The sequence below is a fragment of the Bos grunniens genome, chromosome 22, assembly GCF_055505025.1.
Source record: "Bos grunniens cultivar Pamir isolate PY7600 chromosome 22, Bosgru_T2T1.0, whole genome shotgun sequence".
In the NCBI taxonomy this organism is placed as follows: domain Eukaryota; kingdom Metazoa; phylum Chordata; class Mammalia; order Artiodactyla; family Bovidae; genus Bos; species Bos grunniens.
In genome coordinates, this window is record NC_141186.1 from 26,326,697 (window position 1) to 26,903,412 (window position 576,716).

The following is a 576,716-nucleotide window of genomic DNA, read 5'->3' on the forward strand; positions in this document are numbered from 1 at the left end:
AACAATCATGGAATCCCCAAACCTAATGACAGCAGTAAGTCAAAATCATAAATTTTAGTGCTACCTTGACTTCTTAGTCACTTCTCAAGGTAACCAGCTTCCTTCCCTGACTTCCTCATGCAACATCACAGAATAGACTGCAATTATCATGAACATTTTGCATGTGAAAATACAATGCTAGTAAAGGTTGAATAACTGGTCCACCATTCTGAAACCTACGTAGTAGCAAAGCTGGGACTGGAACCCCATGTCCTTACGCTGTACAACTGTTTCTACCCAGAGCTCTTCTTCTTGGTAGAAACAAATTCCTGTAGGTCCTAGAGGCTGAGTGATCCTGTAGGTTTTTAGCAGAATTTCCAAGAAAAGCATCCAGATTTGGGGAACTGAGAGAGGCTAGTCTGGTTGGCTGCCGTCTCTGGGTCATACAGAGTCGGACACGACTGAAGTGACTTAGCAGCAGTAGCAGCAGTGTCAACCAGACATTTTAGACACAATGCTGAGTGGTACAGAATTCTGAGCTGGTGGCCTGAGTTGTTTTTTGGTTTTATTTTATTTTTTTCTTCCTCTCTATTTAATTTGTATTTACTTATGTATTTGACCGTTCCAAGTCTTCGTTGTGGCATGAGGGATCTTGAGCGGCGGCATGCGAACACTTAGTTGCAACATGTAGGATCTAGTTCCCGTATCAGGGATCGAACCTGAGTCCCCTGTATTGGAAGGGTGGAGTCTCAGCCACTGGACCATCTGGGAAGTCCTTCTGGCCTGTGTCTCAGCGGCAGAATTCCATGTCTTTGGTAGTTAATAGCTGGAGGTTAATGTCCAAGTATGTGTTGGGCTGTTACCCAGGACTTCAGTGGATATCCCAGTCCTTATGCATTAGCGTTATCTACCTAATTAACGGGATGCTCTGTAAGTGACATGAGCCATTGATTAAAATGATTTATGTGCCTGGAATTTCCTGCCCACATCATGACCAACATTACTCACCAATCATGGAAACCTTGACACCAGCACTCTCTGAGTCTCGAAAAGAACACCCTCGTGGACTCCACAGGCCAATCTAAATTTTTACAGCTGAACTCTTATCGCCTTTGTAGGCCTGGATGACTGTTGTTTACTGCAGGTCCGATCTGAGGCAGGCATTGGTTCCAGGGTCCCACAGTGGTGTGTGGGTTTTTTTTGAGAAGCAGCAACTTTGGTCTCAGACTTAGTCAACTAGCAGTGTTTCAGGTTGAGAACTAGCCCTCGGTGCATTTAAGAATGTAACTTCCAGTAGCTGTAGATTTTTGGGTCCCAGGAAGTGGCAGAAGTTTAAAAAGGCATTTATGTCTTGAGCATCAAATTGTAGCAGAGGAAGGAGAAGAGAAAAATAAGCAAAAGGGAATGAGTAGATGAAAAGGGGAAAAAGAGGTGCAACCAACATCCACTGTGGTGAATGGAAGCTTCTGGAGAATGGTGGACCCAGGAGACATTCTGCTTTTCCTGCTGAGGTTTATTGACCTCTTTTTGGAATAAAGGTCATTCTTCCGTGTTCCATAGAGAAGTCATTTGTCTTATTCTCTGAATAATCACTAGGGTTCAACAAGTTTTGTGTAATTTTGGGTCTTTCAGTTAAGCGTGTCCATGTATCTATGTCTTTTGTGGCTTACTGCAACCTCTTTATCTAATATACAGTAAATGTGTTCACGTTTCATGAAAATGTTAGGTATCTACGTTTGAAATATGGTGATGTAAACCATAAAAATTCTTAATTTGTGCAACACCCTTCTATGTTCAAAAATTAATTTGATTTCATAGCTAGTTAGCTAGTTGTGTAAATTATAAACAGTGTATGCTTTTTTTCAACTGGCACTACCTTATTTAGCTGATAAATAAGAAAGCCATTTTATCAAGATGAGTTTTGACTTATACAAGTTTGGAGTCATATTAGGGTATTAGGAACATACTCTGACATGAAGTGGAGTGCCCTGAAAATCAGAGTATATGAGCTAGGGTTGCAGAATGTGAGTTACTAAAGATAGGTTAAATATCTCAAGAGGTCTGAAAAACTATTAGCTATATAAAAGCTTGTGAACCCAAAAGGGACTGGAACATGATGAACACAGGCTTTACAGCAATGAGCAATCTTGTAGTATCTTCCCTAACTATCTGGGAAAATGAAAATATCATGTAAGGAAGGAAAGTATGCTTTCTTGCTAATTGAACCAATAACCAACCTTTGTGTCTGCAGTTCCAGGACTGTGCTCTCACTGAAATATATTTGACAGTGGATAGAGGATAATTGTGGGCAATTATTGACAATAAAGACTCAATAATTATGGCAAAAATTAATCTGTATTTTCCATTGCAGAGAAATCTGTCAGATAATTTTACTGGTTATTATCCTGATAAATGAACAAAAGAAATTATTATACTCTTGCCAAACTGTCCAGAATGTGAAAATACAATGTGGGTGGAGAAAAGATAGATATGATGACTATCAGCCAATCCACTAAAATCAAGAATTTTGAAGTCAACTCCAGTTTATGTCATGCTTATTCAGAATAAAGTTTAATTTCATCTCTCTCATTTCACTTTTACCTACCTATCTCACAGTGTTTGTAAATTGCTCTGCTTTGAAATTCCCTTTTCTACCCTTATGATTTGGGATTTATTTGACCAATTATTTCTTTCTCCATTCATGTCTTTATTGAGGCAGATAGTTCCCCTTTGCAAAATAATGTACAACAAATGACTATCTAAGCACTTATTTTTTAATGAGTTTTTTTCTGCAGTTTGAGTCTTGCTATTTAGCTTTGATGTGGAGACCCATACCCAAACAGCGTGTCTTAAATCATATGGAGAAAATAGAAAAAATTAAATTAGAAAGCCCGAAATATCTATTACATAGGTCACTAAGTATTACCCCCCCCCTCCCCAAACACAATATTCATCAAATGTGAGTGAAACTTTCTTTTCTAGAAAGGTATATAAAGTGGAATTATTGGTAAAATTCACAGATACATGATATTGGAACTGTGTCAGACGTGAAGTCAGACAGCTGGATGTGGATAAGCTAACAGGGTGAATGTTAGGAAGTGAAATGTGAAAATGGCTCACAGTGGGTTCTGGCTCGGGCTTTTATTCAAAGAAACTCTCTGTATGTAATGTGTGAAATTTAGTACACTAAAGTTACCATCATATAACCTTTCCAGTTATTCTAAGGAAAGTTAAACTAATAGTTATTAGCCTTTTTAAAAATTTATTTTTAATTTCTTAAAAGCTTTTTGGCCATATGGAACCACATGAGGGGATCTCATTTCCCCAACTAGGGATCGAACCTGCTCTCCCTGGAGTAGAAGGGCAGTCTTAGCAACCACTGGGCCACTAGGAAAGTCCCTTAAAAAAATTTTTTTTTAATGTTTTAGAGTTATTTGTCTTTTAGTCTCCATACTTCACATGCTGTTAGGGACTAAATGTGTGTTGATGAAAACTTAATCAGTCAATCTTAGAAAGAAATGGAAAATTTTGTTTGAGCCAAATTTGAGCATCTCAGAAATCTCTGAGAACTGTTTTACCTGTTAGAAGTCAAGGCACAGTTACATAAGGGTTTTGAGACAGAGGGGTGAACATGAAATTACATATTACTGACAATCTACACAATCCAGATCATCATGGCCCCATACAAGATCAAGGTGGAATGTTACCTTATAAGGACTTATCTTGTTGATGCTGGGAGAACATGCTTTTATGGTTGAGCAGGTATTTCTGCCGATGGAGGGGGTTATGTTCTGATGCATAATGCACGTAAGTCAGGGGAGAGAGGAGGGCAAAGGGCAGAGACAACTTTTGATGTTTCAGTTTTTCTTGTCTTGCCATAAGATTTGAATTCTATTTCACATGTGTATGCCCTCTGAGAATTCCTCATGTTGAAACCCCAACCCCCAATGCAACTGTATTTGGGGAAATGATCTATAAGGAAATGATCAAATTTAAATGAAGTCCTAAGGCTGGGGCCTTCATCCTATAGAATCATTGTTTTTATTAAAAGAAGAGCTATCTTGCTCTCTCTTTCTCTGCCACGTGAGGACACAGGAAGGCTGCCACCTACAAGCCAGAAAGAGAGTTCTTACCACAAATTGAGTAAGCCAGCACCCTGTTCTTGGACTTTCCAGCCTCCTGTACTTGAGAAATAACTTTCTGTTGTTTAAGTGACTCAGTCTTGTTGTATTTTGTTAGAGCCGCCCAAGTCACCCCTGACACTTGGGAAGTATTATTAGCGTTGTATCTATTAATGTTCAGAGGAAGAAGTAAACTGATTAATGTGGGTGAGGCCCCATGTTAATCGTGTTGAGCTGTGGCATTCAACAAAACTGATAGGTTGATGATATTTGGAAATGAGTTGTAGAACTTTTGTAAAATACATTTGCTTCTGACTCTGTAACATAGATTGGTGCTTCCCTACAAATAGATATTTAAGGTCACAGTATTGAATTTTACTGAGTCCCATGCTTCTGGAAAATAGCCAGGACTGAGAAATCCTCCCAGCCTTTTGCGTACTAGAAAATGGCACACACACACACACACACACACACACACACACACATACACATACACACACATGCAGCCTTTCCCCAATGACTTAGATAAGAATCAAGGCACCTTCCTCAGCTTACACATGACTAGGCTGGAAACAGATACTCCAAATTCCCATTCTTTGCCTCTTAAATGAAAATCTGAATTGTTGTGTTCCCGCTGACGAAGATTTGAACAAGATTTGATCCTTGTTTGAACTTTGGTTAGTCTTCTTTCCTTCCACCAGGACTCTGAATTTTGACCCATCCTCAGCCAGAGCCAGCATACAGCCCCTCTGTAGTGGCCTTTACAGGAATATGTTATTGTTTGGTCACTCAGTTGTGTCCTACTCTTTGGGACCCCATGGACTTCAGCACACCAGTCTTCCCTTCCTTCACCATCTCCCAAAGCTTGCTCAATCTCATCTCCATGGGGTTGGTGATGCCATCCAACCATCTGGTCCTCTGTCATCCCCTTATGTCTTTCCCAGCATCAGGGGGTTTTCCAGTGAGTTGGCTCTTTGCATCAAGTGGCCAAAATATTGGAACTTCAGCTTCATCATCAGTCCTTTCAATGAATATTCAGGACTGATTTCCTTTAGGATTGACTTATTTGATCTCCTTGCAGTCCAAGGGACTCTCAAGAGTCTTCTCCAACACCACAGTTCAAAAGCATCAATTCTTTGGTGCTCAGCCTTCTTTATGGTCCAACTCTCACATCCGTACAAGACTACTGGAAAAAAACATAGCTTTGACTCTGAGAACCTTTGTCGGCGAAGTGATGTCTCTGCTTTTTAATATGATGTGTAGGTTTGACATAGCTTTTCTTCCAAGGAACAAGTGCCTTTTTTCATGGCTGCAGTCACCAACTGCAGTGATTTTGGATCCCAAGAAAATTAAGTCAGTCACTGTTCCCATGTTTTGCCCATCTATTTGCTATGACATCATGGGATGAGATGCCATGATCTTCATTTTTATTTTTTGAATGTTGAGTTTTAAGCCTGCTTTTTCACTGTCATCTTTCACATTCATCAAGAGGTTCTTTAGTTCCTCTGTGCTTTCTGCCGTAAGGGTGGTGTCATCTACATATCTAAGGTTATTGATGTTTCTCCTGGCATTCTTGATTTCAGCTTGTGCTTCATCCAGCCTGGCATTTCATATCATGTACTCTGCATTTAAGTTAAGTAAGTAGGGCGACAATCAGTTCAATCACTCAGTCGTGTCTGACTCTGTGACCCCATGGACTGTAGCACCCTGTCCATCACCAATCCCAGAGATTACTCAAACTCATGTCCGTCGAGTTGGTGATGCCATCCAACCATCTCATCCTCTATCATCCCCTTCTCTTCCCGCCTTCCATCTTTCCCAGCATTGGGGTCTTTTCAAATGAGTCAGTTCTTCACATCAGGTGGCCAAAGTATTGGAGTTTCAGCTTCAGCATCAGTCCTTCCAATGAATATTCAGGACTGATTTCATTTAGGATGGACTGGTTGGATCTCCTTGCAGTCCAAGGGACTGTCAAGAATCTTCTCCAACACCACAGTTCAAAAGCATCGGTTCTTCAGTGCTCAGCTTTCTTTATAGTCCAACCCTCACATCCATACATGACTACTGGAAAAACCATAGCTTTGACTAGATGGATAATATATAGCTTTAATGTACTTCTTTCCCAATTTTTAACCAGTCCTTTGTTCCACATAATATTCTAACTATTGCTTCTTGTCCTGCATACAGGTTTCTCAGGAACAGGTAAGGTGGTCTGGTATTCCCACCTATTCAGGAATTTTCCAGTTTGTTGTGATCCACACAGTTAAAGGCCTTTAGCATAGTCAGTGAAGCAGATGTTTTTCTGGAATTTTCTTGCTTTTTCTATGATCCAATAGATGTTGGCAATTTGATCTCTGGTTCCTCTGCCTTTTCTAAATCCAGCTTCAACATCTGGAATTTCACAGTTCACATACTGTTGAAGCCTAGCTTGGAAGATTTTGAGCATTACCTTGCTAGCATGTGAAATGAGTGCAATTGTGTGGTAGATTGAACATTCTTTGGCATTGCCCTTCTTTGGGATTAGAATGAAAACTGACCTTTTGCAGTCCTGGGGCCATTACAGAGTGTTCCAAATTTGCTGGCATATTGAATGCAGCACTTCCACAGCATCATCTTTTAGGATTTGAAATAGTTCATCACCTCCACTAGCTATGTTCATAGTGACGCTTCCTAAGGCTCACTTGACTTCGTACTCCAGGATGTCTGGCTCTAGGTGAGTGATCACACCATCGTGGTTATCTGGGAGTAGGTAGGAGGCTGCAATTAGGACAAATATTCTCCTCATGCATCCCACTTTCCCACACCAGGTGCTACCTGAAAACTGGATTCACCTCTTGGTGGGTGTTGAGCCACAAGGCACAACGAAGCCAAAGATGGGGAAGGATGTATTACTTGCACAAAGTGAGGAGACCACTGGGGAAGCAGTGTCTCACCTACAACAAAATTGGAGAAGTTTTAGGATAATGGGACATGCATATTCATGAAGCGCTCAGAGGGTAGGCAGAGTCCAAGTTTTAGTTGATTGAAATCTTGAAGGTCAGAGAACATCAGCATCGTCATCTCTCAGACTCCGGTTGATCTGGTGAGAGCAGGGATTGAAATTCTGCACGACTACTCAGGACAGTACTGTATGCTCATCTTTGCCATTGATACAGCTGAGGGCCTTTACAACTGCTTTGTTATTTTAACTATTGTTACTTCTCTTATCTTACGTTTGCTAAGTTTGTCCTTTTGTTCTCTTAAGATCCTTATTACTGAGACATGTACTGAGCACTGTGGCCAGGCTTAGAATATAAAATGACCTGGGCCCAGAATGGCTTCTCTCATGTTAAGAAAGCCACGCGTGAGTCTCATTCTCTGGGGACCCTCACCCCATGATCTTCCACTGGCACTTCCTGGCCTTGATCACCCCTCCTCAGGAAAGCTGCCTTGCCTGACCTCGGAGACCCCGGTTGCTCTTCTGATCCCAGCAACCGCCCGAAACCCCCCACAGTAATCCCATTCACCACTTTCTCTTTATGTCCAGATTTATCTTTCATTTGATGAAGGAAGCCTGAATTAAAGCAAATTTTGTCAGAAGGTTCTGGGAGTCTTAGATGAACTGGCTTCTCACACTATTCTCTATCCTTTCCCACTGATGGTCACGGTTTTGGTTTCTGCTCCTATAATTGAACATTGATGGGTGAAATAATTCATGATCAAACTGGGGAGTTTCACCTTCCTTTTAGGAAGATCTCCTCTAGAGTATTTTCTACCTAATTCAATTCTAAGTGTTTTAATAAAGTTCTTTGCTGTTCAGCTTCTTCTATAGACCTGAAAACTGAACTGTTGTAGCAAATCTAACTCAGGGGATTTTTATGAGATACATTAGAAAATGTAAACCACCTTCACTCTAAAAATTGATGGATATGGTTTGCATATTAAAATGATTGGGCTCTCTATAGCATGATATTTTCTACTTAGAAGTAAGTTGGGTTTGAGTTTGTGATATTCTGGTTAGAACGCTGGTTTGGAATCATATAGGTTTAGGTCCTGATTTCAGTTTGCTATCTTGTAGCAGCAGACTAACTGATTTAGGATCTCAACTGTTTCATTTGAAAATCATAAAAAAAAAAAAAAAAAAACACATATCTCACTTGGTTGTTGGTATCATTGAATGTGGGCAAAGTGCTTAGCAGACTGGTTAAAGAAAGAAATACTATTATAATAATTAATAAGGTACTTAACTTTTGTCTATTTATGTTTTTATGTTTCTATAGGATTTTCAGTCTTTTCTCTTTCAATTTAGTTTTTAAATTGTTAGCCACACCCCATGACATGAGGGATTTCAGTGCCCCAACCAAGGATCAAACCCATACCTCTCATTAGAAGTATGGAACTTTCCAAGCAAGGGACTTTTTTTCAGTCTTTTCTGCCACTTTGCTCAATGGAAGAAGGTCTCTTCTGGTCTCTGGATGGAAAGTCTGGCAGTTCTATGACTCTCCTGGTACACTTTAATATCTTCAAAGTCCTTTATTAGTTTAAGTTATAAAACACATCCTCAGTTTGGAAACCAGGCTGTCTAGATCCAGGAAATCTTGATTATACAGTAAGCCAGCATATGGGATCTGGGTAAAGGATATATGGGATATCTGATTTGTGTTTCTTTTTCTTCATCTCTAAGCCTGGCAGGTGTTTGTTACAAATTCTTCCTGTCCTGGAGGGTTTTGTTGGTTCTTTGGGCACCAGTGGCTTCCCAAGTAGCTCAAACAGGAAAGAATCTGCCTGCAAGGTGGGGGACCTGTGTTTAATCCCTGGGTCAGGAGGATCCCCTGGAGAAGGTAATGGCAACCCACTCTAGTATTCTTACCTGGAGAATTCCATCGATAGAGAAGCCTAGTGGGCTACAGTCCATGGAGTCACAAAAAGTCAGACACAAGAACCCTGTCCTGCTGTTGAGGAACTTTCTCCTCCAGCTCCATTAACTGTAAATGGATTTCCATTTCTGTTGGGCATTTCCTTCTGGAGCAGTTCCTTTAGAAACTGGAAGTCCGTGGCCGGCTTGTCTCTGATGTTGTTTCTCCTCCAAGAGAGTCTTCTTGGACAAAATTTGACCAGTAACCCCTGACCCTCCACTCCGTGCTGGCTCTCACTCCTTTATGATCCCTACAGGAACCACAGAAAGACCTGCCCATCCTTGACCCCTACAGACACTTGTAATGAAAAGTCATTCCAAAGCAGTTTTCTCTTTTCCAGGCTCCATGCCCTAAATCTTTTGCTCTTCAGATATCAGATAGAAGTCAGACACTAGCCTCCTGTGTCCTTTAAGCCTCAGGTGACCCATTTCAAGGTCTGTGTGATTCTGTTGAAGTTATTTCCTCTAGAACCAAGGGAGAGACACTTTTAGGCTTTGCCTCAATGTTGGTGAGCCATTCAAAGACATAAAGCTGGTTCTCAGCCACAAAACTTGCAACTTCCACCAACTAAGTTCTTTTACTGCATTCTTAGATATCTGGCATCTGACAACTCACAGATTTGAGCCCACTTTAATGCCCTCCTCCATTATTTATTAAGTCTATTCAGCTCAGTAAAAATAAATACATAGATTACAGGTGTAATTATTAAAAACATGAGCTCAGCACCTGAAATGAGTCTGTCAGCTGATGTAAGAAATTTCCAAAAGGCTCAGGGGGGGGAAGTAAATTAAGTGAAAGGAAAATAAAAGGGTGAGTTTTAACACCCAGTTCAAATTCCAGGCTAGTATCAGCATCACGGATGTTAGTGAAGCAGGCAGGACCAGCTTTAGTGAAAATTTTAGCTTCCTTCTAAACTCATATTGTCACTGATAGAATACAAACAGTAGCCACTAGTTGAATAGGCTTTCTTAGCAGACATTGTGCTACACACTTTTATATTCTTTATCTCCTTTAATCCGCAACGTCATTCATAATGTCAGAGAAATGTAATAATGTGTCCAGGACCACATGACTAACAGACTTAGAGGCAGAAAGTTCGTATCAGCTCTGTCTGGATCCATAGCCTGAGCTCTTAAACACTGTACGGGTTGATGTTGTTTGAAACCCTTTCCCAGGTTTTGCAGGAAATTTGTCGAAGGTCTTGTGTCACAATTATACCCTCGGCAGGCTCTGTGTGAGGAGGAAACCATGTTCTGAGAGTTTATCCAGTAGTTTTTCTTACGTTTGTCTGGAGAAGTATCATGCCATGTCATCTATTTAGAGAACAATATGAAGTTTTTCAGCTGGTCCACCACGGACAGTCAAAATCAATAATTTGGTAATAGATTCAAAAGCTACATTTTGTAAACATAAACAGCAGAAAAGAACTTCTTACCTCTTTTGGGGAAGAATCAGACAGCCTAACATTAGCTAGAGGGATAGAGATTATGCAATAAACATCTAAGTATACAGAAAGAAAAAGTGGGAGAGAGAAGGAAGGAAGAGAGGAGGAGGGATAGAAAAAGAGAGAGGGAGAGAGAGGGGGAGAGAGAGAAGGCAACACATTTAGGAGCTGGAGAGAAAATGATCGAGATCGTCATTCCTAAATTCTGCTTTTCACAAGGTCCCACATGATGTTAACGCAGGTCTGTGATAGAGTTCTAAGAACAAGTGTTTGCAAAACACTGGATTAAAACACTGCGAGTTGGTGAAGGACAGTGAAGCCTGGCATGCGGCAGTCCAAGGGGTTGCAAAGAGTCAGACACGACTGAGCGACTAACAACAGCAGCTATGCTACGGTTGCTCAGTCTTTAACACGTGGTTCAGCTCTCTAAGCAGGGGACACAGTTTGCTGTCGTTTCACACTCTCTTGATCATACAAGCCTTCTTTTCCCTCCATTCACCCGCCCCTCAGAAGGAGCAGATATCACCAAGGGTCAGGGCTCCAGGGACGCTTCTTTGAGAACTGCTGGTCTTTGTGACCACAGGAAGGAAGCCATTGCTCTAATCAAGCTTTGTTAATTGTGACTATTGGAAGAGAGACTGAGTCAGAATCGCTGGGGTCTTTTCTCCTAAAGACATAAAGTCAACATGGTTTTCTGGTGAGAGGGAGTGTGCTCAAGTCAGATGTGTCAGCGGTAGGGACGCTGCATAATGAGGCCGCACGTTCAAACTCACCATCTGATGTGCGTACCCTGAGACGGATGGCAAGGCTCAGGCTTCTCTTTGAAAGTTTTAAGTGACAAATGCTTATTTTTGGCACCAAAAGTCACGGTCTTTTTTAGATACTGATTTCTCAGCTGAAATAACTCACCATAATGATATGCGCAGACCGTACCCCACAGATCAGCTTCCTTCTGCCATCTGCAAATGGAGCATAAACAGGAGGAGGGCACTGGGGTTACCATATGCAGCTTCTTTCAGGAAGAACCAGAGAAGCGCAGATGTTAGCAAGGGGACTGTCAGGGGGCTTTCTAATTTATCCATTATTTTACATTGCACAGTGCTAAAGCAGTGATACTAATCTCATTTTGCATTAGAGGATTAGGAGTAAGCTCTTCTGGTAGAAGGTATTTCTTCATGCAGCTTTGGTGAACAGTGTAATGAAGGTCTTCCACAGAAATTGACTTTACTGGGCTCCAAGCCTTTTTTCCTAGACCCACTCTTCACGTAGCTGAGCCCAACAAAATTGTCATCTGTCTCAGATTCATGCTGGTAGCTCAGAGAGTGAACAACCTTTTGCTGTGACCCTTATAAGCTACCTCTGAAGTCACTGGGCCATCCCCCATCTTCTTGGATAACCCTACTGTTTGAGCAAACCCTGAAATCATTAGCTTTCAAAGCTCTTGTTAATTGTATGTGGAAGTAGTTCCTGGGATTTCTTCTGAGCATCAGTGCTTCAGCCCTGAATCTGAGAGATTCCAACCAAAGGAATTAAGTAGTTCTGTTTAAATAAGTAACAATATAGTCTCAAGTAAGTGATATTAACATTGATAATCTCAGATATTCGGTAAATGGGTGGCATACTATTCCTTGTTTTTCTCTGAATTTTCAATGACATTAAAAGTCCATTATTTTACATATGTATAGTATTTTTAAATTTAGCAATTGCCTTTGCTTGCAGTATCACAGTTAAATCTTATGAGAAGCTGGTGAGGAAGGTGGGGTGAGTATTTGAAGCCCAGCCATGTGATTGGCCCCAAAGCACTAAAAATGGCAGAGCCTGGGTCCCCCCTGAAGCCATGATGTTTCAAAAGTCAGCTCACCCTCCATGGTGCACGGCATCTCCTGCAAAGTTTATGCTTCCAGCCATTTACTTTTGTTACTGCTTGAAAGGCAGGACTTTGGAGAAATAGGAGGACAGTTAAGGGATTCCTGTGGATTCTTAGTATGTCTGTGGTCTGGTTACTTCTTCAGTGTGTGATGAGCCTGTGAAAATATTCTTTCTTTAAAATATTTAGTAAAAGCAGTGATAGTACTACCTAATTTTATTGAATATGTGGCTGTATGCCTGGTGCCACCTTACATGCATTTAAAAATCATAACCATCAAGACAGAGTGAGGTGGGGAGGGAGAGAAGGAGAAAATATTAGTTTCCTCAATTACAGTTGACTAAACTGATACAGACTCTGAGAGATTAAACAACTCCAGTAAGGCCATTTAGTTACTTAACTGGTGAGTGGTGATGCCAGAAACAAAATCTAAGAATTTGTTCTGACTGACTCTGAAAGCCTAGAGTTCATATCCACAGACCCAGGAAAGACAAATACCCTGTGTACGGGCTGCCAGTCCCCATTCCTGCATCCGTTGCAGGCACTGTTAATCTATTCTGGCACTTTTTTTTGGACTACCTCATTGGTCTTACCTTTCCCACACAGCTATTAGTATATAATTGGAGTTGGTGTGCAATGTGAGTTGCCATTCTTCCATCAACTATACTGACTTCAAAGTTCATACTCTAAACTGCTGAGATACACTTTGAGGAGAAAAAATAGCTAATGTATTTCATCATCAATTATTATTACTGTGTCACTATTAATATCACATAGGGATGTCTATATGTGTATTTTAGCTGGTGCCAGGTCAGAAAAGGGAAGGATTGTTCATTTGGACTGCACTGCATATTGCCACAGTGATGATCACAGAATTTGTTTAGTATGGAATATGCATTTTTAGTTATTTGGGCAAGTGACTCATTGTTACCAGTTCCAAAGTATAAAACAACACTTTAGATACCATGTGTCCAACCATCTGCAGGGTTCCAGTGTAATATGTGTTCTGGTGAACTTAACTATACAACTGGGAGTTGTGCAAGCAATTAGTTGCTGTCTCTTTGTCCTTTGATTTCACCAACACTGGCAGAGAAGGGAAGAACTTTGTAAAGGAAAAAGGACACACACAGATACAACTTCTCATGGGTGGGGTCACGAATGCTACGGTCATTTGCCCACAGACCCAAAGAAAGTGCAAGCGTCCTGACATCTTTAGAAGGAGGTTCAGGTCTTCTGTGTTTCATTAGTTTCCTCAAAATCCTTAAACTATAAATAATGGAGAACTGTCCAGTCAAGTGAAGCCCCGCAGTGGACTGCAATTAGAAGCGAGTGTGCAGAATTCTCCACCACTTGTTTCCCTTATAATGAGTCCCAGACGTTTCTGTGAGAAAGGCTGTACACAATTATCATTTTTGACGTGATGACTTCAGTGGGAGGATGGAGGAAGTCGTGATGGCCATTAGGGAAGCTTTGTGTCCGGCAGGCTAGAAAGATGTGAGACCTCTGGTGAGATGAAAAGCTCAATAGTTCCACTCAAAAGCTGTTTTCCTATAACTCGTGGTAGAGATAGTAGTTAAGACCTTAAGATATTTTATAAATATTATAACATAAATCATGAGTTCAGTTCAGTCACTCAGTCATGTCCAACTCTTTGTGATCCCATGGACTGCAGCACACCAGGCCTCCCTGTCCATCAGCAACTCCCTCTCCATCACCGCTCCAGCGCTGAACAGCCGCCAACATAAATAATAAGGGATTTATTTTTATTGTAAGCAGTTACGGTTATTTCTATGCTGACAGTCCTAGCCATTATCTTACTTGCTTTCACACATGATAATCATTATATCTTACAAATACTTACATTTGGTTTTACATGTCCAGCAACCATTTGTCAAGAACCTATTTTGTTCCTTGTTATTGTAGTTTAGATTTTCTTATTCATTCCTTCCACAAACCTAAAAGTTAGATATCATTCCAGATGAGAAAACTGAATTTCAAGGGACTCACTAGATCATACAGCTGGAAAGTAGAGCGCCAGGTCTTGAAATCTGAAAGACCAGATGCCTACCTGCCTATGGTATTAGAGGCTACCTTTTGCCTTCACCACTATAGGTAAGCGATGTGATCTTGGGCAAGTACCTTTCTCTGAATATGTTATATAAAATAATTATTTTTAAACTACTTTTTTTTTTTTTTTACAAAGGGATTCTAATCCTGAACAGTGACAAATGTAAGGGCACAAACCAACCACATTAAAGAGATTACACACACACATTATATCCATAGTTGCATATATACACATGTTAAATACATATATGTAGATAGATATATGGATTAAATATAGATAGGAAACTGTGCTGTTATCTATAATTTAACCATATGCTGTAACTAGCATGGTGACTTTGTGGAACTTATTTTCTTAGATTTCAGTTTCTTCTTGAATTAAATGTGAGATGACCAGATCAGAAGTTCCTAAGAATGGTGAATAAACTGGGTTTCAGCAAATTCTCCAAACCCCTGTTTAAATGCAAAATTGTGTATATGAGCTGCTTTGAGAATTTGACTAAAGCTATTGCAGATTTTCCCCAAAAATAAAGCTATGCAAACAGATGCTAGGCTTTTATATAGGTCAGAATCTTAACTCCTAGGATATGAACTCCAAAGGTTTGACATTCTATCACTATAAAGTGCTATCTTCAAAATGGGTTTATTTAGAAATGACCATTTTAAAAATTAGTTATACTGCTATTTTTTTCCTTTACAATTTAATATAAATTGTAGTATATAAATACTATATACTAAATACAAATACTATATAAATATAGTATTCTTAATATGTGTAGAGGATATTTTGGGACCTTTTATACATTTTGACACATACTGCCAAATTGCTTTTTAAATGTTTTACCAGTTAGTGTTATCAGGAGTTATAAACAATTGACCATCCCCCTTGCCAGTTGTAAATATGATGATCATTTTTCATCTTTACCAATCCTATGGAGATTAACTGTACTGTTTCACTGCATTTTAATTTTACTAGTATTGTACACTATTCATCTGTCAAAGATTTGAATTTATCAAAGCTACAACCTCAGTTGTAAATATTTCTAACATCATGGCAAAAGCTGAGAATGAAGAATATTACCCCTCTGAAAAGTTACAGTTTCAGGAAAAAGTAAGAACGTAGATACTTTCTCTCTGGAAGTAACTTTCTCTTGTGTAACTCTAACAAAGTTCTATGTTGGTACAATCTGCATGTACACTAGATGTCCCCAATAACTAAAAATCTTCCTAAAGATCTGTGAAACAAGAGGCTTGGAGGATCCTGAGGAGTAGGAGAGTTTAGAAATGGTCCACAGTAATCGGCTGTACACATACTCTTCTGTGGTTGCTGGGAAGATAAAGAAATGGCATATAGCTTGGGTTAGAAACAGATTAAGGATTTGGAAGGATTTACGAAAGGCTCGTGTTGCTTACTTCAGTGCAAAGAGACTTTCTGTTTAGACTTGGAGAGAGCAAAGATCTGTGAGATTGCTCTGCAACAGAACCAGAATAGATGCTGAAGCAATTTTCCAACCATTTTAGAACTTCTCAGAGGCCGTGAAGATTAGCAGTTCCATTTGCTTAATTAAAAAAAAGAATATATATATATTTAAAATAGAAAGTAGAGCAATTTTTCCTAAATCAGCATTTCTTGATATATAAAAAAAAGAAAACAACTGTCAGATATTATAAAACATTGAAATTTTATATTACTGTGTTGTGGATTTGAGACCATAAATCATCAAGGGGGTATGCTATTCTTAACATTCTGAAAGTCAGTTTGGTACTATGAAAAGCATATTCAGAGAAATGACTGATGTGATTTTATTATTTCTGAATTTTTCTCAATTATAATCGGTTGTTTTCAAATTTTGGCAGTGTTGTAGGTCAGTTATTCTTCAGGTGGCATCACCTGGCCAGCAGGTGAAGCAGCAGCATCTGGGAACTTTTAAAAATGTAAATTCTTAGGTCCAGCCCCAGATCTGCAGAACACAAAACTCCAACGATGGAATCCAGGACTCATGCGCTGAAAAGCCCTTCAGGTTGACACTAACAATATGAGAGGTGGCGAATTCCATTAAGGTATTTAACTGTTGTGTACTGAAGGTAAAGTTTGACCTGGGTTTGAAATTGTTTTATTTGTATTAGATGTCAACTCAGATTTCACCTTGTCATCTTTCTTAACAAAATAATTTGTTTCAAACAACACCTTACCTTTAACTGCAGAATTATCAACATGATCATAAGTACATCTTTCAGTTAACACTTTTTAAAAAGTGTTTAATAACGTTGTACTGTGATTTGTACTTTGCATATTGGCTATTTACACACTTGAAGTCATTTTTATCTTCACAACAGACTGATGACAGAGGTATTACTAATTTAGCTATGCAGATGTTCACTAGAAAATATTTTTTCCTTATACTGGGGGTATTTCTAATTACAGGAAAAAGGAAGAACTATCAATTTGTTTGGTGGTGGTTTAGTTGCTAAGTTGTGTCCGACTCTTGTGACCCCTGCACTGCAGCCCGCCAGGCTCCTCTGTCCTTGGGATTTCCCAGGCAAGAAAGAATACTGGAGTAGGCTGTCATTTCTTTCTCCGGGGGATCTTCCAGACCCAGAGATAGAACCCCAGTCTCCTGCGCTGCAGGCAGATTCTTTACCAACTGAGCCACCAGGGAAGTCCATCAAACAAAATATCAATTTGTTTAGAAATTGATAATAATACAAACAATTCAGAAGTCACTTCTCTTTCTACAAAAAAGGAAAAAATGAAAATAAGCTGTTTTTCCCCATGTCCTAAGAATTTATTGTCATTTTATCATAAATTAAGATTTGAAAAATACCAATCCCTTAGAAAAGACCTATGTAATTGACAAAGCTTGAATTAATGAAGTTCAGTAATGACTGTGATTTAGAAGTGAAAGAGTAAAGAAGTAGATGAAATGAAAGGGTAAAATCTAAGTAATACATATACATGTTTCAATCTCGAAAACTGCCTTCAAAGAAAAAAGATACCTTGAGTATATACAGCATGGGCTCTGTACATAAAGTTTATATCCTTGTAAAACACTCCCATCTAGTGGTTGATTCTTTTAATTACATCTTTTATTAAACTAGGACAATTATAAGATGCTTCCACTGTTTAAATCAAAGAAGTATGTGTTGGTATTTTACAAATTAATTTTAAGATAATACATTTCAATTTAGAATGTAAAATTTATCTTATATTTGCTGCATGAAATTATAAATATCTTCACCATGAAAATCATTCTACTATAGATTGTAGTGCAGTTAAGTTCTTTGTATGTAACTTGCTGAAATTTACTCCCCCCCCCCAAAAAAAAATCTGTATTGTCTCTTATAACTGGAATTACTGAGTTAATGATTACTTAGCCACCTACAGAACAACTTCCTTTCCTGAAAGCAGAAGGGAGGAGGGCATGGTGGCAGCTTTGGAAAAGATTGGTTTCCCCACGGTCAGGCCTGCTGTGTGCAGTTCTGTATTTTTACTGAGGCACCTGTATATTATTTTTTTAAATTGAGATATAATTGACATGACATTATTTTCATATATAAAACATCTGACTTAGCTTTATATGTATATTGTATGTATATGTATACCACCAAAATACGCTGAACATATTCTAAATGTATGCATGTTTACAAAATGTAAACAGGTTTTTTTTTGAAGTATAGCTGACATATTATGCTTTTGAACTGTGGTGTTGGAGAAGACTGTTGAGAATCCCTTGGACTGCAAGGAGATCTAACCAGTCAAGCCTAAAGGAGATCAGTCCTGAGTGTTCATTGGAAGGACTGATGTTGAAGCTGAAACTCCAATACTTTGGCCACCTGATGCGAAGAACTGACTCTTTAGAAAATACCCTGATGCAGGGAAAGATTGAGGGCAGGAGGAGAAGGGGACAACAGAGGATGAGACGGTTGGATGGCATCACCGACTCAATGGACATGAGTTTGAGTGAACTCTGGGAGTTGGTGATGGACAAGGAGGCCTGGCGTGCTGCAGTCCATGGGGTCACAAAAGTCAGACACAACTGAGTGAACTGAACTGACATTATAAAAGGTAAGTTACAGGTGTACAACATTGATATCCACCATTTTTAAATGTTAAATGCCATCTATAGCTATTATAAAATATCGACCACCTTCCCTGTATTGTATAATGTATCCTCAAAGCTTCTTTATTTTGTGCATGATAGTTTGTAACTCTGAATATCCTGTTCCTAGGTTGCTTCTCCCCAAGGTAACTGCTAGTATAGTTTTTAATATCTGAATTTTTTTCTTTTCTGGTATATTTACTCATTTGGTCTATAGATTCTACATGTAAGTGATACCATCCAGTTTGCTTTTCTCTGACTTATTTCACTTAGCACAGTGCCCTCCAAGTCTGTCCATGTTGCTACAAATGGCAAAAAAAAAAAAAAATAATGTGGTTTTTTTTTTTTTTGCAATGTAATTACTCTCTAATCTGTGGCTCACCCACTCAGGAATATGGGACTTGACTATATCACCAGTCTACCCTGCCTACCTGTCTCCTTGAGGTGTGTACTTTGTCTTCAGTTGTAGATGATTTTTTTTTCTTGTAGGTTCCAGTCTTTCATCGTTGGCAATTCTGCAAATGTTTGTGATTTTGATGTGACCTTGTGAGAAGGTGAGCCCAGGGTCTTTCTACTCCTCCATCTTGTCCAATCTCTCCCAGATCAGTGAGTTTTAATAAGCAGACTAATCTGGTTTTTTGCTTACTTTTATTTCTTCTTTCCCATGTGGTGCTTAAGCTCATTCAGTTACTCAACAACTATTTTTTTGAGAACTGTTTCATGCCGGGGCCAATTCTGGGTGTCAGAGCAGGGAACAAGATAGGCAAAGTTGCTTTTCTCGTGGAAAAAAGCATGTTCACATTGTAGTAGGTGCAGAGAAGACAAAAATTAAATAAGGATATCAATTAGTAATGACTGCTTTGAAGAAATAAGGAGTAATGTAACAGTCCCTGACTACTTCAGAGTTAATAATCAGAAACATCTCCATATAAGTGAGCTTTAAATAGACTATAAGCCCGTTTATAGAAGATTTGGGGGGACATTTCAGACAGAAAAACAGTAGGTAGGTCGGTAAAGTACCTCACATATGGTCATGTGGTTAAGAGTTTAGAATCTTGGCTGAATTCACTGAGAAACCATTAATATAATCTGATGTATACTTTGTAAGGCTTTCTGGGATTGTTTGACAGATTTCAGAGGACCACAGAAATGAAGCAAGAAGACCAGCCCTAAGAAATAGATGTCTTGGTTTAGAGTGGTAGCAATAGTGGTAAACTCTGAGTTTAAAAGTATTTTAGAGTTACAATTGATAGATGATGTGAAACACGGAGGAACAGTGGGTCCAGGAATGCCTTTCCGGCTTTGGGTTTGAATGACATAGTGGATAATAGGGTCATGTATTAAGATGGAGAACCCAGAGAAAGAACAGTTTAGAGGTGCTAGTGGAGATTGTTTCATGTATCTGGACTAGCATCTTCTCAAATGCATTCGTTATTTGGAATATCTCCTGTGACTATTTAACAAATATTTTAAAAATGTCCCTCAGATGCCAGAGATTATGCTAGACAGTTGATGTTTCATAAAAAAGAAGATGCCCTTATAGAATTTCTGGACTAATCAGAGTAATAGACATGGTAATTACTATAAAAATGCAACAGTGACTAGTACAAATATTGAGAGGTAAGTAATCATCGGATACACTAAAAAAATGTGATTTGACCAAGTTATGAAAGTTTGGGGAGCTTTCTCTAAAGAAATGACATTAAACTTTGAAACAGATAAGTGATTTTGTGAAGAAGTAAGTTTAAAATGGTCACGACAGGAAGAAATTGACCAAATACTCAGAGCTGATAAAAGCTGAGTCTTAGCCTGAATTCCTTAAAAGAGCCTGGAGCAGTCAGTATATGGACTACTAATTTATTAGGGAGTGCAGTCCCCATAAACTAGTATTAGGCACAAGGGAAAGGGAGAATGAAGCAGGGAAAAAAAAAAATTAATAGATTCTATTCAATTGGCCCCTGTTAAATGCAAATGACTGATCTAATCCTTGGGACGATCCTGTATAAGGGATGTGGGAAGGGGCATGAGACAAGAAAGAAGGTTGGAATTTACCTACCAGTATCCCTGTATCACTGTAAAACCCTTACTCTGTGGGGTTTTAATTCCTCCATGAGCAGGAATAGGGACCAGGCAGGATTCCATGGCATCTCATGCCATAGTGGCAAGGGAAGGGCTTTCTGGAAGAGTTTCATCATGAGCACTCCCCTTCATTTCCACCTGGATTTAGTCTGTCATTCCTGGAGAGCCACTCACTCCAACTGCGGCCGGTACAAGACTGACAGCAACTCAAGAATCCAAAGTACGGCTTAAGAAGCATTTGATACAATCGCTGTAACAGGAAGGAAGGAAGGAAGGGAACGATGGTAAACCATGGGATTCAGGACCTGAGGAGGAATCTGACCATGCTGGATAATGAGGAGCAATTAAAGACTTTTTGCTGTCTCTTAAGAACAATGGAAAGTCACGTGGGGCGAGCAGAGTAAGGATGAAGTTGGTTTAGCTGAAGTGTTCCTGGGCCAGTCCAGGACATACACAAGCGATAACATCAACAGAATTTAGTGACAGGTTGAACGTGGGGAAGGAGAAGACTGAATATGAAGGAGGATGGTTTATGGCTTGAGTACTTACTGTTGCTTAAAATCACTGAGCTGCACAGTTGTGGTAGGGGGTGGGAGTTGAACAGCTTTAGCAGGGGAAAATTATACATCCACTTTCCTCCTGTCATCAGAGGGCAGACATCAAGTAAGGAGTCATCTATGAAAAACTTCAGATGTACGGATTTTGGAATAGAAATTCTTCAAAGTTGGCAGTCTGCACGTGACAATCAAACTCTTGGAAGTATGAGATACTTCAGGGAGACGATAGCGTGGGAAAGAGACTTAGGATTGAGTCTGCCAGGAACTTGAGGATCCAGTAAGCGTGGATACCATATTTTCTTCCTGGAGAATTGCATTGTAGCAGATTTACCTACAAAAATGACTGCTTTTTAGGTTGTATACACTGAACTCTTTTATAGACACAGTTTTGCCTGTTTTCCCCTAGTATACGTTCTGACCATACTGTATTAAAACCAAGAAGTTTCTAACCATGAATAAGTCAACTTTAAACTACAACCCACCTTTCTAAAGTGTTTCTAAGAGGAGTGAGGGAATAAAAAAGTATATATACTGTATGTAAACTGCTTAGTACACAGAAAATGCTTTTTAGAAATCACAATTTTCAGTAGATTTTCTGCTGAGCCGGATCAGGTGTTCCGACGACCCACTAGCCTTGGTGGAAAGTACAGCCTATCGGATGTTTCCTTGCAAAGGAACACTTACACATTGTTCTAAAACCAATCAGAGGAATATATGTTCATCTTAATTTTACATTTATCGTAACTAGAGAGTTTATTGGCATATTACAGTTTGTAGATGATATTAAATGGTCTATTTGTAAAAATTATCATTCAGCTCAAAATACCTTACTTATACCTTTATGCTCTACTAATTTATACTTCATTTACAGATATCCCAGGATCAGAGGCAACTGAAGGTAAGGTTGATACGTAAATCCTGACTCTCCTTATGTGGATAGAAAAAAGGCAAACATTTTTAGAGTACGTGAAGTTGAACGTTTATTGGGAAAGTTGAATTTCTTGTATACTGAAAATATTTTTAAACCATACATATTCATAAGCATAATACAAACACCACCTACAATACAAACACATTTTAATAAGGTTCTACTATGAATATTAATTCTAGCCAAAAGAAAATCAGGTAAACCAGTTCTGCGTATCTTTTATCTGCTTTGATGATGTAATCCAACAATTTAAGATATAAACAAAGTAAGCTTTGGCACAACCCTACTTACGTCACTATGGGAACTAGGATACATACTACCACAGATTACAAACCCAATCCCTTCATAATCAATTTAAAATTGTTACAAGAAGCAAACCTTAATGACATGTAAACATTTTTAGGGTTTCAGTTGGCAATTATGTCTTAAATGCTTAGAAAAACACACCACCATTTCTCATTATTGTTCTCTCTTTAGCTCATCTCTTCCATGAATATAAAGTAGGAAAAATATTATTTGAGACTTCCAGCATAATTCCATTGTGCTTTACACTTTTATAAATATGGATACATCTAAAATATCAGATGCCTTTTTACCAACAATAAATCCACCAAATTCACATTTTCTTATAAACACATGCAAAATTAGTGAAAGACACTTTTGTATAGCAAAGACCCTGCTTAATTTCCTTCTGATTAATAATTTTGGATGGCATGTGCAAACCATACTGCTCATTGAACAGTAGATTTATTTCCTGTAGAATTGTTCTTCTATAAAAATATATTTATGTGTTCACAGGAAAAAAGTTGGTATGTGTGGAGTGACTTTTTGACGTATCATTAGATTAGAGGTTTGTTTATGAAGTTAGAAGGCATCTTAGCTTTTATCATTTTCAAATTTTTCTTCATACAAAAGAACACCCTGTGACAGAGATAAGGTAACTGAGATCATCGTTAGCACTTTAAAGTCGAGACAGTTTGAAGCAAAGGGGTCACGCAACTTGCCTAAGGTTTACGTACAACGTCAGTGCTGGAACCAGGAAGAGAACTTGCATTTTCCTAACCCTCGAACAGCTCCCTAGGAACTGATTCCCACCATCAATCCTGGAGATTATATACAATCTATTACATTGAAATAATATTGGCTGTAGGCTAGAGAAAGTTAGTCATAGACCTATTCCTTCTGTGCAGATTCCCAGTAGAAACCAAATGCTATTGAAACAGGGTAATGAAGAGTCATAGCTAAAGGCAATCTTCAAGCAATCTCGTTTTTCAAATCCATATGTTTGGGACAGTCAGAAAATATGAGCAGGAACATGCTTATTGCTCACAAGTTAAAGAACGCTGTGATCCAGGAAAATAAAACATTATTTGTGTTAACTTCTAATTGAAAGGTGATTAAATTTATATTAATCCTAATGCATTTTTGAGACTATGTCCAACCTGCAGAAACCTTTTCAGCTGATGACAAAGATGAGGAACCGGGATACTGGAAGAACTAAGCTCAGAAGTCCTAACCTTGGCCTCACTGATAGCTGAGTACCAGAAATTCCCCCCAGGTAAGTCCAAACATGATGACTCTTCCTCGAGACAAGCTCTGCCTTAAAATTAGGTGGGGATCAAGCTCAAGGTGCTGGAGGGGTGTGTGGCTCCTCATTCCCAGCTTGAGGACCACAGTGCCTTCCCACTTTGGAAATCCTTCCATCAGAAGTGTGGTCAAGTCCTGACCCACCAAGTATTGTTGTAAGAAAGACATTCTTTTCTGCTGCCTATCCATTTGGGAGGACACACAAGGTTTAAAATGGTAATTAGATATTCAGTGTGGATTACTGCTTGACTGTTATACACAATCCCTCATTTTGGTCCACAAGAGAGAGAGTGGGCTACATGAATAAAAGTCAAGGCTTGAACAATCTGTACCCATGGGTAGAGTTCAAAAATGAAAGTAAAACCTGCGAGTTGGTTTCACGTAAACATAATTCAGAAATATACTTAAGGATTTAATGGTAAGGTTAAGAAATATTTCCATAAAATGAGAAGCTCAACACTGAATTTTACTGACACATATGCACAGTCCTTCATAGTATTTCTAAACTTCTCTCATGTACAATTTGAGAAGGACCAGTAGTTCACAGGCCAGGAAATAAATTCTCTGAATTTGTACTAGCTTTGACAGAAGGAGAACACAGAAAAATATCCCACCCTGAAGATTCTTAAAATGTGATATAGGCAAACATATATATAGGAATTTATGCTGTAAACGGTTTTTCTTGGCGGGCTGGGGTAGGAGTACAGTCAACAAAAATTTACTTTGAAAAATATGAAAACATTCCCCTCAATATTTATATGATATTTTATTTTGAGATTGTTGGAAAAGCATATAAGAACAAAATCCAAATGCTTTGTACAAAGTCTTCAGAGTTTGGGAACCTCATGTTATTGGTCATAGCTGTGGATTGATGAAAAATGGTATATTACTATATACTCTAGCTGTACAGACATGCCTGTTAATGTTCTTCTCACTTCAAAATAAAACAATCTCTATTTTAAATTGTGTAAATATTAACATAATATGTACAATGCATTCACGAAATATATGGAACATACCATTATACAAACATAGGTAAAAGCAGTCAATTTAGAAATGGAGATATCAAATAGATACAGTTGTCAGACCCCAGCATCACAGACACCTCTCTTGCCTGTTCTTTCGTAAGATCACCTTCTGACCACTGCTTCTATTGCAGCTGAATTGAGTCCAAGAAAAACAAACAAAAGTGTTTTTAGGTGTCATAACTGATAGAAACTAAGTTCATGTTGAAACTGAAAGAATTCTGTTTAAGCAAGACCATCTCAGGGCAAAGAGTTAGGAGCTCAATAAATACTAATTGATTGTTCACCTAAGACTTCTGCTAGTAACATTTTAAATAATAAATTCAGACTATATATATTCAATGAAGTGTTATTTAATAAGACATTCATATTCCTCTTTACAGCTTAAATAACCAGGTGGCTTACCATCTTTTAACCTGTTATGAAGTGAAGTCACTGAGACAGTTCTCCGAGACTTGAGTACACGTGTGCACACGCAGAAAACCCACAAGGCAGCAACATCTATGCAAACACAGTGAAGAGTGGAGCCAGGCAGGGATGATTTCAGCGGAGAGAGACTTTGGATTCAGTTGAGGTGAACCTAAATACAGGATCTGTTTTTGTGGTTTGCATTTTGAGCACCTGAAAAAAAAAAAACTCCAGGCCTATAGTGCTAGGTATTTTCACTTTTTCAAGGCAGTGCTCTTTTTCTGAACAGAGTTGCAGGATGTTTGAATTCTGGGTGAAAGCTTCTGCCAGAATGTTTCTATTCTATATGAAAGTTCTTGCTCCCTTGAACAGTTAAATCTGGAAGGTTGGTGTGAACCACTGGTTTGGTGCTACGTGCTCTGTTTATGCCCGGAGTGGAAACGTTGCTGTGGAACTCCCATTGCTTTCCACAGATCCCTTCTCCTTAGACCCAGCATAGGCACCGATAAAAGAGCCATCCTCGTTGAAGAGACCGTGGTCACCTTCTCCGTACTCCACTAAGCTGTCGGCACTCTCTGTGGCCTGCATATCCCTGTTAAGGGACCGAAGGCTTCCTTTGAGAGGTTTTTCGTCACTGTCACTAGAAAATCAAAAAGAATAGTTTGACAAAATCTGAAATATTCCTGGAAAGCAAGACTCATGCCAAAGTGCTAATAGGTTTTAAAAATTTCCAGATAACCATGTTAGCACTGAAGACAGATTCTAAATGACCCTTTCATAAAGAAATGTTTAGAAAGTCATTACCAATTTGTGTTATGCTGAGTAACTGAGAAACTTTTCTGCCATTCACAACACTCCTGCTTCCCTTTAAAACTGAGACACACAGATATTCAATCTGCTTATGTACATAGAAAACAAATGTTATTTCCTACACTTTCAGAACTCCTGGTCATCAAAGCTTGATCTTCTGTCTTCACCTTTGATCCTCCGTATTTTTCCAGATCCTTCCAAAAATGTCTCTCTTATCCAGGTTAATCAATTAAATTCTGTTTCTTGTAACCAAAGAACTTCAATACAGTTTATAAATTCAGGGTTGTTAAATTAGAAAAAGAATAGCTGGTATTTTTAGAATAGGAATGTTACAAGTATCCTGCATTTATGCTCTGAGTTTTATTCTTTAACAAATCCAACTCTGAGTTAGTAAAATGTCTTTCATATGATACAGTTTTCTTCATTTCTAGCTGAGGATTTTTTTTTTAATACCAACATCTTTCACACTATAAAGCTGTATACCAAATGAGAAGATTTTATAAAATTCTAAAAAGGAAAAATTGGGGTAAAAGGTAATTAGCACATGATGAGTACTTTATAGAATGGGGTAGTAGCTGGTGGTGTCCATCAAATTGTTCCATTTTGCTCAGTTTTTCTAGAAGCAGGGCAGGATGGTACTTCACTTCCCTCTGTGTTAGGCAGTGCCATATGATTTGCTTTGGCCAAAGAAAAGTGAGCAGGAATGACAGTGTCACTTTAGAGTTAGTGCTCCCTGTGCCATATTCCGGTTCACTGCTGTGGTGACCTGCATACTCACCTACCAGCCAGTTGTTCCTAAGGACCAGGATGGCCAGAGCCATCTATGGTGGACACAGGCATGTGGACACACAACTTGAGAGAAAAATATCTGGAGTTGTTTTCACTAGCAGCATAACTACCACACAATTGCACTCATCTCACACGCTAGTAAAGTAATGCTCGAAATTCTCCAAGCCAGACGTCAGCAGTACGTGAACTATGAACTTCCAGATGTTCAAGCTGGTTTTAGAAAAGGCAGAGGAACCAGAGATCAAATTGCCAACATCCGCTAGATCATCCAAAAAGTGAGACAGTTCCAGAAAAACATCTATTCCTGCTTTATTGACTATGCCAAAGCCTTTGACTGTGTGGATCACAATAAACTGTGGAAAATTCTGAAAGAGGTGGGAATACCAGACCACCTGACTTGCCTCTTGAGAAACCTATATGCAGGTCAGGAAGCAACAGTTAGAACTGGACATGGAACAACAGACTGGTTCCAAATAGGAAAAGGACTACGTCAAGGCTGTATATTGGCACCCTGCTTATTTAACTTCTATGCAGAGTACATCATGAGAAATCCTGGGCTGGAAGAAGCACAAGCTGGAATCAAGATTGTGGGGAGAAATATCAAGAACCTCAGATATGCAGATGACACCACCCTTATGGCAGAAAGTGAAGAGGAACTCAAAAGCCTGTTGATGAAAGTGAAAGAGGAGAGTGAAAAAGTTGGCTTAAAGCTCAGCACTCAGAAAACGAAGATCATGGCATCTGGTCCCATCACTTCATGGGAAATAGATGGGGAAACAGTGGAAACAGTGGCAGACTTTTGGGCTCCAAAATCACCACAGATGGTGATTGCAGCCATGAAATTAAAAGACACTTACTCCTTGGAGGGAAAGTTATGACCAACCCAGATAGCATATTCAAAAGCAGAGACATTATTTTGCCAACAAAGGTCTGTTTTTCCAGTGGTCGTGTATGAATGTGAGAGTTGGACTGTGAAGAAGGTTGAGTGCCGAAGAATTGATGCTTTTGAACTGTGGTGTTGGAGAAGACTCTTGAGAGTCCCTTGGACTGCAAGGAGATCCAACCAGTCCATTCTAAAGGAGATCAGTCCTGGGTGTTCACTGGAAAGAATGATGCTGAAGCTGAAACTCCAGTACTTTGGCCACCTCATGCGAAGAGCTGACTCATTGGAAAAGACCCGGATGCTGGGAGGGATTGGGGGCAGGAGGAGAAGGGGACGACAGACGATGAGATGGCTGGATGGCATCACTGGCTCGATGGACGTGAGTCTGAGTGAACTCTGGGAGTTGGTGATGGACAGGGAGGCCTGGTGTGCTGCGATTCATGGGGTCGCAGAGAGTCGGACACGACTGAGTGACTGAACTGAACTGAATCAAAGTAAAAGAGTGTTTACTAAATGGAGGAAAGAAAAATAAGCATAGAGGCAAGGAGAGCTTACCATGAGGTTCAGATGTACATTGGTTAGTGTGTGTGTGTGTGTGTGTGTGTGCGCGCGCGCGCGCGCGTGTGTGCTTAGTCTCTCAGTCGTGTCTGATTCTTTTGCAACCCCATGGACTGTAGCTTACCGGGCTCCTCTGTCCATGGAATTCTAGGCAAGAATACTGGAATGGGTTGTCATTTCCTTCTCCAGGGATCCTCCCAACCCAGGGACTGAACCCACATCTCCTGCATTGGCAGGAAGATTCTTTACCATCTGAGCAACCTGGGAAGCCCACATAAGTTAATGCAGGAGAGCTAATGAGAATATTCCACATCTCTGTTTATAATGATGGATCCAGGGCAGGGGCCAGTCAGAGCCAACTGAGTCTGCTCTGTAATATGGATCCTGGTCGTGTGTGCTAATGGTCGTATATGCTTGGAAACTGCAACAGCTCCCTTGGCTGCAGTATACAGAGCACCTGACTGAAAACAACAGAGTCCTCAACAGGAACAGGTAAGTCAAGAAGAGGGTGATGGGAAGGTGAAGATGCACACTGACAACAAGAGAGTGAGAAGGGTAACACACCCTCAAGAGGTACTTACCTCCTACCAGATTTCCTGCAGTTTCTCCCATTTTGGCACACTTGTGTAAGTTTGGTCCAGGGGTTAAGACTGACACAATCTTTTTCATCCTTTAAAGACTGTCTCAACCTTCTTTGGATGAACTCTTACCAGAGCTCATCTTAGACAGCAATAGTTGCTCCCTTTTTTGTTCTTATTCTCTTTAATTAATTGCAATCATTTGCATAGATAATTCCCCCCCTCCCCACAGACTAGGTTCATCTTGAGGACATGTTTTGTGACTTACACACCTTTGTAGGTCCACACCGCAGGTACACAAAATACACGTTTATGCGTATACACTGAATACAACCTGAGTTCACAGTGGCTACGGTGAGGAGTGACTACAAGATATTTTATCTATTTTATATAGATAATCTCTAAATAACAATACTGTCCTGTGAATAACACCTTTCAAGGAAATTGTCCAAGCACACAGAGTCTACCTAGATAGCAGTTACACCTCTTCACACAGACATCTAGTTGCTATCAATCACTTGTATTACTATTCTTTATAAGGGTGTTAAAATGTAGTCCTGTAAGCTTTAAGTAGAAATGCTTTTTTTTTTACATATTTTAAAGTTTATTTAACCTGATGGATATATGCTTTGATGCATTTTTAAATGGAGTGTAATGTTTACCTGTATTCTCCAAAGGTTTCATCTTTCGCTGACTGAACTTCAGGGTCTGGGTGAAGATCCTCCTTTTCTTTCACTAAACACACACAGGTAGAGGAGTAATACGAGTCACTTTTAAAGACATATATCTTCAAAGCACTGTTAATAAGTCAAGTGTTTGATGTCTGTACCTATTCACTCATCTTTCACCTCTTTGTTACCAGCGTTACAGCCTGGTGCAGTTATACATGAATTCAGTATTATGTGGGCAACATGTCTTAATGAAAGAGTCAAACGTAGTTACAGTCGCTCAATGAAGACCAAATTACTGCATGTACATTTCACTGTGCTTCCCTTGTGGCTCAGACGGTAAAGCGTCTGCCTACAATGTGGGAGACCCGGGTTCTATCCCTGGGTCAGGAAGTTCCCCTGGAGAAGGAAATGGCAACCCACTCCAGTATTCCTGCCTGGAAAATCCCATGGACTGAGGAGCCTGGTGGGCTACAGTCCATGGGGTCGCAAAAAGTCGGACACGACTGAGCAATTTACTATGCTAAACTTCCTGAAAATGTCATTGGCTGATATCAGATCGATGTTGTTAAACTACAGGACTAAAAAGTCTATCATTGCGTTGTTCTCTTCTTACTCCAAACTGCCTCAATAATCAGAATATTAAAGTCTATAATACCATAGGTTAAATGAGATTTATTCTAAACAGTGGGATATAGAACATGAAGATTGTTGCCTCCTTGTGCTCAGAAAATTCGAACTAAAATCCCCTGTCATGGCACCTTTTACTACTTACTTGCAGAGAGATGAGAATTTCTCTTGGTTTTCCTGCAGTGTGAAATGCTGACTTGTGTTTAAGAGCACAGTTTGAAGAAACTCCTTCAGAATCTGGATAAGGTAACACTTCACAAAGGACAATTTGTTGGGCATATACTCAAAGGGAAATGCTATGTCTCTTTACAAATTGAATGAAGTTAAAGTATTAACTAGGATGATTTTTATTTATATTTTATGTACCATTAATTCAAGAGGTATTAAACCTGATATATATCAGAGGAATAAGGGATGCATTCCCAGCAATGGTTAAGTTAACACAGCTAACTAGTAAACCCAGTACTATTAGAATGTACTAGTGCAAAATATCTCTGGGTCATGAATTTATAGAGAGGCATACTGTTAAAATATATGTGTGTGATTTACTAACAAGTCTCCCTAACATCTGTGATATTTTACAGATAGAAAATAGAAGCATGGAAGTATTATATGCCTCTCTAGAGCCTATTTTATATACTGCTGCTGCTAAGTCGCTTCAGTCATGTCCGACTCTGTGTGACCCCAGAGACGGCAGCCCACCAGGCTCCCCTGGCCCTGGGATTCTCCAGGCAAGAACACTGGAGTGGATTGCCATTTCCTTCTCCTATGCATGAAAGTGAAAAGTCAAAATGAAGTCGCTCTGTCGTGCCCGACTCTTAGTGACCCCATCGACTTCAGCCTACCAGGCTCCTCCGTCCATGGGATTCTCCAGGCAAGAGAACTGGAGTGGGGTGCCATTGCCTTCTCCACACTTGATATACTAGAAATGAATATTTCATTTTTAAAAAGTGAAATACTTTCATTCATAAAACAAGTAACTACCTAGAAATAATTCTGTTGATCATACATACACCCTTTGGTTAGTTATTAGAGGAATTTTCTTTTCCTCTCAGTACAGTATATTAACTAATGTACTAATATAAATAGACTTTAATGTGTAATTAAAACAATTGAAGATGTCTCTTACGAAGGTCTCCTAGAAATTAAATGTAAAATGTGAAAGTTAATTGCTCAGTCATGTCTGATTCTTTGCGACCCCATGGACTGTAACCTGCCAGGCTCCTTGGTCCATGGTATTCTCCAGGCAAGAATACTGGAGTGGGTTGCCATTTTCTCCACCAGGGGATCTTCCCAACCCTGGAATTAAACCCAGGTCTCCTGCATTCCAGGCAGATTCTGTACCATCTAAGCTACCTGGGATGTCCTAAACAGGTAAGTAGAATTTACTTGGTAAAATTTAAAGTCATAGTAAGAAACAGCTTTACCTGAGTACTTTCCGCCTTTGTTCCTCTTCACAAAGCAAACAGTTAACAATATTAGTGTGAGTAGAGCAATTGCACACATCAGTCCAATAAACCAGCCTTGAGTGGAGATGTCATCGTACAGACCAGCATATTCTGTTGTACAAAGAGAAGCACACTGAGTCCTGGAAACAGTCTTTGACATTAAGCCCCTTTGGGGAACATTAAACATCATTTTTAAATAAACAAAATAGCATCACTTTTGTCCTTGGAGTGCCCCTAGAGGGTATGTGATTTGAAGTACAGTTCATCAGGAGAATCCTGATAAATCGTTAATTCATTGTTCAGAAAGGGCCCTCTCAAACTGCATTTGACTCTTAGGATGAAAACCAGAGAAACAGTAGAGACAGATCAAGATGAACACAGTAGCAGCAGCAAGCAGGCAAAAGCACAAGCTGCCTTGGTTACATGCAGATTGCCAAGGAGATTCTGGGGGTTTGCTTTTAGTTTTTGTTATTAACACATGTTAATTAGCCGCAGACATTTTTACGCAACTACTCTGGTAAAAACAATTAAGAGGTAAGTCTGGATGTTGGTGAGACATTGTTCATTTCGATACTTTTAAAACGCTATGCCAAAACAAATTGACACTATAGTTTTTACAGCCAATGTACTTCATATTTTCAACATAGGAAGTATGTAAAAGTAAATAATCTACAGAGCATAGATGTATTGTCTAAGATGGCTCCAAACAGAATCTCATTTCTCACCTCTCCCTCTTGTCTCAATTACATCTTCAAAAATGCTATTGTTATCAACCCAATTCTTAGTCAAAAGGCGAACTACATGTTCAGCTCCCGGCTCAAATGCCTCTACTGGGTGAATCTTTTGAGTAAGATTTACTCCTTCTGATATCTTCCCGACACTTTTACCTAAGAAATGTACACAGTTAATTCATATGAATTGTAATCACTGAAAAGTAGGACATGAAAAGCAAAAAAGTACTGTTATTTGAGATGAATGAGAGCCATTTGTAGCATTTTTTTCTCAGTTCTGAATTATCAGAAGATGAAGAAAATCAACATTTCAAGATTTTCTTTTTTAATGTGCTGAGATGGAGTATATGAACTTAATTCATGTCCTTTAAAAATGATACACTTGTTGATGAAGTGATGCTATAAATTTGCGTGGTCATATGAATGGTTTAAAACCAAACACAGACTTCAAAAAACTGTACAATGTCACTTTGTGCAATTTGGACTTTCACAAACCTCATAGGAACCAGATTTGGAGATTTTGGCTTAGAATTGAAAGCATATGGCATTAAAACCTTTAATCTACATTACTTCCTTGCCTTGGTCATCTTCATAAGTATTGATAGAATAGCATAATATGTTCATATATTAAATGTTTGTTTGAAATTTCTAGAAACTTAGGCTACATAAAAGTGCAGGTTTATAGGTACTTTGAAATGAAATGTATTGAAATTTTTGAAGTGTTTGAGAACTTTACAATTCAAAATAAATGTATGTCAATATATTAATTGTAGAATATTATAGCAGATAAAAATATGACAAGTATAATTAAAATATACATATAATATCAGAAATTAAAACAAAATATCTAAAATAATTTTGCTGTTGATCCATAATGTTGCTAAGAATTAACTCAATAAAATTAACAATGTTTAAAGGCTTTAAATGAGAATGTGTCACATGTTAAAATTTAGGTATAACTTTTCAACACAGAGTAAAAATTGATTATATAGTTACTGATAACACAAAGACATCATTAAAAATGGCACCGTGAGAAAAATAAGACCAGTTATATTAGTTGAAGAAAGCCTTCAAGATTGAACACTTGAAACAAAACACAATTAATTTTGCCTTTGAAAAACAGAAATTTAGTGTTCCATTAAATAGCACAAGCTTTTGAAAAATAGAGCAAAGCACGGATTTTATTGCAACCAGTAATAACACAAAAAAGAATATTTCTGATTAACTCGATTTCCCCCCCTTTTAGATTATGGAATGTAAGCCACCTGAAAATCAGAGTGACAACCAGAAAATGATGGGGAAAAAAATGCTTGTGTATCAAATCCCATTCTCTGATTTAATGCCAGATGACCTTAAAATGGACCATCCAGGCAGAGCAAAGAAAAGAAAGATTCAGAAACAGATTCCAATTTGCACAAAAGTTAACATTTTTAGAGTATTTAGTGATAGCAAGATGATATTCTCAATAGAAAGATAATTTTTTTTCATTTTTCCCCCAAAGATCATGCTGAAATCAAGTGGAAAAGACTAGTTGTTTTTTCTGTAAATATGGCAATATAGGCCTATAGAAGAAAATTCAGTGTCAACAGGGGAAGGGGACAGTAGCTGACATTGCAGAATCCTGAAAAAGAGCACAAACATACTAGTAAGAAACACTTTCAAATCATGACACATGGGAATGAAGAAATATGCTATAAGATGCTCAAGTACATTAGTTATAGTTTGAATTTGCAGAAGAGAATAGCATCATTTATATAGCCACATAAACAGCATTTCCCACCCTCTGAAAACAACTTGTCAATGCAACCAAGCCCACATTTGCCAATATTTCTATATATACAAGAATGCATGACTATTGTAAGACAATTTTGTGATTTTTTTTTTCTTACATGCTGCTAATCGCCAGGAATGGGACTAGCGTTTCTGATATACTGTTGGTCCTTAAATAAAAGTAACCCTCCCCAGGCCTTAAACTCTGTTTTAGAAAATACTACAGTTGCATATTTAGATTACCACTATACTGACTTATTTTCTTGGTGTCAGACACTTGTTAACCATTTGAACTCTAGAGGAACAAGAACCTTTTAGTTACTGGAGTGTTTTCAGTCACCATTAAAAGTAGGTAAATAAGTTCTTCAATTCACTTGGTGTCCAATACATCCTTGGGAACAATTTGAGTTTTTGAGAGAAACTATTTTGGATATGTGTGTGTGTATATATACATATGTATATATACACATTCCCCCATAAAAGAAAGTTTTGAGTATATAGGAACTCTTAGGAAAACATAAGCTCTTCAGTATTTACATTGAGTAGGAACAAAATGAGAGGAAGAAACAAACTGACCAAGGTCACAGCATAACCATTTACACATTCATTTCATAGTGATTCATGAACTGAAACACATTGTAATATATGTCTTATATAAATGACAGACTGTTCACGTTTCTTTGTTACTATTTTCTCTTTTTTCCCATGGATTCTACCTTTCATTTAATCTAAAATTTGGGAAAGCATCCAGAACAGTGGATGCGTAGTACATGATACATAAATGACTTGTTTATTTTTCCCTTCTTGCTCTCTCCCAGTTCCTTTTGCCTGCCTCCAATACCCCTCTAGGTCTCACCAACTTGAATTCTAGGCAAGGCCCTCTTTTTTAAGCTTAAAAGTATGTCTATCCTTTCCCCCAATCCACTTCCCTTTCTTGCTTTACCTTCTTATTTTATCTCCTAATGCCCTGTTGATAACATAGAAAGCTTAGTAAAAATACTTCTAAAATCATAATTGGAGAAATAATTTTGGAAGGGAAATGGGCTGAGTTGGAAAAAAAATAGAAAAGTAAAATTGAATTAGGCGAACTATACAAATGAAACGATAGTGTTATGAGCCAGTTTCAAGCTAATTACTTGGCATCATCCAGTAGACAGTAAAATAAAATTGGTTTATGAATCACTGTATAGATGAGTCATGACATGGAGGTGAAATGTGTTAGATCAGTGGTGCAAAATGTCTACCAGTGCAAGAGGCAAACATTTTTCTGGGTGGAAACATTTCCAAAAGAAAAATACCCGCTCTACTAACCTTATGACTAACTTTGTGACCTTATAGCCCCCTATTTTAATTAAAATTATAGTTCCTGACCTTATATACACTGAGGCTATAGTTTGATTACTGTTGTGCAGAAATCCATAAATTGAGTCAATGTGAACTTTAGAAACAAGAAAAATAAATTCTGTACATCAGTGGAAAACAGAAGGTCAGACAGATTGAGAGCACAATCACTTCTGATTTATAGTGACTACCATGGTGCCTTCCTTTCAGAGCAGTTTAAAACGGAGCATGCATAAACCTCCGGTACTTACTCCCCTCTCCTAATGTAGCACTCTCCTCGGTGATTGGTTTTCCACAGCCCTTTGAAGTGCAAGCCCTCAAGTAGAATTTGTACTTGGTAGTTGCACTGAGGTTCAAAAGACGCCAGCTGGGCTTTGATGGAGTTGTAATGTTGATATCATTTAGCTCTCCAATTTCATCAGTGTCATTTACTGAAGAAAGAAACATGAACATCAACACCTCGGATTTTGTAGTCTTAGCCATTCAATTATGCCTTATTTCTGCTTCTATTCATGCTTGTGGCCTGCCATCTTAATTATTCATAGTCTCTATCAACTCAATTCTATGAGGTAGATACAATTATTATGACATATTATCCAGGGGTAATTTAAGATCTGGCAAGAATAAACACACTGCCTAGATCTAGAGCCACTAACTGGCAAACCTGGATTTGAATCTAAACCACAGCCTTTTAACTCCGAAGCCCATGCTCCTAATCACTGTGCTACACTGGACAGCCTCTGCAGCTTTACCATAGCTATTAACAATGATGAGCTCCCCCACTGACATATTTTCATTGTATCCTTGACGTGTGTGTGTGTGTGTCTGTGTATTAGTCACTTAGTCGTGTCTGACTGTTTGTGACCCCATGGAGTTTCGCCCTCCAGACTCTTCTGCCCATGGGATGTCCCAGGCAAGAACCCATGGGGTGGGTTGCCATTTCCTCCTTCAGAGGATCTTTCTGACCCAGTGATCAAGCACGGATCTCCTGCATTGCAGGCAGATTCCCTACCATCTGAGCTAAGTACTTTTTAATCTTTTATTGTAAAAATTTGAACAGTGATTTACCAGAGTCTTCTATAGTTTCTGGTTTACTATGTAGCACTGAACAAGTATTCAAGGACTCAAGAAACTGATAAATTAATGTATTTTAAAATGTCTACTGTATACTTAGCACTATGTAAAGTGCTGTATAGAAAAATATGATTTAGATAGTGCCTTTCAAAGAACCTGCAGCATAGCAAGATCTTGATATTTGTGCAAGAGCTCAAAGTGCTCTAAGACTACTGAAAGAATAATCCGAGATGAAATGGTATGTTCAAGGTTGTGCAACCATTAGTGGCAAGAAAAGGGCTAGAATAAACACTCTTGACACTTGGTCCAAGAGACCCTAAAAATATATTTACTCTTTAACTTAAAATGCCTTCATTGTAGATACAATGCAGTGAGATAAATGGAAATGAAAAATTACTAATCCAAACATAGGAAAGAAATAAAATAATCACTCTTGGTCAATTACTTGAGAGCACTCCTGTAAATAGCACCAAGTCAATTGAAAAACTACCACAATCAATGTAAGAATTCAGCAGAGTACATAGAGAGCTCTCATATACACACTCAACGACTATTTAGAACATATAGCCACAAAAATAGATAAGCCATCTAAGAATATTTCAATCACTTAGTAGATAGCTAAATAAGTATAGATATAAGACTAGAGATCTCTTTAAGAAAATGAGAGACACCAAGGGAACATTTCATGCCAAGATGGGCTCAATAAAGGATAGAAATTGTATGGACCTAACAGAAGCAGAAGATATTAAGAAGAAGTGGCAAGAATATACAGAAGAACCGTACAAAAAAGATCTTCACGACCCAGATAATCACAATGGTGTGCTCAGCCCAACATCCTGGAATGCCAAGTCAAGTGGGCCTTAGAAGCATCACAACGAACAAAGCTAGTGGAGGTGATGGAATTCCCATTGAGCTATTTCAAATCCTAAAAGATGATGCTGTGAAAGTGCTGAACTCAATATGCCAGCAAGTTTGGAAAATTCAACAGTGGCCCCAGGACTGGAAAAAGTCAGTTTTCATTCCAATCCAAAGGAATACCAAAGAATGCTCAAACTACCGCATAATTGCACTCATTTCACATGCTAGTAACATAATGCTCAAAATTCTCCAAGCCAGGCTTCAACAGTATGTGAACTTTGAACTTCCAGATGTTCAAGCTGGGTTTAGAAGAGGCAGACGAACCAGAGATCAAATTGCCAACATCCATTGGATCATCGAAAAAGCAAGAGAGTTCCAGAAAAATATCTACTTCTGCTTTATTGACTATGCCAAAGCCTTTGACTGTATGGACCACAACAAACTGTGGAAAATTCTGAAAGAAATTGGAATACCAGACCACCTGACCTGCCTCTTGAGAAATCTGTATGCAGGTCAGGAAGCAACAGTTAGAACTGGACATGGAACAACAGACTAATTCCAAATCAGGAAAGGAGCACGTCAAGGCTGTAAATTGTTACCCTGCTTATTTAACCTATTTGCAGAGTACATCATGAGAAACTCTGGGATGGATGAAGCACAAACTGGAATCAAGATTGCCAGGAAAAATATCAATAACCTCAGATATGCAGATGACACCACCCTTATAGCAGAACGCGAAGAACTAAAGAGCCTATTGATGAAAGTAAGAGAGTAGAGGGAAATGCTGGCTTAAAGCTCAACATTCAGTCAACTAAGATCATGGCATCTGGTCCCATCACTTCATGGGAAATAGATGGGGAAACAGTGAAAACAGTGACAGACTTTATTTTTTGGCTCCAAAATCACTGCAGATAGTGACTATAGCTATGAAATTAAAAGACGCCTGCTCCTTGGGAAAAAAGCTATGACCAACCTAGACAGCACATTAAAAAGCAGAGATATTACTTGGCCAACAAAGGTCCATCTAGTCAAAGCTATGGTTTTGCCAGTAGTCATGTATGGATGTAAGATTTGGACTATAAAGAAAGCTGAGTACCAAATAATTGATGCTTTTGAACTCTGGTGTTGGAGAAGACTCCTAAGATTCCCTTGGACTGCAAGAAGATCCAACCAGTCCATCCTAAAAGAAATCAGTCCTGAATATTCATTGGAAGAACTTATGCTGAAGTTGAAATTCTAATACTTTGGCCACCTGATCCAAAGAACTGACTCACTGGAAAAACCCTGATGCTGGGAAAGATTAAAGGTGGGAGGAGAAGGGGACGACAGAGGATGAGATGGTTGGATGGCATCACTGACTCAATGGACATGAGTTTGAGTAAACTCTGGGAGTTGGTGATGGACAGGGAGGCCTGGCGTGCTGCAGTGCATCAGGTCCAAAGAGTTGGACATGACTGAGCGACTGAAGTAAATATAAAGTTGTTATTTTATTGAAAGTCCACATATCAAGTAGTAGAGTAACCACAGTGATTTTAATATTTCAGCTTTTTCTATATATATTCTAAGCAGTTGTTTTTAAAATAAGTTTAGATATTATATACAGATCAACATGAAGGTAGGAATTTATTTAATATTCAGTTTTTCTATTATTAGAATAAAGATAATATGTATCTTTACCAAATAAAGTTGACATTGAAAAGTTCTCGAGTATTTCTTCAGTGCTTCCTACATGTTTGAAATACAGTTCATGGAATTAAGAGACTTAAAGTCTTCCCTGGTAGCTCAGCTGGTAAAGAATCTGCCTGCAATATGGGAGACCGGGGTTTGATCCCTGGGTTGGAAGATCTCATGGTGAAGGAAATAGCTACTCACTCCAGTATTCTGACCTGGAGAATTCCTTGGACTATTCCATGGGGTTGCAAAGAATCAGACATGACTGAGCAACTTTCACTTTCACGAGCTCAGCATCTAGAATGACTGAGCTGGGTTTCGATGTTTTCGTAACACTTATTTTACTGCATGACTCTTTGTAAGTGAACTCTGTGTACTTCTCATCCATAAAGCAGTGACGGTACATACTTCATAGACTTCCTGTTTTCATGAAAAATAAAGGGAGAGTACTCAATTTTTACTGATCCTGCTAACTAGCCAATACTCAAAAATGCTAAACCGCTGCCTCTATTAGGGTTATGCCTGTACCTGTTTAATCACAGGTACTCAAAGCAGAACAGAAGCTAAAGCTGATAGCTGACCCGAACAGCTGCAAGCGTTGAAGGGATTGATGGCAGTTCAGGGTTATGATCCAGTTGACTTATGCAAGCAGTGTAGACTGGGCTTCCATAGACCTGATGTTTCTGCTGTTTAGGAATTTATGCCTTCTAAGTTTAACATTTTCTTATGAGCTCAGTCCCCTAATCTCCATGTTGAGCTGATACTTAGATTTGAGGACTGTAACAGATGGGTGGTGCTATGATTAAAATAATCTAAACAACACGCTTTCATCCAGACATGTTGTTTTTAACTGAATGGCACAACAGCATATGGGGAGAGCCTGTGTGGTGGTCGAAAGACAGCTCTAGTTCTCTCAGTGTGACATGACTGCAGCAGTGGGCTACAGAAGCAGGATTCTACAAATACAATATATGCAGAGTTGAGACTGGAAACATGCCTCAGAGACAGAAGAGGCAGGGGAGGGTGGAAGTCAGTGTGCTCTGCATCTCCACTACATCATTTCTTTTTCTGTTTCCAATTTTTAAATTTAATTTACTTAAAAATAGAAACAAGCTATTCACCCATTTCTCCTACCCCTCCCCAACTTTCAAGTCTGGGGCTACCACCACCATCACCAACCTATTCTGTATCCATGACATCATTTACTAACTTTTTTCTTTGCATATTTCCTAATTCTCAAGGTATCTTATATATATGAGTGTGTGCGTGCTCAGTCGTGTCTGACACTTTGTGATCCTATGGACTAAAGCCCGCCATGCTCCTCTGTCCATAGGATTCTCCAGGCAACAATACTAGAGTGGGTTGTCATTTCCTTCTCCAGGGGATCTACCCAACCCAGGGATCAAACTTGTGTTTCCTACATCTCCTGCATTATCACTGATCCACCTGAGAATACCTATATACATATTAAAATGCATATTTTCTGGTGTCTATTAACTTACTGCTTTTTTCCCCTCAAAACAAGAATTGGCAAACCTTTCTGTTAAGGACAAGATTGTAAATATTTTAGCCTTCGTGGGCTATGTGATCTCTGTTGCAACTACTTAGCTCTGCCACTATGTAAGAAAGCAGATATAGACAAATATAAGTTAGTGGACATGGCCATGTTGCAATAAAACTTGTAAGAACAGGCAGCAGGCTCGATTTGATCTCTAAGCCAGTTTACAAACCCCTGTGCTATAAGTATGCCAGCCTACAAACCATGAATTAGATTCTCAGCATGGGAAACCAAATACTCAACCAAAAAAAAAAAATGAAACGTTAATAGGCAAATCTAATTCAAATATGTACTCACTTATCTGGTACTGCAATAGATATCCAGTTAAGTTTCCATTCAATTTCTTGGGTAGCCCCCAGGACAAAGTGGCAGTGTCTTTATCAACTTTGATGACTTTGAGAAAAGTTGGTTGTTCAGGTACTGGAAAACACAAAACCAACAATAGACACTCCAATTGGTAAATTTCTTTAAAAAATTATAGTTTTTTTCTTTTTATCAAATTGAGGAGCTAACTCATATGACATATGTACAACTTTACTACTACTAAGGGAGGAAATGTTTTGACCATTGGGATATTTGTTATTTTAAATTGTTATTTATAAACTAGATATAATCCTGAACTGTCTCACCTCCTTCTGGTGTTTGAAATATAAAAGGCTCACTCTCTGGACCAGCCCCTTTGGAATTATAGGCTAAGACTGTTAAGTGAAATTCACTAAAGGCATCCAGAGAAGGAACCATTCCATAGTCTCTTTGTCCTGAAAATCTCAGAATGTTCACTTCTTTGGGATGTGTCCTTCCATCCAATAGGCTTTTTGTCTTCCACCAGTTTACCTGCAATGACAATAGGAACCCTTTAACATATCACCAACTCAATGGACATGAATGTGAAGGACAGAGAAGCCTGGCATGCTGTAGTCCATGGGGTAGCAAAGAGTTGGACACGACTCAGGAACTGAAGAACAGCGTATCACCGGCGATAGCAGATTTCTCTTTAAGCTTCTGAAATCAGTCTTATTCACAGGAAATATATTAATTTAACAATTAGAAGAAGAAAAGCTATGATAAAAACCTGATATCCTTTCAGATGTCCGTGTACTCTTTCCTTTGGAATTGTTGACCAGGTAACTTTAACTAATGTGCTGTTTATAACATCCACCCCTTGGATCACTGGAGCTGCATCAGGATCTGTTGGGCACATAAGAAGGATTAGCTTTCAAATAATCCAAACACGATTATTAGGATCCTTTTCTAAAGGTGATCCTTCATTTTTTTTTTTTTTTTTTGAGAAAAGGAAAGCACTTTTCTCAAATCAGTTTCAAGTGGAATGAAGAGAGTTTCTCATTAAAGAAGAGTTTCAGTGCCCCAATATTAATAGGTTTCTAGAGAAGAGCAATGGCACCCCACTCCAGTACTCTTGCCTGGAAAATCCCATGGACGGAGGAGTCTGGTAGGCTGCAGTCCATGGGGTCGCTAAAAGTGGGACACGACTGAGCAACTTCCCTTTCACTTTTCACTTTCATGCACTGGAGAAGGAAATGGCAACCCACTCCAGTGTTCTTGCCTGGAGAATCCCAGACACGGGGCAGCCTGGCGGGCTGCCGTCTATGGGGTCGCACAGAGTCGGACACGACTGAAGCAACTTAGCAGCAGGAGCAGAGAAGAGGAGGGCCTGTACCACACTGTACTGAGAAAAGCCCTTGTCCAGATGGATATGGTGTGAGCAAGATAACTGAAAACAGTGGACAATGAAATCCTCTGTGGGCATCTTGCCTTGGAAACATGTGAACCAGACTAATATAACTCAAATGATTTGGGAGTTTGGTGAATATGAATAACATTAATTGAGCATATTAGTGTTCAACAGTAATTGAGCATATTCTGTGTGTCATACACTGTTCTGAGAGCCTATCCTGGATTGGCTCACATAATCCTTAGAACAGTCCCATAAAATGGTATTATTATTATCCCCATTCTACAGGGGAGCCAACTACAGAGAAGTAGTTTGCGACCCCATGGGCTGTAGGAGCCTACTATGCTCCTCTGTCCATGGGATTTTCCAGGCAAGAGCACTGGAGTGGGTTGCCATTTCCTTCTCCAGAGGATCTTCCTGACCCAGGGATTGAACCCAGGTCTCCCACATTGTAGGCAGACGCTTTACCGTCTGAGCCACCAGGTAAGTCTTAGTGAGAACACAGGTAGCAGGTAAATAAGGAGCTAGTCATTTCACATTCCTGCCCTTTTTCTACTCTTGGATCAAAATATTACTTTGGATACTGTAAGAACAATGAGAATAATGCCTACTATCTAGTTATTTGTAATGCAGTGTCTTTCCTTTTTCCAAACATTTATTTGCAGCAGTTCTTATGGTATAAATACCTAATAATAAAATTATGTCATTAGTACCTCAACATTCTGCGTATAAGTGCTTCTATATGGAAATCTGGGTCTGCACCTCACCTTCCTTAGGAAGGCTCCAGCGCTGAGGCCAGGGGTGTGGCAGCAGGCAGCTGTTAGGAGGTCCTTGACAAGTAAGGGCACATATGATTGGACACCTAAGAGTCATGCTGCTGAGCTGTGTGCACTGATGGTTCCAGGTCTTTGATGTTCATTATGGAAGTAGTTTTTTTTTTGGGAAACTGAATAAAATTAAACCTTTCAATGTTCTTCCTCACCACCCCTCTGACAACTCTCCCGCAGTCAGCTCTAAAGTAGAAACCATGTGTTCAATTTCTTTTTATCTCCCACTGTAAGTACAGCCTCTTTGCATGCACTACTCGCTTAAAAATGCTCCTCGACAGGGGTGCAATCTACTTGAGAGAAGCTATTCTAGAAGTGGTGGGTGTCAGCTGCATCACTTACAATCTTCTCCAGAATACAGAATCACTGACTGTGGCTCAGGGCCGGAGCCCAGGTGATTGATGGCTTGAACCTGGACATCGTACGGCGCATAGACAGCAGGTGTCATCACCCGCAGGGTGTGGTTAGTGACTGTCTCTTCCTCCCACTCCACCGGGGCTCCCTGTGGCTTCCAGGTCACTCTGTATTCCAGTCCAGGTCCATTCTGCTCCATAGCTTTCAAAGGCTAAAACAGAAGGTCGGCGTGATCACAGACATGCTGAGTCAGGGGATAGAGAAGCCACCCTAAGTGGTACAAGCAATGTGGCCAAAAAGCGATCATTTTTGGTGAGATCTTTAATCCCCCTCTTTGGTTTGGAAATGCTTGTGAAAAGTTTTGTCATTCTGTTCATTTAAGCTTGAGAGTTGCTCCTTCCCCTCCCCAAGTAGAAAGAATCCCACAATTTAGATGTCTGGATTATGCCCTTGTGGTTAATTCTAACTGTTCATATATGAAAGAACTTACTAAGAAATTCCATAGAAGGTTTTAGCTTTTCTTCACACTTTCTTCTATATTCTAATTTTTTCACTCCTAAAGAACTTCAGAGATGAAAAGGACATGGCTAAGAGTTCCCTAAGTATAGTGTTAGTCGCTCTTTGCAACCCCAGGGACTGTAGCCTGCCAGGCTCCTCTGTCCATGGAGTTCCCCAGGCAAGGAATACTGGAGTGGGTTGCCATTTCCTACTCCAGGATCCCTAAATATAAATGGGATTTTTTTCATGGCTTTTCAGTCAAAACTCTTTCCATCTGACTCCATCCATTATCCCCCATCTTCCTTCCAAGAGAAGAGAGAGAACAAGTAAATATTTTTGTATAATATGTCTTTGTGTGCACTAGTACCCAGAAGATGTAGCTCCTTTTTATAATACAATAGTTCCCAGCTCCTTGCCCATTCTCTCTTTTATGAGAAAGCACTCCCCATCCTCCAGTTTAATTTTCTGTATAGAAATATTTACTGGAGGAATTTCTCGAATAGGAGATTGGTTATTTCCACTCTAGCTTTTAATTAAATAATACTTCAATTAAAAAACATGTGATTTAAACCATCTGTTTAATATCACAAAAAATGGCAATATGCGTTTAAATGAATCAATTATATACAATACATAAAAATCTGATTTTAGACATAGATTTATAAGGGTCACTTATATAACTAATAATTTTGTCTGTATATTCAAGTGATTCAATAACCATACATAACGCTTTTATAGAATTTGCAATACTTCTTGACTCGGATTAATTTATAAGTACTTAATAGAGGGATTGGATGGAATAAAGTTGAAAGAACAGTAGTATATCAGCACAATAATTTCAAGTCTGGTGCTTATTCTAGGGTTAATAGTTAAATTCTCTAAGAGGAAAAAATATGAAATCAAAAGCTTTCTGAGATTTTCACAGTCACTGTTTATGTTTTGCCTTCAAACTTTTGTTCCAAGATATTTCCTACTCTCATATAGATAAACTTACAAGAGGCTGTCACATTGCCCAGGTAAGTCAGGCCACAAGCTTTTAGTTCCATTCTACAATCTTGAATTACAATTACCTTCAGTCCCAACTGACAATAAATATGTACAAATACTATTATTCAGTTTATGCATGTTTTGCTTCAAGAAAAATAGTTGCATTTGATAAAGCTCTCTGAAAAATTTTAAAACAAACTGTGCCACCCTAGGTAACACTGTTAAGGAAAAAACCTTACCTAAATCGCCAGCCTCCTTGGTGCCTAGACTCCCAAAGAAACTGCAGGAATACTTTGTATTTGGCTTTTAGACAGTGGACAACAAAACCTCAAATTCACAAATAGATCCCAAACAAAGATAACAAACCATAGTAACCAGGGGTGTGGGGTTGGGGGTGAGGGAAGATCACCAGCATTCCTTCCCCTCATGCAGCTGCTCATAAGAAAGGCATCTCTATAAAAGAGGCTCTTAATTTGATGTCTGGGCATCTCTAGATGGGGTCCGTGGATGCCCTTCAAAGGATCTGAAAATACACAGAACTGCTAGTAAAACTTTCTATGTCTGATTTTGTAGAACAAAACTGTACTTCTATTGAATTTTCAGAGAGATCTATCAACAAAGCAAGGTTATACTGACTAGAAACTGGACAGATTTTTTTGTATTGCCTGCTGCTGCTAAGTCGCTTCAGTCATGTCCGACAGCCAACCAGGCTCCTCCGTCCCTGGGATTCCAGGCAAGAACACTTGAGTGGGTTGCCATTTCCTTCTCCAATGCGTGAAAGTGAAAAGTGAAAGTCAAGTCGCTCGGTCGTGTCCGACTCTTCGAGATCCCATGGACTGCAGCCCACGAGGCTCCTCCGCCCACGGGATTTTCCAGGCAAGAACACTGGAGTAGGGTGCCATTGCCTTCTCCATTTGTATTGCCTAAGTTCATTTTAAGGCTAGTGGTTTTCTGATTACAATTGTAGTAGAAATAATAAGTCCTACATCCTTTAGAGGGCTTAAACCACTTGGCTGTGATCATATAACCAGGTAATTGGAGAAGTTGCTGTTTCCCAAACATTAATGAAATGGGTTTTTGTTTGTTTTGATCATTTTCTGGAATCTGTGAGATTACATATTTGCTATTTTATTGAAGTTCAAATGTAACATAAATACATTTATACTTAAGAATAAAGTATAAACTCATCATTATCTTAGAAGATAATGTTAACTAAAAAGAGTAGTTTTATCATTAAGTTAAAATTCAATGTCACTTTTAAAAAAAAGTGAGTCCTTAATATTTAATGTGCCAAATTTATAAAGATAATGTATATACAATAGAACATGAGTTAAATAAGATAACTGAAATCCATTTTTACTGTAAAATAAGGTTCACCCATCAATGAGTAAATGCACATTCACTAATAAGTTACAAATAAAAGTTTGTATATTATTTTTCTCCATTGAATGTTTCATAATGATATTACTTTATTTCTCCTGTATTTGCCTATTGTCTGTCCCTCCAACTAGATTATACACTCAGGAAAACAAAGACTATTTTTGACTGCCATATATAAACCAAGGACCTCATAATACTTTTATTCATAGTTAATGCTAAAAAGAAAACATAAACCAAAAGAGAATTAGGGACAACCAGTCTGTTCCTATTTAATCCTTTTGTGAAAGATCAATGTTTCTTCCTTTTTTTTTTCAGACAAATTGCTCCTCTCTGATCATTATCTTGTAGATAGGAATTATTTGTAAGTCAATCTTTGGAGGGGATCTGGTAATCAATTTATACTGTGTGCTTGTCAACCTGGGGAAATAGCTGGCATTTAACTCCAGTTTACAAGATAATTCATGCAAAAGAATAACTGATGAGTAAATGTTCTTAAACTTCACTGGTTATGCTTATAGTTATTAGGCCTCTGACATTTCAAAATGACATGAAACACAATGGAATAAATTATGAAGGTAATTGTCAGCTTAGTTCCAAATCTCTATTTCCTTCCTCTGGTCAGTTAATTACTAAATTACATGTCATTTACTTTTCAAAGACAAACTGTAAACACTTTCATAGTTTAATCCCATTCTTCCAAGAAGAGAGCACTAGTAATTAGTCTTGTGTATCTTTGGGGGTGGGGACAGAGTGATTAATGAATAGGATGATCAGGAGGAAGGACTGCAGATCCCAGCTCTCTTTTCATTACTGACTCAGGGCATGCATCTGGGTAAGATCACAAAACTGGAGCCCCAGCTTCTCTGTACTGAATGTGATGCTGACAGCATGGAGCTACTATAGCCCTCCCAGAGGAGTCGTGACAATTAATGAACTAATGTTAGTGGAAAATGGTGCACTTCTCGGAGGAAGTGACCTGATAATTATACACTATTATTGTCATCTAATCCAGTTATATCATCTATCTAATAGAAATTTCTATGGAACTTAAAAGACAATAGATACTCTAAAAGGATAAGATCCTAACATAATTTTAAATGTGGTAGTAGCTATTTGTGGCCATATATTCAAGAAAATAATACTATTCTTGACTATATTTAACTTCTGTATATTGCCAATTATTTTTCAAATTTTAAGTTTGCAAAAAGCTTACTCTCACTGAAATGGGAATAAAGGCTTAGTTTTACATAAAAATATTGACTACATATTTTGTAGGTATGGGCAATGTTATCATATAAGACCAATCAATGATGAAGAAAAAAGGAAATCAAACTTTGTACCTTCTAAAATTCTTCCAAAAATCACATCTGGAATGAGTTGTGGAAATAAATTAATATATTCCAGCATACATTAAAAAATGCTTGTAAAATTCAGTGACTTCAATATCAGAAATCTGTTATTACTTAGACTTGCTAAATGGTAACCTACTTTCAAGTAAGGTAAAATACTTGTTCATGAAACATGTCAAAATAGAGGAGAGAAAAAGTTACAGAAGAAATTTAGAAATGGCATTAAAAAAAATTAAAGTCATCTGAGCAGATACAAACTTTTGTGCAAAATTCAAAGAGGAAAGTCTATTTTAGTAACTTTTAACATTTTATATATATATATATATATAAGAGAAAATGAGTAGAGTTTGAAGTTCAAAGATACTCATGTGGAAATCCTAGTTTTGTTGATTTCTAATTGTATGGTGATGGCCCAGTCTATCCATGGATCCGTTTCTATATCTAGGACACAGTATTAATGATGCTGTCTTGACAACATTGGTCTCAGAGTTTGATATGAGTACACAGAATGCCTAATAGTGCTTAGTAAGTGGTGACTGTTCCTTAGGGGTCATACTTTTGATATGCTTAATCTTTATTGGCCATGTACCAAAAGACAGTGAAAGATTATCAGTAGTTTTCTTTTTTTTTTTTTAAATGGGAGAGGATTAAGAATATTGGTAATAACAATATTAGGAATCATAAATTTTGGAGAATGGATTGCAATGAAATCAGCCTGTAAAAACTTTCTTAAATTATCTACCACAGTTAAACTCTATTTTACAACCTTCTAATCGTGATGACTTTTTAAAATATATAAATAAAATATATTTATAAAATATGTAAGTAGTTTTCTTCTGTTCTTAAAAGAGATTGTTCTATCATTATACTTAGCATGTGGACCTAAAAAAAGTAAAAAGAACACAACGGTAATAAGTAAAACATAAAGAATCCTCACCTCCCATTTGATAATCATTTCCTTGGGTTGAGAAGCTTGAACTCTTATGTTTTGTGGATTCTTGTCTGGAGCTGAAAAATTATAAATATGAAAATTACTTTTCCCCATTGTATTATCTACAAATATATCATCCCTCTGCCCATAAAAAACAGATTTTTACATAACTTTGATTATATTTACTTATATCTGACCCAGTTTGTAAAAAGATTCACAGCACTTTTATATAATTATTTTAGAATGTATACACTTCACATATTATATTTATACATATTATGAAATGATCACAATAGTTAGTTAACACATCTCACCTCACATAAAGCATCATATATATATATATAAAATATATATAAGGAGTAAAATCATATTCATGGAGTGATATACTTATTATTCATCAGAAATAGATTTACTTTACCTGTCTTAATTTTAAACCTGCTCTTGAAATTCTAAACACACTATTTAAATATACATTTTAGTTTTAAATCTGCTTTTTCTTTCAGAATTACTGTTAGAAATGTGATATGAATGTTTGCCTCAACGTGAATAAAATTAAAGGTCATATATTAATATCAACAGCTAAGTTTTAGGGGCATCAAATAGGAAACAGCAGGTAATGTCCCCATGAAATATATTTGGATGAATCTATTATATACTCCTTGGAAGGAAAGTTATGACCAACCTAGATAGCATATTCAAAAGCAGAGACATTACTCTGCCAACAAAAGTCCATCTAGTCAAGGCTATGGTTTTTCCAGTGGTCATGTATGGATGTGAGAGTTGGACTGTGAAGAAAGCTGAGCGCCAAAGAATTGATGCTTTTGAACTGTGGTGTTGAAGAAGACTCTTGAGAGTCCCTTGGACTGCAAGGAGATCCAACCAGTCCATTCTGAAGGAGATCAGCCCTGGGATTTCTTTGGAAGGAATGATGCTAAGGCTGAAACTCCAGTACTTTGGCCACCTCATGCGAAGAGTTGACTCACTGGCAAAGCCTCTGATGCTGGGAGGGATCGGGGGCCGGAGGAGAAGGGGATGACAGAGGATGAGATGGCTGGATGGCATCACTGACTCGATGGATGTGAGTTTGAGTGAACTCTGGGAGTTGGTGATAGACAGGGAGGCCTGGCATGCTGCAATTCATGGGGTCGCAAAGAGTCAGACACAACTGAGCGACTGAACTGAACTGAACTGATTTTATAAGAAGGGTTAAGTATACAGTTTAGTGCCAAGATGAACTTATACTAAAATCATACAAGTACCTGATTATTATCTCTGCTTATATTGTCTCAATCCCCAAAGGGAATTATATCCTTGTATATTTATTTCAGACAGAGAGGGAACAAATACCATGCTATGACCACATTTTTAATCATTTCCAATTCAGTAATACAAATTTCAGCACTATCAATATTTTGCTTTATTGGTTTATAATATTATATAAGGCTCACATTTACAATATTATATTTTGAATTCTGTATATACTACAGCATGTTGGTTGTTGAGAATTTTTTTAAAGCATCTTGAGATTTTAGGTAGATATTAGATATCTATTTAGCTATTGAGATACAAAAAATACACTAAATGCATAAAAGGGCATTACATGCAGTAAAAATTGAATGCACTATCTATAACATATCAAGAGTTTTACTTCAGCAAGTTGAAATGAGGAGAAAAATAAAGAGAAAGTTGACTTTAATATACATTGAACTTTAGTTTACAACTTATTTATGGTATCTGATTTTAACATAATACTCAGCTATCAGAAATTGCTCAGAATAATGCTTGTTCATGTTCCTCAAACATTTATATACAACTTAGAAGACTGATGTCCTTTGACTATTTTCCATGTTGTTAGTTCTGTACTGGAGGAAATCTAAAATCCTACACCATGGCATCAATCCTTTTTTATTAAAGATGTTCAAGGATGCGGCAAACTATAATATTTTGTTAGAAACTTGAGGTGTGAGCGTCCATACCTGCTGGGGGTGTTTCATGATGGCCTGATGGGTGGCTAGGCTGGCTTCTCCCGACTTCATTCATGGCTATGACCCTGAACTGGTATCTCACATATGGAGCCAAAGACAGCACAACTGTTGTTTCCTTTCCTTGGACTCGAGTCAGTTCTTCCCACCTTCCAGGCTCCTCTTTGTTTCCTTCAAATTCTACAATATACTCTGGCAGTGGGAACACAAAAAACACATTAGAAAAGACTGAGAATGTTTAAGTTATACTAAGGTTTATATATAATATTAAATGTTTTAAAGGATGTTTTATGGATAATCCACTCATGCACCAATGGCTTTAATATTAATTTTAACTCTGGAGAACACAGTTACCCCAAGTCTTCCCTACCGCTGATATTGCTGTTGTGGTCATCTCCAGCCTCCCACGTCAGTCGAACACTTCTGTTCTGTCTTTCCGACAAATGAAGGTTTTCTGGTGGATCCGGAACATCTGATTAATAATGAAAAATAAAGGTAAGGAGATGGCAGATCATTGGCTTGTCAATCCCATTTCCTCACTAAGGTACCCTGCAATCCCCTGCTTCCCCTACATGCCCCTGCCTCCACTCTGACCTGCCAAATCTCACCTGACCTTCTGGTTCTATTTCAAATGCAGGTTCATCCACCTCTGTTCCCAACTGTAAGTATTACCTCCCTTTACTGTGACTAATATAGCTCATACACTTATTTATATGCTTGGTTCATCTCTTATATGGGACGAAACAGATCTTCCAGAGTAGTAACCATACTTTATTCATCTTTACATGCCCAGTGCCTTGCACATAAATGTTTTGTGACTAAGTAAACAGTGTATTATCACTTAAATCATGCATGTAATTATCATATTAGAATCATAAACTTAGGTCCTATAAGTACAGGAAAATAAGAACATGAATTTAGGCTTTCTTTTCTACATGCTTTGGATTTTTCATTTACAACAATTAATTATCAGTATATCATACCTGGAGTTCTAAAGAAGAGTAGGAAAGGGATTTATATTGGAAGAAGATATTGAGCTGATAAATGTTGTGACAGAGATTAGAAACCTGAGTAGGCAATGACAAATTTTAAGTGTGTTAAAGTACACGGAAATTTCTGGTACTTTAAATATAAAAGGAACAGTAAAAGGACACATTTTTTCAGAGGAGACAATCAAAGTCATATCTGATGACACCTTCTTAGGTGAGCTTTCTTCTCCAAGTGGGAAAAAACATCCATTATCCCTGTATTTAACAACTGTTGGGAATTTATACTGATAAACATTGTTTTCACTTCAGGAGACAGCATGTTTATTTTTAAAATATGGTCCGTGACTATGTTCACACTGTAGAATCCTAAATGATAATTTACTGTAGGAGCCCTAAATAAGAATTTATTTCCTCCACAGGCTTGAGGATATTTGAACTCAGAGAATTTAAGCTTGTCTTTGGCACTTACTAAGTCTACTATTTCTCAAATTTCTTTGAACAACCAGTGCAGCCTGTTTTGTATGACATTAAAATCTGCTCTTTCTGAGAATCACGTGGAACTACGATAGATGGACTGCAATTGAGACCTAAAAGAATGCTGCTCTTAAAGGCTGCTTCTGGCAGGGCTTTTGAAAGTAACTTCTGATTGAAAAGGGTCAACCATATGCTTTAAAAAACTACTTTCCAGGAAAAAGAGTCTTTTAGAAACTATACATGGATTTGACATTTGTTGCTCTCAGTTATGGGGATATGCTTCTTAAAATCAGAGACTGACCTGAAAAAATAGGGTATAAACTCCAAGAAGTGGTAAGAGGATGCCCCCTATCTCATTAAACATTCATTATTTTATTTTCATTCTAAAAACATTTGGCAATTGCTTCATCAATAAATAGTACATATACTCATGCTATGCTATGCTAAGTCACTTCAGTTGTGTCTGACTCTGTGCGACCCCATAGATGGCAGCCCACCAGGCTCCCCCGTCCCTGGGATTCTCCAGGCAAGAACAGTGAAGTGGGTTGCCATTTCCTTCTCCAATGCATGAAAGTGAAAAGTGAAAGTGAAGTCACTCAGTTGTGTCCGACTCTTAGCGACCCCATGGATTGCAGCCTAACAGGCTCCTCCATCCATGGGATTTTCCAAGCAAGAGTACTGGAGTGGGGTGCCATTGCTTTCTCCGCATATACTCATAGTCACTATTTAAAATTATCAAACTTTTAATAGTTCTAGAAGATGGCAGCCTAATTACAAGACTGACATATCAAATTTCACAAGAAAATTTACGTGGCATGTATCAGGTGGTAGGGAAGGCAGTCTCCTTGCCATTGCTCAAAATACTTGAGGGCAAAGCCCGTGGATCCTGACATTGACATTTAAAATTATACCTGGGACAAATTCCAATCTACCTGAATTTTAACCATTTTATCTGGTGAATCACTTACTGGAATGATTACTAAGGACTGAACCTTTCTACTTTTAGTTCCCTGAAGTAGCTGAAATACATCTCCTAAAAAGGTTTCTTTTGAACCAAGTCCATACCACCTATCATCTGATAGGTAAAACTGAACATTTTGGGGTATTTTTAAGTGGTCATTAGTTTCACTTGAAACATGGTGGTCATTTATCTCACTTGAAATACAGTGGTCATTGGCTTCACTAGTAAAGATCCAGCCTCTTTACTCATTTTCCACCAGCCTACCTCAAGAGGGACTGAATTCTTACCCAGGGGAGGCAACCTCCCTGTGAATCCCAGTGACCAGAGTGCTAAGGATACAAATGCCCATTAATAGTAAGGATTTATCTAGATACATGGTCAAGGCATTTAAGATACTTCCCTGGTGGGTTAAGACACTAAAAAACCTGCCTGCAATTCAGGAGACGTGAGTTTGATCCCTGGGTCGGTAAGATCCCCTGGAGAACGGAATGGCAACCCACTCCAGTATTCTTGCCTGGAGAATTCCATGGACAGAGGATCCTGGCGGGCTACGGTCTATGGGGTCGCGAAGAGTTGGACATGACGGAGTGATTAACACTTTCTCTCACCAAACCACTTTTAAGGACTGTCAGCAAGCTAAAGAAAAACTAAGTGCTACCCACTGAAATACAGTAATAATAGAAAGCTAAAAATGTCTTTGTCAGGCTCCCAGCAAAAAGTAAACAGTTCACACAAGGTGATTCAATGAGTTTGTAATAAAGACTCAAAAGATATGAGCAGTATATCTGGGGTGAGGCGCGGGCAGTTACTAGAATTCCGTCAGGGAGAGCTGTGTGGACAAAGCCTCTCTGAGAGCATAGATGACTATGGCAGAGGCACACAGCCAGCCTGCAGGGAGGCAGCATCCGGAGAACACACCCTCCACCCACCACCTCTCCTGCCATGGCTCCCCACTGGCCAAAGCAAACGAAACCTTGAGGGTAAGCTGTTTATCGATGCCCACCGTTTTCCAGATTCAGAGAGCAGGTGAGACTGAATCCGGAAGGGAAACTAGGAGAGCTATCCAGCAGTCGACAAGCTGTAAACATGGATGACTGCAAGCATAATTGCACTGATTATGCCAAAGGGGCATGCACATTGCTTTCTAATTAGAATTATTATTTAAAAAAAAATCAGAAGACTTTCTCTGCGTAAGAGCCCTTCAAGTCCCTCCCTCTCCTTCCAAATGGGGCCCTGGGAATTGAGCTCGGTCCGGCCTCTAGTTTAGATCAGGACCACTGTTTAATCACCACTGGACCCCACCCTCACCTCTCCACACTAGCCCATTTCTAGCCCTCAGCCACATTTCTCTGTGTACAGCTTAAGGGTCCTGGGAACTCAAGCGTACTTCAGTTTTCTTTCTGCTGATAGCATCACCTACCTCCCACTGCTTCTGGCAACATTACCCAAGCAGAAAAAAGAAATTAAGCATTAATTAACTTCTTTAGAATAAGAAGAGGTAAAACCATTTGAAAGTAGGGTAACTAATTGAAAAATTTAAACTAACAAACATGCACAGGCTTAAATAATCATTGGCTTAATTGCCAAGAACAGTGGAATTTAATCAGTAATAGAGGAAAAAAAGGACAAAGATTTCTCCACTAGTTAGTGCACTTACCAAGGACAGTTACTTGTGTCATATCAGCAACGCTATCCAGAGCAGTGTGAGCAGAACATGAGTATATACCTTCATCTTCCATGGTGACATTAGATATCGTCAGATTAGCTCCATCAATAATTATCCTACCAGGAAAAAAGTGAGGCTGTGGTGAGGATGAAAATAATAGAAACAAAAGAAATGTACTCCTGTCAAAAATAAATATTCCCCATGGACAATATTTCAAGGAAGAATTCTTTGTCTAAAAGCCTGTCACATAATGCATTTTATTGGAGAATTCAATAGTTGAAAACTGGGGATAAAACATTATTAAAACGCACAAAAACATTATTAAAACGCACAAGTCATGAAAGGGATCAAGTCTGTTTTTAATTTATGAAATCCAACCATCTGTGATTCATGGGTCAGTGATGAAACTGTCTTGCCTGGTATGTCTAAAGACTGTACAATAATTAGGATACATTTGAATAATTCTTAATACACGTTTGGGAAACCACCTACACAGGATCAACTAGGGTGCTTCTTACAAAGACGGATTCCTGAATCACACCTCAGTTCTACAGAGCCAGGATATCTCAGTTGAAGTGTGGTAATCTGTCTTTGACAACCTATTTTCTCCGTCCTTCCAACCTCCCACATAGAATGTGCATTAAGATCTGATACAAATTAAACTGTGACTCATTTGAACACTAGATGGCAGAGTAGGACTTCTTTTTGGAAATTATTTGATGCTTTATTATTTGCCAATATTTAATTGAGTTTACATGATTTTTTACATAAATTATACCTTTTATTCTATGCCTATATATTATTAGCCTAATTATTCAAGTGATTTTTTAAAAAATAAAGTTCCATTAAATTTGAGATATGTTCATAGCAGTTTGTTATTTGATTGAAATAAACAATGTCTTCCTTGTGGAGAAGGAGAGAAAATCTTACATCATTTTTTTTTTAATATAAAACATATAAACTGTTAAAAATTCTGAGTTAAAAGAAGCCATCTAAAAGTGTAGTAAAGTTAAATATGGTTCTTCCCTTTGATGATAGACAAAGTCAGCCCCTTAGCTTTATGCCAATAACTGAACGATTTGCCAGTTGATACTACCTGTTATTGCTAGTCAAGAAACTCACTATAATTCTAATGAAGAAGCTTTGACATAAATCAGTTTCTCAGTTCATGTTAGCTATGTGTCCATTTGGTACAAGTATCAGAATATTACATACACTTATCAAGATTGCCTGGAGAAATATCAATAACCTCAGATATGCAGATGACACCACCCTTATGGCAGAAAGTGAGGAGGAACTAAAAAGCCTCTTGATGAAAGTGAAAGAGGAGAGTGAAAAAGTTGGCTTAAAACTCAACATTCAGAAAACGAAGATCATGGCATCTGGTCCCATCACTTCATGGGAAATAGATGGAGAAACAGTGGAAACAGTGTCAGACTTTATTTTTCTGGGCTCCAAAATCACTACAGATGGTGACTGCAGCCATGAAATTAAAAGACGCTTACTCCTTGGAAGGAAAGTTACGACCAACCTAGAGAGTATATTCAAAAGCAGAGACATTACTTTGCCAACAAAGGTCCGTCTAGTCAAGACTATGGTTTTTCCTGTGGTCATGTATGGATGTGAGAGTTGGACTGTGAAGAAAGCTGAGCGCCGAAGAATTGATGCTTTTGAACTGTGGTGTTGGAGAAGCCTCTTGAGAGTCCCTTGGACTGCAAGGAGATCCAACCAGTCCATTCTGAAAGAGATCAGCCCTGGGATTTCTTTGGAAGGAATGATGCTGAAGCTGAAACTCCAGTACTTTGGCCACCTCATGCAAAGAGTTGACTCATTGGAAAAGATTCTGATGCTGGGAGGGATTGGGGGCAGGAGAAGGGAACGACAGAGGATGAGATGGCTGGATGGCATCACTGACTTGATGGATGTGAGTTTGAGTGAACTCTGGGAGTTGGTCATGGACAGGGAGGCCTGGCGTGCTGTGATTCATGGGGTCGCGAAGAGTCGGACACGACTGAGCGACTCAACTGAACAACCTTGAAAAGTTTACCTGCTTAGATGAAGAAATATGATTTAAAGATCTCTTCAGGAGGGCTGTTTGAGCCCTGCACATCCACGAGGGCCCAGAGAAGCTGAAATATAGCCTATGATCTTCTTGCCAGGATTTATCCCCTGGTGCACAGCTGCTTCAGGCCAGAAAGAAAGGGCAACTTTTCTGTAATGCTCTGTGTTTTAAGAACTCAGAAATGTGCCTCTTTTTAATCAAGGTAGAATGATCCACTGCTTCTTGAAATGTGGTAGCTATGATGTACCAAGGGAAGTTATTAAAATTCCATGCATTGGCCTCAGTCCAGGTTCTGAATCAGAATTAGGAACAGGGCAAGGGCCCCTGCATTTAAACAAGGTAACTAGGTACTTCTCGCTCACATCAAAATTTGACTATGTGTTAGCAAGGATGCACTCTGCTGTGCAGAAATAAATAGCTCCAATTTCTCAGTGCGTAAGAACACAACCCTTTAGGTCTCTCTTATATTATGTTTCCATCAGAGGTCAACTGTATTCTACTTGAAGAAGTCCTTGCATTACATTTGTTAAGCATATTATACATTTAAAATATGGATTCTACTCTACTTATAGAACCTGCTCTCTGGTTGCATCTTCATCTCTGTCCCTCCTAGTCTTTCCCCCCGTTTTTACCTGTTTAATTATCTTCCTTGAGAACCCTGCCATCACCTGCAAAGTCTCACCTCCCTCATCTGAAACATCTAGCTTGCTAGGCCCCAACCCATGTTAACCTCCACTGTTTTCTTGCTCCATTCTGTCTGTGTAACAGCCAAACTTCACTCCAGACAACATGAAAACATGGTTCTCTCTTTGGGGACCTATGTTTGAGGCTCCAACTATGACTGTGTAATCCTGAACAAAACTTGGAGCCTAATTCATGTTATCTAGGAAATGGGTATAACAATATTTTATTTCTCTTCAGGAGAAGTAAATGAGGGAAAAACACACAAAATGATTGGTGTACAGAGCCTGGCTTAGTACCTGCTCAGAGAGTGTTACTAATAATATTCATCAAATTGATTCAATTCATTGTTGGTTCATAACTCATCACATTTCTTAATGTCCCCAACTCCCCTTCCTTCTGCCTTTGTGCTTGAACAAACTACCTTAGTTCTTCATTTCTTAGGAAGGGGCCATTCTATCCTTATAATTGCCGCCTAATTTAATGCCTTATAGCTCTGGATCCGTATCTTCCACCCCTAAGTTCTACCCCATTCATTTACTGTGATTTTTGAGGGGGAAAAGCACCCTTTCCATGATGCCAAGATAAAGCCTTCCCACTTGTGCTCCTGACACCTGTTCCCTCTCATCCTCCTGTTCACAAACATACAGACACATCCCAAACCCCACTGTGATCTCCCCTGCAGGACAGTCCTTCACTCTGTCGTCATAATAGTCTGCATTACATTTGTTAAGCACAGTCAAAATTTTACAAATGGTTTGATGTCATTTTCCATTTCATTTTTCGATGTTAACAACATTGTATTGTCTAGAGCCTCCTGCAGGATAGAAATCCACAGAAAATCCCTTGAGATCATTCCAGCCTTCCTAACAGGTTTGCTGTGAGGATAATCAAGAGAAAGCAAGGATGAGAGGCACTAAAATAACATAAGGTATCCGGCAGGTATAAAGGCCCAGGGTGGCAGTTTTCAACACTCATCACACCCCTGTAGGTGACAGGAGACAGGAAGGAAGAGAAGCACGTATTTTCACTTCTTTTTTCCCCCTCTATGCGCCTTTGGATCAGAAATTTAACCACTTTCTAGGTAAAAAGCTCTGGCTTCCAGCCTAATGACGAAAAGGCACCCCAGCAGAAGGTGAGACAGAGGAGCCTACTAATGGTTCTACAGAAATTTAGCGAACACCTGTGATCTCAACTTCCTGCTAAAATTTAAGGCCTGCTCCTGGCTCCAGTCAAGACTAGCCATCAACAGTCACTCCCAGCCCTTCCCACCCCAGATATCCCATATCCCTTCTATGTTAAGGTTATTGTCCTTCCCCATACCCATATTTAAATAAAACTAGAATATCTGCATTACTTAGGTGACCAGATAGCCAGAGCCAGCATCCTGTAGAAGCTGTAAAACTGAGTCACAGAAAGAGGCTGTTTCGAATGTCTGGATTCAGGGCCTAAATATGCAGGTAACATCACCAACCAGCCGTCAGTCTGATTTCCTTCTCAGCTATAACCCAGAGATTGTATGGAGGATCCCAGATAACTAGTAGTGAAAACAGAGGGGGAATCTGAGGATATCTGAGCAGCTGATGAATCGACTGACACCTAACCAAAGGCTGAAGATCTCTGCTGCAATGTGTAGCCTTTAAGGTATCATTGCTATTCTCCTTTTATTCCCCTGACAACTGGTTGCGGTATGTATGCTGTCTTTCCACAAACATTACATTTACAGAAGAGATGCGATAGAATAAATTAAGTACCTAGGCTAAGGCCAATCAATACCTTTAGAGAGAGGTGGCACACACACTCACAAATACCAAAGGAGAGCAACCAGGTAACAGGAGACAAGAGTACTGGAGAAATGAGTAGAATGAATCATCACAGCTAAATTGGACTGAGCAGTGAGTATATTCTAGTACTTGGTGTTAATGCACAATAATCCTATGATGAACTCACCCTTAAAAACTTTTTTGAACTAAACTATGTTATAGAATATAAAACTAAGGCACAGAAAAGTTAGGCAACCCGGAGAAAAGCATAATTCCAAAAGATATTCCATGAACCCCAATGTTCACTGCAGCACTATTTACAACAGCTAGGACATGGAAGCAAGCTTAATGTTCACCGACAGAGGAATGGATGCAGAAAATGTGCCACATGTTCACAGTGGAATAAACTCAGCCATAAATAGGAATGAAACGGTGCTATTTGCAGAGATGTGGATGAACCTAGAGACTCTCATACAGAGTAAAGTAAGTCAGAAATACTAACACATGTATGTGGAATATAGAAAAAATTGGTATAGATGAACCTATTTGCAAAGCAGAAATAGAGACAGGTGTAGAGAACAAATGTATGCATACAAAGGTGGCATGGTGGTGGGATGAACTGGGGAATTGGGGCCGATGTGTATACAGTACTATGTGTAAAACAGATAACTAATGAGAACCTGCTGTACAGCACCGGGAACTCTACTTACTGCTCTGTGGTGACCTAATGGGAAGGAAATAAAAAGTAAAAATGGGATATATGTAATTGGATGGCTGATTCGCTTTGCTGTATAGCAGAAAATAACGCTGTAGAAATTTTACTTCGATAAAAATTTTAAAAATATAGAAAAAGTTAGGCACTTTGTCTAAGGTCACAAACCCAGTAAGTGACAATGCTGGGATTCCAAGCCAGGCCTCTGGGCTCCAGAGCCCTGGATCAAACATGGTCACTGTTTAATACCTAACTCAGCAACAATGCAAAAGAAAGGAGAATTGTCCTCTGCTTTCAAAAGACAGCATATGTATTCAGTAAATAATATTTTCTTTGATGTACTTAATAATGTTTAGAACTAGTCAGCATCTATTCATACATTAGTCTATATTCTCTTCTCTATTTTTATATATTCTCTACAAAGAAAGTGGATGGCTCAAAAATGTACTTGTCCATACTTAACTAATGGGAAGAGTTCAAGATATGATTTAGGTTCTGCCCATGAGATAGACTCCTGTGAAACTGGGAGGGAGAAGGGAAAGGACACCAGCTCCTCCTCTGGGGCCGTGTGAGCCACTCAGTTGTGTCCGATTCTTTTCAACCCCATGGATTGCAGTCCATCAGACTCCTCTGTCCATGGGATTCTCCAGACAAGAATACTGGAGTGGGTTGCCATTCCCTTCCCTTCTCAGGGGAATCTTCCTGATCCAGGGATCGAACCCAGGTCTCCTGCATCGCAGGCAGATTCTTTGCTGTCTGAGCTACCAGGGCCCTGTGAGCAGACAGAGACTCTGGCCCATGTCAGAACTGTCGGTGTTGGAGTCACCAGGAGCACCAATGGGCTGAGGGGGCAGTGAAGGCAGCAGCAGTATCAGCCATGTGAACTGCAGCTGCAGTACCACACCGCTGAGAACCAAAAGCTCAGGAAGCAGCGCCCTTAGGCCTAACTCCTCCAGTCTTGCCGTGGCTTGGTGAGCACCCAAGCCCGTGCACAAGTATTCCTCAAATAACAGGAATACTTGTTTCCTGCCCTTACAGAATGGTACACATTATATGAAAGTGAAGTCGCTCAGTCATGTGTAACTCCTTGCAACCCCATGGACTGTAGCCTACGAGGCTCCTCCATCCATGGGATTTTCCAGGCAAGAACACTGGAGGGGTTGCCATTTCCTTCTCCAGATCTTCCAGACCCAGGGACTGAACCCAGGTCTCCCACAGTGTAGACAGATGCTTTACCGTCTGAGCCACCAGGGAATCTCTTATATGAAAAACAGCTAGCAAAAATGAAAAGACCAATAATTGAGGGCAAAGTGAAAGAAGTACATTATATGACCTTTTAAATACTACCTTAAAGACTGAAATGTAATAATCAGTTTTTATATCAATGCAGTGTAAATTCTTTTACCACTAATTTTCTTTAAAACTCAAGGTTTAATCCCAAGCCAATATCATGAGATATAGTAATGGTTTACCTACCTGCCATCCTCGGTGCCGTTCATCTCAAAGGCTTCTCCATCTTTACTCCAGGACAACTTCAAACTGTATTTCAGATGTGAGTCACATTTGCTCTCACAGTGTAATTCCAGTGTATGTGATTTGGGGACCCGAGGATTCTTGGGAGAAACTCTAAGGTTTGTAGCATCTGTTTTTATAAAACAAAGATACCAGTCAGAAGTACAGAACAGCTTACTTTATTGTCAAAGTGAAAGTAAAAGTTGCTCACAGTCATGTCTGACTCTTTGCGACCCCATGGACTGTAGAGTCCATGGAATTCTCTAGGCCAGAATACTGGAGTGGGTAGCCTTTCCCTTCTCCAGGGGATCTTCCCAACTCAGGGATTGAACCCAGGTCTCCCGCATTGTAGGCAGATTCTTCACCAGGTGAGCCACAAGGGAAGCCCAAGAAAACTGGAGTGGGCAGCCTCTCCCTTCTCCAGGGATCTTCCTGACCCGGGAATTGAACCAGGGTCTCCTGTATTGCAGGGGGATTCTTTACCAACTGAACTCTTAGTGAACACTTATCAACAAGTTGGCAGCAGTGGGATTACTGTCAAGTGCCTGTCATTTAATCAACCAAAATGGTCAACAATTATTGTCAAATCTTCAAGCACTATTTATCACACTGTCATTTCTTAACATCACATATCATTACTAATTTTGTTCCATCCCGGCCAGGGCACCTCGGTGGAAGTATTAATTAATAGCACTATCCCTTTCTACTTCCTAGACAAAGGGAATAAGAAGAAAGCAAAGAAGCAAATGCATCTAGATGTTGAAAATAATATAAATTCTCCTTCTAGTGCTCTGGATATGTGATAAAAATACTATAAATAAAAGAAAAAAATCAAATAATTTCCTGTTATCATGCTTATTATTAGCTCAAACCTGAGGTTAAATGGTGCAGCCTATGCACAGATGAACTAATTACATGAAGGTGTGGAATGTGAACATAAGCCCCATGAAGGCAGAGGCTGTGTCTAATTTGTTACTACATTCAAGTGTTCATAGAACCCAGAAGGGAGCCTGTATACAGTAGGTACTCAATATGTATTTGTGTATGAGTTACAGTGAGTCACATTTTGAAAATAAACTAGTAATATCAATACTATAAAGCTCAAACATGGGTACCATGGCTATATTGAAAAATGTTTTATTATAATTGTTTCAAACATATAATCCTTACTCGTGAGGACCATAATAAGACAGATATATTTTACCAGAATGTGGTACTTGCTAAGCTTCTCAGAAGTTGACTTCCAATTTCACTATCGTGCCCTAGTATTTGCTATCTATATGTTACTCAAAAAGCTGATTAAAATCATTATTAGAGAAATACAATTCAAAATCACAATGAGGTATCATCTCATGCCGGTCAGGATGGCCACCATCAAAAAGTCTACAAACCATAAATGCTGGGTAGGGTGTGGAGAAAAGGGAACCCTCTTACACTGCAGGTGGGAATGCAAACTGGTACAGCCACTATGGAGAACAGTGTGGAGATTCCTTTAAAAAAGGGAAATTGAACTGACATATGACCCAGCAATCCAATGCTGGGCATACACACCAAGGAAACCAGAATTGAAAGAGACACATGTACCCCAATGTTCATTGCAGCACCATTTACAATAGCTAGGACATGGAAGCAACCTATATGTCCATCGGCAGACGAATGGATAAGGAAGCTATACATATACACAATGGAATCTTATAACGAGGTGGATGAAACTGGAGTCTATTATACAGAGTGAAGTAAGTCAGAAAGAGAAACAATATAGTATATTAACACATATATATGGAATTTACAAAGATGGTAACATGAGAGGCATCAAAAGAGACAAAGATGTGAAGAACAGACTTTTGGACTGTGTGGGAGAAGATGAAGGTGGGATGAATTGAGAATAGGAGAAAAAAAAAAAAAACCCTCATGCTTTTAATCACTCTGCTGTATAGCCTCTTAATCAACTCCATTCCTGACATTCTTTTTTCATTTGTAACAATTACACCCTTAATGTGGTGTATTACACTGACTGACTTGCTTATATTGAAGAATCGTGTGTCCCTGGGATAAAGCCCACTTTATCATGATGCTTTTAAATTGTTGTTGGGTTAAAAAAAATATGCCCTTAACTCTCATGGATATGGTTCCTATATACCTCTTACATATACAATGGACGTTAGAGCAGATCAAAAGTTTATGAACTTGGCCTTCTCTCTGGCCACTAGCAGTTTCGAGGTCCACTTTGGGCCAAGCACTGTGTTGGGCAGTAGGGAGGTCAAGGTTTATTTGGATTCCAGACTTCACTCTCATTACCTTTCACCTGGCAGGGCTGCTCAACTTTGATTCATGTTGGTTTTATAATGTATAAAGGGCTTCCCAGATTCAGTGGTAAAGAATCTGCCTGCAATGCAGGAGATGCAGGTTTGATCCGTCAGTTGGGAAGATCTCCTAGAGGAGGAAATGGTTACCCACTCCCGTATCCTTGCTTGGGAAATCCCATGGACAGAGGACCTGGGCAGGCTACAGTCCATGGGACTGCAAAAGAATTGGACACAACTTAGTGACTAAACAACAACAACAAATAAAGTATAAAAAGAATCATCTTCATTGACATTATCAGAGTATTTTAAAAATTACATGTATCATTTGAAAATGCAGAGAGACACCCAATATAAGTTGACATCACAGAATATTAATGTTTCTTAAAAATATAGTCCATGGGGTTGGCAGGTTGGGTAATTTGGGGTACAGAAAAAAAAATACAAGGAAAGAATAAAAGAATATAAGATACGGATGGACCGAGAGTGTCATACTAAGTGAAACCAGTCAGACAGAGAAGGAGAAGTATCTTGTGACACCCCTTATATGTGGAATCTAAAAACAAATGACACAAAGGAACTTACAAAACAGAAACAGATTCACAGACTTAGAGAATGAGTCTATGGCTGCCGGCGGGAAGGATGGGGGCATAGTTATGGAATTTGGGGTGGACATGTACACACTGCTATATTTAAAATGGGTAATCAACAAGGACCGACTGTATAGCACAGGGAACTCTGCTCAATGTTATATGGCAGTCTAGATGGGAGGGAATTTGGAGGAGAATGGATACATGTATATGTATGGCTTACTCCCTCCACTATTCATCTGAAATTATAACAACATTGTTTGTTAATTCGCTATAATAAATAGAAAACAAAATACAAACTGAAAAGGTAAGAAAATATAAGACAGCAAAGAAGCAAAGACAGAATAACAGAAGGAAAGGAGTGTGTGTGTGTGTGAGAGAGAAAAATGCTAAGGTAACACTTAACACAGATGATTACACAAATATGCACCCTGTCACCTAAGTAGAGGTAGTAGCTGGTCATGACAGTGAGCTGCCACAAGAAACACAAGCCCTCCCTACATTTACTATACACACGTATGTGCGAGCTCAGTCGTGTCTGACTGACTGTGACCCCATGGATTGTAGCCTGCCAGGTTCCTCTGTCCATGGAATTCTCCAGCCAAGAATACTGTAGTGGTTTGCCATTTCCACCTCCAGGGGATCTTCCCAACTCAGGGATCAAACCCACGTCTCCTGTGTCTCCTCCACTGGCAGGCAGATTCTTTACCATTGAGCCACTGTTCTCTGTGTTTTCCTGAAAAGGGTTCTCTGAGCAATTTTAAAATCAAAATGTTGATGATGCCTGTGGGTCTGGGTTCCAATTAGCCTGAGTCTAGGTGCAGAGATGCTCCTCTTTGGGACACTGATATATTTTGGCACATACTTAACTTTTGTGAGCACTTAGAAATAAAATAGGGCTGCTTGGACAAGAGAAAAAACACAAAGCTTTTATGATTTAAAAACAGGACGAAAACCTTTGCCATTCTGTCATGCCCTGCTGCTGCTGCTAAGTCGCTTCAGTCGTGTCCGACTCTGTGCGACCCCATAGATGGCAGCCCACCAGGGTCCCCAGTCCCCGGGATTCTCCAGGCAAGAACACTGGAGTGGGTTGCCATTTCCTTCTCCAATGCATGAAAGTGAAAAGTGAAAGTGAAGTCGCTCAGTCATGTCCAACTCTCAGTGACCCCATGGACCACAGCCTACCAGGTTCCCCTGTCCATGGGATTTTCCAGGCAAGAGTACTGGAGTGGGGTGCCATTGCCTTCTCCTGTCATGCCCTAGTCTTTACAAAATGGATCCCTTATGAATTTATTTGTGAAATTTTTAGTTCTAAGAGTTGAATACTGATGACATTTCATTGAGTTGGTTATTGAAAAAAACAGTTACAGAAATATACCAAAATAGGGGATTTTAAAGTGTTGCTGGTCATCCATCACCAAGAACACCTAGCTCTCTCTTATAATTGTATAAAGCTATGGACACATCACTGACATAGCCTCTAATTCTTGTGATGGTCTTTTAGATGAAATCTGATCTAGGGAAAATGGAAAACTGAAGCCACGTGACAGTTTATGCAAAGTAAAATCAAAATAAAATTACTTCTGATATCCAGATTGGCTGTGACTGCTGTTTTTCCTTTAGCATTTTCTACCCAACAAGAGTAGGAACCAGCATCTTCTTCTGTGGTCTCAGTGATCTGTAATGTGCCATTCTCATGGACATGATACCTTCTGCCGTCAAGAGGTTTTGCTTCTTCCACTTTCTGCCTATGGACATAGAAAGCATGAATTAATTCGGGCTATGATTGAATTGTATCTATTTTTCCAAACTGGCCACTGGTGTCATTCAATCTTATCCCTTCTTCACAAACTTGGCAAACCTTACAGAATTTTCCATTATACTTAACAATTCTTTAAAATATTACGTATTTGGTTATACTGGGTTGCTGGGTCTTAGTTGTGGCACGTGGGATCTAGTTCCCTGACCAGGCATTGAACCTGGGCCCCCTGCATTGGGAGCACAGATCTCAACCACTGGACCACCAGGCAAGTCCTTACAATTTTTTTTTTTTTTTTGGTAATAGGTGATAAGTGTATATCTTACCTGCCCAAATAGACTGTAACTGGAGGAAATTTGAGTCTGAGCTCCGTGCCTCTGATGTATTTATAATAGCTCTCAGTACCACTTTGCATCTGTCCTCAGAGTTTAATAAATTGTTTCTGCCTTATTGATGGTGAACTCTTTAGTTAATCATTGCTGTAGGGTACTAAATGGGAAAGCTAGTAATTGAAAGAGATAATGAACCTTCTGAACCTCTGCCTGTCCAGAGGGAACATTGGTCATTCAGAAATATTATAGGCCAGGAAGACATCCCTGTCTTGTGGACATGGATTACATTTACCCTTATCAACCCAAAGTCATTTTCTCCAACATTCATCCATTTTCCAAGCTTTTTTCTGCCACAACTTGATTCACCTTCTACATTTCACAATAAGAGGCTGCTGGAGAGAAAACAGCCAAAGGACAAATTCTGGCTGCTGCTCAGATGAGACGTTAGAGGGTTGGGACTAGGGTAAGGCAAGGGAGGCACTTGCTTAAGAGACAAAATTTAAGGGTTGCCCCCACCCCCACCCCAAATCTCAGTAATCTAGATAAATATTTTTTTCAAAGTATTTTTCCTTTTGTTTTTGATGTGGACCATTTCTAAAGTCTTAATTGAATTTGTTACAATATCGCTTCTGTTTAATGTTTTGGTTTTTTGGCTGCAGGGCATGTGGCATTTTGTTTCCCCGACCACAGATCGAATCTGCACCCCGTCCTGGGACAGGGATTCCCTGTCTTTGGAAAAACCACTGGACCACCAGGGAATTCCCAAGATACGTAATATTTTAATGAGGTATTTGCACAAATCAAAAATAACGCAAAAAAATTATCCACGATGAACAAAATAGCTACCTTTTAAATAAAGACAGAATCTGGTCCTATAAATTGTATGACATTGCCCTGCTCACCTCACTCTAATCTCAGCCCCACAGAGCACTGGGGGAATATTTAAGATCCATTTAAGCAAGCTTTCCTAGAGAAGGAACAAATGTGGTAGATCAACACAACGATGTGTCTGGAGTTACTATCCCAACCTATAAACTGAAACTAAAATTCAAAATACACGTTGAAAATGTTTTAAACACAGGCATTTGTAATGAAATGCAGGCTTAATAATAATGTAGATAATATCCAAAACAAAACAACAACGCATGACTTAGATGCACTCATAATGAAAACCTAAATCTACTTGTAAAATTGTCTTCATCATTGCTTCAATGCTTTGCTTTCCTTTGTAAGCAAAAATGGCTCTCCATATTCCCCCATGTGGGAGAATCCAGATCTAGTCAATAGTTCCAGGAGAGGTAGGAAAGTAAGTTTGCTACTTTATTTCTCAGAGGCACTTGCTACATGTAATAACACTGACGCAGTGCAGCCTGTCAAACGGCGGATGGAGGAACATGGGAAATTTACAACTGATGTTCTCTTAAGAAAACCGTGTAACAGCTTACCAGGACACTATTGCCTCGGGTGAAGCAAAGAACTCACAGTGTAAGAAAGCACTGTATCCAACCACCGTAGCATAATTTTCTTCATCTGCCGTTTGTATCAATGGACGGACATCTATGTGAAAATAATACAATTTTAAACTTCTGTGTAAGAAATAATACAAGAAAGTTAATTTTTTTCACTATCCTAGTCATATTAATAAAAATGGAAACAGCCGAGTAGCACAGCATTGTTGTTTCGTCACTATTGTGTCTGATTCTTTGTGCCCCTGTCTGTGGGATTTTCCAGGCAAGAATACTGGAGTGGGTTGCCATTTCCTTCTCCAATCACAGCATACATTCCTGAATTAGGAAGTATCCCAATGCAGTACCTTTCTGGAAGTTTGATATGGGGTCTAATACTCAAATGTAAGGCAAAAGGTACTTTGATCCCCTCCACCACCCCCTTTTTTTTTTTTGGCTATGCTGCATGGTTTGTAGGATCTTGGTTCCTTGACTAAGAATTGAACTGGGGGTCATGGCAGTGAAGGTCCTGAGTCCCAACACTGGACCACCAGGGAACTCCCTCCACCATGTTTCCATGTGCTGAGAATTCAGTCGACTTGTGAGTATGACCTTGAACATTTTCCTGAAGGTAAGAGCAGACAGCTAGCTAGCTCCCGTGTATGCTTTCCCACAGTCCACAGGGTCGCAAAGAGTAGGACATGACTCGTGACTGAGCACGCATGCTTACCTAAAACATCGATGTTGGCATTGGCAAGGATAGTGCCATGGACATTCGAAGCTTCACACTGGTACACAGCGGTGTGATTCGGTTGTACGTTGGTAAAACTGATTTCCCCGGGAGACATGACATCACCAGAATATGGATTTCCTACAAGAGATGAAAAAAATGTCAGCTTGATAAAAAATAGAACCTGAAATATTTATATGCCGTTCATTAAACGTGTCACACAGTATTTATATTTTAAGACCAGTTTAGGGTGAATAGTTCATCAAAGCCAATTCTTTAGAATTTCTTAACATGAACCATGGAGTTTTCTTTCAAGCCCTTCTGCAGTTTCAGTCTTCCTCCAAATGAGTATTTATGGCCAACGTATCTGTTGATTTCTAGCTCAAAGTCTCTCCATACCTACAAGATTCCAGATTTTCTGTTTAGCACTGAAATCCCACTGGGAACTGAAGCTCACTTACTCTTATAAATTGAGGTCCAGCTACTGCCCCGCATAACCAGATGATCAACACAGCGGGATCCCCCAATCCACCAATATTGGCTGCTGTTTTCCCCCTTTGCATGTTGTTCCTTTGTTTCACTTTCCTGCCCTTCTGCAATTTCCCGATCTACACCATTGGTTTCAATTGCCTTCCTTTGCTATTTAACCACTTCAAACAAATAGTTCACGTATTTCACTTTCCCAGAAGACTAAATTCTTCTTGAGAGCACAGGCCAGCTTTTTTCTCCTTTCTTGGCAATAAATGCCTATCCCAATTATACTTGGTGATCCAAGTATAATTCTGGAAATATCTTTTGGAAATGAGAAGATCTAACATTTATGCTACTTTAATTAAGGGCCAAGGAACTCTGCTGGATATGCCACGTGCTATCTCATTAACTCTGCTCAGAACCTGCTAGATCAGCACCAACATGGCTGCTGAGCAGGCCAGAGGGACTGTATTTCAGAAAATACCACAACAACTGGCCATGTACCAAATCACATGTCTTGCTCGGACACTTGAAAGAAGCAGTGGGAAGAAAAAAATATATTAGGTAGGAATGTTGAATGAGGAGTACACACGGTAAAATTTTTCATTTAAATGACATTACAAAGTTAGTAATATATCTAATTAATTTTTAAAGCTAGTACCATATACTAATGCATATATGTGGAATCTAGAAAAATGGTACAGACGAACTTATTTCCAAGACGGAAATACAGATTTAGCTGTAGAGAAGTAATACATGTGGACACGGGGAGGGATGAGAAGGGTGGGCCAGACTGGTAGATTGGGACTGACATATATACAGCACCATGTGTAAAATAGATAGCTAGCGGGAAGCTGCCATAAAGCAGAGGAAGCTCAGCTCAGTGCTCTATGATGACCTAGGGGGTGAGACGGGTGGGAGAGGTCCAAGAAGGATGAGATACATGTATGCACATGGCTGACTCCCTTCACTGTACAGCAATCAACACAGCATTGTCAAGCAGTTACATTCCAGTACTTTCTTTTTTCATGGTGTCTCCATTATAGAAAATAGTCTCACTATACTAAATATGGGGTTATAGAAAACACTGAATAATAAAATAGAAGCTTTTTCTTAGGCATCATTTGTCCCTCTGGAAGTGAGAATGGAATATATTTTTACACTTGACTGTGAGCTCTGTGGGAGCAAGATCTTGTGTGCCCTAGACTTTCAATCACTATGTCCCTGGTGCCTGAAAAGTAGCCATCGTGGAGGATACAGTCGGTGAACACTTTTTGGGAAGACTGAAAAACAGTTTTGTTGTATGGCATTTTATCCCTGGAAGGTTCCTGGGGTAGGCAGAATAATGAGCCCCTGAAAGATGGCCACAGACTCATCTCTACAACTTGTGAACAGTTTCCTTTTTGTGGCAAAAGGAACTTTGCACATGTGCCTAAGGTCAAGCACTCGAGATTGGACAGTTATCCTGGATTCTCCAAGGGGCCCAATGGAATGACATGGCTCTTTATAGTCAGAGAACCTTTCCCAGCTGTGACCAACCAAAAGGAGAAGTGACTATGAAAAAATGATCGGAGAGATGTAGCATTGCTGATTAGAAGTTTGGAGGAAGGCAGCTGTGACTGAAGGAAAGTAGGTACCACCTAAGAGCTGGAAAAGACAAGAAAAGAGTTTCCCCTTGCCCGCAGAAAGAACCACAGCACCGAGCACACCTTGGTTTTAGCCGAGGGAGACTCGCATTGGGCTTCCAACAAACAGGATTGTGAAGTAGTAAGTGTCTACTGCTGTTTGATGTATGACACGGGGAACCCAAATCCAGTGCTCTGTGACAACCTGGAGGAAGGGTGGGGAGGGAGGTGGAAGAAGGGTTCAGGAGGGAGGGGACACACATATGCCTGTGGCCAACTCATGTTGCTGGACGGCGGAGGCCATCTCAACATTGTAAATTATCCTCCAATTAAATAAAACTTTTAAAAAAGTATACTGTTTTAAGCTACTAAAATTGTGGTCATTTGTTATAGCAACAATAGAAATTTGATAGAGTCCTGTAGGACAGTGTATCTCTCAAGAATCATCAGGATGAGCAGCGCTTCTAAGTTTTCAAGGCTACACAGAATCAAGTCTCTGATCTCATTCTGCAGCCTCACACTCTACATCAAGTTTTAAAAGCTTCAGCCTGTTCAGTTCTCCTTATACCATCTGCCCCATGGTAAATCCTGTCTACACTGTGCTACAAAAAGAAGAAATGAAACTCTGGCCTCATGTTTGAGTGACAAACTCTGCTCAAAGCTGCCTTCTGGGATAGGTAAGGAAACTGTAGAGTACTTGTGGCAAACAGGCTACCGGCAGCTCCCAGAATTGTAAAAACTCAAATTATTTATCACATAAAAACCACTCTTCCTGACTCAGGTTGTCTTTCATCAGTTCAAAGGGCAAAAATGCAATATAGGGGGAGAAGCTTCAGCTCTGGACTTTTTCATTTCAGTTCCATTTATGGCTCTAAATTCATTTGGGGTGTGTCCTCAAGTACGTAATGCAATCTCTCTGGGCCTCATTTGACATGTGTACAAACTGGAGAATAAAATTTAAAAAAATCTCTCTTTCAGGGCCAGAAATATTGGATGCAAAGCGTTTGAAGAAGGTTAGGCTTGCAATCAATAATAGTAATCATTTTGACTTGATTTAAAAACATTACATATAAAGGATAAGGAATTGCTAAAAATAGATGCTTACAGAGATTCCAAACCCTTCAGTAATCCCACAGTCATCAGACATCCCAGTTAAAAATGGTTATGACCAGTTGGCAGGGGAACAAGGAAAGCTGTGTAAGGAACACGGAGCATGGGCTCCAAGGATGAGGTTGAGGCTTTGGTTCCAGCTCTGCCCTTTCTCAGCCATGCTCTCTCGTGTTAGTTTATTTTCAGTGATCACGCGGTCATCCACCAACAAACCTGTTAGCCAAACTGTGGATATAAATCCATAACCTAACCATTACTACCACCAACCTAGCCCAGGGGCCCAGTATCTTCAAGGCAGCTTTTACTTGGAGTCCTACAACTGCTTCTCCATATAGAGTCCAGACAAAGTCTTTGTTAATAAATTAGAGCCTGTCACTATTCTGTTCTAAATACTTCAAGAGCTGCATATCTGATTCACAATAATATTCCAAGTCCCTTTGGGACCTTCCCCTTTACATGCGACATGGCCCCAGCACCTCCAGACTAGACTCTCTCAGCATGGCCTCCTCACTCACTCATCCTAGCTACACTGCGGTCCCTGCTTTTCCTCAACACACCAAACACATCTCGGGTCTCTACACGTACTGACTTCTCCACCCTGGAAGCTCTTTCACTGGTACTGGCAGGTCAACATCACTCACCTCTTTCAAATCTCTACTCAAAAGTAAATAACCACAAGGGTCTTATTGATATTATCCTAAAATCTGATAGCAACTCTAGGTTCTGGACTTCTCTTACACCCACTCCCTTGTGGCTCAGATCATGAACTCCTTATTGCCAAATTCAGACTTAAATTGAAGAAAGTAGGGAAAACCACTAGACCATTCAGGTATGACCTAAATCAAAACCCTTATGATTATATAGTGGAAGTGAGAAATAGATTTTAAGGACTAGATCTGATAGAGTGCCTGATGAACTATGGATAGAGGTTCGTGACATTGTACAGGAGGCAAGGATGAAGACCATCCCCAAGAAAAAGAAATGCAAAAAGGCAAAATGGTTGTCTGAGGAGCCCTTACAAATAGCTGAGAAAAGAAGAGAAGCTAAAGGCAAAGGAGAAAAGGAAAGATATACCCATTTGAATGCAGAGTTCCAAAGAATAACAAGAAGAGATAAGAGAGCCTTCCTCAGTGATCAATGCAAAGAAATAGAGGAACACAACAGAATGGGAAAGACTAGAGATCTCTTCAAGAAAACTAGAGATCAAGGGAACATTTCATGCAAAGATGGGCACAATAAAGGACAGAAAAGGTATGGACCTAACAGAAGAAGATATTAAGAAGAGGTGGCAAGAATACACAGAAGAACTGTACAAAAAAGATCTTCACAACCCAGATAATCACGATGGTGTGATCACTGACCTAGAGCCAGACATCCTGGAATGTGAAGTCAAGTGGGCCTTAGGAGGCATCACTATGAACAAAGCTAGTGGAGGTGATGGAATTCCAGTTGAGCTATTTCAAATCCTAAATGATGATGCTGTGAAAGTGCTGCACTCAACATGCCAGCAAATTTGGAAAACTTAGCAGTGGCCACGGGACTGCAAAAGGTTAGTTTTCATGCCAATCCCCAAAAAAGGCAATGTCGAAGAATGTTCAAACTACCACGCAACTGCACTCATCTCCCACACTAGCAAAGTAATGCTTGAAATTCTCCAAGTCAGGCTTCAACAGTGTGAACCATGAACTTTCAGATGTTCAAGCTGGTTTTAGAAAAGGCAGAGGAACCAGAGATCAAATTGCCAACATCTGTTGGATCATCGAAAAAGCAAGAGAGTTCCAGAAAAACATCTACTTCTACTTTATTGACTACTCCAAAGCCTTTGACTTTGTGAATCACAACAAACTGTGGAAAATGCTTCAAGAGATGGGAATACCAGACCACCTGACCTGCCTCCTGAGAAATCTGTAAGCAGGTCAGGAAGCAACAGTTAGAACTGGACATGGAACAACAGACTGGTTCCAAATCGGGAAAGGAGTATGTCAAGGCTGTATATTGTCACCCTTATTTAACTTATATTCAGAGTACATCATGTGACATGCCGGGCTGGTGAAGCCCAATCTGGAATCAAGATTGCCAGGAGAAATATCAATAATCTCAGATATGCAGATGACACCACTCTTACAGCAGAAAGTGAAGAATTAAAGAGCCTCTAGAGGAGAGTGAAAAAGTTGGCTTACAGCTCAACATTCAGAAAACTAAGATGATGGCATCCCATCACTTCATGGCAAATAGATGGGGAAACAATGGAAACCGTGACAGACTTTATTTTGGGGGCTCCAAAATCACTGCAGATGGTAACTGCAGCCATGAAATTAAAAGATGCTTCCTCCTTGGATTAAAAGTTATGACCAGTCTAGACAATGTATTAAAAAGCAGAGACATTACTTTGCCAACAGAGGTCCGTCTAGTCAAAGCTATGGTTTTTTAGTAGTAATGTATAGATGTGAAATAGATGGGGAAACAGTGGAAACAGTGTCAGACTTTATTTTTTTGGGCTCCAAAATCACTGCAGATGGTGACTGCAGCCATGAAATTAAATGACGCTTACTCCTTGGAAGGAAAGTTATGACCAACCTAGATAGCATATTCAAAAGCAGAGACATTACTTTGCCAACAAAGGTTCGTCTAGTCAAGGCTATGGTTTTTCCTGTGGTCATGTATGGATGTGAGAGTTGGACTATGAAGAAGGCTGAGCGCCAAAGAATTGATGGTTTTGAACTGTGGTGTTGGAGAAGACTCTTGAGAGTCCCTTGGACTGCAAGGAGATCCAACCAGTCCATTCTAAAGGAGATCAGCCCTGGGATTTCTTTGGAAGGAATGATGCTAAAGCTGAAACTCCAGTACTTTGGCCACCTCATGTGAAGAGTTGACTCAGTGGAAAAGACTCTGATGCTGGGAGGGATTGGGAGCAGGAGGAGAAGGGGACGACAGAGGATGAGATGGCTGGATGGCATCACTGACTCGATGGATGTGAGTCTGGGTGAACTCCGGGAGTTGGTGATGGACAGGGAGGCCTGGCATGCTGCGATTCATGCTGTCGCAAAGAGTCGGACACGACTGAGCGACTGAACTGAACTGAACTGATAGATGTGAGAGTTGGACTATAAAGATAGCAGAGCACCAAAGAATTGATGGTTTTGAACTGTGGTGTTGGAGAAGACTCTGGAGAGTCCCTTGGACTGCAAGGAAATCCAAAATGTCAATCCTAAAGGGAATCAGTCCTGAATATTCATTGGAAGGACTGATGCTGAAGCTGAAACTCCAATACTTTGGCCACCTGATGCAAAGAACCAACTCATTGGAAAAAACCCTGATCCTGGAAAGATTGAAGGCAGGAGAAGAAGGGGAGACAGAGGTTGAGATGGTTGGATGGCATCACTGACTCAATGGACATTACTTTGAGTAAACTCTGAGAGCTGGTGATGGACAGGTAAGCCTGACATGTGTGAAGTCCACGGAGTCACAAAGAGTCTAACATGAGTGATCAACTGAACTGAAGGTGGAATTTCCTAGTGGTCCAGTAGATAGTTGCTAATAGGGGATTTCCTAGAAGTCTGGTGGTTACATCTCCAACCTCTCACTGCCAAGGGTCCAGGTTCGATCCCTGGTTGGGGAATTAAATCTCACAAGCCACATAGCATGGCCAAAATTTTTTAAAAAGATGCTAAGAGAGTAGATCATGAAAGTTCTCATCTCAAGAAGAAAAATTCTGTAAGAGAATTCTGTAAGAAAAACTCTGTAAGATAACAGAGGTTAACTAGATTTATTGCGTGATCATTATGGAATGTATATAAATATCAAACTATGATGCTGTACACCTCAATTTAATATAAAGCATACCTCAATATAAAAAGGAAAGAAAAAATAACTTTCAGAACTGTTCAGTCTTTTGCCAAAGTATTTGTATTTTAAATAAGTAGGCACATTGAAAGCTGTAACAATTTCAGAATTGAAAGCAATTTTGTTTAGTTACTTTCTGAAAGAGTAGATATGGCCATACTGTTATTTGAGCAATTCTAGATTAATAGTCAAGCCTATGTAATAGGTATTTTTAAATAATTATTATAATTTTCAATCTCACTGTCAAACGTGTTCAGTCAATTTATCTGCTTGTCACTGACACTGTACTTATGATCATACAAAGAAAAAGAAAACAGATGCACTTCTCAAAAATAATAGCAATAAGCACTAAAGTTTCCTGACTATTCGCTATGTGAAAACATACTAAACAGTATTTTGGGAGTATTCTTTGTGTGGTAGCCCCTGGGATAAGCGTTCTCTATGTGTGCCTCCTTTAATCTATATAACACCCCAGTGGTCAGTGCTGTTTTCATCTTCATTTTACTGATGGTGAAACAAGTGTAAAGAGGGTCAGTAATAGTGGGATGAACTGAGAGAATACACTACACACACACTACCATGTGTGAAATGGATAGCTGGTGGGAAGTGGCTGTGGAGCACAGTAACACACCAAATCATACAGACAGTAAGTGCCAGAGCCTGAATGCACACACAGACCCTCTGGATCCACAGTTTATAGACTGTCACAATATTCTACAGATAAGCATTATCCTAGGTGGTAGACTATGTTGATCTCACGCAATTACAATCAACTACCATCAGCACTATTTTGTAATTAAAAACTTAAGTTTCAGGAGATGTATTGGAGTTGCCTGATCAATCTCCCCAAGCCTGAGTGCACAGCCTGGTTGGGACCCCAGATCCACACGTCACTAGGATGCCCACCCTGATATGAGTGGGTCAAAGGCAAAAGGAACGAACAAAGGCATCACACACATGTCTCAATATTGTAAATGCTCTAAATTAAGCTAATCAACTGACAAACAACACTTGTTCTGTTATCCAACCTTTACAAAGACATTCAAAATGACCAGAGATCTAGGTTCAAATTGAGGATTTGGGACTTCTTGGAGACCTAGGCTAGAACATGGTAGAGTGGGGAGATTAGGCCCATCTCTGCTTTTCCACGCCAAGCCCACCTGGGAAGGGCTCAGAGCTGACTGACTGCACAGGGGATTCTTCTGGTCTTGGGGACTCAAGCTTGGTTGAGAACCTGAAGTGAGCCAGGTTCAGGCTTTCCATGTCTCTCTGGCCCTGTGGATTTCTCATATTATGGAGACACGTGTGCCAGAACGGGTCCTTGTTAAGAGCAGAACCCAGTGAGGAGTTACTGTTGCCTGGATCCAAGGCAAGTCCTGAATTTCAGCTGCACCCTCGACCACTGGGTCCCTGTTCCTGTTCCTTCTCAGGCAGAGAAACTTTCCTCCTTGGATACATCCTCTGTGTCATTCAATTGTCTTATTTATAACTAATATAATGGCCAAACAAATAGTATTTATGGCTTTTCCATAAATGTAAGCATAAATAGAATTACTTTGAAAGATGCAATTCTGGATTCTCTGGTTAGATCTGTCTGACAGTAAGGACCACTTACCAACTTCACTTTAGCCATAACAAGGGTGTCTAATCATTAAGTGTCCCAGCCAAACACTGCCTTCAGCATCACCTCATAATTGGGGTTTTCACTTACTCTCAATTGGTAAGCCATTGACCCTCCACTTGATCGTGGGTTCAGGCTCTCCTTCAGCCTCACACAACAGGATGCCACTGCTGCCAGTGCTATATACACCACTCTGAGGTTTCTTGGTCCAGTGAGGGGGCTCTGGAAATAAAGGGAAGAGCTCATCAGTGTTTTATCTATTTCAGAAGATCCAGAAATGTTATATCAATAACCTCAGATATGCAGATGACACCACCCTTATGGCACGAAGTGAAGAGGAACTAAAAAGCCTCTTGATGATAGTGAAAGTAGAGAGTGAAAAAGTCGGCTTAAAGCTCAGCATTCAGAAAACGAAGATCATGGCATCTGGTCTCATCACTTCATGGGAAATAGATGGGGAAACAGTGGAAACAGTGTCCGACTTTATTTTTATGGGCTCCAAAATCACTACAGATGGTGACTGCAGCCATGAAATTAAAAGATGCTTACTCCTTGGAAGGAAAGTTATGACCAAACTAGATAGCATATTCAAAAGCAGAGACATTACTTTGCCAACAAAGGTCCGTCTAGTCAAGGCTATGTTTTTCCAGTGGTCATGTATGGATGTGAGAGTTGGACTGTGAAGAAGGCTGAGCGCAGAAGAATTGATGCTTTTGATCTGTGGTGTTGGAGAAGACTCTTGAGAGTCCTTTGGACTGCAAGGAGATCCGCCCTGGGATTTCTTTGGAAGGAATAATGCTAAAGGAGATCAATCCTGGGTGTTCTTTGGAAGGACTGACGCTAAAGCTGAAACTCCAATACTTTGGCCACATCATGCGAAGAGTTGACTCATTGGAAAAGACTCTGATGCTGGGAGGGATTGGGGGCATGAGGAGAAGGGGATGACAGAGGATGAGATGGCTGGATGGCATCACCGACTCGATGGACATGAGTTTGGGTGAACTCTGGGTGTTGGTAATGGACAGGGAGGCTTAGCATGCTGCAAGTCATGGGGTTGCAAAGAGTTGGACAGGACTGAGCGACTGAACTGAACTGAGAAATGTTAAGGGTTGCATTTCCATTATGCACCAGCAGATGGCAGACACAACAAAGTGTTTCCCAGTAAGTCTTCTCTAAGGTAAGATAGGCATTGTTATTTGCCTGGAATGGGGTTTGAGAGTGGGCATGCGTTTTTATGAGTGTGTGTGTTGTAATTTGGACTCTTAGCATGTATAGTAAAATCAACACACTAAAAAGAGTTATCTACATTCAATTTTACCTAGCTACACCACAGTATCTATCTCACTACAGAAAAATGAAGGAAGGGTGAAGTTTACTGAGTGCTGACCACAGCTTATTTCAGGCTGAAGCAAGGCATCCAAAATGGCTGATTTTCAAGTAACATATTTTGAAAAATTTTTAATGAAATTAAAACATTCAGCCATTATTTTAAATATTTCTCAATTAATGACTTTATAGCATTTTATATGTCCATATCCCAAAGTCCATCTTAGGAATTTGGAAAACATTATTTCCTAAACAAATTCTTTTTGCAAGGAGGGGTAGGAGAAGGAATCCTAAAAGCAACATTTACCATTTTGCCCTCAAAACAATGGAGGAAAAGATATACTCAAATTACTTGCATCTTTCCATGTCCTAATACGCCAATATTATAATGCTAAGTCGTATTTCAGTACAGAAGGAGACATTTTTCTTTAAGCGCAAACATCACTGTCATGTTTTGTCACCTTAAGTATATTACTGTGTCAGGAGCGAATAAAAGATTCATATTAAAGTATGGATGGTTTGGATAATTTGATTTCAGAGAAAATTGCACAATACCTGCAGGTAGTAATTCCCATCAAGTGTTGCTTGGTTATTTCTCCCAAGACAGTTTTGGATTTACATTTTTAGTCAAAAAGGAAACTCTTTAAGATATATATATATGTGTAAAACAAAAGTGTCATTTGAAGAATTTGTTACAAAACAAAGGAGGAAAAGGAGGATTATGTGGGGAAAAATGTCTATAAAAGTACCAGGAAAAACAAAGAACTACAAATATCCCTGGCAAGTTCAAGTCTGAGCAAGAGACATGTCTTTGTAATTATTCGACCGGATACAGACTTGTTAAGTTCCAAGTTAAATATGTGTGTTCATAATCTACATTATGTAAATATTTATTCATATAGTTTAAAATGCAGCAGTCCAAATTATAAACTGCCTATGAGCTTTCAAGGTGAAGAGTTTTACTTCAGTGTGTATGTCTACATTTTTACATCATTGTTACTTTCTTCTGATCTTTTCATATACATTGTAAAATAAAACACTTGAGTTACAGAAAAACCATGAAAGATTTCTTATTTACAATAGAAAACTAAGACTACTGCTTTTAGAACATGTAAAAATAAAAGAAATCATGGCCATGCAATATACAACATGATGGCTATAATTTATGAATAATACTGTATTACCTATTTGCAAGTTGCTAAGAATGTATCTGAAAAGTTCTCATCAGAAAAAGAGTGTAACTATGTACTGATGGATGTAAACTACACTATGTGTGGTGACTGCTTTACAATACATGCCAATATTGAATCATTATATTGGATGACTGAAACTAATGATGTAATATGTCAATTATATATCTCAATAAAAACAATAAAGGGTATCATGCAATGATGACCCTTCTCTACATCTGAGTAATAAAATCAAGATTTCTATGTCTATTCTCATCCTACAAATTTCATTAATCCTTTGGTACCAGCATTAAGATACACTACTGTTAGATATTGCTTCCCAGCTGATGCGGTGGTAAAGAAAACTCCTGCCGATGCAGAAGATGCACGTTCAGTCCCTGGGTCAGGAAGATCCCCTGGAGAAGGAAATGGCAACCCACTCCAGTAATCTTGCCTGGGAAATGCCATGGACAGAAGAGCCTGGTGGGCTACAGTCTATGGGGTCGCAAGAGTCAGACAGTACCCAGTGACTGCGTCTGCATGCGCGCGCCAGTGCGCGCGCACACACACACACACAGCCAGATCTTAGGTAAAAGGTGCTTAAATGACCATCTTAATCAACCCTTCAACCTTACAGATGGAGAACTGAGCTCTGGAGAAGTCATTCAACTTGCCCAGGGTCACCAGTAAAAGAAGCCTCACTTTCTGTTCTTGCCATTCCATGGACCAGCAGACCTGCTAAGTGAGAAGCACTGAGACCCCCAAGTGACTGTGGTGTTATTTCTAACTCATTACTATTTCATTAATTTGGATCACAGGAACAACGCCCAAATAGTTGTACCAACTTTCATTTTGCACTTCCGGATCCAAGCTCTCCAACATTTATCATCTGTGCACACTCACTACAAATCATCAATCAACTTTGTTCTTGTTGTTTAGTTGCTCAGTCGTGTCTGACTCTTTTGTGACCCCATGTACTGCAGCCCACCAGACTTTTCTATCCATGGAATTCTCCAGGCAAGAATACTGGAGTCAGTGGCCACTTTCCTTCTCCAGGAATCTTCCCAACTCAAGGATTGAACACACATCTCCTGCACAGGCAGGCAGATTCTTTATGGCTGAGCTACTTGGGAAGCCCCAACTAAACTTCATCTGAACTCTTTCTGATAAGCTTTCTTTATAAATGCTTAGACATTTGTTTTTATGCTTCTCATCCCTGTTTCTCCTGGAGAAGTAAGCTAGTCCTGAGCAAAGGTATGTTTGGTCATGCGATTTGAAAGGGACTTTAGGCCTGTTCTTCAGTTCAGTTGCTCAGTCGTGTACGACTCTTTGTGACTCCATGAATTGCAACACGCCAGGCCTCCCTGTCCATCACCAAATCCCGGAGTTCATTCAAACTCATGTCCATCGAGTCGGTGATGCCATCCAGCCATCTCATCCTCTGGCGTCCCCTTCTCCTCCTGCCCCCAATCCCTCCCAGCATCACAGTCTTTTCCAATGAGTCAACTCTTCGCATGAGGTGGCCAAAGTATTGGATTTTCAGCTTTAGCATCAGTCCTTCCCATGAACACCCAGCACTGATCTCCTTCAGAATGGACTGGTTGGATCTCCTTGCTGTCCAATGGACTTTCAAGAGTGTTCTCCAACACCACAGTTCAAAAGCATCAATTCTTCGGTGCTCAGCTTTCTTCACAGTCCAACTCTCACATCCATACATGACCACTGTTCTTCTTAGAAGAACATTCTTCCTGGGTCTGTTGTGACACTGCTCTCAATACCTGCCCAGGCTGAGATTTTCACACCTGGCATCTGCAGTGAGAGCACCTAGACTATATCACTTAGGTTAAGGATCTGTGAAAAGCCAGGGCAGAATTGCTCTCTTTCTGATGTGTCCTCTGCTTAGTATAGGGGAGAAAAAATTTGCCACCCCAAAACATCTCTTTGGCATGCAGATTATTTTGAGCTGAAAATAATCAAGGCCCAAAAGATTCAGGAAGAAACTCTGATCTCGCCACTAACTGCATAAAATAGTTTAGTAAGAAGGCCTGTTTCTGGAATACAGCTATTGCAGAAATAAGTACCAAGAACGGCTAGCATAGTGGATCAGATGGTAAAGAATCTGCCTGCAATGCAGGAGACCCAGGTTTGATCCCTGGGTCAGGAAGATCCCCTGGCGAAGGGAATGGCAACTGTCTCCAGTATTCTTGCCTGGACAATTCGAGTTTGGTGGGGGAAACTGCAGGGCCTAGACATTAGAATCCACTCTATGTCCCCCTGTCTGCCTGGCCATGCAAACACAGACAAATCCAACATTGGCTCTTCCATCTCCAGTCTTTCTTGGAGATGCCGTCCTCTCCTCTGAAGCCCCAAGTATGCTCTTTAGTCTTTAGCTGAAGATGGTGTTTAAGCTCTGGCCCTTTTGGTCAGTTACTCAGTTCTCCTGGCTTGCTCCCATGTATACATGTTACTACCCTTTTGTTTTTCTACTGTTCATCTGTTTCATGCCAATTTAATTTTTAGATGAGCCAGGAGAAAAAGGAAAATTTCTTTCTCCCTGACACTGGCACAAAGGAGAACAGATGTGTGCGGTGTAATTTTAAGTTGAACTGAAATGACTCAGTAGGTACCACAGTGAGCCTGAGGACATTGGCTAGGGGACAGAAAATATCTGGTGGTTGCAATGAGGCTATGGGCATGCAAGAACACCAGAACAGATTTTTTCAAAGGTTGGAACATGCAACTGTATTCCTGACAAGTAAGACCTATTTGAAAGGATAGGGGGAAAAAGGCTTAAGAGAGAAGAAAGAATGATTAAAATGGAAATTTCTGAGAGAAAGCATCATCACTGAATCCCAGTCTTTCATCTATTATCCATAAATCTCTGGTAACTGATGAAAATGACTTATGTTGAAATTTTACTCATTTAGTCATAATTGTAAACAAAAAAATAAGATGATAAATTTCTCTCACGATGATCAAAACTGAGATGCAAATGTCTGAATGTTTACAATGTAATAAGCAAGCTAATTAGAGATGTTTATCACTAGAAGGAAAACAAAACAGAAAACTTGGTACCTATGAAATACACAACACAGAGGTTATTTTCTTAGTAACAGATTTCTATTAAGTATCTATATTCTAACAGATCAAAAATTATTAGGTTCAGCAAATTTAGATTTCACTACAACTTTTTAGAAGTAGATTTGTTACTTGAAAATGAGACTTTCTCAAATAGGTCGATTACTGAATTGTGTTTGAATTCATGACATCTTTTTAAAATGCACCACAATTATGGTTATAAAATTATGTATAAATACTTGCCTATTACACTTATTAAATTTCAAAAGCCCTATATGATGCAAAAGTTTATAACACAAACACTTAGTTGGATGCAGTTGAAACATATCTGTGATCATAATTTGATTTTTGTATTTAGAAAATTCTAGAGGCCATTTTGGTTTCCTTGGTGGCACAGTAAAGAATTTGCCTGCCAATGCAGGAGAGGAAAGAGATGCCAGTTGGACTCCTGGGTCAGTGACCCACTGGGACCCACTCCAGTATTCTTGCCTGGAAAATTCCATGGACAGAGCAGTGTGGTGGGCTTGTGAGATTTTAGTTCCCCAACTAGCGATGACAGATTTTAGTTGTGTTTATTACATTAATAAAGAATAAATATCACAGATATAGAGAATTCAGTAAAATACATGCTTTTGTTTAAGCACACTGGATGTTTTCAGAATGGGCTACATTGTCAAAGTTTATAGTAACATTGCTCTTTTCTCATATGACTAATCCTGTTATTTAATTAGTTTCCAAGCAAAAGACAAAGTAAGGGAAAGAAGGAAGTGCAGGAAGGCGGAATAAAATTGAGTGAAAGTGAACTTATCCATCCATATGATTAATGAAGGATATATTCACTGCCTTCACACTTTAAAAAAAAGAAAGACTTCTTCAGCTGGGCTTGCTTTTCACTTGCATGTGTGAAGAAAAACTCCTAGAACATACAACTGAGGGCACGTTTAGTAGTTTCTCATTAAGGATAAAGGATTAAATGTCCCCCATAAAAACATTATTTACATCTCAATACTGCTAATAGCTGTTTTATGAATAGCAAAGACAATTTGTTCAGGAAACCTATATTCCTTTGGAGCCCTATAGTCAACATTTTAAATTGCATAATTAATTTTACATCCTTGATTTATTTTTTTCTTTTTGCAACCTTTGCAGTTCTTCTGAAAGCTTCAGTCTCACAGTCAAGAAACCCGTGGCCAGATTGTTAAAATATTCAGCTACCGTAGCGATGTTCCAGCCATCTGGAAGGATTTCTAATAGTCAGCAACTTGGAGTAAGAGCAGCTAACAATTAGACCTGTCGTGTTCGTGGGTATGTGTTGGTGCTGGGATGGGGGAGGCGGGCAGAGGGTTACAGAAAAACATCCCTGCTGTGTGGTATAGCTGTATTATGCAGAGGCATCAAACACTGACTAAAATTATGGAAAAAATCTCTCAAACTCTTCATCTCTGAATTCCTTGGTGAATAATGTCAGAGGAATATGTCACTATTGGCAACTGTTGATATTTATGCATAACAACAGGCTTTCCCTCATAACAGGTTTTGCTTTTGTTGAACTAAGGGAAATGATACTCTCATTTTTGGATTTCCATTCTTCCTATCTTAACTAATCACACACATTGTGAGATGCGCTAAGTCGCTTCAGTCCTGCCCAACTCTTTGTGACCCCATGGACTGTAGCCTGCCAGGCTCCTCTGTCCATGGGATTCTCCAGGCAGGAATACTGGAGTGGGTTGCATTTCCTTCTCCAGGAGATCTTCCCAACCCAGGCATTGAACTGGAGTCTCTTGCATCTCCTGCATTGGCAGGCGAATTCTTTATCACTAGTGCCACTTGGGAAGCCCACCTGAGAGACGGGTTTTGGAAATATGCCGCTATTCCAAACAACAACATGATTAAGAGTTACTTGTTAATATAACTTGCACCTGAGCCTTTCTTTTTTCCATTAATTAAAACAGTGGGCCTTTACTTAGGTATTCCTTGTGCAGAATGAAGCTTTAAGAGGGGAACTTCATTGGAATATAAATGAAAGCCTTAGAGCACCAGTTCACTAAATAGAAACCTGACAGAGATCATTTCTTTCAATAGTAAAGCCTGCACAGCACTAAAAAAGCACAAATGCAGTAATCATCCCATTAATTTGATCAATACAGTCAACCAAATCATATATAAAACCTGCAGTGTTATCAGGACCACAGAAATAGGTCTGCATCAATCATATTCACAGGATGACTAGGTAACCTTTACATGTGCCCAGCAGCCAGAGCCCTGATAACTGATACTGTGGCTCACCTTCTTTTTCAATGGTGACATCACTGCCTACTTATTTCTGTGAATACAACAAACAATACACCAGGTTCTATTGATCAAAAAGCTTGAGTTTACAGAAAGAAGACATGAATATAACATGTTTTTTGCACCTTTTGGTAGAGAAATAATGGTTACATCATACTATCTATTTTTCTTTCCCCATCAGTAACATACTAAATATCATCTGAACCCAAGAGATAGATCTCCCCCAAGTAGGAAACAGTTAAGATAGTAATCTGTCTGACTCCCTCATTTCACTGGTAAGAAATGGAGATACAGAAAGGTGAAGTAAATTGGGCAAGGACCCAGGAAGTTAATGCCAGGACTGGGAAACTCCAAGCTTATCTCAGGCCTATCGTAATACTTTCTATGATGGTAATGTTTTCTTCTTTTAAGGTTTCATATTATGCAGTGCTATACACATATTACAGTAAGTGTTTTCTCATAATAATATGGTATAAAAGATTAGGTTTAGTGACCATTCAAATAGTCAAAGTCATCTGTGTTCAGCCCCTAACCTGAGATCTTTTCTTGTCATTTGTCCCTTCTATGTGGTTTCAGGGGGTAAATGACAAACCTGATTAATTGAAGTCTAATGTATTCCATTGCTCACGCTACAATTAAATGCTGAAACAGCATACTCATTTATATATATATGCATTTGAGGTTGACTACACATATGAATTCACCTTGTTTTAAACAGAAAAATAAATCAACACGGGAAATGTACCTTCTACTGTAACTTGAAAATCATGAGTGGCTGATCCCAAGACATTGCTGGCTGTGCAGCGATAGGTTCCTTTGTCCTGAGAGGAGACATTCTCTATCTTCAAAGTTTTGCCATAATTCTCTTTTGTTTCTCTTCCCTTTGGTAAATCACCTCCCATTTTGTTCCAATCAACTTGTGGAGTTGGTCTGTGAAACAATACACACATGGTAAACATTTTAAGTGAAAAATAAAATATAAAGAAATGCACAGGGTACCTCCCTCACTGTGCTACTTTCAGGTCTGCACTCAAGGGTTCCACCGAAACATCAGCCTTCCCAGTGCACAGACCTGCACACCACCACCCACCATCCGTGGTGAAGACCAGGGCTGGATCATGTCTCCCTCACTGCAAGCTCCTTTAATGGGCTACGTCTTCAGAAATCTTCTGTTTCCTCTACTCAGAGGGCTAGCTCCATGGAAGTGCTGAATATGGATGGTTAGATGAAGGATGCATGACTGGACCCATAGAAATGTACAAGATTTTTTTTCAAGTGTGCTATCTCCCTGTGGGTGGTTTTGAAGGGGCCAGAAATAACAGCCGTCTTCCCCACGAGTTTGAAAAACACCATAAACTAAGACCCAGCACTCAGCAGAGGGTAGCCGTGACACCCCTCTTAATCCTTATGAGGCTGCTATTGCAGAATAAGACTCAAATGTGCGTGCCCAGTGTACTGGCTGGACCGGGAAATAGCTCATTTTGGGCCAAGGTGGGCTCTGAGGCATAGACTGGGTCACCCAAGCAGACTGTCACCCTAGTAGAGAATACAGGAATGAAGGAATGAACCAAATCTCTCTTGATTAGAAAAATTAGATCGCCCAATATAAACAACAAATGATAAAAGCAAGAACAAAACAAATCCCAAATTGATAACTTGTCATACACCAACACAGTGACATTTTCCACCTTATCTGGGTGGAAAACAAGAATGAGGAATCAAGCCAGCTAGGTTTAAAACAGAAAAATCCCATCTGTTGGGATTTTTGAAATGAAAATTTTTGAATGCAAACCAGACAAGTGAGAAGTGGGACGCTCTATGACTTTTGTGATTTAAAAATGATATGAAGAACAGTGATGCCAGATTTTAACTGATGGATGATTTTTTCTTTTTTTTCCTCTTCACTTGAGCTGTATGACTGAGTGGAAGAAGTATTTTTGCTGTTTTTACTGATGACTTGTTTTTTCTCACTACATTTCTTTTTATCATTAATACCTGAAAGTTATTGAGTATGTTCTAAATGGGAGCATCATTATCATCATTTTACCAGTGAGGATTCTAAAGTTCAAGAAGTTAATTTGCTTAAAGTCACTGGGGTAATAAATGACACGTTAGAACTTGAAATTGATTGACTAAACTTGTTCTTTTGATCAGTGTCTTCTATTTTATTTGTGCTTTCCCCATTCTTTTTTTTCCCCTTCCTAACCATGAGTTCTGAGAATATATGCTTAGAGGCAAATTAATTAGTTTCTAGTTAATATGTGAACAATTCATACTGTTTGCATCATTTTCTTAAATTGTATTGTTAGGCAATGGTTAAAATAATTCAGTTATTATGCAAAAAAAAAAGAGGTAAAAATGATGATTTTTACACACATCTACTCTCTTCCCTCATTGCGTAAGTACTTGTTTGGAACCACCACTACCGTTCATGTCACCAGGCTTAAAATACAGGACACAGTACTGACTCCTATAGGAAACAGTAAGGATGCTCAGATAGGTGGCTATGACAGTGTATTAGCTGTTGGCTTCCTGAGCACACCACCCAACAGGATGCTTAACCCATCCCTCCTAACTGCTTGCTTTGCACTCCATCTGTCAAAACGGCAATTTGCCAAAGTGCAGGCTGCTCTGGACCTTAGTTCCTCCAAATCAGGGGATTTTTGTAAGCTCATACTTTAATGGTACAAGCATCTCACCTGCTGTAAAATCTTTTTTTTTGCCAGTCCTTGGAAACCAGCCTAATCTTCTAATACCTATTCTTTGAAAGAATAGGATAAAATGATTATCTAATAAGTATCATATGACTATGAGACAAATTCATCTGGGAACACATCTGTACCACTGCAAGAACATCCAGCTATTGTCTTGGTAATGTTTTTCTTTCCTTTTTCAAAAATTTAGTAAACATTAACTAACAGCACTTGAACAATAAAGTTTCGAAGGAAAATGTACTGCTTAATCCATTTTTATACATAAATCCACACCATACCATCATCTCGATGTTTTCTTTAGGTCCTTGCCCAGCCAACTTTAATTCTGAAACTTCCTTTGTTTGCAAGAGAATTGTATCTAGCTTCAACCCATGAATTCACAAAACAGAGAAAAGACAGAAAATTAGAGCCCAGCAGTCAGCAGAGGGAATTTGCCTTTAAGTCTAACGAAGCTTTCACAGGATGTGAGTGAGTGTGAACTGGTCCATGAATGTGCTCTTTCCACCAAGGGACTCACCGTCTGCACTCCTTTTGGGGAGTGAACACTTTTCTGAATGAAATTCACAATGTTGTTTTTTAGCTGTTCTTAGTTTCCACCTTGCAGAATCTGAACCCCTCAACCTTTCCCTCTGAAAGCTTTCCTGTTTTACTTAATAGTATCCACATTTTCATTATTACTAGCCATTTTCTGAAACACCTACTATATCCCACTCCTTTAGACTCAGGCACAGTGCCATCCTCTGTCCACCCTGCCTTTAACTGAACAGAACAGTTCATTCGGTTGAAATATGCTGAAGAAGTTAAATTTAGAGGTGGTTTAGGGTTCTGGAGGCAGACAGGATGTAATCCCAGCCTCCACTGCGTACTAAGTGTAGAGAGGTGAAGTCCACTCTCTGGCCTGCACTTGCCTAACCGACGACAGGAATGAGTCATGAGATGTGTGTGGCAAGGAGAAAATGAGCTAATGTACGTAAAGGGCAAGGCGCAGTGCCTGACACATGATAAAGAGGACGATATTTTCATTACGCCTATTACAGTAGAAGGTTCGTGGGTTAAAACTTCTTAAAGGGCCTCCCTGGTAGTTCAGCAGTAAAGAATTTGCCTGCCAACGCAGAAGACATGGGTTCAAGACATCTTCCCTGGTCTGGGAAGATCCCACATGCCAAAGAGCAATTAAGCCCGAGCACCACAACTATTGAACCGGTGTTCCAGAGCCCAGGAAGTACAACTCCTAAAGCCTGAGATCCACAGCAAGAGAAGTCACTGCAATGAGAAGCCTGCACACCGCAACTAGAGAGCAGCCCTTACTCGCCACAACTAGAGAAAAAGTCCATGGAGCAATGAAGACCTAGTGCTGTCAAAAGGAAATAATTACATAAATTTTCAAATAAAACTTCTTAGAATACATTTTTTTTCAAGTACTCTAAAAAATTTTACAATGTATCACATTCACCTGGAACAGAACTAGACCAGATAGGATTCTCAATCCAAATCCATGATGACTATGAAGAAAACCCTTCAGATGAGCTTCTCTGACAAGGCCTTAGGAATCCTCAAGTCCCAAAGACAACACTTGCCAGTGCTCACTTTTTCTCTGTTGGTTCATGACGCTGCATTTTCTGAATGCACAGAGTCTATTTTATTGAAGACCATCCATGCAGTTGGCAGCCCACTCAAGAGATAAGTTATGGCATTTGTGGGAAACAGGAGAAAATAGTTGCTGACATGTTCTCCCTGCCCAAAGAGTCAACCAAGAATAGTGATGAACCTTGGAAGAATGCAATTTCTACCACTATAAATGCATATGAATAAGAGCAAAAATGCAGGCAGTTACCAACATGATCCAAATGAACCTGATGCTTTCATCTCCTCACATAATATAGAGATAAAAGTCCTGAACAGAGGCCATGTCATTGCACATCTAATTACTCTATGGCAATATACTTGGGCAGTTTAAGACAGATAAGCAACCTGAATATTTTGCAGGATGGAAAGAGAAATTTACAAAGCTTAGGGGTTATAAAACCATTAAAATCTGCTCTTTTGTTCACAGTCCAATTTAAAACCACTCATTCAGAATATACACTGAACAATGAATGAGTATGAATTTCAAATTCTAGTCCATGAACCAGATGACCAGCTATAAAAAGCCCTTAGTTTACAAACTGAGTACATAAACTCAGGTGCTAGGAAGGTGGGATGTATTTTCCCACAGTATTCCCAATGGCAGGGATTGGTATGTGGTGGTAAAGCAAGGTGATGATAGCAAAGAGACAATCTTGTATGATCAGGTATTAAATAAGATGATCCTTGTTTACACAGACTTATGATAGCTACTCAATAAGCATCACAATTTCAAGAGGTGACCAAGTGACGTCTTTTCTTGGAGGATTTGCAAAACTGTACTTTAGGTGTGAAAAAAAGTTTGGGTCATTGGTTCTGATGTGAAACTCTCTTAAATTGCATGATCTGGGACTTCTCTGGTGATCCAGTGGTTGAGAACCTGCCTGCCAATGCAGGAGACATTGGTTTGATCCCTGGTCCAGAAATATTTCACAATGTCACAGGACAATTACACTCATGTGTCACAACTATTGAGCCTGTGCTCGAGAGCCCGGCAACCACAACTGCTGGGCCCACATGTGTCACTACTGAAGCCCGTGTGCCTGGAGCCCATGCTCTGCCGCAGGAGAAGCCACTGCCCACACATGGTAGCTAGAGAAAGCCTGTGCACAGCAACAAAGACCCAGTGCAGACAAAAAAACCTTTAATTTAAATTGCATGATCTAGATCTGTTTGTGTGCAAAGGACAGGTGGGTAAAATAAGAGATCCACAGAACCTGGGGAAACATAACAAGCAGAAGCAGGACAAACAATACAGCAGAAAGACATAAACCTGGCACAACAGTGACGGGCTGACTCTTCACAACCTCGTGCTCTAAGGATGCACCCGCTGTTGACCGAGGTAAGGAGGGCACTGTCACTGCCGCCTCCATTCACACCTTCACCAACTGACAGAGCTATCTAATTATAAATCAATCTCGGTCACAGCCTGAAATCTGCAGAGAGAAGTGCAAATTACTTTCCCCAGAAATGTAGTAACAGGATTTCCTCTTCTAAAGAAATCATTTCTTAAAGATGCATGCATGCACACTCTTCACTTCTACCTTATTCTTTACAGAACAGAATGGAAAAAGTCACGAACAGGGTCAAGTTACTCACAGGCCTTCAGCAAAACACTCGAGCAGCAGGGTGTCCCCTTTAAGGATGGTGACAAAAGACTCACTGCCACTTTCAGGAGGAGGCAACAATAGTCGGGGTTTTCTCTGCTTGATTGAATTTGCTACAGAACAGAACAGAAAAGACTCAGATTTTGTTCAAACTAAGAAACTCCGTTGGCACTCAATCCTTGCTAAAACATATTTAACCATATGGACCTGTGTGTGTGTGTGTATATTTACACACAGATTTTAATTTATTTTCACACATTTATTTCACATATATTTCACACATTTTAATATATTCCTATTTAAATAGATTCCACTCTTAGCAGGAAGCATGGGTTGCCCTTCAGATACATTACCTAGGTGCTGCATCAAGATTTATAAAGGTTACGATTCAAACCACATCTTCAAATTCAGAAGTTCAAACAGTGTTCAAGATAATTAGTTTCTTGATGAAAGCCTTAAGTTCACTGACAGTCAATAGCTTTATATTCCACATTTTAATCATACTTGGTCATGTTTGATGGCCTTGTGTATTTTTCTTGAATTGAATGTGCCTAAGTATCTGACAGGATTCCTCTTATAATACAGTTTCCTGGTCCCTACACCCAGGAAACTCTGATTCAAGAAGCCTGTAGTGCATACCAGGCATCTATGAATTTATCAATGAGGTGACTCTACTTTCAGTCTTATATCCTCAAAGACAAACACTGCTGTACAAAAAGATTTACAAGCCATCTCAGTAACTGGTGAGGAAATGTTCCATTTCTTATTTTCCTAAAGTGAAAGTCACTCAGTCCTGTCCGACTCTTTGCAATCCCATGGACTATACAGTCCATGGAATTCTCCAGGCCAGAATACTGGCGTGGGTAGCTGTTCCCTTCTCCAGGGGATCTTCCCAATCCAGGGATCGAACCCAGGTCTCCCGCATTGCAGGCAGATTCTTTACTGTCTGAGCCACTGGAGAAGCCCCTTTTTTCCTAAGAAGCCTTTCAAATACAATGGAAAATGGGGAAGCTTCCATTTTCAATGCAGATTCAGATTTCCATTCCAAGTGTTCACACAAATTATGTTTCACATCCAATGTCAATGTGACTTGATGTGATATGTGTAGTGTAGAGGTGAGGGCTGCTATCAGAGTAGAGGAATGAAAGGTACTGACAGCAGTGTGTACCTTGCCATAGCTTCCTTACAAGTGTTTGTTTTCTGAAAAATATGAACATGTATTATATGGTGTGATTTTTTTTTACACTTTTATATTGGAGCACAGCCTATTAACAATTGTGCGGTAGGTTCAGATACACAGCAAAGGGACTCAGCCATACATAAACATGTATCCATTCTCCCCCAAACTCCCCTCCCATCCATGTGTAATGATTTTATTGAGTGCTGAAAAGATACAATATATGTTTCTGTTATTGACCTCAAAGGAAACGATGTTGCCTATATACACCTAATCAGTCCATTTTCAAACTGAGGGCACAGCAAGGAGAGCCCTCATCCAGCCCTGGTGACGTTATCAGTATATTAGATTACCAAAGTTATCATGGAGGGTTCATTGCTGGTGCCAGTTATAAAAGACATATTTGTTGCATTCAGACAAGTGATTCTTTTCTCTGTAGAAAAACTACTTACTATATAATTTGGTTAAATGTTCTATGGGCAAAAAAATTTTTTTTAATAATAAAAACCATTTCATAGACAAGTGAGCTTGGAAAATGCTGCAACTTATATTCTTTCTCACTGAATCACAATGGACAGTTGTATAGTAAGTACTTCAAGAGGTCTAGAAAGGAAAAGAACCATTTGACTTTCTTACACTCAACGCTTTCTCTACTTCTGTTACACTCAACCATTGCTTTTTCCTTTCTTTATGTAACAGCTCTCTGCCAAACTGCTGATTAACCATAAGAGGCATTTTGGGAGATCCATAATAATTACTCCATGAAAAACATAATGTTATATATGTATATTTATTTACTTATGGTAATTATATCATTAAGTATATAGGTGTATTTATATAGTTCTGCATTCATAAATATTACCCCCTTTTACATACATTTAATGGGGATGGGAGAAAATAGAACCCTCTATGTTAACCTTTTCCTTACTAAGAGTATCAGTATATTAATAAACTCAGAAGGTATTAAAGTTCAAATTCTGAGATGACAATGAGCGACCACAGGTGAAAATAAATGTCAACATGCTACATGTCATCAACTTACCCTTGGAAATAATTTCTGTGGATGAACTCGAGTCATTAACATGCTTTACTGAAATAAAAAATGGAAGAAAAAACTCACAAACATAATGGTAGATGCTGACATCAAAACAATGAAAAGCCATAGTTTTCTCCTACAAAAATTACAAAATGAGGTATAAGCATACTTCACTAGAACAGCACCTTTGGGAACATAGTTGAATAATATTTATAAAGAGCTTAATCTTGAGCTACCATAGATGAAATCCGAGTGGAAAGCACACAAATTAGAGCTCCATTAAAGAGAACTAAAGTTGCTGAAGGATGCTATAGTGAAGCCCTGGCACAGAGAATCAACACACAACAAATTGATGAACCAAGTTATGAAAAAATTATGAACCACGTTAGACAATGGAATGGTCATGCCAACTTTTCACTCTACCAGAGCCAGTTATTCAGTCAATGAATTTCTGGAGATTATCTCTGCCCTTTGAATCTTGGTTATTTCTTTGACTAATAATGACAGTTTTCAAATTTAAGAACCCAGAATGCCATCTGCAGAATCAAGTAGGAAAAGAGAAGCAATTCAAATAACTTTGCCAACTGGGGAAATATAGAAAAGTTTGATGTGATAAAAATGATAATATTACTTCTTGTTATTTTTGACTCTGTTCTTTTCTCCTACATTTTCAGCCTTGCCAGTTTATCTGAAATCACAGAGATTCTGAGCCTGAGACTTGCTGAGAAAACCCTGGAATTTTGTTCTGTATTTCATACAAGGAAAATGACTCGACTCTCTAGTCATCAAATGAAATACACTTGTCCTGTGAATTGAGATTTGATTTTCTGGCTGCAGGAGACAGAGCTACTGTTGATGTGCAGCTGCAGATGTCTCTTTCATCTGGAAGGAGTCTCTAGAGTTAAACTAAACAATGCTGGAAAATATCAACCCAGCTTTAACTGGCTTCAACCAGAATAAAATTACAGACACATTTGTCTTCCACATTCATGCTGGCACAATAAATTATTTCAACTTACAACTGTTAACTGTTAGCTTCATAGGCATTTTCTGCACAATAGTCCTCAATCTCGGGAATGCAGCAAAGCAACAGTAATCGTTCCGACTGTCCTTTTCCTCCACATTTGCGAAGTACAGATCTCCCTTTTGGCTCATGTATACTCTCTCATCTTGCTCAATGTGTTCTAATTCTGGAAGAGAAATATCTTTTCATTAAAAGGGGCAACTGTCCTTTATTATGCCTTGTCGCCTTTTTTTCATTATCCTTCCTTTCATATTATTTTATTTTTCATGTAGGCTCTTCCTATTCCTCCCAAGTCTGGTCTTATTATAGAAGTTATTAGTAAGAAGTAAAACACAAAAAAACAACAAGAAAATCATTGAGAGAGCGCTTATCACCATTAACTGAAGTACACTGATGGACAACTAGTCTGGGCATTCGACCTCTCCTGACCATTTAGGATTCCACTTCTGTTCTATGGGTCTGCACTGACTTATTTGAAAACTAGTCCAAACAGATAATGGCCTAATTATTACTTTTATTATATTAGGATCATATTTGTTAAAAACAGATTTTCACAAAATTGTGTTTGAGATATTAATCCCTCTGCCATGATGCAGCCTAGTTAGCTTCTAGGATGGATGCAATCTGGAACTCTGGCTACAACCAAGAGTAGCTTCTTTTGCTTTCTTCCAAATCCTGTACGATTATTACTTTTCTCTATGGGTCACAATGAGAAAAGATTTAGATAGACCTGCTAAGGCACATGCCAGAAGTAGGGCTTACAAGAAGCTAGAATCCCAGTGCAAGAGCTGATGATAGCTTTTGGAAAATTAAACACAGAAGTTCATACTAATTTCTAATACTACTAATAATTTGTGCATCACTGTATTAAGTAAGTGCAACATAGTAAAAGAGAAATATAAAGCCAGCAACACAGATACAAGCCATTCTCAACTTGACATACTGTATCGTATTAACAGACTCTACTCTTTCCAGATATGACAAAATCAAGACATATTCAGTGGCTTTCTAGTGCTTTCATGTATATTCAGAACTCAGAGCAGACTATAGATGGAAATAGTTTTTAAACTATACTTGATTTCACATCATAAGTTCATATTGATTTTGTATCCTTCATTTCCGTATGTCATTTGACACAATGAGTGAAATTAAAATGTCCCCTATTGATAGAAAAGAACATTACTTACCAATATTCATCCAATAAATGTGTAAAGGTGGCAGGCCTTTGGGAGGGTTGCATGGAAGGACAATTGGATCACCTTCCTCCACTTCAAGAGGGTCGATTTTTTCTTTGGGAAATTTTGGAGCATCTGATATAAAAAATCATTTAAAGACACCGTTTAAAAATTTTAATATTACAAGTAATGCTTAATGTTGCAAGTATTATCTTAAAGCATTCTTCTTGTAGAAATTGGAACATTTTTAGTAAATTCAACACCCTAAATCTTCTTGTCTATGACCTGCAGAGGAAAATACTGTTAACAATCTGTGCTGCATCGTTATACAACTTTAAAAATATTTCTGCATTCTGTAACTATAGATAACAAATAATTTTGCTTTGACATCAATAAGGCAACAATATGCTTGTGCATATTTCTCAGTGAAGAGGTATAAGCTCTGAGTCATAGGAGTTGCTCGTTTTAAGTTTTCATAGATTTGGTATCATTTTTTCCAAACATTGTGCTTTATTTCTAGGCAGATACTTATTTTCTGTCTTTTGCTTTATTCTGAAGCCCTTGAATGTAACTGGCAAATATTCCATTCAGATCATAATCAAACGAAATACACAATTCAAAGCCCACATGGGGAAAAAATGGTATGGATACAATGAAAAGCCAAACATGACCACTAGAAGTTGCAAAGAGAGCCATCCACATTGGAATCACTCCCAGTAAATAAAATTTTAAGTGAAATGAAATGGATGTAGGACAGGAGACTTTGCAGTATTTCAAAATACTGTTTCTTTCCCATGCTGGAATCAATGTCCTAAAAAAGGTCAATTCAATTACTGAGAATGTAAGTCACAACAGTGCAGAATTTGAAATACAATACCGAAGTTTGATATTTTATGAAGTTATTTATAAAATAGTTTTAAGAATATTCAAAATATATTCCACTTCAACATTATTTGTACATCTGCGCTATAGAATTACTTAGGGTTTGATAAATGAGAAAAGTCTTATATGAGGTATTTATAGCCTTCCTGACCTGATAGAATTTATTAGCAGTTTTCCATCTCTATATTTCATTCTTAAAATATGGCTCACAAAAGATTATTATTATTCCTGAGAGTCTAAAAATATATTCATTTACCGTCAATTTTCCTCTTGAGAAGCTTTGTGCCGTTCCCTTGCTCCTCACCCCCACCTCCTACTCTAACGCCCCAGTGATTGAGGGAACTTGCTGACATTTCTTATCGATGCACCAGCTACAGTGAATTGCTTTTTGTCTAAATTCAAGGACCTTTCACGGCTTAACATCGCAGGAGGCAGTGTCTTTATTACACTGCCTTTGCCAGTTCAAAAGACAGGCGCTGGTGTGTGACAGTCCACAGTGGATTCCCTCGTGGTCTACTCATTCTAAGATTTCTCCTGGCAAGTCTGGAAATAAAATTTGAGACGGGAACCATCTTGGACATGAATTTAGTATATTTTCTGCAAAATGACTTGTATAACATTTGCTGTCAGTCAAAGCTAAGGCTCGATAGACATGAGTTTGAGCAAGCTCCCAGAGTTGGTGTTGGACAGGGAAGCCTGGCGTGCTGCAGACCATGGTGTTGCAAAGAGTGGGACATGACTGAGTGACTGAACTGAGCTATCTCGGAATCGTGCTTTTGCTCTAGGTAGAATAAAACTGGAGAATCCCATGGATGGAGGAGCCTGGTGAGCTGGACACGACTGAGTGACTTCCCTTTCACTTTTCACTTTCATGCATTGGAGAAGGAAATGGCAACCCACTCCAGTGTTCTTGCCTGGAGAATCCCAAGGACAGGGGAGCCTGGTGGGCTGCCGTCTAAGGGGTCGCACAGAGTCGGACACAACTGAAGCGACTTAGCAGCAGCAAAAGCAGCAGAATGAAACTTCCAACAAAAGATAGAAAAACATCTGAGTATATCCCCTACATGTACCTTGTTGATAAATTATCAATACCACCTATTTGGTAAAGCCTTAGCTTTACCAAACATTTGACAGCAAATGTTATACAAGTCATTTTGCAGAAATATACTTTATGCAAGTAAAGTGCAGTAATTTACAGAACTAGTATGTACCCTAAGCTTCAAATTCAAATCACTTGTTTAGCAAAACTCGCTCTAACTAAAGCTCAGTATTTATTGTTATTGAAGTTAGCAGTGTTGTTTGGTAGTTATTGAATCTATTTATCTGTTTATACTCAGATAATAGAAGCAAAAGACGAAGAGAAACAGATTAGGAAATGAAAGACGCATGTAATCCTGTTTTGCAACTAGCAAACTTTACAGTGCCAAGTATGAATACACAGTTCCCTGAGTGGTATCTATTGTAAAGTCGCTAATTAAGTTGTATAAAGCCCTAATTGGAGAGCTGCCTCTTTAGAAAAAATTTAATAATTCAAACAGATAGTATCACCAGTGAAGAACTATCATCCTTGTATTAATTAAATCTAGATTATAAAATTCTAATTACAAAAGTATAACTATGTTATTCAACTGGCTTCCAAGGCATTCTTAATAAAAAAGATAAAATAAGATTTAGAAGTCTACCAAAGCCTTTATCACATACCATAAATCTGGAACAGCTTTAACCAAAGATGAAATTAATACCTGGAAACTGGGAAGAATATTTATATATTTAATAATTTACGGCCCAAGAGTAAACACTGTAAAGGATAAAAATTTGTCATTTTTTTTTAGATCTTACTCTTTGACTTTCAAACTATATAGTAAATTTGATGCAAAGCAAAAAATTGAATATTATAACATTTACAGATAAATGTGAAATTTAATTATTATAACAACTGCAAGCATGACGTCTACCTCAATTCATTTTAAAAAATGACTCTATTTAAAAATGACTCCCAATGAATTTTGCTAATTGTATTTCTCTGATGATAAACATTAGCATTGTTGAGTTTGAACAGATGCAATACTTTAAAAACATGAATCGTAAACAGTCATTTTTCTTTTGTGTGAGGCAACTACACTGCTGGAGCTCACCAACACATTTCAAATGAGTGCTCTATTAACACCAAAAACAAAGTCACTTAATTGTGTATCACTTAATTGTGACTATGAACATGGGTTTGGGTGGACTCTGGGAGTTGGTGATGGACAGAGAGGCCTGGCGTGCTGCGGTTCATGGGGTTGCAAAGAGTTGGACACGACTGAGCAACTGAACTGAACTGAACTAATTCTGACTAGACTTGACCATGGAATGGTGTCTTTGCAAAGGGATCAGCATCCACTTCTACATTAGCATCTACCTAAGTAGGATTTGAAGAATGTTTGGAAATCCCATAATATCAAGTCTAGATGAAGCCATAAACATTTAGTCCCTATCAGTCTACCTCATCAGAAAATCAAGCAAAGCATAGCACCCATCCCTTTACTACTTTTCAATAGGCTTCCACATTCATTATTCAGTGTAGCAGACAAACTTCTAGGAACAACTCCAGGGACCCAATTCCCTAAAAACCCACCTGGCATGAAAAGCCTTTTGGAGAGACAAATTAGCTACATGCTAGTCTTCCTACTGAAGCTATCAACACACAGCAAACCTGCAAATACAAACTCTCTAGGGGCTCGATACTTGCGGTACTGACAATTAGTTTTGAAACCCATCATCTTAACTCTTTCAACTAATATACTAAAAAAAAAATAACATCTTGTACTTGAAATATAGCAGACTTGTGAAAAACAATTTTTTTATCTACAGACTAGCCTATAAACGGCTCTGGCCTGGACACTAAAACTTACTGGCTCTTTTGCTTCAGACCACTATCCTTACTTTCTGTGCCCCCTTTTTACTTTTCTCTGGCATCTTAGAATCCTTTCAGTTCATCTCTCTGGGCTCCTCAAAAGCCTCCCTCAGAGGCTTGTCTTAAGGACATGTTGCACAGTCCCACATGGCAACCAACTTAACAGTAAAGAACTGGTAATGAAATGTCATCAGAGAAATTTAATGAAATACAAGTAATTCTGACTAACCACGTCAATGAAAAGGTACTGGTGACTTAACCATTACCAAGTTATTATCTTTGTTACCTACGGAGTATCTTTCTCTGATACCCAAAGAATAAAATCAACTCTCCGTATATTCTCTATCTTTCTCTGAGTCTGAAAACCTATTGCCAAGGTTATTTTCAACAAAGAAGGATAATGCTTTTTAGCTCATCCAGAGGATGTGTTAACAGAATGATCAAAGCATAGGCAACACTGTGGAACATCAGATTATAAACATGTGCTCTGGAGCCAGCTGCTTAGGGCTGAATCCTGGCTTCATCCCTTACCATGTGACCTGAGCCTATTACTTAATGTGTTTCAGTTTCTTTATTCATAAAATGGAATTTGACATGACACCTAATTCATTGATTTGTGGCAAAGTTTAAATAAACTATTTCATATAAATCAATTAACATAGTGTCAGGCACTTAAAAATCACTCAGTATGTTGGCTCTTGTTCAAATATTTTCACTTTACATGGTAAACCCAGTCACATTGTATAGAGATGGGCAAAGGGACAAAGAGCTTTCCTTTGCTATTGTTTCTGATCTTTCATGTAGCCTATATCATAACAACTTCTACATTTTATTCAACTATTTGGAATTAACGTTATCAAAGAAAGTAGGGAGGGTGCCTGAGGGATGAAAGACTGTATCTTATAAGAACCTATGGTTTGTTTAATGAATTATTCTGTCCCCCTTCCTATGCCAAAGAGCTTTATCTATTTTGACTTCTCACTTTGTTTACAGGACTGGCCTGGGGAGCTTTTGAGTGCTTTCCTTTTCCCTTGAATGTGCTCAGCAAATTGCTGACAGTCTGGCATCATTATCATGAATGCAAGCCACTGAGCTCACATGCTGTATCACCCTGAACTCCAGTTTCTGTCTGCAAAGAGATTTAATTGATTCCCATTTCCTGTAGAGTACCCTATTAACCCACTTAGAAGTACAGAGAAATAGCACTGCCTTTCAGTCTATGAACTGGTAATGAATTCACACTAAGGAAGGACAACCAATGCAGTCCATTTCATTCTAGTCATTCACATACTGGGACGCATGAGAGCAAAATCCTCAGCCTTAATTAAACCTTTAAAACTCTAAGTTGCACTCTCTACTGAACAAATTGATGCTCCTAAGGTTAGTTTGCATATATTAGTAGAAGAAACTAGCATATACCACCGGACCCCTACTTTTGCTATTCTACCCTTCCCAAATTAGAGCAGTAAATAGCCAAGATATGCCTTAAGGAAACTGACCTGAGGAATTCATACAAATGTAGAAACCCAGCACACTAGAAATTCTAGGTAGTTTCTATTGAAACAATATACAGATGATTTCACCCCTAAACCTGCTATTCCCTGCATTACTTTACGAGTAATGCATACTGCATTTTTACCTTTATTCATTCTTTTAATCTTTAGCCAGTAAATCAATCACTGATAATAAGAATTCACACAGCATTTATAAGACAATACAGAGAACAAAGAATAGGACAGGATGATATCATTCTCACCTTTAATATCCTGATCAATATATTTGACAGTCAAAGTCTCTTCCAAACAACAAAAAAATGCTTTTAAAATTCCACAGAATTTACACATGGATGTTCCTAACATTACTGATTGACTATTATAAAAAGAAAAATTAGTAATAAAGTTAGAAACAATCCAAATGGACATCAACTGGTGAATGGACAAACAAAATGTGGTATATCTGTATCATTATTATATGAATATTATTCAGCAATAAAAATGAACCAACTACTGATTTATCCTATAACATGAATGAATCACAAAATCAGGCTAAGTGGAAAGAAGCTAGATGGAAAAGATCACATATTGTATGATTTCATTTACATGAAATATTCAGAAAAAAACATTTCAAGAGGCAAGCATCAGACTGGCGACCACCTGGGCATGGGGACAGAGAGCACCTAATCTTTCAGGGATGAGGGAAACGCTCTAATACTGGCTTCTAATGATAGTTGAACTGAAAATTTTTATGATAAAAGGAACCACTGTGTACACAAGCTGGTAAAATTTATGATGTGTAAATAATACACAGAATCTATAAGAAAAATTAGTATAGGCTAAAGTTATGACCAACCTAGATAGCATATTGAAAAGCAAAGACATTACTTTGCCAACAAAGGCCCGTCTAGTCAAAGCTATGGTTTTTCCAGTGGTCATGTATGGATGTGAGATTTGGACTGTGAAGAAAGCTGAGCACCGAAGAATTGATGCTTTTGAACTGTGGTGTTGGAGAAGACTCTTGAGAGTCCCTTGGACTGCAAGGAGATCCAACCAGTCCATCCTAAAGGAAATCTGTCCTAAATATTCATTGAAAGGACTGATGCTGAAGCCGAAACTCCAATATTTTGGCCATCTCATGCAAAGAGTTGACTCACTGGAAAAGACCCTGATACTGGGAGGGATTGGGGGCAGGAGGAGAAGGGGATGAGAGAGGATGAGATGGCTGGATGGCATCACCAACTCGATGGACATGAGTTTGAGTGAACTCCAGGAGTTGGTGATGGACAGGGAGGCCTGGCGTGCTGCAATTCATGGGGTCGCAAAGAGCTGGACAGGGCTGAGCAACTGAACTGAACTGAAGATAGACTAAGAATGTTAAGTGGAGAAGGCTGATCTGTGCCCTCAAGGATAAATAAAACTGAACTGCCAAAACGGAATTATTCACAGCTTCATTCTAACTTCACTGATATCTGTCATAATGAAGGCAACAAAATAGCGTACCTTCTCTCCAGACTCACTGACCACACCCACAGGATTTCGGTTTCTTGGCTACAGTCTTTCCTTTGTTCACTGCTGTATCTCAAATTACTAGAAAAGTGTCTGACACATGAAGGGAGTTTAATGAAGATCTGTTGAATAATTCACAGCCTAACTTACCATGCCATATCTTGGAAAATCCATTCAGTTGAATGATTTTCTCCATATTTGAAAAGAGTACATTGTATTTGGTTGTTTGCTTTTTTTTTTATGCTTTCTTTTCCTGGCAAAGTCAACTGCAATTTTGTTAAAAGTAGATAACTAAACACAGTGTATAAATTTTTCTGTCTGTAAGGGGTAATGACCAGATTTTCAGCTACTGTACCTATGTTTAAACTTACAATCTAGCCTTTAAGTTTGTTCTAAAGAAAAGTTTAAGAAATGAGAGTTAAAACTTTAAAGTTTTACAAACTTTAAAACTCATATCACAGAGTGTAATATAAATGAAGAATCAATTCTCTACACCTTAAGAGAAGAATCAATTGATAAAACTTGTAGGAAGCCTTAAATGGTCTCTGAATTATAAACTCCTAAGAATTGGGCTGATGGTCCTATTCAACATATAAATAATTGCAGAAAGGTGTTAGATGATGAAGTAATTTTAGGAGGAGCTGGAAATGATGCATGAGAAACCTGATTTACTTTCCTCTTTTCTACAGCAGCAGAAAAAATGGCGCAATTATCCACTACATAGCTCAGACTCAACTCTCATCTCTTAATTTCAATACTAGCCAATTCCGGTACCCTTACATTGTTCATGCTTTCACTTGGTCTGCTTTGATAATGACAGAAAACATTTTCTTTTCAAAATCCTTTAATTGCAGAACCTTATACTAAAATGTGCCATTTCTCTGCTATAGGTCTAGCAACTGCCTGTTCCTTTGTGTCTCCATAGCAACCACTAGAATTCAGGTTAGGAATCACCCTAATGCCTTGTCTTGTACAATGATTTTTTTATATCTTCCTTTCCTCTCCCTGTCTCCTAGTTCCTCATCTTATTTCAGTTAATTATATATTTATCTATATTATACACTATATTATAGTTTATAATAATATAATCTGTAATATAGAACTATAACTATAGCTGTATAGTTATACTATGTGATTTTATGATTCTCAATTAGTTTTCTGACCCAGAATTCATGAACATTCCCTACCGTCATTTTAAACCCAAACTCCAGAGGCAAATTTTCAAGTCTGGATGTCACTACTCTGCCCACTACTATGCTCTAACATCACACTTAATAATTCAGTATGTCTAAGACAAATCAGTATGCTACATACTAATTAATTTTGTATATATAAAGACCACATAAAATAAATGTAAAGAATAAAAAGAAAGAAATGCAACACTCTTTACCCACCACCCATCGTAAGAGAAACATAAAAGCACCGTCACCTTTCTATCCGGTGTAGATCCTACCTATTCCACATCCCGTTAGAGGTAACTACCATCCTAAATTTTGTTTTCAACATTCTCTTGTTCTACACTATGATTTTAACACATGAAATGATGATCCTAAACAATATTCATTTTTACATATAGTGACCTTATATAAATGAAATCACACTTTGTTTCTCTTAGAGATTTGCTTTCATTGTTCAACACATCTCTAAGGTTCATCAGTCTTCACTGCTGAGTAATTTTTGTACGAATATGCCACAATTATTTCATTATATCACAAATGAACTTGTGTTTTTTGTCAGTATATTTCTAAAACACAAGCAATGCTGCCACAGCTATTCCTGGTGCTCACAGGTAAGGGGCACGTGCACATGAGCAGAGAGGAGGAATTTCTGGGTCACTAGTGAGAGTATCTTTAACTAAGTAGGCAGTGACCAACATCCTCCACAGTCCAAGCAGTAAACTGGACTCTCCACAGTGGATACCTGTTATGCCGGCCGCAAAGTCCCACCTAAAACTGCTACTTTCAGACTCTGTTGTATTTCCCAATTTGCAGGAATCAAATGCTTTTATTATTTAGGTTACCATAGATCTATTTCTGATTACTAATTAAGCATATTTTTATATTTGTATTGCCCATTGCAATCTGAGGTGCAAGTTTATATCTTTTGCCACTTCCTTTTTTGCTCTTCACTTGGTGGTGGTGGTTTAGTCGCTAAGTTGTGTCTGACTCTTTGTGACCCCATGGACGATAGCCTGCCAGGCTCCTCTGTCCATGGGATTCTCCAGGCAAGAATACTGGACTGGGTTGCCATTTCCTTCTCCAACTTCGGTTCAGTCGCTCAGTCGTGTCCGACTCTTCGCAACCCCATGAACTGCAGCACTCCAAGCCTCCCTGTCCATCACCAACTCCTGGAGTCCACCCAAACCCATGTCCATCAAGTCTGTGACACTATCCAACCAGGTCATCCTCTGTCATCCCCTTTTCCTGCCCTCAATCCTTCCCAGCATCAGGGTCTTTTCTCCAACTTAGAGATCTGTAAAATTATTTATAAACACATTAATATCATCTTCAGTTATATTCATTGGTAATGTTTTCTTTTTGGATTTTTTTAATACCCATTTCTCAACTGTATTTTGGTCATATTCACTTCATAGCTAATGTATCATCAAATACTGAAAAACACTCTGCAGTTTCAGGTATAATGCTCTATACACGCTGATTAGCTAGAGCTTGTGATTGGGTTCTTTAAATTCTCCATACACCTTTCTATTACATATGCCTGGTACATTAATCTCCAGGGAGCCTTTATAAAATCAAGTCTATTTTGATTGATAAGAGAGCCATATGTACTTTTCTTTTGAACAGTATTTATTCAAGATATCTATTTATCTATTAAAAAGATGGAATATCTTTTCCCCCTTGTAGTTTCAACAATTCTATTTTCTCATGATTTAGATGTGTAATGTGGTAAATAGCTTATAACTTTTTAAATTTTGGAGCACTTAGTTTATTTACTTTCATCTTTAATTAATTATATATTTAGATTAGAAAAGGCAGAGGAACCAGAGATCAATTGCCAACATCCACTAGATCATGGAAAAAGCAAGAGAGTTCCAGAAAAACATCTATTTCTGCTTTATTGACTATGCCAAAGCTTTTGACTGTGTGGATCACAATAAACTGTGGAAAATTCTGAAAGAGATGGGAGACCACCTGACCTGCCTCTTGAGAAACCTGTATGCAGGTCAGGAAGCAACAGTTAGAACTGGACATGGAACAACAGACTGGTTCCAAATAGGAAAAGGAGTACGTCAAGGCTGTATATTATTACCCTGCTTATTTAACTTCTATGCAAAGTACATCATGAGAAATGCTGGGCTGGGAGAAGCACAAGCTGGAATCAAGATTGGGGGGTACCATTTCACGCCAGTCAGAATGGCTGCGATCCAAAAGTCTACAAGTAATAAATGCTGGAGAGGATGTGGAGAAAAGGGAACCCTCTTACACTGTTGGTGGGAATGCAAACTAGTACAGCCACTATGGAGAACAGTGTGGAGATTCCTTTAAAAACTGGAAATAGAACTGCCTTATGATCCAGCAATCCCACTGTGGGCATACACACTAAGGAAACCAGAAGGGAAAGAGACGTGTACCCCAATGTTCATCGCAGCACTGTTTATAATAGCCAGGACATGGAAGCAGCCTAGATGTCCATCAGCAGATGAATGGATAAGAAAGCTGTGGTACATATACACAATGGAGTATTACTCAGCCATTAAAAAGAATACATTTGAATCAGTTCTAATGAGGTGGATGAAACTGGAGCCTATTCTACAGAGTGAAGTAAGCCAGAAAGAAAAACACCAATACAGTATACCAACGCATATATATGGAATTTAGAAAGATGGTAACAATAACCCTGTATATGAGACAGTACATATACACAATGGAGTATTACTCAGCCATTAAAAAGAATACATTTGAATCAGTTCTAATGAGGTGGATGAAACTGGAGCCTATTCTACAGAGTGAAGTAAGCCAGAAAGAAAAACACCAATACAGTATACTAACGCATATATATGGAATTTAGAAAGATGGTAACAATAACCCTGTATATGAGACAGTACATATACACAATGGAGTATTACTCAGCCATTAAAAAGAATACATTTGAATCAGTTCTAATGAGGTGGATGAAACTTGAGCCTATTATACAGAGTGAAGTAAGCCAGAAGGACAAACACCAATACAGTATACTAACGCATATATATGGAATTTAGAAAGATGGTAACGATAACCCTGTATACGAGACAGCAAAAGAGACACTGATGTATAGAACAGGCTTATGGACTCTGTGGGAGAGGGAGAGGGTGGGAAGATTTGGGAGAAAAAAAAAAAAAAGACCATATGTATTGTACTATGTAGTTTTCCAAAGAGCATTGACAACGTATATATTTCTGTATAACTATTTCCTATAGTATATTAATTGTGCCAGTGGTGTGATATACTTATGACTGTGAAATCAAAAAAGTTTATATTTAAGTGAATGAGTCTGCTACTATATAATGTTTTACATAAGTAAAATAAATTTCCATGTGTATGTAAAAAAAAAGACATTAATTTAGATGTATTATGAACATTTTGTGGATTTTTATCCTTTTTCTTTTACAGATATACATTGTTAATAGTTACAGATGAAATTATGCAATAAAAAAAAAAAGAGACACTGATGTATAGAACAGTCTTTTGGACTCTGTGGGAGAGGGAGAGGGTGGGATGATTTGGGAGAATGGCACTGATATATGTACAATATCATATATGAAAAGAGTCGCCAGTCCAGGTTCGATGCATGATACTGGATGCTTGGGGCTGGTGCACTGGGATGACCCAGAGGGATGGTATGGGGAGGGAGGAGGATTCAGGATGGGGAACACATGTATGCCTGTGGCGGATTCATTTCGATGTATGGCAGAACCAATACAATATTGTAAAGTTTAAAAATAAAATTAAATTAAAAAAAAGATTGGAGGGAGAAATATCAATAACCTCAGATATGCAGATGACACCACCCTTATGGCAGAAAGTGAAGAGGAACTAAAAAGCCTTTGATGAAAGTGAAAGTGGAGAGTGAAAAAGTTGGCTTAAAGCTCAACATTCAGAAAACAAAGATCATGGCATCTGGTCCCACCACTTCATGGGAAATAGATGGGGGGGACTTCCCTGGTGGTCCAGTGGCTAAGACTCTGCGCTCCCAATGCAGGGGGCCTGGGTTCAATCCCTGGACAGGGAGCTAGATCCCACATGCAGCAACTAAGACCCAGTGCAGCCAAATTAAAATAAATAAATGATTAAAAAAAAAAAAAAAGAAAAGAAATAGATGGGGAAACAGTGGAAACAGTGTCAGACTTTACTTTTTGGGGCTCCAAAATCACTGCAGAATTTGCAGTAATTTGCAAAATTACTCCGTGGAAGGAACGTTATGACCAACCTAGACAGCACATTGAAAAGCAGAGACATTACTTTGCCAACAAAGGTCTGTCTAGTCAAGGCTATGGTTTTTCCAGTGGTCATGTATGGATGTGAGAGTTGGACTGTGAAGAAAGCTGAGCGCCAAAGAATGGATGCTTTTGAACTGTGGTGTTGGAGAAGGCTCTTGAGAGTCCCTTGGACTGCAAGGAGATCCAACCAGTCTATTCTGAAGGAGATCAGCCCTGGGATTTCTTTGGAAGGAATGATGCTAAAGCTGAAACTCCAGTACTTTGGCCACCTCATGCGAAGAGTTGACCAATTGGAAAATGGTCTGATGCTGGAAGGGATTGGGGGCAGGAGGAGAAGGGGACAGAGGATGAGATGGCTGGATGGCCTCACTGACTCGATGGACGTGAGTCTGGGTGAACTCCGGAAGTTGGTGATGGACAGGGAGGCCTGGCGTGCTGCGATTCACGGGGTTGCAAAGATTCCGACATGACTGAGTGACTGAACTGAACTGAAGTTTAGATTTATTTCTAAGTTTTTTTCTCTTCTCTCTTGCCTTTTTCTTTTTCTTCTTGATACCAGAGTGTGAAAATCACTCATATTTTGTTCTATATGTATACTGTAACTATTCTATATATTTTAAGACAAATACTTGTTAAGGTTTTAAATTTGAGTTATAGTCTCTCCTCTAGAACAATACAGAAAACTTAAAAAAATTTAAACCCAGTTTCCTGTTCCAACTTTAAGGATAACACACACGTTTTTAATTATTTGTTCTCCCCAGGTTTGTGTACATTCTAATCCCCCAGCATAAGGTGTCCATATCCTGAAAGGTCTAGAACTCTGCAAGAAGAAATTGCACAATAGAACCTCTTGGCAGTTTTATATCTAAGAATTTTTTTCTTTAAAGCCTTTGGTTAGAATCAAGTAGTGTTGGATACCTTAAAATTCAGGAAAATAAATGACCAAATGTGAAAGTCAGTCATCAGAGATCCCATGCTACAGAAATCAGATCTGGTAATAAAGAAGTTGCTTACTCTTGGGGGTAATTATTGATAAATAACAGCTTTAATGGTAAAGGAGCTTGTAGTTTTCCATGGTTATGATCTATGGAAGATATCACTAACCTATACTAATATCACTGAGCACTCATACTGAGGTTAGGTGGGGCTACGCCGTTTGTTTTGCCCCCCCAACAAGGTGAGTAGAAGCTGCCTGTGTGACTTCTTGTGGGAAGCAGTGTTCTATACCCCCACACTCTGACCCAGATGGTCCAAGTCTCACATGGTGCAGAGATAGGATGATGGTATATCCATCAGTTAGCATCTCTGAAAAGCTACATGGAGAACAGTTGCTCTGAAGAGCTGCCAGAACTACAGCAAACTGCCTCATCAAGGAACAACCCTGTATTAACACAAAGGCTTGGGGATTACTTGTGACTGCAGCATAACCTAGCCAAATCTAACTAATATATTTAACTTCACTGGATGAAGCAAAACAAATACTATTTTTCCTCATGTTACATGTATTATTAGTGACACAGCGAGAGTATGTTGCTTTCATGGTCATCAACTTCTAAATATCAAAACCTGGAAGATAATTTCCCCTATAAATAAAACATAAGGCAATTATAAGATGATTAAATTAATAATCTTATTTCATTGCAGCCTAGTATAACTCCTACTGCTGCTGCTGCTAAGTCGCTTCAGTCGTGTCCGACTCTGTGTGACCCCATAGACAGCAGCCCATTAGTCTCCTCTGCCCCTGAGATTCTCCAGGCAAGAATACTGGAGTGGGTTGCCATTTCCTTCCCCAATGCATGAAAGTAAAATGTGAAAGTCAAGTCGCTCAGTCGTGTCTGACTCTTAGCGACCCCATGGACTGCAGCCTACCAGGCTCCTCCATCCATAGATTTTCCAGGCAAGAGTACTGGAGTGGGGTGCTGCGGGGAGCGAGCTCTGCCCGTGGCAAAGGTCATGAGGAAGGAGGCTTGGCATACGCAAAGGCGGGATCAAGCCTCAGGAGTCTCCCTGGAAATTCTCGAGCATCTACCCCCAAAACCAGAGTCTGCCTACTTTCTGCTTTGTGCTTTCACCTACACCTCTGACTTTACGGGGGGCTGTCCCCCACTACCTCTCTCTGAAAAAAGAGTTAGCTTACAGCTCCAGTTAATAATTCCTGGGTGTGACAGTGTTTCAACCTACAAACTCCTTTGGAAGTCCTCTAGCCTGCCTGAATAGGTTTTTCCGGCCACATGTGATTGCTCAGAGCCTCCCAACTGTGAGAGGCATGAGATGTTCTAAACTGTCTAAATACAGATTCCTCTGAGCAGTTAAAAGATTGATTAGAAATTGTATTGGTGAAGGGTTTTTCACTTGTTGGGCCAATGTTTGCTGCTAAGTCTCCATATCCCTTACCTGCTGTGTCCCTGGCAGTGTATTGATTAATATAATTGGTGTAAATAGTAGCTTTAATGTTTGTAACCTGGGACCCTTGAGTTAATTCTTTTTCTTGTTATAGCTCACTACACCTTTGCTCTGTAGGAATGCAACTTTATCTAATGCTTTTGAAGGGTGGCGCTTATCACCTTTAGAGAAAAATAAGTTTTCTGAAGAAAGGGTCTTAAAATGTTAACAGGCCTCTGGGCCAGAAGATGATGCAAATCACCTAAACTTTTGCATATGATAAGTTTGCAGGAAGAAAGCCTGGCTTGCTGCATGACTCTACCCTTCCCCCATTATCCTCTACGCATAACTTAAGGTATAAAAACTACTTTGGAAAATAAAGTGCGGGCCTTGTTCACCGAAACTTGGTCTCCCCATGTCGTTCTTTCTCTTACCTTCTGGCTGAATTATTCAGCTTCTTTTCTCCACTGAATTTCCTCACTGAGCTATCCTTCTTCTATTACTCTTTATATCCTTAATTAACGTTTAATTAAGCAGTTGTTTCCTGATCCTCGCCGACGCCGTCCCCGCTTCCAATTCCCTGGATCCACCGGGGCTGGACCCCGGCAGGGTGCCATTGCCTTCTCCGATAACTCCTACTAAACTTCACTGAAATATTAAATGAAATCTCCTCTCTAATACTTACTGTTGCTGCTGCTGCTGAGATGCTAAGCTGTGTAGGACTCTTTTGCAACCCCATGGACTGTAGCCCAGACAGATTCCTCTTTCCATGGAATTCTCCAGACAAGAATACTGGAGTGGGTTGCCATTTCCTTCTCTAGGGGATCTTCCCCAACCAGGGATTGAACCCACGTCTCCTGCATTGGCAAGCAGATTCTTTACCACTGAGCCACCTGGGAAGCACCGCAATACTTACTAGGAACTATAAACTCGATTTCTTCTGACATAGCAATCCCCAGCTTATTAGAAGCAAAGCAGCGGTATTTTCCTTGAAAGTGAGATATGTGCCCATCATTTGGTATCCTGAAAGTCCCCCCATTGTTAGATACAATTATCCGAGGGTCAGAGAGATTAAAAGGCTTGTCATCCTTATTCCACAAGAATCTGTAAGATAAAACTAAAGTTAGCAACCCTGAAAAAAATCATAACTTATTTACAAACAAATATACAGAAATAAGAAAACCGAGACATTTTAAAATAAAAAGTATATAATACATCTATTTAACTGAATATAACAATACAAAAAAGGCATCTAAAATAATCTGAGAAATCTTATAAACTGCTATAGACTTAATGTTTATGTCTCCCTAAAATTCGTATGTTGAAGTCTATTTCCCAATGTATTGTAATAGTATTTGAGGGTAGGGCCTTGGAGAGGTGTTTATGTCATGAGGGTGAAGTCCTCACAAATGGGATTGCGGTCCTTATAAAAGAGATCCCATTCTTGCTCCCTTCTGCCACGTGAGGTTACAAGAAGATGACTGGCTGTGAACACCAAGCAGGTCATCACCAGACACCAAAGCTGCCGGTGATACTAAATCCGTCAGTGACTTGGTCTTGGTCTTCTCACCACCAGAGCTGTGAGAAATGTGTGTCTGTTGTTTAAGCCATTCAGTCTGTGGTATTTTTATTGTAGCAGCCAGAACTGACTGAGACACAAGCCATGAAAAAGCTGTGACAATTGGAAGGGGAAAAAAAGATAAGTTTCATTCTGTTCTTTTAAAATTAAAGATATATTTTAAAACTTATCCAGTTGAAAAGATAATGTAGGATCTTTACTAATATTTCAGACATTACAGTATTTGGAGACTAAAAAATATAAATATATAATATGTCCGTGTGTGTGTGTCTGTGTGTGTGTGTATTTGAGAAGAGCTCACTCAAAATTCAAAAACACACAAGCCAATTATTATCAAATTGGGTTATATAGTCTATCAATATTTTTAGACATATTTGTAACATAATTGAGACCATAATGAATGTATAATTTTTCCATTTAAGTTTTTCCAATTATTACAATGCTCTAAAGATAGATTTTATGACTACATTATCTTCTGACTTATGGCTCCTAATTAATTTCCCTAACCATTTTCACTTTTTCTCTTTTATGAACAATATTGTTACAAAAATTCTACATATTTATTTTGGGTGGTAATTTCCCAAATATTTTATTATGGTAATTCCTTAAAAGTGAGATTGATAAACCCATAAGAAATATTTCATCACTTTTGATAAGCACTGAAGAATTATATTCCAGAAAAAACATAGACAATTTAATTCCCACTTCCATATGTAACAGTGTCCGTTCTATGGACATGGTTATAAAAAGTTTTTTGTTTTTTTTTTAATCTTTAAAAATCTAATAGGTATATAGTGACTTCCCAATTAGATTTTATTTTATATATTAATAATGCACACCAATGTGAATATGCTCCAGGATGACATAGTCTTATATAACCTGACGCTTGTTCAAAAAGAATAGCAAAATCTTATGAGACACAATTTTCTTAGGAGCATGCCTGTCTCCTGACAACTTCTCTTACTTCTTTTCTCTCTGCATCTTTCATATTTTTTTGGTTTTAGGTGCAAATAACATATAGAATCTTTTCTTTAAAATTCTAATACCTTGAACTGGGATAACTGTGTATATTCAAAATTAAACATTTCCAACTTGTGCCATGCTGTATCTTTTCATTCATTCAAGGTTTTCTTTACTCCTCCTACCCAGTATACATGCTACATAATTGATGCTACATAGTTTTTGCTATCACTCTTGGTGATGATATTGCTGTTACTAACAAATGGAATTTCTGGATTTGTTCCTTTGACTATTATGATGGGATTTTTTTTCTTTGTTTTCTAATTATTTTCTATTTTATATAATAAGGTATGTAATTACACCTTTAAAAAAAGAAAAATTAACTAATTTCATATGTATAAAATTTTCTTTTTGTCCATTGAATTTTATTGCGTTTTCAGATAGAATATCAATTATCTAATAAAGATAATAATAATATAGTATTAAATATTCTTTCAGTATCTATAGTCATTAAAAAATTCATACACAACTGTATTAGATATGACTTGAGAAGAATAAATAGTGCTAATAGCAGATACTCTATTCATGATTCCGAATTAGTACTTCATAATTAAACTTGATACTGGATATTGACATGATAAATATAACTCATCATTAATCATCTCCCATGATTGTATGGTGCATCTCTTGATATAATCAAGTTAACCAATATTTATATATAATAGTATTGATTGATCCATATTTGCAGTAATTAATACATTCTCCTTCATTCCATTATAATTTATCCATATTCACATATATGAATTATATTATAGTTGGTAAAAGACAGAAAAGTGACAATTAAGAATGCCAATAATTTTTGGTAAAAGACAGAAAAATGACAATTAAGAATGCCAATAATTTTTAAAATATCAAATTATCAGGAAATAAAAATGTTATTCACAACACAATTTAAAATAATTAATTTCCATTCTTTCATCCTTAGTGGATGTAAAATGATCAGGTAAATCAATGAAAGTCTGTAGGTTTGCTTCTCATTCTAGAATCATTTAGAACTTTAAACTCTTGAATTCTCTTCATATCTTTTTCCTCTTTAATTTCAGTACTCTCACAGTTCTTTCTCTCCAAACTAGTATGTACTTAGAAAAAACTTTCTGAGATTATTATTACCTATAGTAACAATTTTTTCATTAATAATAAAATACTAGATAAAATATACCATTTCATTTTTATTTTGCCATCTGAGTTAACATCTCTATAACAAAGTTAAAAATATCAAGTAACAACCTATTCACTGAATATATGTGTCACAGTTAAGACATGCAATAATAAATATGTATAGAATAACATTTATAAATATATTAACTTTGGCTTAATAAATGCCACCTTTCAATAAATAGAATAAAGTATTTTCTGTTATCTATCTAGCTTGTTCACTCATAAACAATCGGTGCATGTTTCCACAATGCCAAAGCCTATGCTAAATATTTAACATAAGATGATTTATGATAAAAATAATTTTAACTGGCAAAAGAACATGCATAGAATAACCAAGCTTTGTTTTTATAGACATAGCTATCATTCACTTGGAAATTTTTACCTTCAATAATGTGCAGATTTATAGTCCAATAAGCTTATAAAGATAGAGTAAAATTTAGTGTAAAGGATTGTATACTTTTAAACAACTACTTAGTTTGAAAACAATACTCACTTTGGTTCTGGATTTCCTTTAGCTACACATTCAATTTGAAAATACTCATCAAAAGGAAAGGCAACTTGCACTGTTGACTGCTTCACGATTGTTGGAACCTGTTGAACTAAATATTAAAATAAGTATTTAAATAATGTGCCCTCCAAAAACTGGTTGAAGTTAGTCTAGCTACAACAAAAATAATTTAAACACACTTTCTGTATTAGTAAGTACAACTAGAAAACAAATCTGACTTCCTCTTTGCAAAATGTAGTTAGCTCTAGGGAATATACTTCACTGCATCCATTTATGTTGTCATATATTTTTATAAACCCACAGTAATGTAACAATGTAATTTTAAAACACCCAAGTTTATATTGGCATTTCATCTATGTTGATGTGTTTATGCATTTATACTTGGTTTGGTCATTGACAACTGACAATATTTGGTCACTGACCATATTTGATAACTTACCTAATAATTTTATTTTTGGAAATTGGGCTATTTCTTCATTCCTTAAGTGTATAGATTTTTTCCTTTATTGAATTAGTTACCTGTGATAAATTTCTAGGCATGGATACAAATGGTAATGACCCTGGATAAATGTAAACATGTCTAAGGATATTTACCACAAACAACCTATGAGTATAGTGGTTTCCCACAGTCATGCCACGAATGAATAACAGCATTTTTAAAATGATGAAGCATTTTGCTGCTGCTGCTAAGTCACTTTCAGTTGTGTCTGACTGTGCGACCCCAGAGACGGCAGCCCACCGGGCTCCCCTGTCCCTGGGATTCTCCTAATCATTACCAAAAAATAACCCCCTTCCTCTTTATTTTTATTTCCATTTATTGATTTTGTTATATTTCCCCTGAGCTTGATTTTTATTTGTCACTTCTCATTTATAAATTTTTTAATATATTTTGCCACCTTGGGAGCTTGAGGGTATTCTCCTCCTTATAGAATTTAACACTAATGATTGTTAGGATAAAAATAATAGCTAATATATAATAGTTTCTTTAAAGACGATTCCTCAAATTCAGAAATTCCTTTATCTTGTTGATAATTTTTTTTTTCTTTTTGACATGTTAAATACCTTCCAGACAAATTTAAAAAGTAGAGGATAGCTTTGTATTTCACCAATTCAAGCAGAGGGATGGCATTTTGAGAATTATGACCATAAAATAAATGTTCTAATGCTGAAGACTCAAACTTGGATTAAGTTTTAAAACAGGACACCAATCATGATGTACATTAAAAATCTGTCATGGAACATTCAATAGCTTTCAAAGGAAGACAGTACAATTTTAGTACATTTGTAACAAGCTCTGTAAGAAAACAGGATTGAATTCCTAAGAAAGTATAAATGGTTCCGTAGCTGAAATCTGACTTTGGCAAATAGGCTCTAAGAAAGCATTTTCTGAGTGTGACACACACGGGTGGTATTCCACAGTGGATACAAAGAGGCCCCAAACCCTGTGACCCTAAGCCAGGCCCAGAGCCACACTCTACTTTTCTCATTTGTAAAATTAGAGACTCAAACCAAGTAAACAGACTTTTTGGTCACTGGATCCCTTTGCATTCTTAAATATTATATCTTCAAGTGGTTTTGTAAAGGTAGGTTGTATTTAACAATATTTACCATATTAGAATTAAAAGTGAAAAATCTTCTAAATATTTATTCACTTAAAACAATCCTATTACTCATTAAAGTAAATAACATTTTATCAAAAATACTGAATATAGTGAGAAAAGTGGCATTGTTTTACATTATTACAAATCTCTGATATGTTAATGGACAATGGCTGGATTCTCCTATCTACCTCTGTATTCCATATGTTATGTTTTGTTGCAATAAATGAAGAAGAGCCAACCTTACACAGATGTGTACCTAAAAAAAGGCTGAAATATTTTATAGTTCTTTCTGATTTTTGTGGGCTTCCCTTGTGGCTCGGCTGGTAAAGAATCCGCCTGCAATGCAGGAGACTGGGCTTCGATCCCTGAGTTGGGAAGATCCCATCGAGAAGGGAAAGGTTACCCACTCCAGTATTCTGGCCTGGAGAATTCCACGGACTACATCCCATGGTACCTCAGAGTCAGACATGACTGAGCAACTTTCACTGTCTGATTTTTGTGGACACTGTTTTTGGATAGTACCCCAAAACTCATCAAGCATAGTTTCTTAAAGGTTTCTTGCAATATGAAATCAGAAACCTTATGGATATATTTTCATATTCTGTCATATTAAAATGTTTTATCCACGGGTGCTTTTTAAATCACGCATGATTTTGTGACATGTAATATCCATCTGGAAAAACTATCAGTTACCTGAGTTAAATAAATCTTCCAAATACTGACACATGTCATTACACAATATTAAAATTTCACATTTGTTAATATCGCTGATCTTAGAAATGCCTTAAATGTGGAGATGCTGTCAGTCTCACAGTAGAGGATACAAGCTTTCCACAATTCTAATATGTGCCTAAACACTCATATTTTATCATTGACAATATATATTATCAGTTATTTCTGTTGAAGTGACAGGCTCCCATGATTCATTTTGGGGAAAATATCCATCAAAGTAATGCAATTTTGTCTATCAGTAAAAATGATATCTGGCTTGGCACTCACATAATGACACAATCAAGGAAGACAGACTGTCATAGCAGAATTATTTTATATTTATTTCCAAATTCATCCTATTACATAGAATTATTTTACATGTATTTCCAAATTCATCCTACAGAATATTAAGAAGAATATTCGTTACATAGCAGAATTATTTTATATTTATTTCCAAATTCATCCTACAGAATATTAAGAAGAATGTACTCAAGGATGAAGATTTAATAAAATCAATAATGCTTAACTGTTTCAATGAGGACAGTCTTAAGCAAAACTTTACTTTTTTTTTTTTTAAGATGTTTTGTTGTTGTTATTTTAGTGTAAGTATATGGTCCTGGGAATTCCATAAGTTTGGTGCCAACGCCTTGATCTGTGCTGGGCAAGTGCCTTTTTAGCACCATTGCTTTGGCAACATCAGTGCATAGTGGAACATCAACATGGTGTAAAAGTAAAAAGTGACATCTTGGTATTATTATGAAACATTTGATCAAATGGACTGCTTGAACAAATGTCTGTGACTCTGAGTGGTCCATGAATCACATTTTGAACACCAATGGCCAGCCTAGTGTGACAACTCAGCCATTTCCAATTCTAAAATTCTTTACTTTTGCCTAATGAATCTGATAATTGAATTTTACCAGTTTAGTGGCATTAGCCCAAGTTCAGGCTTTATCCAACTGGACATTTATAAACACTTTAATAACACGTGGAAAACATTCATATCTTCATTGACATTTACTTGGTTCTGACTACCACCTCTTTCTGTGTAGAGCAGGTCTTGAGCATATTGCAAATTCATATTATTTAAATGTTATTACAGTTATAAATGATGAGGGGTGATGCACAATAGCAACGGTCCCTAAGATATCAGCTAGTAACTTGTGAACAACTTGTTTATTAGAACATTATTCTTTGTTAAATTTGCAAAGGTTGTAAAGTCTCAGCCACAACTAATTATTCAGGGAATGAAGCTAATAACCTTTGGGTGTTTATAAGAATATATATTCTACATTATAAATCTTTTCCTCCATAATTAGGCCAATTACAGAGACACCAGACTCGTTGACATTCAAAGTGAATACCTGCCTTACTTCATTTGCCAGTTAGAGCTCTGGAGTACTGAAATAAATGGGTAATTTTCAGATGTTCTGAAAACATGTCATTAATATTTTATAACAATTGTTGTCTAAGGACATTACAGCATGAAAATGCATTAAGTAACTGAGACAACCAGAAATTAAAAAAAAAAAAAAAAACGTGTCTTATGTACTAATACAAAACTTCCTACCATCACTGATGAACTAAATGAGAAAAGATGGAAAGAAAATGTATAGTCTCTGCTCAGAAATCTGAATCAGGAATCCCAGTACATCTTTGGCACTACTGGGAAGAAAATGTAATTATTAACCTCTTTTCCATAAGGATTGCTAAGAACCTTGCTCTTAATTTTTGCACTGCATATTCAAACCCAAAGAATCAACTAAAGATGTATCATTTCAGGTTTTCAACCAGTGTTTGTACATATAGGCCAATATATAAGATGTGTAGGCGAACAGATTTTCACTTTGAATAAAACAGAACTTTAAATTTGTACATCTGTACAATAGGTCTGAGGTCAATACTAATCCTTTGAAGTTTAGATGATCTGCAAAGAATATTTTCAATGCTAAGATTATAATGATCAATGTATCTTATATTATGACTCTCCAAATTAGGTATAAAAGAGATAGTAGGGATCAATACTTGAACTGTATGGATAAAAATATGTAAATAATCCCAAGTGCTTATAAACAGGAAATTCTCCTAAACTGTACTTTAAATACTTCACATATTATTACATAAATTGTGTTTCCAGGTATACTATTTTTCAACTTCTAGTTACTATAACTTGTTCAAGTTGATTTATAATGGTTAAAGATTTACATCCATTTTTACTGATACCAACATATGCTAAGATACATATACCCCCAAAATGACTAACATTTTGATATGACTTCACCCCATAGAATGCTTTAAATTTGCAGAGGTGTTATATTATACTTTTAGTTGTGTACTATGAAAATGCATTTTCAATATTTTTCTAATTATTTTCATTCTTGAATAGATAATTATTGTGAAAAACAAAGTTCATTCAGCTCCTCTTTTGTCCTGATTGGTTGAATGCCATTAACTTCTGAGTCACAACTCTCTCTAAAACAAACTAATCAAATACATAAAAGAAATAACTGTTGCTAATATTGCAGATTACCTTACATGGTAAAATACCACCCGATCTATAGGTTGTATTTCTTGTTATGTGCCAAGTTTGCCTAAAAGTATAAAAGCCTGAGCTGCAAAATAATTAATTATCGCAAGCAGCCAAGTATAAGCCTTCTGAAAAATTTAAAAGGAGAACATGAATTCCATGTAGATTGCTGTAAGACTGGTAGAAATATGGCAGAAAAATCACATGTTCAATATATAATTATTCAACTTGAAAATCAAAATGTAAATATGGACTTCCAAAGTAGGTATTGAATATTGTCACTTTACCTGAAAGTGGTATATCAATAGCTGTTGAGAATTTTAACAGGAAGAAAATTAGAGATGTGATTAATCCTCTTCCACTTAACAACACCTCCATTGCTCTTCAGGAAGGAGGCAGCCCAGAAAGAATGAAAATCGTAATGTCTTTTCTTACTTTTGATCAGAAGCTGGTTACAAACAAACAAACCTGGAAACAAACAAACAAAAGAGTAACACATACTTTAAGTTCATGTACTGTAAATGGTCAACATAACAGAAGTTGAATATATTTTTCTGTTGGCAATAATTTCCTCTTTATCAAACTGTTCTCAAATAAATTCATACAAATTAAGTTTTTCCTCTTTGTATTTAAAATAAAGGACAGTTGATATGGTAAACCATAAACTACTCCCATAATTTTTTTTTTTTTGATCAGAGGAATTTTTACTTGGAATGTACTCTGCTGCTGCTGCCACTAAGTCGCTTCAGTCGTGTCCGACTCTATGCGACCCCATAGACGGCAGCCCACCAGGCCCCCCCGTCCCTGGGATTCTCCAGGCAAGAACACTGGAGTGGGTTGCCGTTTCCTCCTCCAATGCATGAAAGTGAAAAGTGAAAGTGAAGTCACCCAGTCGTGTCCGACTCTTAGCGACCCCATGGACTGCAGCCCACCAGGCTCCTCCGTCCATGGGATTTTCCAGGCAAGAGTACTGGAGTGGGTTGCCATTGCCTTCTCCGGGAATGTACTCTAGTACATTCTAATAAATGTCAGTGGCTTTGAGAGTAACTTCAGTTAAGTAATTTCATTCAAAAGGTGACTCATTTTCAATCTTTATTTTAAGCATTGAACCTCATTTGAGTTGTTCACTGTCAGAAATTTAATATTTTATTTCCCTGGCAAAAGAACTGTTCATATTCAAAATTATCACACTAACAGAAAGTAAATAGCAGGATACAGGGAAGGGAATAGGAAGAATGAATGGTTAAGACCAGCCACTACAACTAAAATTCATGAATCTAGACTTGCCTCAATAAAAACATAAGAGCATCAGTTAATTTCCACTTTGGCAGAAAGTTTATTCATTCCATTGTTGACAGAAATATATTAAGGGTTAAAATATAAATTTCTCCTTACTTTCTCTTGTGATTTTGTTTTATTCTGACATGATAATAGATATTCAAACATTAATTATCATGTACTGTTTTATTGTATTTTACTGTTCTATATTATTTTATTATATAATATTTATAATATATTATATATTATTATTTAATAGTTTATAATAATGTACTATTTTATGATACCACTAGACCATTCAGGGATGACCTAAATCAAATCCCTTATGTCCCTTATGATCACTTCATGGCAAATAGATGGGAAAACAGTGGAAACAGTGACAGACTTTATTTTGGGGGGGCTCCAAAATCACTGCAGATGGTGACTGCAGCCATGAATTTAAAAGACTCTTGCTCCTTGAAAGAAAAGTTATGACCAACTTGGATAGCATATTAAAAAGCAGAGACATTACTTTGCCAACAAAGGTCCATCTAGTCAAGGCTATGGTTTTACGAGTAGTCATGTATGGATGTGAGAGTTGGACTACAAAGAAAGCTAAGTGCCGAAGAATTGATGCTTTTGAACTGTGGTGTTGGAGAAGACTGTTGAGAGTCCCTTGGACTGCAAGGAGATCCAACCAGTCCATTCTAAAGGAGATCAGTCCTGGGTGTTCTTTGGAAGTAATGATGCTAAAGCTGAAACTCCAGTACTTTGGCCACCTCATGTGAAGAGTTGACTCATTGGAAAAGACTCTGATGCTGGGAGGGATTGAGGGCAGGAGGAGAAGGGGATGACAGAGGATGAGATGGCTGGATGGCATCACTGACTCAATGAACATGAGTTTGAATATGCTCCAGGAGTTGGTGATGGACAGGGAGGCCTGAACTGCTGTAGTCCATGGGGTCGCAAATAGTTGGATGTGACTGAGCAACTGAACTGACCTGAACTGCTTTATGGAATGAATGATTCTTTAACTTCAACAGTGATTCCAAAATTTTAAAAGTTTTACACACATGATTTCATATAATCCCTTAATAACCCTTTTATCCTCCTACCCCTAGATTGCCATTTCCCCCACTTTCCTCTATCCACTGATACGGTAAGTTTGTTCTCTATATCTGTGTTTGCTTCTTGCTTCTTTTGCTTTATTCACAAGTTGTGGGTTTTTTAGATTCCAGGTATCAGTGATATCATACAGTATTTGTCATTTTAATGCCCTCCATCAATGTTACTGCAAAAGGCATAATGTCATTCTTTTTATGACTGAGTAGTAGTCCATTGTGTGTGTGTGAGTATGTATGTATGTATATGTGAGTGTACCACATCTTTATCCATTCATTTGTTGGTGGATACTTAGGTTGCTTCCATACCCTGGCAATTGTAAACAATGCCGCAATGAAAGTTGGGAGTGCATGTGTCTTTTCAAATTAGTCTTTTGGGGTTTTCAAAGATATATACCCAGGAGCAGAAAGCTGGGTCATATGCTAGTTCTATTTTTATTTCTTTGAGAACTCTTCATACTGTTTTCCACAGTGGTTGCACCAATTTATATTCCTACCAACAGTATATGAGGGTTCCCCTTTTTCCACATCCTTGTCAATATATGTTATTTGTGTTATTTTTTGGTGATAGACATTCTGACATAATAAAAGCCATATATGACCATCCCATGGTCTTCCCTGGTGGCCCAGATGGTAAAGAGTATGTCTGCAATGCAGGAGATCCTTGTTCAATCCCTAAGTTGGGAAGATCACCTGGGGAAGGGATGACTACCCACTCCAGTATTATTGCTTGGAGAATTCCATGGACAGAGGATCCTGGCAGGCTATAGTCCATGAGGAAGCAAAGAGTTGGACATAACTGGGAGACTGAACAACAACAGGAGGTGAAAGACCTTACTCAGAAAACTAAGACACTGATGAAAGACATTAAAGATGAAACAAACGAATGGAAAGCTATATTGTGTTCTTGAATTAGGAGAATTAATATTGTTAAAATGACCATAGTACCCAAGGCTATATACAGATTCAATGCAATCTCTATCAAAATACCAAGTGCCTTTTTTGCAGAACTAGAATGAATAATTTTAAAATTTGTATAGAAACACAAACACCACAAATAGCCAAAGCAATCTTGATAAAGAAGAAGAGAGTTGGAGGGATCACACTCCCTGACTTTAGAGTATACTACAAAGCTACAGTAACCAAAGCAGTATGGTACTGGAACAAAAACAATCACATTGATCACTGAAACAGAATAGAAAGCCCAGAATAAACCCACTCACTTAAGGTCAATTAATCTACAACAAAGAAGGCAAAAATATATGATAAGCAGGCAAGAATACTCAATAAGTGGTCCTGGGAAAATTGGACACCTATGTGTAAAACAATGAATTTATTAAATTTTTTTCATATATTAAAAAAAAAAAAAAACTCAAAATGGTTTAAAGACTTAAATGTAAGACCAGATACTATGTAATTCCTAAAATGAAACATCAGCAGAATATTATCTGACATAAATTGTTAAAATAATTTTTTGGATCTGTCTCTTGAAAGGAAACAAAAGCAAAATTAAACAAATGGGACCTAATTAAATTTAAAAGCTTTTACACAGCAAAGGAAACCACTGACACAATGAAAAGGCAATCTATTAAATGGGAGAGGAAACTTGCAAATGATATAATGTAACCCTAAAAATGAATTTGCTTTAAAATGTGATAATTATTTTTTCCAGGTATTTACTTTTTTTTCTGTAAAAAGAATTTATTCATTCATTATAACTAGTAGAAAAATTAATGTAAGTAGAGTCAGATAAGCAATTTAATTTATATTTAACTCCAAATATCCTGAGTTTTTAAAATTTCTATCAAGTTGTACCTCAAGATATTATGCAGTAGAGCTTTTCATACAGTTATGCAAGTAGGTAAAATCCAAAGTAGTAACTAATGCTACTGTGTTACTGTTATAAAATAGAAAGTCTAAAAAGACAACAACACATTTATATTTTGACTACAGTTATATTGATCATGAAGGAAAATACTCCCAACTCCCTCCACGACATTCACAAAATGTTATGAATCTTTGTTCTTAGAGTAATGTCAATTTTACTTTGTCTGATCTAATTTGACCCATGTGTAAAATGGAAATTGGAAAAAAAAAAAAACAACAAACTACCCTTGCGTGGTTCAGAATATTTCCTAAAATGAAAAATAACTTACGCTGGTAATTAAAAGTATTTTCAAAAAGGTTATTATGTTAAATGACACCATTTTCCTGGTGAAATGAATTATCCCAGTCAACAAAATAAAATGTGAAAAAAATTGATTTCATTATAAAAAGCAGAACATTGCCTGAAGACAAAAAACTCAGTTCTACATTATTTGTAGAGAGAGAATGAATCATTTAGCTACTTCTAAGGTAAAAATGTAAGATGAAAATGTTAATTCCTTGACCTTTGAATTTTCCTTTTCCTTCTCTTGAAATACTGTGATAATATACCATGATAATAATCTAAATTCATTGTTTATAGTTATATATAAACATTTACCTGCAATTTATTACTTAACATTCTGTTCCATTAATAGTCAATGCTGATTTAAAGGTGTTTTATGCATTTGAGCAGTCCTCTATCTGTAGGGAGTAAGGCTTTCAAATGCTATTAAGAGACCAAATTTCCAGATTAATCTGTCATCCTACCCTGAAATAGAGAATAAAAATACTAGACAGTCAAATAAGTGAGAACAGGCTTTAATTTCAATTAATTACTGATTTAGGTTAGTGAGCTCAACTGTCTCTAACTGCCATAGTAAAATATCTCATAGATATGAATTGTTCTACAGTGACAGTATGACTTTTGTAATTTTAATGATTTTAACCACATGGTCTTGATCCAAGAAATTCTCTCCCATAAAAGCATGCCACATTGAAGCCCTGGCTTAATATAAGGATATAAATTCAGCCCCATAACAAACAATGATGACATCCTTAGTTTCCAGAATAGGGGTAACAGTTAGTTTTATATCTGACCTTATCACCTGCAGGGATTAGCTTCAATTTACCTGAGACTTATAGTTAAGAGGCTGTTACATAAAAGTAACTGGAAGTTAAAATATGACCCCCTGCAAGCAACACTCCATTAGGTGGTGATGACGACAGCCCCAAACAGCTTTCATACTGAAAAGGGAATGTCAGTCATAATCTCACCGTCAGAAGGCATAAAAGGGCATACTATTAGTAATTAGGTTTTACAACAGTACAATAACAATAAAAGCACATTCTCATTTATCTTTGTTCAAAGAATACAAATTTAGAGAATCCGTGGTGGCTCAATGGTAAAGAATCCGCCTGTCAGTGAAGAAGACACAGGTTTGATCTGTGATCCGGGAAGATCCCACTTGCCCCAGAGCAACTAAGCCATGCAAGAGCCCGGAGCCACAACTGCTGAGCCCACCTGCTGCAGCTACTGAAGCCTGCGTGCCCTAGAGCCTGTGCGCCACCGCAACCAGAAGCCTGCCCGAGAGAAGCCACCGCAATGAGAAGCCTGAACACTGCAACCAGAGAGGAGCCCTGGCTCTCTGCATCTAGAGAAATGCCTACGCAGCAACAAAAACCCAGCACAGCCATAAATTTAAAAAAAAATTTTTTTTGAAAGAATATTAATTTAACGCTTTATATCAAAACTCAAGATAAAAGTCATTATTGGAACTCAGGATGGTGCTGACACTAAGACAATAAAAAAAATATATACTAAACTATTTTTGAGGCATAGTTACATAAAGCTGATTAAATGACATTAACTCAGATCCAAAAAAGAACCAATGAATTTTTATGAATCTGGACCAACTGGGTTACATCTTCCTGCCATGCTAGATCCTGCTCAGAAACAAACAAAATATTCATGACATCTCACTCAAAAGGAAATGGATGTCTCACTGTTATTAAATTGACCCTTCCTGACTTAACTTTTCCAGAATGACTAGCGTGACAAAAACTAGGAAAACATTGGTTTCAACAGAAACAGAAACATGGATAGGCATGCATACCACACGAGACGCTTCTAATACAGCAATAAGAAAATGAAGGTCTTTGTTTCTCCAAAACAGCAGCCTCTAACATACACGCATCAACAACATTACAAAGTGAACCCATAGATCTGTATCATGTTCTTAACACAGCTTCACTGTGGTAAATCTGAACAAATTACTCTCTTAACTTATTCATTTTCTGCTTTAGGAACTGGAGGAGAGTGGCTTAGCCTTTCCATTCCACCTGGCCTCCGTAAGTAAATGTCAAGATACTGCAGACTGCTGACCAGCCACAAAAGAGAAAAATATGTAGTAAATAAGAATATGGAGAATGGAGTCAGTTTATCGTGACTTCAAAGCAATCACTCACTAATTATGTAGCCGTGGGCACTTCATTTAACCTTTACCATTCACGTCTATAAACGAATATAAGAGTTGCCACCCTGTAAGCATACTTAGCGAGTGTTAAGTGAGGTAATATATGTTTAGCATACATGAGTGAGTGAGTGAGTGAGTGAGAGAAAGTAGCTCAGTCGTGTCCGACTCTTTGTGACCCAATGGACTATACAGTCCATGGAATTCTCCAGGCCAGAATACTGGAGTGGGTAGCCTTTCCCTTCTCCAGGGGATGTTCCCAACCCAGAGATCGAACCCAGGTCTGCCACATTGCAGGCAGAGTCTTTACCAGCTGAGCCACAAGTGAATCCCAAGAATACTGGAGTAGGCAGCCTATCCCTTCTCCAGCGGATCCAGGAATCGAACCAGGTCGCCTGCATTGCAGGCGGATTCTTTACCAAATGAGCTATGAGGGAAGCCCTAGCATACATGACAGGATAATAAATGCAATTTACTACTAGTGACACTGACGGTAACTTCGTTGTTAGTGGTAACTAGGATATAGCCTCTGGTAATAATATTTTGATTCAAAGAGTATAGATAACCTGTAGGGCTTCTATTAGAGTAATAAAATCATAATGACTTAAAACACTTTTCACTACACTATCTAGTTCAGTTCAGTCGCTCAGTAATGTCCAACTCTGAGTGACCCCATGGTCTGCAGCACCCCAGGCTTCCCTTCTCCATCACCAACTCCTAGAGCTTACTCAAACTCATGTCCATTGAGTTGGTGATGCCATCCAGCCATCTCATCCTCTGTCGTCCCCTTCTCCTCCTGCCCACAATCCTTCCCAGCATCAGAGTCTTTTCAAATGAGTCAGCTCTCCGCATCAGGTGGCCGAAGTATTGGAGTTTCAGCTTCAACATCAGTCCCTCCAATGAACACCCAGGACTGATCTCCTTTAGGATGGACTGGTTGGATCTCCTTGCAGTCCAAGGGACTCTCAAGAGTCTTCTCCAACACCACAGATCAAAAGCATCAATTCTTTAGCACTCAGCTTTCTTTATAGTCCAACTCTCACATCCATAAATGACTACTGGAAAAATCATAGCTTTGGCTAGACTAACATTTGTAGGCAAAGTAATGTCTCTGCTTTTTTAGTATGCTGATCATGGCTTTCCATCCAAGGAGCAAATGTCTTTTAATTTCATGGCTGTAGTCACCATCTGCAGTGATTTTGGAGTCCAAAAAATAGTCTCTCACTGTTTCCATTGTTTCCCCATCCATTTGCCATGAAGTCATGGGACAAGATGCCATGATCTTAGTTTTCTGAATGTTGAGTTTTAAGCCAACTTTTTCATTTTCCTCTTTCATTTTCATCAAGAGGCTCTTTAGTTCTTCTTCATTTTCTGCCATAAAAGTGCTGCCATCTGCATATCTGAGGTTATTGATACGTCTTCCAGCAATTTGATCCCAGCTTGGGCTTCATCCAGCCTGGTATTTCACATGATGTACTCTGCATAGAAGTTAAATAAGCAGGGTGACAATACACAGCCTTGACATACTCCTTTCCTGATTTTGGAACCAGTCTGTTGTTCCATGTCCAGTTCTAACTGTTGCTTCTTGACCTGCATACAGATTTCTCAGGAGGCACATCAGGTGATCTGGTATTCCTCTTTAATAATTTCCCAGTTTGCTGTGATCCACACAGTCAAAGGCTTTGGCATAGTCAATAAAGCAGAAGCAGATGTTTTTCTGGAACTCTCTTGCTTTTCCAGTGATCCAACGGATGTTGGCAACTTGATCTCTGCTTTCTCTGCCTATTCTAAAACCAGCTCGAACACCTGGAAGTTCAAGGTTCACATACTGTTGAAGTCTGGCTTGGAGAATTTTGAGCATTACTTTGCTAATGTGTGAGATAAGTGCAATCGTGTGGTAGTTTGAGCATTCTTTGGCATTGGAATGAAAACTGACTTTTTCCAGTCCTGTGGCCACTGCTGAGTTTTCCAAATTGGCTGGCATATTGAGTGTAGCACTTTCACAGCATCATCTTTTAGGATTTGAAATAGCTCAACTGGAATTCCATCACCTCCACTAGCTTTGTTCATAGTGATGCTTCCTAAGGCCCACTTGACTTCACATTCCAGGATGTCTGACTCTAGGTGAGCGATCACACCATCGTGATTATCTGGGTCATGAAAGTCTTTTTTATATAGTTCTTCTGTGTATTTTTGCCACCTCCTCTTAATATCTTCTGCTTCTGTTAGGTCCATACCATTTCTGTCCTTTTTTGTGCCCATCTTTGCCTGAAATGTTCCCTTGGTATCTCTAATTTTCTTGCAGAGATCTCCAGTCTTTCCCATTCTATTGTTTTCCTCCATTTCTTTGCACTGATCACTGAGAAAGGCTTTCTATCTCTCCTTGCTATTCTTTGGAACTCTGCATTCAAACGGGTGTATCTTTCCTTTTCTCCTATGCCTTTCTCTTCTCTTTTCACAGCTATTTGTAAGGCCTCCTCAGACAACCATTTTGCTTTTTTGCATTTATTTTTCTTGGTGATTGTCTTGATCCCTGCCTCCTGTACAGTGTCACAAACCTCTGTCCACAGTTCTTCAGGCACTCTGTCTATCAGATCTAATCCCTTGAATCTATTTGTCACTTCTACTGTATAATTGTAAGGGGTTTAATTTAGGTCATTCCTGAATGGTCTAGTAGTTTCCCCTACTTTCTTCAATTTAAATCTGAATTTTGTAATAAGGAGTTCATGATCTGAGCCACAGTCAGTTCCCAGTCTTGTTTTTGCTGACTGTATTTACTGGTGAAATGCTATTAATAGATTTTAAACACTCTACTAAATAGAGTTGTTTTTTTTTTTTTTAAGGTGTGGGTGGACCATGTTAGATTGATAACAAAAAGTCTTCCATTCTCATGCATCCACATGCTTTGCCAGATGACTTTACATGTATTTCCTCACTTCTTCAATCTGGTCGGCTTTGACCAACAGTGTAAGTTCTGAGTTGGGGCTTCAAGAACTCATGCATGTTTTATTCTCTCTTTTGGAACTCTGCTCAGTATAGACTGCACTAGCCTACCGGAAGATGAGCGACATCTTCGCATCACCCTCTATAATCCTGGCCAACAGCCAGCCAGCCACCAATGTGGAAGGAGAGCCACCCTACATGAGCCAGCCCCAGATGACCTGCCAGTTGGACACACATCTAAGAGCAGCCTGATCAGTATCCATCCAAGACTGGTTAAGATCAGCAGAACTGCTTGTGTCCTGCCTGGGGTTCAGGACACCCTACCCCCAAACATGCACTTTGACATATTGAGTATTTTAAGCTGAAGGAATTTTAGGAATGGGAAGGCCTGAAGGACTCTTTGACCTTCTCCTGAAGCAAATTCATAAAACCTTCATGTAAGAGCTGCCCTCCTCTACCATGAGGAAAAGGAACATCCTTATCTCTGAAGATGGAGGGATGCTGCCAAGAATCCAAACAAACAGACCTTGCCAAGTTTCCTGCAGGTCACTACACTCAGCTCAGATGCCTTTTTTCCTACTGCATTTCTACAACTTTCTGCTCTTTCTCAAGTGTAGCATGAATAACCACTTGTTCAGGTCTTTATTTCCTTATGCTGCTGAGTCATGTCAGTTGTGCCTGACTCTGTGCAACCCCACAGACGGCAGCCCATCAGGCTTCCCCCATCCCTGGGATTCTCCAGGCAAGAACACTGGAGTGGCTTATTTCTTTATGAGGGCTCCCATATCACATAAAACTTAGATTAACAAACATGCAACTTTATTTAATATGCCTTTTGTTTCAGAGACCCACTCAAGAGGAGCAGAAGAGTAGAAGGGAAAATATATATATTTATATTTCATCCTCTATATACCGGAACAAATGGTAGACTAACCAACAATAACAAATGTGTCTTTTATGAAATCAATCTGTTTTAGCATGGTTGCAATGCAGGAAGGGCTAACTGATATAGTGCAGAAAGCATAAAAGAATTGATACAGTGTTGATAAATGCTGAAGCTATGGAATAGATATATATGGAAATTCTTTATTTTGAGGTATATTTTAATATTTCCATAATAAAGACATTTTTAATGTTTATTCAATCAATGGAAATCAGAGATTATCCTGAAGTATTCCAATAGCAGTAAGGAGATTCCTTAAGGCAAAACAAAGTCTTGAGAACTTCCACTAGCTTACTTGTAGAACAAAAGAAAATAGGAAGAAAGGTTTCTTTAAGGCTACCATGCTATCCAGACCTCTTCTGTTTGAACTAGATTCATACTGAATCCCTTTGAGCGTAAGTGTATCTCTGGTCCACACATCCTGAACAACAATTATATAATGTAACACAATGCTTGTTTCTTATTGCTTTATGATTTTGTAATGTCATGGTCGAACTAAAGAAAATATAAACCCAAAATATAGTAATTATTTTAATCTGGGTAGCTGTTAGTAGAATACTTGATGCCTTCTGGTATTTCTTTCATGCTTTGAGTCTTAACTCACTGATTTTGCACTGTTTCTATTGGAGTCTGCTTTAAATTCCATTACTAAAATATAAAAAAGGCAAAAAGGAATAGAATAAATCAAGATTACATTTTCACACTGAACTATTATATGCTACCTTTCTAAATTGAAGAGAAACACAAGTGTTTTAAAATTAAATGTCTTGTTGCTTTTGTTAATATATTCTGCATAATAATCATTCCTAACAGCCACTTGTTTTTTACACTTAACAGTAATGGTGTCATGTTTACTCAAAAACCTCTGACACTATTGTTCTCCAAAGGTCCTACTGAATTATAAATGCTTTCTTCCTTGAAGGAAATAATGTAATGCAAATTCATATAATTTAATCTCAAAATATGGACATTCCTACTTCCTTTTAAAATGAACCAGAATCTGACCAGTGAGGTAATTGATCAAAAACAGCTTAGAAGGCAGCTAGTTCAAGATACTAAAATTTATCTTGGTGGTATTTTCCACATTCTTGCTATTTTCTGTTAATAATAATTTTTCACAAACATGCTCAGGTCAAATTTCTAAAGAGAAAATATAATAAATCAGCTTCAAAAGAAAAAAAAAACCTCTCATGATCACTGTTTCTAAAAGCCTTATATCTACTGCAACAGCTACACAAAGCAGCCATGTCAGCGGCTGTCCATCTGCCATTTCTAAAGAAGGCATAGAAGGTAATCAGCCCCCAAAAGTGCTGTGTTGACATTCCTCTTTACTGAGAAACAGCATGAAGTTGCTGCTGCCACCATGATTTCTGGGGGTCGGAATTAACTTCATGCATGCTAAATCATTAAATAACATTTTTCAACTAAGAAGCTTGAAATAGATCAGCAGCTTTTATTATAATCAGCAGGAAGAGATATATTATGACATTGGTATCCAAATTGCAGCTTTAAAAATAACTCAATGGATCTGTGTAATAGTCTGGCTTGGTGTCATATCATAGAATTATGTAAATTGCATTTTATTTTCAAAAATAAGGGCTTGAGAATTAGTGACACTTTGTAACACAAAATGTCTTATACAAAGCCATCTGACATTTTCAGGATGGGGTGGATGTCACCCTCACTTCCCTGGGACCTCACGTGCCCCTTTACACAACTCCATTTTATGTGCTTATCAAGCTAAACGATTCCCTTCATTCCAAAATTAGGTCTTATAGGGAGGAAGTCCAGCATATTTCCATAAGCCTAAAGTGTGATCTGAATCACTCAACACCTTGAAACTGGGAAAGGATAAACACAAAGAAAATGAAAAGGCTTTTGTTCACTCACATGCTTGGCTAATACCATAAATCAATTTACAAGTGTCATAAACACAGTAATCCTGAAATAACTGTTAATGGGCTTTTTGCTCTGAAAACAAAGGAAATATTGTACATTACAGCTAAATCCATTCAAACTGTTTCATGTCACTGAAATGACAAGACAAAAGAATTGTTTGGAGTTATAATTCACCCTCCCTGCAGGAGATGAAATAAATGTAGATTTTTACTATGAGCCAATTGATTTTATTGGGAAAATGTCACCATTAATTAATAATTATGTTGGATAAACTAATATCATTAATATATTATCATTTGTTTGATTAAATAGCAAAATACTGAGCTTGAACACTGACAGGAATAAACTACATCTAACAGTTTTTTGTCTGTCTGTTTTCCCTTTATTTACCTATAGATCCCAAATTCTTACCAAGCAGTATTCTGAGACAATATCTAATTCAAATCCTTTCAAAATGGAGAAAGAGAAAAGAACCAGATCTCAAGGTCACTTGACTACAGTGATGGAGAAAATGATCTATCTTACATCTCCACATGTAAGTCACGTACTGAGTCATTTCTCACAAAACTCTTACACAGTGATAATCACCTCGTGAACTTTTTAAAAATTGAGGAATAACACAGATGTTCTAAAGTACACAAAACTTAGGTATACAGCTCAGTGAATTTTTGCATATGTATACATTTGTGTCACCACTTTTCAAACCGTTTAAGGAGTTCTAGTGATACAAAGCATTATATTAGCTTCCTTCCTGGAGGGACTCCAGATGCCCAGTTCATAGGAGAGCAAACCAGTTTGTGTTCCTCTAGTCTACGGCATCCAAATGAGGGTGGCATCCGGGTTATGTGGGGTGGGGGACATGTATAATTATAATTTTTATTTATAATTTTTAAAGAATTATATACAATATTATATTAAATATAACAATATTTTTTAAAAAGAAAATTTATTTAAAACATACATAGCTTTTAGATGGTTTTAATATGCCTTTTTTACTTTTCTGTATTAGTCAAATGTTTCTCATGTACATGCTCTACTTATAAAACTAAAATAAGGGCTCTCAAGTTATTTTTTGCACTTGCTTCATGAGCATATTTGTAAGAGATTTTATACTCCTCGGGGCACATGCCACATCCTATCCACCCTTATTCTGCATGTCAAAACCATAGGAGACACTCAATAAACCTTTATAAATAAATGAATGAATGAATTTCATACACTCATTCACAAAAGAATATATTCTGCATAAATGTACAATGTTGATAAAACTCTAAATACATCTTTTTTGTTGTTCGTGCAAAGACAACTCAGAAATTAAATTTTCCTAGTCATTAAACTAAGCAAGGATTGTATATGTAAAACATTGATGTAAACATTGCTAGGCTTGTTTCAATAACAACTGCTAACATAAGTAGAACTTTCAATGAATATGATTAATTTTTATCAGCGTTTATTTGAGGCCAACTATTTATATAGCTTTTAGTGGTTCTGACAATTGCCAACAGAAGTGAAGTACATTTTATAAAATTTACTTTAGAATACTTCAACATAAACGATGTTAGAGTTGCACAGATATGATGTGTGTGTGTGTGCTAATTTGCTTCAGTCGTATCTGACTCTTTGCAGTCCCATAAGCTGTAGCCTGCCAGGTTCCTCTGTCCACGGGATGCTCCAGGCAAGAAGACCGGAGTGGGTTGCCATGCCCTCCTTCCAAGGGATCTTCCCGACCCAGGGATTGAACTGGAGTCTCTCCTGACTCCTGCCCTGGCAGGTGGGTTCTTTACCATAGTGCCACCTCTAACCCATAATCTTCCCAGATGGCTCAGTGATAAAGAATCTGCCTACAATGCAGGAGGTGCAGTTTCAATCCCTGGGTCAGGAAGAGCCCTTGGAGAAGGAAATGGCAACCCACTCCAATATTCTTGCCTGGCAAATTTCATGGACCGAGAAGCCTGGCGGGCTAGGGGTCACAAAGAGTCGGATACAACTTACCGACTAAGCACGCATGCATGCATAGTTTAGGTAATATTTGAAAGGTTTTAATCAAAACTCTTCTCAATTTCTAATCAAATGTAAAATTGGCTATTACAAGTGCTTCAGCTATCTTTATTTTTTTAAGTATCAGATGGCTTGTTCATCACCAGGAAAAATGTTACAAGAATGTTCCATGGTAAAACAAATAGTGTTCAAGATATAGAAGGACTATCTTGAAATATTTGTCCAGAAACAAGCACCCCTACATAAATAGGATATAAAAATCAAGCAAGCCCTACAGCCTACAATTCCACTGTACTCTTGGCTAAGAATCCTACTCGTTCCTGCACTGACAGTGTTTTCCTCTTTCCAGTTTAAAGAAGAGCTGAATACAGCAACTAGAACAGCAACTCAACACCTCTATGGACCCTTCCTGCAGAATTCTAACACAATGCCTTGAAGATTTAGTGCCCAGGACTCCACTAAGCTGACAGAGTAGAGGGTATAACTGAATGTGGTGTGCATGCTTGTGAGCACACATATATGAGCACATGTGTACATTTAATGCTTAATAAATATTTATTTCCCTGGGAAACTTCCACCTAAGACTGTCCATGTCCCAAAGCACCTGATAACCACGTTGTGAGAGAGAAGAATGAAAACCCTCATCTTCTTTTAAGTCCTGGAAACTATCAGTATCTACAAAAATGATGAAAAAATGGATTGGGTCAAGATGCAAACATCAATAAATTATTATATGATATGAACTTCCTATGCGGAGGCACTTTCAACAAAGATATTTATAAATCTGAAGAAGTTATATACCATTAACCTTAACCTTGGCTTCTTTCAAAGGTATAAAGAATACATTCCAACCACTGGCACTTGAGTATGGTCTTATTTTTCCTTTAATATTCAAAAAGCACTTAAGGTTCTTATACTGACTGTGAGGGTCATCGCTGTTAACAATTGATAATGACTATCAAGCACATGAACAAGTCATTACTAAGTCATTCAGGGAGGACAGATTGGATGATGAAGACCACAATTTGGGGTATCTTGCTTCTGATTTTCTTTCTATACTATTTCACAGTTCAGTTCATCTCAGTTCATTCACTCAGTCATGTCTGACTCTTTGCAACCCCATGGACTGCAGTATGCCAGGCCTCCCTGCCCATTACCAACTCCTGGAGCTTACTCAAACTCATGTCCATTGAGTTGCTGATGCCATCCAACCACCTCACAAGCGCTTGTTAATTGTTTCCATCTTTTCAGTTTTGCTCCCACATTTCTTTTTCCATTCTCTGAGGCAAAAGCATCCAAGGCAATTTATTGGATAAAAATGTTAAAGACCATATAGTAATAGTGTAACTTTCAACTTACTTTCTCTTTAAATTTGTAGTTCATAAAGTATTCTTCTTGGCAATTCAAAACTTTTAGGAGCAATATAATGAAGCAAATTAGCTATGATCAGTGAGTTCTGGGACACAGTAAGGAAATAATATTTATGCCTCATCACAGTGTAGGGGTTGCCAAAGTGGGATTTCTCTATTCAAGTTTATAAAAAGGTATAAGTATTTTTTTAAGAGTCTAATAGATGTACAAATGCCTAGTTATGTTAGAAATTTAAAGCTGGTCACTAAACAAGTTCTAAAAAGCAATCCTATTCTTCAAGTCATAAAATTCAAAGTGTGATTCCGAGGTACTTAAGAGAAATTTATAAAAAGCCTGCAATGTCCTTTGGTTTATCAATTACTCTTATTATGCAGTATAAGCATTAGATGGGATTAGAGCTGACAAAGTTGACTGATAATCCTTTGTATTCCTATGAGAAGAATTAATGCAGCATCCTGGGCTGATGACCTAGATCTCTAACCCCTTATTATTTTGTACTTGCTTTCCACGAACAATAAAACATCATCACCTTATACATCATTCAGAACTGATTACCTTGTTTATCTGTACTATAACTAGTTAGATACAACTTTCTGTGGTAGAGTTATATGGCTTCCGTAACACATAAGTTAACAATGTGAAATAATCTTACGCCGTTTGATTCTAATATTAATACTTTTTAAACTGTATTTAGTGGGTATTATCATATACCATTTTAAAGTTTTTGTTTTTTGCCTTTTTATAACAAAAATATACCCTTATGAAATTCTTATAGAAAATTAAATATGATACATATTTAAATAATTAACATGTAATTATAATAATTAGATGAAAAGATTACACATGTCTCTTCTTCCTCACCCTAGCCAACACTTAAGGTATGACCACTTCCAGATATTTTTCTATGGCAACACGTATTATATAATAATATATAATTTATCTATTTTTACACAAATGCTATCATGTATCTGTGATATTCTGTTGAGTGAAAAGGCAAGCTGTGAACAAAGAAGAACCAAAGAATGTGGGTTTACCAACCAGTTCCACAAGGTTTGAGTCATGTCCCCCTGCCTTTGCCCACCTGCTGTGCAACCAAAAGGAATTCAGGATGGAAAACAGGATGAGGCACTCTGTGTTTTGGATAGACGGGCCCTTAGATAGTCAGATGCATGGGCTTCCCAAGTGGCACAGTGGTAAAGAATCCACCTGCCAATACAGGAGACGCAGTTTCAATCCCTGGGTTGAGAAGATGCCCTGAAGAAGCAAATGGTAACCCATCCTGGTATGCTTGCCTGAGAAATCCGGTGGGCAGAAGAGCCTGGCAGACTACAGTCCATGCAGTTGCAAAGAATCAGACACAACTGAAATTGTGTGCACACTATATATATATATAGAGAGAGAGAGAGAGAGAGGGAGAGAAAGAGAGAGAGAGAGAGATTGCTTATTCTCTACCTCTTCAGAGAAGTTTTCTCATAGCTAAGTGAGTGGCTGCCTAAGGGCTATCGTCCTCAGTAAGGTCTCTGAATAAAACTTAAATCCAAGAGTCTTATCTTGTGCGTCTTTAAGGCAACAAAATCATAAAGTCCTATTTATAGAACTAACAACTAAAGACCATGAGGCTTTTCCTGGGCAAGACATTTCTTCCTGCTCATTTCTGTTTAAGAAAAAATTGAAAGATTTTAAACCTCTCTGGCTAAAAATTATACTTAGGACCTGTGTTGCTGCCAGTTTTATGAATGTTTTTAAGTTCATCAACATTCCCAACATTAATTCATTTGTTGGATATTTCCAAGTACAAAGAACATTCTACTATAGAAATTTTCTTTCATATTATATTATTTTGTGACTCCAAAGACAATACTATATGCATTGTGCCAACTTAAAATTGGTACTTGCCTTCTGCCTCTACAAGGATTAATCACAAGCCGCTGTGACCACTGACCTCCAACACACCCTGCTTGCCACCTCAGTGGAGAGATCAGAAATGAGGCACTCTGTGCTCTGGGAAAAACTGGCAGAATAGGACTTCAGATAGTTAGACACTTTCAGGAGATCTTATGAGCCCAACTTTTGCATCCCTTCATATCTAAAAAAGCACTAAGATGATAAATGGTGACATCTGCTTTTCGTGAGTAGCAATAACCTTCTGCAAAAATGTGGACTTGATTGCATGTACCATCTTCACCAAAATCACATACATATACTGAACTTCCCCTTGAACTCTTCAGAGCAATTTCTCAGAACTAATATCTTGTCTCCCAGGCCGTTGTCCTCTTTTTGCTCCAAATAAAACTTAACCCTTACATTGTACACTTTTTCTCAATCAACAATTGGAATATACTGAAGGAAAGTGAAGTTGCTCAGTCATGTCCGACTCTTTTAGACCCCATGGACTGTAGCCTACCAGGCTCCTCCGTCCGTGGGATTTTCCAGGCAAGAATACTGGAGTGGGTTGCCATTTCCTTCTCCAGGACATCTTCCCAATCCAGGGATTGAACCTGGGTCTGCCACATTGTAGGCAGATGCTTTACCATCTGAGCCACCAGGGAAGCCCATGAACACTGGAGTGAGTAGCCTATCCCTTCTCCCTTCCTGACCTAGGTATCAACCAGGGTCTCCTGCATCACAGGATGATTCTTTACCAGCTGGGCTATCAGGGAAGCCCCTGCTGACTCTGCTTCAGATCATATTCCTGCTGACCTATAAGCTATCTCTATCAGAAAGACTCAAACCTCAACATTTAGACTCCTTAAACAGCAAATCCTGGAGAAGGAAATGGCAACCCACTCCAGTACTCTTGCCCGGAAAATCCCATGGACAGAGGAGCCTGGTAGGCTGCATGCAGTCCATGGGGTCACTAAGAGTTGGACACAACGGAGCGACTTTACTTTCACTTTTCACTTTCATGCATTGGAGAAGGAAATGGCAACCCACTCCAGTGTTCTTGCCTGGAGAATCCCAGGGACAGGGGAGCCTGGTGGACTACCATCTATGGGGTCGCACAGAGTCAGACACGACTAAAGCGACTTAGCAGCAGCAGCAGCAAACAGCAAATCCAGAGGTGCATTCATTTTCCTCTTACGGTAATTTTCATCTCAGCACCATCACCCCCCCGACAAACACACCACCCACCATGATCAGAGCTAAAAGCTTGGGTCCCCTCAGTGTCCTCAACAAATCTTATTCATTTTTGTTCTGTCATTCAATCTATGATTGCCTCTAGATTCTCTCATTATTTCACTTGGTGTCATATTACAGCAGGCTTCTAAAATTTTTCTCTAACCATTTCTCTAAGTTTTCATTTCTTTCTTCAAATTCTTGACCAGTTTATCGTTCTGAAACCCAGTAATGATCTTGTTCTTCCCATACTGAAATCAGGTAGAAGTGGTTAAATACTTATTGTTAAAGTGGGGCCAGGATCTGCAACCTGGATAGAAGGAAAAGGGAAGTGGAGTTTTTTATATGGTATTTCCAAGCAAGCTCACTCTTCATAGGTATCTGTGTTACCCTGTTTGTAGACACACACAGATGCAAACTATAGCTGGGGACTAATTGTCCTGAAGCCACGCGTAAGTGCTGATGTGGTTTCATTGCTTCCCCATCAGGTTAGTATAATGTGCAAACCTCCAAGCCTATGGGAACATAATATACAAACCCATCTTTTCTCCTTGTGCAAACTCATGGAAGGAGAATGGGTTTTCATAAAAAAGATCTACATATTTTATAAATAACTAGATTGATATTTATAAAGTCAAGATATTACATCCTCCAAATATGGTATAAGAATTCAGTGAGGCAACATTTCTACCTAATATTGTACCTGGAACATCACAAGTTCTTAAAATTGGTAGCAATGGTGGGTTTTTTGTTGTGATTTACTCGTATCCTACCACCTTTTGTCCCCTCATTACTCAAAAAGGAACCAGTGGTATTTACAAATATTTACAACTCCTTGGGCCCACTGTGTTCCCTCATGCTTTGCCCATCTAACTCGCTCTCCCTGAAAAGCTCTATCTTCCTACTTTAGCCAGTAATGGCTTACTCATGTCTCAAGATTTTAACTTATATATATTGATTTTACATTTCTAGAGACTAACTTTGTTGCTTTCCTGAAAGCTTAAGCACACATATCATAATGTATGCGTATTTTTTAACACCCCCTTCACCTCACATAATTACCAAATTTTTGTGGGGTGTTAACAGTTAACATCTAATCTCTTAACTTGCAAGTATATTATACAGTATTGGTAACTATAGTCACCATGCTTTACATGAGATCCCCAGAGCTTACTCACCTTTCACTGGAAGTTTGTGCCCTTTGACCAGCATCTCCCCATTGTACCCACACCTCAGCCCCTCTTCTACTCTTTGTTTCTGTGAGTTCAGCTTTCTTAGGTTCACAGATAGGTGAGAATATACTCATTTAAGTAAGAATAGCATTTGCTTTTGTCTTACTTCGTGTAATGCCACAACGTGTTATTTATTTACCAGGCCATATTCCCTCCAAAACTGAAAGCTCACAGGAACCAGGAATTCTGTCTCATTTACCCTCATATAGTGTCTGGCACATAGGAAATTACTCAATAAATGTCAGCAGAATGAGTAAACCTGAAACATGTACCAAATGCATTATGCACTAAAACCTTACCCTTCTCATAGTACTCAACTATGTTGTCGCACTTCATCACTGCACTGTTCATACTATCTGTAATTTTAAAATTCTCCAATCTATGGAGAGACTGTATTCGATGCCATGTGCCACATTTAGGGTTTTAGATTCATTATCTGTGATGTTAGTCTTGTATTCCTCTCACTGTGCTAAGTCACTTCAGTCGTGTCCAACTCTTTGAGACCCCATGGACTGCAACTATTAGTCAAGCTATATTGGGCGAGATCTGTGATTATCTGTTTGATCCTCTGTATTATCTCAACCTCCAATAGGTTTATCTCCTAAAAGAACATATCTTTATGTCTATTGAGCATAATGGGACTGAAATTCTGAGATCTTATTGGATTTATCCAACCAACACACATATGCTGACATATTGTTTCATTCTGGGGAGTTATAAGCACAGAAAACAGTCAAGAAGTTTGGTTTTATACACTTAGATGGAAATAAGTCCACTCAGGAGCCCATTAACATAATCACAGATGATTTTCAAGTCAGCCAGCTAATACACTACCTCTGTACCTTACAACTATACAAGACCTACAGAGTTGGTTTATATTTTGAAATTCAGATCTAATTTGAAATTCATTCAGCTCCATAACCACTAGCCCACTGTGATGGTCCAGAAACATTTCCTGCATCAGAGTAAAGAATTCACAATATTAAAATCAATGCAGTTTCCTGTTGTTAACCAAGGGTCCGTTTCTTCAGTCCTGCAGAGATGAGGCAAGAAAGGATCTCTCTTTGAAGCTAACAAATGCTTAAGGTCAGATCATCTCCATGGGCTACAAAGCAAACCCAGGGAGAAATAACAGCCAAATGGTATTTGCAATGTTCTGTCAGAATGAGTATTGCTATAATATATACCATTCATGCATGACTGGGTACAGTTTTGTTCTCTCTTCAGTGTCTGAAGTACTGTACAATTTAAAAATATAGTGTTCTATCTCCCATTGATTAAAAGTACCACTATTTGAGAACTGTCATTACATTGGTTCATATCATACTGAAAGGCATTTTACAAGTATGAAATCAATGTTACCCACAATTCCCTAAGTATAATATGCCTAATAATGCTGAAATGTTCTACTTAGCAAAAAAAGAGCAAATACAAAGATGATATCACTAATTTCCTTAACCACAAATCATGCTCTTAGGACCTCTTCTCTTCCCCTATGTCAATCTTTAGTCCTTTTCTCTCATTATCTTGGTCTTTCTCCCTCATATTTCTCTCTCCATCCTCTAACTAGCTCTCTGTCCTAGTCCTTGCAGTTGGTACCTCTCCCATCTTTGCCCTCCTCACTCATTGACTTTAGGACTCCTCACACCTCTTTCTGTTCTTCCCCAATGCACATTTTCTCCTCCCCATGCTTCCTATCATTCACCCTGCCCCCCTGACTTCACCATGCACTTTAGGGATGTCATTATGCATGTATGTTTCAACCTACAAAATGTTATATACGTTAGCTTAACTATTCTGCTCTAAAGTCTACAAGCCCCTCTTACGGGGTTTTTTTGTTCACGATATGATAAATAGCTACCATGTGTCTGCATCCCACCTTTCTTTTTTATTTTAAATTACTTCCCACCCATTTTGTCCCAGGTATGGGCTCATGGTCTAAGGTGGGGCATCCCCAACATCTAACCTCTCCAGGTCACTGTGATACATGAAATGTGTGACCCAAGAGTGAGTAATAAAAACAATAGCCTGAGAATGTCCAAAGCCTCTCTTTCTCTGTAGTTATGAATTTATTAAAGCATGGGTCAAAAACAGTGATCATGGTAATAAATTCATGGAAAAAGTGATTTAAAGAAAAAAATGAAACATAAATACAAAGAGAAATATAGACAGATATGAGAGACATGAGAGCATTCGAGTCTTTGTTCCAGTATCTGTGAGGCCAGATCCATCCATGTTTTCACATATGAAATAATAAATTTCTTATTTTACATCAACTAATGTGAGTTTGGGCTTCCCTGGTGGCTCTGTGGTAAAGAATCCACCTGCCAATGCAGGAAACACGTCTTTGATCACTGGGTTGGAAATATCCCGTGTAGAAGAAAATAATAACTTACTCCTGTATTCTGGAAAATCCCATGGACAGAGGGCCTGACGGGCTACAGTCCATGGGGTTACAAAGAGTCAAACATGACTTAGCAACTAAGCAAGAACGATGTGAACTCAGTTTTTGCCACTTGCAATTTATCTATAAAAATATGTAAATCTATATATTGGAGTATAGATCTGAATTCAGTGAGAGGACACACGTAATTTCCAGTCTGGAGAAAAACTAAGTAAGTATTCACCAAGTAAGTAAGTAAATGCATAAAGAATTGCTAAAATAGGAATTTCAGTTGCCAAGAGATTCTAGAAATATATTCCAAACAATATGATAAAGTATAGCATTTACTAAGAAGGGGCCTAACCTCCTCATGACATCAAAGACAAAGATTGAGAGCTTGATGGAAATTAGAAATTATTTCTCTGAAAAGACTTGGGCAGTGATTTCAATTTCCATTCTCCTCCAGGTAGGAAACATGCTATGGTTCCATCTTCTCAACTCAAACCAAATGAGGAAGAATTAGAGTTGGCAGGTGATTGTGCAAATAGACTTCCAGTCACCATTAAAACCTAAGTCTCAATCAGTAGAACAGAGCATACCTCTTCACTAGATAGACAATCTGCCATTTGATAAACAGCAAATATGTGTGTGTGTGTGTGCGTGTGCGTGTGCACGATGCGTGCACACTCTCAAGTGTGTCCAATTCTTTGTGGCCCCATGAACTGTAGCACACCAATGTGTCTCGTGCATTGGCAGGCAGATGCTTTACCACTAGTGCCACCTGGAACAGCAAATACTTACTAGTAAATACACAACTTTCCACGAATGAACACATACACACAATAAACATAAAAGAAAAGCTACCATCGTTGCTTTGCTTTAAGGCCTTTTTCATGTTCTTATCTAACTACTTTTACCAGACTCTATGTGTTCAGTCACAGCTCACTCTTTGGACCCCAGGGACTGTAGCCCACCAGGCTCCTCTGTTCCTAGAATTTTCTGGGCAAGAATACTGGATATCCAGAAGCAGAAAACTGATTTTTCCCCCTCATTGTCTTCAGTTCAATTCAGTCGCTCAGTCGTGTCCGACTCTGTGACCCCATGAATTGCAGCACGCCAGGCCTCCCTGTCCATCACCAACTCCCGGAGTTCACTCAGACTCACGTCCATCGAGTCAGTGATGCCATCCAGCCATCTCATCCTCTGTCGTCCCCCTCTCCTCCTGCCCCCAATCCCTCCCAAGCTGGTTTTAGAAAAGCCAGAGAAACCAGAGATCAATTTGCCAACATGCTCTGGATCATGGAAAAAGCAAAACAGTTCCAGAAAAACATCTACTTCTGCTTTATTGACTATGCCAAAGCCTTTGACTATGTGGATCACAATAAACTGTGGAAAATGCTTCAAGAGGTGGGAATACCAGACCACCTGACCTGCCTCTTGAGAAACCTATATGCAGGTCAGGAAGCAACAGTTAGAACTGGACATGGAACAACAGACTGCTTCCAAATAGCAAAAGGAGTACGTCAAGGCTGTATACTGTCACCCTGCTTATTTAACTTCTATGCAGAGTACATCATGAGAAACGCTGGACTGGAAGAAGCACAAGCTGGAATCAAGATTGCCGGGAGAAATATCAATAACCTCAGATATGCGGATGACACCACCCTTATAAGAAAGTTAAGAGGAACTAAAAAGTCTCTTGAGGAAGGTGAAAGAGGAGAGTGAAAAAGTTGGCTTAAAGCTCAACATTCAGAAAACGAAGATCATGGCATCTGGTCCCATCACTTAATGGGAAATAGATGGGGAAACAGTGTCAGACTTTATTTTTTTGGGCTCCACAATCACTGCAGATGGTGACTGCAGCCATGAAATTAAAAGACGCTTACTCCTTGGAAGGAAAGTTATGACCAACCTAGATAGCATACTCAAAAGCAGAGACACTACTTTGCCAACTAAGGTCCGTCTAGTCAAGGCTATGGTTTTTCCTGTGGTCATGTATGGATGTGAGAGTTGGACTGTGAAGAAAGCTGAGTGCCAAAGAATTGATACTTTTGAACTGTGGTATTGGAGAAGACCCTTGAGAGTCCCTTGGACCGCAAGGAGATCCAACCAGTCCATTCTAAAGATCAGTCCTGGGTGTTCTTTAGAAGGACTGATACTAAAGCTGAAACTCCGGTACTTTGGCCACCTCATGCAAAGACGTGACTCATTATCTTAGAATAGAGCTAACACTTTTATTTATTTTTTATTCAGGAACTCTGGTAGAGATGGATAATTCAGAACAAAAGAAAAAAAAAAAAAACAAACTTCCTTTTGAAGGGGAGAATTTGCCAGCCCCAAATATGGCTCTCTGGAATAAAGATTATTTTAGGATGATTATTTTTAAGAACTAGCAGATACAGGAAAAGTTCTGAAAACTGAGAAGTTACTCATCTGTGAGAGATGTTTACACTGTTTACACCTACGAGGCTAATCTCCATTTCTAAGGGTGTCTCCCTCTCCATACCAGGAAGAGAAAGATGACTCTAAATCTCTCGAAACTCTTAGTCATGGAGAAGGCAACGATTTAAATAAACGTGATAACCTTACTCTTGTTCACTGTGATTTTTCTTGACAAACTTCCTTCATTGGCCTCCTTTCCTGTCACCACATATCTTTCTTTTGTCTTTGATGAATAATGTTTTTAAGATAATCACTTGGGCCACTTTGGAGAGTTATTCCGTTTTCCTGGATATCTGCCATATATACAGGAAATATGTGTACATGTGTGGTCAATTGTGTCCAACTCTACAACCCCATGGACTGTAGCCCGCCAGGCTCCTCAGTCCGTGGGATTCTCCAGACAAAAACACTGGAGTGGGTTGCCATTTCTTCCTCCAGGGAATCTTCCCAAGCCAGGGATCAAACTTGCCTCGGGTGCATTGGCAGGAAGTTCTTACCAACTGCACCACCTGGGAAGCCCATAGGTAGGTTACCAAAGCCTGAAAGAATCTTTTTGTTGGCTGCGGGTGCAGGAGGGCTGAGAGGAGCTACTCCACGTTCAAGGTCAGGAGGGCCTGCCGTGAGGAGATACCCCTCGTCCAAGGTAAGAAGCAGTGGCAGCACTTTGCTGGAGCAGCCATGAAGAGGTACCCCACGTGAAAGGTAAGAGAAACCCAAGTAAGACGGTAGGTGTTGCAAGAGGGCATCAGAGGGCAGACACACTGAAACCATAATCACAGAAAACTAGTCAATCTAATCACACTAGGACCACAGCCTTGTCTAACTCAATGAACTAAGCCATGCCCGTGGGGCCACCCAAGACGGGCGGGTCATGGTGGAGAGGTCTGACAGCATGTGGTCCCCTGGAGAAGGGAATGGCAAACCACTTCAGTATTCTTGCCTTGAGAACCCCATGAATAGTATGAAAAGGCAAAATGATAGGATACTGAAAGAGGAACTCCCCAGGTCAGTAGGTGCCCAATATGCTACTAGAGATCAGTGGAGAAATGACTCCAGAAAGAATGAAGGGATGGAGCCAAAGCAAAAACAATACCCAGCTGTGGATGTGACTGGTGATAGAAGCAAGGTCCAATGCTGTAAAGAGCAATATTGCATAGGAACCTGGATGCTAGGACCATGAATCAAGGCAAACTGGAAGTGGTCAAACAAGAGATGGCAAGAATGAATGTTGACATTCTAGGAATAAGCAAACTAAAATGGACTGGAATGGGTGCATTTAACTCAGATGACCATTATACCTACTACTGTGGGCAGGAATCCCTTAGAAAAAATGGAGTAGCCATCATGGTCAACAAAAGAGTCTGAAATGCAGTACTTGGATGCAATCTCAAAAATGACAGAATGATGTCTATTCATTTCCAAGGCAAACCATTCAATATCACGGAAAGCCAAGCCTATGCCCCAACCAGTAACACTAAAGAAGCTGAAGTTGAATGGTTCTATGAAGACCTACAAGACCTTTTAGAACTAAAACCCAAAAAAGATGTCCTTTTCATTATAGGGGCTGCTGCTGCTGCATCGCTTCAGTTGTGTCCGACTCTGTGTGACCCCATAGACGGCAGCCCACCAGGCTCCCCCGTCCCTGGGATTCTCCAGGCAAGAACACTGGAGTGGGTTGCCATCTCTTTCCCCAATGCATGAAAGTGAAAAGTAAAAGTAAAGTCACTCAGTTGTGCCCGACTCCCAGCGAACCCATGGACTGCAGCCCACCAGGCTCCTCCGTCCATGGGATTCTCTAGGCAAGAGCACTGGAGTGGGGCGCCATCGCCCTCTTCCGTTATAGGGGACTGGAGTGCAAAAGTAGGAAGTCAAGAAACACCTGGGGTAAAAAGCAAATTTGTCCTTGGAATACAGAATGAAGCAGGGCAAAGGCTAATAGAGTTTTGCCAAGAGAATGCACTGGTCATAGAAAACATCCTCTTCCAACAACACAAGAGAAGACTCAACATATGGACATCACCAGATGCTCAACACTGAAATCAGACTGATTATATTCTTTGCAGCCAAAGATGGAGAAGCTCTATACAGTCAGCAAAAACAAGACCAGGAGCTGACTGTGGCTCAGATCATGAACTCCTTATTGCCAAATTCTGACTGAAATTGAAGAAAGTAGGGAAAATCACTAGACCATTCAGGTATGACCTAAATCAAATCCCTTATGATTATACAGTGGAAGTAAGAAATAGATTTAAGGGCCTAGATCTGATAGACAGAGTGCCTGATGAACTATGGACGGAAGTTTGTGACACTGTACAGGAGACAGGGATCAAGACAATCCCCATGGAAAAGAAATGCAAAAAAGCAAAATGGCTGTCTGGAGAGGTCTTACAAACAGCTGTGAAAAGAATAGAAGCATAAACCAAAGGAGAAAAGGAAAGATATAAGCATCTGAATGCAGAGTTCTAAAGAATAGCAAGGAGAGATAAGAAAGCCTTCCTCAGCAATCAATGCAAAAAAACAGAGGAAAACAATAGAATGGGAAAGACTAGAGATCTCTTCAAGAAAATTAGAGATACCAAGGGAACATTTCATGCAAAGATGGACTCGATAAAGGATAGAAATGGTATGGACCTAACAGAAGCAGAATATATTAAGAAGAGGTGGCAAGAATACACAGAAGAACTGTACAAAAAAGATCTTCACGACCAAGATAATCACAATAGTGTGATCACTCACCTAGAGCCAGACATCCTGGAATGTGAAGTCAAGTAGGCCTTAGAAAGTATGACTACCAACAAAGGTAGTGGAGGTGATGGAATTCCAGTTGAGCTATTTCAAATCCTAAAGGATGATGCTGTGAAAGTGCTGCAATCAATATGCAAGCAAATTTCAAAAACTCAGCAGTGGCCACAGGACTGGAAAAGGTCAGTTTTCATTTCAATCCCAAAGAAAGGCAATGCCAAAGAATGTTCAAACTACTGCACAATTGCACTCATCTCACACGCTGGTAAAGTAATACTCAAAATTCTCCAAGCCAGGCTTCAGCAATACGTGAACCGTGAACTTCCTGATGTTCAAGCTGGTTTTAGAAAAGGCAGAGAAACCAGAGATCAATTTGCCAACATCCTCTGGATCATGGAAAAAGCAAGACAGTTTCAGAAAAACATCTATTTCTGCTTTATTGACTATGCCAAAGCCTTTGACTGTGTGGATCACAATAAACTGTGGAAAATGCTTCAAGAGATGGGAATACCAGACCACCTGACCTGCCTCTTGAGAAACCTATATGAGGGTCAGGAAGCAACAGTTAGAACTGGACATGGAAAAACAGACTGGTTCCAAAGAGGAAAAGGAGTACGTCAAGGCTGTATATAGTCACCCTGCTTATTTAACTTCTATGCAGAGTACATCATGAGAAATGCTGGGCTGGAAGAAGCACAAGCTGGAATCAAGACTGCCGGGATAAACATAATAACCCCAGATACGCAGATGACACCACCCTTATAAGAAAGTTAAGAGGAACTAAAAAGCCTCTTGATGAAAGTGAAAGACGAGAGTGAAAAAGTTGGCTTAAAGCTCAACATTCAGAAAACGAAGATCATGGCATCTGGTCCCATCACTTCATGGGAAATAGATGGGGAAACAGTGGAAACAGTGGCAGACTTTATTTTTTGGGGGCTCCAAAATCACTGCAGATGGTGACTGCAGCCATGAAATTAAAAGACGCTTACTCCTTAGAAGGAAAGTTATGACCAACCTAGATAGCATATTCAAAAGCAGAGACATTACTTTGCCAACAAAGGTCCGTCTAGTCAAGGCTTGGTTTTTCCAGTGGTCATGTATGGATGTGAGAGTTGGACCATGAAGAAAGCTTAGCACCAAAGAATTGATGCTTTTGAGCTATGGTGTTGGAGAAGACCCTTGAGAGTCCCTTCGACTGCAAGGAGATCCAACCAGTCCATTCTGAAGGAGATCAGTCCTGGGTGTTCATTGGAAGGACTGATGCTAAAGCTGAAACTCCAGTACTTTGGCCACCTCATGCGAAGAGTTGACTCATTGGAAAAGACTCTGATGCTGGGAGGGGTTGGGGACAGCAGGAGAAGGGGACGACAGAGGATGAGATAGCTGGATGGCATCACCGACTTGATGGACATGAGTTTGAGTAAACTCCGGGAACTGGTGATGCACAGGGAAGGCTGGCGTGCTGTGATTCATGGGGTCGCAAAGAGTTGGACATGACTAAGCGACTGAACTGAACTGATTCTCTGTCTTGCCTTTAAAAACAGTTTCCTTTGTGTAGTATGTAGCTCTTCTCTATAGACTACATGGGATACTGACTGATTCATGAATCATTCATTAAAGCAAAATAGATCTTAAAAATTTACTCAGTTGAATTTTCAAGTTAAAAAGGAAGGAAGGAAAAAAAGTCAAAGCTTCATCTATCTATATAGTATCATTTTAGTAAGTAGAATTATAATAAGTAACCTAAAATATCATAGAACAGAACTACAGTCTGGCACACAGTAAGCATCCCATAAATAACTATGAAATCAACAAAAAAGAATAAATCTATGGCATCGACTCCCTCCCCTTTAGACATATATGGTCATGCATTTCCACCACGAGTAGTTTGCAAGCTGAATTCTGGTCAACTTCACTTCTAACAGTCAAGATGTGTTCCGTCCTGGAATGTGGTGAATTGAACTTATTAAGTATGCTGACTTTAGTTTCTATTTGGTGTACTATTATTATTAAATCTTTATTTAGAAAGAAAGAGTATTCACATCCCCAGGTTCACTGCAGTATTACTTATATTAAGCACGATATGGAAACTATCTAAAGGTTCATCAAAGGATGAATGGATAAAATTTGTGTGTGTGTATCTATCTACACACACACACACACACATATATACACACACACACATATACACACATACACATATATATACACACACACATATACACACACACACGTACATATATATATACACACACACACATATCTGTATATACACACAATGCAGTATTATTCAACCTACAAAGAAATGAAGTCTTGTTTTTTGTGACAACATAGATGGACTTCAAGAGAATACTGCTAAATGAAATAATTCAGATTGGAAAAGACAACTACTGTGTAGTCTCTCATGGGTGGAATTTTAAAAATAAGCTGATAGATATGGAGAATATGGGGAAATTGGTAAACTGTTTTTTTTGGGGGGGGTTAAGTTTCGATACATTGATTTTTTAAACAATATTATTATTTAAATATTTTATTTTAAACATACAATAGTGAACATGAAGAAGAAAAAACAAAAGAAAACAGAAGAGCTTCTCTTTTAGATGCCAAATCTATCAAGAAGAATCTTGGTTTCAGTTGGTTTTGGTCACTGTTTTTAGAGTATCAGTCAAAAAATATAATCCTAGTTTGCTATTCTAAGCATATGTAGTTATGGAATATTACATGAGTAATGTGAATTCTGATACATTTCTTTTTCTAATTGAAGTCAGTGGATTCAAAAATGACTTCCTGGATTCTGTGCTTATTATTAAAAATTGTGTGTAGCCTTTCGCCTAACAACATTAGAAAGCACACACACATGAATGATATATTCAATGATATCTTTAAGTCAGAATCCTCATTTGGAATCTTTGACAGGAGTGCATAGGAGAAAGATGAAGAGGATTGGCCAGTATCTCACACATGAGAACATATCTTGCTTAACCTCTTGTTTCTAAATAAATATCCAGTATTTACTGACTTGTATTTTACATTTGTTACTTTTTCTTTCTTCAGAAAAACGGGGGGAAGAGCCAGCCAGTTATATATCCATTTCTCTTCCAGCTAAAAAGAGTTTCCTTTACCAGTTTCTACCTCAGCATTTCTAAATTTTAATAATGAATCAACTGCTCATTATTTAAAGCATTTGTTTTATAAACCAACCTAAAGCACTATGCTGTACCTATATTTTTATATCCACACAACCAATCAATAAATATTTTTCAAGTTTTACCATACACCCATAAGTCAGGCTGATACAAATCATTAAAAAGCACTGGTATTTCATACCAGAATATCAATTTTTTCCCCCAAGAAGATTTATCTCCTGGGGCATAGTGAATCAAACTTACTAATTATGTTCACTGCATTAATTTCTATTACAGTACTATAGGCAATATTTCTAATATAAAAATTTTATATTTAGAAAAGAATTATTTTAAAAAGATGCACCAAATTAATAACAAAAAGATGACTATTTCTGTAAGTAAAATAGCAATATGTAAGTAAATTATGGTGACGGTTTAGTGGCTAAGCTGTGTCCAATTCTGAGGCTGTGTCCTCATCGTCTACAGCCCACCAGGCTCCTCTGTCCATGGGATTTTCCAGGCACAAATACTGGAGTCGGTTGCCATTTCCTTCTCCAGGGGATATTCCAGACCCAGTGACTGAACCCGGCTCTCCTGCATTGCAAGAGGATTCTTTATGGACTAAGCCACCAGGGAAGCCCAAGTATACAGTACAGTTCAGTTCAGTCGCTCAGTCATGTCCAAATCTTTGCAACCCCATGAATAGCAGCATGCCGGGCCTCCCTGTCCACCACCAACTCCATCCAGCCATCTCATCCTCTGTCGTCCCCTTCTCCTCCTGCCCCCAATCCCTCCCAGCATCAGAGTCTTTTCCAATGAGTCAACTCTTCGCATCAGGTGGCCAAAGTACTGGAGTTTCAGCTTTAGCATCATTCCTTCCAAAGAAATCCCAGGGCTGATATCCTTCAGAATGGACTGGTTGGATCTCCCTGCAGTCCAAGGGACTCTCAAGAGTCTTCTCCAACACCACAGTTCAAAAGCATCAATTCTTTGGCGCTCAGCTTTCTTCACAGTCCAACTCTCACATCCATACATGACCACTGGAAAAACCACAGCCTTGACTAGACGGACCTTTGTTGGCAAAGTAATGTCTCTGCTTTTGAATATGCTATCTAGGTTGGTCATAACTTTTCTTCCAAGGAGTAAGCGTCTTTTAATTTCATGGCTGCAGTCACCATCTGCAGTGATTGTGGAGCCCAAAAAAATAAAGTCTGCCATTCTTCCACTGTTTCCCCATCTATTTGCCATGAAATGATGCAGTAGAGGCAAGCAAAGCTTTGTAATTAAATAAGTACACATATCACCACCCCTCAGCGCCTAAAATTATTAGCACTCATTCAAGCAACATTTTTCCTGCCTGCAGAAACAATACAAGCTTTTACAGTCCTGACTTAAAAGCATCTGTAATGAAACCTATCCATGTCTGTGACATAGATAGGTTTATGAGACTTAACATGGAGTCAACATTTCGGGATTTTGAATTTGTAAGAAACACCTTTATCACTTCAGAGCTTGTACACAGCAAAAAATGCAATAAAGAGTTACATACAAATAACAGTTTTAACATTTATGAAAAATGCAAGATGAATCATCGTGAGCCTTTCTTTCTTCTGTGTTTAACACTGATATTAACATAACTTTTATTCAAAGCTAAGTATAAGTCCTGCCTCAGAAGGACTACTTCCAAACATAAAGGCTTCATAAGCCAAGGTGCAAGAGACAATTTTCCTGCTGGGGGGCTCAACAGGACCAGCTAACAGCCCAACAGTCAGTAGGATGGTAAGACTCCTTCTGCAGACCTATGTTGACCAAGCTACTGGACTGGTAACTGGTCCAAGGCTCATTACACTGGTTAACAATCATTTTGAAAAAGCATGGGTCAAACCCTTCTGAGGCAGCCAATGCAAATACAAAGCAGTCATCATTTCAAAAAAGAAACAAAAGGTGTCCTTTAAAAATCTCCAATTTGAAGAATGATTTTTTTTTTTTTTTTTTTTAAATCACATGCTCCCCATCCTGAACCCTCCTCCCTCCCAACCTCCCCATACCATCCCCCTGGGCCTTCCCAGCGCACCAGCCCCAAGCATCCAGCATCGTGCACTGAACCTGGACTGGCATCTCGTTTCATACATGACATTTCACATGTTTCAATGACATTCTCCCAAATCTTCCCACCCTCTCCCACAGAGTCCATAAGACTGTTCTATACATCAGTGTCTCTTTTGCTGTCTCGTACACAGGGTTATCGTTACCATCTTTCTAAATTCCATATACATGCGTTAGTATACTGTATTTATGTTTTTCCTTCTGGCTTACTTCACTCTGTATAATAGTCTCCAGTTTCATCCACCTCATTAGAACTGATTCAAATGTATTCTTTTTAATGGCTGAGTAATACTCCATTGTGTATATGTACCACTGCTTTCTTATCCATTCATCTGCTGATGGACATCTAGGTTGCTTCCATGTCCTGGCTATTATAAACAGTGCTGCGATGAACATTGGGGTACACGTGTCTCTTTCCCTTCTGGTTTCCTCAGTGTGTATGCCCAGCAGTGGGATTGCTGGATCATAAGGCAGTTCTATTTCCAGTTTTTTAAGGAATCTCCACACTGTTCTCCATAGTGGCTGTACTAGTTTGCATTCCCACCAACAGTGTAAGAGGGTTCCCTTTTCTCCACACCCTCTCCAGCATTTATTATTTGTAGACTTTTGGATCGCAGCCATTCTGGCTGGTGTGAAATGGTACCTCATAGTGGTTTTGATTTGCATTTCTCTGATAAAGAGTGATGTTGAACATCTTTTCAAGTGTTTGTTAGCCATCTGTATGTCTTCTTTGGAGAAATGTCTATTTAGATCTTTGGCCCATTTTTTGATTGGGTCATTTATTTTTCTGGAGTTGAGCTGTAGGAGTTGCTTGTATATTTTTGAGATTAGTTGTTTGTCGGTTGCTTCATTTGCTATTATTTTCTCCCATTCTGAAGGCTGTCTTTTCACCTTGCTAATAGTTTCCTTTGATGTGCAGAAGCTTTTAAGTTTAATTAGGTCCCATTTGTTTATTTTTGCTTTTATTTCCAATATTCTGGGAGGTGGGTCATAGAGGATCCTGCTGTGATGTATGTCAGAGAGTGTTTTGCCTATGTTCTCCTCTAGAAGTTTTATAGTTTCTGGTCTTATGTTGAGATCTTTAATCCATTTTGAGTTTATTTTTGTATATGGTGTTAGAAAGTGTTCTAGTTTCATTCTTTTACAAGTGGTTGACCAGATTTCCCAGCACCACTTGTTAAAGAGATTGTCTTTAATCCACTGTATATTCTTGCCTCCTTTGTCAAAGATAAGGTGTCCATATGTGCGTGGATTTATCTCTGGGCTTTCTATTTTGTTCCATTGATCTATATTTCTGTCTTTGTGCCAGTACCATACTGTCTTGATAACTGTGGCTTTGTAGTAGAGCCTGAAGTCAGGTAGGTTGATTCCTCCAGTTCCATTTTTCTTTCTCAAGATCGCTTTGGCTATTCGAGGTTTTTTGTATTTCCATACAAATTGTGAAGAATGATTATTAATTGAAAATATCAATATTCAAAATAATGTCTTACTTGACAGCAAAAGTAAACCAATTAATTATTCTATAAATTTATATCAGTGGCCTTAAACACTGTTATAAGAAAGCCAAGTGGACAGCCAGAATGATAGGGCCATCTTTCCAAAGCAAGAATACTTAATTCCCTCTGAGGAAGAAAACAAACAAACAAAAATGAAACCAAATTCAGCATGAAGAAAATTACATAGCTTATTTGTTCAACTTGTAAGGAACTCAAAAATAAAAAGATGCAGGCAGAATATATTTTTAAAAGCCAGAGAAACAGAATTAGGCTGATGCATATGATACCGTTATAAGTTTACATTTACAGTTTCAGGGGATTTGTTGTTGTTCAGTGGCTCAGTCACATCTGACTCTTTGTGACCCCATGGACTACAGCATACCAAGCGATCCTGTCTTTCCATTACCATCTCCCAGAGCTTGATTAAACTCACGTCCATTGAGTCAATGATGCCATCCAACCATCTTGTCCTCTGTTGTCCCATTCTCCTCCTGTCTTCAACCTATCCCAGTATCAGGGTCCTTTGCAATAAGTCAGTTCTTCACATCAGGTCGCCAAGTACTGGAGCTTCAGCATCAGTCCTTTCAGTGAATATTTATTGTTGATTTCCTTTAGGATGGACTGGTTGAAGGGACTCTCAAGAGCCTTCTCCAACACCACCGTTTGAAAACATCAGTTCTTTGTCCCTCAGCTTTCTTTATGGTCAAACTCTTGCATCCATACATGACTACTGGAAAAACCATAGCTTTGACTATACAGACCTCTGTCAGCAAAGTAATGCCTTTGCTTTTTAATATGCTGTCTAGGTTGGTCATAGCTTTTCTTTCAAGGAGCAAGTATCTTTTAATTTCATGGTTGCAGTCACCATCTGCAGTGATTTTGGAGCCCAAGAAAATAAAGTCTGCCACTGTTTCCATTGTTTCCCCATCTATTTGCCCTGAAGTGATGGGACCGGATGCCATAATCTTCGTTTTCTGAAGGTTGAGTTTTAAGCCAACTTTTGGGCTTCCCTGCTAGCTCAGCTGGTAAAGAATCCGTCTGTAATTCAGGAGACCTAGGTTCAATTCCTAGGTTGGGAAGATCCCCTGGAGGAGGGGATGGCAATCCACTCCAGTATTCTTGTGTGGAGAATCCCCATGGACAGAGGAGCCTGGTGGGCTACAGTCTATGGGGTGGCAAAGAGTTGGACACGACTGAGTGACTAAGCACAGCACAGCATACTCCAGAAACAGGGCCATGCATTGGGAAGGAAAAAGTGATGAACACACGGCTCCTTCCAAAATTCTATTATCAAGGATGGCAAGTTAGAATTTGTCACTCAATTAAGCAAAAAGAACCAAGAGATGGAAATACTAAATCAAAGTATTTCAGGGGCTCATTAAATGACTGAGGGAACTAATGTTCTCTTTTCTAACCTAACAAGCATATGCAGGTGGCCCTCATTATTGGCAGACTATCTGCAAATTAACATAGCCCCCAAATCAACACAGTACTTTTGCAGTCATTCACAAACATATACAAAGCAGGGAAGGATTTGAGTTGCTTGATACACGTGTTTCTAGCTGCCTTGAATGAGCTGCTCTGCCTTCTTGTTGCAGTTTTCATACTGGAGTGTCCTTTCCACAGTCTATTTAGTTTTTCTCATTTTTATACCTTTTGTTTGTGGCTTTTTTTTTTGGCTGTGCCATGCAGCTTGCTTGCTGGATCTTAGTTTTCCAACTAAAGACTAAACTCGTGTCCTTGGCAGTGAAAGCAGAGTCCTAACCACTGGACCACTAGGGAACTGCCTCATTTTTATGTTTTCACTATATAAAATGGTTCACTATTTAAAAGTGTGGGGCTTCCCCAGTGGACTGGTGGTAACGAATCTGCCTGCAATCCAGGTGGTATAGGATACTCCAGTAAACTGGGTCGAAAGATCCCCTAGAGGAGGAAATACCAACCCATTCCAGTATCCTCGCCTGGAGAATCCTATGGACAGAGGAGTCTGGAGGGCTACAGTCCAGAGGATCACAAAGACTCAGACATAACTGAAGTGACTGAGCATGTATTTGAAAGTGTACTGTCTACCAATCCTAAATTCAAAAAGGCTGTGATAAGCTTTGCAGGGAAAACAGATGTATTAGGTAAGTTTCATTTAGGAATAAGTTACAGTGCTGTTGATCCTGAGATCAATGTTAATCAATAAACTATATATTCTAAGAAATAGCAGGGGAATTTCAGAAAAAACATCTACTACTGTTTCACTGACTGTGCTTAAGTCTTTGACTGTGTGGATCAAAACAAACTGTGGGAAATTCTTAAAGAGATGCAAATACCAGACCACCTTACCTGCCTCCTGAGAAACTTGTATGAGAAGTCAAGAAGCAACAATTAGAGCCAGACATTGAACAAATGACTGGTTCAAAATTGGGAAAGAAGTACATCAAGGCTGTATACTGTCACCCTGCTTATTTAATTTACATGCAGAGTACATCATGCAAAATGCCAAGCTTGATGAATCACAAGCTGGAATCAAGATTGCTGGGGGAAATATCAACAACCTCAGATATGCAGATGATACCATTCTAAAAGTAGAAAGTGAAGAGGAACTATAGAGCTTCTTGATGATGGTGAAAGAGTAGAGTGAAAAATTTGGCTTAAAATACTCATTCAAAATAATTAAGATCATGGCACCCGGTCCCATCACTTCATGGCAAACAGATGGGGAAACAATGGAAATAGTGACAGATCTTATTTTCTTGGGCTCCAAAATCACTGCAGACAGTGTGTGTAGCCATGAAATTTAAAAATGCTTGCTCCTTGGAAGGAAAGCTATGACAAACCTACACAGCTTATTAAAATGCAGAGCATCACTTTGCTGACAAAATTGCTGCTGCTAAGTCGCTTCAGTCGTGTCCAACTCTGTACGACCCCAGAGATGGCACCCCAGTAGGCTCCTCTGTCCCTGGGATTCTCCAGGCAAGAATACTGGAGTGGGTTGCCATTTCCTTCTACAATGCATGAAAGTGAAAAGTGAAAGTGAAGTCGCTCAGTCGTGCCCGGCTCTTAGCGACCCCATGGACTGCAGCCCACCAGGCTTCTCCATCCATGGGATTTTCCAGGCAAGAGTACTGGAGTGGGGTGCCGTTGCCTTCTCTGGCTGACAAAACCGCTTGTAGTCAACGCTATGGTTTTTCAGTGGTCATGTACAAATATGAGAGTTAGACCATAAAGATGGCTGAGCACCAAAGAACTGATGCTTTTGAATTGTGGTTCTTGAGAAGACTCTTGAGAGTCCTTTGGACAGGAGATACAAGGATCAAGGAGATCAAACCAGTCAATCCTAAAGAAATCAACCCTGAATATTCATTGGAAGGACTGATGCTGAAGGTCCAATACTTTGGCCACCTGATTCGAAGAGCCAGCTCATTGGAAAAGACCCTGATGCTGGGAAAGATTGAGGGCAAAAGAAGAAGGGGGTGGGGGAGGATGAAATGGTCATATAGCATCAGGAACTCAATGGACATGAATCTGAGCACTCTGGGAGACAGTCAAGGACAGGAGAGCCTGGCATGCTGTAGGCTATGGGGTCACAAAGAGTAGGACATGATTTAGTGACTGAACAACAACAAAGTCTTTGAACAGAAACATACATACAGCGAAGTTATGTATTGATTAGTTAATGAAAAATTTGTAGTCAGAAGCTCTAAGAAACCTAACCCTGTGGTTCCCCTTAGGAACAATGGTTCATATTCACTCAGTATTTGTGGCAACTTTACAGGATATAACTACCTTAAATAATTAAAATCAGTTGTAAATGTTACTGCTTTAGTTAGATTTTATACCATCTCTCATATTTGATTTAGTTTCATAATAATCCTAATCCATAATGAAAGATTAAACCAAAAAAATCCAAGGACTTAGTAACCTATTTTCCATGGTTTAATTCACAGTACTATCTATACCAAGTTTTCGTATCTTTAAGGTAAAAAGAAATGAACTTTGCAGCAGTGAATTTTTAATCTTCAAAGTATCATATAAACATGTGTTTTATAACCTTCTTAAATGAAAAAAAATGTCTCAGACCACAAAATTAATGCAAAATAAATGATGCCTGTGTGTACATATATATATATATATATATATATATATAGAGAGAGAGAGAGAGAGAGAGAGAGAGAGAGACCTGATTTCTAGACTTTCAGTTCACTTATTTCCCCTAGATTGCACTTCAGTATCATTTGATCTGTGTTACAATGGAAGAGAGATTGATTAAAGGTATTCAAAAGCATGGAATAGGGAAATGTAGGTGTTCTAAAATACTGCTCTGTTTCACAACTGAGCTTATCCCTAGCTCTTTTTAATAACCTGTCTTCTCCATATAAAGATGGTGTTCATGGTCCTGTTGATTAAAAAAAAAAATCTTTAAGGGGCATTCCTATGAACAAAACCTGACATATAGAAAATGCAAAGATGAAGACAATCCCGTCCCTCGCCCACTCCCTGGTGCCCACATGCCATTTGTCAGGAAAATGGTGAGAGCCTTGACTAGTAGAGGTGGAGGGTTGGCAGGGAACTGCTCACATCTCCAACATGGTCCCCTCTGGTGACAAACAGCATTTGCGAAACAGCAGCCCGGGGGTCAGGGTAAAATCTGTGGCAATGGAACTGGGCCAAAAAATAGACTCAGAGGAACACTAAATCTGTAACCCTGACCTCATTAGCAGTAAACAGTAACCAATTGCTAATTACCTTATGGTTACATTGTAAACTGATAACGTGTGTATGTAAATTGTGTATGTTTGTATATAAATCGTGTGTGTGTGTAAACTTGCACACACTTGGTATGTGTTTGGCACCTAAAATTTGCAAGGATTTAATATGATTTAAGTTAGGGAGACAAGATACTAGATTAACCAACACCCTCTAATGGAAAACAAGGATTAAATCTTAAAGTAGTGATGAAGTTTCTGGTGGAAAATATACTAACTGTACAAAGCATATTGACTTAATCATCTTAATTTAGCTTTGTTCTGTATTCTGAAGAAGAGGTAATTCAATCTGAGTCAAAGTAAAATGAAGCTAGAGAAATGATATCAGTAAAATACAAGATATCATGTTGTTCTACAAGAACAAAACTTTTTAATTTATCTGGCATTTGGAGGCACATCACAATATAAGAGTGCTGTAAGTAAATTAAACAATTTCTTATTAAGCCCAATTAGTACCATGCATTGAAATATTACCAAAGGATTAATTATATCAAATTAGAGAGTAGCATTTATAAATCTCTACAGAAGAAACTTTAGAAAAGATTCTAGATTACAAAGAGAGGTCTCCCTCTTCTTCCCCAAAGCAGAGTTTTATTGTAATATATTACAACAATAATTACAAAGCCACATGCTTTTTTAATATCTCTGTTCAAGTTTATATAAGAGAAGGTAATAAAATAATCCAAGATATAAGTCTGCCAAGTGGCAAATATGGTTTGAAGGAAAAGCAAAGATCTTTAACCCCTAAAAGAAGATCCTTGAGAGTTCCTCGAAATGCAAGCAGATCCAACCAGTCCATCCTAAAGGATATCAGTCCTGAGTATTCATTGGAAGGACTGATGTTGAAGCTGAAACTCCATTACTTTGGCCACCTCATGCAAACAGTTGACTCATTTGAAAAGACCCTGATCCTGGGAGGGATTGGGGGCAGGAAGAGAAGGAGACGACAGAGGATGAGATGGTTAGATGGCATCACCGACTCAATGGACATGAGTTTGGGTAAGCTCCGGGAGTTGGTGATGGACAGGGAGGCCTGGAGTGCTGTGATTCATGGGGTTGCAAAGAGTCGGACACAACTGGGTGACTGAACTGAACTGAACATACTGAGTGTCTATGAGAGCCAGGGACAGAGCTAGCATCCAGAGATACAATGATAACGAAGACAGATTTGCTCACTGATCTATTAGAATTCATATTTTAATGCTGGCAAAAAGAAATATATATGAAAGTAATGGTCACAGTAAGTGCCATGCAAGAGACAAACTGGGTGATGTAACTGAGAACAGGGTGGGCATGGACATCTTAGTGGGCTTAAAGGAGGTCTCCCTTGGGATATTTATCTTGGACCAGAATTGTGAAAAGCAGGGTAATGAGTTTTATGAATTATGTTCATTGTGAATTTTTTGCCTGTGTTGCTCATTATTATAATTATGTTCAATTATAAAAGTGCGAGGAGAAAAACTTGCCAGAGCAAAACATAATGAGGGAAACTAAATAAAAAACATCGCAAGTCTGGAAACACCGCTTCCTCTCACTGCAACCTCTTTCTTCCCTACCTCAAGGGCCAATGCAGAGTCACACGGGTTCATGATTAACAGTGACCACAAAAGCAAGGGGAACAATAAATCCCAGGGTTTCTGTGGTTCCTGTTGTTGTCACTTCTGCAGGAAATTGCTAACAATGAAGCTTTTATTTACTAAGCCTTGGTTATTTTATATGCATGCTATTATGTATAATACTTCATTTAATCCTCACAAATCAAGAAGGTAAGTGTTATTAACTTCTTTTTGCAGTTCAGTAAACTAGCACAGAGTTAAAATAATTTGTCTGCGATTACACAGCTGTGGAGGAGTCGGGTTGTACTTTGAAGCACAGTTGGACCTGTCAAGACTGTGATTTTTAAGTACTAGGGTAGAAACCAAAATTAAGAATTGAAATGATTATCTTCTCTCTGGCTTTCTCTTATTCATCCAGTGCATGTTCCCAGTGACTATACTGAATTTTGTACTCAATTACTTAATTGCAGTATAAAAATAGACTTTGGCTTCTCTGGTGACACAACTTTTACATGCCAATGATACTTGTAGAGAAAACAGTGGAGGGACTTCAGGTTTCTTTGAAATGCCCAATCACCCAGCTGTAACCATATCTTCCTCAAATAAGAACTATCTTGTCATTTGTATTTTTGCAAAGAATTCCACATTTCCTCAAGATGTTTGACTGGCAGCTGCAGTTTTGACTTGATTTAATATTTAGTGTAAGAGGTAAAGATGTGGTAACGAACTCATTATTCTAATTAATATTTCAATCATGTCTGCAAACAACCTTTTACTTTCAATAGATACACCTGTTTCTAAAAGGCAAGTATACCCTAAAAGATTTATCAAGGATTTTTCTTCAAACAGGAAACAGGACCATAAAAATCAGACTACGTTATTGTGACTGGTCAAAGAATGACAACGGATTCTACAATATTTTATACTTAATTTCATTACATACACCAATGGAATTATACATGGATCCACATACAGGTCCACAGTTTTCTATTACCACAAGTACATATAATTATCTCAAATACAATCAGCTTATTCAGTTATGCCTATTTTAAAATGGGTATCTCAGTCCAATCCAAATTTAAAGAAACATTAGGGAGGGGCGAATGAAGTAAAATCACTGCATATGGTGACTGCAGTCATGAAATTAAAAGATGCTTAACCCTTGGAAGGAAAGTTATGACCAACCTAGATAGCATATTCAAAAGCAGAGACATTACTTTGCCAACAAAGGTTTGTCTAGTCAAGGCTATGGTTTTTCCAGTGGTCACGTATGGATGTGAGAGTTGGACTGTGAAGAAAGCTGAGCACTGAAGAATTGATGCTTTTGAACTGTGGTGTTGGAGAAGACTCTTGAGAGTCCCTTGGACAGCACAGAGATCCAACCAGTCCATCCTAAAAGAGATCAGTCCTGGGTGTTCATTGGAGGGATTGATGCTAAAGCTGAAACTCCAATACTTTGGCCACCTGATGCAGAGTTGACTCACTGGAAAAGACCCTGATGCTGGGAGGGGTTGGGGGCAGGAGGAGAAGGGGACGAGAGAGGATGAGATGGCTGGATGGCATCACTGACTCGATGGACGTGAGTCTCAGTGAACTCCGGGAGTTGGTGATGGACAGGGAGGCCTGGCATGCTGCGATTCATGGGGTCCCAAAGAGTCGGACATGACTGAGTGACTGAACTGAACTGAATGAAGAGAGAAGCCATTCAAGATAAATATTATTTTCTGCTTTCTTATGAATCTATCAGAGCAGGATTTTCTTTTAGCAGTTTTCTCTAGTCACTCCTGTCTCCCCAGTTATATACATTAACATGAAGGCAGAAGCCATATTTATCATGTTCTCTGAATAATTTCCAGCTCTTTCACAGGATGTTTTAAAATCTGAATATCTCACATTTGCTTTTTAATGGTCCAGTGTTCATGGCATTGCTATGAGAGTGACTATCTTTTCACTGGTAGGGCTACACAGTTTCATTTAGAAATGAGCCAGACTTCAATTCATTTGGAAGAGTTTATGAAAATTTCCATACAAACATTCTAGTGTTGTTTACATATGTATGTAAGTCAACATGCCAGCAAATGATCATCTCTTTACACTAACATACACCTGCGTGGATAGAAATAAGTCAACATGAATGAATATTTCATTCACATCTTTGCTTTGCTGTCCTGTAATACTCAGGTCTCACATTAAATGGCACCTCCAAGACCTTCTTAGTTCACTAATGTAACCCCGTCATTCTCTCACAACCTTCTGCTTTGATCCACAGAACACTTAGCAGCAATATCTTTTGTTTAGACATTTTTCCCCCCGATTCTAACCAAAGCCAGCAAAGCACCATAGGAACAGAGACTTATATTTCACTAATGTATCCCCAGTACTTAAAGTACGTGGCACATAAAAGGTAACCAATAAATGCTTGTGGAATGATATGTGAGTAGATGAATCAATGTGTGAGAGAATGTAAACCTGAGAAACACAGAAATCCATTCATGCATCCAATAAATACCCCATCTTTTTGATGCACATTTTCTGAGCGCATGGCTTAATCCTGAAAGCATTTTGCCACCTTCCCACCCTGGCCTCTTGAGGGCACCAAACTCACCCTAAGTGTGTTAGTTGCTCAGTGTGTTAGTGCTTCAGTTGTGTCTGACTTTTTGCAACCCCATGGACTGTAGCCCACCAGGCTCCTCTGTCCATGGGATTCTCCAGGCAAGAATACTGGAATGGGTTTCCATTCCCTTCTCCAGCAGATCTTCCTAACCCAGGGATCAAACCTGAGTCTCCTGCATTGCAGGTGGATTCCTTACCCTCTGAGCCACCATGGAAGACCCCAATCTTTAGGCATTGTTAAATACTGATTTTAAAGAACATGTATATTATGATAAATGAAATAATGTGTTTTATACCAGTGGTTCTCACCTGAGTGGAGAGGGGGGAGAACATGTCACAGTATCTGAAGGTGTTTTGACTTATCACAACTCGCAGGGTAGTACTGGCATCTACTGGAAGGCCAGGGATACTGATGCTAAGCATCCAACACTGCAAGAGATTGTCCCCTACAGAAAGGAATTACCCAGTCCCAACTGCTACGAATTACAATGTTGTACACTATTCTCTATTCCTTGTAAGGATTCAAGGTGACACATATGTATTAGATAACTACCATATGCTAGTATCAAATTGATTTCTTATGAATAAAAAGACATTATAGATGAATTACAAGTGGATTGATTAATAGATAGTTGACTTGCCAGATGGATGGATGAAGGGGTATAGATGGGTGAATGGATACTTTATTTCAAACTACAGCAGTCATAATGCTCTGGGTAGGAGTTAAATAAACCACATGTAATTGCTAATTTCAGGACATTTAAATTCTTGTTATTCATCTTACTGCATCTCCACAGAACTTGTTTTTTTTAACAATAAAATACTGGACTGAATAGAAAGCTACTCATGAATTTGGGGAGAGACTGTATGATCATTTTGGCCTTAAATGGTAATGATATTTGTGGATAGATTTGCTGTGAGAACTAATTACCAGATTTTAGTTAAGTGCCTCATGAAATAAATATAATAATGCCTTCTTCAAATGAAAGGCATGTGTCTCTTTCCCAAAAGTGAGAATCACTGTGACAAGTGAGAAATCCATTAACTATGTAGATGGAACCGTTCTGCATATAAGGAGGTATCAAACTGGAATGTAGGAAAAGAGTGTGAGCAGAGGCTTTTTGAAAACAGAGGCTCAAATAGTAGGAATTATACTTAGATCCCTGAACAGAAAATAAAAATTTTATTTTGCTGGAGGTCCTACATTTTACATAGCATAGCCCAAAGATCAGATTGTAAGTAGCAAAGGCAGGATTTATGAAAAAAACAAGGAGTAGAAGTAGCTTCCACCAAGTCTCCCTCATTTGCACTGTAGTATGCAGGGATCCACAGTGTATGCTTTGGAAGCACACAAACTAAAACAACACAGAGATGACCATGGCCCCTGGATACAGATAACATGCAAATTTACAGTGGGATGACATATGCAAAGTGCTAATGGTCAACCAAAAAGTCTAAGTCACTCAAAACAATTCTGCAAACTGAGGAGAAATTAAGACATTCCCAGGTAAACAAAGACTGATTTGTTGCTAGCATACATGTCCTACAAGACATATTACTGTAATTCCTACTAACTGAAATGAAATGACACTAGATGTTAACTTGAATTTACACCAGGAAATAAAGAACACCAGTAAAAGAAAATATGTAAGACATCGTATGTATTTTTGTAAACCTTTTTCTCTTGATGAAAAGATAATGGCATAAAACAATAATTATAAAACTGTATAATGGTGACCTTACATTGTATAAAGATGTAATTTGTATGACAATAACAGCACAGAGAAGAGGAACTCAAGATGGATTAAAGACTTGAGTGTAACGCCAGAGACTATAAAACTCTTAGAGGAAAATACCAGTAGAACTCTCTATGACAAATTGCAGAATTTTCTTTGACCCAAGAGTAATGAAAATAACAACAAAGATTAACAAGAGGGATCTAATTAAATTTAAGAGCTTTTTCATGCAAAAAAAACCATAAACTAGATGAAAAGACAACTTTCAGGACCAGAGAAAATATTTGCAACTGCCAAAGGATCAATCTCCAAAACACGCAAACATCTCATGCAGCTCAATACCAAAAAAATAAGAGGGGGATTCATTGGTAGCTCAGTGGTAAAGAATCTGCCTGCCAATGCAGCAGACACGGGTTCAATTATTGATCTCAAAGATCCCACCACTACTAGAGAGTGGCCCCTGCTTGCCGCAACTAGAGAAAAGCTCATGCGACAACAAAGATCCAGCATAACCAAAAGTAAATACAGTTTTAAAATTAAAAAAAAAAATTTAAATTTGGGCTGCTGCTAAGTCACTTCAGTCGTGTCCCACTCTGTGCGACCCCAGAGACGGCAGCCCACCAGGCTCCCCCGTCCCTGGGATTCTCCAGGCAAGAACACTGGAGTGGGTTGCCATTGCCTTCTCCAATGCATGAAAGGGAAAAGTGAGAGTGAAGTCGCTCAGTTGTGCCCAACTCCCAGCGACCCCATGGACTGCAGCCTACCAGGCTCCTCCATCCATGGGATTTTCCAGGCAAGAGTACTGGAGTGGGATGCCATTGGCTTCCCCTAAATTTGGGCAGAAGACCTAAATAGACATTTCTCCAAAGAAGACATACAGATGGCTAGCAAACACATGAAAAGATGCTCACCACCACTAATTATTAGAGAAATGCAAATAAAAAACACAATAAGGTATCACCTCTCACCCACCAGAATTGTCATCATTAAAAATCTGCAAACAATAAATGCTAGAGAGGGTGTGGAGGAAAGGGAACCCTCTTGCACTGCTGGAGGGAACGTAAATTGATATAGCCACTGTTCTCCATTCTGAAGAACAGAATGGAGGTTACTTTAAAAACTTAAAATGGAATGACCATATGACCCAGCAATCCCACCACTGGGCATATACCAAGAGAAAACCAAGAGCAAAAAAGACACATGAACCCCAATGTTCTATCCAACATTATTTAACAAGAGCCAGGACACTGAAGAAACCTAAATGTCCATCAACAGACGAATGGATAAAGACAGTGTGTACATATATACAATGGAACATTACTCAGCTATAAAAAGGAACAAAATTCGGTCATTTGTAGACATGCAGATGGACCTAGACTATCATACAGAGTGAAATTAATCAGGAAGAGAAAAACAAATATTGCACATTAAAAATAATTAAAACTTTAAAATATTGCACATTAAAAATTTTTTTAAATAGTGCATATGTGGAATCTTGGAAAATGGTACAGATGATCTTATTTGAAAAGCAGAAATAGAGACACAGAAATAGAGAATAAATGTATGGACACCAAGGGTGGAAAGGGGGATAGGATAAATTGGGAGATTGGGATTGATATATACATACTATTGCTACTAAATATAAAATGGATAACTAGGGAGAAACACCACCCAGTTGTGGATGTGACTGGTGATAGAAGCAAACTGACTAGTCATAAAAGCAAAGTCCGATGCTGTAAAGAGCAATATTGCATAGGAACCTGGAATGTTAGGTCCGTGAATCAAGGCAAATAAGAAATGGTCAAACAGGAGATGGCAAGAGTGAACGCTGACATTTTAGGAATCTGCGAATTAAAATGGCCTGGAATGGGTGAATTTAACTCAGATGACCATTATATCTACTACTGTGGGAAGGAATCCCTTAGAAGAAATGGAGTAGCTATAATGGTCAAAAACAGAGTCCGAAATGCAGTATTTGGATGCAATCTCAAAAACGACAGAATGATCTCTGTTCATTTCCAGAAGAAGAAGCTGAAGTTGAACGGTTCTATGAAGACCTACAAGACCTTCTAGAACTAACACCCCCAAAAGATGTCCTTTTCATTATAGGGGACTGGAATGCAAAAGTAGGAAGTCAAGAAACACCTGGAGTAATGGGCGAATTTAGCTTTGGAGTAGAGAATGCAGAAAGGCAAAGGCTAATAGAGTTTTGCTAAGAGAACACATTGGTCATAGCAAACACCCTCTTCTAACAACACAAGAGAAGACTCTACACATGGACATCACCAGATGGTCAACACCAAAATCAGACTGATTATATTCTTTGCAGCCAGAGATGGAGAAGCTCTATACAGTCAGCAAAAACAAGACCAGGAGCTGACTGTGACTCAGATCATGAACTCCTTATTGGCAAATTCTGACTGAAATTGAAGAAAGTAGGGAAAATCACTAGACCATTCAGGTACGACCTAAATCAAATCCCTTACGATTATACAGTGGAAGTGAAAAATGGATTCAAGGGATTAGATCTGATGGACAGAGTGCCTGAAGAACTATGGACAGAGGTTTGTGACATTGTACAGGAGACAGAGATCAAGACCATCCCCAAGAAGAAGAAATGCAAAAAAGCAAAATGGTTGTCTGGGGAGGCCTTACAAATAGCTGTGAAAAGAAGAGAAGCGAAAATCAAAGAAGAAAAGGAAAGATATATGTATTTGAATGCAGAATTCCAAGGAATAGCAAGAAGAGATTAGAAAGCCTTCCTCAGTGATCAATGCAAAGAAACAGAGGGAAACAACAGAATGGGAAAGACTAGAGATCTCTTCAAGAAAATGAGCGATACCAAGGAAACATTTCATGCAAACATGGGCTCAATAAAGAACAGAAATGGTAGGGACCTAAGAAGCAGAAGATATTAAGAAAAGGTGGCAAGAATACACAGAACTACTATACAAAAAAGATAATCATGATAGTGTGATCACTCACCTAGAGCCAGACATCCTGGAATGTGAAGTCAAGTAGGCCTTAGGAAGCATTACTACCAACAAAGCGAGTGAAGGTGATGGAATTTCAGGTGAGCTATTTCAAATCCTAAAAGATGATGCTGTGAAAGTGCTGCACTCAATACGTCAGGAAATTTGGAAAACTCAGCAGTGGCCACAGGACCGGAAAAGGTCACTTTTCATTCCAATCCCAATGAAAGGCAATGCCAAAGAATGCTCAAATTACTGCACAGTTGCACTCATCTCACACACTAGCAAAGTAATGCTCAAAGTTCTCTAAGCCATACTTCAACAGTACGTGAACCCTGAACTTCCAGGTGTTTGAGCTGGTTTTAGAAAAGGCACAGAAACCAGAGATCAAGTTGCCAACATCCACCGGATAACTGGAAAAGCAAGAGAGTTCCCGAAAAAACATCTACTTCTGCTTTATTGACTATGCCAAAGCCTGTGACTGTGTGGATCACAATAAACTATGGAAAATTCTGAAAGAGATGGGAATACCAGACCACCTGACCTGCCTCTTGAGAAATCTGTATGCAGGTTAAGAAGTAACAGTTAGAAGTGGACATGGAACAACAGACCAGTTCCAAATCGGGAAAGAAATATGTCAAGGCTGTATATGGTCACCCTGCTTATTTAACTTACATGCAGAGTACATCATGAGAAATGCTGGGCTGGAAGAAGCACAAGCTGGAATCAAGATTGTCAGGAGAAATATCAATAACCTCAGATATGCAGATGATACCACCCTTATGGCAGAAAGTGAAGAGGAACTAAAAAGCCTCTTGATGAAAGTGAAAGTGGAGAGTGAAAAAGTTGACTTAAAGCTCAACATTCAGAAAACGAAGATCACGGCATCCAGTTCCATCACTTTATGACAAATAGATGGGGAAACAGAGGAAACAGTGTCAGACTTTATTTTTCTGGGCTCCAAAATCACTGCAGATGGTGACTGCAGCCATGAAATTAAAAGATGCTTATTCCTTGGAAGGAAAGTTATGTCCAACCTAGATAGCATATTCAAAAGCAGAGACATTACTTTGCCAACAAAGATCTGTCTAGTCAAGGCTATGGTTTTTCCAGTGGTCATGTATGGCTGTGAGAGTTGGACTGTGAAGAAGGCTGAGCGCCAAAGAATTGATGCTTTTGAACTGTGGTGTTGGAGAAGACTCTTGAGAGTCCCTTGGACTGCAAGGAGATCCAACCAGTCCATCATAAAGGAAATCAGTCCTGGCTGTTCATTGGAATGACTGATGTTGAAGCTGAAACTCCAATACTTTGGCCACCTGATGCGAAGAACTGACTCATTGGAAAAGACTCTGATGCTGGGAAAGATTGAGGGCAGGAGGAGAAGAGGATGATAGAGTATGAGATGGTTGGATGGCATCACTGACACAATGGACATGGGTTTGAATGAACTCCAGGAGTTGGCGATGGAGAGGGAAGCCTGATGTGCTGCAGTCCACAGGGTTGCAAACAGTCAGACATGACTGAGCCACTGAACTGAACTGAATGAGAACCTACTATACAGCACATGAACTCAACTCAGTGCTCTGTGTTGACCTATATGGGAAGAAAATCTAAAAAAGAGGGGATATATCTATACATGTAGGTGATTCACTTTGCTGTATAGTAGGAACTAACATTATAAAGCTACTATACTTCATAAAAAAATAAAAAATAAAAGATGGTACTACTTTTAAAAAAAGAAGAAATAAATAACAGGAATGCATCGGGATCTTTAATTCTTAAGTTAGTATTAATCCGATAAGTTGTTTTATGTCAGATGCTAACTGTAATCCTCAAGGCAACCACTGAGAAAATAAAAATTAAAATCAGAAAGTAGAACAAGGGAAGTAAAATGGTACACTGCCAATTATTTAACATAAGTTATTAAGGGAGGGATAAAAACAAAAATAATAGACATCTAGATGTCTAGCTAGATGTCTAGCAAAATGCTAGATGTCAATTCTACTGTATCAGTTATTACATTAGATGTATGTGGTTGAACATTAATTTCAAAGCAGAGATTGGCAATAGAGTTTAAAGAAAATTTTCCAACTATGGTGTTCCGAAGTGCGTAACTTCAGATTCAAAGATGTTTATAGGCTGAAAAGAAAAGGAAAAGGAAATACCTTGGAAAAGGTAACCAAAATAGATCTTAGGTAGCTATACTACCATTAGGCAAAATAGACTTCAAGGAAAACATTGTTACTTTAAAGACAAAGAGGGACTTTTTTAAAATACAATGCCAGCAAGCCAACCCATCAGAAGACATAACAATTATGAACATAAATGTACCTTGCTGCTGCTGCTAAGTCGCTTCAGTCGTGTCCAACTCTATGTGACCCCATAGACGGAAGCCCACCAGGCTCCCCTGTCCCTGGGATTCTCCAGGCAAGAACACTGGAGTGGGTTGCCATTTCCTTCTCCAATGCATGAAAGTGAAAAGTGAAAGTGAAGTCGCTCAGTCGTGCTCAACTCTTAGTGACCCAATGGACTGCAGCCTACCAGGCTCCTCTATCCATGGGATTTTCCAGGCAAGATTTTCAAATACTCAAGATTAAAAATGGATGCAATGAAGAGAGAAATAGAGAGTTCGATAATAATAGCTGAAAATTTCAATACTTCATTTTCAATAATGGATAAAACAACTAAGCAGAAGATAAACAAGGAAATGAAAGAATCAGAAGTTTCCATGGGCTTTTGTTTGAGGACACAGAAATGGCTGAACAGAAAACTACAGAGCCACTATACCAAGACAGAACAGACCTATATATTACTAAGAGCTTTCCAGAGAAGCAAAACCAACAAGATACGCATATATGTGTAGAGTTGTAGATACAGAAATTTATTTTGAGGAATTGGTTCACACAGTTGCAGGGTTTCTTCAATCTAGTATGTGCAGAGCAAGCTAAGAGGCTGGACACTCAGCAAAGAGTTGCAGTTGAGTCTACAGGAAGACTTGCTGGCAGACTTCCTTCTTGGCATTAGATAAGGTAGACTCTATTCTGTAAAAAACTTCAACTGACTGCATGAGGCCCACCCACATCACAGAAGCCAACCTGCTTTAGTCAGTGTCTCCAATTTAAATGCTAATCTAATCTAAAAAGGCTTCCAGATGGCTCAGGGGTAAAGAATCCGCCTGCAATGCAGGAGATGTGGGTTCAACGCTCGTGTCGGGAAGATCCCCTGGAGAAGAAAATGGCAACCCTCTCCAGTATTCTTGTCTGAGAAATCCCATGGACAGAGCACCTGGTGGGTTAAAGTCCATAGGGGTGCAAAGAGTCAGACATGACTGAGTGACTGAGCATGTATGATACATCAAAAAAGTATCTTCACAGAAACACCTACAATAATGTTTGACCAAATATCTAGGCACTGTGCTTAGCCACGTTGTCACATAAAATTAACCACTACAGGCTCCAATGATAAGATAGATAAGGTGGCTAAGTCTCAGAGGGGCCCAGCACCACATATGGCTGTTGGCATAGCTGATGTCATTTTGGGCCCTTACATTTTTTCGTGTCCTTCCATAGAACCTACCTAGGACTCTGCATACATGTGACTGTACTGGGCAGTAATTCACTTCTGTTATCAAGGGCTTTGTAGTTAATAGATATGGTTTAATAATCATTAGGACCAGGTAGCTTCTATGCTGGTTAGTCCCATTAGTTTCCACACAATTATAACAATTTTCACTGACTATTCTCCCCATCCACAAAAATAGCTATCCATTCATAAATCTAGACTTAAGAAAGCATGTCCTGTTTTCTAGCACCTATTCTTATACCCTAGGTTAACAATCAAATTGGCCCAGTGGCCTCAAGGCAGTGTGGAATGCAGCTGCCAATGCTTCCAGATCTTTGTCCGCCAATCCCACCCTGTGCCTAAATTACCCTATAATAACTGAGTGCCTCATTATTCAGTCTCACCAGACATGCCCAGTTTGGTGGGCACTTTTTGTTCCCAGTGTTCTCCAACACACCACTTGACGAGACTTAAGGTGGACAATCAAAATCAGAGGATTTCTGGTCCCTCACAATGCAAAATAACCAGTAGAATCACAGTTTACCAGCTTCATAATTTACAAGATGCTGGAATGTTGGTCATGACTGTGTGATTTAGATATTAAATACTAGTCACGGGGCAGGATGGTAAAACCAAGAAAGGAACCATAAGACATCAGTACCATTCTTCTAAAATGGAACAAACCTGTATATATTAGCAACAGTTTTTCAGAAAAACAGAAGCAAAAAGATATGTATATATGCATCAGTTCAGTTCAGTTGCTCAGTCGTGTCCAACTCTTTGTGACCCCATGAATTGCAGCACGCCAAGCCTTCCTGTCTACCACCAACTCCCGGAGTTCACTCAGACTCACGTCCATCAAGTCGGTGATGCAATCCAGCCATCTCATCCTCTGCCGTCCCCTTCTCCTCCTGCCCCTAATCCCTCCCAGCATCAGGGTCTTTTCCAATGAGTCACCTCTTCGCATGAGGTGGCCAAAGTACTAGAGTTTCAGTTTCAGCATCAGTCCTTCCAGTGAACACCCAGGACTGATCTCCTTTAGGATGGACTGGTTGGCTTTCCTTGCAGTCCAAGGGACTCTCAAGAGTCTTCTCCAACACCACAGTTCAAAAGCATCAATTCTTCGGGGCTCAGCTTTCTTCACAGTCCAACTCTCACATCCATACATGACCACAGGAAAAACCATAGCCTTGACTAGATGGACCTTTTTTGGCAAAGTAATATCTCTGCTTTTCAATAGGCTATCTAGGTTGGTCATAACTTTTCTTCCAAGGAGTAAGTGTTTTTTAATTTCATGGCTGCAATCACCATCTGCAGTGATTTTGGAGCCCAGAAAAATAAAGTCTGACACTGTTTCCCCATCTATCTGCCATGAAGTGATGGGACCAGATGCCATGATCTTCGTTTTCTGAATGTTGAGCTTTAAGCCAACTTTTTCACTCTCCTCTTTCACTTTCATCAACATATAGGTATATATATTTATTTTGAGAAATTGGTTCACATTGGGAGATTGAATTGACACATATACACTAGTGCTATGAATATAAAAGATAGCTAATGAGAACATACTCTATAGCTCAGGGAACTCTACTCCGTGCTCTGTGGTGTGAGCCCTTTAAATGCACTCATGGAGTCATGTAAATTCCCAGGCTCCTTGGCAATTTCTTGGAGAGGAGAAGTTCTAACAGGACTGACTCCAAAATACTGAACAATTAATAAGGTGACTAAGTTACTCAAAACAATTAAGTTTTTATAGCCTGAACACTACTGAAATTTTGGATGGATATTTCCTTGCTGTGGAAAGATGCCCTGCTCATTCTAAAATATTGAGGAGAATCGTTGACATCTGAACCACAAGACCAGTAACACCTTTCCTCTTCTCCCAAAATGTGACAATCAACCATCTCTCCAGACATTGTCAGATGCTCCCTGATAGGCAAAATCACTCCAGATGAGAACCACTAGGTTAAAGAAGGTGATATTCTTAACTGGAAAATTTTCTGGCCAACAGTTTTACATAAAGTGTGTGTATCTGTGTACATGTGTGCATATGTCTACCATCTCTGTGTATGTCTCTGTGTCTGTATACATCTGTGTATGTCTCTGAAATCTGTGTGTATACATCTCTGTGTACACCTGTTCATCTTTGCATGTATGTGTGTGCATGCATGTATGAGTGACGGGGAGGAGAGACACTAACTAATTGTTATTGTTTAGTCGCTAAGTCGGAGAAGGCAATGGCACCCCACTCCAGTACTTTTGCCTGGAAAATCCCATGGACGGAGGAGCCTGGTAGGCTGCAGTCCATGGGGTCGCTGAGGGTCGGACACGACTGAGCAACTTCCCTTTCACTTTTCACTTTCATGCATTGGAGAAGGAAACGGCAACCCACTCCAGTGTTTTTGCCTGGAGAATCCCAGGGACGGGGGAGCCTGGTGGGCTGCCATCTATGGGGTCGCACAGAGTTGGACACGACTGAAATGACTTAGCAGTCGCTAAGTTGTTTCTGACTCTTTTGCAACCCCATGGACTGTAGCCCACCAGGTTCCTCTGTCCATGGGATTCTCCCGGTAAGAATACTGGAGTGGGTTGCCATTTCCTACTCAAGGGGATCTTCCTGACACAGGGATTGAACCCACATCTCCTGCTTGACAGGCAGATTCTTTACCACTGAGCCACTTGGGAAGTCTACACTTGCTAATAGTTAACTCCTAAAACCAGGGAGAAAAAAGACTACCATCTGTAACACATGAGAAAACAGTAAGTATTACACTAACCATCTAACACCTGAAAGTTCTTGTAGTTCATTTCTTTATCGTTCCCTGATCCCACAAAGAAATAGTCATTTAGTTGATGATTTTATAGTTATAGTTTAGACTATTTTATAGTTATAATTTAGTCATTTATAGTCAAGGTGATAGTTTTTTTTTTTAATTTTTATTTTATTTTTAAACTTTACAAATTGTATTAGTTTTGCCAAATATCAAGGTGATCGTTTTTATTACCCTCTAACTCTAGCCTCTTGTGCCATTCTTGTATGCTTGCCTTTTGACAGCTTAAAGTTGTATTTCTCAGATTCTGCTTGCATGTAGTAAATATACCAAAAGCAGTTGTCAACCAGCTTTACCAGTAATGAAAATACTGTCAACATTTCTTATCTATTTTGGAGGTTCTCCAGTTTGCCATTAATGATAAAATGATTTGCCATAAATTATTTTCTAAGACTGATTTTCAATTTTCTAGATAAATTTTGTTAGAAAACAGTTTATGTATCATCCATGTCAACACAACATTCTGTTGAAAAAAATACTGGAAAATATCCCATTCTTTTACGTACAAAATGTCTTCACTATTGCTGAAATTAAAATAAATATCTTAGTCTATGTGTGGCATATAGACCAGTATAGTCCTATTGTCATTTCTCTTTTTTGTTCAGTGGAAATCTGATTTTATCCCAACCTGAGCATAATCAGCAGTTTAGGAAAAAAAGTGGACTATGTGGGGAAAAAAAAGACTATTTTTATGCAATGGTTTTATACTCAGTAGGGGAAAAAAAAAAAAAAAAACTATTTGCCAAGTAAAGGCATTAACACATTTTCAAGGGACTTCTCAAGTTCAATTTTTTCCCCCTGGCTCAGCATTTCATTTTTACGGCATCTATTAATCAAGTCTAAGAGCCTTAAATCCCCAATCCCTACTTAAGATTATTTCACAACTGCTGTCCTCTTCTCCCTTTGTCTCTATCAGTGTCTTCCTCTTTCTCTATTGTTTTACCTCAGCTCTTCACCCTACTCCTTCCATCATCCCAATTCTCCATCCTTTCAGCACAGCAGCCATCAATTTCCAAAACCATACAAGGACTAACATTTATACTTTCAAAGGGAATTCACTAAGTAATGAAGATTGTTTAAGAAATGTCAGGAAAAAATGGATCACTCCAGGATTTAGAGCAACCAGCCCCAACTGGAGAGGGAAAAATGGAAAAAGATGACTAAATTTATCTTTGTTATTTATTGTATTTGAATATCAAAACTCACAGTTAATCAGGAAAGAGACCAGCTATAGTAAATAGCCCCCCTTCAATGAAAATAAACATTTTAAGAAGCTAAATGTATGCAAAATATATGTAAGATTAAAAAAGAAAAACAGTAGGATGATGAAGGGAACCAGGTATAATCTCCACTGAAAAATCTGTTTTTTTTTTTTTCTTCACTAAAGTGGAAAGTCACAGGTAAGTGATTGGCTATTTTCTTCCCTGTCCTCATCCATAAAAGTAACTGAAAAGTTGCTAAGGATCTAAAGGTCAAACATCATTAATCTATCTTTTTCTCAGATACTCATCATAATTCTGAATGTTGTTATTGTATAGGTCTATTTTATGCATGTCCCCTTAAGAATACGAAGATCTGGGCATAAGAGATACACAGAGAAGTCAGAGTAATTCCAAGCTTAAAATCATTTAAAAGGCAAACTTCTACCTGGAAACCAAACACCCTGCCTTTTCTTCCTTAACAAGACTCAAACTAACCTTTCTTTCTTTGTTCCTATCCTTGATAGAGTTCAGATACTAAAACATTACTTTCTGTCTGAGATTTGCGGACTGCTATTTATAACATTGTAAAATACCCCCTTTTATCGAGTAACTGTGTGTGTACCTCTGCAAGCAAATGGTCTATTCCTCAGGTCCAGTATCCCAAATCTACCATTATAATTCTTGAATTGACATAAAATTGCTTTCAAATGCGATTTCTACTCATCCTTTTTATAGATATGGTTTTTAAAAAAAAAAGCAGCAAATCAAAAAGGAAAACAGGTTAATTTTATGCCAATCACGAAACCTGGTGACAGGTGTTGCCATATGTTGCGACAAGATCTCCTGGCCATGGGTCATTGCTTTGAAAGCAACTAACGAATGGCTTGCAGTACTGTGACACGCAGAATGGCCCCCTGGGATCTCATGCAAAGATCTCATGACGGGTGTGAAATTAACTCGTGGCATCATGCTATTTTCCAAACATGACAGCTCCCAGATCAGTATCCAGTTAGCGCAGTGGGGACTGAAGGAGGAACTTCGACATCTAGTAAATGATTTCAGTGGAGTCCCCTGTGAGCCTTAAGAAGAAACATCCCCAGAGAGAATGTCTAGAAAGGTTAAAATCATAGAAGGCAGTGGGCAAATACATTAAGTTAAGCAAAGTAACTCTGTCTGGGACAGCCTCATAATTTCAATTTGCTTTCTGGACTAATTTTCACAAAGATAGATAAAGTACTCAGTATTATAATTTTGAAGAGCTCTTTATTTCTTCCTTGAATTAGAACAAGAGATTCAGTCATGAGTTGAGGAAGTACTGAAGTGACCACGCTTCCTCCCAACACCCCACAAGTGTGCAAATGAACATACACAGAAACACACTTCTCTGCCACATGGAGTAAAACATAAATGCTGACACTGGAACTTTCGTAATTTTATGTGCAGAAGTAAAATCTCTAGACAGTAGGAGTAAAACTTTGTTACAGAAAATAAAGATGCTAAAAGAACAAAGTGAAACACATGCATTATGTAATAAATGAATGTGTCACAGCTTTACTCTTCTGACTTCTGAGTTAATTCCCTTTCCTACATCAATTTCAAATGTCATATCAAAGATAACAGGTGGAAATGGGCAAATATGGAGTAAGAAGAGTAAGCAAATTCAGCATTTAGAAATACAGCCATCTAAACACAGTATTTATTTTCTTTGAATTTCCAATACAAAACAACACTTTTTGCATAATGTTGATAGTATTTTTTAAACAAACAAAACTATAGGCACAGTAACTGTTGTTTGAAATGCAAGCAATGTTTGGTCTTAAAAGCATAAAAGGAATGCATGAATGCCAATGTAGTAGACAGTGAGAAATTACATGGGATTGAATGCTATGTTCTTTGGCCAACAGGCAAATTAAGTGTATCAATACAATGTGTGTGTACAAATAGAGACCATTAAAATCTGGTTTCACAATCTGGGCACTAGTTATTAATTCCTATTTATTCATTTATACTTTTTAAATCTAAATTTTCCTCAGAATTACTTTTTGATCCTAGCATGTGGACACTACCATTTAATTCTAGGACTGGGAAAATACCTTAAGTATCAAATAATAACCTTCAATTTCTAAGCAGATGTTTAATACATTTTAAGAAATAAAAATGTAACCCCTTACAAACAATTTCCTTGAATGGCTATATATGTAACAAACACTATATAATACATACTATGTGCTCGGGACTATTCTAAGAACTTTATAAGAAATTCATTTAATCTTAATACAACAATCCAGTGAGGTATGCATTATTATTATTTCCAACTTTTGGATGAGGTTATCATGGAAGCAGAGTAAGTCATGTAAAACATGTCTAGGGACCTCCCTGGTGGCCCAGTGGTCAAGAATCCACCTGCCAACGCGCAGGGCATGAGTTCACTCCCTGGTCCAGGAAGAGCCTACATGCGGCAGAGCAACTGAGCCCGCGTGCCATAGCTACTGAGCCCACACTCTGCAACAAGGGAAGCACTGCAATGAAAAGCCTGTACAACACAACTACAGCGTAGCCCCCGCTGACCACAACAAGAGAAACCCTAGGCAGCAACAAAGACCCAGTGCAAGCAAAGATAAATAAAAAAAAACAAAAACATGTCTACAGTTAATCTCCAGAATGCTCTACAACTGAACCAAAATCTAGACTTTAAAAAAAAAATGTTGTAATTGCAAGGTAACTGTTTAACAATGTTGTGTTGATTTCTGCCATGCAACAGTTTGAATCAGCCTCTGGATTCTCCCTCCTACTCCCCACCCTATCCCACCTCTCTAGCTTGTGACAGAGCACCAGGTCGAGCTCCCTGTGTTATAAAGCAAATCCCCATTGGCTATCTCATTTACAAACAATAATGTATATGTGTCAATGCTACTCTCTCTTAATTGATCGCACTCTCTTCTTCCCCTGCTTTGTCTGCAAGTCTGTTCTCTATATCTGCATTCCTGCTGCTGCCCTTCAAACTGGTTCTCAGTACCATTTGTGTATATTCCATATATATGTGTTAATATACAATATTTGTCTCTTGACTTACTTCACTCTGTATAACAGGCTCTAGGTTCATCCACATCACTAGAACTGACTCAAATTCGTTCATTTAAGGCTGAGTTAATACTCCATTGCATACATGTACCACATATATCATCGTTTGATGAACATGTAGGTTGCCTCCATGTCCTAGCTATTGTATATAATGCTTCAATGAATACTGGGAAACAGGCATCTTTAGGAATTGTGGTTTTCTCAAGGTAGATGCTCAGTAGTGGGCAGAATCCAGACTCAAGTTCAGAGTCCAGTAGGTCTTCAATTCTGACTACTAGTTTTTAGAACTTGAATTACTTTCTTGAACTTTCAAATTCAGTTTCTTTTCACTATAAAAAGGGAGTAATTTAAAAGGTTAAGTGAGATGCAATATAAAATTCTTTGAAAATGGCTAGGCACACAATATGTATATTCAATTAACAGTATCTTTATATCATTGCTAATGTTTAAATTTCACACACATCCTTTTATATAAGCTTGTCTTTATACAAGTGCTCCTTTCAGACTAAGAACTACCTGTTTGAATAGTAGAAATGGCCTTTTTTCAACTTCAGGAAATACAGTTTTCTCATTATAAAACATTAAGTTTATTAAATGCCCCATTCAACAGTCTTATGAATACAGAAAAAAATAGACTATTGGGAAAAAAGGCAACACAGATAGTCTCCAGGTGTCTACTGTTCCCTGGTTATGACATCATGTAAGCCATCTGTGCTCTCTGCAGATACTAATTCTACACAGCAACTATAGCAATTCATAAGATATGTTTCTTATGATGGAGATGAAGCAAATCTGGACCCACTCTTGCCTTTAATACACATTAACAGAAATAAAGTAATATTGTGGAAGTTAAAAGCACTCACAACATAGGAGATTTGTTTCTGTTCTCCAATGACAGATTTATGTTCTCAATCTGACCAATGAATAGTAAGTTTAAATAACAAATTCTTTTAAGATAGCAGAATATATTCTTAGGATATTAATGTGATATTACATAATCAGTCATGCAGTGAGCAAGAACCAGGCACCGGCCAATCAATAGGTAAGTAACCTTGGGCTCACTGATCCTGTCTGAAAGTGAAAGTCGTTCAGTTGTATCCAACTCTGAGACTCTATGGAATAGTTCATGGAATTCTCCAGGCCAGAATTCTGGATTGGGTAGTCGTTCACTTCTCCAGGGTTATCTTCCCAACCCAGGGATTGAAACCAGGTCTCTGGCATTGCAGGCAGATTCTTTACCAGCTGAGCTACCAGGGAAGCCCTATCCTGCCTGCTCTCCCAGAAAGAGGCAGTTTAATTATTAGCAATATGTGGAATGACCCCACCCAGCACCCACTGTGTGCATAGTGCCATGCTAGACACTTAAGATACAATGGTGAGCAAAACCAGCCTGGAGCCCATTTTAACAGAAGGTACTATCTAAATTGCTTAGTTAGAAACTGGAGATATTGCTTGTCTCATTACAATATCAATGAAAAGTTATATGGTTCACTAGAATGATAAATGAAGATGCTACAAGGATCACAATGGTTTATACAGAAAACATAAGAAAATAAATATCAATATTTCTTGCACATTAGCAACTGGATAAATCCTCATATAAATGAAAGAAACGCAGAGGAAAAACTGTGCATTGACTGAAGCACAATATAGCTTGTAATGTCCCATACTGGGAGAAGATTTTTTTAAATTACAAATGTCTTGCTGCTGCTGCTGCTAAGTCACGTCAGTCGTGTCCGACTCTGTGCGACCCCATAGATGGCAGCCCACCAGGCTCCCCCGTCCCTGGGATTCTCCAGGCAAGAACACTGGAGTGGGTTGCCATTTCCTTCTCCAATGCACGCAAGTGAAAAGTGAAAGTGAAGTCGTTCAGTTCTGTCCAACTCCCAGCGACCCCATGGACTGCAGCCTGCCAGGCTCCTCAGTCCATGGGATTTTCCAGAAAAGAGTACTGGAGTGGGGTGGATACTCTTTAAAATGGCCACAAATATTCTATTTAAAATTTGAAACCCATGGTAAAGGTGAATCTAAAACTAAGTAATGAGCTGTTTACAGTAAAAGGGAGCTATTGGTAGTGAGTATGTCAGCCTACCTTACACTAGAGTAAAAATAATAATAATAATAATAAATTTCACCAGAAATTTTTTTTCCAGTGCCTGGATTTAGAAGATTGTGAGTTGTTGAACTTTAAAATCAGTTCTTTCCTCATTTAATTGAATAATGCATCTGATGGTGCATGCGTGCTCAGTGGTGTCCAACTCTTTATGACCCCATGGACTGTAGCCCACCAGGCTCCTCTGTCCATGGAATTTTCCAGGCAATAATACCAGAGTGGGTTGTCATTTCCTCCTCCATGGGATATTCCTGATCCAGGAATTGAACCCACATCTCTGGCATCTCCTGCACTGGCAGGCATATTCTTCACCACTGAGCCAGGAAGGCCTAGAGAAAATAAGCCACCTGGGAAGTCCCATATTTGAATAGTGGCTTTATTTATTCTGCTAGGCTAAAGACAGCTTTAGTTGTCTTAATAGTTTTGCATATTAATTTGAGTATGTTTTAACCTAGGCAAACTCATTTACATTGGGATAGTAATATATCTGAATAGTACCCAAAATGTATGTGTATGTGTACATGTTTTATAGGGATCAGAAATGCCACGTGAGACAGTACTCTGTCCAGATTTGTTTGTTCCAAAATGGCAGTTGCTAGCCACATGCTGTGATTTACATTTACATTAATTACACTGAAATAGAATTAAATATTTAGTTTCTCAGTCACACTAGTCACACTTCAAGTACTCGACAGCCACATGTGGTTTCAGGCTAACATATTGGATCAGGCAGATATAGAACATTTCTATCACTGAAGAAAGTTCTATTGAGCAGATCTGCTATGGACATTCACGTATTTTCATCTGTCCATTATTTCTTGCCCATTCATTTTTGATTCTTCATACCACAAATGTTGATCAAGTACCTACCATATACCCAGCCCAGGGCTAAGCCATGGGACACAGTGATAAGCAAATAAAGATATTGTCCAAGTTACCATGGAGCTTACATTCATACAGGGTGAAAGACATTAACAAATCACACGAATAAAGACAAGATTGAAAATATGCTAAGTGCAAAGAAGGAGGGAAGGAGTGCTATTTAGAGGGAGGAGATGGATGCACCCAGCAAAAATGACTGATGAAGTGACAACTGAATTGAGATCAGGGGGAATGTGCAGCTGTGCAAAGAGGCAAGATCGTGTACAGGGCACAGGTAGATGAGCACGTGCAAAGGCTCTGTGGTCAGGAAGGCCTGGAGAAAATGAGGGTAAAGGTCAGTGAATGGGAGTTGGTGAAGGGTGGGGGCGGGGGGTGGTACTGTGTTCCCAGTTGAGCCTGCAAGTTAGTTAGGTTGACATGACTGAAACTTTGTAAACTGTGTAAAGAGCTGGTCTTCATCCAAGATAATCGGAAGCAATCTTAAGGAACAGAAAGTAATTTTAAGCAGAAAGATGGTACGATCAAATTTCTATTTCAGAAAGAATCTCTGGGTAGAGTATGAAAAACTACCATATGGGCAAGACTAGATAGGAGTAGTTAGCAGACACATCGGTGCATATTATCATCTGCCACCTGCCACCTCAAGTTTAAATATAGGCAGGCAGACTATAATTTAAACATAAGAAGCATTCAAAAATTTAACTGTTTAAGTATGAAACCTTTAGCTAGTATGCTTAGCTGAATTTTTGAAGGATATTATAATAGAAAACATAAACCTAATATCAAACTCATGAAGATGATAATTTCCTAACATACACAATTTCATCCATCCACAGAGACAACAGCAGAGAGAAGCAACAGGGAATAATGTGAATGTGCTGAATTTAGTCCCAACAAGTATTGCTGAGGCTTAATGGCAAAACAGTAAAGGTCCAGAGAAGACCCAGCTCCTGAACAAGATTAAAGGAGATGATGGGGGCTAAGGAGAAAATAATGAAGTTTGGGAGTGATCACTACCTCCAAGAAATTCAAAAGTTTAAATACTTGTGAAAAAAAGGCTGCCAAACTAAAACATATTAATTCAGGTTCTTGGATGAGGAATTCTGAATGGGGTCACAAGAGAAGCAATCTCTTATTGGCCATGAAAAAGCCGCTAAGCAAATTCCAGCTTGGTACGCTGAATGATACCAAAGAGACTGAAAAAAAGCACAGGACTTCCATGAAGCATTTGATTTACTATGATCTCCTCACTGTTCCTAGGATACATGCCAAACTCTCTTTTCTAGAGTCTTTGCAGATGTTCTTCCTCTCACTTCAATGGCTCCTTCCCAGATACTCACATAGCTACACTTCCTTCCCATCTCTAATCTGATGTAACCCCTTCAGAGCGGCCTCCCCAGACTACACAAGAATATAATAGTGGCCCACATCCCTGCTTTTACTTCTCATAAAAAGAAATATCACCATCCGACACTTCATCTCTTCACTGGTTTGGCTGTTAGTTTTTTCCCTAGCTTAGACTATAACTCACATAAAGGGAGAAATTTGTCTTATTCATCTCTGTATCCCCAGCACCAACAGTCAGGCAGTCATAGGAGTTCAGTAAGTACTGGGTGAATGAATGAGTGAATGAATGGGAGGATGAATCAAGTCACAGTACGAATCCAGCAGTCAGTCATCTTTGTAACGTTTATCACAAAATGTGCCGACTGCTACTTTGAACTAGTTCAGAAAACTCTTGCCTGATTTTGCAATGTCTTTGCCACAATGTGAACAACTCCACAGCCTTTCTAGTTATGAGCATGAAAAGTTTCCCTTGCCTTAGGCTTCTTGCAATTTAAAGTGTCATGGTTAAACCACTAACTTCCGACATTAGCTACCTGAGGGAAGAATCAGTGTCTAACTCATCTTTCTATGTCCACACATCCAAAACACAGTGTCTTGTAATGAAAGGAGCTTGTCTTCTTGAAATGTTTCTGAGAGGAAAAGTGCCATGGGAAAATGAAAGAAGGCTTGAAATTTATGAATTAAAAATACATCCCTTACTATACCTAAGGCTTTGAAGAAGACCATAAAGTCTATATCGATAGGGGTAAAAACAAACTTATGAGTTGGAACTACATTTATCACTACCCCTAGAGTTTGGAATAGTACAAGAGTACTCACAAATTTCACAGAAAAACAAGGTTATCAGAGAAATAAAACACCTATAGCAACAAATAAATACATTCTGATGCTTTGAAAAGAATAAATTTCCCCAATATTTTTGGCATTGCTATACATTCTTGTAAAATAATATGTTTTAAATAACAGTAGCAATATTATGGTAAAGTTAACAAAATGACAATTTTATAGTGATTAATAGGTATAAGAATTTAATGTTTTTATGGGAACTGGTAAAATTATTTATGTCTATATTATTTACAAATATAGAAATTTCACTTACCCAATTCTGTTGAAATTTTGCTATGTTGCAGAAACTGTCTATATACGATTTCACAGTGAGCACATATCAAAACAGTATTTTATCACAATGTGATTTTTAATAGCTTGAGATATGACTACCAAATAGATATGTCACAAAAACATGATCTTCATTTAACATGAAAGATGACTTTTCATAAGAGTGCTTCGAACCCAGCATATGTATGAAAGGAAGAACCATGGTGCATACCCAACACCCAATACTCTCAACCACATTCATCAATGTTCACTTTGATTTCCCTTTCCTGTCTCCATTGCTCCTCTGAATCTCTTTGTCAGATAACATTATCATACATTTCCTGATTTCCACAGTGGAATGAAAATACCAGCCTTTGCAGCTCTGCATCTCTCGATTTCTATTTATGGCAATGTCCATTCAAAATTTAAAACTGTAACAGTTTCTCCACCCTCACAAATTCCTTGTATTTCATCTCATGGCAATTTCTCCTTGGTAAGCAGTCTTCCATAATCGCCCTGTCAACCACTCTGCCTATTACTAGGAAAAAGAAAATTAGTGGGCACAAGGGGTCTACATGCAGGGAAAATAAAATAGAGGAGGCCTCATGGAGCTCTCTAGACTAGTTGTGACTGGTTGATCAAGGATTCTTACCTCAGTTGGAACATTAGCCTGAAGTGATTTTATTTTTTTCCTTCAAATGTTGCTTTCAACTTGGTTTTGCCAAATCCTCCATTCCCACCATTCTACGCTATTTTATTCCATAAGACTCAAGTCACTGTTTATCACTAAGTATCAGGCTGATTTAAAATACTCCCTTCCTCACTATTTTTGGCCATAACTATGCTGAAAGGAGTTGGAATGAGGAGAGCAATGTCATCACTTCTTTTATCCACTTATCTCTCTAGCATCCTGGAATTAGAACCCACTCGTACAGCCTGGATCTTCAGTTGGATCAGCTCCTGTGCAGTCCCCAGCTCTCACCTCTACCCAGCTTCCACCCATAACTGCAGGGCCCAGGGCATCTTGCTCCTGTTGTTGCTGCTCTGAGAAAACCCCTAGGTGAGGTACCAGCAAGACAGCTGGAGCCCAGATACTTAATACCAGGTCTGCTTGATAGACAGGACATTTCAGGCACTCCTGCTGGGCACAATGGTGAGAGTCTGGGCTGCTCTACTGGCCAACACTACTTTCTCCTTCCACTTTTCTTCTGCCCTGCTCACATCAGCATAAGAAGTCATCACTGATTCAGGTAAACAGGGAACAAACTGCCAGTTTCCCATCTTTCAGGCACATCAATCTGTGCTAATGTTTCACTGGACTCCTTCCCTGACATTGCAAAGGGAAAAGAGAATCCCCTCTTATCACCAACAATGAATATGGCACAAAGCCAAAACATTTCAAAGAGCCACTCTCACCTTCCTGGCCCCAATTCTTTCTGTGTAGAAGAAACTGGGCAGCTAAGGTAATGGCTGGGGTAATCTGGCTTCTCTGAACTCTTGAGAAACCCCTGAGTGGTATCCTAGTGTGACCAAGCAGGACCCTGTGAGGCCATCCCAGAATAGACTCCCCACCCATGTCCTCCACCTGCCTTTTGTCTGTTTAAAAAAAAAAAAAAAAACTTTAGCCAAAGAATAAATTCAATCCGAGAAGTGAGAAAATGCAGAAAGAAAGGAAAACAGTCAAGCAAGACAAAATACTTCAGCCATTAAACAAAGGTGAAGACTTTTAGTTCTTCCTCAAGGACTATAGACAATATTCTGAGCCACGTGCTTTAGCTGTTTTGCAGATACCGAAACCCAGAACAGGTGGAAGAAGTTAACTGTATGCTGCTCACAAGCACGCAGACCCCAGACCAGCTGGATGCAGAAGGTTGATGATTAATGATGCTGACTCCCATGTCCCTCACCACCAGCCAATCAGAAGCATGTCCATGAGCTGATCTCACCCTGCTCTGTGAATACTGTCAGACTCCTCACTACCCTCTCCAGGGTGGGGCACACATTTAGGAGGGCTTTAGGTTGCTGTGACCCCCTTTGCTTGGCACAGCAATAAAGCTGTTCTTTCCTACTCCACCCAAAACTCTCTCCACGTTTCTATCAGGCACCAGTGAACAAAGGCCAAGTTTCAGCAACGCTAGGCTCATCTCTGATTTGGGCTGTGAGTTCTACCTACCAATTTGAGAGCAACCACAGCAAAAAAAAGAAAAACACAACATCTAACTCAATACTCCTTTAAGACTCATTAGCAGAGAAGTCTAAATTAGGTTAATTTTTGGCCATCACCTTAATCGCTTTTGTCTTTAAACCCTATGTTCTATAACATTTCAAGAGGAGCAGAGTGAATTGTTTCCTAAAACTGAGTCCTACTAATGAACACAGCATCTAAATCCAAACCTGCCTAACTCCAAATATTATTTTTTAGTTGTTTTCAGTGTGCTAAATAAAATTAAGATTCATAGCTGCGTCTGAATAATTATTAAGCTTTGCAACATATATTTATGGCATGTATAACAATCTTGGGTAAAGGGAAAGGAACATGTATAAACAATTCCAGTAATTATGAAATTGAATCCAAAGCACCAACTAGTCATCATTGAAAATACTTTTTCATATCACTGCTATGGCTTCTAGAAAATCTTATACTTTATTTTTGTGAAATTAGTATTTGACTCACTGTTTGAGATAAAACAAAACATAGATGCTTGTGGAATATACTGAAGATCTGCATGCAAACAATTAAATCTATTGAACAGGTGTTGGGACAAAACACATTTAGAGCAAGCACAAACAAAAAACGTGACAATGTCAACAAATATGAATTGAATAAACTACCAGCTGTGATTAAAAACCAAACAAGTTTTTGCCATAGTAAAGATATACCATTTTAAAATTGACGATCACCAGCGCAACTGACCAAACTCATGGTCAGTTGAGAATACTGACAAAAGCATTTCTATGAAAATCGTTAGAACTTCCTATGAAAGTGTGTTCAATTTGCTTTTATTGTTTTATCAGAATTATTTCATACTTTAAATTTTCTTAACAAAGTATCTCTTAAATCAGAAGTTACCAGCAAATGATATTATATTTAGTGTTTTTCTTGAGTTTTATACAACTCAGTGGAGAAAATCAACATGAATCTGGCCTTGCCTTTGAGATGCACAGTAGAACTTAACTAAGTGTTAATGTTAAATCACTGAAGATCATGAGTATAATATGTATAACGTGATTTTAGAATCTCAAGAGAGGAAACTTTACAGATGGGATATATTTAAATTTTCTTTTGGCAAAATAAAAAAATTTAAATTCTCATAATTTAAGGTAATATCAGCCACTGGAAACTTCAAAACACTAAAAGTTCTTAGGAAGTGAATACCATTTTAAGGAGAAGTAAATAAAAACTAAAATATGAACATAAAGTAGAAGAAAATGAATAATTCCAACCTAAGGCCTAAATCTCCTCATAGTGGTTAATTAGGATTTTACGCAAAGGAAGTTGCTACCAGGCCAGAGAAACAAATTCTCATTATATTTGGAGCCACGAATCATGAGGGAAATGATAGCATGAAGCTTCTTAGCGTAATTTTGAGAAGAGATCTTGCTACCAAGTAAATCTGCCTTAAAAATGGTATCACTTATTTTTTTCAGTTGTTTTATAGGTATTTGTTTAAAGCCTGATGTATACAGGGAAGGGGCACAAACTAACAAAAGCATAGGATCCTTACCACTGTGAAATATGAAAAATATATCGCAAATAGCAGATGAAGGCAAGGAAGCACACTCACCAATATGAAAAATAATGAGGACAAATTATGCTGGTAAAAGCTATGGAGGTGTAGACCCGTGATTAAGTCACCAACCATCTTCCCGCAGACTTAGTTCCTAGCATTTCAAGTAAGGGGGAAGTGAGATGATTTCCTGGATGTCTTAGTCTGTTCAGTCTGTCATAGCAGTACCATAAACTGTGTGGCTTATAAACAACAGAAATTTATTTCTCACAGTTCTGGAGGCTGGGCAGTAGTCCAAGATGAAGGCGCTGGCAGATTCAGCGCCTGGTAAGAATGCTCTTCAGAGTCACAGGCGGTGGTCTTCTAGCTGGGCTCTCAGGGCGGAAAGGGTGAAGGGCTCTGTGGGACTCTTTTAGAGAGGCTCTAATACCATTCCTGAAGGCTCCACCCTCAAGTTCTAATAGCCTCCCAAAGCCCCACCTCCAAACACCATCTCGCTGGAGATTCAGCTTCAACTTAGCAATGTTCAAGGAGTCACAAATATTCTCATTCTATAGCACCGGACCCTAAGATCAGGGAACAGCTTTGGTTAATAACTATTGTTTTAAGAACTACTGTTGTGATCATATGAATGGTAAACAACTGTGTCTTGGAGGGCCCTAGAGTAGTGCCCTGAAGTGTTGCTTCACGGATTTAAGAACCTCCCTCCCCACCTGAGAGCTTCAGGGAGCCGCACTGTGCTCACAGGTGTTCTGGGACTATCCCATTTGCTGTTAGCTTATTTGTTCTAAATGAAAATCACACTCTCTCATCCTAACTTCTCAATGCATGAAACCTTCACAATTTCTCTGAGATAGGTTGCCGCTGAGGAGGGAGCCACATACACCACCACCCCCGAGTGTGCCATTTCACCTTGTGGATTTCTTCCAGCTGAAGCCAATTAAGACCCAGCAGACTCAGGTAAAGCTTTTTGCCTAAATGGCAACCCACTCCAGTACTCTTGCCTGGAAAATTCCACGGAGGGAGGATCCTGATAGGCTACAGTCCATGGGGTCGCAAAGAGTCGGACACAACTGAGCAACTTCACTTTCACTTTCACTGCCTATAAAAATTTAGATAGAGGGTCTGTACCTAGAAGAGAGCTATTATCAGAGATAATATTTATATCTGGGAGACATATCTGCATGGCAGGGCAAACATCGGATTACCAAACATGCTCTTCTCACCTGCCTATGGATTGGCTTCTACATTTTTGAAGCCCAAGTCTCCTACCCCCATCTCCTTAACTCAAGATGGTATACACGCCACAAGTGACTGACTGACCTTGAATCTCCTATTTTTCTTTCTTTCTTTCTTTTCTTTTTTATGGAGCTCCCTGAATCCAAAATTAAGTTTGTTTTTCTTCTGTAGCCTGTCTCATGTTAATTTAATTATTAGACCAACCAAAGAACCCAGAAGAGAAGGAAGGAGAAGTTTTGCACCCCATCAGAAAGCAACCATCTCTCCTAATGTTACTGGTGCCAAAGCCAGAGCTTAACATTTTTACAAATAAAGAGGGGTTGTGCCAGCCTGCATATCAAGGAAAGGGACTAATTCTTCCATAAGTTCCATAACTCCAAGACATCCCAAAGGAACCTACAATCTGAGTAAAAATAGTCTGCTTGTCATGAAGATAGAGCTTCATGGTCAGTGCCTACCCGGCTCCTCACCAGATTGCTGTTGTTGCCACAGCTGCTGGTAACATGTGCCAACTAAGCCAACTAATTTTTCAAAATGCAAGAAAGAAGGCTCTTTTTCCAGGCATTTATGTTTAACCGAGGATGCTGTATAACAAAGTTGGCCACAGTTACTAACCTTTTCACATTTTATAGATCTTTTCGCAACTGCCACTGAGAAACTGATCTGCTCCGAGTGGATGAGGTGCAGAGACCCAGAACTGTCACCCCCTTTAAATACCTGCTGGTACCATTTATTTCTCTGCATGGAATGACTTACTCGTTTTTATTTATTTTTCTTAGCAGGCTTGTTATTTTGACCAGGCACTAGAGATTTCAAGAACTTTGAATACTGAGGAGAAACCTCTTTTATTCCAGAAGATTCCTGGAATGTTTATCCAAATTTACCACCTCATTTTCCATTGCACTCCCACCTTATAGCAACCATCAAGTTTAAAAACCTTAACATTCCACCTCATTAAACCCTCTGCTTCATTGTGCATATTTAAAAGTCCCTGCCACTGTATTTCCCACACCTTTCTCACACAGGTTTTAAAAGAATGTAGGGAAAATATATTACTGTATAGAAATTTGAGAAACATTCTGAGTAGGAGCTACCCTCTTCCTTCCTTCCATAATGTCATGCTTCTCGTGGTCTTGGGGATCACATCAATCAGATTTGTATTTCAACTCAGAAACTCAGTAGCTTTTGACTAAAAGAAACTCAGTGTGAACCTCAATTCCTTACCTATAAAATGAGGATACAGAAAAAGCCCTTTTCTTTAGGTTATGGAAAGCAGTAAGTGATATAAAAGTATCACAAGAGTAAATTTACAAAGTATCTATATCTCATTTTAAAAATAGATGAAAGTCTGTATCTCACTTGTAGTCCTTTCCCAATGTCCAAGCCAAAGTTCTTTCAAAAATGCTTGGAATCATAAACCAGGAAGCAAGGACTGGAAAGAAATGTTTACTCAGAGTTGTAGATGTCTACTTCACTTAGCATTCTGGCCTTTTATGCAAATAATCCATTATGAAAAAAGAAAGAAGGTCTTTGTATAACAGAATGACACATTTTCCCTACAAGCCCAAGACTATTTTATTAGTCAGAATGCCCTTTGTTAAAAGAGTAAGGATCATTCATTCTGAGTTAGATAATGAGCAGTCCCCAAACCCCCAATTCAGAATATCTCAAAGACAGGAAGTGAATATTTGCCTCTGCAGGCTTCATGTATGGCACACAGTAGGTCTACAACATACTTTCATAGTATATATAAATGATACAGGTCAGGGACATTGTGAAAGTGTGACAGTCCTGAGTTATCAAAGGTGCAAACTGCCAGTATTCTCATCATTGATCTTTTATAGTGTTGTTTTCAAAACTACTTCTCCCTTTCTGCATGATCTGTTTATTCGAAAGCCTATGCAATTTTACTATTGATATTACTAAGTTCTCATTTCCATTGGAATACAAATAGGACCTCTACAAGTTCATTTTCAAAATGATTCCCTGGTGTAGGAAACAGAGCAATAAAGGCTGAGGTTATGAACAGTATCATTTACTGCTTGGACTTTTTTTAAGTGCATAAAGAAATAATTCACCTGTCCTATTCATGTGGCAATGAGGTTAGTGTCATTTAAATAGAGTACATAAAAAGGTATCATTCAACTCATTTAACTGCTCATTGGTTATCCTTAGAGTGAGGTCTGAATGACAGCACCAGAGTGAAGCACCCAATAGAGAAAGAAACTAGAACAAAAAACTGCAGGGCATTTCTGTAAATCCATCTACAGTGAGAGTGCAGCCTATGGACACGATCCATCTTAGAAAAGCCGACCACTGGGCAGGAACACACAGGAAAAGGTCATTCTTTTCAAATCACTCTTAGCCCTTTGCACTACCACCGTGTGACTGCACATGGATATAATCAAAGCAGCTTATGCACGTGTATGCAGCTAAGGACAAAGCAAAAACTGGCATCCTTAAAATTACCCTTTCAATACCCACTAACCCAACACAGATGGGGTGAATGTTCTTTACGTCCCAAGGTCTGTAAAAATCTGAAAGTAAGACATAAAAGCAAGTATATGTATAAATAAAAATAACGTAATTGTTGTCTTTAAGAAGCTGACTCAATAAATCAATTATGTGAATAAATCTTAGCTAGAGGGAGCGATCTGGAGCAGTGACAAATGAAAGTGGAAACAAGGGACCTCTTACATCTTGTCTAGCACATTTCATCACTGGAAGCTTCTGGTAACAAATACTCATCTCCTTTCTCTAACATTATTCCTTCTTAAAAGAAAACAAAAGAACAAACAAGAAACATGTCACAGTGGTACAATGAAGAAGTTGCTGAAATTCAGAACCATAGGATGCATGACAAATTTTCAGTTAAATGTCCGTTGCGTTCTTTTTTTTTTTTCATTAACTACTCCAAGAGCTATAACCTCTTAATGCATCAATACCACCACCCTGGGGATGACACTAAATTAGCTCTTTCAGATGGCAAGGAGTTCATTTGATGAATCACTGCAAGTCTCAGGGCACTAGAGTGGACAGAAGCGGGTCGATGGGGCGGCTCAATCCTGTTTCTGAGAAGCTTAGCTGCTTGGGCATCTGGATTCTACTTGCATGCAAAGCATTTAGCAGGGAAACTGACAGAAGAATCTACTTTCCAAATTTCCCTCATTTTGCACCATGTTTTGGACTAAACACTATTCAGTCCTCATATTTCAGGACCATTCTGAACTATGGGGAGGAATAGTCTTGAAATATCTAAATGAGATTATATAAAACTGTCACTAAGGATTGTCATTAAGGACTTTGGCCACCTGATGTGAAAAGCCTACTCAACTGGAAAAGACCCTGATGCTGGGGGAAAATGAAGGCAAAAGGAGAAAAGGGCAACCGAGGATGAGACAGATAGCATCATTGACTCAACGGACACCAATCTGAGCAATCTCCAGGAAATGGTGAAGGACAGAGGAGCCTGCATGCTATCTCCTCTCCCTTACCTCCCTCCCTCTCTTTCTCCTTTCTTCCTCTCCGCCCCCCCACCACCTTTTTCTTTCTACCTTTTTTAAAGACCCAGCAGTTTAATTGGAGGTAAAAATTAAGTAAACATCATGCTAAATAGATAATATTTCGGTGAATCGCAGCATTGAGTAATTTTTGTATGCGATTTTGTTTCACTCTGCTTGTATTACGCAATGCCAGACCTTCTTTTTGTACAATGATCAAGGGTAAAAACAGGGGTTTTGTCCAGTCCAGAGACCTGGGAGGCAGAATTAAGTGACCAAACCACCATGGGATTTAACAGCTTAGCTCATCCTTCAGATAGTTCTCATTTATTTCTGAAAAACAAACAGTACAATTAATTTAATAAGTAGAAAAGGGGGCAGACAGAATGGTTTCTCAAACTGTCAAAAACCAGGCTGATTTCCAACAAGCTGGTAGTTGCAAAGCTGCTGAGACTTCATGGAAATGTCTGGGAAAAATAATTTCATTTAAAAACCATTTTGGGTTTCCTAATCTTGTTTGTTTCTTACTGCTTTTCCCCCTTATTTTATTAGCAATGAAGTTTATAGGAAAATAAGAGTGTCTCCTTCCATAGGAAGCTTTTAGGTAGCTCTTTTATTTCTACCATCCAATGCATTGATTTTTGAGGTCAGCATCTTGAACAAGTTTCACAAACTATACCCCAGTGGCAATGAGTTAACTTTTAAAAATGATCTTCCCATCTGTCTGTCTGGTAAGTTACAGTAGCCTACAAGTTCCCATATATGTATAGATCTTTGTTATCATAATAGCATGAGAATGTGATTTAGGAAGTAAGAGGGACTCCTCAAGCTATAGTGGCATTGTAGTCAAAAAGGGATTTTTTTTTCTTTTTTTGGTAATTGGAGGATAATTGCTTCGTAATATTGTGTTGGTTTCTGCCATACAGTAGCATGAATCAGCCATGAGTATACACATAGGCCTTCCCTCTTTAATCTCCCTCCCACTGCAATCCCATCCCATCCCATTAGGTCATCACAGAGCACCAGGCTGAGCGCACTAAGTTATACAGCAAAACAGGTTTTATTAAGTCCTTTTTACCTCTTTAAATGACAAGCATACTTTATAGCATATGTTATGGTTTGGGAGGTAGTGATCCCAAATTGGTCAGCAATATGCAAATGACTTAAAACATAATATGGAAACAGTTGTTTCTAATGGCTTGGTACGGATTCATGTCTTTTAAGAATGTAAAAGAGAAGAACCATTTTCTGACATTCCAAAAATTCGCTTCTTGTATTTTAGTTTCAGTTTTTGGTGTACTGAACATTGTGTGCACTTATTCAAAAATAGTTCTGCTAAAATTTTAGAACACAGATTAATTATTAGAATCCTGTGCCCCACAGCCAGAAATTCTAATTCAGCAGGTCCAGAGTGGAGCCCAGGAATCTACATATGTAATTAACATCCCAAGAATTATTTCACTCATTTTTTCAATTATTCATTAACAAAATCTTATTGTGACAGATATTATGCTGTGTGCTCAGTTCTGTGGATACACTGGTGAAAAACAAAGTCCCTGCTTTAATCCATTGGTTTAATGTATAAATAAAATGCTTGGAAGCAGTAAGAGCCAGGAATAGAAATAAAATAGGGAAAAGCAATAGCAGGGAATGATGGATGAGACAGCAAAATGGGATATTCAGGCAAAACCTCCCTGATAAGATATTGCTAATGTAAGTGGTTCAAGGACCAAAGTTGGAGGACATACTCCCTTTAAACAGGCTAAAGATGGGGATATAGTATACATATAGCTATGTATACACACAACATTGTAAAGCAATTATGCTCCTATTTTATATATATATATGTATGTGTGTGTGTGTGTGTGTGTGTATGTGTGTGGCAGGTTGCCACTTCCTATTCCTATAACACACACACACACATATATATGTGCTTCCCTGGTGAAGGAAATGGCAAACCATTCCAGTATTCTTGCCTGGGAAATCCCAGAACAGAGGAGCCTGGCAGGCTACAGTTCATTGGGTCACAAAGAGTTGGACACCACTTATCAACTAAACCACTACACACACACACACACACACGCATATAGGGCTTCCCTAGTGGCTCAGTGGTAATCTACAATGCAGGAGATGCAGGTTTGATCCCTGGGTTGGGAAGATCCCCTGGAGGAGGGCATGACAACTCACTCCAGTATTTCTGCCTAGATAATCCCATGAACAAAGGAGCCTAGCAGGCTACAGTCCATAGGGTTGCAAAGAGTCGGACATAACTGAAGTGACTGAGCATGTATGCATATATGTATATGTATGTGTGTGTGCATATTTATGTATAATTTTAAAAACAGGCTAAGGAAAAATAAAACTTATGTCTTGCTTCTCAGCTTGCACATGATGTCAGATATCTCATATGTCTTCAAATTTCTAATTTCTCTTGGTACTTAACAGTTTACTCTTACTTCCCTGCAATTCCTATGTCCTCCTACATGCACATAACACAAATCACACATATTTTTATTAAAAAAATGTTTAAAATGAAGACAGCGTGGCACAGTTATATTCTTTTTCTTTAAAAAGACTGTTCAAGAATGATATGATAAAACTGCCCAAAAGTTGGCAGTCCTAGAACATAGTAAAAAAAAAAAAAGGGGGATCTAGAATAAAGAATGCGATTGTCACGCTTTACTTTTCTCCCCCAAGAGACACTTGGAAATTTTTATACAGGTCTAGGTGCTTCAGTTTAAAATGGATTCATACCAACAGCTCATTCAGAAGTGAGCTCCCAAGATGGGAGGTGGGACAGACAGCATCCCATGGGAAGAAGAGTTGAAGGACCTGGGGATGTTTTCCTGTGAAAAAAAGATGACTCAAGTGAGATATAAATCTTCTCTTCAAACATAAGAGTGTCATAGAAAAGGAATAAGACTTTGTTTTGGGGGGTCCAAAGAGCAGAGCTGGAAGAAACAAAAGAAAATTCCTGGGAGAGATATTTGAGGCTTATACAAACGTAGCTCTAGGTTTGGAGTTACACAGACATGGGCCTGGAAGCCTCAGGAAGGAGCCCCCGTGTCAGAGGAGGTGAAGTAGGGGTCAATGACCACTTATGGCAATGGGAATGCAAATGCCTTCAAGCCCAAAGGAATGGTTGAATTAAAGGACAGCTGAGGTCCTGCTGACTAAGAGAATCTATGACGCATGACTCAGAATTCCATGACTCAAAACAGCAGGACTGACTGCCCCATGAAACAATAGCCCCTCTTACTCTTCCAGGCCTCTCAAACCAGGAGGCATGTTGGTGCTGCCCCGACAGACAGCCACGTGGGAAGAACTGAACGTTTGAAGTTGATGCAGTTGGCCTTTAAAAGGACAGTGTGTCCTTCCAAGGCTTGCTCACTCTTTTGGGGGGTGCCCTTTCCCAGCCTCCATCATCTTCTCCCACGTGGTCCCACAGACACATAAACACATCCCCAGAACATGCTGCCTCTGTCAGAACCACCCAGCCTGGTGTTCTCAAGAGTCCATCCTCCTCAAGGGGAGATACCAAATGAACAAAAAACAAATTCAAAGTTTTTCAAGTCATTCAAGTGATATGTTCATGATTTTTTTCATATGCATGCATTACTTGCACTTATTTTTAACTGACTTTTCAACTCAAAGTATTTTAAGATAATATGTTCTCTCACTACTATAAAATGGGAACTAAGTACCACATTCCATTAAAAAATAAATACATTGAAACCTCAACAATTAAGTTCTACACAGACATTTTAACCAGCTGAATCTTGGGTTATGAAGTCTGGTCTCTTTTTATAAGAAAGAAATAACAGAAAGTTAAAATTTATAAACTCATACAAGCACAAATCTAGGTTTTTTTTTTTTTTTTTTTACTTAATCTGAAGTACCGAAAGAGAATTAAAAACGAAAAATGTTTGATGTATATGTCTGCTATTTAATCTTAAATTACCTATGATTATTTTATACTCCATCAGTGGTACTCACCCCATAACTAATTAAAACTAATATCCCCATGTTAGAGGAGAAATGAAGCCTTAATCCCTAAAGCAGCCCAGGTAGACAAAACTTTAAGGAATACTGAATTAGAGAATGCCAGGCACCATGGAAAATCCATGGAAATATCTTTAATCACCTACGTAGTGAGTCTCCCTTGAACTGTAGTTTCCATGTAAGGACAACCACAGACACAGGCAGGACTCAGTTCTTGCTTGTAATCCTTTTGCCTAGATTCCAGGTCTGGCAATACAAGGTTATCCAGTCCAAACTGTTGACTCATTCAGTAATCCCCAAGATAACTGGGCAACTGCTGTATGCCAACTGCTCTGCTAGGCACTGAGAATACAGCACTTGATGCATAAGATTCCTGCCCTCACCTCCAAATTTACATGGGAAATTTGTGGATGCAGCATAGCTACATCTCTGTCAGAGTTTATCCACCTCAGTGTGAATGACATTTGGGACAGAATAATTCCTTTTTTATAGGAGGTTGTTCTGTGTGTTGCAGAATGTTTAGTGGCAGCCCCATTCTCTACCCCTGTCCCAAAGGTAAAAACCAAAAATGTAAAAATGTTTCCAGATATTACTAGATGTCCCCTGAAGGACAAAACTACCCCTGGTTGAAAACCACTGCTCTAAGTCCTTCTTCCCTACACGCAAAGCAAGAGTGCCGCCTTGCACAACTTCAAGGAACACCATTCAGTTGTATTCTATGTGAATTTCTTCCTTAACACTGTGTAACAAATGTACATCCCTCAAAATGAGAAGCTCTGCTGCTTTACTGTGTAATGGGTGAAATTACATGCTCTGGTGATACGCATTGGGCTTCCCTGGTAGCTTGGACGGTAAAGAATCTGCCTTCAAGGCAGGAGACCCGGGTTCAATGCCTGGGTTAGGAAGACTCCTAGAGAAAGGAATGGCTACCCACTCTAGTAGTCTTGACTGGAAAATCCTATGGACAGAGGAGCCATGAATTTAGAGATTTAATAAAAGACATAGAATACTTAGCAAAGTTCTACCATTTTTTTCAAACTGCATTCATGAATATTGCTTCTCTTTTCTCATTTCTTCTCTCTGTCATGCACACACATACACAAACTGCGGCATGGAACTCTTACTTTGTCTAACATATGATTAGTTCTAAGCAGAAGCCCAAAGAAAGTGAAGAAGCAAAAACATTAATTGATGAATGCTGCTGTAAATTCTAGGTAATTCAATGTCCTTTTGGAAACGAGAACAAAGATCCCAGAAAATTTTTTTAAAGCTGAGACTGTGACACCAGACAAAAGAAGAAATACCCTCACTTCCCAGATACCTTCCTGTTAGGTATTTTAACAGACCAGTGCTTCTCAACCCTGCTTGTCAATAAAATCATGAGTAGAAGTTGAAAGCAGCAACCACCACAACAAAAAAACAGCTATCTGAGCTTCACCTACAAAGTTAGAATAGCTGCCCAGAGAGCCTTCAATCTAAAGAGTGCCACAAGTAATTACTATGGGCACTAAACGGTGCGAACTACTGTTCTAGGGTGTCAGGAAATACTGGGGAAAACAAGACAAGAAAATAAAGCCTGCAGCATACATATGAATCACTTATCTCTGCATTTTCTACATTTGAGATTTCAGATACTAAGTTTCTCCCATCAAGGAATGACACTTGCCCAAAATAAACGAAAACCTTTAGCATTTACACTTTTATCCAGAGAGTGCAAACACACGCACACATACCTGCCAGTTATCAGATACAAAGATGGCATAAAGCCCATCTGTGCCTCTTCATGATCTAGAAGTTACTGAATTCTAGAGGTCATTTGAATGACCTCCCAATCGTAAATCAATGTGGTATAAACTATAATCATTAAAAATGTCTAAGAAGCTTTTTATAATCACACAAAACTCTAGGGAATATCCCCCATTGCCTTCGAATCATAGCAACTGGAAGTCTAGCCTTTTTAGTGGGTAAAGAAAGACATTTCTTAAACTACACACAATTGACTAAGTCACAAATAATAGCTCAAAACATCCTTTTCCCAGAAAATAACTGCTTTTTGGGACTATAATTACAGTAGGAAGCCAGTGAGAAGGGTAAGAATGAAAGGATCTATCTAAAAATAGCATTCTGAAAGAAAACACAAATTCAAGTACAATTTCATAGGACAGAAATGGGCTCTACCAGGCAGAACAGCCAGAGACAGGGGGAGGAGAATGCTGGTGCAAAAGCATAAAGAAGGGTAGAAACAATGGAAAATACGAGTCTAGCTTCTTTCTATGACTTACAAGGCCATGCACAGTCTGGGGCCCACAACCCTCTCAAGACTCTCTCCTCCCAGCTCCTTGTTTTCCAGCTGCAACAATCATTTTTAAGACCCTAGGGAAAAAAATCTAACTCTTTCTCTGCTCAGACTTAAGAGCTATACTTCTCCCAAGCCTGAAGGTTTAATCCAGCTCTACCTCCTCAGAGAGGCCTCTTCTCTACTGGGGAGGGATCTTCAGAAGTTACCATAGCAGGTTGGTTTCCCTGGAAAGCTCACTCTGGTCTATGAATGAGCTATCTGAGATCAATGCATGGGGAAGAGACAGGAAGGAAGCTGAAACACCCAAAGGGAAAAGCTGAGCTGGGATACAGCTTAAAGGGAACTCTCTGACTACCCTAAAGGAGTTCTGAAGTGGGCATGATCCCTGCTGCTGCCAAGTCGCTTCAGTCGTGTCCGATTCTGTGCAACCCCATACACGGCAGCCCACCAGGCTCCCCCATCCCTGGGATTCTCCAGGCAAGAACACTGGAATGGGTTGCCATTTCCTTCTCCAATGCATGAAAGGGAAAAGTGAAAGTGAAGTCGCTCAGTCGTATCCGACTGTTCACGACCCCATGGTCTGCAGCCTACCAGGCTCCTCCGTCCATGGGATTTTCCAGGCAAGAGTACTGGAGTGGGGTGCCATTGCCTTCTCCAGGGATGATCCTTAGAGCTGTCCTAATTTGCACAAGCATGCTGGGTCTTCATCCCTCTACATTAGATAGTAGATGTCCCCCTGGAAAGGAGACACGACCTTGCACAAAGGGGTACTCTCTTCATCTGAGGCAACTCTGACCCTGAGTACTGATTGTTCGAAGCACCCCAAACAACAGAAGGTACAGAACTGGAAATAAGTGAAAGTCACCCATCTGTGTCCAACTCTTTGTGACCCCACGGACAATATAGTCCAGAATAACGGACTCCAGGCCAGAATACTCGAGTGGCTAGCTTTTCCCTTCTCCAGGGGATCTTCCCAACCCAGGGATCGAACCAAGGTCTCCTGTATTGCAGGTGGATTCTTTACCAACTGAACTATCAGGGAAGCCCAACAGGAGGTATAGCTGGTTCTCAAAGGCTGATCTGGGTAGATTACAGAATCTACCACCGTAAGTTTATCTCACTGTTCCTCGATTTCCTCATTTGTAAAATGAAGATGACACTAACAATCTCAAAAGATGTCCAACATCTTCCATGATGACTAAGCTCAATGTTAAGTTCTCAATAAATGCTGAATATGCATCTTTACCAGCTCTATTCAGGAAAAAAATGTGGATGCACTTTTGATTAGAGAGCATTTTTTCAAAATTCCCTCCTTTCTCTCTTTATCCATTGACTCAACCAATATTACCCGAGTGTCTACTAGGTATTAGGGATTTTTCAATACCTGAGGAAAGAGGGTTGAATGTTCTTGTCCAAAAGGAATTTACTTTTTAGTAACACGTGCATGCTAAGTTGCTTCAGTTGTGTCCAACTCTTTGAGACGCCGTGGACTATAGCCTGCCTGGCTCCTGTCCATGGGATTTCCCAGGCAAAAATACTGGAGTGGGTTGCCATTTCCTCCTCCAGGGGATCTTCCCCACCCAGGATTGACCTTAGTCTCCTTCATTGGCAGGTGAGTCTTTACCACTAGCACCACCTGGTAAAATTTTTAGTAACAGGAAGAAGGAAAATAACCATGTAAATAAAAAGGTAATAGAAACTGTTAATAGTAATAAGAAATCTCAGATATGCAGATGATACTACTCTAATGGCAGAAAGCAAAGAGGAACTAAAGAGCCTCTTGATGAAGGTGGAAGAGGAGTGCGAATGGCTTAAGGCTAAACATTAAAAAAAAGATCATGGCATCCGGTCCCATCACTTCATAACAAATAAAAGGGGGAAAAGTGGAAGCAGTGACAGATTTTTCTCTTCTTGGGCTCCAAAAATCACTGCAGATGGTGACTGCAGCCATGAAAATAGAAGATGCTTGCTTCTTGGAAGGAAAGCTATGACAAACCTAGACAGCGTATGAAAAAGCAGAGACATCACTTTGCTGGCAAAAGTCTGTATAGTCAAAGCTATGGTCTTTCCAGTAGTCGTGTATGGCTATGAAAGTTGGACCATACAGAAGGCTGAGCACCGAAAAATTGATGCTTTTGAACTGTTGTGCTGGAGAAGACTCTTGAGAGTCCCTTGGACAACAAGGAGATCAAACCAGTCAATCCTAAAGGAAATCAAGTGTGAATATTCATTTGAAGGACTGATGCTGAAGCTGGAACTCCAGTATTTTGGCAACCTGATGCAAACAGTGAAAAGACCCTGATGTGGAAAAGATTGAAGGCAAAAGGAGAAGAGGGCAGCAGAGGATGAGATGGTTAGATAGTATCACCAACTCAATGGGCATGATCTTGGACAAGCTCCAGGAGTAAGTGAGGTACAAAGAGGCCTGCCGTGTGACCAGGGGGTCACAATAGTCAGACACAACCAAGTGACTGAACGACAACAAAAGAGTAATAAACATTAACTGAAGGATGAAGAAACATGTTTAAGAAATTGTATTATTGGACTCATTAATGAGTCACATAAACCCAAATCAAACTAACTTAATTAAGGGAATTTATCAGCCTACAAACAAAAACATATATAAAAAGCAGAGGGAGAAGCAGCACCAGGAGCCTCTGAATTCTGAAACCCAAACACCATTAAGCCATCTTGCTTATTCATACTTTTCTCTTGCTTGTTTGCAGGATTACTCTCTGATACTAGCTCTATTATTCCAGCTTGAGTACAATAAATCCCTAGTGAAGGATGTTGAATATCATCAAACTGGCACTACCTACCCCATCGTACTCCGGGAGTTGGTGACAGACAGGGAGGCCTGGCGTGCTGCGATTCATGGGGTCGCAAAGAGTCGGACACGACTGAGCGACTGATCTGATCTGATCTGATCTGATCCCATTGTATAAGACCATGGTGCTAAGGGAGGATGACTGGGTCATAATTCAATATGTACACAGTCTTATAGTCAAAGCAATAAAAGTAATGTTGTTAATAATTATCAAGGCTTTGCCATGTATAAAATACAATGCATTTATATAATTGTATCTAATAAAAAATAAATTCTGTAAGTACTATTATCTCCTTTTACTAAATAAAAAAAACTAAGGCTCAAAGAGATTAAGTTAACATACAAAAGCAAGCATTATTAGTAAGTACTGAAGGTCAAATTCAAACTCACTTCAATCAAATCTAAGCACATGCTCATAACCACTAGATAATTAGGCCGTGCTAATGTTGGTTACTATATAGTTATATCATAATAAATGTAATTATTTCACTACCTTAATTAATCCATGCTGATCAGTCTTCCATCCAACATGAAGGCGTGATAATTGGACATTCACAAATGAAAAGCATAACCATACCAAGGCCAATAAAACGGGAAATAGCACAAGAAAAAAACAGCAGAAGAAATCAACATGAAATATCATTTAATGCTATAATCATTGAGGCCAATCAGACAATGATTGGCCAATTTAACCATATCTAATTCATGTTGGGGTTTGCATGCTTCTATTAAGTTGGGAGGAGTCTTTATTACATTGGAAAATCAGGGAGGAACTGTAAAATGTACACTAGTCTAGAAGCTAGGAGATATAAAATCTAATTCTTATTCAGTAAATATGCATTTGACTTTTTTTTAAGATTTTTTTGATGTGGACCATTTTAAAGTCTTTATTTAATTTGTTACAACACTGCTTCTGTTTTCTGTTTTGTTTTTGTTTTTTTGACTCTGAGGCATGTGGGATCTTAGCTCTTTGACCAGGAATGGAACTCACACCCCCTGTATTGGAAGGCGAATTCTTAACTACTGGACTGCCAGGAAAGTTCCTGCATTTGACTTTGAATGAGTCAACATCCCAGTTTTTTAACCCAGAATTTAGGGACAATAGTCCCTGGCCTATTTACTATGTTTAATATGTATCCCCTAAAGGTTAAGAGGAAATATACATAAGCACTTAGCGTATTTATCACACAAAACATCTGAGTGAGTTGTTAAAATACCAAGTAGGAAAAAACATATGCGTTTTCTTATACCTGTAGCACTAGAAAAAAGGTTAAATGTTTGATATAATAAAGTTGAAAGTAAACTTTTTAAAGCTAAAAGAAAAGTAATTTAAGTGAAACATAAACAGAGTGAAGAAGATGCTCCAATCAAACCAAATATTTCTGTATTAATACTTAAATACAAATATATAAAATAAGTCATCCTCTAGATTTAGAAATGTAGAATTTTGCTTAGACCAAAAGAATCTTATACTTATTCCTATGCATTTTATAAGAAATACGAAAACAGTATTCTGGAGGTATTTCTAGATGTTACGGTGGTTGAAAATTTTGGCCTGAAGCCTCATTTTTTTATCATTTTATTTTACAGTCCTAGAATTTCCATTTCCAACTCAGCTTGGTATTTTTAGTTGGAGAACTAAATTCATTTTAAACAGGACTGTAAAAATGTGACAATTACAAAGGGAATGATTTGAGAAACCAACCGTAATGGGAAATTAAATGTCCCACCAAAATACTTTAAAGGCTTTTTAGCAGAAGAAATCTGTGCTATAAAATTTAATCTAAGATAATAGAAACTCCTAAAATGTGACTTATAGAAATATAAGTTGCTAAAAGGTGAAACTGTGCTTCTTTTCAAAATTTACTTCCCCAAAACAACACTTTCCCCAACCTGTCAGCATACAAACTTCCCATATCTGGCATGAAATTTCCAGCTTTAGATTTGCTCAAAAAGTCATGGAAAGTTGGAGCAAGGAGGAAGCTTGCAATCTTAATCCAACACTCCCATTTTATAGAAGTATGAAGTTGAAACGCAAAGTAATGAAATAATATGCCTAAAATCAAACTACAAATCAATGCTAGAACCCAAGATGAAGATGGTGATGATGATGATGATGACAGCAAGCGCTCACTGAGACAGTTTCATAACGTAAAGATGATGATCAGAGGCCTGAGGTTCCGAGAGGTTGGCTAATTAGCCAAACATACGCTCTTCATCAGTTTACTATCTACTGCACCATTCTCCGCCTGTGCATGTGTAAAGTCGCTTCAGTCATGTTCAACTCTGCAACCCCATGGACTGCAGCCCACCAGCCTCCTCCTCCATGGAATTCTACAGGCAGGAATACTGGAGGGGGTTGGTTATCTGCCTTGTACCTGGACTCATTTTCCACCACCACTCCCCTTCCAAGAAAAATAAATCCATCGTGATAAAATTCTCTAATCAAATGGATCCTTCTTATTTCCCTCTTGCCCAGTTTATTTCCTATCTCTGATTAGGCCTCAGTTTCTCAGAGAGGCTTTCTCTGACCTCCCATAAGTCAAATCCTCATTTAACTCTTCTAACTAGCATTTATCAGAGGGGCAATTTCATAGTTGTTTGCATGATAATCAAATGAATATGTGTCTACCATAATAGAGATAAGATTTATGAGGGTAAAAACTGCCTGTTTGTTTTCTGGTGTATCTTCAGCCAAGTTCTCCTAATAGCTAAACAAAAATAACTGTTGAATGAATGAATTTTTTTAAAAATGTTTGCTCCCTACAAATGAATGAAGAATACTATATTAGACAAATGTAAACTGATTTATAAGATTCATTTTCTTTTACAGTCATCTTACACAAGCACAAGTTTAAAGTATTATAAAATATGTAAAATATGATGACAGGAGAGTATGATGTATAGAGATATCATATACAGTTAAGGAACTTCCTATATTCACAATGTGGAATGAAATTCCAAAATCACATAAGGGTTGGTTGACTGGTTAACAAGAAATTAACAATTAGCATGGACGGATATCTTTGACCAAACCCAAGGTCAGTACACAATAGTCACTCAAATATAAAATATAACATACCTGCTGTTTGTAGTTGTGAAGAAAACACTAAAATAGGCATGGAAGGATCACAAATATAAGAAAGCACTTCTTAGAGTCTGTCTGCAAGAAAGTTACTCAAGACAACAGCACCAGCTACTCACTATCTCAAAAGCAGACCTCAATCATACTATTAAAAATATTCATTTTCACTTTTCTAACAGTGAATGCTGCCCTTAAGAAAAGGAGATTATACTGTACAGGGTTCTTAGAGAGCTTCAATGCATTTCTCCTTTTCACTCCTTTTCTTGCTGTTTTTTGGGCAGGGAATGTTGTGGTTTCTATGCAGGCTCCAATCTTTGATCTCTGTGCATAAGGCTTCCTTCCACAGCAGGATCATTTATGACGGGCTATATTAGCCTGTGATAAGAGGCTTTGATTTACTTCCTAATTCCCTGCTTCATCACCAGGCTCTCAGAAGAGCCTGCTCCATAGCCCTCCCCAGTTCAGATAGTGATAGCAATGATGTATTTCATTGGTTTGCTTCCTCTCCAAGGCCTGAAATATTTTCACACATCTGCAGTTCAATATAATCTGCTGTTTAGGGGAGATGCCTATGATTTGTGTCAATGTTATACATGGTATTTTTCCCCAACATGGATCGCCTTAGGGCAAAAATGGCATTTTGTTGAGAACACAATTTTCTCTATTCATTGGATTTTACTCTGAATCATCTGTTTGCTTGTTCTACTTATGTCCACGGACATTTTATTCATGCAGTATGTTGTGCTAAAAGCCTTTTTAAATGACAACAGAAGATTCACAATGTCTATTTATTAACTTAAAAGATTACCCATGTTTTGGTGGGTTTCAGTGTCTCTTTGTCTTTAATATTTTTATAGACATTTTGCTTTGGTCTTTTCTCTGAAAAGCAATAGAAACTTTTTTCCCCACTGAAAAGAGACTCTGTCTTCTGAAAGTACAAAGACAGAAAAAATAAGTAAATGATTAGAAAATGGCTAAGAAGACTAAACCCAACCCTGTTAAAATCTTACAAGCCAGTGGACTGGCAGTAACAACAAAACCTGCAAAATGATCACAAATCTTGGCCTTAAAAGAAAATTCTTCACATGATGCTCATTCTACAATTTTTTTTTTTATTTTGAGATGCCATTTCTCTAGTGACTTAGAATCTACCTGTAGCATTTTAACAACATATTTGTATATCTCAGTTTCCCTTTGGAGCCCTCACTGAGTCTTCATGCTTTAGAGATCACATTTATTTGTGTGTGTGATTTGAGTAAAAGCAACTTCAGTAAGACTCCCATTGAAACAAACATATTTTTGGCACCTCGATACCAAAATTATGTATGCAAACTGGAGACGATCCAAAAAACAGCCACAAGAATGATGAAGGGAATGGAGTGCTTGGCTAAGGAAGAAATGCAGGGCTTCTGAATGTCTCAAGAGTACCTAAACAACAATAAAGGAACAAAACAGCCCATAAATATTGAAAAGGTGTAAACATCAAATACGGATAGGAATGATTAATTCTGGGACAAGAGCATGGAGCTAGTTTTGGTGTTCTTATATCATGGGAAGGAAAAAAGAAAAAGGATACTTCTTAGTATCATCCTTTTAAAATATGCAATGCTCATTCCTCATGCAAAATATTTTAGCATCCAATGGAATCTTACCATCTCAGAATGCCTCCATTTTAAAAGATATTGAAAAATTAGCCCTTTATTCAAAATAGAGGAACTTCTTTCTCAGGATATCAGTTTTACTCAGTTTCAACTTCAAATCTTTTGAGGAGAGACTTTCATTTTGGGTAAGACTCATTCAACAATTCTTCACAATGTTATTTCAGAATGGTCCTGAAGTGAATTAGACACAGGCAATGCCAACAAGCCCTGCGTCTCTTAGCCAGTTGGGGATGTTAGAGAAAGGAGAGTTAAGGGGACATGAGAATTCATCAGAAATCAAGTTTTGGTGAGACTAGAAACTACCAGCATGATTGCCTACATTAGAGGATGCAGAAAAGCAATCCGAGAATTTAAATTTAGCTCAGAAGGTGTCCAAGGAGTGAACTATCAGGAGACTCTTTTCCTCCTGCTGTTCTTCCTTTCCTTTTCCCCATGCCCCATCTTTATAAAGCATCTAGTGTGTGCTACGTTCTATGCTCAGTGGTAACAAAGCAAATACGTATCTGAACTGTACTCTGCCCTCAAAGACCTATTACGGAGACAAATATGTACACAACTTATTGAAACTGAGTGTAAGGCCTAAAACAGACTTAGAATAAGACAGATGCAGGATCAGCCAAACAAGTTGCATCTGTGCAGTGTATTCACCAGAGATCTCCAGAGAAACAGAACCAGTAGCATATATACAGGAATAAAGAGAGAGGTACTATCGGAATTATCTCACAAGATTAAGGAGGATGAGAAATCCCATGACCTGTTCTCTGCAAACTGAAGAACCAGCAATGCTGGTGGAATAATTCAGTATGATTTCAAAGGTCCCTGCTTCCCTGGTGGCTCAGAAGGTAAAGCATCTGCCTGCAATGTAGGAGACCCAGGTTCGATCCCTGGGTCAGGAAGATCCCCTAGAGAAGGAGATGGGGATTCCAAGAATTCCAGTATTCTTGCCTGGAAAATTCCATGGATGGAGGAGCCTGATGGACTACAGTCCATGGGGTCGCAAAGAGTCGGACACAACTGAGCGACTTCACTATTTTTCTTTTCAAAGGCCCAAGAACCAAGAATGCTGATGCCCAAGGGCAGAAGATGGGTATCTCAGCTCGAACAGAGAACAAGTCCACTCTCCTCTGTCTTTGTTTTATTCTCGCCCTCAGTGAACTGGACGATACCCACTCAAGTTGGTAAGGGCAGTCTTCTTTATTCGGTCCACTAACACAAATGCTAATCTCTGGAAATACCCTCACAGACAAACCTAGAAATAATGTTTCATCGGCTATCTGGGAATACCTTAGCCTGGTCACACTTACATTTAAAATTAACCACCACATGGAGTATATGCATCACACTGCACGGAGAATATTTCCGAAAGGACAGATATAACTTGTCCTCCCCAGAGTACGGGAGTCAAGCCCTGACATAACTGAGCATGTGAAATGCTGAGAGTAGACACGAATTTCACTGGAACATAATCTATACCTTCATGACAGCCTCACAGACCAGCAAGGGAGGTTGGCTATAATCTTCTCTTAGATAGTAACAGCATGATACCAAGACGCAAAGGAATATACTACTCTGTCTTACCTCTTCTCAGGACATGCAGCCTAGAGTCTGATTAAAAAAAAAGAAAAATTCACTCAAATCCATAAATCAGTAGGAGGAGCCGTGTGTAGAGATAAGCACCAGCAACCAGTCTCAGCACATGACCCAGTGTGACACATCATGTTATCAGAGTACATATTTTACTGTGACCTTCCACAAAAATACAGACTCTATCATTCAACTACTTAATCCTTCTGTTAAGACATAAAGATAGCATCATCTCTGGATAAATTATACATAGGATTGGCAATGATTGAGACATATAAATAAAACTATGTTAATGGGCTATGCACAAACTCAAGCTCAATTTTTTTTTATACACTTAAAACGTGTAGACTGTGCTGTGAACAAGTTCAGACACATTTTAGTGTTGAATAATATAATGGCAAAATTAGTATTCATATATTATAGTCTATCAGCGTCTTGGGGATTATTTCACCCCATATTTTTAATTCTTGGGAGATTGTGAGGGGCTCTCTAAATCAAAGATTCTCAAAAGAAAATTAACACTAAAGTGTGTTTGCATATGCTTGTGTCTGTGTGTGTATACTTAGGGACTATGATTCCCTAAGCACTTCCTGGAAGCTGCATAGTTAAATTTCTCAAGCACTTAAACGGATGGACGGCAAGGGAACTTATTTTGTAGAATTAAATAATGATTTGATTGATCATCAAGAGGAACACAAGAAAACAAACATAACAATAAAATGAAGTTAAGAATGTATCTCATGAGTGAGCAGTTGTTTTGTAAGTTGCCATCTTTTTCCATGATGTCAAAAGACGCAATTATTAATATATTATCATGACACAACCACAGCTAAGGTTCCTCATGGCAGCATGCTAACATCTTGTTTTTTTTTTAATACAAGAGACATTGTATTTCCTCCTTTAATTTCTGAAAAGATTTACCTAGGTTTCTTAGGATCTAGAAATTCATTAGGATAAAATCATAAAAGTGTTTTAACATAATAAATGTACTCCTAATAACCATTCATCATCAAAGGATTTAATTATTCATCAGATTTAAAGAAGAGTTTTCTCTAGGAATATATCTCACATGCTTTTTAATCTTCTAATAGACTAGTAGATTCACTGGAGTTAGAAAGACTGCACAGAGTTCCAATGATCTACTACAGTAGAGGGGTAAAATCACTCACCTGAATGAGACAGACGGCACAGGCTATTCAAAACACACACACACAGTTTCCTCATAGACCTCTTCTTGGAATAGCCCTACATTCATTTAGAAGGCCCCTCCTGGTTACCAGGAAGTAGGTAAGGAGCAATGACTCAAAAACTCAAGGAGTCCCTCTCTTTCCACACTGTCTTCCTTATAGTTACTAAGGTCCCCATATATAACCAGTATGTAGAAAGATTTCGCATGCACCCAAAAATAATTCTACAGGAGTGCATATTTTCTTGGTTACAAAATGTGCTCTTGAAAAAGTAAAAAGAGTATTATTCTTTATTGAAAAAAAATACTTTTTTTTCCTCATACAACAAACTAGTGAATACAACAACAATAAAAAAGGAGCAGACTCACAGATACAGAGAACAAACTAGTGGTTACCAGTGGGGAGAAAACAGGGTCAGAGGCAATAAAGGAACACAGGATTAAGATGAACAAATTGTTAGGTATAAAATAAGCTAAAAGGATATATTATAAAACACGGGGAATATAGTAAGTACTTCATAATAACTAGAAATGTAGTATAACCTGTATAACCTTTAAGAAGTGGGAATCACTATAATTACAATAATATATTATATTATTATATAATATATTATTTATATTATATAAATAATCACTATATTTATATAATACTATATATCAACTATAAACCATACTTCAATAAAAATGCTATTTTTTTCTCAAATCATTTTGTCTTTAAAAACTTATAATGATAGTAAGGGTTAAAATTAACTGAATAATATATGGACTCAACACAGTGCTAATATGCATTACCAAAATAATCTGATTTAACCCACACCTACAGGAAATTACAACTATTATTCTAATTTTATGAACCAGGAAATAGAAGTTTAAAAGAGTTAAGTAACTTCCCCATAACCAGATCTATGTGTATCTGGCGCTTAAAAGACTTTTTCTTACTCTTCCAAACCCTTTGAAATTTGTTACAATTCAGCCTGGTATTGCACAAAGAGTTTGAACAAGCTCCAAAGGAGGACTCAGGTCAGATTCCACATTGATCCAAATCCAAGGGACAGTTACTAAAGCTGAAAGCCCTTCAGATCATGAAGGGGTAAGCTCTGTGTGACCGATGCTTTGAAAATGCATAAGGCACCTGATTAAAGACAATATTCTTACCAGTAAATTAAGTTCCCTTCAGTTCCACTATGATGTCTGTGGTATTAACACAGGGTCATTGTAGTTTACACCACCTAGAGATAGATTAGAAAATTGTAATTTTAGAGATAATCCCCATCTAAGAAACTATTTTTAAGTAATTTTTTACCTTTTCCATGTTTAAGGTGATTTATTTTTTCTTCCTCACTAACCCTTGAAAAAATTCCCAGATACCAAAACAACAGCATTGCTCTGTTGATGAGGATAAAATACAGCCTCCAGATTTCTATCTATGAATAAATGAAACAGAGATGGAAAAAACAGCCACAAAATTACTCTTCTTATTGATAGAATTATTGATGGTGTCTTCTTTCACAAACTCACGTATTTTGCAACAGACCACAATTTGCGTGAATTTCTTCTTGGCAGTCCTCCATGGACTGTTTTTCCCAATAGCCACTTGCTTTTGTCTGAGGCTGTGACCCATCTATCAATACAAAACTGTACAGACTGAAATGATGAGAGCTCTATCAGGAAGCACTCTCTGAGATCAGAACTCTATGAATTAGAGTTAACATAAACCTTCCGTTCAAGAGGCCATCTCTCACCCAGGTGTGTTCCCAGCAAGTCTCCCATCTTTTAAAAAACCAACATGTGAAATGAAGGAGCTGTTTCAACCAGTACACATGCTCTTTTTATTGTTAACTCCTGAATGATTTGTGGATTGGCTCCTAACCTCTAAAAGATTATTTATAAGCCTTTTCCAAATGCCTTCCCAAGAGTACATCTTTGAAAAAATAAGATTTTTCCGCTGAACATAAGGACGGTCAAAATGAGTCAAAGATTTTTGTCATACCAGTTGTCTTAACTTAATGAGCATCATTCTAAAGAGATAAATTCCATTTAGTAATTTTAACTCATTCCAGTGGAAACTACTAATTAAAGACTTTATAAAATTACAATATGTTTTGCCCTTAGAAGAAAGATGGCTAAGATATCCAAGCAATACACTTCGTTTCTGTGCATTATTTGACGATCTTTTTGGCCTTATTCCAAAAGCTGTTGCCAAAATGCTATAAGCAGATTGCAATGCCTCCGGAGAAAAACTGACACCGATACACTGAAAAGAAAAATTCCAGCCTGGCAAGAATGAGAATAGTCCTCACTGCTTTCCAACTGACCAAGTGACACACTGCACAGACTGTGCCCTGTATACTTTTGTTTAGTGGCCTCATTTTAGTTCCTTTCAGCTGACTTCTGACACTGTTACTGTTATAATTTTCATTATAACAAAAAGAACTATTTATGAATGGCTCACAAAGCCCAAAACAACATTGAACATGGCCCCTAACCAGTGGGTTCATGGTATACATAGCTAGAGTATAACTGTATTTATAGAGGTCTGCAGGCTAATAGAAACTTTTCCCCTAAATACAGGAATATAAAAACAGGCCATCATTTGTTGTATCCAGCGTGCTCTGTGTTTCCATAGTCACCTAGTCGGGAAAAGAAAAAATGAAATGTTTTCACGTGTGGATTCCAAATGAGATTTGCTGATTGCCCTACCTCATTTGGCACCCCACTCCAGTACTCTTGCCTGGACGGAGGAGCCTGGTAGGCTGCAGTCCATGGGGTTGCTAAGAGTCAGACACGACTGAGCGACTTCACTTTCACTTTTCACTTTCATGCATTGGAGAAGGAAATGGCAACCCACTCTAGTGTTCTTGCCTGGAGAATCCCAGGGATGGGGGAGCCTGGTAGGCTGCCATCTAAGGGGTCGCACAGAGTCGGACACGACTGAAGTGATTTAGCAGCAGCAGCAGCAGGTACCTCATTTACTGAGACTAAAGTTAAATGATATCCTCTATACATGCCAGTGATAAATTGGATATATTCTACAGCCAGATTCCCACATTAAGTCTGTTTAAGACATCTCTTCAAAATCCACCCATCTCATACAGCTCCTGTAGGTAGCTCTTCCCAATGGGACTCACCTTTTTACCTCCATGAGTCACACCCAAGACAATAGGGATCAGTGACCATGCTGAAGTTATCCACACTTTCACTTAGCAATTTCAAAAGAGTGTCTTGGCATTAGGCATGAAGACTGTAGCTACTGATCAAACTGATTTGTATGCTCACAGCAGCAGCATATGCCTGCTGAGCTCTCATCTGCTTCATTCAACTTTGGTTGAGAAGGCACTCACATTAATCATGGATTTAAGTTCTGTGCTGCTAATCCAATCACTGTGTGTGAGTGTGTGTGTGTGTCTGTTTGGTACTGGTGTATATAAAGGGTTATTTCTGTGTTATTAGGTCTCCTTTCATTCCTTCATGTTGTGGGTATATGATCTCCAAAAAGGCATATGAGGACAATTCTTCAGAATGCAACAATATTAGAACATATATATGCATATTATATACATATAATTCATATTAAATACATATATTAAGGCATATATGCTGATAATAAAATATGAGCATATGTGCTATTTTTATCTCATTGTATCTAATTCTTTTAAATTTGTCTGATTTTTTGTTTCCTTATTGTAAATATTAGCACACCATGAATCTGCACAAATCTGAGATATACATAGGTGGGAGGTATAGGCTTAAATATTATTTTATAAGGGTATGCACATACATGGGCTTCCCAGGTGGTTCAGTGGTAAGAACCAGCCTGCCAATACAGGAGATACAGGAGACACGGGTTCAATCCCTGGGTCAGGAAAATCCCCTGGCAAAGGAAAATGGCAATCCATTCCAGTATTCTTGCCTGGGAAATGCCAGGGAAAGAGGAACCAGGTGGGCTACGGTCCCTGGAGTCACAAAGAGCTGGACACGACTGAGTGACTGACCATGCATGCATGCACATACACACACATACTACACTATGCAGTCTAAGGGGTCTTTCTCATCCTACTTTTATTATATTTAGCAGGATATATAATCTTTTGAATTTGTTTAAAGCCTTTACCATTCCTCCTATCACCAGTGATACAGATACTTGTATCTTCTTTTCCACACTTAGAGGTAAGTTGATTATTTTTCAAAATCCCTGTTTCTCTACTTATGAGATATGAATAACCACACCAACCAAATGTCATGGGAGGAATGAGGAAGACTGATAGGGAATCTGAAGAATTTAGAAGCATATTAAAGCAATACAGGCATTCGAGCCCTTCTTGGTGGTTTGCTTTTACTCAAAAAAAAAAAAAAAAAGGATGACAAAGAAGCTATAGTGTAGGCAAATCAAACTAGTTAAACTCTACTCACTTGTGGAAAAAATAACAAAGCCCACCGGAGGCAGAAACAGAACTTTCTCAAAGTAAGAGGCACTTAAAAAAATGGACCAGGGTCCACCTGGCGAAGAGCAAACCCATGACAAGTGTAAAACAGGAGCTCTGAATCAGCTGAACTCAGGTTTACATGCCTTCCTGATATGAACACTTTGCTGCCCTGAGGTTATTTAGATTATGAAAATAGTATTTTTCACACAATATGGCCTTTACAAGCAAACCTATGACTTCATAGTTACGCAGCAAAAGAAATAGTGATTTCTTCCAATGCTGGAGGAAAAAAATTACTTAATAATATGCAATGCTTCTACATGACACCATCCTAGGTTATTTTTAAGGTGAATTCTCCATACCCACTGAATTTATAACAAATCATATGTTTTAGATAAAATGAACGAGATCAATGGCTATCCTAAATATTTCTGATAGCTTCTACTCTATATTTAATACAGTGAATCTTGAGTTCCAAAATGGCAAATCTTGATTGTTGCTGTAATCCCAGTACCACTGATTGGCAATGTAATTAAACTTAAAAAATAAATTTTGGAAGAATTAGTGATTGAATATATAAAAGTTACATGTATCAAAAATTAGTGTTACTTCAGTTCTTTAACCCGACAGTCCTAGGTATGAATGTCACTCTGATAGAACAGGGAGCACATTAACCAGTGTATCTGACAAAAGGGACACAGGAGCATAAGGAAAAAGGGCCCAAGGAGCTAAAAGTAAAGTGACCATGAAAGAAACAAAAAGGTGAGCGTGCACTTACTGTGTGATCTTAGGCTAGTCACAGAAACTTTCAGAACTCCAATTGTCCTGTTGGTAAATAAGGGATAAAGGTATCTACCTTGCAGTACAGTGTTGAGGGATAGGACTGACATGGACAAAACACCGAGCTCAGGGATGGGACCTGGAAAATGTTCAGTGACCAGAGGGGCAGCTTAGATCTCCATCATCACCAGGAGAGAGGCAAAGGAATCGGGAAGGACACCTGATCAGTGTCCCCAACTCAAACTCAGTCAACAGGTGGAAACCACATGTTATCTTAAAAGGCAGCAGAGGAACCTTGACAACTGTTGTATAAGCCACCTGTGTGGGCAGGTACATACATTATTCTCATGAGACAGAAGAGGATTTCTGTACAACGTGTGTGTGTGTGTTTTCACAAGTTTGTGAGTTCCTTAAGGCCAAGAAAAACACTTGTTTTATTAATTTTTGCTTCCCTAATACTCAAGTGCAATGGCTGTCAAATTATCAAAAATTGGTTGCATATTAAATATACACTGAATGAAAACACATATTCTATGTATGCATGTATGTGGGGGGGGCAGTATATGCATTTGGAACTGTCATTGATGTTCCTTTTCCTTTTAAAATGTGCCCGATTCCAATCTTTAACCACTGGAGAATTTCCAGTGACTTAAAAAATAGACTAAGAGCACTTCAGCTTTTAGTCAATATTTGGGTCCATATTCTTAAGACACTGGGATTGAAAATACGTCTTTCTGTTATCAACAGAAAGACGTATTTACTTGAATAAATGAGACATTTACTTGAATAAATGAGCTCTTGATTCAAATCATGGAGTTCTATGCCCTCAAAAATCTGTGCCAAGATGCTTGGTTCAATTTTGTTTAACTGTATCTTTTTAAAAGGAAGTGATATAATATTCTCTAGGAAATAGACAGTAGTTGGTGGTACAATAAGAATAAACACCCAATGGAAATTCTTCAATATGCATAATAAAATGAAAATAAAAACAAACAGTAAATGTTTGCTTTTGGAAGTTCTTTACAAGCAAAAACTTAAACAAGCAATATAGAAATGCTGGATTTCTTCCTACAAACACTTCTGAAAGAATGCTCAAAAAGAAGAGTTTCTATTCTTGACCACTAGCTTTAGTATTTGTTAACTAAGAACAATTATTGACCTCCTACTGAGGATCATATGTGAATTTTTTCTAACATCAGTTGACAACATACTTTGGTGCTGGATGTTGTGATAAGCAGTTTATGTATTACCCCACATAACAGAGTGCCCTCTAAGTTAGGTACCATTGACCATAATTTTATAGATGATGAAACAAATTCATATAGGTTAGTCTGTACAAACACACAATGAGAATGAGTGGCAGAGTCAAGATGTGCAACCAGTCTTTCTCCAAGGCCTACTTTCTCCACTAGCCTACTTTTCCTACCACATCATTCACATCAAGCACCATGAGTTTGATAAAAAGACTCCATAGTAATTATTTATCTATGTTCTGCCGCATTTTGAGATATACATTCTTAAAGAGGTTAATAGCATAATATGATGAAATCAGCAAAGAATATTCCAGGGCTACCTAATAAATATTATTCCTAGCCTCTGTTACTAGCATTGCCTATAAATAGAAAGTTTCTTAACCATTTTGGGGCTCAGTATCTTCATCTACAACATGACAGTGTCAACAGTGATTATGAGACTCTCTTTGCCTCAAAAGTCAATAATTACAAGAAAAAATTTCTCCAGTAATGGAGCTGAAGGAGGTACACAGAAGGACAATTAAAATGTTGAAGAGGCTGAGATCATGAGACTCATAAAGAGGAAAACTAAAAAGCTTTTGCAGGTAAAGATGAATACACAGAACATACAGATCAAAATACATAAAACCTTGAGAATACAGGAAAGTCAACATAATATCTTTTCTACAATCTTGGATTGTTAAAACTTACAAGAAGGACAATCCCTCAGAAATGAGTTGGGAAGCAATTCATACACAGTAGAATTCTACTACTACAACAGGTCATGTATGTTAAAGAAATAGTTTCCAAAAAGGTCAAGACATATTTTGGGCAAGTGCACTCATAGTTTATTCACAGAAAGGAGGGTTTATATCTCAGTATTTGAGAACATCATGGAGCACCAATAAACCCTCTCAAGAATCCCTTGTGGATGGCCGGTCTAGAAGGGTCTGGATTTGACCAATGATATTAATTACACTCAGGTACTTTGGCATTTGATTCAATGCTAGTAGGTAACACACAGAAAGTAATTAATAAATAAGTGTCTGAATGAATGAGCTCTGCCACTTAAGGGCTGTGTCACCTTGAGGAAACTACTTAACTCCTGTCTTCTCTACAATCAAACGTGGCTGTAATTTCTTCTGTTGACGACCTGAGGAGAATCAACATTATTAAACAGTAGGAAAAATTCAAAAAGGTGAAATTTTCTGATAAAACTCCCAGCTAAGCAGCTATAGGCAGTTTGTTGTAGCAGAACCCTGAGGTGGAAGAACATGACCTGAGGCTCAGAGTGCATCCATAAGGCACAGATCCCTCATCACTCCCTCTGTGCTCTTCCAACCATGAACACCAACGTGGCAAAACAACCACATTTAACTACGTTCTGTAGTTACAGCACAAAGCTTGAACCCAAGCCCCATATGATACCAGAGGAAGAGCTGGAGCTTTTCTAAATAATATGAATTAAAAGTCCCACCTCCCAGAGGTCAGAGTCTCTCTTCTGGACCTGCTGGTTCTTCTGTTTATCACCTTAGAGTGTGATGGTCAGACACATTCCCCTGTCTTCTCAATATGTCAAATGCATGCAAATATTAATGGAAAACATGTTTGAAATGGTTTTGAAAGCAATAAACAAAAATGTCAACGTTTTAAGAATAAATCAAATCGATCATCTTTTAGATCTCAAAGAGGATCTAGATCTGATTTTATACTTTCTAAGGCAATTGGAGATTGTCTTCCCAGGAAGTAGGAAATGTCCATTACAAATTGGCAGTAGCAATTCTGAAAACGATTGATTGAGGAGCACTTTGCTTTTATATATGCTCCAAAATGCATGTAACAATAATCTCACATAAAAAGTGTAAGTCTCCCAGTCGTGTCCAACTCTGTGCGACCCCATGGACTGTTGCCCACCAAGCTCCTCTGGCCATGGGATTCTCCAAGAAAGAATAATGAAGTGTGTTGCCATTCCCTTCTCCAGGCGATCTTCACGACCCAGGGATCAAACCTGGGTCTCCTGCATTGCAGGCTGATTCTTTATGGTCTGAGCCACCAGGGAAGCTCAACCTCAGATATCAGAGAAGCAAAGCTCCTTCGACAAAAGCCTGAGAAAATCAGTTGACCATGGGCAAGTGAATAGCAAGAGTAAGGCCCATTTAGAGATGATAATAGGATATGTTTATGTGGGGCATGCTGTAAACCAGGCACTGTTCTACTTTATATTTTATGAATTAATTTCATCCTTACAACTTTATGAGGTAGACACTTTTTTTTTGTTTTTAAGGTCCTCGTTCCAGAGGAACTAAGGCACAAAAATGTACATAATTCGTAGGGTTACAGAACCGTTTCTCCAGAATGTAGCTTTGTAATTTTGATAGGCTTTAATACTGCCAAAGACATTACTATAGCATCAGAATGCTTTTAAAACAGACTCTTGTTGTTTAGAGCTGCAAGCTTAGTGACACAAACATTTCAAATCATGATTAAAGAAAGGAATTACAAACCATTAAAAGACACACTGAAAAATGAATTAAAACTGCTTGAGAGTCTTTCAGGCACATTTAGGTAGGACAGGAAGTTAACACAGCTATTATTAGGACTTTCTGTCCCAAAGCATTGTACAACGGGTCTTTGTTTATTCATTCAAGTATTTACTACTTGCCTGTGTCCTGCACTGTGCTAAGTCACGCCCATGAATGGGAGCCCTATGTCCCCCCAAAAGGAACTTGTCCAAACAAATCCGATCCCAGGATGCTATTCCCAATTTCCTGCATGAGCCACACTCCACCTGCTGCTTTGGTCAGAGTATTTGCTCACCTGGCTTTCAAGCCTAGACTGGCCTTCACTGTTCTCACACCACTGGCTTGTGGATCTCAGACTGTCCACTTCCTTCTCAGCTTCCTCAAAGAACACCCAATGCTATACTCTCTAACCCCCTGTGAAATAAGATGAAGAGTCAATCCTCTGTCCACCTTTCCCAGATATTTTCAGTATGCTATGTATTTCAGTCCACCGCAGTGAACCAGTGAGCTTTCAAGTGGTTTCACTACTCCATCCATGAAAAACTCATTTTCATCCAGGAATTTAATTTTAGAAAGGCTTTTTAGGAAATGACAGTTGGTTTAACTGGATAACTGTGTAGGGCTTTTTGCTTTATTATGAATGTAATAAATGTTCACTGTAGAGATTTTTGGTAAAATACTAATGTGTATGTGTGTGTGTATGTATGTGTATGCATATACATATATACGTATACATGTGTGTATATGCATATATACATACATATTAAAAAGATATCACCTATCAAACATAAATACTATTAACATTTAGTGCATTCCTTTCCCTAGTTAATATATCAATATTCAAGGACTTCCCTGGTGGTACAGTGGATAAGAATTCACCTGCCAATGTAGGGCACATGGGTTTGATCTCTGATCTGGCAAGATTTCACATGTTGTGGAGAAACTAAGCCCATGCACCACAGCTCTTGAGCCGATACTCTAAGGCCAACGAGCCACAACTAGTGAGCCCATGTGCTGCCACTACTGAAGACCACGCACCTTAGAGTCTGTGCTCCACAAGAGAAGCCACTGTAATGAGAAGCCCACGCACCACAATGAAGAAGAGCCCCCACTTGCCACAACTTGAGAAAGTCTGCACACAGCAACGAAGACGGAGCACAATAAAATAAATTAATAAATAAAAATTACTTTTAAAATATATATCAATATTCAAATAGTGATATAGCTACACACACAAATAGATGCATACACATCTATGTTTATATACTAGTGAACATCTAAAAACCATAAACTGTTTAGCTAAACATAACATTAAGAACATTTTGCTTTATTGAATAACCTAACATCCTCTTATGTTCATATGTTTGGGCCAATATTCAATAACTGGAAATCTAGCTTGTGTATTTTTCAAATGTATTTTCAAAGAATATTGAATGCTGGAGAAACTTCTTATGTCATAACATTGGTGAAACCAACAAAATTTTATAGAGTTTGAGCTCGATTTTACTAAAAACTGATATGTATCTATAGCTACCTGGGGAATAACATTGGAAAAAACACATTATGAGCATTGCTTTTGTTGGGGGGGACAGGGGCAGGGAGAGATTAAAGATGATCCAATTGAATAGACATATTTTTAATAGTCATAAATTATTTTTTGTATCAAAATAAACATGATAAGAAATGAAAATACTTCTCTCCCAAAGGCTGCATAGTTATTTGAACTAGGTAAGTAAATGGCCCAATTTATCAAGCTGAAAAGAAAGGAACTGCATTCCAGTTTTAGGGCGTAGGGTGGGTATGGGAAAGCAAAAGAGGCAGCTGAGAAGTAGTCTAAGGAACCAGGGCAAAGTCAGGAAGATACATGAAGTCTGGGGAAGCTGAAGACAAAGACAGAGAAAAGATAAAAAAGAGATGAGACTAAAACAATGTAATCATTTCACAGTATATATGTATATCAAGCCTTAAGTTGTACACTTTAAATATAAACAATTTTTGTTTGTCATTTATACCTCAATAAAGCAGGAAAATAAAGTTATATTTCAATTAAAAAACAGAGATAATCTCTAACATGATGATCTTGTTTTATATACACTGATTGGCAAATGGAAACTTTGTTCTGCAAAATAAGTCAAAGAGCAAAGACCTAACTTCTAAAACTATGAAATAAATAAGTAGCAGAGCATGGAAAAATTATTCTAATAACTGAAAAAAAATCTAAAACTGCTACAAAGAGATGTCATAAGATGTTCAAAGAATAAAATATGCTATCATTTATTGATAGACTTTAAATGGTATTTGAACTATCGACCTACTAATTTTCTATAATAAAATACTAATCGTAGTTAACTGTAATGCAGAAAAACTATGCAAATTCAATGGCAACTCTCACAATGCTTGTAATGGGGACCAACTCAAAATAATTCTGTATGAAGGGCTCCAGGGAACTGTGTACAAGCATTATAATATACAAACATAACTGTGTCACCCAAAAGACCAAATTAATAATTTGTAACAACCACACCAGTATGCAGACCTAGACCCTGATTCCCCGGTGCCCCTTTACATTGAGCTCAGTACACAGGAGATGTCAAAATCTCTGAGTTAAAGAGATGAATACGTGAATTTTCAATATAACTTTCTGGTCAACCAGCAATGATTGCCATGACTTCCACTCCTGCCAAAAACTGATCAGCAAATCAATCAGAAATATAAGAGATTTCTGACATAAAGAGATAGAAAGTCATTAGTGATTCTTTTAAAAATATTCATTAAAACAAAATTTATATTGGGTTAAGTAAGGTGAAAGTATAGTTGAGGATCAGTCTAGTACATTGAGGGTGAGATACATTTGGGGTGATAGAGAATAAGAAATAAAGTCGAAAGATACACTTTTGGTTGAAAATTTCAATTAACATTAACTTTTTAAGATATTAAAAATAAACATTCAGAAAAAAATTTAATGCAAACCTATTTTTTGCAAAATTTTTGCAAAATTTCAAGCTTTGTTCACCTAGGGTTAGGCCTGTTTCAGTTCTCTAGGAAAGTGTGCATCTGCAATGACATAAGACATTTAAAGCAAAATGAAGAAAACACAGCAATCGTGGTAGTGATGGTGGTGTTTTTTTTAAAGAAGAGAAGGAAAGAAGGAAGGAAAGAAAAAAATTTGCCTTAATTATGGGAAATCTCCAAGGTAAGTTTTTTTTTTTTTTTTTTACTTTTTATAAATATTGAGGAAAGTTATTTGGATCTCCAATCTGCATTGATTTTATCCCCCAGGGAATCTGAAAAAAAGGAGATAGTATAATAAGCACAATTTCAGTTAGAAAAAAACTCTGAGAAAATATAAACTAATATATTAAAATCACTTTTCAGATATCTAATCCTATAGCAGGAGGACTACCATTAAGGTGAAATGAAAATTAGTGATTTTTATGCAGTTAAGAGATTTTTAACACCATTAGAATCACAGACATATTTGAAAATCTGGAGAAAGCTGACTCTTTAGAAATACAGACACATATTCATGCATTAAATATACTGAACACAATGACAACAGTCTCAAGGGCTCCCCTGGTGGCTCAGCTGTAAAGAACCTGCCTGCAACACAGGAACCACAGGAGATCCCTAGATTGGGAAGATCCCCTGGAGGAGGAAATGGCAACCCTCTCAAGTATTCTTGCCTGGAGAGTCCCATGGACAGAGGAGCCTGGTGGGCTACAGTCCATGGGGTCACAAAGAGTTGGACACAACTAAAGCGACTTAGCACATATGCACAACAGTCTCAATGACCCCTCTGATCTGGGTCATTCAAACTATTCAAGATAAAGTTCAACATAAAAAGAGGATTTTTCAGCCTTAAAATAGGGAACTAAAATGTGTCATAATTATTTAATCAAATTTTATTGCAAATTACCTATCTTAACAATATGACACCTTACATTATTTTATAGCACTATATGATTTTTTTTAATCTAATCCTAGAAGTAATTCTGTGTGTTAGTTTTATTAGGTTCCTTTCTAAATCAGGAAAAATACAATCCATTGAGCTAAGTTACTTCTTTAATGTCACACACAGCAAGTGACAAAGGTCGTGTACAACACCACATTGTGATTCCAATTCCAGTCCTTTCTCGACAATGTCATAACCTAGTTTATATGTTTTTTTTTAAGTGGTTTTTACTTTGTGAAGTTACACAGTTTAAAATAGCACAAAACAAACTCAATCTTTTCCTGTGAAAGGAAAACTATTTCTTTTTTTTTTTCCAAATCATCAGCTGGTGGTTTGTTATGAACCAGTGAACAAGCTGTGGACCATAGCTTCCTACTTGGGATTTTGTCAGCTTTAAGTGTTTGCTTTTATCTATTTCTGTTTAACGTGATAACACAAAAGTCGAGAGAAGCACCACTTCCTTAGTCTCTTCACATAATCTAGGCATCATACAGGAACTTAAAAGACAAGTTTCATTCTCTTCATTATATACCAAATGCTCTGAATTTATTATACAAGAGACCCTTTGATCCTTCAGAAACAAGCTTCTTTTTGAAGCCCTGGAAACATAGTGTTCAAGAGGTCTCCTCCAAGAGGGGCCAGTGGGTCACTCAGCAAACATTTTAAGTACTTACGTTGTATAGCTCCTTATTAGGGCTGTATAATACTGCAGAAATTCGGGGTAGGGGGCAGAGGGAGGATCCATTCAAAGCAAAACAAAACAGAAGCAGCAAACACTAAGAAGGGTTCAACTCCTTCCCTTAGTGAGCCCTCGGTGAAATGGAGACAGGAGATTTTATCTAAGGAAAGCAAGGATGGTGGACTGAGGAGGGACACAGGCAGGTAACTAACTGGCAAGTTCAAGACAAAACAGATTAAGGTTAAAATCACAGCAATCAACATTATTTTCTGTTTTCTCAAAGCCACATACAAGATTACAAGGTATAATCTGAACCCAGCTATAAGGATCCCACAGAAATCTCGAGTCATTTTATAATTCCAAAAGAGTGAAGAAAGGAGTAGCTGAGAGCTAACTATCTGGAAAATTCAAGCAAAACATCCTTTCCTCTAATCCTTCCATATTCACAAATATTTTAGGAAATACTAGGCTCTAGAGACCTATACATTCTAAAAAATGGACCAATTTCAGAATAGCCAATTCCACTTTGGACCTTCATCTTCTTTTGGTTTGAGAAATGTAATATTTACAGGTTATTTCTTGCATGATTACTCACTGGGTATACCTGGAGTGGATGCCACTGAATTGCTTCTGTGTTCTAGGGCAAGATTTCAATGGACACAAGGGGAAAGGACCTGGTCAGTGAACATTTTGGGAATTATGCTTTTTTCTGTCATTTTTACACATCAGTGCTCAAAATTAATGAAGTTTCTGAAGGAAGTAACAATTAGAAAAAAAGATTAGGACAGACTTTTAATAAATTGTATCAGACACAAACCATGTTGGCAGAAATTATAATTAATAAACAATGAAATGTAACACCATTCTAAAACAGAAAGCAGAATCTCCTTAGAAACAACACACAGGGCTAATACAAAAATCAATGTTCACTGTGCTGGATGCCTGCAAAATTACACAATTAATCCTGTGTAAACTAACCTATCAGCAATGCACTCTGCAGGATTCCTGATAACTATTAGGCTGCACAATGTATTAAAGAAAGAGAACTTTAATGAGATCCCATGAGAACCTAATGATTTAAATCATGTTTTTTCCCTCCCTAAAAGAACATTTTTACTCCACTTAACGGACATTACTTTCCATATCTGATACACATATGGTCAAATCCACCATTAAATCAAGTACCAGGAACCAGAGGACAGCCTATCTTCAGTCTACAATATGCTATTAAGCTGATATCAATGTAATAAGAGGATTTAGAAATCTACATGAAAAAGATGTCACTTATATTCTTAGATTTGATAGTAATATACTGCTATCCTATGTCAGTGGGCTCTCACAGGGGCTAATGAGCTATTACAAAATTGTATTACCACAAGATATACCACACAGAGACATGTAGTCCCGTGGGGCATTCAATTTATGTAAATTATAATCTGGTTTATTTTACCTCAAAAACAACTAGAAATAAAGAAACCACTTAGGTATAATCGTTTTAAAGATATTGCCACTGTTACACATGTACTTACACTTACATAACAGTACAAGTAATGAGGCTTACATTCATGTGAGGGTACTCTTCTGAATATTTAACATATAAATAGACAAGTCTGCACGGTTTAATCAGAAAAACGGTTCAAAAAACTTTTGATGATTGGGGTAAGGCTTTTAGGGACTTTATTCAACTCTTAGGATTGACTGTAATTCCATTTATCCACCACTTAGATAGAGGCAAAGTGATTCTTCAAGCTCTCCCCGTGCCTCCATTACATACTCAGGTAAACTGAAATTCTCATGGTAAAGAATCTGCCTGCAATGCCAGAGACCCAGGTTCAATCCCTGGGTTGGGAAGATCATCTGGAGGAGGGCATGGCAACCCACTCCAGTATTCTTGCCTGGAGAATCCCCATGGACAGAGGAGCCTGTGGGCTATAGTCCCTGGCGTCACAGAGTTGGACATGACTAAGCATAACACAACACAGATGTATTGTTGTTAAATATTCCAATAACTTCATTAAATTTGGTCTTGACTTCTGAGTCTTGATTCTGTAATCCTGACAACAATCTAATCATAGATGAAACTCAGTTAGGCATTATCCACCTCTACCCCTAACTGCATGCCAAAATAAACAGATGTATGGATGGATCAGTCTGTCTATTCATCTGCACATCGATAAATACACAAGGGCACTTAATTGCAATAAGCAAAAGCAAGAAAAAAAGAAATGCTGTCAACCATTTTCCTGGAGCCCATGTGGACATCCCGGAAAGCCCCACCTGAAAACTCACAAGTATCGGCTGGTTTTCTCCCCTTTGCCTCCACTGCTGGAAGCAAACAGAGGAGAGTCCAAATATCACAACAAAAATTGTCAGCAGGAGGCTGGAGCAACGAGTACCGCGTATTTTAAGGAGTAGAAAGATGGGGAAAAGTGGGGAGAGACAAAAAGAGGGAAATCCAGGAGGAGAAAAGAATGTAGGTGAGCTAAGGAGAGCCATTTGCCTGAAATGCTGGAAGCCTCCGAGGCAATGAAGTCAGATGACATTTCTGCAGTGACATGGCGTCATGAAACTGCAGCAAGGACCCACACATGTAGCACCATGACACGCATCACCTATTGTCTTTCAAGATGATATGAGTCTTTGGACTCTTATTTTCATACAATGAGAATCAAAAATAGTAAGAGAAAAGACAGAGGTTTGGTTTGCTCTTTTTATTCTCATTTAGCTCAGAAGCACAGTGCTCTCCTATCTGGTCCAAGGAATTAGTACGGACAGCTCAGCAGCATCACTAACGGAGCACACATACCTGCACTACTCTAGATCCCAACCTCAGATCTAGCTTCTTAGGGCTAATATATCACTTCCTGTCTCGTGTTACTTCTCATATGGCTTTTCTAAAAACATAGTGTTTCTAAAAACAGGCAGAAAATATTAAAAAGGATTTACAAGACAGCTCCCTGGTTGGTTTTAATAGATGGGCATTCACAAGTGGCTATTGAATAAAAAGTAAGATGAACATGGAGTAGAGAGGAGATGGCTAACATTCATATTCCCTATAGATCCTGGGAATATCTGCACCTGCTACTTGCTTGTATGATATAAATATTAATTTTACCTCTGAAGACTCCTAGTGAAAGTATTTACCTGAAATAATAGACATGAATTAACCTGATATGCATTCCAGTTTTCATAAAAATTTTTTAATTTTCAGCAAGACAATATTTTGACAAGGACTAAGACATGCTTCTTACGCTGTTTTCAAAACTCTCCCATGTGAAGTCTACTCAGAAAGTTATTTTTCTTTACTGAATTTTCTGTTAAATCCTGGGGAAAGGAAGAAGAACTGTGGAAAATGAAGGGAAAGACATAAATCATAAGCACCACAGGGTAAAAATTTTCTCTGAGAAGTCACAGAAATATCTCCATTTTTAAAAGAAGACAGAAAAGCACTGACTCCCTCATTATACATTCTTAAGTATTGCTCTCTATTTTAGATATTGCTGCTGCTGCTGCTAAGTCGCTTCAGTCGTGTCCGACTCTGTGCGACCCCATAGACGGCGGCCCACCAGGCTCCCCCGTCCCTGGGATTCTCCAGGCAAGAACACTGGAGTGGGTTGCCATTTCCTTCTCCAATGCATGAAAGTGCAAAGTCAAAGTGAGGTCACTCAGTCGTGTCCGACTCCTAGCGACCCCATGGACTGCAGCCTACCAGGCTCCTCTGTCCATGGGATTCTCCAGGCAAGAGTACTGGAGTGGGGTGCCATTGCCTTCTCCAGATTTTAGATATTAGACGAGTATAATCATTGTTTAGTTCTTAGACTGTGGTGTTGTGTGTATGTGTTCGTGAGTGTGAGTATGAGCATGTGTGCAGGTGCAAATGAAATGCCATCATTTTGTGTTTGAGCCAGCTTTCACTTTTGGTTTACGTGCTGCCTTAAAAGAAAAAAAAATCCTTTGAGAATCAATTCAGGCTCCACTTTACTGGATGGTTCTCTAATTTATATTCATTATCAGGCTTCAAAGATATTAAATTTGGTTTAACTTAAAGATCAAATAAGAGACAGTCTGATACCCTGTGCAGCTTCCATCACAGCACTTATTATTGATCTATTAATTGTGTATCTCCTGAGCTAGACTGCAGTCTCTCTGACTGTCAGTACCCATCCAGTTGCTCATTATTATTCCTGAACTTAACACAGAACTTAGTACACACTCAGAGCCCAAATTAAATTCAGAATGAATAAAAGGTTTAAAAACTTAACCCCCCAATTAGTACCTAACGCAGTCCTTTTCAGTTTTTTCAACAGATTTCTTGCACTTTTCTCTCCACCGAACTTTGCATGTAGCCAACATGGGTTTGGAGAAGGCATTGGCGACCCACTCCAGTACTCTTGCCTGGAGAATCCCAGGGACGGGGGAGCCTGGTGGGCTGCTGTCTATGGGGTCGCACAGAGTCGGACACAACTGACATGACTTAGCAGCAGCAGCAGCAACATGGGTTTTGATTCTTTACTAAATCTAATAATGTTCACAATTGCAGCAAATACATTTTTGGCAAATGCTTCATGCCAGTCACTGTTCTAACAGTTTTTAAAAGAGTAATTCATTTAGTAACATCGAAACCATCTTCACAGAAACCTTAACACAAAAAATGTAAGAAACAGATTCTCCTGTAGGGGCTCTAGAGGGACACAGCATTACTGACATTTTGATTTTAGGACCTGTAGTCTAAAGAACAACAGGCCTCCAGAACGGTGAGAAAAGAAATTTAAAGCCACTTAAGTGGTGGCTCTAATGGCAGAAAGCAAAGAGGAACTAAAGAGCCTCTTGATGAGGGCAAAACAGGAGAGTGAAAAAGCTGGCTTAAAACTCAGTATTAAAAAACAAACTAAGATCATGGTATCCAGTCACATCACTTCATGGCAAACAGGGGGGAAAAGGTGGAAGCGGTGCCAGATTTCCTCTTTTTCGGTTCTAAAATCATTGTGGATGGTGACTGCAGCCAGAAATTAGAAGACGATCACTTCTTGGCAGGAAAGCTATGACAAACCTAGACAGTGTATTAAAAAGCAAAGACATCACTTTGTCAACAAAGGTTCATATAGTCAAGGCTATGGTCTTTTCCAGTAGTCATGTACGAATGTGAGACTTGGACCATAAAGAAGGCAGAGCACTGAAAAACTGATCCTTTCCAACTGTGGTGCTGGAAAAGACTCTTGAGAGTCCCTTGGACTGCAAGGAGACCAAACCAGTCAATCCTAAAGGAAATCAGTCCTGAATATTCATTGGAAGGACTGATGCTGAAGCTGGAACTTCAGTACTTTGGCCACCTGATGCAAAGAGCTGACTCACGGGAAAAGACCTTGATGCTGGGAAAGATTGAAGGCAGGAGAAGAAGGGGATGACAGAGGATGAGATGGTTATATGGCATCATTGACTCGAAGGACATGAGTTTGAGCAAACTCTGGGAGTTGGTGATGGAGAGGGAAGCCTGGCATGCTGCAGTCCATGGGGTTGCAAACAGTTGGACATGACTTGGTGACTGAACAACAACAACAAAACTGGTAGTAACTCTTTAGAGCAACAATAGAAAACTAATACAGGTTGTGTAATATACAAATGTGTAGATAACTCACATTTTAGAGGACCAATTTCTGCTCTTCACAAAATAGCAATTTCTTTTTACAAACATAAATCAGATCAAGTTGTTTAATCTGCCTGAAAAACTGAATAGACATTTTTTTCCCCAAGGAGGAAATGCAGATGCCCATAGGTACATGAAAAGATTTTCAACATCACTAATCATCAAGGAAATGCAAATCAAAACCACAATGAGGCATCACCACACACCTATCAGAATGGCTGTCATTAAAAAAGGACACAAAAAACACATGCTGGTTAAGGGTGGAGGACAAAATAGAACCCTCGTATCTTGCTGGTGGGAGTGTAAATTGGTGCAGCCATTGTGGAAAATAGTATGACAGTTTCTCAAAACACTACAGACAGAAAGTCCATTTGACCCTACAATTCCATTCCTGGGTACATATCTGAAAAAAAAAAACAAACACTAATTCAAAACATACATGCACCCCAATATTCATAGCAGCATTATCTACAACCGCCAAGATATGGAAGCAACCTAAGTGTTCATCAACAGATGAGTAGATAAAGAAGATGTGGTATATATACGCAACGTAATACTCCTCATCCATAAAAAAAAAGTTTTGCATGTGCAGCAACATGGATAGTCTTGGTGGATATTATGCTAAATGAAGTTAAGTCAGACGTGAAAAGACAAATCCTGTATGATATCACTCACATGTGGAATCTAAAAAATACAACCAACTAGCGAATTTAACACAAAAGAAGCAGACTCACAGATCCAGAGAATAAACTAGTGGTTACCAGTGTGTGTGTTTTTGTGGAGGCGGGGCGGAATGGCACAGGGGAGTGGGTGGTACAAGCTCTTCGGTATAAAACAGGCTCAAAAATGTTTGTACAACACAGGAAACATAACTAATATTTCATAATAGCTAGGAATGGAAATTAACCTTTAAAAATGATATAAACTTTTTTTAATTAATAAAAATTTTAATTTGCTTAACTGGCTGGACTCCTTTGAAGTTCCTATATTGCATTTAAAATCCATATGCTCACACACAACCTACAAGGCCTTATATGGTCTGCCCTAACCTCACCTGTGCCAAGTTCTCCCATGCTCACTGCACTCCTGATCCCAGCCTTCTGTCAGTTCCAGATGACGCCAAATTCATGACTTCTACCCTGCCTTTCCGCTCCCTGCCCCTCTGCCTGGAACTCTGCTCTTCTGGCTCTTCTATTTGCCTTCTTCCCTTTCAGGCTCGGTTTGAAAGTCACCTTCTCAGAGAGCCCTTTCTAAAGTAGGTTCCTCCTCTCGTTTTTTCTCTATCACAGTCCTTGTTTCTTCCCTGTAATGATTTCATTGTTTACTTATTTACTGGCTGACATTTTCAGTAATGGCAAATTCTGGGAGGCAGGGAATCTGTCTTCATCTTAATGCTTAGCGCAGTGCCTGCGATTTATAAACAGCTCGATGAATATTTGATGAATGAATGAATGAATGACTCCTTGAAATCAAAATTACACACACACACACACACACACACACTTTGCTTGAAGACATCATTTCTTCTGTTTTCTACCTGGTAGCATAGCTATACCCCCACAGGTAAAGTTTTCTGATACTATTACTTTCCAACATCAATCTGGTCAGATCATATTATTCAGGAGTTGTACAGAAGGTAATTCCTCCCTCGATACACATAGGAATGAAAGGAAAAAAAAATCAAGCTACTAAAAATTCCCTTCCTCTGCAGACTTTTAAACTGCTAATCAGCACAAGCAGCTTGTAGCAGATTGAGCTCAAAGTGTTGCTGAAATGGCACATAACTAATTTCAGGTGATTTAATATCTTACACTGCCCTAGTGAAAATATTGACACAGAAGAAGAATATGATTTGGAGTCTTTCTGCACTGCTGAATTCGGTGTTAGCTTTGGAGCCTCTATCAAGGCATTTCCATTAATCAACACTGCTGAAGAAAGGAAGTCTGGGTGTGGCATCCAGAAACCACTGCCAACTTGGGAAAATGCTAGAAAATGGGCAAATGCTAGTTATCTGGGTATGAATATTTAGAAGAACTTTCCAAAAATGTATAGTCCACTTGGTCCGTTTCAAAGTCACGTCCAGCAATGTTTCTTGAGTGGTCAATGGCACATGTCTGTGGAGGAAATAGTCTCCCAAATATATTGTCAATACTCATAGACAATTAGTTTTGTTAAGATAAATACAACGTTAAGATTCTTCTGGCAAAGTCACATCTTACTAACGGCATCTATAAGCACAAAGTTTTCTGTTTTGTTTTTGTTTTTTATAAACAAGTCTGGTATACACTACCTGGAGCTCCTAGGTGGCTCAGTGGTAAAGAACCCACCTGCAATGCAGGAGACACGGGTTCAATCCCTGGAGAAGGAAATGGCAACACACTCCAGTGTTCTTGCCTGGGAAATCCCATGGACAGAGGAGCTGGCAGGGTATAGTCCTTGGGGTCAGAAAGAGTCAGACACTACTTAGCAACTAAACAGCAGCATATACTGACTATTCTAGGGTTCAGAGGTCATTATTTTATTCATAAGAGCATTCTCCAGTATATTATTTCATAAACAACTCTTATGAACTTTATGAACAAGAATAAACTCTTCTCCTAACAACACTGAAAATAATACAAAAAGCAAGGAGACTTTTCCAACTGCCATATAGGAAAGTCAAACTGAAATTATGGGACATCAAAAAGAAAAATAAAACTGCAGTATTTTGAATTATTGTGCCATACACTTGCAAAAATGTATTTCACCCTCATTGGGTCAAACGTAAAATACCAGTAATGTGATTTCTCTCACAGTACTTCAGTCTAAAGCTGTACCATTCGACACAGTTTTTAAATATCATTTGATCAGTAGTGTTCCTCTAAAATACAGCAGTGCTTTTTAAACCTCATATTTTGTTCACATATTCTGGCAACTAGGTCTCAGATCCTACATTCTTAGGTTTAAAATATGTCAACTACATATATTCCCACTCAGAACATGCATTATACCCATTTTCAAAGGTTTAGGCTGGAAGCTGACAAATTTGATTAAAATGACTGATTCATGGAGTCAATAAATGAAAAATGAATGGAAACATTGAAAGTCAAACAAATTCAGAAATCATAAAATGGCAAACTCAGAAGTCAATTTCACCATTGAATCATTCAATAGATGTCAATGACACCTTTGTCAAAGTCCAGTTGTAAAGCTTTTGAGAGATGCTTCAATGCACAGAACAGTTTTATAATTAATCACCTAGTATGTGGCCAAGAAATAGATGTCACTTTTTGCCCTCAATAAACATGCAGTGGCAAAGGCGAATCCACTGACAACTTTAAGAGGTTTTCACTTTGCTGATGAATGCTTTATGAGAAAGCACAGCCTAAGAGAGTGAATGCAACATAAGTGAGGTTTTGTAGATATACAAAGAATCAATTATATACACATATGTTTGTGTGTGTGCATGTACTTAAATGTGTTTAAATTTTCAACTTTTAGTCTTTAAATTATGCCTTGCCACTGTTACTGATTAGATGCGTGTAATTAATCTTTATAAGAAGTTCCTTCAGAAGAGTTAGAATCTTTCACATCACTGTAACTATTACTTTATAAGCTCTACTAATGGAAGCACTTCTTCAAATAGAACTCTGAAGTTTTGTGTATTTCTAGGTATGGATGAAAAACTCATAGCAATTAATACAGGGTGTATCATTCAAAGAGCTGTCAGAAGGAAGAATATCATTACGAACCAATACTGTGGGTGTTTACTTTTGTATTTTTCCTTAAAGTAAAATTCCTTAAAGTTGTAAGTTTACACAAAAATATAAACAAGAATTTAGAGAATCGTTAGAGTTCCTAGTCAGATCCTAATACTGGAATTCATTATCATTAATTTCCTTTCCTCTCTTTTTCATTTCACATGCATATTATGTATAGAAAACTGACCACAGAATGGCCATATCTGCAGTATCGGAGCTTGCCTAACTAAGAATGAGGTCCTAGAAATAGCAGTACTCTGAAACACAGAGAAGATATTAACCCAAATGGAAAAAAAAATGACAGTGCTGTCTTTCTATTGGTTCTCTGGCCACATCACAAGGTCACTGGCACCAAATAGCCCTATAATAGCTCAGAATGCCCATACCCTTGACCTCTCTGCCAATCAAGAAGGCATCTGGCTGGCTCCCTAAACACAGATGCTGTGAAGTCACCATCTTCCAACTATGCTTCCAACTATGCTCTAACCCTACTCCAAATTAGGGTGGGAAGGCCTTCCAGAACTTGAGAAAAGCATGCAAATCGTACTTTATCACATCAGGTTTTCTCAAACAGCACTAGATTACACTATGCTGAGGTATGTGTTGATGTTACACTGATAAACACTGCTAAAAATCAAATGCTCATTAAATGGGGTTTGAACATTTTTTTATTTCAGAGAAATTAGAATTGCAATGGAACTTCTTCTTCACCTTTCAAGATCTGCCTCTTCTCTGACATCTTTTAGTAGTGCAAGGAGATCCAACCAGTCCATTCTGAAAGAGATCAGCCCTGGGATTTCTTTGGAAGGAATGATGCTAAAGCTGAAACTCCAATACTTTGGCCACCTCATGCGAAAAGTTGACTCATTGGAAAAGACCCTGATGATGGGAGGGATTAGGGGCAGGAGGAGAAGGGGACAACAGAGGATGAGATGGCTGGATGGCATCACCGACTCGATGGACATGAGTTTGAGTAAACTCTGGGAGTTGGTGATGGACAGGGAGGCCTGGCATGCTGCGATTCATGGGGTCACAAAGAGTCGGACACGACTGAGCGACTGAACTGACTGACTGAAGCTGGAAGTAATCTTTCTCTGTTTCGACCACACATCGTCAATACATTCCAATACAATGCAATAGGTCCATTGCATTCCAATACATACATCGGCATTTATGATCCTTTATTTTGCAGTGCACTTATTTATGTACATGTCCCAGCTCTTTAACTGGATTGGAGGTTCATATCATTTCAGGAATGCAAGACACTAGAAAATGCATATATACTCATATTAATAACATTTTATGGGCATGCATTCAGTAGAAACTGTAAGCATCTTCAGGCCACCACTTGTGTCTAACTCATCTTGGAATCTGTCTATCCAATGTTGTAATTTCCACACAGTAAGAACTTCCTAAATTTTCACATAAACACTAAATGTAGAAACGGAAGAGAGAATAGGACTGTGATGAATTTTTCTTAGGGATATTTTTACCCTCTTGGAGTTCGGCTGCATGTCCTAGAATAGTACTCTCAGTACTGAGAGGATCTTAGAAGGTGGCTTTGGGCATGATGTAAGTGACCATCCTTTGTCTTTTAATCCTTCTGACTACAGAAACCTGAAAGGCTCAAGTAGGTCCTAATACATCATTACCGGCACTTTAACCTTACCAATCTATTTCATAAAGAAGGAACAGGACTGAAGCCCGAGGACTTCAGCAGGCAATAGGATCTTGCTAGAATGTAGTGACCTTGGGCTGTTTTCACTGTATTCACGTTTGTATGCACCTTTCATTATTTCCCCTGGTGGTGTTTCATTGATAGCAATGAAATAAAACTTCCATTTTAAGTCATTGTCTCTATAATGAGCTAGCTAAAAATTTACGTGAATTATGGTAGATGGCACAAAGATAGGACAAAAACTGTGACGATGGTTACCTTTCAGCGAGTACAGTCTTAGAGCTGGAGATTATTGAGTGACCTGTAACTTTCAGAAGAAAGGAGAGCAGGAAATGTATTGAGCAGACAGACAGGAGCAGCGAGCTGTTCAGTAACAGGAGAGGGTCTCTAAGGATACAAGAAAGTAGAGGGAATCATGAAGGCCGAGTCCGGCTGGCTGTGGAAAGCAAGTGTGACAGTTACTTGGCGGTCAAAGCAGTGGGGAGCCAGGGGGAGTTTTTAGGAAGTAAGTGACATAGTGGTCAAAGTGACAAGCGAGAAAGGGGATTTTAACTGTGACATTTAGGTCTTAGTGGAGAATGGTGACAATAAAAGGCAGAAATCCTGTGAGAGAAAGGTTGCAGTGGTCTAGTGATTAGAAGACTGAACAAGGAATTTTCCGGAATGGCTCATGAGAAATAAATCTTAGTGTGTCAAGAAGAAAGCTGAAGCGAGTTTTATGGTTGTTTAAAGCAGACAAAGAATACAGAGGACAGAGAATGGCAAACTGCTAAAAGGAGATGAGAGAAAAGATGCTCTCAGCTACAGTAAAAATATATTTTGCTATATCAAAAGAAACCACAGGGAAACCTAGGAGGCTTGTGTTTCAGTAGTTCCAATCGTTTTTTAAAATAGAAACTCATTATAGAAACCTCAGCTTAAACTACCACGACTTTCTGCCATGTGTTTCATTTTTTTCCCTCAAATCCAAGAGAGCAGAATTTAAACATTTATAAGGCTTCAGGTTATATCATCGAAAAACGAAACCTGTTCAGAAAACTTGTATTTCTTAAATAAGGAAACCTTTAATCAGTCACAAATGATTTGTCATTAAAAGACCTTTAAGACAAAATCAGATGACCTGAGTCCAAGTTCTGCATTCACACATATGAGTTTAAGAGTTTCCTTCACTTTCTGAACAGGATGAGTACGTACCTTGTGTAAATAACTAGCTGTTATGAGTATCAAATTAAATGATGTACCTATACAGTGTCTTTCATTCAAAGACAATACACAGCATTACCAGGACAGAATTAAACTCACCATAGCACAGCATTTTAGGGTTATGTACACTGCACATTGCCTGTTGAAATACTTTTTGAAATATGAAAAATATGGTGCAATACCTTTCAGCAAGACTGCAGGAGAAACACATCGACTCACTTTTATCAGAAGGGTGGGATTCACAGGTACAAGAAAAATGGCATGCGTGGTTTCCAAGCACTTACAGAAAAACGCCATGCTATAGAAGGGAGAATATGATGGAACGTTTTGAGAAAATAGAGAAGCATTGAGAACACAAATTGAACCTGCATCAGGCATGGCGGTAGTTGTTCTTTAGCTTCTCTTGGTGAACATCTGAAGAGAAAGAAATATCCCGAGAAAGCTCCCCTGCTGTATCTTCTTCACCTGCTTCTTGTTCTGAGCACAGAAGACATAAGAATAATGGTCCTCGCTACCCATTAGCATCTTCCCATTACAGTCATGCTTCTGAAATTTACAGGTAAAGGAGGCTTGCAGCCAAATGTATAATCATCATTTCAGGCCAAGAAGCCTGCTTCCTTTTCCATCTGTGGCTGTAATAGACAAATAGAAGGAAATGGAGCAGCTCTTTTCTTTCCCTCCTCAAGTCTGGAGGTTTGCACAATCTAAGTAGTCTCCTTGATTCCTGGCATTCCAGTTTCACCTTGGCCCTTATGACTCTGATGAAGAGCCTCCTGGTTCTCCCAAGCCCAAACCACTTCTAAGGTAAAAGGAAAAGGGTAAGGATAAACATAAGCGCATCAGAGGACACAAGCACCAGATCCCACTAAAGAATCTTTGGCCAAAACTATTCTTGGCCAACTCACACCTCTTTTCTCTCAGCTCTAGCCTGTCTCCCCAGACAAAACCGTGGGTACTTTCATGGAGCCCACGTTCATCCTCATGTCACACTCCCTTCTCAAAGTCAGGTTTCTTCCTGAGCTTAAGATATTTAGGAAGATATTTAGATATTTAGGAAGACAAGATATTTAGGAAGTGGGGAAGAGAAAGGAGTGTCCACTTGGGACAGAGAATGGTTCTACTTGTTCGTTCCTCATTTTCTTCCACTTTCAAATCAATCATGTATGGAGTAAACAGTGTCACAGTTGGATTGATAATTCTGTTATGAGCATGGCTTTTTACAAAATTTCTTCCTAAACTGTCTACTAGAATCCTCCAGCAATGTAGTTAGAGGAGTCCTCCCTTTGAAAAGGGGTTGGTCTTTGATAGCTTGGACCAATGGATTACAGTGGAAGCGTTGCTCCAGGGCTGGACTTTAACAAAACTGATAGTTTTCTAAGTTGAGCTCTTGGAGCCCTGAGCCATCATGTAAAGTCCAACAACCTGTTGGAGAGACCGGTGAAAAGGCCATGTGACTACATGAAAAGGAAAAGGAGACCAGCTGAGCTCAATGCAACTGGCCAAATCAGGAGACATGCAAGCGAAGCCATCTTGGGGCCACCTGTCCAGCTTAGCCACCATCTGAAAATCACCATGTGACCTCAGTTGTCACGCGGTAGAGCTGAAGAAATCACTCACAAAATAATGAGATTTCATAGAATGGAATTTTAACTTGTTTAAGTTATGGCTTAGTTTACTATGTAGCAGTAGATAAATCGGACAATGCCCCTTCACATTTTACAAACTGTTATTAATACATGATCACATTTCTGGATCACCTTTCATCATTGCCCTTCTTAGCTACACATAAGCCTCCAGGTATTTTTCTTCCAAACAATAAGCAGCTTGTATATTTCCCCAATAATCTCATATGCAAAACACATATCTACTGAGTTCTTAAACATATGGTGAATTCCCCGTACACAATTCAAAAAAGAAATGATGAAAATAACATGAACTGAATTTCAGAAGTCAATGGAATGGTGATGATACTTAAAAATCACAGTTTCCCTAAGTGATAGTAATAGTATACAAAAATGCACCATGATTCCCTTGCAGAGGGTGATACGAAATCTCATCTGCAAACAACAGTACCTTGGATAGTTACCAGTGCATTGCTTCTAGAAGGATATCTTGTAAAAGGTTTGGCGGTTTTATCATCGCTGTTTTGTATTTGTATTTAACATTCTTAAGCAGCTGTATCACTAGTTAAGAGGGTTTTGGATGATTTTCAGATAAACGATCTGTACTCCTATAGGTGATACATAAAAATGTTTCTTTGTTTTATCTTAAACTGTATCGTGGTTTCTTACTGACTCAGGACCAGCCATATCCCCATGATCTCTGAGTTGTCGTTTTCTAATCTTTCTATCCTTCTCCCCTGCTGAAGAGATGTTAGCTGTGAATTCTTTTGTCTGTGAATGAATCTGCAACATTTCCTTCATCTGTTCTAACCTGCAATTTACACTTCCTCATCCACTAAAATAACACAATTGAACTTATTGAGATGGTTCTAAATTAAAAGTAAACAGTCACTGAATGAGGCAGGTATTTCCATAATAAAATGTTTGCAGTTGGTGAATTTTTGCAGAGATAAGATTTAGGTTGCTATGATTTTTTTTTTTTTTTCAGTTCTTAGATACTAGCCTAGGATTTAAATACTGGAAGTAGCTATGAGTAAACTCCAAATGAATACCTGTCATTATAGTCATTGATCTCCATTTTCAGTCTTATTTACAGTAGTAAAACAGTATGGATAAAATGAGTGTTTAATATCATTAAATACTGAATGTATCATTCAGTATTTTAGGACATCTACACAGGTCAAAATAAACTGGGATTGAAAGGATTTAATAGCATACATTAATTGCAGAATAATAAATTACTCTGTATAATTCAAGGTCTCCAATTTTATCTTTTAAATATGTATGTACTTGGAGTAGCTGCATAATTACTTCAGTCTTCCTTCCACCTCAGTTTTAGACTGAGTTGTGAACAGTGCACACCCTTCTGCCCACCCCATGCACGTATACACTTACAGCCATCCACATAATCTTGTTTCATTTATAGAACTAGTTTTAAATAACCAAGAACAAATTGGAACGCAATCTTCAAACATACTAAAAGCATTGCAAATCCAGCTGAATAAAAATCAAGAATAGGTCTTCCGTTCCTTTCATAGGACACAGAACCAAATGTGCAGCCAAATTATCTTCCCATTAAGGTCACATTCTCATTTTTGTAGGAGAAAATCAAAGGAGTCTACCCCAGAAGCATCCAGTCTGTTAAATCCCATTATTGAAATGAACTTGGGAAATGACGACACACACCTTCCTGTCCCTCCTCATCAGTTCAGAATTTGGAGGGGCAAAGGAAGTGGAACGCATGCTCAATTGGGGCAGTAAATACTAGGCTGTAGGAGACTGTCTTACTGTTAAATACAGTAATGGGTTTTTAATGGCTGCTGTCCAAAGTTACACTGGAGAAAAATGGTTTATTAGTAATAATAATAGCTGGCACTTTTATCTTCAAAGCACTTTACAAATATTAGCTCATTAATCCTCTAACTGCCACTGGGAGGGTGCGTTAATGTTTTTATCCTCAGTTTACAGCTGGTGAGACAGGAAAATAGAAGGTAGAAACCAAGTTTTCAAAAGGAGGTTTTGTGTATGGAGGTCAATTTCCAATTCAAACAACTCATATCAATTTTTATATACAATTGAATGGTATTCACTCTGACGACTGTCATTCCTTTTTTGAGGGGATAGTAATTAAGGTCAAATCCAATTTATTTGAACTTGATTCACATGAGATACACCTGAATTGCTCATTCCTGGTCCTTTAGCACTATTTCAAGCAAATCAATTGTGTTCAGAATCTATTCAGCCCAAATCAATTACATGCAGAAACTTGTATGCATGGAAAAAGGTCTCTTGAGACCCTTTGAAATTTAGCTCCACTGAGAGTTGCTGGAGATCACAATGTGAAAGAGGTTCAAGGTCAAATTTAAACACCTTTATTCTGGCTTTCTATTTTTAACCATTCACTCAGATCTCCTTTCCAGAATATACTATATGTCTTAAATTAGTGAACAATAATGAACGACCCAAACAGTCTATTAACCCTTCTGGTGTAGTCTGTAGATGGTAAAATTATTATGGGTTTTCTTTCTTTACTTGTCACCAAGGACGATGTTTTCAATTCTTTGCCATTGTACAATGCCTTAAGTATTTTAACTGAATAAATCATTTCCCCACTGTGTCATTAGATGCAATGTAGACAACAAGTTTACAAATTCTCTGAATTTATAATACAAAAATAAACGCATTTGTTAAGGAGCCAAGTGCTATACTCTAAAGAAGCAGGCATGGATCAAACAAAAGCCTTATAGCAAATTCACTCCATATAGTCCAAGGAAATGGGATCTACTGTCTAGACTAAGCAGAAAGCAAACACATTTCTGCCACTATCTATTACATAAAAAAGTCTTCTGGAGTCAGTGTTCGAGAATGCTATTTATATTTTGCATATTAAAAAATTAACATTTTTCTAAATACTACATACCCCCAAAATCAAATACCTCTCAAAATCCCCACATATATTGACCATGCCTACAAGAGGGTTGATTTTTCCCTCCAAAGCCTTATCTTAATTGACAGCTGCTAATAAAGACAGTGCCACCATTATGATGGGTGTCATTTTCAAAAACAGCCAGCCTGGGATATGGCATCTGCCGTTGCCAACTATGTCTATCTTAATCTGGAGTGGCAGATACACCTTTGTGGAAATGCCAACCGTGTAATGCAATTGGTTACATATAATACCCGGATATGAGGGAAATCTATGCATATTGAGATTACAGAGTATCAGAAACATTTCCACCAAGAAATAAAAGATGGTAATGAAGGCAACCAAAAGGTTTGGTGAGGGTGAAGGTTGATTTTTACATATATTGGTGCCCAGGACAGAGTTCAGGAGGACTCAGACATCAGACACTTTTATGACATGATTTTGCAGAAAACACAAATGTCTTTCTTTGCCAATGTACCTCCCACACGGGAGTGTCTCACCCACATGGGAGTGTCTCACAGCAAATCTTTGCAACAAGAATTTTAAATCCTCTTTTTAAATGCCACCACTCCGAGGATTAGCATTCAATATCATTTAATACTTAAGGAGGAGCCCTTAAATATCTACTTTCCATATGACAAAATAATACATAGAAGAGGCAAATCTGGATGGTCCTTGACAAAGACCATAGTTAGAGAATCCTGCTAATCCCGGGGTGCCGGTACTATGGACATTGCCCAGGTGGGGAATGAAGTCCAAGAGTGAAGAATGGGTATGTAATGAACTGAATGTGTGTCTCTTCCAAATTCATATGTTGAAACCCTAATCTCAATGAAAAGCTATTTGGAGGTGTAGCATTTGCAAGGGAATTGGATCATGAGAGTGGTGCCTTCATGAATGTGATCAGTAGCCTTATAAAACAATACTGGAGAACTCTTGAACTCTTTTTGTCATTCTCACCAGGAAAGTATAAAGAGAAGTCAGCAGTCTGCAAATCAGAAGGCTTTCATAAGAACCAGACTATGCTGGAATCCTGATGTCAGGCTTCCAGTCCCCAGAACTGTGACAAACAAATTTCTATTGTTTATAAACCTCCCGTTCTGTGATACTTTGTTACAGTAGTCTTGACTAAGATGGGGTGTTTAGGGGTCTGCTGGACTCAAAGGCAGCACAGTGTCAAGAGTAAAAGAGCTTGAGGCTGGAGATTAGATACTTTTGAGCTGGAATACTACTGGCTTGGCCACTTCCAAGTCATACTGTGTGACCTTGGACAAGGACACCTATTGTCTGTGACACTCCGCATTAAACGAATATTAGCATAACAGTACTTTCCTCAAAACACTGATGCAGAGATTATAAAATACATCATTAACATTTAGTAATGGACAGGTAATTTAACTGTTTGCCTGGCATAGCCTCAATTCTGTCTCTAGCACAAAGCAGTTACTCAATAAAAGCCTTTAATGATTAGTCACTGTCACCGTCTCATAGCACATTCAATAAATCAATCATTTAATCAGTCAATGTATAATGGAATTAAGGAACCTATAAAAAAAGTCGAATCTCCTTATATTTGCACAGGGTTATATTCAACCTTCACAGTCCAACTCTCACATCCATACATGACCACTGGAAAAACCATAGCCTTGACTAGACGAACCTTTGTCGGCAAAGTAATGTCTCTGCTTTTGAATATGCTATCTAGGTTGGTCATAACTTTCTTTCCAAGGAGTAAGCGTCTTTTAATTTCATGGCTGCAATCACCATCTGCAGTGATTTTGGAGCCCCAAAAAATGTCTGACACTTCCCCATCTATTTCCCATGAAGTGATGGGACCAGATGCCATGATCTTAGTTTTCTGAATGTTGAGCATTAAGCCAACTTTTTCAGTCTCCTCAAGAGGCTTTTTAGTTCCTCTTCACTTTCTGGCATAAGGGATGGTATCATCTGCATATCTGAGGTTATTGATATTTCTCCTGGCAATCTTGATTCCAGCTTGTGCTTCTTCCAGCCCAGCATTTCTCATGATGTACTCTGCATAGAAGTTAAATAAGCAGGGTGACAATATACAGCCTTGATGTACTCCTTTTCCTATTTGGAACCAGTCTGTTGTTTCATGTCCAGTTCTCATGTATGGATGTGAGAGTTGGACTGTGAAGAAAGCTGAGAGCCAAAGAATTGATGCTCTTGAACTGTGGTGTTGGAGAAGACTCTTGAGAGTCCCTTGGGCTGCAAGGAGATCCAACCAGACCATTCTAAAGGAGATCAGTCCTGGGTGTTCATTGGAAGGACTGATGCTGAGGCTGAAACTCCAGTACTTTGGCCACCTCATGCGAAGAGTTGACTCATTGGAAAAGACTCTGATGCTGGGAGGGATTGGGGGCAGGAGGAGAAGGGGATGACAGAGGATGAGATGGCTGGATGGCATCACCGACTCAATGGACATGAGTCTGAGTGAACTCCGGGAGTAGGGGGAGTAGGTGATGGACAGGGAGGCCTGGCGTGCTGCAATTCGTGGGGTTGCAAAGAGTCGGACACAACTGAGCGACTGAACTGACTGAACTGAACTGATATTCAACCTTGGACAGAAAACTGGTGAATTTTTCAGTATTTCCCCTAGACTCATTGCATTCCCTCAGCTTATATGTTCTTAATTTGCTTTTTTAAAACAAATAAGTTATACAATATTTCTCTTTTCTTTCAAAGAAGGAAATTTAAAAGCTGTAGAGTGTATTATGAACTGAGTTACATATGATGGTATGTGCACTTTCTTTCTGGCTTCACCACTGCCCAGCCCACTATTCAACCTTATTTCAGTATTTTTCCTCTACAAAATAAGCTAACAACTTATTCCGTTTTGTCTGCCCTGTTGTTGAAAAAGTCAAATTAGATATGGGAAAATTCTGTAAAAACCTTAAAGTACTCAAACAATGATTTTTTTAAACAGAAATATTCAGCAGTAATCTTCTAAATGAATGTAAATGCTGTGTTGAATGTCAGTTCAGTTCAGTTCAGTTCAGTCGCTCAGTCGTGTCAGACTCTGCATCCCATGAATCGCAGCACGCCAGGCCTCCCTGTCCATCACCAACTCCCAGAGTTCACCCAAACTCATGTGCATGGAATCGGTGATGCCATCCAGCCATCTCATCTTCTGTCATCCCCTTCTCCTCCTGCCCCCAGTCCCTCCCAGCATCAGAGTCTTTTCCAATGAGTCAACTCTTCACATGAGGTGGCCAAAGTACTGGAGTTTCAGCCTCAGCATCAGTCCTTCCAATGAACACCCAGGACTGATCTCCTTTAGGATGGACTGGTTGGATCTCCTTGCAGTCCAAGGGACTCTCAAGAGTCTTCTCCAATACCACAGTTCAAAAGCATCAATTCTTCAGCGCTCAGCTTTCTTCACAGTCCAAATCTCACATCTATACGTGACCACTGGAAAAACCATAGCCTGACTAGACGGACCTTTGTTGGCAAAGTAAGATCTCTGCTTTTGAATATGCTATCTAGGTTGGTCATAACTTTCCTTCCAAGTTTTGAATGTCAAGGGTCTCAGAAAAGGTCAATACTTGTCTTCCCCTTGAACCTTTGCACAGGAGATGTATTTTTCTTTGAACACATCAATATGTAAGACATCCCATAGTAAGCTGATATCCTGTCACATCACTTTGTTTAGTGGTCTTCAACACAGTAACAAACTAAATTCACAGTCAGCTCTAATAGCAACAAATCATTAAAAATCTCCAAAAATTTCTCACCAATTTACTTTCTATTACTTTGGAAACTATGTTCCTTAGCCAGGGTAAATACAAATTTCTCGTATCAGGATGCTACCAATATATCCCTGATTTAGTTTCTCATCCTCTTTATCCTGATAACACTGCATCACAGAGGGGGAGCCCTTCAGAGATCCAAATATCCAGGTCACAATGACTTTAGGCTATCGGAGTATTATCTGAGGGTATCTCCACTTCTTGGGCACATCTATAATTCCTAGAGTTAAAATCACCACTTACAGCAAAAGCTTCTATTAGGGAGGAACCTCTGCTAAAAATGCAAACCTGTTACCAAAGAAGCTAGAATCCATTGTTTGCCTTATTCACTGTGCTTTACAGCTTTCTCTTGGAAGGCAGAGATAATTCAAGGGAAAGGGCAAGTTTGTTTTGAAGTTTGAAGCTTCAACTGAAACCCACTTCTGGCCATGAACATGCCCACCTGGGGCAATGAAAGAGGATCAGAGGAAGGAATAACAAAGGGGAAGGGAAAATGATGGCCTCGAATGCAAATTTCAGGATTCTCCCTTTTGTCCAGCTTTCGGCAGTTTGGGTTTTCTTCTTCCCCCTTATACAAGTTCTATAATTGTGAAGTCTTCAGGGTGTGCTGGATATTCCTCAGTAGCTCTCCAGATTTATATTTACTCTCCACCTTCCTCCAGGCTGCTCTGTGCAGAGGTAACCAACTGCAGCAGATCACTTGGACCAGGCTCCTTCGTCCTCTGACTGCTGATGGGTACAGCCACTGGGAGGAAGAAGCAAGAGATCTTGGGGTAGGAGGAGACCGGTGTCCTGCAACTTGACAATGGCTGTTTCTATAAAACCACAGGTTCTGTCTGCAACCTTCCCCAGAGCTATGGCTCCCATCTTTCAGTAACTTCTTTCTCCTGTCTTCCCTCTAGACTAAGGGCAGTAATAGCCCAGGGTTGCCTCAGCAGCCTTTCCTTGTTGGCTTCCCTCAACTCTGCCCCAAAAGATGTGGTTGGTTTCTTCTTTAAATTCCCTTCAATTGTCCCATATGAGTACCACTTACATACAAGGGGAAAAAAAATCAAGTGAAAGCAAGAGAGTGCCAACTTTTACGCAGAGGAGATTAAAAAAACTCTGGGTCCTTTAACACTGCCAAGAGAACACGCTACCCTGTTCCTGTGGACGGCACTCTGCCACCAGAGCATTCAAGTCCAGTACTGCAAGATCGTCACGTTTCTCAAGATGAGTCAGAAATATGAATTTTATGTGAAATCCCTGGTTTTAAAATATTGACTTAAGTATTTTCTAAATATGTCTTAGGCCAAAGAAAACACATATGTAGGCTGGGTTCAGTCCAAGGGACATAGGGCTGGATCTTAAATAGACTATGGTGCCTCTTAAAAAAAAAAAATCTGCTTTTCGTTATAATGCAAAATTATATCAAGAAACATAGAAATTATCATCTATACAGCTCTTTCCTACACAATTAATTAATCTAAAAACAATAACTTTCTCTCCCTCATTTGAAATTTCATAGCAAAAACAGAACTATCTGGAACCCAAAAGTGACAAGAATCTTGATATCTAGGATTGTTCTAAATGTATGAATCTAATCAAATCACATAGTTTCTGCATGGCTCTCTCCATTCATCTGCAAAATCAGGATAATGACTTTTTCCCTACCATCTTCACAGGGACATTCGGCTGAAAAATGAAATAATACATAGTAAATGAAAAGCACATTTAAGCTCTTCAGAGAATAAAGTGCTGTATAAACCAAAGGGATTACTAAGAAAAACCTCAGAGGTTAGTCAGAGCTTTTCTTCTTTTCCAACCACATTTCATGATGCCAAGGTAACTGTAAGTCAACGCCGCAGGCCAGCGCAATGTTATAGAAGACGTCTCCAAATCTAAGGCGGTGGTTCTCAACTCCAGCATTACTATTTCACCGGAGTTTTTCAAAAATCCACATGCCTGGTCACCACTTCCAAGAATTCTTACTGAATTTATCTGGCTTGGCAGTTTTTAAAAAGTTCTCTAGATGATTCTCATTTCAGTCAAGCCTGAAAACTACTACCCAGGATTCTTCAAACGTGAAACGATCACTATCTGCATATATACATCTAATTGATGTAATCAACAAAGTTCCAAGATTTTAATAGTAACATAATGTGCTGTGCCATGCTGTGCTGATAGCGCAGTTGTGTCTGTTTCTTTGCCCGCCAGGCTCCTCTGTCCATGGGGATTCTCCAGGCAAGAATACTAGAGTGGGTTGCCATGCCCTCTTCCAGGGCATCTTCCCAATCAGCTGAGCCACCAATAAGTTCACACTTATTCATATACATATACACACTTGTGTCTATCTTTTATCCATTCACACACTGAGCATGGAATAAAAATTATTATAATAAAAAGCCAGAATTTATTGAGTGCTTAATGCATTCTAGTAAGTTGGCTACCTAGATTGCTGCATATAACACTCAGTCACTAAGCCGTGTCCAAATCTGTGCAACCTCATGAACTGCAGCATGCCAGGCTCCTCTGTCCTCCACTATCTCCTGAGTTTGTTCAGTTTCATGTCCACTGAGTCAGTGATGCCATCTACCATCTCATTCTCTGCCACTCCCTTTTCTTTTTGCCTTCCCAGCATCACGGTCTTTCCAATGAGTTGGCCCTTCACATCATGTGGCCAAAATATTGGAGTTTAATGAATATTCAGAGTTGATTTCCTTTAGGACTGACTGGTTTGGGTATGGATAGTGCTCCACATCTCCATAGACGAAATCAGTTTTAGGGAGGTTAAAATGACTTACTCAGGACCATGCATTGAGGAATTAACAGAACTGGACTGGGAACCCTGGCAGCCTGACTCTTACAGTCATGATATTTATGTAATAACTACCACACCCTGTTTGCTTCCCACTGTGACAGAACCTGTAGTGTTTAAAAGATAAGTGAAATGAAGCATGTGGCCTCAAAAAGATTCTGCCATCTGATAGGGGAATTGTGATGCAGACTAAACTTCACAGGTTAAACAGGAAAATAGTACACTATCGTCCCTGGAATGAGGGAGAGGTGGATTGGAAAATGGGCAATGCCTGGCTTTACTAAGCTTCTACTTCACAACTATAGAGGAAATGAGATGTACTCAGACATCCGAAGAGAGAATGTAATAAGACCACCAGGCAAAAAAAACACCTGGTCAAAGAACAGACTGCATTTATATATTAGCCATTCAGCACATTTATTATTATCACCTCCTGGTATCACTTGGATTGAATGTTTATGCCTCTCTAAATTTACCAAATTATCATCTCAACCAGCAAACCACAACTTTTGAAGAATTCACCACAGTTCAAAATTTATTTCTGATTCTTACTGAAAAATTGTACACAAACCCAACTGTAACACACATGTACACACACACACACACACACACACACTCTCTTAATGTGATTTCCAAAGAGGTAAACAAGTTGCAATTTTTGGTAGTAATAAACTCATGTGAAAATTAAGTAAAAATTTTTAGAAAAATTTTAATAACTGAAAACAGAATATTCTTTCTCTTTGTACTTGTATTATCTAAACACAATGGGAATGTAAGCAAGACCATTTTTTTATCCACAATACATATAATCTCAATTAGTTATGGTCTATTTGTGCACTGACTAAAAACATTCGTTAACAAAACAGAATTTTCTAGTTTACTGGATAAATATACCAGGAGAAATTGCAGAATAATGTTAGGTTGCCAAGCAACCGCTGCTCTACTCCCTCATTCATCAAGCTTCTTATCCCAGTGCTAGAGAATTCCAACCAATTTGTTTCTTGGGAAAATTATAGTGACTTTCAGTAACACAATAACACTTTTATTCTCAGAAGATAAACTTAGATGTTCTTTTGATCAAAGGGATGTGTTAATTCATTACTCTCTACATGGTGCTAATGAGAAAGCTATAATTAACCAACTACACTATTGCAATGCACATAAAATAAACTGCAGTAATTAGTAATGTTTAAGGTGTTAACCAGCCTCCAAAATTAGAAAATACAGAATCTTTCCCCCAATAAAGATGCAGAGAAAAGAGAAATCACCACAGCTAATTAAACTGAGAATTGTTTCCATTCCCTACCCCATCTCCTCCCCAAAAGTGGGAGAGGCACAGGATCGCCAAAATGTGAGAGATTTCATTTTAAAAGCAGAGAAAATGGCTCAGTGCCAAAATTTACCTGTAGGTAGACATAAATGCTGGAGAATAATGTAATCTTTTCTTTGAAAGAATGCTTAGCACAATATTTTTCCAGGAATGAATAGAAAGAATATTATGCTTTCACTCATTAGCTGTGTTAACTTAGCATATTGTATGTAAATCACCATAATAATTGCATTCTCTTCAGACTGAATTAGTTAGTTAGAATGAAGCTGTAATCAAAATGTTCATAATTGAAAATATAGTATTCTTGGTCTCGTTTTGAAAAAATAACAAGGAACACTGATTGAATCAAATAATACAGTACATCACTGAAAATAGCCTTGGTATAGAGATACATTGTTTCTCTAGATTATACCTTAGCATGTCAATTAGCTCCCCAAATCTGGATTTGTCATGGTTTTTTACTGTTACCCTTTGTCTTCAGCCTAACTTCAGCTTTCCATGTGCAAAATCTAAGATTGACTTTTTAGATTTTAGATTTTTTTTTAGGGAAAATATAAATAGTAAAAAGCTAAATTTTGTTTCTAAAACGTATTAGACTCTATGGCACTGCTGGCTGTCATAAATCAAAGGGCAAAATAATTTCCAATAAATGGAACATTTAATGCCAATGCTCCTGGGAAAGAATATGTAAATGATCACATGAATTTCAGGCAAGCTGTCACAGTAATTCCTCAAGGTACCCTTTAAAGATGACATATTCACTGTGAAGAAGGGGGCATTGGTTGTCTTGCAAAAGTCAAACTTGAAGCAATACTCTACTATATGAACTGATACAGGGCTTCCTGACATTCATTTCTTCAAATCTGATGCCATTAGCCACCCTCTATTACTTAATTTTCTTTTATGAGATAAAAATTGGTAGAATCTCAAATCTGCCTTAAATCATTACTTTTACTTAGATTTCCCCATAAAAAATGAGTCTGTCTAAAATATTTTGAAAAGCAAATTTGGGTCAAACAACCTTCAGTCTTCAAAGATTTCAGAAGCTAATTATAAAAACCAAGCTCCAATCCAGCAAATATTTTCCTAGGTGAGGTCTATTTTGTAAATGTCATAAGGAGCTTTATGATGGTGACATCTGTCTGGTTTCACTTGCTTCAGAGCCATCAAAATATGTCAATATTCTAAAAAGCAAGTAATTTTTAAATGAATTTAATACTAGTTCATTTAATGACATGAATTCACTTTAAGGTAATAAATATATTATGCGCAATATCAAATTCTAGCAGACCTGTAATTAGGTAAAGGGGATATATAACTTGCTCATTACTGGATATGTTGGAGCACCTGTACAACCAAGAGCAGTAATAAACATCCATAGCCTTTTCTTTAAAGGAAAGGACCCATAAGGTGCAACAGAGAACAATCTGGAAAACATACATTAATCATCACAGTCCCAAACTTCTGCAGTGAAGAGTAGAAACATGCCTGGAAAGAGATTTTAATGAACTGTCCTAGCCAGTATTCTTACTTGCCCAGAAATAACTATTTGTTTCCATTTATTCACTGACAATATTCAAGAGTTTGTGAGAAATGGTTATACACTATGTGCTCTGCCATTACTGGAGGGACATCCACAGCAGTACTTTTAAGGCCATAAAATAGAAATCTCCATTAACCAAGTTAAATTTTGAAAGTCACAGGGTGATCCATCCTAAAAATAATGAAATTAAGACAAAGCCAACTGCAACATTAGCAGATGAGAGAGGAAACATTTTTACACAAAAAGCAGTAAAGTCAACAATCTTTTGTTCTCTTATTACTAAAAGTTTCCCTAAATAGCTTTCTAAGCTTCTTTCTCCGACCCGGTTGGTTAATTTATGTCTTCCAATCTTCTGGAAATCAAAGCTTTGTAGAAGATGAACTGGACAGTAATACTAATGTCAATCGACGGTCTCCAAAATTAGAAATCAGTATTTTGCCTTCAGTAAAAACGCAGAGAAAAGAGAAGACGCCCTATCTACTTAAATTGAGGATTAATTTATAGTAACAGAAACGGGGTCAGCAACCATAACTTTAGTGTTGATTACACAGCAGACGCTGAGCTAAACTGTTTACTGGAATTATCTTACTCCACTTGCTCAAAAACCAGAAAAGGAAGGTATTGATACTATCCCTATTATTTAAAAGGGGAAACTGAGGCATGGGGTAAACGACTCGTCCAAAACCACACATCTCAGACCTATGAACCCACGTAAGCGCGGCGAGAGACTCTGCCTTGCACGAGCCCAGGTGGCTCACCAGTTGCCCACCTCCGCGCGCACGCGCATACGTGCCCCCCCACCTCGGGCGTTCCGTGAGCGCGCCATCGCGCACGCGCATGCCCTGGCACCACTTGCCAGCTCTGGGGGCTCTTTGGGAGCCCCCCACCCACCCCGGCGGAGCTAACTCCGGCGCCACTCGCGTTTGGCTGAACCTGAGTCTTCCTCCGCGCCTTGTCGCCCTGCTGTGTCACTACACACCTGCCTTCAGGAGCTCACCTCCTACCCCTTCGCCGCCCGCCCTTCGGCTGACAGCCTGACCACCCAACCCCGCGCTCGCCCCAGGATGCGACTCGGGGTGTGGGTACCTGAGCCCTCGCGGTGGCGGCTTCTTCAGCCCCTGGCTTTTGGCAGGAATTCCTCAGTCCTGCTCCCGGATGAGAAAGTGAGGCTCGCAGTGAGCAAGAGGAGTGGGAATGAAGGGGCTGGCTGGCGTTCCCCAGCCTCCCGGCTCCAGTCCTTGCTCTCCAGATTAATCACTTTCTCCCTGCTCCCCCCAACCCCCACGCACACTCTCACTCAAAAAAAGAAGGGAGGGAGAGAGGCACAAAGAGGAAGAAGGGACCATCCGTGACTGGCATCTCTAGCTCCCCCAGCTCCGCTACCAGGGAGCCATGGCAACCACGCCCCCGACCTGCCCCCTCATCCCCTCGGTGGTCTGGGGAGGTGGAGCCCCTAAACGTCCCGGTTTTCTCGTCCCCCACCCCCGCCCCACCAACCCAGGTGTCCAAAATCTCCCTTTTCAAGCTGACGGCGCGTATCAAACCTCACTGGCATGTGTAATCATCCCCTGAGAGTGGGAGCAAGACAGAGGGGCGGCTGTGTTGGCGAAAGAGAACTGAGCCCTACGACCCAAGAGATGGTAGGGGGCAGGAAGGAGTCATGCCAGGACTAACCTTCAAACCCACCTGGACTTAGCAGCCCCCACCCGGGTGAGGCTGGAATCTCCAGGAGGGTCTGGAATCCCCTCCAGAGAGAAGCAAGAGATGCAGGTAAGGGAGGCTGGAGAAAAGACAGAGTCAACCTACCTACCCATGACCAGGAGGAGAAAGTGGGAGCTGGAGGATTCGAGGAGCCGCTTTACTCCGTCCGACCGACCAGAACCTCCTGAATCCAGCCTCAGCCACCAGGGGGCGGGGCTGGGAAAGGGGGTGTCTCTAACTGGCCGAAGGCTGAGGGAACCTCGGACCACCCTACTTTGTGCAATGACGGAGCCCTGACTACGCACCATCACCGACCCACCATGGGTTGACTCCCTCCCCGCTGGAGCAAACCCATTATCCTCCTTCGGTCTCGCTCAGAGTTGGGGAACTCCCCGGGGCTAACAAGACATAAGCACATTAACCACTGCCCCCACCCCCTACCCCCGGCACACCTGAGTCGCCCCCAGTACCAGATCCTTTCTGTACCTTCCTTCGAGGAAACCGCTCCTTCAAGCTGGCTTGGAGCGGGAGAAGGGCGTGGAAGTCCAGCAGCTCCGGCGGATGCACGGGAGTTTCTCGCCGGCAGCTCCCAGCCGATCTGCACGCGGGTCTGCCCGCGGAGAGGCCGCCGCGCCCCTCCCACCGCCGGCAGTGGCCGCGAGGACGCGGACCTGTTCTGGCTTGCTCTCGGATCCACACCCTCCCCGCAGAGGGAGGCTCGCGCAGCTCCTCTCTGCGGTGGTTCTGCCCACCCACCCCACACCCACGCCGCTTATTCCCCCTCCCTTTCCTCGATCCCTTGGGACAGCGAGAGTTACAGGCTTAAGACTTTTATTTCACGGTGAAAAGCAAGGGACGAAGCCCAAACTTTGTTCGCCATTTTCTACGTCTATGGTTAAAAGAGGTAGGATCGTTGCCCCTTTTATCTACAAAAGAGAAATTTTAAAGTCCGTCTGCCTCCTGATAGCTCCACTCCGTACGTATTCCAGACACAGGTCGCCAGTCTGGTTTTCTCCCAGAGCTGCATGTTGGAGGGGTGTGGTGCCATGGACCTATTTAATTTTTTTGTTTGTTTGTTTTCCTTTTTGCTCTCATTACTCATTTAGAGGCGTGATGAGGCTTGCTATTTAATTCACAAATGATGCTACTTCCGCAAACTGGCAAATTATTGGTATTTGAATGTATGCACCTTCTTCTATTATCATTTTTTAATCGTCCTATTGACTTATGATCAATAATTTTATCATATTGTTCCCTAACATTTTTTCCTACTTATTCTGTATTAATTCACTAATGAATTAATCAATTATAAAATAGAAAAAAGTCTTGGGTGCTTATTTCCACTACAAAAGGCCACTTCTGTTGCCTTAGCAATTCCCCCCAAAAATGCAATTTTTATTTGAAGATTCCAAAATTAATCTGGGAAAGTTACAATCTTTGCAGTATAAAGTGATTTTTATACCCGTTTCATTTTTTCCCTCACCATAATCATATTTTCCAAAAATTTCACACAGTTCCATTTTTTAAAAAATTTTGTTGAATTTAAGTTCTCTTTGATGGTTAGAGAATCATTGACTTCTAAGTTTTACTCTACTAAGGCAGTGAGATTGACCTTACAGTCTGGTTTTGTCCATTGAACAATGAGGGCATTTAGAGATGTGAGCCCCCCTCAGAGTTGGATGCCGCTATAGTGAGCAGCACCGGGAAGGCAACTCAGGATTCTGCTTCAGAAGCAACTGAATAAAATATTTTGAAAATGAACAAATGGACTTTTAAATTTTAATAATTGCTAACCTTGGAGCCCCAATTCTGTCAGTTCATGTGTGGGCATGGCTCTTACTGACTGTGTGGCAAATTGCGAATGCAAGTGAGGGCAGGATATATCCTGAGTTTAAACTGAACTGCTGGCGTAATTTCTTTGCCTGAGGCATCATTATTCACATGGCATGTTTTCTAAAGTAGAAACAAAGATAGAATATTGAATAAAATTCCAAAAGGGAAAGTACTGTTATCTGTAAGAAAACATTTCAGAGGTCAAGAAGACACAAAGCTAAGTTGATCTCCTGAGTATATCACCTTCTTGTAAGCATCTGCTGAGCAGAAGACTCAGAACTCCATCCTGGCCAAACCAACAGTGTACTGAAACCTTTTGCTCTTCTTTGCTTTATGGTATGTTTGCTTGACATTTGGATCCCTATTTTAAAAAACAAATGTTTGTTCAGCACCTACTAATTATCAGTCATTGTTCTAGGAGCCAGGGTACAGTGGAAAATTCAACAGGCAAGGCTAGTTACTTGTTTTTAAATTAACTACCCAAAGATATATAAGAGAATAGCAAGGCATGATACCGGAATCAAGAAGATGATAAGTCAGTTCTTATACATGAGTTTTTCTTGAAAGGGGAAAAAACATGATTCTGCGTGTAAATCAGGAAATAGCCCAAGAGTAAACCTATGGCTTAAGGACAAACATTAAGTCCTCATGTACACTAAAAACTTTACCCCAGGCAAGTACATTTTAAGAAAGAAGCGAGGGACAGAGGGAAAAGGTAGGCTAGGGAAAAGGAAGGAAAGGAGGGAGGAAGGAAGACAGACAAATGATTAACCAAGAAAGGAAAATAGAATTTGAGAGAAAGAAAGTATTTTATCCAACTAAAGGAAGTTTGTTTTTTAAGGAATTCAAAATGGAGGCAGTGACTTAAACTTCCACATCCAAGAAACACTTCATAGTTATTACCTCCAAGGATAATTTCATATTTTTAATACATCGTCAAGGACAGGCAACCAATTCAGGTTTTCCCATCCCAAGAAACTTACAGATATATTGCCTCTGCTTCTAGAAAGACTGGAACCTGACACCAGAAGGCAGCCTTCAGCCTGAATGGATGTTTGCTGAAGATACCTTCTGCTGCTGCTCTGAAATCCTCTCTTGGCTCCCATTCTCCGGTCTGACACTCTATTCAGCACATTTCTCACTCTACAAACAATCCTTATCTATCAGCCGTCACACCTTTGCATGTGGGTTCTGGAGAAAGACTGGATACTTATGTCACATGAAAATGTGATTGCCTTAGCCTTGAAAGGTGTGAATTTCTTGCTCACAATTGAGGAAGATCGTGGAAAATAAAATTTCAGCTATCAAATCACAAATGCAAGGGAGAAAAGGAGTTCTTTCATGAATAGAAGCAGAAGGTGAGAGAGATATGCTGGTCATCTGGAAAAAAAAGAGAAAGGATATTAAAAGCTGGGGTATTTTTCAGCTTTTACTGCTGATTTACTACCTACCCTCGGCCTGAACCATCATTTGGTATCATTCCCAGAGTAGGGCCATTGAAGGAATATTGGCTCTTGGCAAAGGCTAGTAGCTAGTGATATGGCATCATTCCTAGAAAAATTGTTTAGCAGAAGAGCTATAGTTTTGGAAACGGCATTTCAGTCTAGCAGTTCAGAATAGTCACAGATCGACAGAGGTTTTCCAGCCAACTGCTGTAATAAAGGAAAGCAGGATCTTTCCACTGAGGGATAAACCCTCAAAGGCAACCTTGGAAGTACAAAGCAGCCACCTTCAGCTTAGATATTAATAAAGCAAAAGAGGACCACATTAACTCTGAGGAGTTAAAATGACAGAGTTGATACTCCTTTAACTTGTCCTTTAATGTGAGAACAAAAGGACATGTATTAAAAATCAAAGGGCAATAATTCTGGAACAAATAAAAAGGTAAAATCTTATATTTCACGCTGTGGATCATTAATATGTGTGATTCACCCTCAGGAGGTCATGGAACCAGATACTTTCCCTGGATTTTAATAGGACTAAGGAATTTTATGGTCATTAATAACACTATACTTATATAGCTAAAACATTGCTTATATTTTGTCAAATTTCAGGCTTCAAGGCATTTGTTGATTTCTTGTGGAGATCAGAAAGATTTCCTGTCCTCCAATTAGAAACACCTAACTGTCAATTATGGCTGGCTTACTTTCATATTGGTGATTCGTTCCAAAGTCCTAGGCAACCAAGTTTTATTCACATTTATTGGGGGAAAAGCCTGATATTTGGGGAAGATGAGAATTTCATCTGAATCTGTACTCCAAACAAAGTATAAAATCTTTTCAATCTGGTAAGGACCTCAGCTAACATATTCTCCTACAGCTTCTTTTTATACTTGAGGTAGGTAAGGTTCAGAAATTTTCTCCAGGTGGTACAACTAGTTAGTGGCCTAGAAAATATTTTTTTAAATCTCCTCATTTTTAATCTTGTATCATTTTAGAACGTGACGAGCCACTGCCATTCTGGAAGATAATTTATTCCAATTTTGCTACAGCAAACAAAATGTATGCTAAATAGTGAGACAGTGAGTGATGCACAAGAATAAGGACTGATCATTACAGAAAACATAGTTCAGCTGAAGTAAAGGACTTAGTTTATCTTTTTCATCTATTCTGTCCTGTTGGTTTGGGCCAATACATCTTACTGCTGTCTGTATAACGTAACCATGTTAGAGAAAAAGGAGAGAACTAGTGGGTCTTCTTAATATAAGACATTATGTATGGCAGGAGGTTTATTCCCCTCTCTCCTCCTGTCTCACCCCTCAAATCTGTTCTTGTTTTTTTTTTTTTAATTCCTGGGCACATGGCCACCTACTAAAAGACTGTATTTCCCAGTTTCCCTCATGACAAAGTGTAAACCGAAGACTAGATTCTCACTAAAGGGACATGAAGAGAAATGTAGTTGGCAATTTCCAGGTCATCGACTTAAAAATAATCTAGATTCTTTTAGCTCTTTTTCCTTCTAGCTAACCTGCAATGGTTAAAGTCTTACATTGAAGATGACAAAAGAGCATCTAGGAACCTGAGCTCCTGATGACTCTGTAAATCATCTCTTCTTTGAGCCAATGTCTTCTGAGGTCTCTGTATTATATTTATTTAGCCTTTCTCCTATGTAATACAACTGTTACCTCAATCATCAGAGCAATTTCAGAGCAGTAAAGTAAAATAAGAATGGAGGTACAGTGGATACTGCTATTTTTTTTAATTTCCCTGCATTTATCTGCATTAATATGGCTCAACCAGTACTAGGGAATAACAAATCCCTCTATGTTTATTTGGCTGATTGGAGGCTCATTCCAATGCTTCCTCTCTACTTCTGGTCCAGGTTATACAGTCATGACCAACCAATATTTTCCATCCCTCTGCTCAGAGCAATGACAGGCAGATTCAAAATGAGTCAATCAGAGACGTATCTTGGACTTACTCTGAACAACTGGGATAAAAAGTGATGATTGCTCAGCAGATCTGATGTAAGTGAGGCTGCTTCTTATCAACACTTAGAGCATGCCTGAGAATGAAAGCACCATGAGGGAAAGAAAAGGAGAGAGACAGATACTTGATATTCTTATTTGAAGACCTTGATCTTCAAATAAGCTCAAAGTTCACTGTTTATTAAAAGCTAAAACTGGAATAAATCTCAATTTGTAGCTAGGTAAATGGAAAAAAAAATTTCCATAAAATAATTTGCATTGGTTTCCTGTTTCTTGTGATCAGAATCATTTTTTTCACTATAAGTGCCAAAGTAAGATTATTATCTTGGGATAAGTAACCTCAGATATGCAGATGACACCACCCTTATGGCAGAAAGTGAAGAAGAACTAAAGAGCCTCTTGATGAAAGTGAAAGAGGAGAGTGAAAAAGTTGGCTTAAAGTTCAACATTCAGAAAACAAAGATCATGGCATCCAGTCCCATCACTTCATGGCAAATAGATGGGGAAACAGTGGCTGAATTTATTTTTCTGGGCTCCAAAATCACTGCAGATGGTGATTGCAGTCATGAAATTAAAAGACACTTATTCCTTGGAAGGAAAGTTATGACCAACCTAGACAGCATATTGAAAAGCAGAGACATTACTTTGTCAACAAAGGTCTGTCTAGTCAAGGTTATGGTTTTTCCAGTGGTCATGTATGGATGTGAGAGTTGGACTATAAAGAAAGCTGAGTGCCGAAGAATTGATGCTTGTGAACTGTGGTGTTGGAGAAGACTCTTGAGAGTTCCTTGGACTGCAAGGAGATCCAGCCAGTTCATCCTAAAGGAAATTAGCCCTGAATATTCATTGGAAGGATGATGCTGAAGCTGAAACTCCAATACTTTGGCCACCTGATGCAAAGAGCTGACTCATTTGAAAAGACCCTGATGCTGGGAAAGATTGAGGGCAGGAGGAGAAGGGGACGACAGACGATGAGATGGTTGAATGGTATCACCAACTCAATGGACATGGCTTTGGGTAGACTCCGGGAGTTGGTAATGGACGGGGAGGCCTGGCGTGCTGTGGTTCATGGGGTCGCAAAGAGTCGGATACGACTGAGCGACTGAACTGACTGACGACTGAGTTGTTTAGTAAAAGGGATGTGCGTGGCAAAAAGTCTTCTTTCCATGACATTACCTATCTGGTTGGCAATGATGCCTTGAAATACTCTGTCTAAAGGATTCCACCCTATATCTGAATTCAGCAGGTAAGAACAAAGTGATCTATTAATGATGCCTGACATTAATATTGTACACGAAGTGATTCTCATGTTCCATAGGTATTTGTCATCCTTGTTTTAAGGCATTCTTAAAATTTGACATAAATCTAGATGTATGGAGGCCTTACTTTTTTTAAAAAATTATGATATAATAGTACATTCTTTGGGGGCATATTTTTCACTCTTTAAAAGAGAGCCGTAGACCAATTAGTCTTCCCATATAGTGTTTAGGGGCCATAACTCATACTTTCAATTGACTTTTTTCCTGCAAAATAAACAAATTAATTAGCAGAGATGTGTCTAAAGCACAAACTGCTATTAATAGCATGTGTTTTACTGTGTTAATACAAACCATAATGCAATTATTTAGTCATTGCATTGGATTTATTTTCTTTCACGGGTTAAATGAGACTTATCAGTCTATTTTTTCGTGTTGTTTTCAGAACATGATAAACAGACAAACTCAATAAGACATTCCAAACTCTATTTCACACAGAACAGTAAGCCCACAGCAAGGATTCTGAATCCCCTGTTAGTATTGACAGGAAAGATTTGCCTTAGTGTATGGGCATTAGTTCTTCTATCTTCTGCTACATACCAGAATTATACTCAGTAAGTTTAAGGATGTCCGTAAATTTGGACCCAGGATTTCCACTTCAATGACTCTGTACAATTTGAATAACTTAAAACACAGGATACTTACTGTCTTTCTCACTCAGGTAGTTTTTTGCCAGCTCATACTAGAACACTTAAGGACACATAGCTATAGGCATGAGTAGTACATAAAAGTATTACATAACTTATATTGCCTGTGTTCCCTTCAAACAAGCAAAATTTACTGACCTATTTATTTTTCCTATTGCTTAGTCTATACACTAATACAAATGTGAAACACATTTAAAATTTTTCCTATCTCATATAAAGAAGCCATCTTAAAATTTTCCTAAAATTAAGTAGATTTTAATATCTCAAATATACATGAAGGATGAAATATACATTTGATGATGAAAGTCTGAAATATTCCAGGATCCCTAAAATATTCTGGTTTAATATCCAGAGAAAATATATAGGAATTGACAAGTACAATGAATATATGCAATGTAGATAATAACAAACAAACACAAGGCACAATTCCAGTTAAAACCCTTGAGAATATTTTTGCTAATGAAAAAACAATACAAAACAAAAAAAGTAAAGCTTAAATATAATTGCATTACCCAATTTTAGGACAGATGCTATTTTAGAGGTCATTAATTCATGCAACCATTTCAGAAAAATATAGTTCATTATGTGTTATTACATTGGGCGTCTCAGATGGTGCTAGTGGTAAAGAACATGGCTGCCAATGCAGGAAATGCAGTTTTGCTCCCTGGGTCCTGCAAATCCCCTGGAGAAAGAAATGGCAAACCAGTCTGTATTTTTGCCTGGGAAATCCCATGAACAGAAGAGCCTGGTGGGCTGTAGTCCATGGGGTTGCAAAGAGTCAGACACAACTGAAGCAACTTAGCATACACATTATTATATTAATAAATAATAAAATCAGCAATTATACTCAACAAGTTTAAGGATGTCCGTAAACTTGGACCCAGGACTTCTGCTTCTATGATTCTATAGCATGTAAATAACTTGAAATACAGGTAACTCAATATGCCCATAAATACTCAGTGATAAAATTAATTATAAATCAGGAGAACATAGTTACTAGGTTGAATCATATGAAACTGTCCCTATGCCAATCCTGCAACAATGGTGATTTCAGGTTGTTCAACCTAATAGATTATTCTGCAACCCTATGATGATTAAACAGTGTTCTAAAATTGTGTTTTTAAATATTTGTAATATAAGAAATTCTTTCCAATGTAAAGTTGTGGAATTCTAGTTAGGGTTCCTTTCAGGACCAACCCTCTTATAAATAAAAGCCATAATGTATGGATAGAATGTAAACATAATGCCTGAAAGCATTGGAAAGTTTTCCAGAACAGGCAGATACTGGAAAGGGTAGACACTGGAGGGAGGAGACAGCACTGGATGAGTGTCCTGTTTTATAACTTTTCACCAGAGGGAAGGACTCAGTCTGTCCATACTAAGTGGATAAAATAAGGAAAGAAAAATTACACACTTACTGGCTTAAAGAAGGAGGACAGATTTTGCATACCCAGACTGACTGGAAAATGAAAGGGAAAAACCCATCAAGGAGAAAGTCAAAGGAAGAGAGTCCCAAATTCTGTGTATAAACACTGCCCAGATCAGATCAGATCAGTCGCTCAGTCGTGTCCGACTCTTTGCAACCCCATGAATTGCAGCACGCCAGGCCTCCCTGTCCATCACCAACTCCCAGAGTTCACTCAGACTCATGTCTATCGAGTCAGTGATGCCATCCAGCCATCTCATCCTCTGGCGTCCCCTTTTCCTCCTGCCCCCAATCCCTCCCAGCATAAAAGTCTTTTCCAATGAGTCAACTCTTTGCATGAGGTGGCCAAAGTACTGGAGTTTCAGCTTTAGCATCATTCCTTCCAAAGAAATCCCAGGGCTGATCTCCTTCAGAATGGACTGGTTGGATCTCCTTGCAGTCCAAGGGACTCTCAAGAGTCTTCTCCAACACCACAGTTCAAAGGCATCAATTCTTTGGCACTCAGCCTTCTTCACAGTCCAACTCTCACATCCATACATGACCACTGGAAAAACCATAGCCTTAACTAGACGAACCTTTGTTGGCAAAGTAATGTCTCTGCTTTTGAATATGCTATCTAGGTTGGTCATAACTTTCCTTCCAAGGAGTAAGCGTCTTTTAATTTCATGGCTGCAGTCACCATCTGCAGTGATTTTGGAGCCCAGAAAAATAAAGTCTGACACTGTTTCCACTGTTTCCCCATCTATTTCCCATGAAGTGGTGGGACTGGATGCCATGATCTTCGTTTTCTGAATGTTGAGCTTTAAGTCAACTTTTTCACTCTCCTCTTTCACTTTCATAGCCTCTGGCAGTCCTCTGAAATATGCATTAGTAGGACAGTCTCCAAACAGCTCTGTTAAGGCTAACAGAACTGAACTGAGATTTCAACCATCTACCACAAAAGGAACTCTCATTTGATCTCAGCCACATTTTACTGCCTTCTAAGAAAAATAGAAATCAATATTATTTGGAGAACATACAGAATCCAGAATCTCTACAATGCTCAAAAAACAATCCAGAGCTACTGAATATTTGATAAACATATGTGAACTCTACTCAAAGACAATGGAGATCAATCCTGAGATGATAGACACTGGACTTAGTGGACAACGGATTTAAAACCCAATTATATTTATATTTATACTCAAGGAAATAAAAGAAGATATTCTCAAAATGAATATGAAGCTAGGAAATATAAACAGAGGAATAGAATCTTGTAAAAGAGAACAAAAAGGAAATTCTTGATTTGAAAAAAATTTAATAGCTGAAATTTACAATTTTCATTTAGCTTAATAACAGTTTGAAGGTAACAATAAGGAGTCAATGAACTATAATAGAAACTTTTCAAGTTCATCAATAGAAATTTTCCAACCTCAAAGACAGAGAAAAAGTTGGAGGGGGAAAAAATGAATACAGCTTCAAAATACTAAATATGTGTATAATTGGAGTCCCTCCAAAAGAGAGAAAGATGGGGTGTAATAATAAATAAATAATGGTAATAAAAGTTTGCCAAATATTATAAAAGTCAGAAATGTATAGATTCAAGAAATTCAGCCCCATAGCAGAATAAGCACAAAGAAAGCCCCATCTAGGTAACACAGTAATTAAACTGCTAGAATAAATAAATAAATATTAAAAGAGAACCTTAAAAGAAGACAGAGAGAAAAGCAACATATTACATACAATAGCAAATTAAAAATGCTAAAGAAAAAACAAAACAAAACTAGAATTCTAGATCCAGTGAAAATGTTCTTCCAGTACGAAGGCAAGATAAAGATAGTTCCCGATAGAAGAAAACTAAAGAGAGTTGTCACCCTCAGAACTGCCTTACAAGAAGTGTTAAAAGTAGTTATTAAGGCTGAAGGGAAATGATAACAGATGAAACTAAGATCTTTAGGAAGAAATAAAGAATCTGAAAAGGGAAATATGTGAGTAAAAGTAAAAGACTATTTTTTTTTCTTTCAATTTACTTAAAGTATATGTGACTGTTAATTAAAAGCCCTAGCTCTTCCAATAAAACTGAGACAGTTCTCCCAACTAAAGAGAAAATGGTGGGCTTCCCATTTGGCCCAGTGGTAAAGAATCTGCCTGTCAACGTGGAAGACACAAGAGACACAGGTTTGATCCCTGAGTCAGAAAGATCTCCTGGAGAAGGAAATGGCAACCCACTCCAGCCTGCAGGCTACAGTCCATAGGGGTGCAAAGAATCGGACACAGCTGAGCACATAGTGCACACACACACACACACACACACACAAGAGAAATGCACATAGCACATGTATATACAAACATAAAGATATGTTTCAAGTATTTATATTTCCTGAATAAAAATGTAGCATCTTTCATAATGTAGATTTCATCCAGAATTTATTATTAGCACAACTACAGAAGCCTACAGAGATTTTACAGAAAGATCAGCTCAATTAGATAAAAATGAAAATCTTCTTTTCAGATCTAAATTTTGCATCATTATCTCTCTAGGAAGAGATCATTAAATTATGATTTAGTCACAGAGCTGTTTACTGATTAGAATGCAGAACACTTAATCATTTGCATTTGAAACAAAGTGGAATATATATAGATAATCCACTTTCAGACAAAAGAGCTTAAAATTTATCTAAATTGGAATGAATTGGTTAAGAGGAAGTATAAAACACTTCTCTGCTCAATATAGTGTGTTTTTTGTACTATATAGGCTTAAAGAAGACCTGCTTTTGGTGGAAACAGCTAGGGCTGATTAATTGACAAAAATCTTCCACACAAGGTAATTAACAACAATTCTTCGATACCAAACAAGTTTTCTTTGCTTCATCCAATGAAAAATACATTTAGGAGCTACTTTTGTTTTTGTTTCTCAAAATTAGACTGATGTTTATTCCAGGATCAGATACAATTATCCTGAACAAAAGAAAAGTATTTCTCTCAATATTTAATCCAGTATTTATCATGTTTTTTCTTTCATACAAGAGTTGGATATCATGAGCAGAAGATATTTTTAATTTTTCATAATTATCTAAAATCAGAAATTATAAAAGCATCATATATAATGCAACTTCGAGTTTTCAAGGCACTGGTAAGTATTAAGACTCCAGTTAAAGAAGAGGACACAATAGAATAAATAAAAGTTTGTTTTATATTCCCAAACTTTTTTATTTATAAAGTAAATATTTGGAGGATACCATTTTTAACACAAATAAAAATACCATAAATCTAATGTACATCCAAATGCAATTTTCCACTAAATGCTACTGAAATAAATTGCAAATAAAGTTTCTATAAACTGATATTAACTGGCAGCCTAATTATGTCTTTAACTCATGCACCCACTCCAAAATTTAGATATAGTGAAAATATAAAATGCTCATCAAGATATCTACTGAACCGTAATGATAGTCTTTTGAAAAACTTAAAATGCTATTGAAATATTTTTATTTTGATAATAAGTTAACAAGTTTACTAGGGATGAATTGCAAAGTCTTTCTGACTGATTCTTACTCAGAGTATTTAAATGTCAAATTCTGTTGCCAGATTTTGAAGGTGATAGCTGGTCATTAACTTCTCTGAAAGTTAGTGAATAAAGCAAGGCATATGTTCCAGACTTGACGAATTACACACATCCATTATAACATCTAGAAAAGAAAGGCATTCCCATGCCAACCTTCAACCCTCAACAAGAATTTATTCAAGCCATAACTCCACACTGATGACAGAGCAAACCAACATAAAATGGGGACTTTACCAAAGGAATTGTTTATAGAGGGGTCAGAAGAGGTTTCCCGTAAAACGCTGTAGAAGCCCAACTGTTTTGTTCTATTTTATCCTTACCGTAATAAACTCCTATCCTTTACATTATAGAATTTTCTCACCATCATGTGATCTTAAATGTAAGGTGAAAAACGCCCTTGTTGGAATTATCTCAAAGAGGGAAAACAAAAGATGTTCTCTGAAACGGTGACTATGGTTTTGTTCATATATCCTTTGGAAAATGAATTAGCCTCCTTGGGAATTGGTAGTTAAATGGAATTCTGGTTGTGGGGCGCATCACCAAGTTTGTGCTTACTTCCATCAGTAGATGTAATCTTGTATACTTGTTGAAGATGGATGACTTGGTTTGTGCTTTTGATTCCCCAGAGACTGGACTTTAATAAAAGGATACAGAAAGTGTTGTTAAATGGGGTATCTATGGTGCATGTTAAAGTCAGAAAAACAAGTACATAATAAGGTCAGAAAAATAACGAGCCTTAAACATGAGCAAACATTGCTTCCCTAAGTAAGCAGGAGTAACAGAGAGAGAGAAAAGGGGAAAACGTAAATCGTATAGTAATACTAAAAGTGCTTCACCTAGAAAACACATTTAATAAGTTTATTTCATATTTCTTGAGAAATAAATAACCCTATCAATAAAATATGTGGTATTCTAGGGTCAAAGCAGTAAAGTGAACATTCAGAGTTTAAAAGGGAATTGGAAATTAGACACAGGCTCATAACTGACAACCAGATGCATTTGTGAACCTTATAATTTATGAGCATTTCAGAGGCCCTTCAAGTGAAGAATATGGTAAAACTGTTTAATGATACCATTGTTCATATAAATTATCTTAGGAAAAATAAAAAGCCTATAAAGTTACTGAATTATCATCCAACACATACATATGTAATCTGCATATGGTAAACATGAAAAACAGCTAATTTTCCAATACTTTGGAATAAATGGAACTTCAGTATGTTTCACAGACCACCTTGAATATCTTCTTGGAGAAGGAAATGGCAACCCACTCCAGTGTTCTTGCCTGGAGAATCCCAGGGACGAGGGAGCCTGGTGGGCTGCCATCTATGGGGTTGCACAGAGTCGGACACGACTGAAGCGACTTAGCAATTGAATATCTTAGAGAGGCAATAGTTCCTTTCTGTATCTAAATTTGGAGGGCTTCACTCCCTGCCTTCATAACAGCCTAATCCTTACCAAGTGATATCCTGTGGAGATTTTCAGTATCTGCTATAATGGGGATTCCTTTCGTCTCAAATGTAGCTCTGATGGCAGTGCTGCTTGCAGGATACTCAGGAAGTGAATACAAGTGGAGCATCCAGCTACGAGCTGGAAAGCCCAGGCAGGAGCCTCGCCACTTTGCCAGGCCAATGCCAAGCCTCCAAAAACAAAGGGATCTTTCCTATTAGAAGGGCAAAGAACTCATTCCAGGTGAAATGCATTCCCTAAGGCTGACTTGTCTTCCCTTCATGAATCACTGTGGTTACAGTCCAATTTGTCCAAGTAGCCATTTCATTAAGGCCCTTGGTAAGTACTGGCTTATCATAGTAACTGGCCAAATTTAAAAACAAATATATTCTATTCTGAGAGGTAAACAATTTAAAATAGCTCCTCGGTGTTTACAATCACAGTATTTGATCAAAACAACAGAACCACCAAAGTAGAGCCAAATAAGATGTTTCCATCTAAATCGATATTTTCTCATGATGGGAAAAACAGGGAAGATGCTCATATATAAGCATAATTCAGTAGAATAATAAAATTCTTAATCATCCTGAAGACTGTATCTCAGAATTGTAATCAGTTGGTTTTTTATCTCTAATTTTACAACAGTGGAGATGACTTAGCTGGTGTTCATCATCTTTTTTGTCTTGTGACAAAGCACCACATGCCTTTTTAACAGTAAATTTGTCTTGATTTAATAGCACTGAAAGTGCTATTAAAGGGACAAAATAACAAAATTAATCTATCTTCATAAAATAAAATGATTCAAATGTTCCCAAAGCATTTTCTTCAAAGAAGTTATATTTCAATAAATGATCAAGTATTTGCTGAATACCTATTATGTACCAAGGGCTTCCCTGGTGGCTCAGAGGTTAAAGCGTCTGCCTCCAATGCTGGAGACCCGGGTTTGATCCCTGGGTTGGGAAGATCCCCTGGAGAAGGAAATGGTAACCCACTCCAGTATTCTTGCCTGGAGAATCCCATGGACGGAGAAGCCTGGTAGGCTACAGTCCATGGAGTTGCAAAGAGTCGGACATGACTGAGCAACTTCACCTTTATTATGTACCAAAAATAAAAACTTTGAAATAATATGCAGTTCATCCCTTATTCCACATGGGGCAATGCAATGGGGATAAACTATATAATTGACCTTTATAAGGGTCCTGTATACAGGAATAGGGGACAATTGTAAGATTTTAAATTATTTTAAAACATTGATTCCCAGGACTTACCTAGTGGTCCGGTGGCTAAGACTCCACGTTCCCTATGCAGGGGGCCCGGGTTCAATCCTTGGTCAGGGAACGAGATCCCACATGCAAAAACTGGGGAAAAAATCCTACATTTCACAACTAAAGATCCCACGTGTTGCAACTAAGACCTGGTGCAGCCAAATAATAAAAAAAATAAATATTAAAAATTGATACTATTGAATTATTCCTCTATTCAAACATCTTTGTGAGTACATGGACTGTAACCTGCCAGGCTCCTCTGTCCATGGGATTTCTCAGGCAAGAATACTGGAGCGGGTTCCCAACCCAGGGATTGAACACAAAGTCTCCTGCTTGGCAAGTGGATTCTTTACCACTGAGCCATGAGGAAAGCTCCAGATAGTAATATATAACAAAACTATTCCTTTCTTCCTTTTCCATTTCATATAACTGCAAAATAGAAGTTTGGTAGGCCACAAGGCAGAGACTACAAAGGTTAATCAGTACTCTATTCCGCTTTTGTTCCTTGCATACAATTGAATTGGTTTTCCCAGGATCTCTTTCATCTGGGTGGAATCATTCAACTGAATTCTGGTCAATGGAATACGGATGGAAGAAATATGCACCACTTTCAAGGATGGCTATAAAACAATCTTTCAAGTTTTCCCTCTCTTCATCTATGTGGCTGGAAGCAAAGGAGGAAACATCTGTGCTTCAAGAGAGAAGAAACTAGGCTCTCTGGATTAACTTTAAGAGAAGAGACATCCAACCTAGAATACTTACAGTGAAGGTATATGAATGAGGAACAGATTTCATTCTGTACAGTCACTAGAATTTTGGAAAAGGGACAAAAATTTTGTCATATCAGCAAACATCAATTGCTCTAATAACATTCATAAGATATGTTTTCCACAAAATGGCATTAGTTTTTAACCTTTACAACATAACCATCAGATTATTACAAAATAATTATTATTGATATTTTACTAAGCCTGAGTCATGGTAACATGCCCTTGCTTATACTAATTTTCTGCATTGATCTAAAAATGCTGTTTCTACTTTCTCTATTTCTGTGAATGGCTCTGTATTAGTTTGCTAGGGTTGCCATAACAAAATATCACAGACTGGGTCACTGAAACAATAGAAACATATTGTCTCATAGGCCTGGAGGCCAGAATTCCAATAACAAGGTGTTAATAAGTTTGGTTTCTTCTGAGACCTCTCTCCTTAGCTTGCAGATGGCTGACTTCTCACCGTGTCTGCACCTGATCTTTCTTCTGTGAGTGCACATCCCTAGTCTCTGTGTGTTTAATTTTCTTTTTCTTATAAGGACACTAGTAAGATTGGATGAGGGCTCAATCTGAGGGCCTTATGTTAATTTAATGACTTCCTTAAATGCCTTATCTCTAAATATAATCATATCCTGAGATATTGAAGGTTAAATCTTCAACATATGAATTTTAGAAGAGACACAATTCAGTCTATAGCAGGCACCAAGAATCATTCATTATTTGACCCTTGATCCTTCCCCCTGCATCACCTCATATATTTGCCAAGTCCGATTAAGTTTATCCCAGAATTTATCTTTCATTTCTGTCCCTTCATCCCCATTTCTGCTGCCACCTTGTCCATGACCTCATTTCTTTTAGTCAGAACTTCAGTAAATTGTCCTTCTGTATCCACTTTCCTACATCTCCAAACCATCCTACTATCTGCTCAAAAATCAGCAAGGGTTTTCAACTACTTTATGAAAAAAAGATCATACTTTTAGACCTATCATTCAAGAGCCTGGAAAATTGTGTGTCAAACTATGTTTCTACCTGTCTATCCTAATACTTGCTTTCATTCAAATTTGACATTTATTCCCCAAAATCACATCTTGTTTTCTTAATACTGAGCATTTATCTATTTCTTGCTCCTGGAATTCCTGTACTATCATCTTGATCTATCTTAACTGAATGTACCTTTTTATTCTCCAATAGACTGCTTCTGATCTCCAAAGTTATTTCATAGAAATTCCCCTCTGAGCTTCCATAGCAACTGGAATTCCACTTATACTAGTGGAACTCCATTTTGTATTATCACTAATTATTATGTATTAATGTAATTATGTAATTATGTAATAATTATATTAAATCCTATGCAAAATACTTGACATATATTACTTCATTAATGTCCCCATTCATCCTTAATAGCTGTAATTATTTACCCATTTTACAGATGCAAACATGAATATTAGAGTGCTGAATGTCTTCCTTAAGGCTACACAGCTGAAAAGTGGCAGAGCACACACTTGAATCTGAGTCTGCCTGCTCTGATTCCAGTGATTTTAAACATACAGTATATTACCTCTGCATATTTATACAGAAGTTTTTCTATCTGTGAGCATTTCACTAATGTACTTCCGGGGATGTAGTCAAAACCATTTTACAAAACAGAAGCATATCAGCTCTGTCAGCTGTCAACAGATGGCATGTGATATAGGGTCACTTTCATCTCTGCCACTGTGCTTACAGACAGTCCATCTTTAGAATCATTCATATTTTAGTCACCTTTGTAACACACAGGGTCTACTACCTAGGGCATGTTGCATATGTATATACTACAACAATGATGCACAAATCAAATGGGATTATGAAAACTGTCTATTTCAACCAAGACGATCACCCGGTTCTCACGTATGACGGATAACCATCTATTAAAAAGAGAAAAGGACTTCCCTGGTGGCTCAGATGGTAAAGCATCTGCCTACAATACAGGAGACCTGGGTTGGGAAGAGCTCCTGGAGAAGGAAATGGCAACCCACTCCAGTATTCTCGCCTGGAAAATCCCATGGATGGAAAAGCCTGGTAGGCTGCAGTCCATGGAGTCACAAAGAGTAGGACACGACTGACTACTTCACTCACTCAAAAAGAGAAAGGAAAGGAAGAACTATACAAAATCAAAGTTTGTGTTATATTTTTTCTCTGGATCATTTCTCTCCTCTTACTTAGGATGTCAGACATATACAGCTTTCAAAATATATTCTGGTTTAAAAAAAAAACACTTTTTTTTTCTCATGGTACTTATGAAAGTGAGTGTTAGTCATTTAGTTGAGTCCAACTCTTTACAACCTCCTGAACTGGGGCCTGCCAGGCTCCTCTATCCATGGAATTCTCTAGACAAGAATACTGGAGTGGGTAGCTACTCCTTTCTCCCGGGGATGTTCCTGACCCAGGGTTCAAACTTGGCTCTTCCACATTGCAGGCAGAGTCTTTATCATCTGAGCCACCAGGGAAGTCACTAGTTATATAAACTGTTTCTGTTTGGTTGATAATATATGTATAAATACATTTCTCAAAAAATTAGAAATTTGGTGTTATCTAAGCTAAGTAACATTGGGCATTAACTTTAAAAATCATGACCATTCACTTTAATACCATGACTTAATCATATCTACACCCAGTAACTGAGATAGTAATCCAAATAATTCAGACCAAATCAATTTTAGTACAAAACAGTCAAGTAATTTTCCTTCTTGAATTATCTATTAATTGTTTGTACTCTGAACTTCACTTTACTAGTGAAGAAACAGCATTATTTCTAAATCAATATTACTATTAAGTCTAGATCATTAAGTAGTAATATATTTTCTGAGTTCAGAAGGAAATTACGCATGAGGCAGTGGCCATGGGCTTAAGAGGTTGACTCTATCAAAAGACTAATTTTATGATTAATGCAGTTACCAAAAAAAATCTCAGTATGGTCATCCAAATCGATTTAGTTGAAGCAACAAAACTACATCTGCATAAACACAGACTGAAATTCACTTTTTCCATTGTGTTCTCAGTAGGTTAGCAAATGCAAAGGATCAATTTATAAACCTTCTTTTCCTTGGGTGTACTCTGGGCAGTTTATAGAAGGACAATTAGTCTCTGGGCCCAAAGAATCTTTACATTTCCAATACACTGTCTCAGTTTGACAAAAACACATACAGGCAAAGATATATGCGGGCTATTGTAGGAAGTTCTTCAAAATGAAGATATGCTTACAATGGATTTAGAAAATATGTTGGCTACAGGCAAATGAGACCTAAATTTAGCTTGAACTGGGGTGAAATGGATAAAGAGTAATTATGTCTGTTTTTTTCTGATGAGGTCAGTAGCTTGAATCATGACCTCTTGAGAAAAATAAGATGGAGTGTTCTAATGGATTTTTTCTTAATCTAATGTAGAAATGACATTGAATGATGGTTCCTAATTAGGATCTTCCTCTTCACCTGCATTTAGTGTGACATCCCCACGTTTGCTTTGATTATCTGAGTAATACAAAGCTAAGTTTCAAAAGGTGAACTCTTCTCTGCATTGAGGACATGAGAATGACCAATTTAAATCTGTACTGTGCAAATGAAGAAAAAGATGTTGCCTAGAATTTTCACAAGTATCTCATATTTGTATTGCAAAGTCATAAGAATGCTGAACTATGTTACAATATAGCACATCCAATTCCTGTACAAAATTAAATTATACATTCTTGACTCTCTTATTTTTCATTTTTCATATAACATTAACAAACACAGAGCAGAAAAACCATGGTGGTGGATATTGGTCATTTTCAAAGGCTTTGTGCAATACAAACCCTCAAGAGTCTATGCACAGTAGTTCATCCTATATTTAATGATGAAGGAAAGAATTTGTTTGTTCCTTATTTATTTCCAGATTTATTTGTTCCTTATTCCTTAAAGAAACAGCCTGTTGTTCAATATCCCCCTCTCTGAAACCAGAAAAATTAAAAGAATATAAGATTCTGAAAATCCCTCCTTAATTAAACTAGGTGCCTGACTCCTGAATTTTGGTTAAATATCCCTCACTGAGATTTAAATTTCTTCCAAGTTTTTCCAACAGGAAATCTAGTGAAGACCCCAGAAAGATACAGATTGTTTGGTGGTGGTGGTTGGAGGGAGCCACAGGACATGGGGGCTTGCTACTCTGACCTATGTTTTAAGATAACCTCATATCAGGAATTAAATTCAACATTCAGAATCCATTCCAATGCCTTATCTTTAAAACCACCTAGAGCTGGTAATTCGGAAAAGCCGGATGGATAAATGGAAAACCAGACTCTGATTTCCTCAGGAGAATCAAGCTTGCAAATCCCTGATGAATCATGGAAATTAGGCATTTCCCCAAACCAACCTTTTCCTTTGCCCTAGGATAACCTGATCAAATTTCTTGGCTTCATTTTCTCTATTGGGCTAGCAGTAATGTGAAACTGCCGAGGCCCTGTCAGATCTAAAGCCAATTTCAAAGGAAAGCCAGTTCCTTGGGGGAAAGACAGCCACGCAAAGGCAAGATTGTGCTAATAGTTAAATCTCATCTTCAAATGCCACCAACTGTCTTAAGAGAAAATGATATAGAGAAGGAGAGGAAAAGAGAGAGGAAATAAAGCAGCAATGAGAAGAAATAGCTGAAAAGGAGAATCAGTGGAAGAAAGCAGGGAAAATCTAAAGCTCCAACATGTTGCAGGAAATACACTATCTATCCTGGCATCTGCAAGCTAAATGCAAGCTTGTTCTTCACAAATAATCTGAAACATTCTTCATGTTGATTTGTTATGTGAAAGAATTAATTCAAGGTGGTATTTTATAACACCTTTCAAGCTGCTCTGATGCCTATTTGGGTAATAAAATGAGAATCATTGGGGAGAAAATAGGTATTCATTTATTTACTTCATGAGACTTACTTTTTAATATTTTATAATATTAACTTCAAATTTTTTGTAATTTTGGAGAAAATTTAGCTGATAAATTCTGAGAAGTATTAGGTTTTTACAGTATTGGCTATTACAGAATATTATTGTTGCAGATTATATTAAATATTGGCTATTATACACTCTGTCCAAGTATGATAAAGAGAGGTGTTTGGACAAGAAATTTTTGGTATTACATGTATGTTGAGTAAGATACTATTATTATTGAGAAATAACACAGAATAGAAATATTACTATTTAAGGACCTTCCTTAACTAGTAAAATTACCTTCTAATTAACAATTCATTGAGTGTATGAATACCAGTCAAAACAATGTGCATTGTTAACATGGAAATTACTTAACAGCAAGTCATTTCTCTCTCCTTTTTTAACCCTGTGAGTGGCCATAAATCCAACACAGATTCAGATTAGAATAAAGTAACATTCATGTAGAAATTATTAAGAACATTGTTCATGTAGGAAACTTCTGAGCATACTTTACTTGGCTTAATTTATTCTGAACTTTTCAAATAACAAAAGGGAAAATAAAGGCTTATTTTCAGTTGTTTAATGATCCAAGCTGTGCAATATGCAGAAGACACAAATCACAATTTCATGCCCAAAGACCACTTGCTTCCACAAGTTTAAAGCAGAGATATTAAGATTTGTAATTCTGTGTTTCTTAGTCTTAGATTTTTGTTTTGTTTTGATTGTGTTTGCTTGAATTTTTTTTTTTAAAGAAGCTCCTGTTCCTCTGCTTTGTTTACACTGAGTATGGGTATCTATTATATCAAGTCATGATGACAGTAACTGCCCTCCTCATTGGTCATTCTAGGGTTCCTAATTAGATGGAACAATTGTAATGATTCTAAATGTTCTTTTATCTCAGCATCATTTCCATTATTAATTCATTATGACCATACAGATAGAGTCAATTATTTAACTGAAGAAATTTTATGGATAAATCGGGCAAAAGAAATCTTGCACATGCTTATGTGTGTGTTTGTGTACATGTGTGTGAGATAGAGAGAGAGAGGGAGAAAGGGGGAGAGGGAAAGACATCCAGTCTTAAATATCAAGTTTATCTTTCTAATTAATTAAATTTGCCAGGAAATTTCTCACTTGCTTGCTACATGGTATAGTGGAAAGATTATTGAGTATTCTTTTGATGGAAAAGAGAAAACACAAAGCTCCTCTTAGCTTTTTGTTTGTTTTGCCTTTTTTTTTTTAAAGGGGAATTTAGCTGTTGTGTTGGGAATTCTGATAATATACACTGGATTTCAGGCATGGATGATCCATGGATCCAAGCAGTATGTCTTATCTGCTGTCTCTTCCTTCATTCCTAATTTTTTTGTTTTTGCTTCATTTTTTCTTTAGATATTCCTCGAGCAAAATGGCCTTTGCAGCTATAAACTGTTTTTGCAATCCTGGAAGGAAGATAATAGTAGCAACAATAATAATAGCTGATATTAAGTTATAATACACACTGATAACTTACTTTATGCTAGGGCATTTCTAAGTTCTTTAGTATTCATCTACCAATCAACATAATTTTATTAAATATTATTCTTCATATTTTGTAGATGAGGGAAGAGAAACTCTTTTTTTGCTAATTCTATTAGAAAATTTGGGAAATTTCTGATTGATTTGTTTCACCTAAATGCCCTTCCTGTTACAATCTAGACCTAAGGCAGCTTTTATATAATAGTTTGCTCAGCCTTGTTCAAATTCTACCTCTATGACCAGGTAAAGTGTGTGACATGCTCTAAAGAAGAGAAAAAATGTGCTAAAATTATCTATCCTTTATATGTGGAATATGGCACTCAGGTTATGATCCACTTCTATTAATACACTTCAAAGTTTCGAATTTAGTAATCATTCACTATCATAATTTAGACATCATAAGGAAAGCATAAAATACAAGAATATAACTTTTACTCTAAGTTTGAGGATTTAAACAAGTACACAGGAGAATAGTAAGTAAAACACACTGAATTTTAAAAATCCAGGAAAAAACAAAAGATAAAGATAAACAAAGAATGAGATTCCATGCCAAAAAATAACAACAATTTTAGTAATTCACATTTTTGGAGAACCTATTATGTGCAGCACACAATTAATCACTGTAGCAAATACTTAGATTTCACAAACTTTTCAGAAGAAGAAACTGAGGCTGAAAGAGAATTCATGACTCAACCAAGGTAACAAAGCTACAAAATTACTGGGCTTGGATTCCAGAGTCTACACTGCTCTCTCTCATGGATGGCTCTAATCTCTGAATAAAATTAAAATTGGATAAAATTTACTACATTTGATTCATGAAAAAATACATCCTGAACTATCAAGATTATTTATATCTTACATATTTAAATAATTCTTTAATAATGTCCTAAAAATTTGTAATCCAAACTTGTAATATGGAATTCCAATTCCAGAAAATGTACAGAGCCATGCAAAGTTATATCCATAAGGAAAAGGAATTTCTTCAGTATTTCACCTTAAATTAAAGCAATAAGCCCAGAACAATATTAGCTATAAATCAAATTAATGAACACATTAATAAAATCCTAGTGATATTGCTACAGTCCAGTGTGAAATACAACCCCAGAGAGTGTGGTCATATATCAAAATAAAAATACATTTTGCTAAGTTGGTAGGAATGAAATGTATACCTTATTTCAAACCTACTCTTTGAAGACCAAAAGGTCTACATTTAGATTGTGGCACGCCTCCTCTAATGTCAGATAAAATGTTAAGAACCACACTTTGAATTTTCAAAGAGGTGTCTTGCAGTTTATCACCTCAGAATTCATTTGTTATCAGTTAGGGCTTTTGCTCTACAAGCCTGGAGCTGAGAACAGTTGAAGCCCATTCACTTGGCAAGTTAGCACTTGGAGTATCACATGCAGTAGACTTGAAGAATCAGTTCTGGTTCGGGTTAGAAGACTCTATAATCAGCTATGTGAGCCCACCATTCCAGAGTGCACTTTATAACACTTGAGGAGTTTGTAAACTTAAATTTTACCTTTAAAATTTGCTTTCAGATGGAGTGAAATTCTCTGTCAGCAATAACTTTAATATTTTCAGTACTTTAAAAGACAATTTTAGATTTGTCTATACATGTTAGATGGAGTAGCAAATGGCAACCCACTTTGGTATTCTCACCTGGAAAATCCCACGGTCACAGGAGCATGGTAGGCTACAGTCCATAGGCTTGCAGAGTCGGATATGACTGAGCAGCTAAGCACATACGTTAGATGCACTACATCAAATGCATCCTTCATAGTGATATTTTGCATAACATCTGTGAACCATAAACAGTTATGAAGATTCTAGGAAAAGCTTATGTGCTAAAAGTACCCGAAAAAAAGATTTACGTTGACTTGTTGATGGATTTGTCTGTGTATGGACAAGACAACCAGTCCAATATGGGAATCTTTTACATCACATCCTGTAGCACTGTCAACTCAGATTTGCAAAGGTAAAAGGGTAATGCCATCAGAAGGATTCAAAGGAGCTTTGCACCAATTCATTAAAAAATCAATTTGCAAGCAGAGATAGGATATCAAGGTATTGGGAACAGCCAACTCTGATTTATCAAAAAGAAATCAAGCTAAATAAATACAATGTTTTAATATCAAAGAACTGACCCTGCAAGTAAGAAAATTTTAGAAATAAGAATTGCTTTAATTTTTCTTTTGTTTTGAACCTATACTCACATTGTTTTTAATCTATAAAATTGTGAAAGGGGTTAATTTTAGAACAAGAATAACTCAAAGAAACAACACACGTGCTTATATGCTTGTATACAAGTATTAATATATAGATACTTGTATATATGGATGCATATAACTTCCTGGAGATTGCTGGCATTTTCACAGTTTTTTAATTCCAAATTATCTTGGATTGATGGTGAACAAAATTTAGATAAGAAAGAAATATATTAATATAATATAACATACAATCCAGTGGTGGGAACACTTAAGCAAATCCATGTAGATGGCCACAATGGTAGTTTGTTTATTATACATTGAGAACAGTGTGCCATTTGGACTTAAGGAATGTATTGAAGAGTGGTAGCAGGAAGAGAGGCAGTCAACAATGAGTATTCAAAGAGAGGCCAAGGAGTTTAGATTTATTTGTATTTAGAAGTGGGAATCCATGAAGGCTTTGAGCAACAGCCGAAATGGTATGGTTCCAGAAATGTGACCTTCAGTAGAGAGTAGGATGGATTAGAACCGAGAGACAAGCTGGGAAGTAAGCTAGGAAGATATGGCAATGAGGCAAGCATGACTGTGATAAGACGGCCAGATGGGAACGATGGGATGGGGATGGCGCTTCAAAGACAGGACAGGGAGAACCTCGTGTCTTTACCTCCCATACACAAAACCTGAACTAAGGATTCAATCTGGGCATTGGGGAAAATGAGAGAAAAGTCTTTGTATAAACACAACTGTGTAATCCTAGGCTCATTATGTTTCCCTTGAGACTCAATTTCCACGTCTGCAAATAAGGTTATCAGTAGATGCTTTTTCTCAGCTCAGAAACCTACGCTTCTACAATATAGTACACTGGAAGAATGGTCAGAGTAAAATGGACTAGAATGAAACAAAGGAAAAATCAAGAATGGGTAGTCGTTTGGGTAATAAAACATAATAGAGAACTTAATATGGATGAGGAATTGTGTTGGTTATTTTACATTTATTACCTTGTTTAGGTCTCATAGCAAACCAGTAACTCAAGAGGTGGACAAAAAAGAATTAACAACAAACCTACAGAAATACTTGTCAAGGGAGGCAGCAAAGAAAGGCATCTTTCTCAGAAAAGATAGGCTAAACTGATAGGGTAGAAATCTGAGGGTGTTATGAAATGAAGACGCCTCATCAAGTCTGGCCCAAGTGGCCTGGGGTTCAGTTTAATGTGAACTCGATGATATCTCTTGTTTATTTAACTCGCAGAGGCCCATTGGAAAAGAAAGGGCAGTGACACCCATCTTAGTCTCCATTTACCAGCAGGGCTGTGAATCTTCTTTTTTTTCCTACTTGCCAACCTCAGACCACTAAATTCCTATGGCTGCCTCGTTACTAAGCCATTTCAGCATCAAATGCATTCCTCTTCTGCCTCTCTTGACCAGGAGCAAAGTAGAGAACAATTGTTTAGATGACACTAACACTTGAGCTTAGATTAATGATGCCAAATCTGATTTATATTGTCTTTCCTCAGCCATATGATCTAGCATTCTCTGTGCCCTTTCACTGCGGTTGCACATTAAGCTGCATGCTTTAGAGGTTTTCTGCAACAACTCCCAGACCACTTTCCTAATCAGTATTCGCCACTATCTTTCCTTCCAGCAGAAGCACATTACTTTCTTTTCCCTTTGTTCTTATATTTATTCCTGTAAGGTTTGTTAGCATCAACTACCTCTACTATTTATTAGTCTGGTTTGAATAATGACCCAAGAGCCTATAAAAATATATGTTTAAGTTGCTTGATAGAGAAATATACCAGCCTGCTTATAGGAAAATTAAGAGGTAGAATTTATGAGGAATGCCTAAAAATAAGACATCTTTCTTCAACTGGATAATCAAATTTTGACAGAATTTTTAGTTTTAAGATTTATGGTGGAATCTTGTTTTAGCTCTTATAGGCAACATATTTTATCTTACTGTGTGTAAAATCAGTTTAGTCAAAATATGCATAACAGCATCAATTTGTTTTGGAAGAGAAAGAATGGATGCGTTATGAAATTATCACAAGACTTTACTTTCTCTTTAAGCTCTGGTGTATAATTTTTTAAAAGTCAACTGATTGCAAAAATATCGTCGAGTCAATCTTAGATATAAATCATTTTCAGCTTTCTTGACACGAAAATGTGAAAAGCTTGATAAAAATCAAAGAATATGAGATGCTGGTTAAAGATAATAATCTTTTCATTCTGAGCTCACAGACTGTGCCAGGGAGAAAACACAGGCAAACAAAAGCATTAGGCCCCAGGCTTCCAAAGGAGGAACAGACATGATTTCAACCCAAGGGTTTATTCAAGTGGTGGTCAGTGTGATTCACTAGCTGAATTCTGGCTCTAATTGCCATTACTCAAACTATGCCTGTTTATCCCCAGACAGGACAAAATGGCTGTCTTTGTAGCCCACTCTATAGCAGCACATTTGCAGCAATCAACACTTGCAATTGTTCTCTATTCATGCCTCTAAGAATACAAATTGCTGAACGAGGAGAAATAACAAGATGAGTAAAACGTATGTTTTAAATCAATCAGATTATGTGTTCATTTACTCATTCACACACACAATATACACACTAGACATTGTGCTAAATGCTGTGACTAAATGGTGAAGAAAAGCAGACAGTCTCTACCTGCAAGGAGCTTATAATCTAGCGGGGAGCGGGGTTGGAAAAGGAGACATTAATCAAAACATCACACAAATACATGAATGACATAGGCAGTGAGGGAGAGAACAGGTGCTGCCAGAGCCCATAAGAGGAGATTATATACCATGGTCAAAGATCCTAGAGAAATTGTCCCAGAGGGAGTAACACAGCACTGTGATAATATGAAACAAGGGAGTAAATTAGCAAGGTGAAGAAGGCAAGAAATCAGCCCAGGCAGAAGGAATGGAATGGTTAAACCTCTGATGTGAGGGGAGCTTGCTGAATAAAAAGAACTAAAAGGACAGCTTTGTTGGAGCACAGATTGAGAAGATTTTAGCATCACAGGAAGAATCCAGATTCAAAAGAGTCCTCTGGGCCATAACATGGAGTTTTGTTTTATGCTGTATAAAATGGAAAAGTACTAAACTGTTTTAAATAGGAGAGGCAGAATCAGATTTGCATTATGAAAGGATCGCCCTGGCTTCAAAGTGGAGAATAGATTATAAGGGAAAATCAGAAAGTCCCCAGTATGTTTCATGGTCTGCAGTGCAAACACTTGGTGAGGCAATTCCATTCCCACATTGGCTGAACTGAAATTAGAAGGATGGTAGAGAAGATGTACTTGGACTGAGCTGATGGGTGAGATTCTGATCCAGTGACTCTGCCAAGCATGATCTCATTTTAGAAACCAAAAGAGGTTGGAAACCAAGATCTCTATCAGTCTCTTTACTCCCATGACCTCAACTATCCAATCTTCTATCCAAGCTGTCCAACCAGGAAATTTCTCTTTCAAGCATTTTGTTTCTAAGTCAAAGCATATTTATTCTCTAATTAGATCGTGTCCTCTCCATATCAGCTACTGTTTAAAAAAATTTGTTTCTCCATTCAAGATGTATTAATGCAACTAGTATTTAGAGTTTCAACTATGAGATGTACTCCACATGCTATGCTGGGAATATAATCAAAATATATGTATTTGACCCTCAAATATCCCAGTAGAGATGAGAACTTACATATAGGCCACAGTACAGAGGAGTATGGGCTTCCCGGGTGGCTCAGCGATAAAGCATCTGTCTGTGATGCAGACGACGCAGGGGATTTGATCTCTGGGATGGGAAGATCCCCTGTAGGAGGGCATGACTACCCACTCTAGTATTCTTGCCTGGAGAATCCCATGGACAGAGAAGACTGGAGGGCTATAGCCCATAGGGTCGCAAAGAGTCAGACACGACTGAAGCGACTTAGCATACACACACACCATAGCACACTTCATATTAAAATCTAGATCTCTAATTACTCTAGGAAAAAATATTTTAAGGAAATAGAGGATACGATAATACTAGATTTATATCCCACATGGCAGTGATGAGCCTAGGCTGATCATTCCATTTTTTATCAAAATAAGACCAAAAATGATCAACAATAGAGAAAATGTTGAGAAAAATGGAATAAAGCACATCTCTTGTTGCAAGCGTTATTTCTATGTGTTTAATATGCAACTACCAGCACATTTTCCCCTCATTTACATTATTTCCCTGGTCCCTGTAGGCATCTGAAATTGTATGATGTAGACCTTGAAAGATGAGTCGAGAAGGGCATTTCAGGCAGAGGAAGCAGGGATGTAGAGAAGAGGATGTGAGTTGCTGGAGAGAAAAGCTTGTAGAAGCAGCAAAGGGGAGCAAGGCCAAAGGCCACAATCTGTGGCCAGATTATAAAAGTTCTTTTATGAAATGCTAAAATATTGAGATTACCCTATGGATAAAAACTGAGGCAAATGTGTTTTTCAAGCTGTTGAATGAATTATTCATTAATCCTGTTATGGCTATGAATTTAAAAGAAATAAATAAAATTGAAAATGAAGATCTGAGGAATTTCTGTAAATTTAGCTCCATGAACTTGAATGTAACTCTTTCAGTGACTCAAAGCTGTTTGCTACTTTTCAGTCTATGAGTATGTTGTGATAAGTTTGAAGTTATGGGAAATAGGGTCTCCAGAGGAGATCTGCTGCTGCTGCTGCTGCTAAGTCTCTTCAGTCGTGTCCGACTCTGTGCGACCCCATAGACAGCAGCCCACCAGGCTCCTCCGTCCCTGGGATTCTCCAGGCAAGAACACTGGAGTGGGTTGCCATTTCCTTCTCCAATGCATGAAAGTGAAAAGTGAAAGTGAAATCGCTCAGTCGTATCTGACTCTTAGCGACCCCATGGACTACAGCCCACCAGGCTCCTCCATCCATGGGATTTTCCAGGCAAGAGTACTGGAGTGGGGTGCCATTGCCTTCTCCGGGCTGCTGCTGCTAAGTCGCTTCAATTGTGTTAGACTCTGTGCGACCCCATAGACGGCAGCCCACCAGGCTCCTCCGTCCCTGGGATTTTCCAGGGAAGAACACTGGAGTGGGTTGCCATTTCCTTCTCCAATGCATGAAAGTGAAAAGTGAAAGTGAAGTCGCTCAGTCATGTCCGACTCTAGCAACCCCATGGACTACAGCCTACCAGGCTCCTGCATCCATGGGATTTTCCAGGCAAGAGTACTGGAGTGGTGTGCCATTGCCTTCTCCAGAGGAGATCTAGTTTTTATATTAAATTGATCGTACTAGCAGAACTCATAATGTGATTTATAAATGTAAATTAAGATACAGTGAAGAGTAAGATACAAAGAACTGTATGCACTGTGTACACACACTAGTGACATGAACTCCAGTTCCACAGTCAGCCCCAAGCTCCCCTGCTGCTCCTATGCTGAAGTTGCAGCTAAACACCTACCACCCACCTGCACTTCCAATTAGGATAGACCAAGTGACCCATTATGGTTCAAGAGACCGAAACAGAATCTTCCGGCGGTACTTAAGATGAATGGGAAATGAAATAATGAAAGGGAAAGGCCGGTCTGGCAAAGATCTTATATCTTTTTTTCTCTCCTCTTCCTATCAGATGCCAACAGCTAACTACCATTCTGCTCCTCTCTTGCCAGCCCTGAACATTTTCACTACTGAACCCCTTTCTGGCTGCTTGTTTTGTGAGAGGATAAAACTCTCTTTCTTTAAACCAGTTCTCATTCCTGGTTGTCTTAGGCTACCTCTAAGAAGACCCTCAATGATCCTCCTTCCTGGTATTCCTTGTGTAATCTCCTCCTCTTAAGGATGTGGGAGACCTAAGTACTTGCTTCTCAAGAATAGACTACATCATAAGTGACCGAATGTTGCTTCCAAGATTAGTTTACACACAACGTAAGGTCTATTTAGCTCTCTCTCTTGCTCTCTTGATCACTTTACTCTAAGAGAAACCAGCTGTCATAATGTGGGGTGCTCTTTAGAGAGACTTACATGGGAAAAACAGTGGTGTCTCTGGCTAGAGGATGAGACTACCCAACACATGAGTGGGCTCAAGAGCAGATCTTCCCCCAGTTGAGGCTCGAGATGACTGCAATCTCAGCTGACAACCTGATTAGTCTTGGGAGAGAACCTATGCCTAAGAGTCCCAGCTCAGCTACACCTAGAGGCCTTCCCCTTACCTGTGAGATAATAAACATGTGTTGTTCTTAGTTGCTAAATTTTGAAGTTACTATGTAGCGTTAGAGAAAAACACAGAAGCAGCCATTAGAATGCCTGAGGGAGCTTTTTAAAAAATACCCCTATGCAATGGCCCTGAAAGAGAACAATTTCATCAGAAACAGAGAGGGCTGGGGCCCAGGAAGCCATCATTTTAAATAATGTCTGGGTGATTCCAGCCATACTTTAGAATAACTGCTTCAAGCTATTTCTGGTTGGTTTCTCTGCATCTTTCAGCTGAACAGACAGACTCCTGTTATGACTTCTAATGTCAACTGTATAAATATTTTGTTACCCATGATTTCTTAACCTAATTCTGGTTTTTCTCATTGCATTTAGCAAAATGCTGAATTTAATCTTGGTTGTTGCCATATATCATTACAAGTGTATCAATTTTCTTTACCTATTATTAATTTTAACATGTCAACTTGGGGAGGAAGAGGAAACCTATTGCCTTCTCCTAACAACCATAGCTAATGTTCTTATCCTTCTACTTTCAAAATAGATACAGAAATAAATGTCATATAATAGGATTATATCAAGCACTACTTAAAACAGCTTTAAAAACCCTGCCTTTACCTTCTACTCTGTGAAAAGACACCACAGAAGTCACACTGATACTTGGCCCCACTTTTGTCTTCAGTAAACAAGTCACTGTTTTGTGGTTTATCAATTTTTACAAAGGATTCAGGCAAAGTTGATTTGTTTAACTTTAAATAATTTTTACATACTTGATGTAGCCCTTACTGAAAGTATGTGAACTGTGGACCCAGAAAGAAACAGTTTTGAATGCTTATTCATTTACCAACTTATTCATGTTAAATAAATCTGCTTATATGCTGTTCAATTTCTTCATGTATAAATAAGAGTAATAATAAATACTTTATAGAATTATTATGAAATTTACACATAAAAATATACATCTCAAAAACACTCGAAACAGTGTTTGGTAAATGCTATTTGCTATTGCTATTGTTGATATCTTTGTTTTTAATAAACGAAAGAACAGTTACATAAAATATAATGTCATGGTTAGCTCTCCAAGGAAAACAATAATAATAACTCTATATCTAAGTTTCTGGAAAGTACATAAAAGAGAGGATAAAATGTTTTTAAAATTCATGTCTGTAGAAATTATTACCCTGTAAAAATGTTCTAGGGCATAAACCTTGAAGAATTTTGGAGGTGGTATATAACCAATATATATAGTTTTAGGTGAGAATTCATGGGTACTTTAAAGCTTGAAAGGACCTAGTAGGAATTAACAGGTGTAATATATTTAAGCGAAGCAAGGGAGCTGGACTAATGAGTCTAATGAGTCCCATGAATACATTGTATTAGGATTTATGTTCACTCTGTTTGGATCCTGACAAAGCAAGATTCCCATCATAGAGAGTAAGATGTTAGATTACAAAGTAATAGCAAAACCACTGGAGGCAACAATTCAGGCAACAATCTATGAGTTTCCTGTTCAGTTCATATTGCATCATGAAATTAGTCACAATCATAATGAATCTATAAATAAGGGTTATGAACATTAGGTAGTCATAAAAATCAAAGGAAGAACTAATTGAAAGAAATTTGAAAATACTGACATTTTATGGGGTTAAAAATAGGCTTTAGATATTGGCAAATATGACCAAAACTAGGATTATCCTGCGCACAGCAAAGATCAGTAAAAGCAGCCAACTTAATACCCTCATGAAGCTTAGAGTCTAATGAGAAGGTATAAGTGAAATGAATAACACAAATGTGTTCATTGTAACTGTGAAGAGGCATGGGGTGCTGGCTACAGGGACAGATATTAACCAGACCTAATCAGGGTGGGGCATTAGCATAGGCTTTCTGAAGAATGAGCTTTAAATTTAGATCTAAAGACAGGAATAGTAGTAATATGTACATATGAAAGTCACAGGTGTCATAACCGCCTTTTGCTATATGAAGGATTACTAAAATAAAAGGCACTTTGATTGGAAGAAATAGTGGATATTATCACTTGTAGATGAGAATCATGTCTGGACTCAGATGAAATTGTCTGATGACAGTGTTCATGCTGTGAACATAGTTATAGAAAGTGACTTAGAGTGGCAAAGCCCAAGAATCCTCTTGCTCAGCCCCTAGGGTAACTAGAAACCATTGTAGGAAGACATTGTCTGTGAACTTGGTAACGAGGTTGTTCCTCCAAAGCCCTTCCTATGACAGTAGTCTGACTTTATGATAGCAGCTGGTCTCTTTCAAACTCTTTGGTTGCAAGAATATTATTACTGGCTAAGAGCTTTGTCTTTCAACTCATTGAAGTTTTGTCTAGGTGGTATGAAAATCTATATAAACTTAGACACCAGAATGATGTGTAGATGCGCATGACATGGACTTAGGGAATATGATGATTTATATCTTGGCGCCCGCTACAAATTGCTATGAAAGCTTGAAAGTAAAAGTGTTCGTCGGCCAATCATGTCCAACTCTTTGAGATGCTATGGACTGTAGCCCGCCATGCTCCTCTGTCCATGAGATTTCCCAGGCAAGAATACTGGAGTGGGTTGCCATTTCCTTCTCCAGGGAATCTTCTGGACCCAGAGATCAAAACTGGGTCTCCCACATTGCAGGCAGACTCTTTACCATGTGAGCCACTGGGGAAGCACAAATTGCTATATAGTCCATCAAGTCACGGAGCTTCCAGTAGCACATACTTGTGCTACTCTTACAAGAGTACCAGTGACTTACAGTGCACCAAGAATTATTCCAAAATCTTCATGTATGTTAACTAGCTTAAGCCGAGGAGGTAAACTGGGGTTAAATAACTTGCCCAAGGTCACACAACTAGTAATGGTGAGAGCCAGAATGGGAAAACAGAGGCCTCACTGCAGCATCTATGTTCTTAAGCATCTCGAAGGACAGGTTTTGTTGTTGATTGCATTGTGTTTGTTTTTCTTTCTAATTAGGTAGATAAGCTCCAGGAAATGGTGAAGGACAGGGAGGCCTGGCGTGCTGCAGTCCACGGGGTCACAAAGAGTCTGATATGACTGAGCGAGTGAACAACAACAACAACAGATAAAATGTGGTCTGAACAAGTAATGTAATAACAATCTCTGGTGATATCAGGGGCACTCGAGGGGTGAGTCATTTCAGGATTGTGTCGACATCCTTGGGCTCCTTTAGATGCCTGTGCAGAGCTGATGTCTGTCTGCAAATTCAACCCCTCCTGGCCCAAGACAGAATTTAAATTCTGTAGCTATAGCTCTGCAAAGCAGAGCTGCCAAAGGAAGCCAATGACTGGGAGGATCAGGGGGTTATGTAGGGCCAGCTCTCTAGAACAGGTGGGACTACTATTAAAATATACGGCCAAAGTTTATCCTTGATCTGTTCCAGTATAAATTTTAGGGGTGCATTTAAGAGACACAATTTTAACATCCCTTGAGAAAACAAACCCTGGGGTATATGGTGCTGTTATTCTTATTATTATTTATACAGTTATGTCAGTCAGGATAATTATTATCATTATTCTGGATGTTTTGATCCTCACTCCATCACAGATTCTGCCCTACCATGAGAAGGAATGCATCTGCTTTGCTCGACACTGCAGACACAGTGTCTCACAGAGTTCAAGTTTAAAAAATATTTGTAAAATAAGTGTATCTTAGTTGAGAGAAATATTTACTTTAAATTCACATTAATTCTGATGGGTTATTTATAATACATGATAAAGTTAAACACTCAATAACATAAAATGTGAATAAAAAAGGTGTGCAACATGTACACTTAAAAAACACACCAAGAGAGGAGATAGTTTTTTAGTGGGTATGGAATTTCAGTTTTGTAAGATGAATTGGTTCTAAAAGGATTGGTTGCACAACAGTGTGAATATCCTTATCATTACTGAACTGTACACTTAAAGATGGTTAAGATGGTAAATTTTCTTTTTTAGAACAATTACAAGCCTTAAAAAAAATTTGTAATAAAGAACATTTGCAGAGTAAAACTAAAATAAAGACCCTGGTGAGTGAGTGAAGTTACTCAGTTGTGTCTGACTCTTTGCGACCCCATGGACTATAGCCTGCCAGGCTCCTCCATCCATTGGATTTTCCAGGCAAGAATACTGGAGTGGTTTGCCATTTCCTTCTCCAAAAGACCCGGGTAAATTAAAACAAAAACATATAGATTGTTTAGAAAAAAACATATGCAAGGCTATAAGAGTTATGATTCCTTGATATGCTAATAGTAATTTCTTTTGCTCCTCATTTCCTGCTACATATTTGCTGCTAGAATTTCCCTTGCCTACTGTCAGATCCTCCATCTATGAAATGTGATCTATACTTGCAAAAACTTTGTCCAATATTCTTAGGAGAAAAGCTCTTTATCACTGTAAGTATTTGTGATGCTTTTAGAAAAAAAAAAAAAAAAAACAACTGTCTTGTCTGTTTAATTGTAGAATCTTTACAAGACCATGTTCCTGCACCTACAGCTCTTCCTTACTTAGACCATAAACTAAAGTCATGCTAACGCAGGCAACACAAGAGACACAGGTTCAATCCCTGAGTCAGGAAGATCCCCTAGAGAAGGAAACGGCAATCCATTCCAGTACTTTTGCCTGGAAAATTCCATGGACAGAGGAGTCTGGTGGGCTACAGTCCATGGGGTCACAAAGAATTGGACATGACTGAGCACACACACATAATGGTTAATTTGGGTATGTTCAAGACTATCCTCTATACGTGGTGCCAAGGACATTTTTCGCCACTGATGACCTGCTCTGGGAGAAATACCTTGCTGTGTAAGTGTTGTTTCATTCAGAAAAGATTAAAAATGAAACAAACTGCTACAGATGTAATGTTTGTGTTCTCCTAAAACTTGTATGTTGCAAGCATAATGCCCAGGGCAATGGTAGTAATAGTGGGAGCCTAGGTCTTGAAGGTGGAGCCCTCATGAATGGGATTGTGCGCCTGCTTAGTCACTCAGTTGCTTCCAACTCTTTGCAATGCCATGGACTGTAGCCTGCCAGGCTCCTCTGTCCCTGGAATCATCCAGGCAAGAGTACTGGAATGGGTAGCCATTTCCTACTCCAGGGGATCTTCTCGAAGCAGGGATCAAACCTGGGTTTCCGGCTTTGCAGGCAGAGGATTCTTTACTGGCTGAGCCACCAGGGAAACCCCACGAATGGGATTACTGCCCTTAAAAGAGGCCCCAGAAAGCTCCCTGCCTCCTTCCACCACATTAGACCACGATAAGTCTGAGACCTGAAAGAGGGCCCTTACCTGGCATGCTGTCACCTGATCTACTCTTTCCAGCCTCCAGGACTGTAAGACATAAATTGCTATTGTTTATAAACTATCAGCAGCCCAGATGGACCAAAACATAAACAATAAGCTAGCAAACGATGTTGCTGAATAGGCAAGACCACTAAACTTGGAAGCAAACCATCTGCGTTAACATCCAGTTGGGTTTAATGAACTGGTTCCCATTCTTGCTTCATCTCACTTTTCCCCCTAAACAGAAGAGCTCTTCAAACCAGATTCTATTGTTTCTCTGACAAATATATTCTGACATCCAAAGCAGATGCCAAGAAATTTTCAAGGTTTCATTTCTCATTTTGCCAAAAGAGCTTTTTTATTCATTTGCTTTTTTTTTTTTTGGCACACACACCAATCCACTGCTTATGTATCATGCACTCACAAATACATATAGGTGCTCTTGTATACACATAGTGTGTGTTCACTATGAGAGAAGTTGTCTATACATTGAGATTTCAAGAATTGCAAGAAGGGCCCTGACCTCCTGGTGTCATGACCTGAAATGCCTTCCTACTCTTGATACGGCCTTTGTAAGAACCCATACATTTAAGTAAATCACATTTCTTCCAACTCCATTATTCCTCATGGTCTGGCCTATGTCTTTGGTAAAGTGGCTCAAGGTAAGGAAGGCTCAGTTCAGTTCAGTCGCTCAGTTGTGTCCGACTCTTTGCGACCCCATGAATCGCAGCATGCCAGGCCTCCCTGTCCATCACCAACTTCTGGAGTTCACCCAGATTCACGTCCATCGAATCAGTGATGCCATCCAGCCATCTCATCCTCTGTCGTCCCCTTCTCCTCCTGCCCCCAATCCCTCCCAGCATCAGAGTCTTTTCCAATGAGTCAACTCTTCGCATGAGGTGGCCAAAGTACTGGAGTTGCAGCTTTAGCATCATTCCTTCCAAAGTAATCCCAGGGCTGATCTCCTTCAGAATGGACTGGTTGGATCTCCTTGCAGTCCAAGGTACTCTCAAGAGTCTTCTCCAACACCACAGTTCAAAAGCATCAATTCTTCGGGGCTCAGCCTTCTTCACAGTCCAACTCTTACATCCATACATGACCACAGGAAAAACCATAGCCTTGACTAGACGAACCTTTGTTGGCAAAGTAATGTCTCTGCTTTTGAATATGCTATCTAGGTTGGTCATAACTTTCCTTCCAAGGAGTAAGCATCTTTTAATTTTATGGCTAGGAAATAGAAATCTACAGGTGACATTATATAAAGATTCCAGTAGGAAGCAGAGTCCAATCATGTAAGGAAGTATCTGCAGATGTGTAGACAGGTTAAAGGAAATGACAGTGGTGGCTCAGGCCTAGAGTCTAGCAACAGTAGGACACCATTAGCACACTTGAGCTCCAGGTGAGGGGAGGAGGAAATAATGTCGCTGGAGACAAAAGTGAGGTACAACCATGCAGTAGTATATGAGCTGTAATTATGGCAGTATGCAGCCTCTAGCAGAAAATGCAGCCTAGACGAAGAAGCAGCCACTGAAAAAAGAAACCTGCTACTCTTTCTGTCTGTGTATTGGTCTCCTGCCAGTGCCTGAAAGTGAAAGTCGCTCAGGCGTGTCCAACTCTTTGCAACCCCATGGACTATACAGTCCATGGAATTCTTCAGGCCAGAATACTGGAGTAAGTAGCCTTTCCCTTCTCCAGGGGATCTTCCAAACCCAGGGATCAAACCCAGGTCTCCTGCATTGCAGGCAGATTCTTTATCAGCTGTGCAACAAGGGCAGCACAAGAATATGGGAGTGGGTAATATGGGAGTGGGTAGCCTATCCCTTCTCCAGCAGATCTTCCCAACCCAGGAATCAAACCAGGGTTTCCTGCGTTGCAAGTGGATTCTTTATCAACTGAGCTATCAGGGGAGCCAGTGCTTGCCACCAGCCAAACCCTGTGGCACCGCTTCTTTCATGATGGTGATGTGGCTGGTATAAGGCCCCTACTCTGAGAAGCACAGACGTACAAGAAGCCAGCTAGCAAGAAAGCCCAGGAAATGCCATGCACAAGCCATCACGCTCCCTGAACAGGCAGAGAGCAGAGAAGGAGGGAGTATGAGTCTAAGGATGGAAATGGGAAATAGCCAGCATAGGGAGGGACCATCAACATGCAGGGAAGAAACCTAGAGGGCAAGAACAATATAAAGTGGGTGGGATGTGTCCATGAATTGTGCAGTAGACAGCAGGAAGATGGTATGGGGAGGGAGGAGGGAGGAGGGTTCAGGATGGGGAATACATGTATACCTGTGGCAGATTCATTTTGATATATGGCAAAACCAATACAATATTGTAAAGTTAAATAAAATAAAATTTAAAAAAATATTCAAGAGTAAATGGAAGGCTTAGTTCTTTGACTGAACTTGGGGAACAAGGCAAGATCCCAGCTCCTACACTGGAAAAAGGAGTAAGGATCAGCTCTACCAAGAATAAAAGAACCTCATGGTAAGATATAGAGGACGGGGTTGTGCAGTGAGTTATAAGCAACAAAGCAAGAGCTTATAATAGGAATGGAATCAAGGATTCCAGGATGCTCAGCTTAGAGTAACTAACTTGAACTTATTCTTTCCCACACCTCTGGGTAAGAGTGTAGAGTAGGGAGGGTCCAACTGTTCCAATCTGTAGTGGAACTGATAAACTAGGAAGAGACATCCAAATAAGTGATTAGAAACCATTTTAATAATATAAATTTGTACTGTGGCTTATATTAACATACTCTAAATGTAGAGGCAAAAATTGTAGCATCAACCTCACCTAGGAGGATGTTAAAACTGCGAAGTATCAGCCTCCCCACAACAGAGGTATTGAATCAATATCTCTGGGGTGGGGTTCACAAATCTGTAGTTTAGCAAGTCAAAATCACTGGTCCTCAACCTGGTTGCTCCTCAGAGTTACCTAATGTGTTTCTTTAAAATGTCACTGTCTGTGTTCTACCTCCAGAAAATCTGGTTAAGTTGGAATGAGAGGTATCGTAGATTGTTCTAAAAGACAGCTTTATTAATCTCCCATGCCCCTGTGCACACTACTTACCACTCCACCTATCACGGGGTGGAGTTTATTTCTTCACCCATAAAATCCAGGCTTCATGATGTAGCTTGTTTTTCCAGTCAGTTAATAGGAGAATGAGTTAACTCATCCCCTTAACTCACAAGAGGTGAGTTAAAAAGACATGTACATTAGGGCCTACTCTTTTTGGCTGTTTTTGGAAACCTGAGATCATATTGTGAATAAACCCAAATGAGTCTATTAGGCATGCCGAAAGGGAAATGAGCACCCTTGTCTGATGATTTGCCAACCGCCAGATATGCCAATGAGTGCATATTTAGTCACTCAGCCAGAGGACTACACCAGTGACCAGAGGTGAGAAGAGCAGAAGAACCAGCTGGTTGGGCCCAGCTTAAATGGCAAACAAGTATGGTTTTTAAGACGCTAAGCTACAGGATGGGTTATTTGTTATGTAGCAATTAGTGCTGATACACGGTGTGAGGTTTTAAAATGATGATTTTTATGTGCAGTGGCTGATATTAAATCACCTGTTCTTCTACATTATTGTAATTGGAATCATCTGGAAAGCTTTTAATATTCATGGCTGGGCTTCACCCCAAAAAAGTCTGATATAACTGATTGGAGGTATATCCAAGTCATCAGCATTTTTTAGAACTTCCCAGGTGATTCTAGTTTTCAGCAGAAGTTGATGATCACTGCCCTTATATTTTTGTTGATGTGGATACGTAGAATCACTTATGCAACCATCTATTTGGGTTTAGAAAAGGCAGAGGAACCAGAGATCAAATTGCCAACATCCACTGGATCATAGAAAAAGCAAGGGGATTCCAGAAAATCATATTCTTCTGCTTCACTGACTATGCTAAAGCCTTTGATTGTGTGAATCACAACAAACTGTGGAAAATTCTTAGAGATGGAAATACCAGATCACCTTACCTGTCTCCTGAGAAACCTGTATGAAGATAAATAAGCAAGAGTTAGAACCAGACACAGAACAATGGGCTGGTTCCAAATTGGGAAAGGAGTATAAAAAGGCTGTATATTGTCACCCTGTTTAACTTCTATGTACAGTATGTCATGTGAAATTTCGGGCTGGATGAACCACAAGTTGGAATCAAAATTGCCAGGAGAAATATCAACAACCTTAGATATACAGATGATACCACTCTAATGGCCAAAAGCAAAGAGAAAATAAAGAGCCTCTTGATGAGGGTGAAAGAGGACAATGAAAAATCTGGCTTAAAACTCAACAATCAAAAAACTAAGATCATGACATCTAGTCCCATAACTTCAGGGCAAATAGATGGGGGAAAAAGTGGAAACTTGCAAATTTTATTTCAATGGGCTCCAAAATCACTGCGGACAGTGACTACAGCCACAAAATTAAAAGATGCTTGCTCCTTGGAAGAAAAGCTGTAAAAGACCTAGTTCAGTTCAGTTCAATTCAGTCGCTCAGTCGTGTCTGACTCTTTGCGACCCCATGAATTGCAGCACGCCAGGCCTCCTTGTCCATCACCAACTCCCAGAGTTCACTCAAACCCATGTCCATCGAGTTGGTGATGCCATCCAGCCATCTTCTCCAGTAGCATATTGGGCACCTACCGACCTGGGGAGTTCCTCTTTCAGTATCCTATCATTTTGCCTTTTCATACTGTTCATGGGGTTCTCAAGGCAAGAATACTGAAGTGGTTTGCCATTCCCTTCTCCAGTGGACCACATTCTGTCAGACCTTTCCACCATGACCCACCCTTCTTGGGTGGCCCCACATGGCATGGCTTAGTTTCACTGAGTTAGACAAGGCTGTGGTCCGTGTGATTAGATTGACTAGTTTTCTGTGGTTATGGTTTCAGTGTGTCTGCCCTTTGATGCCCTCTCGCAACACCTACTGTCTTACTTGGGTTTCTCTTACCTTGGACGTGGGATATCCTAGAGAACATATCAAAAACCATAGACATCACTTTGCCAAAAAAGTTCTATACAGTCAAAGCTATGGTTTTTCCAGTAGTCATGTACAGATGTTAGATGGACCATAAAAAAGACTAAGCGCCAAAGAATTGATGCTTTTGAACTGTGGTGCTGGAGAAGACTCTTAAGAGTTCCTTGGACAGCAAGGAGATCAAACTAGTCAGTCCTAAAGGAAATCAATCCTGAATAGTCACCAGAAGGACTGATGCTGAAGCTGCAATATTTTGGCCACATGATGCAAAGAGAAAGACTCATTGGGAAAGACTCTGATGCTGGGAAAGGTTGAAGGCAAGAGGAGAAGAGGGTGACAGAGAATGAGTTGGTTGGATAGCATCACTGACTCAATGGACATGAGTTTGAAGGACAGAGAAGCCTGGTATGTTGCAATCCATGGGGTGGCAAAGAGTTGGACATGACTTAGTGACTAAACAACAACAATAAATTCTAGAGGCACTGTGAGTGCAAAGGATAGCAAAAAAGGAGATAAAGCTCTATTAAGCCAAGAAGTAACCCTCTACACACCACATTTACACCCCTTTTACACAAGTGTTATATATAGATCTATAGATCCTGACCCTTCTGGCATAAACAGTACTTGATGTGAGCATGGCCGGGGCCTTCAGATCAGCTTGCTAAATACCAGCCTCAAGAATCATGAATTCTCTCTACCTATGGTTTTCATACAGAGAAGGCGATGGCACCCCACTCCAGTACTCTTGCCTGGAGAATCCCAGGGACGGGGGAGCCTGGTGGGCTGCCATCTATGGGGTCGCACAGAGTTGGACACGACTGAAGCGACTTAGCAGCAGCATGGTTATCATATAAATAAAAAATTATTCAATTTTTATTGTCTATAGACTCACTTTTTGTTGACTGACTAAAATTGAGAACTTTCTATAAAAATCAGGAGATCCTGTGGGTCTTGAAACATCCCAGTCATGGCAACATCGATTCTCATTCTCAAAAGGCAATAAACTGAATGAAGCAGAATCACTTACTTGTAGACATTTCCTTCAGATGGATATTGTGGTCTTCAGTTTATAGCTGTTCTCCTCCTCCCAGCTCAGGCCTTCATCCCCTCTCCTGCCCTACCCTCCATGCCCAAGGACTGCCTCTGCTTTATTGTTTAGGTTATTTGCCAATGTCCCTGTGGGCAATGGATATTTTGCATTCTCGGATCATTCTTTCCTTAACTTCCCATTAGATTACATTTTGCCATTCAGTTACTTTCTTCCTTATGTGGTTATCTCCTAGGTTACATGGGAAAATCTTTGCTATTCAACTAGACAGAAGTCTTCACTCTCCAACTAAACAGCAAACTCCTTGAAGCCAGAAGCACTATATAAACTTCTTTCACATCCATAAAGGAAACCAGTACAGTGTTAAATAGATAGACAAATACTTAATAAATACTTGCTGAAATATAGTTGAACAACTTGGAAGAGAGTGGTCATTAGTAACTTGAGTCAATTACATGTCCCCTTAATGTATAATTCAAGAAAGATTGAAGGCAGGAGGAGAAGGCGATGACAGAGGATGAAATGGTTGGAAGGGATCACTGACTTGATGGACATGAGTTTGAGCAAGCTCCAGGAGTTGGTGATGAAGCCTGGTGTGCTGCAGTCCATGGGATCGCAAAGAGTCGGACATGACTGAGCAACTGAACTGACTGATTTAATGTATAATTACTATTGAAGATTGAACTGATGATTTTAGAGCTTCACAAAAGTACCATGTTAGAGAAGCCTAAATTGGGGAAATAAACACCATTTCTAAAGGAGAAAAAACGATTCATGCTGGTGCTTCTTAAGGGTTGTTTGCATGTCATATGCATTGTGTTAAATTCTGGTAAGGTATTCCCTGATACTAACAAAATAAATCTGGCTTTGAATCTTCTATCACTGTTTTCAAATCACACGTCTTAATATCTAGTTTCCCTGCACTTCAGGTCAAATAATAAAGAAAATTCATTAGACAGAAGCTTGGTATGCTCCTACGTGTACCTCTGCAAGAGAATTTTAATAATCAAAGAATTTGCTGATGTAGGGATATGATAAATTGCTTTGCTACAGGGTAATATAAACCTTAACTAGTATGATGAATACTTCTGCTTCACGAAGAAAGCCGAAATGCTGCAAACTATTTAAATATGTGCTTCTTGATAAATGAAGACAATCATCTGCGAATATTCTAGATGAGATACAATATGACTTCCATATGAAAGTGAAATGTCTCCAGAGGAAAAAAGGCTCAAAGAAAGATATTTTGAGAAAGGAAATAGACCCACAAAAGCATTTACTATCACCAGTGTATTTTACAGAAGCATCTTTGAATCAACGATTTTTTAAAAATTCATTTTCCAATTTATAATTATCAAGTTTAATAATTGGTTTTCAAATTTCTTTTGGAATGCTGATTTTCATGGCTGATAATGAAGAAAGAGCTTTAACAACAGAAATCCCCAGGGCTTAAAAGTCATTAATACACAGAACAGTTGCTTTCTAGGCTTTTCTCATATGCTGATATTAAAACATGACAAAAAATATCAGTTGAGGGGTTACCATATTTGCTTTTGTGTAGAAGATACAAGACGGCAATATCCTGAAATCTCATGAAAATTTGACCAATGGCACCAACAAATTCAGTAGCTGGATGAAGGCACTTGATATCTTTTCCTTGTCAATGTGCAGATGCTTTGTGAAATACCCATTTTACATAGTGTAATTAATTTCTGCTTTTATGCTTATTAATACATTCCCCTATTTATTTAGGGCTTCTACTAGTGGTAAAGAACCCACCTACCAATGCTGGAAACATAAGAGATGTGAGCTGGATCCCCGGATCAGGAAGATCCCATGGCATGGTAATCTACTCCAGTATTCTTGCCTGGAGAATCCCATGGACAGAGGAGCCTGGAGGGCTACAGTCCATAGGATCACAGGGTCAGACACGACTGAAGTGACTTAGCAAACACATACACCCATTTATTTGATTTTCCTATGTTGTTCTTTTACCTTTTTGAACTGCATGCTTGCTTCATTTATTTAAATTTTTTTTCTATTATTTGTGTTTGCTCTTAGGTTTTTAAGTGTTTCTCTTGATGTCACCATGGCCTCAATCTTCAGGGCCCAATGTGATGTTCTTAAAACTTCACATTTCTTAATGCCATTTGCAGCAACATGCTGAGTGAAGTCAGACAGAGAAGGAGAAATATCATATGACATCCCTTATGTGCAGAATCAAAAAAGAAATGATACAAATTAATTTATTTACAAAAGAGAAATAGACTCACAGACTTGGAGAACAAACTTATGGTTGCCAGGGGAAACCATGGGGGGAAAGAGACAGAGTTTGGGATTGACTTGTATTTAAAATGGATAGCCAACAAGGACCTACTGTGTCACACAGGGAACTCTGTTCAGTATTTTGTGGCACCTTACATGGGAGGGGGATTTGGGGGAAAATGGATACATGTATATGCATGACTGAGTACCTTTGCTGTCAAGCTTAAGTTATCACAGCATCATTCATCAGCTATATTTCAATATAAAATAAAGTTTTTAGAAAATCTTCACATTTCTAAACCATTTGCAATATAAGGAAGTCTCCAGCTTACAATGGTTCAACTTCCAATTTTTTGACTTTCAGTTCAGTTCAGTTCAGTCACTCAGTTGTCGTCCGACTCTTTGCAAACCCATGAATCACAGCACGCCAGGCCTCCCTGTCCATCACCAACTCCCGGAGTTCACTCAGACTCACGTCCATCGAGTCAGTGATGCCATCCAGCCATCTCATCCTCAGGCGTCCCCTTCTCCTCCTGCCCCCAATCCCTCCCAGCATCAGCGTCTTTTCCAATGAGTCAACTCTTCGCATGAGGTGGCCAAAGTACTGGAGTTTCAGCTTTAGCATCATTCCTTCCAAAGAAATCCCAGGGCTGATCTCCTTCAGAATGGACTGGCTGGATCTCCTTGCAAACCAATACAAATTCAGTAGAAATTGTATTTGGAATTTTGCTCCTTTCCCTGGCTAGTAATATGCAATATGAGACTCCCTCTTGATGCTGGACAGAGGCAGGGAGCCATATTTCCCAGTCAGACATATGATCACCAGGGGAAACAACCCACTCATTTACAACCATTCTAGTTTTTCACTTTCAGTACATCGTTTAACAAATTCCATGAGATATTCAACAATTTGTTATAAAATAGGCTCTATTTTAGATGATTTTATCTGAACCGTAGGCTGGGCTTCCTGTTGGCTTAGTGGTAAAGAATCCTGCCAGTGCAGGAGATGCTGGTTCAATTCCTGGGTTGAGAAAACCCCCTGAAGAGGGAAATGGCAACCCACTCCAGTATTCTTGCCCGGAAAATTCCATGGACAAAGGAGCCTAACGGGCTACAGTCCACGGGGTCACAAAAGAGTCAAACATGACTTAGCTTCTAAATAATAACAACAATCTAAGTTAGGCTAAGCTGTTAGTATGATGTTCAACAGGTTGAATGTATTTAAATACACTTTTGATTTGCCTAGTTTTGACTTACCAGGGGTGTATCAGGATGGAACCACACTGTAAGTCGAGGAAGATATATCTATATCTGTATTTCATATTCTCTTTTCAAGGCTTATTTACCAGTGTGGCTTCTTACAATCTTTGAAGGAGTGATGCTTGGCTCTTCTTTAATTCCTACCCATCTAACTTCATTATCTCTTGATTCAATTTTTTAAGCTATATATTTTCTGCTTTGGAGACTCTATTGTGGTTTTTATTTTTGACTTAATACACAGCATTTTTTGGTTCATGTGTTTAAAAATATGTGTCATGTATCTTTTAAAATTTAAAAATATCTAGATATACCTATTAATCCTATAAAATTTATTGATTATATTATTCATGTTCATGTTTTTTACTCAATGTCAGCTGGATGTCAATTTTTAAAAGGAAAATGACTTTCTTTGTGATTAGGGAATGTTCTTTTATTTCTATTAGCATTACAGAGAGTATTTCAATTTTATGTGTTTGCAAAGACACCACATTGTCAGTGGGATATAAATATTTTTGATATAAAATTTTTTTCTAAAAACTTGAAAATGCTAAGAAGAAGCCAAAAGAAAATGAAATGACTTAAAAATACATCATATGTGAAATGGTAAAAGTGGTTGTAGTCCAGAAAATTCTGGTCTATAATAGATAAGACTTGGTGAGGGGATGGAAGACGTGAGAAATAAACTGTTCATGTTCAGTCTCGTCCAACTCTCAGAGATGCCTTAAACTGTAGCCCATCACCTCTTCTTCCATGGGATTTTCCAGGCAAGAGTACTGGAGTGGGTGGCCATTTCCTTCTGCAGGGGATTGTCCTGACCCAGAGATCAAACCTACATCTCCTGCATTGGCAGGCAGATTCTTTACCATTGAGCTACTTGGGAAGCTGGTGAAGTAAACCATCCAAAACCAAATCCATCATGCTGTCACATGGATGTGATATGCTAGTAGCCATCTGACTCCTAGAACCATGTTTGGCCATAGATAAATAAATTTAATAAACATTAAACTACCTTTTTAAACCACATGAAATAGGAAGCAGGATGGCACAGTGAAAAATGCAGTGCACCTTGGCTTTGACTGTGTTTTCCTTACACACTAGCTGTGTGACCTTGAGCCAGTTACTTACATCCTCTGAGCCTGAGAGTCTTAAACTGAAAATAATAAAACCTTTCTAATAAGGCTGTTATAAAGATGAATGAGATAATTTGTGTAAATAACATAGTGAAGTGAAAGCATGTGGGACATGTAGGTGGTCTATAAAGGGCAGTCTCTATTGTTATTGTAGTAAAACCAACAATACTAATATAATTTAATTATTATTCATGAAGCTTCTAAAAGGGGAATTAACATTCAAACCACGATGGGTAGTTCATTAGTTATCTATTGCTGCATAACAATTATACCACCAATTTAGTGGCTTGAACCAACAGACATTTATTATCTCACAGTTTTTGTAAGTCAGCAATCTGGGCACAGCTTAACAGGACTCTCTGCTTTAGGGTCTCTCACAAACTCTAATGAAAGTACTGAACAGGACTGGGGTCTTAAGTCAAGGCTCAAAGGGGAAGGATCTGCTTTCAAGATCATGTTTGTTGGCAAAATCAGTTTCTTTTAGCTTGCTGGACTAAGGACCCTGATTTCATGAACTGTTGGTCAAGGCTACAGTGTGGCCTTCGCCATAGGGTTACCCACAACCCGGCAGGATGCTTCCTCAAAGCCTGTAAGGAAGAAAGTCTTACAACAAGACAAACATTACAATCCTACATAACAGAACCACAGAGAGACGTTTCATCACGTTTTATCTGACTTCTTTTGGGTAAAGCTATAGGTACCACTGATGCTGACTGGAGGAGATTACATGAGGATATGTATACTAGGAGGAAAGGAAAATGGAGACCATCTTAGTAGAGTATCCTCACCACAGGTAGAAACTGGAAAGAGGGCTGTTTGGCATCATTTAAGAAGTACTTTAAAATATTTGAAAAATGGGTTCCCTTGCTGGCTCACACAGTAAAGAATAGACCTGCAATGCAGAAGACCCGGGTTCGATTCTTAGGTCAAGAAGATCTGCTGGAGAAGGGATAGGCTACCCACTCTAGTATTCTGGCATGGAGAATTCTGGCCTGAAGCAATACCTATTTAGGCTTCTCTGGTGGCTCAGATGGTAAAGGATCCACGTGCAATGTGGGAGACCTGGGTTCCATCCCTGGGTTGGAAAGATCTCCTGGAGATGGGAATGGCTACCCACTCTAGTATTCTTGCCTGAAGAATCCCCATGGACAGAGGAGTCTGGTGGGCTACAGTTCATGGGATCGCAAAGAGTTGGACATGACTGAGCGACTTTTATTTTCAACGCCTTGTTTAGAAAATAGCAGCTGAACTCTTTAAATATTTGTTAAATGCATAATGAAATTTTATTTGAAGTCAAGAGTGAAATCTTTGAATTAGATGGGCAATGTTTCTAACTTTTTCTCTGATAATTACTTCTGTGTGACCTGGGACCTTACTTAATTACCACTGCCTAAGTTTCATCATCTGCAAAACTGAGGATAATAATACTGCTCCTTATAGAATTGTTTTGAAGATTAAATACATTTATTCCTGCCAAGTTTTTAACATGACTATCCTATGTATGGAATAAATATTAGCTATTTTTATTATACTATTTAGTCAAAATGGATTAAAAGTAAGGACAGATAGTGGCTTTTAGAAATTACATATTTTTACCTATGTTCTCCTCTAGGAGTTTTATAGTTTCTGGTCTTATGTTTAGATCTTTAATCCATTTTGAGTTTATTTTTGTGTATGGTGTTAGAAAATGGTCTAGTCTCATTCTTTTACAAGTGGTTGACCAGGTTTCCCAGCACCACTTGTTAAAGAGACTGTCTTTAATCCATTGTATATTCTTGCCTCCTTTGTCAAAGATAAGGTGTCCATATGTGCGTGGATTTATCTCTGGGCTTTCTATTTTATTCCATTGATCTATATTTCTGTCTTTGTGCCAGTACCACTCTCTGACATACATCACAGCAGGATCCTCTATGACCCACCTCCCAGAATATTGGAAATAAAATCAAAAATAAACAAATGGGACCTAATTAAACTTAAAAGCTTCTGCACATCAAAGGAAACTATTAGCAAGGTGAAAAGACAGCCTTCAGAATGGGAGAAAATAATAGCAAATGAAGCAACTGACAAACAACTAATCTCAAAAATATACAAGCAACTCCTACAGCTCAACTCCAGAAAAATAAATGACCCAATCAAAAAATGGGCCAAAGAACTAAATAGACATTTCTCCAAAGAAGACATACAGATGGCTAACAAACACATGAAAAGATGCTCAACATCACTCATTATCAGAGAAATGCAAATCAAAACCACTATGAGGTACCATTTCACACCAGTCAGAATGGCTGCGATCCAAAAGTCTACAAATAATAAATGCTGGAGAGGGTGTGGAGAAAAGGGAACCCTCTTACACTGTTGGTGGGAATGCAAACTAGTACAGCCACTATGGAGAACAGTGTGGAGATTCCTTAAAAAACTGGAAATAGAACTGCCTTATGATCCAGCAATCCCACTGCTGGGCATACACACTGAGGAAACCAGAAGGGAAAGAGACACGTGTACCCCAATGTTCATCGCAGCACTGTTTATAATAGCCAGGACATGGAAGCAACCTAGATGTCCATCAGCAGATGAATGGATAAGAAAGCAGTGGTACATATACACAATGGAGTATTACTCAGCCATTAAAAAGAATACATTTGAATCAGTTCTAATGAGGTGGATGAAACTGGAGCCTATTATACAGAGTGAAGTAAGCCAGAAGGAAAAACATAAATACAGTATACTAACGCATATATATGGAATTTAGAAAGATGGTAACAATAACCCGGTGTATGAGACAGCAAAAGAGACACTGATGTATAGAACAGTCTTATGGACTCTGTGGGAGAGGGAGAGGGTGGGAAGATTTGGGAGAATGACATTGAAACATGTAAAATATCATGTAAGAAACGAGTTGCCAGTCCAGGTTCGATGTACGATACTGAATGCTTGGGGCTAGTGCACTGGGACGACCCAGAGGGATGGTATGGGGAGGGAGGAGGGAGGAGGGTACGGGATGGGGAGCACATGTATACCTGTGGTGGATTCATTTTGATATTTGGCAAAACTAATACAATTATGTAAAGTTTGGAAATAAAATAAAAAAAAAGAAAGTACATATTTTTAGCTAATAATTCTCACATTTAAGTATGCAAATAGCCATCACAAAGTAAGCTTTCACCTTTTTATCAAGTCAAATATTTGATAACTAATAGGGCACGTATAGAACTATCCAGGTTCCCATTTTGTTGCAGCTTGATTACAATGTTTTTTTTATTCTTAATGAGAATCTTGGATTAGGTTAAAATGCAAGAAAACAGGTGGTTACTCATATTTTAATAATAGCAGGGTGATGAAGCCTTTGTCTTCCAATTTAATTAATAAATTGTCCCCTTTTGATCCAACAGCAGTATTAACTTTTGGTAAATAATCAGCCTGCCAATATTTGTCAAACATTTCACACTAAATTGCTGTCATTCAGATTAGAAATGTATGTGGTTCACAAACCCTCCTGATTTTTTCCCAGGAGCAATGTGCAACTAAATGAGCTCAGAGGGAACATAAGGATTTAGAAGAACTGATCTGAATATAAGAGAAGACATTTCACAAAAGTGCTAGTTTGCATTCTTACACAGACTTGAGCAATGCTAACAAATTGCTTTGACTGAAAAAGGCTGTTTCCTTCTCTTTCCTGTTTCTTTGTATGTGGGAATTTATTGAAGAAATATTTTACATTGATGGTGAGAGAGTTTTACAATTAACCCACACGTTGAAATAGTGTAGCTTGCCAGTATATCTTCACCAACTTCAGTTTCCTGGTCACCCAGAAATAGTTTTCTTTAACCCACCAAAGCCATGCCAATTGCCATAAGGGCATAGGCGCCAATGGGGTGGACCTCACAAATATTTCTGCTAAGGACTAATTAGACACTAGTTTCTAAGAGACACTATTTTATCCTTCATCTTTACCTTGCTCTTGTTTTAATTTGTGAGATAGGGACAAATTTTTGTACTTTAAATATCTTTAATTTTATTCAACTAAAAATGATTTGGGATTTTTCATATGTTAAACTCATATATTATTTTAAGTAAACAAATACTTGAATTCACAGTCAAGAAAACAAAAGTGCTTTCTTACTTAACTCCCTTAATAAAATTTCATAGTTTCCTAATATATACCTTTATGTCAATTGTTATTTTAAGTGAGATACAATCGACAAGTAATATTAGTTTCAAGTGTACAAAATAATAATTTGTGTACATCATGAAATGATCACCATGATAAGTGTAGTTAACATCTGTCACCATATGTAGTCACAATTTTTTTCTTCCATTTCTTTCTTCTGATAAGGACTTTTAAGATCTACTCTCTTAGCAACTTTCAAATATTCAAAACAGTTCTATTAAATATAGTCACCATGCTGCATGCTATATCCCCATGATTTATTTAGTTTATATCAGGAAGTTTGTACCTTTAACACTCTTAATCCTTTTGCCTACTCCCTACCCTCATCGTTCCACAACTACCAGTATGTTCTCTGTATCTATGAACTTATTTTCAGTTTGTTTGCTCTTTAGATTCCATATGTAAATGAGATCATACAATATTTGGATTTCTCTGTTTGACATTTATTGTAATACATATGTCGTATGTATATATATCAATCTTCTGTCCATTCATTGATGGACACTTATTTCCATTTAGCTATCATAAATAACACTGCAGTGAACATGGGTAGGGGTACATATATCTTTTAGAATTAGTGTTTTTGTTTTCTTCAGATAAACACTCAAAAGTGGAATTGCTGGTTCTGTTTTTAATTTTTTGAGGAACCTCCATACTGTTTTCCATCAGTTCAGCTCAGTTCAGGAGCTCAGTCATGTCCAACTCTTTGCGACCCCATGGACTGCAGCATGCTAGGCTTCCCTGTCCATCACCAACTCCTGGAGTTTACACTTATGTTCATTGAGTCAGTGATGCCATCCAACCATTTCATCCTCTGTCATTCCCTTCTTCTCCCGCCTGCAATCTTTCCCAGCATCAGGGTCTTTTCCAATGAGTCAGTTCTTTGCATCAGGTGGTCAAAGTATTGGAGTTTCAGCTTCAACATCAGTCCTTCCGAAGAACACTCAGGACTGATCTCCTTTAGGATGGACTGGTTGGATCTCCTTGCAGTCCAAGGGACTCTCAAGAGTCTCTCCCAACACCACAGTTCAAAAGCATCAATTCTTCTGCACTCAGCTTTCTTTATAGACCAACTCTCACATCCATACATGACTACTGCAAAAACCATAACCTTGACTAGATGGACCTTTTTTGGCAAAGTAATGTCTCTGCTTTTTAACATGCCATTTGGTATTTACAATTTACATTCCCAGTAACAGTGCAACAAAATTTTCTTGTTCTACATCCTTGCCAACACTTGTTATTTCCTGTCTTTTTGAAAATAACCATTCTAACAAGTGTGAAATAACATCTTATTTTGGTTTTGATTTGTGTTTCCTCGATGATTATTTACATTGAGGACCTTTTCATATACCTTTTGGCCATCTTTTTATCTTCTTTGGAGAAAATATCTGTCCAGATCGCCTGCCCTCTTTCCAGTCTAGATTGTTTACTTTTTGGCTGAATTGTTTCACATATTTTTGCACAATTAAAAATATATTAAGAAAAATAGAGATTGGAAGACAGTTTGAATGTTTCTTTATAAAATTAAACATTCTCTTACCATATGATCAATTATAATCCTTAGTATTTACTCAAAAGGAGTTGAAAACTTATGTGCACTCAAAAGCCTGCACATGAATATTTATAGCACCCTTTTCATAATTGCCAAAGCTTGGAAGCAACCAAGATGCTCTTCAGTAGGTAAATGGAAAAATAAACTGTGGTATATCCAGATGATGGAATATTATACAGCACTAAAAAGAAATGATCTCTAAGCCATGAAAGGACATGCTATTGCTACTGCTGCTAAGTCGCTTCTGTCATGTCCGACTCTGTGTGACCCCATAGATGGCAGCCCAACAGGCTCCTCTGTCCCTGGGATTCTCCAGGCAAGAATACTGGAGTGGGTTGCCATTTTCTTCTCCAATGCATGAAGGTGAAAAGTGAAAGTGAAGTCGCTCAGTCGTGTCCAACTCTTAGCGACATTGGGGAACTTTAAATACATATTGCTAAGTGAAAGAAGGCAATTTGAAAGGCCACATGTACAGTTTCACCTATATGACATTCTGGAAAAGCAAAAGTATGGAGACAACAAAATGATCAGTGGTTGCCAGGAGTTGAGGGGTTGGGGAGAGAGAGTGAATAGGCAGAGCACAGATTTTTAGGGTAGTGGAAATACTTTGTATGACATTATAATAATAGCTAATGCCATTAAAGGTCAGTTTTCATTCCAATCCCAAAGAAAGGCAATGCCAAAGAATTTTCAAACTACCACACAATGGCACTCATCTCACATGCTAGTAAAGTAATGCTCAAAATTCTCCAAGCCAGGCTTCAGCAATACGTGAACCGTGAACTTCCTGATGTTCAAGCTGGTTTTAGAAAAGGCAGCAGAACCAGAGATCAAATTGCCAACATCTGCTTGATCATGCAAAAAGCAAGAGAGTTCCAGAAAAACATCTATTTCTGCTTTATTGACTATGCCAAAGCCTTTGACTGTGTGGATCCCAATAAACTGTGGAAAATTCTGAAAGAGATGGGAATACCAGACCACCTGACCTGCCTCTTGAGAAATCTGTATGCAGATCAGGAAGCAACAGTTAGAACTGGACATGGAACAACAGACTGGTTCCAAATAGGAAAAGGAGTACATCAAGGCTGTATATTGTCACCCTGCTTATTTAACTTATATGCAGAGTACATCATGAGAAACACTGGACTGGAAGAAACACAAGCTGGAATTAAGATTGCTGGGAGAAATATCAATAACCTCAGATATGCAGATGACACCACCCTTATGGCAGAAAGTGAAGAGGAACTAAAAAGCCTCTTGATGAAAGTGAAAGTGGAGAGTGAAAAAGTTGGCTTAAAGCTCAACATTCAGAAAACGAAGATCATGGCATCTGGTCCCATCACTTCATGGGAAATAGATGGGGAAACAGTTGAAATAGTGTCAGACTTTATTTTTCTGGGCTCCAAAATAACTGCAGATGGTGAATGCAGCCATGAAATTAAAAGACGCTTACTCCTTCGAAGGAAAGTTATGTCCAACCTAGATAGCATATTCAAAAGCAGAGACATTACTTTGCCAACAAAGGTTCATCTAGTCAAGGCTATGGTTTTTCCTGTGGTCATGTATGGATGTGAGAGTTGGACTGTGAAGAAGGCTGAGCGCCAAAGAATTGATGCTTTTGAACTGTGGTGCTGGAGAAGACTCTTGAGAGTCCCTTGGACTGCAAGGAGATCCAACCAGTCCACTCTGAAGGAGATCAGCCCTGGGATTTCTTTGGAAGGAATGATGCTAAAGCTGAGACTCCAGTACTTTGGCCACCTCATGCGAAGAGTTGACTCATTGGAAAAGACTGATGCTGGGAGGGATTGGGGGCAGGAGGAGAAGGGGACGCCAGAGGATGAGATGGCTGGATGGCATCACTGACTCGATGGACGTGAGTCTGAGTGAACTCCCGCAGTTGGTGATGGACAGGGAGGCCTGGCGTGCTGTGATTCATGGGGTGGCAAAGAGTCGGATACGACTGAGCGACTGAACTGAACTGAACTGAATGCCATTATAAATTTACCCAAATCTATAGAATATAAACATTAAGAGTTAACCATAAAGTAATCTATAGATTTTGAATGATTATGATGTTCCCTTATAGGTCAGTTGGGAAAGAATCTGCCTGCAATGCAGGAGACCCAAGTTCCATTCCTGGGTTGGGAAGATCCCCTGGAGAAGGAAATGGCCACCCACTCCAGTATTCTCGCCTGGAGAATCTCATGGAGAGAGGAGCCTGGTGGGCTACAGTCCATGGGGTCACAAGAGTCGGACATGACTTAGCTACTAAACCACCACCATCGCCATGATGTGTCCGTGTACATTTATCCCTGGCAAGAAAAGAATGCACCGTTCTCGTAAGTGATGTTGATAATGGAGGAGGCTATGCATGTATGGGACCAGGGGGCATATGGGGGATTTCTGTACCTTCCTCTCAATTTATATTTAAACCTAAAAATGCTGTGAAAAATAAAGGTTAAGAAAGAAAAAAAAGAAAAATACAGACACAATCTCTCTACATCGAAAAGAATAGCAGCCTTATTCCACTAACCCATAACTCCGGACAACAGCGACCTCTGCTAAGGGTGAAGGTTTTTTATTTACCTCTCTTCCCTTCTTCCTATTGCCTGCTAACTTAAATGTCCATTAAGTCTGTACCACTATATATTTGTAATATGAGCACCCACGTCTCAGCTACTAGACCAAGACCGTCGGCTGACTTCACGTACCATTGAATAGCAAATGGACAACATGATTGTTTCAAGATATAAATTTTACTCATACACACACACACATAACTCTTGAAGGTATAGTGTGTTTGTCCAGGTAGAAGCAGGAAAAAAAAATCCTTAAGGACAATGTCTTTTCTCAAAATTTACCAACTTTAACATAGACAAGTAATAATAACAGAAGAATGCTCTGAAGACAGACTGTCTGATTTTCTATCATGGGACCTTTGGGCGAGGTATTCAGTGCTTCAGTTCTAGGGACACAGTTTTTATAGAAAAGACCCCAAAGCAAAGCAACAGAAGTGTTGAATTGGTTATAGTTATAGTTTAAGTGGTTGCCTTATTTGGGAATCCTAGTTGACTGCGATTGGTTGTTCTTAAGTTTTGCTTTCTAAGATTCAAGTGCATTGACTCTGGCTTAGGTTTTGGTTTGCTTTCAGAGGCTACCAAGGCATTAGAGCAACCTCAACTTAATGGCCTCCTTGTTTAAATACTTTAACAGAACGTAATGCTGTAGCTATTACTAGGGCTATACAAACTCATTCTGGCAGAGAATCCATAGTGCTTTGCATGTGGTCTTTTCTGATTGAAGCCACATTTCCCACCTGTGAACACAACATATGTGTAAAAAGACTTACCATTAGCCCTCTCAGAACCAGTTCTGAAATTAATGCATTTTGAACAAATTCACATTTGTTTTTCCTCGTCAATATTGCTGTTGTTGTAAATGCCTTTTACATTAAAAAGAGCTATATACATGACTCATCTTTGCTTTAGAAAAATTTTAAAAAGTAGAAAGTATGTCTAAAGGATAATATGTAAAGCATTAAGTAGAAATATTTATTATCATTCTCTGTTATATAGATTTGAATACATTGATTATTGTAGCATATGCTACTATTATTTGAATATAAGAGTTTCTAATGTTTTAGCTAATGTTTATTGAATGCCCACAATGGGACAAATAATGTTAAAGTGTTCTCAGGTGTTTCCTTAATCTTCTTGCTGCTGCTGCTGCTGCTAAGCCGCTTCAGTCGTGTCCGACTCTGTGCGACCCCATAGATGGCAGCCTACCAGGCTCCCCCGTCCCTGGGATTCTCCAGGCAAGAACACTGGAGTGGGTTACCATTTCCTTCTCCAATGCAAGAAAGTGAAAAGTGAAAGTGAAGTCGCCCAGTCGTGTCCGACCCTCAGCGACCCCATGGACTACAGCCCACCAGCCTTCTTGCTAACTTCTACTAAGCTTTACTGATGAAGAATGAGGAATCTGAAGTACTGAAGAGGTAAGTAACTTTAATAACACCTTACATGTAGTAGAGCAGCAGTCCCCAGCCTTTTTGACATCAGGGACCAGTTCTGTGGAAGATAATTTTTCAGTGGACTGCGGGTGGGGGGGTGGTTTTGGGATGATTCAAGTATATTACATTTATTGTGCACTTTATTTCTAATATTATTACATCAGCTCCATCAGGTATTAGATCCTGGAGGTTGGGGACACCTGCTGTAGTAGACGGACCAGGATTAGGATCTAGGCAGTCCTGCTCCAGTGTCTCCATCATGCCCTCCTTTAACTGTTAAACAAATACAAGTTGAACCACTAAAAAATAATATTTCCTACCATTATCCTTATACCTCCTTTTCCTATTTGTTGATTCTGCACCTTGTGAGTGTGGAAATTGAGAAACAAAAGGATTAACCAATTTGTTCAAAGTCATTCAGCTAGCAAAAGTGGGGAGCCAGGATTTGTATCCTGGCTCTACTGCCTCAGCTGGAGACACAACCACAGGTGCTGTTGAAAAAGAAAATTTTTAGTTTTGAGTTTCAGATTTGCAAGATGAAAAGGATTCTGAAGATGGATGGTGCTCATGTTTGCACAATAAGAATGTGCTTAATACCAATGAACTGTAAAGTGGTTAAAATAGTAAATTTTATGTTATGTATATTTTATTATAAAAGAAAGAAATCTTTAAAAAAAATTTTTTTTTAAAAAAAAGCATTTTCTACTTGGCCTGGCTCTCATTACTAGTAGAGAACTTGAGTCTACCAGAAGTATCTCCTTCTATAAATGCTTGCCTTCTAGCCCATCTGGTGTTCAGTAATGATCACTATTAGTGTTCCTCTTCATATTTAAGGTAGAGTCACTGTGCACCGTACAATAGAGTACCATCCATCCCTCCATCCATTAAAACACCATCAGGAATACCTGACTGTAACTTTAGAAAAGAGAGTTCCAAGAAAATGGGTCATGGTACCAGTAAATTTCAACAAGTTCATGACAGAAGAAACAAGAAAGATGGAAAATAAGTTTCAATTCCTTACTAGGTCCTAAGTGAGGACAGTGAAATAGGAAGAAGGGAAAGTAGCTAGGGAACCTAGAAGCATCAGGACTAGGGATGTTCCAGCAGGAAGTGGTAACAGTTTAAGTCAACTGAATACAGAACACCACAATCTTACTCACCTCAAATCCTCACTCACTTCTATGGATTAGCAAAGCCCTACTGTTTTACAAAATACTTTCTCAGGTAGTACTTTATGTTTTGTGCACCAACACTACCAATAACACAAACACAAATGAAATATGTGGTGTGCCTAAAATTTCTGCATGAATTTAGACGGTTTGAAGAGAAGGAGAGGGTGGTAAGTCTTGTAAGTCTTTAATTTTTTGTTTTTCTCTTTTTGGCCACACCACACAGCTTGTGGCATCCTAGTTCCCAGATCAATCTGGGGAGAGAATCCACTTCCCCTGCCATAGAAGTACAAAGTCTTAACCACCGGACCACTCAGTAAATCCCACGAGTCTTTAGTTTTAAATGACAACACTTTTAAATGGAACAATAACAAGAAACTGTACAGAAAACATATGCACAGATACAGACTCTATTGTTCCAGGGGTTGGAGAGAAACATTGACATTTGCCCAGCGTTTTTTACCACTTCATTAGTGACATGCTGGTCTATTGGGGGATATGATGAAATACGGCTAATGAATCCAAAAGTAATCCAGGTAGCGGTGAAGGGGACAGAAGAGGGCCATAAATAACTGAATGCGCTCAATGATAGGGGTAAATCTTTACACTTCCCAGACATGGATTGAGAAGGAGGACAAACTTGTCAGTATTTTAGTTCTACAAATACATTTTCAATAGACTTATCCGAGGTCATTATTTCCCCTTGTTTATGAAAACATATAGATGTTTTGGTAGCTTAATTTAAATTGGAATGAAAACATTACTGTAGTAAAAAGGGTTATGGATTTGAGCTTTTGTCTTTCAATTACATGTTTAGTAAGTTAATTATTGAAACAGATTTACTTCACTGAAAACGCAAAAAAGGGAAAACAAAGATTCTTTCAAAAGTTAAAAATGCTTGCCAAAAAGGTATCTTAATGGTTTCAAAGCTCTAATAAAAAAATGCTGTAATATATTAAATGACCCATTCCGTAATATTATAGCTTTGTTTGACATGATAAATTGCTTTATAATATGCTAGTGTGCATTGAAAGTAAGTCAGACTGCTGTAAATCATGGCTTTATCTGTCCATTATTATTATTACTTTATAATTTTTACATATGACTACAAACCAATGTTGAAAAATGAAGACTTCTTTCCTAAATTTGTAAGATAGATATCAACACAAATTGTGGAAATTGGCATGTCTGTGAATAATTGCTTAGTCTTACTCTGGTGCCCTTCAATATATTTTCGTGACATTAGTAAAATGCACCTTAATCTCCACCATCTGACTGACTTCTTGACAACGAGCTGGCAAAACAAGAGCAATGTGAGCAAGCTGAATATTCATTAATACCCCAAATTCAAGAAAAATACATATTCGTTTTTTTAGGAAAATATGGAAATAGTCAATGTTATAGAAATTTTATACATAATGAGTTTGGTGTGTGAATACAATATGACACTGTATTTTGAAAATATATAACAATGGAGATAAGTTGGAACTTTAAAAGATGTCTTAACTTTTTCTTTTCTGTTTCTCTTTTCTGTTTCTTTTCTATTTCTCTCCTTCACTCCTGTTTTCTTTCTTTCTCTGCTAGAACCATCTTAAAGACTTCAATAGAGTAGAACAAAGTAAGTATGTGCACCATAAGTGGGAGGGGAGGTGAGTGGAGGGTGTCAAGGCAAATTGCATGTCTATGTAGCAGGGCTACTCTGTAACACATGTTGCAGATTGACTGGGGTGAGACAGATATCCATGCAGAGGAGTGGCCTGGCGGAGATCTGAGGACCTCACCTAAAGGGATGCCAAGTGGGAGGTATCTCAGTACAAGTGGGTTGAGGAGGGAATTTTATGGAACAGGGTGTGCTGGCCAACACAGGCTATTAGATACAGAAGGACTGATCAAATAAGTATATAAAATGAACAGAAAAAAAAAAAAGAAAAAAAAATTAACAGAAGCCAGGTTTCTCAATGTCAGAGAAAGGCTGATTATTCTCAAATAAGGAAGAGAATTAGGTTAAAATATATAGTTTTAGGTTGAAATTGGCAGTATTGCCATGAATTTGTTTTCAATATATATATATGTATATATATAATGATGCACATGTAAATAAGTATAGATGAAAATGTGAAAATATATATGTGTGTGTATAATATATATACATTATACACACAGACCTATACACGCTCAGTCGTGTCTGACTCTTTGCGACCCCCATGGAGTGGAGCGTACCGGGCTTCTCTATCCATGGAATTTTTCAGGCAAGAGTACTGGAGTGGGTTGCCATTTCCTTCTCCAGGGGATCAAACCCAGGTCTCCTGCATTGCAGGCAGACACTTTTTACCGTCTGAGCCACCTGGGAAGCCCTTTCATATATATATGTATGTTATACACACAGACCTATATACAGTGACATATCAATAGCAAAGAGCACTCAAATCTATCATTCTGGAGCTCCCTGGAAAAATGGCTAATTCCAGGGCTGAAGGAGGAAATGAAAGTAAAATGTGATCCTGGAAAATCTTGTTATGCCAGAAAACATGGATATATCAAAAAAAAAAAAATAGTGAGAACATTTCAAGAAGGTGCAGAAGCCAGCTATAAGGAATTCCCATTGACAAAATGAGACATTAAGGCATCAACACCTAACAACTAACTGTAAGCCACAGAATAAAATAGAAAACCATAAGTTTATTATGAGCACGTGAGTGAGTGAAAGTCACTCAGGCATGTACAACTCTTCATGACCCCATGGACTGTAGCCCACCAGGCCCCACTGTCCATGGAATTCTCCAGGCAAGAATACAGGAATGGGTGGCCATCTTCTCCTCCAGGGGATCTACCAGACCCAGGTATTGAACCTGGGTCTTCTGTACTGCAGGCAGATTCTTTACCATGTGAGCCCCTAGGAAAGCCTCTGAATTCATTATATAGATATAAATAAATAGTTAATTGAAAGTATTGTAAGGAATGGGTTATGTATACAATTTCCATGTACTTAATAAAACAACCATTATTTACAAAGGATAAAAGTGTAACTTTACATTGGAGAAATGCGCAATACACTCTTTTAAAAGAAGGATCAAATGAACAAATAATGAGAGAAACTGAAATCACAAGCTATGTAAGGATCCAGGGAGAAGAATATAGCAGCCCTCCAGTGATATTTCCGCTAAGCATGCATTACCTAAGTCTAACCATAGCAAGCCTTCACACAACCTCAGATTGAGGCACAGTCTATAAAATAACTGGCCTATGATCTTCAAGTGTCAAGGTCATGAATTCAAGAAAAGACCAAGGGATTGTTCTACACCCAAATGTGGGTTGAGATCCCAAACTTGCTCCTTTAACTGCAAAGGATGCAATTGGGACTAACTGGTGAAATCTGAATGGGATTTCAGGACTGGATGGCAGTTAATGAATCAATTCTAATGTTCTGCTGTTGAGAGTTGTATTGTGATGAGAGGAGAATGTCTTTGTTTCTCTTTTATTGTACTTGCATTTTTTACCTGTAACCTGTGGTTGTTTCATTTTTTTTAGAAAGATAAGAAAATTTTGGATCAGAGCCTCTCACAATATGATTTGTTATTCTCCCAATTTAAAGATAGTTGTAATAATTCTAATTGCTTTTACAATCTCTGAATTTTAATAGATGTCAGATTTTTACCACCCTAGAGAATTTCAATAAAATTCAATTATTTTTCTAGCTCATTTTATATTTCATGGTGATGTGTTTACACATTGTACCCTGGGACCTAAGGATAATAGGGAAAATCAATTGTTAACAAAATGAAATGTAAGCCCTGTGACAGCATATACCATTCTTATACTTGGTTTCAAATATGCCTATTTAATTTCATTTTAGAGTGAAATCAGATAAAATTAAAATTCTATTTAGATATTCTCCAGAAGTTAAGTGAGTCCCCAAAGTGATTAGCCACAAAGAAATTTTAATTAGTTTGATGAAATCTGCCTTTCAAGTGGTTTGAAATTTGGAGATCCAAGAAAATTATCTGTTGGGTGTTTTGCTTTTGTTTTTCCCCTTCTGAAAAACCAAACCAAAAGCAAACCAAACCTGAGGAATTAAAAGGCTTTTTCTGAGAGGAGCAGAGAATGGACTCCCTGTCAGGATGATATAATTTGTATGCAACCACGTTTCTCCAGTTATCTCTGTCTTTATGTGTGTGAGGGGTTCCGGATTACAAAGTGGCTAAGGTAGGCATGATACTACAATGTGAATAACAGTATTAACACAGACAATATGGACTACTGACATTATATTTTACATAAAGCCAGATAAAACAATGAGCCTTGCATACAAATCTGTGCTGAAAAGGCACCGCCTTATCACATTACCATGGATCAGTGTGAATTTCCTTTTCAAAGCAGAGTTCTGGCCAGAGTCTGGAGCCAAGCTACTTTCTATGTGTATGCAAAGACTTCATTTCAGACACCTTGGGCTGGAGCAGCATGTAAATTGTCAGGAAAAAATATTGCTAGCCTAGAGCTACCAATAGAGCCAGTTGTACAGCCAAATGTGCAGATTTGGCAAACCAGCTGTTTTCCCTGCTCAAGGAATTTTCATGATGTGCTCCTGCTAAGCAAATCAAACAAGCATTACGTCAGCTTTTATACTGCATTAAAACCTGGGGTTTTGTGGAGATTTGAACAAAGGGTACTCAATATTTTCCCTTCTGATAATGAATATTTCTCTACTTTTTAAAAAGGTACAAGTTTGGGATATTGAGAACAACTTGCAGACACAAAGTTATCCTACCTCTCTGGGTTTTTAATTGATAAAAACAGAGGGAGAGGTAGGGACTAAGGCAGAGAGAAGGATGAGCAGGATACAAGAACATAATTGTTTGTTTGTTTGTTTTGAGAGTAATAGATCCATGAGGACAGTGATTTCTGTCTGTTCGGTTCACTATCAATAGTAATTAATTCTATCAGTCTTAGCAGACAGAAAAGTGCCTGGTAGACTTTAGAATTTAAAACTGCCAATTTTTAGACTAGAAATAAGTGAATCATGTCAAATTCTCATCATGGATTTAGATCATCACTCAATTTGGGAGAAGATTAAATTCTAAAGGTAGACTTTAGAATTTAAAACTGCCAATTTTCAGACTAGACATAAGTGAATCATGTCAAATTCTCATCATGGATTTAGATCACCACTCAATTTGGGAGAAGGTTAATTTTTAGATCATCACTCAATTTGGGAGAAGGTTAATTTCATTTTGTAAAATGAAAAAGGAAACTTTCTCTTATTCCTACTGCCTCTGAGAATATAACTTCCTGGTGAAGTTTCCAGTCAGGCCAGAGGACAATCTAGGCCAATGTTTCTTACTGAATCATTTATTCTTAGTATTCAGTCATTCATTTAATACATATTTATTATCCATCTGCTATGTGTCAAGCTCTGGAGTGTGTACAGGAAAATTAAACATTTATGGATAATATCCCTTATCTCAGGAAGCTCAGTGAGGGTAACAGAAAGAAAGAGATTCTGCAGTACAATGTGATGGGTATTATGAAATGCGAAGGATGTGGCCTTTAACCAGGTGATGCTAGTATTTATAGGGAATAAGCATAACATAGGGCTCCCTGTTAGCTCAGTTGGTAAAGAATCCACCTGTAATGTAGGAGACTCCAGTTCAATTCCTGGGTTGGGAAGATCAGCTGGAGAAGGGATAGGCTACCCACTCCAGTATTCTGGCCTGGAGAAGTCCATGGACTGTATAGTCCATAGTGTCGCAAAGAGTTGGACATGACTGAGTGACTTTCACTTCACTTCACTTCAAGCATAAAATAATACAAGACGGGTTTAATAAGACAGAAAGGCTGAATGGTTACGATACTTCAATTATAAAAGCCCTCAGGTATGTTTCCTAAATGATAGGATAGTTTCTGTCTTTATTTTAATTATTTGGGTTGTGTTCCCTGTCTTCAGACTTTGGCTTCTACCTACCTGAAACCCCTGTCATTTAAAACTTACTGATTTACAAGCTAGTTTTTAATCAGTCACTGTGCTAATCTGGGTCCTTCTAGCAAATTTCCAAACTTGAAATGGAGTAAGGCTGTTAGAACACTGCCTAACATTTGTTTCATCTGATAGAAGTAATATAATGATTTTTATGTTTATTAATTTAGTTTATTAATTGATAAATTAATCTGTTTATTAATTAGTTCATAATTTGCTAATAGAATCTTATTATATATATAGAGAGATATATAAAGGAGACACACGTGTACAGATTTATACTTATTTATATGTGTAAATTTATGTGTACATAATTGTTGCTTAATAAGGAATTTGACTGGCCTTTGCCCTTGGTTACTGGGAGAAAGACTATAAATCCATGGAATTTCCCAAGCACTAAGTGTCTCTGTTATTCATGAGTCCCCTAGATCAACCTCAGTTTATGCTAACCAGATGACTAAGGATAGGGCTGTGCCCATCAGAAGGATCAACCTTTACTTAGAGGACTGGGGCTTTGAACCAGTCTAAACTCCAAGGAGGGATGGAAGTGGGAGGCTTGAGATTGAGATCAGACGTAGCCAGTGATACCATCAAACCTGTTCATGTAATGAAACGCCAATAAGAAGCCTGGACACCAGAGTTTGGCGGAGATTCTTGGCTGATGAACATGGCAGTGTCCTAAGGGAGTGACATGCCCTGATTCCATGGGAAAAGGGCATGGAAGCTTTGCATTTGGCGTGCTCCTAGACATCAACCTATGTGTCTCTTTTGGTGGCTGATCCTGATTTATATCTTTTATAATAAAAAATTGTAAGCAAAGTACTTTCCTGAGTCTCGTGAGTTCTATGAATGAATTATTGAACTTGGCCAGGGATTATGAGAACTTCCTTGTTTTGTAACCAGTTGTTCAGAAGTACAGATAGCCTGGGGACCCCCAAATCACTGCTGGCATCTAAATGAAGAGTCTTTTGGGGGATCATGCCCTTTAACTTGTGGTAGTCTGATGTTAACTCCAAGTGGGATAGCTTCAGAATTGAACAGTAGTGCTTCAGTATACATTATGTGAAGGATGAAGGTCTGGAAACATGAACAACACATGGGATTCTAAGATAATACCTTGTTGTATGCCCAGTAGTTTACATAACCTTTTTTCTAAGTTATCAAGATCCTTTGAGAATAATGTACAATGAGGCCCAGATTGGCTCTGTCCATGGTACAGATTTTTAACCAATGTCCTTCACTTCATATGTAAGTGTTATCACAGTTATTTTGCTGCTCATCAGTTGATATATATACACACATATATATAAGGTGCCAAAGAAAGTGATCAGTGCATGCGCAGTGCTCAGTTCCTATCAGCTTTCTTCTTACTCAACTTTTTTGATAACTAAAAGATCTCTGAATAGGCGCAGACTCTGAAAAGGTAAATCCTCTGGTGATGAAGAAAAATTCCCTTTTTAAATACCTGCTCTGACAATACAGTCCCCTCATTGGAGGACCCCAATTAGATCAGAGGAGTTGTTACCATCATAGACACATAGTGTAAATAGATTTATCTGCATTCTCATTTCTGCTCTTACTCTTAAGTTCCACAGCCCCACAGCCAACAGAAAGCAATTTTTTTCTCTTTTTGGCATTGGGATCAGGAATTTCAGAACTTATTTTATGAAGCCATTAGTGCTTCACCAACAAATAAAAGAATGGGTGTTAAAGACATGGGGTTTTGGCAGGAGGAAGGCATTGGGGATCAACACACATGAATAGGGATGGGGTGATAAATTATGACTGATATCTGGGGAAGAGCTTTAGTCATTATTTGGATTATGTTCTCTTTGTATTAGAAGACATTTCTTTTATGAACAAAAATTGGTTTCTTTGGAATTCTCCTTGCCTTAATTTCTATCTTTGGGGCTTCAACTCATTTGCATGATTGTCCTAGAGAACAATTTATCATCCCTCTTTTACGCATCTGATTTTCTAAAGGTCACCCAGTAAGTCAGGGATGACATTGGGCATATTCTCTTGGGTAACTTCTAATAATTGCACTTCCTCCCTGATGCTTTGGGTGTCTGGCACATTTGTAATTGACAGAAGGATAACAATGCAATCTGGCTCGTTTCCAAGGCCACCCTCAAATAAAGCTGGATGGTTATGGGGATGGTTAAACCACCCATATCCATCCCTTTGCCTCAGGAAGTCAGGCTGAGTGAGGGAAATATTAAAAATCCAAAATAAAGAAATTATCTGATTGGATCATTGTTTATTTTTTTTAAGTTTTGTTTTTTGATGTGGACTAATTTTAAAGTCTTTATTGAATTTGTTACAATACTGCTTCTGTTTTATGTTTTGGTTTTTTGGCCAAGAGGCATGTGGGATCCTAGCTCCCAGACCAGGGATCGAACCCAGATGCCCTGCATTGGAAGGTGAAGTCTTAACCATTGGAATGCCAAAGAAGACTCAAATCATTGTTTTTTAATTAAAAAAAAAAATCGCATTTAGTTAACAACATACCTGGATAAGTAAGCAGTAAATAGCAATAGAAATTTGAATGCTGCTTAAACTTTCCAGCTATCTTTACAAATGCCCAACCTGCTTCTGTCTATTATCCTATCTTTTCACAAGTGCTTTGGGCACTGAGAACTCTGCCTACAGATTAAAGCTAGTTTCTGAGTGGTGCTTAACCAGGCTGACCCAGGAGAAAATTCTGGTTTCTAGAATGATATAGTAATGTCAAAGTGAAAAGAATTTAACCTTTCAGATATGTGATTAGAGTGGGAGAAAAGTATCAGTCTCTTTCAAAACGTGGGAAAAAAATAAGAAAGGTGATATTTCGTCAAAAGCATATGCCAGGCAGGTAATTTACTAACAGACACAGGAGATTTTGTGATTGTCTTTGTCCATTCTTTGACAACCTTATACTGACCTACTAAAAACCACAAAATGTTCTATTGTTAATACCATAGATTTTGTTTCTAAAATATAAACTGGAGATGTTATGATGATGATGAAAGAGTATTTGTTTTGCTTCTGAAATAGAGCAGATAATTGAACAATGTGTTATAGATCCTAAAAGTTAGAACTTTTTGTTTGATGAAAGTTTGGATAAAAGATAAATACATAAATTTGATTAATTATACTTATTTGAAATTTGATTAATCATGGTATATATAATATTTAAATAGCTTTTCAAACTTAGCAAAGTATTTTTATATTTTAACTTATCCTAAATACGGTATATTGCATGACTAGTTCCAATTCTCTATACCCCTCCTGGTATGCATGCTGGTCTGTATGCACTTTGCCATGTGACCCTGAGATGACTCTGACTTGGGTCATGTAATTTGTTCTGGCCAATAGAATAAGACTGTATTTGAATATATGCCTAGATTTCAGGAGATCTTGCAGGTTTCTGCTTGTACTCTTGTGTTTCAACTACCACCATGAGAAACATTCCTAGGCTAGTCTGTTGGTTCCAGGAGATGGATGAGGGACAAAGGGAGCAGAACTATCCAGAGAATCTCTCCCAACCAAGCCAAACCTAAGCAGAGTTCTCAGTTGCCCAGTAATTGCAGGAACTATAATAATAAATAATTGCCTTTTTAAGCTCCTGAGCTAGGGGACAGATTGCTATGCAGCAATAGCTAAGTGACTCTGTAGTATCTCAGATTGGAATGTGGCATAGTTCATGGTTTACTAAAGACATAACAGAGAGCCTGAATGGTGAAAAGGCTTTCTCAAAAGCACATGTAAATCAGCATCACATTGGGCCTTAAACACATCTCTTGATTTCAAATTCCCATGTTTTTATACTCCAAAAAATTCTCCTTACTAGGCCCAGTGTCCTGTACTCTGTAAGCACACATGTCTTGTTCAGAGCATAGAAGTCAATAATTGAATGGAACACTTACTTTTGCAGATGGATGAGAAAGAAGTGAGTCATTGAAAGGTTGGTCATTGAAAGGCTGGTCAAAAGTGAGTCATTGAAAGATACCCCTTTAAACATTGCTCTGTTTTCACCTGAATTCAACACCTTCCTAAGCTGGGATCAAGAATGATTAGGCTTGAAAGGATGAAGACAGGCCAACCTTCTATTTAGTGTATCTGTCTTCATTGCCTGGGGCTTAAAAAGTCCCACACAACTGGATACATTAATTATGTCTGCCCTTGTAAGAAATGTTTCAAAGTCCTCTCCCAATGCCACATATAAAGTTTTTAAAAGCAATAAGCAAAGATAAAGATTTGAGACAGACTGAAGCAACCTATATTCACATATGGAAGAAAACTTCCTGCATTAGAGTACTGAAAAGCCATCAGATTTCAGTTTCTATCTGGGCATCATTTATGTTTGGCAGATGGGAGGGGATTGTTGTTTTATTTCTCATTTATTCTATTTTTGCTTCTCTAGGGGCATTTAGGTCGGCAGACTGTTACTTATTTCTTGTAGAGGTCTTTAGGGACACATTTAGAGACTAAAACCAATAAAGCTACTTGGGCATCTTGTAACATATTTTGCAGATTCAGCTAACTGAGCAGGCCCCAGTGGAAGGCTTTTTTTTTTTTTTAAATAATTGGGCTTCCAAAATTGTGTGCGTACTGACAGATAATATTCATGCACATAAATTTGACAATAACAACTCATTGCTCTCATGTTTCAGCTGCCATCTACATGCTGGTGCCTCTCAACTTTTTAAATCTGAATCTCAGCTTTCTATATTCAATTGCTTTTCTGCAAGTGAATGCCCCAAGGCACTTCAAAATTAACATAGGCAAATCTAAATGCATCATATTCTCCTTACCACCTTTTCTTCCTGGACACCCCATCTCAGTTAATTGCCTTACCATCTACCCAGTCACCTAAATTATTGTTTCAACTATCATCCTTGATTCACTGTATTTCTATATTCTTCAGCTTTTATGGGCCCAATGCTCTATCAGTCTTACCTAATAAGTGTTTCTGAAATTTGTCTCCTCCTTTACAATTCCTGGCTTTCCAACATTTCTCAGGTGAAATATTGCATCTTCTGCCTTAAACCCCCAATCTGCCCTTAAATGAAAGCTGACCAATTAGCTCTCACAACCAAATGGCTTCCAATAATAATCTACTCAATAAAATCCAAGCTCTTATAGGGGTGAGTAGTGTGGTCACTGCCTCTCTCTCAAACCTCATCAATGCAAAGTGGACTATAGAAGCTAACTGGCTTCATATTCTGGCTTCACTACTCTGGGTGTGCAAACTGGAGCACATTTCTCTACAACTCTGCACCTCAATTTCCTCTTCGGTAAAATGGGATCATAGTGCTGCTTATCTCAAAACAGTGCTATGAGCATTAAATTAAGTAATATGGTAAATAAAAATACTACCTAATACAGAATAAGCCCTCCACAAACGTTTTTCAGATCCCAACTGTCTGCTTCAGACATTCTGAGCTGCCTGTCGTTTCCTGTGTGTACCATGTTGCATTCTATGTTCACCCTTTTCTTAATGTTTCCTTCATCTACATCAACATTCTTTCTTTGACTATCTCCAAAGCATGCTTCGTCTGATTATTGAATTGAATTGCTTATTCATGCCTTCATTCTTTCATGTAATTATAATTTCTTGAGTAGTGACTCTGTGTTATGCAAGTGGCATACAAAAATGGTCACAAACAATATGGCACTCTGGCTTCAAGGCGCTTGTGGGTAGATAAGGTTGGGAAATTGATAAACACACAATCACAGTCACTTAATTAAAGGAGAATATGTGTGGGTGTTGAAGAAAAGACTAGAGAATATAGAAACATAGTTGAGAGGAAACTATATTTGACATAATACAGTCTGGAGGAAGTATTTCAAGTATCCTAGCCTCCAGGAAACTGTCCCTGATGTCCAGATAAGGTTAGCTTTTTGTACCCTGTGATCTGAGAACACACCTGATGCCTAAGTCTGCTTGAGCTGCTATAACAAAATGCCACAGATTGAGTGGCTTAACCAAGAGACATTTATTTCTCACAGGTCTGGAAGAAGGAAGTCTAAGTTTAAGGTGCCAACCGATTCCTGGTGTGGACTTCTTCCTGGCTTGTAGACAGTCACCTTCTCACTTTGTCCTCACGTGGCTGAGAGGGAGCCATCTCTGTTTTTCTCTCTTCTTACAGACTCTCTAATATCACCATGAGGGCCCCATCTTCATGACCTCATCTAACTCCAGTTAGCAAAGGCATCATCTCTAGATATTACATTAAGGCTTAGGTTTCAACATATGAATTTTGGAGGACACAATTCAGTTCACAGCACCTGCATAGCCTACCCCAGAGAACGCACCTTAAATGGTGAAAAGTATCTGTTTTCTTTTTTACTCTTTCTTTCTTGACTACAGTGCCTTGAGGACAGGCACTGTATCTTTATCCATTTCTTCTGTCCCCATTAGCCGAGAACTGCTCTCATAGGTTGCTAATTCCTCACAGCTTCAGCTTGTACAAGAGTGAGTCACAGATTTCGACAGGTTTCCTATGCCCTGTGTTAATAATGTCAGGTAGAAAGTGTTAAAGACATGGTGCTGCTGAAATGGGGTACTGTAAGTTCATACCTTTCTGAAGCCAATTGTCTCAGTATTGGCTCAAATAAGACAAAAAACAAAGATCTAAACTAAGATATAAGGAACAGTGTGCTGGAGTTTCTGAGAAAATGTTTTGCTAAAGAAAATCAGTGGAGCTGGTTCTACCCTATTTCCTTCTGTCTTCTATTTTTTTTGCCATGAAGGTAGAAATGACATCTAACAATCATCTTGAGAACAGGAAGAGCTAGGCTTGAGGGAAATGCAAAGGGAGAAGTGAAGTAGCAGCTTAGGGCACTGAGCTGTTATTGAACCAGTCCTTAACTACTACATCTGGAGTTCCTATTATATAAGAAAAATAGACTACTGCTTATTAAACCAGTGTAGCTTTATTTTTGTTACTCACAGCTAATGCATTTCTGATTCTTCTATCCAATCTGCTCATATAACACATTGTTAGCTTCACTGCATCACATAGTATCATTCTCTCCAAACTCTCACATGTAGAAATAACTTGAGCATCTTCATATTTCCAGCTCACATGCATTTTGCATATGTAGACAAAATAAAAGTTGCATAGATGTGAAATGGCTAAAAATGTCACCTGCTGTGAGATATTTACTTTCAGAAATGCTTTTATAGGAAAATTTACTGTAAAGAAGAATCCTTCATAATACTAAATTGGTATCCTATATTATCCAACCCAGTAACATCATAGAAATGCAGCAAATATTTCAATATTCAAAACAATTATAAAATATTTCTATACTCCCATCTTCCAAAGATGGTCATATTTAATGTTTTATTGTATTTCCTTACAGTATTTTTTCTCTGGATAAAAATTCCACATTCTGTATGGTCCAAGGGGCTGCAAAGAGTCAGATATGACTGAGCAACTTTCACTTTCATTCTCATATAATGTATACATTTTTCATCTGTAATAGCAAATATTATCCAGTTAGGATCCTGTTATATTTACTGTTTTGTAAACTATCTTTTTGGAGAAGGCAATGGCAATCCACTCCAGTACTCTTGCCTGGAAAATCCCATGGACAGGGGAGCCTGGTAGGCTGCAGTCCATGGGGTCGCTAAGAGTTGGACACGACTGAGCGACTTCACTTTCACTTTCATGCATTGGAGAAGGAAATGGCAACCCACTCCAGTGTTCTTGCCTGGAGAATCCCAGGGATGGGGGAGCCTGGTGGGCTGCCATCTATGGGGTCGCACAGAGTTGGACACGACTGAAGCAACTTAGCAGCAGTAGCAGCAGCAGCAAACTACCTTTTAAACAATCACTCGTTATGAATATTTTTCATGACATGACACTCTTTGATAACCCAATTATAATAAGTCACAGGGCTTTGTTATTTAGCTGTACCATGATTACATTATCTTTTGGATTTCTGGGTTGCTTCAATTCTTCTTACTATGTTTCCTGTAGTAGATATATGTTGCTTTCATTTCCTCCTTAATATTAGTACTTCTGGGGGGCTACCACTCCCTTAATTCTGTAGAGATGTCAGTCATAATCTATTGCCTATCCTTGGCTATGGAGACCTTGAATAAATTAATATTTCATCTCCTGGGGAAAATGATTGGTCTAAAATTAAGACTACAGCTATACATGTCCACACCGCTATATTTTAAAGGGATAACCAACAAGGTCCAACTGTATAGCACAGGGAACTCTTTTCAATGTTATGTGGCAGCCTGAATGGAAGGGAATTTGGAGGATGGATACATGTATATGTATGGCTGAGTCTCTCCACTGTCCACCTGAAACTGTCGCAACATGGTTAATCAGTTACACACCAATACAAAATAAAAAGATTTTTTTGAAAAAAGAATATAACTCAGGTAAGATCAGAGCCCCTTTTGGGGATTTCTAACTAGATGATGAAGACCAGTGGGAGAGGTGGGGAAGCTACCACTTTTTCTTAGTGTTACTCACTGTGTTGATGTGGGCCATTAGTTCTCAGAAACTTTTAATAGCTCAAAATCTCTTGGGAGAAACCTACCTTTGGTTAGGGAAAATAAGCATAAGATAACAGTGAAGGCTGGTTGAGAAGTTAAAGAAGAGAGAAAAGGCTCTGTTTCTGGAGTGAGCTGTGCCTGAAGCTATTCTACTTCTGGATCTCTCCGCTTCAGGAACCAAAGTGTTCTTTTATTTTTATTATTTTTATTATTGCTATTTTTCACTTCAACTAGTTTGGCAGGCTTTCTGATAACACTTAAGTAGTAAATCTAATAGAGTGGTCTGCTAAATCTCTTCATGAATGGGAGTCTCTTCATGCTATTTTTATGGCATTATTATTTTGATGTAAATTGATAACTATATCTTTTTATCATGATAGTCATGTCCTGGCCTGGAAAATTCATGGTTCATGTGTTGTATTTTCTTTATATTGACTTTTCAAAATAAAATAGGTTTTACTCCTACAGACTACTTTTGCAAGAGCCTGTTGAGTTCCTTCGGATGAGCACAGAGCATGGTAAGCCTACAATAGAATCATGATGAGTAGATTATCAAATGATTGAATTTGCTGCCTGAGAAGCCCCAAGAGTTTCTTTTTAAAGGTGCATTGATTCCCTCAGGTTGTGATCAAACACTATATCAGACACTTTGAAATACTGTTCTCTTTGGTCTTTCAATTTTATATGCTTGTAAAAAAAAGAAAACTTCATGTGTTTGTTGCAATTTTTCAGCATGAAATGTAAGCTTAGCTTTAAGAACATGAATTTTGCTCCCCGGGGAAGGAACTATAAAAGTCCCATTGAGATTTAAACACAGACGATGGAACTATTTGCTAGGTTTGGGGGTTTGAATTCCAGGTACTCATAAAAGTTCTGACAGTTTGATGAAATCATAATTTGAAGGCATTAGAAAGTTTTTGGTGTACAGGATCACATGTAAGGTGGTAAAGATAGCATGGCAGGCCTCAGAAAAAAAGGATAAGGAGAAAACTTTCTAAGTTTTCCTCTATCACTAAATAGTGCTTGTTATGTTTTCTCCTCTACATCATCCTAGAAACTCTCAAGCTTTCCCAAGACTGTCCAGCTTCTCTCTGGAATTAACTAACAGGCAGAGAAAAAAAAAATATAATGTTTGGTTTTAGTCATAAGGTTTATAATCAATATTAGAATTAGCAGAGTCACAACAGCTAATTCATGAGGCAAGTGTCAAAAACTAAGACAAAGCAAATAACTAAAACAGGCAGCTGGCAGGATATAATAGACTATATAACTGACAGGGCATTGACCAATATGCCCATCACCTATATTATCTTTTTTGCTTTAATGAGTTTATTTGGGTATATTTCTTTCTTTCTCATATTCTAATTTTTTTCCTGCTGTTCTATAGTTTGTTATAACTGAATCAGATACGCTATTGTTAAGCATTCCCTTGTAGGTTGCTACAAGCATAAATCCAGAGGCAGTCTGCTTGAAGGACAATCCAAGCCCCACAGGGCTCCACTCAGCAGGTGTCTGCCATCTCAGAGGAAGACTATCCTTCAGCAGGACATCTTGATTCAACAGCATGAATCAAATGGGAACCCCGTAATTGTTCTTATTCTGACAAAAGCCCCTTTAATCCCTCTTTTTCCTCAATGCTAGCAGCTTCTTTATCCCTTTAACTTGGGACCACTGAGGTTAATCACTATGCCTCTTGCCTGGGTTAGTTTGACCATCACAAAATGTCCATGATCCCCACACTGTTCCTCATCCTTCAGGCTCCAGACTCTATCCCCCTTGCCTTTTGTGACCTTTATTCCTCCCTCCCTATCTCCTAACACTCTTTCAAGGAGCCTCATGGAGTTCTAGGTCAATCATCAGCAAACATCTGCTTCTTCTTGATCAAATGGAAATCTCCTCCGATGGCATCAGTTTTCCTGCAGCACTTTCAAGGGGTGACTCTTTCTCTCCTCCAATTCTCCTGACATGGCACCTAGAGGCAGGATTGATGTCCTGCGCTCTGCACTGACACTTCTAGTCCATCCTTTGTTGAATCTTAAACATTCAGCTTCGAAATTTATCTCCTACAATACTCCTCCTTATTTTCAATTCACCCTCTTTCTTTAGAAAAAATTTCTTCTGTTACACTTTCACTTTCTTCAACATTACTGTTATCAGAACAATTGATAATTTCTATATCCACACAGATGATCTTTCTAATGCCCTCCTTCTAACTTCTTAACGTCCTGCACTCCAGAGATTTTGTCCTACACCCTATAGAGCCTCTATATCACTGGCATATGTTTGACCATTAATGGCATCACATTCCATTCTACTTTCCAGTTCCCTTCTTGTAGAATCTAATCTCCAGTAAGACTCTGTGCTGTGTGCTGTGCTTAGTCGCTCAGTCACCCCCTCCAAAATCACTAATACGTTCACCCCATCAATTTTTTTTATTGTTCTTCACTGCCCCCCCCCCCACCAAATCTTCTCTTTCCTCCATAGTCTGCTTGAACTTCATGGTCAGGTACCATTATCTTTTATGATTTAACCTATTGTAATTATTTTCTTGCAACCATATCACCCTTCTCTATTCTCTTGGCAAAACCACACCCCTGGTTAAATTCACATCTCTGTATACTTAATGCCTCCACTAGCACTCTTGAAATTGGCTGGAGAAGACCCAAAATATTCTCATTGACAGTATCTTAAATTCATCAAAAACCTCAAGCTGGCTACTACTGCCTGTCAAGCATAGTACATACCATTTGTCAATTTTCTCTCTTGGTCTCTAGTCATAGTCTCTCAAACTTTAATGGGCAAAACAAATCAAAACAAAATTGGGGATTCTTGTTAAAATACAGATTCTGGTTTTGCAGATGTGTAATGGAACCTAGGACTCTGAATTCCTAGTAAGCTCCTAGATAAAGTCAGTGCTACTGGTACATTAAGAAGGGAGGACAGAATGAGGCTTACAAACCTTTTTTTCCTCTCTCAAAATTCCATGATGTATTTCCCCATCATTACTCTTAAACTTTGGCTTGCTTCCTACTTTACCAGAAAATTGAAGCAAAATCACACTAGAAATTCTATAAGCAGTACCCATCATATCTGCCCATCTTCCTGCACTTGGGTTCAAGCACTTACCTTGTATCCTACTAGTAAACACAGACTGTTTTGGGTCCGCAGCAATGCCAAACTTTCCACTTACACATGATCTAGAGCTTTTCCTCCTTCTTGTTCTCTCAGGTTTTTCTGGCAATTTTCCCCCTCTCAGTTGTAAAACAATTTAAAAAAATCTACTAAATCATTCCCATAAACATACGGATACGTCATCATTTATCCCATATTAAATAAAACTGTCTCTCCACCTTCCCCTTAAACTATCACCCAATTTCTTTTCTTCCCTTGAAAGGATATCTATATTCCATGTGACCAATTAATCCACATCCATATCTCTTGCCACTGCTATGACCAGTTTTTAACCCCAGTTCCGGAGCCTGGTAGACTGCAGTCCATGGGGTTGCTAGAGTCGGACACGACTGAGTGACTTCACTTTCACTTTTCACTTTCATGCATTGGAGGAGGAAATGGCAACCCACTCCAGTGTTCTTGCCTGGAGAATCCCAGGGACGGGGAAGCCTGGTGGGCTGCCGTCTGTGGGGTCACAGAGTCGGACACGACTGAAGTGACTTAGCAGTAGCAGTAGCAGTCCATTGTAACTGGCTTTTTGAGTGTTGACAATGGCCTCAATGTTACTAAATCCCAGATCACAACTCAGTTCACATAGTATCAAACTCTTATGAGCATTTGCCACAGTTGATCTCTCCCTACTTGAAAATTTTCCTTATTTTGCTTACAAGACATTTCATTTGTCTTATTTGCCTCCTATTTCTCTAATCATTTTATTCTCTAATTTCTTCGGCTGGTTCCTCTTCTTTTCTACAACCTCAACATGTTGTAGGAGCTCAGAGCTCAATCCTAGGACTTTTTCTGCTTTTGATATCTATAGTCACTGCTAGGTAACCTACACCAGTAGTGTCGATTTAAATACCTATCTCTATGTTGATGTCTCCTAAATTCCTATCTCCATTACAACCTCTCCTCTGAAATCTATGTTTGTATATCCATCTGCCTATTTGATGACTCTTACATGAGTGCCTACAGGAGACCCAGGTTCGATCCCTGGGTCAGGAAAATCCCCTGGAGAAGGAAATGGCAACCTACTCCAGGATTCTTGCCTGGAGAATCCCATGGACAGAGAAGCCTGGTGGGCTACAGTCCATGGGGTGGCAGAGAGTCAGACATAACTGAACGACTTCACTTACTTCACTTATTACATGAGTGCTTAAGAGATAAGTTCAGTTTGACTGTAAGTAAAAGTGAGCTCATGATTTCTTTTTCACAAACTTTCTTTCCCCTAATCAAAACTTCTGCAAGGTCCTCCTTCTTGGTTAATGTCTATTCTTATAGTTCAAACCTAAAACTTTTGTATCTTCTTTAACTCTTCTCTATCTCTTACAGTCCATATCCAATCTACCAGTAAATCCCTCAGTTCTAACTTCAAAACATTGACAATTCATCCTATTCTCATGGCTCCTACAGCCACCACCCTGGCCAAACCACCTGGCATGGATTCTTACAATAATTAATTCATCTCCCTGCTTCCACCTTCACCAAATCTATCTGACACACTAGCTAGAATGATCACCTTAGAGTGATCAACTTAAAGAGTAAGATCTTGTCAATCTTCTGCTTAAGCTTTTCCAGAGTTTTCATTGCAACCAAATTAAACGTTCTAACTAGGTCTTTCAAAGTCCTATTTTTTCTAACCCTTGTTATCTTTCAAATGTCATTGTCTCATCCTTTCTCCCAACTGTCCTCTGCTCCAGTGATTCAGCTCTCTGATACCAGACACAGCCTAGGACCTTGGCACTTGCTGTCCCCTCTACTTGGAGCGAAGCTTCCCCAGCCATCTGTCTGGCTCACATCCTCACTTCCTTAACAACTTGCTCAAAACTCCTCATCTCAGTAAAGCATTTCCTAATGACTTTTATTGAAATTTCCTCCAACAAATCTTGATTTAAATTCTTCCTTTGCACTTATGACTGTCACACATGGCACATGTTGCAGTTTTCTACTTTGTCTATCTCCTCCACTGGAATATACAATCTATGTTTTTTTGTTTTTTCTGTTTATCATTGCCTCCCCGGTACTTTGATCAATGTCTGATATATAGTAGAGGATTAAAAAGTGTTTGTTGAACAAATAAATCGCCTTGGAATTTTACATGATGAGCACTAACATAAATAACTTTAAGTTTTTGCACCTGTCTCTTTATTAGATGAAGTCTGAAAAAATGTCAATTAAGGACAAAAATTGAGGCTAGTTACCTGGACTTGCATGCATGCATGCTAAGTTACTTCAGTCGTGTCCAACTCTGGGCAACCCCATGGACTGCAGCCTGCCAAGATCCTCTGTCCATGAGATTCTTCAAGCAAGAATACTAGGGTGGGTTGCTGTGCCCTCCTCCAGGGGATCTTCCAGACCCAGGGATCGAACTTGAGTCTCTTACATCTATCTGCATTGGCAGGCAGGTTCTTTACCACTAGCACCAGCTGGGAAGCCCACCTGGACTTGAGCTAAATCTATTTTGTGCTTACCTCAATATTCTCCTGGCTTCTTTTTCTACTCTTTTCCCCTTTCCTTTCTAGAGAACAAGGTAACAGACACAAAGCAGATGATATGTTCATCTTTGTTGTGGGGAGGGGAAGTTGCAAATGAATTTGCAATTTGAATTTGCTTCAAACTCTACCAGGTATCAGTTATAAAAGTCTGTGAAAATTATTACAGTCCAGCTACTTAACCTGAAGTCATCATCTGCCAAAGTGTAAGTGTTAGTCGCTCAGTCATGCCCAACTCTTTGTGACCCCATGGACTGCAGCCCACCAGGCTCCTCTGTCTATGAGATTTTCCAGGCAAGGATACTGGAGTGGGTTGCCATTTCCTTCTCCAGGGGATCTTCCCAACTGAGGGATTGAACTCGGGTCTCCTGCACTGCAGGCAGATTCTTTACCGACGGAGACAGCCCATATCCATGTATCAACTTCACTGCTATCCACTAAAGAGATCTGCTCTGACATTTCATTCCCTTACTCATGGTTCCCTGGATATGAACCTCAGCATCCTGTAAGAAGGACAGATGCTTAACAACATGGGTTTTTACATTTGTGTAAGCTTTTCCATAGTCAACAAATTATCCAGGAATTTTATTTCTTAAAAAAATCCATATGTTTGTAATGAAGTTCTTTATTAATTTCAATCTCACAAACATATCCAAATGAAAAATCCATTAGAACCTGCAGTAGTTAAGGTCCTTAACTATTTTTTTCCAGCTCAGTTCCTAGCATTTCCATTATGCCTTTCTAAGGAGACCACAGGGCCCCCAAATTGTTGCTGAGTGCACAGTGTTTGTATAATAAATATGATTTGAGTACTTCAAATGTGCACTGAATCATGGAATCTCAGGTTATAAAAAGCATTGAATCATCTAACTTTGACGCTCATCCACTGTTTGATTCTTTTTCTAACGCTCCCTTTTGAACAACTCTGAAGATGGAGCAAACACTGCTGCTTCTTGAAGAAATGCAAATATAGGCCTGTTACACAACTCTCCTTGGGTTGTCATAAAGTTAATTTGTGAATTAGGACCCACAAAATGGAGACCACATCAGTGGCCCAGCCCATATCACAAATCTAAACCTAAGGAAACCTGCACTTACGGGAAGCAAACTGCCAAGGAAACCTAACATATAACAATCACAGTCTTCCAACTCAACTCTAGCTAGCTTACCTTACCCTAGAAAACAGGACCCGCTGGCCTTGTAAGTCAAGGCCTTACGATCACTCAGCAATCACCCAGTTCCCATGTTGCTTCTTCTAATGTTGTTTAAACTCACATTTGACCCAAATCCCTTGGGAACAGTGCTCCATTCTTATGAAGCACAGCACTCCCCCAGTCCATGGATTGTTTTCTTTTGAATGAAGTACATCATCCTCATTACTATCTTATTTTAGTTTTGTCATTTTAAACTATAATTTCTGTTCCTCTCATTTATAATGTTGATCCTAGTTATGTTGCAGGGTAGAGAGATACAAGAGAAAAAGATTTGGATGCAGCATGAGATGGCCTGAGTTCCAGTCTAATGGAACCACTCGATAGTTTGCTTTTGAACTCGGCATTCATCTGCTGAGTTTCACTTTCTTAGTCTGTTGAATGAATCGAGGTAGGCTGAAGGCTCTAACAAAAGACTTCAGTGTGTGCAATGGCCCAAACTCACTAGAAGTTGAGTTCTGTTCTGACTACATCACAGAACAGGATGGGTAAACAAGTTAATGGGGCAGCCCTGTTCCACATGCTCAATCAGGGACCAAGGATGATGTAGGAACCATTATAATTAGCACTGGTTTCCTAAGTCTTGCTGCAACTTTTTCCTCCAGCTAACCAGAGGGGAAAATCACATGGAAGCAGGCACACAGGATATTGTGTGTGCCACGGGCTGAGGGGACACACGTGTGTGCATTTTTAAATATATCACATGTAGAAATGGCTCCCAACTTTTTCACTAATGTTCCTTTGACTAGAACCTATTCATAGGGCCACGTCTAACTTCCACAGGGGCTAGGATGTGTAGCTCCTGGCTGGTGGCCACTTCTCAGGGATAGCACTACGAAAAGGAAAACAACCTTTTTTTTTTAGTATGCTACAGCTGCCAAATAGGACAATAATAGCTCACAGGATTGAGAAGATGTGCACGTCAGGGTTTTGTGAAACACTAGTGATTATTTTCTATATTTTGCATGCAGACAGAATGAGCTCCTTTCATCTTCTGCATAGCTGTCTTAGAAATGCCTAAAGTCAACCATCATATATCATTTGAGGATCCTTTTTCTCCTGCTTAAGTAAATCCTCATTCATTTTACAATTCCCCATTGGACATTGTTTCAAGTCCTTTAACAGCCATACCTTTTTTTCTTTGCACATGCTTCAAATGTAGCGTACACACCTGGATGTAAGACTTCAGGTAGAGTATGAACAGCATAGAGAAGAAAGGCCCTGTTTCCTCTCTTGCTTGAGATATAGTGTCCCTTTTAGTGCAAGTAATGACAGAGAGAGCTTTGCAGGAAGCCTTATCATAGGGTTGATTTCTACTGACCTTGAAGTTGAATAAAGCCCTTAAGTATTGCATTGTTATGTTGCTTTGCATTTCAAAGATGTTCTACCACTTTTTTGGGGGGAAAAGTATCTGATTTTCACATCAATACAAAAAGCACTAAAAGATCAAGAGAATTTGGGGATTATCCAACCGGCAAAGCTTTGACAAATATTTGTAGCCATACAGAAAGTAAGTCATAGTTCTCCATTGTTCTTACTGAACCAACCCTATTATTAAAATTTTTATCACTGTTAGAATTTTTTAATTATACAAGGGTCACATTAGTACAATATCATTTTACAACAATAAAAAAATATAAGTAAATACCATTCTTGACTCTCCACTCAAATAGAATTCTGCTCCTATTTATAAATACACGTACAGCTTATAAAGTTTTGGTTTCTTTAAGGTTTCAGACATATATTGTATTGTAGATAGTGCAGTGCAGTTTTCATTTACCAATGTGTTTTTAAATTCCATATTATCTAATAGTGCATGTACACTGATACAGTCAAAATGGATAACCTCCAAGGAACCCCACTCAGTGTCATGTGGCAGCCTGAATGAGAGGGGAGTCTGGGGGAGAATGTACACATGTGCATGTATGGCTGACTCTGAAACTACTATAACATTGCTAATTGATTATACCCCAATACGAAATAAAAAGATTAAAATTTGAAAAAAAAAAAAAAATAACAGTATGTATAAATCTACCTTCTTCTTTTCATTAGGAGCATTTGTTACATGGATATGGATAGTTCATTCAATGAGTATTCTATTAAGAGGCACTTAAATTTGGTCTCAGACTTGGGTAGCTCCTCTCCGCCGTTCTTGCGCCATCGCAGCCAACACTCTCGGCTGCTGCCCCTGACCTCGGACATGGGGTGACTCCTCTTGGCCGCCGCCCTTGGGGCATGGGGTCCTTCCGGCTTCTGCCCCTGACCTCGGACGTGGGGCAGCTCCTCTTGCCCGTGCTTTAGTGCCCCGGTCGCAGCCGCCCACGCTTTTGTGAAGTCAAGTGGGCCTTAGAAAGCATCACTATGAACAAAGCTAGTGGAGGTGATGGAATTCCAGTTGAGCTATTTCAAATCCTGAAAGATGATGCTGTGAAAGTGCTGCACTCAATATGCCAGCAAATTTGGAAAACTCAGCAGTGGCCACAGGACTGGAAAAGGTCAGTTTTCATTCCAATCCCAAAGAAAGGCAATGCCAAAGAATGCTCAAACTACCGCACAATGGCACTCATCTCACATGCTAGTAAAGTAATGCTCAAAATTCTCCAAGCCAGGCTTCAGCAATATGGGAACCATGAACTTCCTGATGTTCAAGCTGGTTTTAGAAAAGGCAGAGGAATCAGAGATCAAATTGCCAATATCCGCTGGATCATCGAAAAAGCAAGAGAGTTCCAGAAAAACATCTATTTCTGCTTTATTGACTATGCCAAAGCCTTTGACTGTGTGGATCACAATCAACTGTGGGAAATTCTGAAAGAGATGGGAATACCAGACCACCTGACCTGCCTCTTGAGAAATCTGTATGCAGGTCAGGAAGCAACAGTTAGAACTGGACATGGAACAACAGACTGGTTCCAAATAGGAAAAGGAGTACATCAAGGCTGTATATTGTCACCCTGCTTATTTAACTTGTATGCAGAGTACATCATGAGAAACACTGGACTGGAAGAAACACAAGCTGGAATCAAGACTGCAGGGAGAAATATCAATAACCTCAGATATGCAGATGACACCACCTTTATGGCAGAAAGTGAAGAGGAACTCAAAAGCCTCTTGATGAAAGTGAAAGAGGAGAGTGAAAAAGTTGACTTAAAGCTCAACATTCAGAAAATGAAGATCATGGCATCTGGTCCCATCACTTCATGGGAAATAGATGGAGAAACAGTGGAAAGAGTGTCAGACTTTATTTTTGGGGGCTTCAAAATCACTGCAGATGGTGACTGCAGCCATGAAATTAAAAGATGCTTACTCCTTGGAAGGAAAGTTATGTCCAACCTAGACAGCATATTCAAAAGCAGAGACATTACTTTGCCAAAAAACGTCTGGCTAGTCAAGGCTATGGTTTTTCCTGTGGTCATGTATGGATGTGAGAATTGGACTGTGAAGAAGGCTGAGTGCCGAAAAATTGATGCTTTTGAACTGTGGTGTTGGAGAAGACTCTTGAGAGTCCCTTGGACTGCCAGGAGATCCAATCAGTCCATTCTGAAGGAGATCAGCCCTGGGATTTCTTTGGAAGGAATGATGCTAAAGCTGAAACTCCAGGACTTTGGCCACCTCATGCAAAGAGTTGACTAATTGGAGAAGACTGTGATGCTGGGAGGGATTGGGGGCAGGAGGAGAAGGGGACGCCAGAGGATGAGATGGCTGGATGGCATCACTGAGTCGATAGACATGAGTCTGAGGAACTCCGGAAGTTGGTGATGAACAGGGAGCCTGGCATGCTGCAATTCATGGGGTCTCAAAGAGTTGGACACGACTGAGCGACTGAACTGAACTGACTGAAATTTGGTCTGATTTTTTCCATTAAACAGTACTGCACTGAATCTCCTTGTTTATCTCTTTGTACACTTCCGTAATTTTCCTTTACATTTTAATGTGTTATTACTGAGCCATACAAATGGCACAATTCAAATTTTAAAAGATATATTGATAGAAACACTTAAAAAAACAAACAAAAATAAAACTAGTACCAATTTCCATTCCTCCTCCCAACAATAATTGAAGATACCTAATTCCCTACCAGTTTGCCAAGGTTTGATGTCTCTTTCTAATGACTGAGATAGGTTTTCAGGTAGCTTCATTGTGCTGTAATTTTTACTATGTCTTTTAATATTTTCCAATTCTATTCAAAAAGTCATCATTTTAATTAACATTTCTTTGGTGAGCAGTGTCTTAAGATCTTTTCAAATGTTTATTGGCCTTTGGTTTGCTCTTTCTGTGTATAACAGGATGCTAATTACATTTCCATTCTTAGTTTGAGTTTACCTTTTAACTAAACTTTGACCATTGAGGGAGGATCTGGACTCTGCTTTATTTAGGTGTCTCTGCAGAGTATAATGCAGTGTCACCCACTGAGCAGATGCTCAGGGTCTTACTTTCTCCCTTCCTCTCACTTCCCATGTCTAATCTACCAGCAAGTTCTGTTGGTTCCACTCTTGAAATATGTTCCAATCTGTTGTATGCTTATTATTTATCTGCTTCCACAAATAATTTAATTTCCACACAATCAAGGGCCCTCACTCTCATGTTCACACATTTATTCTCACTAGTTAATAAGCATTCTTATGCTTCTAGTGATATGTCTCCTGTTTTGTGATTGTTTTCACTTCTTCTCTTATCCCAAGTTAAAAGGGAAGATTTTGAATCTATATTTTGAAGACAATACAGACAAATAAATAAATGGGTTTTCTTTCTTTTAGATTCAATAAAAATAGTCCTCGACCTTTCTCTGAGCTATAACACCCCTACAGGATCACATTTCCATGTGTAGCACTCTGGAAAGCGAAACAATGCTCCCTCCAAAGATGTCCACATCCTAAGCCACAGTGTTTATGAATGTGGGACCTTACACGGCACAAGGCACTTTGAAGATACGATGAAGTTGAGGATCTGGAGCTGGGGAGACTGACCTAGATTATGCATGTGAATCCAGTATAATCACAGGATTCTTATAAAATGCGGTCTGGAGGGTCAAAGTCAAAGAAGGAGATGTGATGACAGGAGATGAAGATGGAGTGATTCCAGAAAAAGGCCATGAACCAAGGAGTGTAGGTAGCCCTGAAAAACTGGAAAAGCAAGGAAACAGATTCTCCTCTGGCTTCCAGAAGAATCTCAGCCCTGCCAACTCATTTTAAACTTCTGACCTCCACAGCAGTAAGATAATGCATTTGTGTTGTTTTAAGCCAATACATTTCTGGCAATTTGATACAACACAAATAGGGAAATAACATAGGCATGCACCCATTTATAAAGCATTCACATCCAATCTACTGTACAGACAAGAGAAACTAGGGGTTTTATAAAATTTCCACTTTATTTTTCAATAGTTTCACTCCTTTGTCTTCAACAGTTTATCGACCTTATAGCAATAAGTCTAAGAACTGCTATTTCAGAGGGTCTAATATTTATGCATATAAAGCCTCTTGATAAAAGTGAAAGAGGATAGTGAAAAAATTGGCTTATAGCTCAACATTCAGAAAACTAAGATCATAGCATCTGGTCCCATCACTTCATGGCAAATAGATGGGGAAACAGTGGAAACAGTGTCAGACTTTATTTTGGGGGGCTCCAAAATCACTGCAGATGGTGACTGCAGCCATGAAATCAAAAGACGCTTACTCCTTGGAAGGAAAGTTATGACCAACCTAGACAGCATATTCAAAAGCAGAGACATTACTTTGCCAACAAAGGTCCACCTAGTCAAGGCTATGGTTTTTCCAGTGGTCATGCATGGATGTGAGAGTTGGACTGTGAAGAAAGCTGAGTGCTGAAGAATTGATGCGTTTGAACTGTGGTGTTGGAGAAGACTCTTGAGAGTCCCTTGGACTGCAAGGAGATCCAACCAGTCCATTCTAAAGGAGATCAGTCCTGGGTATTCATTGGAAGGACTGATGCTGAAGCTGAAACTCCAATCCTTGGCCACCTCATGTGAAGAGTTGACTCATTGGGAGGGATTGGAGGCAGAAGGAGAGGGGGATGACAGAGGATGAGATGGTTGGATGGCATCACTGACTCGATGGACATGTTTGAGTAAACTCCTGGTGATGTTGGTGATGGACAGGGAGGCCTGGAGTCAGACACGACTGAGCGACGGAACTGAACTGAACTGAATATTTATGCCAACTAGTGAGGTAACAGTGTTTGTATTAGTCAGGATTCTCCAGAGAAACAGAATCAACAGCATATGTATGTATAGAGAGACATATTTATTTTAAAGAATTAATTTATGATTATTGTTGTTCATTCACTAAGTTGTGTCTGACTCTTTGCAGCCTCATGGACTGCAGCAGTGCAGGCTTTCCTGTCCTCCACTATCTTCCAGAATTTGCTCAAATTCAAGTCTATTGAATCAATGATGCTATATAACCATCTCATCCTTTGCCACACTATTCTCCTTTAGCCTTTGATCTTTCCCAGCATCAGGGTCTTTCCAACACATCTAAAATCTGCAGGATATGACCAGTAGGCTGGAGACCCAGAAGAAGGCTTCAGTTTGAAATCAAAGGTAGTTTGCTGGAAAAATTTCTTATTTGAAAAGGTAAGTTGTTGTTCTGTTCAGGCCTTCAACTGACTGGATGAGGCCCACCCACATTGAGGAGGGCAAACTGCTTTACTCAAAGTCCACTTCTTTAAATATTAATTTCCTCATGAAAATAACCTTCAAACAAACTTCCAGAATAATATAGAGCTGATTAACTCAAATTACACTGATTTCTCTTTCCTCATATATTAGTTAAGCTTCTCTTGGTGGAAAACAATAGAAATTAGCAACCCACTCCTGTGGGTTGAAACGACTGAAGCGACTTAGCAGCAGCAGCAGTGATATCCGATGGAGAAGGAAATGGCAACCCACTCTGGTACTCTTGCCTGGAGAATCCCTTGGACAGAGGATCCTGGTAGGCTACAGTCCATGGGGTCGCAGAGTCGGACACGACTGAATGACTGACACACAGTGGTATTTGATGGAATAATTCTATCATTGTATTAAAAATAAAAAGAATCACTGAACAAGCCAACTTCAGTAGGAGAAAAAATTAAGACATATCTAGAAAACTTCATCAGAAAGATGCTCTGTCTATAACCCTAACAATCATGTGAGGAAGCTTCTGTGACTTTGAATCTCTATCTCTTTATTCAACATTTTAAATTAGGTTAAACTGAATTTTAATGTAAAGCAAATCTTAATGTCATCCCAAATCATGTCAAACCCAGAAAACAAATCATGAGAAGAAAAAGAGGTTCAGAAAGCAAAGTCAGAGCCACAGATAGCCCAAATTGGGGTGTCAGGGCTATTACACATAAGCAGAACTCACCAGGAGATAGGTAGCCTGCCATGAGTAGGAACTGTAATACATCAGATAGGTTTGGTGGCTGTCAAGGTCTTGTACAGATGCTCACCAATATTTCAGTGATGACCTTGGAATGTGTGCAATGCCAGGTACTGCCATATCTGTGATGAATTGGAACATCTGAATTGTCAAAGTTAAATGATGTTCTCTTATGGTATGTGAGAAATGCCTCTTTTCATTTTAAGTTTCACTATATATAAATGATCTCTAAGAGCTGCTGCTTTTCCAAATATCTTACAGGCTCTACCAGCCTTTGTTCAGAACTTCCCTACCCTCTTTCCATGTGACTCATAGAAGAGGCCAAAGCGATGGAACCAGAAGAGAAATCTAATGAGAGTTCTTGCACTGGTTTCATAATCTTTCACTTTTGCAAGTGATCAAAGCTTGTTTTGTTTTTGTTTTTACTGCCAGTCTCATCATCTCTTATTATGGCTTTGATTCACGCAGGCGCCAAGTCTCTTACGCAAACAGACTCCTGGGAGAATTGCTTCACCATTCAGTAGTCAGTTTCAGACATGGCTGAACCCTGGGGATAGGTTCCACATTCCTTGCCCCTGCCAATAATACTTCGACTTTGCATCATGCAGCCCATTTCATAAAGTAGTCCACGTATGTTACCTCATTTGTTTCTCAAGGTGACTCTCAGAGGGAGTCAGTCAGGATAGTTTTACCTCTATATGATAAGCTCAAAATACATGCCTTATTCAAGTTCAGATAGCCGGTAAATGGGTTAGATCAGGTTCTTTTAACTGCAAATCCAGCGCCATTTCTATCACATCCTGCTATCTCCTTTAGAGCTGAACATGGATTAATTTGTTTCCACATGAGAAGCTATCAGGACAGTGAGAAGGCAGATGACAAACAATGAAGATTTGCTATTTATTATGCAGAGGAGAAGGGCACTTTGCCTCCTGAACAGCAGGATTTCAATTGTTGCTCATCCAATACCATGGAATATATATGTATATATATATACACACACACATATTAAACAATGTATTGCCCCCTAAATATATAAATGTGGCATAGTATTTTAGCAATTTATTATAAAGTGTCAAGGCATCCTTACAACCTTCTGAGGAACCAAAAAGAAAACACTGGGTCTATATTTTGCACAAAAGCCAGATCTCAAGTGGACATCAATGAAGCCTAATAAGTAAGGCAACCAAATTACATGCCAGGTATTCCCACAAGCACACTGACAACAGACCATGTGAAATCAACAACATTATCTTTTCTAATTATTAAAAAATGATATGAGGCAACAGGAAACTTCTGAAATTACTTCAAAGTCTACAAATCGTAGTTGTTCCTGTGTCCCTCTGCCATCTATCATTTCACTTTTCATTTTGAAGGTTCACAGAGAAGGCTTGACATTTTAAAATCTCTTTTCACGCTACAATTCACGTTGGAATATTTTGTTACATTTTATTAATAGTTCAGAATCCCACAATTGTTGAATTGGTGAGGGCGAAGGTATCAGCGATTTGTGTGTCTCATTACCGACTTATCTTGGGGAAGGCTGTGAGCCATGAAGAGGGGCTCCACCTGGAATAAGAGGAGTCATTTACTATTTGAGATTTAAAAAGAACATACAAATCTTCTTTTTTTTTTCCCATTCAAACACACAGACTTGTGCTAGCTTGTCTTATTCATCAGCATCATACTAAAACTATTTCTGTAATTAAGTCCAGTTTAAACTATAACAATTCTGAGAATGCCTTGTATTTTAAAACACTTTTCCCAGAATTAGATTTCTCAGATATTTTCTACAGAGATTTTGTCAATCCTCGGTGGGACTGGGAACTCTCTCTGTTAATGCAAACACTTTTTCTTTTTCACTTTGCGTTGTGTATTCTACAAAGAATACTCACATCTCTCCATGCACATTTGGAAATCATTCAATTTAATCATAGTACTGTCAAGAACAAAGAATCTGCCTGCCAATGCAGGAGCCGCAGGAGATGTGGGTTAGATCCCTGGGTTAAGAAGATACCATGGAAGAGTAAATAACAACACACTCCAGTATTCTTGCCTGGAGAATCCCAGGGACAGAGGAGTCTGGCGGGCTTAAGTCCATGGGATTGCCAAGAGGTGGACATGACTGAGCAACTAAGCAGGCATGCACTAGTAAAAGCAGTGACGATACAGCACTTATTTTAGATAATGCTTTCTATATGCAAAAATTATGATCAACTACTTATGCACATCATTTCATTACATCTTTATGTCACCCTATGATTTAAGTTCAATTTTACCCTCCACACTTCAATTATGAACACACGCTTAGTTCAGTTCAGTTCACTTCACTTCAGTCGATCAGTTTTGTCCAACTCTTTGTGACCGCATGAACTGCAGCATGCCAGGCCTCCCTGTGCAACACCAACTTCCAGAGCCTACCCAAACTCATGTCCATTGAGTCGGTGATGCCATCCAACCATCTCATCCTCTGTCGTCCCCTTCTCCTCCTGCGCTCAATCTTTCCCAGCATCAGGGTCTTTTCAAATGAGTCAGCTCTTTGCATCAGGTGGCCAAAGTATTAGAGTTTCAGCTTCAACATCAGTCCTTTCAATGAACTCCCAGGGCTGATCTCCTTCAGAATGGACTGGTTGGATCTCCTTGCAGTCCAAGGGACTCTCAAGAGTCTTCTCCAACACCACAGTTCAAAAGCATCAATTCTTCGGCACTCAGCTCTCTTTACAGTTCAACTCTCACATCCATACATGACCACTGGAAAAACCATAGCCTTGACTAGATGGACCTTTGTTGGCAAAGTAATGTCTCTGCTTTTGAATATGCTGTCTAGGTTGGTCATAACTTTCCTTCCAAGGAGTAAGCGTCTTTTAATTTCATGGCTGCAGTCACCATCTGCAGTGATTTTGGAGCCCCCAAAAATAAAGTCTGACACTGTTTCCACTGTTTCCCCATCTATTTGCCATGAGTGATGGGACCAGATGCCACGATCTTCGTTTTCTGAATGTTGAGCTTTAAGCCAACTTTTTCACTCTCCACTTTCACTTTCATCAAGAGGCTCTTTAGTTTCTCTTCACTTTCTGCAATAAGGGTGGGGTCATCTGCATATCTGAAGTTATTGATATTTCTCCCGGCAATCTTGATTCCAGCTTGTGCTTTATCCAGCCCAGCATTTCTCATGATGTACTCTGCATAGAAGTTAAATAAGCAGGGTGACAATATACAGCCTTGACGTACTGCTTTTCCTATTTGGAACCAGTCTGTTGGTCCATGTCCAGTTCTAACTGTTGCTTCCCGACCTGTGTACAGATTTCTCAAGAGGCAGTTCAGGTGGTCAGGTATTCCCATCTCTTTTAGAATTTTCCATAGTTTATTGTGACCACATAGTCAAAGGCTTTGGCATAGTCAATAAAGCAGAAATAGATGTTTTTCTGGAACTCTCTTGCTTTTTCGATGATCCAACAGATGTTGGCAATTTGATCTCTGGTTCCTCTGCCTTTTCTAAAACCAGCTTGAACATCTGGAAGTTCATGGTTCTTGTATTGCTGAAGCTTGGCTTGGAGAATTTTGAGCATTACTTTACTAGCATGTGAGATGAGTGCCATTGTGCGGTAGTTTGAGCATTCTTTGGCATTGCCTTTCTTTGGGATTGGAATGAAAACTGACCTTTTCCAGTCCTGTGGCCACTGCTGAGTTTTCCAAATTTGCTGGCATATTGAGTGCAGCACTTTCACAGCATCATCTTTCAGGATTTGAAATAGCTCAACTGGAATTCCATCACCTCCACTATCTTTGTTTGTAGTGATGCTTCCGAAGGCCCACTTGACTTCACATTCCAGGATGTCTGGCTCTAGGTGAGTGGTCACACCATCATGGTTATCTGGGTCATGAAGATCTTTTTTGTATAATTCTTCTGTGTATTCTTGCCACCTCTTCTTAATATCTTCTGCTTCTGTCAGGTCCATACCATTTCTGTCCTTTATCGAGCCTATTTTTGCATGAAATATTCCCTTGGTTTCTCTAATTTTCTTGAAGAGATCTCTAGTCTTTCCCATTCTATTGGTTTTCCTCTATTTCTTTGCATTGATCTCTGAGAAGGCTTTCTTATCTCTCCTTGCTATTGTTGGGAACTCTGCATTCAAATGGATATATCTTTCCTTATGCTTAGAGAAGTTACCTAATAGGCCCCCCGGTCACACAGATAGTAACAGAGCCAAAATTTGACCTCAGGTGATAAGACTGGATTCTGTAGATTTGTATTGAACATGCCACACTTCATAGTCTTTAAACTCAGTATTCTTGCCTGGAAAATTTCATGGTCTGAGAAACCTGGTAGGCTACAGTCCATGGGGTCACATAGAGTCGGACATGACTGAGCATACAGGCACAAACTCATATCATTAGCACAATTATAGCAGTCATTTAGCACAGAAAAACAAATCCAACATCAAGAACCCCCATTACTCACCCCCTTGAAGGGCAGACAGTTGCTCCAGAAGGGAGTGGTGTTTTCTATTTGCAACATGATTGGCAATTCTAGTAAGCTAAGACAATGCAAACATAACTCATTTCCTAGAAAATTAAGATGTAAACCCAAGCTTTACAGGAACTCAGCTGGCTACAGACAGGAAGAGAGGACAGTATGCATGTAGGAAAACAGCAAGTTTCCAGCCTGATTCAAGCCAGCTCTGCTACTCTGAGTGAATCTATACCACCCTCAACATCTCAGGGTCCCATTCAACAGTAAAAGGAGCTTATCTCTCACCTAAGGCTCTTTTCATCTTTGTGAGCCTCTGCTTCTGTTTGGTAAATGCTGCTGGCTGACCTTTTCTGGTATTCTTTTTGATATAAACAATGAAAGTTTAATTTAATGTTTCTCCATGCTCTGTGATTTTACTTATTATATATTGATACTCTGGAGCAATAATTTTCAATGTGGAGAAGGGTACTATTTCATTTCCTAGAGAACATTTGACCAGATCTGGTGACATTTTGGATTGTCATAATAGGGGTGATGCTACTGGCATCTAGGGGGTAGAGGCCAGGGATGCAGCTATACCTACATGCTACACTGCACAGGACTGGTCCTTACAACAAAGAGCTACTCAGCCCCAAAAGTCAACAGTGCTGCTGTTGGAAAACCCTGCACTAGTTGGAATTCAATATGATTGTGCATTGCAAAATGCTAACCTCAAATCACTACAGCTGATCAATGGTAAAGATAATCTCCCTTTTTTTTTTTTTTTCCAGTTTTGTTTTCTATTTGTAGGATGGTGCCAATAAAGCTCTGTAATTTGGTACTCCTGCTGCCATTGCTAATGTATATTCCTTGGTCATATAATTGCCATTAAGAATAGAAGTGCAAAAGATGAACAAATCTATTGCTGCCAATTTTATTTTTCCTCCTAATAGTAAAGAAAAATAGTTAAAAATTCCCTTTGCATCTGCTGTTTTTCTCACCCCGAATGTAGTTTCATTTAAAATGTGAATCCATGGTCAAAAACTACAGAGGCTTAAGCATTTCCTACTCGGAGAATTTAACACTGCAAGATATCACACTGGTCCTGATTCCAGGATACTCTATTTTATCTATCCAAAAATGAGAATCACGGGAATAAAATACCATTAAAACAAAAAACCTTATGTTTCTCAACGTGTCTCTCCATTTAAAAATTGGCAGCTAAAGACCCACCACGGTAACAAGGATGAACTCAGTTTTTCCAACATAAAACAAAATTCAAAAAAGGTTTGCTGTGTCTTTGCCTTTCATGGAATTCATGCAGGTTAAAACGGAGGTTACTCATCACTGTTAGTAAAAATGAGCCCTCAGAAGAGGCAGGGCAAATGTTTGAAATGTGAACCATGATGTTTACAGAGGCAGAACTTATTGCAAAGAGGTACTATTGCACAAGTTGGGCCCCAAAATGTTGCTTTCAGCTTTAAGTTTGAATCAGTGTCTATAATACAAACATGTTTCAGAGATTTCTGGGAAAACTTATATTCTAAATCTAAATTATCCCAAGCTCCCTCCATTCTGCAGAACTGTTCACCAGCCAGCCCCTTTGTTTTTGTTATGAATGACTATTAGTCAGGCTATTTAAAGCAACTGATGCATTCAATTGTCAGTTATAAATGTCTGTGGAAAGCACCACAAATGGACCACAATTTGATTTAAATCTTTTCCTTCTTAACCAAAATGGCAGGGTTTGAAAGAGTACAAAAAGTACATCTGTTATCATGACAAAGGCTGGAGAAACAATGAAGAGAAAGATTAGAAGGCAAAAACACCTGCAAATAGAAGTTAAAGACCTTTGAGTAAAGAGAGAATGAGACAAATGCCCTCCTGCTCATTTACTCTGTTAGGACAAAGGAAAACGGGAGTTAAATAGGCAAGCAGGCCTCTCCTGAATTTAGTTTTCACCTATGTGGTATTGATCTCACCATAGCCTTCTTTTGGAAAGTAAACACGTTTATAACTGGCTACATTTTTTTAATCTTGCTGTGGTGCTACAGTTAGTTATAAATGCAATTAAATGAAATTAAGGAGTTTTCTTCAATCATCCTTCCATTCAGTAATATACCCAACAAATACTGACTGTTTGCTACATGAGAGGCAATGTCTCAAGAGAAGAGCCTGACAGTTACACAGCATGCTGCTAAGTCGCTTCAGTCGTGTCCGACTCTGTGTGACCCCATAGATGGCAGCCCACCAGGCTCCCCTGTTCCTGGGATTCTCCAGGCAAGAACACTGGAGTGGGTTGCCATTTCCTTCTCCAATGCATGAAAGGGAAAAGTGAAAGTGATGTCGCTCAGTCATGTCCAACTCTTAGCGACCCCATGGACTGCAGCCTACCAGGCTCCTCCATCCATGGGATTTTCCAGGCAAGAGTACTGGAGTGGGGTGCCATTGCCTTCTCCGTTACACAGCATGGATGTATTAATATGTGTTGCTGCCTAATAAGTGACTCTGAAATTTTGCAGCACAGAGTAAAATAAATATTCATTATCTCATGATGGCTATGGGCTTCCCTTGTGGCTCAGACAGTAAAGAATCTACCTGCAATGCAGGAGACCCGGAATCGATCGCTGGGTTGGAAATATCCCCTGGAGAAGGGAATGGCAACCCACTCCAGTATTCTTGCCTGGAGAATTCCATGGCCAGAGAAGCCTGGCGGGCTACAGTCTTTGGGATCACAAAGAGTCACACAAGACTGAGCAATTCACACACACACACGCACACACGATGGCTATGTATGTCAGGAATTCAGGAGCAGACTGTGCGGTTCCGGCTCAGGGTTTCTGTGATTTTGCCATCAGTATAGTGGCTGGAGAATCAGCTTCCATGATGATTGACTCCCGTGGTGCTGGTTGTTTGCAGGGATCCTGTTCCTCCCTGTTTGGGCTTCTCCATGGTCTGCTTGAGTGAAAAGGTGCCTGACTGCCCAGAGTGAACAATTTCAAATATAGGCAGCAGTCAAAATCTATTTTGTGACCCAGTCTTGTAAGTCATACACTGCAATTTCCATACTGTCCTGTTGGTAACCAGGTCAGCTATATTCCTTTTGGGAGAAGATTATACAAGGGTGTGAATAGCTACATGAGAGGATTACTAGACTGGTTTGTAAGTTGACTGCAAATGGCTAAGGGCTCATTTTTGTGTACAGTGAGTAGATTTTTAGTATGGCAAAATTCCCTCTCTTATGGAGCTTATATTCTGAAGAAGGCAGATCATAAACTCACATAAATAAGAAATTGTCACATTCCACCATTATCAAGAGAAAGAAGGATAGAGACTAACTGGGTGATGAGACTGGGATATTTTTGATAGGATTGTTAAGTAAGTTTTCTTTCAGGTTGCTTTTAAACTAAGATGTAATTGACAAAAAGGATTCAAGCCTCTGAAGTTCTTTGAAGAAGTATGGCAGGCACAGAGAAAACTTATGCTAAGGATTTAAATGGACACAAGCCTGACTTGTTCAAGGAATAGAAAGAAAGTCAGTGCTCTTGGAAATTAGCATAAAAGAGAAGGACGGACTGAGACAAAGCCGCACAAATAGGCTCACACTAACTCATGTATGCCTCGTAAGTCAGAGTAAGGGATTTCCATTTAATTTTAAGTGTGGTAGGAGGGCATGGCAACTCACTCCAGTATTCTTGCCTGGAGAATCCTATGGACAGAGGAGCCTGGCAGGCTATGGTCCATAGGATCACAAAGAGTCAGACATGACTGAAGCAACCTAGCATGCATGCACGCAGAAAAACAAAAACAAAAACAACAGTTGGAAATCATTTCTTTTTCAGGACAAAAGTATTCATCAGGATCAAAGGATACATGGTTGCTTTGATGAGTGTACATTTGGGTGTGTGTATGGGTGTGTGGGTGAGACTGCTGGAAGGGAGAACCGAAGGCTTTCCTTCGGCACCATGGACAGAGGCCATAAAGACTATTCACTGTATGTCCCAAGGACAATGATCCAACTCCAAGTCTTACCTAATGATGTTACCTTCATGAGAAAGGCAAAAGGAGCCAGATGATAACCATCTTTCTCCATTTCTGACTCCCTCAACCAGGCAGAGTTACAGACATGCTGCCAAATACCATTCCATATTACATACATCTCTCCTATTTTAGTTTTTAGTCTTCATGATGTTTTTCCTCTCTCCTCACTCTGTTCTCTTGCTTAAAGACAAGATGATATACAAGTCATCTGTATGTTTCAAGCAACAGATACAATCTTAGCACATAATATATGCTCAGGATACATTTGTTGAATGAACAGACAAATGACTGAGTATGCATGTAAATGACTGAATGTGTGCAAAAACAGAGTAATTTTTGAAAAGAAGAATGAAGTGCCTTCCTAAAAGTGACACCAATTATTTGAAGTATGAGAAACAATTAAATTTGGGATGCTTATACTGGGGACCATTTACCATTTGAATATCAGAATATTCTTAGATATGAATTAGGGTTAGGGTTAGGGTTATACACAGGTATAAAAACTGACTCCTATGATAAGTAGCCAAGAGGGAGTCTGACTTTGATGCTGCAGCTCTCTAAATCATAAAATCTTCTGTAAAATAAATTATTATACAAGATTCAAGTATTTCTACTAATTTGTTGCTTCTGGAAATAGCTTTCACTGCCCTCTCAAGCATTTTTATGGTTGGATGCTACATTTGCATTTTGCCAATGGAGTTTATAATTAATTATACATGTCTACATCGCCAACCTTTTCAGTTAGTTTCTTCTCTTCCATGGTTTTGCCTCCTCTCTCAAATGATGATTTCCTTACTGAAATTTTGCTCTCTCTGCTATAAAATTTGAATTAAAAAAATAGTAAAAATTCTTTACAAAGCATGTTCACCTCTTTAAAGAAAACATGTCATGAAAACATAACAAATGCATAAAATAAATGAACACGATGCAGTTGCACATAAGATATATTAGTATCATTTATTTTAGATTTTAACCATCTAAGTGATAAAGGTCACTGAAGGGTGGATGTGAAGACAATTAAGGTCATTGGGATTTCCTGGGATTATTAGCTTTCCTTAAAATGGCACCATACCTAATACTGAGCTAGGACTGCAGAGTGGCAAGAGTTATTTTTAATTATTAAAAGTAATTTCACATGTGGTTTAACAGTCATAATTGGAATTTTGAGTTATGCTTTCCTTGGTAACAACCCATTTCCTTTGTTTGGATAAACCACAGGCACAGAGAGATGAAATATGATGCCCTTTAATATGTGGTACTTCAAGAAATTATGTTTCACTGGCAGGCATTTGGCATTTCTGCAGCTGAAATGCAATTTTAGTAAAATACAATAGAGACGAGGCCCCACCATTAATACACCTCCCTCACCAGCTTCTGGGGCTTCAGTAAACAAAGGCGATTGACAAAATGGGTTTGCCTGCTCTTCACAGAAATACTAAGAGCTCGGGAGGGATTGGCAATATACGGCTGTCATCCTGAGTGACTCAGTGGGTTGTAGGGAAGATGGTGCTCCCGACTAACAGCAGAAGCTCGTGTGTGGTAGCTATTAGCTACCGGGGAAAAGGAGGGGGCATACCAGCTTGAAGCACAATATCCCCCCTGAAAATCCACTAGCACTACCGCTTGACACAACTCAGGCTAAATTCACTAAAATCCACTAATTCACTAAATCAGTAATTTAGTGATTTTCACTAAATCACTAATTCACTGAATCAGTAATTCACTAAAATCACACTGCTAACAGATGGTTAAGCTGAAATTTAAGGTCAAAATTAGTTTGATCCCAAAATCTAGATTCTTTTCTTTCTCTTTGCACTTGAGCATTTCATTTGCCTTCATTTAAACTACTTAATTAAAATAAGAAGGACAACAGACTAAACAGGTTTGAAGACAGGGTACACTTGGCCGCTGAAAAGAAGATAGCTTAATTGGGAAGAGGTGGAGTGCGTGGGAAAACGAGAGAGAGGCTTTTGGCTGAAGAAGACATCTGTATGCTGAGGGCAGCAATCCATGTGGTTAAATAGAGAATGCAGAATCAGTTACTTCAGCAGGTCAGATAAGAGGAGGCCAATACCATATAGGTGACAAGACTGACTGCATTTTGAGGTCTAAAACCTAAACTCTTAACTAGTAGACTATATCATCTTAACATGGAATTATCATATATGATCTTACATTACACTGCATTTGAATATATATTTGTGAAAATCGTTCAGTCGTGTCCGACTCTGTGACCTCATGGAGCCTGCCAGGCTCCTCTGTCCGTGGAATTTCCAAAGCCAGAAACCTGGAGTCGGAACCCATTCCCTTGTGTGGCCCAAAGGATGAAAATATTTAGTATCTGGTCCTTTGCAGAAGAATGCCAACTTCTGATATATGTTATGCTGTGCTGTGCTGTGCTTAGTTGCTCAGTTGTGTCTGACTCTGTGTGATACCACGAACTATGCCAGGCTCCACTGTCCATGGGATTCTCCAGGCAAGAATACTGGAGTCAGTCGCCATGCCCTTTTCCAGGGGATCTTCCCAACCCAGGGATCAAACCCAGGTTTCCTGCACTGCAAGCAGATTCTTTACCATCTGAGCCACCAGGGAAGCCCTTTCTCTCTCTCTCTCTCTCTCTCACATACACATACATATATATAATACACATATTTATATATGTATGTACTAATATGACATGATCAATCACAAGACACAATATAGTATAATTCAATATATGGTATGCTAAAGCTGACTTGGAGAAGGCAATGGCACCCCACTCCAGTACTCTTGCCTGGAAAATCCCATGGACGGAGGAGCCTGGTGGGCTGCTGTCTTAGGGGTCGCACAGAGTCGGACACGACTGAAGCGACTTAGCAGCATCAAAGCTGACTGCTATTGTTTATGATTACCAATCTCTGCCCAGCTTCACATTCAGTGATGTCATGTTAGTAACATATTATCGGTCATTGTGGTTGTTGTTGCTCAGTCACTAAGTTGTATCCAACTCTGCAGCATGTGAGATTCCTCTGTCCTCCACTGTCTCCCAGAGTTCACACAAACTCATGTCTATGAGTCGGTGATGCCATTCAACCATCTCACCCTCTGCTGCCCCCTTCTCCTTTTGCCTTCAGGCTTTCTGCCAGCATCTGGGTCTTTCCCAGTGATGTGACTCTTCACATCAGGTGGCCAAAGTATTGGAGCTTCAGCTTCAGCATCATCCTTCCAGTGAATATTCAGGGTAGATTCCCTTTAAGATTAACTGCTTTCATCTCCTTGTGGTCCAAGGGACTTCCAAGAGTGTTCTCCACCACAATTTGAACATGTCAATTTCTTCAATGCTTAGCCTTCTTTACGGTCCAACTCTCACATCTGAACGTGACTACTGGAAAAACCATGGCTTTGACTATATGGACTTTAGTCAGCAAAGTGCTATCTCTGCTTTTTAATATACTGTCTAGGTTTATCATAGCTTTCCTTCCAAGGAACAAGCATCTTCTAATTTCATGGCTGAAGTCACCATCCACAGTGATTTTGAAGCCCAAGAAAATAAAATCTGTCACTGCTTCCATTTTTCCCCTTCTGTTTGCCTTGAAGTGATGAAACTAGATGCCACGATATTAATTTTTTCTCATGTTGAGTTTCAGACCAGCTTCTCCACTCTCCTCTTTGACCCTTATCAGAAGGCTCTTTAGTTCCTCTTCACTTTCTGCCATTAGAGTGGTATTATCTGCATATCTGAGGTTGCTAATATTTCTCCCAGCACTCTTGATTCTAGCCTGTGATTCATCCAGTGCAGCATTTTGCATGATGAAATCTGCATATAAGTTAAGTAAGCAGGGTGACGACATACAGCCTTTTCACACTCCTTTCTCAATTTGAAACCAGTCCATTGTTCCATGTCCTGTTATAACTGTAGCTTCTTGACCTGTATACAAATTTCTTAGGAGAAAGGTAAGGTGGTCTGGTACTCCCCTCTCTTTAAAAAATTTCCACAGTTTGTTATGATCCACACAGTCAAATGCTTTATAATAGTCAGTGAAGAAGAAATAGATGTTTTTCTGGAACTCCCTTGCTTTTTCCATGATCTAATGCATGTTGGCAATTTGACCTCTGGTTTCTCTGCCTTTTTTAAACCCAACTTGTACATCTGGAGTTTTTCTGTTCATGTACTACTAAAACCTAGCTTGAAGGATTTTGAGCATAACCTAGGTAATATTCATCATAGTAAGAGTATGTATTTGCAGCATGACAGTTGCAAATGATACAAATCTGAGCTGTTTTTCCTGACGAGCTGGTTCAACATTTAACAACACTATTCCCATGTGGTGTTAGGGGTAGAGAACCTGCATGCTAATGCAGGAGACATAAGCGATGCACGTGCTATCCTTGGGTCATGAAGATCCCCTGGAGGAGGGCACAGCAACCCACTCCAGTATTCTTGCCTGGAGAATCTCATGGATAGAGGAGCCTGGCAGGGCTGTGGACCTCAGGGTCACAGAGTTGGACACGACTGAAGTGACTTAGCATGCAAGTATGCACTGATTATATTATATGATTTTATAGCTAATGGAATAAGCACCCATGTCTGATAATTAATTGTGAGTTCTCAAGTGAAAGGATTTATTTTAATGACATCTTGTTTAGAGCTTGTCTATATATAGCACAGTGCCTAGCACAGAGTGGGTGCTCAGTAAATTATTTTTGCATGAAGGAGCGGGTACTTTAAGCATCTTTCACAGCTTTTACAACATTTACTTCCATTAGCCTAACAGTATCGGTGTTTGTAATATCACTACAGTGGGTTGCCAAGGGATAAAATGTATAAAGTCTGAAGTGCAATTCTTTGCTTCTCAACTGAATTGCTTCACAGGGCAGAAACACACTGCATATCAAGTACCTAACACTTATTTCTACCTAGGAGGCTTGGAAGGATGCTGCTGCTCAGGGGACAAAAGTGAAGTCTTCAGCAGTTCCAGAGTGATTAAACATACACACCTACAACACAAATACTTGAGTTATTTATGTATGCTTGCCTTTATACTTTTTTCTTTTGCTTCCTTTTGGTCCCTTTCGCTTGCTGTGCCTTGCCTTTGATGTGATCCACACATTAAAAGCCTAGGTTCTTGTTATCAAAGAGAATTGTTTCCAAAATTATAGAAACACAACCTCAAAGAGTTCTCACAAATGTAGTTGAGTCTAGGAATTTAATTTTTTATCAGAAAATATGCCAGAAACCATTTTTATCCCAGATTAAGATAGGCTTTGGCATCTGAAAGGCTAATAATGCATCCTAGCTCTGTCCTGACCAACTATGTGATCGTGGGCCTCAGTTTTCTCTTCTGTAAAACAGATATAAAATGCCCGGCACAAAAGGATAAATCCAGATAATGTTTTGAAGTACTTTTCACAATGCCTAGTCTCTAATGAGCATTTAGTAAGTGGTCGATTTTTCAGCATCTAGCACAATGAGCGTAAATTAATATAATTTGAATGAATGGTTAAATGAGAAACCAAACAGCTCCTGAAGATTTAAATATTCATTCCTTTATTTCCAGAGCTGTCCATTAGAACTTTCTGAGAATGCTATATATCTGCACTGGTGAATAAAGTAGTCCACATATGTGAATTAAATTTATGAAAGAGCACTTTCAAGTTAACTAGTCTAGTATAACTGGGCACCTGTATATTTAATTTTATATAAATTTAATTAATTTAAATTCAAATGCCTACAAGTGTGTATGACTACCCTATTAAACTGAAGTTAAAGGATCAACAATAGAAAACTAGATTATATTTTGGACTCAGAACAAAATTTTCAGAAAGTGTTATTCATTGTTTGAACAACAACATAAATAATTTTTTTATTTTTTTTCATCCATAGCCCTCCTTTGTCTCTTCTTTATTCTGTTCTCACCCATAAAACTGGAATTGCTTGTGGGATTTTCTACTTTCATGAGATAGCTTTGTGTATAGTGATTATATCTACCCTTCAAAGACCCTACCTGCCTGCCTGGATATATTTAAACTCCAGGTGTTTCTGACAGGCACTGGGGTTACTAATCAGGGCAAGATAAGAGGGGAAAAAAGTTAGAAGGTCCTGAGTGGCCTGGCTTATAGTCGTCAAGCCTTTCTTACCATTCAGACGTAGATGCAATCAAAGGTGGTGGCAATTTTGCTGTGTTTGCTGCTGATAAAAGTGACCTAACAGCCCTACCAGGTTCATTTGTTCTTAAGTATTCTATTAGGGAGGAATACATAAATTTATTTTAGATAGTTCCCAGAGTACTGAGGAGAAAAGATGCTACATGCATTTTAATAAAGTTGTGATAAAGAGGTGCTCTGAGTATATTGATATTTGCAAACACTTAAACCACTAAATCATAAAGCATAATGACCCTCAGAAGTCATCTAACTCTAATTATTTATTTTATGGTTGACAAGGCTGAAAGTGACCGGCTTAGGGACAGAAAGATAGCAGCCGAGATAAGTTTTAAACTCAGGTTTGCAGATTTCTCAGTGCTCTATTATACTCTTTAGGTGTTGCAAATAGAAAAGAAACAAACAAACAAACCAGATCTATTTTGCAAGACTGTTGGAATGCTAAAGCACTTGTAGGCTAGGAAAAGAGTTGTATGTAAATATATTGTAATGTGATACCTTGGGCAAGAGTGTCATTTCTGCATTTTCCCTACTTTAGCACCCCCTCCTTACCCTTAGGCACACATTGACTACAATTCTCTCAGAGGACACAATACCCTCTTGGAGTAAATTAGGCAGGTTGGAAAATTGCATTAACTCTTTCCAGTCCCCAGGGAGCACATTTGGTAAATCCCTGCTTCAGTGCACTAATTTTCCTCCTGGTGTGTGGCTAATGCACTGGGGGAAAGGGAGCTTATCGGGGGTGCCGTGAGGTCAGGGACCACATTATTGCGACTTTATTGCCAATGAGATGAGTTGAAGCCTCCCACATGTAAATCAAAGAGTTAACAATGGGGCCGGGTGGCTGCTCTGGCTTTGTCACTTCAGGGTCACAACTGGACAGGCTGTGATCTGTCTCCTTTCAGACACTTGGGTTGAACAGCCACTGCGTTTTCCAAACCATCAGATGTGCGTCTGCAAAGCCCATAGCAGGGTATTACACAGCCTGAGATCACTCAATCTTCAGGACTCATTCTACTCCTACCATCTAATCTACAGGATTGAGAAGGCAAGGCGAGATCGGAAATCTATGCAGTCATTGTTTGGCCCAGTTTTTCCAATTTCCTACCTTGAATCAGACACACCGTGCACTCTGAGCCCAGCGTTCGCTTCTAGATGAGAAACTCAAATAACTTCATTTCCCTCCTTACAGCAGAAGAATTGTGTCTAGATTATAAGCGATTATCCCACTTTCTCCCACCCACTCTACATTTCTATACACACTCATACTTGCCTCTTTCTCAAGAAAAACAAACACAACGGAAATTACAATTCTACTAGAAAAAAAAAATGAGACTAGCAAACACTCATCTCAATTCCTAGGGTACAGTTTTTAGAAAAGAAAATAAGAATTTACAATTCTTTGAGCAGAATTATGTGCATGGAAAACCAAACTTATGAAAGTGACTCAATCAGGATTAACCTTCTGGAATCGTCTCCATTTTTCCAGTGGCTGCAGGCTAACATCAAGGGATTCTATAGGGCCGAGGCTTCTGAGCATTCAAGTTCATTAGGCATGCATCTCGTTTTGGCAGGAAGCCACCCTCTTTAAGCAAAACCCAGTCACAGATAAACGGAGGGCAATCATCTCCCAAGTAATAAATGCAGGGCTGCGGAGAGCAGGCTGCCAATCTTGTGGGCTGAGGAATAAAAGGGGTGGAGGGAGCGACTGCGCTTTGTGTCCTTATGATCCCAGAGTGCACAATACAGCTGAAGCCGGAAGAAGCCCCAAGACCAGCTCTCAGAGGCGAGATCAAAACCACCCGTTCAAAGAGTAGTAATGTAACATGTCTGACCTGAGAGGTGCGTTTGTTTCTGGGAACTTAGACATCTCACAGACCCTTTCTATTAAATCTCTGTGGTGTCCTTGGCAAAAGAACTGAGACCAAAAGCACAGTACAAATTGGGACACTGAGGCACAGGGAGTCCGGCTATTAGAGTGAGGGTGACCTCAGTGAGGCCAATGTGCAGATAGAAGTAGAGGGTTGAGGGACCCATCACACACCTTTAGACAAGGCCTCTGGGAGCTCGAATGACGCAGTTGGCACATTCCAGTATAACAAACTGAAATATTCACCGGTGTCAGGAAGTAGAATAAAGGAACAAAGCAGGAGGGTGTACAATCATAGGGGACAATGAAGGCTTATCAAGAGCACCTAGAAAACCAGTTGTTTTGGGGGGATCTCTCAATTTATATATACTGGCAATCCAATAGCTTCAAATACAGTAGAAGCCAAGCAAAGCATGTTGATAAGTCCAATCTAGCCCTAGACCAACCTTCTATGCCTTTGGCTTAGGAAATTAAACATATCGGCTCAAAGTTCAAACCACTTCTGGCTGAATGGCCAGCCTCAGCTTTCTTCTGTCAGTGTTAAGCATGAAGGCATTGAAGCTCCATCCCTGGTGTTGTTAGTGGTAAAGAACTCACCTGCCAATGCAGGAGACATAAGAGACAGCGGTCTGATCCCTGGGTCAGAAAGACCCTCTGAAGGAGGGCATGACAACACATTCAATTATTCTTGCCTGGAGAATCCCATGGACAGAGGAGTCTGGTGGGCTACAGTCCATGGGGTCGCAAAGAGGTGGACACAACTGAAGTGACTTAGAACACGCATGCACTGAACACACAACTTGTAAACTTGGTTAAAATGCTGAGATAGCAGCATGATCCTGGCCACTGAAGCCAGGATTCTAAATAGAGACGGCTTGGTGAGGATGTCCTTCTTTTTAAGAAAAACAAAAGACCAGCTATCTCCTTAGAAAATCAGTAACAAAGATCTGCTCATATCTTTCTAAGCACAAGACACATTTTCTAATATTTTGAGCCTCTGTCTTGCCAACCAACTCTGTCCACAAACTCAACTTCTACCTCTACCCCATGACCCATGCTTTCTCCCTGCATTCACTCCCTGCATATCCTTCTGTCAAACTGCTGTCTGGGTATTCACATTTTTGATTATATCCTAGAGAGGCTAATCTTTGGGATTTTTATAACCCTTGGGGGTGAAAGAAGGGTAAGCTGACTGATGAAATCCCTTCTGCATTAATAGGCGATAAAGTAAAATCCGATCCCCAAGGGCCATCATACAGAAACCCTCTGGTCCTACTTTTATGTGGGTCATATATCTTAATAGGTTTTCAAGCAATTTAGAAGACAAGACAAAGCAGCTGGTAAGGGCCAATTTACAAGGCCTTAGTTCCCAGCAACACACATGCTGCCCTGTAACAAAAGCCCACTTGGCAAAAATGAGCCTTTTCCAAATAGAAGACACACACATACACACATATCTCAGAAATTCCACTTTATCCAAGCATTCACTTCCTTTATTTCATAGAAAAACATCCTTTTCTTATTTATTTGATGGCCTGCAACATCTGTTCAGTATTTGTTTTTCTTCTTAGCTATTTCAAAATGGCCAGTCTGAGCCCTGTACATGCTAGTTGCTCTCGGTTTGTTGTAAAGGGGAGAAATAAAACTGGATCTTCTGAGGAAACTAGCAAGCCATGGACCACCTTCATTATATCAGTGGTTCCATGGCAACATTTTCACCAGTCTGGAGGTAAGAAAGTGACAAGTGATTCTACATATGATAATAATTTAGCACTGCAATTTTACATTATGCAAATCTAAAGCAAGCTGTGCTTTGAGGTGTGCCAGTGGGGTACAGTAAGGCTGCATGAATCAAGACAGGGCAATCCACAGGGGGAGAAAATGAGTTTTGCTCTTCAAGGTGCCTTCTGCTCTGGAATACATTCAGAAAAATTAATCAGTCTCTAACATCGCCATGTTACTCTCTCTCATTACAAACCAGAGTAAACAATTACTGCATTAAGCACTCTCTGAGAGGTTTCAAAAGGCCACTGGTGCTTACCGCTGATTTTCATAAATGATCTTCGAGGAGCTCCCCTGGGGATGGGAGATCTGGGGAGGTCTAGGGAGAGGTTAGTGAGGAATGCATCTCATTACCATGATGATGAGATGCAACATGCGGCTCTGGCTATAAAATCAGTTGCCTGGATGTGGGGCTGTGGGTTTCTGGGGAAATGTCAAATCTTAATTGATGGCAGACTCCTAGGGGCACTCGTACTTCTTTTCTGCACCGTGGTCATAAGAGGACAAGCTTTGGAAGCTGAATCCTGGTTCCAACAACTATGAACTCTCTGACAAGTTAGTAGAAATTGGACAGAATCATCTATACCTCATAGAATCAATGTGGGGATCTACAGAGAATAAAACATTCTGATTTAGGCCCAACCCTGCCCTGGATGTAGGTTCAATGAAGGGTTCCTATTTTATTCATTTATTTATTTTGCCAAGGTCAAACTTCCCTACTAACTGGATCATTTGGTGAAAATAGCAACAGTGCTTCTGCCTTGTATACAGCAATATAGTATCTTGCAAACTGTCACATACAGAGTATGTAATAACTCAGCTAATATTCTGTCAGTGAATAAGCAAATGAATAGAAGGCGGTTATTTTCTTTGAAAAGGGGATTCCCTTTCTCTGCTTTACAGACTGAGGCAGAAAACTGTGATCAGGATGGTTCAACTCAAGAAATTCCACTATTCTTGATTCTACCAAGGGAAAGATGTACAGATAAGAAACAAAGTATAAGAACGACAAAGTGTTGAGACAACCTTGAGATGAGGCAAATGAGTTTGGAGAAAGAAAATGCACTGAATGGTTAGAGGAGGGAATTTATGGTGAAGCCACAGCTCCGTCCTTTTCTCTTTCTTCAGAACGTGATTGATAGCACCTGTCCATTCCTCTCCTGAGGCTTGGAGCTGCAATGATTAGACAACTCTAGAACTTGGAGCCACTTGTAGAAAGAAGCTATCAAATCGATGATTTTGTTTATTACTTCTGTGGCCACAGAGCACAGCTTGCTTTCAGACAAGCATGTCAGCACAGAGAGGTGAAAAAATGTGACTGGAATATTCAGTGAGTCCAGAGAACACACCTTGCCTTGTTGGTGAGCATCCTTGTCTCACCTACGCAACACAGTCTTGTTGACAGCTGGATTCACAGCCTACTGACATTATTCTGTGCATGAGAAGCAAGGTGTCAGGTGGGAGGCCCTGAAGTTGGCACATTAATGTGCTATCATACTTGTTAGGTCCCAAGTTGACCATTGCAACTGACCATCAGATAGTTTGTTTTGGCCTGAGAGAGCAAGAGCTCCTTTAAATCAAGCACAGTATGTAACTAAGGCTGCCTAGAGCAGCTCATGGACAAATAACGCCCTTCCACTTCCCCATGGACCATAATGGAGATCAATGAAATGCTCAAGTCAGATATTGCTTTCAGAGCAGAGAAGGAGTCATCAGTAGGTTTATTTTTCCTGACCAAACTTTGTGATAACCTCTGTGTTTATTCAGTTGGGTGGTTTGTGAATCAACAGTATTTACTAAGTATCTGCAATGTGTACCCTACTGGGTCTCATGAGAAAAAGAAGCCCACTATCAACAAATAAAATCCAATGCTTTAGCTTGTCATTCAATGAAATTAACTATCTCTCCACTATTTAGCATTTCGGTTTCCATTCCACACTTTACTACCTTCAGAATCCAACCTTCCAGTTGTTGAAACTACAACTGAAATCAGGTGGCCTGTTTTCAGGTTTGGGCTGTCTGGGAAATATCTTTCCTCCATTTTTGCTTCACTAATGAAAAAATGATAAACAAAAATTATGTTCATGTATCGCTTCTTCAAAACATGTTCCTGGCTTTCTTCACTCTCCTTGTAATTTTTGTGGACACACATGTACATGTGTGTGCATGCGTGTCCTTTGTGTATGTGAACACAGGTCTCTAAAATGCATTGTGGAGGACTTGCTGGTGGCCCAGTGACTAAGAATCTACCCTGCAATGCAGACAGGGGTTCGATACCTGATCGGGGAACTGAGGTCTCACATGATACAAAGCAATTAAGCTCGTGTGCCACAACTACTGAGCCTGAGCACCACAACTAGAGAGTGTGTGAGCTGAAAGAAAGATCCCACGTGACGCGACAAAGATGCCCGTGTGCCGAAACTAAGACCTGATGCAGCCAAATGAATACATAAATAATAAAATGCATTGTGATGGGCAGAACAAAGTGCCCTCATCACTATGGAAGACATTCACATCCTAATTCCTGGAAACTGTGAATGTGCTACTTTATGTGGTAAAAGGATCTTTGTCAATGAGATTAAGTCACATATCTTGAGATGGTGAAACTATCCTGGACTATTCCATGTAATCTCTAGGATCCTTAAAAATGGAAGAAGGAGGAGGCAGGAGTGTCAGTCAGAAAAGGTGTGATGATGGAAGCAGAGGATGCAACGATGTCATTGCTGTCTTTGAAGATGGGAGGGTCTGAAGACGAGGAATGTAGGTAGCATCTGGATATTGGAAAAGAGAAGAAAATAGATTATTCCCTAGAGTTTCCAGAAAGAATGCAACCCTATTAAAAACATGACTTTAACCCACTGAGATCCATTTCAGACTTCTGACCTCCACAATGGTAATTGTGTTTTTTACCTGACCTGCCTCTTGAGAAATCTGTATGCAGGTCAGGAAGCAACAGTTAGAACTGGACATGGAACAACAGACTGGTTCCAGATAGGAAAAGGAGTATGTCAAGGCTGTATATTGTCACCCTGCTTATTTAACTTCTATGCAGAGTACATCATGAGAAATGCTGGGCTGGAAGTAGCACAAGCTGGAATCAAGATTGCTGGGAGAAATATCAATAACCTCAGATATGCAGATGACACCACCCTTATGGCAGAAAGTGAAGAGGAACTCAAAAGCCTCTTGATGAAAGTGAAAGTGGAGAGTGAAAAAGTTGGCTTAAAGCTCAACATTCAGAAAATGAACATCATGGCATCTGGTTCCATCACTTCATGGGAAATAGATGGGGAAACAGTGGAAACAGTGTCAGACTTTATTTTTCTGGGCTCCAAAATCACTGCAGATGGTGACTGCAGCCATGAAATTAAAAGACGCTTACTCCTTGGAAGGAAAGTTATGACCAACCTAGATAGCATATTGAAAAGCAGAGACATTACTTTGCCAACAAAGGTTTGTCTAGTCAAGGCTATGGTTTTTCCTGTGGTCATGTATGGATGTGAGAGTTGGACGGTGAAGAAAGCTGAGTGCTGAAAAATTGATGCTTTTGAACTGTGGTGTTGGAGAAGACTCTTGAGAGTCCCTTGGACTGCAAGGAGATCCAACCAGTCCATTCTAAAGGAGATCAATCCTGGGATTACTTTGCAAGGACTGAGGCTAAAGCTGAAACTCCAGTACTTTGGCCACCTCATGCGAAGAGTTGATTCATTGGAAAAGACTCTGATGCTGGGAGGGATTGGGGGCAGGAGGAGAAGGGGATGCCAGAGGATGAGATGGCTGGATGGCATCACTGACTCAATGGACATGAGTCTGAGTGAACTCCGGGAGTTGGTGATAGACAGGGAGGCCTGGCGTGCTGTGATTCATGGGGTCACAAAGAGTCAGACACGACTGAGCGACTGAACTGAACTGAAGTGTATGGTAATTTGTTACATCAGCAATAATAGACTAATACACACTCATAACATTTTATTGGTTTTATTTGTGCCCAGGTCTTTCTCCTTCCACAGGACCATGTTTTTTGAAATAGTTTAAAATAGCTACCCTATGTTAAAAGTATTAATTTCAGGTCCTGAGCTAATCACATGTATTACCTCATCTGATATTCAGATAACTGTACAACATCAGATTATAAAGCAATAGGCATGATGTACAGTACCTGGTATTGACTTCAGGTTTCCTGGGTTCTCAGCTTCATTATATACTAGCTCTAGGACCTTGATAAAGTTATTTTTTCTCTGATTCAGTTTCCTCATCCAAAAAATGGGGATTAAAATGATTCCTACTTTTTAGGGCTGCTGCTGCTAAGTCGCTTCAGTCGTGTCCAACTCTGTGCGACCCCATAGATGGCAGCCCACCAGGCTCCCCCGTCCCTGGGATTCTCCAGGCAAGAACACTGGAGTGGGTTGCCATTTCCTTCTCCAATGCACGAAAGTGAAAAGTGAAAGTGAAGTCGCTCAGTCGTGTCCGACTCCTAGCGACCCCATGGACCGCAGCCTACCAGGCTCCTCCATCCATGGGATTTTCCAGGCAAGAGTACTGGAGGGGGTTGCCATTGCCTTCTCTGCTTTTTAGGGCAGCGGTAAGAATTACTTACCACTTCATCATTATAAGATGAATTCATATAAAGAGTTCAAAACTTATATCTGGCATATAATAAGTGTTATGCAAATGGTTAACTACAAAGATTATCATCCTCATCTTAAAGATAATGAAACTAAGCCCAGAGAACATAATGCAATTGACCTATAGAACAGAGATGTAATTAAATAAAGCCTAATTACTCGACTTCAACACATAAGATGAACACATGTTTCTTGACTGAATATACCCACAATTCATACAGTTCTCTATACATGGGAGAAACCACACTTTCAACAACACAAAAGAAACATTGAGAGTTTTTCTAAATGTTATAGGACATGTAGAATAGGAGTTATGTTTTGATCAAAATGAGAAGACAATCACTGGTATAATTTAGTGGGCAGGTAGCAAGTGACCATATCACATCAGAATATAGTGTATGACAGTGCCAGGAAGGTTTTATGCTAAGAAGAAGACAATTGGCTTGGTTAGATTAGTACTTATTGAAATAATTATTCACCCTGGATGCTGAAAGAGTCCAATATCAGAACAATAGGTAAGAGCATTTTTGCAGACTTGATAGAAAGGCATGCATTTCTTTGCTAAGCACCTCTCTATGACATAGGTTCTTAAACCTGAGAGCGTCAGGTTGCTGGGGGCCACCTCCAAGCACTTCACATTCAGTCGGGCTGGGGTCAGGCTACAAAATCTGTATTTCTAACAATTAGCAGGCAATGCTAATGCTTCTGGTTAGGAGACTACACTTAGAGACAGACTGATCTATAGCAATTATTTCCCCACCGCCTTAGTCCAAGATTACTTCCAAAAGACTCACAAAGGGAATTTAATTGTCTCAATCTAACATTTCAGGGAATTGAAAGGGAAGTCCTGTCTGAGTATTTGTAACAGCATGAAGCCCATTAAAAGTACAAGACTCTAAGAAAGCAAATCGGCTTTATTCGAGAAAGCTTTTAAAGGACTTGCAACACCGAGGAAATGATTCTAAGGCAACGGCTATGTCCAATACTCAGTTCTCAATACAGAACCATTTCATTCTATGTTGAGAGTGTCTCCTGCCTTAATTGAATATCTTCGGCCCCATTCCCAATACCATCCCCATCAGTTTGTCCACACAGCAGGATGGGATTATATATGTGTACTGTGGCCAAGAAACATTCTCAAGTGACACAACATCGAGCCTAGGCATAGAAGGCTAATCAACCAAAGAAGCTCATTCTTAATAGAGATGCAAAATCATACTTCTTTTCTCTCAGATTGGTCAGGATCTCTCTTAGCAATATTACCATCCAATATAAGAGGAAGAGGAAGGAAAGAGAGCTGAATATTTTGCCATTTTTTTCTTTTATTTCCTTTTAATATTTCTCATCTAGCTAAGAAAGAACTTTGGGCTCACACTTGTAAGTAGGGTTTAAATCAAGGGTTTAAATTAAGGATGAAATATTAAAGCACTGCTACTTAAGAAGAAAAAGAAAGAAAAGTTATCTCTAATCTAAATTGAGGGCAGCCACTGGGCAAGATGAGTGGAAAAGAATGAGCATATGGTCATGCAAAAATTATCTCAGTCATCTTTAAGATTAATCACTCATCAAAATGCAAAAGAAATATCACATTTGAGGAGGTCGGACATGAAGAACTATAAGAACAACCACAGGAATAAAAAATGACCTTCAAAATCTTAGTTATGTATAACTATATTGCTCAAAGTTTGGTAACAAAGTATCATTATTTTAAAAGGTAATAACAAAAATGTAAGCACTGCTTCACTGGGGAAGTTGCATATATTTGATTTACTGGAAAAACCTCCCTGTACAATTGCTTCCACCAGCAAATTCTCAAGAGGAGGGCGTGAAAGCCATTGTAATGCAATGCCAACACTGAGAACACCATCAACAAGAATGAACTCATATATTCTGCTTAATTTTCAGCCTCTTAGCTCAAAGATGAGTTGTTGCCCACCTGTAGAGAGAAACTAATGAGCAAAGGCAGATTTTCTCTCTCGCTTTTCATGGGTGGAGATTTATTTCCCACTCAGTAATATTAAAATTATGAAGCTTAAAGGAAAAACCAGACTGAGGACCATGATGCTCTTGTTTACCAGGATATATGAATGCCAGATCTCCCAGTTTGTTTACTCCTTTCTATACTTTTCAGAGCATCTTGTACAGAAGGGCCTTGCCATGGCTAGTTTTATTACTTAAGACAAGTTATTTTATCTTATTAGTTAAAAATCTTTAACACGCTCCAGTGCTTTACAGTATTAACTTAATCTTTCCTTTTTAATAATGCATTGATGTAGGTAGGTTTATTATTCCTAATTTGTAGGTGGGAAAACTGAAGCACGAAGAGACTAATGAACTTGCCTGTGGTTACAACACTGGCAAGTAGAGATTCCAGAATCCTTTACCTGTAAAAACTCCCATAGAAGCTACAGACATTTTTGTGTCTTAATGTACACAATTGGGTAACTTACCTTATGCAAAGACTCAATATTTTCATTTTGTAAAGCCCTGGACAAGAATGTTGCCTCTGGTCATTGATGAAAGTGTGTTAGCTAAAAGTAGTGGTAGTAAATAAGCACTTAATAAATGCTTTTTGAATGAGAAAATTGACTTCGTGATAATGAATGAAATCATTACAAGCATAATGAAAATTAATTAAATCCCATCTAGTAGACCATCACTTTTAGCAAAGAGAATTTCCTTTACTCAGTAGTCATCTGAGTAATGACCTCTAATAAATTTCCTACATGGGTGGTGTTGAGGACTATGTATGTGTAAAGCATTGTCATTAGAAAATGCTTTAACATTTTTTTTTAAACTCATTATGGAATCCAGACTGTTGAGAGCGAAGGTTGAAAACAATATCTGAGACTGTCAAATGGACTTTGGAATGAGCTTTGAGCAGGATAGAAGGTTGCAGGTTGAAGCAAAAGCAATTAGTTACCCATCATGCGGTTATTGATCTTCCTGTCTTTTTTGTTATCAGGACCTCAAAGGCTAGATAAAAGCTGTGACTTCAATACATCACAATTTGGAGTAAATATGAATAACCTTTAGTACATAGGGGCTGTATTTTTCTGTGAGATACAGACAGTAACTAGCTTTGACCCCCACAAAGGGGAAGTAATTGTCAAATTCAGATGACACCTTTCAAAGATGGGTGATTCAAAAAATAAATTAGGAGAATGAAATGCCACTTGGAATAATTGAACTGAATTTAAAAGAACAATAAATATTCCACTTCTGCCACTCAATTTTAAAAGGCCTTTTAACCTCCATTTTCTAGTGAGGTTTGAAAACAGAAAGATCTTTTAATCAAAGGGCTCATATCAGAGTTCCAAATTCTATACCTTGCACGTTTGGAGATAAGTAGTTTGAACACAGTCAGATGCTTACTGGAATTCTTAATGAGGAAAATAAAATGACTCTAAAAACAACAAAAAAGGTCATAAGTCTGGTTTTGCATTATCTTGTAAAGACTCCTTTCCTAAGTAAAACACATTTTTGAGGAGTTGTATGAATTAAGAATATCTATGAGATTTGCCAGGAAGTAATTTTATAATCATGGCTATCATAAGCTGGCCAATTATAGCTCATGCTTATTTTTTGGTAAATAAAACTTGATTTGAACAGAGCCATAATTATTCACTTACAAATTGCCTCTGGTTGGAGAACTGTGGCCCACGAGGATGAAAATACTTAGCATCTGGTCCTTTGCAGAAGTATGCCAACTGCTGATATATGCTATGCTATGCTGTGTTGTGCTTAGTTGCGCAGTTGTGTCTGACTCTGTGTGTCATCGTGGACTGTACCGGGTTCCACTGTCCATGGGATTCTCCAGGCAAGAATACTGGAGTCGATTGCCATGCCCTTCTCCAGGGCATCTTCCCAATCCAGGGATTGAACTCAGTTCTCCCACACTGCAGGTGGATTCTTTACCATCTAAACCACCAGAGAAGTCTGATATATATTATTGGGAATAATAAAAAAATCAGTTAGGGAGCTATTTGATAGCCATTGGCATATCTTGTAGAGTTACATTCCCTTTAAACAGAGTCACCATTAGTTTCATTGAGAAAAACCTTTTTTTTCTAATGAGAACTAATCAATACATTAAAAAAAAATTAGCTTTTGAGTAATGGCACTACCATTCACTAAAATGCTTCAGACAAAACATGAGGATTTATCCTTAATGTCTCTTCTTAAATCCTTACATGGCTCGCCTTCAACATGTCTCCCTAAGCCAGTTGCTGCTTCTAACTTCACTGTTGCAGTCCTAGCACAAGATCTCATCATGTCTCACCTGGCCTTCAGGAATAGTAACTTAAAACATTTACTTTTTGACCCTGCTCCAAATCATTAGTATCTAATAGCTAATGGAATCTTTAAAACTCAAGTCCGATTATGGTATCTTCTGTTTAAAAGCCCGCCCTGTCTTGCCATTTCACTCAGAGTAAAAGCCAAACTCTGACCACATCATCTGGACCTACATGGTCCAGCTCCTTTCTGCCTGTGCATCACTGCCTGCTTGCTTACTGGGATCCAGCCCTATCTACCTTACTTTCCCTCAAACAGGTCAACCTGGCCTTGCCTCAGGGACTTTGCTTTTGTACCCTCTGCCCAAAATAATGTGCTCCTGGGGCCCTGCATGGTCTGCTTCTCATCACTCAGGTCTCATTACAAGCATAGTCTCAACAAAAAGATTTTCTTGAATCCTCTATTTTAAATGCCCTGCTTTATTTAACCTCACAGTCCCTTGCATGAACATTCCCTGGTTGGTTTCCTTAAGGATTTATCATTTTCAGAAAATGTCTAACTTAGTTATTTCTCATTTCTCTTGTCTTGTTACATTTCAGGTCTATGAGAGTAGAGAGTATGCCTGTTGAGTTTATTGCTATAACCATACTCCTCGAGTAGTCTCTCGTACATAGTATGTGCTCAGTTTATACTTGTTGAATAAATACTGTGGGGGCTAAGATTATGATTTAATGGAATAGAAAGATACATAACATATTTACTTACTCAAAATCTAAGAATTATCTGTAAATAAAAGTCAAGAAGAAACATGTTTGATAGCATCCATAGGAAACGAGAGAATGAAAAATACGTAGGTTAGCATGGGTGGAAAAGATCTTTTTGGCAGAGGAATAAGATTCCAGCTGAAGAGAGAGAGTGGGCAAACACTGAGACAAGAACCAGTTCTTGTGAAAACAAGGTAAAAAGGGAAGAACTCCTAGAGACTAACCAGATACAAAATTTGCAGAAATAACAGAAAGTTTATGACCAGAAAATAAAAATGAATGAGGTGGTTGAAAGCATAGCACACAAGACTATTTTGAATCAAATAACTTAAGTACTGTAAACTCTACACCAGAATCAAGAGATGAGGAAATTGTCTATCCAATGTCCTAATGGAGGTTTTTAGAGACGGCAGTGGCACCCTACTCCAGTACTCTTGCCTGGAAAATCCCATGGATGGAGGAGCCTGGTAGGCTGTGGTCCATGGGATTGCGAAGAGTCAGACACAAGTGAGCGACTTCACTTTCACTTTTCCCTCATGCATTGGTGGAGGTAATGGCAACCCACTCCAGTGCTCTTGCCTGGAGAATCCCAGGGACAGTGGAGCCTGGTGGGCTGCCGTCTATGGGGTCGCACAGAGTCGGACACGACTGAAGCACCTTAGCAGCAGCAGCAATGGAGGTTTTTACAGACAGTGCTCTAGTGCTTCTGCAAGTGGAAAGATGTAGAGAGTGGATAGCTTCCATGCTTACCCTTTTTCCTCTCTCTTTCCTCTTCTCAGTTACCCCATGATTGCACGAGCAATTTTCAATGGGCTCCTACTTTTGTGAGAGACAGAATGCCTGATATCTGATCTCTTTCTCTTTAATTTAGGTGTCTACCCTCTACCCTAGAATGGCTAAATGTTTCATGCTACAATAAATGTTTTTTTTTTTGTCAGAACTTCTAAAGCAATTCCCTTGTTTTCCATATGAAGTAACCACTTTCTTTTCTTCTGATGTCCAATCTTCTAGTTCTTCATAGTGCACTCACCAATATTTCCTGTATGTATACAGTTCCTACTGTTCTTACGCCTGAAAACTCTTTCTCTTCTTTCCTCTGTCCTTCCTACAACCCTTTCTATGCATATCCAAACTTATTTGGAAGTTTGGAATTTGGAAGCTTATCAATTTGGAAGCTCCCATGTTACTCTCTTCCTGAAACTTTTTTCTAAGTTTTACAGCCCATTTTCCTTAAATATAGCTTATAGATGCCAAGTGCTTGTTGTGGATCAAAAACTGTGCATAAGTGTAACATCTGCAAATATATTACTGCATTTGATCCTGGGTAACCAATCAAGCATCATTATTTCCATTTTCAAGATATGAAAACTGAAGCTGAGAGGGTTTAAGAAACTTACTCAAGGTCAAATAGCTGTAACTGTCAGAGTCCCGACTTGAATGCAGGTCTGTTTGACACCAAGACCTGAGCTTATAGTGACTAAATGCTAAGGCCAAGTGAGCACTGATTACTTTCCTCCCTCAACTTAAGTTCAGTTATTCAGTCTGCATGCACCCAGCACTGCATAATATGATATCCTATCTGATTTTCCAGTCCTCTGTTCTGATTGGTCTATACCAATGCTGAATTCATCATTAAATTTCAAATATTCTCATATTTGTACTTTGTGTATCTTATTCATCTTTGTAATCTTTCCAATGCTTATAAAAGTTCCCTGATCTGCCTATTATTTTTCTAAGGGAAAAAAATAGAATCATTAAATAGTATATATTTATTTAAATATTTAATAATTAATAATTAGCATTTAAATATTTAATAATTAGCATTTAAAACTTCAAGGTTGACTATAGGGTTCTTGAGAGATGTTCATTCATTCATTCACTGCCTATTTATCAAGCATTCTTCACATAAGGATCTCTTAGTTTTTGACTGGAAGCATGCAAGTTACCAGGAAACAGCAAATAAAATAGATCTGGTCCTTGGCAGACAGAGCTTACAACCTATATTCACACTCTTTGTTTTTCCCTGTATAGGATGCTAAGCATCAACATACAGTGATTGATGGGGACTTCCCTGGTGGTCCAGTGGTTAAGAATCCACCTCCCAATGCAGGGGATTTGGGTTCGATCCTTGATCAGGGAACCAACATCTCAAATGACCAAGGGTACCTAAGCCAACACATTGCAACCTGGAGCCCTGCAACCAATGAGCCCTCCTGCCACAACAAACACCCCGCATGCCACAACTAAGACCTGATGCAGCCAAAGTTCAAAATAAATACATATTTTTAAAAATCCAAACATACAGCGATTGATGGAGAGTAATATGTCCATAGGATCTTACTGAAAGTTTGGACACCATAAAAGAAAAGCAGAGCACAAAAATATAGGGAATAATTACAAATGCAATTAAAAAAAACTTTTTTTAAAGAACTTATTAGACTAATCAGCTAATGGAAGAAATTTGTTAGATCATGGAATACAAAATTTAATTATACATGCCTTACACATTTTTAGTTTGAAACACAAAAAAATGCAGCATGAATCTCTTGAAGACCAAGGTCTTTTCTTTATGCATGGATCATCTGATCCGTGTTTCATTTCTCTGACATAAATGACGCTAATAATGGGTTGTTTGTAATTTCCATTTTCAATGTCTATAAGGAGGAATGAGAATGTAAAAGTCTGTGATATATATTATTTTATGAATCATTTACAACTCTTTTGTTACATTAGATTTAACATTCTTTAACATTCTGTTTTGTTACATTTGTAGCAAATATACATTCCACTGTCAAATTAGTTTCCATAGAGATACCGCTCTGCATTTCCACATGGATATTTTCTCTGTTTACATTATATTTAATTAAATCATATAATTATAACAACAAGTAAGTCATTAAACAGGTTTGGGAACAAATGGTATAACAGATTCTTGGTAAACATTCAGCTCAGTTCAGCTGGTGGGAAGAAAAGGGCATGAGTCACTACAGAGTTTCTTCCTGGGTAAATTCAGTGTGCTACTGTCAGTGAGGTGTTACCTCACTGTGTTACCAAATTCAGTGAGGTGACCAACTATCTAGGTTTTCCCAACACTGATGGTTTCCTGGGATTTGGGACTTTCAGTGCTGGAACCGAGACATTTTTAGGCAAACCACCTGGGTTGCTCACCCTAGCTATGGGTATCAGTTACGACGCTTTATAGATGAGAAGTAGATCACTGGTAAATCTGGCAAATTAATCAGGTGGAGTTTGATTAACAGAATCTATGCACTACTGCTGCTGCTGCTAAGTCGCTTCAGTCGTGTCCGACTCTGTGGGACCCCACAGACGGCAGCCCACCAGGCTCCCCCATCCCTGGGATTCTCCAGGAAAGAACACTGGAGTGGGTTGCCATTTCCTTCTCCAATGCATGAAAGGGAAAAGTGAAAGTGAATTCGCTCAGTCGTATCCAACTCTTTATGACTCCATGGACTGCAGCCCACCAGGCTCCTCCATCCATGGGATTTTCCAGGCAAGAGTACTGGAGTGGGGTGCCATTGCCTTCTCTGGAATCTATGCACAGACTCATATATAATCTCAGGATCCCTTATCCAGCCACGTTCTTATTTTATCTCAACATGTCTACATGACAAGTGGCAGTTTACACATACAACTGACTGGAATCATTCCAGTTTTCCCTGGGCTTTGGAGACTATACAAAAATAACCCATATTCCCACAAAGAAGAGATGATTATAATTCATGTAATTCTAAAGTTGAATGCATTTCTCCTCTTCTCCATGACCCACATCTCTATAGGATGATTGACAGTGGAATCAACAATTTCCTCATGAGAATGTACCACCCACCCCATAAGGGTGTCATCTGCCAATAGTCCCCAAGAGAAAATCAACAATCTGATATCTATTCATTTCCCAAAGTAATTTTAGATATAACACGAGATAAATGTTGGTACTTTAGGCCAGGCTGAGCTGCAGCAGACACAATCCAGTTTGCATAATATGTTCTTCATTGAAAGTTCAAAGTGTTGTGAGGTGAAGTTTTGCCCATTCTCACCCTGTAACATGTGGTTTCTGATGGAGTGCAGGAAGCAGACTGTAATGGCTCTACACCCAATATTTGTGTGGTTCTCGCTTTCAACAGCAAGGCTGTGAGGGTAACCTTTATAAGAATAGGAATATTCTTAGAGAGAAAGTGTTAGTCGCTCAGTCATGTCCAACTCTGTGTGACCCTATGGTCTGTAGCCCGCCAGCATTCTCTGTCCATGGAATTCACCAAGCAAGAATACTGGAGTGGGTAGCTATTCCCTTCTTCAGGGGATCTTCCCAACCCAGGGATCGAACCTGGGTCTCCTGCATTGCAGGCAGATTCTTTACTGCCTGAGCCACGAGGGAAGCCCATTCTTAGAAGCCCATATCTTTCAACAACGAACTAAATATTCATTGGTTACCCCCATGATGCAACACCATATATATTTTCTAATGAACACAGGGAGATAAATATTCTATCTAGTCTGAAAACTAGAGAAAAGGAAAACATACAGAATCTCTAAGCACATGCTCCTTTGAGTTTTCAAAATAGGGAAACTTGCATTTTTTATTCAGCTGATGAAAACTGCTCACAAGTTTAAGACATTCTCACCAAGGGCTGTCTTAGGACTTAGAGAAATCAGATATGAGAAAGTCCTGCCTAGGACGACTAACATTTTAATAATCATAATTCTATGAATCAAGCCTTAGTTTGAAGTCGTTAAAAATGACAAATGTAAGGTAATCCAGATAAGTCAATGTTGTATCTTTCTTTTTCCCTGAAAGATACTCACCTGGAGAGAATTACATTAGACTGTGTGTTCCTAAAGCCTCCTTCCCAGGTGTTGTACTGCAAGAAAGAAGGGGGCAGTATTTTCTGGTGTGTCTTATGATGTTGTTGTTTAGTCACTAAGTTATATCAATCCTAAAGGAAATCAGTCCTGAATATTCATTGGAAGGACTGTTGCTGAAGCTGAACCTCCAATACTTTGGCCACCTGATGCGAAGAACTGACTCATTTGAAAAGACCCTGATACTGGGAAAGATTGACAGCAGGAGGAGAAGGGGATGACAGAGGATGAGATGGGGCATCACCAATGGCAATGGACGTGAGTTTGAGTAGGGTCCAGGAGTTGGTGATAGACAGGGAAGCCTAGCATGCTGCAGTCCACAGGGTCGCAGAGAGTCAGACATGACTGAGCTACTGAACTAAAGTTATGTCTGACTCTTTTGCGACCCCATGGACTATAGTCTGCCAGGCTCCTCTATCCATGAGATTTTCCAGGCAAGTATACTGGAGTGGGTGGCCATTTCCTCCTCTAGGAGATCTTCCTGACCCAGGGATCAAATCTGCATCTTGTGCATTGACTGGCAGGTTCTTTACCCTGAACTACCTGGGAAGTTGTGTCTTATGATACAAAGTGCTTTTTTAATGGCTCTGTGCATTGCAAGCTTAGTATCAGACAATATCTCCTCATGTTTAATATATTTGTTATTATTCGCAGGGCTCATATTATCAATGAAAATCATTTTAAGTCCAAGTGAGAAATAACTGCCTTGGCATATTCCTGAAAAGCTGATGGACTCTGTCACAAGATCTGGTTGGTTGGTCATCTTTGCAGACATGAGCTATGGGAAGAAAGCCGTAGGCAGTGCAATTTTACAGGGAACATATGGGCAGAAATTTACAAGATCCTTGGGGAGGGACTTCTGTTACCCAGATGGTTGCCAAAATTCCTGATCCCTGCACTCTGGAAATGAGACGGGGAGAGTTAATCAGATTAGTATGAATGATGATGTGGGAACTTCCACGTGTGCCACCTCCCTGGTTCGTAGTCCTCTCATGCATGCCTTCATTATGGTCTACCCCTTTCGGAAGCTTGTAAAGTCATGGAAGTGTCACCCTACAGTCACTAGTTTATTCACTCATCTGGGAGAGGATCAAGAACACACAGAGATCTTAGTGAGCAAAGTCCAGTAGAATAATGATTAAAACAATCGCTTCCTTCAAGGGCCTTGAATGATAATTTTTTTAAAAATTAAGATCCTAGTTGCTATTAAATATTATGGGTAAGTAAATATATTTTTTGTCTATAAATAAAAGTCAACAGAATCAGAACCAGTTTTGCAATTTGGTTTAAAAAATTATGAAGGGAATTTGTGAAAGAAAAAAATAATCTGAATAATTAGAATTTATTAGAAAATTTCCAATAATCATTTTCTCTGTATTATTTATCACTATGACCCCAGAATTTAGCATAATAATTGCTAAAATGTAGCAATCAATAATTTTTTAAGAAAAATTAAAATTTCTTGTACTTCAATTTGTTATTTTAAAAATGTAGCAATCAATAATTTTTTAAGAAAAATTAAAATTTCTTGGACTTCAATTTGTTATTTTTGGTAGAGATCATAAAAATCAGTACTTTTTATTTTTGCACATATTTTTCCTTTGCATTAACAAAACCAGGAACTAGAAATTACTGACAGGTATGTTGAACTGAGAACCAGAAATCTTGGGTAACAGTCTGCTCTCCTACTTTGCTGTGTGATTTAAAGTAACTGATTGCAATACAGAGATCTTGGTTTGGCATTAGACAGATTCAATAAGCCACTTTAATTCTTCCCTGCCATTGGCCATTCTGAAGCTTAATATCCTCAACTGTAAAATGGCGGTGCATAATATGAAAATGGCGAAGAACTGATGTTAGAATTAAATAATGAGAGCAGTTTTTCACTGAATTAAAAAAGCAGTAATGTGAGGTAACTTGTACAAAAACTCAATATATGCCAGACACAGTTCTAAATATATTGCAGGCATTCAATTCTCATAACAATTCTATGGCCTTGGTAATACTATTATCTCCATTTTTTGGATGGGTGGCATGAGGACCAGAGAAGTTAAGTAACTTTCCCAGAGTTACACAGCTAAGTGACAATGAGAGGATCTGAACCTGAAGTAGTTTAATTTCATAGTCTGTGCTCTTCTTCACTTCCCTGTTCACCAATAACAGATGAACACTAAAAAATTGGGTGTCCTTTAACTGTGATATTGTATCTGTGATTATTTTATCCCTAAAACAGTTTTTAAAAATACTTGTGTTCTCTGGTTATCTGGAATATGGAGAAAGTTCTGGAGAGAAATAAGGTCCTATCCAATCAGGCTCGGTATTGGTATCTGAGTTGGACAGTCTCCAGCAAAAACTTCTTTCAGAGCTATCTTCTTGGCAGATCTTCAGCTCTGAAGAAATCAGGTAGAGAATGCATGTGCAGCAAGTTAGAGTCTTCTCTGCCATGGCTGATCCAAACTCTGATGGACCGGACACCAACTTCCAGTGGTTTTCAGCTCTGACCTTTCTCTCGTATCTAGGGATTCTTAGAATCATGCTGTAAGCTGAGCTCTACCCCACAGCTAAATTTAAGACTTTTCCTGAAACTGGGGCTGGATGCCAACCAAGTGGTTGCTTTAGCAATAGAGACACCTGTCTCCTAGAAAACTAAATGAGATCACCAACACATTTGCATAAACCAGCAGATGGGGAAGAGTTGCATTTGTTATCCAGTTCTGGCTGGATTTCAACCAATTATATGCATTTAAAATGTTTGGTCTTTCATTGCCAAACCTGTGAGCTATCCACTCCCCTAAAGTGTTTTTCATAAACATTTTTTATAAGATTCAAAATATTAATGGCATCTGCTTTACATTTTTTCCCACTAACTGGCTGATACATTAGATGAGACACTAATGCATCTAACCCTTTCTCATAAAACTTTGTAACAGTAATTCCACCACTGATTTCTAAATATTGAGATTGTGACTCCACCTTTACCATTGATTTTTTTAAACAAAGCATAGCTTAAGACATAATATATTTATATATTATGTTTTTATGTAATATTATGTTGACTTAATATCGTCCACAATAATAATTTAATATCGTTAATATTAAAAAATGATATTCACCAGTTTAAACCTAGGGCCAAGCTCAGTGCCTAGAACATAACAGAAATTCAGTGGAGATTTGCTGAATGACTGAGTGAATGAATTCAAGAATGAATACTTGAACGACCAGCATTTGAATGTCAGCTTTCAGAGCTTTGATAGGAGACAGTGGGAATTTCAGCAACCTTGACAGAGTCTGTTTAAGGAATAGCAATTGGTTATCCACTCCAATCAATATTTACAAAGTGCACACCACTGTGAAATCCTCCAGGGTGGGGAGGGGTAGCGTCTCTCATCTTTCCAACATACTTGTTAAGTAGGGCCACATACATGGCAGAATCTCAGTAAATGCTTTTAAATGACCACAAAAGTGTAAGATTTAACCCAACTCTCCCAGGAATGCATAGTCTATATTTCAGTGGCAAAATGGCTATCTCCAACATCCTTCAGATTGCTTCCTGCTACTCCTACAGGTCAAAATGAATATCAATCTAAGATTTACTGAAATTATCTTGACATTTTTAATAATCCAGGACTGCTGCTAGCTCAATTTCCCTTCAAAATGGAAAGATACTCAGGATATGGTTCTCCTTATGACTATATTCTAAGACAGGGATTTGGAACGAAGAATCAAAAGCCCTCATCATGTGTTACTATGCAGGATATAAAGCAATTCATCTTTTGTCATTAAGTTGTGACATCTGCCTGCATGTGGCCTGAGTTTCAATGAGTTTGGCTTCCTCTAATTCCCTGGGTCATTAGTTACATAATCGTAATTATTTTCAGCTGTGCAGATTGTTTTATTTTATTTTTTTTCCATCTATTCTTCTCCTCCCCTTCTTCATCACATTTCCACACTGATGGAAACCATGAGAGTGCCATCTGGTACAACCTGTGCATGGGGCCAGTCAAATGAAAGGCAGCCACTGAAGGATGCTCACATTTCATTAGACGCATTTGTATGCTGCCTTCGCTCCCACACCATTTCCTGTCTCTCCAGATTTCACGAGCTCCCCAGAGATGACTGAATACAGCCCTCCTGCCCCAAATGCCAGTGACATCTGAAGAGTTGTCTCTATTGAGGACGATGCAATTGACACCAAGTTATGGATAACTATATTTGCAGAGAATTAACATTGCCTGCATGTCTACCAACTAACTTAGGCAATTATAGAGGCCACTGCCAGAGGAGTATGAACATAACTGGAAAAGCTTCACTGTGTGTGAGTCAGACTACGCAGGCAGTGCGCAGAACCCTCAGTAGACTGTGTAGATTTTTATTTCCAAGAACAATCCTTTCATGTGCAGACAATACTCTATCTTGGAGCAATTGCCTGGAATCCTCCTCAGTAGAAATTATATTGCAGCTTGTGGGAAACAAATGTATTAGAAAGATTGTGCCTCTACCTTTTTTTAAGTCTATGCATTATCTCTAGGCAAACTGTATGATCTTCATAAATACCAGTGAAATTGGTACATTATTTCCTTTTGATATTTTTAGCTGCTTTTTTTAGTGTCACGAGGAGGAAAGGGTATTGAAAGGGAAGCCAGGAGACATGGGTTCTAGTTAACATGGGTTAAACTTTGTGCTGTACAACCTGAGTATTTGATAACTACTTTTTGACTTAGTCTCTCTGGGTCTCAGATTCATTATGTAGATAATGTTTCTCAAAGGGTAACCCATAGATCTTTGACTCAGAATCACCTGGGAGTAATTATAAAAATTACTAAGTAAAAATGTATATTCCTGAATGACTTCTGCTTCAAGGAATATGGAATATAAATACTTTTCCATATACCTCCCACTAAGCATAACTAAAAACCATGGACGATGTAGCTAAAGCAAACATAAGAAAGGTGGAGAGAATAATGCAGATTGATTAGGAACCTCAAGACCCAAGGAGTCCAATAACAACAACAACAAAAAAGACCCTCATGGCAGTGAGTTTCTTGGGCATACCTCAGACCTGGAGTTGAAGAAGCTGGCAACCTGAGAATTCCAATGAATGAATATGAATGTAGGCCAAAAAATAAATAAAAAGGCCCAACCAAAGCTAAGTTGTGCTAGCTATAGTTAGAGGCAGGAGAAGCTTAGCAAGATAGAAAAAAACAAAAACAAAAACAAAAAACTGTACAATCACCTCTGTACACCAGCCAAACATCACAAAGAGAACTATGGCCTCAAGCATAACAGCAAAAGCCAAGGGAAGAAGAGCCTAGGCTTTTACCCTCATGAGGCTGTGGTGAGGAGCCACAACTTTCCTGTTGGGCAGTGTCAAAGAAGGCAAACTTCAGAGCTGGGAGTGTCATCCCACAGGCAAATAATGGGGCTCCTGCCTCCACATGTCAGTGGAGACTACATGGGAAACCAGATCTTTCTCCCCAACCGCATTAACGAGATCTACCCCTCTGATGACAACAGAACCTGAGTAGGGAGCTTGGACTTGTAATTAGCAGTAAGGAAACAACATCCTCTTCTTCCCAGACATGCCAGAGGATGTCAGTGCAAGTCAGTTAAAGCAGAAGCTTTAAATAAAATCCATTGTCTTATACTGTTAAAATGTGCAGGTTTCTATATTAAAAAAAAAAAAAAGTACTTATCATGCTAAGAACCAGGAGGATCTCAAACTCTACAAAAAAAGACAAAGAAAAGAAAACCAACAGTTCTGGATACAAGATGAACTGCTAAGACTTCTCAACTATTTTAAGCTGCCATGATAAAATGCTTTAGTGAGCAATCGTAAACATGCATGAAACAAACTGAAATTAGAAAGCCTCAGTAAAGGAGTGAAAGTGTTAAAGAAGTACCCAACTGAAATTTCAGAATTGAAGAAACCAGAAAGGAGGAGATGGAGGATAGAACTAGTGAACTGAAAGATGGAAAAACAGAAATTACCCATTTTGAACAGCAGGGAAAAAAGACAACAGGAATGAACAGCCTCATAGACCTGTTGGACTATAACTAAACATTATTCGATTTAACCCCTCTTCAAAGTACCAGAGAGAGAGATAAAAATGAAGGCAAAATTGAAAAAAAAAGCATCCACAGAAATAATGGCTGAAATGTTTCAAATCTGGCATGTGACATAATCCTGCAAACTCAAAAAACTAATCAGATGCTAAACAAAATGAGCCAATAACAACCCATGACAAGATATAATATACTTAAACTTCTGAAAACTGAAGACAAAGAGAAAAATTCTTGAATGCAGCTGGGGGGAAATGGCACACTTACAGAAGAAAACAAATGAAATGACAACTTCTTATCAGAGGTTATGTATGCCAGACAACATGACAAAATATTTTTCTGGTCCTTAAAGAAAAGAAATGTCAAGCCAGATTTCTTTAACCAGCGAAAATACCCTTTAGAAAGGAAGGGGAAGTCTATACATACTTAAATGAAGGGAAACCAAGAAAATCTTCATCATCAGACCCACCCTAAAAGAATGGCTAAAGGGTCTCTAAAAAGAAAGGGAAAAATTAAAGAAGAAAACACCAGGAAGGAAGAAAAAACATGGTCAGCAAAAATATGGATAAATTCATTAGACTTCTGTTCTCCTCTTGAGTTTTCTAAAGTATGTTTGATGATTGAAAGAGAAACTATGACTCTGCTGATATGATTCTAACTATATGTAGAGGAAATATTTAGACAAGTATATCCTGGGGGAGAGAAAGTTGACATAAAGAGATCTGTAAGGGGTGGGCTTTGTAACAGGAAAGCAATAGTTTTTGCTGACATTCCCCCATGCCCAACAGATTTGTCATAGTTTTTCACTGGTAAGAATTCTACCACCCTGGCTGGAAGAAACAAAGGAATCTGGGAAGTGCTTTTAGCTGAGCACATGGATTTTGTTAGGAATAAAAAAGGGAAGAAAAACTATTTTGTGGGCCACAAACAGTGTCTGATAACTAATTCTAAGAGTCAATGAAAGAATTATACACGATGTTGTTTTTAACAGGTTTAACATAAGAGGATGAGATGGTTGGATGACATTATCAAGTCGATGGACATGAGTTTGAGTAAGCTCCAGGAGCTGGCAATGGACAGAGAAGCCTGGTGTGCTGCAGTCCATGGGGCTGCACAGTTGGACATGACTGAGTAACTGAACTGAACAGAAGGCTTTGGCCAATATTAACTGCTTTAATAAATGTTTCTTTCCCTCTTTCAGGGAAACAGACAAAAATAGCACAATATAATATTTCAGATATGTAGAGTTGTTACACAGTCGTAGATCTAGTTTTTCATTGCCAAGAATAATTTCTGATCTTTTCACAAAGACAACAAGGGTTTGATGTACTTTCTGTTTTACTGGCTGAGCATGTGCAGTGAAAGTTAACAGTTCAACAGTAAACAATGTATAATGATGTAGAACCATGGGTTCACTAAATTTAGAAAGCATACAGAAAATGGCCAGTATCAATCAGTATATATATACACACACACAGAACATAGGAAAAGGTAGTGGTGATGCAGCAGCAAATAATCCCTAATCTTTCCATTAGAAGAGAAAGAACCTTCCCCCCAATAAAGTAAAACAAACCCACCCATAGCTCTCCCACTAATGGCAGAAAGTGAAGACCCTCTTGATGAAAGTGAAAGAGGAGAGTGAAAAAGCTGGCTTAAAACTCAACATTCAAACAACTAAGATCATGGCATCTGGTCCCATCACTTCATGGCAAATAGATGGGGAAACAGTGGAAACAGTGCAAGAGTTTATTTTCTTGGGCTCCAAAATTACTGTGGACTGTGACTGCAGCCATGATATTAAAAGATGTTTGCTCCTTGAAAGAAAAGCTATGACAAACCTAGACAGCATATTAAAAAGCAGAGAGATACTTTGCCACCAAAAGTCCAAATAGTCAAAGCTATGGTTTTTTCAGTAGTCATGTATGGATGTGAGAGCTGGACCATAAGGAAGGCTGAGCACTGAAGAGCTGCTGCTTTTAAACTGTGATACTGGATTAGACTCTTGAGAGTCCCATGGACAGCAAGGAGATCCAACCAGTCAATCCTAAAGGAAATCAACCCTGAATATTCATTGTAAAGACTGATGCAGAAGCTGAATTTCCAATCCTTTGGACACCTGATGCAAAGAGCTGACTCCCATGCTGGGAAAGGTTGAGGGCAAAAGAAGAAGGGAGCGACAGGGGATGATGTGGTTGGATGGCATCATCGACTCAATGGACATGAGTTTTAGCCAACTCTGGGAGATAGTGAAGGACAAGGCAGTCTGGTGTGGTGCAGTCCATGGGGTCACAAAGAATTGTGCACAACAGCAACTGAACAACAACCACCCCTCCCCTAGATATACACTGTGGTTTCCTGTGTCCACACTCCTCTCCCAAGCCATAACTAAATATCTTATTTCAGGGAATGAAGAGAAATCACACCTGTTCTAAGCCTAATGCTGGTTCTAGCATAGAACCTAGGGCATTCTGTGGGTTTCTGTGTCTTTTCCCTGTGCCTTCCACATCATCTCTTAAAGGAATCCCTTTCTACAAAAAGTACAGCTAAGTCTACAGATGTTCTGATATACTACAGAAATGCACCTGGATATTGTCCAGATATTGCATAGTCTTATAGTATCTTTTATAAATGTGGAAATAGGTGATGCTGGTGACACTTAAGCCACCAAGGACTATGCAAGGTACTGTGGCTTTACTAATACCTGGGTGAACATTTTACTTTTAAATTATTTCTTCATATCTTTGCTTTTTTCATGTTCCCATAAAGCTTAAAATCCAAGGATTTCAGTTTAATAAGAACTGTATTAGCTGCATCTACTTACCTCATGCATTCTCAGCAGCAAAGGAGCATAGTGAATGCTGAAAGCAAAAGCACATATGTATTTTTGGTAGGGAAGCTATTGATTAAAGGCCATTCATCTCATTACATACACAGAAACCAAGAGAAAGAGAAAGAGAAAAATTTGAAAAACAGGTTTGGTATATGCATATCCAGCAGATCAAAGAGAAGAGTGAATTATTTAGCATGGCACAAGTGGAAATTCAGGTAAATTTTGGCTAGAAATGAAGAAGATGCTTCCTGTCAGTAAAATAATTGGATTGTAAAATCACATCCCAGGAGAGATAGAAGGCATTTTATCTTGGATCGTTTGCAAAGGTGCAAACACACAGTGAAAATATTCTGAAAAGTCCCCATTATGGAAACAATTTCTCTTGTGGAGAACTGTTTTAATGTGGCCTACTGATTCTGTCATTTCTTTCTTTTTGAAATAAATTGGTGAAAGCAGAAAAAGAAAAACAGTCTTAGTAAAGATATTAAGAAATAAATATGTGCTATGTCATTGTAGTGAATATGCCCATATTCAAAAATTTTAAATCATTAACAATGATCCATGGAACGAGAAAGTTCTAGGGGCTAAAAAGAACAAAAGTCATTTGGCCCCTCATTGGACAGAAAACAGCTATCACTTACTTAGCACCTACCTCATACCAGACATTATATAGCTTCTTTCTTAATCAGACCCAGGTTTCCCTAGTGGCTCAGATAGTAAAGAACCTGCCTGTGATGCAGGAGACCCGGGTTCGATCCCTGGGTCAGGAAGATACCCTGGAGAAGGAAATGGCAAACCATTCCAATATTCTTGCCTGGGAAATGCCATGAACAGAGGAGTCTGGCTGGATCCCAAAGAGTCAGACACAACTGAGTGACTAACACTTTTTCACTTTCACCCATTCCAGTAAAGCAGGTCTTATTATCTTCCTGCTAATATGAGAAAATTGGCTCAGAGAGCTGAAATATCCACCCACAATCACACAGCTGTTGAGTCAGAATATTAATCCAACCGGTCTGACTTATAGTTGGGAAGAAGCACAAAGCTTTCTTTTCACCAAAGCACATTTCTCTGTAGGCAAAGATCCTGAGGGCCAGAGGTTGAAGGATCTGGGCCCAAGCCTTGTAGCTAGTTGATGAACGGCAGTCACCCTCCTCAAGTCTCCACCCTCTTCCTTCCTTCAGCGCTCTTCACATGACATGTACATTACCTGAACAACCACCCTGTTTAATAACCAGGTTCTAAAGTGAAAGTGAAAATGAAAGTGCAAGTCACTCAGCCGTGTCTGACTCTTTGCGACCCCATGGACTATACAGTCTATGGAATTCTCCAGGCCAGAATGAAGTGAGTAGCCTATCCTTTCTCCAGTGGATCTTCCTGACCCAGGAATCAAACCGGGGTCTCTTGCATTGCAGGCGGATTCTTTACCAACTGAGCTATCAAGGAAGCCTCAACCTGGTTTTAAGGACAGGGTAATTAGGGGCAGACCAAACCTGTACCTGCTTCTCCCTTTAGTGATAAACTGCTTTTCAAAAAAGTGCCTCCTTTTAGGTCACTATAGAGCACAGAGTAGAGTTCTCTGCCCTATACATAGGTTCTCATTACCAAAAGGGGGCTCAGACTGTAAAGAATCCACCTGCCATGCAGGAGACCTGGGCTTGATCCCTGGGTGGGGAAGATCCCCTGGAGGAAGAAATGGCAACCCACTCCAGTATTCTTGCCTGGAGAATCCCATGGATAGAGGAACCTTGCCGGCTACAGTCCATGGGGTCACAAAGAGTCAGACACAGCTGAGTGACAAACATACATTACTTAAAATAGAGGAAATATATGTATATGTAGAGCTGAGTTACTTTGCTGTATGGCAGAAACTTCCAAAACATAGTAAAGTAACTATATTTTAATAAAAATTAATTTCAAAAACTGTACCTCCCTGTGAGTACCTCCTGTATATATCTTATTTTCCTCCTTCCTGTCATGTCCTTTTATGATGATTAAAGCCTTAAAAATATAAAACCCTAGAAAGTTGGAAAAGTTACACCCTTCCCAGCTACACATTTGGAAAAAGACAGCATGTTATTTGTCCTGATAAAGTGTGATCCATTTGATTTCCTTACTCTAGCTTCTTACATTCCTCTCCCCACCTCTTAGGTACCTCCCCCCACCCCATATCCCTTTTCCTACCTTCAAGTTCCTCGTATTTCTATCATTGGCATGCACTCTGCTTTCTCCGGTGTTGAGTATTCCTGTCTCTGTCCAGAGCTCTGTTGGCAAAGTCTTTTTATGTCAAAACTAGTCTGACTTCTCTTTTGAGAAACGGGACTTCCTTCCTGTGATCCATGAAAGGTCAGTCCTCGCACTTGCTCTGTGGGGAGGCTAGAGATATTCTTGCTTACAAATGTAAAAGAGCCACTGGCTAAATCTTGGGTTTAAGTGACCTGGTTTATAACTTTGACTTCCAGCCACCCACAGTCAGAAGCCAAGCAGTCCATGACAGGCACTAAGCAGAGTATTTAAGAGACAATAACAATCCAAAAATATTGATGTCCATAAAATCTACACAAAGCTAAAGGGGACTCTCCCGTGAGTTTCCTCCTTTTCCAGCTTTTGCCCTTTCCTTTCCCTTTCCTTTTGCTCTTTCCCATCCCTTTAAAAACCACAAAGATATGGTTGTCCCTTTCAATTGCAAATGAAACCCTGGCTCTCTAAACACAAATTCCTTCTTGGCAGGCTTTGCAAAAGGACATTTAAAAACTGGATTCAAAGTAGCAGAGGGTTTCAATTCTGGAGACACCACAAAATGATTTCTTATTGGTAGCAACTGGTAAAACCTGAGCCCGAAGAAGCCAGACTGGCCCCTTCCGGATGGTCCAGTGGAAAGTGCTCTCGGAGTTTCCCGTTGAAAATGGAAATAGCATGTGTTTACAAAGGTGGTAGAAACGGCTGCTTCTCTGAATCTTAATTTTAATGCGTGTCCAACTTGAGGCTCTCTGGATGAAACGAACAGGGAAGAGGAACAGGAGGAAAATCTGCTTGAGAAAGATACGGAAACTTTGAAAGCAGAACAGCCTCCGCACATCTTACCATAAGCAGTGAAACAGGTTAACCATGGGGCTAAGACATAAAACTATAGGATCAACACACTCATGCCCACACCCACACACAAATACACAGCAAAGTTCAACCAAATACCCAGGACGGGAATACGACATGGAAGGCTTGGTTCTAAAGAGGTTGTTTTGAGAAGAAATGTTCTCTGTCATGAACTGGAATTCACTGCACAAGCACAATGCTCTCTTCAAAGATCCTGGCACAAAAACAGATAGAAGGAGCCATCCAAAAATCCTTGATAAACATACACAGCCTTTTGCACAGTGACTGGGAGCAAAGTGATTTGCAGCATGAATGACATTTTTTGACCTCAGAACAAATGCTTCCTTGGCCAATAGTTAACTCCAGGAACTAGAGTCCAGTATAATCTCTGAGGTCTATGTTAATTAGGTGGAAAATATACGGTAGTTTGACAATGGCCAACATTAAATATTGATTTTTTGTCCCTTTTAAGTTACTATTAATAATAGGATGAGACAAATCAAAATCAAGACATTATAACCTCTAGGAAGAAAATTTTTGGAAGTGATAAGATAAACCTAAATTTTGGCAGCGGGGGGGTGGGGCATGGGGGGGGAAAGAGAGCCCAAATATAAACATAAAGCATGTGTGCCTTATTCAGGAAAAGCAGGACTCCATGCAAAAGGCTATTCTCTTGATACGGCCACTTGAATCATTTATGTTGAAGATGTGTACATTTTTTACAGCTGCATTTCTGAGTGCAATTCAATACTGACAGTGCATCCAGAGCTGTGGTATCTTTCTCAGGCAGCAATATTATAAGGAGGCTAGATGAAATTCAGGGGCAGGTAATCCAGAAGTCTGTATGTATAAATCACCTCAGTACTCTGAAGATTGCTATGATCGTCCTCACTTCATCTCTGTTGAAATCCATTCTCTACAGTTCATCCTCTATCAGGCTGAAGGCTGATTTACTAGGTGTTCTGGCCATTGAAAAGAGGTGAGGGTTGTGCAGGAAGAAAGCTAGCTAGAGCATATTAAACACTCCTGCCGTTTCCTCTTTCATTCATATTTGAACAAAGCTGAGATAAGGTTTTTTTGTTTGTTTCCTTGTTTACTAATGTGTTTGAAGAATTTCTGTAGAAATCTGGCCAACTGATATTTCTTCATTTACTTAGAAAAATATTTGAAGGCAAAAATATACACCAGGCATCTGGCATAGTAGAGGCTGGTAATATAACAGTGCATAAACTTTTAGTTATAAAATAAGTCATGAGGATGTATAGTATAGTAACTAGAGTTAAGAATACTGTATTGTATATTCTAAAGTTACTAGGAGAGTAGATCTTAAAAGTTCTTAAAATCACAAGAAAAAATTGTAACTGTGTATGGTGACCGATGTCAACTAGACTTAATGAGATGATCATTTTACAATACATACAGATATTGAATCATGTTGTATACCTGAAGTTAATATGTTATGTGTCAATTATAACTTGATAAAAAGAAGAAAAAGACAGCTATAGATCCTGTCCTCATGAAACTTGCATTCTAGTGGGAGAGACAAACACACAAAAAATATAAACATCAATGAATGAATGAAAGGATGAATATAAATTCAAACTGATCATTGTTAGGAAATCACTGATCCAGTTAGGGGCTAAGTTATAAAATGGGGAGAGGGAAAGTGACATGCTATGGGCAAGAAGATTTTTCTAAGGAAACAGTCCTTTAATGGACATCAAAGAAAGAACATAGAGGTAGTCATGCAAAGTTTTGGGGAGAACAACAGACATAGAAGAGATATGGCGAGGTCTCGAGACAAGAAAAGAGTTCGTAACAAAATGCAAACAAACAAACAAAAACCAAGCAAACCAAAACCCACACTAACATAACCAGAGCACAGCCGACTGGAGATAAACAGCTTGAGAGGTTAGAGACAAAATAGAGACCAGATTATGCTAAGCTGTAGGCTATGACTCATTGGGTTGGACATCTAGATGGCTATCAGCCTTGGAGTTTCAGAATGGCAAATATGTGCATGTTGGGGCGAGGGATCCAGTGATTCAAAAGGGCACGTTGATGGAGTAAGGGAATGAGTGACAGTCTCATGGCTGTGTAGTCAAAACACTGGCATCTAGTCACATATATTAAGACAGTACTGAGTGGATTTGGTGATTTGAAAGCTACTGATCTTTTTATTATACCTGTTCCTTTATAGAAAAATTTCAAAACAGAAAATAGGAGAATGTTAGGCTTGGGAGTAACCCAGAGGTCACTTGGCCCTTTAGGTTATAGGGGAAAAATTGAGGCCAAGTGATGTCAAAAGACATAGGCAGGAATAAAAATTGAATCAATCACGGCCCTCTCCACCCCAAAGGAAATCAGTACTGAATATTCATTGGAAGGACTGATGTTGAAGCTGAAACTCCAATACTTTGGCTACCTGATGCAAAGAACTGACTCATTGGAAAAGACCCTGATGCTGGGGAAGATTGAAGGCAGGAGGAGAAAGGGACAACAGAGGATGAGATGGTTGGATGGCACACCAACTCAATGGACATGAGTAGACTCCGGGAGTTGGTGAGGGACAGGAGGCCTGATGTGCTGCAGTCCATGGGGTCACAAAGATTCAGACTGAGCGACTGAACTGAAGTGAAGAGAACTGAACTGAAAGTGTTTTAAGGTATATAACTAAGGCGTGTGGCTAAAATGGAATGATGGAGGTGAGTAGAGCAGAGGATATGGCAGGATGAGGTCTGGGGTATTAGAAGAATCATTAATGGAAGGTTGATGAACAAACCTTCATGGAGACTTTGTTACAAGAGAATGAGAGGAAACAACCTACATTCCATTAATAGGAGATAATTCAAGAAGATTAGATAAATTCTTGTGATAGAATTTTATGTGACCCTTCAATATGTTATTTGTGAGGAGGTTTTCCTGATGTTTGCAATTGCTTATAATAAAAATGAGAAAAGCAGGACATAAACATATGAGTTCTGAAATGTGCTGTCACCCATACAATGAAAAAAAAATATTAGACATACATTATAAAATATAATATTTTACTCTTCTGCCTGTTTGACATTCAATTATTATGTTCCAGGTGTTGTACTAAACCTATGTATTATCTTAATCATCTCTGCTGAGCCACATGAGAAGCCCAACAATACTGGAGTAGGTAGCCTATCCCTTCTCCAGGGGATCTTCTCAACCCAGGAATTGAACCAAGGTTTCCTGCATTGCAGGCAGATTCTTTACCAACTGAGCTATCAGGGAAACCCCTTCAGAACACTAAGAAGGCATTATGACTGTACACATGAGTAAACTGAGGCTTAAGAAGGTTTAATTAAGTCACTTGAGGTTACAAGGTTAGAAAGATGCTGAGCCAGGTGAAAAATTATGTACTACTATATTTTAAATCATTTTAAGGTGAAAAATCACATATTACTATCTTTTAAATTATTACCTTTTTCTTTTTTACATTTCTCAGTTTTACACTGTGGAAATAAACTGCATTGTAATTTAAAGAATAAATTGGATGTCAAGTCAACTAAAAAGATATAATTGCAACTTGTGCTTCATTGATGATCTGATTTTCTCTTCCCCTCTCTGGTTCTCGAATACCTCTTGATAGCTGGCTTTCTAGTCTGTTTTCAATTCATTAAATACTCATTTAGCACTTACTATGTTGCTAGTATTATTGATTCTATTTACCCTCAGAACCACTGGGCATGAGCTACTGAAAACACAAGTTCCCTTTCAGTGCAATTACCCTTGTGCTAAGGAAATGACTTCTCTGCTTTCACTTGCTCCTATTTGTTAAGGCTGGGTGGCCAGAGGATTTGCACAATTGGAATTCGCTTTCTCCTTACTTGCCCTCAGCAAATTCCTTATATTTGTATGAAAATATCATTTCACAATTTCAGTGTACTCTTGCCCCATAATATTCCCACCACTTGCAAGGAAATGAGAAGTATTTTCAGACCCAGAAGCTGCCAACCTGAGTTGTGTCAGAAACACTAAATGCCTCTACTTTCTGCTCTTAGCAGCTTCTAGCTTTTCTCTAACTACTCAGGGGGAAGCAATGGTTTGCAAAGCGTTTATATCCTTTTGTTTCCTGTGTGATGGCTTTACTAATGTCTTCACAACAGTGTACTACACATATTTTATTTCAATAAAATGTTTTTAAAGAATGTGACAAATTTTCAGAATTTATGGCACCACTTTGGCTTTGATTATTTCATGTTTTCTGTCTTGTGATGTTCTAACCTAAAAAGAAGAAACTAAAAACGATGGCTTTAATTTTATATTTTCTAGAAATATCATCAAACATAAAAGTTCATTAATCTACAATATAAAAACTTAACTTAAAAAGTTAAGTTTTAACTTAACTGAAAAACTTTTCAAAGAACTTTTCTAAGACATTTGCTAAGTATTTCAAAATCATGGAATGATATAAATAGTAATATAAATGATATAAATAATAATAACCCTAACAAAAGTAACAATGAGGTATTACTACATGCCAGATAATATATTAATTTTTTCAATGAAAATAATATTTATTCTACTTAACCCTCTACACAAATTATGAGTTAGGTATTATTACTGACTGTTACACTGATGGGCAGATTATGGAGAGACCAAGTAACTGTATGGTGACATACAACCTACAAATAGCAAAGCTCGGATTTAAGCCCAGCTCTTTCCCACTTAAAGGAATATCAATAACCATAATATACTTCATGATTGAATTTTATCTGACAAATGAGATGATGTTTATGTCCTTTCATTTATGAATAAAACCACAGCTTGGAAAGCCAGGAAAGTTTTATTAATGTCCATGTCATTCAGTTCAGTTTATGCTGAGTGTCCGTGAGTTAAAGGAAAGCTGCTTCAGAATTATTGATCAAAACCCATATATCTTACAACGGAAGAGAAGAAACAGTAGATCTAATTTATTGACCACAGGTCCCTAAACACAAATTGATATAATCAAATCAATTGCCTAGTTTTAATAAACCTTGCCTCCACATCCCTAATCAATAGTATGAATTTAAATTAGCTGTCACATATTTTTACAAGAATAATCTGCAACATGGAATCCTTCATCATCAGCATTATACATGGTCACATGGGAAACATACCTATTTGTAATAAATGTCAAACTGAAATGCTTTAAATTAACCATCACTTGAAATGTAATAGATGAACATGCAGTTAAGAGATGTCCATGCAGAACTGTAAGTATTAATAAAAATGACTACCCTTAATTCAGAGACCACCGCTTGCCATACCCCATCAACGCTTCACATACTTCTCCCACTTAATCATCACTACAGTTGCATGAGATGGGTAGGATCTCCAATTCAGGGCTGAAGAAACTTAGCCACTTAGGGGCTAATCATTTGTTCAAAAACCCACAGATGTTAAAGTATGCATAGCAATTTAAATTAAGGTATAGGGGTTGTGGGCCTTCCCAGGTGGTAGAATGGGTAAGAATCTGCCTGCAATGCAGGAGATGCAGGAGTCACGAGTTGGATCCCTGGAACTGGAAGATCCCCTGGAGGAGGGCATGGCAACCCACTCCAGTATTCCTGCCTGGAGAATCCCATGGACAAAAAGGAGCCCAGGGGGCTATAGTCCATAGGGTCACAAAGAGTTGGACACTACTGAAGTGACCGAGTACGCATGGGGACTGTAAGTGCTTATGCTCTTTCAACTAAATAAGACTGCCTACCTTTGCAAACACTTGGACCTCTGTTTCATGTGGCTTCAAAATCTTGAGCTATCAAGAGGCAAGGTGGACTTAATTTAGCAAAAAGAGAAAGCTATACTTTAAGATCTGTTTTTTTCTATTTAAATTACTATGATATTTTTACTAAGGCTTGACACTAGCCTCCTGTATTTGATGTTTATGCAATTACCATAAAGTCTTAATGGATGTAGAGCTACCAGAAATCCAATTATAAATTTCCTTGCAAACATTTAATAGATAGCAATAACTCATGGGTCTTTAAAAATTCCTCCATGTTAAGGAGTGGATATCAGTAATTGCTTCTCTGCATTGGTAAACAGGAATGTTGTTCGACTCTACCTGCAAACAGATTATGGAAAGAAATGTGAACACTCCATCAGTCCTGTTTTCTAGATATCATTCCCTTCTGCATAGAGTGTGATGTTGGGAATTTTTGCTTTGGCCATCAGTGGTCACTAGACAGATCAGAGGCAAATAGGTTAAACTTGCTGAACTTTACTTTATTTGCATAAAAGATAATGATGATAATACAATTAATAGAGCACTTCTTTAAATATCTTAATATTGAATGAGGTTGCGTTAGTGGAAAGAAGTGTGTAAACATAAATATGAGTCAACGCTCCTGGAGATTATCACAAAATTCACCTGATTCAATCTCTCAATTTTATATACACAGAGGCCCCGATAATGAGAACAATTATGCAAGGACACAAAGTGACACTTCTAAACAACATGCTTAGGCCAACTTTTTTTGGACATTGCTCCCAAAGCAGTGTACAGGAGGCCTCATTGCACAGCTCTAGAGGGCACCATTCATATTGTGAACTGCAAACAAGGCATGCCCTGAAGCACAGCTTGAAACTGAAAATGAATGGGGCCCTTGGAGTTGTGTTGCCAAGTGGCATTGTTTCATAGCTTCATCTCAACTGGCTTTTTCTTTCCTCTTTCAAATACTTATCAAGAAGCTCATTGTTCGAATATTTAGAAATTTCTGTTCATTTTAGTGATTATCCTTGCAACATCTTATTATTTTAAACTGAATAAAGGGGTCTGTGCTGCACACCCTTTTCTCAAAACACATGGCCTTTGCATACCTCTGCATTGTAGGAGAAGCAAGGGGCTGCACACTGTAATGAAATCTACCCTTCTTCACGAAGCCTTGGCAAACATAATAGACTTTTTTTTTTTTTTTACCACATGTTGTCCTTAATTTTCCCCTGATGATATTGCCTACTTATATTCTTTGGTTTTCAGAAACATTACACAACCTTCTATTATCTTGTCCTGTATTTCCTTGACATCCTAAAGTCTTTGCTTAGTTGTTTTCCAACAGCTTTTCTTTCCATCAGTGCTGGCATCTCCCCAAGGTCAGTTCCAGACTCTCAGTTCTTTCCCCTCTTAACCAATGGCTATCGTCCACTGGCAAAGTGAAGGCCTTGGGAATCAGAAAAACCTATGTTTTGAATCCCAGCTCTGCTAATGATTGTATCTATCTTCTCTGAACAGACCTTGGACTCTGTGAGCTCTGTTCTGTCATTGTCAGATGAGACTGATTATACTCTCTCAAAGATCTGATCTGTGGAATAAACACTATCATGTGTAAAAATCACCACGTGTCCTCACAAATTATACTCCTATTGCATTAATTTCAATGTTGTTGCCTTTTCACTGGAGTGTAAGTTCTTTGAGACCCTGAGATGATTCCAGCCTTGATCACTACTTTATACTCAATGCCTTGTCTGCTGCTGTTTCATAGAAGGTATGAAGTAAATGAAGCCTGAATGCAAGCTGGCAACTTTCTGATATAGTTTCTTGCTAATATTCTAGTCAAATTTATCTTGCTGGGGACAGAAGCAATAAAAGCTATAGCCTATCCATTAATTTCTGTTTCTTAAGAGAAGAAAAAACAACATTATCAAGATAGCGGAGGAGAAGGATGTGTGCTCATCTTCTCCTGTGAGAACTCCAAAATTACAACTTGCTGCTGAACAACCATCAACAGGAGAATGTTGAATCCCACCAAAAAAGATACCCCACATCCAAAAGCAAAGAAGAAGCCCCAGCAACACAGTAGGAGGTTTGTGACATTGTACAGGAGGCAGGGATCAAGACAATCACCAAGAAAAAGAAATACAAAAAGGCAAAATGGTTGTCTGAGGAGGCCTTACAAATAGCTGAGAAAAGAAGAGAAGTGAAAGGCAAAGGAGAAAAGGACAGATATACCCATCTGAATGCAGAATTCCAAAGAATAGCAAGGAGAGATAAGAAAGCCTTCCTCAGTGATCAATGCAAAGAAATTGAGGAAAACAACAGAATGGGAAAGACTAGAGATCCCTTCAAGAAACTTAGAGATATCAAGGAAACATTTCATGCAAAGATGGGCTCGATAAAGGACAGAAATTGTATGGACCTAACAGAACAAGATATTAAGAAGAGGTGGCAAGAACACACAGAAGAACTATACAAAAAAGATCTTCATGACCCAGATAACCATGATGGTGTGATCACTCACCTAGAGCCAGACATCCTGGAATGTGAAGTCAAGAGGGCCTTAGGAAGCATCACTACCAACAAAGCTAGTGGAGGTGATGGAATTCCAGTTGAGCTATTTCAAATCCTCAAAGATGATGCTGTGAAAGTGCTGCACTCAATAGGCCAGCAAATTTGGAAAACTCAGCAGTGGCCACGGGACTGGAAAAGGTCAGTCTTCATTCCAATCCCAAAGAAGGGCAATGCTAAAGAATGTTCAAACGACTGCACAATTGTACTCATCTCACATGCTAGCAAAGTAATGCTCAAAATTCGCCATGTCAGGCTTCAACAGTACATGAACCGTGAACTTCCAGATGCTTAAGCTGGATTTAGAAAAGGCAGAGGAATGAGAGATCAAATTGCCAACATCTGTTGGATCATCAAAAAAGTAAGAGCGTTCCAGAAAAACATCTGCTCTATTGATTACCCCAATGCCTTTGGCTGTGTGGATCACAACAAACTGTGGAAAATTCTTCAAGAGATGGGAATACCAGACCACCATATCTGCCTGCTGAGAAATCTGTATGCAGGTCTAGAAGCAACAGTTAGAGCTGGACATGGAACAACAGAGTGGTTCCAAATCAGGAAAGGAGTATGTCAAGGCTGTAGATTGTCACCCTGCTTATTCAACTTATATACAGAGTACATCTTGTGAAATGCTGGACTGGAAAAATCACAAGCTGAAATCAAGATTGTTGGGAGAAATATCAATGACTTCAGATATGCAGATGTCACCACCCTTAAGGCAGAAAGTGAAGAAGAACTAAAGAGCCTCTTGATGAAAGTGAAAGAGGAGAGTGAAAAGTTGGCTTAAATCTCAACATTGTGAAAACTAAGATCATGGCATCTGGTCCCATCACTTCATGGTAAATAGATGGGAAAACAATGGAGACAGTGAGAGACTATTTTTTTGGCCCCAAAATCACTGTAGATGGTGACTGCAGCCATGAAATTAAAAGACACTTGTTCCTTGGGAGAAAAGCTATGACCAACCTAGCCAGCATATTAAAAAGCAGAGACATTACTTTGTCAACAAAGGTCTGTCTAGTCAAGGGTATGGTTTTTCCAGTGGTCATGTATGGATGTGAGAGTTGGACCATAAAGAAAGCTGAGTGCAGAAGAATTCATGATTTTGAACTGTGTTGTTGGAGAAGACTCTTGAGAGTCCCTTGGACTGCAAGGGGATCTAACCAGTCAATCCTAAAGGAAATCAGTGCTGAATATTCATTGGAAGGACTGATGCTGAAGCTGAAACTCCAATAGTTAGGTCACCTGATGCAAAGAACAGACTCATTGGGAAAGACTCTGACGCTGGGCAAGACTGAAGGCCAGAGGAGAAGTAGATGGCAGAGGATGAGATGGTTGGATGGCATCACCGACTCCATGGATATGAGTTTGAGCAAGCTCCAGGAGTTGGTGATGGACAGGGAAGCCTGGCATGCAGCAGTCCATGGGGTAGCAAAGAGTCAGGCATGACTAAGCAACTGAACTGAACTGAAGAGAAGAAAAAACTGTTAATTCAAAATTCAAATCAAAACTTTATAAAATCCTCTTTCTCCTCTTCGGTCATCTTCTTATGGCTCCCATTTCTCAACAAGGTACCTTAAACTTTTCTGTAAATACTCATTTTTTTTTTACCCTCCTATCCCTTCTGCCTTTGTTTCTTTCATTACTCATACTGTGTAAAAGTCCAGGAACTAGCAGGGAGCAGAAGAAGAGCCAAGGTCAGGATCCTTTTCTGCTAGCAAGGAAAGAATTAGGGGAAGAAAGATAGTGCATGCATGAATGGCTTCTCCCTCTATGTCACCTATGTTCTGAATGTATAAATGAATGAATGCCATTGATTTAGTCCCACCACCTCAAAAAATTGTAGTCTTAGTATTTCCCTGGTGGCGCAGTGGTGAAGATTCTGTGCCTCCAGAGTCTTCCTGGGCAGAGGGGCCAGGTTCAATCCCTGGTTAGAGAACTAGATCCAGATTGTCATAACTGAAGATCCCACATGCCACAACGGAGATCTAAGATCCCACCACAAGTAAGACCCAGTGCGGCCAAAAAAAAAAACAAATAAAAAACAAATAACAAAAACCCTTGCAGTCCTCTTTGCCTGTTAGTCTTCTCACTACCTGTATCTAGCAAGTCCTGTCTGTACTGTGTTCATTTTGAAGTGTATTGTTTCAACTTTTCTTAATTGTAAGTAACTGATTTATGATATTCACTCATATTCTGCAAGAGCTAATGAAGACAGTGTGTTAATACAACAGATAAAGAGCTAGTGCAAACCCCAGGGGATGGACATTGGATGAGAAAAAGTTCACGTTTATTTTCCAGATAGAGACAATGAACATGGTACAAAGCAACAGAAAGCGAGATCCGAATGAGGGACGCCTCTGTCCTAAACTGACTTTCCTGTGTACTCACTAATTATTTCATTAAGTGCTACTCTTTGTCTTTTGATTTGGGAGTTCCTTGAGAGCAGAGCCTTTATTAATTCCTTTGTTCCTTTTGCAACTCTCAAGGTATATGAGCAAGTTCTCAATAAATTGAAAAAGAGCCTTCAATTCATAAAATGTCACTTTCTTCAGACCCATGCAAAACAGAACAAATAATCCTCCTTAAAAATGATGAAGGAGGGAATTCCCTAGTGGTACAGTGGATAGGTCTAATGGCAGAGGAAAGCGAAGAAAAACTAAAGAGTCTCTTGATGAGGGTGAAGGAGGAGAGTGAAAGAACTGGCTTAAGACTTAAGACAAACTGTTAAAAAAACTGAGATCATGGCATCCGACCCCATTATTGCATGGCAAATAGAAGGGGAAAAGTTGGAAACAGTGACATTTCCTCTTCTTCGCCTCCAAAATCACTGCAGACGGTGATTGCAGCCATGAAATCAGAAGACAATTGCTTCTTGGCAGGAAAGCAATGACAAATCTAGACAACGTGTTGAAAAGCAGAGATATCACTCTGCCGACAAAGGTCCATATAATCAAGGCCAAGGTCTTCCCAGTGGTCACCTACGCTTTTGAGAACTGGACCGTAAAGAAGCAGAATGCCAAAAAATGGATGCCTTTAAAGTGTGGTACTGGAGAAGACTCCTGAAAGTCCCTTGGACAGCAAGGATATCAAACCAGTCAATCTTAAGGGAGATCAACCCTGAATGTTAACTGGAAAGTCTGATGGTAAAGCTGAAGCTCCCATATTTTGGTCATCTGATGTGAACAGACGGCTCATTGGAAAAGTCCTTGATTCTTGGGAAGATTGAGGGCAGAAGGAGAAGAAGGTGTCAGAGGATGAGATGGCTGGATGGCATCACCAATGCAATGAATATGACTTGGGCAGACTCAGGGAGATGGTGAGGGACAGGGAGGCCTGCTGTGCTGCAGTCCATGGGGTCACAAAGAATCAGACATGACTGGGCAACTGAAAGACAACAACAGTGGATTAGAATCCACCTATCAATGGAGGAGACTATGGTTGGATTCTTGGTTTGGGAACATCCCATATGACTAAAGTAACTAAGCCTGGGCACCACAATTACTGAGCCGGTGATCCCAGCCACATGAGTCCACATGCTACAACTGCTGAAGCCTGCACACCTAGAGCCCATGCTCGACAACAAGAGAAGCCACTGCAATGGGAAGACCATGCATGAAAACAGAGAGTAGTCCCGCTCACTGAAACTGGAGAAAGCCTGCGCAAAAGCAACAAAGACCCAGCACAGCCAAAAAGAAACAATAATTAAAAAATGTATAAACGTAACATAAACATACTTTTTAAAAAAAGCTGAAGGAGGTATCTAGATATAATATGTGCTGATTGCTCTTAAAATGTTGCATTGTCTTGCTTAATTAAATTGCTTTATTATTTTACCCCACCTACAACTGGAAAGAGTGCTGGTGAGAAGTCTCATGATCACACCAGCAACATTAACAGGGAGTGGTAAAGAACAGATGTAGGCTCAAGCCCTGGGTTGGGGACATTCCCTGGAGGAGGGCATGGCAACCTGCTCCAGTATTCTGGCCTGGAGAATTCCACGGGCAGAGGAGCCCGGCAGGCTACAGTCCATAGGGTCACAACGAGTTGGGCATGACTGAAGCTACTACACAACACATTAGTCTTTGGTGAAGAGTAAATTTAATGTAATTTTAGTAATTTTAGTAAAATTTAGAGAATTTGACTAAATAACCATTAGCAAATCTAATGGAAAGATGGTAGACCCGAAATCAACCTTAGCTTCAACAATTATAAGCTGTGTCATTTGAAGCAAATTTTAAAAATATTTATTGGTCAAGATCTACACCTGACATCGTTTCCTAGGATATTAGCAGTGAATATAAAATATTAAGGCAGTACCTGGCATGGAGTACTTGCTAAAAATTTGGTAGTGCATTCTCTACAGTAATGTACCCTTATCTACCTAACCAGATCCTACCAGCCAAAATCTACAAACTGTAAAAAAGAGAGAGATATTGAAGTTTAACCAAGTCAAATTGACTGTCACTGGCATTTAATCTCCTTTAAAATATGCTCTTAATATTTTGACTATTCCCTGTGCATTCTGTCTATTCCTTGTCAGTTTTGCTATTCACACCCTCCTAATTCATGCTGATATTTCTCAAGTCTTGGCTTACTCACCATTTGGATGCAATATTCAGGTTATCTAATTGGGGCTCATAAATAAACTCCTCCTGGACTTCATTTTTCTCTCCTTGGTTTTGGGTTACCCGGGTAAGGCTCATTTGGGGTCTTGGCACCAAGTCAGATGAAGGCAGCAAGTCTGCAGTGGAGCAGTTCCCCAGACACAGTGTTTCACCAGGGGTAGGAAGAAGGCTCAGCTCCCTGGTTATCTTGCAAAACTGTATTTGATTCGGCTGAGAGCAGACTGTCTCCCCCGCCCCTTCACTTCATAACAGAGAACAAAGAAGACAGCTCCTATGAGAGATAAACTATTCAGCACTGTGTGAGATGATTAAAAACAAGAAAAAGATTCCTTGTGGGTTTTGACAGGGCTTTCTCCTCCCCCTCATGGTGGAAGGCAGAGAGCTTCAGTCAACATTCTGCTACTAAGCAAGGGGTTTGCAGCAATTCTGAACCAAGTCTAATCAAGCAAAACAAAGAATTTTTCCATGCCTTGAATAACTTGAGGTGTGTTTTTTGGGGTTGAGTAATCTCCTTCCCCAAAATGAAGTGTAAAAATGGTGTTCGTCACAGAATGACCCCAGGGAAATCTCATGTGTAATTTGTGAACTGACCATGTAAATATGTGGTTTTGAAAGTAGCTCTTTGCTGCTGATATGCCATTGATTAAGCTGCATTTTTAAACTTGCTTTTGGAATATTGTTTACTTTAAATGAGTGTTTCAAAAGGGTATTTGAGAAGAGGCTAACCTTTTGAAATGTGGCCTTTGAGACTATTTTGGAAAGGTTCATGATGCCTGTTTGCACATTCTTGAGACACACATTTCAGTCAAAAAGTGCTTACTGAGTGTATCAGAAATATCATCAGAAATGAATTATAAAGACATTAAGACACTATCAATAACACTTTATACTTATCTTGGGCAAATACCTTTTTGATTCTCTGATGATTGTGAAGGAATAAAACAGTTCTGCTTGGTTTCTAGGCTGATGTAACAAATTACCACAAACTTGATGGCTTCAGTTCAGTTCATTTCAGTCGCTCAGTCATGTTTGACTCTTTGCAACCCCATGAACCGCAGCAAGCCAGGCCTCCCTGTCCATCACTAACTCCTGGAATTCACCCAAACTCATTGAGTCGGTGATGCCATCCAACCATCTCATCCTCTGTCATCCCTTTCTCCTCCTGCCCTCAATCTTTCCCAACATCAGGGTTTTTTCAAATGAGTCAGCTCTTGCATGAAGTGGCCAAAGTATTGGAGTTTCAGCTTCAACATCAGTCCTTCCAATGAACACCCAGGACTGATCTCCTTTAGGATGGACTGGTTGGATCTCCTTGCAGTCCAAGGAATTCTCAAGAGTCTTCTCCAACACCACAGTTCAAAAGCATCAATTCTTTGGTGTTCAGCTTCCTTTACAGTCCAACTCTCACATCCATACATGACCACTGGAAAAACCATAGCCTTGACTAGACGGACCTTTCTTGGCAAAGTAATGTCTCTGCTTTTCAATATGCTATCTAGGTTGGTCAGAACTTTCCTTCCAAGGAGTAAGTGTCTTTTAATTTCATGGCTGCAGTCACATCTGCAGTGATTTTGGAGCCCAGAAAAATAAAATCAGCCACTGTTTCCACTGTTTCCCCATCTATTTGCCATGAAGTGATGGGACCGGATGCCATGATCTTCGTTTTCTAAATGTTGAGCTTTAAGCCAACGTTTTCACTCTCCTCTTTCACTTTCATCAAGAGACTCTTTAGTTCTTCTTCACTTTCTGCCATAAGAGTGGTATCATCTGAATTTCTGAGGTTATTGATAGTTCTCCTGGCAATCTTGATTCCAGCTTGTGCTTCTTCCAGCCCAGCGTTTCTCATGATGTACTCTGCATAGAAGTTAAATAAGCAGGGTGACACTATACAGCCTTGATGTACTCCTTTTCCTATTTGGAACCAGTCTGTTGTTCCATGTGCAGTTCTGTTTCTTCTTGACCTGCATACAGATTTTGCAGGAGGCAGGTCAGGTGGTCTGGTATTCCCATCTCTTTTAGAATTTTCCACAGTCTGTTGTGATCCACACAGTCAATGGCTTTGGCATAGTCAATAAAGCAGAAATAGATGTTTTTCTGGAACTCTCTTGCTTTTTTCATGATCCAGTGGATGTTGGCAATTTGATCTCTGGTTCCTCTGCCTTTTCTAAAACCAGCTTGAACATCTGATAGTTCACGGTTCACGTATTGCTGAAGCCTGGCTTGGAGAATTTTGAGCATTACTTTACTAGCATGTGAGATGAGTGCTGTTGTGTGGTAGTTTGAGCATTTTTTGGCATTGCTTTTCTTCGGGATTGGAATGAAAACTGACCTTTTGGCTTAAAACAACACAAATCCATTCTCAAAATTTTGGAGGGCAGAAATCCAAATTCAAGGTGTTGACAGGGCTAAACTCTCCCTTGAGGCTCTTGGGGAGAATCTATAATATGCAATCTCCTAGCTTCTGGGAGCTGCCATCAATCAACCCTTCACATTCCTTGGCTGGTAGTTGCATTTCTCTAGTTTCTGATTCCCTCTTTATGTGGCCTTCTTTGCTGAGCGTATCTTCTTTCTGGTGTGTCTAGCTCTAACTCCCTAGTCCTTTCTTTTATAAGAGTATGTGTGATTGCATTTAAATTCCACCCAGATAATCCAGGACAAGCTCCTCTTCTCAATATTAATTTAACAACATACATTACCTTATAAGGTAACAGTCACTGTTTTGCCATAGAAGGTGATATTCTTAGGTTCTGTGGATTAGGATAGGGTTATGTCACATCTTCGGAGAAGGCAATGGCACCCCACTCCATTACTCTTGCCTGGAAAATCCCATGGATGGAGGAGCCTGGTAGGCTGCAGTCCATGGGGTCGCTAAGAGTCGGACAGGACTGAGCGACTTCACTTTCACTTTTCACTTTCACGCATTGGAGAAGGAAATGGCAACCCACTTCAGTGTTCTTGCCTGGAGAATCCCAGGGACGGCGGAGCCTGGTGGGCTGCCGTCAGGTGGTCGCACAGAGTAGGACACGACTGAAGCGACTTAGCAGCAGCAGCATGTCACATCTTTGGGGGGGTATTTTTCAGCCTAGCAGAGTTATTATCCCTCTGGCCTCTGAAGATTCCTGTCCATTCACATGCAAAATATATGCCCCCCATTCCAACATTTCCCAAAGTCTCAACTCATTACAGCACCAACTAAAGTCCAAAGTGCCATCTAAACATATCACTTCCAAAATTTCAAATCTCAGCATTTAAATAATCTGAATCATATATGGATAACATTCTGGGTATGATTCATCCTGGGGCAGAATTCCTCTCCCTCTGTGGACCTGTGAAACCTAGACAAAAACTTATCTGTCTCCAAAACACAATGGTGGGAAAGGGATAGGGTAATAATTACAGACATTCCCATTTTAGAAGGGAGAAAATAAAAGGAATAAAGGGATCATTGATCTTAAGAAAGTTCAAAATGAGGTAGGCAAATTTCTTGGGGTTTCAAGGCCTGATAATTATTCTCAGTAGCTTGAAGTTATACCCTCTGGGTCTGCAGCTCTGCCTTTTGCTCCCCACACTGTCCTTAGAATCATTACTTTTTTTCTTTGATGGGTTGTAGGTATTTGCTTCTATAAAAGCCCAGTCTAATAGTCTGTCTTCATTTTGTCTCATTTTTATCCCTTTCTTTCCAGTCAAGTGGTATTTCTGCTCTGCCGATAAAATATTCTCAAAAAACCTTGTGGGTCATCCATGTTTCTTATGAATTGTCAAACCATTAGGCAAGAGCGCCTCCACAGATCTTTCCTGGAACACTATCTCTAGTCCTAGCTTTGACTGGGATGGCTGAGTGCATCCATGAGTCACACACCTGTCAAGCCTTCATCACATTGTCGTTCACTCGTATCCTTGGCTTTCTTTCAAAAACATTATTTCCTAACAGTGACTTCCCCAATTTTAGCTTTTTTTCCAATTTGCATAGGCTGGGAATTCCTGAAATTATTAAATTCTGGCTCATTTCTACTTAATAGTTCCCTTTTTAATTTATATCTTTCCTGTCGTATTTTTACCATCAGTGGCAAGAAGAAACCAGGCTGCATCTTCAAGATTTTGCACCAAAATCTTCTCAGCTAATTATCCAGGTTTGCTGATTAGAAGTCCTGCTTTTGACACAAATATTGGACACAATGCAGCCAAATTTTTTGTCACTATATAACTAGGACACTCTTTCTTTCATTTTTCCAATAATAAATTCCTTATTTCACTCTGACCTCAAACCAGCAGTGCCTTTGCATTCATGTTTCTGATATCATTTTTATTTATGACTATATATATATACACACACCTACATATAGCCTCTCAAACTACAGATTTCTCTATCATACTCTTCACCCTATTCTAAGCTCTCACAAGAATCTAGCCTGCCAGGCTCCTCTGCCTATGGAATTTCCCCAGGCAAAAACACAGGAATGGGTAGCCATCCCTTTCTCCAGGGGATCTTCCTGACGTAGTGATTGAGCCCAGATCTTCTGCATTGCAGGCAGATTCTTTCCTTCTGAGCTAGCAGTGAAGCACATAGACATAGGCTCTAAAACTACAGAAGATTTTTCTATCATGTTCTTCACTTTATTCTGATTTCTCACAGGAATCTCCTTTAGTGTCCATAGTGAAAGTGAAGTTGCCCAGTCATGTCCGACTCTTTGCGAACCCACGGACTGCAGCCCACCAAGCTCCTCCATCCATGAGAATCTCCAGGCAAGAATACTGGAGTGGGTTGCCAATAGTGTCCATATTTCTGCCAATAGCCTCTTCAAGAAAATCTAGGCATTTGCTCTCAGGCTTCTCCAAATTCTTCTAGTCTCTATCCATTGTCCAATTGCAAAGTTATTTCCTCATTTTTAGGAATTTATTACAGCAGGTGTAAAAAATATCTGTTTTAGATTCTTATTGCCACTGTAACAAATTACCACACATTTGGTGACTTAATAGAAATGTATTCTCTCTCATAATTCATGTTCTCTCAGCAATTCAAATACGTTTCACTGAGTTGAAATCAAGGTGCCATCAAGCAGGGCTGGGCTCCTTCTGGAGGTTCCAGGGGAGACTCCGTTTCTTTCCTCCTCAGCTTTGGTGGCTGCAGGGATTCCCTGGCTTGTGGACAAATCCCTCCAATCTCTGTCTCCATCTTCAAGTCATCTTCTTTCTTCTTCTTTTTTTCCCCCCTCTGTGTTTGTGTCCAAACTCCCTCTGCCTCTCTCTTGTAAGGATACATGTGATTATATTAGATTCACCTGGATAATCTAGGATAAATGCCTCCTCTCAAGGTCCTTAACTTAATCACATCTTTTGCTGTATAAAATAATATTCACTCCTTTGCCATACAAGGTAATATTCAAAAGTTCTAGGGATTAGGTCATGGACGTATCTGTTTTTTGGGCTGTGGAGTTTTATACTTAGTGCGTACAATAGTTAACAATCCAATGACGTCTTACTATGCGCCAGACGCCGTGGTAAACATTTTAGAGTGTCTTTTCTCGTAGCCCTTAAAAACCTTAAAAATATAAAGAATGTATTATTATCTCCATTTTAAAGATGAAGAAAGTAAAATCAGATTAAAATATTCCCAAAGTCTCCTAGCTATTTTGTGACACCAAAGGTCAGACACCTTATTTATACTGTTACACGATCTCTATGTGGCTTTTTCATCACAATCCAAGATGACTCCTCTTTACTTTGCATCCAACACACTTAAAAAATACCCAGTAAGGAGAATGAGTCAACTGTGAGTAGATATATTGTGGGGGTAGCATTGATTTTGGGATTACAAATGTCCATTAATTCTCATTCTCTGCCCCAGGTGAAAGATTCATGGTTGCCTGATGGCTGTATTAAATTCAGGCAATAAGTCGGGGGCACACTGTGTGACTCAAAGCACTGCTTTGCTACATGTTTCCAATCTGGCAAAAGATTTAGAGCTAGGACTCTAGACAGATGAAGAAACGAGGTGGCCAACTGTCACCATCCGTGTCCATTAAACAGCAACTTGGTCTCAGACTCCCTATGAGGCACCGAGCTGAGAGACAAAGGAAAGAAGAGGCAGTCAGTGCTGTCCTAAAAGAAAGCAGTAGAAGCTCATGCACATGTAAATGGACATACCAGAAAATCCATGGTGTTGGAAAAGACACACTGGAAAGCAGAAGGTCAAGTGCCAGTAATGACCTGAGATGGAAGAAGCTACTTTGAAAAGTCAACACGCACAGAAACTTCCATAGAAGCATGTGGCTGGGCAGACAGAAAAGAGGAAGCAGATGGAGGTGACGGCAGTGCCGACAATGCCATGGATACACGTGTGACTGGAGCAGAACCCAAGGATGCGTTTGGAGAGGAAGGCAGTTCCAAGATTTTTACCAAGACTATGAGTCATTTTTACTTTACAAAATAACATTTATCATTTTTACTATTATTATTACTACAAACATAATCTATTTTTATGTGAAATACTACTTAGATCACAAAAACACATTAGTGAACATATAGACAATAATGATCACTGATAATGACACCTTGCAGAAATAACCAGTGTTGATATTTTATTCTGAGTTCTTCCTATTGTATATATTTATCCATATCTATATACTTTTTTCCTATATTAGCATTCTGATGCACAATCTGTCCTATATACTAATTTCTTTACTTAGAAACCTGCTGTAAAGATTTTTCAGATAATTAAATATTTCACAAAAATATGACTTCAAGGGCTGTATGTCGATTATATTGGTATATTGTTATTCATTTAATAATTCCCTAATTCGGGGTATTTAAGTTGTATCTTATTTTACCATTTTATAACTACTGATCTGACAATTATATGTGTACATATAACTTTTATGCATATCAACTGGATATGTCAGTTTCAAATGAGAAGCAAGGGAGTCCCAGTAGTAATTCAATGTTAATATTCTCTGTCTCTTTTTCTTCATTCCCTTATGTATCTGTGTGTATTATACACAGTGCCCCAAACATGTATATATATACATATGTAGACATATACACATATACATATTTCTTTTATAGAATTATTTTATATATGTAATGTTATATTAACATCATACAAGGGGTTATTACATATATATATTAGGATTTTGTGAGGTTATTACATATATAATAACCTATATATTGTATATGAAAAGTGAAAGTGTTAGTTTCTCAGCCGTGTCTGACTCTCTGGACTGTAGTCTGCCAGGCTCCTCTGTTCATTGTGTTATCCAGGCAAGAATATTGGAGTGGGTTGCCATGTCCTTCTCCAGGGGATCTTCTTGACCCAGGGATTGAACCCAGGTGACCCGCATTGCAGGCAGACTATTTACTGTTTGAGCTACCTGGGAAGCCCATATATTACATATAATGATATATATTACATATAGGGTTTTTATATTGTTTCAAAGGATTACTAAATGTATAATAACTTATGCATACATATGAAATAACCCTACAAAACAGATAACAATATAGCAGCAAGGCTAAAGAGGTAGTTAAAATACAGGTGTGGAAAATCTAGGATTCAATCTCAACACTCTCTAACATCAAAATTTAAATTCTTTCCTCTAAGATGATAGCCACAAAATTAGAAGATGCTTGCTCCCTGGAAGAAAAGTTATGACCAACCTGGATGGCATATTAGAAAGCAGAGACATTACTTTGCCAACAAAGGTCCATGAAGTCAAAGCTATGATTCTTCCAGTAGTCATGTTTGGATGTGGAAGTTGGACTATAAAGAAGGCTGAACACTGAAGAACTGATGCTTTGAGCTGTGGTGTTGGAGAAGACTCTTGAGAGTCCCTTGGACTTCAAGGAGATCCAAAATGTCAATCCTAAAGGGAATCAGTCCTGAATATTCATTGGAAGGACTGATGCTGAAGCTGAAACTCCAATACTTTGGCCACCTAAAGTGAAGAATTGACCCATATGAAAAGACCCTGATGCTGGGAGAGATTGAAGGCAGGAGGAGAAGGGGACGATAGAGGATGAGATGGTTGGATGGCATCACTTACTCAACAGCTATGAGTTTGAGCAAGCTCCAGGAGATGGTGAAGGATAGGGAAATCTGGCATGCTGCAGTCCATGGGGTCGCAAATAACTGGACACGACTGAGCTACTGAACAACAACAAGGATGATACTACTGCTGCTACCTTTATTGAGCACAAGGAGATCAGCCCTGGGTGTTCTTTGGAAGGAATGATGCTAAAGCTGAAACTCCAGTACTTTGGCCACCTTATGCGAAGAGTTGACTCATTGGAAAAAACTCTGATGCTGGGAGGGATTGGGGGCAGGAGGAAAAGGGGACGACAGAGGATGAGATGGGTGGATGGCATCATCGACTTGATGGACTTAAGTTTGAGCGAACTCTGGGAGTTGGTGATGGACAGGGAGGCCTGGCGTGCTGTGATTCATGGGGTCGCAAAGAGTTGGACACGACGGAGCGACTGAACTGAACTGAACTGAATATGCTAGACAAAGAAGTACTTTTTAAGAACCATATCATACAACTCTTATGACAACTCTGTGAGGTAAACAACTGTTACTATTAATACAACTATTTTAGAGTTAAAGGAACAGAAATAGAGTTGAGTAATTAGTGTAAGGTAACATAGCTAGTTTGGCAGAAAGTGAAGAGGAACTCAAAAGCCTCTTGATGAAAGTGAAAGTGGAGAGTGAAAAAGTTGGCTTAAAGCTCAACATTCAGAAAATGAAGATCATGGCATCTGATCCCATCACTTCATGGGAAATAGATGGGGAAACAGTGGAAACAGTGTCAGACTTTATTTTTGGGGGCTCCAAAATCACTGCAGATGGTGACCACAGCCATGAAATTAAAAGACGCTTACTCCTTGGAAGGAAAGTTATGACCAACCCAGATAGCATATTCAAAAGCAGAGACATTACTTTGCCAACAAAGGTTCATCTAGTCAAGGCTATGGTTTTTCCTGTGGTCATGTATGGATGTGAGAGTTGGACTGTGAAGAAAGCTGAACACCAAAGAATTGATGCTTTTGAACTGTGGTGTTGGAGAAGACTCTTGAGAGTCCCTTGAACTGCAAGGAGATCCAACCAGTCCATTCTAAAGGAGATCAGCCCTGGGATTTCTTTGGAAGGAATGATGCTAAAGCTGAGACTCCAGTACTTTGGCCACCTCATGTGAAGAGTTGACTCATTGGAAAAAACTCTGATGCTGGGAGGGATTGGGGGCAGGAGGAAAAGGGGACGACAGAGGATGAGACGGCTGGATGGCATCATCGACTCGATGGATGTGAGTTTGAGTGAACTCCGGGAGATGATGATGGACAGGGAGGCCTGGCGTGCTGTGATTCATGGGGTCGCAAAGAGTCGGACACGACTGAGCGACTGAACTGAACTGAATATAACTAGTTGGGCTTCCCTGTTAGCTCAACTTCCCTGGTAAATAATCCACCCAGGAGATCCCAGTTTGATTCCTGAGTCAGGGAGATCCCCTGAAGAAGGGATAGGCTATTCACTCCAGTATTCATGGGCTTCCGTGGTGGCTCAGATGGTAAAGAATCCACTTACAATGTGGGAGATCTAGTTTTGATCCTTGGGTTGGGAAGATCGCCTAGGGGAGGGCATGGCAACCCACTCCAGTATTCTTGCCATGGGAGAAATCCCATGGACAAAAGAGCCTGCAGGGTTACAGTCCATGGGGTCGCAAAGAGTTGGACATGACTGAGCAAGTAAGCACAGCACAACACAGCTAGTTACCTCATTTGTCAAGAAGTCCCAGTGTGTTAGAACATGATATTGAAAGATGACTTTGTATTTCAAGGTGTTTGAGTTAGAACTCTCAGCCATTTCTCGTAGTCCCATTGGCAAATATTTCAATGGTGGCAGTGCGGTGCATTGGTTAACAATATAGACTCTACAACTAGAGGGCTCCAAGTCAAATCTCAGCTCTGGCACACACTAACTGTGTGACCTTTGACAGATACTTAACATATCTGTGAAAATTTTCTCATCTGTAAATCTGAGATAATAATAAGTTAATTGCAAAAGTGATATAAGTAAATAACAAAATGTAAATATTCTCTTATGATAAGCCTTCAAAAACTGCTAACTAATATCCATTTGTTGTTGTTCTTTAGCTGCTAAGTCACATCTGACTCTTTTGTGACTCAAGAACTATAGACCACCATGGACAGAGAAGTCCATGGGATTTCCCAGACAAGAATAACTGGAGTGGATTGCCATCTCCTTCTTCAGAGGATCTTCCCGACCCAGGAATTAAACCTGCGTATCCTGCATTGGCAGGCAGATTCTTTACCACTGAGCCACCAGGGAAGTCCACCGAACATCCACAGAGGTAATAATAATGACAGGGACTTTCCTGGTGGTCCAGTGGTTAAAAATCTGCCTTCCAATGCAGGATACGTGGGTTCCAAATCTGATCAGGGAACTAAGATTCCACTTGCCTTGGAGCAACTAAACCCATGGGTCACAACTACCGAGCCCATGTGTTGCAACTCCTGAAGCCTCCTCTGCTTACAGTCTATTCTATACAACAGGAGAAGCCATTGCAATGAGAAACCTACAGACTGCACTGAAAACCCAGCACAACCAAAAATAATAATAATAATAATAATAGTAAAAGATTAACTCACCTAAAAAAAGAAAATTAACAGATAAGTAAAGGCATTTTTCTCTTGGATCGGGCTATTAAGAAAACCCAATTTTGTTGGAAAATTCTGGTTAGACTTCTTCTGTTAACTTTGAAAAATCAGTGAAAATTAGAAAATACAACAGAAACATTAAAAACACCCTAACATATGGCTCCTTTATATTTCATAAAATAATAAACTATTTAGTCTTCTACTTTGGCTGAAATCAAGGGTGGCCTTAAAAATCAAAGCACCACTAAAGAACTGGAATCACTTTGCTAGCTTTTAGGAAAAGACACCAACAAGATGTAAAAAACGCCACAGACAAGGTCTGTGAGGCCCAGAGAAGGTCTGAGACATGAATAGGTGATGGTGAGTTGAGGGGACCACCCTGCTCACTCCCCCAAAACAACACATACCAATCTGTGAGCTTAATGACCTTGGCTTATTCTAAATAAGATACCTGTGCCACATCTGGTAAGACAAGACCTGGGGGACACAGAATGAAAGAATTCTATGATTTAAAGGACCACTGGTCCAAACACTCAGGTGATGGAGGGCCTAAAAGCAGAAGTGAATGACTCACACGAAGTGCCTCAGTCTAGGTGTTTAGACTCAAAACTCAGTGCTCTTTCACTTACCTCATTTATGTATGCGTGTGTGTGCAGAAATATACGTGTGTCTACGCGTGAGCATGCATATATATGCATATACTTGTTTATATATGAAAACGTATATGAATGTTTATGCAGAAACAAGTGTATAAATATGTATATTTGTACATACATATACATATTTCATTCTGTATATTCTATCAAATACTGTCAGCCCTGTTGAATAATTTATGTCATGAATTATTGATACTATCCATAGAGAAAGTTTAGGTTAATTTACATCAAGATTCTTCTTGAACACATTTAGCAATTTTTCACAGCTACACTGGAGCTTGCAAAGATATAGATTTAGTATTTGTGTTGCATGGATTTCCTTTTACTGACGTGATGTCAAACTGCAGGGACGTTTTCAAGAAAGGGTATCTCTAGAAGCAAAATCAAATGACCTTGTAACTGAAGTCTGCATTTTTGGTGAGAGCTCTCCTCTGCTTCTTTGTCACTGTGCGTAAGAAGAGCTGTGCTGCACTGCTTCAGACAAAGGAGTTGGCAAGAGAAAGGCTATGAGACGTTGCTGATTCTTGTTTCTATATTCAACAACAGTGTGCAAAGCCATGCCCAGCCTGTTTACTCTTGTAGTGATAGGCAATCACAATTCATTTCTTTAAAGAAAAATATGCTATGGTTTACCTTTCCCTGAAGCAAAAAGCCATGATAACTACCCCATGTATTGTTTTCTTTAGTAAAACTCACTCATTTCATCTACTATTGGGATAGCATTTCCTTGATCTTAACTCTTTCTTTCCCTCCAGATAGTAACCAAGCTCAGTGGTGATAAAGATTATGAAAGTCCCCTGCTCAAATGCCATAATCTTCTAAAGCTTCCCCTGTGAGAAAGTGCGATCTGGTATGTTGATTGGATTTGATTTGAAATCTGCAATCCCCTCTATCACACCAGGATGCAGAAAAGTGAGGAATAATTGGCATGTGCTCTCATTTTGATCTTTATTAGTATGTGATGTTGGGAATCTACTTACTGGCAATTTCAGCCCAGTTAGTAGGCTGTGTGTTGTTGTGGTAATAAAGCAAGCAGTTCAGCTTAAAGATTAAGGCAATCTCACACCACTCTGCTAAATCCATTGTGCAGTTCTGAGGTGATGACTACTGTCAGGCAGGCAGGTCCTAGTTACACCGCAGTGGTGCAGCGTCTAGCATATCCCTGGCACTTACGGCGGCACATTAAAAAAATGGAAAAACTTTACCATTCCCTTGTACCACTGGAACGATTATTTCCTTAAAATCTTTGTTCAACGTGACTTGCCTCTTTTATTTAAGTAAATATGTTACAAAAGAAACTTTGGTAATATAGGTATCATTCGATAGTTATTCATAATACATATGTACATAAATATGGCACCATGAATATTTAGATTCACTACCTTTTTCTTTCCATATGTAAATGAGAGCACATAGACTAAACTTCAGAATGCTGAAGTTTGCATACCCTCAACTACTAATCATAATCATAATAATATAAAGCAACTATCATTTAAATACTTAGTAAATATAGTTAGCTCATTTAATTTGATCCTCATAATAACCTTAGGAGAACATCATTGTTTTACTCACATTATAGACAAGAAATTGATACTAAGCAAAATGAAGATTGATGATATGATAAAACTTATAATAAAAATAAACCAGAAGTTATCTGTTGAGCTGTTCTTTTACACTGAGATGTATCAATAATATCTTACTTGATTCACACAACAATCCTATGAGAACTGCTCTCTTCATTAAAGATGAGGGAATCTAACTTGCCCAGCCATGTAGTCATTAACTGAAAAAGTCAGGCTTTGAACTCCAACATCTTGCCTCCTACTTGTGCAACACACACCTCTATGTAGCACAATTTGCATAATCACACCATACGAGTCAAAAGCATACCTTACTAAATGGAGAACGAGAAGAGTTTTAGAGATATCCTAGTCCTTCTGGCTCACATTCTACAAATGAGGAAACTGAATCAGAAGTTGCAATGCTCAATCAGTTGGACTGTGATTTCAAATCACTGTGAAAAGAATTGAGCCATTTTTTTAAAAAAATTCTGTTCATTGGTGAAGCGGTATAGAATCTCCCTGCATCAGTGAAATAACCAGGAACTTTTGTACTGATAACCACACCTTCAGAGCTGTGTGTATATAGTATGAGAGAGATAATTTGCATAAACAAAAGACAACCAGCCAACTCCAACAGCAGAGGAAGGTTAACAGTTGACCTTTGCCTTCTTTCAGGGAGCACGGAAGAGCAAGGAAAAATTCAAGCTTGGGAGATGAGGATCCACAACGTACTATTTGTTTTCTTCCATTTGATTTCTTTGTTAAGATAAGCATTTCCTTGAAACTGATGCGCAGAGCTGTCATTTATCCATTTGCCATTATCACATCTAAACCCCGCAGGCCTACTTCAAATGCAAGGGATACACCTGCAGGTTCTGAATGGGTTTCCCCAACAATGCTGTGCAATTGACTTACATTTAAAAATACTTTGATCGACCCACCCCTTTGTTACAGGAGCTAGAAGCACTAGAGGAGGCTGTGGGAATAAAAAATCTGCTGCCACAGCTAAATATGTTGACTTTACCAAAAAGAGATATCTCCTGTCTTTTTAGAAGAAGGATTGCATGCAATGGGAAGATTGATGCTCCTCTGTCAGAAAGCTACCTTGGAACAGGTGCTCCCAATTAATTTCTATGAGCCACATTCACGCTGTGGTTAGATAATTAAAAAAATAACCTGGGTGAACCTTCTCATGCCAGGAGAGCTAGCACATTTGATGTAATGAAATAGCATTTAGGAATATTCCACTAAATATTCCACTAAAAATGAAATTAATCTTTATTCTGGTATATATGTTAATGAATAATACTACTGATGTTGTAGCTTTTAAAATTAAATCAAAACTGTCCTACACAACAAGAAGAGTATAAGATTGTTCTGAAAAATGTATAAAATAGAGAAAATAACAAAGAAAGTTTTCAATACACAGAGACAAGAGAATGATTCATTTCCATTTTGCTTTGCATATATATCAATATAAATGTAGTCAAACATTATTGGAAGTTTTACAAACTGAAAGCATATTCATTAAAAAAGCAATTAACCAAGCAATATACATAGATATTGTAAACTAATTAGAAAATCACTATTAAGCATAATACAAGTCTCACTTTTTATAGTAGCACAGTATTTTATCTGATATATTTTGTTTGTTTGCTTAACAGTTCAAAGAATTATATTAATGTGGTAATAAATCTTTGTGATTGTTATGGAGTCCATGTGCCTTGGGGAGGATTTTAAATATCATGAAGCTGAGTTCCTTCCAGTTTTCTTTCTCATTAGGAGGACGAGAGAGGCCAGCCTCTTAGCAAAGATTGGACAGAGATATAAAAGAGACAATTATGTGGTCTATTACCAATTCTGATAGACCTTATGGTATTTAAATGAACAAAGCTCTCTTTGTGATTTCATTAACATGATTTCTTTTCAGAGAATGAGCAGTTCTCATCTACTTCCTCCATTTTGGAAAAACAACCCAATTTTTCTCAAGCTCATTTGAAAAAGAAGAGGTTGTTGGCCTCTCAGCAACTGATTGAGAATGTGTACAGTCTCTGAGTGTACCTGGCCCCACGGCTTGTCTCAGCCTACACTAGGGCAAGAAGCGGTATGTTATATTTCAGCGGAATAAATAGAGGTTTAAAAGCACAGAACATAATAACCCTTATTGATTTATAACTCCATGGCATTTGTTAGTTTGTTTTTCTCATTCTTTCTCTTTTTCCCTCATAGGAAAATGGGATGCATTAACATCTGTGGCCAGAACATATTGTTCTGAAAGAGTTCAAATGTAATTTGCTGGATTTCTTCATTTAAAGTTTACCCCATTATGAAGATTTTAGTATTTGCATATCATTTTTCCTTTTTTCCTTCTAAAAAGTAATTTTATACAGTAGGTAGTATAATGATTAAAATGTGTGCATTCAAATTTCCCATATTTAAAAGCCATTATGGGCATAAACAAAAATAATGGACTCATGTGAACAATGGGCTTTTCTAATATTTCATTCTGGCCTATTTTAAGAATGACTAAGGCATAGAAATCTTACTGTATATACACTATTGTACATATTGTATATTATTGTATATATCTAGACAGATCCTTTTATTACTTATCATGGTGTTCAATGTAAAAAGCTGGGGAAGATTTTTTGTTCAACTGATACCTAAGGAGACACTGCCTCATGATCTCTTTCTTTAAGCTTCAGTGCTGCTTGTAAAACATGAAACCACATATTCTGAGCATGCTCTCTCTGTATGACTTCCAAAGGTGAAAGAAAGGAAGAAGTCAAGAAAAGGTGAATTGAGCATTAAATAAAGCAAGGATCCAAATCTCTGTACAATTAAGTTCTTGAGCAGGGATAGGAGCAACTTTTAAATGTGCTATTGCAGACATATTACAGATTTCTTTGGGATTACACAAAGCTCTGAGCTCTTTCAACTTGGAGCTTTGGCCCAAGTGGGTATCTCTTCCTTTAAGCAGTCCATGGGGTTGCAAAGAGTCAGATGTAACTTAGCGACCAAATAATGACAACAAAGGCTTGTTTACTAACTTCAGCTCCTGAGACCTCCACCTTAAAGAAAGCTATTTGTTTCAGGGGTAGAAGTAGACAGATATTTTGTGGGACCTGAAGCTTATATAGATTGGAGGGGCTATTTTAAGAAAAAAATATACAATTGTAAATACAATAGGTATATTGGAAGTGAATATTAAGAATAAGAAAATAAACCAAAACGAATAACTTCAGACTTGAGATCCAGGCCACTGTCCACCAGAATCTCTCTAGACAAGTTACTAGAAATGCTTAAGTGGAAATGATATCTGACTGTCTCCTGGATTTCCTCGCCTGCTGGTACACCCCTAGAATTTCCAGGCACCTTACTAAGGGAGGGGTTGGAAAGCTGGTGTTTCCTTTGTGTTTGTTCAGTCGCTCAGTTGTGTCCATCTCTTTGCGACCCCATGGGCTACAGCACACCAGGCTTCCCTGCCCTTCACCATGTCCTGGAGTTTGCTCAAACTCATGTCCGTTGAGTTGGTGATGCCATCCAGCCATCTCATCTTCTGTTGTCCCCTTCTCCTCCTGCCCTCAATTTTTCCCAGTATCTGGGTCTTTTCCATCAGGGTGCTTCCTTAGCATTCTGGCAAATCTGCCTTCAAGTCACACTCAGACAGTCCTTCCCGGTAAGTCTTCCCTAAAAGCCTGCTTTCAGCACCCCTGTCCTGAGCTTCCAAAGCATCCTGTATCCACCTTCATCACAGCATTTACCACCTTAACCCATAAGTGCTTCATTACAGGTCAAGCGCTTCATTCCTTAGAAATCTTTAGGACAGGATAGCCAATCCCTCCCCATTTTACCCCTTGTTTCTAGCACAGTTCCTAGACCATACTATGCAGTGAATCAGTCTTTTATAATAACAGCAAATAATCGTGTACTACTTCCTATGTGCCAGGCTCTGTTCTACCCATTTTACATATATTCACTGTTAGCACAGCTATCATTATAATCAAAGTGAAACAAATGAGGAAACTGAGAAGTTTTAAATTACTTGTTCAAGGGCAAATAATCAGTTCAAGTTGGAGCTTTGATTCAAACCCATGCAGTGTGCTAATGAAGTCTATGCTTTTAGTACTAAAATATTAAAAGCTGCCTCTCAGAAAAAATGGGTATTATGGTTTTCTCTGGATATATGCTTAAGAGTAGGATTTCTGGCCGGAGAAGGCAATGGCAACCCACTCCAGTACTCTTGCCTGGCAAATCCCACGGACGGAGGAGCCTAGTAGGCTACAATCCATGGGGTTGCAGAGTCGGACACGACTGAGTGACTTCACTTTCACTTTTCACTTTCATGCATTGGAGAAGGAAATGGCAACCCACTCCAGTGTTCTTGCCTGGAGAATCCCAGGGACGGGGGAGCCTTGTGGGCTGCCGTCTGTGGGGTCGCACAGAGTCAGACACGACTGAAAAGACTTAGCAGCAGGATTTCTGGCACGTATGGTAGTTCTAGTCTTAGTTTTTTAAGGAAACTCCATACTGTTCTTCACAGTGGCTGCACTGATTTACATTCCCACCAGCAATGACAATAGCCAGGACATGGAAGCAAACGAAATGTCCATCAACAGAGGAATGATGTAGGTGTGGTACATATATACAATGGAATATTATTCAGTTACAAAAAAGAACAAAATATGCCATTTATAGAAACGTAGGATGGACTTAGAGTCATACTGCGTGAAGTTGGAGAAAGACAAATGTCATGGCTTATACGTGGAATCTAAAAAAGGTACAAATGAACTTATTTACAAAACAGAAGTAGAGTCACAGATGTAGAAAACAAACTTATGGTTACCAGGGGATGGGGGGAAAGGCAAATTGGGAAACTGGGATTGATGTATACATACTACTATATATACGATAGACAAATAATAAGGACCTATTGTCTAGAACAGGGAACTCTACTAAGTATTCTATAAAAGCCTACGTAGGAAGAGAATCTAGAAAAAGAGTGGATATATGTATGTGTGTTTCCCTGGCAGCTCAGTGGTAAAGAATCTGCCTGCAATCCAGGAGACACGAGTTTGATTCGTCGGTCAGGAAGATCCCCTGGGGGAGGAAATGGCAACCCACTCCAGTGTTCTTGCCTGGGAAGTCCCATGGACACAGGAGCTTGCTGTGCTACACGCCATGGGGTCTCAAAGGAGTCAGACACAGCTTAGGGACTAGACCACCACCACAACTGATTCACTTTGCTGTTCACCTGAAACTAACACAACATTTTAATCAACTATCTCCTATATATATATATATATATTTTTTTTTTTTTCTTAAGGCATGGGTATAAGAATACTTGCTTCATTCCTGTTTTGAGTGGCATTTGAACTCTGCCTCAAGGCACTGTTTGTACAATGATCAGCTCCTGATTATTTAAGAATTGATAATCCAATTTATGGAATTTTGAAGCCTTTTCACCCACTACAGCTACTTGCCTGCAGGGAGCATTTACCTGCTTGTTATAACCTCCCCAGAGAGGAAGGCCAGAGTGGGGAGGCTGTTAATGCCATTACCCTGCACACTCTCCCATTATCCTTCCTGCTCCTGGCAACTGGGAAAGCTAAGGTTGCAGTGGCTTGTCAGTATGTGTGGATTCCAATACGGCACAACTCCTAAGTATCTACGTTTACCCTATTCATCCCTTAAGGGCGGATCATCCAGATCAACCCTCTTGTTGGAAAGATATGTTAAGTATACAAGTAGAAGCTCAAGAATATGCACCTTAAGTAGAGTTGAAAGATTTTGAGTAGAAGACGGACAGGATAAAAACTGTATTTGAAGAGGATTAAGAGAAGGATTGCAGAAGAGGAAGAAATGAAAGACAAAGAGATCAGTCACAGGCCAGCTGGCATTCCACGCAGCCAGCTTCCCAGGTGGACACTTACACTGCAAACATGTCAACCATTTTCAGCATTTTACTTGAAAGTAATTATTTGCTGAAACTGATTTTAATTTTTCAACTCCAATGAATCTCATCAATTTGGAAAATCTTATGAAAAATTGTACTTTAGTTTTGAAGATAAAATGTGCAAATGCGGCTGGGTTCATCGAAACGGTAAATAATACTTGTGTTTCCTAGCCAGCAAACAGGTAGCACAGTGGTAAAGAATCTGCCTGCCAGTACAGGATATGCAAAAGACATGGGTTTGATCCCTGGGTCAGGAAGATCCCCTGGAGGAGGAAATGGCAACCCACTCCAGTATCCTTGCCTGGAGAATCCCAAGGACAGAGGAACCTGGTGGGCTAGAGTCCACGGGGTTGCAAAGAGTCAGACATGACTGAGCAAGCACACAAAACAATATTTACTAAAATTTCCCTATACCAAGGTTTACTTCTACTATGCAAAATTTTCTTTTAGTAAGAGTAAGAAATATTAGGCCATAGGAAATTTTTATTTCAATTACAGACATCGAAAGAAGGATGACTTCTCTATTCAAGAGATAGCTTTGGTGATTTTGTAATCCAGACTGTATATGTTTTATGCAACATTAATCTGCCTCATTTTGCTCAGATGAGAGGTTTTATATGTCATTCCCAGGCAAAATTGGTGACCATAACTGTGTAATGAAGTTGAGTTCCTAGCAGCTTATTAGGATTGGGTCCCTGAAATTTTTTAAAGCATACATGGAGCCTGGCAGAAATGAGCAGAATTATTCTGCAGTAAAATTTCATTCATTTAGAAGGCACTCATTTGGAGTTTATGATCGTGTGGCAATAGCTGCAGTGACCTTTAACAGGGCACTGTCTACTCAATGGAGTTATATCAAACTGATCGAGGAAAGCAAACTCTTATAAAGCATCTGCTATTACTTGAGAGGCAACATTTTAAAAGCTGAAAAATCGAAATAATTATTAGCTACTCATTTAAGTAGTTCTTCTAGAATATGTTATTAATGATACTAATTTGCATTAATTTATGCTGTAAAATGCCAATTTGTTTTAATTCTTGTAATTCCAACCACTACAATTCCTTTGTTTGATGTCATTTATTCCATGTTGAGCTAATAGAATAGGTTTTGTCTACCTAAAAAAAATAGAAAGGTCTTTGTCAAATATCCCGTGACATCATCAGAAATCATTCACTGAATGCTTTTCAAGTTTGAGATCATGTTAGAGATTTTGAGACTGTGTTTTTACGTATAACACAGGTTTTCAGTGCTCAAGCCAGGTGGTCTTTTGGAAATTCGATAATTAACAGTTTCCTTGCCCTTCTGTTCATTTCCCAGGTGGGAAATGCCTTCTACCGAATGCGGGATCCCCTTTTTGCGGCACGACCTAAAACTTAATAGGTGCTCATGATTTTTCTTGAAAAATGGAGTGATTACATAATTGAGTGGTTCAGGTTTTTATATGGAGTGCCCTAAATTTGAAGTTGGTAACAGACAACACAGAATCACTTGGTCATGGAAGTCCTGGCTCAAGATTCCAGCTGACTATTTCAAACAGCAAATGGTTAGCAAAGGTCCAGGCAAGAAGGTATGTGGAGGATTCTAGGAGGAGAGTAGGTAGGCAACAAAATACCACACAGGCAGACAGGGCCCAGAGGGCCAACAAGAAAGACATCATCAACAGGCCAACTATGGGCCCATAAATGTCAGTTAACTGCAAGGATCAGTGAAAGGTAAACAAGAGTTTCCATGTCTGAGAAACCCTGCATTCCTTTATTTAGCTTTTCACTCAATGCTTGGTCTTAACTATTTATTGTATACATGTTCACCCAACTGTATTAGCATCTGCCTGCTGCTGCTGCTGCTGCTTAGTCACTTCAGTCGTGTCCAACTCTGTGTGACCCCATAGATGGCAGCCCACCGGGCTCCCCCATCCCTGGGATTCTCCAGGCAAGAACACTGGAGTGGGTTGCCATGTCCTGCCTAGAACTTATCATAGTTTCCCCCACTCAATAGATGCTGATTAAGTAGAATTTTGTTGAAGATAAGTGGCACAAAGTAAATAAGGCTGAAGTAGGGGCTTTTCAGTTGGCACGAGTGGTAAAGAATCTGCCTGCCAATGCAGGAGACTTAGGTTCAGTCTCTGGGTAGGGAAGATCCCCTGGAGAAGGAAATGGCCACCCACTCTAGTAATCTTGCCTAGAAAATCCCATGGACAGAGGAGTCTCATGGGCTACAGTTCATGGGGTCGCAAAGAGTCAGACATGACTGAAGACTGAGCACAACACACACACAAAGGCTGGAAAACAGAAGGACAATTTCAGGCAAGTTGCTCATGCGTGTAAAAATCACTCATGGGTCTCTAACACTTTTCTCTGCATCTTATGAGTGAATGTGTCTGTCTTACCCAGGACATATCTGCAATCAGGAATGATACCCAACTTTATTGTTACAACCTTTCGTATAATTTCCCCTTGTTCTTTCCATTCCTAAAGTAGAAGAGTGAGTTTGAGTAGGGAAGATTGCATAACTCTTTAAAGAACTGGGCTCAGTCAGACACAGGGTCATGGTTCCATGTGGATGCAGTAACAATTACAGTACAATTAATTAGCTATGACTGAAAGAACACAAAAACACACACTTACTATTAATAATTCACTATCATTCTTGCTTTTATCAGCTAAGCTGTGTAAACACAAAGCTGATATCATAAGAGTAGGCTACCTCAAGAGCAGTGAAGTAAATGGAGACTTTCTTCTTTTATTAAAAATATTTTGTTTTTACTTTTGCACTTGAGCACTCCACGGAGCAACTGAGTCTCATGGTGAGATAATTCATGGGAAGCCGTAGATTGGCTAGGTTTTGTGGTTACACCTAAGGGGCTATAACTAAATTAAGGATAGGGAAGAAAACTGTCATTGTGTATCTTCAAAATCTGAAGCTGTATTTTACATACAGGAAACTGATCAACATCAGTTGACTTAAACTGAGTTTGGAAAATGCATATAGATCTGAAAGGTGTCCTTTAAACCATGTAGGCAGTCGAGATCACCCTATCAGATTAGCTATAGGCCCAAGTGGGTAAGAAAAATGTGGGATCATGGATGAAATAATCAAAAGTAGAAGAAATGTGGAAAGATAAATCAAGGAATCCGAATCAGAAGAATAGAGAGAGTGGCCATGGATCTAGAAAAATCAATCAACTTCGTAATGGAAGTGGCCTGCTGATCAATTCTTGGTCACATTATTCACGTTTCTAACTTTCGGTTTTGATAGTATCAACTAAGAAACATGATCTGCCTGCATTTTCTTCAAAGAGAGAACTCATACTCCTATAGAATATGAACTAAAAGATGACCTAAACTTCTCTGCTCCTTTTGAGTAAAGTTTGAAAATCTTGTCCATTTCTAGAAACTTTAGGTAGCTAAGCAGTATCTTATTCCTCAAACCTTGTCTCTCATGATGCCAGTAAGTACTGGATATTTACATTCAGTTGCTTCAGTGTTCTTCTTCAGAAGCAGAAAACTCACTATTTTTGGTAACGTGGGATTGAAGTATCCTGGTTCTTGGCAGAAAATCATCTACACCAACATGTTTCAAATATAACCTGACTGAATAACACTAGTTTTTTGAAAGTTTTCTTCATAAAATTTCAATGACAGCAAGTTTATAGCAAACTCACTACATAACTTGTTGGTGTATGGGATACGGTTAAAAAAAAAAGAAGAAGAAGAAGCCAAAGCTACTCCTGTTTTCTTTTAAAAAAGAAAAGACACGGAGAGGGAATCATAAAACAACATATAATCTAACTCCTTATTCTACAAGGCGGACCAAAATATTGTGGGTGTTCATATGATGTCATGAATAAATAGTTTCAAAGATTAGGGGTTTAACCAAATATGTGGTTTTTCCAGAGGGACCCTTTGACTACAAAGCCACTGCCTTTTTTTAAAAAAAATAGTTCTTCAACTAGCAAAAGCTAATTTGGAAAGCTAGCTTAACTAGGAATGAAGAAAATTCTTTCCAAGAAGAAGGACTTGCAAGCTCTATTCTGGCATTTTTGCTAACGAATAATTTGCTGTTGTGGCTCAATCTCTAAGTTGTGTCTGACTCTTCAGGACTCAATGGACTGCAGTGCACAGGACTTCCCTGTCCCTCACTGTCTCCCAGAGTTTGCCCTATTTCATGTTCATTGAGTCGGTGATGCTATCTAACCATCTCATCCTCTGTCACAGCTTTTCTTCCTGCCTTCAATCTTTCCCAGCATCAGGGTCTTTTCCAATGAATGGGTTCTTCGCATTAGGTGGCCAAAGGACTGGAGCTTCAGCTTTAGCATCAGTCCTTCTGGTGAATATTCAGGGTTGATTTCTTTTAGGATTGACTGGTTTGATCTCCCTGTGGTCCAAGGGACTCTCAAGAGTCTTTTCCAGCATCACAACTTGAAAGCATCAGTTCTTCAACGCTCAGTCTTCTTTATGGTCCACCTCTCACATCCATACATGATTACTGGAGAAACGATAGCTTTGACTAGATGGACCTTTGTTGACAAAGTTATGTCTCTGCTTTTTAACATGCTGTATAGTTTTCTCATAGCTTTCCTTCCAAGGAGCAAGCATCTTTAAATTTCCTGGCTGCAGTCCCCATCCTCAGTGATTTTGGAGCCCAAGAAAATAAAATCTGTCACTATCTCCATATTTTCCCCTTCTATTTGCTATGTAGTAATGGGATGAAGCCATGATCTTAATTTTTTGAACACTGGTGTTTAAGCCAACTTTTTCACTCTCCTCTTTTACCCTCATCAAGAGGCTCTTTTGATTCCAGGTTGTGACTCATCCCAGCCCAGCATTTCACATGATGTACTCTGTATATAAGTTACATAGGCAGGGTGGTAACGTACAGGCTTGACATACTCCTTCCCCAACTTGGAACCAGTCTGCTGTTCCATGGCTGGTTCTAACTGTTGCTTCTTGATCTACCTACAGGTTTCTAAGAGATAAGTAAGGTGGTCTGCTATTCCCATCTCTCTAAGAATTTTCTATAGTTTGTTGTGATCCATACAGTCAAAGGCTTTAGTGTAATCAATGAAGCAGAAATAGATGTTTTTCTGCAATTCTCTTGCTTTTTCTATGATCCAACAGATGCTAGCAATTTGATCTCTGGTTCCCCTGCCTTTTCTAAATCCAGCTTGAACATCTGGAAGTTCTTGGTTCATGCACTGCTGAAGCCTATCTTGAAAGATTTTAAGCATAACCTTGTTAGCATGTGGAATGAATGCAATTGTATAATAGTTTGAACATCCCTTGGCATTCTCCATCTTTGTGACTGGAATAAGAACTGACCTTTTCCAGTCCTGTGGTCACTGCTGAATTTTCAAAATTTGCTGACAACTTGACTGCAGCACTGTCACAGCATCATCTTTTAGGATTTGAAACAGCTCAGCTGGAATCCATCACCTCCACTAGCTTTGTTCATAGTAATGCTTTCTAAGGCTAACTTGACTTACCACTTCAGCATGTCTGGCTCTAGGTGAGTGACCACACCACTGTGGTTATCTGGGTCATTAAGATTTTTTTTTTTGGATAGTTCTGTGTATTCTTGCCACCTCTTCTTAATCTCTTCTGCTCTTGTTAAGTCTTTACTGTTTCTTTCCTTTATCATGCCCATCCTTGCATGAAATATTCCCCTGATATCTCAGATTTTCTTGAAGAGATCTCTAGTCTTTTCCATTCTATTGTTTTCCTCTACTTCTTTGCATTGTTCTCTTAAGAAGACTTTCTTATCTCTCCTTGCTATTCTCTGGAACTCTGCATTCAGTTGGGTATATCTCTTCCTTTCTCCCTTGACTTTCACTTCTCTTCTTTCCTCAGCTATTTGTAAAGCCTCCTCAGACAACCACTTTGCCTTCTTGCATTTCTTTTTCTTTGGGATGGTTTTGGTCATTGCCTCCTGTACAATGTTATGACCCTTGGTCCATAGTTCTTCAGGCACTCTGTCCATCAGATCTAATCCCTTGAATCTTGTTACCTTCACTGTCTAATCATAAGGGATTTGATTTAGGTCAGACCTGAATGGCATAGTGGTTTTCCTCTCTTTGTTTAATTTAAGCCTGAATTTTGTAATAAGGATCTCATGATCTAAGCCACCATCAGCTTCAGGTCTTGTTTTTACTAACTGTATAGAGTGTCTCCATCATTGGCTGTAAAGAATATAATCGATCTGATTTCAGTGTTGGCCATCTGGTGATGTCCATGTGTAGAGTCATCTCTTGTGTTGTTGGAAGAGGGTGTTTACTATGATCAGTGTGTTCTCTTGAAAAAGAATACTGAGTGTTCTTTATCAGAGAGGCATAAGCCATGCTCAGTTGTGTCTGACTCTGCCGCTCCATGGACCCCTGGACCCTGCCAGGCTCCTTGTCCTTGGGATTCTCCCAGCAATGCCAGGGGACACCTCGCTGTCTTACCACTCCCTCCTCCAAGGGATCTTCCTGGCCCAGGGATTGAACCTGCATCTCCTGTGTCTCCTGCCATAAATGCAGCCTTAAAAACATTAGCTGAAAATGTTTATATTCAAGAATCTGTTGAGGTTAATCAAATACATTGCTAGTGAAATGACCAATTCAAAGGATAGCTTGCACGTTTCTTTTCTGAAGACTCACAGTTCCTCATATCACCTAAGAACCAAAACTGTAAAATGCCAAAGTAAGACTATTAAGTAACAGAACAAATGCCTTCTCCTCACCCACTGATGAATCACCTGTGTTCTTACTCTAAAGCGCTCTTAGTTTCAACTACAAATTTCACACTGCAGAAATGAAGAACAAGGGGAGTGTTGGTGGGACTTAAAATGGTTCTCACACAACACAGTGAAAAGGACTTCCATGGTGGAAAGACAGCAAAGGCTAAATCTGAAGTAGTTCCAGCCACTAGATTTCAAAGCGTTTCCTGTGAGCCCACAGATGGGTGCGGACAGCACACCACCTTCTCACGCTCAGATAAAGGTGTCGAATTACGGACAGTCTGATGACAATGTCTAGCTTCTTATCCTTCTGTGCACATGTACACACATATACACACACACATGTAACTTGAGTCACCCTGCTTACCCACCAAAATGTCACAAATATACACAGACATGCAAATAAAGAACGTGCACATGTACACAAATACACATACCAGCACATACATGTGCACACATACCACATGTGAACTGACCATAATGCACACTTACCCTCACACGCATGGATGTCAATACTTTGATACCTAGCACACAATGTATGTCCACGCACACACATACTTCATATAGATACACAATCAAGCACACTCACATGTGCAACACACACATGCACACGTGCAGCTAACATGAACACCAACATGAACACAGAGGTGCACGGACATGCCTTAGGCAAAAACCCATGTACACAATAAGAATGAACACACGCACCTAGACCCACACACAGACACACATGTGCACAAACAATAAGGAAGAAGACTCAGAAGATTCTGGAGAAATTAAATATATCTCTATTAAAAAGCTTGTCAATTTTTGTTATAAACAAGAGAAATGGGGGAAAAGGGAAAATCAATACAAAAAGGATAGAATAACGAGGTTTTCAAGCTCTGAGGCTTCCCTTTGCAGAATGGAGGTTACCATTTTAATTAAAAAGGACACAGTATCAAAGCCATAGCAAGTGATGGTAGATGTGTCTAACTCCAAAACGCTGGGTGGCACTGCTTAATCCTCTAGGTACACAATTCAGTTCCCAGCAGAGCTGAGCAATTTGATCAAGGTCAGTAGGAACAGTAAACAGTAGAGGCTTGACCTGCCTTTGAGCACGAACCACAAGTCTACTCCCTTTAAGTTCACTTCAATATTTCATTTCATAAACAGGAAGGGGAAATGGATTTAACATAGAGATTTCTCTATTTAAAATTCTTTTTAATTTCTCATCATAGATTAGAAGTTTGACAGTGATGAGGTGCTTATAATTTATGTATGAATCTGTTGCATTTTAAGTGTGCCCAGACACACATATGGAAAATGGAGAAGCCTGTTTTTATGTGGTGTTCTTTGCATGAACGATGTCCAGTTAGCACCCAGTAAACTCTGAGGATGCAAACAGTGCTATTTTAAACATGATTAACAAAATATAAGCGAGAGAAAAAAAAAAAAACAGGTTTCAATGCTCCATTTTATAACACATTCTACAAATAATTATTGTGTGTAAAGAAAAAAAGCCATTCTGTTGTCTAGTTAAAACGTGATTCCTTACCGCCCTCTTGTGGTAATTTTAAAGAATGACGTTCTTTAAAATCCCCCCACCTTCTCACCTCCCACCACCATTACTAAGTAATAATGACCCTCTACAGGCTTTTAACCCCACTCCAGTACTCTTGCCTAGAAAACCCCATGGAAGGAGGAGCCTGATGGGCTGCAGGCCATGGGGTCGCTAAGAGTCGGACACGACTGAGCGACTTCACTTTCACTTTTCACTTTCATGCATTGGAGAAGGAAATGGCAACCCACTCCAGTGTTCTTTCCTGGAGAATCCCAGGGACGGTGGAGCCTGATGAACTGCTGTCTATGGGGTCGCACAGAGTCGGACACGACTGAAGTGACTTAGCAGCAGCAGCAGCAGCAACAGGCTTTTAGGGTGAACCACAGCAAATTGCTTGTATTTGACATTTTTTGTCCTATAAACATGGTGATGTCATGTGTTATGGTTCTAATGAATCCTCTGATTGCCAGCATGTTTTCTGAATCCCCAGGATAATTCACATACCATATACTTGGATTTGTTTTAAATTAGACCTCCCTGTCTAACCGTAAGAGTGAGGACAACTGTATCATACTTCCTGGCCACATTTTTATCAGGATCTACCAGAAGGACATTCTGATCCGCTAGAGCTCCTTCTCGCCCTCTGTTGTATTCACGACCTCTGCTTTGTCCCTCCTTTCATAAAGGTCCCTTCCTGCCTCAGCCAATATATATCCAGTTCTTTATTGCCCAGCTCAAGGTAGCTTTCTTGGATGTAACCGCTTCCAGGAATCTGCATCTGCTATTTTGATGGCCAAAATTAAAACCTAGTAAATTACTTGCTCTATACTCCCTAAATCTTGAATGTGCCCCATTCATAAAACCACTGCTATCTACCTCACAAATATGTTCTGAAGAAAGACTATCTCTCTGCTACCGATCTATGTATCAAATTATCTAATTTTATCTATCTATCCTTCCATCTATCTATTTACAGTAGATACAATGATGTTCCCCCAGAGACCTCCATGGCCTAATTTCCAGACATAGGAATATGGTACCTTACATGGCAAAGGAAAATTAAGTGTGGTAATCAGCTAACCTTAAACTTGAAAGACTAACAACGATTATCAAGTTCTTCCAATGTATCGGAGGAAGTCGTAAATGTAGAGAAAAAGGTAGGAGACAGAGAAAAAGAGATGGCAGCAGAAGTATTCAGACCAGCCTGGTCGCCTTTGAAGGAGGAAGAGGGTGTCAGTGAGCCAAGGGATGTGAGTGGCCTCTAGAAGCTGGAAAAAAAACAGAAAAAGGGATTGTCCTTTATAGCGTTTAGAAGTAATGGAGTCTTAAAGATGCAAATGTTATAAATCACTAACTCAAAAGCAGCAATTCATTTTTTTTCTTTTTAAAGAAGAAAGAAAAGCTCACTATATTTCACTCAGGCCTTGTGGACTTGGTCTGGTGTCACAGACTTGAACCCATGCAGGCTTCATTCCCAAGGCTGGACTGACCTAAGGTTAAGAGACCTGGAGACCATGTGCCAGAAAATGAATTCCCTCTTGGACATGGAGTGCCTGGTCCCCCTCCTGATGGAAGCACAAAGTCCAGATCCAGTTGAGTCTATCTACACCTGGACCAAGTGTAGGGCACCTGAAGGACGGTGCACCCTCTGGAATGGAAGAGCTTTGAAAAGTTCCCTGGTCTTCACAGCTCTAGGCTTTTTTCACAGTTGCTCACCTGGCATACAGCACCCTCAGGAAGGAAGTTAGGCAGCTGAAGCTATTTGTGTGGACTGTGAAGGGTAAAAGGGATGAAGGAAAGGGACACAAGCCTTTCGATGTTTGTGCTAACACATTCCACACTCACTTACATTCTAGGACAGACTTTCCCTCTTTTCCTTTTCACCAGTAACCAGAGTGGGGCATGAGGAAGTGCTGCCACCTTGTGGAAATATCCAACAACTACAATTTAAAACTTCTCAGAACTTGCTGTTCACAGGGTGGAGTCGTGTCCGACTCTTTGTGACCCCATGGAATTCTTCAGGCCATGCTAGCCTTTCTCTTCTCAGGGGATCTTCCCAACCCAGGGATTGAACGCAGGTCTCCCGCACTGCGGGCGGATTCTTTATCGGCTGAGCCACACAATGGAAGCCCAATAATACTGGAGTGGATAGTCCATCCGTTCTCCAGTAGATCTTCCCGACCCAGGAATCGAACTGCGGTCTCCTGCATTGCAGGCAGATTCTTTACCAACTGAGCTATCAGGGAAGCCCTTACAGGGTCCAAAGGGCTGTAAATATCCCCTGCCCTCAAGGGCAGTAGAAGAAGAATTAGAAAAAGGGCCGACTTACAAGATGTCAGTTTCAGCAAGTACATTGTCCTAGCACCATTTCAAAGACAAACACCAGTTTGAATGCCCCTAAACCACCAGTCAAGTGGGCCTTAGGAAGCATCACCATGAACAAAGCTAGTGGAGGTGATGGAATTCCAGTTGAGCTATTCCAAATCCTGAAAGATGATGCTGTGAAAGTGCTGCACTCAATATGCCAGCAAATTTGGAAAACTCAGCGGTGGCCACAGGACTGGAAAAGGTCAGTTTTCATTCCAATTGCAAAGAAAGGCAATGCCAAAGAATGCTCAAACTACCACACAATTGCACTCATCTCACACGCTAGTAAAGTAATGCTCAAAATTCTCCAAGCCAGGCCTCAGCAATATGTGAACCGTGAACTTCCTGATGTTCAAGCTGGTTTTAGAAAAGGCAGAGGAGCCAGAGATCAAATTGCCAACATCCGCTGGACCATGAAAAAAGCAAGAGAGTTACAGAAAAGCATCTATTTCTGCTTTATTGACTATGTCAAAGCCTTTGCGTGGATCACAATCAACTGTGGAAAATTCTGAAAGAGATGGGAATACCAGACCACCTGATCTGCCTCTTGAGAAATTTGTATGCAGGTCAGGAAGCAACAGTTAGAACTGGACATGGAACAACAGACTGGTTCCAAATAGGAAAAGGAGTTCGTCAAGGCTGTATATTGTCACCCTGTTTATTTAACTTATATGCAGAGCACATCATGAGAAATGCTGGACTGGAAGAAACACAAGCTGGAATCAAGATTGTTGGGAGAAATATCAATAACCTCAGATATGCAGATGACACCACCCTTATGGCAGAAAGTGAAGAGGAACTCAAAAGCCTCTTGATGAAAGTGAAAGTGGAGAGTGAAAAAGTTGGCTTAAAGCTCAACATTCAGAAAACGAAGATCATGGCATCCGGTCCCATCACTTCATGGGAAATAGATGGGGAAACAGTGGAAACTGTGTCAAACTTAATTTTTCTGGGCTCCAAAATCACTGCAGATGGTGACTGCAGCCATGAAATTAAAAGACGCTTACTCCTTGGAAGGAAAGTTATGACCAACCTAGATAGCATATTCAAAAGCAGAGACATTACTTTGCCAACAAAGGTTCGTCTAGTCAAGGCTATGGTTTTTCCTGTGGTCATGTATGGACATGATAGTTGGACTGTGAAGAAGACTGAGCACCGAAGAATTGATGCTTTTGAACTGTGGTGTTGGAGAAGACTCTTGAGAGTCCCTTGGACAGCAAGGAGATCCAACCAGTCCATTCTAAAGGAGATAAACCCTGGGATTTCTTTGGAAGGAATGATGCTGAAGCTGAAACTCCAGTACTTTGGCCACCTCATGCGAAGAGTTGACTCATTGGAAAAGACTCTGATGCTGGGAGGGATTGGGGGCAGGAAGAGAAGGGGACGCCAGAGGATGAGATGGCTGGATGGCATCACTGACTCGATGGATGTGAGTCTGAGTGAACTCTGGGAGTTGGTGATGGCCAAGGAGGCCTGGCATGCTGCGATTCATGGGGTCGCAAAGAGTCGGACACGACTGAGCAACTGATCTGATCTGATCTGATCTGAAACCACCAGTTATAGAGATGTACCCATCCAAGGGGCTTCTCAGGTGGCGCTAGTGGTAAAGAACACACTTGCCAATGCAGGAGACATAAGAGACACAGGTTCGATCCGTGAATTGGGAAGATCTCCTAGAGGAGGCCACGTGTTCTTGCCTGGCAAATCCCATGGACAGAGGATTCTGGTGGGCTACAGTCCACGGGGTCGCAAAGAGTCTGATACAACTGAAGCGACTAAGCACGCAGCACACACCCATCCAAAGATCAGCGAGGTGTCCCCTCACAGCAGGCAGAATGATCATCAGCAAAGACCCTACATACAATAAATGCTGCAGAGGTCGTTGGCGGAGGGGGGGTGGGGGGGAGGTGGGGGAGAGGTGGGGTGGTAGTGGGTGGCGGGGCACAGTTGTTTGGAACTGAAACTGGTACAGGCACTATGCAGACCAGTAGACAGGTTTCTTACCAAAAAAAAAAAAAAAAAAGAGCTACTTTATGATCAGATAATTCCAGTCTTGGATATATCCACAGAAAACTATAATACACGAAGATAGCTGCACTCCACCATTCACTGCAGCACTACCAACAGTCACAACCCGGAAGCAACCAGAATGTCCATCCAGAGATGAATGGGTAAGCAATCTGTGGCAATATAGACAAGGGAATATTACTCAGACATAGAACAGCAGGACATGCTGCCATGTGCAGCAGTTTGGGGGAACTCAGGATGATCGTGCAGTAAGTGAGCTGAGTGAGACGGGAAAGACAATAGCTTAGGATATTGCCCACAGATAGAATGCAAAATCTGATAGGAAGGCACTACTTTCCAAAAGAGAAAGAGACTCAAGGACTTAGGAACCAAGCTGACGGCTCCCAAGGAGGAAACATGTGGGGAAAAGAAGGAATTAGGAGTTTGGGGTTAATATACACATACAAATATATATGAGATAATCAACATGGATCTACTGTAGGTCACAGGAACTGTACTCAACCCTGTCACAATTGCATTAAAAGATTATGAAATGAATAGCTGAATATATATCTAGAAATAAACGACGTTTGCTGACACTGCAAAGAAAAACAACAGTGTAAATAAACAATACTCAAACATGAAATAATAATGTAATTAAAAAAAAAAGGCAGAAAGCCAAGCCTACTATATCCCCTCAGGCCTTGGAGACCTAGGCTGGTGTCACAAACCTGGACCGATGCAGGGTCCAAACCCAAGGCTGAACTGTCCTAAGGCTGAGGGAGCGGGGGGTGGGGGTGGGGGGGTGGGGGAATGGGCAGCAAATGAACCTCCCTTGGACCTGGAGTGCTTGGTCCCCCTCCGGATGGAGCCACAAACTCCAGATCCAGTTGGCCCTTCCTACACTTGAGGGTTTTGCAGATGGCACTAATGGTAAAGAACCCAGCTGCCCATGCAGGAGACATAAGAGACACAGGTTCAATACGTAGTAGGGAAGATCCCCTAGAGAAGGGAATGGCAAGCCACTCCAGTATTCTCGCCTGGAGAATCCTGTGGACAGAGGAGCCTGGCGGGCGACAGTCCATGGGATTGCAGAGTCCAACACGACTGAAGCGACTTAGCACGCAAGCATGGCTGAACCAATCAAAAGGCACCCCAAGGATGGTGCACATCTAGGATGGAAGAGCTTTGAAAAGTCCCCTGGTCTTCACATGTCCAGCTGTTGGGATTCCCAGCTCCCGTTTCCTTTTTTTCATAGTTGCCTCACCCAGATTCACAGCATCCTCAGTAGGGAGGTTTAGCAGATGATGCTATTTCTGCGGACTGTAAAGGGTAAGAGGAACGAAGGAAAGGGGCACAAACCTTTTGGTGTTTGTGCTAACACAGTCCACACTCATTTACCACCTAGGACACGACTTTCCCTGGCTCCTTTTTCACCAGTAACGAGTGGGGCATGGAAAAGTGCTGCCTCCTTGTGGTGGTGTCATGAAACTACAACTGTAAAACCACGGCTGCTCAGAACTTACTCTTCACAAGGCCTCAGTTCAGTTCAGTTCAGTCGCTCAGTCGTCTCCGACTCTTTGCGACCCCATGAATCGCAGCACGCCAGGCCTCCCTGGCCATCACCAACTCCCGGAGTTCACTCAGACTCACGTCCATCGAGTCAGTGATGCCATCCAGCCATCTCATCCTCTGTCGTCCCCTTCTCCTCCCGCCCCCAATCCCTCCCAGCATCAGACTCTTTTCCAATGAGTCAACTCTTCCCATGAGGTGGCCAAAGTACTGGAGTTTCAGCTTCAGCATCATTCCTTCCAAAGAAGTCCCAGGGCTGATCTCCTTTAGAATGGACTGGTTGGATCCCCTTGCCGTCCAAGGGACTCTCAAGAGTCTTCTCCAACACCACAGTTCAAAAGCATCAATTTTTCGGTGCTCAGTCTTCTTCACAGTCCAACTCTCACATCCATACACGACCACAGGAAAAACCATAGCCTTGACTAGACGAAACCTTTGTTGGCAAAGTAATGTCTCTGCTTTTGAATATGCTATCTAGGTTGGTCATAACTTTGCTTCCAAGGAGTAAGCGTCTTTTAATTTCATGGCTGTAGTCACCATCTGTCGTGATTTTGGAGCCCCAAAAAATAAAGTCTGACACTATCTCCACTGTTTCCCCATCTATTTCCCATGAAGTGATGGGACCGGATGCCATGATCTTCGTTTTCTGAATGTTGAGCTTTAAGCCAACTTTTTCACTCTCCTCTTTCACTTTCATCAAGAGGCTTTTGAGTTCCTCTTCACTTTCTGCCATAAGGGTGGTGTCATCTGCATATCTGAGGTTATTGATATTTCTCCCGGCAATCTTGATTCCAGCTTGTGCTTCTTCTGCATAAAAGTGACCAGTCCTTTTGGGTTAGGGCCCCGTCATGACTTCATTTAACCTAAATAACCTTAACTCTCAGGACTTCCCTGGTGGTTCAATGGTTAGGAAACCACTTTGCAATGCAGGGGACACAGGCTCGATCACTGATCTATTATGGTACTAAGATCCCACGTGCCCATGCCCAGAACTACTGAGTCTGCCTGCTGAACAAAAGATCCCGCATGATGCCACAAAGATTCCACCTGCTGCTACAAAGACCTGATGCAGACAAATAAATAAGTAAACAAATATTTTAAGAAAGGACTCTACCTCCAAATACAAATTCTTCCCCTATATTTGCTAATTTTTGATCTTAGGCAAGATACTTATTCTTATAGAAGCTTCTTTTCCTGATCTGTGGTGAATAGCTAACACTAAACCTCTCTTGTCTTCAGTTCAGTTCGGTTGCTCAGTCGTATCCGACTCTTTGCGACCCAATGGACTGCAGCATGCCAGGCCTCCCTGTCCATCACCAACTCCCAGAGCTGGCTCAAACTCATGTCCATTGAGTTGGTGATGCTATCCAACCATCTCATCCTCTGTAGTCCCCTTCTCCTCCTGCCTTTAATCTTTCCAAGTATCAGGGTCTTTCCAAATGAGTCAGTTCTTCGCATCAGGTGGCCAAAGTATTGGAGTTTCAGCTTTAGCATCAGTCCTTCCAATGTATATTCAGAACTGATTTCCTTTAGGATGGACTGGTTGGATCTCCTTGCAGTCCAAGGGACTCTCAAGAGTCTTCTCAAACACCACAGTTCAAAACTATCAATTCTTTGGCACTCAGCTTTCTTTATGATCCAAATCTCACATCTGTACATGACTACTGAAAAAAACATAGCTTTGACTTGACAGACCTTTGTTGGCAACGTAATGTCTCTGCTTTTTAATACACTCTCTAGGTTGGTCATAGCTTTTCTTCCAAGGAGCAAGCATCTTTTAATTTAATGGCTACAGTCATCATCTGCAGTGATTTTGGAGTCCAAGAAAATAAAGTCTCTCACTGTTTCCATTGTTTCCCCACCTATTTGCCATGAAGTGGGACTGAATGCCATGATCTTAGTTTTCTGAATGTTGAGTTTTAAGCCAACTTTTTCACTCTCCTCTTTCACTTTCATCAAAAGTCTTTTTAGTTCCTCTTCACTTTCTGCCATAAGGGTGGTGTCATCTGCATATCTGAGGTTATTGATATTTCTCCCGGAAATCTTGATTCCAGCTTGTGCTTCATCTAGCCCAGCATTTCACATGACGCATGCTGCATATAAGTTAAATAAGCAGGGTGACAATATACAGCCTGGACGTACTCCTTTCCTAATTTGGAACCAGTCTGTGGTTCCATGTCCAATTCTAACTGTTGCTTCTTGATCTGGGTACAGATTTCTCAGGAGGCAGGTCAGGTGGTCTGGTATTCCTATCTCTTTCAGAATTTTCCACAGTTTGTTGTGATCCACATGGTCAAAGGCTTTGGTGTAGTAAAAAGGCAGAAGTTTTTCTGGAACTCTCTTGCTTTTTTGTTGATTCTGCGGATGTTGGCAATTTGATTTCTGGTTCCTCTGCCTTTTCTAAACCCAGCTTGAACATCTGGAAGTTCACGCTTCATGTACTGTTGAAGCCTGGCTTAGAAAATTTTGAGCATTACTTTGCTAGTATGTGAGATGAGTGCAATTATGTGCTACTTTTAACATTCTTTGGCATTGCCTTTCTTTGGGATTGGAATGAAAACTGACCTCTTCCAGTCCTGTGCCACTGCTGAGTTTTCCAATTTTGCTGGCATATTGAGTGCAGCACTTTCACAGCATCGTGGCTTCGTCTAATTCTTGGTAATTGTTCACATATTCAGGAATCACCTGGGCTCTCATTAAAACGTAGATTCTGATTCATCTGATCTAGGATGAACCTGAGATTCTTCATTTCTCACAAGCTCCAGGTAATGCTGCTGTTACTTATTCTGTTGAGCACACCTTGATTGGCAAGGTCTGAGTTAATAGGTACAAAGCATTTAGGATACTGCCTGCCACATCAGAAAGCCAAAAAACCTTGACTCTGTCCGCATTATTGCAATCGAACTGATTGTGGATCAGGAGAATATGCCTTTGTAGGAATATGATTTTCTAGTTTGCACTCCATAGCCCAAATTTGCCAAACTTCTTTCAGGTCGTCAAGATGTATTACTTTTGCACATGTCCTGGCCATTGTATCAGCTGTTTCCTCTGGTAATATCTTTATCCTCCTCTCCCTTCAGAAGTTCCAGGAGGGTAAGAGGTTATGCTTATGTACTAATGTAGTTTCATGTGGAAGGCACAGGGCTTCCCAGGTGGCCCTAGAAGTGAAGGACCTGCTTGCCAATGCAGGAAACATAAGAGACCCAGGGTCGATCCCTGGGTCAGGGAGAGCCCTTGCAGAAGGGAATGGCTAACCACTCCAGTATTCTAGGCAGGAGAATCCCATGGACAGAGGCAGGATACAACCCATAGAGTTGCAAAGACTAGGACATGACTGAAGCAACTTAGCAGGCTCATTCACATGGTTGGCATAGAATAAATACTCAATACGTTTGTGTGATCTATTAATGAATGAATGCAGGGATGAGTGGGTAGGTGGATGGATGGATGTCTTGTATGGATGGATAAAAAAGCAGATGTCCCCATTTTAAGGGATTTTTGACACAGCATTGATCAGTGACGACTTGAATTAATTTTATTTAGCCTGGAATTCTCAGACACGCTAATCATCTCAAAATCTAAAAACCCACTGTTAGTACTAGTCAACCTGTCCCCTTTTGTCCAGCTGAGAAGAATGTTTATGAACAATGGAATCCCTAACTGGGTGTTAACATGTGGCAAACATCTGTCCATGGTATCTTTCATGAAGCGGTCACAGAATCAAGCTCATTTAACTTCAACTTCAGTGTAAGCCTCAGATTATAGCTTCACCAGAGTCAGCAATCTCACACATGCAGCGTGGTACACAGAAAGAAACAAGCAAATACTGAGGACCGGATCTCAATGAGCTCACTATCGTTACAGGGAAGACACACTACAGTTGTTCTAGTAACTGATCATAGCTTGGCCGCATCATCTTCACAATTCAGAGAAGAGACGGTTTATGATTATTACTAAGATAAAAATAATGAACTTGTTTTCAGCTTGTACAACATGATCTCATAATTCATCGATCCACTTATAATAAAATGGATTCTTCCTTTTTGGATTGGACAAACTGAACTCTTATCAGAAATGATGTTACATTTTCAGACAAGAGGGCTTGTATCAAGCTTAATCAATCCTCTGAAAGTATAGTATGCATTCACAGAAATCTCTTAAAAATATATTCTGAGGATTTTATCTTGGTTGGAAGTATAGTACACTCAATTATGTAGGACAGAAGCCATTCAGCATGTGCCTTGAGGCTTATTAAGTTCCCCAGGACTCTTGATAATGAAGATAAACAGTCTAACCTTTCCTCAACTTGCAACCCTGGTTACCACAATGTCTCATTAGGAAGAAACTCTGTAGGAAAAACATGGATAAATGCATGCCCTCTACTTTTACACTCTAATTTTCTTCTCACTCTACAATCTGGCTACTTTCTAGAGTCAGAGAACAGTGCTTTTGTGATAGATTTTTGCTATAAAATTCTCAGCTTAGGTTTTAAGAGTTTAAAGTTGCAGACAGCTTGACAGAGTAGCTTGTAATAATTCTATAAACTGGAATGTTTAAGGGACAAATGTCGAGATGCTTTCTAGCACTTATAATAGTTTCTAAAATTTGATATGCAATTATTCCACGTTCCATTAAAAAAAGAGAAAGGAGAGAAGAAAGATATGACTATTTATGATTAGAAAAATCTACTACAAAGAAAAACAAAAGTAACAACATACACTGATCACTTCAATTTGATGATAATAGTAGCCTAGTGCCCTGTGTTAATAAGATACAGCTGCTGAACTAACAATTTGCCTCTGCTTCTCTTGAATAACTCATAGGTGGGAATAAGCCACTGAAAAGTCTTGTCTCTGTTCTCCGCTTTTTGAGATTAGATGGTCCATTGAGGAACAGGCTCCTGCTTCATTGATAGGAGAAGTAGCGGGGGAAGGCGATAAAGCACAGGTGTGGACAGAGAAAAAATCATCCTTGCTATTTGAAAGAGCCAACAAAACTCTTGAATGGTATCAAGAACTCTTCTTGAGACTCAGAAGAGTTGAGCCATGAGCCAACACCAGACAATATCTAGCTTTGCTCCCAAATAGGCTGTATACTTCCACGAGAACTGAGAATCTGCTATGCTCCTTGGTCTCCAGGCGTCTGCTCATATTGTTCTTATGCCTGGTTCACTATTTCTCTAGCCTTTATCAATCTCACCTCCCTTAACCTCACATTTTTTCTGGATAATCCCTATGTAGGCATCATGAGTGTCCTTCTCTGTCCTTTCGGAGTCCTCTAAAATGGCACTCATCTGACTTTGCAGTGTGTGCTCAGTCGCCCAGTCATGTCCAACTCTGCCACCCCATGGACTGTAGCCTGCCAGGCTCCTCTGTCCACGGGATTTCCCAGAGAAGAATACTGGAGTGGGTTGCCATTTCCATGTGACTGCTTGTTTACATATTCATTTCTCCCTCGAGATAGTACGTTCCTTCAGGGAACAGTGCCACTGTGCAACATTCTAACTCTACACACTGGTGCAGTCTCTGGAGCTTGGAAGACATTCAGTAAACAGAAGTAGAAGAATGAAGGAATGAATGAGACTTTCTTATATTTAAAGGAAAATTGAGGTATTTCAAGATTCAAACTAAGGTTATATCTGCCACTTCATGTGTTCATTAATTGACAATAATTCAAAATAATAGGAACTATTTCTGATTCCTAATAAGAAATAATCAGAACAATGCAAGTTAAAACCATAGTGTTAATATATCATTTGGGGAAGTCTATTTACATTTATTTTGAGAAGGAAGTGGAGAAACTGTATTCTCATATACTACCCTTGAGAGTTAAAGTTTACATGTCCTATTTGGAAAGATGTTTGGCAAGTAAGTAAATGGAAATTCCCACATCATTTTGGCCCATTCATTTTACCATTTTACTTCTCTCTCTCTCTCTCTCTCTGTGCTCAAGTTGCTTCAGTCGTGTCTGACTCTTTGTGACCCCGTTGATCATAGCCCACCAGGCTTCTCTGTCCACGGGATTTCACAGCTAAGATTTCTGGAGTGAGTTGTCATTTCCTTCTCCAGGGTATCTTCCAGAACCAGGGATCGAACTCCATATATATCAGTTTAGTTCAGTCGCTCATCTGTGTCCAACTCTTTGCCTACCCCATGGGCTGCTGCACGCCAGGCTTCCCTGTCCATCACCAACCCCTGAAGCTTGCTCAAACTCATTGAGTCGGTGATGGCATCCAATCATTTAGTCCTCTGTTGTCCCCTTCTCTTCCTGCCTTCAATCTTTCCCAGCATCAGGGTCTTTTCAAATGAGTCAGTTCTTTGCATCAGGTGGCCAAAGTATTGGAGTTTCAGCTTCAGCATCAGTCCTTCCAGTGAATATTCAGAACTGATTTTCTTTAGGATGGACTGGTTGGATCTCCTTGCAGTCCAACAGACTCTCAAGAGTCTTCTCCAACACCACAGTTCAAAAGCATCCATTCTTTGTCGCTCAGTTTTCTTTATAGTCCAACTCTCACATCCATACATGACTACTAGAAAAACGATGGTTTTGATTAGAAAGACATTTGTTGTCAAAGTAATGTCTCTGCTTTTTAATACGCTATCTAGGATGGTCCTAGCTTTTCTTCCAAGGAGTAAGCATCTTTTGATTTCATGGTTGCAGACACCATCTGCAGTGATTTTGGAGTCAAAAAAAAAAAAAAGTCTCTCACTGTTTCCATTGTTTCCCCACCTATTTGCCATAAAGTGTTGGGACTGGATGCATGATCTAAGTTCTCCGAATGTCGAATTTTAAGGCAAAATTTTCACTCTCCTCATTCATTTTCATCAAGAGGCTCTTTAGTTCTTCTTTGCTTTCTACCATAAGGATGGTATCATCTGCATATCTGAGATTACTGATATTTCTCCCAGCAAGCTTGATTCCAGCTTGTGCTTCATCCAACCCGGAATTTCACATGATGTACCTGCATATAAGTTAAATAAGCAGGGTGACAATATACAGCCTTGACACACTACTTTTCCAGTTTGGAACCAGTCTGTTGTTCCATGTCCAGTTCTAACTGTTGCTTCTTGACCTGCATGCAGATTTCTCAGGAGGCAGGTCAGGTGGTCTGGTATTCCCATCTCTTTCAGAATTTTCCACAATTTGTTGTGATCCACATAGTCAAAGGCTTTGGCGTAGTCAAAGCAGAAGTAGATGCTTTTCTGGAACTCTCTTGCTTTTTTGATGATCCAGCAGATGTTGGTAATTTGGTCTCTGGTTCCTCTGCCTTTTCTAAACCCAGCTTGAACATCTGGAAGTTCACGGTTCATGTACTATTGAAGCCTGGCTTGCAGAATTTTGAGCATTACTTTACTAGCGTGTGAGATGAGTGCAATTGTGTGGTAGTTTGAACATTTTTTGGCATTGCCTTTCTTTGGGATTGGAATGAAGACTGACCTTTTCCAGTCCTGTGGCCACTGCTGAGTGTTCCACATTTGGTGGCATATTGAGTGTAGGACTTTCACAGCATCATCTTTTAGGATTTGAAATAGCTCAGCTAGAATTCCATCACCTCTACTAGCTTTGTTCATAGAGATGCTTCCTAAGGCCCACTTGACTTCACAGTCCAGGATGTCTGACTTTAGGTGGGTGGATTATTAAGATCTTTTAGTATAGTTCTGTGTATTCTTGCCACCTTTCAATATCTTCTGCTTCTGTTAGGTCCATACAATTTCTGTCCTTCTTTGTGGCCATCTTTGCATAAAATGTTCCCTTGGTATCACTAATTTTCTTGAAGAGATCTCTAGTCTTTCCCATTCTTTTGTTTTCCTCTATTTCTTTGCACTGATAACTGAGGAAGGCTTTCTTATCTCTCCTTGCTATTCTTTGGAACTCTGCATTCAAATGGGTATATCTTTCCTTTTCTCCTTTGCCTTTTGCTTCTCTTCTATTCACAGCTATTTGTAAGGCTTCTTCAGACAATCCTTTTGCCTTTTTGCATTTCTGTTTCTTGGGGATGGTCTTGATCACTGCCTCCTCTACAATGTCACGAACCTCTGTCCATAGTTCTTCAGGCCACTCTGTCTATCAGATCTAATCCCTTGAATCTATTTGTTACTTCCACTGTATAATTGTAAGGGATTTGATTTAGGTCATTCCTGAGTGGTCTAGTTATTTTCCTTATTTTCTTCAACTTAAGTCTGAATTTGGCAATAAGGGTTCATGATCTGAGCCACAGTCAGCTCCTGGTCTTGTTTTTGCTGACTGTATAAAGCTTCTCCATCTTTGGCTGCAGAGAATATAATCAATCTGATTTTGGTGTTGACCATCTGGTGATGTCCACGTGTAGAGTTTCTCTTGTGTTCTTGGAAGAGAGTGTTTGCTGTGACCAACGCATTCTCTTGGCAAAACTCTGTTAGCCTTTGCCCTGATTCATTTTGTACTCTAAGGCCAAATTTGCTTGTTACTCCAGATATCTCTTGACTTCCTAGTTTTGCATTTCAGTCCTCTATAATGAAAAGGACATATTTTTTGGGTGTTAGTTATAGAAGGACTTGTAGGTCTTCATAGAGCTGTTCAACAGATGGTAAAAAAATCCACCTGCAATGCAGGAGACATGGATTCGATCCCTGGGTTACGAAGATTCCCTGGAGAAGGAAAAGGCTACCCACTCCAGTGTTCTGGCCTGGAGAATTCCATGGACTCTATAGTTCACGGGGTCGCAAAGTGTTGGACACAACTGAGTGACTTTCACTATATATATAAATCATTTACTGACATAATTAAGTGTATTCACTACAGCATTTGGAGTAATAGTAAAAAATCAGAAACAGCATGAATGTATTTCCAGATGAAAATGTCTAAATAAAATTGACTATAATCACAAAAGACTGATATATATAGCAGTTAACATCTTGAAGTATTATAGATAGATCTTAAAAAGCACAATGTAGTTGGGAAAAAAGTGATTTGCAAGATAATAATTTCTCCAAGCTACCATTTATGTAAATAGACTCCTCATAAACCAATACAATATATATGGTTTATACAAGTGCATTTATGTTTAAAAATAGAGGAATTGGGTGGGAATGATATTCAATGACCCCTTGATAGAGGATGTCTCTGGGAAGGAATCTAAGTGATGAGATTTGGGGGAGTAGTCAGATACCTTCATTTTCTTCATGGCATTTAACTTCTTTATTTAAAACGATGTTTGAAGTATAACATTGGCAATGGAAATCTAAGCACTGATTGTTCAGATTATATAGTATATAACTATCTAGGTCTTCTGTGTTGTCCCCAACAATAGGACAGACAAAGTATGGGCACCAAACAATGCTCTCAGGTTTGGAGATGTGGTGGGAATGAGGCCACAGGATAGTGGACAGGACAGTATCTAGCCCTACCTGTGGGAATGAAAGGATGTCAAGTTAAGATGCCAGTACATATGAGATGTCCCTCCTGTTACCCTTAGGGAATGTCATGACAATCTTGAGTTATTTAGAGAGGCTCATGAGTGCTGTGAAACAAATGACTTGGGAAAAATAAAAGGAAAGTGATTACTATGGAAAGGAAGGAATAAAATTGGCCAAATGATGTTGCTCTTGCTGACATAGAGAGTGGAGAGGCAAACAAGCTGCCTCCCAGGTCTGGTTATTAAAGATAACAGCTGTCTGAATGTAAGAGTCAGTGCACTGAATATGCAGGCAATCAATCAGTAGTCTTAAACTGTAAAACAACAACAAAAAGCATCCGTCGCACACAGCCCACAAGACAGTCACTGTGCTACCATTATTGACAGGTTTCTTAAAAGGAGATCAAAGGAAACCATATTCCATTTTCTTATAGAGAATGAAAGTGACAAGGATGAGAAGCGTGCAGTGTGTAGTATAGATAAACAAAAAGAAGGCTTTCCAACAAGTACATGTTCTGCTGACACAAAGAGAGAAAGAAAGGAGAAAGAAGCTCGGTTGTCAATTGTAAAGAGCACATCAATTAAAACAAACTGTGAATCAGTGCTGTGTGTGTATCAGAGTGCAGTTTTAACAAGATATGAGAAGGACTCAGAATGCTGAATGTCTCAGTGGTTTTAAACTGGGACCTTTGAACTCTGTTAATTTATATACTGGCTATCATAAAATTCAGCAAACTGTCGATTGCTATCATATCGCTATTGCTTTTACACTGACAGCCAGAGACAAGATTAGGCTTCAATATCAATAAACACACAGAGAGGTAGAAGGCATTTTATTACAGCAAAACTCTCAGTTCAGTTCTCATCTGCCACTGCCCCACCCCATCAGCTTGACTAAGCTGCCCAGCTAACCTGGTTCTCAGGCCTGTTACTGGAAGTATAGAAACCAAAACGACTGCTCCACTAAATCCCCCTATGCTCGAATATTTTAGAATTTTATTAAACCCATCTAGTATGCTATGGAAATTAGAAGACAGAGAAAAGTATTTTGTGAAAGAAAAGGCACTCTTTCAGTCAGTGGTGGAAGATGCATGCTATGGCATTTTATAAATTTCATAAGTAATATATGATTTTAAAATTAGATATTGCAGAAGGACTCGTGGGTGTTGGAAAAATACCGCATTATAAATTGAATATGGAAATTTGCTCTTTGGCATCTTACTTTCCTTTCTCTGACATATCAGAAAAAAAATTACAAATAGTTTCCCTTCGAATCTGAAATGATCTGAAGATTAGACTCTCCTGGCCTTCAAAGAAATAGAAAATAATTTTGGAGTTACTGATAAATTTGATTCATGGTTTAAAAGGATATCAAAGCTTATTTTGAAAGAACAAAAGAATTTGTATTTTCCTGAGAGGAAAATGGAATTATTGTGTGAATAGGATTTGGAGAAATGTTATAAAGAAAATGGTAATATTGTTGGGGAGTGTTGGGAACATAAAAGGAAGAAAGTGACTAATAGGGGAGAAAGCAGAGAGGAGAATCTCCTTGTGATTGACATGGAATCAAAGAGCAATAGAAGACCCAGAAGAGAAATTAGATGAAGGTTGCCCCAGAGTCCTGAAATCCACTCCAGTCAGATAACTTACAGCTGTGATAGCTCAAAATACAGTGAATGAAATCACACAGCCCTTCCCCTTTCACTATGCTGCTGCTGCTGCTGCTAAGTCGCTTCAGTCATGTCCGACTCTGTGCGACCCCATAGACGGCAGCCCACCAGGCTCCCCCGTCCCTGGGATTCTCCAGGCAAGAACACTGGAGTGGGTTGCCATTTCCTTCTCCAGTGCATAAAAGTGAAAAGTGAAAGTGAAGTCTCTCAGTCGTGTCCGACTCTTCGCGACCCCATGGATTGCAGTCTACCAGGCTCCTCCTTCCTTGGGATTTTCTAGGCAAAAGTACTGGAGTTGGGTGCCATTGCCTTCTCCGCCCCTTTCACTATAGTGCTGAGTTTCCCCGGCTGGTGATCTATCGCATCTTTTTGCTCAGTCATCCTAGAGGGCTGTTCTTGTGTCTGTGATCAAACCTGCCTCATGGCCATACCCAGGAGTCAGTCCTCAGGAAGTTGACAAGTGAGAAGGTTAGTGGCAAACAACTTATATTTACTTAGAAGGAGATGTTGAAGGAACCTGCTTATGTATCTTCTGTTCACATTCCATTGGCCCAAAGTTGGTCACATGGCCACATCCAAGTGCAAGGAAGGCTGGGAAATGTAGTCACCAGTGGTCTAGTGGGCAGCCATGTTGCCCACATAAAGCTATGCTTATGGCTGCTTCACATTGTTGTACCGAAGGCAGAAACCAACACAACAATGTAAAGCAATTATCCTTCAATCAAAAATGAATTTTAAAAAACCAGAAGGATAAAATGGATATTGTCTAATAAGAAAGTTTATAAAGAAGGAAGAGGGTCCACTGCTCATAAAGAGCTGAGTGGGAAATCTGGCAAAGGGACCTGAAGGAAATATTCTGAGTCTGCAGTAGTCCTTTGAGACCTTCAGAACTCCCAGTGCTCACTGTGCCCACCTCCTACTTCTTGTTTTTGGGCATTGGCAAAATTTACCCAAGGTGGGTGCAGACTTGACTGCATCAGCAGCTAGAATCTCCTTCATTGACCCATAAGAGTTATGCCTAACTGGTCCCAGGTCTTTACTTGGGCTCTGATTAACTCGCCCCATGACCTAATTACTAGAAAATCCAGAAGAGAAGTGTAGCTGTCTGGGAGTTTGTGCAGTGATCTACTTGGGAAGTCACGCTGAAATGAATAAACTAAGGACCTGACCATAAGTTGGAATGAAAATTAATAACGCCTTTGATACTAATATTTACATAGACATGAATGAATATCCAAAAAGCAATCTACTCATATAATTTTAATGTGATTTAAATGCAGAGACCATAGAGGGTAGATCAAAAACTATCATAGAGTATGGCGATATTTTCAAATTTCAGCCTTAAGTGAGGAATTCTATTAGTAGATGCTACTGTGATAGACATTAAGTATAGGAAAGGAAATTAGTTTTCTATGAAGTGTTTTACATATTAATATCTGGCAAAATTTGAACAATTCTAAATGCAGATTTTTTTCTCACTCCAGTATTAAAATTACTGTGGATGTACATGTTGAATCAAAGAGGTATTTCTTTATGTCTAAGTTACTGTTATATTACTGGGAACAAGAAACAGTTTCCTCTGATAGAATACGCTTGAGATAATATGAAATTGTAGTGAGGAAAATTTACTGATAGCTATAGAGAACCCAAAGAATATTTCTAAATAAAAAGACTGCTAAAGGAAAAGTTATACTCTATTTTCATTCATTGTTTTAGTGTGGTAGTAATCCAACAGGAAGAATATGACATGTGTTAACCTCTCCCAAGCCTGTTTGAAATTTTGTAAAGGCCACATACAATGCATTTTATGAGCGTTATGTTTTTGATCTAGAGCAGAGGAAGTGGGTTTTCTTTTTTAATTGGAGGAAAATTGCTTTACAATGTTGTGATGGTTTCTGCCACATAACAGTGCAAATCAACCATAATTACACATATATCACCTTCCTCCCCTCCTCCCATCCTACCCCTCTAGATCATCATAGAGCACCTGGCTGGCCTCCCTGTTATAGAGCAACTTCTCACCAGCTATCTGTTTTACACATGGTAGTGTATATACATCTATGCGACTTTGTCCATCCATCCCATGCTCTGCTTCCCCTACTGTGTCCACAAGTCCATTCTATATATATGCAGCTCCATTCCTTCCCTGATTGAGGACACAGGAAGTGGGTTTTCAATGTCTGTTTTGCTATGTGATATTTCCTTTGACAGCTTTTGCTTACTAATTCCCCAGCTTAGAAGTCTGATCCTTCCCAAGGTAGAAGCCAGAAATTGATGTTCTCAGCCTCTCTTGAAGCTAGAATGGAGGACTGTAACCTATGATCTACCAAGCAGATACACACAAATCAGTCTTCTAGTAGAAAACTTTAACCTGAGTAGTAGATATCATGCTTGGCCCATTTCTGCCATGATAGTTGCACATCTCATTGCCCCTGTTTCTGGCGATCCCACTAGCAGAAATTCTAGTCTCATGGGCCAGAATCCAGTGTAGCATCCATGGCCAAGGGAGCTGAGCAGTTGTGAGTGTGATTTGGATGTTCCTTCTGGATCCATAGGAGAAGGGGCGACAGAGAGTGAGATAGTTGGATGGCGTCTCTGGCTCAATGGACATGAGTTTGAGTGAACTTTGGGAGACAGTGAAGGACAGGGCTTCCCTGGTGGCTCAGATGGTAAAGAATCTGCCTGTAGTACAGGAGACCTGGATTCAGTCCCTGGGCTGGAAAGATCCCTTGGAGAAGGGAATGGCAACCCACTCCAGTATTCTTGCTTGGAGAATCCCATGGACTGAGGATCCTGGCAGGCTACAGTCCATGGGGTTGTAAAGTCAGATATGACTTAGTGATTGAACAACAACAACCTGGATCCATAGCCTGGTTTTCTGTTCCTGATAGGGAAGGTGAGTTACACAGCATCTTGCTATTTAGACTAATAGCATGCCTCACTCATCAGAAAAACATGGGATACTAGACCTAACTATTTACATATACATTTGGATCTGGATCTACAAATTATAACAGGGTGAAAAAAGGAAATGGCAACCCACTCCAGTATTCTTGCCTGGAAAATCCCATGGACAGAGGAGCCTGGCAGGCTACAGTCCATGGGGTCGCAAAGAGTTGGACACGACTGAGCGATTTCACTTCACTTCATAATTTTAAAAGAACATTAAATGCATATGTGTGTATCATTAAGTGTGTGGACCGGTTTCCTTGTCTACAATAGAATTATACTACAGAGGGAGCCCTGAAATTCCTAGTAAAGGGAAAATAGGTCTGATTCCTTCCACCAATACTAAGTGATATTGGGCACATCTTTTCACTTATCTGAGTCTCAGTGAACTTACCTGAAAAATGAATAGAGAAATAAATACACAAATAACATACCTGTCTGATTAATGCTACTGCTAGCTGGCTGTGTTGGTACTTGACTCTTGGCTTCATATTCACCCTTCTGTTCCCTTTTCTGTTTTGCAAGGCAGCCAAAAGTCTCAAAACTACATTTCCCAGATTTCCTTGGTGGCTAGCTTTCATTCAGATGACAGCAAAAGGAGGAAGTGACAGGAAATTGGAAGGTTGAAGAATGGAAGCAGGAAGGAAGAGGTAGTCTCAATAGTAGCAGCAGACAATTCTGGGACCCTGGGTTCATACTCAGGCAATGAAGTTCCAGTGCCAGCAGCAGCCACAGGCCCAGCAGGAGCCATGGCAATGCAGCGACCATGGGAAAGGCAGCTCCAGGAAACTGTGAGCCTCGATACTGCAGAAGCATCAGCAGGAAAGCAGGCCCCTAACTCTCAACATGGTGGGCAGCAGTCATTCCCAGCAACAGTTGAAGCAACAGGTGATCCAGGAGCCCCAGGGAAACAGTGATCTTGAGCTCTGGATTGCATTCATCCCTAACGGCAATACCAGCTTCCCATAGTTGCTCATTTATTAGTAACTTCATCTTTCCTTCTTACTCTTCAAGCCCTCCCAACACCTTTGCAAAGGTTTCTTTCTATCAGATCTCCTCTGCTCTGTAATGCTTGTGGTTCTTGTTTATCAGGCTATACATTAGTCAAAATCAGACAAAAGGAACATTATCTATTTTGAAATTTCTATGAAGACTTGTCATTTCAAAATTAGAGACAATTGGTATGCACTTGGAGTTTCTTACTGAATGTGTCATGACACCAACAGAGTTTCATTTTGATTGTAAGGGAATACATTCTGTCAGATCAACACTCCCATCAAGACCAACTAGAAACGCTGATAAAAGGAAACACAAAAAGTACGACTGAAACCACTGAGAACATTGGGATGCAGTCAGGATGTCAGAAGCCAGTATCTTGGAATGAAGTAAACTAACTGAGGTAAGCCTTAATTTTGCCCCAGCACCTACAGAATCTGCCAGCTCTTAAATGGCACAAAGTGTGAGATTTTGCAGTCAGTAAGTCTCCTGGGAGAGTGACCAGCCGTCTCGTGGGAATGGGTAGAAAACAAGGAGGGGTCAAGTCCTGCAGAGAAAGAAGGTGCGCAGAAGAGACCCCAATATGTTTTGCCAGTGTCTCCTGAGCTATCATCCAATTCGTAAGAGGAGCACGGCAAGAAGCTAGAGGCTGAGGAGAGAATGGCTGAAAAGTGGTCTCAGTGTGATAGAGAGGAAAAAAATGGAGTTCAGGACAACCAAATAGGGAATGTTTTAGTAAACATCCCAGGTGTTCAGCTGGAGCCCCTGTAGAGCTGACAATGACTGCAGGTCATCAAGTCACCTCAGACCCTGACTGAATTTGAGGTAATCTGTTCTTACTCTGGCTGCCTGCATAGTTTAATTTTTTTTTAATTCACCATGTCTGGTATTAAATAAATTGATTAGTTGAATCAAGAAAAAACAAAAAAAATTTCTACAATATCAACTAAATCATACACATTCCAGATATTAGAATTATAAGTTAGGGATTTTAGAATAATTATTATGCTCAAGAAAAAAAATGGAAGACTTTTCAACAAGATATTCTGGACCAAAGTATGGAGTTAGAAAAAAAAGAATGGAAAATATGGAAAGGAGAATTAAAAAAGAAAATAAAATAAAAGAGGACATACATAAGTACAGTTGGCATTGAAAATATCCAATCCAAAATAAAAGATACAAATGAAACAAACTACAATGACCAAGATGTTTTCAAGTCTAATGGCATCACGAATCACTACAAACCACAAGGAAACATATGAAAGAGAACCATACCTTGGCCCGTCGTAATAAAAAGAATGAAAATACAAATCGGAGATAAATTTAAAAAAGTATTAAATGAAGCCAGAGGGAATTAAGAAAGAAAATGGACAGTATTTTCAGAGTAGCAACAATAAGGGTGCTAATTTTTCAATAGAAAAAAGAAAAGAAGAAAAAACAGGGAAAGGTAAAAGACTAGAAGACGAACAATGACACCGTTAAAGTGCTAAAAGAAGTAACTATAGCCTAAAACTCTATATGCAGAGAAACAAGGTAAAATGAATAGATATTTTGAGACAAAATTTGGAATAGTTTGTTCTCACCAGACTCCCACTAAAAAAAAAACTTAAGAAGAGAACTCTTTAGGCAGAAAAGAAATTGTCTCAGATTACAACACAGAAAGTCAGAAGTCAGGAAGCTATGAAGAAAAATGAAAAGTGTAAACGTTCAGTTAAATACAAAATAGTATCACGTTTCCAAAATAATAATAATATTTTAAGCATTTAAAATATATGTTGAATTAAAATTAAGGACCACAAACATAGAAAAGGCAGTTCATGTGTTCAATAGTCCTGTTATTGACAGGGAAATAGTAAAAGCACTATTTTATATTAGACTCTAATAAGTCAAATATGCACATTACAATATCTAGGACAACCCACAGAAAGAATAATAAAGAAGTATATAACTACAAGCTAATAGAAAGAGAGTGGATGAATAAATCCTTTTTCTAGTCTAAAAGAAGGGAGTTAAAGAGCAAAAGGATAGTACAGTGGGATGAACAGAGGAGGAAATGATGTCAGGGAGAGCAGTAATTAATTAAAGCAAACAAAATAAATACTCCTGATAGATGGTAAAACAAATTATATGTTATCTAAATATGAGGACACGGATGCACTGAAACTGAGAAGATGTAAAAAATTAAATGATATAAACATTAACTAAAAGAAAACTGACACAGCAATACTATTATCTGACAAAGTAGTCTTTAAGCCAAAAAGTATTGGGGAAAAATAAAAAAGCCACAGTTCTTGTGATAAAAGGGTCAACACCAGCAGATACTACTGTTGTCTGATATCTATTTACTTCAAATTGTCTGGTATTTCCTCTCCTACATCTTATTTGATTTGGAGTAAACTGCGATGGGTCAGAAATGAAATTATTTTTAAACTCCACTATTCTTTCAGAACAGAGTCAAAGATCTCAATGTCCATCCGAAAACAATGTCTCTATTGGGTACTTAAGGGTTTCCCTGATAACTCAGTCGGTAAAGAATCCACCTGCAGTGTGGGAGACCTGGATTTGATCCCTGGGTTGGGAAGATCCCCTTGAAGGAAAAGGCTACCCACTCCAGTATTCTGGCCTGGGGTATTCCATGGACTGGATAGTCCATGGGATTGCAGAGTCGGGTACATATTGCATTAAAAAATTGTTTCTTAGGTGATTCTTTTTTCCTAGAAAAAATTAAAAGACTAAAAATTCATAACTTCCTTGGAGCCCTTAAACTAGTCAGAAAAGAATAAAAGGAAAAGCAAGTTTAGAGATAATAATTTTACAAAAACAGTAATCTCTTGTTCTGACTCAGAGAACGATTGAAAATATAGAAAGTAAAAAGAAGTATGCTGCTGCTGCTGCTGTCGCTTCAGTCATGTCCGACTCTGTGCGACCCCATAGACGGCAGCCCACCAGGTTCCCCCGTCCCTGGGATTCTCCAGGCAAGAACACTGGAGTGGGTTGCCATTTCCTTCTCCAATGCATGAAAGTGAAAAGTGACAGTGAAGTCGCTCAGTCGTGTCCGACTCTTAGTGACCCCATGGACTGCATCCCACCAGGCTCCTCCATCCATGGGAGTTTCCAGGCAAGAGTACTGGAGTGGGTTGCCATTGCCTTCTCCAAAAAAGAAGTATATCAAATATTAAAAGTCACCTCCAAGACTATTTTAAGCAGAACCCATGGGGTTTCCCCTGGTGGCCCAATGGTAAAGAACTCAATGCAGGAAAGGAAGTTTCAATTCCTGGGTTGGGAAGATCCCCTGGAGAAGGAAATGACAATCCACTCCAGTATTCTTGCCTGGGAAGTCTCATGGACAGAGGAGCCTGGCGGGCTAGAGTCCATAGGGTTGCAAAGAGTCGGACATGGCTTACAGACTAAACAACAACAAAGCAGAACCCATAACAAGTTGCTTCTTGTCTTCAAGATTGTTTGAGAAAGAATGTGTGAATCGTATTAAATATAGAGGTGTTTTATTTATTTTTTACTACATGGAGAGGGAACATATCTATATTCACTAAGTCACTTTTTTTAATATATAAACTTCGAAGACTGTATTGTATTTCCCATTTGATCCTCCAAATGTGTGTCACATCTTCCTACATGGATTTCTTTCTCTGAGGCTAATCTCTGAGGAGATAAAACAGTTTCCTTAACCTCTGGATTCAGAGGGAAGGACAGCAAATAACAAAGCCCCAGCTCATGGAATTTTATTCCACTTGTCGCTCCTTGCTGGGTCAGCTCTGACTGACTGCTCTCATCAGAGACTTTCTCTCCCTCCAGACTCCCATTTATTGCTTCCTCCCCACTCCAGAGTTGGATTCCTCATGGTTTACTTTCCGACACCTTTATTAGCCCCTCGTTAAGTATCTTTAACTAGTGAAAACTATCTGTTTTCTTCAGGGTCCCTGGCTGAAACAGCATGCTGTTATTGGACTATATCCTTATTTATTACATTATTTTCCTAATACTTTCATTTAGGGTTTTCTTGAATATTTTGAATCTAAATACTGTGGTAATGAACATGCTGATGTACACAGTTCTAGGGGGCAGATTTGGTTATTTTTAAATTATATTTTTTGATTGCTGATATGTAGAAATGCTTACTAACATCCACCAACACTGATAACATCTTTTCTTATTTCTAATAGTTTAACTGTGGATTTTCATACATTTTTATGAAGATAATCATATGAGCTATAATTATGATTTTGTTTCTTTCTTTCCAATCTAGCTGCTTCTTATGCCTGTTTGTATATTACTGCACTGCCTAGGACATATAATAAAATGTTGATTGCAAACAATATTAATGGGCATTAATTTCTTCCTGATTTCAAAGGAAATGCCTATATTTCATCATTAAATATAAACTATTGCTTTAGGATAAATTTCTAAATGTTGAATTATTCAAGCAATAGAACTGTTTTTAGCCTTTCTGGTATATAGCATGAAATTTGGTCCCAGAAAAATTAAAATATTTTGTGTTACTGTCAATATTTTCTGAAAATGCCCTTTTCCATACAATCACGCCAACACTGGGGGTGAATTATATTTCTTTTGTTTTTTATTACCTGATTTTTTTAAAAGTTATGACTCATTATCATTGTCATGATAATTATGTAAACATTACAGAAAAATAAAATCTCCCTTCATCCTTCCTGATATTTCCATTCTCATCTGCTAGAGATAACCATTCCCAAACTAATTTACTAATCTGTAATTATTTGTTTAAAAATAATGTCTGCATTTTATGATACCTGTTTTAGGAGATTAAATTAGTAAATTATTATTTAGAGGGAAAATACAATTATAACTCCTAACTTCTTGATGAGTTTATAAAAAGGCTATTCAATCCATGCTAAAATGTATTTATGGAATGCTAAAATGGCAGAAACTGAAAAAAAAATAATTGAGGTGCACAACTGAACATTACTTTCTCATTTTTCAAATGAAAAAAATGAGTTTCATTAAAATGGGAGACATAATTCTCAATTAGACAGCAGATCATACAATTAAGAATGCAGACCCAGTCCCAGTGAAGACAAATAATCTTTGTTCCATGCTGCTGCTGCTGCTGCTGCTAAGTCGCATCAGTTGTGTCTGACTCTGTGCAACCCCATAGACAGCAGCCCACCAGGCTCCTCAGTCCCTGGGATTCTCCAGGCAAGAACACTGGAGTGGGCTGCCATTTCTTTCTCCAATGTGTGAAAGTGAAAAGTGAAATTGAAGTCGCTCAGTTGTGTCTGACCCTTAGCGACCCCATGGACTGCAGCCCACCAGGCTCCTCCGTCCATGGGAGTTCCCAGGCAAGAGCACTGGAGTAGGGTGCCATTGCCTTCTCCATGTTTGTTCCATGGTCACGCCTAAACTCAAATGTACTACAAGGAAGAAAAAGGATGAAGTTTCTGCTGATAGTCAAAAATATGATTGCATACTTGACAATGTATTTTGTTTACTGTAAAACCACTTCAGTAGTTCCTAAACCCATGAAACTATACTTTCTATTTTAAAGTATTTCAGAAGTACTTTAATCATTGAGATCCATTTTTCTTCCATGTATAAATTAGAATTGGACTGTAAAGAAGGCTGAGTGCCAAAGAATTGATGCTTTTGAACTGTGATGTTGGAGAAGACTCTTGCGAGTCCCTTGGACTGCAAGGAGATCCAACCAGTCTATCCTAAAGGAGATCAGTCCTGGGCGTTCACTGGAAGAACTGATGCTGGAGCTGAAACTCCAATATTTTGGCCACCTGATGTGAAGAGCTGATTCATTTGAAAAGACCCTGATGCTGGGAAAGATTGAGGGCAGGAGGAGAAGGGGATGACAGAAGATGAGATGGTTGGATGGCATCACCGACTCAATGGACATGAGTTTGAGTGAACTCCAGGAGTTGGTGATGAACGGGGAGGCCTGGTGTGCTGCAGTCCATGGGGTCACAAAGAGTTGGACATGACTGAGCGACTGAACTGAACTGATAAGCTCTTAAAATTACTTTAGAGATGAGCCCCAAGTTTGGGTCATTTTTCTCTAACATAGATGCTAGATGCTAAACTAAACTAAACTCAACTAAAAACAAACCATTTCAATCTACCTGCTACATATAGTTTTCCAAAGTGAGATGTTTGTTCCCTAGCTCCATAAATGTAAGTCATAAAAAATACTAAATGTTGACAGCTTTACTCCACCTGAAATTTACATTAGGTAGTCACTGGTCTATGGAAGGTACAATGTCTATGAAAGGATTCATCAAAAATATAGATATAAAACATACACCTGCCTTTTGTCTCAGAAGGCTGCATGACTTTCATCTCATCCCATAAATAATGGAGGCATCAGCACATCTATCTGCACACAATAACAAATCTCATCCTCTTGGTAATTGTAAAAACACTGAAGCCTGTTATTGACCTTGTGTAAAATATAGGCACGGGACAAAAACATGAAGAAACTTTTTGTCTGCCTATATTCACTTCTAAAGCCCCATCACACACTTTGAAAACCATTAAACTAAAAGTCAGTGATGTGAAAAGAGAGGAAAAATATATTATCAAATAAAGCAAAACAGACAAGTTAAATCAAAAGATGCATTCAACCACACCATGTCACTCAATGTTCCTATTTTCTTTGCTGAAGTTATTTTTGAGAGATTTGCATTAAGGGAAGGCTAAAATCTTAAGATCTCAAAGCTAACTTATATACTGTTACTTCTCACATTCTTTTACTTTGCTAGCTCATTTTGCAAATGAACAGTTTCTATGGATGTATTTTCAAAGTATGAAACTTTTCCTACATTGTAAGAGGGCACATAGTCTAGTTGGGTTACATTGAAAATGATCAGCAAATACTTCTTGCAAATGATCACCATTTGCAAGTAATCATTTTATGCTCATCCTGTTCTCTGTCAGGGCTCTGAAACTACAGCACATTCCATTGCCCTGGGGAGTATAATACACATACGTTGTCGATAGATGACATAAAAATAATGTCATTATGTCTTCCAACAAACAATGTTCCATAATTACCATAATAGTCTGGAAAGGGGAGAGAGAAATATAAACTATAGCAGGGAAAATAGGCGCTTTAAAAGAGGTCAAATTTGAGCTGGTTCATCAAGATTGGAGTTGGAAAGATGGTTGCCGTGTTGTGTTAGTAGCTCAGTCCTGTCTGACTCTTTGTGACCCCATGGACTGTAGCCCACAAGGTTCCTCTGTCCAAGGAATTATCCAGGCAAGAATACTGGAGTGGCTTGCCATTTCCTTCTCCAGGGGATCTTCCCAACACAGGGATCGAACATGTGTCTCTTGAGACTCCTGCATTGGCAGGCAGATTCTTTATCACCGCATCAGCTGGGAAGGATGGATGGCGAAGAAAACAAAGACTCTTCCATCCACAACAGACAAGTGGGAGAACACAGTATAAGTGGAAATGTACATGAGCTTAACATGTGTTTCAAGGACAAGATGATGGATTTTACTTGGGGGCAAAAGATATGAAAGAGGTCCAAATTTGGATGAGGAATATAGTGACCGACTATTAAAGGTTTTCAAAATAGGCTGAATAGTCTGGGTTTGATCTGAAAGGTGAGGGTGCACAATTATGCAGAATGTCAGCCTCAACCTGCCCTTCCACGTGTGCTTGTGTGTTAAGTCACTGCTCTTTGCCACCCTGTGGACGGTAGCCCACCAGGCTCCTCTGTGCATGGGATTCTCCAGCAAGAATACTGAAGTGGGTGGCCATGCCCTCCTCCACGGGATCTTCCTGACCCAGGGATTGAACCTGCGTCTCTTCTTCCACACTGGCAGGTGAGTTCTTTACCACTAATGCTACCTCAGAACTCCCCCACTCTTTCAATACTAGGCATCACATTTTTAAAGAGTTTATTTAGAGCACTTCAAGGTTCATAGCAAAACTGATGAACTGGCACAGAGATTTCCCATATGCACCCTTTACCCACACGAGCAGAGGCTCCTCTGTTATCAGCATCACCCACCGAGTGGTACATTTGTTACACCTGAGGAATTTATATTGCCACATCATTTCATTCAAATACCCATCATTACTTGGGTTTGTTCTCAGTGTCATACATCATATATGACAATTTGATCAAAGTGCTCCATCTGCCTGAGGCCAGGAAGAAACTTAGACTCTTTAATTCTTGGTACTAAGAAATTATCACAATTTTCTCATAAGATCAAATGTCTTTTACCATCTTGGATATTGGAAGCCATTTGAACCATAAAGCCAACAGGTAAGTGATATGAAGTGATACAAGTGCTGGGTTGGGTTATAGGAGGTAGAATGAATTAATCAATTAAAATATTGTTAAAATTATTGAGACAATGGATCCTGAAAGTATTTAAAGGTGAAGGATTTAATAGAAGATGTGCTGAAATATGGGAATAGAAAATAATGAAAAGGGCTGAAAAGGGAAATTGCATAGAGAGAGAGAGAACGGTTCACTTAAAGCAGGTGGATGAAAACTTTATTTCAGCTAAAACAAATAAGTCCACAAATATTTACCAGGAATCTAACATTTACCAGCATAGGGCTAGAACATTATAAAACTTATCTGAACTAATTCTTATAAAATCAGTATTATTATTTTTTATAAAAGATGAGGAATGACTTAGAGAAATGAAAAAACAACAACAATAAAAAAAACTTATTCCAGGTCCCATATTCTTTCAGCTCTATCATGCATCTTTTCTTTCAGATAAGATGAAATATAAGAGAAAGATGAAAAAAAAAACTTGCTTAGTTGTATTTACATTAAAAATATTGATGACGAGTTACTACCTAATTAGCAGTTTAATATTATGAAGAATTTAGCATGACACACTTATTTTCATTACTCTCCATGTTTTGAAAATTTAAATTTCTTTGTACTCTATAAAAAATCTGTTAATCTTAATTAGTGATAAACCTGATACAATTAAACTTGACTTTCAAAATTAAGGAAGGTTTGAGAAAAAGTAATCTCATCTAATGTGCAGTAATAGGACATTATCAAAGGGAATTAAATACATTGTATGTGGAGTCCTCTAAACTATGTTTATAGTGCTACTTATTTGGATCATTCAGAAAATATAAATACTGAGAATTTTTTCTTGGGTATTTTTGTTTTTCTTCCTGTTGTTTCAGAAGATTGAGCCAATTGTGTATATTTTATTAAACATTTGTCCATTCCCCATTTCACAATGTCTGAAAATATCCTCAGTTAATATTTATTGGCTGAATGACTGACTGGCAGGCTGTTGGACCAGAGATAATATTTTTTGATCTAGAAGAAATAATTAGCTAAACAGTTTAGAGTAATGTCATTCTTTTGTTTGGGATTCTACAGGCTCACCATTTCATTAAGTACTTTCCCACATTCTTACAAGAACCTCAAGATCCATCCCTACGCCTACCCACACCTTTTCTGACCTCATCTCCACCTTCTCTCCCTGTTAGTGTCTCCAGTCCAGTCACACTGGTCTTCTTGCTATCCTCAAAAGGTCAGACGTGTATATCTATGGTGGAGCTTGCTGTACCATTTTCTCTTCCTGGAACATTCTTCCCATTTTCTTTCTTCCTTCAAGTCTTTGCTCAAATCTCATCTTCTTGAAGAGACCTATAGGAGCACCTTATTTAATTGTGCTACTAGTTGCCACCTCTAGCGCTTAGCATTTCCATTATTTTTTTTCTTTTCTTTTTCCTATAGCACTTATTTCCCTGATGGATCAGATGGTAAAGAATCTGCAATGCAGGACAGCTGGGTTCGATCCCTGGGTGGGGAAGATCCCCTGGAGAAGGGAATGGTAACCTACTCCAGTATTCTTGTTTGGAGAATCCCATGGACAGAGGAGCCTGGTGGGCTACAGTTCATGGAGTCACAAAAAGTCGGACATGACTGAGCAATTAACACTCGTGTTTTCACTGTCATAGCACTTATCACATTTTAATACTGTATGTAGTTCATTTGGAAATTAAATTTGTTTATTACTTTCCTATTATATTTACGAGCCCAGTGAACGTGGGAATCTTTATCTTTCTTGTTCACTGATGTATCCTGAGTATCCAGAAGAAGCCCTATGTCCAAAAATATTTTTCAGATGAGTGAATGCTATGCTATGCTATGCTAAGTCACTTTAGTCGTGTCCGACTCTTAGCGACCCCATGGACTGCAGCCTACCAGGCTCCTCCATCCATGGGATTTTCCAGGTAAGAGTACTGGAGTGGGGTGCCATTGCCTTCTCTGCATAAGTGAATGAATAAGTAATAATAATGGTTAATACTTTCCAAGAGCATCTACTTTCTAAGAAAATTAAATGTTAAACTGCCTACTAAGCTTGATTGTGTTTTTCTTTTTCACTTAAGGAAAAAAATGAGGAAACTGAGATTTCGGTTGAATAATATGCCCAGACTTTCATGGCTAGTAACTAGATGTCTAACTCTAAATCTCTAAACCCTCTCTACAGGTTGCTGAGACTAGAACATACAAAAAACATGTTAGCTCTTTGCTCTTAGTGAAGACATATCACCATCCAAACATAAAGACATATCACCATCCAAAGATAAGGATTAACATATGGAAGCTATTTGCAACAGAAGGAAAGTCCTCTGGGAAATGATGCTGTAATATGATCAAATTTATATATTTTTATTCAAGATTGAATGATGCACTATAGCAATATTCCTGGGAGAAGAAAGGATTTTTTTTCTTAAACTGTGTGACTATTCTCTGCATTTTTCTTTTGCTGCTAATTATGCTTGGATTTATAAGCTAAAAACTTACTCGAAACATATATGTAAGTTTACCAATTCTTTCACACCCAGAAAAACTGCACAATGATTTTTTACAATGTCTTTATTACAATAAGGTAAATAAATTATCATTCTAATGTATTTCAATGATTTTCTATTTTAAAGTTTCATTTTTGAAACAAATAGAGCTTTTCTGTCATACTACTCAGTTATTATAACCCTCTTTCTGCCTCACTCAAATTGGGTGTCAGAGGTCAGTTAAATTTTTTTTAAAATTATTTTATTTTTTAACATTTGTTTTTGTTTATTTATTTTTAGCTGTGCTGAGTCTTCTGTTGCACGGGCTTTCTCTAGTTTGATGAGTGGGGGCTACTCTCTGGTTGCACTGTACCAGTTGCTCATTGCAGGGTCTTGCTGCAGAGCACAGGCTCTAGGGTGCGTGGGTTTAGTAGTTTGCACCACGTGGGTCAGTCGTTGCAGCTTCTGGGCCCTAGAGCACAGGCTCAGCAGTTGTGGCACACAGGTTTAGTTGTCCCGAGGCATGTGGGATCTTCCTGAATCAGGGATGGAACCTGTGTCTCCTGCAATGGCAGGTGGATTCTTTACCATTGAGCCACCAAGGAAGCCCTGAAAAATTTTAAACTTGTCAGCAACATCCATGAAGTTCCAGTAGCTTAGAAATCTCTTAACTATTCAATCTTCTGATAGTAATAAAACATTTTAAAATGCAACACAACCTTAAAATGAGGTTGTAGCATGAGAGAAAAATCTCCAACCTGTAAAAATTTCTAAACTACAGAAGTTTCCATTAAAAAGCAACAAGAAAAAAGTGCATTTTAATTTGATGCAGTTGCAGCATATGACAAAATGGAAAATGGTTCTACTGTAAAAGGCAATCTTCCCTTCGTCAAAGCTCTGACAAGCCAAAGATGAGTTACTTATTGATCTTTCTCTTTGTAAAATAAAAGAATTGACTAAAGAAAGGAAAAAAGGTAAAGAGTTAAGCAAGCTTCATTAAAAAAACTAATGAAGGCAAAGATAATTTACCAAAAACTTATGGTATATGATGTGGATCAAAGGAAAACACTTAAGTTTTCAGTTGTGATAAGTGGAGACATTTATTTTTGTATTTTGGAACACTACTTCTTTCCTTTTATAGGGAGACTGTACCACCTTGAAAATACTGTTTTGGAGGGACTGCTACCAAAAACTACTTACTCTCCTCCCCTCCCCCACTAGTTTGCTCCTTCCTTCTTTCCTTCCTTCCTTCCCTACCTTCTTTCTTTCTCATTCTTTCTTCCCTTCTTTCTTTCTCTCAGTTCATTTTTAAAATTACACAAAATACATAAAATAAAATTGATCATTTTAACTATTTTAAGTGTACAGTTCTGTGGCATTAAGTACACTCACATTTCTGTGTAACAATCCTTTTTTCACACTTATAAATAAAATACCTTACTCTCATTCCAGGCTTCCCAGGTGGCCGTAGTGGTAAAGAACCAACCTACCAATGCAGGAGACATAAGAGATGTGGATTGGGTCCTTGGATCCCTGCATTGGGATGGTTTCCTGGAGGAGGGCGTGGCAACCCACTCCAGTATTCTTGCCTGAAGAATCCCAAGGATAGAGGAACCTGGCGGGTTACGGTCCATAGGATCTCAGAGAATTGGACATGACTGAAGCCATTCAGCACGCACACACACACACACACTTTATCATCTCACCTGCTTTATCATATCTTGTTCACCTGAGTCACATAATAGGAAAGTTAAGGACAAGGAGAAAGGTTTTAGGGCATTCTATAACCACATGATTTTAACTTCCCAAGTGAAGTATGTGATATAAGAACATTGATTAGCCTGGCAATTAAGACATTTTGTTTGCCTTTACTTTTTTTTTTTTTTTTTTGCCTTTTTGGGGTAAATTCATGTAAATCCCACCGCTCTATTCCAAATTGTGTTCCTTGAATTATCAGTTCTGGGGGTGTTTGTAGGTGTTGCCCAGAAAAGGAATATACGACCAGATAATTTTGGACCCACTAGGTTAGCAGGTTTCCTCTGCAGGAGTTTCTTAAAACGTCTCATTTGTTGATGTGCATTGTAACTCCAAGTAAGAAAGATGACCTGCAGGTTTTACAAAGGTATTTAACTATTGAACTGTGATATTACTTGAGAATATTTTAGGACTACTTTGCAATGGACTATACTTTGAAAAACATGAGAATCTCTTCTACAGATGTGTCATTCAGATTTTTACATATCATTTGGTACTTAAAAAAATAAAGATAAAAAACTCTTATTTTGATGTTTACTCATTTGGAAACCTGTCATCATTTTTCACATCCACCATCTGTCCTGGACTGCCCACTGATTACCTCAAAACTGTATCTTTCTGCCATTTGTTCATCTAATGTTTTTACTCTTGAAATTCTGTGTGTGTGTGTGCTCAGTCATGTCTGACTCTTTGAAACCCCATGGACTGTAGCTTGCCAGGCTCCTCTGTCTATGGGGTGTTGGCAAGAATACTGGAATGGGTTGCCATTTCCTACTCCAGGTGATCTTCCCGACCCAGGGATCGAACTCGCATCTCTTGCATCTCCTGCATTGGCAGGCAGATTCGTTACTACACAAATTGTACTTCCCTTCAAAAGTGGCTATGACAGGAAATATATATATATAGTGAGAGGGAGAAAGACATTCATTATCTAAATCTTAACAAACAGAAAACCCAAAGCATTCTGAGGAAAGCCTTGCAAGTGAGGTGGCTCAGGAGCTCTGTGTTGTAGCCAGGTATCAGGAAACTCTAATGAGGCCATCTCAGCAATCCCTCTGCAGACTCTCTGCAGTGGCCAGCACTGGACATGTCCTCACAGGGATGGACTGATCACTCTTCTGTTTAATACTGTGTTCACGTTGTCCCCCTCACCCACCAAAACCCACCACTACCTTTAAGAAAAGACTGACTTCTCCAGCCCCTAGGAGGCGATCAGAGTGTTCAGTTAAACCTCTGATTAAGGAGGAGAATGGGTCCCAGACCCCAGCCAGTGCCAACAGAACGTTAGCTCCTAAGAAAAACAGTCGTCAGCTGCTTAAGATCACTGGCTTTTCTCTTAAATTTTGGTTTTCTGCAAAGTCAACATAGAACCACCAACACATAGTAAGAATAACAGAACTTTTTACCTATCTTTACTTACAGCATATTCTGTGGTAGACAAAAAAACATGTAAACCCATTGGCATTGGAAAAGGCTTCATTTATTTATTTATTTTTATTATAAATTATTTATTTTAATTGGAGGCTAATCACTTTATAATATTGTATTGGTTTTGCCATACATCAACATGAATCTGCCACGGGGATTATTTATCTGTTTGGTTCCACTGGGTCTTAGGTGCGGCATGTGGGATGTAACCATTCCAGTTTGGGGACTGCTCTCTCTCTCACTGACTCTCTCTCCATCAAAACTTCTGTTTCTGCCCCTCTCTCCTTGGCTTAGTCCCTCTTTCAGATTCACTACCCATCTTCTCAGCTTAGTTTCAACAAGGAGCATGATCAGTTCTGAAAACAAAAGTGAGGATAACAGGGAAGGTGGGGTATGTAAAGGCAACATCTGCTTTGGGTGTTATGTCTTTGGTATTCACCAAAGACAAGTATTGTGGATTGAACTGTGTCCCCAGAAGATATGTTGATGTCCCTAATCTCCAGTACCTGTGAATATGACCTTATTTGAAAATAAGTGCTTTGCAGGTACAATCAAGTTAAAATGAGGTCATAGTGGATAGTGAAAGTCACTCAGTCATGTCCAACTCTTTGTGACCCAGGCCAGAATACTGGAATGGGTTGCCATGTCCTACTCCAGGGGATTTTCTCAACCCAAGGATTGAACCCAGATCTCCCACCTTGTAGGTGGATTCTTTACCAGCTGAGCCACCAGAGAAGCCCAAGAATACTGGAGTGGGTAGCCTATCCCTTCTCCAGCAGATCTTCTTGACTCAGGAATTGAACTGGGGTCTCTTGCATTTCAGGTGGATTTTTTACCAGCTGAGCTACCAGGAAAGCCATAAATCCAATGATGCATATCCCTATAAGAAGACAGAGATTTGGAGACACAGCGGGGAAAAGCCATGTGAAAATGGATTAAGGAATTGGAGTGATGTCACTATTAGACAAGGAACATTAAGTATTGCCAGCAACCCCTGGAAGCTCTAAAGAGCCAAGGAAGGATTCTTCAAAGAGCATTAAGAGGAAGCACGGTACTGCCCAGCCCTTGATTTCAGATTTCTAGCCTTTAGAACTATAAGAGGACATGTTTCAAACCACTCACTTTACGGTAATTTGTTATACATCCCTAAGAAACTATTATACAAGTGAGCGCAAAGGTCTAGCTAGCTGTAAGAAGAAAAGGAAAATAAATAATTAGGGAAGGATAAAACCCAGATTAACTTCCTAACAATTTATCTGGTACATCAGGAAGTTCACACTGGAGACAGTAACATCTTACAAGTTATCAGTAACTGTGGTTACTTCCAGTTTACAAATATGTATTGAATACCTCTTCTGGGCCACTTGAAGGTAAATTGGCCATAGCTTTACCCTAAAAGCCATGGAGCTTCCCTGGTGGCTCAGGCAATAAAGCGTATGCTTACAATGCGGGAGAGCTGGGTTTGATCCCTGGGTTGGGAAGAGCCCCTGGAGAAGGAAATGGCAACCCTCTGGTATTCTTGCCTGGAAAATCCCATGGATGGAGAAGCCTGGTAGGCTACAGTCTATGGGGTTGCAAAAGAGTAGGACATGACTGAGTGACTTCACTTTCTTACCCTAGAAGGAGTAAAATGCAATGGATGAGCAATAGACATAGGACCACAGGCTCTCAATAAGTGTGGAAGGATACTTTTGAGGTAGAGAGAAAGAGAATTTAATATGAACTTGAAGGTCTGGAGAATACTTCCTCCAGAAAATCAAGCCTTGGCTGGGGTCCTGCTTGCTGAGTAGGCACTGGACAAGGGAAGGATGGTATAGAGGGCATCTGAGGCATTAAAGCATAACCAACACCAAAGATGTAATATGGTGTATGGCGACCAACCATGTGTTCTGAAAGGGTAAACTTTAATACAGAAGGTAAGCCCAGAGAGGCAAATAGAGACTGGGATGTGAAAGGTCTCATGCATCATGCTAATGCAGTTGTCCAGACTTTACAGTGTGAAAACAGGAACTAATGGTAGCTTTTAAACTAAGAAGTCAGGATTTCCTTTTGCATGTTTCACTTTACTGTAGAAGATGAGCTGGAGAAAGACAAGGCCTCCTGCACAAAAACTGGAGTGGGAAATTGGCTGAGCCAGGAGTGATGTCTCACAGCAGGAAGGGTGAAGCACACTGAGGCTGCGCCCAGCACATCCTGCAGCACAAGAAACACTCTGGGGACTACTGCTTGGCTAGTGAGTGCCTCTGTCCTCTGTGCTGTGCTCTGGTGACAAGCATTCATAGGCTCAGGCTGGTTTGAATTCATAGAGTCCCTATTGGTCATCTCAAAGCAGATTATATTAAAGTCTTACAGGTGTCCTCCCTTCTCTATCCTTTTATAATGGAGTGGGTTATCGGTATTTGTATTTGGCCACTAATCCATATCTCTAGAAAAAGTTAAGATGTAGCATTATCTTTTTCTCTAATGAATTCATCCTCATGAACTCTATCCATCATAATATTCTCAATGAAACAGACTGAAAACTGAAGGAGACAGAATACAGCTTTTCTCAGTGCCAACTATTGATTTCGAATGATCCATCAACTCTTCTTGTGGCAGCAGGTCCTGGATCACCAGACTGCTAGGCTGTCTTTGCACACTGGTGTGGCTGTTCTGCCATGTAGAACTTTCCCATACCTCTGCTTCTTCACTCACAAAAATTTACACAGTGCTCTCATTTTATCTGTCCAACCTTGTACCTTCTGATGAATGTCAAGTGTTCCATTAATTTCCCTTTGGCTCCTAGTTCACATCCATGTGGTATCATGATTTCCTTGTTGTTGTCTAGTCACTCAGTTGTATCAGACTCTTTTGTGACCCCATGGACTGTAGCCCACCAGGTTCCTCTGTCTATGGAATTTCCCATGCGAAGACACTGGTGTGGGTTGCCATTTCCTTCTCCAGGAGATCTTCCCGACCGAGGGATTAAACTCGTGTCTCCTGTACTGGCAGGCAGATTCTTTACCACTGAGCCATTAGGGAAGCCCCCATGATCTCTTTATCTATTCCTAATTATTCTTGTTGCAGTCCATGGGGACACAAAGAGATGGACATGACTGAGAGATTGAACTGAACTGAATTTTTCTTGACATACAACCTCTTGAAAAGACAAGTAAATGGTTGTCCTTTGCTTTGATGGTGAGATATAGAGTAATGCTGTTTTCACTGAATACAGTTTTTCTGGGACTTAAGTTTACATTAGTCTGTCTACTTCTTACAAAAAAGGATTTGCCATCAGAAGAAATTGTGTGCAGAATTAAAGGATAAATCAATCTTAACCTTGGTGATTTGAGCTACAATAATCCATAAAGAGCCTCAAATTTAAAAAGAACATTTTATCTTCTGTTAACGCAATACTTTGTTTTATTCAAGCTAATAAAAAGTTTATCCCTTTCTATAGCAAGGAAGAATAAGGACTTTTGAGCAGAGTTTTATCTAGTTAAAAAATAAAATGTACTGTCAAAAGCGTAATTTAAATAACGTTAATAAAAAGAAATCTGTTTTAGAAAGAAACTCTTCTGTCTGTGACAGAAATTTAACTCCAACTAGCTTAAACAAAATAAAATCCTTACCTTATTCACAACTAGAAATTCAAGAGGTACAGATCAAAAGTGTTGGCTTAAAGCTCAACATTCAGAAAACTAAGATCATGGCATCTGGTTCCATCACTTCATGGCAAACAGATGGAGAAACAGTGGAAACAGTGAGAGACTATTTTTTTGGGCTCCAAGATCACTGCAGATGGTGACTGCACCATGAAATTAAAAGACGCTTACTCCTTGAAAGGGAAGTTATGACCAACCTAGACAGCATATTAAAAAGCAGAGACATTACTTTGTTAACAAAGGTCTGTCTAGTCAAGGCTATGGTTTTTCCAGTGGTCATGTATGGATGTGAGAGTTGGACCATAAAGAAAGTTGAGCGCCGAAGAATTGATGCTTTTGAACTGTGGTGTTGGAGAAGACTCTTGAGAGTCCCTTGGACTGCAAGGAGATCCAACCAGTCCATCCTAAAGAAGATCAGTCCTGAGTGTTGATTGGAAGGACTGATGTTGAAGCTGAAACTCCAATACTTTGGCCACCTGATGTGAAGAGCTGACTCACTGGAAAAGATCCTGATGCTGGGAAAGATTGAGGGCAGGAGGAGAAGGGGACAGCAGAGGATGAGATGGTTGGATGGCATCACTGACTTGATGGACATGGGTTTGGGTAGACTCCCGCAGTTGGTGATGGGAGGCCTGGTATGCTGCGGTTCATGCGGTCGCAAAGAGTTGGACATGACTGAGTGACTGAACTGAACTGACTGAGATACAAAACTATAAAAGTCTAAAATAATCTTATCAGTTGGATATTCCTCTCTTTCCCTCTTTATGCCTTCATCTCTGAGTGCTCCTTCTTCCCATTATTCTCATTTCCTTCTACTATTAAAATGTTGATACATGTAAGCACAGAAACCAATTTTTGCTGGTTGAAATCATTTCAGTTTAAAGGGTAGAATAAAGGCATCTCTGTCTACATAGCCATCTATAAAGTCTGAGAAGTGTTGTGATCAAGTCTGTCGGACACCTCATCCATTTCCAAGTTAATCACTATGGATATCTAAGTGGGAGAGAGTGGTTAATTGTCCCCTTCAAACTACTCCCAGTAGAAATAGAGGCACTATAAAAGAAGAGGAATGATGATATTACCAAAGGGGAGGTGGTGTGCTGAGCTGGGGGAGAGGGGAGACAAAGAAAGGCTTTATCAGTACTCTGACCCCAGCTGAAGACAAGTATGGGGAAAGGTAGAAATTTCTCCAAGCACAGTAAAATCACAAAGAATACAGGAGAACAAACCAAAAAAGCATTCCACCCACTGCTGTGAAAAATGGAGACTCGATACAATTCTTGCTCCCAGCCAAGGTTTTCTAACAGAGGAATGAACCTGAGTTTACCAAGTCTGTTTTACATACAAACTAAAATGTTTGGTTACCCCCTGCCATACAAATTATCTTCAATGGATAAAGTCATGTGATAAATGGTTTCTCCAGAATTTTATGGGTACGGGATTCTTTATGCTAACAGTTTTCTGTTATTTCTTAAGGAACACTGTCACTCTCTTACTCACTTATATATCTAGTTTAAAAAAAAATAGACAAAAGGACCAACTTATTAGTCTTTGCTTCTTCTGGTACATCTTCCTAGTGCCAGAAAAGATACTCCTAGCCTCCAGATGTTCAGAATACTAACTCCATACCATTCATTAGAGACAGCATATTTTGTATTGAATTCTAGCTAAATATTATAGTTTTGTATATCCTATTTAGAAAATTTTTGAAGAACACCTACTAAAAGACAGAGCAGTAATAGCTAATTTTGAGCAACGACTATGAGTCGAATTATATGCTAATTCTGGGTGTATAAACATATATTTATATATTTGTATAGATGTGTATATATGTAAATGTATTTGTGTCTGCATTGCTTGAAATATACCTAAAAGATAGCTATGTCCCATTTTTAGATGAAAAAACTGTGGGTCCAAAGGTAGAATTATCTTGTCTATGATTAACTACTAATGAGAGGCAGAGCTGAGATTTGAACGCCCATATGTGCTGCCCCAAAGCTCCTAGAACAATTGGGAGGGGGCATGATTAGAGAGACATAGTAAATGGCTATGGCTGCAGTTCAAGAAGATCATGGCTTCAACTGTGGTGATGCAGGGAACACGGAGAAAACTAAAGTGGGTTTAAGAATACTATAAGTTAGCATCAACAGACCTTGACATGAAAGTTGAGCTCTGCTCTATTCACAGTGTTCCAGCCTTTTGGAAGTCCCTAGAAAACACACCTTGCATGAGGATAAATGTTGGGGAGGAAGATGTTATAGGCTGCTCTGAGAATTTAATCCTCTTTGGTTGAGGAACCTCTCCTAAATCAGAGAAGCTGGGAAAGGACACTAGTAGGTCAACATGTTAGTCAATCCCTCTCTTAACGAGCACAGGAAAGCTTAGGAGAGGGAGAGAACCCTGGTCATGCCATTCCTTTAGGCCTTAGACTGAAAGACAGGGTATTGGGGCAGGAATCTTTGAGATTCAACAATTAGTATCTTTGGGGTAATGAACCTGAGACAGAACAGAAATTCCCCCAACTCCACTAACTTTAAGCCCCAAAAGATGTCTGAGTCCCTGGCCTGGATCACCATGAACGTGGTGTTCCCTTTCCTATTTGCCTATTACTTTTGTCTCCAGGTTGCCTATGAACATGTAGATACTCTCACTAAACTTCTAACCTTCCAGATAATGAATGCAAATTTAAACACAGATTTTACTTATTGAAAGGCATTAATCATTTTAAACTGTATTAATGAATAACTAATTAACGTTGGGGAAATCTTGTTAAATTTCCAAAATCAAATTTAACTTTTATACGACAATGATACTCCGTCATCCATTAAACTGGTAGTAATTATCTATTAGTCTAGTGACATTCAGTACCACAGAAAGGTTGTATATTAAATGGCTTCTATTCTGGGGACCATCTCCAGACTAGAAATGAAAAAACAAAAGAATTTGAGTTGTATATGTATAGACTGGATTCAAGGTTGACAGCAGCAATGTAAGATGTAACATAGTTCCTTCCACAAACATCTTCTTCCTCCTTCTCTCTCGACCATACTTCTCTCCCTACCTCCCCCTCCTGTCCTTCCTGTTTCTTTCTCTTTCTCTGTCCTTCTATTCTTCCATCCTCCTTTTCCTTTATTAAAAAAAAAAAAAAGAACATTTCCTTATATTCTTTCCAAAATAATCCAGTAGAGGGCGAATGTTCTTTGCTTAAATTTTATAAATCTTTATGAAAATGAGTTTAAGTAAACCCTGCCTTCCTCTTTCTTTGTGTTACAAATAGAGGATTTTCACACTTCCCTGGGTTCCTGAATGTCCCTTCTTTTCTTGCAGTAATCCGTGGTTAACAAACCTACATAAATACACCAAGAAATGATTATCTTTTTTTTATTAGCAATTTGTTTATTGTTTCTAAATAAAAATGTGCTCCATGAGACATATTAAAAAAAAACCAGTAAAGATGAAGTAATCCCCGTATCTAATTTTATGTTGCTATGAAACTCCTTCCTGTAAATGTGTAAGTAAACATCATATAGTAAAGTTGGAAAATCAAAGTCATAAATTAATAGTGAACAAGCAGAGACAAAGCAGCACTAAAAAAGTAGTTGCCTTAAAGCTTATAAAAGTTATGGCTCAATTTTAATCAGCATAATGTGGTTGCATTGTATTTATGTATGAGCAGTAGTTTTACCCTATTCAGAGAATGCTTCTGGGAGATATCCTGTGGAATTACATGTGAAATTGCCAGAAGCTCTGGGTCAACAAAATTCTTTTTCACTAATGCTTACATTAGAGAAAACATAGTATACCTTTATGTTTCTCATTTTAAAAAGAATTTAAAAATTTAACTAATTTTTAAGAGAAATCACCTAGTCATTTCACTCTCCAGGTCTCCTTGATGACTATTTCATACTTCCTCCTGTCTTTGCAAATCCCCAACATTCCTTTCCCTATGACATTAAAGCAGTCAGAAAAAAACTAGAAAAGCTCCACCCACTCCAGCCATTGCATCAACACATCTCAGAAGGTCTACAACCCACATGTTCGTTCTTACATCCAGTTTCTATTGATTTTTTCTTCTTCCACCAAAATCCAGCCCCTCTTTTTGTACTCTGGATTCTAAAGTGTATGTGTGTGTGTGTGTGTGTGTGTGTGTGTGTGCATGTGTGTGTGCATTTGTGTGTGTTAGTTGCTCAGTCATGTCCAACTCTTTGCATCCCCATGGACTGTAGCTCTCCAGCTTCCTCTGCCCATGGAATTCTCCAGGTTAGAATACTGGAGTGGGTTGTCATTTCCTTTTCCAGGGGATCTTCCCGACCCAGGGATTGAACCTGGGTCTCCTGTATTGCAGGCAGATTCTTTACCACCTTAAGCCATCAGGGAAGCCCATTCTGAAGCGTACTTCTCTCTATTTCTCAAACACTCCACACTTGTTCTTATCTCACAGGCTTAGTGTTCAGTGTTACCTTACCAAGAAATTTCCTTTTTCCAGATTACCACACTACCCCTGCTCACCTTGCTTACTGGTATAACCTCAGTACCCCACTTCATATGTTGCTGCCTCCACAGAAGCAAACCTGATGTCCACTAGCTTGCATTATGTCTCCACAACATTCTTCTTCTATAAACTAGCATATCATTAAAAAAAATTGTACATATTATATATCACCCCAACCTAGAATAAGTTCAGTGATGACAAGTGTTATTCATTTTGTATTTTATTCACTGATCTATGTTGCCAGTTTCTAACACAGATCATGGACACTATAGATGGTTTAAAATATTGCTGAATGAATAAATTAGTATCCCCAAGTACTCGTGTTAAATCCATACCAATGTAATTGCTGGATCTGCTGGCAGACCCATTTAAAATTTGAGTGTTTCTTATAAATTCTTCTCTAAAATGATCAAACCATTTTAAAGTCCTATAAATAGTATGAGACTACGTGCTTCTCTGCAATTTAATAAACAGTTTTCATAGCTAAGTTTTAAAAGTCTTTGCCAGTCTAATAACCGAAACAAATCTTAATTTGTTTTGAGTTGCATTTGCTATATTGCTTGTTGGGTTGAGCATATTTTCCTGTCTTTGCCGGTGATTTGTATTTCTTAATGAGTAGCCTGATTTTCTAGGCAATCTGTAAGAATTAGAGACTTACCCTTTTGTTCCTTATATATGCTAAACATGTGACCAGTTTTGAAATAAGCAGGACTCTAGGGGGTTAATTCATTTTCACTCTTGCTTTCTCTTTACTTAAATGAAACTTGTTCTTCCCTAGCCGCTGGGTGAAAAATTGGGTAACTTCATTTCTAGTCATGTTTCAGTTCAGTTCAGTTCAGTCGCTCAGTCGTGTCCGACTCTTTGCAAGCCCATGAATTGCAGCACGCCAGGCCTCCCTGTCCATCACCAACTCCCGGAGTTCACTCAGACTCATGTCCGTCGAGTCAGTGATGCTATCCAGCCATCTCATCCTCTGTCATTCCCTTTTCCTCCTGCCCCCAATCCCTCCCAGCATCAGAGTTTTTTCCAATGAGTCAACTCTGCATGAGATGGCCAAAGTACTGGAGTTTCAGCTTTAGCATCATTCCTTCCAAAGAAATCCCAGGGCTGATCTCCTTCAGAATGGACTGGCTGGATCTCCTTGCAGTCCAAGGGACTCTCAAGAGTCTTCTCCAACACCACAGTCCAAAAGCATCAATTCTTCAGCACTCAGCCTTCTTCATAGTCCAACTCTCACATCCATACATGACCACAGGAAAAACCATAGCCTTGACTAGACGGACCAAATAGCATAGATTTAGTGAAGTATACAAATAGTACAGATTTGGAAAATGCAAACAGTATATAGATAGTATAGAAACAGCACAGATTTAGAAAGTGCACTTTCTCATTTGATACTCAAAACTCTGAAACTGGCTTGAAGGTTGAGCCTATCTGGGCTCTGTCTGAGCTGTACAGGGAAGCCACAGTTAGAAAAAAAGGGATGTGGCTGGCTTTTGCATTCTTTCTTCTATTCTCCCAGCTTTACACTTAATTTCTAGCCCCTGTAGGGCTGAGGCATTGGAGAGAGGAGGAAGGGAATGAAGGGGGCAGGGGTTAGCAAAATGCCCTTAACTGATAGATACTGCAGTAAGATGAGGTGGAGTTTTCTCTGCTTGGCAGACAGTTAAAACAGACTGTCACATGGAGCTTGCATGGATTCTGTTGGGCTCTCTCACCTCTTTTTTAAAATGTTTATTTATTTACTTTTGGTTTTGCTGGGTTTTCGTTGCTATGCACGGGGCCTACTCTCTAGCTGCGGTTTGCAGGCTTCTCATTGCAGTGGTTTCTCTTCTTACAGAACCAGAGCACTGGCTCTTGGGCACATGGACTTCAGTAGTTGCGGCACATGGGTTCAGTGCTTGGGGCTCTGGGCTCCAGAGGATGGGCTCAATAGTTGTGCCGCATGGGCTTAGTTGCTCTGAGGCATGTGGAATCTTCCCAGACCAAGTTGAGAATTGGCAGTTGGATTCTTAACCACTGACCCACCAATGAAATCCTGGCCTTCTGATCTTTTGACCTGTGCAAATGCCTGGGAATCCTGCAGTAACTCAGCTCCAGTTACTTTCCATTAGGGTTTGATTGACCTTTGTGGACAGGTCCTGAAACGCCTTCACTCAATCTATTTCCAAACTACGACCCAGATCCTGGTCACTCATGAGTGAGACACATTCTGGGAGAACAACGTAAACCTAATGCAGCAGCAATTCTCTGCTTGGCTCACAAGCCCACTTCTCAACCTCGACATTTCTCAGGAGAGGATCCGGCACAATTGTCACTTGTAAGTGCAACGGACATTTTGCAGGTTCTCCTCTTGAGCCACCAGTCTTCTCAGTGGTCTTGAGAAGTGTATTTTCTCACAAAGGAGAACAGAGTGGGATTTTTCAGTACTGTAAGTGTTCACTTGAGACATCCTCTTTGTAAATACGAATTTCCCTTGTGGCTCAGACAATAAAGAATCTGCCTGCAATGGATCCCTGGGTCGGGAAGATCTCCTGGAGAGGGACTGGCTACCCACTCCAGTTTTCTTGCTTGGTGAATTCCATGGACAGAGGAGCCTGGCAGACCACAGTCCATGGAGTCACAAAGATCTGAATACAACTTAGCGAGTTTCCCAAGTCGTGTTTGTGGTAAAGAACCGGTAGGAGATATAAGAGCTGAGGGTTTGATCCCTGGGTCGAGAAGGTCCCCTGGAGGAGGGCGTGGCAATCCACTCTCATATTCTTGCCTGGAGAATCCCATGGACAGAGGAGCCTGGTGGGCTACAGTCCATAGGGTCACAAAATTAGCTTGTCTTTTTTGCTGTATTTTCATCCCATCCCATCTTAAAATTTTTATACAATTAAATGTCTCAATATTTTCCCTGTGGTGTGTATTTTGTTCAACAACACCATGCCTAACTCAAGGTAATAAAATACCCCTATTTCCTTCTATATATTTTATTGATTAGTCTACTTATAGATAAATATTGATTCCATCTGTGATTTATTTTGATACATTTTATAATGTAAGTCATCTAATTTTATTTTTTCCTAAATGAAAGCCAGCTGCTATCAAACTGGTTGTGCTTTCCCCACCAATGAGAAATGCCATCTTTATCACATATTTAATTCCTGAGTAGGTTTCAAATCTGATCAAGCAGGTATTTTTTTCCTTAGTGGATATTTGGTATTATATATTTTAAAAGGCCAGATAATCTAATTACTGAACTGAGCAACATGTCTATTTTACATGTTTCCATAAATTCTACAGAACAGTCAGCAGTCATTATTCTAGGCACCTTAATCATTTTCTGGCTTTTTTATAAGCTTAAAAATAGGATAATATATAGGCTTAGGTCTTTGGAAAACCATGAAATAATTTATAAATTTATACATTATTCTTTTTTATCTTCCCTTAATATGACAATATATTTTTAAAAATTTTTAGACAACCTACAGAATGGGAGAAAATATTTTCAAACAGTGCAGCCAACAAGGGGTTAATTTCTAAAAACCACAAACAGCTTAAACAGCTCAAATATCAAAAAAACAAACAACCTAATCAAAAAATAGGCAGAAGACCTACATAGACATTTATCCATAAAAGATATACTTATAGCCAATAAGCACATGGAAAAGATGCTTAATGTTGCTAATTATCAGAGAAATACAAATCAAAACTAAAACAAGGTATCATTTCACACCTGTTAGAATGGCCATCATCAAAAAGTCAACAAATAATAAATTTATTTAAAATAATAAATAAATAAAACCTGAGAAAAGGTGAAAGGAGAAAAGGAGAAAAAAAGGAACCTTCTAGCACCATTGGTAATATAAATTATCAATGTGAATTGGGGGGGGCACTATGGAGAACAGTATGGAGGTTTTTAAAAAACTAAATTCAGAGTTATGATATGATCCAGAGATCCCACTCTTGGGCATATATCTGGAAGAGACAAAAATATCTAATTCAAAGAAAAAACTCGACCAGGAAGAAATAGAAAATCTTAACAGACCCATCACAAGCACGGAAATTGAAACTGTAATCAAAAATCTTCCAGCAAACAAAAGCCCCGGTCCAGACGGCTTCACAGCTGAATTCTACCAAAAATTTAGAGAAGAGCTAACACCTATCCTGCTCAAACTCTTCCAGAAAATTGCAGAGGAAGGTAAACCTCCAAACTCATTCTATGAGGCCACCATCACCCTAATACCAAAACCTGACAAAGATCCCACAAAAAAAAACTACAGGCCAATATCACTGATGAACATAGATGCAAAAATCCTTAAAATTCTAGCAATCAGAATCCAACAACACATTAAAAAGATCATACACCATGACCAAGTGGGCTTTATCCCAGGGATGCAAGGATTCTTCAATATCCGCAAATCAATCAATGTAATACATCACATTAACAAATTGAAAAATAAAAACTATATGATTATCTCAATAGATGCAGAGAAAGCCTTTGACAAAATTCAACATCCATTTATGATAAAAACTCTCCAGAAAGCAGGAATAGAAGGAACATACCTCAACATAATAAAAGCTATATATGACAAACCCACAGCAAACATTATCCTCAATGGTGAAAAATTGAAAGCATTTCCTCTAAAGTCAGGAACAAGACAAGGGTGCCTACTTTCACCATTACTATTCAACATAGTTTTGGAAGTTTTGGCCACAGCAATCAGAGCAGAAAAAGAAATAAAAGGAATCCAAATTGGAAAAGAAGAAGTAAAACTCTCACTATTTGCAGATGACATGATCCTCTACATAGAAAACCCTAAAGATTCCACCATAAAATTACTAGAAATAATCAATGACTATAGTAAGTTGCAGGATATAAAATCAACACACAGAAATCCCTTGCATTCCTATACACTAATAATGAGAAAACAGAAAGAGAAATTAAGGAAACAATTCCATTCACCATTGCAACAGAAAGAATAGAATACTTAGGAATATATCTACCTAAAGAAACTAAAGACCTATATATAGAAAACTATAAAACACTGGTGAAAGAAATCAAAGAGGACACTAATAGATGGAGAAATATACCATGTTCATGGATTGGAAGAATCAATATAGTGAAAATGAGTATACTACCCAAAGCAATTTATAGATTCAACGCAATCCCTATCAAGCTACCAACAGTATTCTTCACAGAGCTAGAACAAATAATTTCACAATTTGTATGGAAATACAGAAAACCTTGAATAGCCAAAGCGATCTTGAGAAAGAAGAATGGAACTGGAGGAATCAACCTACCTGACTTCAGGCTCTACTACAAAGCCACAGTTATCAAGACAGTATGGTACTGGCACAAAGACAGAAATATTGATCAATGGAATAAAATAGAAAGCCCAGAGATAAATCCACGCACATATGGACACCTTATCTTTGACAAAGGAGGCAAGAATATACAATGAATTAAAGACAATCTTTTTAACAAGTGGTGCTGGGAAATCTGGTCAACCACTTGTAAAAGAATGAAACTGGACCACTTTCTAACACCATACACAAAAATAAACTCAAAATGGATTAAAGATCTCAATGTAAGACCAGAAACTATAAAACTCCTAGAGGAGAACATAGGCAAAACACTCTCCGACATACATCACAGCAGGATCCTCTATGACCCACCTCCCAGAATATTGGAAATAAAAGCAAAAATAAACAAATGGGACCTAATTAACCTTAAAAGCTTCTGCACATCAAAGGAAACTATTAGCAAGGTGAAAGACAGCCTTCAGAATGGGAGAAAATAATAGCAAATGAAGCAACCGACAAACAACTAATCTCAAAAATATACAAGCAACTCCTACAGCTCAACTCCAGAAAAATAAATGACCCAATCAAAAAATGGGCCAAAGAACTAAATAGACATTTCTCCAAAGAAGACATACAGATGGCTAACAAACACATGAAAAGATGCTCAACATCACTCATTATCAGAGAAATGCAAATCAAAACCACTATGAGGTACCATTTCACACCAGTCAGAATGGCTGAGATCCAAAAGTCTACAAATAATAAATGCTGGAGAGGGTGTGGAGAAAAGGGAACCCTCTTACACTGTTGGTGGGAATGCAAACTAGTACAGCCACTATGGAGAACAGTGTGGAGATTCCTTAAAAAACTGGAAATAGAACTGCCTTATGATCCAGCAATCCCACTTCTGGGCATACACACTGAGGAAACCAGAAGGGAAAGAGACACGTGTACCCCAATGTTCATCGCAGCACTGTTTATAATAGCCAGGACATGGAAGCAACCTAGATGTCCATCAGCAGATGAATGGATAAGAAAGCAGTGGTACATATACACAATGGAGTATTACTCAGCCATTAAAAAGAATACATTTGAATCAGTTCTAATGAGGTGGATGAAACTGGAGCCTATTATACAGAGTGAAGTAAGCCAGAAGGAAAAACATAAATACAGTATACTAACGCATATATATGGAATTTAGAAAGATGGTAACAATAACCCGGTGTATGAGACAGCAAAAGAGACACTGATGTATAGAACAGTCTTATGGACTCTGTGGGAGAGGGAGAGGGTGGGAAGATTTGGGAGAATGACATTGAAACATGTAAAATATCATGTAAGAAACGAGTTGCCAGTCCAGGTTCGATGCACGATCCTGGATGCTTGGGGCTAGTGCACTGGGACGACCCAGAGGGATGGTATGGGGAGGGAGGAGGGAGGAGGGTTCAGGATGGGGAACACATGTATACCTGTGGTGGATTCATTTTGATATTTGGCAAAACTAATACAATTATGTAAAGTTTAAAAATAAAATAAAATTAGAAAAAAAAAAAACTAAAAAAAAGAAAATGTATGTACAGTTCACAGCAGCACTATTTGCAATAGTCAAGACATGGAAGCAACCTAAGTGTCCATGGACACATGAGTGGATAAAGAAGATATGATTTTATGTACACACACACACACACACACACAATGGAATATTACTCAGCCATTAAAAGAATGAAATAATGTCATTTGCAGCAACATGGATGGACCTAGAGATTATCACACCAAGTGAAATAAGGCAGATAAGGACAAATATATAAAACCACTTCCATGTGGAATCTTAAAAAGTACTGATACAAATGAATTTGTTTACAAAACATAAATAGACCCACAGACATTAGGAACAAATCTACGGTTACCAAAAGAGAAAGCAGGGGGAGAGATAAATGAGGAATTGGGGATTAACGGATACACAATACTATATGCAAAAATAGAAAAGCACAAGGACCGACTGTATAGCACAGGGAACTATAGTCAATATCTTGTAATAACATATAATGGAAGGATTCTGAAAAGGAATCTATCTATATAGCTAACTAAATCACTTTGCTGTATACCTAAAACATTGTAAATCAAGTGTACTTCAGTAAAAAAAAAAAAAAAAATTCTGAGCCAACTGTCATTGTAAAACATAGCCTTAGTTAAAGTCTCATATCCATTTCCAAACATTATACTCAATAAGATAAAATTTATCCATTACAAGCTGCCTATTTTAAAATTAGCTTTATGCAAGAAAATTATGTATGACCTACTATTTCATCCCAAAATATTACATAGTTTAATAAATGTCAACTCTGCACTTCTTTGACATTATATCTACATTTGGTTTGAAAGACCAAAAGGGAAAAAAAACTGATTTCAACAAATTTGTCTCAAATTCAGCTGAGTCTGCTGAGTTGTGATAATGGAATGACATGATGAAATGACACAAATATTGTTATACTGCAATAAATAGGATTGTGTGTTCCCCTAAGGAGGGAAAAAACAGAGACTAGCAATATCAGAAAATTTTATTTTTGTCAGTTCCATTCTGCAGGTAGCTTTTATATGTTTTTATATTTTAAAATATGATGCACAATGAATGCACTGAGCAGTTCATACCTAGCCTAGTAGTTAAAAAATGAAATAGCACCAATTTCCTTTTAGTAGACTACTATAAAGAAAGCTCTCCTTAGATTACAAACATAATGAGAATATTGCACAGCATGCTGTCAACTGCACATTTGTCTAATAACAAATCCTTCTAAGGATGAAGAGTTAATTAAAAATTACAGAGCAATCTCTTACCTAGAAGTTTTAGGTCAGGCTTGGAGGATAAAAGATGCTCAACATCACTCATTATCAGAGAAATGCAAATCAAAACCACTATGAGGTACCATTTCACACCAGTCAGAATGGCTGAGATCCAAAAGTCTACAAATAATAAATGCTGGAGAGGGTGTGGAGAAAAGGGAACCCTCTTACACTGTTGGTGGGAATGCAACCTAGTACAGCCACTATGGAGAACAGTGTGGAGATTCCTTAAAAAACTGGAAATAGAACTGCCCTATGATCCAGCAATCCCACTGCTGGGCATACACACTGAGGAAACCAGAAGGGAAAGAGACACGTGTACCCCAATGTTCATCGCAGCACTGTTTATAATAGCCAGGACATGGAAGCAACCTAGATGTCCATCAGCAGATGAATGGATAAGAAAGCTGTGGTGCATATACACAATGGAGTATTACTCAGCCATTAAAAAGAATACATTTGAATCAGTTCTAATGAGGTGGATGAAACTGGAGCCTATTATACAGAGTGAAGTAAGCCAGAAGGAAAAACATAAATACAGTATACTAACGCATATATATGGAATTTAGAAAGATGGTAACAATAACTCTGTATACGAGACAGCAAAAGAGACACTGATGTATAGAACAGTCTTATGGACTCTGTGGGAGAGGGAGAGGGTGGGAAGATTTGGGAGAGTGGCATTGAAACATGTAAAATATCATGTAGGAAACGAGTTGCCAGTCCAGGTTCGATGCACGATGCTGGATGCTTGGGGCTGGTGCACTGGGACGACCCAGAGGGTTGGTATGAGGAGGGAGGAGGGTTCGGGATGGGGAACACATGTATACCTGTGGCGGATTCATTTTGATATTTGGCAAAACTAATACAATTATGTAAAGATTAAAAATAAAATAAAATTAGAAAAAAAAAAAAAACTGGAAAATTCCTCTATCATAGACTTGAATTACCATATGGTTTCAGGAAATATATATTTGACCTCTGACTGCATATTTTTCAAAGGAAATGTAAAAGAAATTTTAGGAAAGTCTTGTGCTCAGACAGGAGTCAAATCTAGTTCTTCAATAATCTCATTTAAATTAAGGTGAAAGTGCAAAGTTCAAGAGATCTTAGTTCCCTGACCAGGGATTGACCCACACCCTCGGCGGTGACAGCTCAGAGTCCTAGCTTCTGGACCACAAGGGAATTCCAAGAGACACTGGTTTGATGATTAGAGGAAGGTGAAGAAGACAGGGGTAATGATAGAAGGCAGGCCAATTCCAAATTGTATACACATTTATAAATGTGTATACACATTTATACACAAGTTTTAATAAGACAGTTCCTTATTGTTTCTTTTCTTTCTTTCTTTTTAAATGAAATAAAAGTCCATCAATTCATATGCAGTCTCTTCTTGTACAGAATCAGAGGAGAAATTGGTGTCTCAAAGAAACTTTGGTCATTGTTAATGGTGTTGCATGAGCTATCAGACCTCCACACACATAACAACTGTCTGCTCTCTCTGCCCTCTGACTCCTGTGCTCCAGCCAACTAGATAGCTGTCTTAGGCCTTCCTGTCAAGTTAAACTCATGGATCTGATTTGTGTTGGTCCTGCTACCTCAAATGTTTTTCAATTACTAATAGGAAGAATGCAGGTTAGAGGCAGGTGTAAAAGCTATAATCCTAAGGGAAGTGGACTGATAATATTTATTTTGTATTTAATAAATGCCATTGATGGTGCTAAGTGCTTTGTGTGACTCATTACAACATCTGATGCAGTAAGCACTCTTTTTTAAAAAATTAAATTGTCTATATATACACATACACATATAAAACACTTTTAAATTTGTACTGAATATAGCCAATTAACAATGTTGTGATAGTTTCAGGTAGACAGCAAAGGGACTCAGCCATACACATAAACATATACATTCTTCCCCACACTCCCCTCCTATCCAGGCTGCCACATAACATTGAGCTGTGTTCCCTAGAGGTAAGCCCTCTTATTATTACCAAGTTTTGAAACTGGGATACAACCCAAGGTGTCACAACTTATCAGGAGGACAGCCTGGGACCCTTGCTCTGAAACATGTTTTCCTGCTTCTCCCATGTCCTTGGGAACTGAACTGTAACAAAAAGGATCTTACCTCCCACCTGTGTATTCTTTGGGTCAAAGTACAGAGGGGCCCAGGACAAAAAGTAGGTGGTTAAATGCTACTCTCTGAAGGTAAGGACAAATGTAAGAGTAATTACGACTCCCAGTTTGTTGAAAGAAGATAGAGATGGGTGAGTAGAGGATGAACTACTTGAGCAATCCAGTGATGCTAACCAAATTTCTTCATCCCTCATGCCCTCAGGCATCTTATAATGCCAGGATACCTTACCTAAAGTTCACAGACTAGAAGTTTTCAGAGTCCAGAAAAAGTTTCAGAGGCACTACCATTTTCACAACAAAGGCTCAGAGTCTGAATTGAAGAATGATGGAGATAGAATTGGCATGAAATTCAAGACAGATTTGTAACTTTTCAGTATGCACCTAAATTGAGAAAATATTTGGAGTAATGTTTTACAGCATTTTGGCAAAATAAAAATAAGAGAAACAAATAATAAAAATATATGAAAATAACATTTTATAAAATTTTGCTTTAGAAATTTTGACTAGTGATTCAGCTGGAAAGGCAGAATTTGCCTCACCCTGTAAGCTCTACTTGGATAAGACAGAACTTCATTATTTGGACTTACTCATTCATTTGACACATATTTTTTGAGGGCCCTCTAGGTGTTGGGAACAAAATTGTAAATAAGACAGATACATTTTTTGATTTTGTGAAATTATAGTAAGAGAGACAGGTAATAAACTAGTAATTGATGAAACAAAATATGATATGGTGGTTAGAAGATAGATAACAATAAATGCAAAGCATTGGTAGATAATAAATGGAAATTTATTTGAGAGCTGAGGCTATCTGAGTAGGTGACATTAAAACTGAGACTTGAATAAAAAGATGGAATTAGCCCTGGGAAGCTCTTGAAGACTGTTCCCAGGAAAAGAAAAGTTCTTGTGCAAAACCTCTGAGGTGAAGAATCAGAGAGCAAGTGTGATGGGAGGGGTGTAGTGCATGAGATGAAGCTAAAGAACAGGCAGGGCCAGACAACACTTCAGCACATTAAAGCTCAGAATCAATATGTACATTTAATTTTAAGTACAATTCAAAACAAATGGAAGGTTACAAACAGTGATCCTATTTTTCTTTTCCAAATGAGGATATTTTTAAGAAAGGAAGGTATCTTTCCTAATTAAGGTATCAGGGCAACAGGTACAAGCTGGAATCATTCTAAGCAAAGTGTGTCCAATATGTTAATCATATTTGTAAAGAGGTGGTGAGCCATGACCTGATTGTGATGTTCAAGGATTACTCTGAATGCTGAGCAGTCAAGTAGAAGGGGACAGACAACAGAGGAGATGGTTGGATGGTGACATCAACTCAATGGAAATGAGTTGGAGCAAACTCAGGGAGATAGTGAAAGGCAGGGAATTCTGGAGTGCTGCTGTCCATGGGGTTGCAAAGAGTCGGACACAGGACAGTGATTGAACAACAACAAAGAATGGAAGGAGGGAGAATAATTAAAAAGTTTTTTTCATTAACCTAGAAGGGAAAGAATGGTAGCTTTCATGAGTGTGGAAGTAGTGAAAATTTTATTTCACTGAGCAAACACATGTGCCAGCATTGAGTAATATACTTGAATGTAGAGGCAACAGGATTTGCTAATAGGGAGCAGAAAAATTTAGCCAAGAGGGCTCATGGACAGAGAGGAAAGAACGATGACTCCTAGTTTTCTGGCCTCAGAAATTAGGTGGATGCATTGGGTTAAGGCACCATCCTGGGTGGGAAGGGAATGAGAATTCTCTTTTGTTCATGGTAAGTCAGTGATCATTCTTACAGTAGTTACTTAGCTATGGTTTTTACAGTAGTCATGTACAGATGTGAGAGTTTTATGATAAAGAAGTATGAGCACTGAAGAATTGATGCTTTTGAACTGTGGTGTTGGAGAAGACTCTTGAGAGACCTTTGGACTGCAAGGACATCCAACCAGTCTATCCTAAAGGAAATAAACCCTGAATATTCATTGGAAGGACTGATGCTGAAGCTGAAGCTCCAATACTTTGGCCACCTGACGAGAACAGCCGACTCATTGGAGCTCTGATGCTGGGAACATTGTAGGCAAAGAAGAGGGTGGCAGACGATGAGATGGTTAGATAACATTACTGATTCAATGGACATGAATCTGAGCAAACTCCATGAGATAGTAAAGGAGAGAGGAGCCTGCCATGCTGCAGTCCATGGGGTGGCAAAGAGTTGGGCAGGACTTAGTGACTGCACAATTAAGGGATGCTTATTCAGCATCTGGTTGGAGATGTCAAGTAGTCAGTTGGGATATGAGTTTCAAATTCATGCGAAGACATGGTTAAAGGTATATATTTAGCACTCATCAGTCTATGGATAATATTATTGCAGTTGTCTGATCTTTGCTTTCTTAGTCTTTACTGATCCTCAGGATCCATAAACAGGTTGAAAAAGTCAAGGTCATATTTAGTACATGGTTTTCCAGAGTCTGGCCCTCCAAACAAATCAGAATCAAACTTGGTATTTGTGTATAATTCATTTTTTGATGTCCCAGTGCTGCTGCTGCTAGAGACCTTTATCTGACCTGGCACATGGTAGAGCCGTGGAATCTGCGTTGTGAACAAGCTCTCTGGGGATTCAAGTGCCCACTAAGTTTCTGAAGCACTGCCTTCATTGTTCCCATAGCATCATATGAGTAATCAAAGAGGCAGAGAGAAGCAGGCAGTTATGCTCCTTGTGCTGGCAGAGTTTTTGATGTTGGGGGTTGAATGGGGGTGGAGGAATATGGTTCTTTTATTAGTGCCTTAATTTTGTCATTATTATCACTGTTACTTATTTTCATCCCCTGAAATGTTATTTGGACTCTGTTTCACCTTAATGCAGTATAATAGAGTGGTCCTCAAAGTTGGAAGACAGAGGGATCACAGCACAGGCTTTACTAAAAACATGGACTTAATGATCAATTTGGGTTCAAAAGTTATGCTCAGAATCTTTAATTTTAACAAGAACCTCAGATACTTCCAAAACTTCGATTCCCTAGGTGATTCAGCACAAATTCCTGCTCTGAGTTTCCACATGAGGGCTTCTAATCACTTGATGTGGAAACCCTATTATTTGGATATGTTCAAGTACAGTGTTTGATTTACATTACATTACAGCTCCATCTGTTTGTTCTCCTGTTATGTTTAAAGAAAGAGATTAATGAGAGTAAACAGCTGGGTTCTACATTCACTTTCTGAAAATTAAAAAAAAATATCAAACTTTAGTTGGTTTCATGGGAACCTTATTATAGTCTCAAGAAAAGAAGCTCTCTTCCTATTAATCTTCAAGTAAATTTTCCCAAATTATGCCAATGTCAAAAAGATCCTCTCAGATGAAATGTTCAAGTGAAAATATTTTTCAGTACTCCATGTTAAGCTGCTACTAATTGTTAGCTTTATTCATTGCATCAGTTTTCCAGGTCTAAATTTAATAATTCTGAGAGTATGGTAAACTTGAATAGATTATCTAAAGGAAAAAGATAGATGCAAAGATGGAAATAAGCTACTTAACATTAGTGGAAAAGCACACGTGACTATTATTATTAATAATTCATTCTATTTTTAGGCACACCATAATTTTAAAAGCTCTTACATATCCATTACTTATTTTTCTTATAGCGGTCCTGTAAAGTAGGAGGCAATTATCATTTCCACTTTATAAGTAGAGTTCTAAGAAAAAAAGTGACTTTCCAGTAAGAGCTAGATCTAGGGCTTAAACTCAAGTATCTTTTACCCAAGTCTGGAGTGTCGTACAAAATACCTGCATGACCTTGTCAAAATAAATTTGGCCATTCTTTTTTGTTTGTTTTTAAGATGATGTCTCCAGATCACACTTCTCTTTTAAAAAACTTATTTATTTATGGCTGGGCTGGATCTTTTAGCTTTGCATGTGCTTTCTCAAGGTGTGGCTAGTTCATTGTGGTGTCAGAGCTTTCACTGCGGTGGGTTCTCTTGTTTTGGAGCACAGGCTCTAGGCACACGAGCTTCAGTAGCTGCAGCTCACAGGCCCTAGAGGGTGTGGGTTTCAGCCGCTGCAGCGTGCGGGCTCTCAGTAGTCCTGGCTTGCAGGCTCTAGAGCACAGCATCAGTGATTGTGGCACGTGGGCTTAGTTGCTCTGCAGCATGTGGAGTCTTCCAGGACCAGTCTCCTGCGTTGGCAGGTGGACTCATCCCCTGTGCCACCAGGGAAATCTTAAATGTGACCATTCTTTTCCTTGACATTTGAATCAGAAATTTCCCAGTTTTCCAGCTGTTTGTGAAGTGCTTATAAACAGCTTTAGACAAGCCCTCCTGAGTGCATCAACCTCTTTTTCAATAAAATCAGAAAGTATATTTTTCATGACACTTTTGATGCAAAAAACACACCTCAAACTGTCTTAAGTAGAAAGGGAAACGTGTGTGTGTGCATGTGCGTCTGTGTGTGTGTGTGTGTGTGTGTGTGAGAGGGAGGGGAATTTATTGTCTTACATGAATGAAAATTCAAGGAACAGGAAATTTTCGGGTAAAGCTAGATCCAGGGTTACACATAATGCTATCCAGACCAGGCCCCTTTCCCGTGCTTGGTCAGCTGTGTTCTACACAATGATGGGATTCAACTATCTTTTCATGAAGGTCTCTGGAAGATTCAGGCTTTATTTTCAAATCTCCATGTCAAGGAGATATGCCTCCTCAGTTCATGGCATCCCAGCAAAGTTCTAGGTGTACCTTCTGTTGACTGAATCAGTGGTCTGGGGAGGAGGATTCATTGCTCTGACAGATCATGAAGGGCAGGTCCTACCCCTGCTTGTCCATCAGCTGGAGGCTGCAGCCCACCACCCACACTGGGGACAAGGAATGGCTAGATACTTCCACTACATTGAGAACATCAAAAAATAGTAAGCATAATTTTCTTCTAACATAGCATTTCCTGAGAAATGATGATACTAACTTGTTTCACCATTATGACAAGAGTTCAGGAGTTTTAGGAGTTGGTAGTATCAGTGACCACCAGTCTTCTGTGTACAAGTGGGTGACCCGAATATTTATAGATTAACTGATTTACAAATTAGTTTTAGAAAAGAAAAGAAAGAAAAAAAGTCACTTCAGTCATGTCTGACTCTTTGTAACCCCGCGGGCTACAGCCCTCCAAGCTCCTCTATTCATGGAATTCTCCAGGCAAGACTACTGGAGTGGGCATTCTCTTCTCTAGGGAATCTTTCGGACCCAGAGGTCAAACTCAGGTCTCCTGCATTGCAGGCAGTTTCTTTACTGTCTGAGCCACCAGGGAAGCCCCCATAAATTAGTTTACTGCCATTTAAACAGGTGAAGGGGATGGAATAGGTGGAACATAGAAAGTTTTGGAAATTCCAAAAGCTTTAAGGCTTTGAACTTAGACTGTGAGGGGCCATTATAGTCAATCACTGTAATGCATTTATTATACTGCGGTGCTTGAACATGTCCATTGCCAGACAAAGCTCAGATTTATAGGCAATCATACATTATGTATCAGCTATAAAGAAAAGGTTTATGCTATTGCACTAAATTTCAAGAAAATAAAAAACCTGACAAAGAGGATACTACACTTAAAAAAAAAGAATTAAAAAAAAAAAAAAAACCTGTAGCTTATGTTCAACCCCTTGCAGTTGCTTCAGCTCAGCAATCAGCTATGTATTTGTGTTTAGGTTCTTACAAAGCACATTGAGACACTAATAGTAGTTTTTAGAAGCAAAAGTGCTGTCTAGAAGGAAGAAAGCTTTTAGTTCAGAAGAAATTGAGTTCATTTTTCATTTTAAAGTCTTGAAGGTTTTAGTGTTACTAAGCCCTAGGACCACCCTAAGATAAGAACATCAATCCTAAATAACGGTACATCTTGGTGTTTTAGTTAGATGGCAGGGCAAGCATCAGAACCCAATTTTTAAAGAGCAATTATTATTACTAGAGAATTAAAGACTGTCGGATAATACTAGCGTAAGTTTTTAAATATTAGGGATTCTCAGCCTTCACAAAAAGACAGTAAAACTAAGAGCAAGATGAGATTAAAATAATACTTGTCACCGCAAATTCCTTGCTGGGTGAGTCATCTTACTTGAAGAGTAAAGACAAGTTAAACACTAGATAAAATATATTGCCCTGGACTACCAAATAAAATGCAGCTGAAATTCAGTAAGTGCGCAAAAGGAATCTCATACAGATGTTTTCAATAAATGGAAAATTAATTTTTAAAAGGAAGAGATCAGAATGCTAACTTTTAATGTGTCTACACACATTTTCAACATGAAAAAGTGTCTCTGGTATAAATTAATACACATTTATTTGTACATAATGACACAGCAGTATTTGCTCCCTCTATCTGGTAGAGGGCTTCCTTGGTGGCTCAGTTGGTAAAGAATTCACCTGCAACCCAGGAGACTCAGGTTCAGTCCGTGGGTGGGGAAGATCTTCTGGAGAAGGAAATGGCAATCCACGCCAGTATTCTTGTCTGGAAAATCCCATGGAGAGAGAAGCCTGGTGGACGACAGTACATGGGGTTGTGAAGACTCAGACACAACTTAGCGACTAAACCACCACCACTACATTTTATCTAACCAATTGTTGATAAACAATTTTTTGTGCAAATTTTTCCTATTAAAAATAATGCTGTACCTAGCATCCCAATTTATATATTAAGCACACAATTGCAAGTACATCTGTGGGGTAAATTCTTAGCAGCGAGGTTGCTGCACTGTATAGTTGTCCATTCTTTTTAATTGATCAAAACGTATTAAAGGTGCTCATACAAAAGAAAAAAAAATCTTTCAGGCAGTGACAGTGTGAGCCAAATATATATCAAAGGTAATTCTCTAAAAAATACTCAGGATTTTAGAGTATTTGGTTTAAGTCTTTATTAGTCTTACTTCTCAGAAAATAAGGTATAGAGACTGGCAGGGGATTTTAATGAGCACATTCATTAATCAGATTCTACCTATGCTTCTTGTAAAATCATGGCTATTTTTTTAGTTTAAAAATTAATGTTGATTGTATGTTGCAATATATAAAAGTGAACTTGAGAATTATTTATTTTTGATATGTAAGATAGATGAATCTAATTATCCTGGTCAACCCCTAAAATAGTGATTGGACAATAGAAGGTACTCAGTACATGAAAATTATTGAAATAATTTATTCATGATCTAGACACTTGAAAACCATAGCAAGCCTCATTTGGAGATCCAAAGGGGCTTGCTAACTTCAGCAAGTCTGGCTTATTTCCTCCCCCAGAGCTTCCTGGTTTATAGGTTTGTAACTAAAACCTGATTTACCAGCAGAACATGGTAGTTCATGGGACAGAATCACAGAAGAATCAGGGAACAGATTCACAGTACTCAAACATGTGAGACTGAGGTATAAAAGATGATGGCAAATATAGTAGTTCACAGTGAGAGTTATAAACTTTTGGGATTGCTGAACAACATCTCAGGTATTCTCTACTGAGGGTTCTCAGATTTCCTCCCCCATAATTTTTAGCGGAATTATGTTATTCATTTGAAATTCAGCCAACTCTCAGAAAATTTTTTCAGCTTTATTGGGATATGATTGACAGACCATATTATGTAAGGTTAAGGGGTAAAATGTGATGATTTGATACACATATATAGTGAGAAAATTACCTTTCAGAAAATGTGAACAGTAAGATAAAAAGTCTTTTAATTTCATGGCTGCAGTGACCATCTGCAGTGATTTTGAAACTAAAACATGTTTGCTCCTTGGAAGAAAAGCTATAACTAACGTAGACAGCATATTAAAAAGCAGAGACATTACTTTGCCAACAAAGGTCTGTCTAGTCAAAGCTATGGTTTTTCCAGTAGTCAAGTATGGATGAAGAGCTGGACTAAAAAGAAAGCTGAGCGCAAAATTGATGTTTTTGAAATGATGTTTTGAATGGATGCTTTTGACCTGTGGTGTTGGAGAAGACTCTTGAGAGTCCCTTGGACTGCAGGGAGATCAAACCAGTCAATCTTAAAGGAAATCAGTGCTGAATATTCATTGGAAGGACTGATGCTGAAGCTGAAACTCCAATACTTTGGCCACTTGATGTGACAAACTGACTCATTGGAAAAGACTCTGATGCTGGGAAAGATTGAAGGCAGGAGGAGAAGGGGATGACAGAGGATGAGATGGATGGATGGCATTACTGATTCGATGGACATGAGTTTGAGCAAGCTCTGGGAGTCAGTGATGGACAGGGAAGTCTGGCGTGCTGCAACCCTTGGGGTTGTAAAGAGTTGGACATAACTGAACAACTGAACTTACTGACTGAGGTTAAATAGCAATAGTAATGGGCTAGAGAATAATGGGAGAAGAGTGGAGAACTAACTCCAGAAAGAATGAAGAGATGGAGCCAAAGCAAAAACAACACCTAGCTGTGGGTGTGACTGGTAATGGAAGTAAAGTCTGATGCTGTAAAGAACAATATTGCATAGGAACCTGGAATATTAGGTCCATGAATCAAGGTAAATTGAAAGTGGTCAAACAGGAGATGGCAAGAGTAAATATCAACTTTTTAGGAACCAGTGAACCAAAATGGACTGGAATGGGTGAATTTAACTCAGATGACCATTATATCTACTGCTGTGGGAAAGAAATGGAGTAGCCCTCATATTCAACAGAAGAGTTCAAAATGTAGTTCTTAGGTGCAATCTCAAAAACGACAGAATGATCTCTGTTTGTTTCCAAGGCAAACCATTCAATACCACAGTAATCAAAGTCTATGACCCAACCACTAGTGCTGAAGAAGCTGAAGTTGAATGGTTCTATGAAGACCTACAAGACCTTCTAGAACTAATACCCCCAAAAGATGTCCTTTTCATTTTAGGGGACTGGAATGCAAAAATAGGAAGTCAAGAGATACCTGGAATAACAGGTAAATTTGGCCTTGGAGTACAAAATGAGGCGGAGCAAAGGTTAACAGAGTTTTTCCAAGAGAACACTCTGGTCATAGCAAACACTCTCTTCCAACAACACAAGAGAAGACTTTACACATGGAGATCACCAGGTCAATACTGAAATCAGACTGATTATATTTTTGCAGACAAAGATGGAGAAGCTCTATACAGTCAGCAAAAACAAGACCGGGAGGTGACTGTGGCTTAGATCATGAACTCCTTATTGCCAAATTCAGACTTAAATTGAAAAAAGTAGGGAAAACCACTAGACCATTCATGTATGATCTAAATAAAATCCCTTCTGATTATACAGTAGAAGTGAGAAATAGATTCAAGGGATTAAATCTGATAGATAGAGTTCCTAAATAACTATGGACAGAGGTTCATGACATTATACAGGAGGCAGTCATCAAGACCATCCCCCAAAAAAAGAAATGCAAAAAGGCAAAAGGGTTGTCTGAGGAGGCCTTACAAATAGATGTGAATAGAAGAGAAGCTAAAGGCAAAGAAGAAAAGGAAATATATACCCATTTAAATGCAGAGTTTCAAAGAATAGCAAGGAGAGATAAGAAATCCTTCCTCAGTTATCAGTGCAAAGAGATAGAGGAAAACAAAAGAATGGGATCTAGAATAATGGGAGAAGAGTGGAGAACTAGAGATCTGATGCTTCTGAAATCCTTCAGAAGCATGCAATATGCAATATTGTTCTTTACAGCATCAGACTTTCCTCTATTTCTTTGCACTGATAACTGAGGAAGGATTTCCTATCTTATCTAGAGATCTCTTCAAGAAATTTAGAGATATCAAGGGAACATTTCATGCAAAGATGGGCACAATAAAGGACAAAAATGGTTTGGACCTAACAGAAGCAGAAGATATTTAGAGGTGGCAAGAATACACAGAAGAACTGTACAAAAAAAATCTTCATGACCTAGATAACCACAACGGTCTGACCACTCATTAGAGCCAGATATCCTGGAATGCAAAGTCAAGTGGGCCTTAGGAAGCATCACTACAAAAAAAAAAACCGGTGGAGGTGATAGAATTCCAGTTGAGCTATTTCAAATCCTAAAAGATGATGCTGTGAAAGTGCTGCACTCAATAAGCCAGCAAGTTTGGAAACCTCAGCAGTGGCCACAGGACTGGAAAAGGTCAGTTTTCATTCCAATCTCAAAGAAAGGCACTGCCAAAGAATGCTCAAACTACTGCACGATTGCACTTATCTCACACACTAGCAAAGTAATGTTCAAAATTCTCCAAGCCAGCCTTCAACAGTACATGAACCATGAACTTTAAGATAGATGTTCAAGCTGGATTTAGAAAAGGCAGAGGAATGAGAGATCAAATTGCTAACATCTGTTGGATTATCGAAAAAGCAAGAGAGTTCAAAAAAAAAATCTACTTCTGCTTTATTGACTACACCAAAGCCCTTAACTGTGTGGATCGCAACAAACTGGAAAATTTTTCAAAAGATGGGAATACCAAACCTGCCTCCTGAGAAATCTGTATGCAGGTCAAGAAGCAACAGTTAGAACTGGACATGGAACAACAGACTAGTTCCAACTGGGAAAGAAGTATGTCAAGGCTGTATATTATCACCCTACTTATTTAACTTCTATGCAGTGTACATCATGCAAAATGCCAGGCTGGATGAACACAAGCTATAATCCAGCTTGTCGGGAGAAATATCAATAACCTCAGATATGCAGATGACACCACCCTTATGGTAGAAAGCAAAGAACTAAACAGTCTCTTGAAAATGAATGAGGAGAGTGAAAATTTTGGCTTAAAACTCGACATTCAGAAAACTAAGATCATGGCATCCAGTCCCATCACTTCAAGGCAAATAGGTGGGGAAACAATGGAAACAGTGAGAGACTTTATTTTTTTGGACTCGAAAATCACTACAAATTATATCTGCAGCCATAAAATTAAAAGACACTTGCTCCTTGGAAGAAAAGCAAGGACCAACCTATATAGCGTATTAAAAAGCAGAGACATTACTTTGCCAACAAAGGTCTGTCTAATCAAAGCTACGGTTTTTCCCGTAGTCATCTATGGATGTGAGAGTTGGACCGTAAAGAAAGCTGAGCGCCGAAGAACTGACGCTTTTGAACTGTGGTGTTGGAGAAGACTCTTGAGAGTCCCTTGGACTTCAAGGAGATCAAACCAGTCAATCCTAAAGGAAATCAGTTCTGAATATTCATTGGAAGGACTGATGCTAAAGCTGAAACTCCAATACTTTGGCCACCTGAGTCGAAGAACTGACTCATTGAAAAAGACCCTGATGCTGGGAAAGATTGAAGGCAGGAGGAGAAGGGGATGACAGAGGATGAGATGGTTGGATTGCATCACTGATTCGATGGACATGAGTTTGAGTAAGCTCTGGGAGATGGTGATAGACAGGGAAGCCTGGCGTTCTGCAGTTCATGGGGTCAAAAAGAGTCAGAAACGACTCAGAGCTTGAAATGACTGAAATGAGAGAATAAACTGTCTATGAGTCCAATATGATATAAGTGAATGAATGAATAAGGTAGAATTATTCCATGTTTTAGAATGTAAGCTAATAAATATAGAAGCAACTATGTAGTTAAAAAATCACTATTTGGCAAAACCAGGGTAAAATATCATTTCAGAAAGAATCATCATCACTAAAATTACTGGGTAAATGTTTGATGATAAACATAATATTTTCCCTAAAGAAACATATTAAATTCAGAGAGGGAAATAGGAATTCTATAGAGAGGAAAACTGGCAGATACCTCCTTAGACAAGTGATCAAAGTTAAAATCACCATTAATAGTGATTTGCTTCCTTGAGAAGGACACATCATCCCTTTGAGATATTCCTGGGAAAAAAGCAAAGCATAACCTGAATCTCTCTGCCAGACCCAAATTGTAGGACAATCTGCAAAAGCAGAAACAAAAGAAAGACTTATATTCTTAAAAAATGTCAAAGGCATGAACGATAAAACCTGGGGAACCATTCCAGATTATAGAAAATTAAAGAAGCATGGCAACAACATGGAATATGCACTGTTGGATGAAATCCTGGACAGGAAAGCTTATTTTTCCTGTTGTATTTCTAATGCATATGCCACATTAGTGAGATAATTCAGAAATTTGAATTTAAAATTTGATCTGAATAACACCTATAGATTAGAAACTAGTAAAGTTTCAATGCTGATTTCCTATTTTTAATAACTATACTGAGGTTATGTGAGAAATATTTTAGTTTCAAAGAAATACGCATTGGAAAATTTAGGAGAAATGGGGTTTCATGTCTCCAACTTACTCTCAGATGCTTTAGAAAAAAATATAGAGAAAATGTATCTGGTAAAATATTTATATATTGATATTCCTGAAATCTGGGTGAAAAGTATAGTAGAGTTCCTTGACTAGATCATAACTTTTCTCATGTATGAGATTGTTTCAAAATGAAAAGTTAAAAAATATTCTAAACCAAATACTAGGGCTACTTTATTCTTAAGCCAAATGTTATTTTTCCATATGAGGAGATCTTATCAAAATACTTGGCAGACAATGTATTGTGTTACTTTTTGAAGATGATTTAGTGTATGTTTGAAGCCAGCATTAAATAAATATTGCATATATGAGTGAAAATAATTTTAAAACAAATAAAGAAGACAGGAAAGGTAAAAGGATAAGGAAAAGAGATAGAGGATATGAAGGATGGAGAGAATGAAAGAAGAGAGGTTACAGTAGTCCTTCCCCCACCTTTATTGACCACTGAGCTTTCTCTGGTATTGGTTACCTGAGGTCAACCTAAGTCCAGAAATGTTAAATGGAAAATTCCAGAAATAAATAACTGTAAGTTTTAAATTACATGCCATTCTGAATAGCATGATGAAATCTTGCTCCAGCCTGGTCCCCTGACCTGACATGAAGCATCCCAAATATTCCTTTGATCCAGGATTTCCCACATAGTAGTCACTTAGTATTAAAAGCTCTATAGGTTAGCAGATGGACTGGACTGTCCAAGTGCTGCAGTCCTTGTGTTCAAGTAACTCTTATTTTGCTCAGTAGTGATCACAAAATGCAAAGAGATGTGATGTTAGCAATTAGGATTATGCCAAAAAGAAGCCATAAGACGCTTCTTTTCTGTGAAAAGCTGAAAGTTCTCAGCTTATTAAGGAAATTTTAAAAATCATTTGCTGATTACTAAAATCTGTGGTACGAATGAGTCTTCCATCGCTGAAATTATGAGAAAAGAAAAAAAAAAAACCTCATGCTAGTTTTGCTATCTCACCTCAAACTGCAAAAGTTATGTCCACAGTGTGAGGTAAGTGCTTAGTTAAGATGGAAAAGGCATTAGCTTTGTACAATAAGATACTTAGAAACTACATTAACATAAATTTTATTATTGGTCTGTTTTATTATTACTTATTATTGTTCATCTGCTACTGTGCCTAATTTATAAATTAAAATATAATTATAGTTACGTATATATAGGAAAAAAACATAGTATATATAGGGTCCAGTACTCTCTGTGGTTTCATGCATCCACTGGGGGTCTTGGAAAGTTTCCCTCACTGATAAGAGGGAAACTGCTGTACAGGTGTTTCAACAAAGTATTGTGGCTTCGCATCCATTGTCAATAAAGTGAATACTGCAATAAAGCAAGTCACACAAATCTTCCGGCTTCCCAGTGCACATAAAGGTAATGTTAACACTACACGGTAGTCTGTTACGTCTGCAATAGCGTTACGTCTTAGAACACAGTGTTCATACCTGAATTTTAAAATATTTTGTTGCTAAAAAATTCAGACCATCGTCTGAGCCTTCACTGAGTTGTAGTAACATTAAAGATTATACATCACCATAAAAATATGGTAAAAATGCAAAAGTTTGAAATATTATGAGAATTATATGACAGAGACCATGAAATGAGCAAATGATATTCCAAAATAGTGCTAGCGCTATCAACCCTTGCTTGACACAGGTTTGCCAGAAACCTTCATTTTATTAAAAAACGCAGTATCTGCAAGTGTAATACAGTCAAATGCAGTAAAACCTGGTATGCCTGTAGTGCCTAAATATTTAGACTTTTCTACCAAGTGAAAAGTGAAAGTGAAAGTCGCTCAGTCATGTCTGATTCTTACAACAGATAAAAATGAGCTCAAACTCTTAAAAAAAAAAAGTCATCTCATGGAAAAGTGATAAAAACAGTAAGGGGGAGGTTAAAAGGGACTAAAAATATTTTTAAAATGCATGACACTTGACTGAGTTTGAACTGAATTTTTTTTTTCACAGTCTAAATTTTATTTTATTTAACTTTACAATGTTGTATTGGTTTTGCCATATATCAAAATGAATCTGTCACAGGTATACATGTGTTCCCCATTCTGAACCCTCCTCCCTCCTCCCTGCCCAACCATCCCTCTGGGTCGTCCCAGTGCACCAGCCCCAAGCATCCAGTATCGTGCATCAAACCTGGACTGGCGACTCGTTTCATATATGATTTTGGGAGAGGGAGAGGGTGGGATGATTTGGGAGAATGGCATTGAATTGAATTTTTAAAAGAAATAGTTCTAAATGCCACTGGGGACTAATGGGGGAAAAAGTAAATAAAGCCTATGTTGGAGGATATTAATTAATGCTAATCTTCCTAAGTGTGATAATGGTATGGAGGTTATGGAGGACAATGTCTATCCCTTGAATGTTTAGAGACAAGAATCTTAATTCCTATAAATTGTTTTCTTAAGGTTTAGCAGATTAAAAAAGAGGTGTGTCTGGGTAGATAAAGTATTAGATAGACAAATATGCAGAGGGTGTGGTTTAATAGCCATAAATATAAAGACAAGTGCATGCAATGTTATACTACTTCAGCATTTCTGTAGGTATGAAAATTTTGAAACTAAAAATATTTGGAAAGACTGATTTTTGAAGAAAACACTCTGTATGATATAAAAGATTATGTTCTTTGTAGTATTTTGCTTAGTTACAAATTGTTATGTTTAATGAGAACTTTCTAGTTAAAATACTAAGGCAAAAAACAACAATAATAAAGTGGACCAGTGTAAAAAGTGCTATCATATATCTTCTGCACAACATAATTTCATAGTCAGTATTTTTGTCTGATGTTTATAGTCACCAAGTCATAATTCATCTATAAGTCTAGAATTTGGTACCTTAGATTCTATGTTTCTCTATGTTTGAAAGAGCTCATTAAATAAGAAATAGTTGCTGGCTTAATAAGAATATACATATTGAAAAATACTTGTGTAAGTAATGCATGTGACCAGAATTCTTTTACGGGAATGAAAAACAGGGGCCAATCTTGAGGAAAGTAACTGTTGTCTTATTTAATTTTTGCCAGTGGTCTAACTCACTCTAGAAAGTCCTGGGAGCTTTTTTAATCTACCACCTTGTGTGAACAATCCTTCTCTTAGGTCAGGGAAAATACTTGTGCAATAAGAGCCACAGGGACTTGGGAAGCCCCGATGATCTCAGAGAAGTCACACATCTTAGTTCCCAGGAACTCCATACCTGGCTACACAACAGAAATACCAAAGGAGCTTATTCTATAGATAGAATGTTGGGCTCCACTCAACACTTGCCTCAGAATCTATAGGATTCATCCCTAGGAATTTTTACTATTTTTTTTTAAGTTCCTTTAACTGATCATGAGAAATGCTGGGCTGGAAGAAAGCATAGCTGGAATCAAGATTGCCAGGAGAAATATCAATCACCTCAGATATGCAGATGACACCACCCTTATGGCAGAAAGTGGAGAGGAACTAAAAAGCCTCTTGATGAAACTGAAAGAGGAGAGTTAAAGCTGGCTTAAAGCTCAACATTCAGAAAACTAAGATCATGGTATCTGGTCCCATCACTTCATGGGAAATAGATGGGGAAACAGTGGAAACAGTGTCAGACTTTATATTTTTGGGCTCCAAAATCATTGCAGATGGTGATTGCAGCCATGAAATTAAAAGACACTTACTCCTTGGAAGGAAAGTTATGACCAACCTAGAGAGCATATTGAAAAGCAGAGACATTACTTTGCCAACAAAGGTCCATCTAGTCAAGGCAATGGTTTTTCCAGTGGTCATGTATGGATGTGAGAGTTGGACTGTGAAGAAAGCTGAGCACCGAAGAATTGATGCTTTTGAACTGTGGTGTTGGAGAAGACTCTTGAGAGTCCCCTGGACTGTAAGAAGATCCAACCAGTCCATCCTAAAGGAGATCAGTCCTGGGCGTTCACTGGAAGGACTGATGCTGAAGCTGAAACTCCAATACTTCGGCCACCTCATGTGAAGAGTTGACTCATTGGAAAGGACCCTGATGCTGGGAGGGACTGGGGGCTGGAGGAGAAGGGGACGACAGAGGATGAGATGGCTGGATGGCATCACCAACTCAATGGACATGAGTTTGAGTGAACTCTGGGAGTTGGTGATGGACAGGGAGGCCTGGCGTGCTGTGATTCATGGGATCGCAAGGAGTCGGACACAACTGAGCGAATGAACTGAACTGATTCCAAAGCCCTGCTAGGTATAGGAATCAAAAAGAAATTTACCTTCATAGGACTGAAACAGTTTCCCTAGAAAGAGCTGATTTCTGTATGTTTAAATTCTTTCATTAAAGTTAAAAATTATTCACAATTTGACTAATAAAATAGTGAATATCTAATGCATTTGAAAATTGAAGAGCTACATTTGAATTACAATTTACAATTGTAATTTACAATTTACAATTCATATAACATTGGAAGAATGTTATTTCTCAGCGCTCCCCTGTGAAAAGGGAATAACCGTGTCTATGAGTCAGTCCTGAGTTATGTCACTGTATTTATGCTTGTGAAACATGGTCACTTTTAAGATTTTATATTTGGAAAACCTACATCAATAAGTCTAATACAATACTAATCAATATTAGTATGCAGAATCAGCAGGCACAATGCTATAACATAAAAGGAATCAAAATTTAAATCTGCTTGTAAAATTTGGCACAAATAAATGGAAACTATTACATTTGTCCTTCTTTCTTCTTCCTTTCATTTCAGGGTAAAAGAACACTCTAGAATGTCTGTATAATACTGAAGGAAATTCATCTAAAATTAAGCACATCAGAATATGCTCAAATCCACTTCTCTGTGATTTACTTAGTTTAAGTCTTCTATGAATATCATCACAAAAATTTGTCAGGGGCCTCTTGCCATATCTGCCTGTGCAAGTTGACACATGTGGGAACTTGCATTGCTATTAGATGTGACATAAAATTTCATTTATTTAAAATTACTGAAATAAGAACGAGTTTTGGAATTTAAATACATTTTCACGAGAGAATTAAGGAGGGGTTTTCGAGCCCAATCATTTTGGAACTTCTCTGGTGGCTCAGACGGTAAAGTGTCTGCCTGCAAGGCGGAAGACCTGGATTCAATCCCTGGGTCAGGAAGATCCCCTGGAGAAGGAAATGGCAACCCACTCCGGTGTTCTTGCCTGGAAAATCCCATGGACAGAGGAGCCTGGTAGGCTACAGTCCATGGCATCGCAAAGAGTCAGACATGACTGAGCGACTTTTCTTTCACTTTTCCCTTTTCCTTATAAGAAGATAATCAGAGCCCAGGTATCACTGGTTTAAATACTAAAGTTATTTGTATTTTGCAGCAATTTCCCAAAGTTACATCCTATGCTATTACCTCAGATTCCTACAGTTTAAGGAATCTAAGATAATTCTTGTGCAATTAACTTTCAGGCATGCACAAATGCTGAACAAAATAAATCAAATTTCTTAAACACTCAATGTATTTATTAAGGAGTCATCACAGTGCTAGGTATTCAAACCTAACTTTGATAGAAAGCCAGGTGCCAGAGGAATGTATTTTTGACTAAAAGATTTGCTGTATTTTGTAACACCATGAAAAGAAAACGTTGAACAATCAAGTATAAATGATAAAAGTCTTCATGTACCCATTCATTAGAATAAACGGCTCATTAAATTAAAAAAATGAAATAAGTGCTTAAAGGCTAAGTTGTGGGGAAAGGAGTGGTCTAATCTCGTAAATACTGTGTAATGTTGACACGAGTCAATAATTCTCAGCACAATTAAATGTAGAAGACGTGAAATTTCCTGCTTTGTGCAGTGTTTCCTTTGTATCCCTCCCCACGGCAACCTATGGTAAGGCAGCACATTCTCATACTTGCAGCTTTTGTGGTTTATGTACCTCATCTTAGCAGATGCTTCGCCAATCATAAATTAAAGGAAGACTTCATTGCCTCTCATTTCTCTGACATTATTAGGCTTGTCACAGCACTGGATGTAGCATTTTATGAGACCTACTAAATCCCTCTTGGTGTTTTGTTGCATGTAACTATTTCTTTGTCATCAGTAATTTCTTAACATACACACACACACACACACCTTTATGATTAGAACAACTATTCCAGAGTCTATACTTAAAGAGCTAGTTCAAAGCATTACATTGAAGTCTGAAGGAAAAAATTCTGATTATCTTTGATCATGTTGAAATTGCTAAGTGAATGCCAATTGTACCTATGAAAATGCAAATAGTTCAATCATATATATTATACTTTTTCTCTTAAAGTAAAATAAATGTCAGCATTTATAATTATTAAAATCTTTTCAATTATTAGATTTATTGGAGTCTAAAAAAGAACAAAGAGAATGCATTTCCTTTTGAAAAGATTAGGGTTCACAAACAGTGTCAAAAGATATTCTGTTTCACTACTGAACCCTAACAGCATGGCACAGAATAAGATTTGTGTAAACCTTTAACTTGAAATATGCATGTTTTTTATTCAACCAGTCAAGTGCTTTTAAGAGACCTGGAGTATGAATTATTATTACTGACCTAAGAGGGTCAAGTATTTTAAATCCAATCGATTCATGATTATTCATTTGTGAACTCTCCAAGCTAGTTGCTTTCTCAATCATATATCCCAACTGCTTTAATTCTTTGCTGTTTATGTTTTTGTTTTTTTTTTTTTTTTTTATTAAATGGTTGATGGAAACAGAAATCCATCCTTGTCTTTATTCCAGGGTCTTTCAGCACAGTTATGCCATGATCTATGTATTGAAATTCATTAAGACATTCCACAATGCCTTACAGTTGGATTTGTTCACTCATGACACAGTTTTACCTGCCACAGTTGCTTCATATTTGTGTGTACATATATTTTCAATTCTCTAACGTAAATACCAAACATCGAGCTGATGGGAAAATGTGTAGTTTTAAGAAACTGGCCAACTGTTTTCCAAAGTGGTTGTGAATTTTCACATTCCCAGCTGCAAGCTCTGGGAGGTCCAAGGGCTCCACAATCTTCAGAGCCCTTGGTGTGTCAGTCTTCTAAACCTTAGTCATGAGAGTGATGTGTGGTGGCAACTTTTAATGGCTTTCATCTGCATATGTACTAACAATGCTGAGCCTTTTGGCCTCATATATTTTCTTTTACCTTTGGCCCAGTATTTTCATTTTGTCTTCTTAGTATAAAGGTGTAAGAGTTCTTTATATATCTTAGACATAAGCCTTTGAAATATGTTTTGAAATATATTTTTCCCAAGTCTATGGCTTGGTTTTTCATTTTGCTAACAGTGTCTTTCAAAGAGCAAAATTTTAAATTTTAATGAACTTCCAAATTATCAATAATTTCATTTTGTGGCTCATTCTTTATGTTCCATATCTAAAAATATTTGCCTAACCTATAAAAGTTTAATAATGAGCTCTTATGTTTAGGCCTCCTGTTCATTTCTTGTTAACATGATATGCAATAAGGGTCTAATTTCAATATATACACATTAAATATATATCATATCTAATTGTTTCTGCAGCCTTTATGGAAAAATTGTCTTTTTGTCATTGAGTTTCCTTCACAGCTTGGTTGAAAATCAAATGACAAGATGTGCTGTGCTGTGCTAAATCACTTCAGTGGTGTCTGACTCTTTGCAACCCCATGGACTGTAGCCCCCTAGGCTCCCCTGTCTTTGCGATTTTTCCAGGCAAAAATACTGGAGTGGGTTGCCATGGCCTCCTCCAGCGAATCTTCCCGACCCAGGGATCAAACCCACATCTCCTATATCTCCTACATTGGCTGACGGGTTCTTTACCACTATTACCACATGGGAAGCCCTGACAAGATATATGTGGGTCTATATTTAGAGTCTCTATTTCAGTACATTAACCTTTTCATGCTAATACCACAATGTCTTGATTAATGTAGCTTCTTTTGCTATAATTTTGCTTTGTCTAAAATTTTACGGAATGGAAGTATATAGTATGCGTTATGAAGTCCTTTATTCTCGACTTCCTTTTTCTCCCTGAGTTCCATTATTTGACATTATCCTTTTGAGGGTAACCCATACATACGCCTGTGTTTTGTTTCTTTAAATTTCTGAATACACTGCCAACTGTTCAGTAGTAATAGAATTCTCTCTTATTGTCAAACTACCCCTATGGTAGTTGAAAGAATTAGAAAGCAGATGAAAACGGCAAAGTAGATTGCACAATTTCTACAAGAGTCCTTAGGAAATTTCCTCAGAAATGAAAGAATAATGGAAAAAGTACTGTTGAGCAAGCAGCAAAAACTTGGTTGATAACTGAATTGCATGTATCTATAGCGAATTACATATTCAAGACACTGTGAGCATTTTCAGTGAAAATTTGGTTAAAGGTAATAGTGAAATATCTAGACAATGAGGATACCAATACGGGTCTGTCAGTTTTGACATTCTGTTTTCCCTTTGTGTCAATCAAAATTTGCAAGTGGAATCATTTTCTTTTTGCCTGAAAAAAAAATTTGTTTAACATTTCTAGGAGTTCAGATGTGCTGGCGATGAATCCTCTCAGCTTTTGTTTGAGAATGTATTTATATCACTTACATTTTTGAAATATATTCTACTTAAAAATTCTAGATGAAGTTTCTTTTTTCAGTTCTTCACAAATCTCTATTGTTTTCTACTAGAATTGTCTTTTTTTTATCTGGCTGCTTTTGTAATCTTTTTTTTTTTTTTTGGTCTGGCTGCTTTTAAGAATTTTTTTAATCACTTGTTTTTAATAATTCAATTGTTATTCAAGTTGGTGTGGTGTTCTTTATATTACTTCTGTCTGGGTTTGTTAAAATTTTTGATTCTATGGTTTTATTTTTCATCAGATTTGCAAATATTTTTACCATTATTTTTCCTTATATCTTATTTTTGTCCACCTCCTACTTTGGGGTCTCAGTAACACCTTTATTAGACAGACTGATACTGCCTCACAGTTCATTATTTCTGTACCATTCTTTGTTCAGTCCTTTTTCTAGGCGCTTAATTTTGGATATTTTCTATTACTAGGCTTTCAGTTCCTCTGATATTTTTTTCTGGAGTATCTACTCTTCCATTAATCTTATCCAGTGTCATGTTTATATTTCTGATACTGAGTTGTTTATCTCTAGAAGTTCATTTGGATCTTTCTGAGGTTTTCTATTTCTCTCTTAATATAGTCATATTATTTCTCACATCTTTGTGCTTAGTCACTCAGCCATGTCCGACTCTTTGTGGCCCCATGGACTGTAGCCCACCAGGCTCCTGTGTCCATGGGAATTCTCCAGGCAAGAATACTAGAGTGGGTCGCCATGACCCCCTCCAGGGATTTTCCCAACCCAGGGATCAAACCCAGGTCTCCCACATTGCAGGTGGATTCTTTACCAGCTGAGCCACCAGGGAAGCCCATGAATACTGGAGTGGGTAGCCTATCTCTTCTCCAGGGGAATCTTTCCAACCCAGGAATCGAACCATGGTCTCCCAGCATTGCAGGCAGATTTTTTACCAGCTGAGCTACCAGGGAAGCCATAACTATTTCAAAATTCTTCTTTATATTTGGGTCTATTTCTATAGAAATGTCTGGTAATGTTTTAATTATAAGCATTGTTTGCTTTATGTTGTTGAATGTGGGATTTTGTTTTATTGCTTCAAAGGGTGTGCAATTTTGTTTTCCATTATGGGTACCTACTTGTGAATAATTTTTATATTTTTGAGGCTTTCTTTTAAGCCTTGTTACGATAAACCCAGTGTAGATTTAATCTAGGACTAATTTAGCCCTGCTACTAAGGTGTGCCTCTTCAGAACACTTTAGCAATGAAAAGACATTTAATATTAATGCCTATTAAAAGACATTTAATATTAATGTCTATTAATAGACCTTAATACTATTAAAAGACATTTCCACTTTGACTGCTGGGAACACAAATATTTCTAGTCCTGTGTGAGTGCTGAATCGTTCAGTCTGTTTTTCAGTGGTTCTTTCTAGTCTTGGAAAATTTTATCCTGCTCACACATGGATCAGTTCTCAGCCAAAGACTCAAAGGGACCCTGGGTACAAACCTCTAGAATGCTCTCCTCCAGAGCTCTCTTCGATCCAAACTCAGCTTTCTGTTCTCTCAACTCAACATGATTTCTAGGCTTTCTTCACTCTGCACTGTGTTGTAAGAACTACTTTTTAGGCAACAGACTAGGTCAATCATAGAAATCACCTCATTTGATTTCTTTCTTCTAGTCATCATAGTCATGCACTGGTGGCTATTGTCTGATGCCTCAAAACCATGATTTAATTAAATAATTTTTCCCATTTTTGAGTCCTTTCTTTGAACTCCTGGAATATATGGAAAACCATTAAAACTACAACAAATACACATTTGGCCAAATACTGAAAAGTCAAAATCAAAATTAAGTTTGAACCAAGGCTAAAGTCAGAAACAAATATCGCCATAACAAAATGAAGTTATGTGATACACAATTAAATCTAAGTTTCAGAAGGAAATACAATTATTAATAAATATTTTGGTAGTTAAATTTTAATGTTGTGATATTAGATGACAGAAACAAGTATTCTGCTGTACTAGGATTACTCTACTGCTAATTTGTAATATTAACTAGTGAGTCACTTACACCTGAGATTGTTGGAGGCATATATTGCATATTTGACTAGCTCTGCTGACATTAGATTCTGCTGATATTGATGTTCTGATCTAATTACTCAATGTTCCTTCATCTAAATAAAATGGACTTAATATAATAGATGAACACTGATAGCTCAGTTGGTCAAGAATCCGCCTGCAATGCAGGAAACCCTAGTTCAATTCCTGGGTCAGGAAGATCCGATGGAGAAGGGATAGGCTACCCACTCCAGTAGTCTTGGGCTTCCCTTGTGACTCAGCTGGTAAAGAATCTGCCTGCAATGCGGGAGACCTGGATTTGATCCCTGGTTGGGAAGATCCCCTGGAGAAGGGAAAGGCTACCCACTCCAGTATTCTGGCCTGGAGAATTCCATGGACTGTATAGTCCATGGGATCGCAAAGAGTCAGACATGACTGAGTGGCTTTCACTTCACTTCACTTCATAGTAGATTAACACCTGGACTTTCCTCCTTTTCTCCACTTCCATTGCTACATTTGTTTTTTTTTTTTTTTTTAAACCCGTAACTCCGCGGCGGATCCCCCGCCCGCAGGCCGAGCGGGGCTCCTACCGGCCCGCCCCGCCCCGCCCCTCCCCATTGCTACATTTGAAGATTTGCTGTGTAGTAAAGTTGAAATCTCACTGAAGGCAATCCCACAAACATTTTCTTACTGCTTGAAGAAAACTCTTTCAGTATTTTCAGAAGCTGATTCAAAGTTGTTTTCTTTAGTTTTTTTTTTTTTAAATTTGTAATAATCTTTCAAATACTTGCTGCTTCTCATAATCTCTTGAGGTTATTTCCTTTTCATATTTAATCTAGATGTTTGGCAAAGTAGCAATATTGGCTATCTAGAAAAAAAAAATCATACAAGTTTCCACATTGCTTACATACCAATTTTAGCTTCATTCCAGGAATAAAATGATATGAAGATCTTCAGAGCAGATGGCATACAAAAGTACTATCTATAGTATTTTTGTTACTTCTCAGCAAGGATCAGGGAAATTCTGTCAGTGCATAATTTCAGAGATAACAGAAATGATATTAAAGTTGATAACTAAACTTTCGAAGATTGAGACAAGAGTCAAGTTCAATAGCTGCTTTGAGCTGTTGATATAAGAACTATCTTGATCTTGGCTGGAATTTCTTGAGACTTCTGGAAAATACTCGATGGTTGTCTTATTCTGCCATTATGAGGCCTCCCATATTAAAGGACGCTCTTGAGTATTCATTCTGGAACTCCTCTTGAAAAGACAATACTCAGAATTCTCAAGACAGGTGGCCTAGAAAGATTTTCATTTATCTCAGAATCTCATCATCTTTTCTCTACCGTTTTCTTCCATTTCCCTTTCCATGTTTCAAATACATAGTTTATATTTCTCACTACTTAATATTTTTCATTCATTTCTATTTTAGTTTTTATTCTTGCCAATCTGCTGAAAAAGCCCCTCAAAAAATTTTAAGTTCCTTTCAGTGACTTTTCTTAAATGTCAGTGTTGGAGATGGTGCAGAGAAATAGTCGCTCTGTTACTACACTGTTGTTGCTTAATTGAATATTTACAGCAGTTTCATGCACAGCACCACAGTGAGAAGATTCCTTTTCTTTCTTTCTTTTAAAATAGGTTTGATCTCTTTTGATTAATGGTCTGACCCAATTAGCACACAATTCTTACATTCATGAAAGTGACAAAACCTGAAAACATTATCTGAACTAGAAAGTTACCCATTTTCTTATCTTTTGAAAATTTCAAGTAAAGGTATAACATTTAATTTAGAAAAAAATGATATCAAAATTAAAATCATAATAGAGTTGGAAAACAAATTCCTACACATAATAGAGATATTAAAAATGAATTTAAATGTCAATTTGACCCCTCTCACTCTTCAGAGACACTGGCAAGAAAACAAACTATATGCATGAAGATTGTTTATGGTACATATTCATGCTTACTGAAAGCTGGTAGGGAAACACGACCCATCTCTGGTGAACTCTGCATAGAATTCCCTGCAGCCGCTGCTCCAAGTCTGTTCACCCTCCTTAGTACAAAACATAGGACTGCTAAGATGTTAACACTTGGAGTTCAAAGCATTTCAGTTCCATATTCTCTCTCCTCCAGTCAACAGCTCTCCTTGCCTGTTCACTCGATGCCAGCCCCTGTATGCCAGCTGTTCTACTGTGAGTGCTAGTTGCTTCAGTTGTGATTCTACTGGACTAATGTACTTTTCAAGGTACTTACTACACTGTAAGATTAAAAGAAATTTTTTTTTAACTTTTTTGTTTGGGTTTATGTATTTGTGTAAAAAGCATTATAAGCCCATTATAGTACAGTACTATATAGCCAATTGTGTTAGTTGGGTACCTAGAACAAATTGGACTTACGAGCATACTCTTGGAATGGAATTCGTTCATATGTAGGACTTCAGTTCATTTCAGTTCAGTTGCTCAGTCGTGTCTGACTCTTTGCAACCTCATGGTCTGCGCCATACCAGGCCTCCCTGTCCATCACCAACTCCTGGAGTTTACTCAAACTCATGTCCATTGAGTCAGTGATGCCATCCAACCATCTCATCCTCTGCCATCCCCTTCTCCCGTCTTCAATGTAGTACTTACTGTATACCAATCAGCTTTTGCTCTAAAACAAATCACTCCAAAATTCAGTGAATTAAAACAACACCATTTATTTAGCTCACAAGTCACTGGGGACAGCTTAGTGGTTCACTGGTCTGAGTCAGCTTGGTTGGTCACTGTTAGGTTTCCTCATGCATCTTTGCTCAGATCCCAGATTGGCTGGAAGCTGGATGATATTGGCTGGTCTCTCTTACATGTTTCACACTCGGTAGGCTCTCTTCTGGTGTGTCTAAGTTTTTTTTTTTTTTTTTCCTCACATGGCTTGTCATCCTGCAGCAGAACAGCTTGCATTTCTTCACAAGGCAGTTAAAAGATTTCCGACAGCAAGAGAAAGACAGGGTGCTTCTTTATTCAGGAACTCTTCAAATATATTCTTGCATTTTATTTGATATTGTGCCAATGGCCAAAGCATGTCATATGGCCAAACTCACTCTCACTATTTGAGAGTACATCCATGGGTATGAATGAAGAAGGAAAGAATTTGTTGTGATTTTTATAATTGGCTTAATTATTGATTCCTATATTATTTTATCACTTATTCACAGTGACTCTGTTCTGTTTTCTAAACCCAGACTTTTAAAGAATTAATAGCTGAATCAAAGCCGATGAACTCGAGTTGGCACAACCATAATATTGTATTACTACAACAAAGAACTGACAGCAGACAGTTTATAGTAGAGAAGTATACACATTCATGATCATTCTAAGAGACAAAATAAAATTAAAGATAATTAAATTCATTAGCCTATGTGGCATAAACCCAGAGAAAGCAAGAATAGTTTTGATGGAGACGTTAATTGGTTAAGAATATATAATGAAAAAATAGTGACCTATTTCCTAGCCTTAAATTCACCTTCCGCTAAGGTGCCTGTTGGAAACTCCACATGGATTTGTCCATGATATTTTATGCACATATTCAAGATACAAATGAATTATCTTCCCTCACTCAAATCTTCTTCCCACAAGTCCCTTATTTTGATTCACTCATTGATTCATTCCACAAATATTTATCTAGTAGTTACCAGGTGCTACTTTTTTCTAAGGGCGGTGATAGAGTAAACAGAGTTTCTTCCCTAAAGGATCTTACATAGAGTGCATGGTGAGTATATAGAAAAATTTAGAAATCAAGAAGTCACAGAATATTGTATCAAGATAAATACAAAGACAAAAACATACACAGGCAGTATCTCTTAGTAGGGAGTAAAAATTCAGATACCTTGGGAAACAGTGTTGCATTGCTTTTTTTTTTTTCTTTTTTTTAAATTTAAATTTATTTATATTAATTAGAGGCTAATTACTTTACAATATTGTATTGGTTTTGCCATACATCAACATGAATCCGCCACGGGTGTATACGTGTTCCCCATCCTGAACACTGCTCTAACCTATGACACTGAAATTCTATTTTCAAGTATATGCCCAATATACATTCTTTCATATGTACCAAGACATAGACATATAAAACTGTTAAAAGCATCATTTGTCCATAACAGCAACAATCTAGGGAAAAAGCCAAATGTGTATTAATATGCAATAGAGTATTATTAGATGCTAAGAAGAAAAATAAAACTGTGATTGCTGGTAAAATGCTTACATTTTAACAGCCACTTTGGAAAACAGCTTCACATTATATTAATAAGTGGAAAGTCATATATCTTAAAACTTAGTAGTTCTACTCCTAAGTTTTTACCCTGGAGAAATTATTACATATGCCTACCAAAACATACGCAAAAAGATTCATGTTAACTCTATGTCAGAAAAGATTTTAGAATGTTTCAGAGTAGAAGAATGGATAAAGTAAATGTACTCACACAATAGATTATTTTATGCCAGTAAAAATAAATAGAACTTGGTAAATCTTAGAGAATATAAAAAATAAAAGTCTGGAGTAGGAAATGGCAACCCACTCCAGTATTCTTGCCTGGAAAATCCCATGGACAGAGAAGCCTGGTAGGCTACAGTCCATGGGGTCACAAAGGGGACGCAACTGAGCACACACACAGCCATCATCTAGCTCACTTTAACAGGCATTTCTGGGGACTTCCCTGGCAGTCCAGTGGTTGGGACTCCATGCTTCCAATGCAGGGGACATGGGTTCAATCCCTGATGGGGGAAATAGCATGGCCAAAATAATAGAAGGAATTTCCAAGACCTAAAGGTGTCACCCGCCTCCCCCAGCTTTTTTTGGATAATATATCACTATTCTGTAATATTTTTATTTATGGCCATTTGAGTACTTCAACCTTTGCTCCTTATTGTGAATAATAGAAGCATATACTTTTGCAGGATCTAACACAGTAGCCTTCAAATTAGACTTGGACAACCATCAATGTGATAAATAGGATCTGGAATAAACAAAGCTTGTCCAGCCTATTGAAATCTGCACTCTGCTCTTCACTGATTCCTTGATAAGTAGGAGATACACCAGGACCAGTATTTCCCTGGTGGTGGTATGAAAACCTGATTGCCCTTTGCACCATCTACTGAAAATCTGTGGCAGCTAGTGGTGTTATCAACCATATGTTCTAATGTCTTTTTGCAGATTTAAAGATTTTATTGTAGTGTCAATTTAATATCCGCATGTGTGTTAACTCTTTGAATACTGTAATTGATTTCTTTGTGATGGTGGTGGTGATTAGCGCTCACTTAAAATCCAGCTTAGCACTTATTTCCCTCTTCTCAACTGGAAATCATATTTGTGAGGTATGGTACCCATGATCCACAGTGTATTCATGAGTCAACTTCACATTTCGTGTATCTGGTTATACATTTTACATGGCATTTAATTTGATACTCTGAATCCATCTGATTTTAATATAGTGGTGTGTGCGTGTGCCTATGTGGCATGTGCTCACTTTAGTTTCATGAGCTTGGGAAACTGATTCTACAAATATCATAAATAAGCATAAATTTATAAGGCTTATTTTTTTGGCAAAGCAATCCGTACATTTCTCTTATTTATTAAATCACTGGCTTTGGTGTTACGTAGAGATATTTGTAGACCAATTTCAAAACAGAATTAAAATATTGTGAAAATTACATCTTAATAAATGTTTATTGTTAAAAAAAAAAGTCATAATATGACTCCCCTTTCAACTACAGGAAACCAGCTTGTAAAAGACTATAAAATCCATCCAAATTAAAATAAAATAGTTTAAAACATTGGTAAGCTACTGAAGTTGCTGAGATTTGAGGGGTAATATTCTGAATACAACAGAAGTTGAGGTGAGCACAACATTCTCCATACTGTTTTTTCCCCATAGACTATTTCATGAATTTTGGAGAAGGACAAAAGGCTAAAAAACTGGGCATAGAAGCTTTCATCCAAGCTTCTATGAGTCAGAAAAACCAGCAGTACCTTTGGTATCCTCAATGTCCTTGGGAGGCAAACATGGATATTCTGATATGCCAAAAGGAAGCTCCAATACTTTGGCCACCTGAAGATTGCAAAGAGCCAGCTCATTGGAAAAGACCCTAATGATGGGGAAAATTGAGGGCAGGAGAAGTAGGGGGCAGCAGAGGATGAGATGGTTGAATGGCATCACTATCTCAATGGACATGAGTTTGAGCAAACTCCAGGAAGTAGTGAAGGACAGGGAAGCCTGGTGTGCTGCAGCCCAGGAGCTTGCAAAGAGTCAGACAAGACTTAGTGGCAGAACAACAACAGGACAGTCAGCAGGAGGGGCTAAGATTCTAGAGGAAAACAAGGTGCAAATAAATGACATTGCCATCACAATTGCTTCCTTCTCAGGGAATTTCTTGAAATGTTAGCTAAACTGTGTGAAAGTATAAGAAGCCAAGCAGAAATTATTTGAAAAGCAAAGTTCTTTTCAGAAGTTTCACATTGCTAGGGAGACCAAAACTGTAGTTTATGATATCCCGAAGAGAACAAATCCGAGTAAACACACAAAGCTCTCATTTGGAATCCTGAAGAGCTTCACTCCAGAAGTAGGAATATATCAGTGACAGAGAGAACTTAAAAACAAAAACAAAAAAACTATAATTCAGCCTAAGATTAGTTCAGTCCTTGATTAGACACAGATAATCTGCCCCTACCTACTCTTATTGCAAGTCAAGGGCTTCCCTGATGGCTCAGATGGTCAAGAATCAGCTTGCAATGCAGGAGTCCCAGGTTCGATCCCTGGGTCAGGAAGATCCCCTAGAGAAGGGCATGGCAATCATTTTAGTATTCTTTCTTGGAGAAGTCCATGGAGAGAGGAGCCTGGTAGGCTACAGTCCATGGGGTCGCAAAGAGTTGGACACGACTGAGCAACTAACAAAACAACATGGAGGAAATCCCATCATCCTGAATCTCTGCAATAGTTCATACTCAGTATATGGCATTTAATAAAAAATTATGCACATGAAATGTATCAGTCAGCTATATCCACAATTATGTTGCAAAACAAGCAATCCTACAGTCTCAGCATCATGCGACAATGAGCATTTCTCTGTTTCAAGTTGGCTAGTAGTGTTTTTTTTCCTGAGGCTGTGAGTCTGCAGGTCAGCTGGGATAGTTCTGTTTTAGGTGGCATATTTGTATATCCACAGAGGTAGTTCTGCTCTGGCTGTTCTATTCTGCAGTTCAGGCTGAATGGGTGACAGTTACCCAGAATCATAAGTGTGCAAAATAGACCATGTAAGCATATCAACTGCTTTGATATCACTTCTACTAAGCACCCTTTCACCAAAGCCACCTGGCAAAGTCCAAAGTGAAGGAGTTGGCAAGTACTTCCATCACCAATGGGGCCATGGAAACTTTGGAATCTATGTGGGAAATTAATGCTAACTGGATGCAGAAAGTGAAGAGAAGGGTAAATAGGGCCAGGACTCAGTTTACTTTCTTGGTCAAAATTATTTATGCCACTTCTACTTACAAAATATCCTTATATTCATGTCAAGATTCAGAAAATCTCATCCAACTATGTTATCGAGTATATATAGATACGCTATTTCAAGATTTTTTATAATTTTAAAAGATCAATAGTTCTCATTAATCACATTAATATGGAGAAAAAGTATATGATCTTCTCAAAATATACAATAAATCAACTGATGAGATTTAACACACATCTATGATTAAAAACTCTTATTGAACTAGGAATAGAAGGAAATTTCCTGAATCAGACAAAAGATAGGGAGAAAAGCACTGCAGCAAACATCATATTTAATGGTAAAATTTAAAAATCTTCTCCCTGAAGACCATGAATAAGACAAAAATACTCATTCTCATTACTTTTATTCATCATTGTCCTACTGATCAAAGCTAGTGGAATAAATCAAGGGGAGCGACCCCATGGACTGTAGCCTACCAGGCTCTGAGGAGCCTCTCAGTCCATGGAATTTTCCAGGCAACAGTACTGGAGTGGGTTGCCATTTCCTTCTCCAGGGGATCTTCCCAACCCAGGAATCGAACCTGGGTCTTCCGCACTGCAGGCAGACGCTTTACCGTCTGAGCAACCAGGGAAGCCTTAGAAAAGAAAGACACAAAATTGTCATCATTCACATATGGCACAACATATAAAAATCCATAAAGAATCTGCAATAAAACTATTAGATCTGATGAGTGAACTTAGCGAGTTTGTTGACTATTCAGTCAATATAAAATAAGCAAACATCTATACAGAAAGTTGGAGAAGGCAATGGCACCCCATTCCGGTACTCCTGCCTGGAAAATCCCATGGACAGAGGAGCTTGGTAGGCTGCAGTCCATGGGGTTGCTACGAGTCAGATACGACCGAGCAACTTCACTTTCACTTTTCACTTTCATGCATTGGAGAAGGAAATGGCAACCCACTCCAGTGTTCTTGCCTGGAGAATCCCAGGGATAGGGGAGCCTGGTGGGCTTCTGTCTATGGGGTCACACAGAGTCAGACACAACTGAAGTGACTTAGCATACAGAAAGTACATAAAAATAGATATTCAAATTAAAATATGTCCTATAATAACATAAATACCTTAAACATCCAGAAACAAACACATATAGAACCTATACACAGAAATTATTGAGAGAAATTAAAGGCATAAATAAATGAAGACATATACTGAGTTTATGGTTTGTATTTTATAGATGATTCAGTATTGTTAAGATATCAGTTGTCAACAAATACATTAATTAAAAAATAAATTTGAAAAGGATGTCAATTGTCTTCATGTAGATCTATAGGTTCACTATAATTCTATGTATATTATAAACAATCTGTGTGTGAACTGACACACTGATTTTTAAATTATACAAAAACTCAAAGTCAAAACTAATAAACTCAATCTTAAAAAGAAAAAAGCTGGAAGATACATCGTCAGTATTAAGAGAGACCCACTGACATAGGATCCCACTTACACTGCAATGGACAAAAGTCACCGGCTTTACAGCAAAGGAGGCACCTGTGTGCACCTGACTAGCGTATCTCCTTGTCCTAACCACACTGCACCACTCAGAAGCTACCAGCTCTATAAGTGATGAAATAGTTCTTCAATCTGCAGCTAAGATAACAGCTGGGAGAGAACTCTCCGTGAGGACAAGATGCCATCTTCCAGGATGAAGTATATGCCCTAAGTCAACTAGAATGATATGATGATATGATATCCCCAACAGATAAAGTATCTGGTCTAGGCTCTAAAGGGTAAAACTTAACTCACTTAACATCATTTCAAGTTGGCCTCTGGGAATTTGTGTTTCTTACTTTAGCAACTTTAGGTCTGTGGTCTGAAGGGGCAAAGTAAATGTCTCACTGAACTTACAGCCATGGCTGAGTTTTTTCATTCTGTGTCTAGAGTTAAAGAAAGGAATCAATATACTAGCATGAGTAATAGACCCTAATCTTGGGAAGGAGATAGTGTTGCTGTTACATAAAGGGGCAGCCTAGAGTAGATTGTGTGGAGTCCTATACCAAGGTCACAGGACAAAAATCTCCAAAACTGACTGAGCCCCATAGCAACTGTTGCCATGAGCCTCTGGATCTAAATTAGCCACCTCACTGACTCTATATTAGGTAAAATACCCACCCTATAGCATCCTAACCAATCACCTACTGCCACCCTTCCAGCAGGAATTTTCTGTGTCTTGAGGCTGTAAAAATTGGCTGCTGCTGCTGCTGCTAAGTTGCTTCAGTCGTGTCCGACTCTGTGCAACCCCACAGATGGCAGGCCACTAGGCTCCTCCATCCCTGGGATCCTCCTACTAGTCCACAAAAGATGTTGGCTCTCCCTTGAGCTGACCAGATGTTCTAACAGCATCTCCCTTTCCATAGTGTCTCCTGCTGTAATAAACTCATTCACCTCTCATTCTGCCTCATGTCTAGAAATTCTTTTCCAACCTGCACATGGATCCCCACAGGTTTGCATTTGGTGATACGAAGGGGGAGACTCTAGGTACTCCATGCTGAATCTTACTGGTAAATGCACAAGTGCAGCAGCACTTGAGAAGGGCATGTATGGTGACCAGAAGCTCAGGTACAAGCTCCAGACCCAGAGCAGTCAGGGAGGCTCCTTCTAGTATCTTTCTCTTTCAAGTTTCAGTAGGAAAGGAGACCAACCAGAATCCCAGAGAAGTTGTTCACAGATAGGATGAAAACAGATGCAAATCAAATGAATTTAAGCAAACAAGGGATGACCTATACTATGTAGAACATCACCCAGATGTGGCCTTCTGAAAAAAACTTACTTATGCCACTAGCTGCAGAGAATGTTGTTGATGGCTTACAGCCATGTCCTTCTCAGGGCTTTATTCTCATAAAGGGAGCTTCATGAGACGTTCATCCATGTTTCAGTCGCCCCCTCTGGGGCACTAGCCCCTGCTTCAGCTTGGGACAATTCTGAAGGTCATTCTCAATCTAGACTGTGAGATGGGCTATGGTGGCCTTGGGTTCATTTTACTCAGTCCTGCTTTCTTCATTTCTAAATAGCATTTGTTTCCAAACACAGTATCCAATAAATCTTCTTCATACAAATTCCCACATGAATCTGGTTCTGGGGAACATATCCTAAGACAGTGTTCCTATTTAGGTTAAACCATAAACATCTACAGCTAGACTGTCAGCACCCTGAAGGCAAGCAGAGTCTCTTTTCCTCCTGTAATTCTGGTTGTTAGTGTAGAGCTTTGCACATAGCTAGTGCTTAATGGAAATGGCAACCCACTTCCAATATTCTTGCCTGGAGAATCCCATGGAAAGTGGAACCTGGCGGGCTACAGTCCATGGGGTCGCAAAGAGTAGGGCACGACTGACTGATTAAACAACAACAGGGGTATAACTGAGGACCAAATCATGAGCTGTCCTTCCCACAAGACTGTAAACTTCTTGAGAACAGAACTACAACCAATTTTTAAATTTTTTTTAACATTCACACATTCAATAATAACATTCAGCAGAGGCTTTAAATAAATTTCCCTTGCTCTTTCAAAAGAAAGATCAACTTTTAGAGTGCTGCTGCATAACAAAAGAGAAGTTAATATATTCACTTACATTGAAAAACACTTTCTTTGTTAGCCTAATAGCATCTGCTTTCCATTTTCTCTTTAGAAAATTCAGATCAGCACCTTTGATCTACTAATTGATGTGGACAGGGAATAAAGCAACCTGACATGGTTTGCCATTCTGCTATTTTTAAAATTATTTTGACACCGATGCAAAGAAAGCGCCAGACTTATGTTCAGAGATATCAAACGTTAAATGATACATTTTCAGAGGAGATAATGATAGATAATGAGGAAATGAGTTCTTACCAGAGTCATCACTGGGTTTGAGCTCTCCAGCTTCAGACACTCCAAATTGGTTGAGTGCTTCTGTGGCGACGTGAACAAGGACAGTTTGAGGGAAACATCAGGGAGCCCTGATTCTATTAACTGTAATCACTGTGGTGTTTCTGCTCGCTGGTACAACACATTTTCCATGTAGCAATAAATGCTGAAGCACATTTCATTAATTCGTGCTTTCCCCTAAACAGCAATGTGTTTAGCTGCAGATCGGTGTGTGACTTTATCACAGAAATGGAAGCAAGGGAAGTGCAATGAAACAAACCACTGCACCATCTTCCAGGAAAGCTGTTCTTTGCTGTGAGGTGCTTTGAACTAGGTCTACCGCCATCAGCACAGTAAGGGACCTGCTCCCCTGAGAGTCCTGGGTTCCTCAGGGAAATCTCTCAGGAACCTGAGGTTAAAGCAGATTCTGCTACATTCAGTTAGCTTTGCTAGTCAGCTGCAGTTTCTCTCTGGAGGCTTGTGTAGTCAATCTGTCTATGCTTAAGTCAGGAACTTGAAATTCTAATCACCGCCCTGACGGCAGTTTGCAATATGTCTTTTGTGCAGGCCACTGACTGCTTCTGGTGATCCAGCAGTTTCTCAACTGGAGCTTTAGAGAAGGGACAGTTCTTAACAACAACTCTTCAGAGAATTAATATTGACAGAATACTTGTATGTCTGTAGATGAATAGTAAGGTAGCCTTGTAGAGACTCAATGAAGTAGAACATTTTCATTTGTAGTTATCAATGGAATAAACACCATTCTTCTTACAGTTACTATGTGTAAAGTGTGTAAAGAAATTAGTTCAAGACCGAGAAAGATAATATGAACTGTATTTGACATGGAATTGTAATTTTATTGTCACTGGCTACTCATATCCCAGTGTTACACGCTCATTTGAAAGTTAGAGGTACATATTTAGATGTTTTTGTTCAGTGCTTGCATGCATGAGGGGCTAACATCAAATAGAAGGAAATTAAAGGCAGTCTGTAGATCTCGGAAGACTGGTTATTGTATGAAACTAAGACTGCTTCTTTGCCAGATAGTTTCTATTTTCTCTTTAAGATCCCTTACTCTTTCACAGCTTGTCCTGTACAGATAATCACCAAGGACTCCTTTTCCTCTGGCTTCCTCTCAGCTCAAACAATGTGCAGTCCCCATGGATGTCAGAGGGAAAGAGGAAAATGAGGTCAAAGTGTTTATTCCCTAGGCTCCCTTCCTCCCTGTGGGGCAGGTTTGTAGTGAGTATTACCTGGAAGTAAGAGTTCTCAGCAACTAACCCTCTCTACATAGCTCCCTTTTCCTTCTCAGTTCCAGTTCAGCTCCTTCCCTTTAATCCTTCAGCTCCCCAACTCACAATGGTTCTGCTTATGATTTGTGATTTTACAATGGTGGGAAAGCCTTACACGTTCACCGGAAACCATACTTTGAATTTTGACCCTTTCCCAAGTTAGGAATATACAGTACCATACCTTCTTTTGATGTTGGTCAGTGACAATGAGCACAGCTCCCAGACGACCAGGGATCATAAGAGTAAACATCCAACATGCTTAGAACCATTTGGTATCCAGATGACCACTCTGGTTTTCACTTTCAGTACATTATCCAATAAATTCCATGAGATATTCAAAACTTTATTATAAAATAGGCATTGGTGTTAGATGATTTCCCCAACTGTAAACTAATGTAAATGTGCTGTGCACATTTAAGGTAGGTGAGGCTAAGCTCTGATGTTCTTTAGGTTAGTTGTGTTAAATGAATTTTCAACTTATAATACTTTTAACTTACATTGAATCTATTGGAACATGACCCTATTGTAAGTCAAAGAAGATCTGTATACTGAAAATGTCCTTAATATTTTTGTACCCTCTGACCGCAGTTTTGTAAATAATCCCTTTAGCAAACATCCTAATGCTATCTTGCTTTGATGTGACATCTGCTAACCCTTCCAAACCAAATGACATACCTCCATCTCTTCCTCTTCTTCTTTCATCAAGTTCTGCTTCTTTTGGCATTCCATATGATCTGGTTGCTATCACATAATGCAACTGGATTTCTTCCATCAGAGAATTCATGTCGAATCTCACAGTTTCCAAGCCAGTGCTGTCCAAGAGACATATAACACAAACCACGTATGTAATTTTCCATTTTCTAGCAGCTACATATGAAAAAGTGTTCAAAAGTCTTAAATTAATCTTAATTATCTATTTCATTTTACCCAGTATATCTGAGTACTCTGCTAAAATCTCTACAAACTTTATTTTTTCTTTTTACAATAAATTTATGAGTGTTACTCTGACTATATTCCATGGTTGAGAAAGGTTCATTCATTGATGCATTTGCTCATCAATAAATATTTATTAAATGCTACTGTGTACCAGAACCATCCTAGGCTCTGTAAGCTCAATGAGCAAAGATATGCAATCATGGTGCTCCTATTCCAATGAATGGTTCCACTCATTTTGGAATCAAGGTCTTCTAAACCAGATTTTCAAATCATCTACTTAATACATGATTGTTATGCGATTACATTACTTCATTTATTCATCATTTCCATTCCAAAAACATTCTATGACTTTTTAAAAGTTACTCTGTGATAATAAAGAGAATAAACTTAACTTGGTTGCAACATTTTTGCACAAGTGTGTTAGTTGCTTAGTCATATCTAACTCTTTGTAACTCTATGGACTGTAATCCACCAGGCTCCTCTGCCCATGGAATTTTCCAGGCAGCAATACTGGAATGGGTTGTTATTCCCTTCTCCAGGGGATCTTTCTGACCAAGGGATGGAACCTGGGTCTCCTGCATTGCAGGCAGATTCTTTACTGTCTGAGCCACCAGACAAGCCCGTATTTAATTTACTTGCACAAACTTAATTCTTATACTGCTATCAAGAATTTCCCCAGGTCCAGATAATACCCTCTGTTCATGTTCTGTATTTTTGTACCTTTTGTGTATCTGATATGGTTCCCTGTGTTTAGCTATCTCTTTTTCTTTGTTTAACCTTCTACGAATCAACACCTCCCTCTACCACAGTGAGTAAGATATATTCTCTCTCCCTGTGTACATTCCAAGATTGATTTCATATTGATTATCCACACTGGTTTCCCTTGGAAATTATTTTCACAATACAGGAAGATTACTCATGAAGTCTGTAATTTAAGCTGGCATATTTTTAATTCCTGTGTTGTTCTTAGTGCCTTGAAATAATAACAATCATAATGAAGCTGTGATTAAGCACATGAGAAATATTCTGCTATGTGAAGACTTAAGTCAGAGACCTGCAAAGTAAATTCCAATATGTTTGATGACAATTATGAAGATTCTACAAATTATAGAACCCAAATTCAAAAAACAGATTTTGTGCTCTAGCTTTAAAGTATCTACCCATGATGAATACAGTAATTAAGTCAATGAGGGGGATTCTTTCTTGATATATATATATATATATACATATATATATATATATAAAATCATGACACTGTACACTTTAAATATCTGACAATTTAGTTGTCAATTATACCTAAATAAGGCTGAAAAAAAAAAAAAAAAAACAACTATCCAAGTATGTAGGCAAGTTTCTAGTAAAAGCGTAGAAACAAAAGATTAAAGATCTGCAATTTCTTCCTAGCTTTAGCTGTATGTCTTCCTTAGTCAATGCTTCTAGGCTTTTTTCATACTTAAACATCCTCATTTCTATTGTTATGGGTAAATATATTTTCTTAAGTAAGATTTCCTAAGCAAGAAATTTCTTGCTTAAGTAAGATTTATTAAGATTTTTTCAAAGTTTCTTTTTTCTTCTTTCTTTTTAGTTTTTTAAATTATGAAAGTATGATAACGCATTTACAGGAGACTTGGAAAATAGAGACCAACGTTACATATAGTTCCATTATATATTTAATTATTTTTATAAATAGATAAATTAAGATTTTTAGATGGAGTTTCAGTATCAAACCCTCAAAAATTAATAGAATGAATAGACAGAAAAGTAGAAAGATACAGTAGGCCTGTAAAGCACTATGAACCAATTCAACAGAATTAAGATTTATACAATTTTCACACAACAGCAGGATACAAATTCTATTCAAGTTCCCACAGACTATAAACCAGGAAACACTGGAACATACCTGGGGACATAAAACAAGGTACAAAAATGTCATGGTCTAAAGGTATTGAAGTCACACAGAGTCTGTTGTCTTATCACTGTGGAATTATGTTAGAAATCAATATCAAAAGATATTTGAAAATAACCCACATATTTTCAAGTGCAATGTGACATTTACCAAGACAGATCTTTGACTTAGCCATTGAAAGCCTCAGCAAAGTTACTGCTAAGTCACTTCAGTCGTGTCAGACTCTGTGCGACCCCATAGACAGCAGCCCACCAGGCTCCCCTGTCCCTGGGATTCTCCAGGCAAGAACACTGGAGTGGGTTGCCATTTTCTTCTCCAATGCATGGAAGTGAAAAGTGAAAGTGAAGTCGCTCAGTCGTATCCGACTCCCAGTGACCCCATGGACCGCAGCCTACCAGGCTCCTCCATCCATGGGATTTTCCAGGCAAGAGTACTGGAGTGGGGTGCCATTGCCTTCTCCGTCAGCAAAGTTAAAAGACTAAAAAACACAGAGGGGTTTTTTAAAAATTAAAAAATTTTAAAGCATTTAAAAACTAATACCAAATGGAGAAATTAATATAAAGATGAGAAATTAAAAGCAAAGATATTTTAAAAACCTTATGTATTCAGAAATTAAATGTCTGCTTTTAAATATATATCTTATAAGCTGTAACAAGGAAAAATAGAAAATATTTGCAGCAGAATAAAAATGAAAAGATAATTTTACAAAATTTGTTGCATGCAACTGAAGTTGCTTAATGCAGCTAAATACAGTGTCAAATTTTGAATAAGTTATAAAAACAAATAATGGACACTAGCATAAAATTTTGTGAAATTTGAACAAAATTTGTACTTTATAGCTAATAATGCTATAAATGCTATAAAACACAGGTGAATTTCCTGTGTTTTTTTCTTTACAACATAGTATTTCATAATATTCTCAGAATTTGAGTAGAAGTTTCAAGCTTCATTCAAATTTATTTTTAATAATAAGCTTTAAAACTTTTAGCAGTAATACTAGATGCCAGAATCAATGGAACTATATCAAAATTTTTAGGGAATATAAATTAAAAATCTAGCATTGTATTCATACTTGGTCAAACAACTGGAACCAGAATGTCATAATTTTTTTAGCTAAGCAAAAATTCATGTTTTCTAAATTATATATATTATACATACTCTATATGGATGTGTGTATGTATACAAAACTTTTCCACTACACTTGATAAAAGCTTGAGAAAGAACAACCAAAAAAAAACGTGATGGAGAAACTGGAAAACATAAAATAAATGAGCACTGAATGTGAAACAGAAAAAAGTGAAACAAACTAGGTAAAAGGTCATCGTATAGTCCAGCTGTTTTTAAGTAATGATGCTCATTAGAAACACATTTGGAGTTTTGGAGAAAAAATAAATACCTGGGCATTTGCATTTTTTGAAACATTCTAAGATAATTCTAATGTGCATCTAGTTTTAAAAAGTGATTACAGGTTTTTCTATTAAAATGGTAGTTTTAGTGATATAGAATTATATTGTTTTCTGTTGACCAATCACGATACATGGTATCAAATGAATAATAGTTACATAATCACAATAGTAAAAAATGTTTATCAGTTTTTACAGTCAATAGTCAGACAAAAAGTAAAAGATAATTACAATTGCAAGCCATAATGGGAGCATGATTAACCTAGCAATGTAAGCTAATTACATAAATTTGGGGACTTAAGGAGAGTGATGTGGTAAGTGGGAGTGCATGCATGAACATATTCTCATCTACCCAGCCAGTCTATGTCTTTTGCTTGGTGCATTTAGGTAATTATCAATATGTGTGATTCTATTACCATTTTCTTAATTGTTTTAGTTTTATTTTTTGTAGGTCTTTTTCTTGTCTTGTGTTTCCTGACCTAGAAAAATTCTTTTAGCATTCGTTGTAAAGCAGGTTTGGTGGTACTGAATTCTATTAACTGTTGCATGTCTGGAAGCTTTTGATTTCTGCATCAAAACCAATACAATATTGTAAAGTAAATAAATAAATAAATAAAACTGAAAAAAAGGAAAAAAAACCTGAATAAGATTCTGGTTAGATAGAGTATTCTTGGTTGTAGGTTCTTTCCTTTCATCACTTTAAATATATTGGGCCATTCCCTTCTGGCTTGTAGAGTTTTTGTTGAAAAGTCAGCTTATATAATCTTATGAGTTTGTGTGTATGTTACCTGTCATTTTTCCTTTGTTGCTTTTAATATTTTACTTTAATTCTTTAATTTACTTTAATACTTTAATTCTTGTTATTTTGATTACTATGTGTCTTGGAGTGTTCCTTTTTGGGTTTATCCTGCCTGGGACTTTCTGTACTTCCTGGGCTTGGTTGACTACTTCCTTTCCCTGGTGAGGGAAGTTTTCAGCCTTATCTCTTCAAATATTTTCTTAGGTCCTTTCTCTCTTCTTCTGGAACCCTATAATGTGAATGTTGGTCAAAGTTTCTTTTTTTGAAATAAGTGTGTTTTATAATCTAAATGTCAAAAGAAACAATTGAACTCTCATTTAATAAAATGCAAATACTATTAAATCAATTATGTGTCTAATTATAGGTGGTCTTTCTCAAGTCTCAAGGCATCTTATTATCAGAGAAATAAGGTGATCATCAGATTATTAGAAGGACTTGAATATATAACATAATGAAACACTATCTAGCTCAATTGTAAATTCCTCTATGGCAGGGAAAATGTAAATGAGATAAAACAGAAAGTCTTGGATTACTCATCTCTAAAAGACAGTGGTGGTGTGGCAAATGAGGGGACACCAATAAGCTTTGCATTATAGTTGTTTGGCGGGGTGAAGACTGAGTTTTCAGGATAGCCTCGTTTTTTAAAGAGAAGCTAACGATCAGAACACTAGCACCAAGATGCTTACATAGTTCGTTCCTGACTTCACTGCTTGTTATAAGAGGGACAATTAACAACTCTTCGAGAACAAGATACCACCGAGAGAATCCTAGAATGCGGGAATGAGACTGAAGCATCCCTTGTTCCTCAAAGACCCAAACAGACTGCATTAGGAGATAAAAGAAGTGGCCGCACAATGATCACATTGCCCATCCTCCAGACCTGCACATTATCAGTCAGGGAGGTGTTCCCTGAGCCTCTGGTGCCTCCAGTGAAAAAAGAGAACTCAGTGGGGACAACCAGCCTCCTCCTGCATTATGGTCACTTTGTAAAAGCCCCTATTTTGATCTTGCACCATGGGAATCACAGGGAAATCTGCAGGATCCAAACTGAGAATCTGACTGTGAGAGACAGAGTGAGGGAGGGGCTTCTAACAGTCAGCACATGGATCTTAGACTGAGTTCAGAGCTGGAGCACCCAAGCAATAATACCAACCAGTGGCTTTGCTCATCTGCAGAACCAAGTTTGGGGCATTTTCAGACTAGGAAACTCTGCAGGGTGCAGATCTGCTTGACTTGAATCCTCAAGTGACAAGTTTTGCAGGCCCTAGAGTCCAGTTTGCCCATACATGGGTAAGTTGGCGTCACAGCATCACCCAAGTGAAGAATGTCTTTTGGTCCCTTCTGACCAGAAGTGCAGTCCAGCAGCACTGGAACAGAGAGGCAGGTAGGCAGAATTGATCTCCCACAGAACAAAGCCAGTACTGGGCATGGAGGCTTCTCATGCTACTCAGAGGCAGGAGGATTAATTTATAGCCAAGGATGAGGGTAGCTCCATGTCCTTCCAAAACAGGGAGCCTTCTTGAAAAACTGAAAGTAGCTTGGAGAAGCCCCTTTCCCTTCCTCCCAGGCAAGGGGGCTCAGACATAGTCTCATCCATCATGGAGTGTGTCTTCAGACCCCATCTGACAAGAAGGACTGGCAAAACACCCGAAAGCTGTGCAGGACTCAGGCCAAGAGATAGGCAGACAGAGTCAATACTTTGCAGAGGAAAGCCAGTGGCCCTGTTTGGACAGGGAACTTAGGGTACAGTTCTGCTTGAATTAAGACAACAAAGAACTAAACCAGTTTTTGAAATGTTTTCTTCTGCTGTGTCTAGGCAGGGAATCTAAACTGTAGTCCCACTCATCTCTGAATAAAACCTTCAGCCAGTCTGACCAGAAAACCTAACCAGAGCACATGAGTAGCTGTATGGCCCATTGAATAGCCCTATGAACAGCGATACTTCAACAAAGAGCATACCAGTGACACGCCCCATCTGCTGAGCAAAGCGGGTGTCCTCACATGACCAGGGAATCCAGTACACAGTGAGGCCTGATTCAAGCTGCCCATTAGTGAGCTTAAAGGCCCTGGGCCCTGGCAGGCTGACCTACCAGGGCATGGAAGTTAATTCACAGTCCCATCTACCACTGACCATTGTATCCAGTCCTGACCATCCATGAGGCCTGACTGCAGCACTCAGACAACTGCAGAGCCCAATTTATAGCTCACAGGTGCAAGGATTCAACCAGCAGTTCTATCGATCTGTTCTCAGTCAGTAGCCCACCCCTTATACTCCATCACTATCCTCAGAGATTAAACAGTTGCTTCTCCCCAAATGGACTATGGTCCATAATAGCAGACCCCACATGCTTAAAGACATTATGAGCAGAACATCCAGAAACCTCAACTGAGCTGACTGGTGAAGAACTGTTTCTGCCAAAGCAAATTTGTAAAGTCTAAGGAAGCGTTCCATTACTCAGATATGTATATATGAATGTAAAACAATTCAAGGATCAAAAACCATAAGGTAAATATGACACCACTCAAGGAAAATTTTAAAGTTTTAATAACTGACCCTAAGGAAATGGAGGGAGAAGGCAATGGCAACCCACTCCAGCGCTCTTGCCTGGAAAATCCCATGGACAGAGGATTGTGGTAGGCTGCAGTCCATGGGGTCACTACGAGTCGGATACGACCGAGCGAATTCACTTTCGCTTTTCACTTTCATGCATTGGAGGAGGAAATGGCAACCCACTCCAGTGTTCTTGCCTGGAGAATCCCAGGGACGGGGGAGCCTGGTGGGCTGCGGTCTGTGGGGTCGCACAGAGTCGGACACGACTGAAGCAACTTAGTAGTAGTAGTAAGGAAATGGAGATCTATGGACTTGTTAGACAAAAAATTCAGAATAGTCCTATTAAGGAATTTTAGTAAACTACATTGGGTTAACCAAGATACCTTATAATAAAACTATCAGAAGTCAAAAACAAAGAAAGAATTTTAAGATCAGTAAGAGAGAATTTATACAATGGAAGAAAGTGAACACTCCTTTAGCAGAAGAAAGGAAATGACACAGAATAGAGGAAAAATAAATGAAACAGGAAACAGAAAAACAAAGGAAAGACTAACCAAACTAAGAATTGGTTCTTTAAAAAGATAGAGTTGACAAATGAAGGAAAATCCAGACTAATAAAGAAAAAAAGAGAAAGGACCCAAATCAGCAAGATTAAAAATAAAATAGGAGGCATTATAACTAATACCACAAATTTTCAAGGATTATAAGACGTCGCTATGAACCTCTTATAATACACCAACAAACTGGACAACCTAGAAGAAATAAAACAATTCTTTGAAACATACAATATACCAAGACTGAATCAGGAAGAAATAGAGCCTTGTGATTACCACAAGCAGATGTGGAAGGAGGAGGAATTTGAGGAAGGTTGCTGAAAGGTACAGACTTCCAGTTATAAGTATGTGGAAGGGGTGTGGTATACAAACATGACGAGTATAGCTAACAGTGCGTGCTCAGTCACTTGAGTCATGTCCAACCTGTGCGACCCTGTGGACTGTAGCCCACAAGGCTCCTCTGGCTATGGAATTCTCCAAGCAAGAATACTGGAGTGGGTTTCCATGCCCTCCTCCAGGAGATCTTCCCAACCCAACCTGTGTCTCTTGTGTATCCTGCATTGGCAGCCGGGTTTCTTTATCACTAGCAGCACTTGTATAGGAAAGTTTTTAAGAGAGTAAATCTTAAGAATTATAATCACAAGGAGAATTTTTTTTCCCTTTATTCTTTACGTCTTTCTTTTATCTTTATTGTACCCATATGAGAAGATTGATGTTAACTGACCTACTGTGATAATCATTTCACAATATCTTTAAATCAAACCATCGTGTTGTACCCCTTAAACTTAGTGATACATGTCAATTATTTCTCAGTTCAGTTCAGTTCAGTCGCTCAGTCGTGTCCAACTCTTTGCAACACCATGAATCGCAGCACGCCAGGCCTCCCTGTCCATCACCAACTCCCGGAGTTCACTCAGACTCACGTCAGTCGAGTCAGTGATGCCATCCAGCCATCTCATCCTCTGTCATCCCCTTCTCCTCCTGCCCCTAATCCCTCCCAGCATCAGAGTCTTTTCCAATGAGTCAACTCTTCGCATGAGGTGGCCAAAGTATTCGAGTTTCAGCTTTAGCATCACTCCTTCCAAAGAAATCCCAGGGCTGATCTCCTTCAGAATGGACTGGCTGGATCTCCTTGCAGTCCAAGGGACTCTCAAGAGTCTTCTCCAACACCACAGGTCAAAAGCATCAATTCTTCGGCATTCAGCCTTCTTCACAGCCCTTACATGACCACAGGAAAAACCATAGCCTTGACTAGACAGACCTTTGTTGGCAAAGTAATGTTTCTGCTTTTGAATATGCTATTTAGGTTGGTCATAACTTTCCTTCCAAGGAGTAAGCGTCTTTTAATTTCATGGCTGCAGTCACCATCTGCAGTGATTTTGGAGCCCCCCAAAATAAAGTCTGACTCTGTTTCCCCATCTATTTCCCATGAAGTGATGGGACCGGATGCCATGATTTTCGTTTCCTGAATGTTGAGCTTTAAGCCAACTTTTTCACTCTCCACTTTCACTTTCATCAAGAGGCTTTTGAGTTCCTCTTCACTTTCTGCCCTAAGGGTGGTGTCATCTGCATATCTGAGGTTATTGATATTTCTCCCAGCAATCTTGATTCTCAGTAAAACCAGGAAAAAGAAGCTAGAAATCTGTATATGTTTATGTATGTATTTGTGTGGGAGGGCATGTGAAAACTTCTAACTCCTATATTTGAGCAATAATTCAATTCTATTTTTGGTTTTAACAGATTATAAACTAGCACTGCATGGCTTGAGCCAGCTTCTAACTTCAAATATAAGAAAACCAAACTCTCAGGAAATGACCTTAAAGTCACTTAGCATTTTAATCTTAATAGATACATTTATACTTTGTATAACACATTCTTGAGTAATTGAAGTTGAGGGAACTTGGTGTAAACACAATATTGGTGTAAATACAATTGTTACGGAGAAAAATGGATATTTTACAGATATATGTGAAATTTTGAATGGTATCCACACAGAGAGAGTATTCTAGTTTACTCTAAATGATAAGCCAGTTACTGCATACTTTACACACTCTTAATTTTAAAGGTACTTTAATTACTTCTCATTGCAAATGTGCAATCATTGAAGATAAAGAGTGGTATGGCTATTATTAACTGTGACAACGCTTTCAGAAACACATTAATGCATTAATGTAATATCAAAATTTTATAGATATTATTATGAAACTTTTGTTCACTGAGGTGTTGGTAGTTATTGTGAAAATATATAAATATGCATTTTACATTGGACAATTATGAACCGACTTTAGAGAATTGATTTTCTTTTAATTCTATAGTTTTGTATATTCATATAAGAAGGTATTTTTCAAAAATTGTTGTGCAATATTGGAGAAGGAAACGGCAACCCACTCCAGTGTTCTTGCCTGGATAATCCCAGGGATGGGGGAGCCTGGTGGGCTGCCATCTATGGGGTCACACAGAGTTGGACACGACTGAAGTGACTTACCTTACCTTACTTGAAAATAATCAACTTAGAGCTGGTTTCTCATCTTAGATAGCCACTTTAACCATCTGACGGCTAAACTAGACCCTCAAATCCAAAAAGCCTATTAATAGTTGGCAGCAAACAATAGAAATGTCCTGGATTGGTGCAAGAACAAAAGAGCACTTTCAGATTTTAATGAATGGGTAGTCTATGATGTGTCATAGATATGACAGTAATGGCCTAGAGAAAGAGAAAACGTGGGTACTCAGGGCATAATGAGGAAGAGCAAAAAGAATCCCTACTATTGATATAGAGTATATGACTTACAGGAAGGAGTCACTACCAGGAGCAGGGAAGCAAAGGAATTATTTTACAGAGACAGTTTTATTTTTTTAAAGAAGATCTCTTTCCCAGCCACAGCATAGTCATAACTAAAGAATAATTTCCTATGTGGCACAATTTAGTTGTTGACATCCTGTAACGCAGACCCAAAGGGAAGATTAAAATGGAGGATGATAGCACTTGCAAGGAAGTCTTACTGAGAAAACCCAAATACTGACAGTTCTTAGTCATTCATGTTTTAGCAAATAAGTACTCTTTTAAACCATCAACTTAAAACTGTGTGGCTATATATTATACATTTAATTTGTTAGCACATGTAAACCAAGAAGACTGAAAGCAAATGCATTTAGAGGAAGTGGTGGCTGTGTTTATTTTTTCCAGACATCGTTTGCTTTTAGAGTATGACCAAATATTGTTTGTTTTTAGAGTAAGATATCAGTTTCTAAGATGCATGCAAATTCAGTAAGATTCTGCTGTACATCCACTGGCACAAGAAAAGGACTGACAATATTTAGTACTGGGGAGTATGTGAACGAGCAGAACACTCACTCACTGCTGATGGTAAGATAAATAGGTACAACTTTGGAAAATACTTTGGAAGAATCAAGTAAAGTTAAACATGTAGACACTGTGAACCCCCCAAATATGTGCATATGGCCATCAAACGATGTGTACAAGAATGTTCACAGCATTGTTGTTCATAATAGTTGCCAATAAGGGAAACAAAAAAGCAAATGTACATCAACCACAGAATGGATATCTGAATTGTGGTGTATTCATAATGACAGAATACCACACAGCAATGAAATAGAATAAACCACTCCTATACACATTTATCAGAGAAAGCAATGGCAACCCACTTCAGTATTCTTGCCTGGAAAATCCCATAGATGGAGGAGCCTGGTTGGCTGCTGTCCATGCGGTCTCGAAGAGTCAGGCAAGACTGAGCAACTTCTTTCACTTTTCACTTTCACGCATTGGAGAAGGAAATGGCAACCCACTTCAGTGCTCTTGCCTGGAGAATCCCAGGGATGGAGGAGCCTCATAGGCTGCCGTCTATGGGGTCGCACAGAGTCGGACACGCCTGAAGTGACTTAGCAGCAGCAGTAGCCTCCCTGGTGGCTCAGGCAGTAAAGAATCTGCCTGCAATACAAGAGATCCAGGTTCAATCCGCAGGGGCTTCCCAGGTGGTGCTAGTGGTAAAGAACCCACTTACCAATGCAGGAGACATAAAAGATTGCCGGTTCGATCCCTGGGGTTAGGAAGATCCCCTGGAGCAGGGCATAACAACTCACTCCAGTATTCTTGCCTGGAGAATCCTATGGACAGAGGAGCCTGGAGGGCTACAGAGGGTCCATAGGCTAGCACAGAGTCAGACATGACTAAAGTGACTTAGCACACACGTAATTCTCATAAACTGAATATTGACTGAGAAAAGATAGACACAAACGATCCATTCTGTATGATTTCAATTATATAAAGTACAATCACAGGCAAGAGGAAACTATGGTAATAGAAGATAGAGAGATGCTGTTTCTCAAGCAGATATAAATTGAGAAGGAACACAGGAATCCTTCTGGGTTACAATATATTTTCTGTGTCTTGGATCTGTGACACAATTGCATAGGGATGCAATTCTGTATAAATTCAGCAACACTTTCTTGTATGTCAGATACCTCAAGGGGAAAAAAAAAGCCAAACAAAAATCACTGGCAAAAACCCATACCCTTTGCAAAAGGGCATTTTAGTAGCATTGTTCTGGAATATCTTGGGTGTATGTGTGCTCAGTAGCATGTGACTCTTTGTGACCCTACAGACTGTAGCCTTTCAGGATCCTCTGTTCATGGGATTTCCCAGGTAAGAATACTGGAGTGGGTTGCCATGCCCTCCTCCAGGAGATCTTCCTGATCCAGGCATCAAGACTGCATCTACCTGGTTCTTCTGCATTGCAGGTAGATTTTTTTTTTTTTTTTAACTGCTGAGCCACTGGGGAAGTCCCTGGAAATAGCTTAGGTTTTGCCAACTCTAGTAAACTGGCCTCTATAACGTTTATAGTTTCAAGGCATGTCAGAGAATCCATCATAAATGTATAGAGTTGGAAGGGAGCTTGGAGAACTATCAAATTTGTCTCCTTCATGTCACAGAAAATGAAACAGAAGCTGAGAGATAAAGTTCTTGTAGGAGGCCACCCAGCTAGACAGTAGCTGAGTTAGGACTCAAACGTGTGATTCTTTTAAGTCAGGATTTCTTCCACTACCTGTTGCTTCCATGTTGGTTTATCCTTTGAAGTGGGTTCAGCAGGTTCTGACGACCATTCAGCATATGACTACTCAGCACTCAGGACAGCCTCCGGGATTGCAGAACATCAGGTGGTTCTCAGTCAATCCACGGCATTCACGGTTGTTTCCCTTTTAGCTTGCCCCCAGAATTCTGTTTTCTCTTCCCTTCCTCAAAGCAGGAGCCACCTGTGTCATTTCTCCTCTTACCTGGGACCACTTCCAGAGCAGCAGTTTGCTCAGTATCTTCTTTCCTTGGCCCTTTAAAACATGCATACGTCCTTCATATATCAGTGTATTATCACATATTGGGGGAGGGATAAAAAGAAATGTGAAAAAGTACATAAGAGGAAGCAAATCAGATTTTTGAATCTCATGAAATGTTTTCTGGTGGATCCTCAGCTATTCTTCTCAAAGGATGTGCAAAAGCAAAAAATACAATTCACAGGAGTGAAAAAGAATAAATCATACTGGAAGAATTATCCATATATTAAAAGACTTACATTTGTGAGATAATACATAAGCTTCTTTCTTAAGACCAACATCTGGTGGTGATATAATAACTATAAATCCATAGTGCCTAAATAATTTGATACATCTGCCACAATTATCATATGCTATGAAAATATCTGTGATTTCTATTGATACTATCATAGACATTGTCAATATTGCTATGTATGGGTATTTTTTTAACCTATATTCCAGGTGACACAGTGGTAAAGAATCTGCCTGCCAATGCAGGCGATGCAAGAAACACAGGTTCAATCTCTGGGTTGGGAAGATCACCTGGAGGAGGAAACGACAATCCATTCCAGTATTCTTGCCTGGGAAAATGCTGAGGAGCCTGGTGGGCTACAGTCCATAGGGTTGCGAAGAGTCCGACACAACTGAGTATGCACGCACTCACACTTAACAAAAGAAAACGTTAACCTTTGATAAAGTGATTTTTTTTAAAATTCAGGGTCATTGATCTAAGTAAAGAATTCTATTCTAAACATTACTCCTGGAAGCTAGTTCCTATTTATAGACAAAATTGGCTGAAATGGAAATATTCAAAAGAGAGAGAAATAAATGCTATCAACATCAGCAACAATGATAAAAGCCCAGGTCTGAGACAGGGTCTCAGTGACCTTTAGAAACCCTTAGCCAGTGATCTCAGAGAAGGCAATGGCACCCCACTCTAGTACTCTTGTCTGGAGAATCTCATGGATAGGGGAGCCTTGTGGGCTGCCGTCTGTGGGGTCCCACAGAGTCGGACACGACTGATGCGACTTAGCAGCACCAGCAGCCAGTGATCTTTAGAGGCCCTTAGCCAGGATATTTAGATTTTTAGAGTGATCTAAAGTGAGATCTCTTCAAGAAAATTAGAGATACCAAGGGAGCATTTCATGCAAAGATGGGCTCAATAGAAGACAGAAATGGTATGGACCTAACAGAAGCAGAAGATATTAAGAAGAAGTGGCAAGAATACACAGAAGAACTGTACAAAAAAGATCTTCATGACCAAGATAATCATGATGGTATGATCACTCACCTAGAGCCAGACATCCTGGAATGTGAAGTCAAGTGGGCCTTAGAAAGCATCACTACGAACAAAGCTAGTGGAGGTGATGGAATTCCAGTTGAGCTATTTCAAATCCTGAAAGATGATGCTGTGAAGGTGCTGCACTCAATATGCCAGCAAATTTGGACAACTCAGCAGTGGCCACAGGACTGGAAAAGGTCAGTTTTCATTCCAATCCCAAAGAAAGGCAATGCCAAAGAATGCTCAAACTACCGCACAATTGCACTCATCTCACATGCTAGTAAAGTAATGCTCAAAATTCTCCAAGCCAGGCTTCAGCAATATGTGAACCGTGAACTTCCTGATGTTCAAGCTCAACATAGAAAAGGCAGAGGAACCAGAGATCAAATTGCCAACATCCACTGGATCATGGAAAAAGCAAGAGAGTTCCAGAAAAATATCTGTTTCTGCTTTACTGACTATGCCAAAGCCTTTGGCTGTGTGGACCACAATAAACTGGAAAATTCTGAAAGAGATGGGAATACCAGACCACCTGACCTGCCTCTTGAGAAACCTATATGCAGGTCAGTAAGGAACAGTTAGAACTGGACATGGAACAACAGACTGGTTCCAAATAGGAAAAGGAGTACGTCAAGGCTGTATATTGTCACCCTGCTTATATGCAGAGTACATCATGAGAAATGCTGGACTGGAAGCAGCACAAGCTGGAATCAAGATTGCCGGGAGAAATATCAATCACCTCAGATATGCAGATGACACCACCCTTATGGCAGAAAGTGAAGAGGAACTCAAAAGCCTCTTGATGAAAGTGAAAGTGGAGAGTGAAAAAGTTGGCTTAAAGCTCAACATTCAGAAAACTAAGATCATGGTATCTGGTCCCATCACTTCATGGGAAATAGATGGGGAGACAGTGAAAACAGTGTCAGACTTTATTGTTTTGGGCTCCAAAATCACTGCAGATGGTGAGTGCAGCCATGAAATTAAAAAATGCTTACTCCTTGGAAGAAAGGTTATGACCAACCTAGGTAGCATATTGAAAAGCAGAGACATTACTTTGCCAACAAAGGTCCGTCTAGTCAAGGCTATGGTTTTTCCAGTGGTCATGTATGGATGTGAGAGTTGGAGTGTGAAGAAATCTGAGCGCCAAATAATTGATGCTTTTGAACTGTGGTGTTGGAGAAGACTCCTGAGAGTCCCTTGGACTGCAAGGAGATCCAACCAGTCCATTCTGAAGGAGATAAGCCCTGGGTGTTCTTTGGAGGGAGTGATGCTAAAGCTGAAGCTCTAGTCCTTTGGCCACCTTGTGCGAAGAGCTGACTCTTTGGAAAAGACTCTTATGCTGGGAGGGATTGGAGGCAGGAGGAGAAGGGGACGACAGAGGATGAGATGGCTGGATGGCATCACCGACTCAATGGATGTGAGTTTGAGTGAACTCCAGGAGTTGGTGATGGACAGGGAGGCCTGGCATTCTGCGATTCATGGGGTTGCAAAGAGTCGGACACGACTGAACGACTGAACTGAACTGAACTGAAAGTGATATTTAGAGATCCTTATGGACTGAAGTGACTTAGCATAGCATAGCATCGAGGAAATCTAGAGTCCTTATAATGTTGCCTTTGCAAGATGTCATAATGGAGGAGGGGTTTCACATAAGCAAGTACAGAAAATGTGTGGCATAGAAGTGGGGGAGCAATAATTTGTTAGTGAGGTACGAGAAGATACCTTCCCTATTTTCAGAGATCTTCCTTCCCTACAGAGGGAAAAAAAGATGAGCCATCTGGAGATAAGTAAATAATTAAGTACTAACCCACATAAATTATATTATGTCGTGAAATCATTTGAAATGTACATTTTAATAATGGATAGAAATAGAGTACACTGGGCTTAATATTATTTCTTCAGATTTTAAAAATTTCCAGGCTATATTTTGTTTTGTAAGTTTTCTAGCATAGCTTGGGAAGCTCAGAATTCTTTGTAGGACATCTTTGCCCTAAGCACCTACATCCTCTTGTGATTTGTTGCCTCTTCTCCAAGATACTTTCAACTTCCTAAAGGCAGAGCAGCGACTTATTTATTTAATCTGACTTTTCATGATTACTCAGGCTACTAATTTTATTATGCCAAACAGTATCTTGGGAAACCTTGTGTCAAGAGTGTGATGGATGGGAGCTTTGATTGATTGGTTACTTCCCATTTTGCAGAATTTTCCATGTTGCAATTCAGTTACAGTTTGATTAGAGATAATAACAGTTGACAGTTACATATATAAATTAATATTTTAATTAATTTTAAGCAGGATTTTAGTGAGAGCAAAAGTAAGGTGGATAAAAATATCTGCTTGTCAAATTTTTACTGACATTTACATTTTGGTTTGGTGGTACTTGAAAAGGAAAAATGCAGCTGTCTTTTGAGTATATGCATTCAATTTTAAAACTTTAATTAGTTTATTTTTCCTTTAAGAGTGTCATTTAGGCTATATCCTGTATCCTGTCCTAGTAAGGTGTACTTTATATAAAAAAGAATATATCATTGTAGAGGCACTGAATGTGATTTTTAAAGCAGCTTTAATCTTTTGCTGATCCATTGTCAGATATGAACCTAAATGCCCACTAGAGGTCTCTCCACCCTGAATTATTCCTGAATCCTAAAGGGAGAGCATTTATTATATTTTAAATTCCTTGCCTGCTTACTATAGCTGGTGAAATTGTGCTGCATTTGACATGATAGCTAGCCATGACCTTAACAGAGGAAAAGTGGCGCTGACATCCAACTGCTACACCTGTGAGTCTATTTTATTTACATACAAAAATGTTAGCTTCACCGCTCTGCTCTGTAGAGTTCATCTGACAGTTTTCATGCTTCCGAGTGAGGATGAAAAACATGAAAGCCCTTTAAAGATAGTGACCACATGCTGTCATTTTCTTTGCAGCTTGCAGAAACCTCCGGTAGCCTATCAACTGGAAATAATTATTATGATAGGCAATTTATAGCCTTACTCTTATCAAATTACAGAAAATAGAGATTTTAATTCAAAGGAACAACTTTTGTTGGCAAACTCTAGAGAAAACTAATTGATCTTCTGATACATTTACTTTCTTCATTATGTCAAATAAAGTTTAGGGAGCATATTTAATGTGTAGTCTGCATATAGAAACTTGTTATAGTGTATAATTATAAGAATAATTTGCATGTGTGTGTGTGTGTGTACGTGTGAGTGTTATGTCTGTGTGTCTAGGTAAAGCAATTTTGAGATCACTTCCAGCAAATATTTATAAATTGTCCTTTACTAGAGGAATCTTGAAACATGGAAATAAAATACCAGCAAGGTTTAGTCACCTTGTAACCCTCCTCATGGCCTTTAATCCCACACCGTGGCTGGAGAGAAGACAGAGTTAGTGACTAATGGATAGAGTGTTCTATTAAGAAAAGTCAGCATTTAGGATGAGCTGCAATCACTGCCCCTACAAGGGATGGAGGTCACCCACTTTCAGAACTGATTCTTGGAAGTTAGATTAATTCTCTGATGTGGCCCAAAGAAACCTGCAAGCCAAATGAAGAAAAAAAAGAACAAAACAGATCATCAACGAAGTGCAGTGATCCATAAGACTGAATTGAAAATGTGGCTAAGGGGAGAGAAAATACCAAGAAAACCTATTGCCTTTCAACTCATAATTATTTTTCTTTTCAAAACCAAAGCCTGCTAACAGTAGAGAGACAAAAGCAGAACTATGTATAAGAAGCCAACGCAGCACCTACTCTAACAAAGCACATTAACAAGCGATGTAGACCTTCTCTATTCTTGAGTCAGCTTGTGGTCGTGACTGACATGAGGACAAAGTGATCTCAAGGTATCAGCTCTCTGGTCTGAAGGAATCCTAATCCCCTGGTGTTTTGCTGCTTGATTGCTGGACCAAGAAACACCAGCCCAGAGGAGTTTGATCCAGAGTCCAAATCACCATAAGCAGACATCCAATATGATGTCTTGGAAACTGTTGCCTCCTTACTACGATCAAAGTCAGTGGAAGACATTTTCCACAAGATGAGATAGGAATGAGAATAAATATTGAAATTGGGGTGACCCCCTCCAAGGCAAAGGATCCCACTTTCTCATGAAGCAGAGAGCAGTAACCTAAGAGAGCATAACCTAAGAGGGCACGTTTTCTTAACTGATATCATACTGTCTGGGGACAGATTTCCAACATAACCAGGTTATGGAACTAATGTGAGCTACATTGTTCTACTAAAATAGCTGGAAGTCTATGAAAAGATGTTCAGGACAGTGTTGTGTTTAATAATGAAAAATTAGAACCAGCCTATTGTCCAATGTATGGGATTGGTTAGTGAAACATTCAGGTAGCATTGAAAACGGTAATGTGTGACAATATTTGCTAAAAAGAAAGTGTTTCCATGATTTCACAATTTTAAATTACTAAATGGAAAAGCAGTGGATTTTAAGTATTTTAACTGACAATAAGAAAATCATTATGCTTTGTAATCCCAGATACATTTACACACAAACACACACACACACACACACACACACACATGAAACCATATTCACCTTGATTTTTCACTGTTTAGTCTATTTCTTTATTTTCTATTTAAATTATTTTAATGCTGGTTATTACCACTAAATACATTTTCTGATCCACTAATTGGTTTTAACTCATAGTTTGAAAATACTTGAGGTTGAGAATAACATATTGTAATAATCTGTTTTGTAAATATATACATTTCATGGAAAAGTCATGAAGATTATACATTGAAATATAAACCATAGTTCTCTCTCTGTGATGGGGTTTCTAATTTTTTTATTTCTTTCTCACCTTCCTCAGCACATTTTCCTTCAGGAAATAATATTTTTTGGTAACTGAAAATCATCCAATAAATGTTTTAGATATTTTCAAATCATTTCATACAGTGTTTGACTGTATCCTCCTCTCTATTAGGTTTATCTACTGTGTTTTCTTCCAGAACCATAATGACATCCCTATTCTCTCATTTTCTATCTTTAAGTACCTAAAAAGGGAGAGAGAAAATAAAGGCTAATACGAAGGAAGCATTGAAGAAAACAAAGATGAGAGGGAAAGAAGAAGGAATGATGTTCCTCTAGCTACTCCAAGAGTTTTTTCATTTATTTACCCAAGGTGCTTATGTGTATGTGTGTGCATGCGCACAGGAGTGCACAGGATTGTATGCAGGTATGTACAAAAGTCGTGTCCACTCTGCGACCCCATGGACTGCAGCCCACCAGGCTCTTCTGTCTATGAGATTTTCCAGGCAAGGATACTGGAGTGGGTTGCCATTTCCTTCTCCAGGGGATCTTCCCAACCCAGGGATCGAACCCAGGTCTCTTGCACTGCAGGCAGATCCTTTACCCACTGAGCTACAAGGGAAGCCCATGTACAAAAGTATGTGTATAGATTTTGGACCCAGAGCTTATTTTTATGTTTGCCAAGAGACTGAGACAACATAACAAAAATCCCCTTTGAACCATTCATTTCATTAGTTAGCTGTCAATTTGAGAAAAGCATATCCTGCTTTTTCTGTGCCTCAGTTTCCCTATTTGTAAAATAGAGTTGCTGTGCTAAGATTTCACTTCTAGATAATATTGATTCAGGAAGAATAACCTGGATGGCTGATTCTTCACTTACAGGTATATATTTTTGGATTATTGATAAATCAAAATCCATACTTCTTGTCCTATGTTGAATTCCCATATTGAGAGAATACTGCAAATTTTCTGCCTTTATTGTGTATTAAATTTAATTCAGTGGCTAAATCAGAGCAGATATGCCCTTTTTATAACAAATATTAGTACCATTTTCCACTAACTTACATTATTTGATTACTTGAACCTAAAACTTAGCAAAATTGAAGCAAAACCTACTGACACATGGATGGTATAGTCACTCTGCTGACATAAATACATATTTATTTAAACAGTCTGTGTCTCCTATGGGCTTTCCTTGTAGCTCAGTCGGTAAAGAATCTGCCTACAGTGTGGGAGACCTGAGTTCGATCCCTGGGTTGGGAATATTCCCTGGTGAAGGAAATGGCAACCCACTCCAGTATTCTTGCATGGAGAACTTCATGGACAGAGGAGCCTGGCAGGCTATAGTCTGTGGGGTCACAAGAGTCAGACACGACTTAGCCACTATCATGTCTCCTATAGATATTGGTTTACCTAATTTTTGGTGTTAAAGACTATGCGTTGTATTTAATAGAATGTCATGTACAAAGCTTTGATAAGCTTTATCCATAGTCTTGAAAATGCTCAAGATCCTTCCAGACCTAACTTCAATTTAAAGACATTCACTACTGATAGTGAAAGCAAGTCTTCAAGGCAAGATTCTCTCTGGGAACCGATTACAGAGACTTTCATATGTACTTGATTCATAGACATTTCTGAGGTCACAGGCCAGTGGTTGAGAAATGGCAGCATATGTGTCAAATCCATTTCCAAGGAATTTTTTTTTTTTGGTGGGGGGGGTGTTTGGATTTTAAAATTAGTTACAAATACTCTAGAGATTCCCTATAATGGATCAGAATTGTTTTGCAGCTTCTCTCAAAAAATTCTAACATTTCCAATCTGGATCCAGATTCCCGCAAAGCACCCCACGGACTAGAGTCACCACGAAGCTTTATCACTGGTACACTGCACAGTCTAGCTCTCATTCATTCAGGTTGTCTGCTCAGCCTTTCTGGGCCTTTGAACTTTAGACCTCCTATTGTAAGCAAATATATTTTAAGTCATCATGAGTCAAAAATTATATATTTGATATAATGAACTAGAAAATAAATAAAATGAGTAGCAGGGATTAACTAAAAACAAGCCATAGATATTTCCTGCAACCTTCTTCTCTAAACACACTCATTTCCTATCTTATTTTCAAGCCTCATTGGCTTCATGTCGTTACATTTACATACTTTCACCCCTCTCCTTACCCTTCTGTTTCTGGGAGCTATTTTTGTAACATGAAGATAATAACACCTGCTCAGCCCACCTTTCTGGGTTATTGTGAAGATCCAAGTGTAAAAGTGCTATATAAATGCAGAGTATTATTATATCCATTATTATGCATGCTCAGGCACGGGTGGGTTCTTTCAAGCCCTGCTGCTCTGGCTGGCTTGAAGTTGACATCTCAGCAGTAACAGATAAAGTTAGTTAGACGCCTTTAAATCCATTTATTGCTGCACTTGACTTTTTCATCCTGGTGTTGAGGCAGCAGGATCTTTTCTTTTCTGTCAGCTCAGAACTCATTCCAACAGAAAAAAAAAATTGTCCTCAGTTTCTGTGACAAGAACTGAGGGTGAAAACGTTCTTGTGCTTTGTCTCACGTAACTGTGGGTTTGTTCAAGTTCAACGTGGCTCCCACTACTGGCAAGCGCAAAGGGAGTAGCATCCCTGGGAGATTTATCTCAGCTCGTTTCTCCAGAAACAGTCCACAGTTGTATAGTCTTTTGTTTGAATCGCACACATCATTTTGTAAAACATTCATATAGTTTGACATCAAAAAATAGATGCAAAGCAATCTGTGAATCAGAGAACATAGAAGTCTACCCACATCTGCAGAGCCTCTCTTCTCTGAGCTCACACTCAATACACTGGCACCCATCTGACATCCCACAAGGTCAGGGTGTTTTATCTGTATTTCACAGATATAATCCCTGGACTTCCTTCATAGCTCAGTTGGTAGAGAATCCACCTGCAACACAGGAGACCCCGGTTTGATTCCTGGGTCAGGAATATCTGCTAGAGAAGGGATAGGTTACCCACTCCAGTATTCTTGGGCTTCCTTTGTGGCTCAGTTAGTAAAGAATCTGCCTGCAATGCAGGAGACCTGGGTTTGATCCCTGGGTTGGGAAGATCCCCTGGAGAAGGGAAAAGCTACTCACTCCAGTATTATGGCCTGGAGAATTAGATGGACTGTATAGTAAAAGGGGTCTGAAAGAGTCAGACACAACTGAGCGACTTTCATTTCACTTCACAACTGATATAATCCCCAGTGCCCAGAATGATGAATGACCTATAGTAAGCCCTCCATACATTTTGGTTTAGTTGTTGAGTAAATATCATCTAATATGTAGCTACAACTTACATTTCCCAGAATAAAAATGCTGATTCTTATCTTCCAAATTCAAATTTGCTCCTCTTTTTACTCTTTCCATCTTTATAAATGGCACCACTACCCTCCCTGCTATTCAGTTGCTTTGATCCTTCTCTTTCCCTTTTGTTGTTGTTGTTTAGTCGCTAAGTCGTGTCCTACTCTTTGTGACCCCACGGACTGCAGCATGCCAGTCTCCCCTATCCTGCACTATCTCCAGGAGTTTGCTCAAACTCATGTCCACTGAGTAAGTGATGCCTTGATGCCATCCAACCATCTTATCCTCTGTCGTCTCCTCCTGCCTTCAATCTTTCCCAGCATCAGGGTCTTTTCCAATGAATCGGCTCCTTGCATCAGGTGGCCAAAGTACTGGAGCTTCAATTTCAGCATCAGTCCCTCCAGTGAATATTCTGGGTTGATTTCCTTTAGGATTGACTGATCTCCTTGCTGTCCAAGGGACTCTTAAGAATCTTACTACCAGCTTCCAATCCATCAGTGAGTCCTTCTGGCTCTACCTCTGTGATGCGGCCTGACTGTCTACTTCTCACCAATATCACTGTTACCACAATACAAGTAACTCTTAGCTCTTGGATGGATAACTCCAACACCAGCCTCCTCCAGATTACTGCCTCCATCTTCCTCCTATAATCCATTCTCCCCACAACGGCCAAAGGGAACTTTTAAAAATATAAATATGGTCATATTACCTGCTGCTAAGAATTCCCCAGTGGTGTCTCATTATGTTTAGACTAAGATGCAAATTCCCTGTCTGTAAGAGCACAGATCGTGGTTTGCAACATTGGCAGCCAACAGAATCATCTGGAGATATTTAAAATACATAGAACTTAACTCACACATTAGACTGGCTGAATCAATGTCTCTGGAGGGAAAGTCTCAGTAGATTACACTTGGGACATCACCCCAACTTCTTGAACACCTTACATTGTTTTCCTCTTCATTCTAAACTTTTGTACCTTGGTTTTTTTTTCTTTCTCCAGAAATCATCAAGCTTATGCCAGCCTCCAAGGAAAAGCCAGGACTTTTGCTTTTGTTGTACTTTCTGTCTGAATGTCCCTCCTTTTCTCACAGCTGCCTCTGTTCCTCCTTCAGGGGTCTTATCTTCCTTAGTAGGTCTTATCAACCTAGCCACAGTCTCTATCCTTCAGCAATTTCTGTGTCATAATGTGTGTCTGTCTCAATAGAAACTAAAAGGCACTAAGGCAAGAACATTGCTTGCCTTCTTTATTGCTACTTCATAGTGCTAAAAAGAAAAACACACACACAACTTTAATCTTTATGGGCTGTGTCCCAACTAGTCACTTGTGCCATTGTAGTACAAAAATAGCCAAAGATGTGATGTGACAGATGGGCATGGCTGTGTCCTAATAAAACCTCATTTATGGAATGAAATTTGAATTTAATTTTATGGGTAGCAAAATATTATCCCTCTTTTGATTTTTTTCAACCCTTAAAATTATAAATATCATTACTAGTTCATACACCCATAGAGGAAAAAAAAAACAAAACAAAACACCAGAAACAAAAAACAAACCAAAACCATAACACAGGTGGCAGGCTGAATTTGGTCCATCAGCTGTGATTTGCCAGCCTCTGAGAGTATTTGCATTTGTTTTTTAATTTGAAAGTCAAGAATTTCTTTGAGAAATACAAAGAGGCTTCCTAAAACACTACTAGCAGTGTTATCACACTATTTCCTTGTAGGGATTTCTGCATGTCTCAAACCAATTCAGAAAACATTTGGCAAGTATATATTATGCTAAATGGAACTGGATTAAGTGGCAGGCCAGGGGGCAGCTACCCAGGGTAAAATCTATAACTGAAGCTAAAATATCATCATAATAAATTGGGAACAGCACACCTCTGAACTCAGTTTCCCATAATAGTCTTTTTTTCATAAATTACAAAATACAGCTTCCTATTAAATAAAGACCAGTACCAATACCCTGAATGAATAGCTATTTAAAACAGAATCTAACTTGTACCCACCTCCATTCTCATTAAATACATATTGAGAAAATAGTGAAATAATTTTAGCATTTAAATATTTCACAGATTATAAATTATTTTCTGCTTCTGGATTTTGTATAACTTCAACTGATCCTAAACTGAAGACTTTGCAAAGACATCAAAAAACACAGAGAATAAATAAACTCCTTGTTTTCAAGGAGCTTATCCTAGCTTTCCTCAACTTTCACCTAGTTAAACACTAATTATACATTTCACTTCAGCCCAGAGGTCACTATTTCTGGGAAGATTTCTTGATCTTGCCGACACAGATCCATCAGCTGTCCTCCATTCCCAGTATGTCCCCTTCTTTGCTGTATTTACATACTTGTTTTAAAATAAATATATAAATAATAAGTATATTATATTTTAAAATGTAAATATTTATTTACGTACTTTATTTAATTGATGCCGCTTTTTCTCTTGAGACTGCCAAGCACTTGAAGATATTTTATGGACCAGGATGAATGTTCTGCCTGGCATTCAGTTTGTACTCAACAAATAATTATTCAGTCAAGGAATAAGGAACTGAATAAAGGAATGTGATGGACCTCAATGGAAGGCAAAATTTTTTGACTTCACAGCTACTGACATTTCCTTCCATTTTTCTCTATAACGTTTTATAATTCATTGTGCATATATTTGTTATGAATATGATAATCATTTCTGAGATTCAAACAGTCCACCTTTGGGTGAATGGAGAATAAAACAGGGAGGAAATGAAGGCGCCCCTGGAGTGAAAATTCATTAGACACAGAGGTAGACTTTCCAACCACAGCATTTATCTTAAAGCTCACATGCTGGTTATTGGAGAAGAAGAAGAAAAATCAACTGCATGTATTTAAAAGCACAGGGAAACACAAAGCAAATCCTTCTTTCAAAACCACAGGAAGCTTGTTTTCAATCCTGATTCTAAAAGATGAACAGCCAACTCTCCCCTTCATTATAATCCTCACTGCTGCCCTTACAATTAGGTCCTAGAAAGCATGCTGGTGCTCAGACACAAAATTGAAAGCTACTGCAGACATGTATTTCCAGATACAGCTGTGTATGTTTTCTGTTTCTATGGCAAGGGGCAGATTGAAGTGAAAGCTCCCACTCAGCTAACTGTTCCTGATCAGAGTGTTCCCCTTTCTCCTTACTTCTGCAGCAGCAAGAGGTAAACTTGTACACTAGCAAGACTATTTGTGCTGTGCTCAGTTGCTTCAGTCATGCCCTACTCTTTGTGACTTATAGACTATAGCACACCAGGCTCCTCTGTCCATTAATTCTCCAGGCAAGAAGACTGGAGTGGATTGCCGTACCCTCCTCCAGGGGATCTTCCCAACCCAGGAATCAAACCCATTTCTCTGGCATCTTCTGCATTGCAGGCAGATTCTTTACCCACTGAGCCAGCTGGGAAGCCCATTAGCACACTGCTGCTGCTGCTGCTGTGCTGCTAAATCGCTTCAGTCGTGTCTGACTCTGTGTGACCCCATGGACTGCAGCCTACCAGGCCTCTCTGTCCATGGGATTCTCCAGGCAAGAACACTGGAGTGGTTTGCCATTTCCTTCTCCAATGCATTAAAGTGGAAAGTCAAAGTGAAGTCGCTCAGTTGTGTCCAACTCTTATCGATCCCATGGACTGCAGCCTACCAGGCTCCTCCATCTATGGGATTTTCCAGGCAACAGTACTGGAGTAGGGTGTCATTGCCTTCTCCCCATTAGCACACTAAGGCCCCCTAAATCTGTTCCCATTAGCTCATGATATCAGAATGTGGAGAAGCTAACCTACAGACCTGTCTTCTGACTACCTTCATTAGGCATGTAACTGGTCTGTTATCAATTGCACACAGGCATCCTGAATGCATGGTTTCTCCAGCCCTGCAGAGCCCTTTAAACTGCTGCTGTAAGGGCACCAGTATAAAGACAAACGCTAACTGAATAGTGTTGGAGCAGCATTTCACAAACTCCCATCAAGCACAGGATATGAAGTAAGTGAAGAACAGAACCAGGAGAAATCATGTCCTAGAGCAGAGATGATATGAGCGGGCTGTGCAGTAGTGTCTATTTAGACACTGAAATTGTATATATCAGATGATAATATATTTCCCACCAAAAGATATGTGGGCCAGAAGAGTTTATCACCCATGTGATCAATAGAATTCAGATTACTTAAATTAGTAATTTAATTAGTAATCTAATCTAGTAAGGACTCTAAATTGAGTCCTTAGAGTCATAAAACTGTGATGGTGGTGATGAATAACACAAGTGTAATATACTAATAAGAGATATATATTTTGGAGGAAGAACACAAGTTTGGAGCAAAGAAAGTGAATAACACTCTCCAGAAAAAGTATAATATAAAATCATAGTCCTTTCAGAAATATCTAAACTCATAACTGCCTGAAACAATTTTTTAAAAAATCTCCATAGTTATGGAGTTGTGAAATGAGCATGCTATAAGACAAGATGTTTACTCTCTAATTATATAAAATTAATCTACATGAAAACATTCCTATCTCTTAATCCTGGCTTATATCTCTGCCGAATCTCCTACCCAAACTAAACACAGTACAATGAAATGTTAAGGTGAAGGTGCAAATCTTGCAACAAATATACAATTTCATGAAGTTAACAAAAGTGATATTGGAAAATTTCTTTAAACCTCAAGGCGTTTATAAATAGTACTTTAACATGAGTAGAGCAGTTAATAATTAAACATGTAATCATTGTCAGGGATGATGACACAACTATCATTTCAAAAGAAAATGACTTAAATATAAAAAGATTCAGAGAAGTCCCTGAATATTTTTTGAAAATATGATATTCTGTATCATTTGCTTGAGAATCAAAAGTGAGGAATATTGTTTCACACCATGAGAAAATTTTTTTCACAAAAAATGTTCTAGGAAAAGATAAATATAACTCAAATCTTGCTTATTTTAGGTATCAGCTTTTAACTGCCATTCCCACCAACATTTCATAAAATAAAATATAAAATTAAGAAATAATAGGAAACAACCATTCATATATATAAATAAAATAAAAGACAAATAGAATCAATATAAGATAAAATATAACATAAAAGAAAATAAACCTTTTCATAATCTTACCTTTTGTTTTCAAGGTAACATTCCAACAAAAACTTTTTTCCGAATTTATGTGACATACTCATCTCTACTTTAAGTAGATTCTCTTTAAGGAAACTTTTCCTGGCACCAACTTTCCTTGGCTATGGAGAATTATCTAAGTAGAGTTTTGCTTCCTACTTCTCTGAAAGTTTTTCTTGACTACTTTATGATTTCCTCTTCCTACAATCACTAGTTAAAAGTGAGGCTTCTCCAGGTTTCATTGATTTGTAAAAAGTTAATATAGTTTATTGTCCAGTGGGTATACTTTGGAATGTGAAAGGAGAATCCAAAAATAAACAACAGTCACTGAGTGATTTACAAAGGTTGTATCTGCTGAACTTCGATTTTTTGGTCCAAATTACTTCACATGCTCTTCCCCTGTGAGCTAGGCCATTCCCAACTAACAAACATGTAATCTCCCTATTTCATTATTTCCTTCATATTCCCAACCTCAGATTCCATCTACTGAACGTAACTGAAAATCTTGACATGAACAAAACTTCTGTTCTCCACTCTCTTTCAACCCAATCAGCCACATTTAAAATGTTTTTCCCCTTGTATATATGAATCCATCTTATATGAATAAAACCCTTGATACTTTCATTTGGACCTTCTGTACCAAATCCCTATCTACCTCCTGTCTTTTCCTCCCCAACTGTATCTCCTTTCCTGCCATATACCAACAAAAATATTCAGACAAGATCAATATTTTTTAACAATGCTACAGGAGGGACCAATCTCCTTAGCTGCACGTGGGCAAAGCTGCAGTCTTTATGAGTCCTTCCTATGTACTCTTCCATCTTGTCCTTCATGGTAATGTAGTAATTTGTAACCAGAGATACAGCCACTTCCTTGACAATATAAGACATAAGATCGATGTGCAGGGTGAACAATTTTTCTGGAGTAATGATCAAATAATGCCATGACTATAAAATAGTTAAGAACCATGATATAAGAGTCCTGGAAACAGTGACCATGCATTTTCAGTGTAGACAGCTGTGAGCTTGTGTAATCTCTACTGCTCACCGTGGTAGATCATTGCGACCTTGGCCCAGTTAATTAACTTTCTAAGCATGTTTCCTCATATCTAAAAACAGGAATAATAACTTTTACCTTCATTGTTTATTACGAGAAAGAAATGAGATAATTTTTATAGAATGCTGATATAGACTTTCAATCAATGGTAATGACAATGATGAAGAAAATGATGTTGGTAATATATCTATCTATATATTCTTACAGCTATCCTTTTGTATCTGTTTTCCCCCTATCTAAAAAATTTTTTATTCTCTCATTTTACCTGGTACAATTTTCATTAACTGTTAGGATATAGCTCAGATTTTATTTGCTTCAAGAGCATTTTCTTTACATACCCCAGGCTGAGCTGAGTTCTACATTTTTATCTCTGCATATCTTTCTTTAAGGGAAAGTATTGAAATGGAGCAGGACTTTGTAGGGCTCCTGGGCAAGGAAGCCTTTCTGTGTCCCCCTTCCACTTTTGCAGGGAACAGACTTCAGCCTCCATGACCCTTCCTGAGTCCCCAAATGCAGATTCAAATAGTTGCTAATCACAGAAGGAAAGGAATGAAGAAACAAGAAAGGAATAACCAGGAAATGACAGTGCAGACACTGATGATGGGAAAGATTGAAGGCAGGAGAAGAAGGGACAACAGAGGATGAGATGGATGGATGACATCACCGACTTGATGGAGGTGAGTTTGAGCAAGCTCCAGGAGATGGTGAAGAACAGGGAAGCCTGGCATGCTGCAGTCCATGGTTTCACAGAGTCGGTCACAACTGAGTGAAGGAACAACAAAATGCAGAGCAGGCAGCTCTAAGTGGTTCAAAAATCTACTTATTTGGGTTATTTTTTTAAAAATTGGATACGTAAAAGTTTAAGTTTTATATTAGTGAGCTTTTGAGCTAAAAAGGGTCTTAGCCTGAAGTAAAAAAAAAAAAAAAATAACCTACAGGCTAATACACAGAGCCTATCTTTGGTCCATTTATATAACATTAGTAGGTACTCAGTAATAATTGGACTTAGATATAAAGTTACTAACTTTATATCTAAGTTATATATATATAACTTAGATATAAAGTTACTAACAATTTTGCTGTATATTCAGAATTTCCCAAGGGAATGTGGGCTTCCCAGGTGGCATTAGTGGCAAAGAACCCGCCCGTCAATGCAGGATACATTACAGACATGGGTTCAATTGCTGGATTGGGAAGATCTCCTGGAGGAGGGCATGACAACTCCAGTATTCTTGCCTGGAAAATCCAATTGACAGAGGAGACTGGGGGGCTATGGTCCATAGGGTCTCAAAGAGTCGGACATAAGTGACTTGGCACACATGTGCAATTATTGAACTTATGTTCAAAGCTACTAACTACAATTTTGTGGTATATTCAGAATATTCCCAAGGGAACATCATGTCTTAATTGAGTTCAGATTCAGATTCCAGAGGTAGAGGGCTTGGCTTATTTGTTTCTTTAAATATGTCCATTAATCTATTCAGCTTTAAAGTCCAAGACTTTTAAAAGAGCTCTCTGGGAGATGGGTATATCATGACTTCCCTTTATAGCTCTACAGTAAGCTAATACCTTGGGTATCATGTATATCCAATAAATATCTGTTATTTAAAATAAATTAATGATCCTAAATTTCATAAAGCATATATTCTTTAAATAAGCCCCTTATAACTGAAAGCCTTTCTTCAGGCTTTGAAAAATACATATTCTTGAAGAGAAAACTCAACCCCAACCCATTTAGAAATATTTAATTGTATCTGTTGAATTAATATGTGGATTTTTTTAGTTGAAAGATATTGAATAAAAACTTCACACATGAGAATTGTCACCTAATGTAGGCAAGTTGAGATTATCAGAAGGAAAGATGATGAGTTATCGGTCTTATAAAAATGCCTATTCTTGTCTCTAAATCCATAGATGGTGAGGATGAGGATGCATAGATGAGTGGATGGAGGGAGCAATGAAGGGGTGGATGGAGGGAGGAAGGGAGGGATAATATTTACTTCACATTTGCTATATCCATACAGGATAAAAAAGAATTTCAGCTTTCACAGACTCTTCCATGAAAGAGAATTGCAACCTTCTTCCATGTTAGTCTTTCAGCTTGCCTCCTTAAAATACTTTTTTTTTTTTTTAATTTTGAAAAGTAATTTCAAGCACACTGAAAACACAATAAAATCAATGTGGAATTGTAATTAAGTTCCAGATCAACATATTCTAGAGGAAGACAAAAGTAAGCAGCTGGAACTTTCTTATTTTATAAACTAATTGAATTATACATAATCCACTTACTGTTCAATTAGTCTAATTATGGTCAACATCAGTCTCTGTTTTTAAGATGACAGAATATAATTCTGCCACTTTTTTGGAACTAGCACTGTCAAACTGATATTAAGTAGATTTTGTGCCTAATGCATTATTTCCATCTACTTGGCAGTAGTACTATATAAATAAAATGATTCAAAATAAAATAATTTTTTCAACAAATTTCTTTGGAATCTTTATTTCTTTTTATATTCCATTTTTGGTTGAATATTATATGATTTTATAATATTCATGTATCTTCATTCAACAGAAATAAAGTCAAGGCATCCATACTGTTCTAGGATGAACTAAAATTGTAAACATAAACCACTTAAAGTAATAAGAATAATTAAGTTGACAACAAAAAATCTTGAAAATTATTTAACCAGTTCATTAAGTGCAATGTCTAATTTGGCTTTGTATGTAGTAGAATTTAAACTACTTTACTGGGGATTCCCAGCTGGCAAGAGTGGTAAAGAACCTGCCTGCTAATACGGGAGACATAAGAGACATGGGTTCGATCCCTGGTTTGAGAAGATCCCCTAGAGGAGGGAATGGCGACCCACTTCAGTATTCTTGCCTGGAGAATCTCATGGACAGAAGTGCCTGGCTGGCTACAATCCACAGGGTCAAAAAGAGTCAGAGACGACTCACGCACATGCAAACACACACACACACACACACACACACACACACACACACACTCACATATAAATACAGTTTCAATGCAGCCTGAAAACTCATCGTTAGAAGTTGCAAAACCCAGGTAATTAACTATTAGATAGCAATAAGAAATCGACTTCAAACATCTCAAATACTGGTAGTGGAGCAAACAATTTAAATCTTCTATGACTCACTCAAACGTTTGTTGTTCACATATTTAGCAAGACTAAGCTCACAAATTAAACCATAAAATAAGCCAAAACTTTGTAACAAAACACCAGGAGTTAAACAGAAAACCAGAAAAGTCATCAGGATTGTGTTATTTCAGTTCAGAGGAAATCCCCCAAAGCCAGACAATGGAGCAAATCCACTGAACACTCTTGTCCAATATAACATCTATGAAAATAATAAATGGGATGCTCCCAGATACACTTAGTTCCAGAAATATTTTCCTTTGTATGCACAATGTTTTGGTAATTTTAAAATTGGTCATTGATGTTTAAAAAAAAAATCAAGATACTTCAAATAAAGTTCTGCAATTCAAGTTTATTGTGAAAACTTCAATGTGTCAGCACTAAACTCATGGTTCCTCAAAGCAATAATGCCCTCAATTTGAGTGACTATGATTACTTCAGAAGGATCATGTGCTTTTCTGAGGCCAGGATCGCTGCCACACCCAACAATGTGGCCTGATATCTATTTCAGTTATTCATCTTATATGCGTGAGCCTGGTAGAAACAGTATGGGATTTAAGATCCCTGGCCTCAAGGAAGAAGAAATATGGAAAACTTGACCACTCCACACAAACCTGAACTTAAATCCTCTGAACAGAGATGGAAAATTTGGGTGATAATTTTCTTTCCCTAGAATCCATCATAGCACCTGGTGTGTCAATTTAAGTTTGTGAATAGTGATTTGTCCAAAGGTCATCAGTAAATGTTAAGGTGAACTGGGAGTAAAATCTTCTGGGATTCAAACAAAGCAATTGGAATTTGAGGTCTATATACCTAGTCCCTGGAGAAGGAAATGGCAACCCATTCCAGTGTTCTTGCCTGGAGAATCCCAGGGACGGGGGAGCCTGGTGGGCTGCCGTCTATGGGGTCACAGAGTTGGACACGACTGAAATGACTTAGCAGCAGCAGCAGCATACCTAGTCCCAAATTAATCATTCAGTTAACATCTCACCAAATTAACTGGTTGCTCAATTAAATCAATTAAATCAGTCCCATTGTTTGGTAAATCAAAGATAAGGACCAAGTGTTGTCTTTTTATAGGACAATAGCTGTAATCTATATAAATGATTTTCCCCCAAAATATTTCTTGAACTAGGAGCTACTTACCAAATTTCTCTAAAATCAAACAATTATATAAAGGAGTGAAAAAAATTCCCTGAAAGACAAAAGAATGATTGGAAAATAAAGAAAGTAGAAGCGGAATAGTTTTTCTTAAGGATTATATTACTTCAAAGTGTGTGCAAATAAGCATATAGTTTTTGCAATCTGTGAAAGTGTTTTCTGTAAACTGGGCAATTTAATTGACTTTATTTATTCTGTGCTGTGCTGTGCTTAGTTGCTCAGTCTGTCTGACTGTTGTGACCCAAGGACTGTAGTCCACCAGGCTCCTCTGTCCATGAGGATTCTCCAGCCAAGAATACTGGAGTGGGTTGCCATGCCCTCCTCCAGGGGATCTTCCCAGCCCAGGGATCAAACCCACCTCTCCCACATTGTAGGTGGATTCTTTACCGTCTGAGCCCCCAGGGAAGCCCAAGAATACTGTAGTGGGTAGTCTGTCCCTTCTCCAGGAGAACTTCCAGACCCAGAAATCAAACCAGGGTCTTGTGCATTGCAAGCACATTCTTTACTAGCTGAGTTACCCAGGAAGCACAACACTTTACCCTAATAAAAACTAAAATTGTGGGAAAAAAAAAACTTAGAAAAAAAATCTAAATCTACCTCAAGGTCTTATCATTAGTTTTATAAACAAAGAACTGCATTTATTTTATATTGTCATATTTTTTATTTTTAATTGTCATATATTTTATATGAAACTACATTTCATTTATATTGTCAAAAAATGAAAGAAAAAAAAAGTGGATAGTTACACGATTTTTCATTTATTTTTGGAGAAGCAACATGTTCATGCCAAGTTGGATCATGATTATCAGGAAATTTGTCAAAATACACGTATAATAATAAAAATTACATTGTTTCCCATGAAAGAATAAAAACATTTACTCACTAAGTTTTCTTTTTTAGGAAAAAAAAGCACAATAATTCTAATCAACATGCATTCCAGTACACGTTGATGCACTCTGCACCTGATCCCTATTAAGCTGCTGTTGATCCTGTCTATCTAATAGTAACTATCAAAATTAAAAAGGGATTAAGATGAAGTGTCAGTTTCTATTTTGACTGCTTCCAGTAAGACATTTGGAAATGCTTTACTGACTAATTTTTACAATATCTTGTGGGGCTACTATTGAGTATCCTGTAAAAGCAGTTGAAAGGAATCAAAAAAGCAAATGATTTCTTTGGAAAAAATGAGTTGTCCATATTCAGAGAAGTTGAAATGCTCTGAATAACCACAACATTCATTCATTTGAGTGTTGTTTGAAGGTATGTTATTTCAAATCTGGCCAAAAATACTAGACATGAGAAATAAATTGCAAACAGAAAGGTATAGAAGAAGATGCTCTAGAACTAATTGGATGAATGAGCTATGCAAACTACAGAAAGTTTTTCTGAACCCAGAAATAAAATACTCATATATTTAAAAATGTATATTTAAAAAATATTCCTGGTCTAATTTACCAAGCTGACATACCCCCAAAAGGATTGTGGTTACTATAAATGATTTTATCAGTAAAATTTCTTAAAGTACTACACTGGGAAGATGAAAAATTCAGAGACAATAAAGTCTCATTGTGATGACTATAATCCATGGCGCTAGATGTTGTAGATGACATTATAAGGAAGAACCTCAATATTAAATGATGTAGGAAGCATCAAAGAAGAACTCTTCCTTTGCCTTTCACTATATTTATAGCATTTCATGCTTCAAGGAAAGGCACTTTATTTGAGAGCATTCATTTTTAGCTAGAAAGCTCTTGAAAGAGGATCTGGCACATAGTAAGTGCTACATATGCTGCTATTTTTGTTATTACTATTTCCATAAACTTTCTTTGACAAATTAATTAAGCAAAGGGATTTAATAGGTATATATGAAATATAAATTATAAGCCAATGAAAAATAAAATTCTTCCCACATAAAAATATGTTCTTTAATATTTCACTACCTTTGAGTAGTTACTGTTTCTAAGAAACTTCTAGATTAACTAACACCTTCTCCAATGTTTAAATTACTATAAGCACTAATAAGAATAAATATACACAAAAAATAGAAAGAAATATGTCTCTTCCCTTATAGTAATTTTAGCCAGTGTGATTTTATTGAAGGACATTCCACTGTCTCAGGTTTCTTATCTAAACCATATAAATTTGCAAAATTATTAAAATGGGACTGTTTCATAAAACAAACCCTAAAGCTTCATTTATCACTTTCAGGATATTCTCCCATGCTTCTTTGATTAATACTTTTATTAGAGGCATTCAATACAGATAATGCAAAATTAAATGGATTTTGCCAGAATACATTATAGCCATTAAAATAAATCAGACTATTAAATGGAGGGAAAAAGTAAAATCTGAAAAAGAAATATAATTCCATATAACTTATGACAGAGTCAATTAATCACATAACTACGATTTGAGACTTTCTCTATAGAAGGAAAGGAATAAAGTCCCATTTAATACTTCATCATTATTGTCACATTCTCTAAAGAAAAGACCATGAGCCAAGCACCAGTATGTACTGCACCTGAAGACAAAATTTTCTTTGTTTTTTCCTGACTACCCTTGACTCAACTACCCCCTGCAGCACTTTTCAGAGACGATATAAAGTATGAACCAATCCAAATTTCTGTCTTTCAAAAACTGTTTGAAATAAGTCATTTGGGAAGAGCTCTTGTCGTTTGTCATTCTGTCTTCATTTCCACATTCTGCTTCTGAAAATTTTTCTCTAGTGTTCCATTTCACAAAATTGCCTCCAATTTCCAATTACCTTAATAACATGATAGAACATTTACTTGACTTTAATTATTGAACTTCACAAGTTTTTTGGCCTTTAAGATTTCCTCTCAAATAATAAAAAAGGCAAGATGAACATTTTTTTACAAGTGCAATTGTGCACCCAAAATGAATTCATAGAATTATAATTAAGTTCATTTTTACCAAATACCAAAATCCACTATGAAGCCTTTTTAATAATGTCTGAGTTTTATGTGATTCCTGAAATTTATTATTTATTGATTTAATAGATTTTTAGGTGTCAGTTATAGTTTAGTAAATTTAAGTGATAATTGAAAAACTTTTTCTCTGATACTGCTTGATGACAAATTTAATAAATCAAAAATTCTACTTCTGACTATGTGGTTAGAGCCTATTAAGGGGACATGGAAGCAAAAAAATATATTCTTTTCCTCATAGAACTTACAAGATAGTTGAAAAGACAGGAGCAACATGTAAGAGATGTTTGGAAACAACTAAAATATTCTTGGATTTTTGATGCAACAGAATTAAGCAGGACAAAGAGGAAGGAGGAGGGGGTGGAAGGGATTTGGATTTTTATAAAGAGGTGCAGGAGGAGACTTTTAAGGCAGTTTCAAGATTCCAAGGAGAAGGCAATGGCAACCCACTCCAGTACTCTTGCCTGGAAAATCCCATGGACGAAGGAGCCTGGTAGGCTGCAGTCCATGGTGTCGCTAAGAGTTGGACACGACTGAGCGACTTCACTTTTCACTTTCATGCACTGGAGAAGGAAATGGCAACCTACTCCAGTGTTCTTGCCTAAAGAATCCCACCGACGGGGGAACCTGGTGGGCTGCCATCTATGGGGTCACACAGAGTCAGACACGACTGAAGCGATTTAGCAGCAGCAGCAGCAAGGTTCCAAAAAGATAAAACAGGATCTCTAGAACAAATATGGTCAGGAAGGAGGATGCCTTCTTAAGGAGGAAGGAGTATGCACATGAAATAGACTAAGTGAGAATATTCAGGTGTTTGTTCCTAAATAGATATAGCCTGCCTTTCACTGTAAATTACATCATGCGGACACAGCCTGCTGGAAGTGCAGTTCAGTTCAGTTGCTCAGTCGTGTCCGACTCTTTGCGACCCCATGAATCGCAGCATGCCAGGCATCCCCGTCCATCACCAACTCCTGGAGTTCACTCAAACTCATGTCCATTGAGTCATTGATGCCATCCATCTCATCCTCTGTTGTCCCCTTCTCCTGCCCCCAATCCCTCGCAGCATCAGGTCTTTTCTAATGAGTCAACTCTTCACATGAGGTGGCCAAAGTATTGGAGTTTCAGCTTTAGCATCCGTCCCTCCAATGAACACCCAGGACTGATCTCTTTTAGAATGGACTGGTTGGATCTCCTTGCAGTCCAAGGGACTCTCAAGAGTCTTCTCCAACACCACAGTTCAAAAGCATCAATTCTTCGGCACTCAGCTTTTTTCACAGTCCAACACTCACATCCATACATGACCAATGGAAAAACCATAGCCTTGACTAGACGGACCTTTGTTGGCAAAGTAATGTCTCTGCTTTTCAATATGCTACCTAGGTTGGTCATAACCTTTCTTCCAAGGAGTAAGCATCTTTTAATTTCATGGCTGCACTCACCATCTGCAGTGATTTGGAGCCCAGAAAAATAAAGTCTGACACTGTTTCCACTGTCTCCCCAACTATTTCCCATGAAGTGATGGGACCAGATACCATGATCTTAGTTTTCTGAATGTTGAGCTTTAAGCCAACTTTTTCACTCTCCACTTTCACTTTCATCAAGAGGCTTTTGAGTTCCTCTTCACTTTCTGCCATAAGGGTGGTGTCATCTGCATATCTGAGGTGATTGATATTTCTCCCGGCAATCTTGATTCCAGCTTGTGCTTCTTCCAGCCCAGCGCTTCTCATGATGTACTCTGCATATAAGTTAAGTAAGCAGGGTGACAATATACAGCCTTGACGTACTCCTTTTCCTATTTGGAACCAGTCTGTTGTTCCATGTCCAGTTCTAACTGTTGCTTACTGATCTGCATATAGGTTTCTCAAGAGGCAGGTCGGGTGGTCTGGTATTCCCATCTCTTTCAGAATTTTCCACAGTTTATTGTGGTCCACACAGCCAAAGGCTTTGGCCTAGTCAGTAAAGCAGAAACAGATATTTTTCTGGAACTCTCTTGCTTTTTCGATGATCCAGCGGATGTTGGCAATTTGATCTCTGGTTCCTCTGCCTTTTCTAAAACCAGTTTGAACATCAGGAAGTTCACGGTTCACATATTGCTGAAGCCTGGCTTGGAGAATTTTGAGCATTACTTTACTAGCGTGTGCTGCTAAGTCACTTCAGTCGTGTGCGGCCCCATAGACAGCAGCCTACCAGGCTCCTCCATCCCTGGGGTTCTCCAGGCAAGAATACTGGAGTGCTGAGATGCGTGCAATTGTGTGGTGGTTTGAGCATTCTTTGGCTGGAAAGTGGCATATTATAATACTTAAAGAGATAGGTGTTATTTTTAGAAATTTGAATTTCCAATATGACTCTTGTCATTTAACTACATGTATTAAATTGGGCAAGGGACAAATCATTTAAGAATTAGCCCTTGATGAACTGATAGTTGTTCCCATGCCCCACCCTCTACTTCTTGTATAATTTAGTGATCTCAACATTTTCATCTATGAGATGTCTCTCTAAAGTCCTCTTCTTGACCTCAGCTGCTTCAACAATCCTGTCCTCCACACTTCTGCTACCTATCTATGATTATACTTTTGATCTTATAATTAAAAATATGTATCCATCCCTGGAGGAGGGCATGGCAACCCACTCCTGTATTCTTGCCTGGAGAATGGGCAGAGGAACCTAGTGGGCTACAGTCCATAGGGTTACAAAGAGTTGGACATGACTGAGCACCTAAGCACAGCACATCCATTCCTTAATCTGTATTTCAGACACTGTCCTCTCCACATCCTCCCTCCTCTCTTTCCATTTTATTCTCTAGCATATCCTGTATCCATAAATTCTTCCTTCCCACTGTGACTTCCAATTTATTGACCTTTTCACTTTTCCACTTTTTATCACCTCCATTATGTCCTCACTTTTGCTCTCACCCAGCTCAATTACATGGTCAATCACAGTAACCATTCCCTTTCAAATACTCTCAACTCACTTGGTCTCTCTTCTTCTATCATCTTGCCTAGCAAGTTACCAAATCTGGCTAAATCTAAGCCTTTGACTACTCAAGGCCTATATCTAAGCTTCTGAATACTCCTGAAGAAAAATGTACAGCCAACCTGAGAAGTTTTTATTTAAATCCTTGACAGAAATCTCAAGTGGGCTCTTAGTGCTTTCTTAGCATTAAGTATATTTCCCTAGTCAATTCACTTTCTCATTCTACATGGCTCCTTTGAAACCTTTTATTCGCTCTTCAGATTTTCCATGTCTTTCATTCACTTGTTTTTCCCAGTTAAAGGTACTGCTTAAACTTTTCCATAAAAAAATATAAGATCAGAGTAAGATGTCCATGTTCTTCTACTACCAACTTAGTATCTTATATCTGTATCCATATACTTTGCCTTCTCTTTTTCCTTTGTAAGATGGAAGCAACTAAGACCAATCTACTGGTTGTTCTATGCCATGCCACAAAAGGGTCTGGCTCCTGAAATCTTCCTCCCTCTTTCTTTCAGCCTCAAATTTTGTTCTGTAGAAGTCAGCAAACTATGGTCTGTGGGGCCAAACTTGGCTGGATACCTAAGTCAAAAATGATTCTAAAAATTTTAAGTGGTTGAAAAAAATCAAAGAATAATATTTCATGACACATAAAATTATATAAAATTCAAAGATTAGCATCTATAAAGAAAGTCTTATGGGAACACAGCCTTGCTCATCTACAGTACTCTCATACTCTAAGAGCAGGGTTGAAGAGTTACAACAAAGATGTCTGGCTACAAAGCTAAAAATATGTAATGCCTGGCCCTGTATAGCAAAATTTTCCTAATCTCAGTTCTGTCTGTAAAATAATTCTCAATAACACGGAAATGTGCTGTAATCACTCACATGGTAAAAACAAAGACCGTCCTTTGACTTCATTTCTCCCTCCAGCTATACCATCCCTTCAGTGCTTTCATTTGCAGCAAAAATCATTACAATAATTATCAGCTCCTACCGTTTTAGTCATTCAATCATGTCCGACTCCTTGTGACCCCATGGACTGCAGCCCACCAGGCTCCTTTGTTCATGGGATTCTCCAGGCAAGAATACTGCAATGGGTTGCCATTTCCCTCTCCTACAGTTTCCACTCCATTTTTCCTGTTTGCTTTGAGGTCGCTCTGATAAGCATCTGTATCCACCACTGAACTGAAATTAATCTTTTATGCTGGAAGTAGAGCGCTAATGGTCACTTCATTCACTTGGTACTCTCTTAGCCCTTTGACAGGAATCACGTTCTCCTTTACTTGCATTTGGGTTCCATCCTTTCTTGATCAATTCCCTTCTTATCTGGCTGATTCTTCTTTGTTTATTTTGCTGAATATTCTCATTTTCCCAACATCTAATATCTGGAGAGCTCTCAAGCTGTCATCTGACCTCTTATCTTTTCTTCCTCTGCTTGCTGGGTGATCTCATCTAGTGCCATGATTTTACAGGATGTGACTAAACTGATGCTCTTATATGTATAATTCTACCCCAGACCAGATTTATATATACAAGAGCATGTTTTATATATATATATATATATATATGACTTCCCTGGTGGCTCAGATAGTAAAGCGTCTGCCTACAATACAGGAGACCTGGGTTCAATCCCTGGGTCAGGAAGATCCCTGGAGAAGGATATGGCAACCCACTCCAGTACTCTTGCCTGGAAAATCCCATGGATGGAGGTGCGTGGTAGGCTACAGTTCATGGGGTTGCAAAGAGTCGGACATGACTGAGTGACTTTCACTATATAAATTTATAACCTAAAAACACACTCTAGATTTCGGCCCCCAAACCTTCACCTTCTTTGATGTCTTTCCCATCTCAGTAAAAGGCAACCTTTGTTCCTCCAAATGCTTAAACCAAAATTTTTGTTATCACTTTGATTTTTCTCAGTTTCTCATATTCAAATTCTATTGACTCTGATATATTTTAAAGTGTAACACCCAAATACTATTAGCTGTCTTTAAAATAAACCAAAATATTCAAGCACTTTTCACTGCCTCCATTCCTATGTCCTTAACCCTAGTTCAAATAATCATTTTACATCTTGACTACAGTAACAGCCTTATTTGTTCTCTCTATTCCACCCTTGTTCCCTCAGGCAACTTCCTTTTTTATATGGCTCTCCATTACAAAATAATTGAAATCAAAACATTGAACCATGACCTGTGTGGGCCCAGATTTTCTTGCCTCTGTTTATTCTGCAACTTCCATTAAATTCCACACCCTACCCTCTACTGTTCTTCATCATATTGGTTTGATGTGTGTTGCCCACAACCTCTAAACTCAGTTCCTGCTGCTGTTCACTCTAAATGCTTTCCCTCTCTCTGTTCATCACATGCTGTTATCTAATCTTCAGATTCCAGATCAAATATCTCCTCCCCAGAGAGGCTTCTCCTGGCCACCCTGCCCATCTACCTGCTCTATCTCATCCACCTACCCTTTAAAACTCCTACTATTTCCTTTATTTCCTTCATAGCCCTTATCTCCATCAGATAGTACTCTACCATATGGTTGTTTTTACCCTACTAGAATATTAACTCTGTAAGATTATGTATGTCCTTTACCCTGTCTTAATTGCAACTGTATCCAAGAGTCTGAAAAAGTTGTCACTCATGAACATCTGTCAATATACTAAATGAATTAATAAATAAATTTTTAAAAATCCATTTTAAATGTTTCAATATATTGCCTGGCAAAATAAAATGCTAAATAAACAGAAGCTATTAATGGAAAATAAAGATAATAAATATAAGAAAATAATAAAAATAAGAAAAATTTTAAAATAAAATGGAAATATAAAAATAAACACTAGTTTAATTTAAAATCATCAAAGTAGAAGAGTGATACACAAAACATAAATATCAATGCTACAGAATAAACCTGTAAAAGTACTTCAACATAGATAGATACCTCTATAATGGATTTGCAGTGCTGATACAATATTTTATTTTCTGAGGGAGTATTATACCTTTATTCAAAATGCTCAAGCCCACACACACACGCAAAGATGAGATTTGCTACTGAAGTCAGCACTGGCAGCCACTGGAGAAAGAGAACTGAGCTTTCTTTTTTTTGAAGAAAAGAAATGAAGTTGCTGCTCTTCCATGCTTGTTTAAGCTTAAGTTTCAATTTGTGTTAAGTCTGGTCTCTTCCAAGTTCTGAATAGAACATTAAATTAAGTACTGCACAGTCAGTGTGACTAATATTCTTTTCTCATTCTTCTAAGCCTTTGACTCTGCCCTGGGTAACATCCTTTACAAAGCTGGCTTTGATCTCTTTTCCTTGGTTCAAGTGGTATATGGGACATTTTCAATAAAATTTTAGTGTGTGGTTTCAAGTGTTGAATATATATTGAAGCTGCATAAGCATCTTATTAGAAAAAAATAGTTGGAAAAAGTAGTTATATGTGAATACTGAACTTCCATTTCTTTTAAAATGGTAAATTTTCCGCAATTTGATTGAGTTTATTTTATTTTTTTCACTTCAGTGCAATTCATTAAACAGGACTGGGTGTCTATAAGGTTGAAAGCAATGTGTTGGCCACTCTAGAAGATTCCAAATGAGCCAGGTGTGGAAAATGGGTTCTATCTCCTGGGTCACTTCAGCTGAATGATTATAGTAGCCTGAGGGGCTATCTTGAGAAGGACTTTGAGGCTCTGATTAGAATTACGGGAAAGAGTGATATGATCCATGAATGATATCTGACTAAATTGGCAAAGGGGGAATCACTGCACAAACAATGAGTGTTTGCTATGTTGGAATTTGATGCTTATTGCTTTTAGATAGCTATAGTTCACTAAACAAGAAAAGATTAAACCACATGGTTATATGGCAGGAAGTCATGTTAACAGTGTAATGCAGAAATAACTCTTTTGTTTGCTTCTTTACTGGAATAGAGTTAGCAACAGAAAAAAAAAAAAAAGTGAACTTTTTAATTTTCTGTACTCATAGGAAAGGCAATCAGATTCTCCTGCCTTTGTGAATGTGGGAACCCTTGGGTGCTGGGGAAAGTTGCCTTTTGTTTGTTTCTTTCTCAGTTATGTAGGGTTGGCCTACTCTTAGGTATCACTCACACAATGACAGATCTTTTTTTATAATTCATTTAAAATAATTAACTACATGTAAATATAAATATTTTTAGTAAAAATACCTATATTTTTCAAAACATACAGTGGCTTTGTTTGTTTGCATCTTTGTAAATCTCATTAATATCTGTCTTCATGGAACTCGGCTGTATTCTCACATTCCCTTTGCACTCAGTCTTTTGCAACATCACATGTCAATGACAGATATTTAACTAGGACATTCAAGCAAGATTTTCCAAGAAGAATATAGGGATGGAATGTGATCAGTGAGAGGCAAAATGGATTGGCCAAATATTTAGATGTTCTAATCCAGGGCACACAGAGGAGTGAGGAATTCTGGAGAAGTCAGGATATTCAATCTGCTCTGAAAATTAGTCTCTGGGGTACAAGATTCCTACAGCAGGTGTGCATGGGGGAGTGTGTAAATCCATGGACAATCGCTGCTCACATTGGATGTTGCACTGAAAAGGGTCAGAGGTACTTGAGAGCTAAACACAATCTTATTTTGAATAATAAAGATGGATAGCATATTTTGCACCTGAAATGCAATATGGAAGAATAAAATGTATCAAATAGAAGCACAAAATTTAGTAATAATGGGAATTTAATAAAAGCAGAGATTAAAAAAAATCTAATGTCTTAGAGACTTTTATGTTGAATAGTAGCTAGAATAGGTTATGTTACACTCATCAGTTATGAGCCTCTGCCCATATCCTGCCATCCTGCCTCCAATAAGAGGTCACAATAAGATTCAGATAAATTTCCCTGGAGTGTAACACCAGAATACACTGACAGGCCTGAACCATGATAGTACTTGGCAATGAGCCATAGTTGGTTCATATCTGGAAACAGATCTGTAATTTTTTGGCTCTGCCCATGGACGGAGGAGCCTGGTAGGCTGCAGTCCATGGGGTCGCTCGCTAAGAGTCGGGCACGACTGAGCGACTTCACTTTCACTTTTCACTTTCATGCATTGCTACTGCTGCTGCTGCTGCTGCTAAGTCGCTTCAGTAGTGTCCGACTCTGTGTGACCCCAGAGACAGCAACCCACCAGGCTCCTCTGTCCCTGGGATTCTCCAGGCAAGAACACTGGAGTGGGTTGCCATTTCCTTCTCCAGTGCATGAAAGTGAAAAGTGAAAGTGAAAGTGAAGGAGAAGGAAATGTCAACCCACCCCAGTATTCTTGCCTGGAGAATCCTAGGGACAGAGGAGCCTAGTGGGCTGCCGTTTATGGTGTCACACAGAATTGGACATGACTGAAGCGATTTAGCAGCAGCAGCAGTAGGGAGCTATCTGTCTTCCTCCCCCGTGTTTTTGGTTACATCCCTCAGACATTTCTCAGATTTAAGAATACATTATTTTTTTAAATTTATTGAGGTATAGTTATTTTACAATGTGTTAGTTCTTTCTATGACAAGGCAATGGCACCCCACTCCATTACTCTTGCCTGGAGAATCCCATGGACAGAGGAGCCTGGTAGGCTGCAGTCCATGGGGTCGCTAGAGTTGGACACGACTGAGCGACTTCACTTTCACTTTTCACTTTCATGCATTGGAGAAGGCAATGGCAACCCACTCCAGTGTTCTTGCCTGGAGAATCCCAGGGATGGGGGAGCCTGGTGGGCTGCCGTCTATGGGGTTGCACAGAGTCGGACACGACTGAAGCGACTTAGCAGCAGCAGCAGCAGTTCTTTCTGTAAAACAAAGCGATTCAGTTATATGTATACATACATCCCCTTCCTCTTGGTTCTCCCTCCCACCTCCATCCCCCAAACCCACTACTTTAGATCACCACAGAACCCTGAGCTGAGCTCCCTGTGCTATATTACAGGTTGCCACTGGCCATCTGTCTTATACATGGTATGTATTTATGTCAGTCCCAGTCTCCTAATTCATTCTCCCCTCCCCACCATGTCCACACGCCCATTCTCTATGTCTGTGTCTTTATTCCTCCCCTGAAAATAGGATAGGTTCATCGTACCATTTTTATAGAGTCCACATATATGTGTTAATATACAATATTTGTTTTTTCTCTTTCAGACATACTTCAATCTCTGTTTCTATGTTACTTCACCTTGAAAATTATATAACATAGCTCATTTTCTCTACTATTTCATCAGACCCAACATAACCAACACTGTTGATTATTTGGTTCCAACATGATTCTACATGCTGTAGATCAACTAAGGAGATTCATCAAAGAATTTGGTTCTGGGACTTCCCTGGGGATCCAGTGGTTAAGGCATCATACTTCCACTGCAAGGGGCATGGGTTTGATCCCTGGTTGGGGAACTAAGATCATGCAAGCCATACAGCCCCCCACACAAAAAAGAACTAAGTGTGAAAAAATTGTGGTTCTGCATCAAAAACTTGATTGGTTCAGCAAGTAATGTATTAATATAGGTTTTATTAAAAGCAAGCTTCTATGCTAGATGTGTTACCATAGGTCTGTCAACACTCAGGGGCTAGTATCAATTCCTGAGATGCAATAACTTGTAAATATCACATAGTTACATATGAGAAGGTACATGTCATCTGCAGAAGAGATTTGTTTGTTTCTTATCTTTACATGGGAAGAATTACTCAAGGAACACTAGATTTAGAGCATCAGATGATGATGGTGGTGGTATAAAGAAGAGAGGCAGCAAATCTGAGAATAAAATAGAACAAGTGAATTGGATTTTGTTATCTACTCATACATGATTTTTAATAGAGAACAGAAGACACTAGACTTCTTCGGGTCATTTCGTTCTAGGTGTGTTTGTGTATTGGGATGGAGTAAGCAATTTGATGTCATCGTTGTAAAGAGCTCAATTTACTGTCTTTGATTTCAATTAGATAAAAAAACTGATTCAAATCTCAGAGGTGGCTGTTTCAGACTGTACAATCTTACGTGTACTGTTCAACCATTCTGAGGTTCAAACTCTTCACCTACTTAATAAAGATGTTAATGCTAAGCTCATCCAATGACTATGAAGAATAGATAAAACACTACTTGTAAAGGGATTATAAGAAAGGTATTTTCTGTATGTCAAATGAGAGCCCCTGCTTTTACATGAATATAGTATTAATAGTAGTAGTTTTAGGAGTACTTGTTGTATTACTAAACAATGGTAGTGGTGATAGTAGGTAGTAATCAGCCTCACTATGAGTTTCCAAATGTTAAGAAAAATGTTTTTATAGCTTTTCTTTTTTTTTTCTTTTCTTTTCTTTTTTAACTTTACAATATTGTATTGGTTTTGCCATATATCAACATGAATCAGTTCTAATGAGGTGTAGCTTTTCTGAAGATTAAACTCCTTCTCAGGAGGAATGGTCACTTTATTTATACACTGCTTATGAGATCATTCATTGATACAATCTTATGGAAAACTTATCTGGGGAAATTTATTAAAGTTAAAATATAGAGACTCTCAAACTTAGAATCTCTCTTTCAAAAATAAAAGTAATGTAATATAAAGACCTGCATATAAGTGTATACATAAGGAAGCTTATTATAGAATTTTCATATGTAGCAAAAAATCTTGAGCCAATCTAAATGCCAATCAACAGGAAAATAACTGAGTAAATACTGGTGGAATGTTTTGCAACTATAAAAAAGAACAGGATATATACATATATATATAAAACTACACAGGTGAATTTGCTAATATTGGTTACCTTGGGGGGAAGACCAAGAGTAAGGTTAGGAGAGGAAGATCACTGAGCTTAAGTTTTACAAAATTAGATTTATATACAAACTTTTACTGCATTCACAAGTTTTAAAAGTTTGATGATGTAAAAAATCTTACATATTTCAGGCTTACTGTTTATTTGCAGGACAAAAAAGAGTACTGTACAAAGATCACATACCTTTTGTAGACTTCACTTTATTTAGAAAATATCTGAGAGAATGGGGGATGGAAAACATTTGAAAAAAGAAATACTGGAACATGGGACAAATCCTTGGCTCTAGAATACAAAAGTCCTGAGTAGGTACTTTAGTTTCAGATACAAATATGATTGAATAGGGCAGGAATGGAGGAAGTTGTGTTAAAAAGCCCACAGACATGTAATGACGTAAATTCCTGAAGTGGAAAATCAGGGAACAAGATAGAGTATTTAAAGTAGAAAAAACTGAACCTGCATAGTTCCCACTTTAACTCAATTATAAAATTTTCCTAAATATTTGCCCAAGTGCCTTCTGTGGCAAGTCAGTTCATAAAGCTATGAAGTCATTGGTACAGCAAAATTCCATTTTACATTAGAATTATTTTTCCTCTAATAACTTCTTCTTCTTCTTTTTTCCCATAGCTTCTTAACTCAGTAAATTCCAAGCTTTGTTCTGGGAGCTTTTGCCCTCTGGTCAATGAAACACTTTTAAATAGTCACCAGTAATTTAAGAATAATAAGTTCACACTATTTCAGAATGCTTTGTATGAAACTGAAAGTAACTCAGTCGTGTCCAACTCTTTGAGACACCATGGACTTTATAGTCCATGGAACTGTCCAGCCCAGAATACTGGAGTGGGTAGCCCTTCCTTTCTCCAGGGGATCTTCCCAACCCAGGGATCGAACCCAGGTCTCCCGAATTGCAGGCAGATATTTTAACAGCTGAGTCGTAAGGGAAGCCCAAGAACACTGGAGTGGTAGCCTATCCCTTTTCCAGAAGATCTTCCTAACCCATGAATAGAACTGGGATCTCCTGCATTGCAGGTGGATTCTTTATCAACTGAGCTATCAGGAAAGCCCATGCTTTGTATAGGCAGTTGAAAATACTTACCTTCATTCTGTGGTTTTGTCCATTGTAATTTTAGGATTATCCCATGTGTTACTTCAGAAAATTATGGAGAGAGTGGCAAATAGCCTTTTCTAAATTGTCGTTGGTTTAATTTGTTTACTTTTTAAAAGAAAATTTTGGAATTCTATGATTTTTTTCCCCAATTGGAGGGAGACGTTTTACTAACCTGTGATTCCCATATCATGATAATTATTTTTAAACTGGACTATTATTTAAGCTGTTTAGGCTAGATGGACAGTGAATTAGGGTGCAGTAATTTATAATTCAACATACTGACATCTTCACCTATGTTTTTAATCAAAATCTAACCTAGTCATAGGCAGTCTTTTTAAATTATAACTCTTTTAGTTTTAGTAGAGATTTTGTGACAAACCTATTGTAATCATAGACAATGGAAATGGAAGGGTTAGACTCATTATATATTTTATGAAGATGCCAATCACTAAGTGGGTTATGATTATTATAAGACTTATTTTAATACCAAGTATCAGAATATTAATTATGGAAATTATGGAAAACAATGCAAATCCTGATTTAAAAAATGTTGGTTTATACTTACTATTACAACTTACAGAGAAACCATATATCTTAAATATACAATCTCTCAATTTGTAGTCACATCATGAAAGAAAAGATAGATCTGTTTGTTGCTATTCCTCAGGGTTCTGCATAAGCGCATTTCTCTATGTATTCATTTCAGTTGATCTCATCTATCCCTATGGCTTCTACAGTCATTTTCTTATTGGTGATTTCTAGACTGCCATTCAATCAGATGACTTAGCTAAGCTTAGGGCTCATGTCAAACTCTCTTTTGGTCACCTGTAGCTCAGTATCTCAAAGGTCCCTCTAATTCACATTTACCTAAATGTATCATCCCTGGAGTAGGAATTGGCAACCTGCTCCAGTATTCTTGCCTAAAAAATTCCAGAGTGGTGGGCTATAGTTCATGCGGTCACAAGAAGTCAGATATGACTGAGCATGTACCCACTCTTCTTAAAGTTATCATATCCTTACCTCCTACCTGCTTCTTCCACAAGTTTTCTAACATTTCTGTATATTCTATTTACTGGAATACCACCACTATCCAACCTCTCAAGGCATATGCTGTTGTTGCTGTTCATTTGCTCAGTCATGTCTGACTCTTTGCAACCCCATGGACTGCAGTATGCCAGGCCTCCCTGTCCATCACCAACTCCTAGAGCTTGCTTAAATTCATGTCCATCAAGTCGGTGATACCATCCAACCATCTCATCCTCTGTCTTCCCCTTCTCCTCCTGCCTTCAATCTTTCCCAGCATCAGTGTCTTTTCTAATAAATCAACTCTTCGCATCAGGTGGCCAAAGTATTGGAGTTTCAACTTCAGCATCAGTACTTCGAATGAATACTCTGGGTTGATTTCCTTTAGGATTGACTGGTTTGATCTCCTTGCAGTCCAAGGGACTCTCAAGAGTCTTCTCCAACACCACAATTCAAGAGCATCAATCCTTTGCTGCTCAGCCTTCTTTATGGTCCAAATCACATATGCATACATGACTACCGGGAAAACCATAGCTTTGACTATATGGACTTTTGTCAACAAAGTAATGTCTCTGCTTTTTAAAACACCATCTAGGTTTGTCATAGCTTTTCTTCCAAGAAGCAAGTGTCTTTTAATTTCATGGCTGCAGTCACCATCTGCAGTGATTTTGGAGCCCAAGACTGTTTCCATTGTTTCCCAATCTATTTGCCATGAAGTGATGGGACTGAATGCCATGATCTTTGTTTTCTGAATATTGAGTTTTAAGCCAACTTTTCACTCTCCTCTTTCACCTTCATCAAGAGGCTCTTTAGTTCCTCCTTGCTTTCTGCCATAAGGGTGGTGTCATCAGCACATTAAAGGTTATTAATATTTCAAGGCATATACTAAACAGAAAAACATTCTTCATTGCCAGTATTCAGCTAAAATAATCAACCATACTGATTAATCATCTTGACTAAGGCTTTTTTGAGACATGAGGGCTTTCCTTAAACCCCAGAACCTCCCAGGACTAACCTGAGAAGTTGGTCAGTCTACATAAAAATGGTTCTAGTCTAGTCTTAGGAGTCTTTTCTTTCCATCCTGACTCTCTTTCCCTTAGTTCAAGCCTAGATCTCTAGAACAGCATGGGTTTTCAAATAATTCTCCACTTTGTTCTCCGGGTGATATTTCTAAAATGCAAATATCCTTTGGACTACACATTTTTTGTGTCTCAACTCTGTTTCATCTACACTCACATTCAACTAACAGTGCACTTTAAATTTTTACAAGTCTATAAGTCTCTCTAGGTGGCTCAAACAGTAAAGAATCCACCTGCGAAGTGGGAGACCTGAGTTCAATCCCTGGGTCAGGAAGATCCCCTGGAGGAGGGCATGGCAACCAATTCCAGTATTCTTGCCTGGAGAACCCCCCTGGACAGAGCAGCCTGGTGGGCTACAGTCCACAGGGTTGCAGAGTCGGACGTGACTTAGCGACTAACACTCTCTCTCCCTCTTATGTCTCTCAAAAGTCAGGACTATGTATTATTTATCAGTATATACCCAGCACCTTTCACAGTGACTTGTGTAAAGCACATGCTTAATAACTATTTTTTGGATGAATAAGCAAACAAAAAGTAAACGTCACTCTCTGTTTAAAATCCTTCAGTGACTTACTGTAATTCTCAGTGAAAAGTGCAAATATCTACCGGAGGCATGTAAAACCCTCCATACTCTAGATTACATGTGTCTCCTCACCTCTAGCTATTCCCAGCTCACATTCATCTCTCATTTACTACCTGAATTTTGTGAATAATGGTTTTGAATAGATGTTTTTTTCCTATTTTGAACTCATCTGAATCATCCCAGTTGTCCTCCTGATTCATCAGAAGTGCCACGTCTTCTAAGAGGCCAGCCCAATATCCTCACTCACTCATGTCTCTCATCTGTTGTCCTATAACACTTTACTTGCTATTATCAGAGCATTTTAGCACATTCATTGTGACTTTCTATTTATTTACTTTTCCACTTCCCCCATAAAATTATGAATTCTGCAAGACCAAAGACTTTATATTATTTTAGTCTTGAATTCCAGTGGCTAATGCAGTTACTAAATACAGAGTGGATATTAAATAAACTTGTTGAATAAGAATAGACAGCAAAAATTGAACTTAAAATGTCAATAAGTAATCTCAGGGAATAAAATAACATAAATGAATGCTAAAGGAAATCAATCTTGAATATTCATTGGAAGGACTGATGCTGAGGCTGAAGCTCCAATACTTTGTCCACCTGATGAGAAGAGCCAACTCACTGGAAAAGATCCTGATGCTGGGAAAGGTTGAGGGCAGGAGGAGAAGGAGACAACAGAGGATGAGATGGTTGGATGGCATCACTGACTCAATGGATGTAAATTTGTGCAAGCTCTGGCAGATGGTGAGGGACAGGGAAGGCTGTCATGCTGCAGTCCATGGGATTGCGAAGAGTTGGGCATGACTTAGCAACTGAACAACAACAACAACAACATAACGAATGCTACTTAAGTTGTACTTTGATATTCAATTGCTCTTTAAAGGGTATTTTTTATTACCCTTGCATATAAAATAACAAAACCGTCAAATCTGGATGATTTCTGCTCGTGAGATTAATGGTCTTTACAACTACTGTAGCTTCCCTGGTGGCTCAGCCAGTGAAGAATCTGCCTGCAGTGCGGGATACCTGGATTTCATCCCTGGGTTGGGAAGATCCCCTGGAGAAGGGAATAGCCATCCACTTCAGTATTCTTGCCTGGAGAATTCCGTGGACTACAGTCCATGGGTTCGCAAAGAGTCAGATAGGACCGAGTGACTTTCACTTTCACATTCCTTCTTTCATTCCTCCATTGATTCATTCAATTCATATACTGAAAATTCTCCTTGATGTGTTTGATGTGTCAGTCATTCTTAGAGGTGCTCAGAATACAGAGGTGAACTGGATGGGCCAAAGTCCCTGCTTTCAAGGAGCTTACATTCTACAGGGGAGGGAAGAATATAAAAAGCACACACGTGCTCTTTAAGACAATAACTTAGAGTGACTATAAACATAAGACTGTACTCATATATTTAGAGTAAAGAAAAATACCAAATTGACACATGCTATAAGAATGCTAACATCAAACAAGTTTTTCTTTTTATGAGCATGTAAAAGAAATTGTGGAATTTTTCCCTCTCTTGAACATATTTCTTTCATGATAAAGTAATTTTTGTCATAGTTCCCAAAATCTTAACATTTATTTAATAGTTTAGTACATCACCAAAATTTAGGCCCCAACACTGCTGATTTTAAAATGATTTTCTAAGGTGAATGAACATATGAAAAAAAAAATGGAACAGAAGTTTCATCCATTCCACCAGCCATCAACCCTGATGTTGGCTGTCTGCCTTGTGCTGCTTTCTAAACACAGGCAACTGGTGCATTCTAAAAGACTAGAAATGATAAATGGGGTAGAGACTGCTTAAGGTCTTTGTAAAGTTTAATGAAAGATTTATCTCTTGAGGGTAATGTTCCTCTTTCTTTTACTGAAATGAGAGTTTGATAACCTCTCATTGTGCTTTTGATAAATTACACCTCACAGTCATAACTAAAATGACTAAGTGGAAAAAATTTTAAAAATAGCTAAGCAAGGTCTAGTTAGCATCAACTGGTTTAATACTTAGTATCTACAAAACTAAGTTTGGCATTTGCAATACTTTTAATTATCAAGCTGAGAAAACCTGTGATTCAGTAATTTAACAGCAATTACTAAAAGACCCTTTAATGTTTCTCTATGCCAATTATAGCCATAGGGATGGGAGATTATAACTTAGTCAACTTAGTCAAGTTAGGGCATTCTAATCTACAATCACAAAGGGTGTTTTCTTGTCAGAGTTTGCCATTACTGTTGTTTAAGCCATTAATATTTAATTTCAAATTTAACAGGTTTATATGGGTTTATATTTTTATAATCCAGATGAAGCAAAATTGAAAAGACAATTATCCAGCCCTAAAAAAAGAAAAACAAAACACCTATGGGGTCGCACAGAGTTGGACACGACTGAAGTGACGCAGCAGCAGCAGCAGCAAAAAAAGAAAAACAAAACACCTCAGATATTTTATTTAACTCAAAGAAAGCTGAATATTTTTCCAAGATCCCAATATTTATCCCCAAACATTAGAAATATAACTTTATTTTTAATTCAGTTTTCCAAGAGTATCCAAGAGATATAATTTAAAAAAGGAGATAATTCTCAAGATGTCCACAGAGGTTAAAAATATATGTAGTAAGTACTTAATACATTCAAACTGTAAAGAATCCACCTGCAATGCAGGAGACCTGGGTTCAATCCCTGGGTTGGGAAGATCCCACAGAGGAGGGCATGGCAATCCCCTTCAGTATTCTTGCCTGGAGAATCCCCATGGACAGAGGAGCCTGGCGGGCTGCAGTCCCTGGAGTTGCAAATAGTTGGACACAACTGAGCAACTAAGCACACACACACAACACAAAGCTAAAACCATGGGCTAGGAATAAGCTGTCTGGTAGGCACAGCATTTCCCTGAGTTCTTTGTGAAGGTGGGTAAATGCCTTGTCTCATTTTCCCCAGGGGATGATGTTCTAGAGCTGGTTAGATTCAGATGGGACTTCCTTTTCTCCTAGGAATTCTAATGAGAACAGGACATGCACAGCTATTGCTGTTCACCTTTTTAAATCTCATAGGAGATTTTTATTATGAAATAAATCCATATTTGATGTTAAAAGCAACATATAAACATATAAAGCAAGAAAGAAAATGCTTCCAACCCTCCCCACTATACCCTATCTCCACTTGTTCCCCAAAGTTCAGCCCCTCCACACTCACACAGATACACACCCTCACCCCTATTCCTCCAGAACAAACAACTGTAACATACTGCTTGTAAAAACTCTAACTGTAGTATATGTACAAAACATTCAAATGTAAATACAAATATTTATATATATATATAATTAAATCTATATCAGTATATTTGTATATAATATGTCAAATAAAAATAAAATTAAATAATTTGTAATAAATTATACTGTATAAAATATATATAATTATAATATATTGCTGATGTTATTCGTTAAGTCATGTCCGACTCTTAGCGACCTCATGAACAGCAGTATGCCAGGCTTCCCTGTCCTTTATCTCCCTGAGTTTGCTCAAACTCATGTCCATCGAGTCAGTGATACGATTCAACCATCTCATTCTCTGTCGCCCCCTTCTCCTACTTCTTCAGCCTTTCACAGCATCAGGGTCGGGTCTTTTCCAATGAGTCGGCTCTTTGTATCAGGTGGCCAAAGTATTGGATCTTTAGCTTCAGCATCAGCCCTTCCAATGTATATTCAGGGTTGATTTCCTTTAGGATTGACTGGTTTGATCTTCTTGCTGTCCAAGGGAGTCTCAGAAGTCTTCTCCAATACATAGTTCAAAAGCATCAATTCTTCAGCGCTCAGCCTTCTTCACAGTCCAACTCTCACATCCGTACATGACTACTGGAAAAACCACAGCTTTGACTAGATGGACCTTTGTAGGCAAAGTGATGTCTCTGCTTTTTAATACACTATCTAGCTTTGTCACAGCTTTTCTTCTAAGGAGCAAGCATCTTTTAATTTAGTGGCTGCAGTCACCATCCACAGTGATTTTAGAGCCCAAGAAAGTAAAATTTGTCACTGCTTCCAATCTTTCCCTTTCTGTTTTCCATGAAGTGACAGGACCAGAGGCCATGATCTTAGTTTTTTGAATGTTGAAATTTAAGCCAGCTTTTTCATCCTCCTCTTTATCCTCATCCAAAAACTCTTTAGTTCCTCGTCACTTTCTACAATTAAGGTGGTATCATCTGCATATTTGAGCTTGTTGATATTTCTCCCAGCAATCTTCTTTCCAGCTTGTGAATCATCCAGCCCAGAATTAAAACATATAAGATAATGTAATTATATAGTTTAGTCATTAAATTTGTAATATAGTATGGTGTAATATATATATATATATATAAAAATACGTTTTTATAGTATACATATAAAAATGGGATCCCGTCATAGACACTCAACTTCATCTGTTATTGTTACACATTCTCAGCTTTATTTTTCCTGTCAGTTCCTTCCTGAAACTCCCCCACTCTATCTCATTATGTTTCCTCACATAGCTTGTCTTCAACTTTATGTTGTTACACATTTATGATCTAACTAATTGTTCACCATTTCTTATTCCTTTTGTCCAATCTATTGTTCAGGTGTAGGCACATATGTCAGGGAAAATACTACAAGTATCCTTTGCCTTCTAGTGACTGATTTTTCTGCTTCCAAAATAAAGCTCTAAGGGGCTTCCCTGGTAGCTCAGTCCGTATAGAGCCTGCCTGCAAATGCAGGAGATGCTGGTTTGATCCCTGGGTCAGGAAGATCCCTGGGAGAATGAAGTGGCAACCCCCTCCAGTATTCTTGCCTGGGAAATCCCATGGACAGAGAAGCCTAGTGGGCTACAGTCCATGGGGTCACAAGAGTCGGACACAACTTAGTGACTAAACCATCACCATGGGAGGTAAAAATCTTAGGAGTAAGTTTAAAGCAATCTTTTCCTTTTCTGAGTGTTACCAGCTGAAGGGAAAAGCAATCTAATTATACAACCCTGGACAAACAGCATGTCTAACAAAAGAGGTAACTATGAAATAATCTACAAATTCTACCCAATTGTTCATTCTTTCTACATGGACTCTCACCTTCTATCATTCAAACCCAATTCAATGTAAATGAGACACTTCAGTGAAAATAAGTTTTAAGTATCTTATTGAAACTAACCTTTTTATTTACTCTTTGAGTTGGGAATGATCCACAGATGGAGTTACTCTCAGATGCTATCTGATTATTCCTTATGAACCATTTAAGAAAAATTTTAAAAGATAAATGCAATCTTATGTGGCAGAATCATTGATTCTTTTCATAGCCTGACTGATTGGGACAATTTTGCAATTAGCACAGGCTCTCCTCTTTCATGAGAAGCAGAGGTATTCTGTGCTTAGAGAAGAAAAGGGAAATCCTTTCCCTCTGTAGCTATTAAAATAACACAGCTGAGAGAGAATGGCTAAAGTGGACTACTCATTTCTTCTGATTCTCTGTAAGAATTAAACCAGGCCAGACGGCTCGATGGATGATAAAAGAGCAAACTTCAAAAAGAATTATGATTTCTGCCAAACAGTATTGGTTCCGGAGTAATAAGTGAGATACTTGGGCTCATTATTTATCATCCTTTCCCTGCAATAATGTGGACAGAGGAATGTACAAAATAATCATTTTACTGGTTATGATATTGCTGATGGACTCTTTTTAAAGGGCAAAATGCTGTCTTGCTATATCCACAGTGAAGAGCACTGGCTTGATTTAATGCCTTTTCCTGAGCATCATATGAAATAGATTTGTAAGTGACTTGTATTGAAAGATTTAAGTATTGAAGGATTCTCAGAGGTTATGTCAGATGACTAACACCACAAAGGTGGAAGGGTTTAATCCTTCATGTGTAAACAATGCACACACATTACAGCGGGGCTGAAATAAGAATAAGAAGGCGTCGTTCCCCCAGGGAATTTAAACTAGGCAACGTGCTGGCACTAGCTCTTTAGCAAGCATTCTAATATGGCTGAGGTTGCCAAGAGGGAATATAAATAAATCCTTAATTTAAAAGAGTCCTTTCTTTCTGTGCTTCTGTGAAACAACTAGACATATTGGAACTTCGCCTGGGAGGCGAAGGATGAAAAAGAATGAAAAGTCAGGCAGTTTTGGTAAGGATTTTCAGCTCATACTCATCTTTTAACCAATATTTTAAAATTTCATTGATTGCATAGTTTATCCTTAGAAATATCTACTGTGTTCAGCTGATAAGGTCCAGAATTATTGAAGACTTAGCCCCTCACCATTCTTTTCCTCTTTCTCCCTCACTCGATCATATATTCCTCCCTCCCTGTCTCTCCATCTCAATTATCTGGGCTCAACATTGACTAAATTCCCAGCATTAGATAACTATACCTTTCTGACTGTGAAATTAAACAGTAATAGTTCTTAAAACTGCCAGGAATGGAGCTTAAAATACTCATAGATCAGAATGGGCAAACTAAGACCCACAGGGCAAACCCAGGCTACCACATGCTTTGTATGGCCAAAATTTAAGAACATTTTTTATTTTTATTTTTTAATGTTAGAAGGAAAGCAAAAGAACAAGTTTTGATAACATGAAAACTATGTGAAATGCAGACTTCAGTGTCACAGATACTGTTCTGTTGGAACAGGCTGCACCAATCATTTATAAACAATTTATGGTTGCTTTGCCACAGCTCTTCCTTTTTAGATATAGGAAGGGTTTGCTGAACTCTGACATAGATAATGTTCAATAAATGGTGATTATTGTGAGAATATCAAAAGGGCTGAGTAAAGACTGAAATACGTAATCTTCAACATGCAGCTTTCAATAAGCTACAAGTCCAAACACAGATATGTCTAAGACTCAGGCAGAGAATATGGAGTGAACCAGGTCAGGGAGAACATGGTGGGAGTTGCATAGGGCATGGTTACCTGTTTTAATATCTACCTGTGGCAGCTGATACTCAACACCAGCAGCTACTGTTGCAAACACAGGCTTCAGACTGCCTAAGAAGAGATGGAACTTAATTTTTTGTGTGAAACTTGTTGGCAACCAATTAAAATTTCTTGAATTGCTATTCAACAAAGTGTGGAGGAAATAAACTATGTCTATGTGCCAAACGCAAGCTAGCAGTGAAAGACAAAAATTGCAAGGTTTGATATCAAGAATAACAACAGCCTCAAATTGACAAGAATATAATTTCTTTTCAAAATACATTCTGGGGTCAATGTAACTTTGGTCATGTGATGAGACTTAGATTATCTCTTTTCTTTTTTCTTTTCCTGGAGAGGCATTTTTGCTTTAGAAATACACAAGCACAGATGGGACTGTGCATTTTTTGTTTTCTTTTCAGCATGTTGAAATGCCTGCTATCTTTCTCTCATGTATGTATGAGTATAGGTGCACTGCTTCCTGAATTCCACAATACCTAGATTAAGTGCTCGGTGCATGAAATGACTATAGATGTCTGCCTAGCAAAATTTAAATGAATAATAATAACTAATGCCCACTCCATTTATCAAAGTCTCCAATATATGTAAATCAGCCAAAAGTGTCAGGGCGGATATAAACACACAGTGACCATTATGTTGAACAGTTCTTTCGCAAATAGATGGTTTTTGTATAACTACAGCAAGATATACTATTAATATTTCACTTTTCTTTGCCAACAGAGTAGAGAATATATGTGCAATATCTACTGGGTATATTTTCCCCCAGTGTCTAGCCTTGTAGAATATCTGTGTACTGTTATATAAATGTCATACACTCACCAAGAAACAGCATGGTTCATGGAAGCATTAGGAAGAGATATGTTTTTGTACTTCAACTTTTTATTGTAATTCACTCTACAATACTATACAACGCAGCTCTTCAAATTGCTAGGGGAAAAAGTAATATTTTTTCTCTAGAAATAAAGGTTAGAAATGATACATTTGTAATCATCTGTGTACATAAAGGTAGTTATTCATCATAGGCATAAAATATGTGTGTACTCTTGTTTATTAAGCTCTCAAAGCCTACAGAAATCATTATGAAGGCTATTAACAAACAGGGGAGCAATGTGGTCCAGGGCAGGGAATGGAATCATTATCATTCTCCACTGTTTTCTTTCCTTCCCCACAAAATCTTTGATCTTAGGTAAGGTTTTTCTGTCGCTGGTAAGATTTAAGTTCTTCAAGAAATAAATGTTTTATAGGCTATTCTAACACTTTATTTAATTAGATTATAGCATTTACTTTTAAGTGTGTAAAGCATTTTGAATTTTATAGATCTGTGGCCTTAAATCCTACATGTAGAGGGGAATATCTAGAAATAAAAAATATATTTAGAGGCATGTGGAAATAAATTCACGCAAAGAAGTAGGAATTTTACATGTTCCAAAATTTCTAAATACTATTGCAGAATGAATCTATTAAATAAAGGGTATGTGTAAAACTATTCATATATGAATTATATGGCTAAAAAGTTTTAATATTATCGTTGTCAGAAATAAGTGTTAAATGGCATTTTTGTTAATGTCTTAATTTATACCATAATCATATGCCTTTAAAATGAATTTAATATATGTTGAAATGCTTTATAAATACTAACATTTACAGGATAGCTTTCTGTGGGTATTGGAAAGAGTCTCTGCTGCGTAATTTCTCAGAGCTCAGCAAGAAGTTAGAATTGTGTCTTCATAATGATATTCTGCATCGGCATAGGATCTTTGCTTAAGGATCTCAGAGAGCTTTACTTAATATTAAGTGATTAAATCATACAGTACCCTTGAGTGACAAGTTTAATTATACCCATTTCCAGAAAGACAGTACGCTGAAAAACTATTAATCTACAAACTCAAGGTTATCCAGATAATCAAGACCAGAAGGTCATTTTCTGGGATAGCCAAGCCTCCCCCAGTGGGTTGCTCCCATATGGAAGTGAATTTTCAGACTTGGGCTTTTGCCAATTTCTTCAGGACGTTTACAAAACTAAATGTCACCATTAGTAGCTCAGGCATCAAATCCAGGGAAGGCTATCAATGCCTCTTATCTCCTACGATTCAACAACCCTTGCATGGTTTATCACATTGTTTTTGATGTTGTGTGTGTGTGTGTGTGTGTGTTTTAAGAAAACAAAGAATATCAAGCTAATATTCTGTTTAATAAAAATCATGAAAACGTGTGCAAATTTCAGAAAGGGAATTTTGAGTATACCTCTGTATGCACATTAACTTTATAATGAAACACACACACATACATTCACAAACACAAACTCACAGATAGCTTGTACCTTTAACTAATCCTGTTGGTTTTACCACCCACAATCAACTCTCACATAGATTTTGTTTTTAGATCATGAGAAAGTATTTAATATGTGTATCTAACAAAGGATGGATGCTTTCAATGCACAAAATTGGGGTTGCAAAGAGTCGGACACGACTTAGCAACTAAACCACCACCATCACAAAGTAAAATGTATCAGTCTTTTTCTTAATGCATTCGGTGTTATTCTTAGAAAGACATATTAAACAAGTATTCACTTATAATTTTGGGCACTTTAAAATGTTTTTAATTATTATATTATTGCATTATAATATTGTGTTAGTTTCTGCTGTACAACAACACGAATCAGCACCTAGATTTTTGCCCCTGCTTTTTACTCTCTGCTTCACTCCCCGACATGAGAAGGTGTTGCTTGTAGGCATAGGAATCTTGTAATCATAAGTGGACAAGCATGAGAATCATGAGTCAATGCACAAAAATACTGAGGAAGCTGGAAGTTAGCATGGCCTGAATTTTATGATATTACTGAGCAACCAGCCCATTCCTGGGATCAATTACCTTTTACCTTCTTGTAAAGTAAACTATAAACATCGTCAGATGTCTTTTTTGGTAACCTGCAGCCAAACACCTTCCCAACTAATAACATTTTACCTTACTGCTCTTTTTCATTATTTTCATAACATTACTCTCCATATGAGAATATCTTATTTATAAATCTGCTCACTGGTTTTACTGTCTCTCTCCCCACACTAAAAGAGTAGCCGAACAAAAGAAGGAATTATTTTTGTCTATTAATGGCTGTATCCACATAATGGATATTCATATATACATTCCAAGTTGTCATAGTTTTAAAGAATGAAATAAATCCATGAGTGAATGAACATGTTAAGTGTCTTACATACATGGCTAATCACTGAAACATCAAAAACTTCCTTCAGTTTGCATCACTGTCTATCAGATTTCTACAAATATAAGCTGCTTTCTTACTATTCTATATGGGAAAGATATTTATTTAATTTCTCCATAAAAAACTGACATGGAGCAGCCTCACTAGTTCAGTTCAGTTCAGTCACTCAGTCTTGTCCGGCTCTTTGCAACCCCATGGACTGCAGTATGCCGGGCTTCCCTGTCCATCACCAACTCCTAGAGCTTACTCAAACTCATGTCCATTGAGTTGGTGATGCCATCCAACCATCTCATCCTCTGTCATCCCCTTCTCCTCCCATCTTCAATCATTCCCAGCATCAGGGTCTTTTCAAATGAGTTTGTTCTTTGCATCAGGTGGTCCAAGCATTGGAGTTTCAGCTTTAGCATCAGTCCTTCCAATGAATATTCAGGACTGATTTCCTTTAGGATGGACTGGTTGGATTTCCTTGCTGTCCAAGGGACTTTCAAGAGTCTTCTCCAACTTCAAAGTTCAAAAGCAGCAATCATTCAGTGCTCAGCTTTCTTTTTAGTCCAACTCTCACATCCATACATGACTACTAGAAACACCAAAGCTTTAACTAGACAGACCTTTGTTGGCAAAGTAATGTCTCTGCTGTCTAGGTTGTTCATAGCTTTTTTTTTCCAAGGAGCAAGCATCTTTTAATTTCATGGCTGCAGATACCACCTTCAGTGATTTTGGAGCCCACAAAAATAAAGTCTGACATTGTTTCCACTGTTTCCCCATCTATTTGCCATGAAGTGATGGGACCAGATGCCATGATCTTAGTTTTCTGAATGTTGAGTTTTAAGCCAACTTTTTCACTCTCTTCTTTCACTTTCATCAAGAGGCTTTTGAGTTCTTCTTCACTTTCTGCCATAAGGGTGGTGTCATCTGCATATCTGAGGTTATTGATACTTCTCCCAGCAATCTTGATTCCAGCTTCTGATTCATACAGTCCAGCATTTCTCATGATGTACTCTGAATATAAGTTACATAAGCAGGGTGACAATATACAGCCTTGACATACTCCTTTCCTGATTTGGAACCAGTCTGTTGTTCCATGTCCAGTTCTAACTGTTGCTTCCTGACCCGCATACAGGTTTCTCAAGAGGTACGTCAGGTGGTCTGGTTTTTCCATCTCTTGAAGAATTTTCCACAGTTTGTTGTGATCCACATAGTCAAAAGCTTTGGCATAGTCAATAAAGCATAAGTAGATGTTTTTTTCTGGAACTCTCTTGGTCTTTCCATGATCCAACAGATGTTTGTCATTTGATCTCTGGTTCCTCTGCCTTTTCTAAATCTAGCTTGAACATCTGGAATTTCATGGTTCCAGTACTGTTGAAGCCTGGCTAGGAGAATTTTGAGCATTACTTTGCTAGCGTGTGAGATGAGTGCAATTGTGCTGTAGTTTGAGCATTGTTTGGCACTGCCTTTCTTTGGGATTGGAATTAAAACTGACCTTTTCCAGTCCTATGGCCACTGTTAAGTTTTCCTCACTAAGTCTGACTTAATTTCAGTTTTCATCAGAACAAGCTTGCTTCTGAGAGCAGTGACGAAAACTAGACTGTGAGCAGCTGCTTCTGCCAGAGCAAGGGTTCACTGCTTGTATAACAGAATGAAAAGGAACAAGGCAGAAGTAACAGGCCACTTTCAACCGTCCCCTGCCTTCAGTCTCCCTTTCTCCACTGGAAAACCAATAGAGCATTAGCTGTAAAAGAATAAAATTTAGTGTCCCATCCATAGCATCACAAAGCATATAGAAGTGGCTGAGAGAAAACAGACTAGCATGCCGACTAACAGACTATAGACTAACAGACTATATTATAAAAAAATAATAACTGTGTCTCATGGAATCAAGTCTTGTACCTTTATAATTAAGTCCAGGGTGATTTTCTCCTCCTTAAAACACAGATCTGAGCAGGTCAGTTCCCTGCTTCCTATCTTTCAGAGGGCTTCCATGTCCTTTTAACAGCTTTCAGGCTACTTAGTACCATAGACATGACCCTTTATGACTTGGCCCTTGACTTCCCTACCCTTATCTTCTAGTATCCTCCTGTATTTTGAACATAAGAAGAGTCTGGGTCAGTTCCTAAGTGGCAGGTTTTCTCAAAGTTTTGTGTCTTTAGACAATCTCTTAAAAACTCTGTTACTCCATTCTTCTTTTTCTTCTTGCTAATGTTCACAGAAGTCTTTGAACTTTTTAAAGTCTCACTTTCTACATCTGCTAACTGGGAACGTTAGCATATTTCATTATATAAGATTGTTCAGTTCAGTTCAGTTCAGTCGCTCAGTCATGTCCGACCCCATGAATCACAGCACACCAGGCCTTCCTGTCCATCACCAACTCCCGGAGTTCACTCAAACTCATGTCCATTGAGTCAGTGATGCCATCCAGCCATCTCATCCTCTGTCGTCCCTGTCTCCTCCTGTCCCCAATCCCTCCCAGCATCAGGGTATTTTTCAATGAGTCAACTCTTTGCATGAGGTGGCCAAAGTATTGGAGTTTCAGCTTCAGCATCAGTCCCTCCAATGAACACCCAGGACTGATCTCCTTCAGAATGGACTGGTTGTATCTCCTTGCAGTCCAAGTGACTTTCAAGAGTCTTCTCCAACACCACAGTTCAAAAGCATCAATTCTTCAGTGCTCAGCTTTCTTCACAGTCCAACTCTCACATCCATACATGACCACTGGAAAAACCATAGCCTTGACTAGATGGACCTTTGTTGGCAAAGTAATGAATTTTCCACAGTTTATTTTGGTCCACACAGTCAAAGGCTTTGGCATAGTCAATAAAGCAGAAATAGATGTTTTTCTGGAACTCTCTTGCTTTTTCCATGATCCAGCGGATGTTGGCAATTTGATGTCTGGTTCCTCTGCCTTTTCTAAAACCAGCTTGAACATCTGGAAGTTCACGGTTCACATATTGCTGAAGCCTGGCTTGGAGAATTTTGAGCATTACTTTACTAGCCTGTGAGATGAGTGCAATTGTGTGGTAGTTTGAGCATTCTTTGGCATTGCCTTTCTTTGGGATTGGAATGAAAACTGACCTTTTCCAGTCCTGTGGCCACTGCTGAGTTTTCCAAATTTGTTGGCATATTGAGTGCAGCACTTTCACAGCATCATCTTTCAGGATTTGGAATAGCTCAACTGGAATTCCATCACCTCCACTAGCTTTGTTCGTAGTGATGCTTTCTAAGGCCCACTTGACTTCACATTCCAGGATGTCTGGCCCTAGGTGAGTGATCACACCATTGTGATTATCTGGGTCATGAAGCTCTTTTTTGTACAGTTCTTCTGTGTATGGTAAATCAAATAATGTAAACCACTAGTACCAACCAATACTTAGCTTAGACTGAATAACTACTTGCTCTCAGTGTTATCATTGTCTTTCATAACTCTACCAAAATAACCCTTTCTTTTACAAGCCCTCTCTGTTGCTCACAAGTGCATTTTCTTTGTGAATCCATAGCACCCCTACCATAACAACAAGACCTATAAAACTGTGGTAGAGTCCCTGGTTTATTCTCTTGTCTTTCTCAGTAAATTACAAAATTATTGAAGGCTGGGGCAATACCTTTTATATCTTTAACTCTTGTGCTTAGCACAGTGCGCATCAGATAGTGAGTTTTCAATAACAATTAGTTCAATGAAAAAAATATTCTTTTACACAAATTTAATACTAGTTTTACTGTTTAATTTGCATAAAGACAACATTCACACACACACACAAGGCAGATTGATTGCTATTTAGACAATTGCCACAGCAGGTTATTTCACCATGAGGATTCTAGCCATCCTCCAGACTTACTAACTATAAATTATCTACTAAATTTATCAAAGCAAAGTTCTCATGTTTAAAGTATTTAGGAGAAGATGAAAATTATTCATCAAAGCTGTGGCTTTGTGTTAACCTAAGTTCCACCACCATATCTTTCAAAGCAGAACCAAAGACAGGGTTGGGAAAGGGTACTTGTGTGGGGAAGTGACCCTAAAGAACAGGAGTGGGAGATGGAAAGAGTTGATGCTGGGGAAGTGTGAAGGCCAACAGAGAATGGGGACTGGAGCTACTGTGGACAACCAGGGTGCATTCGCACTGGGGACCCCAGAGGAGGGATGCAAAATGCACATCAGGATTCTTCACCTACAGGACAAATGAGAATGGAGTCTTCCATCCCTCATTGGTCAAGAGCAGACACAAGGACCACTAATGACCTCGTGCTGCTTGATTCTGAATACTTCAAAATGGCTGAGAGATTTTCTATAGATATCTCAGTAAGAAGCAACAGGAGATTCCTAGGACAGAAAGCAAGAGAGATTCCAAGCACAGACAGGAGTGGTGGTGTTGGTGTAACTGAGTGCAGCCTGATGCCACAGCAACTGTTAGAGTCAAAAAGAAAAAACGTCAGATAAACACTGCTTGCATCTTAATCAAGGTGAAATATAGGTCTTTTAAAATCTGTTACATTCACAAACTGCTTAGAATATACTATTTAAAGAACTTATCAATAACTAAGAGGATAAGTCAAAGTACATGCTATTTCAATAGTAGTAGAGGAGATGGACTGCCCCATCACATACTAACTAGCATTAACACATCAAACATTTATTTTTGTTTACAAAGATTTATTGTCTGTAAGAGAACACAACATTTGAACGAAAACTGAAAACTGAAGAAAGTTGTATAAATACTTTATCTTTAAGCACTCAGTTAATAGTTAAGATTTATCAACTGACAAAGAATTAATCTCAAAAATATACAAGCAACTCCTGCAGCTCGATTCCAGAAAAATAAATGACCCAATCTAAAAATGGGCCAAAGAACTAAACAGACATTTCTCCAAAGAAGACATACAGATGGCTAACAAACACATGAAAAGATGCTCACCATCACTCATTATCAGAGAAATGCAAATCAAAACCACCATTTCACACCAGTCAGAATGGCTGCTATCCAAAAGTCTACAAGCAATAAATGCTGGAGAGGGTGTGCAGAAAAGGGAACCCTCTTACACTGTTGGTGAGAATGCAAACTAGTACAGCCACTATGGAGAACAGTGTGGAGATTCCTTAAAAAACTGGAAATAGAACTGCCTTATGACCCAGCAATCCCACTGCTGGGCATACACACCGAGGAAACCAGAATTGAAAGAGACACGTATACCCCAGTGTTCATTGCAGCACTGTTTATAATAGCCAGGACATGGAAGCAACCTAGATGTCCATCAGCAGACAAATGGATAAGAAAGCTGTGGTACATATACACAATGGAGTATTACTCAGCCATTAAAAAGAATACATTTGAATCAGTTCTAATGAGGTGGACGAAACTGGAGCCTATTATAGAGAGTGAAGTAATCCAGAAAGAAAAACACCAATACAGTATAATAATGCATATATATGGAATTTAGAAAGATGGTAATGATAACCCCGTATGTAAGACAGCAAAAGAGACACAGATGTATAGAACAGTCTTTTGGACTCTGTGGGAGAGGGCGAGGGTGGGATGATTTGGGAGAATGGCATTGAAACACGTATAATATCATATGTGAAATGAATCGCCAGTCCAGGTTCAATGCTTGATACAGGATGCTCGGGGCTGGTGCACCAGGATGACTCAGAGGGATAGTATGGGGAGGGAGGTGGGTGGGGGTTTCAGGATGGGGAACATATGTACACCTGTGGTGGATTCATGTCAATGTATGGCAAAACCAATACAATATTATAAAATAACTAGCCTCCAATTAAAATAAATAAATTTATATTAAAAAATACAAAACCAAAAAAAACCCCACCAAAAACAAAGTAATGAAGTGGGAGGAGCATGTGGGGGTACATATGAAACAGATTGGCCATGTACTAATAATTGTTGAAGCTGAGTGAATCAGGTTCATCAGAATATTTTCTCAACTTTTGTGGAAAAAAAAAAGATTTACCAATGTTAATTTACTTTATATTTTATCTACCAGATTTAAATAATGTCAAGTTTTTAAAAAATATTATGAGTAGAATATATTCATTTCCTTGGTTTTTCAATTTCCAACTTAAAAAGGTAAACAATTACTACTAATTT

The 576,716-nt window shown here is 38.8% G+C and overlaps 1 protein-coding gene and 1 long non-coding RNA gene across 32 annotated transcripts; one reads left to right on the forward strand and one right to left on the reverse strand.

The window, feature by feature from the left end:
• Positions 1-18,216: 18,216 nt before the first annotated feature.
• LOC147348226 (uncharacterized) lies at positions 18,217-22,004 on the forward strand. Its single transcript, XR_015151238.1, has 3 exons — positions 18,217-18,436; positions 18,960-19,024; positions 21,978-22,004. It is a non-coding gene; the product is annotated as an uncharacterized LOC147348226 (long non-coding RNA).
• A 2,364-nt stretch (positions 22,005-24,368) lies between these two features.
• On the reverse strand, positions 24,369-380,311 carry CHL1 (cell adhesion molecule L1 like). 31 transcript variants are annotated; one of them, XM_086366681.1, is made up of 28 exons: positions 379,870-380,311; positions 209,514-209,587; positions 119,280-119,460; positions 114,139-114,244; positions 110,805-110,992; positions 95,302-95,424; positions 94,110-94,280; positions 93,097-93,144; positions 90,870-90,990; positions 85,679-85,863; positions 77,162-77,293; positions 68,402-68,542; positions 67,672-67,783; positions 65,717-65,883; positions 61,207-61,372; positions 54,504-54,628; positions 50,793-50,894; positions 50,417-50,614; positions 48,447-48,517; positions 43,284-43,506; positions 41,494-41,609; positions 41,051-41,255; positions 40,719-40,841; positions 35,512-35,691; positions 32,144-32,305; positions 31,398-31,529; positions 29,335-29,407; positions 24,369-25,694 (listed from the first exon to the last, which is right to left on the reverse strand). In XM_086366681.1, the coding sequence occupies exons 3-28, from the start codon at positions 119,368-119,370 to the stop codon at positions 25,478-25,480; spliced, it is 3,678 nt and encodes a 1,225-aa protein (XP_086222807.1). In that variant the 5' UTR covers positions 119,371-119,460; positions 209,514-209,587; positions 379,870-380,311; the 3' UTR covers positions 24,369-25,477. The 31 variants fall into 31 exon arrangements, with proteins under 31 accessions (XP_086222807.1, XP_086222802.1, XP_086222803.1 ...); XM_086366676.1 differs by lacking the exon at positions 379,870-380,311 and adding an exon at positions 250,388-250,636; XM_086366677.1 differs by lacking the exon at positions 379,870-380,311 and adding an exon at positions 250,011-250,121.
• Between the last annotated feature and the right edge of the window lie 196,405 nt (positions 380,312-576,716).

Coding starts and splice junctions, on each gene's coding strand:
- CHL1 (XM_086366681.1), bottom strand. CDS start 119,370: ATGGAGGTGTTGTTAAGTGGAAGAGGATTAATCACATCTCTAATTTTC. Junction 85,864..90,869: donor GAGTGTTTTGCTGAAGGCCT/GTGAGTAACTTG, acceptor ATTGTTTCACAG/ACCAACTCCACAAGTTGATT. Junction 43,507..48,446: donor AAATGATTATCAAATGGGAG/GTGAGGATTCTT, acceptor CTTCTGTTTTAG/CCTTTGAAAGCTATGGAGCA.